The sequence below is a fragment of the Equus przewalskii genome, chromosome 20 (genome assembly GCF_037783145.1).
Source record: "Equus przewalskii isolate Varuska chromosome 20, EquPr2, whole genome shotgun sequence".
In the NCBI taxonomy this organism is placed as follows: domain Eukaryota; kingdom Metazoa; phylum Chordata; class Mammalia; order Perissodactyla; family Equidae; genus Equus; species Equus przewalskii.
In genome coordinates this window covers 16,643,349-17,220,064 of record NC_091850.1, presented here as the reverse complement: position 1 = coordinate 17,220,064, position 576,716 = coordinate 16,643,349, and the positions used below count along the sequence as shown (strand labels likewise).

Sequence of the window (576,716 nt, the reverse complement as noted above, 5' to 3'; positions counted from 1 at the left end):
GCGACTTCTACTCCTGTAACTAGCGGAGTGGTAGCTTCTCTGCTCTCCTGGGAATAATAACGAGCTCAGCAACAATAACAAAACCCTTCAGGTGTCAATGAAACCCATGACCCTCCTTACTTGTGCATAAATCTCCGTGACACCCAATTGAAACTGATCCTCCATTCTCAAAACAATGAAGAGACATTATTAAAGATTTTCTTTCTTATTCCTATGGTTTTTAAGCTCTCAGATAATTGCTTTGACCCCTATGTGGGGTCTGTATAAAATGCAGAAATTATTGGGAAAGTGTAAGCCTGAGGCTCATTCTAGATTCTTCCCCTGACTGATGTGTGAAGCAATTTGCCCTCCCAGACCCCGGACCATGTGCGCACGTGCCAAGCTAGACCTCTGCTGACTTTTAACCAGAGCCCTCAGCCTGGTTGAGTGAGGGGAGGTGCAGAGCTCTAAGTCTCTAAGAAGCTGATGCTTTGGGCCAAGTGACTAATAAAAACCCATGAAACAGATACTGGACTGTCCAGCCGCAGCCCTTGGCTTTCCATCTCTCCTATCAGCTGCCACACTATCACACTGGGGGATGTGAGGAGGTTAGTGAACGGTTTGCCAGCCTGTGGGAAGCTCTGACTCCATCTACTTAGAATGCTTCAAAGATTTTATGTTCAGAGTTAGCCTTGAAAAATAATGACCAAAGTGTTTCAATCATCCCACCAGTAACTTGACCACTGACGCTTCAGAGGAAACCAGAGAATTCAGCACTATTGACTACCTTGTGAAGTATAAATCATTGTGCCTTGTTGAAACTGTATGTGTAGGAGGAAGAAGGTCACGCTATGCTTAGTTTCAAAGCATTTACCTATTTTCTCAAGTTAAAATATGTTGCCCCAACATCAACTCATGATGAATCTCTGATTCTAAGAATGAACTCACCCTTCCCATGAGAATGTTCTGAGAAACCGTCAACCATGCTCTATAGCATCAGTGCATGTGTCCAAGTTTTTTTCTCATGGCAACAGGTAGCAAGAAACATCTCAAGTGCTCCAGGGGTCAAAGGCTAATAAAGAAGAATTTGGATAGTCATCTTAAAAGATAATAAGCCTAATCAATAATTTTGATCATTGAAAAAGTAATTTCTCTAATTTCTAAGGAACAAAGCTTCTGAAAGGGTTGACGTTAGATTCAGGATCTTGGAATGGGATGTGCCACTTGAGGGCGCCATTAGGTTTGAAGAAAAGAGCTTTCTGCTACTTTAAAGTGCCGTCTTTGGACCCAGACTATGTTCACGAAGTTCTATGAAATAAGACTGAGTTAGGCCTCACTTCTAGGAAAGGCAAGGGAAGCAGTAATCTAGTCTCTTTAAACTCAAATGAGATTAACCAAGATTCAGTTGACAAGTTCTAAATTCCCATTTACAAAGCAGCCTTTACCCAGCCAAACAAAATAAAAAGGGATATTGTGTTAAAAGATGCCCTGTATATTTTTATAAAACAGACAGTTACTTAAGATCAACATTCCAACGTGAAGTGAGAAAAATAGTGGGAACAAATTGCATAAGAGGAGCCTTCTGACTTTAAACTGGTAATCTAAGCTGTTTGGGTTCCCTGGGGAAAACTTTGCTTTACTTGGGTGTTTGAAAACTCCCAGAGAAAAGAAAAGCTGATCTGTGACCCCAGCTTCTTTATCAGGCTCTGATGCAGGTCCTATTTCAGCAGGGGACAGTAGAAAATGACGGGAGCTGAGATTCCCAAGCTAGGGGTTGCGGAAGGCAGGAGGGGGTGTGTGAGGGCTCTAAAATGAATTTTCAAATTCAATAGAGTATTTCAGTGTTGCTGCAGAATTTTCAGAATGAGACATTCAGTAGGAAAATAGACTGTAACAGAGAGTTAAAGATAACAGAACAGAGCATCATTGATCCAAATTGGAATTCCCTCTCTCCGCCTTCCACCTAGGCCAGTCTATTCAATCTGGTACTCAGTGCCAGTTCTGTGGTTTCCATAGAGCCTTCTTTTATTTTTCCAAATGCCCATCTCATGGCTTCGATTTTCTCCTGTGGTTAGAGTGCTCTCATTGATTCATATATGAACCCAGTCTCTCCTATTGGACTGCAAGGCCCTTGGAAACAAGGGACAAATATCATATCTTTGTAACTCCTATTGCCTTACCAAGGGCCATCTCAGGCACGTGATTAATACTTTCGACTTTACTGAGTTATCTAAAGAGAAATAAGAAGACGAAAAAAGTTTCCTTCCATTTGCTTGTCTTTAAAGGAAGACAAGGTGATTTCTATTGGTGAAAAGGCTTGAGGCTGTCAAAGACTTAAAAAGCAATCTGGATTAAAGTTTAAAAACACACATACATTACGTTCTCTACCCTGAGGCTTTTTTTTTTTTTAAGGTAAATTACTATGTAGAGAATGTAACAATCCAAGAGCTATGTTTAAGGACTAAATCTAGTGGTATTGTAAAGGTTAATCAGAAGCGGGAAAAACTGGCATCCAATGTTCATTACTGGTTATCAAATGCTGACTCTGTGCAAGCCACTTTGTATTTATTATCTTTAAACTCCAAGAATCTTTCCTGGAGGGAATTAAGCAACTCATCAAAGGCCTGGAGTGAATGGGTGGTCGAACTGAGACTCAAGCTCCCGAGCTATGTGAATCCAAAGATTACAGTCCTTCCACTACTACGAGTCCTGTCTCTCTGGGATCACGGCTGTGGGTCTTTTAAGCTGCAGGCCAAGGAAGACCTCAGCAATGCTGGGATAGAATAGGGATATGATATGGCTCAAGCCTTCCTCTGCCAGCTCAGCGTTCGTGGGTGGTTTGAGCACCAGCCCCCACCCCAGTGTCGTCAGGGAACTGGGGTCTAAGCCTTGCAGGTGCTGCTGTGTAACCGGCTGGAGGCTTCCTATCTCACCCTGGTCTCAGCTCATTATCAGTGAGCCACCTTGAGGGCTGGGATTGCATTCAACCCCTCCTTGCATTGCCAGCAGAGCCTTGCCAATAAAAGACACTCAGTATCTGTGGAATTGAATCTTCTGGAGGGAGATAAGGGAAGTCTAACCACAGCTATAGCAGTAGGACTAGAAAGAAAGTGTGCATTCAAACGGCAATGCGGAAAGAATCTTTAGAATTGATCAACTATTACATGTGAGAGTGAGGAAGACTTTCACAGGAGTCTAAGATTCTATGTTCAGGAAAAAAAAAATATTAAGAGGAGAGGTAGTTAGAGTTGGAGGGGATTAGGGGCACAATAAACTTGGAAGCCAAAAAGACATCCAGGTGGAGTTGTCCAGAAGCAGTCTAAAGTTGTGGGGCTGGTGCTTGGGAGAGAAACCAACCAGAGGTGTATATTTGGGTGTCATCCTGCCCATCCTGGTCGCTGTGCCTTAAAAGTCATCTAAAATTTGACTACTTTTCATTCTCTCACACTGTTGCCCTGGTCCAAGCCACTACTGTCACTTTTTGTCCTGATCTTTGTGGATGTCTCTTAACTGGTTTGGCTGTTTCTGTTTTTGCCACCACCCTCCCCGCAATCTACTCTCAACATGGCAGGCAATGTGATCCTTTTAAAACATAATTCACATCACTCTTCAGCTAAAACCCTGCAATGGCCTCCCTTCTTACTCAGAGCAAAAACCAAAGTCCTCACAAAGGCCTGCATGGCCCCACCTGATGGGTACTGGCGCTGTCTCTGAGCCACCCACATAATTCTCAGAACTCATCTTCCTTGCTCTCTTCCCTGTTCATTCAGCTCCAGCAACATCAGCCTCCTGGCTGTGCCACAAGCCCTCCAGGCTCGCTCCCACCCTGGGGCATTTGCCCTGGCTGTTTCCTCTGCTTGGAGTGCTCTCCTTCCAATGATCCTTATGGTGCACTCCCTTACCTACTTTGGGACTTTGCTCAAACATCATTTTCTCATTGAGGCCTCCACCAACACCTCTATTTCAAATGACAGTAACCCCACCCGCACTGATTCTCCTTTCTCTGCTTCATTTTTCTCTCCAGTGCTTGTCACCCTCTGACATTCTACATATTTTCTTTAGTTGTTTGTTGTTCATCTCCTGCCATTAGAAGTTGTGTGTGTGTGTGTGTATGTGTGTGTTTTAGCAAGCATTAAGAACAGTGCTTGGCATATAATGAGCAGTCAGTAAATATTTGTTGAACGAATGTTGAATTATTGAACCTGTGAAGAGTAATAGCTGCAGCTGTGAGATTGCCAAGGTCAAGAATATAAGGGGAGGAGAGGGGACTGTGAACCAGCCTTGGGCACAGAGGAGTTAGGTAAGTGGTCACCCAGAGCCACACAGATGAGCTAGAATATAAACCCATCCTCTAACTCCTAGACCAGCCTTTGGCCAAGACATCAAACAGCCTCATCTCTCAGAGACTGAAAGCCCCAATAAGGGTGATAGAGGTAGAAGGAAGGGGTATTAGTGACCACATGTCAGATCCCAGATGCCCTTGAAAAAAATAGAGGATTACTTTTTAGTCTGTGGCAATGGGTCCGCTAAAGATCCAGAGATTTTTCTTGTGGAGAATGAACCAGGGATCACTTTATTACCACTGTAGCCCTATTGTACCTCCTACAGAAACGAAGGTTACTTTAAAATAAGCCAGGAATTAAACTAACCCCCAGGTGCGAATTGTCGCCAGAAGACTAATTAATTGAAACACGTTATTAGTTATTGAAACACATTGGTAACTTACTAAATTGCACCCTGGCAGCATGAAAAGCTCAATATACTTTCTCCAGGAGCTTTGACTGCCACCAGAGATGTCTGAAAGACGATGAGTCTGTATTGCTTGATGACGTAGTGACTATTCTGTTTCACCTGGCTTTCCCTTAAAACTCCTCTGGATATTTGCCTGAAAATTTGACTGTACGTGTCAAGGTAGTCATGTGTCCTGAATTATTAAATGTGGCCCATTGTCCTCTGTCCAAACCCACAAGATTATTTCATAAGACCAACCCATCACGGATTCCCTGGAAAATTGGTTCATTGAAAGAGAGTTGTGTGGTTAAGCGCCTGTGGCCCTCCAGACTCAGCTGTCAGCCTCAGTGTTCAGCCAACCAGCAAGATTCCACTATAAATATCTGCTGATTAGCTCTACGGTCAGGCAGTAAATTGGAAAGCCAAAGAGTAGAAACAGATCAGTGGAAAATAATTGCCCATGCATCAGTGAATCTAGACAGAGGAAGCCCTCGAGAGAGCTTCATTAGAAAAATGGCAAAATCTTTGCAATCGTCAACAGCGCCTTCATGCACCAACCTTCATATGTGCAATGACCTCTGGTATGATCATCCCCATCACCACTTTCATCAACATCCACAGAAGCAGAATGTATTCATTAAGTTCCCACCATCTGTCTGATGCTGTTCTGACCACCCACCAGGCATATTATCCAGTGGCCCCAGCCCTTAGACGTTCGCTAAGTAATCTGCGATGGTTGCCTAAGGTTGAAGCTGCCTGTCACAGAGACCAGATTCCACCTGGCTGAGCTGCTTTGCTGCAGTTCTTACTTTAACGTCTTCAATATCAGAACTGATGCTTTTATCAGACAGGTGCTACTTTGGATTCCCTGACCAGCAAGAGTAATAAGATAACTATTTGAACAGTATTTTCATGAGTATAAACCAATTTATTTGCCATAATATCTCTTTGAGGGGGCAGATATCATATTATTTTCCCCAGTTTGTAAATGATGAAACAATCTCAAATAAGGTATGTCTCTTGTTGGTTCATAATCCTGGATAGGTGGTAGAGTCCATGTTTGATGACTCTAGGGGAAAAAAATCCCAAAGAGCCATAATCCTTTCAAAGGATGACCCCAGTGGTTTCAAAGGAAAATGAGAGAGCATGAACTCTTGACTTGAAAAGATATTGTTGACGCCAGTGTGTGTGTGCGTGTGTGTGTGTGTTAAACAGAATGAGAGACAGAAAATGAGAGTTAATTCACATGTGCTGATTGAAAAAGGAGACTGAGCTCAGGGAAACAATAAAAGTATAAGTACTCAGGACCAAAGAAAAAGCTGGTCATAGGATCCTGTAAGCAAAGCCTGTGGCACTCTGACTGAATGGGCAAATCAAGTGACTTGAGGAGCCGAGAGAATCAAAGCAGAACCTATATCTGGAAGGGAAAGGGAGTTGGACTAGAAAGAAAGGAGACATCACACAATCATTTTAAGCTCCTAAATGGGCCTTAATTCTGGAAGGAGAGTGAGAACAAGAGTGCCTGGAAATGGCTACATACTCCAGGAGACCTGTGGTAGACTGTGTGAAAACAGACCCTCAGCTCTGGAGAGCTGGACCTGCTCCCTCTCACCTGAGTAACTGTCTCTGTTGCTCTTCTCACGGCCTCTGCCTGGCTCTCCCCTCCCCCTTTCACCTCATTTCCCCTTTCCCCTAGCTAAGTTCTACTCCTCATCTAGTCTTAAGCTAAAATTTACTTCCTTCCAGAAACTTTCCCACTTTTTGCTCTCTGTACTTTCCCTTTTATGACTCATATTTGGAATTTCTTCTCTGGCTCTGCCACCGGAGTTGAAGTTCCATTAGAGCAAAGGCCCTGTCTCTCATGTCCAGTGCTGTGCCTCCAGCTCCTAGGAGAGAACCTGGGACAAAGAAGGGGCTCAGTAAGTATTTTTTTAATAGAATTGAATGAAGATTTGGGATTCACTTGAATGGACTCAGCAAATGCCATTATCCAATGATTAGAGGATGCTTTTCAGAAGAGAACACTGGAAAGAGGCTATAATCCTAAGAGCTCCATCTTTGAAAATACTACTACTCTTCTGCAAACTTTACCTGCTTTGGTTAATGTTCCACTGTTGTCAGCATTCTGGAATTAATGTCAAGAATATAGACCAGGTTGACTCCCCTTCAGAGGGTCCTGAGGAATAATCCATGTTTCAGGAACATCTGTCACTCAGTGACAAAACACCCCAACACTTACTGGCTAAAAGAGCAATGATTTGTTCTTTCTCACAATTCTGCGAGTCAGATATTGAGTTTGGATTTGGTTGGGCAGTTCTGGTCTACAAGGCATTGGCTGAGGTCCCTGGCTCGGCTGCCTTCAGCTGACAGCCAGGCTTGGGTAGAAGGTCCAAAAAGGCATCACTCAACATGTCTGTATCTCAGTTTTTCTCCATGTGGTTTCTCTCTTTCCTCATAGTCACTCCTCCTATGGCAGTCTAGACTCCACTTCTTTACAGCATGGTGTCTGGCTTCCTGAGGGAAAGTAAAGGCTGGCTACCTTCTTAAAGTGTAGGCCTAGAATTGGCTGAGTCATTTTTCTCCATTCGATTGGTCAAAGTAAGTCACAAGGTCAGCTCTGATTTAAGGGGTAAGGAAACAGACTCCATCTCTCAAAGGATGGAGCAGCATGTGTATACAAGGAAAGAAGGAAGCACCAGCCACCCTATGTGGAGACTTGACCATACTCCGCCATTTTCCACGTTGTCAAACATCTCTAAGACATTCTTTACAAGTAACTTTCCTTTTCCCTCATCCCCAAATTTAATGCCCAATCTGAACATATTAACTTTTTTGTGTTTTCTGTCTATTTGCCTTCATGTATCTTGAAAGAAAATCAATCTGATACTCAAAATATTCTGAGTCAAATGCCCAAGTTCCTGCCTCTAACTTCTAGTTACACCAGCCTGGTTTAAACGCTCGCTATACCAAATGTAAATTGATTGACAGTAATAAGCTGCGTTCAGATTCTTGAAAAAAAAAAAGAAGAGTGAAAAGTTGTATTTGAATTAGGGATTGTGCTCTATATCTAGATCATAGTATATTTCCAATCTGTTTATGCTACTTAGTTAATGACTCTTTATATAGACTTCTGAACACTGGGTAATACCCCCAGAGATCAAGTGCCATGACCATCCCAAACATCAAGCCATAAGCACCTAAAGAGATGGAAGCAGAACATGGTCCTGTGTGCCTCTACGTGCCAGGTCCCTGAAGTACAGAGGACAGTGCCTAACAGCGCCCAGTGGATCATTTCCTGAGGATTACTTCTAATCACCAAATGCAAATTGCCATGTTATCCAGTGGCATTATCAAGCTGCCCAGGCCAGCCTGGGCCTGCAATCACTACCTCTCTGGCAATATCCCCACCGCTCAGGGTGTCTTGGAAATCTCCTAAGCCCTGGGTTCAAGATTCATCACTGCTTTTACTAATTGTGTGGTCTAAGGCTAGTTGAGCCTCTGTGTCCTTTATGACCTCCTTGCAGGATTCAGGCAAGAATCAAACAAGAAAATAGACGTAAAAAGTACTTTGTAAACTGCAAAACACTGCTATATCTGGTATTTCTTTCAATTACAACATCTCCTGGCATGTACACGCTCTTAGCCACAGGAGTAGACAGATGACCCAGATGCACCAATGTTATGTAAATGCTTGCTGTCCTAAGCACCAGTCACTTTTCTAAACTCTTTACATATTAACTCATTTTCTCCTCACAATAATGCTAGAATGTATTATTATTATTCCCATTTTATGTATGGGGGAACTGAGACATGGGGAAGTTAAGTAGCCAGTCCAATGTCTCCCAGGCAGAAAATGATAGAGCCTGGATTCTAATCCAGGCAGTCTGGCCTCAGAATTCATGCTCATAACCACTAAGTCAGACCATGTCTTCAGACATCATAATTGGTCAAGGAATAGGGCCATAGGTCAGTGATAATTAGAGCTGTTTTGGTATTGACATGTGGACAGAGAGAAGGAAGCTTCCTTTCTGTTGGAACTAGGTCAGCCCGGAGCTAGTGACAACCACTTTCATTGACCAGACAGAAAAAACTGTGTACAGAATGAAGGTCTCGTACAGGTGTGCTGGTCAGGAAGGCTACTTATTATAACAAACAATCCAAATAAGTTTATTTGGGGATCTCACAACAGTCTGACACCAGTAATCTTGATTGAACAGCTCACCTCCAAGCATCAACTCTGTGATCTATTTTCCATCTTTTTGATACTGAAAAGGCTGGATGGCTTTCTGTTGTGGCATGCCACCTGGCACTTTTAGATTTAGTTCAGATGTGTGGTTGAATAAAAGACAATGGAAGTGTTGGTAGAGAATCCAAAAGTAGGACTTAGAGTTCTCCATTATCCTATTATCACACAAAGGATGTCTAAAGAAATGGCTAATGTCAAAGACAGACGAGTTAACAGCTGGGCATTCTTTGTCTTTACAACTGTTCTCTAGCTCTCCCATTGCTCTCAAATTCAGGCCACTATCTTCTAGCATTGGGTGCTAATGGAGGCAGGTGGTGAGGCAGGCATTTCTAAATTAAAGGCCTAGATAGGTGATTCTGGCTTTTTGGAAACCAAGGCACACAAATAATTTCCATACTTTCATTTCATTTTAATACACTGTGCTGATATAGGGGAGGAAAAATTTCTCCTCTACTCTTCCAGGCTGGTCTTTTAATTAAACTGACATAAAACAGATTAACAGGAGAAAAACAAATTTAATGTCATACATACAGGAACCTTACATAGACATGAAGGGTTCAAAGACAGTTAGGAAATTGAGGCTTATATGCCACCCTGAGCTAAAGAGAAATGAGTAGGGGTCTGGGGCTTCAAGGGAGGGAAAATAATTCACAAGAGGATGGAAAGAGCAAACACTTGGTAACCAAATATTTTGAGACAATGAGACACAGAGAGAAATTTGAACAAACAAGCCCTGCCAAGCTCCTCCCAGTTTACCACCCCTAGCCCATACTCCTTGCAGTTATCTCTGGTGATAGCTCTCTTCATGGACCAGGCCTTCTATCTAAATTCTTTATTTTATTTATTTATTTTTTTTTGGTGAGGAGGATTGGCCCTGAGCTAACATCTGTTGCCAATCTTACTCTTTTGTTTTCTCCCCAAAGCCCCACTGCATAGTTGTGAGTCATTCCTGTTCTTCTACATGGGATGCTGCCACAGCATGGCCTGATGAGCCATGCTAAGTCCACACCCAGGATCCGAATCAATGAACCTCAGGCCACCTAAGCGTAGCAAAAACTTAACCACTCAGCCACTGGGCTGGCCCCCATCTAAATTCTTTTAGTCAGTTAAGGGTGAAGTAAAAAGCTTTTCCTAAGTCTTCTGGGTCTTGACCTCAAGTCTTCAATTCAAAATAATCTGCCTGCCAAAGTGGCGCATTCCAGGGAGACTCATTCTGCGACCTTTCACTGAACATACTATGTGGCCAGATCCTGAAGTACTTATTACCATGGTGAACAAGGCCTGGCCCCTGCCCTGTGAGAGCATAAGGTAGATGCTATATCTAAACAAGTAAATGTGAGAAATCTACGGTATGTGCCTGGGTAAAATGCTTGAGGCAAATGAGAGTAATGAGAGCCTCACAGAGATGTTGCCACTAATAAGCCATTTCATGGATCTGTGAAGGAAATCCGTGGACAAGAAAGCCTTGGGATAAGCAGCTCAGCATCTCGCCATTCCACTACCAAATAGCAAAAGGCTTACTCCCTTGGATTCAACAACACCGGAGCTTAGCTCAGATAATAGGAAGCATCTAATATCCCTCAGATGCATGATTCATATCAAAGTGTTTCCTGAGGAAAGATACAGATCAGAGGCAATACTCACTGATTCTTGGGCTTCTCTGAAAGCCAAACTATTCTGGGACCATTTCCTTCTTTTTTCTCCTCTGTTTCACATCTCTGAAATGGACCAAGGGCTATTTTTTCTTTTTACCTGTGATTCAGTGCTGATTCATTTCTTTGCTATTTCATGCATTTCCTTTGTTATTCTCTTTGGCTGAAGCTTATCTACCTTCTATAATCTCCTGAAGTCTAGACTTCCCCTGTTATGTGACTTATTCAAGTCAAAATGGCACAGCTATCTCATAAGCAGCTCATTTTATTAATTGCTATAGAAGTATAGGATCAAGTTTGAAATATTGCCTGTATAAAATGAAACTTCAGGCTCTATGAAAATGTGACTCACTCTAGCTGACAAATTAGTCAGGGCCCAGGCTCCATCCTCTGCCTTCCTGCTTTCCTTCCCCTTTATGGGTGTAGACAGGCACTATTAGTGTTTTGTGGGCATAACTAATCATCACATTGGGGGACTTAAAAGTGAAAGAAGGCACTAAAAATTATTAATAAGCATTAATAAGATTGAGCTACATCAGGTGTAAATTGGGGTAGTCCTGGGCAAACCAAGAGATAAAACCATCCAATTATTACGTCTACTAAGGCATTCTTGTGGTGGGCATCATCCTGGCCAGTCAGCCTGATGACTGTGGGACAGTAGGGAAAATATTCTCCATTTTCTGCACAGTTAGGGCTTTCCAAACAAAGGAAATTACAAGCTGGGTTAAAGAACAAACCTTGGAAGTTAAAGGATGTTAGACCTGAAGCCATGGCTCTCACACACGGGGCAACAAAACTTATCTCCCCAGGAGCCAAATGCTTGTTTGCACTCCAATGTAGGGAATTTCCCCTTTCTCTTCCTGAGAGAATTGGTTTACATTCAAAAGATTGTACATGATAGGGGAGGAAAGCCTTTCTCTCTCTCTGAGGAGAGTTTCAATTAATTGCTTTTTTCCTGTAGTAGGTCCTACTTTCTTATTTCTCTGCAAGTCTCATAAATTTTGTTGAAATCTGGACATTTCATATAATGTAAGCTGGCAGCTCTGGAAATTAGATTCTCCTCTCTCCCCAGGGTTTGTTGTCGCTGCTTATTGTGGTTGTCATTGTTTGTTCAGTGACTTTTCTGAACTAATTCTGTAAAATACATATTCTTTGTCATAGATTACCACAGAAGTCTACTCAGTTAGTTTTATAATCAGCTAATGATTAGAAAGAGATTTTCTTAAATGCCTGCAAATAATCAATCTTCCAGCTTTTGCCAAGGGGCTCTCTGCGCGTGTAGGGGCATGCCTGCAACATTCAATCAGGAAGTTTATAGCTCTGCCTTAGCCTTCACTTCTTACTTCCATGGAGCCTCAAGGTTAACCAGAGTGAGAGCTCAGGGCCTTCCAAAGTCTTCCGTGAGCATGCACACAGCTCTACATACACATGTGGTCATCTAGATTTTCAGGAATATGTTGGAAGTTTTCAAAGCACCTATGGCTAATTCCTTCTTCAGCGTCTCCTTTTAAGTTTTTGTTTAATTGTTTGCCCCATTGTTATCCATCACCTCAGGCAGTCGTTCCACATATGACCCCAGGAAAAGGGTTTTAGCCTTGGGTGAGCTCAAGTTAGGTTAAATAAAAAAAGATCTTTTGATTGAAGTCTTCTGGGGAAGCACTAAAAAAATCAAGTAATAATAGTTCTTTGGGAATGAGGCTTTGAAAGAACTCAGACTCCATTCTGCTCTTTCAGGTACCAGGCATGCAGACTGATTTTTTCAAGGCTACCACTGAGCTGGAGAGCAGAAGATGAGACTAGAGCATGTTAAAATGCCATAAATCTCATTTTTTTTTTAATGAGATTCAGTAATTTTTCTCTACTAAACACTCCTCAGTTTTCTGTAAGTTTTTGATTAATTTCTAGATTTCTGAAAAAGTTGATTTTATCCCAGTAAAATCCAAGCAAGTTATTTTATGAGTATAAACAAGCTGATTCTAAAGTTTATATAGAGAAGCGAAAGACCCAGAATAGCCAACATGATATTGGAGGAGAAGAAAAAAGTTGGAGGACTGATACTACTCAACTTCAAAGTTTATTGTTAAGCTACAGTAATTAAGATGATGTGGTTTTGGCAAAAGAATAGACAAATAGAGCAATGGAACAGAATAGAGAGCCCAGAAACAGACCTACATAAATATAGTCAACTGATCTTTGACAAAGGAGCTAAGCAATACAATGGAGCAAAGAAAGTCTTGTTAACAAATGGTACTAAAACAACTCGACATCCACACGCAGAAAAAATGAATCTAGACACAGACCTTACATCTTCCACAAAAACTAACTCAAGATGGATCATAGAGCTAAATGTAAAATGCAAAACTATAAAACTCCTTGAAGATAACAAGAGAAAACCTAGATGACCTTAGGTATGGTAATGCTTTTTTAGATACAACACCAAAAATACAATCCATGAATGAAATAATTAACAATTTGGACTTCATTAAAATTAAAAAGCTCTGTTCTGTGATAAACAATATCAAGAAACTTACAGACAGGCCACAGACTGGGAGAAAGTATTTGCAAAAGACACGTCCGATAAAGGACTGTTATCCAAAATACACAAAGAACTCTTAAAACTCAACAATAGGAAAACAAATAACCTGATTAAAAAATGGACCACAGGTCATAAAAGGCATCTCACCAAAGAAGGCATACAGATGGCAAATAAGCATTTGAAAAGATACTCCACAGCTTATGTGTCATCAGGGATGTGCAAATTAAAACAACAATGAGATACCACTACACATCTCTTAGAATGGTCAAAATTCAGAACACTGATCTCACCAAATGCTGGTAAGGATTTGGATCAACAGGAACTCTCACACATTGCTGGTGGGAATGCAAAATGGTACAGCCACTTTGTAAGGCAAAGTGGCTTTCTCTTTTGCAGTCTCTTATGAAACTAGACATACTCTTACCCTACCATACTGCAGTCGTGCTCCTTGGTATTTAACCAAAGGAATTGAAAACTTATGTCCACACAAAAACCAGCACACAGATGTTTATAGCAGCTTTATTCATAACTGCAAAAACTTGGAAGCAGCCAAGATGTCCTCCATTAGAGTGAATGGATAAATAAACTGTGGTATATCCAGACAAGAAAACATTTTTCAGCACTAACTAGAAAAGGGCTATCAGGCCATGAATAGATGCAGAGGAACCTTAAATGCATATTACTAAGTGAAAGAAGCCAATCTGAAAAGGCTGCACACTGTATGATTCCAACTATATGATGTTCCAGAAAAGGCAAAACTATGGAGACAGTAAAAAGATCAGTGGTTGCTAGGAGTATATGGGTGGGGGTGGGGAAAAGATGAATAAGCAGAGTACAGAGGATTTTTAAGGCAATGAAAATAATCTGTATGATATTATAATCATTATACATTTGTCCAAACCCGTGGAATGTACAGCATCATTAAATTTCAATATTACCAAGTGATAATATTTTATCACTTAGTAAGCATCAAGAGTGAACCCTAAGGTAAGCTATGGACTTCAGGCAATTACAATGTGGCAACGTAGGTTCATCCTTGGTAAAAAATGAACCAATTCTGTTGCGTGATGTTGATAATGGAGGAGGTTCTGCATGTGCTGGGGCAGGGTATATGGGAAATCTCTGTACCTTCCTCTCAAGTTTGTTGTTAACCTAAAACTGCTCTTTAAAAAAATTGGCTTTTTTTTTAAAAAGTTGATTCTGACCATTTTTTTCCAATTTTTTTGTTGCCTTTCTGGAGGGGCAAATTTTCAGAGGTCCGAACTCTGTCATTTTTGCTGACATTCCCCTGTGATGTGGTTTTTGCTATCCCTGCTCTAGAAATCTCATGTTCCTTTCAGGATAACATGAAGAAACATAGACATTAAAAACATATCAATTATGTAGTCCCCCTGTGACAATATACCCCTATACTGATCTTATTAAATTGGAGATATTATTGTTGGTGTTTAGGTCAGAATGAGACTTACACTAATTCCATTGCAATCAATGATGCCTTTCACTACATTCAAATTTTATCAGGGTCATGAGGTCCAAGCCAAAGAATATAAACAAGAGGAGCTTGCAGGGAAGAAAGAAGAGTCAGTGCACAGTATGTGTTAGCTGCTGTTAAATGCCACTCATGAGCAATCCCATTTGTACAGAATTCATTGACTTCCCCGCCTTCCAAGGACACTGGGTCTGGGCCCTACACAAAGGAATGTGTCTGGGCTCGGGGCCAAAGATGGCCACTTCGGCCCTGACTCTAAGGCACAAGTTACAAAGAATATGTTCTGCGTCATGTTCCTTGTCTGGGCTGGCCACCCCGCCGGGCACCTGATTGGACTTTAGAAACATCCCATCCGTGGGAACAAAAAGGATAGAAGCACCCCATCCGTGGGAACAAGAAGAAATAACTCAAAGTATCCAAATGTCTAAAACCCTGACTCAGAACCCAGAGAAACCCTAGGATAAAAGGGAGTCACAGCCATAGAACAATTGGAAGTCTCACTGAGGAAAGGATGCTATGCCTCAGATCCGGACAAACAGCACTCCCACCCGCTGTAGAAACTATTAGGACTTCCCTGACTGATTGTGGTGTGGATGTTGTAAGTACCTATTTGTTGTTCCCCTTTATCCCTGCTCCTCGTTCTGTTTCCCTTTATCAATAAACTTTGATTGCTTAAACAACCAAATAGCCTTGGCGGTACCTGTCATTCCTTGCCTTTTGCAGCTGCAGGCAACACGACTGAACCATCCTCTGAGGAGCTTTATAACATCACAGAAAAGTTAATCCTAGGAAGAAAGGTAGTTGATCTACTAGCTTTCATATTCCATTTGCCAAAAGTCCACTTTCCTCACTGCTAGGTTGTGTATGCATCATAATTAAGCAAGGTTCATCAGCATTCCATGCTCAGTATCCACAGGGAAGCCCATGGAAGAAGATGGGGGTGGGGGAGGTAGGCCAGGGGGGATACCAAATTGGAATGATCTTGAGGAAAGGCCCAGTTGGCTTGTCCCAGTATGAAACCCACTCCAGCCCTCAAAGAGCTGACTTCTCACTGAAAGCTAGAACAAGAGACAGTTATGCAGACTGGGATCTGAAATGGTACCTAATGAGTGGCTGACAAGGTGAATAAATAGGATATTGATGCAAGTTACAAAGACATAGATCAAAATTTGGAAAATATAAAGAGCCATAAGAAAGATATTAAGCTGAATGCTTTGTGGGATTCAGAGAAGGAAGCAGGGAAGTAAATCCGGGCATGGGAGGGGTCAGGAAAACTTTCATGACTGAGGAAACATTTGAGCTCAACTCAGAGGGATAGGAGGACTGTGGAAATGGAGTGGAGGTTGTGGGGTAAGGGAAAACAAAGGGGCATTCTAGCTAGGAACAGGGTGATCAGTGGTTTAGCAGCAGAAAAGTGCCTTAGCTGGGTTCCCTCAGCAGATCCTGAGACAAGGATTTAAATGCAATAGTTTGGGAGATGATCCTGAGAAGCTCAGCAGAGGAGTGAGGAAGAGAGAGAAGGAAGGGAAAGAAGTCAATTCAGGATATGTCACTCGAGCAGATTCCTCTGCAGGCAGCTGGTGCCCACTGCCACTGGAGACGTCTGGAAGAGCATGTAGAGCAAGCCACAGAGGCTCAGTCACTTGAGGGTGCAGAATTTGGAGCATTTTCTTTTTACCTCCATTGTCATTGCTTGAGGGCATCACCTCTCTGGTTTTCTGGCCTATCCTCCGTGTAGGCCGATCATGCTCCTGGTTAGAGAATCCCTCCGGCAGAGTCACAGATGATTTCAGTAGAAAGTCACTGACATTTAAGGGAATGGTGAGTGCCAAGGGGATACGGTCTGGGCACTAACAACATCTGCTCAAAAAGTTAGCGTTTACTTGGAGAACAAGGAATTAAAGAGTTGGGCAGGAATAGCGGCGTGTTTAGAGCTGGGGCCACAAGTGCCTGTAGGGTCTGAGTAGGTTACCTAAAGAAGTGATGTGAGTGGGTAGGGGGCTGGGGCACACTGGGGTTCTCATGATGATCAAAAGTGGTAGCCACTACTCATATCTAGCTGATCGTGACATTGGGGAGATATAGACCCAGTGTTGCCACATCTTTCAATGTTTCAGAAGAAACCAGAAATCCACGTTTTTTTGTGTGTATGAAATGTCTCAATGCCTAAATGTGAACAACTAATTAATAATTTAAGAAAAGTAGTCTGCTTAACAACAAAATCTGCAGATTGGGAATAACCAGTCTGCAGGCTGGTTGCCACCTCTAATGTGATGTAACAGTGGGACATAATGCGAAACATTTAATAAGATTGGGCTAGGGCCACATTATGAAAAAAATGGATTTCTAGCCTTGGAAATTGTGCCTAAATTATTTTGCACTGGAAAACTACTGAATAGTTTTGAGCAGGAAAGTGGAGTGATAGGAGCCCTGCTAGAAGAAGATGAATCCGATGATGGAGTAGAGAATAGACAGGAAGCAGAAGGCAGGGAGATGACTTATGAGGCTACAGCTATACTTTAGGTGGGAGATCGTGAAGACCTGGGTAGGATTTGGGTAGAAACTTAAAAGAGGCGCTCAACAGAAAGGAGGTGTCAGGCAGAATAAAATGTAGACACATCAGTACAAATAAAACACTACACTCTTGCTGGAAAAAAACATTCATAGGGCCCAAGTCATCCTGAAAGTTTAAGATCTGGGTGAGAAAAAACAAGTGGGGTGTGAATGCTAGCCAGTTTTGGAGCTGTGCCCCCTGCCCAGCCACCCTGTGGAAACATGGGTTTCATACACTCCACCCCACATACACACATAGCAAATAGCTCACGGAAGAGAGCTCTAAGGAACCAGGCAAGCTAATGATGATAAGGCAGAGGACTGCCAAAGGGTGACCCATTTGAGAAGTCAATCATAATGGGCTGGGAGACACTTCATAAAACTCTGCCTTATGCATCACCCAACTCTCTCCTTATGTTAATGGAATCCCCAAAGTTCAGAAGGACCAAAAGGACTAGGGCAGGTTCCAGACCAGCTACAAAGTGTGTCCTCCAGTTTCCTTCTATCTCCCAGGATTCTCAGGCCAGAGCTTCCAACATTGAAATCTCACCTCAACTCTCTATCTTCAAAGACTGTTATTCCAACTTCTGTTGACTTTTCTTTTCCTCCTTCCTCTCCTCTCTCCTCAAAACAACTCATCCCTTTGCTCTGTTCTTTCACACTTTTGTTCTAGATCACAGGATAAACCGAGTAATGCACTGCTGATGCTACACCTCATACTGTCTCACTCTACCTATGAGTTCATCTGCAGCTGCAGTGGGCAGCTCTGTCCATCAGGCTTACATCAGGTACGGCCATCCTGCTGTCCTCTGCCTGGGGCTTTCTCCTGTGCCTTGGGAGCTGGCTCAGCCCATGCATATCGCAGGGTCCTGGGTGGTCCAGGGATTAAACACCCCCATGGACAACCTTCAACCACTGATTGATGAATGTCGTGGGATAAGTACCTGGTTTTCTGAGGTATAGTCCTGAAGTGCATTTCTCACATTTCCTTAGAGGATCTTCAGCTGGAGGGAGGCCCAGTGGCCAACAGTAGTAATTCTCTCTTTAACACAACTTTTCTTGGTTTTCTCCCTTCACCGTCTGACTTGCTCCTCTACCTCCTCCCACCTTCCTGGAATCACTCCCCACATAAACTGCCTGCGTCAGAGTCCTTGTCTCAGGGTCTGCCTTTACAGGTCACTCAGACGTTACCTATTCAATCTGTGAACAGGTCATTGTGTTATTAGGTTGCCCTTTTTAGATTACACTTGAGTTCTTATAGATACCCCCACTAGAGAAATCAAAAAAAAAGAATCTCTTAATATAAAGGAGTGACAGCAGAATTGGTGATTTGGGACACAACCATAGACCATAGAGGAGACACTTTGAGGCACATGGCGCCTGTAAATACCCCCAAAACACACCACCTAAACTCTACTTACAGGATTTTGCCCCATATGAAGATGAGAACATGCCTCCCATACTTACATTTACAACCACAGTGGAACAAGTTGTGGTTCCATGACTGGACAAGCTGCTTTGTTCATTAGAGAAAGATATAAACTGCTTTTTCTCCATGGAGATCAATTTGAACTGCAAGTGATGAATGTGGTAGAGGCTGAGGGAAGTCAAAATTGGCACTACTAAATACAACCATTGATTAATGACCTGCTATGAACCGAATGGTCAAGGAGCATTCAAAAGATGTCTACAAGCCCTATGATTTATTTAAATGGGAAAATTTTTAAAAGCCCAAACCATTTCACAGTCTTTCATTGCACTCATATAAAAAAATGTCAAGTTTAATGTGGAAATAAACTACATTTACATTTAAAATACATTATACCCAGAGCAGGGAGAATGGTACAGTAATGGTCAGACTATTGGCAATGTGTTATTTCTCTTTGTGTAAATTTATATTCCCACATTTTCCATCAGCTTTTCACCTTCTGGATTTTTTATAACCCATCAGTCCTTTAATATATTGTGTCAAATTTATTTGTTGAGCAGCTACCTTACTAAAGACGTGATGCCAGGCACACAGAGATGAATTATGTACTGTAGTTCTGGCTTTCCACAAGCTCATGATCTAATAGGAGAGGGAGCTAACACAAAGGATTACATTTTCAAATCAAACTTCCATGAATCAGAGATCTTACCCAATGTCAAGCTTTGTTAATAATTCAAGGATACAACATTCAGGAAGCACAGACAAAGCCAGGGTGGGGGACGTCTTGGCTCTCCCATGTGGCTCCCCAGGTCCTTGCTCTCATTCTAGACATGTGCTTTCTGGCCCAACATCGATAAAGTCTCTCAGCAAGAGCCATGGGTCACCTTACATATCAGGGAGCACAAAAGTTATGAAATATTTCCATTTTATACCCAAGGAAATTGTATAGCACACAAAACACTCCCCAGGGAACTATGCTTCATAAATCCATAGGTACCAGATATGTTTCCCTAAGCAAACCAAAGACATCCTGTGAAGAGCAATCCACAGGCAAAGACTATCCTCCTAGGAAATATCATTAGTCTATTTCCCAGCTACCTAGTTACTATGTTAACAAGGAGATTGAGTCAAGCCACCTCCTTTCCTTTCTTTCCCTTGGGATCATCTCCCACAATGGGGAGAGAAAATGGATCATAGGCCGGCAGCTTCAACTTCTTCCTCCCCAGCCAGGGAGATAGGACATATTCCCAAACAACTCCAAGATCCAACAGAAATCAGTAACTTTTATAAGGCAGTGACTGATAGAGAATTCAGAGGATGCCAGAGCATAGAAAACTCTATTGTCTGTGAGAGTTCGTCATGAACATTTAAAATTTGAAATTATGGCTCCTAGTTATGATAAACATGTCCAGGGAGCCCCAGACACCAATCGTGTCCATTTTTTGAAGATCTGAACCAACCAAATGGAGATATGAAAGTCCAAAATGTTCAAAGACAGGAGACCAGGGTGGGTAGTTATGGGAAAGGGAGATCTGGTTTGAAAGGCAAGTGCTATTAGATTGTAACATTCCTTAGGTCAAATAGTCATCTTTAAGAGGGTTGTTCCTCCTCTTCATCTCCCCTTCTTTCTCACTGTCTTACTCTCTCCCTCTCTGGTTTCCTTCCCCCCTCCTCCTCTTCTCCTTTTTCCTCTTTAATTCAGTGACAGGTCTTGGGATAGACATAAATAAATATATTTTATACCATATTATAAAAATATTTTGTAATGTATATCTATATATCATAATGTAAGTTCTAAATTATATTTGTGTGTGTTTCTATGTAACAATTGATATTGATCTTAGAAAATACTTATTGAATGCCCCCATGTGGTGCCTGGCACTCTTCTTAGTGCTTGATACATCCATGAACAAAATAAACAACAGCTTTTCCACAGTGAGCTTAGCTTCTGTCAGGAGGAGATAAATAACAACCAACAAACATAATTAATAAGTAACCTATGTAAGTTTGTTAGAAAATCATAAGTGTTGTAGAAAAAGGAAAGGGGACTAGGAATGCTGAGAGGGAGCAGGCTGAAATTTTAAGTCGCATATTCACCCTGCACTTAGGAGAATAATAGAGTGAGGGGAAGAGGCAGATGATAGAACCCTACAGGTAATTTTTTAACTTTGGCTTTTATTCAGAGAGAAAGGGGGAGAACTTGGAATGTTTTGGGTAGGGTAATGCTGTAGTCTGATTTATGCCTGCCATGTTGAGAAGACTAGGGGTCAAGAGAAGCAAGGAGACCAGTTAGTAGACTATGAGATGAGGGTAGCAGTAGCAATGGAGGTGACAAGAAGTGATCAGATATGGACATATTTTAAAAGTGGAATCAACAAGATTTCCTGATGCGTTGGATATAATGTGTTCAAGAAAAAGCAGTCAAGGATATCACCAAGGATTGGGTGTGAGCAACTTAAAGGAATTACCCTCAACGGAAATGGAGCAGATGGAGAATGGAGCAGGTTTGAATGGTGTATTGGTTATTAACTGTTGTCTCTCAGCCCCATACTTGCCTATCTATACTCTGCTTAGTACTTCTGGGGCTAGGAGTCTGCAAACTACATTTTCCAGGCTCCCTATTAGAAAGCCCCAGTAGGAAACGAGAAGGTAGAAGGAAGAAAGAATCTCCCTGCTCTGGGACAATGTGGTAGTTGCTGGCAGTTGCTGAAATGAGAGTGGGTAGAGGTGATTGCAAAAGCGAGGAGCCCATGCAGGGACAGCTTCCGCACTGATCCAACAGCCCTGACGAAATAGCATCTCCAACAGCGCAGGCTCGTGAGCTCCAGCATGGGAGAGCAAGCAGTATCACCCCTTCTTCTTTTATTGCCTCCAGACCTCTGCCATCTCCCTTTTGCACTTCTAGCCCTTCCCATGCCTAGGAAACTTCCCTGTATTGAAAAGTGCACAGTGTTGTTTCTGTTTTCCTGATTGGACCTGACTGACATGGGGAAAGACCAGGAGTTCAGTTTTGGACATGCTAAGTTCAAGAAGTCTGTTAGAAATCCAGTAGTTGATGCCAGGTAGGCAGTTAGATGTATGATTCTGGAAAAGGCGAGATTGTCCTTTTTTCTTGGGAAAGAAGTGTAGGTTTGAAATATACTTTTGTTGCACCTTGGCAGTATTTGAAGTCATGAGAGTGGATGAGATGATGAGAGAGTGAGTGCTGATCAAGAAGACTTCCAAGGACTGAGCCGTGGACCCTCCAACATTAAGAGAAGGATCTGGTAAAGGAGCCCAAAAAGGGACCTAGTACTATCATTTACCAAATAATGACCTAATTCAAGTTAGTAATCTTTCTGAGTCTCATTTTCTTTATCTGTAACAAGCATAACGCTGACAGCAGAATGGCCATGAGAATAATATGATGTATTTGCAAAGTACCTGATATGCGGTAAACAATAAAAAAGAAGTTAGCTCTATCCCCTCACCCCACATTCTTAGAAATTCAGCAGGCAAGTGATCATATTTTAACATCAAATAATTTCTAAATATAGAGATGATGAAAAGCCTGAATTGTTTTAATTCGATAAGGCAGTGAGCCATGAAGTTATGAGCAATGTTCTCAGGAAGTGAACACTAAAACAACAAGAACCTCAATTTGTCTAACTCAACTCAGGTCGTGCCTAACCAGCAGGTTCAAACGTTAGACAAAGAGATGGATCGGTCACCCTGCTTTTGTTTGTTTTATTGTTCATGGTACCGGTCATGTTTCAAATGATTAGATGGATTCATGCCCATGCCTTTCTCTCTGTGTGTCTATTGTCCTTTCAGAGCTATCTTTGGTGCACTGGGTTCAGGTTTCCTTTTGGAGGCATCTCACTTTCTTTGACTCAAACTGGCAAATCTACTCCTAACCTGCTTGAAAGTTGGTTAGTGACAATGTACCCAGAGGTTTCCTAGGCTGCGAGTGAGCTGGAACCTGTTGCTGCTCTGGGAAGGTCATGGCTGAGCAGCTTCCACTTTGCTGCTTATGCTTCTAGTGTATGTACAGGACTGTGCAGGAGGGCTGTAGTAGCTTCCTAGGGCTGCCATAACAAACTGGCACAAACTGGTTGGCTTAAACAATAGAAATTTATTGTCTCACAGTTATGGAGGGTAAAAGTCCAAGATTAAGATTTAGTTTCTTCTGAGGCCTCTCTCCCTGGTTGCAGATGGCCATCTTCTCGCAGTGTCCTCACATGGTCCTTTCTCTGTGTGCACATCCTTAGTGTCTCTTTGTGTGTTCCAAATTCCTCTTCTTCTAAGGACACTAGCCAAATGGGATTAGAACCCATACTGTTGGTCTCATTTTAAATTAGTCATCTCTTTAAAGTTCCTATCTTTATATACTGTCAAATTCTGAGTTACTGGGGGTTAGGGCTTCAACATATGAATTTGGGGGGACACAATTCAACCCATGACAAGGGCTGACTTAGGGTCTTAGGGAATAGGACCCCTTTTAGGCAGTGAAGATACAGGGTGGCTTACAGGCAGAGGCAAAAAGAGATACCTAAAACATAAGACTCTGGGAGTTCAGGAGGAGTGTGCTGCCACAATGAGGGGGAGCTGTTACTATTAAAATAAGCGGCAGAGCCAGGATTAGAGCACAGTTTTCCTGGCACCAGTTCAAGTCTCTGTCCACTACGGTATTCACCGGAAACAGGGCCAGCAAGGATATACCACAGTAATTCCTTCTTTCTCTCACAGACTACACAGGCTCAGGGGAGAGTGAGATCTCTTCTGTATGTCACTCCCTTGACCCTGAGACACCATCCCTGCTCTGTACTGTATGTCACTCCACACATCTTTTACACAAGTGTCAGAACTATTGTTGTAAGAGGTCCTAGCTGAGGGAGTCATCCTTGGCTGCCTCTGAATAGAAACTGAGACCCAGAGGAAATGGAAGAAATGGAGACAGAGGAGGCTCTGCTTCCCAGGCATCTACTCCCGGGGGATGTACTACGTTCAGATGGAGATGAAAATCAAACACAGCGTTAAAGACCACAGAAATTAGACTAGACTTTTTACTTCCCCAACAATAATGAAATGATCCTTTCATTTATATTGATCCAAAGCACATTCTCTGAGCTCAAACAGCCAACAGAACATACAAAGAAGGTAGTCCTCCAACAAGGGGGTTCTCGTCCCTAGGTGAACATTGGAATCACCTGGCAGCTTTGTAAAATGCCAGTACAACCTCCTCCACTCCAGGCTTACGAAATCCAAATCACTGGGAATGGAGCTCTGGCCTCAGTATTTCTTAAGTATCCCAGATGATTCCACCGTGCAGCCCAATAGTCTAATATTAGGATTGCATGATTGAGAAACAATTTTATAGACCTAATACTGCCATTGAACATAAAAGCACATTTTGGATCTATGTTAGTTTCCTACTGCTGTTGTAAAAAATTATCACAAGTTTAGTGACTTAACACAAATTTATTATCTTATAGTTCTGGAGGTCGGAAGTTCAAAATGGGTCTTACTGAACTAAAATCAAGGTATGGGCAAGGCTGTGTTCCTTCTGGAAGCTGTAGAGGAGAATCTGTTTGGCTTTTCTGATGTCTATAAAGCACCTGAATTTGGCTCCTGGTCCATTCCTCCATCTTCAAAACCAGCAGCAAATGGCATCTTCAAATCTCTCTGTCTCTCTGCTTCTACTGTCACATTTCTTCTCTGACACTTATAAGGACCTTTGTAACTACATTGGATCCATCTGGACAATCCAGGATCATCTCTCCACCTCAAATTCTTTAATTTAGTCACATTTGCAAAGTATATTTTGTCATATAAGATAACATTTTGACACGTTCTGGGGATTAAGGTGTAACCATCTTTGGGGCTTCGTTATTCTGCCTGCCACAGATCTTTAAAGAACTAGAGACATGGTAGTAGGGACAATCAAAGTAAGATTACCTTTGGCTGCAGAGCTGGGTAAATTTTAAAAACTGCCTAGATCCTGAGAATGACTTCCAGAGTTTTATGCTATCACCCAGAAAAAAGTGGAGAGATTTCAGGTCAGAATTCTGTGTCGACTCTCACTGCTGCGCACCCTTTCCCTTCTTGCCCCCAACCCGACTCCCCAAAAAAACTTTAGGTTTCTCTGCAGGCTACTAGACAAAGGCCTTAGTGCTTTTTTACAGTAAGTCAATTCTGGGGAAAAATAGAAAATTACAGTTTTCCCACTTTTATCAGGAAAAATATCATTTATAATAAAAAGAGAGGAAAAGGTTCTAAACATGTGAACACAGTTGAGCAGTTGAAGCATGACCACTCGTTTCTTTTCTTAGCTGGGACATGCATGTACCCACAGGCGTCCATTCACAAGCTGACATTGCTCTCCAATTGGAAATCCTTTTAAAGAAGGAGGGAGAATCTGTTGTTATTTTCTCTCATCATCTGTGGGAATAAAACTCTGCAAACAGACAGGTGTCATGATGCAGAAATCTTTTCCGAAATTCTCCAGAATGAAAATCCCACTTTCTCCTCCATTTTTAATCACCCTGTGCATGTGGGATCCCCTTCTTTCTAAGGTCTCACCTTGTACTGCTTGCAATTGCAAAGGAGATACTTTGATAGATTACAAATTGTTTTCAGTAGCTGACCTAGACATAACATCACCACTTCCTGATTATATTGATATGTGTTTCTATTATTTGCTTATTTGCGCCTCCAGAAACAATTCTTTTTTGTTGTTTTACTGTAAACAGCACTGCAAGGTCTCTGTATTAAATCATAATTATTTACCCATGCAGTTCATGCACCTTTGTCCCTAGGGAATCTGGTGACGTGAATTTACAGGAACATCAGGGTATTTCTCACCAACAGTTTCCTGTTATTGATATGCTTTTGTTTAGTTGTGATCTTTTTTTTTTTTTACACATTCAGTTTCTCAAGGGAAAAATAAACAGGCACGTGACAATTATCACAGTCCTGGGATATCATCTGGGGACCTCACAAACGTGTTTTCATCAGGGACTGGGCCCTCTGGCAAGGCCAAACGCTGTGGAATTGTGTAGACAGACAATTGGTTATCATTCATTTGTTCTCTTGGTTTTCCCATGTGCTTCAGATAGCTATCTTAGCGAATGTGTATTGCATTATGGAGGAGAAATTCCACAGACTAGGAAAAGCCTATACTAAAATAGAAAACCACACAAGAGATTTACCGATAAGAAATAATTGATTTTTCTGAGCTCTGAAACACAGAAATCCAAAGCTTGACTTTTCCACTGCCAAATAGTATAGTCTAATCAATATAGATTAGGACTCTCATGAGCTGAGGTATGTATGCCAATTAAAGTGGAACTGTATTACTTGATTACTGAATTGGGACTGTACAAAACTTGGAAAGATATGGAATGTACCCAAGTTTTTCAGTCTTGCTTTATCGTTACTTAAATATACATTTGTCATGATTTTCAGTGTCCATTTTAATTGAAAAACGAGAATCTTTACCCTCAAAAACATTCAGGAAAACATAGCTGTTTCTATAAGTCCTCTCTTCTATATCAATATGCTTATAAAACATAAGCTGAAAACTGACATCAGCAAATGACCGTCTAGAACTGTACTGTCCAAAACGATGACCGCTAGCCACATATGGCTATTTAAATTTAAATTTTAATTAATTAAAATTAAATAGCAGTAAAAATCCAGTTTCTTTGTTACACTAGCCATATTTCAACTACTCAATAGTCACATGTAGCTTGAGGTCGTTGTATGGACAGCATGGATTAGTAAACATTTCTATCATTGCACAAAGTTCAATTAGATAGCAATGTTCTAGAATGGCACTCAACAAGCATTGATTCAATAAGTAGAAAGTTAATACCTTTTGAAATGAGCATTTACTGATGGAAATGTCACTGAAATTTTCTTAGGTTTGAAAATTTTCCATTTCTAAATTTTCTACAATGAAGGTGATCCTCTTAAACCTAAAATCTCCTGTCTACATTTCTCTGGCCCCCTCAGATTTTGTTCATTTCAGAAACAAGTTAATAAAATATACAGATCTGGTAAACCTGAAAAAAAGAATCAGAAATATAAAAAGGATTGTGGAGCAATATTGTGTCTTAGGGCAATAGTATCACCATGGCCAACTGACAATTTGCCTGATGCTTACTTGTTTTCCTTCTCTCCTCCTTTAAAATGTCAAACTCAAGTGCAGGTTTAGGAGGACATCAAAGCATGTATGTATAGGAGACCAGTAGTTTGAAAATTCTCTCTATGTTCTGTTTGCCCTTAGCATCAAACTCCTTCCTTCTATAACCTCTCAAATTTTGTTAGCCGTCTCCCCACCCCAAGAGTCACTTCTAGCTTATTGATCCCTTAAATATGCTGAAGAGATGAACTGAGAAAAAATCTCAGCTCAGATTTTAACTCCTAGATCTGCCGTTTATCTTGAGCCTCATGACTTTGGGCAAGCTACTTCTTTCTGAGTGATAACTCCTCACTTCCACAAACTGAAGGATGCTGCCAAGAATAACTATTCCACAAGGTTGCTGTGAAGCCCCTATGGGAGGACAGATGTGATGGCATCATGTGAGTAGTAGAGCACAACACAAATGCAAGTGGCTGCTCTCACCAGTGATTTCACTTTACTGACTCTATGTGAGGTTCTGAATGCCACAGTGCCCGGGAGTCTCATGCAAAGAGAAATCGAATCATTGATTCTCATAACGTACAGAAAGCTCCAGGAGAACTGGACTTGTCAACTCATTGTTAACTCTAGGATCCTGTATCAGTATTTTTCACCTTGTTTTAGAGATGAGGAAATCAATGCTCAACATTAAAATGCTTGTCCAAGAATGCACAAGTCTTGGCCAGTCAGAGAACTTGTACTGAAGTTCCTTATTGAAAACTAATGTAATCTAATTTATATAACCTAATTATTTATGTCATCTAATGTGGGTATTGTTTTCAAAACTCTACTCAATAAGAGGTAATGTAAATGTAAACATAACAAATAAAACAAAATCACAGTAAAATGAGAATGAAGGGCAAACATTTATCTGAATAGAGGATTTACAATTTGTAGATAGTCTGTTCTATTTTTCCACTTAAACTTCACTAGAAGATTCTTTTCCAAGCAAAGAGAAAATAACTTTTGTTCTATCCCTTTTGTACCTAGTCATCTCAGATTTGATTCTAGGGAGGATTTCCTTGTTGATGAAACAATGATTGATTTTTAAGTTCGCGAAACGGAACTCTTGCCAGGACTCCACCAGCCACGGCAGTTCGTGCAACAATCTCTGAGCAGGCTTCCAGCAAGCCCCTGCTGCTTCTCCCCACCAGGTCTGGGGATTTACGTGGTCAATGATGTTAAAATCCTGAAATGATCACAGAACCGAGTTCTCTACTGGACACCTGAACTGGGCATTCATTTACAGTTCCAACACTTTCTCTTTTGCAGTGTAAAATTTACCATTTGGAGGTAATTAACCTTGCTCTTCTTCAGTTTCTTCATCTGCAAATTGCCTGCCTCACAAGGGGTATTGTGAAGACTGCACACATTATCCCATTTAACATGCTAGCACGGTGCATGGCACATGGGAGACACACAATAAATATAAGTCGATCTTCTCCTCCCTCTTGTATTTGCGTAGTCAATTCAATTTAACAAGCATTTACTGAAAGGGCAAGACCCAGCTGGCACTGGGAGGGAAGCAATGATAAACAACATGGTCTTCACTCTCGAGCTGTTTACACTCCAGGAAGGGTGATAAAACAAGCACACAAATGACTGTAAAACAAGGAAAAAATATAACAAATGCCTGAGAAGGTAACAAGCAAACTTCTAAGGAAAGACAGAGGAAGGAGAACACGATTCAGGCTGCGGAGATTTCTTGTGATTTCAAGGAGGAGGTGACATTGGCTCTGTCTTTGAAAGGATCATAAGAGATCCATTGTGCAGATGAGGAAGAAGGGTATTCCAAGTGGAGGAAACAGAAAGAGCAAAGCATGGGAGGCAAAAGTGAAGGGTTTTAGCAAAGGATGGGTAGTCCAGGGAATATTCCAAGGGCTGTGCATGAGGGGATCTGTGAGAGGTCAGGCTGGAAGGGAAGGGCACAGGCAAGACTGTAAGACCTTGAATGCCATACAAAGGGTTTAGACCTTGTAACTAGTGCTGGGGCCTGTCAGCCTCTTCCCTGTCATGGCACATATAGAAAATAACCATGTTTGTACAGCATACTGGAGTAAATGGATGAGACTGTCTTTGGCTGGATGCCATAGCCTGGAGCTCCCCAAAGCCCAGGGGGATCAATACCTTAACACATCTATAATTTATTTGTGGTACAGCTGGGTCACATGGCACATGGACAGGAGGGAGATCAAGGGCAATCTCTGCTCTCAATAAATGGGGACTAGGGAGGCTTTCTGGACAGGGATGTTACAGCACCAGAACTTCCTATCAAATGGTCAGCATTCCAAATTGTAAGTACATATGTCATGGCTGAAGTCCAGAAAGTGGGGAATGTCTGCAAGGGAAAAGAAATCACTGTACATTGGCCTTCTGTTTAGCCTTCTGTCTGAAAATCTGATGGCTTAATTAAGGGTGCCTGACTGTTAATACTATGTCTTAACACATAGAAGTATCATTTATACCCAGTTTGCTAATGGGAAATGTAAGACTTATGAAATTAAAACATGTTCATGCCTGAATGGCCTAAATCAACACATCAGCCTTCCAGAATAGGAAGGTGAGAGAAATAAACTTGGTAGTTGTTTTTCTACTGCAAACCTTTGCTTAAGTTTGGTTCATTGGCTGTAACACATATTCTCATTTTTTCTGACACTTCTCTTTAGGGAAACTTTGTATATGTACAACAAAACTGAAAATTATAAGGGAAAATCCTTGTCTCCAGCCAGAAAGAAATATACAAGCTTTACTTTTTGAACTATTTAAGTGTTGAGTAATTCTTGTGTCTAGATAGGCTGTTCAAAGGTTTTCCAGAATTCCTATGAATATTCAGTCATTTTACTTTTGCTTTCTGTCGTGCTGCACTGGCATCTTACAGGAAAGCCTGACACACATAAATCTAATGAGTAAAAGAGGAAAATAGAGTCAGACCCCAGAATTAAAGCAGGCATTCGTATTTTATGTTTGTCTATATATAATCTTTAATGAAGATGGTGAAAACTAAATTAAAATATTTTAATGCAGAACTATAAAAATGTATATATGATAATCTCTCCTCCCTCTCTTTCCCTCTTTTATTTCGGGGGAAGGAAATTAAATTCCTTCTTAGATGATGCTGACTTTCATTGTTTTATCTCAAAAGTCAAAGATGATTGTAGGGGCTGGCCTGGTGGCACAGTAGTTAAGTGCACACGTCTGCTTCGGCTGCCCAGGGTTCGCTGGTTCGGATCCTGGGTGCGGACATGGCACCCCTTGTCAAGCCATACTGTGGTAGGCGTCCCACATATAAAGTAGAGGAAGATGGGCACGGATGTTAGCTCAGGGCCAGTCTTCCTCAGCAAAAAGAGGAGGATTGGCAGCAGATGTTAGCTCAGGGCTGATCTTCTTCAAAAAAATAAATCAATAAAATAAAGATAATTGTAAATGGTAGAAAAAGAGGGACTATGGGTTGTCAACTTATTTCAACAAATATCCTAATACACGCTTGATAAAAATACAAACACATAGGTGCTGGCCCCGTGGTCGAGTGGTTAAGTTCATGTGCTCCACTGCAGGCAGCCCAGTGTTTTGTTGGTTCGAATCCTGGGCGCAGACATGGCACTGCTCATCAAACCATGCTGAGGCAGCGTCCCACATACTACAACTAGAAGGACCCACGATGAAGAATATACAACTATGTACCAGAGGGGCTTTGGGGAGAAAAAGGAAAAAATAAAATCTTAAAAAAAAAAAATACGAACACATAAACGTGTATGTATGTATGTACACATATGTCTCTATAAATGTATGTAAGGATGATGTGCTGGAAGCAGCTCCCACTGGCTCAAGAAAGCTGGGAGGGTGTATCTCTTCCCAACCCCTAGTTCAGTGACATCGAGTTGGTAGCTTGAAATCGGCCATGGCGGAATCTTTATACCATGGAAATCAGCAAACACTACAAATTGGGACATCCTCCCCTAACGCCCCAGAAAGCCAGTTAAGTATTTGCCAGCACACACTGAGTGTACATGTATATCTATATGTATAAGTTTATGCAATAAATATATATGAGCATGTGTATATCTAGACATATAGACATATATATGTTTTGAAGGTTAAGTAGGGTAATAACAGATGAGAGGATATAAGACAGGAGACTTCATTATCAAGAAAACAATGTAAGCAGTGACAAGGAGGTGGCAAAGCACAGTGTGTATTCCAAGAAGACAAAATCATTTGTTGAGGCCAGAGTGAAAAATATATGAGGAAGAGAGGTAGGAGGTCAGTCTGGAAAGGTTTTTTGGGACCAAAGGAAGAAGACTTTAAAAGCTTTGCTAAGAATTCTTTACATACTGGTGAGTCCTTGCAGAATGACCTTGCAGTCGTTAACAGTAGAAATAACATCATCTGATACACGTTTTGTAAAAATAAAGAACAAATGGATGGACTAGAGATCGGAGGCAGTAAAGCCAGTTGGAGCTATTTCCATTGCCCATATCAAAGATGTGGAAACTCAACCATGACGGTAGCAGTGGGAAGGAAGGAAAGCATAAAGTTGAGAGTGATTTTAGACTTAGAATCAACAAATCTTGACAATTAATTTGATGTGGAGAGTGAGGGAGAAAGAGAAGTAAGAAAAAAGTGACGGAAAATATAAGAGACACCCAGCTTGGGAAGAGAGAGAAAAAGATCAGTTTGCATGTAATTAATGAGTGATATATGCTGGGATATTTACACATCTACTATAGACCACACAATTGAATCTATTCTGAACACTGTATCAGTAAAATGAATACCTAAGTCTATGTACTTAAAGATCTCAAGTAGCAGTGATTCCTCAAGTGATGGTCTGAGGGAGCAATTGGGCTTTTCCTGTTTCAGGGTTTTGTCAGATGAGTGAAGCAAAAAGTCAGAGGTCCAATCTGGGGAATTGGCATGAGTTTTTTTGTTTTCCTTTCAGCTGAAGTACCACGAAATCCCAGATGAAGATGAAAGGAAGTAGAGGCATGGAAAGGCTGACGTATTTGAGGCTGAAGTTCTCCTGCAAATGTTGATGGTGTGAGTAACTGGACAAACAGATTGAAAGGAGGGTGGCCTAGTCCGAGAGCAGGAGGTCTGAATTAGTGATTTTGAAAGTAGAGCAGTTATGAGCGCTTATGGTCTGAAGTAGACTGTGGATTTATTGGGTAAAGAGAAGGCATTGTAGATGGGGATGTGGTGGAGCTGAGAGGCCCTGATGTTGGATGGCTTATTCACATGGCTGTGAAGTGGCCCAGGAGGACAATTTCATGGAAGCCTATGAGCCAAGAGCCCAAGTCATCAACGCTCAAGGGGAAGAGAACCGGACGCTGGTAGGTGACCAGTAGGAGGGAGAAATGATGCCATAGTTGAGTGGCATGAGTCTTAAATACACAGGGTTTTTGCTTCATTTCTCAAAAGCAGAAGAGGAGTTCTCCAGGGCTTCAGGTTACCAAGGTTAGGGAGGTGGCTAGAACCTCTAAATTTCCCAGCTTGTAGAATTCTAAAACCATCCTCAAGATAGTTTCGATTTTGTAGACAGACGGCTTATGTTTTTATGGTCTCCTCTGCTTTTTTGGATACTGATTCTAGTTTTACTGGATTAACCCAGTCATAAAGCTTCACTCATCCTAGGGATCTGAGAGCATGGTAGACTTTCCAGAAGATTTTGGGTTTGTTTAGAGATGATTTACAATGAAGCAGCACAAATAATTGCCAATTAAATCATGGCCATCACTGTCCTTGAAATGTCCCCCAGCTAACCCACCCGTGAATTTGAGCTTCATGCACCTTCACCTTACCTGTTCTCAGCCTCTCTCCATCTTATTGGCTCCTCTCTTCCTTCTGTTCTCTCATCTCTCCAATCCTATCCAATCTGAGAAATGGAATACAATTTCAATCACTTAGATCAACTTACTAACATCTCCATTTCCAAAATGGGAGGTAGCAGGCTTTGTTGACAGTTGGAGAAGTAGCCCAGTATCACTGAACTGACATTAAATAAACCTCTCTCTCCCTGCCTAGCGAAACAAATAAATTCCTTTCCTTCTTCATGCAGAGGAAGTCTTCTCTCTGCCCTAAAGCTATCAGCATTTCCAGGCCATGGGGATCTCACCTTTTTGCACTGATTGATCCTTCCCTAAGGGAAATTCTGGTGTCAGATGTTGCAACGGTAATATTCTGTTCTACATCATCACTCCTATTTACTACCTCTTGCCACTCTGTCATCCTAGTCAGGCTTACTCCAGGGCTACCGGGGGCAACCCTCCAGTGCAGGCTGTGCTCTGGCCATGGCAAGAACTTGAGAGAGAAGCCACAGTTTACTAGAAACATCACAAAGCCTATATATGCCTGTCAGTTACATGCTCTCTTTTAGGTAAAGAGGCTCCAAATGGCATTTTTCTGCCCAAGTTGCTACGAGTTTTACCACTGCCACTGAGTGAAACCAAACCATCTACTCTTGCCACAGCTCATTTGACCAGAGGTGAGGGCCTGAGCTAAATGAAAGGCAAGGCTGAATGGACTGGGCAGGAGAAAGCCAGCCTCCCAGGGGTGATTTGCACTATCTCTGAACAATGAGGGCCCTACGTTTTGAATGGTGACACATTATCTCAATCCAACCCTTTCTTCAGGTGATCAAATGCTAGAATCAACCAAGAGAAACTGAATGTTCGGAAATGATTTAATTTAATTTTGGTAATATCTATCCATGCTGATTACCTTCCTTCCCTTGCCCCAGTTTGAATCCTCCATTCTCCTCCTAAATTGTGTTTTTCTGTTTGCTTATATTGTTTTCTTCTCTCCGCGTCTCTCCTACTCCCTGAGAATACATGCAAGACTTTATCTCAGGCTGTGCTTATGGGGAAACATCTATTGTAAGGCAAAACACACTACCCAATAACTATTTGCTTTTAGGATAAGAACTTTGTCTTCCTTAGTGTTAAGATTTCACATGTATGATGTTCTCCTCCATGAATGGATTTGCGGTGGTCACCGACAGGTGCTCAGAACCCAGTACTGCTGCTGTCAACTGAGCACTCAAAATTGAAGTCATTAGGTAACAGTCCATTAAAAGCTGAATAATTCAGAGACAATGTGAATAAACTGCATCTTCATTCTCACGTGGTATGACGCAAGGTATGATATTTGTGGTTTTTTGGTGAATCAAAAACTGTATTATTTTATACCTAAGACTATCATAGCTGGTGTGGAGAGAGGGGATTACAGAGGTACTTTCATTTTCACATTGAAGTTTTAAAATAATCCTAAAGTATATGAATATGTAAGTATTAATTTCCATAGTTGCCTAAGATACCTTTTTTCCATTCCTTTATTTTTCTATCTTTTTATACCATTTTGTTTTAAAGTATGACTTTTGCAAGCTATGGGATTTGGTTTTTTTTCATCCAATCTAATAAATTCTATTTTTTAATGGACAAAGAGGGAATCCACTTACATTTATCAAAATTATGGATATATTTGAATTTATTTCTTCCATTATCTTTATAAAATTTTTCTACTCATAAATTCAACAGAAGGCAGAAACAATTTTTTTAAAAGGATGGTTAAGTTTCCTTTACTCATTCTCTTTTTTACTCAGTCAGTTTCAAAGTTAATGGCTACATTTTGATTTTTTGTGATTACTCTTAAATATGCACGTTTTTAAAAGTAATTGAATTTTTCCTACTAAGTCTGAAGTTATTCTATCCTCTTCTGAACAAATGAAAGATCTGAACGTGCTTTAACTACCTTTTCAACATTGTCTCCTATTGTAATGTCAAAATTTAGTTTTACCTTTTTTAAATGCATGTGCACACAGACACACACACAAAATGATCATTTTCGTGTCAATTTTTAATCCAATTTACCAACTTTTAAAAAATTGATCTCTCTGTTCACAGTTATGTCTTTAATTCTCTGTGTTTCCTTTGGGTTCACTTTTCCTCTTGTTGAAATAAATACAATAGCAATTCTTCCACTGAGGACCTATGGATGGTTCACTCCTTTAGTCTTGTATGTCAGAAAATGCCATTATTTTGTCCTTGTCCTTGAAAGAGAGTTTATTTGGCTACAAAAAGTCTTGTTGATAAGCATTTTTCCTAGAACACTGAAAATATTATCCCAGTTTCTGGTGGCATCTATCATTGCCAATAGGAAATCTGCCGCCAGACAGCTATTCTTTTGAGAGTAATCTGTCTTTTCACTCTGGAAACTTTAAATTATTTTCTCTTTATTCCTAATGTTCTGCAGTTTCACTATAATGAATCTCAGTGTGGATTTATTTATTTTTGTTTTGACCCTTTGGAGTACATTTTCAATATGAGAACTCCAGTTCTTTTTCTATTCAGCATTTGACTCTTCATTTACTGATTCTCTATGATTCGCCTGGATCTCTCCTTCTGGGATGCCAAGGAAGGAGAGGCTGAGAACCTTCAAAGTGGGCTCTTCACTGCTCGTTGAGGTTTTTGTGTGTTTCTTTGTGTTTCATTTGGCTGAATTGCTCAGTACCTTCTACTAATTCATAATTCTATCTCTGTAGCCAGTCCAGGCTTTACTTCATTTACTGAATATTTTATTTAATAATTAAATTTTATATTTCCAAGTTTTCTAACTGGTCCTCTTTCATAACCAACTATTCTTAACACATTTTTTTCTGTTCTATTTTCATGCGTGTACGTATTTCTGCGTAAAAATTTAAATGTCTATTTAGAGTCCTCAGGTTTTATAAAGTTAATTTTATTTTTAGAAAATGTATGTTCCAATTGTTGATCTTATTGGATGACTTCCTTGGGTGGATTTTGGAAGTCTGACGTGCAGGTGTATTTTTGAGTGGAAAGCTTTAGGATTTTGTTTTTGTGAGGTTTTTCACTGTTCCTCCTCCACGCTCCCTTCCCTATTTAGCGGTTTTGAGTTGACTCCATCAGGTGCCACTGGCCCTGTACAGAGCCTAACAGGTCAGAGAGCTTGCACAGGGATGGTTTTGGAGAGAGACTGCAGATCCATCTACCCAGTCAAAGGGCATCTTCGTTTCTAGGCATACGGTGGTAGGTTTTCCTAGTTCAGAAGCTTCCTTGAACCATAGCCCCCCGCAGAGGCTTCCACCTCCTTTCACATCTGTGAAAGCCCACCCTATCCTTTCACTTCAAGTGAGTCTGGTTCTTGTCCTCTGTCTTTCAAAATGCTTGTCCCCACTATCCTTGCAGAAGCTAAACCTCCAGCTCCAGCCCAGAGCTCAGCAGGCTAGTGGCTTTAGCCCTGCTTACCACATTCCAGTGTCTTCCATTTCATGAGGATTGTTCATGAGGATATTTACCTTGTTTTTTAGTCTGGCTACGTCTTTTTTATTTTCTCAATACATGCACTACATCACAACATTTTGGTCAATGACCAACCACATATACAGTGATGGTCCCATAAGATTAGTACCGTAGCCTAGGTGTGTAGCAGGCTATACCATCTAGGTTTGTGCAAGTACACTCTGTGATGTTCGCACAACAATGAAATCACCTTACGACACATTTCTCAGAACGTGTCTCCACTGTTGAGCAATGTGTGACTGTATGTGTGTTTGGCACAGGAGGGATTACTCAAACATGACTTATCGAGCCATTTTGACAGAAGTCTTTTATTACTTTCACATTCAAGAACAAGAAGAAAGAAATTTTTTAAGTAACGTATTCCTTTTAAATCTTAGCTCTATTTAAAAAAACTATGAAATGGGAACTCATTTTAAGTTGCAAAAGATAACTTTGTAATTTACATTTTTCAATGTGTTTTTCTTTCTTCTGTTAGAGCTTTTGTTATCTCTGGAGACATTTTAAAAATGTTAGTGGCAATGTGGTTTTACAGTCATTTTGGTTCTTCACTATTAAGTTATAACTATGTTCTGTTTTTGAAAGAACAAACATCCAACGTAAAATTAAAAAACTATCCTGGCAATACACTCTTTATGAACTAAATACTAGGCTGATCACAGTAAGTGTAAAGTTAATGGCTGGTTTGAAGAGCCTCTAAAATATAGGCCATGATTCTCCATTTAAGTTGTAGGATAGGAAATTTGAAATATGTTTATGGATCTTTTGGCCAAACTTCTTAAAGTGCAATCCTTCCTTTGGCAAATACTCCATTTGAAAAAACAAAATAAAAAGCACTCAAAAGTAATAGGAAAAGTTTTTATTTATCCCGATATTTGATCCCAAACATATTTAAAATTTTTACTTTCTGGGTTTTTTTGCTTTGCTTACTTTCACATTTGTGCAAAGTACTAAAACAAACAAACAAACTAAATCTGACAGCAGAATTTGGAGCCAACGGCACCTGCTTCCTTTTTCATGAAGAATCGTATTCTTCCCCAGGATTGCTGTTTTCTTTACTATGACTAGCTACATACTCTCCTTCTGCCTATTCTGGAGTCTCGCTAAGAAGACTCTGTGCTGCTTTGCCCAGATCCAGTAAAATTTAACATGGGATGCAGATGATTAACTAGGGTATCAGTAACAGGCACACCTGCAGTCATGAGGCTCCCTCAAGCCACACGCATCAACGCTCTGAATGTCAGGCCATGGCACCCTGACGTATCTCCAGTTTGAGTTTGTTCCACAGTCGGTCGGTCTGCCAGCCCAGGGCCACCTTTCCACAGAGTTAGTTAACTCATCGTGCGGAAAGGCGCACCTGAGGAGTTCCGTCTCCCCAGTACATGGATCACTTCTGGCAATCATAAATTTACAGAAAGAAGGTATCTGCCACAAATCGCTGTGCGATTTTAGATATGCCATCTAACTCCACAGTGGGGAGTCTGGGATATCTCTGCCCCTGCCCATCTCGCAGCCTTGTGTAAGGGTCCAAAAGGTGTTATATTTAGAAGACATTTGAGGACTGAAAATTCTCTCTGCATGTAAGGGTATTATTCAGTTATTTGTGTTTATCCAGCTTTGGATATGAGGTCATTCCATCGCATACTAAATATCCCGACAACTCAGATTTACTGTCCCTACTACTCATCATCATCCCTGTTTCATTCCTGGACTCTATCTACCTCAGCAAAGCTACAAGAACACTTCTTCACCTGTTGTTCTGTGTCCATTACACTAGTGTACACACATACAATTGAATTCATCATCGTACAGACGTGCATAGAATTGTGCACAGAACCACATACAGCTTCTACTTGTTTGCTATAGGAGAAAATCAACCTGTTGGACATAGCACTGAAGACGTTGCACAGTCTCTCTTGAGCCTGCTTCTACAACTTCATCTTAAATTGCTCCATCCCATAGACCCATCAGTCCTACGGAATGATTTCAAATTCCCATATGTGCCGTGATCTCACAAATCTCCATGCCTTTGCATATGCTGTTCCCTCTGCCTCAAACTTCCTTCATCTACATTGTTCCTGACCAAGTCCCTACAAATGTCTGCCCACCTTCTCTGAGATGCTTCCCTGGTCCCTGGATACACCTCACTTCAGAGCTTAGCCCACTGTATTGTCCTCTCTGTATAATAGCGTGTCTTTCTCCTGAACTATGAGTTCCCTTTTGATCCATAGAAGGCAGTTGGTAAACTTATTGAATGAATAAATCAGTGCAAAGGCATCTTGTGAAAGACCAAGGTTGATCAGTAGAGGCCAGATTCATTCATAACTAAGCACCTATTGCTCTTCCAACATGTGTGAATTATTGGACCAGGTTTATCAAGGTTACAAAATGACCCCCCACACCCCCCACAGCCCCTCCCCTATCTTTAAGGAGCTTACATTCTGTTCAGGGTGGTGACACATATAAATAACAATTCAGGGCAAATCTGCAGACCTATCTCACTTTCCCAAGTCTTCTGTACAAAGGAATTTTTCTATTTTTACTTTTTGGACACTTTGGATGTTCCATCTACAGTTTCTTTTACTTGGCCTAAAATTAAATTTAAGTAGTCCTGATGGAATTGTGGTGCCTTTTCTCTGGTTCCTGTCTATTGTTCGCCAAGAGCCCATGGGTATAGTGGTGAGCTATCGCAATACCCAGGAGATGCCACACGACACTGAAAAAATATTTTTTGATTGTGCCTAAATAGCAAACAGCAATGGACTCCTCAGCCATTTTCCTGCCACCTCAGGAGTTGCCTTTAAATCTGAAGAGCGATTTCCGTTTGGCATTTTCCTCCTTCAGATTAATAAAAATCCCAAGGACCTGAGCTCTGATGACCTACCTATGGAATTTCCTTTTAGTTTATTTTTTTCCTCAAATTCAAGACACTATATTTCACTTCCTTCTTGATTTTTTTTTCCCAGAAATAGTTTTGTCTTTTTTATAGTTTATCCAAACTTAAGTAATAGGCCTGCACCCTGGTGATATGGAGCTTGGGTTGACAAAAGACACTTTCTGGTGGTTTAATGTGAATTGCAAAAGAAGACCCACCAGGCAGATAAATTACAAAGGTGGTTCCTCCCAGCTGATGAATTACACAAAGGCACCCCCTCCAGGCAGAGGAGTTGCAAAAAAGGCACCCACTGAGGGCAAATGATCAACAAAAGGCAGCTGTTGCAGCCCCATTGGCTACAATTTGGTGAGCAAACCTGGGCTGTGTGGAAACCCACACTGGCTGTCTAGGCTGGGTGCTTGTCGCAGGTTTTGTTCCCCGGAAAGCCAACTCTGAGATGGAGATGAACGTGTGCAGGTGGTTCATTAGGGAACACTCTTGGAGCAACACCTGCAGAAGGGCTCGGAGGGGAGAGGAATAGAGGGGAAAGAAACAGGATTGGACAGAAAGAGAAGCTGAGCTGTGATGCAGTCTCCAGGGAAACCTCAGAGGACCTTGCCGGGAGTTTTGAATCTGGGAAGACGGTTCAGAGCTGTACCAAGTTAGGGCAAGGGGACTGGGCCTTTAGATCCCCATGTTGGTTCATCTATGGATTCAGGTAGCCCCCTAGAAAGACTCTCTTTAGCAGAGACAATCCTGGCAGGAAGCTGACAGCTGAGGGCAGGCAGCACTCCTAGCAAAAGGGTGAGTAAGTCTTTCATTCCTGAAGGAGTCTCTGGGCAGCATGCTGGAGTTTCCACCCCAGACCTGCACAACTGTCTTCACCTTTTTAGCTTTGGATGGCCCTCCAGCACTGCCGGTCAATGCTCTCCACATTAGCACCCTCCTTGCCTCCCAGAGCCATGACTCTCTCGCAGAATTCTCAGCACCATAGAATCAGACCTGATGTCCTCCAGGATCCTGAGGACAATGGAAGGAAGTGAGGCAAATCCAAATGTCACCATACTATTCTGCTTTTGTGGCTGTTCTTTAGATGGCACAGCCCAAGTGTCAAGGATCCACAGAGGTTACAATTCTTCTTTGCTTAGTGAAAAGATATGTGGATTAAAAGATAGCTCTGCTCTGCCCCACATTGCCACTATTAGCAACAACCAGGCTCTACTTTGATCGTGGAACACTAGCTAACACAGAAACACATCCAGCCTTCCCCCGGAGAAGCAGGTTGGTTTTCATATCTTGCCAAATGAGGGTTGGATGTGGGGTCCCTTAAGACGGTCTTTGGGTCCTACATGATGCTTGGTGTTAAGAGTTTATACTGAGAGGGTAAATGCCAAGGAAGAAAAGCCTAATCACATCAGCTATCTCTTGACTAAGTAAAAGGATGAGAGTTCTGGGACATTCTTCCCTCATTTGTCACTAGTCTTAGCCAATCATAGACCACACTTGTGAAACGTAAGTTGAAAAGAAATGCACGGAAGGGAAACCTTGCTATATACAATTTTCCCTGATGAAGCAAGCCATCTTAAAACTAAAAATTTAACAAATACTTATTGAGTCTCTACTATATGCCACGCACTGTGCTACTTCCTGGAGATAAGTGATAAACAAAAACAGACACAGTTTCTATCTTCATGGAGCTTATAGTCTCACCAAAAAGCCTAATGTGTGCCTAACAGATACTACCTGCAGCTGTCATGGATGCCTGCAGGGAAACTGCGTGGTGCTGGGAGAGCATATCAGAGAGGAATTTAGCCCAGTCTAGGGATCCAGAGAAGGTTTCCCTAAAAAGGGGACAGTTAAACTGAAATTTGAAGAATGACTGAGTTAACTCAGCAAAGGATGGGGGTCGGGGGAACATTATAGGCAAGAGAACAGGAGGCGCTGAAGCCAGTGTGCTCAGGGAGTGCCAGACAAGCATAGTGGGAAGTAACTCGGGTCTCTGACCAAAACCTAAAAATGGATCAATGCTGGAGTTTCAGGCACTATGCCAGATGGCGGGAGAAATTTGAGGGCAAGTGACAGTTCTGTTGTCTTCAAACCGCGTCACATGGGAAGCCAACTTTGCAGCATGCTCATGAGTCTATCTGCACACACGCACATCCTCCCTGGACTCATCTTTCTACTCTGAATTATCTCGAGTAATGAGATGATCATTATAACTCAGAGGAACAAAGTAGAACTCAAGACCTTTAAGATAAAATAATAGAATTTTAAAACTGGAAGGAGTCCATAGAGATCAATTTAACAAGTCCCTCATTTTACAGATGGAGAAAACTGTGGCCCAAGGAGATTGAGTTTCTTGCCCAATGTCATACCCCTAGTTAGTTGCACAGCACGGCCCAAATTCATGTCGCCTGGCACCTAAGTGTTTCCTTTTCCTAAGGTCAGGTGCTACAGTATACTTCCCAGAACTTACCTACTTGGATATGCCAAGGCCAGCCGTGTTAGGCATGCTTTACCACATTTGCTCCACCCATACCGTCTTATCAGAGACTTTTCCTCCTGGCTACAGCCCTTTAGATCCTAAATTCATTTGGTAGCATGTGAACTGTGCCCCATCTCACCCCCAGGTACAGCCAGTTGTGACAGAGTTGGCCCTCTAGAATTAACAGGTATTATGTCTGCTGCTCTGCATTCCATCACCTTTTCCATCTGTTTTTGGTATCTGAAACTTTCTTTCCTATGGAAGATTCTTCCATCCTCATTCCCAACCCCGCCCTGGTCATTCAGACTATCCCCCCAGGGCGCTTCCTAGGACTTTTCTGCTGTAGCTATTGGGGAAGTCCTGCAGTCACTACATTAGATTGGCCACCTCAGACCCCCCGGCCCCTAAAAGATGGGGAGTGAGACAGAACCCTGATGAAATAAATGTAGCCACTGGATTCAGCCAGACCTGAAACTAGCAAGACTCACTTTCTGGGCTTCCCAGTTAGGAGGACAAATACAGTCCGTTTTTTATTTAAATAATTTTATACTGAGTTTCTATAACTTGCCACCAAAAAAAGAATTTGAATACATAGTGAAAGAACTGTGATAGATTCATCTTTTAAAAAAAGATAAACTGGTTGGCCTGTGACCAAGCAGAACTTTTCTCTCAAAAATTTGTACTAATATACCCAGAGACTGTCCTGTAGTCAACCAGTGTGTTGAAGCTCTAGAAATAAAAAGATTATGTAGGGTTGGGGAAGAGATTACTGCCAAAATATGGCAATGTTTTGTGCAAGTCAAAGAAATGGAGGAGATAAAATGGAGCCAGACTGACTGAGTTTGAGACCTGGCTCTGCCACATACTAGGTATGTGATCCTGGGAAAGTTACTCTATCTCGCTCTGCCTCAGTGTACTTATCTGAAAAATGAGTAAAAAAATTGTACCTGCCTTGTAGGGTTGTTGTGAGGACTAAACAAGCTAATCCATGTAAAGCTCTTAGAACAGGCTTGTACAGAATAAACAGTGTTAGCCACTACTGGTATTATATTAGCATCATTAATGTTATAGTTAAGCAGAAGAAGCCAATTGATAGAAAGGAGAGTGCACCAGGCATAAAGAGTCAAGCAAGATCAGAAACAAAGTCGCAAGATTACTGACCACGGAGGGAGAGAGGAGCTGTCTCTGTTCCAGACGCCTCCCCAGTTCCCATAGGGCCAGCCATACTTCATAAGATTTCTGTGTCCTTAAAATAGCCACCCACCCACCCTTTTTTTTTAACTTGAGCCCCTTTCATTGCATTTCTGTTCCTTGTAATCAAACAAGCCTAGACAAATGCATAGCATTTGCAGAGCCCAGTGCAGGGCCGACCAAATGGCACTTCATGGTTCGACACCGTCGACTGCTCCTGGGGCATTTCATTTATGTGTACTCTCCTGAAAATCCATCTTACTCTGAAAAAACAACTCAGAAGCAAAAGCCTCTCCATGGCAGGCGCCAATGTCATCTCAGTTGTGTGGACAGCATGTTATGCTAACCAGGAAGCCCTGGTCCACTGATGCGTAGGAGGACAAGAGGGAATCCTCTTAATTTCCACCTTTGAAGAGCAGGTAAATCATTTCCTTTGTTGGGATCAGGCATCCAGGACTGCCATGTGAATCCAAAGCGTTTCTAACACTCTTTGCTGAGTTCTATTCATAGAAAAGCTTGGCCTGACTCCAGGTGCGTATCACATTGTTTGTGTGGAATGAGGATGTACTCTGCTTTTTCAGAATAACAAGCCCATGTTTTCGAGTCATTAAGGGAAAAACTTTTCCCACAGCATAATGAGCGGAGTTCACTTCATCACACCCAAGGTGTGTCATTCCAAAGACACAAATAAAATGTCCCCAAAGAAGAAATCCCAAAGCCACACACATTCCAGCTCCCTTGTCAGTTAGTAAACAATGTGTCTGAGAAGATTTACCCCAGTGCCCTCACACATATTCTTCCCCAGGAAACCGACTCCCTCTCATACCTTTTCTTCCTACTTCAAAACACGTAGAAAACTAAATGAGGGCAGATGAGTCAGCCCACAAGGGAAAGAACACAGATACTGGAAGAGGAGAAAACATCTGGCCCAGTTTTTCCCTTCTGAGTTTTCACCCATCAATCAGTCAAAATCCACACTCGTCCTGAATTTGAGAATTTTAGATTTACCACCCTGACATACTCTACAACAGCCATCACCCCATGAAGATGGAAATATGTAAATATAGTAATAATCTCTCTACCAATTAGAATATTTCTCTGAAGATGGAATATTAATCTTGCTTGAATAAGAACAAATAGATACACGTAGTTCATTGACCCTTTTTTTATTGAGGTATAATTGACATATAACATTATGTTAGTTTCAGGTGTATGACATGATTTGATACTTATATACATTGCAAAACAGTCACCACAATAAGTCCAGCTAACATCCATCACCAGACATAGTTACAAAAATTTTTTTCTTCTGAGTACCTTTAAGAGCTACTCTCTTAGCAACTTTCAAATATGCAACACAGTATTATTAATTATAGTCACCATGCTGTGCATTACATCCACATGACATTTATTTTATAACTGGAAGTTTGTATCTTTTGATCACATGACCCATTTTGCCCACTCCCTGGCCCCTACCTCTGGCAACCACCAATCTGTTCTCTATATCTATGAAGTTGGTTTTTTGTTTTGTTTTTAGATTCCACATTTAAGTGAGATCATATGGTATTTGTCTTTCTCTGTCTGACTTATTTCACTTAGCATAACACCCTAAGGTCCATTCATATCGTCACAAATGGCACGATTTGCTTCTTTTTTATGGCTGAATAATAGTCCATTGTACCACGTTTTCTTTATCCATTCATGTATCAATGGGCACTTGGGTTGCTTCCATGTCTTGGCTATTGTCAATAATGCTACAATGAACACAGAGGTGTAGATATCTTTTCAAGTTAGTGTTTTTGTTTTCTTTGGATAAATACCCAGAAGTGGAATTGCTGGATCCATTAGTTCTTTATTTCTTGGAAAATAATTGCACAAACAAATGAAGACAATGTTGACCAGACGTGGTGCTTTACAAGAAGTGACAATGATCATAGGGTTAAGACGAACTTTGCACCTACCCTGGGAAATTCCTCCTCAGCCTCCCTGACATATCATCTCATTTGGTCATAGACACCTCCCTCTAATCATGGCCTTCACCTGCTGCAGGTGACAGAGTCAGTCATGACTTGGCCCTTGCCAGCACTGCTGCACTTCCGCCTGCAAAAAGCAAATGTTCTGGTCCCTCAATGATGCAGTCTTGGCCTTTCCTGTTCCTTCTGGGTGTCATGGTCCCCATGTGGACTTGGATGGAGAAGTAGTGCTTTTCAGGGCCTCAGAAGCAAGGAGGTGGTCACCATCCTGAGCACATTTCCTAAGAGAGGCAGCTTGTCAAGATTTCTAACAGGTGTTGTGTTGACCTAATTCTTCTAAAGACAATAAGGAAAAGATAGTAAAGGAAGCAGTATGGAAAGTCTAGTCAAAATATCAAAGACCACTTTTTTAGCATTTACTTTGATCTAATTTCAGACTTACAGAAAAGTCTCAAGAATAGAGAAAAATTCCCATATTACGCTTTATCCGGATTCCCCAGATGTTAACATTTTATCATGTTTACTTTATCATTCTCTCTCTTGCTATGTATACATATTATATGTTTTTCCTGTTTGAGCATAAATTGCAGCCATTTAGGTAGAATTGAAAAGAAGAAGATTTTTAACAATAAACTTCAAGATGAGGAGCAAAAACTCACGATGTTAAATAACTAGATTTTTTTTTAAAACAATTTTGCCTTAAAGCAATTGTGAATAATAATTTTTTGTCTTTAACACCAAATAAAGTCATTTAAGAAAAGAAATCAAGTCAGACCATGAGACTGACCTTTGACTTCATGAGGTAAAGGAGGCAGTCAAATGGGTACTGCTTCCCGCCACCAACACCACAGCCCTTGCCCCGATGCTGGTCCCATCAGAACCTGGCCATGCCTCTGTTCCAGCCATCAAGAAGCTTCAACCAACCCACAAAGACACTAGAGTAACACATCCCATGTTTCCCCCAAAAGTACCAATAACACAAATGATGTAGGGCAGACTCCTACTTCCTAACTTCCCACAACCACAGGGTGAGTTTCTTTGTTCCCCAAGGCACGCCTTCCTGACCAGATCTTACTCCTACTTATTATCTTATCTTGTTATCTTACACAACTTGGTTTTCGCCAAAACAGTACTGCCCCAATAGATCAACATCTCATTGACCACACTGGGCTCTGAATGGCTTTGGTTACATCCAAAAATGCAATCCACCTACAAAGGAAGAATATTGGTCACAATTGAGCTATTCATTAAAATGGGCCACAAGGTCTGAGGGTAATACCCCAAAAAGGAGTTTCAAAGAGGCTTAGAACAATGGAGTAGCACTAAAATACGAACAAACAATGGGAGCCCTTTGTCCCAGCAGCAGCACTCCAGCAAGAATGTCAGTTTGCTCCTGTCACCTGCACCTCCCAAGCTGCCCTGCATCCTCCAAAGCAACTGACTGAGCAGGTGTTTTGTTTTTTCATTTTGTGAAGCACCCCATATTCTACAAATAAATTACCCTTTTGTCGAAATTGGCCAAAGTCAGTTTTGTTCATTTTTTTGTTTTGTTTTGCTTGCAACAGAGAATCATAAACTACCACACATGATTAAGTTGCACACTTGTGTGCTTCAGTTTTGTTTGTCCCATCTCCACAGGCTCTTTAAAGACAGGAACCATAACTTTTCATCTCCTCACTCTGTTTCCAGTGACATTGTGCAGAATGAATGCTCTCCAACCAGACTACCTGACTACTCATAAATAAAAAGTGAAATAGCCCTAAACTAGACTTACTGGACTTTCTCCTTACTTTTTAAACTGGATTTTGCTTTTGTATAAATCTACTGAAACAGTCCATTTTCAAATTCCTCCAGTCTCTATAAGCCATGAACAATTTCATGAAAGTGGTTTTCGAAATCTACTCATCTCTGGCCGCAGATCCCTCCATAGCTCTGATTCATTAATAACTAGAAAGTCAACAGTGATCCTGATTTCCAAGGTTGTTTTCAAACCAGGAACTTTGCTGCTGCCAAGACTAGCAGGGGTTTCTGAACTGGCCAACATTCCTTGAGTTTCCTTTGAGAGATGGAAAAAAAAGGCAGCTGAAATGCATTATATCAGAAAGAAAGGTATGAACACGTTAAGGGGAAACTACAAAGGAAGCGGGCCAAGTCCCAAAATAAAAGACAGGAATAGAAAACTAAAAATAGCACACGGGGAAGTGTGCCGCATCTGTAGGGCTCCCTCGCATTCTCCTGAAGCATTGTACCTTTCTTTTTTTCTGGAGCATGCTAATGATTGTTTGGAGATTTAAATAGAACACTATTATTTGCTCTTTAAAAATAGTCACTTCTTTTGTAGAATTGTGAGAGAGTTTCAAATGCTATTAATTGAACTTCACTCATTGCTATTTATCTTTTACAGATATCTTCAAATTTGTTAAGGAGTCAGCCAATTTTCTTTAATCTCTTTATTTTTTTCATCTTTAACAGAACATATAAAATATTGCAATTATTTCAGTCTTGCTGCAATTAATGGACACTTGAAATACCAAAATAATGAGTTTTGGCTTATACGATAACACTTTAATTATCTGCCATTTATTGGAAAGCTTGGTGTATGCCAAACCCAGTGATAGGATAAAATGGCATAAAAAGAACATGTGGAGAGGACCTCACAACTTTGCACATAAGCCACTACCCACACTTTATACAGAGGACACTAAGGGGCATTGCGGTTAAGTAACACTCCTGAAGTCAATAACTAGTGACTATTACAGTGAGTTAATCCTGGCTCCCTCTGACTCAAAAACTCTAGGGTCCTTCCACAGTATTTAAGATAGTCAAAAATATTTTTCACATAGGCTAAGTACATTTAGTGAGCACGGAGCCATCAATAGGACATTAACTGCTCACTTTCTCAGTTTTGCATACTTTTGAAGACTTACAATTGGATTTACTTTTAAATCTGAAAATGCATTGTACACATCCCATGACTAAGATAGGTACCATTCCTCCTGGGTATAAGGTTTATCTTCCACCATCCAATCAGTTGTCAGATTATTATGACAATTACTTTTTTCCCTTAAGAGAAATATGTTATGATAGATTTTAAGAAAATGAAACCTCATACTGGGAACTGCCTATGTAGAGGTCATTCACGACATTTGTTTAATAATCACTTCCAAGTTGTTAATTCCTGTTTTCTCTAGACAAAACAAAAACAGGAAATATTTACCAACTTCACAGGTGTCGGGAAATACTTTAGAAACCCTGGTGGCTGACCACCCGCTTAAGCAGAAAGCATTCCTGTGCATAGGTGCAGAAGGTATATTGTCATTTAAAACGTGTCCTTATGATCCAGAGCCCTTCATCTACACTTTCTAAGGATTCCCAGCTTTGCTTCTGTCAGACCAAAGATCTGTTCCAGAAAGGAGTTGCCATTATGCTAATGCGCTTTGTAGCCTTTCAAGTATTTACAGGAAAACTACAATTCTCTACATTTACTTGGTTTGAAATCCTATTTTCATATCTAAGTGCCAAGATGACAAAGTACATCCCAAAACTACTGAAATATAGGATTATGTTCTTAAGTCACCATTTATGTAGTAACCCACTAGTTTGTTTTCATTTGTTTAAATTTGCTGCAATTTAAATTTTCAAAAATGGAGAGAGCTTTATTGTTTTTCCCAATCATAAAACTAACTGCAAAACTTTCAGAAAATAGTTAAAAATATAAAGAACAAGATAAGCATCACTCTTAATATCTCAATTTATATCCATTTATATATTTTTTTTCACAAAAATTAGAATCTCTCTATAGCATTGTAGCATGCTTTTTCTCACTAAATATGCAGTAGAAGTGCTCTTAAGCACCCTTTACTCAATCATCTCACTTGAGTTCACTGCATCTCTACTCTCCCTGGGTACCATATGACTACTGTCATCCGTGGTGTACTGAAGGATGCAGGCAGGCAGGCCTCCCTCTGGGATGCACCCGCACACTTGCATTTCCACTGTTGAAATAAAAACGTACCAAGAGTCTTTTGCATTTGTTCCCAAATCCATTTGCAACAGTTACCACTGTTATATAACATAATTAAATATTATGTAGATCAATAAGCTGGCAATGCAAAAAGAGGATTGTCGTTTCTACAAAACCTAAGGTAAATGTTTGAGGGAAACCTGATATAAAGGTATCACTTTAAAAAACAGCTGCTCTCAGACTGGGGAGAAGGTGTCATGAAAATCTAGGAGTCTGCTCCCTGATTGTGGTTTAAGCGAGGAAGACCGTGTGCGCTCAGCAGCAGCCACACTACCTGTCCAGCTCCCAGCACCAGTTACATTGTCACCCTCTGCTTTGAGTGAACATGTTTGTGTCAACCACTCTATATGCACCTCATCATTTTCAATATCTAAATCATAGTCAGTTCTTGGCTACACTGCCATTTCCTTAATCAATAACCTATCAATGACCTTTTCAGTTTGCTTATCACTTTTCAATACTGTAATAACTTTGCAATGTTTTTTGTATATATGTTTATTGTACATTTTAAAAAATTATTTCCTTGGAATAAATTCATAAAAGTAGAATTTTTGCATGAAATGATGTATACTTTTTTAAGCCTTCATATAGATACATATGTGCATTTTGTTTTAATATGGGGTAGGTAAACTAAAGAGTCTAATGTTTTTAAAAATTGAATGGCTAAAAGTGGTACAATGATAAGTAGTAGAGTTTTCACCACCACACACAGCATTTTATCACCGAATTTCCTTGGAGCCAGGTGTTTTCATCTGTAAAATAAAAGGTTTAGACTAAATTCTTTAGGCCTCTCCTCTCAAGTCCAATATCTCAGATTCCCTGCACTGCTATATTTTCTAGGGGGCTGGAAAATGTATTTACTTTGTAAGAGTTATGTCTCAAAAACCTATGTAAGTGGAACTTTATAAACCAGATTCATATAACCACATCAAACTATGTCATTGCTTCAGGAAGTCTTTATCTCCATTTATGACTGACAACCCTGAGCTTAGAATGGTGCCTCCCTAATCTTTGAGGGGCAGGGGGAAGGTAGACAGAAAGAAACAAAAACTCTTCTAGCGACTAGGGTCTCCCCTCTCTAGTTGTAGACTAACTGCCCTTCTGTCCTTCCTGGATGACTTCTAGAAAAGTGCTCACCTGCCATGCAGTTTTCGGCACCCTTCACTCAGGCTTCTGTCCTGACCTCTCCATAGACGCAGCTCCACTGTGGTTACCAGTGGAGGTAACCTCAGGTTACTCCTGAGGACTCTTCAGGTCTTCCTGATCTCTCCATGACACAAGGCACCACTGGTCACTCTTCTCGAATGTCTTTTTGTGTGTATGAGGAAGATTGGCCCTGAGCTAACATCTGTCGCCAGTCTTCCTCTTTTTGCTCAAGGAAGATTGTTGCTAAGCTAACAAGTGTACCAGTCTTCCTCATTTTGTATGTGGGATGCTGCCACAGCATGGCATGATGAACAGTGTGTAGGTCTGCACCCAGGATCTGAACCCGTGAACCTGGGGCCACTGAAGCAGAGCATGCGAATTTAACCACTATGCCACTGGGCTGGCCCCTTGAATGCCTTTCCTTCTATGAGACCACAGGCTCCTTGATTACTTCCTAAGTCTCTGCTTCTTCCACCTCCATCCTCCTTTAATGGTCTTCTACTTGTCTCTGACAGGTCCCCACAGTTTAGCTTAAAGTGTCTCTGACGTTTCTCACCTCTCTCAGCTGCTTAAATAGTTAAACATCCTCAAACAAAAAAATTGAATGAACCAACTGGTTAGGAAATATTGCAGTGTATTTTTTCATTAGGCCAGCAACGTTTGGTTTCGATCATCTCTTAGTTTATCTCCCTTCTAGGCAAGTCTACATTTCCTTATATCAGTGATTCTCAAAGTGGGCCCCTGGACCAGCAGCATCTGTATCACGTGGGTACTTGTTAAAATGGAAAATCCTTGGGTCTCCCCTCAGACATACTGAATCAACAACTTGTATTCTAGCAAGGCCTCCAGGTGACTCTGCTGCATACTAAAGTTTGCAAACCACTGCTCTATGACATGCATCCTTTTACAGCCAGGCTTTAGTTTAATGACTCGTGTTAACTGATGGGTAACCAGAAATAAGCAATTCTCCCTTTAAATATCTGTGTGATGTTCAATTACATCTGTAAATGCTTCACTTGTAGGGAGCTTAGGGTAAAGGAAAGGAACAAAATGCAGGATGGAAACAACAGTCCTCCCAAATTGCCTCTCACAGAAAATGACAACACAGTCTGGCTACCACAGAAATTGCTTTATGCATTTTGCTACCGCTGGTGACATCTCCAGAACCTAAGGGAGAAGTGCTCCCTGTCTCTATTGCCCTGGACAGCTCTGTCAGATCCACTGACTCTAACGTACGTCCCCAGTTTTATCAATCTCCTCATGTCCCAATAAGCAAGATAAGTAGCCATCAGGGAGACAGGGGAGCTGGCAGATGAAAGAGGCCATCGGCTCCCTCAGTAGCTGTGCTCTGCTGGAAGACAGAAGGCCTGTCACCTGCTTCATCCATCCACTCATTCATTCCTCCAGTCATCCATTCACCCATTCCCTCCCTCCTCCCATCAATCCTTCTATCCACCTATCTCCTCATCCACCCTTTCACTCATCCATCCACCCATTCATTCATTCCACAAATATTTATTGTGTGAAATATGTGCCAGCTTAGCTTCTCTTCAATATCAAGTGAAGTTGCACCTCAAAGGAGACCACTGACCCATGGCATTTTCTTTTGCTTCTCCAGTGTTTCCCAGGATGGTCCACTGGGGTGCAAGGGAGAAAATCTCAGATCTATATTTATTTGTTTTCCTTTTAAAAATTTCTAGGGGCCAGCCCAGTGGCATAGCGGTTAAGTTTGCATGCTCTGCTTTGGTGGCCCGGGGTTTGCAGGTTCAGATCCCAGGTGCAGACCTAGTATGGCTTATCAAGCCACGCTGTGGCGGCATCCCACATAAAATAGAGGAAGACTGGCACAGATGTTAGCTCAGCAACAATCTTTCTCAAGCAAAAAGAAGAGGATTGGCAACAGATGTTAGCTCAGGGCCAATCTTCCTCACACACACACACATACACACAAAATTTCTAGTTTGAGCGTATGTTTTAGAATGAACACAATGCGCTAGTACTATGCCGTGTGTACAGTTTAAAATTGCACACTCAAAAATATTGCAATCAAAAAGTGTGCAAAATCCAAGATTTTGGAGACCACTGCTATGAAGAATAGAGTGAGAAGACTACAGAGCAATTCAGAGTAGAATGTCATTAGCATTTGGAGTGAAGAGCACAAACAGGCCCTAGCAGCACGAAGCTGGGCAGCTAGAAGACAAGCCTGCAACTGAGAGTGGATGAGCCCGCCCAAGTTTGATTTTATTGCCCATGGTCACACAAGTTGTTGCTGCAGAGCCCGGAGCAGAGGCAAGTCCTACCCAGGCTAGTTCTTGTTCCCCTGTCCACACTGCCCCAAAGGGCAATTGGACTGCAGCCCGGGCTTCAGGCCAAGAAGGCAGATCTTTAAGCAACCTCACTCACTGAGAGGGTATCCTGAAACTTCATTGCACACTGGTGAAAGTAACGATTTTCAGTGCTTTCTGTTTTTATTTAATAACAATGTTAATATCTTGCATTAACATGGCTTTTTATCTCATTCAAATCCAATTTTTTTCATCTTAAAAAAAGATTAATTGCAAGGAGTTTTTCCTAATACAGACATAAATATATACATATATATATGTGTGTGTGTATTGCCTCTGTAGAATGGGTTAACATATAGGGACCAACTTTTTAGGAAGTAGGCACAGGTAGACCAAAAAAATTAATTTTCTGGCGTCATGTTTTGGCTAAAGATACTTATCTGTAGCAGAAAATTCAGGTGAAGAACCTGCCCTTTAATATGCATAGAAGAGTTCTTATTCATTGAACAAATCATTTAAACAACTTTCAACAATTTAACAAAGTCATGAGTGGACTCACAGCAGCTGTCTGGTTTTTTTTATTGAACAATCATAAACTTGTCCTTTTAAAACAAATCCTAACAGCTTATTCAGCTTACATTCAAAGACCCTCCCACACACACATTCACAACTCTGTTGGCAAAACTTTGAGAATAAAATATAGGTAAATAGTGAAATAATTCTTAAATAATTCTTCACCCCAAATAAAATACTTCTGTAAATATTTCCTAACAAAATCTAGTAAAACAATCTTGTTTATGCTAAGATCCTCCCAAGTGTACTCATCATTCCACTTATAAACCAAGTTTAAAGGGAAAAAATATGAAAATGAACTACATTTTAAAGCTGATGTTTCCTGGTGAAAATTGACTCTTTTCCAAACCTCCTAAAAAGCATTTTCTACTTTAAATTTAAAACTCATCCAAGTCACTGCACTTACTTTTAAGTAAATTCCCTCTCTTGCTCATTTTTTGACATTTTATAAATCCATAGTGACTAAATTTTTCTGTTTCTCTTATGTTAATTACTGATAATATTACTATAATTATTAACGATAAATTTACCATGCCTTGGATGTTTTCAAACCTTATAGAGTTACACTTGTATTCTAATCATTTTAAACAAACAATATTATGTTCATTTTCTCAAGAGGGTGATAAATACGGGTATGGAGGATGACTCGTACTAACATAATTGTTTACAAAAATATATAAATATTTACCTTCAAACCTCCTCCAGTGGGCAAAATACTTCCTAGCTCTCTCTCTGAGGTGGCGTTCTTTAAAGCCATTTATCGAAGCGTATGCTTGCCCTCTGCTCCAGAACCATCCTTCAGAGACGGTAACCTGGGAACCACATCAGCAGCCCTTTGAAACCTGCCTCAATTCAAGGCTGCTACTCAAACTCCCACAAGCTTCAAACATCCCACTTCTTTCAGGGATTGTTTTGTTTTGACTTTTCCCAAAGTGAAAAAAAAGAGCACAATTAAATTCTATTAAAGCTACCACAAGGAAGACCTAAATATCACACTCTCCCACCCCACCCCCACCTTCTCTTGCTCCTAACTCTTCCTCCATGTGGTATCCCGATATTGACAGTCATCCAAGTCGAAGAACTGGGCACTTACTGCGGTCTTCAGCTTTGGCTAGCTTTCCCTTTGGCTCACCTGTCTCCAGGTCAAGATTGTCTAAATTGCATTTCGAGTTCTTCAGTATTGCTATAAACACATATTTAACAAATCTCTATGCATTCAAATATTTAACAAATATCTAAAAGTGTTCAGTCATATGCATTTTATGGATTGTTAGTAGCCTACTTTTTTGTTTTCTGGACCCACCCTGAATCACACTTGGTCTCCAAAAATTACATGTCCATATGCTATAATCTAGACAATTCCTAAAATGTCAGCTGTGTGTTGAATGAACATTAAAATAGAGTCTTCTCTTGGACATCCCACCCAGGATCAGCGGGGATTTAACCATTTCATTACAGGAGCCCGGGCAGCATTCTCTTTCACGAGTTCTTCTCTCACAGCATTGCCATCTCCAGATGCCATGTCATGCTCTGAAATGAGAAGGGATACAAATCATGTCCTAACGTTTATAACTCCACGATCAAGTACAGTTTTGTCTTATTTTTGTATTACAATGGATTTACAATGAAATCTTTAATAGATGTAAAGAGCCTGTGCTTACCCACTCTCTATCAATTAGCACCTCCCATCAAAGACAGGACCTTCTTGAATTATTTCTCTTCATACATCTCTCATCACCTGACATTATCTTACACATGCATTTGTCTTTTTTTTCTGTCTTATCTCACTCCACCACTAGAATATCAGCTCCATGAAGGCAGGGGCTTTGTTTCATTCACTGTTACAACAGTGCCAGAAACATGGTAGGCACGTAATAAATACTTATGGAAAGAGCCAATGCTGCCGGAACAGATCTCTAAGTAAGATTTTTATACCATGTGGTATGGAAAAGAGGTTAGCTTATTGGTGTGGCTCCAGAAGGCAGAAGGCAGACCAAAGGGCAGAAAGATTATTCTTGCTCCACATAAGAGAAGAGTTTGCAAGATTTAGAATTTTTTAAAATGAAATTTTTCTGCTTCTCAAAGTAGTGAGGTGTGTTCGCTTCTGCAGCGCACATCCTGAAATGGAATGCTATAGGAAGATTAACACAGTCCAGCAGATGAATGCCTGGAAATTCATGAAACATTCCAGATTTTACCACACCTTTCCCAAAAAAAAGTTGTTTGTGAATTCCAAGTCTTGGAAAGTGTGGAAGTTCACTACAAAAAAAAAAAAAAAAGAACAACAGATGAAGACAGGAAGGCGACTTGCCAAGAGTATTGTAGTCAACAGGTAGACAGAGAAGACAACCTCATGCAACCAGGGCATGAAAGGGACCTCCGGAAGTCCCTATGCTGTCGAACCGTGGCGCCATTTCCAAAGGCTGGGCCAAAACAGGTTTGTGCAAAGGTGACATGAAGCCCAGGGCAGGACTGAGGCCCCAAGCCCCCTCTTGTAAACTGTCAGGCCTGAAGCCCAGGAGGGCCCATGCAGACAACACACAACTGTCTGGAAGAGATCCAGGGCAGCCTCTCCACAAGGCCTTTAGGATGCTCTGCTCTCCATCCTGAGCCTAGCTAAGATTACCAAGATTACACTCATAATCGTCTTTTGCTGCTCCTTTAGCCAATGAAAGAAAATGCTTTTTCCGTAAATTTCTAATAAGGATCTTGATACCTCATTTGGATATAGAAATATTTTCTGTGTGACCTATAACATAGCAAAGTATCTGTTTTCAAGGCATCCCCATAGTAGGCAAGATATTTGCAGAACCTGCAAGCAAATGAGAAAGGGGGCCAGGCCTGAGGGAAAGAGACTGCACACTGGTCCAGGGGAGAAGGGACCCGCTGCTGTGTGTGCAGCAAGACGGACGGAGGTGAGACGCCGAGGGTTCTGTCATTGAGGATTATTCCAAAGGAGCGTTCACGGCCTCCCAGACATTCAGGCCAAACACGAACAAAGATTCACAAGGGATTCAGTTCTCTCTCGGTGGGAAAGGTTTAGGTGTAACCTTAAAGAAGTGAAGGGGAATGTGCAAGCTGTTCCTTCAAAGCTCTTTTCAGCCTGCGGTTTTAAGAAAGCAAAGTAAGACAAAAGAAGTGGCAAGGGTTTGAGGCAGCTAGCTGAGACAATAGGTTTCGAATCTATACAAAAAGCGATCAAATCATTCAAAACAGTTTTAGGTCTCAAAAAGTACATTGGGGGGCCGGCCCAGTGGCTCAGCAGTTAAGTGCTCATGTTCCACTTTGGCGGCCCCAGATTCACCGGTTCGGATCCCAGGTACGGACGTGGCACCATTTGGCAAGCCATGCTGTGGCAGGCATCCCACATATAAAGTGGAGGAAGATGGACATGGATGTCAGCTCAGGGCCAGTCTTCCTCAGCAAAAAGAGGAGGATTGACAGCAATTAGCTCAGGGCTAATCTTCCTCAAAAAAAAAAAAGGTACATTGGTGGTGCCAGGGGATGGAGGGGTGAGTAATGGGGGTAACTGCTTAATGGGTACAGAGGTTTTCTTTTGGGCTAGTGAAAACGTTCTGGAACTAGATAGAGGTTGTAGCTACATAACATTGTGAATGTATTAACTGCCACTGAATTGTTTACTTTAAAATGGCTAATTTTATGTGATGTGAATATCACCTCAATAAAAAAGTTTTTTTCAGGACTTAAACCTCAATCTTCTTCCATTTTTCTTTTCAAGGACTATAAAGACAAGTCACAAGTATTTAAAATGTTAATAACAATCTCAAGTTCCAGATCAAATATTCACAAAGATATTCACCTAATAGGTTAAAAAAAGAGAGAGGTTTCCATTTTAAATTAATGCTTCGTGGTATAGCCACTCTTAAAAATAATAATTCACTTAAAAGTGCAGTATTTCCCCCTTTATCTTAATGTACTTATTTGTACCCATGTGTAAGAAGCAGGTAAAGCTGGGAAATAAGCACATTTGCCAAATATTTCAAATTGTAATTAATTTGAAGAGCAAAGAACCAGAAACAAAAACTAAATAAAATGGGTTTGGATTGCCAACTATTTATATTTAAGGGAGAAAAGTGTATGATTTGTTAATACCAGTAGTTGCTGTGGCTACATGTTGTCTTAAATGAGCTACTTTCAGTTTAATGAAGCTTTACTATACTGGCCATTTATCCAAAAAGATAACCGAATAGATGCATAGCACCATCTCATAGGCTGTATTCCCCATATACTAACAACTGTGTAGAAAGCACGCGAGCACTAACAAGCAGCATGTGACTATTACTACAATTTTACTCAAAATTCCCAAATTTCAATCACAGATACGAGTTCTTATCCTTTCCAAAATCCATAAAAATACATGCTTGGAATTATTCCATTTAAATACTTCCACTTGGTTAAAAATAAATGTTCTATATTTTCTATCTTGGCTCTTAAACCTCATCCAGTAAATTCTGCAGAGTGCTTTTTCTATGTGAAGTTGGGAAAGAAGTAGTTTTGTCTAGTTACGTATATAAAACAGATCCCTAAAGAATTTAAAGAACTTTGTATATCTTGGTTATTTTTTTATTACAGGTTTTTTGGTAATCAATCATATTTGTCCTCCGTATAAACTGGTAACTTTATGAGAAATTATATCATCTTCAAGATTACTAACGAGATCTTTTTAAAAAACAGCTACAGCAACCAACTCAACAACCACTCACCTCTCCCCTGACTAAAATAGAGGAAACAAAATCATTCAAATCAACATCTTATTCCACTCATCAGTATTTTTTAAGTCATTCAAACTGAAAATGAAACTATTGTTCCAATGTCTATGCTGGAATCAATTCTTACCTGTGTGAGAAACAAATCTCCTGTTGGACGACTTGGCTACGGAAAATTGGAAGAAGGGAAATTTCAGACATTTGCCGGTCACCCTGTCGCATATGCCTGACTGACAGTTGCAGGTCTCTTTGCATTCCATCCCGAAGGTGCCGTAGGGGCAGTCTGAGGACAAAGGGAAGGTTTAGAGGGAGCTGCTGGTTGTGCATAAGCCTCCATCCTTATAGCCTCAGGGTTTGAACAAACCTCATGAATCTTGACTGTTAGATAAAACCCAATTCTCAAAAAACCCCAGGCTTTAAAAGTTGAAACTTTAATTCGCAAATGTGAAATCCCACACAAAGACCAGAAAATAGGCACCTCAGTTGTAGCGCCCCACCGTGAAGTTTAGTTGACGGCATAACCAATATCCTTGAACGTATCTTAATTCTGTTTACTCTGCTGAGAGAGCAACAGACCAATTCTCATAGCTTATCTCTGTGACAGCTCAGTGAAGGTGGGCAATTGAACAGACGCAGGCATCAGCTCCTCAAAGAGTTTAAAAGATATGATGCTGTGTTTTAATCCCTTGCAGTATTCACAAGACAATTTACTGCTTTAAATGTATAGAAAGAGCTTCAAATTAAGCAGGAGCTAAGAGGGCTGTCATCCCAGCTCTCCATGAAGCAAGCAATCAATCTTCAATCTGCTCCATCACTTATCAACTTCCTTATCTGTCAAAATGGCAGCACAATTTACCTAACTTCCCCAGATGTTAGGAGGATTCGCTGGTTAAACCCCCTGGAAAGCTAAGATGCAACATGCTAAATGAACAAGAAAGTTGAGAATTTATTTGTATACCTACCCAAATCTGGAAGCTTTTAGAGCTTCAATGTTTTCATACTTAGACTAAAACATACTATATTGAGAAAAAGAAGATAAACTTATTTATCAAAAATGCATGGTTTTTATGACATAAACAGCATCTCAATAGACTAGACAGTCTTGAACAGGCAAGCAGACTAGATGTAGAATATTTATTGTCTCGGCATGAGAATGTCCTTGTAAATGTACAAGCACATACGGGTAAAGAAACAAGTTGTGAGGCGTCAGAACCTTCACAAATCTAGTATTTCACAGAACAATCAAGATAGACATGAATGAAATCTATTTCTAAATGAGGTTTAGGATTGCTTTTTTCGGCATCCTTCAGATTGCAGAAGAGTCTGGTTTTAAACACTGACCTCTCTACTGGGAGAACAGTCCTTGAAAGGGATCCTGGAAAAGCCTCTTGCACAAGGGCACACAAGACAGGGATTTGACTGTGTCTCCAGTGGTATTGAAAACTAAATCTTAGTCAAAATCTCAGTTCTACTTCTATTGTCTCCCCATGTATTGAATAGTGCTGGGCAGATGGTAGGTGTTCAATAAACATGTGTTGGCTGGCTGATATCTGGCAACACAACGCCGAACATCTGAATATTTAGAAAACATCTGGATATGCAGCTAGAGTATACAGTTTTCATAGGAACGTTCTGTAAAAAAGCTGAAGGAGGGAGTTCGCCTATAGCAAAATATAATGTCTCTATCTAGTGTTTCTGAGGTTCACACAGGCTCTCTATTCCCAGCAGAGAGAAGAATGTTCGAAACTGAAATTGCTTGCAATCTTAAGGATGCCAAAAAGAGCAATCCTAGATATCTTTTTAAAATATATCTCATTGACAGCTACCTCAATCATTCAGTAGAATACCAGAGTACTAAAGACTTCGCATGCCTTACATTTTGTTTCTTTACCCATGTGTGACTGTGCACTTACAATCACATTTACAGAGGAGATTGTTATGCCAAGAGAAAAAGCAATCCACTGCATATACTTGCTATATCATAAGAATGATTGTGTTAACCACTTCCTCCCTAATTTCCTTATGTGAAGTACTGTTTTCTTGGCTGATAAGCCCTGTAATTTACAGAAAATACAGATCCTATTCAGCTGAAAGAAATACATGTGAATGTTCACCAAAGAAAATATTTGCTCAATATTCTACCTTTTATTGGCTATAAACAAAAATAAACTAAGCAAAAAGTAAAATTCTCCAAATAGTTCAAGTATTTATTTCCTAACCTTTAGTTTGTTTTATGGATTAAAATGTGATTAATTTATAAAATATTTGTCTAAAAGGTAGGAGAATTAACGACAATAGCTCAATACTGGATGATTATCATTCATAAAAGCATACAATTGTATTAAATACATAAAATATAAGAATTATTTTAAAATTTCCCAGTCCCTTTAATAAAAAGGTTCTTTGTGTTGTAAAACTGACAAATAGGGCTATATCATATGTGTTGCATCTTAATAATAGCTCTTAATGATGAGATCATGAGGTATCCATATAGAGAGTATTTTAAAATCGCCATTCTTTTGATCCTAAACATTTTAATCATTTTAAACTATAGTCACTAAGTTTAAAATAAATTCTATAAATGCTTACCTACGTTGTTTAGCTATAATTTCAACCTAATGAAGTTTTTAAGTCTGTAAGACTGCCAACCTCATTCTGTATAGACTTCCAATTTTTATTCCTCTTTACTGTTATTTTGTTTGTCTTACACCATCTGCTATTTTTCTAGATGACCAGAAACCTTTATAAAGTGGAATGAAGTTTGTTTCATACCTCAGGAAACCTCTTGCAAGACTGACAGTCATTTTGTTAGATGACTTAAGCCCACCCTATTTCACAAAGTGCATTAGCGTTCATCAGAAATATTCGATCTTGAGAGATGCCCTCTGGTCTGTGGACCCTTTCAAGATCAAAGAATCACTAAACCCTGTGGCTAGATACCCCTCCAAGAGGTTATCTAGTGCAGACCTCTGTAATCACTGCCTTGCAGAAGAGAGCATCTAAACCATCCACAACAGATTACCTGTCAAGTTTCTAAAGTTTTCTAGAAAAGGAGGCAAAACAATCTTCCATTGCAACTTTTTTCTTAAATCTCTTAAACTTGAGTGAAACACTGCATTTCCTTCTGTGCTTTCCTGCACACTGGGTTCAGTTGCTATTTGCAGTTATCCCTCTCTCTCCCTATGACACCTGTGTGGGGGCTTGTCCCTAACCCACCTGCATTTTCCCCCTTCCTCATGAGGAGGAAAGGCTCGTCACTTCCCACCCTGGCTGAAAGCCCTCAGTGTGCCCTGGGTGGGGAAAAGCAAGGGGGTCACTCGTTACCTTTGCAGATACCAAACTCGTCACCAAAATCATCCTCCTCACTGTAAAACTGACACCTCAGCCCCGGGCCACACTTCACGCCATCCATGCCCGAGACTGTTCGGTAGCAAGTTTCTCCCAGCCCCGCGGCGCACACCCGGCAGCAGCCACAGTCGTCGAGCACTGTCCTCTTACAGCGCAGGCTGCTTTTGCACACGTTACTGTCACAGCGTTCAGGGCAATCCACCGCATACTTGGTACTCCAGGCCGTCGCCAGGTGCGCAGGTACAAGGAGTGTGGTCAGCAGCAACAGGCTCTTCATGTTTCCCCGTGGGCTCGGGCTTGGGCTCAGCTTCCAGTGGCGTGGTCTTTGCTGGCAGGAAGCAGCTGTCCAAAGTGGTAGCTGAGCCCCTGCCTACACGTTTATGAGTTTTATAGTACACTGGGTTGCCCGCATGCTTCCCCGTCATCAATTTCCTCAACCCAGCAGCAGCGCTGTCCTCCTGCCAGGCTCTCTTGTTTTAGTTTATGAAATCCAGGATGAAGGCTGGATTAACACGCTGCTGCCATCCAGGAATTGAAAAGCCCAAGCTGATGTCATCTGTTATGTTTAGATGGTTGTTTTGCATGAGGACTAAAAAACTCGCTCACATCCGTCTCAAGGGCTCAAGGACATCTGTGAAGGGAGAATAAAGAAGATTGCATACCTCCTTCAGGACAGGAATTGTTCTGACACTGGCATATCACTTGGGGTGTCGCTTTGTCTCAGAGCCTCTGCAGTCCGGAGGAAAATGATATCAACATGAATCATCAGGACCGAAGAAGCTTCTTTAAAAAAATAAATAAACATTTGGTATTTCCCCTCAATAAATAGCTATGAGATCATTTGAAAGAAGAAAGGGTTATATTGTGCCTTTTCAATACTTAGAAGAAAGAAAATATTTTGAAAGGGATTTTTTTAAAGATCCTCTCTTCCTTCCTCCCATCCATCTCCTCAAATGTTATTTCTAAAATAATTCACATCACATATATCTAAGTTTATTGTGGCTGTAGCTGTATTTCTAGTAAGAGTGGAACTGCCGCTGAGAATTTCCTTTAAAATCAATACAAAACCCACAAAAGAGGTAAGATGTTGCTGGCACTGTTTCTGGGTTACTCAGTTCTGGAAAAACTTATCAGTTGGACTTCTGCTGACCAAAAACTCCCTGGAGAGGAGGCTCATCCATCACCGAGTCTGCTTGTCCAATGATTGAGCCCATTCAGAGCCCTTCCCCTCACCTCCTGGCATCTATCAGAGGCCTCACTAAAAACCGCCAAACAAGGCAGGCAGCCCAAGGAAACAAATGAGCCAGCAGGGAAATCAGAACGTGGCCCATAGAGGCAAGTCACAGAGCAGGGAAAACATTACCCGTCAAGAAACAAGGTCTTCATGCTATAGAGGGTCACAGGGCCTAGGTCCCACTGGGGAAGACAGAGCAGCCCTCTAAAAATATTAGCTGGACCAGTGCCTTGTTAAGCAAGGTTAGTGGGGCAGAAAGAGCAAGGTGAAAGAGGAGAGAGGAGAATTCTTACAGCAGCCACAGGTTGGATTCCAAGCCCCCCGACCCACTTGTCAAAATAGATATAAACCCACTGTTATCTAATAAATTCACATCCCAATAAAGTTCAGAACTCTTGATCTGTTGCAAATTAGTGATGGGCAAACGCCAGGACCTCTCAGCCTCAGCCTCCTCTTCTGAGAAGTGATGATGTAGGCTAGTTGATCCCTAAAATTCCTGTCCCTTCTAGAAGACGAGGCAGAGGCCATGGGATGTGACTTGATGATTAGCCTTCAAAAGTGCAATTTTAGGAGGATGGAGGGAACAGAATCCAGACCGCAGGAAATTGAGGAGGTGGGAAATGAAGGCAAGAGTTTTAGCTTGGAAATTTCCCAGTTTCCATGACAATCCAATTTGAAATATTCTAGCTGCATCTCCCCAGAAGGAAACACATACTTAGCAAACGGCACACTCTGATTTATCGTTTTCAATAGTGGGGAATGTTCACTCGGTGCATAATATGTGCCAAGCACCATTCTGAAGCATTTTACATGTATTAACTCACTTGCTCCTTACCACAACCTTATGAAATAGACACTATTATCATGCTCATTTTGCAAATGAGGAAACTGAGTCAGAAAGAGGTTAAATAACTTTCCCAAGGTCCCCATAATTTCAGAGATCAAACTTGAACCACGTCAGTCTAATGTCAAAGACACACACTCTTTCGCCTATTACAACACAATCATGCCTCCAATGGCCAATGGTTCTGATGGCCTAGTTCACAGTTTAGGCTGACCCTGGGAAAGGTTTCTTGTTCAAACTTTGCTGAACACCACTTTCTGGGGAGAGAGTGGTTAACTGTAATAGTGGTTAATAATAACACCTAACCATTATAGATATCTTGCTATATGCCAAACACCATGCTGAGCACTTGATATGGATTATTGCATTTAACCTTCAAAACAGCCTCAAGAGCTAGGCATTATCCTTATTCCCATCTTAGTGATGAGAAAATGGAGGCCTAGGGTGGTTAAGTAACTTGTCCAAGGCCACACAGTTAGCAAATGGTGAAGCCGGGCCTCCAACTCTGAGACAGACTGTCTTTAAAGACTAGAACAGGGATCACAAAGTGAAACGCAGGTAGGTGCCCAACAGGTGACCCAAGTGAGTGAGGCAGTAACCTATGCCAGGTATAGTGTAGTGGAAAAGAGTGGATTTTGTCCACCTGAGAGTACATGACTCCACTAAGGGAAGCATCCACTCCTTAGGGCCAGTGACTGCTGCCATGCAAGATTATGAGCCCACTGTGCCCAATCTAATTTTTTTAAAGAGAAGCTGGAATACAAACGTTTTAATGTAATACCTTAATTTCTAAATGTTGACCAGTATTTCATTCAAACTAGAAAAGTTTATATGTGCCCTCATTTCTTGTGGACTAGATGCAGTCTGTCACCTGTTCAGTCCTGCTAAAAATTTTGGATTCCGACAGTGCTGGATTCGAATCTCTGCTCTGCCACTTACTACCTAAGGGACTTGGAAACTTATTTTAATGTCTCTAAGCCTCCATTTCATCATGATGTACAGTGAGGTTAATAACACCTTCTTTACAGGGCTATTGTTAGGATTGATAAAATAAGTGATGGAAAGTGTCTATCATTCATTCAATAAATGGTGGCTATTCTTCATTTTAAAAATATAATCATCATAAAGTTGGCAGTGAATAAAAACAGAATAAAAGGGTAAGAACTTTCTGATCTTTTATAGGAACCTAAGATAGAAATAATAAAAGCCCTTGAATGTCAACATTGTAAGTGGTCAGGGAAAGAAGGAGAAGAGGAGCTGGTGGACAACCACCTTCTGCATTTCCAAAAATGGATGACACCTTTAGTAAATGACAGCTAAACAGAAAGAAGATGGAAGTCGAAGGTATCAAATCCCAACAAGAGTAAACCAAAACACAACACACGGAAGAGTGAAGAAAATATGCTCAACAGAGTTCATAAATGGTGGAACTATCTCAATACATGGTACCTAACTACTCATTCTTGGGGAATCTTCAATTTCTTCCAAGGCCCGACAAAAACTCTGTCTCAGCACAATACCTATGGGACTTTTACGTAGTTGTATTTCTGTCTTTCCAAACCTTAAGCCCAGATCAACCAATTTTCTGAGGAAAATTAGCAATGACCACAAAGGGTTAGGAAATCAGAGCATGAGTCAGCAAGGGGACGACAGCAAAAAAAAATAAGGCAAAGTTAAAGCTGTTAATGATGAGGACATGAGGTCCACCCTGATTGGTTTGCTTTGTGCTGGGGCTGGCAATCTCTAACCTTGCTCTGCCGGTTCATCATTTATCAAATCAAAGAGTGAAAAAGGCCTGGGGGAATCACATAAAGCATTTCTCAACTCTGAAAATGCGAGTTCAGGCTGTAGTAGGTCAAACCACACCATCTCGGGATCCAAAGGACAGTATGCAGCCTCTGCAGTGGGGTCCAGAGAAATGATAAAAGTAAATACTAGCCCAGGACACCCTGTTCATTTCAAACACCATTGTGATGAATTTTGCTTAAACTTCATATTCTGTCAAGACAGAAAATAAGCCTAGGTAATGTGCATTGGATTTTTTGCTTTATTTTGCACATTACAATTGCTAGTAACCAAATAACAAGAATTTTTTCTGGATAGGCAAAGTGGGAAAGGCTCTGGAAAGGTTCCAAACCCTCATGTCAAGTCAAATTGTCCGATGCTTACTGTGCCTTCCTCACAAAACTCTTTACCAGAGAGATTTGATTTAAATTGAATTCTGAAGCCAGCCTTGAAGGTGAAAATTTCCAAGGGGCAAGTGAAGAAATTTAGGTGTATAAGACTTTCAGTTTTGATTTTGTTTTTAGTACCATCTGAAAGTTCTCCTGCTTGGACACCAGCTGATGGCAATTTTGCATGCACCTAGAGCAAAGTCTAGCGCATAATAAGAACTTACTACTTAATAAGCATGTAAATGTAACCAATAGTTTCCCAGAGTTATTTTCAGAGAGCAGTAAGTTAAAATGGGCACCGATGTGTTCCCCAGGGAGAGCAAAGTGAGGCCCAGGTTCTTGGACAGGTTGGACTGAGCTGCAGACCCTGAGTGATTCTTTGTAGGAGTAAGGTAGAGGTTTCCAGAGACAGCAGAAGCAGCTGAGATGGAATGGGGTCTGAGCAGGCACGTAAGGCTGGTCATGTCAGCTCCTGCACAGCTAACCAACTTCGTCCTCGACCTTCTAGCCTTGAGTCTGGCAGCACCACACCTACCCTGAGAAGAAGGTCATGGAAGCTCCTCATGGCCAATGGACCCTGAGGAAACATATCTGCCAAACTGACTGAGCTTTACAGCAGTCACTGGTCAGCTGTCACATGCCCTGGGGACTCCTTCCAGAGCCTCCTGCCCTAGGAACAACTTGCAGAATTTCTAGAAACAGCTCTGCCACTACCAAGTTATGTGATCTTAGGCAAGTCACATGACACACACCCTAGGCCACTCCATCTCTCCTCTCTACCTTAATAATGAGTTAAAAGGGGCCTTATGACTATCATTATCAAGAGTCCAAATTTATAAAGATTTACTTCATTCTTTAAAAGTGATCTTCTATCTTGGAGCAAATATTTTGCCCAAAGAAATCTCTCTCCAGTTTTCTAAGTTTCAATTCTTAATAAAGACAATTTTAATAGTAAAGGAAGATTCGATGTTACAGGCAATTTTCAAAAACTACACCTGCTCAGGAGAGTAAAGCGAAGTGCCACTGTTTTAATTTGGCTTCTTGCCTGCACCGGGATTTGTCTGAATGAGCAGATCATGGCTGTAGGCAGCTGGGGGGCAACCACAGTAGCGTATAGCAAACAGCCGTATAAGAACCGTGAGCACAGGGGAGTTGAGAAGATAAGGACATGACATCCACAGTGTCTGCTACAGACCTCGACCCTGCATCTCTGGGCACCCCTCAGAGAACTTTGCCACCATATCCAGAGCTCTGGCTACAGTGGAGTCCTCTGAGGAAGCAGACACAGAATCGGGTGTTTTTTAAGTTTGGCCAAATCTAGAAACTTCAACTTTGGGTTCCCACTGCCAGGAATTCTTTAGAATTCTGTAGAGGGAGAAAGTCTAGACTTGGGAGCATGTGAGGAGTTCTCACTACATAGCTGACTACTTCTCTTTGCTCTCAATTCTGGCAAGTTCTAGAGCGAGGAGTCAGTCAAGTTTTTCTAACAGCTAGCTTTTTCTCACATCAGGGTTCTGAGTCGATGAACCCATCTGCAAGAGATTCCAGTCATACGGTATCCTTCGGCCTCCAAAAATGAAGCCATGTTCAGAAGCACCAGGTGCTGCCCTGATACAAGACCACAAGCAACATGAGTAACAAAAGTAGCTCTGAACTTGGAACCAGAAGACACGAGTTTGAGTCCCAGCTGCATCGTTGGTCCTGGGCTAAGACACCAACCAGCCTTCCTGATTGACATGAACTCACTTTTTCAGAAAAATGTAAAGGATAGAAACATCATCCCTTTCTCAAAGAGATGTTGTGAAGATCAAAGGATAACGTAGATGTGAAAACATGTCAACTCTAAATTACCATACAGGTGTAAAACATTATTACTTATTCCATGAGACAAATTATCTATCGTGAAAGAAAATAAGCCTGTGGCTCTCTATCTCAGACCTCACCCATTCCTCCATTCCACTCACCTTCTGCAAGACGGGGTAATTTTTCATTCACTTAATTCACAGAATGATGGCTGAGCATCCACATTCCCGCTGAGGAAGACCACCACGTCCTCCGCAGCCTGCCTCACCCATCCTAGCGTGGGATGACTAAACAGCTCACAATCTGCTCTTGGAGGCCAAAAGAGTTTTTTTAATCACCAGTTTCCTAAATGACTAGAGAATTAACTTAGGCATTGGGAAGTCATTTAGACATTAGAACTATCTGACATGAGAGAACATAGGTTTAAAAAGTCATGTTAGAAGTTATTGCTAAGACATTTGGAATGTTCACTAGGAATTTTGGAAAGACTGGGATTTCTGATTAATACAAGAATCATAGGAAATGATTCTGCTACTTTGCTTCTCTAATAACACGGCACTTCCTTTGCCTAACCTTAAACTGACCCCTTTCACAATGTCATAAAACATTCATCAGGACCACCCTCGCCAGACTCATCAGAGTTTGTCTAGTGATGAAGAGCCTTGGCCTTTACATGACATGTGAGTGGAATAAATGATTGAATGTTAAAAAAACAAAAAAAGTTGAAGGTAATCACTAGAAGAAGAGAAATAAGAAGCATAATTTCCAAGCCCCTTATTAAGAATTTTTTTTAAGGAATTGGCAGTTTCAGACTCACTCTCTAATCTGGTGTCAAAATATCTTGGCTCCTTTCTTTCTGGGATGTTCTGAATGAAGGGCACATGGTGACCTTCTTTTCTTTGAAAAAGTGTCTTGCTTTCTTTTGGCTGTCATGGGTTTCATGAAGTCTCCAGGCCTATAATCTGAGAGCTAAATGTACACTGAGGGTGCCTCAGACAGAGCTCAGTGCACTGTGCATTAGAGCTCAGTTCTCCAGACCACCTGCATCAGAGTGTCCTGGGGAGCTTGTCAAAATGCCACAGCCAGGGATTCCAATTTGATGGGTCTGAAGTGGCCCTGGGAATCAATATTTTTAACAAGTAAGCCACTTGATTCTGACACACTCAAAAATTTGAGAAACCTCTAGACTAATGGTTTCTCCCAGTCACATCACTTCATGCTAGCAGAATTAGTACTTAATCTTTACTCTGGAGATTTCTGATAGGAAAAGCCTGTCTTTGAGGGATTGACCTAGAATTTTTAACTCTGTTATGCACTTCAAATTTTTGAGCATATGTCACTGTATCTAAGACATGCATCTTGACACATTAACATCACTGAAGTTGGGATATGGCCATTATGACATCATTGTCATTGCCTATATGTGCACATCAAAACTTGCAGTTGAGTGCCAGTCACTTGGAAGAGACTCTTGAAGAGAGTAGTGGAGCTATCTTTTAAGAAATGCTACATTTTCTGATTGTGATTACTGATGATCTCAGTGGCCCAAGGACCTATATTCTGTGAAAAAGACATGACATTGATACATGATCAGAAGGACCAGATATGAAAACGGAGCCATTTAGGAATATTTTAGCCAATTTATTGAATTTATATTTTCCTTTCTATAATGTTCAAAAATTCTAAATGATAGAAAGCTATGTCCAAATAAGCCTAAAAGAGTGCTTTCCGTAAGTAGAAATAAAAATTCTAGTGATATAAAAGCAGTATGTTAGAGTTTAATTAGAAGAATTATTTTTCTCGCTTAATGATATATAAAATAATGGCACATATCATACTGAGAAAATCTTAGATTCAGTGAAATACAGTAGTTGCCTAAATAAATAGACCTGCTTTTATTTTTATCAACTCACCATGAACAGTTTGCTTAGCAGTAGAATGAACTGTTTGCCCCTCTCTAGGCTTCTGCTAGAACTGTGCATGATGAAGTCAAAGACCTTGCTCTTGCAAGCTGCCTGATAAACATCATCTTAACTTGATCAGACTAGAGGTGATCTGGTCTGAGTGAGAGTGAGATATAGGTACCGAAAGCCCAAGTTTAATATCCCATGCAATTCCAAAGTACACACACATGCACGTGTGCACACACTCAGCTTACATTTCTAACAGTGGATCATGAACCTGTGTGCACACAACCACTTCCAGACAACATGCTGAGCCTGTCTCCTTTGTAAACATATTTAGGAAGTACTCACTGAATAAAACACCAAACAATGTCTCCAAGAATGAAAGGAATCCAAAGGACTTTTGGCTTTCTGTATTCAAAGTGTTCTCAAGATGGCAAATCAAAATTTCAACCTTCATGCGGTCTAGGCTAGAAAGCTAGTCTATTAGGGATCAACAGTTATTACAAACGGATAATTTAATAAGCACTGACCCATGGTGATTTTGTAGTATTAATGCCTTCACTTTATGAACTTAAAATAATGGAACTAAAAATAAGGCCATGACTAATTGCCTTTCAAGCATCCTACATCCAGACAAGAACCTATATTGATAAGAAAATGTAGGGTGTCTGAGCCTACCAGGAAATATCTGCCAGGCACTTTTGAAGGAACCTGAGAGGAAACCACTTAGTAAAGCTGTTGGAAAAAGGGATAGCACATGTGGCATGCTTGCCACAACAACCCTTCCTAACTGGTTAACACACACACACACACAACCCATAAAAGCAACAGCAGCAACAACAAAAATTGTGAGAGATTCACTCTGTGGAACAATCCTACACGGTGAGTCTTCAAAACTGTTCACTTGCAATTGCAAAGCCACGCAAACCTGCTGCAGGAAGACATGCCTCTCCTTTGAGGGGCGGATGCGTCATCAGAGCACTTCACACTCCATTAGGAGAGTCCGTTTTGCTTCAAAACACAAAGTAAGGCTCTTCTCCACATCAGTCCCACTGCTAGGGCCGTGAGAATAACCAGATAGTCAAAGGCCTTTAGTACCTGAAAAGAGGAGAAACAGGTTGAAGCAACAAATGTGGCTCCAGAAAGCTCCTCAAGCCCTATATACACCAGACCTCTGAGCTTAGAGCTAGGAAAAGTCCAACTTAAGAAGTGTTTCGGGGGCCGGCCCTGTGGCGAGTGGTTAAATTCACGCGCTCCACTTTGGCGGCCCAGGGTTTCACCAGTTCAGATCCCAGGCGCAGAGCTAGTACCACTCATCAGGCCATGCTGAGGTGGCGTCCCACATAGCACAACCAGAGGCACTCACAACTAGAACATACAACTATGTACTGGGGGTCTTTAGGGGAGAAGAAGGAAAAAAAAGAAGATTGGCAACAGATGTTAGCTTGAGCGCTAATCTTTTTAAAAAAAGTGGTTCAGGATGAGTTGTTCACTCAGCTGCCAAAGAAACCAGGTTAAGAAACATTTAATAACTTGGAATTTTGCCATTTATAACTAAATGTTTTTTAAACTTTTATTTTTTAACCTTGCCCTATAGTAGCCATACAACATTAGTATATACAGTTTAGTAAGTTACTAAATATTTGTCTTCATAGAAAATAAAAATGACCAGATTGTAGGCATATGTGTCCACAATAGAAGACAAATGCGGCCTGGGCCTGGGGCTCCTCCACCATGCACCTGCTTAGCCTCTTTTCTCTAGCCATCAAAACACTTCAGCCCCCGAGGCTGGGATGCCAGGGCCTGTGTGATGCCCTAGCTGAGCTCCTCCAGGCCAGAAGGGATCCCTCACCCAGCTTGGCATTTAGCACACCTAGCACCATCCTTTACCTGCAGGGGCCCTCTAGTTCCACGAGCAGGAAACATTTTATGATCATTGTGTGGTCTTCACAATCCTTGGCTCAGGTCCAGCACTTCCGAGGGGCTCAAGAAATGGCATAGCCTCTAAGAAGAAACAAGCGAACTTCAGAGACAGCCTCACGAGCCCCAGCCCTCCAAGTGAGAGTGGACGGGACGGACCTCCCTGCTCTCCAGTTTTCTCCCACTCTGCCCAAGCTCTCAAGGAGCAGTGCTTTAAAGAACGCTCTCTCACTTCATCCTCTTCTAAAATTGAAATGCTAGAGGCAGCTCTAACATTACCTCACTAACCCATTTATGGAAAAGTTTATCAGATCCTTTTCCTTTCTGCCCTGTGTCTTCTACCCCGCTACTCCCGCCTGCCCCAAGCCCACCACTCCCCGTGACCCCAGCTCCTCTGTCAAGAAGTAAAGAGAGGTGGAAGTAGCAAATTTATTTCACCATATAGAGAAGTGGCTAAGAACATATGATTTGGGGTCAGATCACTTGAGTTTGAATCCTGAGTGTACAATTTATTAACAGTATAGACTGAGCGCAACATCTAAATCTCTAAGCCTTGATTTCCCCAGATGCAAAAATACATGAGAAGACCTACTTCATAGGGCTAAACTGACACCCAGAGCCCGATGCCTGGCAAGTAGTGCGCACTCAAAATATGCTGATAACAACATGGCCTTGGGCTGGGGCTCCACCAGACACCTCCTCCTGCCCTGGTTCTCCATGACCTCATGATCTCTGGTCTCCTTAGAGCACCCAAGTGGATGTACACAATGGAAAAAAGGGATGGAGAACGTCCCCGGGAAGTGACAGAAGCTCAGGCTGTGTCTACCCACTAAACTCTTTGATCCCATTTACTTGGGGGGGCGGGGAGGAGGCGAGGGTGTGGATGAAGCTTAATTCATACAATAAACAGTCAATTTAACCCCAAAGTGTTAAAGTGGTTTATTTTTACAGACACGGTCTTGCACATGTGGAAAGAGCCCTCAAGCATTGGTCCAGAGTTCTGGGGGCTCTGGGGTCTGCAGAATCCAGCCTTGAGGCTGAAGGCCAAGGCGGCCAGGAATGGATCTTATTTTTAACAGCCCACAGTTTCCAAGGCAGTGAAACAACAAGACCTCGGATGAGATGAGTCACTCAGACTCGCAGGATCAGAGAAGTCATGGAGGATCAAAGAACGGATGAGCCTTCCAGCTCTCTGCCCCTCTGAAACCGAAAGATGCATTTCACAAGGCTCACCATAATCCGCTCCGACTAATTTTCAGGGATTGAGTCTAGAGGAAGAGTCAACAGGAGATTTAGTTGCTATGGCCACTTGGATCCCTGACAAAGTGGGCTTCAGTGGAATAATAAAAAGCCACATTTTCCCACAATACTCTCCCCCAAACAAAATGAATGGAAGTCAAAACCTTACTGAGGATGAAGGGATTAAAAACATAACTGAGCAACTTGCACAGCAATCAGAAATAAATAGGACATAATTGAGCAACTTGCAGTACACCACAAATAAATATTACTAATTTATTCAAGGGTGCTATGTAACTGTTTTTTTTATGGGCACATCTATTTTGCTTTTCCTGTTTGATTCTTTATCCCATTGTGAGGTCTGCCCACCACCCACAGACTAGGTGTCACACTGATGTTACACAAGCTGGGTCATAACACTCAATGCTCATCCCACTGATCACCTCACTTTGCAAAGCAACGTAGGTGAGTATTGTACAGCCGTCTTGGCCTCATGAGCTGGCATGCAACTGATTAAAGGAGATGCTGGCTGGAGGATGCGGAACAAGAGGACTCAATGTCTGCTGTGGGAGCTTTGTTGCCACCCATGCTACCCTGTCAGTTCCTGTCTGGGTTTCTTGCAAACAAGGGCGACTGGTAAAGTAGTGCACAGGCACCAGGTCTGACAGAGCAGAGTTCACTGGGAGACGGGATCAATTTCCTCATGGCCCACCCTAGAGCAGCGCAACGAAAGTCAAACAGAGCTAGACTTTGGGCTGCATGATTAGGAAGGAAGCCCCTTCTCCTCACCTGGTATGATCACGGACTGGACACAAGTATAACATGACACATCAATACCTCAACTCCAGCCCTATCCCACCAGCTCAGGATTCATGCTTGGGGAGAAGCTAGTCTTTCTTGGCATGATGGAGGCTGAGGACTGAGTCTTGCAGGTCTAGGAAGTCACAAGCTAGCTGCAGAATCCCCCTATAAGCATTAGCGGTTGAGGAAGCATCAGCCCCTCTCCTGGCATGATCAGAGGCTGATCAGGACTGGTTGCCATAGGCACTGAGGCATCCAGGTTTCCTGAAGAATCCGTCTCTTTTTTGGGGGAGGCCAGTCTGCTCACCTTTAACAAGTGAGCACTCACCTCTACGAGGTGTAAGCTGCTTCGTACAGTCGCATACCTGCTGCCCACATGTCCATCTGGGCCCTGTCTAGGGTTAGACAAAGAAAGGATTTGGAGTTTCAAATCTGAGCACAAAGAACAGATTCCTAAGGTACCGTGTGGTTTTTCACCATTTGCCCTACCCACTCCAAATCCAATATCTGCCCTTTCCTGCCCTGTTCCATGTCCTCTGTGGACGACATCACCCTGACTCCCTTGCCTTCTGGCTTCTGGTTGGGTTTGGCCTATGGGAGGCACCTACAGAGGATCAGAGGAGGGGAGAGGGGCAGTAGTATTTATTCCCTACTCCCTCCCTGGTTTGGCCTGCATATATGGCAGGGGCTGCATCCCTCCACGCCTACAGCTCCTGTCGGGCACCTCATCCACGGCTCAGCTCTCACTGGGTTATCAGAAGCAGCAATGGCTTCCTGCTGCTGCTTATCCCTGGGTGCCTCAAGTCCTTTGCCCTGCCCACACCTCGCTGAGTAGTCTCTTTGCTAAAGTCTCTTCATTCGAGCCACCTGAGTCAGATTCTATTTCCTGACAGCATCTGATTGAAACAGGTGTCTTTCAGCAATAACATCCTGTGGTTCTAACACTTGTGGTCCAAGCAGACATATATGCTTTGCTAAGCCACATCCTGAAAGGAGTACATTATGGACACCAGAAGTATGACTTGTGACTCAGATGGGTTTTGTTCTGCCCTGGTAACCCTACGTAGGCTGTTTCTTTAACTCAGGACTTTAGACTGTAAAAGAATCTGTTGATAATGATTGAATCCAATTATATCAAGTTTACTAAACAGTCACCTTGAAAAATACATATATAAAAACACATATGAATACTAAAATAGCATTACTGGTAAGGTTTCAGGTATAAGCTTTGTGTTGACTAATGAACTGGAGAAAACAGAATATTCCCTGTTGTAGACTTGTCTCTTATTTGCATTGTCCACATTCTGATCATCCTTCTATGTATGTTCCATGTTGATCTTGTTTCGCGTCCAGGACTTGATTCTCTGTCTATAAAATGAATTTCAGCAGGGACTAAGCCTCCATTGCTAAATTATTATGGAGTCTTGGCTTCGCTCTGATGCACTTGGCAAAACACTGGCTGCCTTCTTCTTTTATTCCTCGTTTTCCCATCAGAAGAGTAATTTTTATTTAAGTTAAAAATATAGTTCAAGATGCCAGTTGTTGCCAATGGTTATTAATACTACTTTAAAACTTGAGAATGAAGAGATTTCCCCCAGAAAATTATTTTTAAATAAAATTCAGGTTTACCGCATGTTGGGTTTTGACCCAGAAATTTTACATCAATTTTTCTGACTCTCTTCTCTAAGAGAATTGGTTATTTGGATGCACACAACATTTTGTCATCCCCAGTCTCCTCTCTCTCTCTGGATCTCTTCTGACACTTTCACAAAACAACATTCTAGGAATAAAAGCCTGAAGAACAAACGATGAAGAGTGTTCTAGATGGAAAGCTGACTGGTCTGCGAGGAGAGTTTTCCTTCTTCCCTAAACTATGAATTATTAAAAAACTTCTCATCTTATAAAACACTAGGAGCACCTTGATGTAGATCCCACGACAAGCATCCTTGGCTTTAGTTTGGGTTGGTCTCTTTGCATACTGTCACCTGGTGCTACAACCTGCTGGCTTGGATCCTGTCACAAGAACACTTTTTTTTTTAAGACTTCTGATTGCATAAGAATTGTTCTTACAGCAGGTGTCTGGCAGTTAGTAACAAGGGAAATGTCACTTAGAGAAGGACCTTCTTCCTCAACATCATGCTACCTCACTGCCTGGCTTCTTATATTTTTAATACATATTACCTGGAAATGTGTGTGTGTTAGGACAATCCGTGAACTGGAAGCCCATACTGTTTCTGGGGCCCTCACTCTTTGGGTTCTTTGCTTCTTCAGAGAGGTGTTTAAAACTCATTCTAGTGAGAAGAGTACTCTCTGATTGAAGTCCAAACTTTACAATATTTCTCTGGCCACATCCTGCACAACCTACACACACATTGGGGAGAAATACATGTGCCTTAGCAGCTTCTGGTGTGACAGTTTTAAACATCCCCCTGGCAGCAGCAGTTCAGGGGCTTCGGGCTTACCAATTACCCAACAATATTGCAAAATCAAAACATCATTCCTAGAGCCAGCCTATCACGTGCCCAGAGTAGGTGATACCTATGTTGTGTGACTTAAACAGAACAAAGAATATTCTCTCCCAAACTGCCTCCATCCCCATCACCATAACTGACAGCTCATCAGTAGAGGTGCTTCCTCTGAATCTTTAGAGTTTTTTTTATTATTTAAGAAACTTTAAATAAAATGAGAATACACTGCAAAGTGGCAACACCTTAAAATATTCTTGAGCTATGAGATGTTGGTGGGTATTTGCTGACAATAAATCCTTGCAGATGAGGACTGTTAAGAGAAATAGGAACACAAGAGCAGAGATGAAAGGGTACCCATGGTCATGTTACCTGTCTCGGAATTTGGTCTTGACCAGTTCTGAAATTCTGTTTTTTTGGCAAATTTCAGAAAGCATAGAGAGAACTAAAAGATATATATTCAAACTTCATTTTGTTTATTAAGAGAGAAATGGGCAGAAGTGGATTTTGAAACATGATCTTTCCTGTTGACACATGTTCAAAGAATGTCTGGAGGAAATACTAAACTAAAATACAGACTGATTCAACTATTGGCATCAAATCACTGACAATGAAATATGGTTGCTATCTTGAATATGAGGGAAAGAAAAAGAAGCTTCCCAATGTTATAACTTTGCTGAAAACAATGAAAAACTTAATTGAGAATCTATTTTATGTTACCTTGATTTCATCATTGTGAATTCCCTTGGAGACATTTACTCAAAATGGCTCTATTATACTCCTGGCTCCTGATATTACTGGTATTAAGAGTACAGGGGGAAAAAGGCTTTAATATTTCAAATGCAGAATCAACAACGTGTTCACTTGTGAACATTCATTCCTTTTTATAATGTAAATTTTTAGTCTTCCTCCTAGAAAGTCAGGAAAGATAGTAGATAGGTAACAAGTTACAGAATCTTGACTAAACACATTATTTGACACAACTCTCTGTCCATACTTTCACTCACTTAGCAAATGCATAGAATGTGCAGCATAGTCTGTGGGGAGCTGAACAGGATATTAATGTAAAAATCCACTTGAGCCCATTCCCACCTTGCTAACAGAGCCCCTATTTTGTTCAAGTCTCTATTCCTCATCAAAGATGATCCAAACCCCAGCTTGGCAGATGTGTCTAAGCCAGTCCAGTGGGAGATCCCATTGCCAGTGATTGGTTTTGGGAAGGCAGGTGATCTTGTTCTGTCCAATGAGAAGTTGGTGGGGAGAGGTGCCAGCACAGAAAAGGTGTGAGATACTGAAATATACCTATAGGAAGAGCTGTATACTTTAACCTTCCCTTTAACTTTATTGTAGCCAGGTGTGACACCTAGGACCATGAGGTTAGTGAACATGAGTAGTGAGGATGCACATCTGAGTCCTGATAGTAACTTTGAGCCACAGAATTAATCAACCCTGGTGCCACCCTATCCCGAGCTTCTTGTTGTATGAGAAAGTGAATTGTCTTGCTGCATAAGTCCCTCTGGTTGGGTTTTCTGGTACTTGCAGCTGAAGGCTTTCCTTGCTGGTACAAAGTGCATAGACACAGTCCTCAAGAAGTTAACAAAATCAGAGATGAATCGGCTGAATATGATAAATACTATAATAATATGGAGCAAGATCTTAACTATTACTTCTAAGGATTCCTCTTATATTTGAAAGAAGGGGAAAAGCGCTTCTACCTGGAATGATCAGGAAATACTTTGTGGAAAAGGTAGCATTTCCTATAAGACTTAAATAATAGAGTAGGTTCTATAGTAGAAAATAATCTATTCCCTCTTGATAGTAAGGAGGCTAGAGGAGAGTAGTAGAAGAAAAAGTTGTGAGAGCAATATTATGAAAAGAGGTCAAGGTGGAAAATTGGAAAATGTACACAGTTTTCCCCCATGAGTTCTGTGGAATCCAGGTCCCTTGATATGTTCTATGAAAAGAAATGTTCTTTGGTCCAACAAGTTTGAGAAACTGAGCATACTATCTCCCCACAGAGCCCCCTGGGTATTAACAATACACATCAGCATTTAAATGCTCTGAGAAGTCCTGAAGACTACAATTACATTTAACTTTGTTAAATTACCTATATGTTCCTGAAACTTCTTGGACAACAGAACTCTTTTTTTGCCTCAGGACAACTGTTATCATCACACCTGTGGCTAGTGCTCTATGGTACACACTTTGGAAAAGTCTGAGCTAAAGAGAATAGTAGAGATTTACAGAGAGCATTTGGAGAACAGGAAGAGGAAGTGGCAGTAAAGAGGCAAATAGTAATAAAAGGGGAGAAGAATATCAGGACAGAGAACCGGACAGGAGTCGGGGCAGAGGATGCTTCAAGGAAAAGCTGGTCAGAAGAGTGAAAAGATGCAAAGAAATCAGAGAGAATGAGGACTGAGAAAAGCCCACAAGATTCACCAATAAAGTGTTTCACTAGTGCAATGAGAAATGAAAATAATTTTTCAGGATGACAAGAGAGACCAAGAAACTATGAAAGAAAGGACTCTGATTATGAAAGAAAGAAAATGAATAATAAATTGAGGAGCAAACATGTTCAAGTGAGTATCGTTCATGAATAGGTAGGTCTGTGTATGCTTGCCTACAAAATTAATGTAGGGGTGGATAGATGGATGAATAGATGACTATCGAAGAGACGAGCTAATAAAGATGTAGAAATGTAGGTTGCCATATAAAGAAATAATTAAAAGGTTAAGTCCCCAGGAGATGAGGAAAAGAATAGAAGTGTCCCTCTATGGAGTTATTCCCACCTGACCAGGAAGAAAAGATGAGCAGTTAGATAAAGAGATAGAGTTCACCTTCAACTTCTAAAGTAGAAAGTAAAGTGAGGGAGTCTTGTAAGGTGGAAAATGGGGGCCTGGGAAAAATGAAGAAAGTCTGGAAAGGCTACTGTGGCCAGTGATCTCAAGAATGAACAAGAGACGTGTGAAAGAATTTCTAGAGTCCAGTGAACACCCTGCTCTTGAGCTGATGAGCTAGCCCATCGGAGTCCTGGGCAGCAGTACTCTTTAAGGCAGAATCTGAAAAAGCAAATGGTAAGGATGGTGTAAGAGTAGGCAGTCCCATAGTGGAAGGTTAAGGGGATAGGGAAATGTGGAGTAAATATAAGGGCCATGTTACCACAACTATCTTGTTCAGACTGAAAAGAGGTCAGAGGTGTCCAGAAGAGAGTTAGTGAGCACGGTTAAATTACAAGAAAGTCAGTGATTTGGAATTCTGGTGAGAACAGAAAAGTACGTATTTTGGACTTTGGAGAGAAGAGGGGAATTAAGGAAGCTGTAGAAAGAAAGAGGGTTTACAAAGTTCAGGATCTAAAAGGAATAGCAGGGTGATTACATTGTTGCTAAAACCCATCAACTGACTAGTCGACCAAAAATGAGAATTTAGTAGATTAATTCTTTTGTTGATTTATATCTTCTCAACCTGGTGGTCTTTTTATCAGTTCCTGCTATGATTGTTGTGTATCAAACTTATACTTACTAAGACTTGCAAAAACGTGAAATGTGCTTTATTTTTTATCCTATAAATACTAAGATTTGTTTTATTGTTATTTATACTCTAAGTCCCTAATGAGGAAATTTAACTAACTGTTATTTCATTTGTATTTACATTGATTTGTTCACCGTTGAGCCCATTTATTATTACTCATCTTTTTTGATTGATCTGTAAGAGCTCTTTATATATTAAAGACACTATTGTTTGGGGGAAATGTATTTCAATACAAATGACAAACATTTGATCATATGTTTTTGGATATTGCCTGTGGTGTTTTTTGCCTTACAAAAGTCAAAGTTTTATATACTTTAACATATTGGTGGTTTCCTTTTTACCTTCCTCTCTCAAATATTATTTTTAATTTACCATTTCATTTAGTGTTTATAACAATTTCATTTTTTTCAAAGAAAATCTTTGATCCACCTAGAATTTATTTGTGATAAAGAGTAGGATAGGGATTCAGAGATCAGTGGGTGTTGGGTGGGGATGCACACATGTGTATGTGTATGTGGGTGTGGGTGTCGGTGTGTGGCTGGGTGGGTGGGTGTTGTTTGGTCCATCATTAGCCTTTGGAAAAAGTATTTCTATCATACTTAAACTGCCTAACAATTTCTACTTGTATTTATTGTAAATGAAAAATTAAGGAATTCTAAGTCAATTGATTTATTGAGTTCCAGCTTGGCCATAGCATTTACTGTATTTCCCTCCTTAGTGAATCTGATCATCTCCTTTGAAATAACTACTATTTTGCCTGCTATGACTTTATTTATTTTATGAAACCATTTGGATTAAACAACTGAATCACTTTCCATATGATAAGGTTATTCCTAATAGACCTGTTTCTCTTGTAAAGAGATGACATATTTGGCTTGGGACACATCACAGTACCTGAGATGTTGAAATATAAATGGAAGTGTTCCATTGTCCCACCCTCAATTGCTCGTTTCCTCCTTTCCGCTACAATATTTATTTATTTCCTTCCTTTCCCTTCCTGCTTCCATCTTTCTTCTGGTCTTTATCACTGGGTTCTTTCCCTGGCATCTTTCCCTTGACTTGACCTACACGTTGACTCCAGTTTTCTCCCTAAAACTCCACTAGGCTCATCCAAGTCCTCAATTCCTCTGCGCAAAACCAGTGTCCCCACAAGCCCGTTGCTTGGGAGAGAGGTCAGGGCTGCAAACCTTCCTTTGGCAGTCAGCCCTGCTGAAAGGATTTTCACATGTGTAAATCTTTTAGGACAAATATTGCAGACAGTGTAAGTGATCTGCCTTGGGTCCAGTGACATCACAGGGACCACCCCATGTGGGACCTTCCCCACCCCTCCCATGACATCTCAACACAGTGAAAATGAGCATCGAAAGCCACCCTGAAGAAGAAAAGAAAAAGAAAAGTTTTCACAAAAGGTCAGCTTGAGGCCTAGGGGAAACGTTGAGATAAGCACAGGGTCCCACCCGGCAGCCAGCTCCAGGAGGACTGGGAAACCCCCACTTGCCAAATTCTCAAGGTGTTTTCCTGTGGTTACTCCTTATGCCACGATCCTGTACTCAACTATTGCACTGCTCATCCACTGCAATTATTTCCTAGTCAACTTGGAGAGGAGCAAAGGAGGAAGAGGTTAAAGGACGATTGTGTTAACTCAGTAATGGTGGGTAGGAAACATATTCATATTTAATAAAGGAAGATAATTAATACGTGAAATATGTTCTGATTAAAAGTTAAGGTGGAGGAAAATAAAAAAAAATTTCCCTGCCTCCCACTCTCATCAGCACTGTCATTCCACCAAGGGGAGGCCACAGAGCAGTTCCCTGAAGGATTTAAATTTAAGTAGCTTAGGAAAAGGCAGTGGGCCATATGCCCCAGCCCAGATTAACTAGTTTCCCTGCATTGAGGGTAAGGCCAAAACCCCAGATCCTAGTCAAGGGGTACTTGGCTTTCCTTTGCCATTGCTCTCAAGCTCATCCATTTTAAGAAATCTCATGAGAGGAATGGCTGAAATCTGAAGTAGGATTTATACTTTCTTGGGACCTTGGGACATAACGTCATCATATAGCACCCCAACAGCACCCCCAACTCCAAAGCTGCCATAGTTTCACCATAATTATTAGCGGATTCATTATCAAATTTGCTAAACCATTACTGGACAGAAATCAAGGTCCAGGGGGTAGTGGGCCACAAAGGAGAAACCCAGGGGGATTCTGCCAAATCCTGATCCCAAGTGCTTGGGGCTCGGGAGGGTGGGACAGTCATGGAAACCTTGGTGTTGCGAAACTTTTTCAAAGGAGGCTAAAGGGAAGAGAAGAGAAGGGCTTGAAACACATCTGCTATGCAGTCGCGTCTACAGAGCCGTGCTCACACCACCTGTGGGGAAGACCAGGTGTGTCTGGGGTTTTTGTTTATTAATTTATTTGGTTTTCGTTTCAGTCCCTTGTGGACTGATACTTCTATACAATACAACACAAATGAATAGAAAAATTAAACTAAATTTAAAAACAAAGGCATAAAAAATACACGCTCTATTTTCTGATTAGACTGAACATGCATTAAATTGCATTTCATTAAATAAAATAAATTAGCATAGAGTCACAAGAAATGACTGTAACAGCTTCTAAACTCTGACTCTTGATTTCTGTCCTCATCTTGCCCCAGATGGGTAACAAACAAGTCACACGCTGGCACAGGTCTGGGAGGTATGCTTCGAGTGACCTGGCTTTAGAGGGCATGGCTAATGAATGTGCCGAAGCAGTGACTGAGCTGGTAAAGAAAAGCAGCCCAATGGAGAGAACGCACGTGGCCTTTGGAGCTTCCAGACAGCTGTTCTATAAGGATCTCCTGAAACACAGGAGGGTCGAGAGAGAGGAAGGATGGAGGAAAACAAAAACCCTATGCTCAAAAACAGCATCTCTAAGAGCAACTAATGAGGACAACTGAGCACAACACAGCAAAGGACCACAAGGCCCTCAACGTGTGAAGCCAGTCCTGTGATGAGCACCGTCTCACACTTGCTCAGACCAGCACAGCTGCTGCAAAAACCATCCAAAGCAAACATGGCTCTCCCCACAGCAGACTCAACAGAACAAAAATCAACACCCAGAAATGAATTAGATCGCCCAGCTCATCATGTTACACAGCCCACTGTTCTCAAATCCAGGATCCTGAATATAATAACAAATGATGCTCTTCACTGGCCCATCGGTCTAAAGCCAAAACCAAATAACTCATTATTATAAACCAGCATGAGTCTCAGAATTTTCCAGGTCAGCTACAAGAAAGATTTATGAGACTGTCCTCTCAATTGAACTAAATCTCACCCGTGTCTAATTGCAGTATATATGGCTGAATCCTTTTCCCCTCGCACAGCCAGTTTGCCTCTTAGAGCAACTCAGCCCCAGGGACTTCTCAAAGAAAGGCAGGCATGTGGTCGGTCAGGTTGCAAGCAACATGGAGCCTGGAGGCAGCACATAAGGGTTTAAGAACTGACTGTACCACTTGCTAGCACGGTAATCTCCAGCAAGTCTTTCCCCACAGAACAAGACTAATGACAGCTGCCACCCTGTAAATACAGCGGAATATGCTTAGCAATTTGTAAAAAGCGATGTGGATGTTAGCCCTTATGACAAAGAAATAAGCAGCTGAGAGATGTGGGGGGGGGGAGGGGTTGTTTTTTGTTTTGTTTAAATTTTTAAGAATAGTCAATTTTTTTTAAGGTATGCTTTCTTTGGGTGAGGAAGATTGGCCCTGAGCTAACATCTGTTGTCAATCTTCCTCTTTTCTTTTTTCCCCCCCCTTAGGTACCAGTACATAGTCGTATATCCTAATTGTAAGTCCTTCTAGTTCTTCTGTGTGGGATGCCACGATGGCATGGCTTGATGAGCAGTTTGTAGGTCCGTGCCCAGGATCCGAACTGGGGAACCGCCAAAGCAGAGCACACGAACTTAACCACTTGACCATGGGGCTGGCCCCTGAGAGGTGTTTTTAACCATACACCCCTGCCCACCCCACCAGAAATGAAGCTTTGTCTTTTACACAGTTTGTTTCTTCCTCATAGTTCAAATCACTCCCACATGTCACACATTATCTTCCTTATGTTCCCAACATCACTGGGACACAGCAGGGAACTGGCATCATCATATCCACTTCGCAGCTTGGAAAAGCGGCACACGAAGGATCCATCTAAGGCACATCAACAGTGACAAAGATGACTTGAAAACTGACAGGGGCATTTGGCTGGAACTAACAAGTTTGGTTTATTACATTTGTGGCTTTTCTTAATCCGGCTCCTCCTTGTCTCACCCACAGGCTTCTGTGACAGGAAGTTGCTACTCTGCATTGCTTTTGTTAATTCTGTTTTTTCAATATGCAGGAAAACTTTATTGTTGCTGCATCTCTGTAAAGTGAAAACAGAATATTTCTCAAATTCTGTGCTCCGGCAGTGTGTTTATTAACACAAAAGTTATTTCCGGTCTGGCAAATGATTTGGTCCAAGTCGTATGCTGTGTAAATTTAGGCAAATTACTTAGCCTCTCTGAGCCAATCTTCAGTTGTAACATAAACATAATAGTGGTCCTGCCTTCCTCATGGACCTAAGACATGAAAATATGTAAATAACATGTAAAGAGAATTTTGGAAATAATTTAAGGCACTTTTTTTTTTTTAAAGATTTTATTTTTCCTTTTTCTCCTCAAAGCCCCCCAGTACATAGTTGTATATTCTTCGTTGTGGGTCCTTCTAGTTGTGGCATGTGGAACGCTGCCTCAGCGTGGTTTGATGAGCAGTGCCATGTCCGCGCCCAGGATTTGAACCAACGAAACACTGGGCCGCCTGCAGCGGAGCGCGCGAACTTAACCACTCGGCCACGGGGCCAGCCCCTAATTTAAGGCACTTTTTGTACATTTTTAAATTATAATTATTACATATAATATACAATTTTACTATTATTTATTATTATTCCTGCTGTCTTATGCTAGCAAACAACAATTTGGTAGGAGTCTCTTGAGATCTGCCAAGCATAATAGCTCTGGCTTTCAATTCTCCTTTATAATAAAAATAGAAGATAGGATGCATGTATCTTAGAAAAAAGAAAGTAAGATCTGTTAATTCAAGGTACATTTTGGTGAGTGTTTCTGGAAAATGATTGGGGTTCTGGTGCCTCATTTGCCTATTTGGACTCATTTTATAACATCTGCACTATTGATCAGCACCCAGCACAAACAGAATCCTGTGGGATCTTAAGTCTAATAGCTTTTGTAGTGAAGGAGAAAGTACTGTAGAAAGCCTGGCAACGCATTATCATCTGTTCCCGGGGAGAATGACGAAATGCAATCGTTGATTTTCAAAAGATATTATTATTAAGGTCCTGCATAAACACAAGGTCATTTTCAATTACAAATGAGTAAAAGAGAGACTTGGAATTAAAAATATGTGGCCAATGTTTCCCTTTAATATCATTATGAAATCTCCCAAAAATGTAGCTAAAATTTAACCAAAATGGCCTGACTAGGAATAAGTTTGCTACAAAAATGTGGGCTTCTCTGGATGACGTTCAGGCTTCACCTAAGCCTTACTGTAACGCAACCACGATCTGTGCAAGGTCCCATGTCTCTCTACATCATAATCCTACGTCCAAATGAAAAATAGAGAGAAACTACATATGATAGGCATCATCTTCTGCCAGGAAAAATAGTAAGTATTGCTCTAGAGCAACGAACATCTTTGAACTCTGCCTGCAACTTCATTAAGTTCTTACGGCTTGAGTATTTCTTATTCTTTCATCATGTATAACATGAGTATCCATACAGACATTGAAGACAGCTAACCCCAGAAATGAGTTTTTATTCACACATTCCTCTCCCAAAAAAGTGCTAAAAGCTTAGATCTGAAACTCCCCAAAGTGATATATACCTTTAAACTTAGGTGTGAAAAACCTCACCTCTAGAACACTTGTGGTAAGAAAGTTAAAACTTGCAAGATCAAATCTTAATCCTCAGAATCTTCTTCCCTCTCCAATGCGGTCAGACTATTTCATCTGGGCTTCTTAATCTAAGCTAGTAAAATGACCAACTTTTCTTCTTTTCTTCTATTTTTTCTAACAGCTGGGGCTTATATGACTCCAGAGTGTAAGTATGTCCTATGCCTACCACATACCAGCATTAAATGAATTTCTAGTCATTGCACCGTTATACTATAAATGAAAATGATTTTTCACAACCATACCTATCCCTCTAAACCGTGATGTATTATACAATTGTTAATCGAGAGAGTTATAACTATTAGGGAACCGTAGGGTTTTTGTTTTTAAACTTTGAAAATTATTTAGTGACTGTCGAAAGAAGAATTACACGAAAAAATCTGCTTAGATATTTTATGTTAAATCTTTTGGTTTTCTTTTGTAGGTTTCAGCATGGAGATTATCGGAGGGAGAGAAGTGTCCCCTCATTCCAGGCCGTTCATGGCTTCCATCCAGTACGGCGCCACACACATTTGCGGAGGCGTTCTGATCCACCCGCAGTGGGTGCTGACGGCGGCCCACTGCCACCCTCGGTGAGTACCCACACTTTCCGCGTGTGTGTTTTCCCTCAAGTCGGCTAGAAGAGAAGCTTACCTCTCCAGGGAGAGAATTGGATCTACGGTTTACTTCTGCGATAACTGACCAACTGGTGGAGTTTGTTTACCCTCTCGCACATCCTGTTTTCTGCCCTGAGTTTTCCTTTTCGGGGAGAGCAGGTCTACCTGTCTCAGGCAGGCCGTTAGACAAACTCGAGCCGCCCGTGGAACGCCAGCGCACGCAGCTCGGGTAATAACTGCAGCAGCCGTGGTCCTGACCTTGTGAGGTCATGCTGCTCGTGAGCAGATCAGACCACCTGAGTTTGCATCTCCGTTTCCCAATTTTGCAAATGAGTCATAAGAATAGTAGGACCTGCTTCATGGGGTTTTGAGGATTAAATAGTATCTATTTAAATTTTTTAGTCTGCTTAGCACATAGTAAGTACAAATAAGCTGCAGCTATTATTATATGCATGAGGAGCCCGCTTTGCTGATGGATTTTCAGACCCCTTTCATTAACTCCTCTGCACCACCCACCCCAGCCCAGAGGTCTGGAGGCCCCCAGTTTGGGAATCACAGCTGTAAGGGGCAAAAAGCTTACCAGGTGAAATAACAAATTATAGATGATTTACAGAGAGAGAGAGAGAGAATTATTTTTCTGGACTACTTAGAACAAAAGCTTTCTGAAAACAGACCATAGCCTATCAAAGTCCATTTCAGCCTATAATTCTCTTACTTCTGCTAAAAAAAGTGGAAAACCCTTCTTGCCAAACTGCAGCCATCACAAAAGGAAAAGCAATAGAAAATTAATTTGTTGTTTGTTTGGGTTTTGGGGTTTTGTTTGCATGTTTTCTTCCTTATATTTCTTGCCTGAATAAGCTAAGAAGAGACGGGGCCTTCTTTCCTTACAAACGGTACAGCGCTTCACTTAAGAATCTCTTAACCATAGTGGTTTGCTCTTTCGGCATCAGCTATGTCTAAACGGAACAACTGAATTGACTTGCTTCTCCATGTTTGGGGGGTTTTGTTTGATTGCCCCAGTTTAATGAGACAGTTTGAACACAAATTAGAAATTTTAATGCTTGCACACAGTGAGAATTTGTTTTATTTCTAAATAGCAAGCCACTAATTTCTAATTTAATATGGCTACTTCATTTATATAGGGTTCTTGCTGTCCTCGAAATCACTCTTGCATTCCCATCACTTCTGTCCTTTCCAGGGCACTTGTCCCCTGGGGACCAGCTAGGCAGAGGGAGACCATCAGTCAATGTTCATTCAATTCAAAATATGCACATCTTCGAATATGTGTAGGGTACGCATTCAAATGGACTATAACCTCCCCAGACACAGACCTTGACTTATTATAAATGCTCAACAAATGCTGGGTAGAAAGAAGCAAATTAATTGGAGGATTTTTTTCCCCAAGCCAAAAACACAGTGTGTGAAATCTTTCACAAGCCATAAGGTGCTATCCAAAGGTAATAGTATTATTAAGTTGAATTTTTAATTTTGTCAAGTGAACTTGACTCATTAGGAGTGGATTCCCAAATTGAGAAGTTGGGGAAAAGAGATCTTGGAATTTTTTAAAAAAAAAAAAACCTATTGCTAAATATCATTTTAAATGGCTAGAGTTTAAGGAACTCCAGAAAATATAGATCAAATTTCCTCTACAGGACACCTGGGTGTAAAAATATAGGTGAATTGGTACTTGGAAAAATATTAAGCTTTATGAAATCCAAAATATTTGTGAAATAGTTCAATGGTGGCTTCCCACAAATGTGCTCCCAAGTATGCTGTGGGAACAGCTTACTACCCCAGGCCCCTCTCTCAGCAAAATGGTGAAGGAGGCCATATCTGGAGTGCTCGTTTCTCACCACCCATCCACGTGGCTCCTTGCTTAGTCGCTTGGTCCCTTGATTCATTGCCATGCCAATTATAAAAGGAAACTGGTTAAAAAGCTTTTTGTATAATCTTATTTCCAACATTTGAATGTGTCAGAAGGAAAACTCACCAACTCTTGTCCATTGTCTTCTGGTGACCCCTCCAATACCTTCCCTCACTGAGTGCTTCTCCTCCTCTCACCTGCCTTGTTGGTGAGTGGATGGAACCCGCACAGCCCCTTCCACATGGCCTCGCTCCATCTCACATCACTCCAGGCTCCCAGAGGAGAAGGGTTAAAAACTCAGGCCTTGGATTCAAACCACTGAGTTTGTATCCCGCTTGCATTTGCATCCTGGAGCCTCTGCTTAATATTTGTGGGACTTTCTCAAGTTTGTTCATTTACCTGAGCCTCAAATTCCTTATCTGCAAAATGGAGATAATCATAACATCTCCGTGTTGGGGCTATTGTGAGGGAAAATATGCAAAATGCTTAGCACAAAACCTGGCACACCACAATAACTAATAAATATCATCTAATGTTGTTAATTATTATCTGTACCTTGCATGGTAATCACTGAGGAACAAATCTGATGATCCAGTCATGTTGATCGGGTAGGACTGTGACAGCCCTCTCTGACAGCCAGGGCATTTCCTCCTCTCTTAGGCAAAAGAGACCTCCAAGAAAGGGGACCCTGCCTTCACGGTGAGACCTGGAGGAGGGGGTCTAAGCAGAAACGCTGCTCAGTGTCACCGCAGACTGGCAGAGGAAATAAGAGGCTTGAAGAGGCTTGGCGTGGGGCTTATGGAGGTGATGCGGAAAGAACACTGGACTTGGAGTCACAAAAGTTGCTTTGGGTCCTGATTCCCATACTTACGATGTGCATCACCTTTAGCCAGTCAAAGAACCCTTTCACTAGTAAGGACCACACAGCCAGTCGGCTTTAACAACGCTGAGAAGAGTTCTTATTAAGCGCAATAGAGACCATGTTTATGGGTGTCGTGAGCAGACAATGGAAAGACTTACTGTCAGCAACACTTTGCTTCTGCTCTGAATGTAGTTCTGATCCAGGTAAGTCCAGGAGGGGACTCAGAAAGCTGCGTTTTAAACAAAGACCCCTAGATGATTCTGAATCAGGTGGTCCAAAGACCACCCATGGAGAAACACTATGCTGTACAAATGAAAGACACTGGTATTATTACTTCTCCTCTGTGTGAATTCAGACCTGGCTTTAGCTAAGGAGGTGGGATCCTAGAACTCAGTTAATTCCAGGTATCCTGTGGGCAGAACAATTGACCTTTGAAGTACAGATTACGGTTGAAGTGTATCCAGAAATGGAAAGTTCAGAAAGCATTTGTGGTCTGCTTATGTTGTTTTTGGTATTAACTTGTCCCAGTGGAGACAAAATAACAAAAACATTTCAAAGGCATTAACTAATCGAGGAAATTGGTAAAAGATGAAGGGAAGTGAGAAATGTTCCACACCCCACATTTGTACCTTGCAGCCCTCCTTGTTAGTTATCTATGCGTGTATTCTTCTTTCCTAGTAGAGCAGTAGTCCTGGGGATTTTATATCATCCTTCCCCTCCAAAGCTTTGGGTTTAGTGAATATGTTGAATTTGAGTTTGAATCAATCCTAGGAAACCTGATCCACATCCTTTGAGAAATTTCATCCCCTGATTTTGCAATAGACAATCTTTTCAACAAATAAAGCTGGAATTCCCAAAATAAATTCTTTTGGTTGAAACCTAAAAGTGGTAATTCCCAGCAGTCAGAGCCCTGCCATATGCAAACCTGCCCCACCGTAGTCATGTACTCATTCCCCAAACCTGAAACAAGCTTTTCTTCCTTTTTCTGTGCTCTTTTTAACTTTTTTTAATCTTTATTAATATATTATTAATATTAACATATGAGTATGTGTGTTTTTATTGTAATATGCCTTAACCTTTTTCAAGTGACAATGAAATAGTTATACATAAACAAATAAATACAATTCTTTTTATAAACTTCTTTGTTCCAAAAAGGGATTTGAAGTGGCTTCCTAAAGACACACATTAACATGGGACATTTTTATAGTATGCAAATGGATCTAAGGTGGTGTTAAGATCTCAAAAGAATCATTTCTAGTTTCATAACTAGATGTAAATGTAATTTTATTCAACATACAGTAAAATCAGATCAATTGTGGCGCTGTTGAAACAGTGGTACTAGAACTATACACAACCAGGGATTTTTTTTTTAATGTTTCCTTATCTAACTCACAGTTTATATCCAGTGAGTTTCCACAATGGAATATCACTGGCTACTAACCCTGAAGTGTCTTCATTTCAAATTAGCAATGATTTTTCACCTTGGGGAAAGTTTTGCTTTCCTATCTAAATCATCTTTCTAATTGAAAGGGCAGAACATATGAGCGTGTTTGACAGCCATGAAATGGACCTTACTTCTTCATTTGCCCTGAGATGAGGTCTAGACATACTGGATTAGCAAGCGCAGGATTGAGTCGCTACCTTTTAGCTATTAAAACAGTTAACATTGGGAAGATGAAAAAGTTCTGGAGATTGATGGTGGTGATGGATGAACAACAATGTAAATGTATTTAATGCCACAGAAATGTACATTTAAAAATGGTTAAAATTGTAAATTTTACATTACATATATTTTATCTCAATTAAAAAAAAAAAAAGCCTTAACAATGGTGGGTATAAATCTTAATCCACAAACTCAAGAAATATGATTTCCTTTATTTTTACATAACAACACAATTTTCTAAACTTGATCTCAGTCAATTAGGATTTCACTCCTTTTTTCCCACAGTAGGGCACAAGTTCTGATATTCTTTGGCAATGCTTGGGAATTGGAGTGGGAGGGGTTTGAGAGTGGGTCATTTGGTCCTTGGTATCATCCACTTAAACCTCTGTCACTCTGCCTAATCCTAGACAAGTTACTTTGGAGATGGTCCCTGTTCCTCTACGTATATGACCTTCTCCACCATTTCTGCTCTCACTGGGAGATTTGGGAATCACTCTGTTGCTTCTATTCTCTTTGCTTTTTTAGGTTTGTCCAAAGCCAGTCTGCCACAGTGGTTTTAGGAGCACACTCTCTCTCGAAGAATGAGGCCTCCAAAAAAACGTTTAGGATCAAAGACTTTATACCGTTCCCAAGATTTACGTCAGATCCTGAATCAAATGATATTATGCTGGTTAAGGTATGCAGCACTGCCTTGCTTCAATTTCTCCAACATTCTTCTATAGCATAGATCAGTTGTTAAATCTTCTATACAATAACATTTTATCACTCTCCCCATGTTTGAAGTGACTGTGACATATACTGTAGGGGCCCATTTTACTCCATATACTGCCTTGAAAGAAATAAGAATTTATTACAAAGCCATCAGAGCTGTGTTTATACAAGGAAAAGCAACTCTGATGCTCGCATATGTGGGAGGGGAACATCCCAAAAGACCCAAGGATTCACACTGAAAGAATTTCCCAAAAGCTTTTATCGTTAGCAAGTGAAAAATATGTCATTTATACAACAGCGCCAACCAAGTGACTTCAAGGACACAGAATTGAGTTACAACTTAGTCTAGACCACACTTAGTCTAGTCCAAACTTAGTCTAGACCATGCTCAAGGGTCCTATCCAGCAGGAAACAGCCCAGCCCTCGAAGTCATGACCTGTGGATGTTATTCCACAGAAAACCATCCAATGCAGAGCAAAGGCCAGTTTGCTTGAGACTGGGCAAAATTCCTGCTCTGCTTAAGCTCCCTTCCCAAGCATCGATGGGAATGGAGAGCATGTTCAGAAAAGCAACAACCGCAAATGCAGCTGTGAGCTACCACCAAAGTAGATTCAAGAAAAGGGACGCCCTCCTAGAACAGAGGGACCACACATACATCGCTCAGGCTCATAGCAGAATACTATGGGGGACACATGATAACTTATTCTCTTTTTAATCTGTCAGCTTCACAGGGCTGCAAAACTCGACAAGCATATCCAGCTGCTCTACCCAAGATTCAAAAATGATATTAGAGCTGGAACAAAATGCCACGTTACTGGCTGGGGAGCCACCAACCCAGAAGATTCAGACCCCTCTGATACCCTGCAGGAAGTTACTGTTAGTGTCATAAGTCGAAAACTTTGCAACAGCCGAAGTTATCACAACCACCACCCTATTATAACTAAAGACATGATTTGCGCAGGAGACACCAAAGGCCAGAAGGATGCCTGCCCGGTAAGAGCATATCACTAAACAGGCCTCTCAGAATGCTGTGCTACAGTCAAGGCTCCATCTGCTCACTAGCACAGAGGAGGCGAGGCATGAGGAACACAAAATCACCATTCTCAAAATTTACTTTCCATTCCTGCACGGCATTCTCTATTCTTTTTCATCCACCGGTGTGAAGAGTCATAAGAACTTCCCTAACACATAATAAGCACTCATTAAATATTTGTTAATCAAGATAATAGAATATATAAGATAACTTTTATAGGCTTCCTCTGAGGGATGTTACTGTCCTTAGAAAGCCTACCGACTCTGAGGTCACTAGTGGTGATTAGAAGATAACTTCTCTGAAAAAAGACCCACCATTTAAATTAATCAAGAGACAGGTCTTATAAGACTCAAATGCAAAAAGCTCAAATGTATAGTATCTGCTTCTTAAATAGTGTTGACTGACTGACTAAAAGGAATAACAATCATACTTTTCAAAATCTTTTGTTTCCTGAGTGAGTAAAAAAAATAGATGTTCAGGTTTATAGGTGACAAATAGGTAGCAAAGATGGATTAATAATTTTTGAAAAATTAGAATACAACATTCACATATTACTATATTAAGCATTGTTGAGGAGAAGGTATGATTTCAAAGATCATGTGCATCTGCAATGCCCCAAGATCATCGTTCCCCACGCCTCTGTTTTCCTGACCGACCAGAGCACAAAGTACTGTAGTGTGCCGTGAGAGCGGCAGCGGAGGCGAAGGCTGCTCTTCAGATTTGGAAGCCATCTCTTCCTCTGAAAGCCCGGGCCTCTGTCACCCTGTCACTTTCCTCGACAGAATTTTGGTTACACATTTCATTGTCAGAGTGAGTCCTCAAGAATCAGTTCACTGAGTAAATATTTGCTAAGTGTTGTGTACGTACAGAGCACTGTGTTCAATCACATGAGGATACAAACACAGGAAAAAATAACCGAGCAGACAGCGTCCATGCCACTAAGACATTGACTAGAATACATTGCTCTTTTCTTTCAGTCTCAATAGCAACTTAATTTCAGATCCATGAGCACCAAAATGAAATTCATAGTTTAAAAAATTTATTTTATTTCAGTGGGTTGTTTCAAATTTTATGTCTACTTGTTCCTTAATAAATAAAGTTCAATGGTCACTGATTACCAAAGGATACATATATCCATAGTCCTAGACATGGACAGAGAGACAGACAGACAGACAGACAGACAGAACCGTGGTCCTGGATAGAGACAGAGACACAGAACCTACACTGAGTAAAGGACTGTTTCGGGGACTCTTCAAGGACTCAGACAATAATGCTTTGAGTAATCAATAGTTGGTGGTAGAAAAAGTTCAGCAGCTTCTTACCAGGTATCTGCCCCTTTTCTTCTTTCTAGGGTGACTCAGGTGGCCCCTTGGTCTGCAAAGGTGCCTTATATGCCCTGGTCTCTGGAGGTGGTAAATGTGGTGTTGCCAAGAAACCTGGAGTCTACAGCCTATTAACCCATAAATACCAGGCTTGGATCAAAAATAATCTTGATCCATCTCATAGAAACTAAAACTACAAATGATTTTCTTGGATCTACCAGTTGCTTGTTTCTGTTTTTCATAACATATTCTACGGGTCAACTTGATCTTCAGGTGTAGTTGGATGTAGTTAAAGTGGAGCACGGTAATGGGCCCCTCCTGCCCCGTTAGGACTAACTTTGTTAAGGAATCAAGTTTTTTTTTTCACATATATTGCTGATGTATTTCTACTATGCTGATTTCACTGAATAAAATTTATAAAACTATCTGTCTATTGTGGAAATAGGATTCATCAAATTAAATATCCTGCCCACTCTACCCACACTCCCACAAAGGGCAAAAAAGTGATTAAACAAGACAGTTATGGCACCACCTTCAACCAGGTTTATCTTGTGATTTCTGCTAGAACATCCTAAGCCGTACTTTTAAAATAAGAAACAGTACATTAAAGCACCCCAACTCAAGAAAGAATTATCAAGGTTTATACAAATATTTAGGATAGTACTTATTATTTATTTATGTCACACTTTGTTCCAAATAGAATTTAATGCAAGGTACAAAAATACCTGCAATAAAACAAAGTATATAATTAAAAACAATTTTTCCTCAAAAAATTTAAAAAATACCATATGATTCAGCAACTCCACTTCTGAGTATTTATCCAAAGAGAACAAAATCACTAACTCAAAAGATATATGCACCCCCATGTTCATTGCAACACTATTTACAATAGCCAAGATATGGAAACCACTTAAGTGTTCATCAATGGATGATGGAAAAAGAAATTACGGTGTATATGTATACAATAGAATATTATGCAGCCATAAAAAAGAATGAAATCTTGCCATTTACAACAACAATGAATGGGCCTCAATGGCATAATGCTAAGTGAAAAAAGTTAGAGAAAAGCAAATACTGTATGATCTCTTTCATACACAGAATCTTTAAAAGAAGAAGAAGAAGAAGAAAACCAAGCTTATAGATACACAGACAGACTTGTGGTTGCCAGAGGCTGAGCACGAGGGGTGGGGGAAATTGGTGAAGGAGGTCAAAGGGTTAAAAAAAGTAAAGTAATAAGATAAATCAATAATTTGGTGACGAAATTGAGGCAAGGGATAAATGAGAGTAAGAAAGAGAAGACAAAGACAGGGATGTTATTAATACCCGAAGTTCCATAATTTTCTTCTTATACTTTTGCTAGAAGGAGACGTATTTGCGTCTATGCTTCATGTGAGTCAATGCAAAAAGATAAACACAATCAGTTATATGAATTACAGTATCCAGGAAATAAATTAAACTATTTTCCCAAAAGCAGAACCACTGATCCTGAAACTGAGACCAGAGAAAACTTTCTTCCATGATCCTCTTAGGAAGGACACTGTGTCATAATCACCATGTCCTTACCAACTGCATCAGGATCGCCAGAGAAGATTGTTTACAATACACATTACCCTGACTCCTTGCCCAGAAATTCAGATTGAATAGGCTTGAGGTGGGCCTTGAAATCTGCATCATTTAAAAGCAATTCAGTTGATTCTGATAAATGGGCAAATCTGAAAGCCATTGATAATGAACATCCTTAATCACATCTTAGAAAAAAGAACAATAAGCAGTGACATCAGGATCATGGCAGAGTGAGTTGTTCCCTTTGTCTCTCCCCTCTAAATTACAACCAGTAGGACATCCATTTACCAAAAAAAGACTCTCTGCACTGCACACCAGAATACCTGAGAGATCCACACATCTATGCATCTGAAGGTGGGTGGACTGGACCTCTGGGAGGCAGTGGAAATAGGGGAGCATCCTCCTCTCCCTCCCCCAGTGGTGGTGATCAAAAATGCAGATACCCCAGCAGGGGTGGTGGTGCCCTGACCTGAGGTTTCAAAAAGCACACCAGAGCCAGAGACCAGAGGCTACAGGAGCAACAGCTGCACTCACAGCTCAGCCCCTACCCCTCCCCTAGCAGTGACAGGTAGCACCTGGGACCTGAGTCTTCAGAAGCCACAACAGAACCCATGCCCCAGCCCCCAGTGGCAGCACCCTCTGACACTGGCTTTACCAACAGCGGGAGCTGCATACAAGACCCCAGGACCCCACAGTGACAGTGATACATGTGAACCCAGTGCCCCTGCAGCAGTGCTGCCAGTGCCCCCAGATAACCTGGGAGCAACAGCACAGGTGGTGCATGGAGCAGCAGCACCTGAGCACATGGAGAACCTAGAGAGTGCCAGTGGGGGAACACAAGACCCAGGTGAACCCAGAAGCACCAAAGGTACCGGCAGCCTGGTGATCCTGGTGATGCTGGTGGCAACACCCATGACTGCAAGGACATCATAAGCAGCAAGGCACCAGCAACCTCAGAGGCACAAGCAGCACCAGGAGGGCATGGGTGATGCCTCCGTCAGAGGCAGTGGAGGGTGGAAAATGCAGGCTCTCAAATGCAACCAGAAGCAGCTCAGAATCAAAGTAACCAAAGTAACCAAAGCAACCAAACCAAAAAAGAAAGGTGTTTGCTACAACAAACACAACAGCAGAGGAACAATTCATCAAGCACCATTGCAAACTACTGTAACACAGTAGCACAGAAAGAAAATGACAACTCTCCAGAAACCAAAATGGAAGTCACAGAAGACTGTAATCTAACTGACAGAGAATTCAAAATAGCTGTCATGAAGCAATTCAACAAGTTACAAGAAAACTCAGGGAGACAGTTCAATGAGCTCAAGCATTAAATTAATGAAGAGGAGTACTTCACCTAAGAGACGGAAACTCTATAAAAAAAAAAAGAAAGAAATTCTGCAGATAAAGAACACAATTAATGATATGAAAAATGAAGTAGAAAGCCCTGGAAATAGAGCAGACCATATGGAAGAGAGAATTAGTGAAGTCGAAGACAGAAATCTAGAAAAAATGATTCAGGTGGAAGAGGAGAGACAACTAAGATTTTTAAAAATGGAGAAATTCTACAAGAAATAGCCCACTCAATTAGTAGAAGCAACATAAGGATAATGGGAATCCTAGAAGGAGAAGAGAGGGAGAAAGGAGCAGAGAACTTATGTGAAGAAATAATAGCTGAACCAGCCCTGATGGCTTAGCAGTTAAAGTTTGGTGCTCTCACCACTTTGGTGGCCCAGGTTCAGTTCCTGGTCATGGAATCACACCACTCGTCTATCAGTAGCCATGTTGTGGCAGTGGCTTACATAGAATAACTAGAAGGACTTACAACTATGATATACAGTCATGCACTTGGGGTTTGAGGAGGAAAAAAAGAAGAAAAAAAGAAAATTGGCAACAGTTGTTAGCTCAGAGCAAATCTTTCTCTGCAAAAAAAAAAAAGAAAGAAAGAAAGAAAGAAAGAAAAGTTAAAGAAAAAAGAAAAGCTGAGAACTTCCCAAACCTAGGGATGGAACAGGATTTACAAGTACATGGAGCTAATAGAATTCCTAATTATCTCAATTAAAAAATGGCATTCTCCAAGGCACATTATATTAAAACTGTCAAAAGTCAGTGACAAAGAAAGAATATTAAGAGCAGCCAGAGAGGAAAATAAAAAGGAACTCCTATCAGCATATTTCTCAGCAGAAGCACTACAGACTAGGAGAGAATGGAATGATATATTCAAAATATTAAAAGACAAAAACTATCAGCCAAGAATACTCTGTCCAGCAAAGTTATCCTTCAGATATGAAGGAGAAATGAAAGCTTCCCCAGACAAACAAAAGCTGAGGGAGTTCATTGCAACTAGACCTACCTTAGAAGAAATGTTGAAAGGAGCCCTCATACCTGAAACAAAAAAGCAAAGGCATACAAAGCTTTGAGAAAGGTGACAAATAGGCAGGCAGAATCCAAATATTGGGGGCCAGCCCAGTGGCATAGTGGTTAAGTTCACACACTTTGCTTTGGTGGCCCGGGGTTCTCAGGTTCAGATCCTGGGTGCAGACCTACCTACCATTCATCAAGCCATGCTGTGGCAGCACCCCATATACAAAATGGAGGAAGATTGGCAGAGATGTTAGCTCAGGGACAATCTTCCTCACCAAAAAAAAAAAAATTTTAATCCTAAAATTGAAACTCTATATCAGAATAGGTTAGCAAACAATTATAACATAAAGGCTAAAGTCAAAGAAAGCATAAAAAATAAGTATAACTACTTCAATTTGATAATGAACTCACAATGCAAAAAAGGATAATTTGTGACCAAAAAACATAGAGAGGGGAGAGGAAAAGGATGGAACCCGCATAGGCTAATGGACATAAGATACTATCAGCATAAAAAGGACTGTCTCATCTATGAGATCTTTTACACAAACCTCATGGTAACCACAAAACAAAACAAAAAATCAGACCAGAATCACAAATTGCAAATAAAGAGGAAATGGAGAAAAACATCACAGAAAACCACCAAACTAAAAGGCAAACAGAAATACAAGGAAAAAGAAACAATGAAAATATAGAACTACCAGAAAACAAAAGATAAATTGGCAGTATAAATCTTTATATGTCAGTAATCACTCTAAATTTAAATGGATTAAATTCACCAATCAAAAGACACAGAGTGGATGGATTAATAAACAAGACCAACCAATATGCTGCCTCCAAGAGCCCCATCTCAGCTCTAAAAACAAACATAGGCTTAGAGTAAAGGGTACTCCAAGCTAATGGCCAACAAAAGAAAGCAAGTGTTACCATACTTTTATTAGACAAAGCAGACTTCAAGTTAAAAAAGACAATGAGAGACAAAGAGGGGTAGTATATAATGATAAAAGGGAGATTGCACCGAGGACATAACACTAATGAATATGTATGCACCTAACACAAGAGCACCAAAATATATAAAGCAGCTATTAACAGACCTAAAAGGAGAAATTGACAGCAACACAATAATGGTAGGGGACTTTAATACCCAAATTACATCAATGGATAGGTCATCCAGACAGAAAGTCAACACAGAAACATTGGCCTTAAATGAAACACTAGACCAGATGGACTTAGATATATATAGAATATTCCATCCAAAAGCCATGGAATACACATTCTTTTCAAGTGCACATGGAATGTTCTCAAAAATAGACCATATGTTAGGAAACAAAACAAGCCTCGATAAATTTAAGAAGACTGAAATCATATCAAGCATCTTTTCCAAGCACAGTGGTATGAAACCAGAAATCAACTACAAGAAGAAGTTTGGAAAAGTCACAAATATGTGGAGACTAAATAGCATGCTACTGAACAACTATTAGATCAATGAAGAAATCAAAGGAGAAATCAAAAAAAAATACCTGGCGACAAATAAAAATAAAAACACAACATACCAAAACGTATGGGATGCAGTAAAAGTGGTAGAAAGAGGGAGTTATATAGTAATACAGGCCTATCTTAACACCTAAGAAAAATCTCAAATAAATATTCTAACACTATACCTAAAAGGACTAGAAAAAGAAGAGCAAATGAAGCCCAAGTCAGTAGAAGGATGAAAATAATAAAAATCAGAGTGGAAATAAATGAAGTCATGCCTAAAAAGACAATAGAAATGATCACCAAAACTAAGAGCTGGTTATTTGAAAAGATAAAGAAAATTGACAAACCCCTAGCTAGACTTTCCAAAAAAAAAAAAGAGAAGACTCAAATAAATAAAATCAGAAATGAAAGAGGAGAAATTACAACAGATAGCACAGAAATATAAAAGATTATAAGAGAATACCATGAAAAGCTATATGGCAACAAACCAGATAATCATACAACTACCCAAAACTGAGCCAAGGAGGAATAGAAAATCTGAATAGACTAATCACAAGAGCTTGAAACAGTAATCAAAAACCTCCAAGAAAACAAAAGTCAAGGACCAGATGGCTTCTCTGGTGAATTCAACCAAACATTCAAAAAAATTTTAATACCTATCCTTCTCAAACTCTTCCAAAGAATTGAAGATGACAGGATGCTTCCTAATTCATTTTACAAGGCCAACATTACCCTGATACCAAAACCAGACAAGGACAGAACAAAAAAGGAAAACAATAGGCCAATATTGCTGATGAACATAGATGTAAAAATCCTCAACATGCTATCAGTAAATTGAATACAACAATACATTAAAAGGATCATACACTACAATCAAGTGGGATTTATTCCAGGGACTCAGGGATGGTTCAACATCCACAAACCTATTGATGTAATACACCACATTAACAAAATGAAGAATAAAAATCACAAGATCACCTCAATAGATGCAGAGAAAGCATTTTACAAGATTCAACACCCATTTATAATAAAAATTCTCAATAAAATGGGTATGGAAGGAAAGTACTTCAACATAATGAAGGCCATATATGACAAACCCACAGCCAACATAGTCTTCAACAGTGAAAAACTGAAAGTTTTCCTCTAAGAACAGGAACAAGACAAGAATGCCCACTCTTGCCACTCACATTCAACAAAGTATTGGAAGTCCAAGCTGAGCGATTAGGCAAGAAAAAGAAATAAAAAGGATCCAGATTGGAAAGGAAGAAGTTAAATTTTCACTATTTGCAGATGACATGATTCTATATATATAGAAAACCCTAAAGAATCCTCCAAAAATCTATTAGAAATGATTAATGAATACAGTAAAGTTGCAGGGTACAAAGTCAACATACAAAAATCAGTCACAATTCTATACACTAACAATGAACTGGCAGAAAGAGAAATCAAGAATGCAATCCCATTTACAACTGCAACAAAAAGAATAAAATTCCTAGGAATAAATTTAGCCAAAAAGGTGAAAGACCATACACTTAAAAATATAAGATATTGTTGAAAGAAACTGAAGGAGATATAAAAAAATGGAAAGACGGCCAACCCTGGTGGCCTAGTGGTTAAGTTCAGCGCTCTTTGCTTCGGCAGCCAGAGTTTGGTTCCTGGATGCAGACCTACACCTCTCTGCTGGCAGCTATGCTGTGCTGGTGATCCACATAGTAAAAAACAGAGGAAGACTGACATGGATGTTAGCTCAGGGTGAATCTTCCTCAGCAAAAAATAAAATAGAAAGAATGGAAAGATATTCCATACTCATGGGTTGGAAGAATAGACATAGTTAAAATGTCCATATTGCCTAAAGCAATCTACATATTCAATGCAATCCCAATCAGAATCCCAATGACATTTTCCACAGAAATAGAACAAATAATCCTAAAATTCATATGGAACAACAAAAGACCCAGAATAGCCAAACTAATCCTGAGAAAAAAGAGCAAAGCTGGAGGCATCACCCTCCCTGACTTAAAAATATACTACAAAGCTATAGTAATCAAAACAGCACGGTACTGGCACAAAAACAGACACACAGATCAATGGAACTGAATCGAGAACCAAGAAATGCACCCACACATCCATGTGCAGCTAATTTTCGACAAGGGAGCCAAGAACATACAATGGAGTAAGGAAAGTCTCTTCAATAAATGGTCTTGGGAAAGCTAGACAGCCACATGTAAAAGAATGAAGGCAAACCCTTATCTTATACCTTATACAAAAATTAACTCAAAATGGATAAAAGACTTGAATATAAGACCTGAAGCCATAAAATTCCTAGAAGAAAATATAGGCAGAAAGCTCTTTGACATTGACACTAGTAGCATCTTTTTGAATACCATATGTACTCAGGCAAGGGAAACAAAAGAAAAAATAAATAAATAAATGGGACTACATCAAACTAAAAAGCTTCTTCACAGCAAAGGAGACCATCAACGAAATGAAAAACAACCCACCAACTGGGAGAAATATTTACAAATCATATATCTGATAAAGGGTTAATATCCAAAATATATAAAGAACTCATACAATTCAACAACAACAAAATGAAGAACCTGATCAAAATATGGGCATAGGATGTGAATAGATATTCTTTCAAAGAATGGGCATATGAAAAGATATTTGACATCACTAATTATTAGGGAAATGTAAATCAAAACTATAATGAGATATCATCTCACATTCATCAGAAAAGCTGTAACTAACAAGACAAGAAATAACAGGTTTGTAGAGGATGTGGAAAAAAGCAAACCCTCATACACTGCTGGTGGGTAAGCAAACTGGTGCAGCCACTATGGAAAACAGTATGGAGATTTCTCAAAAAATTAAGAACAGAAACTCCACGTGATTCAGCTATTCCACTTCTGGGTATTTATCCAAAGCACATGAAAACACTGATTCAAAAAGATATATGCGCCCCTATGTTCACTACAGCATTATTCACAATAGCCAAGACTTGGAAGCAACTCAAGTGCCCATGAACAGATGAATGGATAAGGAAGATGTGGTATGTATATACAATGGAATACTACTCAGCCATTAAAAAAGACAAAATTGTGCTATTTGCAACAACACGATGGGCCTTGAGGGTGCTATGCTAAGCAAAATAAATCTAAGGAGAAAAAAATTACCATGTGACCTCACTCCTATGTGGAAGGTAAACAAACACACACACACATACGAAGAACAGATTGGTGCCTACCAGAGGGGAAGAGGGTGGGGGAAGAGCAAAAGCGGTAAATGGGCACATATATATGGTGAGTTTAGATGGAAGCTAGACTCTTGGTGGTGAACACAGTGCAGTCTATTCAGAAGTCAAACTATAATAATGTACACCTAAAGTTCATATAATGTTATAAATCAATGTGACCTCAATAAAATAAATTTTGAAAAGAAGAACAAGTGTCATTGGATTGTTTTTTTATAAATCTCTCAGTGTAAACTGATGAGTGAAGACCAAAGTGCAATTCAGTAAGTGCACTTGAGGGTCTCAGCTGTCCTAGACTGTGCTAGTCCAGTCATTAGAGTATTAACAATTTCTAATTTGGGTGGGAGGTGGTGGAGGATGGGAAAGTTATTCAGGCTTCTCCTTCAACAGTCAGAAACCAAATGGTTAATCTCAGTTCTATATTTAACTTGTGTTTCAGAAGATAAATAGCGCCGATCCAGGTGGCACCATCAAGTTTTCTTCCATTCGTATAGAAATGGAGGCTTTTATTTGTTTGCTTGTTGTCATGGTTCTCAGAAACCATTAAGAAGTACTACTCTACTATGAATACTTAGACAAACGGAGGCACTAGGTTAAAAAGCAACCTAATGAAAATTATAGAACTGCTTTGAGACTAAAGTAGTAAAAAGAGTTCTTGAGGACCAGCCTAGTGGCGCAGCAGTTAAGTTCCCAGGTTCCACTTCGGTGGCCCAAGGTTCACCAGTTCGGATCCTGGGTACAGACCTACCCACTGCTTATCAAGCCATGCTGTGGCAGGCGTCCCACATATGAAGTAGAGGAAGATGGGCACTGATGTTAGCTCAGGGCCAGTCTTCCTCAGAAAAAAGAGGATGATTGGTGGCAAATGTTAGCTCAGGGCTAATCTTCCTCAAAAAAAAGTTTTTAAAAAAAAGTTCTTTAGGTATTCCATTTTGTGTCATTTTGATTCATTAAAAATATACTAATTATGACCAGGACATCTCAGACTATATTTCATAAGAAAAGAAAGGGAGGAGATTGTAGAGACTCTGGACTCACCATTAAAAAAGTTATCTATTTCTCCTAAATTTCACATCAATAGAGCATATCATTGTAAGTCTCTTTAGTCTAACAAAAGGACTCTTGAGAATTCTTCTGATTGCAGTTGGTGAGTACCCTGAAAAGTTGTCACTAAAACCTAAGAGTTATGTTTTGATTTTAGACTCTATGCCATTCACATCCAATAGTCAAACCAGATCACATTGCAGGAGAGGAAGCTTCTGTCAACAGCTATGACAGACGGGTAACTCTGAAATTGGAAGATAAACAGTTTATTTTGACAAGTAGCTGATGATGGAATCCACAATTGAAAAGCATCCCTCATCCTTCCAGGGAACTAGTATTTTATTAAACATGTGAAAACCTCAAGATAGCCTAAAATAATATCACATTTTAGTTTTGGGAGTTCTGTCTTTGAGAGATTATTTGATTCCATCTATGGCCTCGAAGACAAGTTGAGACTCAAAATGCGGCAAAGGTCCAAATTTGAAAACTTCTCAAAGGTTTTAGGGGAACATGGTTGGCTGTTGTGGTTCTGAATTATCCCACTTTCTCCCTTCCTCATGACTGTGGACAGAATACATTTGCCTTCCCCGTAGACACAGAAAAAGGCTTCATGCTTTATTTTGTGTCCAGCCAGTTTTAATAGAAAGTGACAGCATTAAAAACATAGGTCCAAATATAACGCATGAAATAAATCAACATCAATTCAAGTGAGCAACTAAACCAGTCTAGAACAAAGTAGCAGGATGAGTCCTACCTTCTGACACTCACAGTTTTTGCACATAATGAATCCCAGCTCACCCTGGAATGATAGGAAGAGCAGTGCTTCAGAGACACATCTCATTAAAGGAGATCTGTTCTCAGTCAATCTTGGACATTCTTCCTCTTTGACTGAGCTCTCAGTTTAGGACAGGGCACACACGTAATGAGAGAGAAAGGAGACTGCTCAACTTGTCAGTGGGCAACGTACCCAAATCTCTCAAAAAGCTTACAATTTCATGATATTATTGAGACACACCTAAAAGCTACTCATATGTTACCTTATGAGTTATTTGAGTACCAAGTGCATGCTGGCTGAACAGCTGGGTTCCTTGCATCTTGAATGATTCAGTCCTGCTTTTAAGCTTTCACACATTGACTTCCTGTCTACAAATGTTAACTTCTTTAGTCTTTTTGTTGAGTCATATCAGTCGACTCTAGATTGACATTGTCTGCTCATAACCTTTATCCTCTACTATGAAAGCATCATGTTCATTTTCTGGTTTTAACCACAAATGTCTATGTAACAGCCTAGTGGAGGCAGCATATGGGGTTCACACTGAAGCTTCTCCTGGGAACTTAAAAGGAAGGAGAACAAAATTGCCCACTGAGAGTTAAAACTTAAACTCCATACATATTTAGTCAGAGCAGAGATACAGACAATCACTCTGACGAGATGGTGAGGTTCCCAAGCCTACAAGACTGGCTGTAATCTGCTTGAAGGTTAACAACTCTCAAGATGAGTGTCTCAATCAGAATGGCAGAATGTCAGCCATGGATACAGGGAAAAGGAGGCGACAGACAGACAAGAACTGATGGGGAAGGGAGGGAGGTGAGGCCCTAGACCTGCCTTGTGGTTCCATGGCAAGCCCATCCTTACGTTAGCCTGATTTCACTAAGCACTCAGCAGACTTACCTGATCTTTTTCTAATTCCATGCTTAGAATCCTTTATCAGCTCAAGCTGACTTGCCCTATAAAGGAAAGCCAATTAGATTGGAAGCTTGAAATTGAAAAAAGAGCAGAGCTCAAACCAAGAGTGTTACTGAACCAGGTTCATTTTGCCCACAGCATGATCATGCTGATCACTGAGATGACGATTTTGGAGCAGAGAAAGAGTTTAATTCACAAGGCAACCAAGAAAAGGGGACGAGAGAACCAATCTCAAATCTGCCTCCCCGAAAAATGAGGATTAGGGTTATTTATGGGATAAAAGTATGGGGTGGTCTGAAGCTTGGGAATAGATGATTGGGGGTAAGGAGAAGTGAAGTAATTGATAATATGTGCAAGACTAGTCAAGCTTCATGGTTCTTCATAGGACACATGTTCACAAAATGGCAGCATTATCATGATCTAAGGGTGGAGGTTTTGGTTCTTTGGCATCAAAGGGTCACCTATCAGACATCCACACAGCCCCATTTGATGAGTTGGTGGTCTTAACTGGCCTGAACAGGACAAGGAGTAAACACAGTTTGTGAAAAATTCAAGTACCCATTACCAGGGTGACCCAAACATCAGAGATGTTCACTCTAGAGTGGGTTTTAATAATGCATTATATAACTACTTTTGCAAACAGACAACTGAGTGTAGTCAAAGCAAGTTGGCCCCAGTTTCAAGAGGAACTTACCAATGGCCCTTGGAAATGGCGAGAAAGACGGTGAACTCAAAAGTGTTCGCAGGTGCCATGCCTGTGTTTCTTGTTGTCCCTGAATGCTGTCAGAAGTTCACTTCAGATCTAACACTAGCACCAAATCTGTTAAAAAACAAAATTCAGCTGAGTAAATTTGAAGATCTAATTGGCTTTATTAAACAATTCATGAATCAGGCAGCATCTCATCTAGCAACTAGAAGGGTGCTCCAACGAGTTGTACAAAATGGAAGGCTTTTACAGGCAGAAGGAGGGTGGTGCAAGAAGGTATTAGCAAAAGAAAAGAAGGATTGTTTCAGGCCAGGACATCTCCTTTAGGGAGGAAGAGAATGACAGGGGTCCTCTTTTTTTTCAGGAGTACATCATCATATTTTGGTTACTGTGAAGGTTACATCATGTTCACCACTCAAACACTAATTACAATCCATCACCACACACATGTGCGCCAAATCACCCATTTCACCCTCCTCCCTCCCTCCTTCCCCTCTGGTAACCACCAACCCAATCTCTGTTCTATGTGATTGTTTGTTGCTGTTTTTATCTTCTAATTATGAGTGAGATCGTACAGTATTTAACTTTCTCCCTGACTTATTTCACTTAGCATAATACCCTCAAAGTCCATCCATGTTGTCACAAATGGCCAGACTTCATCATTTCTTATGACTGAGTAGTACTCCATTGTGTATATATGTCACATCTTCTTTATCCATTCATCCCTTGATGGGCACCTACATTGTTTCCAAGTCTTGGCTATTGTGAATAATGCTGCAATAAACACAGAGGTGCACGTATGTTTACACACTCGTGTTTTCATGTTCTCTAGATAAATACCCAGGGGTGGAACAGCTGGATCGTATGGTAGTTCTATTCTTAATTTTTTTAGGAATCTCCATACTGTTTTCCATAGTGGCTGCACCAGTTTGCACTCCCACCAGCATTGTATGAGAGTTCCCTTCTCTTCACATCCTCTCCAACACTTGTTGTTTCCTATCTTGCTAATTATAGCCATTCTGATGGGAGTGAGGTGATATCTCATTGTAGTTTTGATTTTCATCTCCCTGATAGTTAACGATGTTAAACATCTTTTTTTTTTTTTGAGGAAGATTAGCCCTGAACTAACATCTGCCACCAATCCTCCTCTTTTTGCTGAGGAAGCCTGGCCCTGAGCTAACATCAGTGCCCATCTTCCTCTACTTTATATGTGGGATGCTCACCACAGACTTGACAAGTGGTGCATAAGTCCTCATCTGGGATCTGAACCAGCGAACCCCAGGCCACCCAAGGGGAAAGTGCGAACTTAACCACTGTGCCATTGGGCTGGCATCCTTGAACATCTTTTCATGTGCCTGTTGGCTATCTATGTATCTTCTTTGGAGAAATGTTTATTCAGATCTTTTGCCCATTTTTTAATTGGGTTGTTCGTTTTTTCATCGTTGAGATGCATGAGTTGTGTATTTTGGATACTAACCCCTTATCAGATATCCGATTTGCAAATATCTTCTCCCAATTGTTACGTTGTCTTTTAATTTTGTTGATGGTTTCCTTTGCTGTGCAGAAGCTTTTTAGTTTGATGTAGTCCCATTTTTTAATTTTTTCTATTGCTTTCCTTGCCTGGTACTTGAAAATATGCTGCTAAGACCAATGTCAAAGAGCATACTGCCTATGTTTTCTTCTAGGAGTTTCATGGTTTCAGGTCTTACATTTAAGTCTTTAACCCATTTTGAGTTAATTTTTGTGTATGGTGTAAGATAATGGTCTACTTTCATTCTTTTGCATGTGGCTGTCCAGCTTTCCCAAGACTGTTTATTGAAGAGACTTTCCTTGCTCCATTGTATGTTCTTGGCTCCCTTGTCAAAAATTAACTGCCCATAGATGTGTAGGTTTATTTTTTGGTTCTCAGTTCTGTTCCATTGATCTATGCGTCTGTTTTTGTGCCAGTACAATGCTGTTTTGATTACTATAGCTTTGCAGTATATTTTGAAGTCAGAGATTGTGATGCCTCCAGCTTTGTTCTTTTTTCTCAGGATTGCTTTATCTACTTAGGATCTTTCGTTGTTCCATATAAATTTTAGGATTCTTTGTTCTATATTGTGAAAAGTGTTGTTGGAAGTTTGATAGGGATTGCATTGAACCTGTAGATTGCTTTAGCAGGTGTGGACACTTTAACTGTGTTAATTCTTCCAATCCAAGAGCATGGACTATCTTTCCATTTCTTTGTGTCTTCCTCAATTTCTTTCCACAATGTTTTATAGTTTTCAGTGTACAGATCTTTTGCTTCTTTGGTTAAGTTTATTCCTAGGTATTTTATTCTTTTGTTGCAATGGTAAATGAGGTTGTATTCTTAATCTCTCTTTCTGCTACTTCGTTGTTAGTGTATAGAAACACAAATGCTTTTGTATGCTGATTTTGTATCCTGCAACTTGACTGCATTCATTTATTACTTCTAAAAGTTTTTTAGTGGATTCTTTAGGGTTTTCTATATATAAAATCATGTCATCTGCAAATAGTAACAGTTTCACTTCTTCCTTTCCAATTTGGATCCCTTTTATTTCTTTTTCTTGCCTGATTGCTCTGGCTAAGACTTGCAGTACTATGTTAAATAAGAGTGGTGAAAGTGGACGTCCTTCTCTGGTTCCTGTTCTCAGAGGGATAGCTTTCAGTTTTTCTCCACTGAGAATATTAGCTGTGAGTTTGTCATATATGGTCTTTATTATGTTGAAGTATTTTCCTTCTATGCCCATTTTATTCAGAGTTTTTATCATAAATGGATGTTGTATCTTGTCAAGTGCTTTCTCTGCATTTATTGAGATGATCATGTGATTTTTATTCTTCATTTTGTTAATATGCTGTACAAGGTTGATTTGTGGATGTTGAACCATCCCTGCACCCCTGGAATAAATCCCACTTGATCATGGTGTATGATCTTTTTAATGTATTGTTGTATTCAATTTGCTAGTATTTTGTTGAGGATTTTTGTGTTGATGTTCATCAGTGATATTGGCCTGTAATTTTCTTTTTTTGTGTTGTCCTTGTCTGGTTTTGGTATCAGGGTAATGTTGGCTTTGTAGAATGAGTTAAGAAGCTTCCCTTCCTCTTCAATTTTTAGAAGAGTTTGAGAAGGACAGGTATTAAGTCTTCTTTGAATGTTTTACAGAATTCACCATGGAAGCCATCTGGTCCTGGACTTTTAATTTTTGGGGAGGTTTTTGATTACTGTTTTGATCTCCTTACTGGCAATTGGTCTATTCAAATTGTTTCTTCTGGATTCATTTTTGGAAGGTTGTATGATTCTAAGAACTTATCCATTTCTTCTAGATTATCCATAACTTCCAGATTATCCATAAGAAATGGAAAGATATTCCATGCTCTTGGATTGGAATTTGTTGGTGTATAGCTCTTCATAGTATTCTCTTATAACTGTTCATATTTCTGAGGTGTCCATTGTAATTTCTCCTCTTTCATTTCTGATTTCATTTATTTGAGCGTTCTCTCTTTTTTTCTTGGCAAGTGTAGCTAAAAGTTTGTCAATTTTGTTTATTTTTTCAAAGAACCAGTTCTTAGTTCCATTGATTTTTTCTATTGTTTTTTTAGTCTCTATTTAATTGTTTTCTGATCTGATTTTTATCATTTCCTTCCTTCTACTGATTTTGGGCTTTGGGATTTTTTTGTGTTTTTTAGTTGGGGGGTGGTTGGTGAGAAGATTGGCCCTCAGCTAAAATCTGTGCTGATCTTACTCTATTTTATATGTGGGATGCTGCCACAGCATGGTTTGATGAGTGGTGCATAGGTCTGTGCCTGGGATCCCAACCTGTGAACCCTGGGTCACCAAAGCAGAGTGTGTGAACTTAACCACTATGAAACCTGGCCAGCCCCAGGCTTTGTTTGTTCTTCTTTTTCCAGTTCCTTTAGGTACACTGTTAGATTGTTTATTTGAGATTTTTCTTGCTTTTGAGGTAGGCCTGCATTGCTATAAACTTTGCTCTTAGAACCACTTTTGCTGTATCCCATAAATTTTGACATGTCGTATTTTCATTTTCATTTGTCTCCAGGTATTTTTTTTTAATTTCTCCTTTGATTTCTTCATTGATCAAATCATTTTTCAGTAGCATTTTGTTTAATCTCCACATATTTGTGGCTTTCCTGATTTTCTCCCTGTAGTTGATTTCTAGTTTGATACTGTTGTGGTCAGAAAAAATACTTGGTGTTATTTCAGTCTTCTAAATTTATTGAGACTTGTTTTGTGGCCTACTAGGTGATCAATCCTGGAGAATGTTCCATGTGCATTTGAAAAGAATGTGTAGTCTGTGGTTTTTGGATGGAATGTTCTATATATGTCTACTAAGTCCATCTGGTCTAATGGTCTAACAGTGTCTAAGGCCACTGTTTCCTTATTGATCATCTGTTTGGATGATCTATCCATTAGTGTAAGTGGAGTGTTAAAGTCCCCTACTCTTATTGTGTTGCTGTCTATTTCTCCTTTCATGTCTGTTAATAATTGCTTTACATATTTAGGTGCTCCTATGTTGGGTGCATAGATATTTACAAGTATTATATCCTTTTGTTGGATTTTTCCCTTTATCATTATGTAGTGCCTTTCTTTGTCTCTTGTTACAGTTTTTGTTTTAAACTCTATTTTGTCTGATGTAAGTATTGTTACCCCAGCTTTCTTTACTTTGCCATTTGCATGGAGTATCTTTTTCCATCTCTTCACTTTCAGTTTGTGAATGTCTTTAGGTCTGAAGTCTGTCTCTTGTATGCAGCATATATATGAGTCTTGATTTCTTTTATCCAATCAGCAAGCCTATGCCTTTTGATTGTACCATTAGTCCATTGACAATTAAAGTAGTTATTGATAAGTATCTACTTATTGCCAGGTTGTTATTTATTTTCTGGGTGTTTTAGCAGTCGTTCTCTGTTCCTTTCTTCTCTTGCTCTCTTCTCTTGTGGTTTGATGGTTTTCTTTAATATTATGTTTGGATTCCTTTCTCTTAATTTTTTGTGTATTTATTATAGGTTTCTGGTTGGGGAGTTACCATAGGGTTCATATATAATAACCTACATATATAGCAATGTATACTAATTTGATGGTCTCTTTAGTTTGACCTCTTTCTAAAAGCTCTACTCCTTTACTCCCCTCTCCCTACATTTTATGTTTTTGATATCACATCTAACTTCTTTTGTGTGTATGTGTGTATCCATTACCCTCTTATCTTGGAAATAGGTAATTTTAGTAATTTTGTTTTTTGACCTTCATATTATCTTCGTAGGTGGTTGATTGCTCCCTTTACTGTATTTTTGCCTTTACCAGTTATTTTATTGCATTTTTAAAGTAATTTTCTTATTCTTATTTGTGGTCTTCTCTTTTTCACTTAAATAAGTCCCTTTAGCATTTCTTGTAAGACTGGTTTCTTAGTGATAAACTCCTTTAATTTTTGCTTGTCTGGGAAATTCTTTATCTTTCTTTCCATTCTGAATGATAACCTTGCCAGGTAGAATATTCTTGGCTGTAGGTTTTTTCCTTTCAGCACTTTAAATATATCATGCCACTCTGTTCTAGCCTGTAAGGTTTCTGCTGAGAAGGCAGCTGATAGCCTTATGGGGTTTCCTTTGTATGTAACTTGTTGCCTTTTTCTTGTGGCTTTTGAGATTCTCTCTTTATCTTTAACTCTTGACATTTTAATTGTAATGTGTCTTGGCATGGGCCTTTTTGAGTTTATCTTGTTTGGTGCTCTCTGTGCTTCCTATACCTGGATATCTGTTTCCTTCCTTAGGTTAGGAAAGTTTTCAGCTATTATTTATTCAAATAGATTTTCTGTCCCTTTGTCTCTCTCTTCTCCTTCCAGGACACCTATAATACAAATGTTAGTGCTCTTGATTTTGCCCCAGAGGTCCCTTAGACTGTTTCTGTACTTTTTAATTCTTTTTTTCTTTTATCTGTTCAGCTTGGGTGATTTCCTCTAGTCTTTCATCCAGCTCATTGATCCCTTCTTCCATATCATCTACTCTGCTATTGGGTCCCTCTAGTGAATTTTTCATTTCCAGTATTGTGTTCTTCATTTCTGATTGGTTCTTTTTTTATTTTCCAGTTCTTCATTTAAACTGTCACTGAGTTCATCGATTCTTCTCCCAAGATCAGGGAACATCCTTATGACTTTTTGTTTGAACTCTTTGTCAGGTAGATTGTTTATTTCTGCTTTGTTTAGTTCTTTTCCTGGAGTTTTGTTTTGTTCCTTTGCTTGGAATGTATTCCTTTACCTCCTCATTTTTCCTCTTTCTCTATGTTTTTATCTATGTGTTAGGTAGCCCAGCTACATCTCCTAATCTTGGAGAGATGCCTTATGAGGTCCAACAGTGTTCTTCCCTCTCATCACCAGTCCAAATGTTCCAGGAGTGTCCCCTGTGTGGGCAACATGTGTCCTCCTGTTGTGGCAGGGTTGCTCTTGCTGCAGGTGCCCAGGGAGGCTAGGCTGTCCCCCTGGCCAGTTGGTTATAATGTTCAGCTGTGTGTGGCTGCTATGGACCCTTCAGTCACTTTATTGGGTGTGGGGAGCCCTAGCACAGTTGGCTGCAAAGTATAATAGCACATGCCTGTTGCAGTTTTTCTGTTAAGTGAGTAGGACCCAGGGTGTCTGCTTGATAGGCTCAGGGGCTTAAAATTTCTGTAGGTAAACAGTCTTCAAGGATCTTGTCAGCTGTCTCAGGATTGCAGCTGAGTGGGGCTGGCCCCAGGCAGAAAAGCACCCAATTGTTTCAGGCTTTGGATGATGGGGCTGATCCCATATGTGGCTGTTTGAGAAGCACAAGTTTTCTGCAGCTGACAAGCCCCACTGCCCAGAGGTCCACACACACTGTCAACACAGTCCTGCCCCATGTGTACTCCCCAGATCCCCAGAGCAGACCCTGTCGTCCCACTGTAGAATCCCCACAAACTCCACCAATATACCACACACTCCACCCGCTCCTTGCACATGCTGTGCCCCACTGAGGCAGACCCACTGGCTGGACTGCAGAGGATCCAGTCACCCAACCTATGCAGGCCCACAAGTTGCCCAAGGGCTTGCTGTTGGGTGGGGCCAGTCCCTAAGGCAGGCTGCATGCCCTGGCTGAGATGGATTAAATCAGCACTGTAATGATTGGGTCCAACCTGGGGCTAACAGGTCCATGGAAGAACTCCAATAGTGTCTACCAGTGTTTGTGTCAGCATGCCTGTGCTACATCATGATAATGGCTGCCACGTGTCTCAGTCCCTAAAGAGGTCTCATTTCTTACTAAGAGTCACCCAGAACCTATCAAGTGAGCCTATTTTCACCAAAGGACTGTGTACCTTCCTTTCTGGTGATTTTAGGTTGTCTTCCAAAACGGGTGGATTTGTGCATGGGCCCTTTAAGAGCTGGCTTTATTTCCCTATGTCCGATAGCTTTTCTGGGGGTGTTCCCCATTGTTATTAGCAGCCAGCAAAGCCAGGTATTATGACACTCATCTCAGTTGTTCTGAGTCCAAAAGATGCTTATAGTGGTAATGCTCCCCTACTCCTCCAGGGAAGGCTGCATACCTTAGGATTGCTCCCAGCCAACCATGAAGTGCCGCAGCTTGTGAAGGTGGCTTTTTTCTCTCCAGAAAGGAATTTCTGCCTCTTCTACCTCAGTCAGGACTGTCCCTTGTTATAGGGGTCCCTTGTATCCAGTTTTCAGTTCTCTCTCAGGGGTAATTTTTCCCAGAGTAGTTGTAAATTGGTTGTGTCTTTGGGAGGAGGTGACTTCAGAGCCCACCTACACCACCATCTTGACGCCAACCAACCAGGGTCTTATCATGCAGATTACTCACCAGTGCCGTCAGGAAATTTCACCTTAACTGTTTAATTGTCACATTCCTGGGAGGGTCTGAAACTAATTAAGTCTTGGTTTTGCTGTCATGGAGCAAAATGACTCCACTTCAGGCCTGTTATTTCTTTTTTTAACAGTTGGGGTAATTTGAATTTCTCTTTGAAAGTCAAATCCACTCTCCATGTGCTGAAAAAAATCAAGTTTCAACCCCTGCAGTAATAAAGGTCAAACCCTGAACCTTGGTAAATTCACCAACATCATGAATGTTAACCACCCCCTGAGACTTTTCAACAGATGGACAGCCTGCCTTTCCCCTAGAGAGTACTCCTGGCATCCTGCTCTGGCCACAGGCATGAAATGCGCTCACATTTGAAGCATCTGTACATCCATATTCCCATTAGTACTCTGACTATCCAATAACTCCAAGAAGTATGGTTTTTCAGTTGCATTCTGTCTAGTTCATTCAGTAGCAAAGACTACTGGTTTGCTACTCAACATCTATCTCCTCTCTTCCCTAGTAACAAAACTCAAATTTTATTTGGAGCCACAAATGTACACAGCTAAAAGATGGTATTGTAACAGCTATATCTTAAGTTAGCATGAGGGAAGCCGTCTTAGGGAAAGGAAGCAATATTGTAACTATGACCCTACTCACTAGTCTCTGTGAATACATTCTAGTCTTCACGTAGCTCGGATGATTAAGCACCTCTTGCTTTTGCAAAATACACTATCTGCTAGTTCTGTGACTCTTGCTTACATATATCTCCCAGCTGTAATAAGACAATAACTTTGTTCTCTGAGTTCCCCAGGAACATGACAACCTCTAGAAAGAAAAATTCTGCATTGATATCCATCAAGAATGACAGAAGAAAGTGATAATGTGGTGCCTTGAAGTTCGTCACAGCAGATGGTCAACATCCCCAAACTCCCTCCTTCCCTGCCCATTTCCCCTATATAACTGCCTCAAGATTCTGGATGATTTAATATGGCTCTTCAGGACACTAGTCACCATCTTCTGATTCTGCTAGCTAATTATATAAACTTTCCTTTCTCAATCATTGGCTTATTTGCAACTGATTGGCACTGGATTGAGGTGAGCAGAAGGTGCCACTTTTTGCTCAGTTATGGTATTTTCCAGCTTCTCTCACTGCTACTAGTGGTCAAGGAGAGGTAAGTAAAAGTCATCGGCTGAGATTTTCAAGAAGTTCCTTTAAAGAAAGCTGATTCAGCAGGAAGGAGTACGCTTTCCCCTTGCCTCCTTCCTACTGCCTGGATTGCAGATGTGATGGTTAGAACTCCAGCAACAATGCTGGAACCATGAGGCAGAAAATAAATAGAATAAAAAACAAATAAAAAATAAATAGAAAATAACTAGAAATAAATAAATAGAAAATAAAAATAAATAAGAAATAAATAGAAGCCAAGTATTTGTGACAGTGAAGCAGAAGGAAGGAGCCTCTATACCAGTCCTGTAGTCTTTACCTGAGAATTTCTTTTACATGAAAGAAAATAAACACTTATATGTTTAATCCACTAATATTTGGAGCTTTCTGTTATATACATCCCCACCCAATCCTAATAGTTAAAGTCAGAAACCTAAAATTTCTGTCCATGATGTATGCTCCAAACAATGACAAGCATATTTCTTTATGCACTTAGGGCAGATCCTTCAAAATCCCAAACGACTTTAGCTTTCAACCTTGTCCTATTTAAACAAGAATTGATTCAGAAAAGTCACTTTTAAATGTTATAATCAATAAATAATTTTCCTCTCACCATTCCATCCTGTGGCTTAACATGGAGAAAATGCCCTGGCTTCCTTGAGAAGATATTTTTATCTTAACCACATTCTGCTGCATGGCAAACATTCTTGTTCCTATTGTAAAAATAATACATGAGGCTCAGTCATCTTTAACACTATTTTCCTCTGTTATGTGTATTTTGTAAGTGGATCTTGTAGAACCATTTTTTGTAAAGTTCCATGAAAATAATGTTTTCTGGCATTTGAGCTTATTATTTGTTTTATTATTTCACAATCATTTGAAATAACATGGCAGTTTTTCCTTTCAAACTACAAAAGGAACTCCATTGGAAGGCAGTCATATATAGTAATACCCTGAATACAAGCAATGTTGTAGAAAAGCTGAGCGGGCCCACATGTGGTCAGACCAACCAACAGGGCAAAGAGTGACTATGTTAACAACCAATCCAGATAAACTCCTGAATCCTCACAATTGAGCATGCAGAGAGATTCCGTCATTCCTTCATTCCTTCATTCACTCAACAGACACTTATAAAACGCCTCTATTTACCAAGCACTATGCTGGTCACTGGAGATACCAAGAAGAAAAGACACACATCCTGCCCTGCAGGAACTCATAGCCCAGTGAGCACACAAGGACATGCAAAAAAACAAATATACTATGCTCCAAAAATTGCTGTAAAGGTGACATGTATAGAATAGTCATAATGGAGACACGCAAAACAACTATTCTATGATCCAAAAATTGTTACAATGGTGACATGAGTGTGGGAACAGAAAGCTCAGTGGAGGGTGAGTCATTCAGAATTCCTGCAGGACTAACAATTTGCTCTACCACTCTGGGTCTACAGATGAGAACTGATTCACTTGTAGTTTGTCAACAATTTCCCAAAGTAGACGAAGGGAAAGAGCTAGACAACCAGATTTGTACTACCACCTCTGACCAGATAAAAGAGAGCAAGAGCTGCAGCAATTGCTGTAAAACTACGTCAATAAAGGTGAATACATTTACTCTTTAAGAACTCAGCTCTCTCCACAACCTAACCCCACCATAGCGACATCCAAAACGAAGCAATGTGAGCAGACATTTCTCAGGACGAAATGTTCCAATTCTCTCAGCAAGAAATGATTCAGCTTGTTCTGTGAATCAGGAATGGTTATTCATCTGCCCTTTTAGAAGCTTCAGGGATCAGGGAACTGAAGAAGAACTTGTGAACCTCAACTTGACAAGGCAATTCTAGGATATACCCATCCCAAACTTTGCTTGCCTGCAGCCTCTGTTCTCTTAATCATAAAAAAAAAATAATAACTCGACAAAATAACATTAAGACAGAAGGGGACTGATATATTGGATTCCATGGGCCACCACCCTACTTTTCCAAGCGAGAGACTGGCACCCCTCATAGTGATCTAACCATATTAACCTGCACAGACTACAGGTTTGGGTTTGTTGAAACTCAGCTATATTTACACGAGGCCTCTGTTCTCGTTCCAAATGTTCTTATCTTTACATCTGTGTAGTTAAAAGTACTAAAACCTCAAATTAATTGAGTCTTAATTAGGAAAAACATATTTCAAAAAATATTTTAGAGAGAAATAGTATAATCACAAAAATCTTATTAGAATTTATGCTTTAGAATTCACTATACCATTAGCTCCACAAGAGCTGAGATCCATGTGTTTGATCACTACCGTATAGCCAGAATTTAGCATAGGACTCCACATGTGGTGGCTGCTTAATAATTAGCATTTGTACATAGATGAGTGAGCAGGTGGGTGAATAGATGGATGAATGGAAGAATCTATTATACTGATGATGGATGGATGAGTAGGCGGATGGATTTGTAATAGATGGATGAGTAGGTGGAGGAACGGATGCATGAATGGAAGAATTTATTTTATTGATGAATCATTGAAAGAGTGAATAATGAATTCAAAAATCTTTACTTCTGGAACCATTTAAGAATACAATGGTTATATACTTGAAATCACCTTTAAAAATTCCTCATAATGGCAAGGGGTATGATGGTATTGGGGGTAAAGTAGGTGACCTAGAAAGTCCCATGATTATTTGATAATTCTTGGAGCTTCATGATAAAAAAAATATTATATAAACATTGAGTAGTATTATTTATTTGAAAGTTTCATTGAGCCATCCTTTATATAAGACTTGGTAAGCATTATCATTGCTTTGTAAGAGCGGAAAAAAAGGTTATGAAAATAATTAGTATGCCTGGTCTGAAAGATATTACTTTCAAAGTTACTTGTTTTGGCCTTGTCATTATTGTCTAAATGCTGCAATAGTTTAGTCAGCTTTTAGCAATATTGAATTTTAAGTGGTAAATTATTTCATTAACTTTCATAAGATACTTGTTTTCTTCAGTTCATTGTATACTTAGATTTAGAAATGCTAATATTTTCCAATTCTGTATAAAACTATACTTTCAAAGGATCCTGATGAGCCTGATGTGGTCATTATAATACCATCTGAGTCAGTAAGGCTGAGGATGTATATAACCTGCAAATCTTGTGGATGGTGGTATTGATGCAAGGGATATCAGATAACTTGTCTCTAGCCCAAGCTTGAGTTTCCTGATTTCATTTAGGAATTGGTTTGTCAAAAGAGGTCGCAGTCTTGAGCTTTACAGAGAAATGGTTTTTTGACATTTTTCCCCTTCCCAAATGTCATTCTATGTGGTTTACTTGTCTCAGGAGGGTTTGTGAAACTATTAATTCTGAATACCTATTCCTTACTTACCCCAGGGAGACTGCCATAGAAATATTTGAGACCAAGAGGGTGTCTATCCTACACTGCAGTAATAGCTAAGTCAGAAAAAAAGCCCCTAAATGTGGGGGTTGGATATGTGGGAAACAGAGAGAGGCAGAGAGAGCAAGAGGTGAGAGGGAGACCAATCAAATACTTGAAGGCGGATATCTTGGTTGGGCTCCCCCAATAGCAGATCCTGATTCACAGATTTGAGTGTGTGATATTGTGACTTATAAGAAATATATATTTGGCCACTCAGATGACCAAAATATATCTGTCATATATAATTGGTCTTTGTCCATGGTTCCTGGCTCACAGCTTCCAAAACCATTTCCTGAGCAATAAGAGCAGTGAGAACATCCTTGATTATAATATTTGGCCTCTTGTCCTCAGCTTCTGAAATTTCTTCAGAGCCATAAAGGTGAAATGGGTGTCTTGTTATTCATAACAAGCCCTTTTCCACTACAACTGAATTTATGTTAATGAGATGACTTTTGGAAAGCACCTAAGGATGGGGGCCGGTTGCTAGGGGAACCAACCATGAATAGAGGGTGGGAACTTTCAGTCCACCCCCTGATTTCTGGGGATGTGAGAGGGGCTGAGGTTGAACCAATCACCAATGGCCAGCGATTTAATCACTCACACCTATGTAATGAAGCCTCCATAAATTCCCCAAAGGAGGAGGTTCGGAGAGCTTCCAGGTTGGTGAACCAGAACACTGTCAGGTGCCACCATTCCAGGCCCAAAACCCATGGGGACAAAAGCTCCTTTGTTTGGGACTTTGCCCTATGTATCTCTTCATATGACTGTTCATTCATATCTCTTAATATCCTTTGTAATAAATTGATAATCTAGTAAGTAAACAGGTTTCCAGAGTTCTGTGAGCCATTCTAGCAAATTAATTGAGGGGGTCATGGGAACCTCTGATTTACAGCCAGTCAGTCAGAACCACAGGCAACACCCTGGACTTTCAATTGGCATCTGAAGTTGGGGCAGTTTTGTGGGACTTAGTGCTTAACATGTGGAACCTGAAGCTATGTCCAGGTAGATAGTGTCAGAATTGAGTCAAATTGTATAACACCCAGTGGTGTTGAAGCCATGCTTGGTGGTGTGAAGGAAATCAATAGAAGAGCAGAGGAGTGAGAAGGAAGGGAATAAAAAGCCAATAAAGGGCACATTTCCATGCTGGTTACCACTATGGGCAATGGAAGCTCAATCCCATAGGGAACTCAGGGCAACAGTGTGAACACATCTCAGAGTTATTCCAAGTAAGGGACCAGGAAGCTGAGATATTAACCACCAATTCCCCCACCATCATTGTTGGAGAGTCACTCCAGGGTCATTAACTTTCCTTCACTTACAGCTTTTCCTGTTCATGGGCTGAAGGCACTCCCACAGCTAAAAAAGAAAATCACCCTCAGACAGAGTTATTGGTTTTTCAGTAAGCAGCCTTCTGTGTGAAGAGGTGAATGCCAAGGGGATATGGGCATGCACAATGTCTGCTATAACTGCTTTGGAGGTACTCAACAGATCCCCTCAGTCTTGTTCTTGGCTGTGCTTCCTGCCATAAAGACTTAGCTAAATGACTAGCTCTCTCAGATGATAAGTGAATTACCAGTGAGGTGTTAATGACTTATAAGATAACATTTACTACTTCTGGATAACACAATTGACTGAAACAATCTTTAATGTCATTATCCAAGGCTGAGACTTTCAGGCACTGTATCAGCTGTGGTTTGAAGGAGAATTTTAGTATCCTAAAATCACACCCCACAAGTAGGTTCAACAAGCAGGCCCTTTTTGAAATTACCAAGATACCTACAAGTAAGTCCTATTGGTCATACCCAATGACTGCTACTTGCATCCAATTTCTCCTCTTACATTGATTGACTGAATGGTGCCAGGCATTGGCCTAAGAGTTTTGTACTAACTCATTCAGTCTTCACAATGACACATGATGTAGGTGCTATAATTATCCTTATTTTATAGATAAGGTACAGAGTTGATAACTTTCCACGGTCAACAGCTAGTAAGTGGTAGAGCATGGTTTCAAACTCAGATAATCTGACTCCAGAGCCCCCTTGTCCTCTAAACTCCTTCCTGGGATCTGGTAAACACAAACTCATGCTCTGATATGCAGCTTTCTTCACTACCAACTGTGAGTCACAATTCCCTCTAAGGAGTTTCCTTCAGCCAATTATGCTATTTTGAAGTCACACTACCCACTTCCCACCAACACACATTTCACTAGCCTCTTTCTCCTTGCACTGGAAGGACTGAAAATTCCACAGTGTAGTAGCATGTTGCTCCAGAGAATTGGTAATATCAATTATAGGGAGTTCAGACTGAGACCAAGGAAACAAATCAAAGTCCCACCTACTCCAGGTACAGGGTGAAGGAAAGAGCAGTGAACTATGGAAATTGGTGAAATATGAGCTCTGATCCCACGTCTTCCATGAGCTGTGAAATATTGACTAAGTCACTTCATCTCTTTGGGCTTCCATTTCATCTGCCACAAATGATTTGGACTAGACAGGCTATAAGGTTTCTAACAGCCCTAAAAACCCATGACCTTGGATTCAAAACTTTGTCAATTATTATGCTGCTACATGGAGTGGAGGCAATATTTTATGTTCCTCATTTTTAAGCAATTGACACAGCCTTGCTGTTGGAGGTCCCTCCTTTTCAGATGCCACATTATTTCCAAGCCACAGCCACACATGGCTGTTGGGTTTCAGTATCAGAGACCAAATGGAAGAAGCAGAAGCCGAAAGAGCAAGTCAGCAACCACATGAGGCTCCTCACTCCAGTCTCACTTTCACAGGTTTGGCAGCCCCCGATATTTCTTACATTAGGGGAGCATACGGAAAAAGTATCTCAGCAAAGTCGTTTTTCTTTTTGTAATAATATTTGTTGGTATCTAAGGAAACGAGAACCAGATGACAGGTCCTAAACATGGTCAGACCGAGGCTAAATGAACTCAGAGAGTAAACCTTACATTAGGTGGGCTATCTCTTTTTGTAATTAACCTTTTATTATGAAAATTTTTAAACATATGCAAAAGTAGAGAGAATGTTCTAATGAGTCCTCATGAACCCATCACCCAGCCTCAACAACTTTCAATTCACAGCTAATCTTGTTTCATGTCTACCCCACCCAGTCTCCCCAACTCTGGATTATTTTGAAGTAAACGCCCATCGGTATCATGCCATCTATAAATATTTCAACATGTATCTCTAAAAGGCAAGGACTCTTTTTAAAAACGTAATCATTACTGTTGTTTTTAAAACTTTTTAATTAGCATATTTTTAAAATTAATGTTAATTCTTTAATATCAAAAACTATCCAGTTGTCCAGTTTTTTAAACAACTAACTTATGTGTCCAAATATGGTCCACATATTGAAATCAATTAATTGATTAATATGCGTCTTCAATCTCTTTAAATATACAGTTTTGCTTGCTATCACTTTTTTCCCCTTATAATTTAGTTGTTGAAGAAGCTGGGTCATTTTTCCTGAAGTTTCCCCAAGTGTCTTTTGATTATTGCATCTTTATAGTGTCGTTTAACACGTTCCTCTCTCCATTCTACTTTCTGTGAATTGTTAGTGAGATCCAGAGGTTTGATGAGATTGAGGTTCAATTTTCGGGCCGTATGTGGTTTGTATTTATGTTTGGAACACACAATATTTGTCTGTCTCTCTTGTTGTGATGCTAGCTGCTATTGACCAGCACCTAGATCCATTAATTCCTTAGAGTGCTCCTGACTATTAGATTAATCACTGTTTCTAGGCCTTTCCATGGACACAGCTAAGAAAGGAGTTTGTTTCTTGGCTTTAAGAAAACACATAACAAGTACTTACTGACGCTTCCTATTTGAAGATTTGAAGTCAGGTCTGCGGGGTATTTACCTAATCTCATTCTTGCAATTCGTATCTCCTTTTCCTCATGTTGAAGTCCCAGTTTTCAATGACAAAAAGCATAATTACTTATTTTCTTTTTCACAAAATACACGCATAACGGCCTCATAATGACAATATCAACATTACCACCAAAAATATGATTACTGAAAAGAATTTGAGTTTTTTATTGTTGGGGGGAGGTTTGTTTATTTTGCAGGGATTTTTTTCCTTCGGATATATCCCACTAAGTATTTAGAGACAAACTCCTATGTTTTACAGTCACTTAAAATGGTTCTTATTTGTATCGTTATGCAACCAACCTGACACATAGTTCTGTTTGTTTCCTACTGCTTTCAATTTTTAGGGATTAGTTTTTTAAATCGAATTTTGTTTTACAGTTATGTGAAACATTTATGTGGTTTCAAAGTCAAATCTACAACAAAAGAAATATTAAGAGAAGTACAGCTTTGATTACAGTCTTATTCCTTCCCTTTCCTATAGGTAACTGTTTTTACTAAAATTTGTCTTTAATTTGTCCTTTCATTTTTTTAATGTTATTAACATTTGTTTTAATTTATCCTTCTATTTCTCTTATATGATAGCATACTTTACATACTTTTACCCACCTTATTTTTTTTAAGTTAACACCGTATTCTAAAGATAACTCCCTAGCAATAGACAGAGATGTTTCTCATTCCTTTTTACACCTACATGGTACGCTATTGTGTGGCTATTCCAGTAATTTATTCAGCCAGTCCTCTACAGATGGACATTTAGATCATTTCTAGTCTTGTCAATTCCAAATAATGCTGCAATAAATAGGATGTCTCTTTTCTTTCCACTGTTTTTTTATAAGGGTCACACAGAGAGAGTTAAAAGAGAGATTCTCTCTGCTTCAATTCTCAATCCTCTGTACCTTCCTTGACTTTGTGTCTCTAAGGCCTGGTACAGAGTCTGACACATAGTAGAAGCTCAATAAATGCTTGCTGAGTAAAGAACTCAATCATTCATATGCACAATCTACAGGTATACCCATTAATTACATGAATGAAAATTGGGAAATATTGGTGAGGCTAGTGCAAATCCTACAGTCTAGTGAATATTTTGTATACTCAAAGACTCATTTATCTATGAGGAGGGTAGCTTAATGTACTATGAATCTAAAAGCTTCTCCTAGCTAAGACATTATGAGGATGTATTTTTTAAAAGACACTTTCAGTGAATTATAGAATCTTGGGTTTCTTTTCTGGGCCAATTATTGACCAAGGGATTACAGGTGGTAGTAACCAGTGGGGAAGAGAGAATAGAGTCTGGCTCCTAGGTATGTGTTTATCCATATGCACATGGCAGGTACCACCAAAAGGCTAATAAAGATATGGTTCTCACATCATGCTCTGTACTAATTAATAGCACTTTAATTATTTTATCTAGCTATAATTTATTCATTCCTGTGAAGTCTCTGTTCCCTAGTAGAATGTAATTCTTCATGGGCAGAGATCATACCTATGTCTGTCTTGTTCTTAGTTCTCTCTTCAGTGCCCCACATTGAACCTGGCACAGGGTAGATACTCAATTAACATCTGCTGAATAAAAGAATGAATCCAGAGTTTTAATAGTAAACACCTCTCTCCAGTGCAAACCAAAAGGTTACTGTATAGCAAACCTGATTTTAACCTTCGGTTTTAACTGGCTTCCTCTGACACAGCTCCAACAAGAGAAGGTGAGACACCACCTCATTACTGCAAGGTGGAGGTAGAAGTCCAGGTTTCCCACTTAGCCTTCATTGATGCCTGAGGGGAAGGGGCCCTTCATTATTGCAGGGCAGAGGGGGGAAATTCTGGCTTTCCACTAGGTCTCCACTGATACGTGTCTGGCTGTCAGGGTTCAGAATGCCTCATTGTTACTCTCCACCTGCCCCCCACTGACACCACGTGGGCACAGGCAGCTCACTACCATCCTGTGCGGTTGAAGTCCCAGCTCCCTACTCAGCTTTCTCTGGCACCACCCCAGTGAGGAGCTTAGGAAAACTCATTACAGACTGGGTAGAAGTCTAAGATCCCCATCTGGCTTTTGCAAGCATGGCAGATGGGGGGTGGAGGCAGCACAGTTTTTTTGTGGTGTTTGGCTGGAGTAGAATGGTTATTGTCTAACAGTTTTCTGTCTTTCTAGGCTGCTCCTTTCCTGGTCCTTTGACAAGAGAGAGAAGGCTTTTGTTGGGCTTTTTTCATCTGTGCAAATTGGTGTTTCCAGGTTGCCAACTCCCTCAGCTGTAAGTCTGGGAAATGACAGGCAGAAAGAAAACTCAAGGAACTCACCACTGAGTTCCTCAGGTCCCCAGGTCCTAACGAATCTGCCTTCTTCTCTCCAACTTCCAGAGTCTTCTTACGTGTGTTTTGTTTTTATAACACCCAGAGAAGGAATAAAGGAAAGTAAATATCCTATGTCTTCCCAGAAGTAGAAGTCTGACATTACATTCTTTTATTCTCTATTTTTAAACATTGATGTGTTAGGCAATGTTTTATCACAGTGACATTGAGTATATCCTCATCCACTTATTTGTTAATTCAATGAGAATTTGTAGAGCTCTTACCACGTGCCCAACACTGAATCAGTCCCTGACGGTACAAGGATGAACAAGATCTCACTTCCAGAGTCCGGTAGAGGAGACAATACAAAGTGATGTGAAGTGTAATAGAGATCTGTACAAGGCACTATAGGACACACAGGAGAAAGCAATTCACTGGAATGGGTTGGAGGTGAGGGTGGAGTAGATTTAGAGAAGGCTCCACAGAGGAAGAGACTGTTGAACCGGACTAAAGAGTGAGCAGGAGTTTTCCAGATGGATGAGAGAAATGTCACCATAGGCAAAATGTTCGGCATGAGCAAAGGCACAGTGGCATGAAAGAAGAGACAACAGCAAGTAGCTTCACCAGGTAGGAACATGGGATAGGAGAAAAAAGTGATAAAAGACAAAACTGGAAAATAGATGTGAGACAGATCATGAAGGGCCTTTGTCAGAAAAGGCCAGAGCCACAGTTTTCCTTAAGCAAAACTCATGCAGGCTACACTACATGGATGGCAAAACACCCCACACTTCCCCTTCAGATGTGGCAGAATCGAGTCTCCTCCCATACTTGGTTGTTACGAATTACTCTCTTTATCCAGCCAAAGCACGTTTCAGTCAACAGTTTGTCAAATCCCAGTTCCCCAGGCATTGCCACAATCATATCCCAAAGAGAAAAGACTGGTGCATTTGTCTCAACCAATTAGTGGTTCATTTGTGTCTGCCAGCAATTTAAAGACCCAGAAACAATTTCCCATGAAGTTTATTTATGTCATTGCTGCCCTAAAAATGAAAATGATAGAACAAAAGAGCAAGAAAGTAAGAAACTAATGATATTAAGCCTGAGAGGAAGACCTTAAACTAAGGCTCCAAACTTAATCTTATCCCAAGTGGGAGGCCCACATAGAAAGGAAGTGGGCCTGAAATTGATGGGCTTTGGCTGGAACAGCATGCTCATTTGACAGGCCACAGAAGCGGCAGCTATAATCGAGGGGAGAATTTGGCCCTTCAATGCCAATCAACATTGCTGCTGGGGATTCTCCTGGACTAGCTGTCCCCCACTGTGGGCTGTTTGATGACCCCTTGACCCTAAGGCAGGACCACAAGCTCCACTCCTGTTAGAACAAGTTTACTGCTCATGCTTTGAGGGGAAAAACAACAACAACAACAACAAAACAGAACCTACATAATGTTTTCCTAAGCTTCAGGCTATACCTCTAACTTATGATGATAGGCATAGAATATTTGCAGGTGAGTGTCCAAGCTCATAATTTAGAAGACTCAAGAGAAGGAAAGTATATTGTATTTAACCATATTTTTGCTTACTATTTCTTTCTTCCCTCCTGATGTTCCAAGATTCCTTCTTTTATCATTTCCTGTTTGGAGACCTTCCTTTAGCCATTTTTTTTAGGGTAGATCAGCTGGCAGCAAACTCTCTTAGTATCCTTCATCTGAAAATGTCTTGATTTCCTCTTTCCTCCTGATATTTTCACTGAATATAGGATTCTGGGTTGACAGGTATTTTTCTTTCAGCACTTGAAAAATGTTGTGCCATTTCTTTCTGGCTTCCACAGTTTCTGATGGGAAATCATGTATCATTTGAGATGTTCTTCCCCTAAAGGTAAGGTGTCACTTCTCTCTTGCTGCTTTCAAAATTTTTGCTTTGTCTATAGTTTTCGAACTTGGACCATGATGTGCCCTAGTGAAGAATTCTTTGGATTTATCCTGTTTGGGATCTGCTCAGCTTCCTGAATCTGTAGATTTATGTCTTTTTCCAAATTTGGGAAGTATTCTGCCATTATTTCTTAGAGTACATTTTAAGGCCCACTTCCTTTCTCCTCTTTCCAGACCTCCTATGACATGAATGTTAGACCTTTTTTAATAGTTCCACAAGATCCTCAGACTCTGTTCTTTTTCTTTCTTTCTTTCTTTCTTTTTTTCCAGTCTATTTTCTCTCTGTTTTTGAGATTGGGAAATTTCTATTGCTGTATATTTCAGTTTACTGATTCTTCCTTTGTCCCCCTATTCTGGTGTTAAGCCCATCCTTTGAGTTGTTTTTTTTCTCTTTGCTTTCTGCATTTTTCAGTTCTAAACTTTCCATTTGGTTCTTCTTTATATCTTCTATTTCTTTCTGGAGACTTTTTATTTATTAATTTGTTTCAAGTGTGTTGTAATTGCTCATTGTAGCATTTTATGAGGCTGCACTAATATTTTTGTCAGGTAATTCTAACACCTCCATCATCTCAGTGTTGGCATTTTTGTCTTTTTTTATTCAGTTTGAGATCTTCCTAGTTTTGGGTATGACGAGGGATTTTTTATTGAAACCTGAACATTTTGGGTATAAGTGGACTTCTCTAGATTTTATTTGGTTCCAACTTATAATAAGGACATCAATACAGGATACATTTCATGATCTTCTTAATTCTAAGAAAAGTAACAGCAAAAGCACAATAATAAACAGTAATTAGCACTTGATCTTACTGTTGATGGACAACTGTAAGTGGTGGAAACTGTGGCAAACTGGAAAGTGATTGCTTCATCTAAAGGTGGCAGCTGCTAATTAGCTCTTACTGATTGTTGATGAATGAGATTGCAGGCTTAATGCTGCCAGATATTCTGATTTTTCAGGAAAAGTCAGACATCCAGATTTGTATATGTAATTTTTCTAATTTAAAATGGTTAAACCTGATTTGAATTATTTAAAACAATGTGTTGGTCCATACCAGGAAGACTAAATATAACTGTGATCAGAATATAGTTTATGTGTAGCCAGTTGACAACTTCAGCTTTATAAAAACAAAATTTTTTCTAAGCAAGAATTTAGTGGCTGAAATTCAGTTTTTGTTTTGGAGAGAGATATATGTTCTCATGTGAGTTGCTCACAGGAAACCAGGAGTCAAGACGTGAGTCCTCATCATAGCTGGAACTGGAACTAGACCAGTCTGGAGGAAGCTCAACATGGACAGCACTGTTGTCTTAATTGTAGTGTTACTTAAGAATAAATAATCCTGGGCTGGCCCCATGGCTGAGCGGTTAAGTTCGCGCACTCCGCTGCAGGTGGCCCAGTGTTTCGTTGGTTCGAGTCCTGGGCGCGGACATGGCACTGCTCATTGAGCCACGCTGGGGCAGTGTCCCACATGCCACAACTAGAAGGACCCACAATGAAGAATATACAACTGTGTACCGGGGGGCTTTAGGGAGAAAAAGGAAAAAATAAAATCTTTAAAAAAAAAAAAAGAATAAATAATCCAGCCTTGGAAATGTGAACTGATGAAGGGCTCTCCTAAACTAATAGAAGTGTTCTTTTGAGACCCAAAGGTAATACCACCCACAATGAATAGGAATGAAGTTTTCCCTGAAAGGAATGGACATTCCCAATGTCAACCATTCTGGGAGGGGAAGATCCCAGAAAAGAAATAAAAATTTAAAGGACAAGGCCTGGACTGGGGATGGGAAAATGTTGCAAACTGACCTAAGCCAATCTGTCCACTCCACACACATGAGGTTCTAACTGGTAAAGATCTGCAGCCTCCAGCTTAGAGGTGGGTGAGAGCTGCGTGCCTTCTTCCCCAAAACCTCTTCCAGACAGTGTTTTACACTGAAAACAAAACTGAGACACAAGTCTTCTCTAGTACAAATCTTTTTTCAGCAAGCAGGAACAAAAATACTCAAGAAATGTATCCTGGAGGCTCAGGAAATTCCTACCTGTCCTTTAGAAACTCAAGCAAGCACATGGCATGAAAGGTTCCCTGTTAGGGAAATACAATTTTTGACAGAAGTATTAGGACAAACTCCTGCTGTTAAGTGGTATAACATAGGACTAAAAAGTTTTGGTCCTAGAATTCTGTCCTAAAGGAATTAGCCTCCCTCGACTTTTATATTTCATTTGTGCAAGGGTTGACGTGCCTATAAAATCTTTCTAAGCAACCATGTATCTTAACATGATGCATTTCACCAATTAAAATATATTCTTATCATCCCTTATGCCACCAAACCAGCACTTCAGTACAAATTTAGATAATGATATTTGAAGAGTTTATTGAAGCCACCTCTGAGTAAGGACTCCTGATTAGAGTCCTTCAAATGCTAGCCTCCCCTCAAGTGTGGGTCCTCCCACCCAGGGTGTGGATTAATGTTAATACATGCATACACGTACACATGCACACACACAAACATACAAATATAATTGCACACACACAAACATGTGTCATGTGTCATACAGCCTCTAGAGCCTGTCTAGACTCCCCCTAGTCAGTGTTTGACCTTAGATCAGTTACTTACCCTCTCTGTGTCTCAGTTTTATCTTCTGGTAAATTGAAATGATAATAGGACCTACCTTACAGGATTGTTATAACAATTAAATGAGTTAACATACAATATGCTTACAACAGAACCTGATATATAGTAAAATCTATAGAAACATAATCTGTTGTTATTATTAATGTTTATATTTTTGGTGATTAATTTTTAAGTTAATGAAAGGCAATATAACAATAGAGAACACCTTTCTGTCGAGGTTCGGTGGACAACAAAGGTTGCTGAGAACCTGATTCTCAGGAAGAGAAATCAGTTTGGTGGAGCTTTCAGGTGTTGGGAGGGGGACCTTGGCTCCTTCTCCAGGGCAGCAGGATGGGATCTGAATCGGGGAGGCAGAAGATCCCGGGCCTGTGCCCCAAGGGCAGCCACACTCAGTAGCCAATTGATAGTCACTCTTCATGTTATAATTCCCTTTTCTTACCCTTGAGTTATCAATAAAATCCAACTAAAAGATATAGCCTGGCTTAGCAGTTCTGTGGGGAACTAAGGGAAAAAAACATGCCCCCCTCGGCCAGATAAATAAAAAGGGAGGGAGTAGGAAGAGTCAGCGATGGGGGAGCAGGAAGGGGGTATCCAGAAGCACAGGCACAGTGGCCTGTGGCTAAGCAGAGAGTCCATCTAGGTGACTGCAAAGGCACAGATGCAGTGGGGACTGATGAGGCGACACCTGCTAGACAATCCTCCAGATCAGTTGATGGGGAGAACATCAAAAGGAGCGAGTAGAGGTCCTGCTCTCACAGAGTGGGAGCATTCACACAAGAGCAGATTTAATGTAATCTCCTTTATATAGTCAAATGAGTGAGACCTAAAGGTTATTTGGTCCACATTCATTATATAGATAGGTAAACTTAGGCTCAGAAGTGATAACAGTAATAATAACCAGCAAATAACAGAGCTGGCATTTGCACCAAGTTGGACTGACCTCTAACTGGAAGCCTACAACTGGAGACCTAGAGGGTAAGGAGGAGGCAGAAGTATTTTTTGCCAGGGAATGACTGGCCAACTGACCAAGATAGAGTTAAGTCACGTGATCACTGAATGTGGTCACATACGCTGCTTCAAAAATGATGATAGTCCAATAGGCAGCATCCATTGAATGCACTTGAAGTTCACAATTCTCAAGGAAAAACAGAGAAAATAAAAAAGCACACTGCCCAAAAAGATTGCTGCTTGGCAAGTGGACCTACAGAAGTTTTGATGACCAGGTCTCTCAGCCTAACCTAAAACTGGCCGTGGGCCACAACCTGTTTTCATCCCGGGCCACAACTTCAGTGTAGAAAGAGGACTTCTTTGACCCAGTCGGACTGTATCAGTGGCCCAAACACATAACTTCCTATATGTCTCAGTGTGGTGGTCTACCTGCAGAGGAAGAGAGGATCCCCCGAATGCTGCCTCAATCTTCGAGATGACCCCCAGATCTCATGGATAGTGAGATGTAAGTGCAATGCCCTTGAAAGCACAGCAGTCAGTGGTGTACTGGTAAATGGTTAGCAACTGGCTGGTCCTCAGGGGAAAAGTCCTAATTTATAGTGTTTGCCAATTTCCCTGATGTAAATATTCCTCCATAATCAATTTCGAGCAACCAATGTGACATCATTGAAGATGGAGTTGGGAAGAGAGGCATGATAGCACACCATTATACAGTACAGACATGATTGAAATAAATAACCTTGAGAGCATAGATATTAATAGAAAATAGCAAAATAATTAAGAAGTGGTGAGTTTTGTGTATTAATTACCTTTTCTTATGTGATTTATTTAATTGTAAGCTTATCTAATTTAATTTTTAATATTGATAGTTTAACAACTGGCTTACAAAATTCCTGAAAATTTAACGATTGACTTTTGTGAGCTGGTACAAGCCAGAACCAGCACACCACTGAGCCAGTCTTTTCTTTCATGGATATGTGTTGACTGAAAGGTGAACTAGTAAAAGGATAGGCTTTTTACAAAGGGGCAAATCATCCAAGGAGGTAACACACACACACTTGACTCTAAACTCTAAAGCAATCTCAGGGTTTTTTTAATTCATACTATGTCAGAGTAGGTTTGCAAATTTTCATCAAAATTTGCTGTATTGTTTTAATTAATGTTAATGATTTGTTGAGCTGAGACTTCTCTGGTCTTTTGTGACCCCTACAGAATAAACTAAAGGCCTAACTCAGTCTTACACATGTTTCCATTAGAATAAAATATAATAGGTACTATCTTTACAGCTTTATCTGTCTCATAAATAATGTTAATGGGGGCAGAGGGTGGATTGAGGAAGATTAAAGATGAAGAAGATAAACTGGTGGTTTTGCACCACTTCACTCACACAAACTCCATATTAAATGTAAGGCTGCTCCCAAAGATCAAAGAGGCAGATGGACACATGTGGAAATCAGCAGGAGGCACTGGAGCAGTTAAAGAGCAAAAATCTGCTCTTGCGGATTTTTGTTCATCACTGTGTCCCCAGTGCCCAAAACAGTACTCGGCAGGTGCACAATGGTGTCTGGTGCTCACTCGTTGATCATTGGTTCTCCCATCCTTCAGAAGCAAGCTCAGCGCCCTTGAACGCAGAAAGGCCTATCGAAAGAAGGACTTGCTAAGTAAAAGGAATTTATCCTGTAGGAAAATTCAGCTCCCTGCCACACCTGTCCAGAGACCTGAGGAAGAGCTTCTGAGGAATATTTATATTATCGGAGGGCTTACGGGGAGTTTGTAAATTGTACCACTCACCTCCAAACCTCCATGAGTTATTAAGGAAAATTAATTTGCTACCACCTATCTTGTAACAACTGAACAGACAACCACATCAAGGTCAATTTCTCCTTAACTTGATAATGGGTTTAGTTTCTCTGAGAAAATCTTCAGGTTGATTTATGGGATTGTTGGCCACCAACTAAATCTAACCCCCAGCTGGCCTCAAAGCTTTAAGAGAAATTATATTTTCCCACCAGAAGTTTCTTCCTCAGAGTCTGCCTTTATTCCCTGGAAAGGATCCCCTTCCTTGAGCTCCTGGCTATAAATTTCATCTGACTTTAAAACTTTTAGCGAATCTGCTGTGAGACATTTAGACTGCCAATAGCACCAAAAAAATTAAAAATAACTCCTTGGCCACATACTTTTCAGGTCCCACATAAATCTTCACTTAAGACACACAAAGTATACTTATGGCAAATCATGTTCTCACATAAGTAGAAGTTGCTTGTCCAGGGATCTTTAAACTATATTCCCTCTTGACATTCATGAAAGTAACACTTGGGAATAGGAAATTCAAAGAATGGTCTATCAAAAGAAAACTAAAAATATTGTCCATTAGAAGGGCATAAATTTGACCGAGTGAGATTTCCTGAAATTTCACAAATGAAACTCTCAGCACAAAAGAAAAGGCAATAAATATTTCTCTACGTATGGAAAGCAAGGAGAACAGAACTTCAAGGCCTATTTACCTTCTAAGACTAAACATAGCTGGAAACAATAATATACCCAGGAGCAAGCAAGAAGCCATCTTTCCAAGTTGGGACACTGTATGAATCAGAAATACACTACATAACCTGAGACATCTGTGAAAGACACAGGCTGCAGGCTAAGGATAACAGAGACACAACATTTTCAAACATTGTGTATAGAAGAATGATCAAAACTTTGAAATGGTCAAGGAAATTCGTTTTTATTACATATTTAAATAACTTCACAGGGAAAACACACATAGATTGCTTTCACCAGGAAGAAAAAGCTCTGGTTACAGAAATGTATAATAGGTTCTGAAGCTTATTTTCACACAAACATAATTTTGATCCAGTTATCGTCCTTTTCTAATGTAACATTATTTTATAAACTCTTTACCACGTCACAAAAAAGTCCACATAGTCATCGTTGCAAGGACTATCGTAGGTTGGGTCCCTCCAGAAGCAGATGCTGAGACATGGATGTGAATGCAAATAGCTTCTTTAGGAGATGATGCCAATAAGCACTCATAGAAAACCAGAGAAGTGAGATGGGGAAGGGAAGGATGCCAATGAAGGGTATATTACTGAGTAGGCTATTGCCATGGGCCACCAGGGCTCAATCTCCAATGGGGACCTCTGGGAGACACTGTAGAACACACTTCAGAATTAGCCCAGCCAAGGAGTGAAGCAGCTGGGGTATTTCTCCACTAACTGCCATCAGTCATTGGTTGAGGGATGTTCCCAAGGGTGTTAACTCCCCAGCGCTTCAAAGCTGCCCTGCTCATGGGCTGAGAAGGTGCCAGCAGCTAGAAAAAGTTTTCAGGCAAAACTTTGCAGATGCTTGCAGTTGGAAGCTGTTGGTTAGAGCACATGAATGGTAAGTCCTGAGGGTGTATGGTCAGGGTACAATAATTATATGTCTCACCACATTACTATGCCACTGTTTTTCTATTTTCTTTGAGAAGTACAGATTTAATTGTCCAAGTTTTGGAAAGAAGTCAGTTAGCATAACATCCATGTGAAACTTAGGATAGATACCTCAGGAAAGAGATGTATTAAATTGTTTTGTAATCAATTTTGTGGAAAGCTAAGTAAGTTATTATTGTTCCAAAAGTGTTCATTCACTTCACATCCATTAAAATAGCTATTATAAGAAAAACCAGGGGCTGGCCCCATGGCATAGTGGTTAAGTTTGCGTGCTCTACTTTGGCAGCCTGGGGCTCGCTGGTTCAGATCCTGGGCATGGACTACACACTGCTCACCAAGCCATGCTGTGGTGGCGTCCCACATTGGAGAACTAGAAGGACTTACAACTAGGATATACAACTATGTACTGGGACTTTGGGGAGAAAAGAAAAAGAGGAAGATTGGCAACAGGTGTTATCTCAGGGCCAATTTTCCTCACCAAAAAGCTTTCCTAAAGAAAGTAAGAAAAGAAAAACCAGAAAATAACAAGTATTGGCAAGGATGTGGAGAATTGGAGCCCTTGTACATTGTTGGTGGGAATGTAAAATGCAGCTGTTATGGAAAACAGTATTGCAATTCCCCAAAAAATTACAAATAGAATTACCATATAATCCAGCAATCCCACTTCTGCATATATAGCCAAAAGAATTGAAAGAAAGAACTCAAACAGGGATTTGAACACCCATGTTCATAGCATCGTTATTCACAATAGCCAAAAGGTGGAAGCAACCCAAGTGTCTATCAGTGGATAAATAGGGAAACAAAATGTGGTATAAACATATAAAGGAATATTATTCAGCCTTGAAGAAGAAGGAAATCCTGACACAAGGTACAACATGGATAAACTTTGAAAACGTTATGCTAAGTGAAATAAGTGAGTCACAAAAGAACAAGTGTGTGATTCCATTTATATGAGGTATCTGAAGTAGTCAAATTCATAGACACAGAAAGTAGAATGGTGGTTTCCAGGGGCTGGGGGTGGAGAAATGGGGAGTTATTGTTTCATGTGTATGGAGTTCAGTTTGGGAAGATGGGAAAAGTTCTAAAGATGGATGTTGGTTGCACAACAATGTAAGTGTACTTACTATAACTGAACTTAAAAATGATTATAACAGTAAGTCTTATGGGTTGACTTCTCCTGCTAGCAGTGTATCCAGCAACACCTTCTTTGATCTATTAACATAGTATTCACACAACATAGCCTCAGACCAAAGGACACCTTTTATCACAAAGGACATGAAGCAATGGGTGCATGACCATTGGATCCTATATAACCTATTATCCAAAAATAGCCAGCTTAATGGAATGGCAAAATGGCCTAATAAAGATTCAGAAAAGGTCACAGCTGGGAAAAAAATCCCTGTGGTTTCCTGGGGCTCTCTGACGTTCTTTCCATCCTTACTCTAAACTTGTACACACGTGAGGTCTTCCTCATGCCAGAATAAAGGTAGTGTTGGATCCAAAAATGGAATGCTTTTGCTTCTGCTCTTTCTCCAAGATACAGTTCACTTACAGTTGTGTTTCTGGTGTTTGTGAAGAAGAGTCAGCCTAAGAAACTAATAGCTTTCAGTGTCCAGAAAGAGCTGACAGCATAGGTTTGCCAGTGGCATCCATGTTGGTTTAACTGCCCCCTTCAGAATGGTTGTCAGAATCTGTTCAGGAAGCCATAAAGGAAGGCAGTTTTCAAGTTGGTCTTTTGGCATTCTTCTTTCCTTGGCAGGATCCTAAAGACTCCATGAGAGAGGTGATTTGATCCCTAACTCCTTTCTCATCAATACTAATTGAGGCAAGAGTTGGGCCTGATGTGTCTTGCATATGATATCTTATTCTTGAAGGTGCAGGAAGTGAGTGAGAGGAAATCCTCCTAATCGCCTTCAGTAACCTCATGTTTCTGCCAAACTGAATTGCTGGCTGTGCCCCAAACACTTTCCCTCCTCCCACCATTCGCGCATGAGCCTCCCATCATCCGGAGGACCCTTCTGCCCTCCCTCGCCAATCTCTGCACATCCAAATCCAACCCCCTCCTCCACAATTCCGTACCTAATCCCTACAGTTGGAGGGAAGTTCTTCCTCTTCCAGAATCCCGTAGCACTTTAGCAAGACCCAAGAAATTTAGCAATTTCTACCCTGTGTTTTAGGTATTGATATTTTTATCTTTTTTCCCTTACTAGACTCTAGTCTCCTTTAAGACAAGATCTCTGATTTACCTTAATCCCCATCCCACTCACTCCCCACCACAGAATGTTAGTTCATCATCTTTCTCATAATAGAAAGTCAGTAAATATCTCACAAATGAATGAATGAACCAATGAATGAATATATAAAATCCTACAAGAAAAGCCCAGTAAGCCTGGAAAAAGCTGTGTGACCAACCATTAGTTTTTCGAATGCCCCTGCTTCTGGCCATATGCTGCCCCTCCCCACCTCGGCAGGAAATAGATGCTGTAATGGGAGACACGTCATCATCTTCAAACTCCTATCTCCATCACTTGAGCCTCTAAGACACTAGACAAGAAATAATCCCCATGGTGCCTCTCTCTGCACACTCCCATCCCCATGCCTTACAGTCACTTCGAACATGAGCACCGGATTCCACCAGTTAAGGAGCCTGAGTATGGACCACAGCTTTTCCAACTGTTCCCTGGAGCCCTATAGTTCCAAGAAGATGAAGGCGCCATGAGGAGGAGCCAGAGATGGCAAAGCCTTGGGACCCCCATACACATATACACACATTCACATTGTGCTTCAGCAAGAGCAGCCCTGGTTTTCATCTATTTTATATATTTTAGTTTCCCAGAGAAGATTTCATGGAGAAAAAAAGCTTCCCTTCTAAAAAATAAGATATTTGAAAAACACTGGTCTAGCCACATGTTGTATGTATAATTGGACTATGATCTCCAGGGAGGCAAGAGGTCAGAATTGTACCACCACCCCCGATACCTGGCACAATGCTGTAAACTTAATTAGGAAGCTTCTTCATGGCACGAGGCAAGAAATGCCCATTACCTGGGTCCTAGTCCCAGCTCTAGTATGAACCAATTGGGCAAGTCCTTTCCCTGAGCTTTAGTTTCCTCATTTTCAAAACAAAAGGATTGGTCTAGAAGACTCTAGAACAGCATTATTCAATAGAACTTTCTGAGAGGATGAAAATGATCTATATCTGTGCTAACATGGTAGCCACCGACTATATGTGGCTAGTTAGCATCTAAAATGTGGTTATTACAACCAAGAAACTAGATTTTAAATTTTAATTAATTTAATTTATTGTCTACTATGTTGGGCAACACAGCTCTATAACATGATCTCTAAGAACACTTCCAGCTCTGACATTCTAGAACTCTCTAAATAATCCTGCCTCGTCCTCACTCCTCCCACCACCAGGCCATTGCTATTACAGCATCCCTCCCACTTCCCCTCCCTCCCCCGACATGCACACAAACAAGACAGAGACACTTGAATTCGAAGGACTAAAGTTAGCTGTCTTCCTGAAAATAAACAGCAGGTGTCTCCATTACCCTGGACAACCACTGCTGCAATTGCCTCAGAAGCTCCAGCGACTAAAGCAGACATTGTCCTAGCCAGTGTGCTGTCACTCAGCTGTAACTAGGCCCAGGAATCAAGTCACTCTACAGGAAACTCTCCGAATGCTGGACTACTGGGCAGTTTCCCCAAAGGGCAGAAAGTCAGGCTACTCACAGGTCCCTGGACAGCTGCCCAGCCAGTCACCCTGAGTTGTTCTCCCCTGTCCTCTGGGCCCCAGGGTCCCCTTCATACTTTCTCAGACATTCTCACACTTTGCCCAGACAAAGTCACAAAGGAAATGTAGATCAGTATACATTTGCCCAAGACTACATTTTGCAAATTAATTTTGCAAGGGATTCCCTTAGCCTCTGAGGAAGTTCAACCACTTTACTTCTAACTATTCTCCTACCTAAGAGAGAGAAACTGTAGCTGCAAAGTAAAATAGATGGATTAGAGTGGCGGCAATCCACAGGGCACTGAGTGAGTCAGGGCTAGAATCCAGATTTTCTGCAGCTCTCCACCCACTGTAAACAGGCTAACTCAGGTTGACCAGCTCCCTCATTTGAGGGATAGCTTCAGACATCACTGTTGCACAGACACCTGCATAGATATCACCATTGCACAGACATCACTGTCCCCAATACATTCCCATTGCACAGACCTCACTATTTCACAGACATTCTTGCACAGACATCCCCACTGCACAGACCAGACTATTGCACAGACACTCTTACACAGACCTCAGTGTTGCACAGACACTCTTGCACAGACCTCACTGTTGCACAATGGTTAAGAGCATGAGCTCTGGAGTCAGCCTGGATTTGCAATCCAGGTGCCTTATTAACTACCTGTGTCAAGTTACTTAACCTCCCTAATCATCTATTTCCCCAAGTGTAAAGTGGATAGTTGAGAAAACCGCAAGAGACCATCACAGCGGCAGGCTTCTACACATATTCCACTCAAAGAAGGCAAGTTCTTTTCTGCAGCTCAGCTATATGATAACTGCTTTTCCACCTTACTCTTAAAAACTGGTGCCATTCTCAAGATGTTCCTATTTAGCCTCTTAGTAGAACTATCTCATTCATTATTTTCTCAGCTTAGTTGAAGTTTTTCATTTTAACTAAAGACATCTTAATCAGGCCTTTGCTTTTATAATTGGTCAGCTTACAGCACATGCACACACACACTCTTTCACCACACACCATCCCCCTACACATCACCCCACATCCCGCTGCCCAGGGCACCCTGGGACCCCACCACATCCCTTTCCAGGTGTCAGTTAAGAAGCTAAAGAGATCTCATTCTCCATTTACCCCTAAATACCTTCTTGAGAGGTAACTACATCTAATCTAATAAAGCGCTCTGGTGGACAAAGCAAACGCTATAACACAAATTGCCCACAGGAGTCCGCCAGTCCTTAGCTCTATTCTCCCACAACAGAAGATGCGGTTTTCAGCCTCTGAACATTTAGTCTAGTAAGATGGGGTGTATCTAACTCGAACAGCTAGGACGTCACCACTCCCGGGCCCAACAGCTGTGCTTTCAAGTGGTTCAGCACCCGGCCACAAAGCTGTGTGTGTGTTGCTCTCTAAGAACGCCATACAAAGCCAAACATACCCATACATTTCTGCAAATTCACCCAGACCAAAAAAAATCAGCTGTCTCACAGACTGTCAATAAAACAACTCAGAAAAGTCCAAATAAAAACAGAATAAACATTTAAAATACACTAAAATGAAGTTTAAATCTTTTTTACCCATTGTAATTAGCCGAGTTCTTTTGCGGTGTTGATATGAGATATTTGGTGAACCAGCCAATTCACCAATACCTCTCCCTATGAATGGCGAGAGTATGTAACCTTTCTGCCAAAGGTAAAATTAACACAGACAACACAGGAAAGCCATCAAGGACTCTCTTTTCTTTTCTTTTCTTTTCTTTTTTTTTTTAAGATTGGCACCTGAGCTAACATCTGTTGCCAATCTTCTCTCTTGTTTTTTACTTCTTCTCCCCAAAGCCCCCCAGTACATAGTTGTATATTCTAGTTGTAGGTCCTTCCGGTTCTGTTATGTGGGATGCCACCTCAGCATAGCCTGATGAGCAGTGCTAGGTCCACGCCCAGGATCCAAACTGGCGAAACCGTGGGGTGCCAAAGTGGAGCACGCAAACTTAACCGCTTGGCACAGGGCCAGCCCAAGGACTCTATTTTTTAACATCCAAAGTATAGAGAATAATACATGAATCCCTACATATCTATCACCCAGCCCCCATCACCAGTTAATTATCAAATTTTGCCAATTCAAGGACTCTTGAAAGGCCAATTTATGTCTTACCCCATCATCTAAAGTACGTGTTTTCACAAAAAATAAAACAGGTACATGGTTGTTTCGAGGAAGAGAAAAGACTGAATTCAGTCTCAGGGAAATGAGAGGAGGGCACTATCCGCGCTCTAGCTGAGTACATTGCAGAAATGGGTTGCCTTGGGCTAACGTACCTGATATCCAGGTCCTGAGAGAAACTTTAACCTCCTGTGTTCCTGGAAAACAAGTCTCAGGCAGCTACAGCCCATCCAGTATCTGATTCACTCCATCCATTCCCCACCCCAGTCATGATAAAGAAGAAATCAGCTTTACCGTCTGGGCTGCATCTGGCAAAAGACTGTGATGTGGAGGTGATTCCAGGTCAGTACAGGAGATGCAGGAACATTTGCTGAGTGCCCACTATGTGCCAGACAACTCTACATCAGCACTTCTCTGCCCTGACTACTGCTTTAGAACCACCTGGGAGAGATGCCTGGAGTCTTTCCAGACCAAGTATTTTAGAATCAGAACCATTGCTTTACAGCAATCTTTTCAACAGCCCAATAAGCTATGTACCACTGTGCTCAGATATAATGTGGATGCTAAATGGCAGAGTCAGGATTTAGAGGCAGGGTTATCTTCTTTCCAAAGTCCTACTCTTCTCACTGACCACACCACTAGACACTAGTGTCTCTAGTCTCTATTTAGCCTATAAAATCCATTCGGGCAGAAACTCCTAGATCTAGCCCGTAGTAGGTACTTTATAAGTATCTTAAATTGAATGAATAAGTGAATGAAAATATCGTGTTCTAGAAATTGATTTAGAGAGGTAAGTTTGTCCATGTAGTCCTGATTATCAAAACAAAGAATGAGACTCTAAGGGTAGGCTCAAGCTAACGAAGAAAATTACAAAGTCTTTTATTCCTTCACTAGGGATAAAAACCTCACCCTATTAACTATCTTTTCAAATATTTCTTCTGCCACCTTGTCTCTCTTTTCTTATTGGGATTCCAATTATATGACTGTTAGTTTGATATTGTCCCACAGCTCTTGGATGGTCCACCCTGGGTTGTTTGTTTCTTTTTTTCTTTCTTTTTTCTCTTTGTGCTTTAGTTTGGCCAATTTCTATTGACCTATCTTTAAGTTCACTTTTTCCTCAGTTGAGTAAATTCTCCTAATGAGCCTACCAACGTTATTAGTCTTTCACCATGGTTTTCACTTCTAGTGTTTCTATTTGGTCCCTTTGTATAGTTTCCATTTTTCTGGCGATATCCTTCATATAGTCAAGCACATTGTCCTTCTTTTCCACTAGAGGCTTTAAAATAATAATCGTATTATTTAAATTCTCTTTCTGATAATTCTAACGTCCGAGTCATATCTGAGTCTGATTCTGTTGATTGTTTTGTCTCTTGACTGTGTGCTGTTTTTCTGTGCTTCATTCTGGGTCTCATAATTTGCAGGACAGCAGACACTGAGGTAAATAGTTTCGTGTCTGGATATATAAACAACTCTTGTTTTTCTAGGACTCTACTGTGAGGAATTGAGTCAATCTAGTCAGAACTTAAACCCAGGACTGGGTTTGCATTCGTTGTTGCTACAGTTACCCTCAGTATACCCTAGATTTTAAATTCCTCTAGTGTTGCCTTGTACCTATGCCTGGGGTTGAGTTACCAAAAAGTGTTTCTCAATGTTATGTTCCACTTCAGCCTATAAGCCTGAACCTCAAAGAGATTCTCTTTCTTCACTTTTGCCCATCTTCTAGTAGTAGATTGCTGCTATTTGCTACCCAGTTCTTGCTATCTTAGGGGTGGGAAGTGGGGAGACATTGTCTGCTGTCCATATTCAGCCCCAGTCTGAGGCAGGCACTGTGTACCTTGGTCCTTGGTTTGGGGCCATCTCAGTGATCCTATTCTTCCCCAAGTAGAAGAGGACTTTTTCCTGCCTCTCCCCCAGAAATAGTTGATTTTCTCTCCTCCTTTCCAGCAGCTAAAATGGATCTTCAGCTATGCCCTGAGGGTGTAAGAATTTGCTGCCCTTTCCTCAGCAGTTTAGGGCTTTGGCTTTGTGAAGAAAATAGGGGTAAAGAATCCCGGCAAGGCTTTTTCCTCTTCCTGCAGAGGTAGCTTCTCTTCTCCCCTTCACCCAAGTTGAGGCTGTCTGCAGTCTCCTGCCTTGGCCCTAACTTTCTCATGGTGAGATCCATGGAGAAAAGCCCACTAGCTAGTGTGAACTCTCCTTGTTTCTGTAGATCCCAGGGGCACTTTATTCTCAAACTAACCCACACTCAGCCCTTAACAATTTATTTAAAAATTTGTCTGAATTCTTCTGTTCAGTTTCTATGATGTCCCGCATCTCTTCCCATCATGCTTTGCTCCAGATAAGCAAGTCCCATCCCTCCATGGAGGTACTTGTCATGCCTTATATTTTAGTCTGCTTGGTCGACCTGCAGCCTGAAAAGTTATGATTTTGTAGATTATCTAGATTTTTCTTTGTTGTAAAGGTGACATTAACACTTTTCCCAACTTTCTACATCCTAATCAGAAACCAGAAGGCTGTAGCCAGGGTGCTGCAAGGATCACTACTTGTATATTGAAATCCCCAAGAATTAAGACAGAAGTAGAGGGAGAGAAAGTGACAATAAGCTAGGACCTAAAATTGTCAAGTGAGGGGGTTCCTCAGAAAGCTAAATATAGAATTTCCACATGACCCAGAAATTTCACTCCTAGGTATATAACCAAAAAACAGAGATTCAAACAGATGGTTGTATACCAATGTTCACTACAGTGTTTTTCACATAGCCAAAATGTGGAGACAACGCAAATGTCCATCAACAGATGAATGGATAAGCAAAATGTGTTGTATGTGTACAATGAACTATTATTCAACCATAAGAAGGAATGAAGCTTTGATACATGCTACAACTGAACAAACCTTGAAGACATTATACTAAGTGAAATAAGCCAGACAAAAGGACAAATATTGCATAATTCCACTTATATGAAATATCTAGGATAGGCAAATTCAGAGGGACAGAAAGTGGACTAGAGGTTACTAGGGACAGGAAGGAGAGGGGAATGGGGAATGGGGAATTATTGCTTAATGATTACAGTTTCTGTTTAAGGTGATTAAAATGTTTTGGAAAGAGGTAGTGGTAATGGTTGCACAGCATTGCAAATGAACGCTACTGAACTGTACACTTAAAGTGGTTAAAACAGCAAATTTTATACACGTCTTACTACAACTTTTAAAAATTAATAGTTTTATATACAAAACCATTGAACTGTACATTTTAAATGGGTGAATTGTACAGTATGTGAATTATATCTCAACAAAGTGGTTAAAAAAAAGAAATGAAATGAGGGGGATTGTTCCAGTGATCACAGTAGATGCAGCAAGAGTGATGTGGGGCATGATCTAATGGGGTGATATGAGATGCAAAGCTGGGGGTTGGGGAACAGAAGGAAAATGATCTAGTAGCTTCATTACCTAGAAAACGCACCACATAGCAACTTCTAACCCTAGATCACTTCTAACTGACCGAATTGCAACCAGAAAGGTTTGGTGGGAACCTCATGAAAGTCTGCTCTCATGATAAAGTTCATTCTAAGTCCATAGTTCAGAAAACCAAAGAAGTTATGATTACCCCTCTCCCACCTGCCTCACTTTGGGGAAATTCTGTTCCCGCACATGTCCTTCACCAGGGCAGGAGAAGCACAGGATCCCACTGCTTTCTCCACTCTCCAATCCAGCCCACTCTTCCCTGACCCTGTCTCTTTGTGGGAAATTCATTATCACTAAACAAACTAATTTCATTCCCTTTTTCTGTCCCATCCCTTCTATCCCTACAGCTTCAGTTAATTCTGACCTGGGCAATAATTTCCTAATTAGTCTCCCTGTCTCCAGCCCCATGTCTTCCTCCATCACAAGAAGCATTTGGCCTCAACCCCCAAACATGAATTTCTGCCAATCTCCTCCCATTAAGTATCCCTCCACAATAAGCATTCATTCTAGGTAAAAACTGGGTCTTCCTATGCAAAGATCACTCTAAGACAATTTCCAGATCCCTGCCTTCCAACAGATTGCTGCCCCTAAATCCTCTTATTTACAGACGTTCCAGAGCTGCCACTGCCTCCACATTGGTGCCAGAGTGGTCCCTTTTTAACAAGGACAGAATCCTGGGCCTCTCCCACTTAAAACCCTTCAGTGGCTCCCCATTGTCTCTGTGATAGTCCACATACCTCATTTATCTTGGTGCTAAAAGTTCTTCATAATGTTCCTATCTCTCTACCCTCATCTCCTACTCCTTCCCACACTCAGGTTCCTGTAACACTGAGCTACTTATAGTTCCCTTACCCAGGTCTTGAGGGTCAGGATTTATCATTCGTCTAGCCCAGTGCCCAGCATGTAGAAAGCACTTAATTACATATGGATTAAACTGTATATACTGATATCAACTCAGTATGTTAGGATAATTTTTCCACATCAGCTTCAAGTATCTCAGAAGCAGCGTATTTACCCTACCATGTTGATAAGACAACATCCACTTTTCATACCTATTACAGTTTCTGGAACACAGCAGCCCCTCATTAAATACTGAGTGGATGGATGGATGGATGGACAAATGGAAGGAACTGAAGGACTATGAGAGAAGATAAGAGACATTAGGAGAAGTACTTCTCTGGATGGTGAGGTCCTTGAGTGCAGAGAACACGTCTTAATTCATCTTTGCATTTTTGGAGCTCAGAACACAGTCTAACTCAGAAAGTTTTTGACAAATATGTGAAGAAAAAATGAATGTGCAATTATGTGAATTACACAAATAGTATTTTTATTGTAAACCTTCAGCATCTTCACTCAGTGGGGAAGCCCAGGAGGGAAGAGATGAGAGATACACTGAGAGGGCATAAGGTAAGGCGACATCGAGTGGTATCCATTTAAAGTTGGTTGTAGCCCATGCATATTTACTTGCAATAGTAAAAGCTAGGAAGGAATAAGTGGCCTGGAGACAGGGCAGAAAGCATCTGAGGTATCCTTAAAAGACATGCGATACAAATCTGTTATAACTGGCCTCTATAATGCAATATGGTGCCTCCATTTTTGTGAGAGTGATTCCCTCACTTCTTCCTTAAGAGGTGCAGGGGATATGGTACACATTCCATCAGAGTCCCCTTCAGGTTGGTGGGCAGCCACAATCTCTGAAAAGGCTCAAGGCAAGAGAGTTAGTGAAAAAAGCTACAGTCTCTTTTCTTGCAGCTGGTCTCACATTGAAATGTATCATCTCCCTTCTCTATCATTCATTCCAGAATTTTCTCAACTTTGGCCAGCAATTTGTCTTCTCTGGGTTTCTCTCCTGGCATGGTGACCCAGATCTTCATCTCCAAGGCGCCTAAACCTTTTATTGCCTTGCCTTTGTCAGGCCATGATTATTGTAACTGCTCATTCACCATTATTCGTGGGCGCAAAAGCACCAAGCGATACCCAGTGAACCCACCAGGTTCCACACATTCTCTTATCTGCCCACATTATGGAGCAACAACTCTAGCTTGCCTCATAGTAAGCAGGGTCATTTACAATCCCTCCACATCAGTGCCTCCACTACCTCCACTGCCATAACTCCACTACCGGTCCACTGACATGAGCAACCCAAACTGGCCATATTAGTCCCAGCTTCCAGTTTAACAGAAGCTAAAGCTTCCATTTACTATCTTACTTTGTCTCAGGGAGAAGTGGCTCTCCATCCTCCTCGATCTTGAACCAGGACCTATACCCCATCAGAACCTAATGTTAGAGATGTAAAGCACAAAATTCTACAAAAGAGTCACCAGGAGTCTTGATAAGAGGGATACCATTCCTGCTTCTTCATCTCTCTAGATTCATGCATTCCAGTTTGGGGGGACATAGCACCATGTATTGGCCATTGGTTCAGCACTTCAACCCCACAGGGAGTTTTTTTCTCAGCTGTCACCTTTTCTGAATCTTCATTAGACCATTCTGCCATTCCATTAGACTAGCTATTTTTGGATGATAGCTTATATAGGATCCAATGGTCATGCACCTAATACTTCACGTCCTTTATGGTAAAAGGTGTCCCTTGGTCTGAAGCTATGTTGTGTAAATATTAAGTCAATAAATCAAGGAAGGTGTTGCTGGACACACTGCTAGCCAGAAAAGTGAACCCTTCTCTGGAATAGAATCTGGAGTAGAAATCAATTTCTGAGAATGAATTGCTGTCCCTGCTAGGGTGAAAGGGGCCTGATATAATTGATATGGTGCCATATTTAGAGTTTATCATCAGTCTTTGCTGCCGGCAAGTCGAGTACTCAGCGGCAACAGTAGCTGGATTGCCTTAGTGAGGAGGTGCCCACACTTAGCCTCCATCCCTTCTACCATGGCTATTTGTTCATGGCCCAGTGTGTCAGTACCAGAATAGATGAGACGCTTGAACGATATCCACATTATGAGCTTCCCAGTCCATCTGTTGGACAGTGGGGTTTAAGTTGTGTAAATAAGGAAGAGAAGACATGAAGAGGGTGAGAGGGAATAAAAAGGAGATAGTATCAAGGCCTGGAAGTCCTGGTGGGATCAAAGGATTAGTAATCAAGGGTACTAAAGAGAGTGAGCTAGAAAGATGAGAGGTGATATGGAAAAGGATGCATGAAATTGAAGTTAGGGTAAGGATGCAAGGGTGAGGTATCAAGGCCTAAGGTATGACCATGTATGGTCATGGTGAGAGGCTGAGGGAGTTTGGGGCCCCCTGTCCTCCAAGGCTAACACCCTTAAGATACAATCCCACGTGTGTTCTCTCACTTTGGGCTGATGCAAACTTGTCAGGTCCTGCTTTTCCTTTGCAATGTAAGCTAACTTCTCCCAGAGCAAGCACAGTTCTCCACTGGGGCTGTGCTGAGAATTGACTCAGGTTGTCAGTCTAGAAGCCATGAGGAGCGGCAAGGGCAGATCCTTCAAAAAGAGAAATCTCATCGTGAGGCACCTGTCTCAGATGAGTTCACTGCATGGTGTCCAGGCAAGGGAAGCATTCTTCCTTGGGCACAGGTTCAGGGTCTTCTGCCAGCCCACAAGGTGTAGGCGAATTTGGGCATTCAAGATTCTCAGGCTTGCCTCGCAAACATCCCCTATGTGTGTCTCAAGGCCTGACTTTTCCTGTCAGGGCCCTGACTTTGACCTAGGAGACATATTGAGGCTGTACAGTCAGTGACCTTTGCAGCTTTTCCATCATTACACCCAGATTCTGGGTCTAATTTTCAGATCAGCCTGAACCACAGCTCAGATGATTAGAGTCTCCTTAAAAGCTGCCACAAAAGCCCCTGGCTTCCACAAGGGCCTTAAGTTGGCAGTCAGCTGCCCTAGTCTGCTGTGTTTTCTCAAGGCTCCTAATACCATTAACAGAAGCCCGTGCTCTATAATTATCATTGTCACCACACTGCCACACTCTTCACTGCAACAACTGACATATATCCCCTTTTTTTCTCCCACCTATGCCCCATCTCAATTAACTGTAGAGAAAATCCTTAGTAATGTGACGCCACTGAATGCTACTGCATGCTAGGGCTATCACCACCCCACTTATCACCAGCAATGGGATCCCTACTGTGTCAGATCAGTGAGTCATTCAACTCCAATATCATTTCATGAGTTTAATTTACAAGGCCACTCAGAACTCCTGGTGCTATTCCCAATTGTTTTAGCCCGAGCTCCCAGAGAGCAGAGATTACGTGCTACCACTTTCTTAGGGATTACAATAGTGGGAGGTGGGGGCAGTGGACGGAGAAAAGAGGAGCGTTGAGGAGAAGCACCAACACAAGTGTGCACAGCTGGGCAGGAAACCTCTTGGTATCAAACACAACTGGTTATTCAGCCTTATCTTCCAAAAGCCATAAGAATGACTGCTTCAAAGAATACTGTAGGGGGAGAAGAGGGAGGAGAAAAGAACTTATCCCCTAGATTCTGTCTCCTGCTAATCAACAGACTTCCCAAAAAGGCATGAACTCCCCTGCTTTTCTGCATCCTGCTGCATCCTAGACCTCAGCAGCAGCAGTGGAGTCCAGGGATGGGAAACAAAAGGTGCATCGTGCAGGCATGAGGCAAATATCATCAGGTGGTGCCCAATGAAGACTGTCCAAGGCCATGCAGAATGGTCTCCACCAAGGAGCAGGAGAACAAGTGGCCAAAGTCCATGGACTTTCATGGGGTCAAGAGGATCTGTGGTGACACATAAGAGTTGTCCACTACAGCAACATTTTGTGGTCACTTTCCATGTTATTTAATGATTTCATAGAATGGTTATATGGATTAATTATACTTACTATAGGATGCAGAATAATGCCTCCCATCCACCCAAAGATGCCCAAAGATGCCTGGCGTCTGTGAATATGTTAGTTTACATGGCAAAGAGGAATTGAAGTTGTGGATGGAACTAAGGTTGCTAATCAACTCATCTTAAAATAGGAAGATTACAGGGCCAGCCCAGTGGCATAGTGGTTAAGTTCATGCTTCACTTTGGTGGCCAAGTGTTCGCGTCCCGGGCACGGGCATAGCACCGCTTGTCAAACCACACTGTGGTGGCATCCCACATAAAATAGAGGAAGATTGGCACAGATGTTAGCTCATCAACAGTGTTCCTCAAACTAAAAGAGAAAGATTGGCAGGGCCGGTCCCATGGCCGAGTGGTTAAGTTTGTGCACTCTACTTCGGTGGCCCAGGGTTTCGCCAGTTCAGATCCTGGGTGCGAACATGGCACCGCTCATTGGGCCACACTGAGGCGGCATCCCACATGCCACAACTAGAAGGACCCACAACTAAAATATACAACTATGTACTGGGGGTGCTTTGGGAGAAAAGGGAAGAATTAAATCTTTAAAAAAAGAGAGAGAGAAAGATTAGCAACAGCTCAGGGCCAATCTTCCTCACCAAAAAAAAAAAAAATAGGGAGAATACCTGGGTGGGCCCAATGTAATCACAGGGGCCCTTAAAAGTGGAAGCAGCAAGCAGAAGAAGAGTCAGTGTCAGTGTGATACAGTGTGAGAAAGATTCCACCAGCCATTGCTAGCATTGAAGCTGGAAGGGGGCCATAAGCCAAGGAATGCAAGCCTCTGCCTCTAGAAACAGGCAAAGTAATGGATGCTCCCCCAGAGCTTCCAGAAGAGAATGCAACCCTGCAGACACCTTGGTTTCAGCCCCGTGAGACAGACCCACATTAGGCTTCTGACTTACACAAGTGTAAGATAATAAGTTTGCATTGTTTTATGCCACTAAGTTTGTGGTAATTTGTGACAGCAGCAGTAGGAGACTAAAATGCTTACCTAATTCCTCATTTTGGGGCATTTAAATTATTTTCCACATTTTCTCATTATGAGCAACAATGCCATGGAACTCCTTATAGCTAAATTTTTATGCATCTCCACTACTTTTTTTAAATTCATAGACATGACTTGTTGGGTCAACAATAATGAAAAATGTAACAACCCTTTAAATGTATTACCTTTCAGAAAGATAGTAGCACTTTGAAATACCATCAACACTTGAGAATTTCCAACAATAGAGGGTATTCTTTTTGTTTTTTAATTTTTGGCTATTTGACAAGCAAAAATAATACTTAAATGTTTTAAATTGCTTTTTGTGGAGGGGGGCAGGAAGAAGATTGGCCTTGAACTAATATCCATTGCCAATCTTCCTCTTTTTGCTTGAGGAAGATTGTCCCTGAGCTAACATCTGTGCCAATCTTCCTCTATTTTGTATGTGGCACACCACCACAGCATAGCTTGATGAGCAGTGTGTAGGTCCACACCTGGGATCTGAACCCATGAACCCCGGGCCACTGAAGTAGAAAGTGTGAATTTAACCACTACTCCACTGGGCCAGCCCCTAAATGGCATTTTTATTATTGATAACTTGTGCTATGTGCTTATGCATTCCTCCTATATAGACTAGGAATACAGCAGCCATTTTAATTTCTTCTTTTGTAACTTACTTATTCAAATTCTCTGATTATTTTTCTTTTCAAGTGTTCATCTTTTCTTACTGCTTTGTAAAAACACCCATTTGTGTCACATATATTGAAAGAGTTTGCAATTTGACTTTGTTATATTTTAAGGAACAGAAGCTTTAATTTTTCATAATTGAATTTATCAGTCTTTTTCTTTACGATTTCTGCCTTTAGTGTCATATTTCAAAGTACCTTTCTCATTTCCACATGTGTATAAATATTCATCTGAGCTACACCTAGTGCTTCTATAGTTGACTGAGTGAGTTAAGAATCTAACTTCAGTTTTTCCTCAGTGATTCCTAGCAGCCTCAACAATGAATGCATCAAATATCTACCCTTTCTCCATTAGAATTGGTTTAAGGATGAAATTTCAAAACAATTTCTGATATAGACTTGAATTCTTAGCTTTTTAAATAATTTGTATTTGAAAGTGAAAAAGCCGTCAAAAGAAGAGCAATTTTCTCTTTAATGTTCTTGATTTATCAGTCTCCATGACTTCATTTACACAGGGGAGGTCTAACCCCAAAGGAAATGACCTCCCCTGCAAAACGAATAAATAACCACACCATCGCTAAAATAAGGTTATGTTTTTCAGTAATAAAACACCAAAATCTTCAGCAGTACAGCAGAGAAAGAAAAAAGAGAGAAAGCCACATCCTTTGCGTTTTATTGTATGTTACTAACGTTAATATCTGAAACTGAATGGCCTCCATATGTGGGGAACACAGCCATGAAAACTCCTGTTCCGTTCTCATTCCCTGCTGCCACGTGTCTCCTTCTAATTCCTGGCGGTAAGACTTGTTTCCATATGCTCTTCAGTTCTGCTCATGAGAAAATGGAATTCTATGTTGGTTTAATTTATGCTTAACATTATGTAAAAAGGGAAAAGAAATCATAACTTAATTTCCAACAGTTTTTAATGCTATTATGTGTCTTTCCTGTCTAAAAGGCATGTTGGCCTTATAAGATGAAAATGTACCCAATGGGTCTACAGCAAAAATATGAAAGCATTCACTACATCTGCTGGTTCTCATCAACTCAGGCCAGATCTACAGAACGAAACATTTGAATGAAAAACTGACACAGCCATTAAATCAGGATGTATTGGCTACTTATTAACTAGACCTCCCAGTCATCCATTTACAACTGAATAACCCCAGCTCTCAGTTGCTTAAACTTCTGGTTTCAGATGTGTTTTTGAGTGTCTGTTTCTAGTGGTGGGAGTGGTAAAGAAAACAATAATATCAGTGTAAAATAATCCAATGAAACACACATATATATATGCCAACATTTTTAAAAATGTGCAATTAAGCATAGCAGTATTTTAAGTGTTTTACATATATTAGCTCATTTAAGCTTCTTAAGTATCATCATTATCAGCCCCATTTTATATATGAGGAGACTCAGGCAGAGAGAGGTTAAGTAGATTTACTGAAGTCATCAGCTAGTGAATTATAAGTCTGGGATTGGAACCGAGAGTTCATGGTCTTAACCACACACTATGACATCTTATAGCTCAATGATGCCTTCAGAGCTGGGATTCTTAACAATTTTTTTTTTTGAGGAAGATTAGCCCTAAGCTAACATCTCCCACCACTCCTCCTCTTTCTATTGAGGAAGACTGGCCCTGAGCTAACATCCATGTCCATCTTCCTCTACTTTATATGTGGGATGCCTACCACAGCATGGCTTGACAAGCGGTGCATATGTCCACACCTGGGATCCAAACCAGTGAACCCCGGGCCGCCAAGCAGAATGTTTGAACTTAACCGTTGCACCACAGGTCCGGCCCCTTAACAAATCTTAATGAGCTCCTTCAAGGTCATTGATGGGCATCAAGAAATCTGTGAATCTCCCAGAACTGTATGCAAATATTTACATGCATACGTGTGTCTGTACTTTAGTGGGTTCTCGAATGGCTCTATATTTCAGAAATCAAAAATAGAAATGATAAAGAGCCACTACTTTAGGAAAACAGCGCTTCACAATGGAAACAATATGGTTTTTACATGATGTAGAACCACGTCAGAACACCGCTTTGCCATTTTCGTTGTGTGAACTTGGGAGAGTTAATTGCCCTGTCTAAACTTCCTGTTCCTTATCTCTACATGGGAAGAATAACACCCCCCTTGCATTGTAGTAAACGTTCGAGCCAGATAGCATGGAAAATTGTAGAAATTGGAAAAAACTTAACCTGAGCAATTAAAAAATAATACCAAGTCAATTGGGGCTTTAAAAAGATCACTTTGCTAACAGTCTTCATTTTGAGGACTGGCTCCGGGGTAAGTGTCAAGTCTGGACTCCAGAGGCATTTAAACATGCTGGATGATTAGGCTCATTTAACATTTCTCTGAGGGCCATCTGCTTCATTCTCATAATCCCCGACCATCACACCTGAACCTGAAATCTCCTCCAGCCCGCGCCTACTAGCATCCAGTATTTTTCCAATCACTTTCAGAAATATATAAATATATAAGCAAATAAATAACCAGCCTTCTTTGTGAAAACTTCTCAACCTCCCTGCCAACAGCATTTTCTTGTGTCTCTGAATTCCTTCAGTTCTTCTTTTATACTGTCTCAAGGCACTTAGCTCATCATCTTGCATTGTGATCATTTGTATGTAGCCGGGTATCTGTTTGACTTTAAAACATAGCCATTTCCTGTGGTTCAAACTAATATATTTCCTAAATAACAGTGCCTGTTATTGCCCAGGGCACTTTAGTATAAATTGCACGAATAAAAGAAGAGGCTTAAAAACTAACTTCTCACAAAGAGAATCCAAACACATTCACATTATTCACATTATATTGTTGTGTAAAATGAGAATTCAACAAGCAGGAACTTCAGCACAACACGTGCTGTAAATAAAGTTAGCCACTGGCACGCTTCATTAATAGGCCCGCTTGGTGCAAAGTCTGCCCAGCAAATCAAGAAATGCTTGTGCCCACCTCTCCCAGGTTAGCTATCCTTAGGTTCACAAACTAGACTGAGGGCTAACCCTATTGTGTGTGCTTGCTTCTGTCTATGTGTATGTGCATGCATGTGTTTGCTTAGATTCAGCTTTAAAACTTCACTACAAAATCAAGATTCATTTATTTAGTCCTACCTATTAAAAGCTTGACTTTTGTCGACCTGTGTTATCTCCAAAGACTTACGCAAGGTGCATTATTTCCCTGAAGCACAGAAAAGCGAACCTGCTACTTCTGCTCCAATTCTTGGGTTTAGTCTCTTCCCTTAGGTGTGGATTCCACAAATCCAAAGCAGGTGGAGGAACCAGGAGCTCCTCTTTCGGTAGCAACCCTCCTTGGTCATCATCCCAGCATCCCTGTCCAGGCCTTCACAAACCCAATGCTCTTGCATCTGCCAGAAGACCTGAGATCTCCTTTCTGATGCTTCTTCCTTGAAAAGATGTGATGAAGTTGAAGCAATTTGTGATAATACACATCCTGGGAGTTTAAGGTAAAAGTCACTAAAATACCAAAAGAAAAAAGCCCCATAAATTCCCTCTGTCTTGCTGTGCTTGTTTATAAATAGGAAGCCATGTGAAAGAACTGATCAGATTTGAATAAATTAAGGTTATGACTTAATTTCATCTATTCTTTCACATAGATGATATGTTTTCCTTGTTTTTTCCAGGAAGGGCAAACCTCAAGCTACTCTTGGAGCCCACTCTACATCCCACAAAGAGAAACATGACCAAATATCTGCCATTAAAAAGGCGATTTCCTATCCATGCTACGACCCACAGTCATTTGAAGGGGCTCTTCAACTCCAGGTAAAGGTGGGTTTTTTTTCAACAACTAGTCTGAAATAGCATAATTTTGAAATTTGGTCAGTTTAACCTGAAACTGGTTTTTGCACACTCTGCCCCACAGCCAAGCTTGGCTAACACAGGATATCAGGGTAAGAAGTGCAGCTGAGACCCAGCACAATTGCCACAGGCACACCTCTTCTTGGAATTCAGTTCAACTCAACAGATATTGACGAAAGTCCTACCGAGGAAGGACCTGGCGATCCAATGTGTGATGCCACCAGGAACTCACCTACAGTCAAACCAAGTTGGGTCTATTACAGTTTGCTCTACAAGGGAGACTGTACGCCATGAGGAACCACAGGATGGTTCTGTAGGAGGGTGTTAGATGGGGGTTGTCATCGGATTTGGGCTTGTGTCAGGCAATTTAGGGGAGAGTTCAAGGAAGTAGAACTTTGCTCTGAACTGAATGTTGTCAGGAAGTGGGGTAATTCTGTGATTGGGCATCTCAATGAATCTTACTTATCTAGGAGGCAGAAAGAATGGAGAAAGGCTAAAGCTATGGTTGATAAAGAAGCAGCAGTCACTCATTTTCACTAATAGAGGATGTGTGGTCATTTTTGTGGTGTGCACAGTGACCTTGTTTTCGCCCATACTCTTACATGACTGCAGAGCGGCCTTGGTTTGCATGCTTCGTTAGGGTCACTTTGTCTGATATTGGTGATCAGAGTGTGTTTGATCATCAGGAAAAATCATGGCCCAGCTGTAAGTGGTTAACTGTGAGTTTTGGTCTGCTTTTCTCTTCCTCTGAAGATAAATAGTAATCGGGTCCGGCACTCATAGTCTACCAGGAGAGAAAAGTAGATGAACGGCTCTGATCTGACAATGTTTTACTCATCAGTGACAGAAGCTCTCAGGGAAGCTTTCCTAGAGAAGATACAGGAATCAGCAGAAAAAAAGGGAGGGAAGGGTCTTCTGAGCAGGAAGAACAGCACATATAAGAGAGGTCTTTCTGGAAAATGCATTTTGGAGGAAGAGGGTTGAGAAAAGGACGTTATCGGGAGATTTGAGAAGGAAGGGACAGAAGTCCATGGAGCCAGGCATTGCAAATTATGGTAAGAAGTTTGAACTTTATGGGGAAGGAAGTGGGAAAGCGTTTTAAGCAGAGCAGTGACAATCAGACAATCAGACTTGTTTTTAGAATGATTATCTGGCTGCTGTGCATAAAGTAGAACAGAGAAGGCAAGACTGCAAGGCAGAAGGTTCACACTAGTCCAAAGGGGGCTGATGAGGAATTTGCCCAGCAGGAGTTAAGAGAAAGCTCAGGGGATCCACACACCCTCAATATCAGGAGTAAAGAGAGGGCCCGAGAGCTCTGCATGCTTCTGGCAAACTCCCTACACTCCTTACCCTGCCTCCCAATTCCTATACATGACCTCACACTATCTTCCTGAGGACCAGCAGGCTGGACCTCTGTCTCTGGTCCCTCCTCCTCCCCATACTCTAATTCCCATCCAGTGTCCTGGGCAGTGAAAGGCAACTCCCTCCCCTGCCCCAGAGGCTGCTCCCTGACCTACTTCCCTCTTGTGTTTTTCTCCTTAGCACGCATCTCTGATATACTTTAGATTGTGTCTACTTGTTTGTCTGCCTCCCTCACTGGAATGTAAGCTCTACAGACGAGGTATTTTTGTCTCTTTACTTCTATGTCCTCCAACACCTCGAATAGTGCCTGATACATAGTAGGCCCTCAATAAATATTTCCTGAATAATTTTGGATAAGGGATGGAATTAAGCTAGACAGTGGCAAAGGTAATCAAGAGAAGGGAAGAGATTCTGGACTCAGGTTTCAAGCACGTGGTAGAAGTGGTCAGGTCTCCTTCAGGGCCTAAAATCTTACCTTTACAAGGGGGTGGGATGAGTAGCAGATATGAGGGGTCTGTGTTCTTGGTGTAGAGTCAAGAAACTCGCTCTCACTTCTGACACTGTAGCCAAGAGAGTGATGTTGCTAGAGAAATCATAAAGAGTGTGTCAGGACTTCACCAAGGTTAACCTTCCGGGGTTAAAACCTAATGATGTGCTCATTGCTGTTCTGTGTGCTTGTCATCAAGAGAGCTTGAGAGGGCTGCTCCTTACAAATGTATGCTTCCAAGACTCCAATTTTGATCCATTCTTGTAGACCCGAATTTCCTTTGGGGGTTCTCCTACCTCCTTGTCTGTCCTACCAGATAACAGCATGAAGGCTATGAGAAAGCGTGAGTGGGGGAGAAGGAGAGAAGTTACACACAGGCATTTGAAGTCATGTTCTATAGAAAGACTTTCATTTTGGCCATTTCACCTTCTAAGTGTTAGCAAGATGGGATTTTGAAGCACCAGCAACTCAGAGAGGGCACAGAGGAAATGGGGACAGTCAAATGTCAGGAAGTAGGGGCTGAAAGCAATGCAATGATAGGAATGTGACAGTGGCCCTTGCTGTTGTGCTCCTGTGTTTTTAGAAGTTTCACAATACTAGAGCCTTCAGTTTCAAACAGAGCTTGAGACAAGAAGAAAAGAAAGAACTAGAATTGTCTCCCTTTACTGTCTACTCAATCTTGATCACACTCCATATTCTCCTTGCTCTGACTTTTTGGAAAAAGACAGAGCAGGGTGGTAACCCAAGAAGAGGGTTTTGTGAATGAAACAAAAGGGCAGAGTGTGGGTGAGCATTTGAAGGCAGATGAGATCCCAAGGGTGTTTTGTACATGCTCAGAAGTGGGGAAGCCGCATTTCCACTGAAGTGGAAAATGAGGACACTGGTCACTTTCCCACCCTGCCCACTGCATCAAGAGCCTTGGTTTCCTTCCACTGGTCTCAATACGAGTCAGTTCACAAGCCTAAGACCATGTGAATAAGACAGTGCTTGAGTTCTCCACTACAGCTTTCAACCAGAGAACTGTCAGCCACCACCAGTATAATTTTATCATTGACAAGTCAACTGAAGTTTACCTAGATCAGTTTAGCAAAACACTCCTGAAAAGGTGTGCCACAACTTTTTAAAAGTCAATTACTGATAGTCAGTTAGTTTGGAATATGTCTCCAGCCATGTCCTTCATAAGAATATGCTAAATAAGCAAGATATATATTCCAATCAGAGCTATTTTCTGGGTTTTGTTACTGTTGTCCTTGCCTAAAACTGCATTTCCTGTCTCTTTTCTAGCTAGAAGGTAAAGCAACTATAACCAAAGCCACCAAAACAGGAGATGTCAAACCCCACACCAAGTTTCATGTGGCAGGAAGGGGAAGCACCAAAAGAGACTCTTGCAAAATTTCAAATACCTTGAGAGAAGTCAATGTCACTGTGATAGACCAAAAACTCTGCAATGACGTAGAGCACTATAATTTTACGCCAGTTATTGACAACAGCATGATCCGTGCTGGTCCTCGAAAAGGTGAAGATGATTCATAAGAAGTAAGTAAATTACAAATTTAAGCCATTTTTTGGCTATAGGAAATAAGGTAAAATAGAGTGCTTAGGAAGCACAGGGTGGACAACTGTTATTACTTGTTATGTATAAGGCCTGCAAGGACTACTATTTGACACTGATGTTGTGTGTCCGGCTTTGTCCCAGGTGAAACCTTCTGCTCTGGGAGTGTTCCCTCCTTCATAATGGTCATTCTTAGGATACCATTTAACCACCATTTATGGATGCTCTCCATCCCTCTCAAAAATGATCGTGCCAGCTGGCATTTATCAAGTGCCAGAGACTATACCAAATTCTACACTTCGTGCCACTTAATCCTCAAGTAAACCCATGAGATAGGCACTATTATCATCAACTCTATTTTACAGACAAGAAAATTAAGGTGTAGAAAGTTACTTAACTTCCTCAAGTTGGCTATCAGTAGGGTGGATTTGGACCGAGGCCATTTGACTCTCAACTCCTGCATTGTTCTGCCTCTCAACGTGCCAAGAACAGGTTTGACCAGGGTTTGACCTATTTGGAACTCATGATCCATGAGTGGTTTGCAAGGTCAGAGAGAATATGAAATAGGATGATGAATCCTGGGGAAAAAAATCTCTAAAAATTGTTTGAAATTCCAGAAGTAGCCCTTGGTCTGAGATGGCTTAGCTAGTGTCCTCCTCAGAGCAAGGAGGAGTTGAGATCTCATCTCAAGTCTTCTAGAATCCCATTCAGTTTCTTCCCCTAACATCTATTGACCAACAAAAGAGGACACAGGCCGACTGAAGGAGACAATTATTTTCATTGTGAAAGGTTTCCTTTGTTATTCTTTTTTCTTTTCCTGATGAAAATGAGTTTGCACATTTTCTCCAGAATTTCATTTTTCAAAAGATGAATGATTGGAAAAGACGAACAAAATCAGTATTAATTGATGCTGAGGGCAGACTATTAATAAAAGAGATATTAAATTAGCCTTTAAGTACGGAAAGAGAGAAAGAATGCATGAAGGAATAAATGAATGAAGAAAAAGATGAACAGCATCTTTGGAAAGCACTCATTTCAAACATTTGCCTTTCTGTTCCAGGGGGATTCTGGAAGTCCTCTGATATGTGATAACACTTTCAGAGGTGTCACTTCCTTGGGAAGTGTGGGAACCCCCAGAAGCCTTGTATCTACATTCTCCTTACAAAAAAGTATCTCAGCTGGATAAAGAAAACCATTGCAGGAGCCATATGCCATTCCTTCTTCAAAGAAGAGAATGGTGGTAACCACCTGGAGATGCCAAGCAATCCTAAACAGCACCTCAGCAACCCTCCCAACCTTGTGTACAAATGACAGCTTGTCTGAAGCAAAATCAGCAGTGGAAAAAAAACAGCTTCTTGCTGTCACTCTTCACGAATAGCTAAGACTGTTTCATCACACGTTCTCCATCCACAGCAAGAGAGGACCTTTGAGAAAAAGTTTCCCAGTTCAGTGACTCTGCTTTATTCAGAATTTGAGGACTGTCACTGTTGTGTTTGTCTTTAAAAGGAAGTCAATCCCAGGAAAAGTTACAATATTCTTCATTCTTCCAAATAAAGCTCCAAAATATCAGTTGCCCTTGGAATTTACAACCTGACACTCCATTCAGTGTGGGAGTGAGGCGAGAGATGAAAGGGTATTTTCACTTCTTACTATAGACTTCTGTAAATTTTCATATTTTACAAAATTTTTAATTATAAAGACAATGAGAAAGATTCAGTGTTTCAGATATTTGGAAATTCAGAACTTGAAGTTAGGGATTGTTCAGGGTATTGCATCATTTACTAATTACAAGTAGACTAAAGTTTCATGTAACAATAGGCCATAGTCGAGCCAATATCTTGATGTGTATTTTGCCTTAACTAGTCAATTTACACCTGTAAGCACTAAACTTAATTCTATGTTATTCTCAATAACTTGTGATACATAATAAACAAAGTGGGTTTTTTTACCACCTACCATTTATATCTCATCTTTTTGTTGTGCTGTTTTTCCAAAGAGTTGATTTATAATAAACTCATTCTCTAATAATCTCCAGTGACTTACTCAATTCAATTCCTCACACATTTCCTGAGGGCCCACCAGGTGCCAGGCATTTTACTCAGCTCTGTAAATACTAAAACATTTTCACTGCCTTCTAAGTGCTTGAAGTCTAGTAGAAAAACAAGGAGAAATCTGTAAACAAGAAAATATCTACTTCAGGTTCTGAAGAATCTATAACAATGCTGTCTACTGTGTTAAGTAGGTGACGAGAGGAAAGATAAATAATATTTCACTCTCCCAGCAGCCATCACAATTAGCCCTAAGAGTCTTGCTCCTGAGATCCACCCTTTACTGAGACAGACCTATGCACATTCTGGATTCCTGACTAGAATGCCACAGACATCACAACATCCTCGTGGAAAGATCACTTGTATACAAGACAGACACCAGCTCCATCATTAGAAAGTATAAGACCTTGAGCAGGGAATTCGTCTGTGCCTCCATTTTCACATCTGTAAACTGAGTTTCACATTTGTAACATAAAAGAATCTAAAAGGATATGCCCCCACAATTTGAAGAATTATCCATCCTCCTAGTTCATATCCCCTAAAATGGTTATCATCAAAAAATAGACAGTAACAAGTGTTGACAGGGATGTGGAGAAACTGGAACCCTCACTCAGTGGTTATGGGAACATCAGATGGCACAGACACTGTGGAAAACAGTTCAGCAGTTCCTCAAAAATTCAGACATAGTGTTACCATGTGACCCAGAAATTCCCCTCCTAGGTACATATTCAAGAGAAATGATAACATGTGTCCTTGCAAAAACTTGTACATGAATATTTATAGCAGCATTATTCATAATAGCCAAAAACTGGAAACAAACCGAATGTCTATCAATTGATGAGTAGATAAACAAAATGTGGTATGTCCATACAATGGAATATTATTCAGCCATAAAAAGAAATGATGTACTGATACAGGCTATCATGGATGGCCTATATGAACACGGCTGAACACAGATGAACCTTGAAAACACTATGCTAAGTGAAAAGAAGTCAGAGAGAAAAGGCCATATATTGTATGATTCCACTTATAGGAAATGTCCAGAATAGGCAAATTCATAGACAGAAAGCAAGTGAGTGATTGCCAAGAGGTAGAGGGATGGGGGAAATGGGCGTGGCTGCAATTGGATATGGGGTTTCTTTCTTGGAGTGATGAAAATCTTCAGGAATGAGATAGTGATTACGGGTGCACAACCTTGTGAATAGATTAAAAACCACTGATTTGTACACTTTAAAATGGTGCACTTTATGGTATATGAATTATATCTCAATTTTTAAAAAAGAATTGTCTGTCTTCTGAGACTGAAACTAGAAGCATCAATTTTAAATGGGTGCACAGCCCTGACCAAAGCACCTCACCCAAGGGGAGGAGTTGTGAAGGTGCCACTGAAGAGACTTGAGAAAGAGCAGATCATACAGCGTCTCCAAAGGGCATCCTGGGAGACTGGGAAATAACTGAAGAAAGCTATTCTTTAATCTAATCCTCTCTGTTATCACCAATAAGACTAAAGAAAAGGGACTTTATACAGGAGGGACAGACCAGTTTCTGGAAAAGGATGGATAATGATGAATCATTTGTCAGTGTTTATTATTGCAAAGATTGTGCTGCTTCTGGAGAACTGATGTCAGTTCCTTTGATAGAGACATCAATAGATCAGAAAGCAGAAAGTCTTACTGGAAGGAAATACAACTTCAGATTCAGAGTAGAACGGAAGGGAGTTATATATTCCTGTCTAACCAAGCAATCTTCTGCGTTTAAGTTGATGTGCCTTGAGGAGAGAGGTTGCACCCTGAGCAAATAAAACACGCCATTTATTCTGTCAGATAATAGTGTCATAAGTCAGCTTCTCTTGTGCTAAATCTGCTTTCTGTTTTAGATGTCAGTCTCCTCCAAGTTTGGGTGCATGAGTTAGGCCTCCAGAGCTTCAGCAAAGAGCACACCGCAACATCGTGTTTCAGGAGTCCCTGTCACCTGCTTAAGGACATCAGCTTCAGTAATTTTACACCCCTCTCCGCCCCTCTTCACGTCCTTGATTTTCTCCATTCCCATAAGCATATAAACTTGCTTTTATCCTTTCCATCTTAAAAAGAAAACAAGACTCCTTCTCCAGGCATTTCCCCATTTCTCTGCTTTGCTTTACATCAAAATACTTCAGACGAGATGTCTTCAGTTTCTCTCCTTTCATTCTCTCTTAAACTCCAACATGGCTCTTGCCCCACGCTCTACTGAAATGGCTGTAGTTAAGCTTCACCTTGTCAAACCCAGTGGTCAGCTTTCAGTCCCTTTCACTTGCCTTCTCAGCAGTACTTGACAAGGTTGAGCTCTCCCTCCTCTTTGAAGCATTTGCTTCACGTGGTTTCCAACACACCACACTCTCCTGGCACACTTCTACTTCACAGGTGGCTCCCCATTGCTAGCTGCTCCTCTTTTCCACCTCTTCTTGCCGGGGCCACCCACAGCTAAACTCTGGGACCTCTTCTCTTCTCCATCCTCACTCACTCCCTTTCCAACAGCATCTAGGCTCCATGACTCTATAGACAACATGCCATCTATGTGCTAATAATTCCCAAATCTGTTTAGCTCAGACATCTCCCTAACTCCAGACTGCTTAGTCTGCCACCTTAATCTACAACTCCACGTGGATGTCTAGGACACATCTCAAACCCAGCCTGTCCACAGCAGACTCATCTTCCCCTTCAAACCTGCTTCAACTCTAGACCTCCCCGTTTTATTTCATGGCAACTTCATCCTTTCAGTAGCTCGCCAAAAATTCTGGAGTCTTTTTTGACTCCTCTCTTTCTCTCACACTGCACATCAACTTGCAGGGGAATTCTATCTGCCCTACCTTCCAAATATATCCAGAATTCAACCACCCCTCATGACCTCTGCTGCTGCCACCTAGGTGCAGCCCACCATCCTCTCTGGCCTGAATCACTACAATCGCCTCCTAACCTTCCTACTTCCACGCTTGATCTGGTTCAGTGTGTTCTCCACATAGCAGCCAAAGTGATCCTGCTCAAACAGGTCAGATCATGTCACTCCTCTGCTAAAAGCCCTGCCATGGCTCCTAATTTCACTCAGGGTGAGGGGCAAAGTCCATACAGTGTCCCACAAGGTGCTCACAATTTTGCCTTCCAGTGTTTAGCCGACTTCAATTCCTTCTCTCACTTCATTTCCTCACTCACTTCTCTCCAACCACACTGGCCTTCCTGCTCTTCCTCAAACCCAGCAGGCACAGAACACACATAGGGCTTTTGCACTGGCTTTTCCTTCTTCCTGGAAAGTTGAAAAATGAGATGGTAATATTGGCTTCTCCCCAGGATTCTGAGGCCATGCTGGTGAGAGGTCCTTAGAAGGGATCTAATAAATATCAGTTTTCTTTCTCCTTCCCTCTTTAAGTCCAAATTCCCTCTTCTTTAAAATATGTTGAAATAGGGGCAGCCTGGTGGTGTAGTGGTTAAGTTCACCCACTCCGCTTTGGCTGCACGGGGTTTGTGGGTTTGGATCCCGGGCTTGGACCTACTTACCACTCATCAAGCCATGCTGTGGCAGCATGCCACATACAAAATAGAGGAAGACTGGCACAGGTGTTAGCTCAGTGACAATCTTCCTCAAGCAAAAAGAGGAAGATTGGCATTGGATCTTGCCTCAGTTTCCTCACACACACACACACACCTGGCTCCATTCCCACCTGGGGCTTTGTGCCCAACCACTTGCCCTCACACACATATTCACACACACCTTCCCATCCATACAGGCACTCACACTGGTACATACATGCTCACATGCACACATTAACATGCATTCACATCTGCACTCACACTCATTCACCAGCAAACTAGGTTTTGTTGGGTTGTCTCCTTTTCCTTCAGCAGGTTTCTGCTTAAACGTCAGCTGCTCAGCAAAGCCTTTTCTATCACCCGCTCTAAATAGACCCTCTTCTAACATTCTCCGTAAAAAAATTAGCACCCAATTTTTTTCCTTTATGATACTTAACAACAACTTTAAATCATTTCATATATTTATAAATTTCTTCCTTAGTAGACGCCATGCTCCATAATGACAAGGATTAAATCTGTTTTATTCACCTCTGCTTCTTATCCCCAGCCTTTAGCATTGTCTCTGGACCTAACACACATTCAATAAGAATTTGTGTAATTCATTAACTAATATGATTCCATGCATTTTCCCCAGTAGTGGATTCACTCTTCTACTCCTGTGGAGGGAGTACATCAAATTCAAAAACAAACGCATGTAACAGCATGCATTGCTCTTTTGAAAAACATCAATTCACTGATTTCTGTAGATGTTCCAAATGTTGACACATTTTATTACACAATATTTTTTCAATCACATTTGTTAGCATCACTACCATCTCAGGAAAGTCCTTAAGTGCTGGGAAGATGTCAAGCTCATGATAGCAGACACAAGTGTTCCAAACATTCTAACTTTCACTTGAAAGTTCTAATTTTATTATTAGCAACAAACATTGTCAGTTGTTTTCTTTAAAGTGATGGGCTCATTTCATTCATACTTGAGAAAGTGTCTGCCAAACATCCAAGTCTGAATGATCGTATTTTGTCTGTCAGCATTCTTGCAAGTAAAAATAGTATTCCATGGAAGAGATATAGCAGTTCCCAACTCAAACAACTGCACTAGTGCTTTTCCTCAAGGTAACCATCGTACTTCAGTGTGCAGCCTAAGTGCAGCTTTATGCATACATTGCATACTTCCCACATCACATAGAATATTGAAAAGCCATTTATTACAGGACAAAGAAGAGTTAAAATTGAAACTTTTTTTTACTGCTTCTACTGTTTCATCAAAGACATTCTTAAGTGAAATTGGCTATTTTTTCTTTCCTTTTTTTTTTTTTTTTTTTTTGAGAATTCCTGACAATGAAGAATACAGTGATTACCAGCACAGTTTGGTGCTACTGCATTGATTTGAGCTAAGGCACCAGCAGTTTTACCCATCACTGCTTTTGTGCCATCAGTGAAAATTTCAACACACAGGTGAAGAGGCAAGGAACACCTCAATATTATGATGAAAATGGTTTTGACCTCATAGATCCCTGAAAGGGTCTCAGGAACACCCAGGAGTCCACAAACCACACTTTGAGAACTACTCACTTACAATATTGCAACGGCTCATTCACAGTTGGAATAAGTAAATTTTTTCCCCAAGAATATAAGGAAATAGCCTGCATACACAGTTTTTTAAATTTATATTTCACAGTCAAAAGAATCCTGAAAAAGATTGTTGGAACAGAACAAAGTTAGTGGAAAAGTTAGTAGATGCACATTTTTTAATTTCAAAACTTTCTACAAAGCCACAGTAATCAAGATAGTGTGGTGTTGGCATAATGAGGTACACTATGGTGCTGGCCTAATGATAGACAATATTATAGAACTGAGAATCCGAAAATAAACTTTAACATTTATGGCATATTGATTTTTGACAAAGGGATTGAGCTCATTGCATGGGAAAAGAATAGTCTTTTCAACAAATAATGCAACTGAATATCCACATGTGAGAGAATGAACTTGGACCCCTACCTCAAACCATACACAAAAATTAACTCACACCATACAAAAAATTTAATTAAAAAAATAGACCTAAATGTAAGAAGTAAAACTATAATGATCTTAGAAAAAAAAGTAAGAGTAAATCTTTGTGATCTTGGGTTAGTCAATGATTTCTTAGATCTGACACCAAAGGCACAAGTAATAAAAGAGGTTGATAAGTTGGACTTCATCATAATTTAAAACTTCTGTGCTTCAAAAGACACTGTGAAGAAAAATAAAAGACAACCCAAACACTAGGAAAAAACATTTGGAAATCATATATCTTTTAAGAGACTCACATCCAGAGCATCCAAAAAACACTCACAACTCAATAAAAAAGAGAAAAATAATGCAATTAAAAAATAGATGAGAGAGAGTGACATCAGCCTCATGGTGGAGTGAGTTGTTCCCTTTTTCTCTTCCCTCTATGTTACAACTAAATAGATATTCATTAACCAACAGAAGATTCCCTACACAGCCCAACAGGATGCCTGAGAGATCAGTGCAGCCATACCCCTGAAGATGCATGGACTGGGTCCCCAGGAAGCAGTGGAACTAGGTGAGCACACCTCTCCCCTTCCCTGGCAGAAGCCATCCAAGTGGCGGATCCTAACACAGCAGCTGGCATCACTGTAAGTGGAGGCAGGGGTAGGCTGACCTGCATGCAAATGCTTTCAGAGTGGTAGCCTGGCCCATGGGAGCACCCACCCTGCCATAGTGGCCCCACCTGTGGGAACACTCCCCACCAAGTGGCAGTGGCTCAGACCCCATGAAGGTGCCCACCCACCAAGCACAGCAACTCAGTCAAACTGCCCACAAGCACAGTGCCAGCCCTCATGAAAGAAAGAACCCTTTCTGCCTAGCACAGGAGCTCAGCCAGTGCCCTGCAAAGTGCAATAGCCCCTCCCACATGAGAGTGACGCACCCTCTGGGTACAAATGCCCCACCTACAGCTCACAACCAACCCACTGAGGGAAGAGGCCCTGCCTACATGAATGCAACCTGCCCAGCAGTTGCACGCAGCCAGCCCATGAAATGCAGAGCAGCCCTACTGGTACAATTACCTGGAGACAGGGTTGGATCAGAAAACACAGCTCCTGCCTCCCCCCGAGTGGTGGCAGGTAGAATCTGTAACCTGACACTACCAAAAATGCACTGGCAAAGGATCAATTCATCAACCACCATGAATAACTACAGTAACACTTCAGAGGAGAAGCAAAATGACAAGTCTCCAGAAACCTATCCTGAAATCACAGATGTTTACAATCTAAATGACAGAGAATTCAAAATAGTTGTCATAAAGAAACTCAACAAGTTACAAGAAAACTCAGAAAGACAGTTCAATGAGCTCAGGAATAAAATTAATGAGCAGAAGGAATACGTCACCAAAGAGATTAAAACCCTTAAAAAAAAAAACTATACAGAAATTCTGGATATGAATAACACAATTAATGAGATAAAAAATAATCTAGAAACCATTAAAAATAGAGCTGACGTTATGGAGGACAGAATTAGTGAATTAGAGGATAGAAATATAGAAATGCTTCAGGTGGAGGAGAAGAGAGAAATAAGATTTAAAAGGACAAAAAATAAATTCTTTGAGAAGCATCCAACTCAATTAGGAAAACCAATATAAGGATTATAGGTATTCAAGAGGGAGAAGGGAGAGAGAAAGGAGAAGAGAGCTTCTTCAAAGAAATAACAGCTGAGAACTTCTCAAACCTAGGGAAAGAACTGGACTTACAAATACATGATGTCAATAGAACTCCTAATTACATCAATGCAAAAAGACTTTCTCCAAGTCATATAATATTAAAACCAGCACAATTCAATGACAAAAAAAAAATATTAAGGACACAAGGCAGAAGAAAACAAGCTACAGAGGAACCCCTATCAGGCTTTCAGCAGATTTCTCAGCAGAAACCTCACAGGCTAGGGAGAGAATGGAATGATATATTCAAAATACTGACAGACAAAACCTTTCAGCCAAGAATACTCTATCCAGCAAAAATATCCCTCAGATATGATGCAGAAATAAAAGCTTTCCTAGAAAAACAAAAGTTAAGAGAGTTCATAGCCACTAGACCTCCCTTACAAGAAATGATGAAGGAAAACCTCCCACCTGAAACAATAAAGCAAGGATTTACAAAGCTGCAAGCAAGAAGATAAATAGAGAGATAAAATCAGAAAATTTCAGCTCTCTATCAGAACAGATTAGCAAACACTAAATTATAACATAAAAGATGAAGGGAAAGAAAGCAAAAATAACTATAAGCACTTCAACTTAGTCAAAAACTCACAATACAAAAAAGAATAATTTGTGACAACTCACAAAGGAAGAGGAAGGGAATGGAACCTGTTTATGCTAATGGAGACAAGAGGCTATCAGAAAATGGACTATCTCATCTATGAGATCTTTTATAGAAACGTCATGGTAACCACTAAACAAAAAATCAGAGCAGAGCCACAAATCATAAATAAAGAGAAAACAGAGGAAAACATCACAGAAAACTGCCAAACTGAAATGACAGTCAGAAATACAAGAGAAAAGAAACAATGGAAATATAGAACAAACAGAAAACAAGAGATAAAATGGCAACATTAAGCCTTCATGTATCAATAATCACTCTAAATGTAAATGGATTGAATTCTCCAAACAAAAGACACAGAGTGGCTGGAAGGATTAAAAAACAAGACCCAACAACATGCTACCTCCAGGAAACACTTCTCAGCTCTAAAGACAAACACAGGCTCAGAGTAAAGGGATGGAAGACGATACTCCAAGCAAATGGCAAACAAAAGAAGGCAGGTATTGCCAGACTTAAAGCAGACAAAGCAGACTTCAAGATAAAAAAGACAATGAGAGACAAAGAAGGGTAGTATACAATGATAAAAGGGACTCAACCAAGAGGATATAACACTGATGAATATGTATGCACCTAACACAAGAGCATCAAAGTATATAAGCAACTATTAACAGACATAAAGGGAGAAATTGACAGCAACACAACAATAATAGGGGACATCAACAACCCATTACATCAATGGATAGATCATCCAGACAGAAAGTCAACAAGGAAACAGTGGCCTTAAATTAAATACTAGACCAGATGGACTTAATAGATATAGAAGGGAACATTCCATCCAAAAACAGCAGAATACACATTCTTCTCAAGTGCACATGGAACATTCTCAAAGATAGACCATATGTTGGGAAACAAGGCAAGCCTCAATAAATCTAAGAAGATTGAAATCATATTAAGCATCTTTTCTGACCACAATGCAAAGAAACTAGAAATCAACTACAAGAAAAAAGCTGGGAAAGGCACAAATAGTTGGAGATTAAACAACATGCTACTGAACAACCATTGGATCAATGAAGAAATCAAAGGAGAAATCAGAAAATATCTGAAGACAAATAAAAATGAAAACACAACATACCAACTGTGACGGGATGCTGCAAAAGCAGTTCTAAGAGGAAAATTTATAGCAATACAGGCCCACCTCAACAAACAAGGAAAATCTCAAATAAGTAATCTTAAACTACACCTAGCAGAACTAGAAAAAGAAGAACAAACAAAGCCCAAAGTAAGCAGATGCAGGGAAATAATAAAAATTAGAGCAAAAATAAATGAAATAGAGACTAAAAAAACAATAGAAAGGATTGATGAAACTAAGAGCTGGTTCTTTGAGAAGATAAAAAAATTTACAAACCCTTAGCCAGACTCGCTAAGAAAATAAGAGAAGGCTCAAATAAATAAACTTAAAAATGAAAGAGAAGAAATTACAACTGATAGCACAGAAATACAAAGGATTATAAGAGAATACTATAAAAAACTATATGCCAACAAATTAGACAACCAAGAAGAAATGGATAAATTTTTAGACTCATGCAACCTCCCAAAACTAAACGAAGAAGAAATAGAGAGGTGTCAACCCTGTAGCTGAGTGGTCAAGTTCACGCACTCTGCTTTGGTGGCCCGGGGTTTTGTGGGTTCAGATCCTAGGCACAGAGATGGCACTGTTCGTCAGGCCATGCTGAGGCAGTGTCCCACAGAGCACAACCAGAAGGACCTACAATTAAAATATACAACTAGGTACTGGGGGAGTTTGGGGAGAAGAAGAAGAAATAAATAAATAAATAAAAATAAAGATTGGCAACAGACGTTAGCTCATGTGCCAATCTTAAAAAGAAGAAGAAGAAGAGATAGAGAATCTGAATAGACCAATCACAAGTAAAGACATTGAAACAGGAATCAAAAACGTCCCAAAAAACAGAAGTCCAGGACCAGACGGTTTCTCTAGAGACTATTACCAAACATTCAAAGAAGATCTAATACCTATCCTTTTCAAACTATTCCAAAAAATTGAAGAAGATGGAATGCTTCCAAATTCATTCTATGATGCCAACATTACCCTGATACCAAAGCCAAACAAAGACAACACAAAGAAGGAAAATTACAGGTCAATATCACTGATGAACATAGATGCAAAAATTCTCAACAAAATATTTGCAAATTGAATACAGCAATATATTAAAAGGATCTTATACAATGACCAAGTGGGATTTATACCAGGGATGCAGGGAAGGTTCAACATCCACAAATCAATCAATGTGACATACCACATTAACAAAATGAATGATTAAAAATCATGTGATCATGTCAACAGATGCAGAGAAAGCATTTGACAAGATCCAACTTCCATTTGTGATAAAAAAAAAAACTCTCAATAAAATGGGTATAGAAGGAAAGTATCTCAACATAATAAAGGCCATATATGACAAACCCACAGCTACCATCATACTTAATGGTGAAAAACTGAAAGCCATCCCTCTGAGAACAGGAATAAGACAAGGGTGCCCACTCTTGCCACTCCTATTCCACATAGTACTGAAGGCTTTGCTCAGAGCAATTAGGCAAGAAAAAGAAATAAAATGTATCCAAATTGGAAAGGAAGAAGTAAAACTCTCACTGTTTGCAGACAATATGATTCTATACACAGAATACCCTAAAGAATCCACCAGGAAACTATTAGAAATAATCAACAACTACAGCAAAGTTGCAGGGTACAAAATCAACTTAAAAAAATGAGTTGCATTTCTATATACTAATAACAAACTAGCAGAAAGAGAAGTCAAGAATACAATCCCGTTTACAACCACAACAAAAAGGATGAAATATCTAGGAATAAATTTAACCAAAGAGGTGAAAGTTCTATACACTGAAAACTAGAAGACATTATTGAAAGAAATCAAAGAAGACTTAAAGAAATGGAAAGATATTCCTTGCTCATGGATTGGAAGATTAAACATAGTTAAAATGTCCATGTTACCTGATGCCATTATTTAATATTATAAATATAAAAACTACATTAAAAAATATATATACATAAAAATATAAAAATACAAAAATAGTACAAATATTAAATATTTATTAAATAATATAAATATTAAAAATAAAATATATTAAAAATATTTTTAAATAGGTAAAATATTTGAATAGATATTTCTCTAATTTAGGTAATGTACATTGACTCTACAGATTCAATGCAATCCCAGTCAGAATCCCAATGACATTCATCACAGAAATAGAACAAAGAATCCTAAAATTTATATGGAATGACAAAAGACTCCTAATAGTCAAAGCAGTCCCGAGAAAAAAGAACAAAGCTGGAGACATCACAATCCTTGACTTCAAAATATGCTACAAAGCTATAGTAATCAAAGCAGCATAATATTGGCACAAAAACAGATGCATAGATCGATGGAAAAGAATTGAAAGCCTAGAAATAAAACCACACATCTGTGGACAGCTAATTTTAGACAAAGGAGCCAAGAACATACAATGGAGAAAGGAAAGTGTCTTCAATAAATGGTGTTGGGAAAACAGGACAGCCACATGTTGAAGAATGAAAGTAGACCATTATCTTACACCATACACAAAAATTAACTCAAAATGGATTAAAGACTTGAAAGTAAGACCTGAAACTGTACAACTCCTAGAAGAAAATATAGGCAGTACAGTCTTTGACATTGGTCTTAGCAGCATCCTTTCAAATATCGTGTCTACCCAAGCAAGGGAAACAAAAGAAAAAATAAACAAATGGGACTACATCAGACTAAAAAGCTTCCGCAAGGCAAAGGAAACCAACAACAAAATGAAAAGACAACCCACCAACTAGGAGGAAATATTTGCAAATCATATATCTGACAAGGGGCTAATTTCCAAAATGTATAAAGAACACATACAACTCAACAACAAAAGAACAAACAACCCAGTCCAAAATTGGGCAGAGGATATGAATTGATATTCTTCCAAAGAAGATATACAGAAGATATACGTGCACAACAAGCACATGAAAAGATGTTCATCATCACTAATTATTAGGGAAATGCAAAGCAAAACTACAATGAGATATCACCTTACACCGTTAGATTGGCTATAACTAACAAGACAAAAAATAACAAATGTTGAGGATGTGGAGAAAAGGGAGCCCTCATACACTGCTTATGGGAATGCAACCTGGTGTAGCCAGTATGGAAAACAGTATGGAGATCTCTCAAAACATGAAAAATAGAAATACCATATGATCCAGCTATCGCACTACTTGTACTTAGCTAAAAAACATGAAGTCAACAATACAAAGAGATTTATGTGCCCCTATTTTCATTGCAGCGTTATTCCAAGACTTGGAAGCAACCAAAGTGCCCATCAGTGGATGAATGGATAAAGAAGATGTGGTATATATATACAATGGAATACTACTCAGCCATAAAAAGAAGGTAAAATCATCCCATTTGCAACAACATGGATGGACCTTGAGGGTATTATGTTAAGTGAAATAAGCCAGACAGAGAAAGACAAACACAGTATGATTTCATTCACATGTGGAAGATAAACATATGGATAAGGAGAACAGATTAGTGGTTACCAGAAGGGAAGTGGGGGGTAGCCGAAAGGGGTAAAAGGGCACATATGTATGGTGACGGATGAAAACTAGACTATTGGTGGTGAGCACAATGCAGTCTATACAAAAACTGATATATACAATGTACACCTGAAATTACACAGTTATAAACCAATATGACCTCAATAAAATAATTTTTTAAAAATAGGCAAAATATTTGAATAGATATTTCTCCAAAGAAAGTATACAAATGACTAGTAAGCACACAAAAAGAAGCTCAACATCATTCGTAATTAAAGAAATGCAAATCAAAACCACAAGATGCTATTTCACATCCACTAGAGTAGCAATTATCAAAAAACAATTAAGAAGTATTGGTAATTATGTAGAAACATTAGAACATTCATGCATTGCTGATGGGAATGTAAAACAGTGTCGCCACTTTGGAAGACAGTTTAGAAGTTCTTTAAAATGTTAGACATAGAATTACATATGACCCAGTGGTCCCACTCCTAGGTATATTCCCAAGATAAACGAAAACATATGTCCATACAAAAATTTGTACATAAATGTTCATAGCAGCATTATTCATAATAGGCAAAAGGTAGAAACAACACAAATGTCCATCAACCGATGAATGGATACATAAAACGTGGTATACTGATATGATGGAATATAATTTGGCGATAAAAAGGAATAAAATACTGATAGATGCTACAAGATTGAAGAACCTCAAAAGCACCATGCTAGGTGAAAGAAGTCAGTCGCAAAAGACCACATATTACATAATTCCATTTATATGAAATGTCCAGAAGAGGCAAATCTATGGAAACAAAAAGCAGATTAGTGGCTGAGTAGGGCGGGGGCGTGGGGGAAGGAGGGTAATGGGGAGTGACTGCTAATTGGTGCGAGGCTTCTTTGGGGGATGATGAAAATGTTCTAGAATTAGTTATGGTAATGGTGGCACAACTCAGTAAATACACTAAAAACCATTGGATTCTACATTCTAAATGAGTGAACTTTATGGTATATAATTCTATCTCATTAAGCTGTTAAAAGTCAACATGAATAGAGTATAGCAACCACATTCACATAAAGAGAAACAGAATTGTCAATATTTCCTTTAAGGAATTTTCAGTAGCTATAGTCAATCAATATTTGATTTTTTTAAGTCTGCACTAAAATTACTCACTAAAACCAGAAGCCAGTAGCCCACTACTATTACTGAAAATGACTAACCTTTGATGCACTAGTAATATCTAAGAAATGGAAACACAGGGGTCTCAGTGGGGCTCCCTTCTCTAAGATCATGTGATTTCTGAAAAAGTAACCACTGGGTCTGAAGTCATCAGAGTGTCAACTCTGGGGATGGTTGGTTTAACACCAAACATCCTGACAGAACATTTGACCAGATGTATTATGATAAAGACCATATCCTCAGCTCAGAACAAGGGCCAAAGACATTTCTAATAGAATACTGAATACTGTTCCATCAGGGACTGAGGTTGATCTATCTTAGGGAGAGATGTTCCCCAATATTGGAACAAAATAGCTGTGTCTGACTCCCATTTTTCTTCTTTAGCTAAATCCAGAAAGAAGGAAGAAAGGAAGGGAGGGAGAGATGAAGAAAAAAAGGAGGGAGGGAGAAAGGTAGGGAAGAAGGAAGAAAGGAGGGAAGGAAGGAAAGGGGGAAAGAAGGAAGCAAAGAGGGAAGGAAGGAGGGAAGGAAGATGAGAAGGAAGGAAGGGAGGAGGGAAGGAAGAAAGGAAGGAGGGAAGGGGGTAAAGAAAGAGGGAAGGGAGGATGGAAGGAGGGAAGGAAGATGAGAAGCAAGGAGAGAAGGAAGAAAGGAGGGAAGGAAAGAAGAAAAGAGGGAAGGAAGATGAGAAAGAAGGAAAGAAGGAGGGAAGGGAGAAAGGAAGGAAAGAAGGAGGGAAGGGAGGAAGGACGGAAGGAGGGAGAAAGGAAGATGAGAAGGAAGGAAAGAAGGAGGGAAAGGAGGAAGGAAGGAGAGAGGGAGGAAGGGATGAGGGAGGGACAAAGAAAGCAAAACTCAGAGATACTTTCCTGTTATCTAAAGTTGTAAAATCCAACAATCAGAGGCAGCACAATCAGAGGCTAGAAAGAGCCAACACCCCTCACCCCCACCAGCCTTTGTCCCCACACCTGCCACAGACTCCAGAAAGGAGCATAATAAATTATCCTCCAAAAAAATAGGGAAGGAAAATCCAGGCAGGAGATGACAAATAAACAAGGCTCCCAACTGCATCTCCACTTGCCCTTGGCCTTTTGATCCTTATACAACCCAAAGAGATAACTAGAAAGAAATTTGGTTCGTGACCAATTTTTGACATTTTTTGAAGTCTTAATTTAAGTCTTAACAGAGCTTCCATTCATGGATACGGAAAACAGTATTGCTGATGATGAAAACTAGAATCCTAGAAATCTCCACTGAGACATTTTAGAGTCTCTTCTGGTGTACTAAGTCCTGAGGGTAAAAACACCCCCATACCCCCACCCACCGTGTAGAATTATCGTCCTCTCCCTCTGCAGTCCTAGCCAAGGACAGCATGCCCACAGGCAAGAGTGATTTACAAGTGATCTCACTTACGTTTCATTTCTGGATGCTCAAATTTGAAATGGGAAAGAAAGAAAAAGAAGACAGGAAACCACATCCTTTGTCCTCTCAGTATATAGACAGAGTCAGTCACGAACTGAACACAGATTTCGTGCTGATTGATGTGGGGACACCAGCCACAATGAGGAACTCGTTTCTGGCATCCTCTCTCTCAACTGTCATTTTTCTCCTGCTAATTCCAGAAGGTAAGACTGATTCTTGTCATTTCCCTTATAATCATTAGTCAAAACAGAGCAGACTTTCATTGAACTTTTGACAATATTAGCTAAGAGTACTAAGAGGAGATTTTTTTTTCCCCAAGCCTTAACATTCTTTCTTGGATTCTAAATATGTCTTTATTTTAGGAGGAAAAACATCCTTCTTTCTTCTTTACAACTTCTTCACAAAAGATATAGAACCACCAGTACTTATTGCTGTCAATTTGTAGCTTGAAAATTGCCAAAAAGGAGAAGGTAAAAACAAGCAAATAAACAAACAGCTCTTGAGTTAGGAAAATAAATAGGACTTTTCAGGAAAGGAATAGTGTTGCCTCAGCCTTTCTTGCTGCAGAAGATGCACAGATTGTTTTAAAGGCAATTAAAACAAACCTGACCTAGACGCGCAAAACAAATCAGGAATGATTTGAATCTTTAACGTTATTTCTCTAGGCTAGTCTTAATAGATTAGGACATTGGGAATGTCCCCACATCGATTCTCTGGAAGTGCTGTAGTATTCTGTATTGAGCTAATTCTCTGGTGTACTAAGTAGTAACCAACAAGCCTAATTTTGTGCGAGCTGCACATGCGTCAGTTTGAAATGCTATAAAACCCATGGCATTATCACAAGAAGGGTAATAGCTCCAGATTTTCATTAAAAACCTCTTAGGAAGTGAGGACTACTCTGGGGCTAGGCTGAACTGCGCTGACAAGTGTGGAGCAGCAAAGCATTGTCCCCAGGGTCTGTCAGATTTTGGAGGTGGGAGTGGTGGGCATGGGCTGATGCAACAACCTGTCTTACCAGAAATTCCCGAGGAAGTTCTCTGGTTTATCTTGCACAAAAAATGAGAGAAATTTTAAAAATAACAAGGTTATAGGACATTTAGGACTAAAGGATGGGCATAGTATAAGCATAGTATACTATAAGTATATGACTATGTTCAGGCATGTTAAATCCTCCATGACAGTGAAAACAGGACAGATTAAAAATCCAATTATATTTTTCCTTCAAAGGAAACAACAAAAGCAACTTGCTCTGCTCTTCTTTGTTTCCTGTGGTGAGAGAGAGCTATGTGGGCCCATAAATGGAACAGACACTGAAAGCAAGTCTTGATGCTCTGGACCAGTGGTCTCAACCTCTCCTACTCATTAGAATACTCTGGAGGGCTTTTAAACCATACTGACATCCCTGCCCCTGCCCCAGAGATGCTAATTTATTCTGATTCTCTGTGGGGACTAAGAACTTCTAGTTTCTAAAAGCTTCTCACCTGCTCTAAACCCTACCCCCGACCCTTCTAGGAGCGGTTGGTTGCAGGAGATTTGGGCTTTTTTCCAAGGTGGTAAAAGTGCTCACCAAACACAGGACTCTGCAAAAGGGAGTATTCTATTGAGTTTACCATTTCTGCAGCCCAGAAGGTCTAAAAATGCACCTTTGGAATCCATCTATATATATACACTCCAGGAAAAGTTGAGAAGTGTGTGAAGTTCTCTTGGTTTCTCTAGTTCCTTCTCCTTTTACTTCTAGAGACTAGAATTTCCCCATCCCAACTCCCTTCTGGAAATTAGAGCTCTCATGGTCACTCTCTTCCCCTTCCCTCGCTCTCATCGTTTACACCTTACAGTGAATTTGGCAATGAGTTAGCTTTAATAATGGAGTAACAGGCCCTGTGCCCTATTTAAGGAACCGCAAGTCTCAACCGATGGTCAGGAGAAACACTTTAGGAGAATCCAAGAACATCCAGTGTAGGAAGGGGGAGAGCTGAGAGTACATCACAAAGGCAAAAGATCCTCTCAACCAATGTGGATGGTTTGCTTGGTGTTTGGGTCTCGTTCCTAATAAGGAATCCAAACTCCTGGTCTAGCATTCAAGGAAATTTGAGTAAGGCAGAGTTCTCTTCTTATAGCATCTTTTCTCCTCCCTCCCCCTACCTCATCGGAAAAGGGCTTAGATTAAACCATGTGGTTCAGTCTGGAGATTAAAGAGAAGCCTCAGGGGCAATAGATATTATTCTCTCAACTTACAAATGAGGAGAGTACAAATTTCAACAAACAGAAGTCTCACAATGACCAAAGAACTCATTGGTAGGGTCACAGCTAAAAGGTGTTCATATCAATTTGTAAGCTATGTGGTTTTTGCAAGGGCTTGGGGTGGAAAGAGCAGTTCTCAGGGTTGTAAAAGCCACTCTGCTTCCCCAGATTAATACTCAGCCTGAAAGTGGGAGGAGTGGGAGGGCACTCAAGGTTGTCATCATCACTAGCATCTCCTATAGCAACTGTTACTGGTATAGACCAACGCACAGTTGTCTGCCCTTTGTAAGCCCAAGGCTCAAGGTCAGTGGTTGCGACAGATCACCAGCCTGTTAATCCCCAGAACTGCCGATGGCATGGCTTCTGTGGGTGAACGAACAGGACCCTCTCAGAGAGTCCACTAGAAATGGGATTTATATTCAGATATCTGAACATCTATATGGAGAGTAGCGGGGGCAGGGAAGATGCTCTCATCCACACTTCCTCTCCAAGCAGGAAAAGCATGTCTGGTCTTCGAAATATGGTTCTAGGGAGAGCTCTGTGGGGTGGACGCTGATGTGATTTGCCTTTTTCTTTTTAACAGATTTCTGTGAAAAAATTATTGGAGGAAATGAAGTGACTCCTCATTCAAGACCCTACATGGTGCTACTTAACGGAGACAAAGTCTGTGCTGGGGCTTTGATTGCAGACAACTGGGTATTGACTGCAGCTCACTGTGTCATGTAAGTGCTTGGGTTTTAAAAAGAATGTTTGTGGAGATAATCCAATTTAGGCGAATATTAATAAAAAGAGTAAATCCCACTAAAGCCATGGAGGCTCACATACTGCTTCACATTACGTACCTAAGTTTCTAGAAACTTATTTTCTTTACCCCAACAGAGAGTTAAGTCCAGACTTGACCCCAAAGAATCAGACCAATGGGGAAGCAGCATCCCCAAGTTCTTTCTGTAGGTCTCCTCTGGAGCCGATGGGTCAGGGTACTGCAAGGCTTGGCTTCTGGTCTTAATTTCGTGAGTGGGTAGAATTAGCCACAGTGTGGGAGGGTAAAACTTTCAGTGTCCCCTCAGGGCCCTGAGCGCAACTGTCCAATAGAGAAATGATTTCCTGTTTCCCTTAGTGAATTTCTCTGACACCTTCAGCCATCTCAACCCCTGTCGATCACCACCTTCAAACTTCTTCCAGGCCTGGTTTTTTCTCCACTCCCTAAATCAAGCCTCTGAACTTCAGCTGTCCAATATCATGGCCACTATCATATTGGCTATGTAAATTTATACGAGCCTATATAAATTTAAATTAAATTAAATTACAAATTTAGTTCTTTGGTCATACAAGCCACATTTCAAGTCGTCAGTAGCCACCGTGGCTAATGGCTACCATATTGGACAGCGCAGATTTATAGAACATTTCATCATCAAAGTACGCACACTGAAAGCACTGTTCTAAGGGATTAAGTGAGATTAATATCGGCTGGTGTAATGGAAAAACAGCAGTGCGAATATCTGGGTGGTGGTTTATGCTAGGTTGTGAATGATAATAGCCTTAATAATTATTACATCAGAGAGTATTTTGATTTTATTAACCACAATGAACCTTATCATAGAGTAAGAAAAGAAAAACATCCTGGACCCCACCTTTAGACCACCTTCCCCCCAAGATACACACACTCAATGTCATTCAAATAGGGTCCTCCACTAGGTAATCTATTTCTGAAAGGTTTCCCATTTAAGATGTTTGTTTTTTCTTACCAAGATCCCCTCAGTGCATTTCTCTACAACTATCCAGTGACTTTTGCTTCTGTTTCTAGACTACTGAGACCTTTGTTTTCTAGTAAGCCTGATTCTCTATCAATGCTTAAGGAGGGTCGGGTGGGTGCGGCACTAAAACCCCAAGAGAGATCTCAAGACTTGGCCTAGCTGCCATGGAATTCTCCTATTACTTGTTTCCAACGAACCTAGTTCAATTTGTTATAAATAAGCTGGTAATGATAATGATGATAATAAATTCATAAACATATTGCTTTTTATTCTTTAAAGTATACCTTTTTCTCCCTTCTGAGCCACAAACAGGTATTTCCATCACAACCATATTGACAAATGGGACAATGAAGCTGATCAGTGCCTCGTATGCTCAGCTCCTGATTTAAAGAGTAAACCCAGTTAATAGCGTTGTGTCTGTTTTCAGGAACAGAAAGTCCGAAGTCATTCTTGGGGCTCACTCAAAAACCAAGAAAGAGCCAGAAAAACAGATCATGTTTGTTAAGAAAGAGTTTATCTCTCCATGCTATGACCCAGAAACACATGAGAGTGATCTTAAACTTCTACAGGTATGTCCCTTTGACTGTACCTTTGACTGACTTAAAAGTCATAGAACCTCCTACAACCTGGCCACCTACATGGAAACCTTTCCTTAATGCCCCTGTAGCTACAGACTATAGCTACATAAGGGGGTTCTTGGGAGTTGGGCTAGAATTTAAGTAAAAACATGAATATTTTAATTATTTCATTCCGTAAACTCTTTATGCTTGTTTTCCAACAGCTGAACAAAAAAGCAACAATTAATAAAAATGTGGCTATCCTTCGTCTCCCTAAAAAGGGGGATGACGTGAAACCAGGAACAGTGTGTCGAGTTGCAGGGTGGGGGAAGTATTCCAATAGGTCACCTGCATCTGATATCTTGAGAGAAGTCAATGTCACCGTCATAGATAGAAAAGTCTGCAATGATCCAAAGCACTACAATTTTAAACCTGTGATTGGACTGAATATGATTTGTGCCGGAAACCTCCGAGGTGGAAAAGACTCGTGCAATGTAAGTAAAATGAGATCCCACAGTTTAGCTATTGGATTAAGTCAGGCAGATATAGAAAACATCACGCTTAGTCTTATCACGGCATTGGCTTCTACAGAGTCCTAGTGCTTTTTGGAAAAAGTTTGATAAATCCCAGTCAAATAAATTAATGTTCTCATCTCAAGTGAGTTGTTCATCAAAAATAAGTTCAGGGGACAGCCTCATGGTGTAGCAGTTAAGTTCACCGGCTTCGCTTGAGCTGCCCGGGCTCGCCAGTTCAGATCCCAGGCATGGACCTATCCACCACTTATCAAGCCATGCTGTGGCTGGCATCCCACATGTAAAGTAGAGGAAGATGAGCACGGATGTTAGCCCAGGGTCAATCTTCAAAAAAAAAAAAAAAACAAGTTCATTGCTACTGCATGAGATGACCTACCACATCTTCTTGTTTTATATCAAAAACCACTAAGAAGCAATGGTTTTTTCCTCATGTTTCATATTGACACATGTAGATCTAAATTTTAAAATGCGTAACACTCAGGAGAGCCAAAGTCAAGTTTCCTCCAGAGCCATCAGTACCCTTTTGCCCATCACAGCACCTCCCAAAAATTCCCCCACCAGTTAACTGGGCAAGTCTGAAACTCCTATAATTCCCAAGCCTGACTGAGGATCTTAGGCTAGACCCCCATGGCTTCCTAGAGCCAAACTCAATCCCCAAGAATAACTTCCAAGCATAACTCATACCAGAGAATGTGTAAGCCTCCATACCAGAGTTCCTGGAGAAGGGATGTGACAGGACCCTGCTTAACAATAGAAATAGAAGGAACATGTTATAAATGTTTAAGCTCTGCGTACTGGCTTATCATTTCTCACCTTTCCAAAAGACTCTATAGAGCCTTATCTGAAGAGAAGGAGTGCGCAGTGTACATGGTTTGGGAGTAATCAGACACTGAGAGATCCAGAGGTCTCTGCCCTTTCCAGGTGCTTGTCTAACATCAGCGTAATCTGAATGGACCAGCACAATGGAATGCCTTCAGGACTAAGGCTAGGCAAATCCCAGGAAAAGATGGTGTTTGTCTTCAGCACCCTTCCACTTTCTCTTCTTTGCTCTCCCTCACCCCTCCTCTCCTCTCATCCCCGAGTCCTGGCATTCAGGAGCCCAGAACCTGTATGCTTTTGAAACCCACATGCAACATCCTGAGGCCACGACAGCATCCCAAGATGGCTGTCCCCCTCCCACCAGCCCCCTCTATCATCAAAGCTTACCAATTCGTTTCCGTTCTCTCAATGCCCAAGACTGCCTGGAATTGGCCCTTGATGAGTTAAATCTAAAGGACTAATTCTGAAATTTTCAGGCACTCTATTAGGCAGGAGAAATATACTCATCCAGGAGGACCCCAGCTTCTCACATGGGTCTTTACTTCATATACTCATAAGGCTAGTTTTTGCCTGGAAAGGGAAAATCATTGGTGCCTTCCCATTGCTGGGATGGAGTTGGACCCTCAGAGCCTTGCATTTGCAGAGCTCTGTGTACATGCCTCAGTGGCCCTCCATCTGGCATTGCCAGTCTTCCCTAAAGCCGTAGCAGTGAAATGGCCAATCCAAACTCTAGACCTCCAACACCTTAACATATGCTGATTCTAGAGTTCCATGAGAGATTACAAGATCACACACTGGGTGACACAGTCAGAAAGACTAAAGCAACAACTTACAGCTAACTGAAGCTCTCTGCTATGGAATCAGTTAGCTCCAAAGTGTAATCACTGATTTCCGGGAGCTTCCATCTAGCATCGGATGCTCAAAGAAGACTTGGGGGAGCAGTTTCTGTCTATTTGAGAGGATGAAGGGAAAGGTTGCTCTGGTTTTGTTTCATTGGGAAGACAATTATCCACTGGAAAAACTAGAAAACATGGTTTTTACTCTTTGCCTCAGTGTCTCATCTCCATCGATTATGTTATCCCTTGAGTTATTAAGCATTTTGAAAAAATGACAAACAGGAGGGTTTAGTTTTTAAAGCGGAGAAACAGTCTCAAAATAGTGGGTAACATAATCAGTAATACAAGTTTCATTTCAATTTTCACAGGTTTATAAATAAATTGAGTAAGCCAATGTAAAAACATTAAAATATTCTCAAATATTTTATTTTTTTAAGCACTAATTTTCAATTAAGTCAAGGTTTATCTCAACTCCACATTAAATGAAATTTCTTTGTTCCACTAGTGGCTGTGTTTGATGCTGATCCCCAGCACCCCTCTTGTTTTCCTCCAGGGAGATTCTGGAAGCCCGCTGATATGTGAGGGTACTTTCAGAGGTGTCACTGCCTTTGGCCTTCCAGGGAAATGTGGAGACCCTCGAGGACCTGGCATCTATAGTCTTCTCTCAAAAAAACACCTCAACTGGATAATTAAGACTATGCAGGGGGCAGTTTAGATAACTGCATTTCACTTTACTGCTGTCACTTCTTAATCTTATCATAAATAAAATCAGTTTGTATGACTGTTCTCGTTTCTCTCCTATAACTTTAGTGGGTAGATCTCCACCAGCAAAGTGAGGCAGAGTAAAATAGTGACCTCATGGATGATGCAAGGGGGAGATTAGGGGACCATTGTCACCAATGTCATCCACGTGTCAAGTGACATGCTAATTTTGCTTGAATTATTCACTTCACTCTCTCATTGGGACCCAGCAGGAGTGACACTAAGGTCAGTCTGTCTAGTAACCAATACAGTGAAGACCTCAGCAATTCTGCAGGAAACAAAAACAGCCAGTCTGGAGCATTTGGGTTAAAAGGAAACAAGTTCACCCTTCAAAGGCCATTGTTCCACATCAACATCTGCTATTCAGATTTACATGCAAGAACCTGAGTCTATGGGAGAAATAGAAACAGGAAATGCCTTAGAGTATTTTCCAAAGGCAGATGAGAAATAGAAATTAAAATTCTAGGGGATATAAATGGAGCATTTGGCCAGCTCAGAAAATTATGTAACAGAAAGTCAGCCTCCTTTCTCAGTAGTTTGCATTTAAGCCTTGGATTATCTAGGTGATTTCTTGGTTCTCCTTGTCCCTGACCCTGTGTAGGTCCAATCAACATGGTCGCTGCCATAGTAGGGAGTGAGTGTTGAATTGTGGCCAGAAAGTTTCCTTTGGAAAAAACCCCCTGATGTTTATTCAGCATATTGAACTTAATGGATAGTCATCAGCCCAGTAGCCACTTCAAGATGTGATTATGCGAACAGATTCCTCTGATTCCCATCAGTTCCTTTAGGAGTATAAATTGTGTGTGTGAGTGTGTGTGTGTGTCTACCACACACACAATGTATATCCAAACCAAGAACGTACAACACTGAGACAGTATCTTAAAACAAAGGAAGAAGCAGAGCTTAAAGACTGACCAAAAGACTAGCATACTGGATTTCGACTACGGCTCACCAGACTCTTTAAAATTACCAGGCCCTGGCCCCACCTCTAGAAATTTTTATTTAATTGGTATTCAGTGGGACCCAGGACATAGCATTCTTTACATAAGCAGTGCAATGATTCTAACATGCAGCTAGAGATGAGAACCTCTATACTAGAAAGTAAGACCTGGTGCTAATATCTAAAAGAGAAGCTCTAAAAAAGTCATTAGGATGATATTCTACATACCCACTATAATCCCTAATTCCTAGTTAGGATTTTAACAGCAATAAGAGGATGTAATATTCCCTACTGGCAACATTTGTTACAAGTTTTGAAGTCCACTTATGAAGTAGTTGTATGGAAACCTTGTTCACTGCTGGTGGAAGTGGTACAACTAGTACAACTTCTTGGGAAAACTGGCAGTGTCTATTAAAACTGAATGTACACACACCCTACGGCCTAACAGTTCCACTCCTGGCTATATACCAAACAGAAATGAGTGCTTGTTTCCACAAAAGATGTGGTTGAGAATGTGCATAGGAGCTTTATTCTTTAAAGTCAAAATTGAAAGTAACTCAAATATCTATCCACAATAAAATGGACAAACAATGAAAAAGAACAAACTACAGTTACATGCAACAACATAATTTAATCTTACGCACTTAATGCTTAGTGAAAAAAGCCAGACAAACAAGAGCATATACTGTATGATTCCATTTATCTGAATGTTGACATAAGGTGAAACTACTCCATGGTGATAGAGGTCAGAATAATAGAGGGGTGTTGACTGGGAGTCTTTTAGGGTACCAGAAATGTTCATATTTTGATCTGGATAGTGGTTACACACAGTTATCTATTCATAAATTAAAACTCATCAAGCTATACACTTAAGACTTACGTACTTTCCTATATGTGAATTATCACTCAATAAAAATTTTAAATTACAAAACTAAAAAATCAGTTGTACAAAGGCTTCTGTTTTATGTGTTATCTATAAGTTCACTTTTTTTCTTTACTAAAACCATATCCCAGACTTCCCACCAAAATGAACAGCAGGTAAAAGATACATTGCTATCTTTCTTAAATGTGAGCCTGTTGTCACACACCAGTATTAACTGAGAGAAGTGATCTTTAGTAATGACATAGTGTCATAAGACTGTTAAGACAGAAGTACCCAGATCAGAATGATGGGGAACACTGGAAATGGTCTGATCATTTTGCTCATTTCCCTGCTAACTATTTTCTTATAGTTTATAGCTAATTAAGAAGAAGATGAAATTAAACCATTAGCTTAAAGACAAAGAATGTGTATTGCAGAAAAGTATAATATTTGCAGCTTTTGGTGACCTAAAAATTTTCTAAGGCAAGAATTACTAGCACTACCAAGCAGATTTTCTGAGTTAAAAAACAGAAAAAATAAAAGAATATATTGGCAAGTTAACACTAATTTGACAGGAGAGTCCTAACTCCCCTTGTATATACCATTCCACTTTTCGATTATTAAAGCTTTTGTTTTATTTTATGGGGGGTGGTTTTTGGTGGGGCAATGGGGGTTAGGGGAGTATGTATGTATTGCTAAAAAACATTTTATGACAAAGAAAACAAATCAATCAATATTGTTATCTGACATATGCAAAACATTCCAAGGGGCACTAAAAAGTCTATTATAGGGGGCCGGGCCGGTGGCGCAGTGGTTAAGTTCACACGTTCCACTTCTCCGTGGCCCGGGGCTCACCAGTTCGGCACACCATGCTGTGGTAGGCGTCCCACATAGAAAGTAGAGGAAGATGGGCACAGATGTTAGCTCAGGGCCAGTCTTCCTCAGCAAAAAGAGGAAGATTGGCAGTAGTTAGCTCAGGGCTAATCTTCCTCAAAAGAAAATGTCTATTATAAGCTCCCTCAACTCCTCAATTTAATTGTCCAGGGGAGAAATAAACACATTAAAACTAAAATAACCAAAGATTCACACAGTAATAAAAGATTTAAAAAACAACTAGAATAGTATATTAATACCAAATAGGTGATACCAACTGATGTCAAGAGTTCAAACCCAGGTAACAGCATTTCAAAACACTTCCTGGAGAGATTAGGACCTATGTGGCTAAGCAAAGGAAAGGCAGAGAGGAGCATGAATTCCAGACAAGAAGAAAAACTTCAACAAAGGCACCAAGGCAGGAAATCACAAGGCTTAGCCCAGGGCAAATGTAGGAGATGAGTGGGAATTAATCTTAAAAAGACAGAACAGTGGACTGAAAAGCTTGAAGAAAGCTTAGCAGTTATCAAATCCTAATTCCTATTCTTGCAAATGTTGTGACACATTCAAGGTCAGTTAGTCAGTTTATGACAAAGCCGAGGCAAGAACAGTCCCCCAACTTCAGGTTCTGGGCTCAGGACTCCAAGGTTGAGGCCAAGGGGTTTAGGAAATAGAGAGTCATTGAGAGTTTATGAGCAGGGGACTGACAGGATCAGCACAGTGCTTTTAGAAATTTGACCCAACAGTAGTGTGAGATCCATGAAGACTGAAGGCAGGAAAACCAGTTAGAAGACAATTATAACAGACTAGGCATCAGGTATTCAAGACATGACTGGTGTGAACAAAAGAAAAGAGAACAGGGATAAACTGAGAAAGCATGGAACAGAATAATCAGGAGATTCCCTGATAGGGGAGGATATCCTTGACCGGGATAAGGATGAGACCATGAAGAGGGAAAAGAGAGTCCTAAAGAGGAGCTCATTTTGAGAGGAAATAATATGGATGCTTAACACACTGCCTAGCAAATTATAGGATTTTAATCAACATTTTTCAAGTGAACAAGTTGTGTCTTTAAGGCATTGAGTTTGAGCTAAAGAGAGGGAAAGGATCTCAAACAGGAAATATCCAGAGGCAGACCAAAATAGATGGCAGGAGCTTGGGAGAAAAGTCAAGTGGGAAAGAAGTATTTAGAAATCTATGCTATACATACTATTCTGACTATAGCAGTGAAAATGCATCTCCAACAAGGAAGAGATAGAGAGAGAAGAATAATAAAAAGGAGGAGAAGGAGGAAAGTAGAGAGAGAAGAATGGAAGGTCAAAGACAATGTCTGGGAAACACAATGGGAGGAAGCAGAGCAAATAAAGTAACCAGAGAAAGAAGGTCAGGAGGACAGAAATTCACCTCAGGAAAAGCACTTCATCTTGTTTGGTCCTGACAACAACTCCATGGAGAAGGCAAGGCCAATATTATTCTCACTTAGAAACAAGGAAACTGAAGCTCAGAGGGGCAGAGTGGCTAGCAGCAATTCCACACACAGGCTGTGCCATCAGCTGCAGCAGAAAACACTCGGGTCTGGTCCGGACTCAACGCCAAGTGCAGTACTCTGCCTCTGTGGCCTGTGGGAAGAAGGAAACACAGCTCATGTTCCGCATTACAGGTGCTATTGATGAGGACTGGGGAGCAACCTAAGGTGGGGCCACAAATCCCATCCAGGATAAAGGGCTTCTTCGAAACCTGCCACCTTCAGAGCTGGCACTCCTACTGCGCCTTTGCTGTGGTAAACACCAGTCAGGGCTGACTCTGGGCAACATCCTAATGTGGCTGAGGTTTTGCTTCAGGGTTTCCTCTTCAGGGCTCTTCCCCCTTGTATTAGTCTCTAAGATGGCCATAACAAATTACCACAAACTACCCGGCTTGAAACAACTGAAATTTATTTTCTCACAGTTCCGGAGACCAGAAGTCCAAAATCAAGGATTTGGCAGGGCTGGCTCCCTCCGGAAGCTCTAGGGGAGATTCTGTTCCTTGCCTCTTCCAGCTTCTGGCAGCTGTTGGAAGTCCTAGATTTGTGGCCACATTACTCCAGTCTCTGCTTCCACGGTCACATCACCTCCTCTTCTGTGCATCTGCTCTCCTCTGTGTTTCTCTTATAAGGACACTTGTCATTGGATTTTGGGCCCATCTAGATAATCCAGGATGATTTTATCTCAAGATCTTTAACATAATTACATCTGCAAAGACCCTTTTTCCAAATAAGGTCATATTCACAAGTTCCAGGAATTTGACGTGGATATCTTTCGGGAGACCATTTTTTAGCCCACCACACCCCTCATACCCCACATCATCATTAGTTCTATGTTCTCGAATTCACCAACACCCAGGAATTGCCATTGCTGTGCTCCTGCCACCCACCCCATCCTTCTTCCTATCCTCCCCCAAAGTCAACCCCTTGGGACCTAGGTTTCAAGACACTAATCAATAAACTGATGCAACTTAATGGAAAAGGACCCAAAAAGCTCTCCCACACAGCACACATGAGTCTTACTTATGGAATTCTAGAGACAATACCCTCTTTCTGTTATCTAACTGAATAATGGTCAAACCGAGAAATGTTTGGTCATTTCTCAAAGAACATTCTGTGGAAAACAGTTCTATATGAGGTTAATAGGTATTAAAAATGAAAAGAGTACGTAATATTCATATTAATTTGGGAGCTCCAGGCTAAGAAAATTAAGCAGGATTCCTTATTTCAACACTGCTATATGCATTACAAATATTTGGGAGAAGGGGCTATAACAGGCAGCATTTCTGAAACTTATGTGGCCAGAGTCCTTTTGACTTGAGCCTCTCAGCGACTAGTGTTCCTTGGAAAATACTTTGCAAAACCTATCCTAACCCAACAGTGACTTTAACAATCAAAACTTCAGGCCAGAGTAGGGGAAGTGGAGTCCATGAAAAGAAACTGGGGCTGGGAGAATGGAGGGAAGGAGGGAAATTGGATAAGTTTTTGAATGGGTAGGTATTGGAGGGCACAACTAAAATCAAACTACGTGGGTGGTCACCTCCTCCTAGGACCAGTACTGCTTACAACTCAACTGAGAGCTAGAATTGCAGAAATAATCTTGTGCTCTGACACAGGATTCTCAGAAGCAAGTACTGCATATACCCTATTCCACTCCCAAAGGAGAAGTATCTTCAACACTTGGGGCTTTTTCCATCTACACACATCACTTCCAATGCTCTCATTCATGCACACACGCACACACACACACATATAGAGAAGCGTCCCCAAGGGACCCTGGGTGTGTCAGCACCTTAAAAAGTTTACATTGCATACATCGATACATTGCAGCCCCCTTATTTTAAAGGTGAAGAGAAAATTTAAGAATATCAAATGCCTTGCCCAAGATCACATCGCTAATAAGTGGCAGAGCCAGAAGTAGAATCAAATTCAATGCTCTAACCATTTAGACCACACTCCAATCCCACAGCAAAGAAGAATCTCTTTTTCTATAAGAGGCCACTGTCCATTATTTTTTAAAAAATTAAGGCAATATAAATGAAAAGCAACTTAATTTAGTTAGGATAAATATAAAACATTACACTAATGCTTTTAAATTAAACTGAAGGAAAATCTATTCAATAAATATAACAGGTGATAAACATGCTGTCATTCTTTATTATGATGTGTTAAGATGAAAAAGAAGGAAGAAGACAAAATGGAGAAAGGAATAGCAGAGGAAAAAAATCCCAAATCTTTTCCAATGCAGGCTTTGAAAAATACCTCAACTTAAAAAATGGACAGCTACTTCTGGAACTTGTTAGGAAAATGGTGTTTGGATTGGAAGCAAAGGTGTTCTTGGAATACTTCCCTCACATCAGTGACAATCTTAACTTACTAGGTAGTGGGAAATGCCATCTTTATCTCAAAGGTCATCTTTTAGGACTTATAGTCTCAGACTCCAACAATATTGTCACTGGAAGCATTGAAAGTTTTGTTTTCTTTATGCAGGTACAATCAATCATAAATGAGACCATGTATTGATGCAAGTGCTATGGACTGATGAAACCAAGTCAAAGGCCAGATCTTGCCTATAGACTAGAAAAATACCTATTCCTGTTTCAAAGCTCAGAAATTACAACTCTTTGGGGGTGAGGAGAAAATGATGTGTTATTTTTCTTCTGTAGTCAGGTGGGCGAGGCCTCTTTAACTGAAATTTTCCCCCAGAGAATCGTGACTGTGGCTAACAGGGTGAGACTTAGTAAAGACATGACCATGATCTAGAATACCTTTTTTCCAAACTTTTGACCACAACCCACAATCAAAACTATATTTTACACAGAAACCCCATATATAGGCACATATACGTACTGCATAACTATAACAAAAGTTTCACAAAATAATACCTACTTCTCTATTTTTTCCATTCTATACTATTCTATTTCATTTTTTTTTAATGCTGATGTTGACTCATTACATCCATGATCCAATGGGCCGCAACCCCCAATTTGAAGACCCTCATCCAGATCTCAGTCACTAAGGTATACGTCAAGACAGCTGTCCTTGAGCCACAATGGAAACATTGACTCACAGTGAAAACACATGGAAATCAATACCCTAGCAGTCCCCTGCCATATGGCATGCTCCCTGAAGTGTATTCATGGAACAAGTACCTCAAGATGCTCCCAAACAAAAGATTTCCCAAATGTGTTTGAGGAACACTGAATGCTATAACCCCCTCTTGGAGATTTACAATACTCATAATTTATCAAAGGCTTTGAGACATCCTTAGGAAAGAAAAACTTGCTATTTAACCAGGAATTTTCAAACTTCTCAGACCACATAACATATATTTGTATAACAAACATCCTACTAAACAACTTTGGGAAATATTGCATATAGAAGAAACCACGGGGTTAGAGATGAAAATTAGTGTCTAAGCGCTCAAAAGTAACTGCATCTCCTCCAACCATAAATATTTCAAGAGAAGGAGAAAAGGTCAAATGTACTATTTGGAATTCTGTCTGGTATCAATGAAAAAAATTCACAAGGCATTAAAACTAAAGAACTAAAGATCTCTGTTAAGGCCAGAGAAACAAGGAAACGTACCTGATAAGTTCAATCTTTATTCCAAGCAACAGCAAATTGACTTGAGTATCTATCAGACGCCCTCACCTAGCTGAAGGGTCTACTTAGCTGCTGGAATTGCAATTTTGTAAAGAATTGGGTTGAAGGCTTGATTTAAAATATTTTTCTAGTCAGAAAAAGTCCAGTGAATTGCATGTCTTATGATTAAAAATACACAAAGGATCAACTCATGCTCCTCCAACACTCATGCCTGGCCATCAAAGTGGCTCTGTCAAGAGCTGCCTGTATTTTTACTTACCAAGTCACATAGTATAAAAGCTTAAGGATATAAAGGGCATTCTGAAGCTAACCAGAGGTCCAACCAGACTGACCAACAGAAGAAAGAAGCCTTTCTGTTGCCAAATAACATTCTCAGAATCTCCAAAGAGAGTCAGAGCATTATCACTATCTAACATTGTATGTATTTGGGTTTTTGTCTGTTTCTTCCCACAAAAGTGTAGGCTCCATGAAGGCAAGGATATTGCCTGTCTTGTTCACCTTGTTCACCTGTGTAACACCCCAAAAAGTGCCTGGCACATAGTAGATACTTGATAAATAAATGTTAGATAAATAAACTCCAGAGATTGACCAGGAGACAAGTTCAGTGGAAAGAAGATAGGATATGTTCTTAGAGATCAAGAGATTGGATGCCAGTGCTCTGTTCCTTCATTAACCATAACACCTGTCTTCCTATTTCCCAGGGCTGGGTGGAAGGAGATACCTACTAACCCCTGAACCTCTTTAACAGTCCAGATTGCACCCAAGAGGATTTAAGACCCTTGGGGACAAGGTCTCGCCTTGTTCCCCATAATGGGGGATTGCTCTCAAGAAATACTCAGTAAATGTTTACAGAACTACACTGAGAAAGAACAGTTGTTAGCCTTGAAAGTGCAGAGGCTCACCAGACCTCATGACCTTTAGCGGCCTCCCCACACAGAACAATGCTCACCCTCGTCATATTTCCTTATCTCCCAAGCATTCTAGCACTGCTGGTTCTTCTCCAAAACAAGGAAAGATGAGTTATGATGGTAACTTCACAGTTCAAAAACACAGTTCAAAAACTGTTCATGATTGTCACTGCATCATCCATACATGTGTGCAAGGAGAAGAAGACACATCAATGATGAATGACAGTGATGAATAATCTTAGTGAAATTCAGAAACACTCATCTATACACCCCCTGAGGTGTGGTGGGTGTAGGCCTTTTTCCTATGATGAAATATATACTTAAAAGAACCAAAAGAAGAAAATCTTTCATTCAGGGCTTTTCTCATAAATGACAGTTCACATTGCTATAGCTACATTTAACTCACCTATTTACTTACCAAAAAATCCACCTGACTTGGCCAGAGCAGGACAGGCCCACACAGTCACATCATTCTTAGGAGTACCTTGGCCAGTTGCAATCTCCTTTGTCTTAGGTAGCCAGATTAGGGAACAAATCTGTAATAATAACCCAAAAAATAAAGAATTACGGCAATTCCTGATTCATTACAAATATATTTCAAACTGATTCTAGGCAGTATGCTCTGTCCATATCCATCCTCCAGTCCACAGCTGGGGCTAGGGTGTTAAGGGAATTACATCAGTTCTAGGAAGGTTTATCCCAACGTAACAAAGGGCTATATACAAATAGTCTTAGGTGCAATAAATCTACGAATTTAAGTGGATGATGATCATTGTCCAGGCATAGTTGGACTACTGTCAAGTTTCACAGTCAAAGTAGTGCTGAGAAAGAAGGGAAATGAGGGGGAAAAAAGAGGATACACGAGTTAAATTAACTTTAGACTCACATATGAAAGTTTTACCAAAAGAAACTTCCAAGAACTGAAATCCTCATGGACTCAGCAGGTATAAAGAGGCGTGTTTAGGTCCTATGCTCCATCATAAATTATTTTCACAAGATTCTAGAAGACCAGAATGAAGGCAAACTCCAGAGGAGACATTTACCTGGGAGTTTGTGCTTGGGGTCTGGATGCTCCGCCAAGTATTTATGTCCAAGATGTGTAAGTGTCCATCCTTCATTCCTCCTCCAACAGCAAGAACTGCAGACTGCCAGGGACACCAATTCATGGCCTTTAAAGTTCCAAATAGTCACACAGACAGGTCAGCCTTGGAGGAGGTGAACTTGTGAACGTGATGAATTCAGGCAGGCAGAAGTTCCAGAGGTCTGCACCCATCACAGCTCTCATGGACCTCTCTGACCCAAAGGCAGAAGCAGCTGCACTCTCAAGAGATTACTCCTGGGGGACTAGAAATTACCTACTAGATGCCTTCCTCAAATTTTGGTAACAATTGGAAACATTTTAAACATAGAAAAATCACACAATTATATGTTTGAAAAACTACATTCAACACATCCTATGGGGCAAAATCTGCTGCCGGAGTAGTTGACATGCGTCCTTAGAATCTGGTTATGAAATGAAGCCTTTCTCTGGTTTGTCTACCTGTGTCTTTAGGTTCCAGCTCAGAGAAGAGACTAGAAGACAAAACAAAGCCATACATGATTGCTCACAACTCAAAAAGTCCCATGCATTTCAACTCCTAATACAATTCAGAAAATGAAACTGCTTTTTATTTACTTATCTACTTGTAAATTATTATAGTTAATTCTGAAAAATAGGATTTAGTATTGCACATTTATATTGATAACTACAATGACCAGAAACAATAGTTTTAAAGAAAATTTTAACAACTGTTTCAGTTATATTTATCTGTATATCCTTATCAATCATCTCGGTAACAATTCTCACTATTTCATATTATCTATATGTAAAAATATTTTATAAAGCACTAAACATAGTGTACACATTTTTATTTTCCTGTTGTTTTCACTTATTATATAAACAGTTTTTCATGTTTAACATATTTTTCATGATTAGGATTTTTAATAATCCCATAATTTTCCATTACGGTATTGTACTCTAATTTTTGTTCTAATGCTGGACTCAGGTTGATTTCTTATTTTGGTTTGGTTTGCATTGGGTTGAGTTGAGGTTTTTGGAGAGGAGAGGATTTGTTTGTTGTTGTTTTTTACGTGTTTTGTTTTAACTGTTTGAGGGGGTTTGTTCTGCACTTCTTTTTTTTTCATCTTTTTTTTTTAGGTAACATTGGTTTGTAACATTATATAAATTTCAGGTGTAAATCATCATATTTTTATTTCTGTGTAGACTTGATCATGTTCACCACCCAAAGACCAATTACCATCTATCACTGCACACATTCGCCCTATCACTCCTTTCATCCTCCCCCATCCCCTTTTCCCTTCTGGTAACTACCAATCTAGTCTCTGTATCTATGTGTTTGTTGTTTTTATCTTCTACTTATGAGTGAAATCATATGGTATTTGACTTTCTCCATCTGCCTTATTTCACTTAGAAATGTCATGTTGTCCATCCATGTTCTCACAAATGGCAAGATTTCATCTTTTTATGGCTAAATAGCATTCCAATGTGTATATATATATATCACATCTACTTTAACTATTCATCCATTGATGGGCACTTAGGTTGTTTCCAAGTCTTGGCTATTGTGAATAATGCTGCAATGAACAAAGGGGTGCAAATATCTTTTCGTATTTGTGTTTTCATGTTCTTTGGATAAATACCCAGAAGTGGAATAGCTGGATCATACGGTAGTTCTATTCTTAATTTTTTAAGGAATCTCCATACTGTTTTCCATAGAGGCTGCACCAGTTGGCATTCCCACCAGCAGTGTATGAGGATTCTCTTTTCTCCACATCCTCTCCAACACTTCTTATTTCTTATCTTGTTAATTATAGCCATTCTGACGGGCGTGAGGTGATATCTCATTGTAGTTTTGATTTGCGTTTACCTAATAATTAGTGACATTGAACATCTTTTCATGTGCCTTTTGGTCATCTGTATATCTTCTTTGGAAAAATGTTCAGATCCTTTGCCCATTTTTTAATTGGGTTGTTTGTTTTTTTGTTGTTGAACTGTATGAGTTCTTTATATATTTTGGATATTAACCCCTTATCAGATAGATGGTTTATAAATAACTTCTCCCAATTTTTAGGTTGTCTTTTCATTTTGTTGATGGTTTCCTTTCCTGTGCAGAAGGTTTTTAGTCTGATGTAGTCCCATTTGTTTATTTTTTCTTTTGTTTCCCTTCCTTGGTGAGACATGGTATTCAGAAAGATACTGCTAAGACCAATGTCAAAGAGTGTACTGCCTATGTTTTCTTCTAGAAGTTTTATGGTTTCAGGTCTTAAATTCAATTCTTTAATCCATTTTTAGTCAATTTTATAAGATAATGGTCTACTTTCATTCTTTTGCATGTGGCTGTCCAGTTTTCCCAACACCATTTATTGAAGAGATTTTCCTTTCTCTCTTGTATGTTCTTGTATGTTCTCCCTTGTCAAAAATTACTTGTGCATAGATGTGGGTTTTATTTCTGGGCTCTTGATTCTGTTCCATGGATCTGTGTGTCTGTTTTTCTGCCAGTACCATGCTGTTTTGATTACTATAGCTTTGTAGTATATTTTGAAATCAAGGAGTGTGATACCTCCAGCTTTGTTCTTTTTTCACAGGATTCCTTTGGCTACTCAGGGTCTTTTGTCATTCCATACAAATTTTAGGATTCTTTGTTCTATTCCCGTAAAAAATGTTATTGGGACTTTGACAGGGATTTTCGTTGTTTTTCATGTGTTCTAAGTGTTTGCTTTTGTAAAGAACACTATAATTAATATATTCTGGCATATGTCTTTTGTTTCTGACAACTTATTTTTTAGGTAATTCCAAGCTTCAGAACTACTGACATAAAGTTTTCCAAATAATTGTAACTTTTTACAACAACAGCATCAAATGAGTACACTAATTTCATCCTGACTTAAAGGCTACTTGGAGATAAAAATTAAATCGCCCATCTCACATGTCCTTCTAGAACTTTGCCCATTTCCTCCATCAATAGATAGAATCTCATTCCCCTTCCTTTGAATCTGGGGAACTTGTGACTTGCAACCAACAGCAGCAAAAATAACACTGCAAGACTTCTGAAAACTAGGTTATAAAAGGTTATGCCACTTTCACCTTGCTCTCTGAAGCACTGGCTCTATTGCCCTGAACCACAAAGTTCAACCGTCTTAAGGCTGCCATGTTGTGAGGAAGCCCAAACTAGTCCAAACAATGTGGAGAACCTCTGAGACTACACGAAGAGGGAAGGATGCCTGGCCAGCCAACACTGCTCCAGCGCCCAGCACTTTTAGCTTCAGCCACTGCCTAACTACAACCACATGAGAAACCCTGAGCCAGAACTGCTCAGACCAGCCTTTCCCAAAGAAACCATAAAAGATAATAAAATGATTGTTATTTTAAGCCACTAAGTTTTGGGGTAATTTGTTACATGGCAATAGGTAATCAACATAGATATCATGAGTAGAAATCTTAGACAATGAAATACAGCTATAATTCACACAAGAAAGACAATGAAGAACTCTGATCAGCCAACCTACATTCAAAGTAAAGACCTTGGCCTTGTATTGTGAATAAACATACAATTTAAAGTTTTCAGTCAAAATAAAATATTTACAATATGTATATATCATTTCCTACCCGCCTTAATTGTCTTTTTCAAATTATCATTCAGCTACATACCACTGACTGGGCTGGATAAGACGGCTACTTCAGTAAACGCAAAATTTCGCATAGAATTTCAAGAGGCTCAGAAGTCCCCCTGAGCCCATGGCCCCGTTTTACCATGTGATGAATATCAGTATTTTTTATATTTATTAGTAATAATTTTTTTAAATACCCTACTTCCAATTAGCTTTTACTATAAACAAGTTGTTTTGGAAAAACTAGAAGCTCCATCTTGAGAGGAATCACACAGACGTCAACCTCTGAAGTCCACTCCTGCTGTACCAATTGGCTAGTCAGTGGTGAGTGTGAAGAGACACACACTGGTGACCGTTACTGTGATTCCCCAGGGATTAGCTGCCGTGAGGCTTGGCTTGCTCAGGTTTCCAGAAACTCTCTCTTAGCTCAATTCATTGTATTTCTGACAAGAAGCCATTTAAGAAGGTAACTTGCTTTGTTTGGCTTTTTGTTTTGCTTTATTTTTGCTTTTTTATTTTGTTTGCAGACAGAATATTTTACATACATTTCTCCTAGATTTTTTTCAAGTCATTAGTAATGGTAATTTGGACCTAAAATCATTCTCAAGGTCTGTGGACATTAAAAACCACAAGCTAAAGCTATTGGGCCAGTACTACACAGTAGCAGTAGGCACTGTATATTCTACCCTATATCAGGAAATTTTATGATAACTTTTAAGGTCTTATTCTAATAAATCTGTTTGTAGTTAATAAAGTAGAATCATTTCCTTGCTTTACGAGTGAAAAATATTCTAAGACTATGTTAAGGCCAAGACATACATCTATGACACGAAAGGAAGGAAAGTATGGACTTTTTTTTTTTACTAGAAATAAGAATTTAAAACACAGAGAAATAAGAAATTATTATGCAGAGTGTGGTAGAGTATTGGTTTAACTCTATCGCACCTTTCCTCTCTCTTCCGGAAATGGGTCTCCTTTCTTGGGTGTGAGCTCATGACCCAGGCCTGGCAGTCAGTGTGCCCATCTCTCTGGTCACAATTATCAAATGAAAGATGCGAATGCAACCAAAGCCAGACCAGAGTCCTGCCTAGGACTTTTCTACCAGAGTTATAAGGAACAATGTTTTCTTATCAGCTCCTATCTAGGAGAGTCTGAATGTGAAGCTGCCAAGAGCCATCTTGCCCACAAAATGGAGTCTGAATGAAGAATGAAACTAAACGGAGACAAGCAGAGCCAAGAGCTAAAGAAACAGGATTCTAATGACATTATTTAAGACCGTGGATCCAGCCAATATTTGAAAGAGCTGTATGTACCCAGGATTCCTCAGTTACACGAGAAAATATATTTACTATTTTGCTTAAGCTCAAGCTTGACTTTAGTTTCAGTCACTTACAACCAAAAAATCTGACACATGGGGAGTATAAATAGGATTGTCTTCCAGGAGAGTGATGGCAAAATCCAAAACAAATTCTGGGGGAAGCAAATCTCCAAATATTGGCTTAATGATTTGTTTTTATGTGTGAAGGAGATCTACTGGCCTCAGAGTAAAGGGAAACCGAGAAACTCTGGGATTTCTTACCTTGACTGCCGTAGGTTGGGGTATGACTTTTAGTGGTTGACCCTGTGCACTCACACCTGGATCATGGGGCCATATGGTCAGCAGTCCGTCACTACAGCCACTGGAAAGCAGCCTGCCATCAAATGACCACTTCAGAGCACACACGGCTTGCTTGTGGTGAAGTGTTCCGACATGATGCTGGGCTACCCGAACATCGTGGTGATAAACACGGCCCAGTCTCGACCCACTGCACAGAGGAAAGGGGCAGCTTTATGACAGAAAACTCGAGCCCTAATACTACATAGACATTTGAAAATGTGAAGGAAAACATAGTTCAAACTACTGAAAGACCCCTTAGGAAAGATTCAAAAGACAGTAGGCATTCCTTGGGTTAATGAGGATAGAGTATTCTGGCTCGGTGATTCTTTTCACAAGTCAAATAGATTTGTCTGGCAGAGTTTCACATCTGGATATCGAGAAGATATCCTTTGATAGATGTCTATAATGACTTTAACATGATGCAGGCAGCCACGGAAAAGATAAATTTAGAAGATTACCAGATTTTCTCAGGTAGTAGTATATATGCTGAACCTAGGAAATATTACTTTTCTGGAATTCAGAATATTTCATATTATCTCAATGAATGGTTTTAGTGTGTGTGTGTGTGTATATATATATATACACACACACACATAGTAAAATGTTAGACATAGAAATTTATTATTTCCTTTTTCTATTGATCCATAGATCCACTATTAGTTTTGCTAATGCTGCTAATATCTGAAAAGAGTATGAAGCTATCTGAATGTCAGAGCAAACCGCAATGATTCAAAGTCAGTGGATAACATCTCTGCTCACTCTCAATGATTTGGATCCAAACAATAAAGATCCTGTCACTCTGTCAAAGATAATGAACTCTTTCCGAACTAATTTAATTTTCTCCAAGGAGCAAGTAAATGACTGCCTATAATTCTTTCTGAAATTTCTCAAAGTTCAGTGTCATATTTTTAAAAACTATTCAGGCACAACACTGAATAGCATTCTGATGAACAACAATATGGTCTCCGCAGCCAGCCCACCTGGGTTCAAAGGCTGACTCTTCCCTTATACTAACCAGGTGACCTCAGGCTAGTGTCTCAGGCTACTCATCAAAAGTGGGGGAGATAAGAAACCACTGTACAGTGTTATTGCAGGAATTAAAACACTATTACGTACACAAAGAGTACAACACCATGCCTGGCACAGAGTACTTCAAAAATGTTAGCTGCTGTTATTGTAAGAAAGGATCTGTTCATATTCCTCCTGGGTACTGAAACTAAACTTAAACAATTGAGACTCCAAAAGGAACCTGAGTCTAGAATTGACCTGACAGCAACAACTTCTCAGGGTAAATATTTAGGCCTTTATAGGATGTTTTGCGTAAGTGGTTTTAAGTTTGGCCTACAATCACAAAGTATTAAAATCTCAAATCTACATCTGAGCTACTTTAAAAAACTGCAAAAGGCTTTGGAATTAATTTAACTTAAATCTACCTTAAGAAATACAGTACAAAAATGAATGGCTATTATTAAAAGCAAAATATATTTAAATCAGTTATGTAGGATCATAGGGACAGTCGCAACTTTTCTGGTTAAAAAGAAGCAGTTAGACTAAATCAGTAGTTCTCAAAAGTGATGAAGCATCAGCATGACTTAGGAAATTAGAAATGCAAATTCTCAGCATACCGTAAGACCTACAGAATCAAAAATTCCTGGAGTGAGGCCAGCAATTTGTATCTTAAGGAGCCCTCCAGGTAACTCTGATGCATGGTCAAGTTTGAGAACCAATGAACTGGTTATCTCTGAGGCTACTTTCAGTTCTAACCTCTGTGGGTCTGTGAATTGGAAATGTGCCCCAGAAAGCTTAATATATTCAAATTATTGATACTGGTAGCAATAAATATTTAATTGCAACCAAATATCTTTCTAGTAAGTATTATTTGGAACAGAGAAACTTTTCGCTTAAACAGAGTTTTACATTTTGTCTGAACAATTTAGTGAATCCTGCACCTCACACTGCAGTACTAGCACATGCTGTGGGCACACAGCCACCACGGTACACGTGGTCGCTGCACCACCTCCATCACCAGAAGATCTGAATGCCTGAGAGGGTAGGATCATAACTGATACTAACTAATGTCTTGTCTTGTTTCATTTTTGTTTCAGTTTTGGTTTTAAATATTATGGTTCTGTTCACTCAGCCCCCCTAATCAATTGGTGGTACAAATATAATTCGTTCCAAGAAAATGCTTCTTACCTGCTGAGGATACAGTGATTCCAGCTCAGAGCCCCAACTACAGACAAATGACCAAGCATATTTCTCAGCCGCTTTTTAGTTACCACATCCCATAACTGAAAAAGTGAACAAGCAGAGTTATGCAGCACTGATATGTTCACAGTCCGCTGTCTTCTGAAAAGCCCGATAGCCAATTAATGCTAATATAGCCAGTCCTTGAACCAAGTGAAAGTTCAGCACCTTTAACCCTAGTCAGCAGTTCTCAACCCTGTCTGCATATTAGGATCACCTAGGGAGCGTGCTATGGATGCTAGCGATTCTATTTAATGATGGGGGTAGAACCTGGGGATATGGCATTTACTTTAAAGTTCTCCACGTGAATTCAGTGGGCAGCCATGAGTGGAGAATCACTATCACACTTCTGGTTCCTTCTAAATAGTTGAAATTTCAAACCTGGAAATCTACCTACAGTTACAACAAAATTTGGGTACCTAGACACTTTGTAGAGTCAGGATTTCCATTTACTGCTAAGGGACTCCTTTCCTGCCAACTATAAATGATATTCTGACCCATATGAGGAATGAGAACTTTGGTGTAAGAAGAAATCAGGACATAACCTTCACAGTATCCAACATCACTGCAGAGATGAGAAAGCAGTGAGAGCCATCTGTGGCCCCCCACAAAGTCATCAAATACATGAGGAATATTGTTCACACTGTTGCTAAAAAACAATAATAATGACAATAAGAAATTACATAGATTGATGGAAACTTGGTAAATCTCCATTTCAGAAAGCCTATCAGAAAAAAAAAATCCTTTTCTAAATGAATTTACAAATTCATGTTTTTTTAATTCACTCATTTTAAGTAATTCTATTCCTGATCATGGCTTGAGGTGAGAAAGGAGAAGTGAAAGGTTGTCTTCTTCTCTCCAAAGTCCTAAAACTGGAGATTCTACAAGCTCAACTTTAGTTTCAGAGAAAAGACTAAAAAAAAAGGATATGTGACAAAAAGAAAGATTGTGTGGAAAAACTAAGCAGAGTACCCCAAAGTGCTCATGAAATGCCATTCAGAAAAGAACCAGAATGGTATATCCTCTCATCCCCCGTAGCTTCAAGTACACACCCACCCAATATAGTTTCTCTCTTTTGTATTAACCTGTTAGTAAAAGTCAATTTTAGTTATCTAGCAATTACACAGAGCACATTATGAGAAAGAAAAAACTGTCCAGTACTTGCACTTCTCCCTCGCTGGTGCCAACCGCCAGGCAGCTTCCCTCTTTTATCCAGGACACAGAAGATACATAGTTACAAGTGAGATTTAAGTCCATATTTTCAATCCTATTGTGGTTTTCCCCATTCCAGATGCATACAGAAGATCCAAGGGCTATAGCAACAAGATTTTGAAAATTCCAGTCTAGGATATTCAGATCTACAAGAAAAGCATTTCAAATTAGGGTAATTATGCAGCCAAATAAAAATATGTTCAAGTAAACAACTTTATTTATAGGAAGAAGACAAAGATTACTACTTTCCCCATGGTCACTTGGAAAACAGAATCACGAATCCAACCAGATCACTAGAAGTTCAAAAATGAAAACTGGAATAGAAACTTGTGTCACAGTCTAATAAGCAATAATGCTTACCATTTATGCTCAGTTATATTTATTTAAAGGCATTTAGAAAACTTGGCAGTTTCATCTGCCATTTTTAGTATATATGGATTTCATCTAACAGATCACTGAAATTAAAAGCACGTAGTTCTTATGGAGACATCCTTGGACCTAGGACATCCATGGGAGATGTCACCATCATTTCTAACCTAAAATACCACCCAGTATATCTAGAACAGGTGGTCACTGGCTTATTTATGATACCTAAAAGTTCTTAGTAGTATTCTCTAGCTTACACTATAAGAAAGCTTTGACTGCTAAAAGAAACCATATTTATATGACCACGTATTAAAATCTACCTTATCTTATTTCTTATAAGACAGAAACTCCTATCCTGATTGACACATATCAGTATGAAACTATGAAGCACACCAATTCTAATACTGCAGTCTAAGCCCCCTATAACTCATCCCTCCCACTAATGACAACTGTAAACTCTGAACAAAATATAAAAAATAAACATCTGAGAACTCTGGAAAATAAGTAAAAGCAGGTAAACTAAGTGAAGGAGTCAAAACTTGGAGAAGCAACCTGCCCAGGGGTGAGTTTCCCACTTTTTTTCTCACATGGCTTTGCCCTGAGGTTGGGCCCCAGTCATGGATTAGCACCCGCAGCTCAAGCTCTAGTAGAAAGCCCACCATCTTTCTGGTCAGAGGAACCATGGAAAGGAGCCTAAGATGGCCAAAGTGTGAGAGGAAAGTCCTTGCGGGGAGAGAGCCACAGAAAGGCATCCTCTTATTGTGAGTGTATGAACCCACACACAACTCAGCTTTACCCTGAAGTCACATAAGAACAGCAAGGAAAACTCAAATCAGCTTAGTAAAGGCTTTGAGAACTGAACTAAGTTTTGAAACATCCAGACAAGTCTCAGCTTAGACTCTGATCCACATACATGGGAGATAGACCCAAACCAGCATAGTCAAGGCTTAAGAAACTGATCTGAGATTTGGAACACCATCCACGGAAGGCAAGACAAAACTTAAGCTGTGAACCTAACTAAGACAAATATACCAACAGTGTTGGAAATCCTAGCTACAGCAATCAGACGAGAAAAGGAAACAAAAGGCATCCAAATTGGAAAAGAAGAATTAAAACTATCACAATTTTCAAATGACATGATACTATATACAGAAAACCTTAAGGACTCCACCAAAAAACTATTAGAACTAATAAATGAATTCAGCAAAGTTGCAGGATACAAAATAAATATACAGAAGTAAGTTGCATTTCTATACACTAACAACAAACTAGCAGAAAGAGAATTTTTTTTTAAATCCCATTTTCAGTGACACCAAAAAGAACTAAATACCTAGGGATAAATTTAACCAAGGAAGTGAAAGACCTGTACACTGAAAACTATAAGACATTGATGAAAGAAATTGAAGACAACAAAAATAAATGGAAGATACACCATGCTCGTGGATTGGAAGAATTAATATTCTTAAAATGTCCATACTACCCAAAGCAATCTACAGATTCAATGCAATCCCTATTAAAATAATCCTTATTAAAATTCTGAAGAAAACACTAATTCAAAAAGATATATGCACTCCATGTTCATTGCAGCATTATTCGCAATAGCCAAGATACAGAAGCAACTTGTGTCCATTGGTAAATTAATGGATAAATAAGATGTGGTATGTGGTATATACATGTAGATACATATACACGCACATATTGGAATAATACTCAGCCATAAAAAAAGAGTAAAATCCTGCTATTTGCAACAACCTAGATGGATCTAGAGGGTATTATGCTAAGTGAAATAAGTCAGGCAGAGAAAGAAGAATACTGTATAATTTCACTTGTATGTGGAATCTGAAAACAAAACAAATGAACAAAAAAAAAAATAGGAAGAGACTCATAGATATAGAGAACAAATTGGTGGTTACCAGATGGGAGGAGGGTGTGGGAAGGGCAAAATAGGTGAAGGGGATTAAGAGGTACAACTTTAAGTCATAAAATAAATAAGTCATGGGGATGTAATTTACAGCATAGGGAATACAGTCAACAATATTGTAATAACTTTATATGATGACAGAAGGTTACTAGTCTTATCAGGATGATCATTGTATAATATATATAAATATTGAATCACTATGTTGTACACCTGAAATTAATACAATACTGTATATCAACTATATTTCGTTTTAAAAAAAAATTTTAAAGGGGCTGGCCCCGTGGCCGAGCGGTTAAGTTCGCGCGCTCCGCTGCAGGCGGCCCAGTGTTTCGTTGGTTCGAATCCTGGGCGCGGACATGACACTGCTCATCAAACCACGCTGAGGAAGCGTCCCACATGCCACAACTAGAAGGACCCACAACGAAGAATATACAACTATGTACCGGGGGGCTTTGGGGAGAAAAAGGAAAAAATAAAATCTTTAAAAAAAAAAAAAAATTTTAAGGACCTGACTAGAGGGGATTCAAAGACAATGTGGGGAGAGAAACAGGAAATTGTGAATATAGACACCTTTTGACAAGTTTTGCTGTCAAAAGGAAGAGAGAAAAGGGGCTATGGTTTGAAGCAGAAGTGGGAGCAAAAGGTTTTTTGGTTTTTTTTAAAGATTGGCACCTGAGCTAACAACTGTTGCCAATCTTTTTTTTTTTTTTCCTGCTTTATCTCCCCAACTCCCCCACCCCCCATACATAGTTGTATATCCTAGTTGCAGGTCCTTCTAGTTGTGGCTCATGGGACGCCACCTCAACGTGGCCCGACGAGCAGTGCCATGTCCGCGCCCAGGATCCAAACCCTGGGCCGCCACAGCGGAGCCGGGAACTTAACCACTCGGCCACGGAGCTGGCCCCGCAAAAGGTTTTTTTTTTAAATATGAGTGTGGTATTTTTTAAACATCTCTTGAAATGTCTCCTCCAACTGTCATTGGTCACGACAATAAAGTCTCTTAGAGAAGGAGCTATAGGAGAAGAAAAGTAGGAGAACTGTTCCCTTGAATGATTTTGCTTCTTCCAGCTCATTGTTCTCTGTGAATGTTCACAGAACCCAGACCCCTTCCCTCTGCTCCTTTCTCCCTCACCAGGAGATCACACACTGGCTCTTGGCCTCAGCCATAACTATCTGACCTCTAGTTTATCCTCTCTTTTCAACTACCAACCTCACTTCTAATGATCTGCTGGAACCTCTTCTATGTCTCACTGTCCCCTCAAATGTAATATTGCAAGAATGGGGTCTTTCCTACCCAAAGCACTTCACTGCTAACCTGTCTTCCCAGTGACATCACCTTTGTCCTGCTTCAAAAACTTGAAATAATCTTAAATTCATCCCTCTTTCCAGGTATTTTTCCTCATGGAGAGAAAAAAGTCCCTTACCTTTTGGTAGCTCTCTCCTACTGAATGCATTCTGCATCCTCTGCCATGAATTTTCCTTTGATTTTTTTCATAGTCAACAACTCCCACAGCAAATATAAAAATCTACACCCAACTTTTGATTCTCCATAATCTGCATTCACCTACATATTCAACAGTTCCCAATATATCCTCTTCATTGCCATTAATTATCATTAATTACCAACATCCTGCCTTTGCTCATGCTGTTAACATCACTGAAAATGCTCTACATTCTCTCCTACACCCCCTCCAAATCCTACCCATCTTTCAAGACCCAGCTCAACTCTGAGTATCTCCACAAAGTCTTTCTAGACAACTCCAAAGATCATTGAGCTCCCTAATCCTTATATCTCCTTATAATGCACAGTTTATTATTTATATTTTACATTGGCATGTTGGTAGCAGTTACATGTGGGTTAGTCTTGTCTTTCCAACTTACTTACAAGCTAGGCACGTAACAAGAAAACCCACTGTGGTTGTTTGACTGATTAGATTTACCCAGCTTCAAAATATATGCATAAGAAAAGGCTACCATTTGTACAGTTCATTCTAATATAGTAAAACAAAATGTATATTCTCATGCCCCTCCAATACCAACAATACCCATTCCTGAACATAAAAATTGCACAAGGAAAAATCAACTATTTAATCATATTTGGATGGTACACTATTTGGACATGAAGCAAAGGCCCATCTGGTTCTTCCAGAATCAAGTTTCAAGTTTATGGCAGAGCACAGGACCAACTTTTCATTTCATGATCTAAACAATAACTTACAGTAGTCATTTCGAAGACCAGTAAGATGAATCTTCACCTCTGGTTGGAGTATGGAAGAGTTTATATCACTGAACCTTTTAAGATAGAAGGATTCATCTCTGACTCCATCTCTGCAGCCTATAAGAAACAAACAGTTCCACACATCTCTATGATCCTGGAAACATAATATTTATCCTTTCAGATATTAAGAGATAACAAAGTGAAAAATAAAGTGGTATTGTAATAAAACTGAATTACAAGTTGCAGGGGGAAGAAAGGGAAAAAAGAAAACTTCAGTATTAATTTAAACAAATACATTTTTTAAATATTCAATAGCATTTTCTAACAAAAATCACTGAGTGCCAAACCAAAATGTAATGACAGATCTTGTGGGGAGCACACAGAGACACTACATCTTGCTTTGAATATTTACTCAAAGATTTTAAAATAAAAGTAATTTTTGCATATCCATATGTCTATCACATCCACAACTACCCACTAGACCTAAATCCCACTCTGAGTCTTTGTCAATAAATATTTGTTGATTCATTGATTTTGGCTCTTTCTCTCTCTGTTTCTGTACCAGAGCACACAAAATTACTTTTGGCTTGTATTACCCATGATTATCTGGGTTCACAATTATATCTTATGTTCAGTTTTAATTCTCATCAAAAGACCCCACTAAGTCTAAACCACAGACCACTGTCTTTTCATCTCTCCAACCACTTGACCTATGATCAAACTGAAAATTACATGATCAACAGGAAGTGACCCCACCTAGGTGACTTGTGGTCTCTATGACCAGATAACTTCTGATAAAAGCATGAGAGTTCCACAGTGCTATACCAAGAAGCCAAATTGTTACTCATAGCCTCATTGTTAGCTTTGAAATGTGCAGCTGTGGAAAGAACTGCAAGCTTACTAGAAATACTCAAGCACTACCAGAAAAGAAACACTAAAGATTTTACAAAATAATAATACCTAGAGAATCAACAAAAAACTCCTGGAACTAACGAGTGATTATAGCAAGGTTGCAGGCCACAAGGTTAACATACAAAAGTCAATTGCTTTCTTATAATTCAGCAATGAGCAGTTGGACTTTCACATTAAAAACACAATGTTATTTACATTAGTACGCCAAAAAATGAAATACTTAGGTATAAATCTAATGAAATATGTACAAGAGCTATATGGGGAAAACTCCAAATTCTAATCAAAGAAAATCGAAATAAATGGAGAGTTATTCCATGTACATGAATAAGAAGACTCAATATCATTAAAATGTCATGTCTTCCCAACTTTATAGATTCAGTGCAATCCCAGTCAAAATCCCAGCAAGTTATTTTGTGGATATTGACAAATTGATTCTAAAATTTATATGGAGAGGTAAAAATCCCAGAATAGTCAACACAATATTGAAGGAGAAGAACCAAGTTGAAGGATTGGCACTCTCTGACTTTAAGACTTACTAAAAAGCTACAGTACAAAACAGTGTGGTATTGGTGAAAGAATAGACAAATACATCAACGGATCTATGGAGAGCCCAGAAATAGACACATACAAATATAGTCAACTGATCTTTGACAAAGGAGCAAAGGCAACACAATGGAGAAAAGTCAGTCTTTTCAACAAATGGTGCCAGAACAACTGGACATCCACATGTGAAAAAAAAAAAGAATGAATCTAGACACAGACCTTACACTCTTCTCAAAAATTAAATAAAAATGGATCATGGACCTAAAAGTAAAACACAGAATTATAAAACTCCTAGAAAATAACATAGGAGAAAATCTAGATGACTTTAGGCTTGGCGTTGACTTTTTAGATACAACACTAGGCATGATCCACGAAAGAAATCATTGCTAAGCTGAACTTCATCAAAATTGGAAACCACTGCTCCGTGAAAGACAACGTCAAGAGAATGAGAAGACAAGCCACAGACTGGGAGAAAATATTTGCAAAAAATTTATGTGATAAAGGACTATTACCCAAAATATACAAAGAAACTCTTAAAAGCAAACAATAAGAAAACAAACAATTTGATTTAAAAATGGGCAAAAGATCTGGGCACCTCACCAAAGAAGATATACAGATGGCAAAGAAGCATAGAAAAGATGCTCAGCATCATATGTCACTAAAGAACTGCAAGTTAAAACAACGAGACACCACTTCACACCTATCAGAATGGTCAAAATCCAACACTGACAACACCAACACCAAATGCTGATAAGGACGTGGAACAACACGTGCTTATGGAAATGCAAAATGGTACAGCCACTTTTGGAAGACAGTTTGGTGGTTTCATACAAAACTAAACATGCTCTTATCACACGATCCAGCAATCACACTCCTTGGTATTTACTCAAATGAGTTGAAAAGTTATGTCCGCACAAAAAAACCTGCACACAGATGTTTCTAGTAGCTTTATGCATAATTGCCAAAACTTGGAAGCAAGCGATGTCCTTTAATAGGTGAATGGATAAATAAACTGTGGTACATTCAGACAATGGAATATTATTCAGTGCTAAAAAGAAATAGGTATCAAGCCATGAAAAGACATGGAGGAAACTTAAATGCATATTACTAAGTGAAAGAAGCCCATCTGAAAAGGTTACATGCTGTATGATTCCAACTATGTAACATTCTGGAAAAGGCAAAACTATGGAGACAGTGAGAAGCTTGTCAGGGGTTAGAGGAGGAGGGAGGGATAAATAGATGGAACACAAAGGATTTTTAGAGCAGTGAAACTACTCTTTATTCTACTGGTGGATACATGTCATTACACCTTTGTCAAATTCCATAGAATATACAACACCAAGAGTGAGCCCTAATGTAAACTATGGACTTTGGCTGATAACGATGTGTCAATGTAGGTTCATCAACTATAATAAATGTACCATCCTAGTGTGGGATGTTGACAGTGGGGGAGGCTGTGCTGGGGGTAGGGGATATATGGCCCCCCTCTCCGTAATTTCTGCTCAATTTTTCTGTGAACCCAAAATTTTTGCAAAAAAATTATATACAGTCATGCATCGTTTAATGACTGGGATACATTTTGAGAAATGTGTTGTTAGATTATTTTATCACTATGCAAACATCGTAGAGTGTACTTACACAAATCTGGATGGCACAGCCTACTACACATCTAGGCTCTATGGTACTAATCTTATGGAACCACCATCATACATGCGGTCTATAGTTGACCGAGACATCATTATGTGGTGCATGTATGTATATACAAATATATATTTAAGATACCAGAATAATATAAATATAAGTACATTCTCTCTGCCTTGATAGAATATGTAATTTTTGTTCTACATGAAATATTTAGCATCTTACAAAAACACAAACTTGTTGCTGGTCAGATCAAAAGAAGATTAGAGAGCTAAAGGAAGACATGTCCCCAAATATTTTATTTTGATTTTTTTTTAAATATCATCCAAAAGAAAAGAAGAAAGAAGAAAAGGATAAGTGTCACTCATTCACCCCAATTGTACATTCCCAAACCTCCAAAAGAATACTCAGCAGGCTTGAAACTTTTTGTGCTCATTTCAATGCATCTAAGTCTGTTTTTGTCCCCTTTACACAGTTGGGAAACAGAGGCTTGAGGAGTAAACCTGCACAAAGTTCTAGATGGAAAAAGTGTGTATCTTGGTATTATCTATATAATTTTTTAAAAGAAAATTTCCAAAAACAATTTTAAATGAAAAATTAGGATAGAATGTAAAAATAGAGGTATACTTTAGCATTAAAGATTTCTCTTTGTTGTTCACATTTATATTTGAGACCCTCCCAAAGCACTCAATGGATTTGCTCACCAGAACTTATCACAGAGGGAAATGTAACAGGCAAGTTTCCTTGACATTAATGAAATGAGCTCTCTCAACAAGCTTCTCTCACAAAACTCAGGCACCTAATCAATTACTTTCCAACCAGGATAACAATTTCATAAATAACACAAAGACTTCCAAGATGGAGAGAGAAAGTTGGAAGGAGAATATGTGGGGCTCAAAGTAAAATTGACTTTGGGAGCTTTAAATGCAGCACAGAAGGAGGATCTTCTGGAAGTTGCAACAGTAACCATTCTCTCCCCAGTACATGGCTGCAGAGCTGCCCTGATACACTCATGGCATCACCATCCAAAGATCCCCACCAGCTTTAGGCCTAATTGGTACACTTACTCTGAAGTTTCAGTCTTATCAGATATGGATAAGACATGAAGAAGAACTTTATATACACAGCACCTGGATAAAATTTGTACCAGTGATCTACTTGTCTAAGATCAGTTACTTGGCTTATATGGGATCCATTTCATACTTTAAATCCCCTTAAAGGAATTAAGAGCCCTATATAGAATATTCCAAGGACCTCTCAATGAGTCTCTGCCTCCAACATCCTCCCCTTGAAATCTTAATGCTGCCACCAAAACACACACACACACACACACACATACACACGTGCACATGCCAGAAGAAACCAGATGTTTATTCCCTGGACAAATAAAAAATAACAATCTCTTAACTCAAGAACACCAGGCACCATGGAGATGGATATATGGTGCCTGTAAAATTAGAGATTGAGTAAAAATCTTTATACTGATTTGAGTAGCCCATAGCTCTTTATCCCGGTACTATTTCCAGAACACCACACATTTCAGAAAGCTTTTATGTTGAAAGGGAGAAATCTAAACAAATAGGGAGGGAAAAAAACTAAGGCAAAGAAAGACAATTCATGGAGAAGAGGAATATTTCCAAAATCTATCAAATAATACTATCAGAGAAATGAGAAGATAGTATATCCATAAAGCATGAAGAGGATGCTGTTAAAAAAATTTTTTTTAATGTACAAGAAATTTATAAATTAAAACTAGAATAGCCATAATAAAAAATTTAATAGCAAGGCTAGTGGACAGGGTTGACGTAACCACCTAGAAGGTAAGGGGAAAAAAAAAACAGTGACATGAAAAATAGAATAGAAAAAAACAAGAAAATTAGAGAGTCAATCCAGAAGGACCAACATAATAATTTCAGAAAGAAAGAAAAAAGAAACAAAGGTAAAGAAATTTCTAAAGAATAATTCAAGAAACTTTCCAAGAACTAAGTTGGTCTCTAAGATTGAAAAGATCCACCAATAGGCTTTTCACTTACGAGTTCAAAAAAAAAAAAAAGCACACCAAGCTTATTATTATGAAATTTTAGAACACTAATGATAAGAGATTTTCCTAAGAGCTTCCAGAGAGAAAAAGCAGGTGGCATACAGAGCACAGGAATTCACAATAGCAGATGACTTCTCAACAGCAATAGTGGACGCTAGAAAACAATAAAGCAATAACTTCAAAATTATAAGTGAAATTAGAATTTACAGCCAGACAAACTATGAATCAAGTATAAGGGTAGAATAAGGACATTTCAGACCAGCAAACCCAGAAAGAGCACAGCACAGCTGCTAGGAAATAGTGGGTTTAACATGAGAGAAAAGACCCAGAATTACAACTGTTCAACAGGCTTGGGTGGGAGGTCACCATGGAAAACACAAACTGATATGGGCGGATACATGCAAAAGGTCATTGATAGCTTTGGAACAAAACATGGGCGCATTTGGCGGAAATAGTCTTGGTTTCATAGGCATCAAGTAAGTGAAAAAATAAAGTAACTTTTTAACTTCAAGAAAAACAAAGAGTTACCCTAGAAAAGCGGCATAGTTATAGTACACTACTGGGCTTGGCAGTGAATAACAGTTGTAGTGTAATGTGATGTAAACATTGACTACTAATTTTGCCTCTTAAAAGTGTGATATAAGTAGACTGAAAGAAGTGAATGAGGCAGGAGGAGAAATAAGTTCTTCCCTACTATGCTAGAAAGTCATGATAAAGTCTAAAATTGAAGAAATAGTAGTTTACAAATATTATTTAGAAAATAGGTGTAAATACCAGGGGGACTAGCTCGAAGAGCTAAGGGCGGTTGCCTCTGGGAAACGGGACTTGGGGGTGGGGATGGTTAAAGCAGACAATTATGAGAATTATCTAAATTTTACAATTATATTGATTTAGTCTAGTAAATATAAAAATAATATATTTTAAGATGAAGAAGAAATGAAAGACGCAGGGAGAGAGGAGGGTAGGAAAAGACAAACTGAAAATCTTTGGCCCATACCTTTCCAAACACATTGGGATTGCTCACAGAGCTGCATTTTCCCATTCACCTGGTGAGCTACCTTCTGGGTTGAAAATAGCTGATTTAGGCATTTCTGAAAACAAACACATAAAGAGAATAATTCTTTAGAAACATATTTGTACATCTCAGATGTGATGTATGATACAGAGCTAAAACTGATAATTCACTAGGAAGTTCAAAGATTCCACATTATCAAAACCAACACCATAACAATTGTTATTATTCATTATCTAACCACCATGTAATAAACACAGTGCTGAGCATTTTGCATATATTATTTCTAACCTTTCCAACAACTCCATAGGGCAGGTATTACTCAGCTAGAATAAAATCCTCATTTATCCTTCTAGCCTAAAAATCCTTTTAGCCCACAAATCAACCATAGACCAGTGATATCATCAAAGTCTACAAGAGCTGAAATGTCATGATATCTCGAATACTTTCTGAAATTAAAAGACTTTCCCAACATAATAAAGTTGATCATTAGTAAGGCTACTTTTCTCAAGAAAGGTTTCTTTCAAGGGGTGCCTCTCAGCACTCAACTCAGAGATGTTCCCTCAGTCTGTTACTGAGATTTTTCTCTGGGCTTCAATTTTCCTCATCTGTAATACATTGGGATTGAACTAAATCATCTTAAATGTTCTTGTCCATTAACACCATTAAAAATGGGAACATCAAGTCCCAGAGATCTTAAATAGTTTGCCTAAATTTCCATGAGCAAAAAAATCTGGTTGCTGTTTCTTTGGACCAGTACATAAAGAGCACTTCTGACATTCTCATATCCAACTTCAATCAAAACCAGATAAGAAAATTAGTAATAAGGGTAAAGAAAAGTATTTGTCAGAATTTTCTAAAAATGTAATAGTGAATAGTTAAAGAAGAGAAGATTCTTTTTTCTTCTTCACAACAATATATTTCATCTTAAATGTACAACAATCACTGGATTACCGTAATTCAGACAGAAGTCTCTCTGACAGGCATCATTTTGAAATTTTGGTATTCTTCCCAAATATTATGTCACATAACAGGCATTGCCAGTCAAGTAAATCATGGGTTTTGAGGTATTCAAAGCAGAACATTAAGTATAAAGCAGAGTTTCCCAGTCTCAGCACTGTTGGCACTTGGCGGCAGATAATTTGTTATTGTGGGGGCTCTCCTGTGAATTATAGGATGTTTAGCGGCATCCCCCGCCTCTATCTACTAGATGCCCTCCTCTTGGGTTGTGATAATCAAAAATGTCTTCAGATCCTGTCAAATGTCCCCTGGGGAGCAAAATACCCCAAGTTGAGAATCACTGGTATAAAATAACATTCCTAAAGTGGCCTGCTGGCCAGTAGCTCACTGTATCTCTTCACAGACTCGCTTCTTCAGAATCCCATAGTTACCACAAAGCTCACCAAGGCATTGTCCAGCACGGTGTGCTTCTGTTCAACGTACCCAGGAGTGCTCTTCCCTAGGCGAGATCTACTATGACTTAAATGAGCAACGTGGCATAGAGCTCACTGGATATGAGAATTCTGCATGTCTCCACAGCTATGTAGGCTTTCGCTGGGAAAGCACCCTCCAGATGATCTCTAAGAACCACATGAAGACACACATTTACTGTCAAGGTGAAAGTCCTCACTTTGTTTCTTCACCATTCTTGATGCTGTTTGACTTCAGATTATTCATGACAACAAATGCTCTAGATACAGTACAGTCATGTGTCTCTTAACAATGGGGATATGTTCTGAGAAATGCACTGTCAGGTGATTTTGTCATTGTGTGAATATCATAGAGTGTACTTACACAAACCTAGATGGTATAATCTTCTACAAACCTAGACTATATGGTACTAGTCTTATGGGACCACCATCATATATGCAGTCCATCATTCACCAAAACGTCATTATGCGGCACATAACTGTAGTAAAACAGTTTCCATGATCTCCTACCCTGGTTCTTCAGTGACGCTGTAACGATGTTCTGGCTGGATAACAATTGCTGTAACAATGGTAACTTGCTGACACCATTATGACGTCGCAGAGTCACCAACTTTGCTGCCACCAGCTACCAAACAGCATAAGAGCAAGGAAAAGGGAAGTCCTGCAGGACGGGGCAGTAAAAACTCCAAGAGAGTGGAAAGGACAGTGGTGCTAATGCCCTAGCCTGGGCATGAGGTCAACAGTGCCCCAATTACCTCAGTAGAATTCCCTGGCCATCCCCATCCCCAAACCTTACCCAACAATAAATCACCCAGCAAAAGACCTGCTTTAATACATGTGTTTCCAATTGCATAAGAGTTTAAATAATCAAAGTTTTACATTCACAATATTTTATTGTTCCTCTAGCAAGATATATATGCCAAACACTGGAGGCACACACTAAATGAGTAATTTTGCCTAAACTGAGAACTTACACTTTCCTAGTTCAAAGCTTTTTAAATGAAAATTGATTTCTTCAGGGGCTCTTCATTGCCTTTGATAAACTTGAAAACATGCTGCTGATATTTAATATGCCCAAAGGATTTAGGGTGAACTCCTAGGATCTTAAATCCATCATAAATAAGAGACACCTAAAAGAACTAAATAAACTGAGTCAAGAAACAAACAAACAACAACAAAGACTTAGAGGAAATGTTTAAAAAACCATGTTATAAAGGAAAAATTGAACTTATCCTGAGAGACTCCAAAGGACAAATCAAGTCACCAAATGGTTGGAAATGATGGCCCAAGAGATCTTTTGGCTAGAAAAAGCACACCACAGTATGTATAATTTTACGTATTTTCAATCTTTACCTTTTTGATGGTTATTCTCATTTTCACTCTTTTGATCCACACTTACTAAATACTTTCTTGTCTATTTGTCGGCTATTTTATTTCTTTTATGAAGCACTTCTATTCGTGTCCTTCACTCATTCATTTTTTTCTATCAGGAATTCATCATTTCCTCATTGAATGCAAGAGCAGCTAAGATAGCTCTTTCCTCGCATTTGGGACTCTGTTGTCTAGCTTCTCAAGATAAGAGATCTTCAGTTTTCTGTCTTTACCTACCTGGCCTTTTGAGGCAATGTTTTCCTTCCAGCCTCTGTCCAGGGCATGAGGTGCCTTGCCAAAACGGAGAGCAGAGTAATTTGTTTCGAAATTTCCTTTGATGGGGGTATTCCGTGGTTCTTCGTAGGATCCTGTCAGAAAAACATTTAGCTTTGAACTTGGTTTTTAAAACACGATAATCACTTTGACTGGAGGTCAGCCCATGGCATCTTTCACAGTAGAACAAAATGTGGGGACACACGCCCTTGTCTCTCCAAAATCCTGGGGCAGCAGGGAGGAGGAAGGGCACAGGGCCCTATCCAGAGTACTGGGCTCATAAGTGAACACTGGATGAAAAACTACATCAATGGGTTCCAGAGCTAAATCAAATGGAAATGCCAAAATTAAAGGCCTGACCCCAACTGCAAGAGCAGCCGAAGAAATGCTTTATCTCTGCATGGAAAGAACATATTGCACATTTGAAGACTAGAAACAAACAGTTCAATAGTTTAAAGTGATAGAGCCAAGAGTGTCTGGCTTGCCTAGGCTATGATCATCCTGCCAGGACATCACTATGGGATGCTTGCTTTGCCAATCATCTATATTAACTACATGATCAAGAGCAAGTCATTTTGCCTCTCCCTCTTCCTATTGCAGAAAGCTGTTGTAAGGCTAATTTGAGATGACAGCATTGAAATACTTTCTGTTAAACTAATAGAAGAGTCAATGTTATTTGCATCATTATTATTCATATCTATTCTCTTCTCAAGATTAAGAAAGCTCTCAAGATTGAGTAAGCTCTCAAGATTGAGTTATCCTCTAAAACTAAGTATCTGCCATATCACTTACTTGATCATCAGAGGGCCCAAGGGACTATTGGAAAATCTTGGCCTTTTGCAAACATGGCAATCCCTTCTTCACTTGGACAAACATGGGCTTGATAAACTGTCATTAATGTTCCTAAAGCCCAGCACCTCGAGTCTGGGCTATCCAAAATCCAAGAAATACAGCTTACATCAAAGGGAAAGGGAGGATGAAAACAGGAAATAGCTGCAAAGTTTTAGAACTTGCTCTTTGTCCTGAGAAATGATGCATGCTTGTTTGCTGTGCTATTTGTAGATGAGTATAGAAGAGAAGAAGCCAGCTCTCAGAACCTCAAATGAGAAAGAAAAAGTTGCAGTTGGATGCTAGTACTGACAATTATCCTAGTTATCAACAAAGAGGTCGGGTCCACCAGCCTAAGGAAGCAGGTACCTCTTAGGTTTTGCTTACAGAGCATGTCTGCAAGGGAACCTCTCTGCATACATCCCCTTTAGGATGGGAGGATCTTCAGTATTCACTCTTCTGCAGCAAAAATGAAAGAAACCCTACCAGCAAAGCAGTGAGAAACCAATGTATCTTATTAATACACAGTATTAGCTGAAGTACAAAATAGACTTTCTTTTAAAGTCCTTTTGACCAATAATCTGTCTCTTAGAATTCTGAATTTCTCATGCAATGCCTTACAAAAAGAAAAAATCCAATAAATTAATTAAGGTTTAGAGAGGCCGGTCCCATGGCCAAGTGGTTAAGATCACACGCTTCACTTCGGCAGCCCAGGGTTTTGCCGGTTTGGATCCTGGGCGCGGACCTAGCACCGCTCGTCAGGCCATGCTGAGGCGGCGTCCCACATAGCAGAGCCAGAAGGATGTACAACAAGAATATACAACTATGTACTGGTGGGCTTTGGGGAGAAGAAGAAGGAAAAAAAAGGAAGATTGGCAATAGATGTTAGCTCAGGTGCCAATCTTTAAAAAAAAAATAATTAAGGTTTAGAAAGGAAAAAGGATCCCCTAATTTTAGCCAGAAATTCCTTTAAAACAATCAGCATAAAAATCACCCCTCAGTTATAATGGGATACAAAAGATTTATTTCAGAAGATGGCCATAACGGTGACCTTTCTTACAACCCTATATTTCCTACTCATTCAACCAGCGACTTTCAGTATAGATACTCATCATTACATGGGAATATCATTGGTTTAAAAATGATTTGGGCTCCCTTTCATTTCAGTCCTATAGTCTACGGGACTTCACTGTCTCATTGTGTCTAATGTCATTGAGAAAAGAGCACCGCTGTTAACATTTGTCTTAAATATGCTGATAAGATAATGATTTATGTGGCCTAGGATTTTGAAAGGGGAGAACAGAAATTAAATCACTAGATTATAGTGGCAAGTTTTGCTTCCGAAAGAGGGGAATAGAAAAGGCTGTGCCCCAACGAGAGTTACATATTTTAGAAAGAGAGCTTGTTGATCCTGTATCCTTGCCCACCACATCAGAGCTTTGGTGCCCCTTCCCCATCTCTACCCCAGAGCAGGGGCCAGACTGCCTCTCACTCTCATCTCGCCTTCCCTTTTCTTCTCTCTCTCCTCTCCTCTTTTTTTCTCTTTTCTCTCTCTCTGTCTTTCTCTCCTCCCCTCTCCTCTTCTTTCGTTTTATTTTCTCTTCCTCTCATCCTCTCCTGCTTTCATCTTTTTATTCTCCTATTTCACACCTGATTATTTCATTACTAACATATCTTTTTCCAGACTGTAGTAGACCAGGAATCTTACCAAAGACATTAAAACTCTATACTTTGCAAAACTTGTGTGTGTGTATATATATACACACACACACATATTCATACATACTTAGAATCTTTACAAAAGTAGTCATCTACCAATGCAATTCTCAGAAATGTATTTAAAATACAAATACTTTCTTTTGTTTTTGTTTCATTTCCCACCCCCACCGTGGAAATTTCTTATTCAAAGGGAAAAAAGACAAAAGCAGTTGACTAAATGTGACACTAGATATTTCTGTAAGACAAAGATTCTCTCAGGAATGAATATATCCTTTTTTAACATTTCAAAACTGGCCTGTGGCATTTCTATCACCTCACCTAGAATCAAGGTCTGGTTCTCCGGTGTTATTTTCAGCACAGATGCAGAAGCTTCTGGGAGCTCAGTGGTTGAATGCTCTTCCTCAAAGGAATAGGCTGCCAGATCCCTGGTTTGGCTTTGCCGCCATCTTGTGGTAACTGGGCTACTGGCAACGGGAACCTCAGCTGACAGCCTCTTCACAAAGTTGCTCTTAAAGTTAGAATATGTAGTATTAACAGCATCAAATACCTATTTAACAACAAAAAGAGCTGTAATTTATAGTGGCCTCAATGATGCAGAAGTAGAAATTCCTTAAAAGAGGATTAGAAATGACTCATCTAGTACAACACAAATAAAATATATAAGAGATTTTTAATTTTTGTGACCTGGGAGAATATTATATGTATATATATATTCACACTTAGAGCAGCAGCTTAGGGAGTAATTATGTTTATAGTTATTACTGTTACATATCAATATAAAGTATGAAGTTGAAATAACACTATATACTAAACACAAAATGTTTATATAAAATTATAAAATTTCGGGGGCCGGCCCCATGGCTAAGTGATTAAGTTCGCGCGCTCTGCTGCGGCGGCCCAGGGTTTCACTGGTTCAGATCCTGGGCACGGACATGGCACCGCTCATCAGGCCACACTGAGGCGGCATCCCACATGCCACAACTATAAGGACCCACAACTAAAATATACAACTATGTACTGGGGGAATTTGGAGAGAAAAAACTGAAAGAAAAAAAAATAGATTGGCAACAGTTGTTAGCTCAGGTGCCAATCCTTAAAAAAATAAATAAATAAAATTATAAAATTTCAAATCTGGAAATAGAGAGCAGTTTTGTAGTCCAACCCCTTCATTTCACAGATAGGAAAACTGAGGCCTAACTTGCTCACCATCTGTCCATCCCTCTGAGAAACACCAGGAGTTTGGTATTTACAGATCCTATAGCAGTGAGCCATGACACGCAGCTATTCAAAATTAAAATACAAGTGACAAACTGGAAATGAATTACTTTTTAATAAATTAAAGCCATGTTATATTAATATAAAGAGCTTTTAGAGAAATTTAAACAAGTTTACCAACACAAAAGAAAAATGGGCATAGAACATAAAAAAAGACAATTCACAAAAGAGACATATAAATGCCCCAAAAATATTCAACCTTACTAGTAATCAAAGAAATGCAAATTTAAAACAATAATGAGAACAAGCAATGACTTTTTTTTAATTATAATCTCCAGTGTTGAAGGTGCTAGAAGCAAACATTGGCATACACTGCTGGTGGAGTGTAAATTAGTCTCTGGAAATGAAAATTTGGCAATGTCTGTCGAAAGCCTTCAAATATGTGCATGACCTCTACTGACCCAGCAATGTCACCTCTATGAATTTAAGAAAGAAATTACAGATGCAAGGAAAGATGGACAAAACCAACCAGCATCTATTGAGTGCTCACCACGTACGAGCCCATATGTTAAAGGTTTTACACACATTCATGTTTAATCCTCAGAAACACCCTGTGAAGGAGGTCTGTTACTTAATCCTATTTTACCAATGAAGAAACTAAGATTTAGAGGTAAAGTGAATTGCCTAAGACCACAGGGTGGAAATGCCACACCCTAACTTCATCTGTCTGACTCCACAGTCCACACTCTCAACTGAGAACATGAGGGTGTCACTGCAGTATATGTTTATGGGGCAAAAAGATGGGGAGACTCAATGTTTACCACTGGAGAATTGACTACGTAAACTATGCGACATCCGTAAAACGGAATACTCTGCAGCCATTAGAAATGATAACATACATTAGAGAAATGCAAATCAAAACCACGATGAAGTACCACTTCATATGCACAAGGACGGCTATAATCGATCAATCAATTAATAACAAGTGTTGCTGAGGATGGGGAGAAATTGGAACCTTTGTACATTCACTGCTAATGGGAATGTAAGATGGTGTAACTGCTATGGAAAGCAGTTTGGCAGTTTCTCAAAAAGTTCAACCCAGAATTATAACATGACCCAGCAATTCCACGTCTAGGTATACACCCAAGAGAAATTAAAGCAAGTACTCAAACTCAAACAAATACAGGTACAGGATGTTCATAGTAGCACTATTCACAATAGGCAGAAGGTAGAAAGAACCCAAATGTCCATCAGTGGATAAATGCATAAACAAATTGTGGGGGATACATGTATATGTGTGTGTACATACATTATACATTATAAATATATAAATATTACTCAGCCATAACAAAGAATAAAGTACTGATAACATGCTGCAACGTGGAACATACCTCAAAAACATTATGCTAGGAAAAAGAAGCCAGACACATTTATATGAAATGCCCAGAATAGGTAAATCCATAAAGATAGAACACAGGTTGCTGGTTGCCAGGGATTGGGGGAAGGAGGAAATGGCGAGAAACTGCTTAATGGGTACAAAGCTTTCTTTGGGGTTGGTGAAAATGTTTTGGAACTAGATAGAGGTGGTGGTTGCACAACATTGTGAATGTACTTAATGCCACTGAATTGTTCACTTTGAAATGGTTAATTTTACGTTATGTGAATTTCATCTCAATAAAAAAACTAATAAGAAAATGATAACATAGGATAACATTCCATCAAACATTAAAATACTCACAATGTATTGCCAAGTGGAAAATGGAGACTCTGTGGAAGAGTATTCCAATATGGTCTCATTTCCTGTCTATAAATGAAAGATAGGAAGGAAACATGCCAGAATTTGGGGCAGTAAATATTCATTTCGTTGGGGTTTTTTTTCCCTTTTTCTCCCCAAAGCCCCCCGGTACATAGTTGTATATTCTTCATTGTGGGTCCTTCTAGTTGTGGCTTGTGGGACGCCGCCTCAGTATGGTTTGATGAGCAGTGCCATGTCCGCGCCCAGGATTCGAACCAACGAAACACTGGGCTGCCTGCAGCGGAGCGCACGAACTTAGCTACTCGGCCACAGGGCCAGCCCCAACATTGCGTTTTTTTAATAAGCATGTGTGAAGGTGATCACCCAGCCCGCCTGCAGCCACTGCATCTGATGAAGCGAGCTCTCTCTCCTCACTGCTGCTTTGTGTTTTCCTCCAGAAACTGCACCGAAGAGGACACCTTCCCCAGAAAAAGGGAAGTCAGGAGCCCGAGACCTCAGCTGTTGTAATCAGTGTTGTTAGGGGTCTTCTTATTTTTTTTTTTGCCTTTTAGATGTTCTGCTGTTATTCTTGGTTTTTCAGTAGGAAGGGGAAAGCTGGAAAGAGGGAACGATAGAGCCCTGGAAATGTAAAGCAGGCGTCTCGAACTCTGAAGCCCAGACAGGGGAGCAGAAGGGACGGTGATGAGAGAAGCAGGCCTGGAGGGAGAAACGTGGCCCACTCTGACTTCCATCCTCCCACTTTTCGGTTTCTCTCCTCCAAGGAAACCTGCAATGCCAGTTCAATGGCTGGGGAGACTGGGCCCCAGACAGAGGGTGGTGGGAATCTCTCTAAAACTGTAATGCTCATGTTTCAGCCTCAGCAAGAAAGAGGGTCACAGGAGCATGTTGTCCCATGTAATAAGAGAAGTTAGAAATTCAAACTTCTCATATCAATTTCCCCACTTTGTAAAGTTTTCAACTAATTCAGATTTTTTTTAGAACACTGTAGCAGAGCATGTCTGTGGGCCACATTCAGGCTATAGGCTATGTCTGCGTCCTCTGCAGCACTAGATAAGTAGCCCTCACCTTTCTAGGGAGCAAGAAAAGGAGGAGCCACCATATCTGAATATACATTTGATTTGCAACAAACATGAAAGAGACACTTGCTCAAAGTTTTCCTTGGAGTCTCAAATTTAAACATACAGTAATAAAAAAAATAATCCTAAGTTTAAAAGAAGGAAAATAAAGAAGAATTCAAAATGTCAGCTAAGAAAAATGATCGAAAAATTTCACATTGACAATCTCACATTGCCTTGGCAGGTCTCTGTTTCTCTGGCTCATCTATTGTCACTCTCTCCATACTGTTTCCCCCACTGAGATGTTCTTTCACGATTCTCTGCCAGGGTAACTTCTAGCCTATCTCCATGGCTAGGATCAGCCACCAATTCCTTCAAGAAGATGTCTCTGACATTCTCTTCTTCTCCATTCTAAACTGGGTTAGGCAACCCGTGGTAGGCTAAATAACTGTGGTGGTGAATGTTATGTGTCAACTTGACTGGGCTAAGGGACGCCCAGATAGCTGGTAAAACATTGTTTCTGGATGTGTCTGTGAAGGTGTTTCTGGAAGAGATTAGCATTTGATTCAAGAGACTGAGTAAAGAGATCCTCCCTCACCAGCATGGGTGGGCATCATCCAATCCATTGGGGGCCCAAATGGAACAAAAAGACAAAGGAAGGGTGCATTCTCCCTCTTCTTGAACTGGGCTGTCCCTCTCTTCCTACCTCAGACATCGGAGCTCCTGGTTCTCAGATCTTCAGACTCCTTGACTTACATCAGCAGCCCCCCAGTTCTCAGGCCTTTGAACTCCAACTGAATTACACCACCAGCTTTCCTCGTTCTCCAGCTTGCAGATGGAAGATTACGGGATTTAGCTTCCATAATCTCATAGGCCTCTTGTATACATCTATATATATCCCATTGGTTCTGTTTCTCTAGAGAATCCTAAGTGATACAATAATGGTCCCCTAAAATAAATCCAGATCCTAATCCCTGGGACCTGTGAATGCTACTTTATATGGCAAAGGGGCTTTGCAGATGTGATTAAATTAAGGACCTGGAGATGGGGAGATTATCCTGGATTATCTGAGCAGCCTGTAAATGCAATCACATGTCTTTCTAGAGGGAGGCAGAGGGAGATCTGACTACACAGAAGAGGAGAAGGTAACGTGACCACAGAGGCAGAAACTGGGGTGATGCACAAGCCAAGAAATGCTGGCTGTCACCAGAAACTAGAAGAGACAAGGACTGGATTCTCCCCTGCAGCCTGTGCAGGAAGCAAGGCCCTGCTGACTCCTTGGCTTTGTCCAGTGAGACTGATTTCGGACCTTTGGCGTCCGTAACTGTAAGAGAATAAATGTGTGTTGTTTTAAACCACCAAGTTTGTGGTAATTTGTTACATCAGTCGTTGGAAAATAATAGCCCTCTGTGTGCTTCCATAGCTCACGGTGTGTGCTTCCAATAGAGCACTATCCCATTTTATTGGTAACAACAACATTTATCAAGTGCTCAATATGTGCTAAGCATTGGGATAAATGCATTGGACGGATTATTTATTTAAACTTCCTCACGAGGTAGGTACTATTATTTCCCCCATTCTACAGAGTTGGAAAATGAAGGTTAATAGGCTTGAGCAAGAATAACTGGAGCAAGGATACAGAGCCACTGCATGCAGTTGTACACATCGTTGTCTTTATGAGTGGCACCCCCTGGAGCATGCAGTGCACAACCCCACAACCAACCAGAGAAACCCTGCCAAGGTTTGAACTCACAAATCGATCCAGTCCCTCTGCTTTTAGCACCTCTGCTCACGCTATGGTCTGAATATTTTTGTCCTCCCAGAATTCATGTTGAAATCCTAAGACCCAAAGGGGATGATATTAGTAGGTGGAGACTTTGGGAGGTGATTAGGATATGAAGGTGGAGTCCTCATGAATGGGACTAGTGCTCTAATAAAAGAGATCCCACAGAGCTCCCCAGCCCTCTCACCACAAGGATACGAGAAGTCTGCAACCCGGAAGAGGGCCCTCATCCGACCATGCTGGCACCCTGATCTCAGACTGCCATCCTCCAGAACGGTGAGAAATAAATTTCTGTTTGTTATAAGCTGCCCAGTCCGTGGTGTTTTGTTATGGCAGCCCGAATGGACTAAGATAGCTCATTTTCCACTTTTCTGATTATTTTTATTTCTCTCCTACTATATTACAAATTCCTTAAGACCAAGGACGTTGTCTTTTATCTTACTTTCCTCAGAGCAGAGGACATTCATTGGCATCTAGGAGAATCCATCATGAATAAATGAATGAATCTCTTCCCCTAGAGGCAATTAATGCTAAAGAGGTACAAGGGACTTAAGAAAGAATCCAGAGGCAAAGAACTAAGCTATTTCCTTTCTTTCTTCTCCATTAAGAAGAATGATTTTCAAGTTAGGCGGGGTATAATAAACATTTCTACAGAAACTGGAGAGTGAGATAAGTTAAGCAGTAAGTATTCATCTGGGCACTTTAAATAAGCTGAAGTCTCTGGGACCAGATAAATGAAACCTCAGAGAACTGACAACACTTCCAGAAAGGATGTTAGTTAGTGATCTACGAAAAACATGACAAATGAGAAAAGTGTCCCCCAAAATAGACAAATGTTTTCCAATAGGAGAAACAAGTAACCAGAAATAAGTAGCTTGCTGCCAGTGCCCCGGATGGCACAAGTCTCAGGGATCTATCCTATGTGAATCCCCCTGCATTGTACCCCAAGGCTTTTGTCCCTGGTGTTACGCTGTCCAACTTGATCTCAGTGGCTTGAATGGAGATTTATTAATCAAAATTGTTTATCCTAAGTTGAGGAAGGTAGTTAAAATATTAAAGGACAGAAGTAGGGTTCAGAATAAAAAATATGGGACAAGGACCAAAATTGGCAAAATTAAATTCAATAAGGATACATGAAAAATCTCCCCATTGAGATATTTTTTCCCTGCAGAGACATAACATGGGGGAGAGTTGATACAAAGTGCAAAGGACTGGCAGTATCAGGCAGCCACCCAGAATATGAGTTTACAGTATCATGCAATTACTCTTTTTTGAGCAGTACAATTTTAGGTCTCATTAAGGGGGGAAAAAAGTGTCCAGAACAAGTACAGGCAAAACCTGATTGTCTCTGCACTGGTCAGAACTGATCTGGAGAACCATGTCCAGTTTCAGAACAATTCTGTAAGAAGGAGATGGACAAGCCAGGATTCAAAACCTGAGTTTATTTAGAGGGAAAGAACCACAGTGACAGGAGGTCAGGGAAAATACAGTAACGGAGCAACACGCGAATGGAGTGTGGGCTCCTGCGGCTTTTAGTCTGGAAGAAAGAAGCCCCAAAAGGAACCATCTTCAAATATTGAAGGCAGTTTTTGCAAAAAAGAAAAACTTACCTTGTATTGCTCCCTGTAACAAAACTAGGGCCAGTGAATGGGGGGAGGTGAATTTTTATTCAACACAAAGAACTTTCAAAGAGTTCGAGCACAATTTTCAATAACATTTTGAATATAAAGCACAGTTCTCAGTCAGTCCCTCCACTGGGGACATACGGGTCATAGCAGTACAGATGAACATTTTTTAATAGTATGTATTTTAAGGTGCATTTTTAAATGTTTTAAAGTTTTCGATGTTGATATAAAGTTTTCCCTCAGAAAAATTAGAGTGAAATAAATGAGTCCATCTGAACAAAAAATGTTAAGTAACTGACAAATGCTATGCAGATATGGCAGAAATCACAGAGGTGCTACACAAATGACCGCAGCTTAGGAAACACCGTAGATTGTGCTATTTCATCTTCGGTGTTTTTAAATTTTCATCCCAGGACCTCTCTCCTGCTGAGGAAATGCCTGTCGCATAGCTTTAAATGACTCAAGTATTTATTAATAGAGAGGAAGAGGAAGATAAGAAAAATAAGACAAAGAAGGGAAAAAGGATGAACGACTTGATACTCCAAGCACATCAGCTTGTTTTGTTTACCTTTAGAGTTCACATCATATTGACACTAAATCGGGAGGAATTCAGAGCAGCGGGGCCAAAAAATAAATAGAAAGGAACCTAGAGAGGTTAAAAATAAGGTCAGGAAGTAACAAAATGAAACAACTGGGAAAATAGAAACAAATATATATCGAGTGATAAATAGTCTGACACACAAATATTCAGGGGGTGGGAAAAACCTGGACATTCCGAGGAAAGACATGCTGGTGATGCCAGGGTCTTTCTAGAACCTCACGGCAGGGACGAAAGTAACAAAGATGGCCCATCAGCACTCAGGCATATTATCCCTCAAGCCCCCTTCTTTAGCCTCCAAATATCTGTCCCTCCCACCTATCCCACCACCCCCTGCCTAAAGCAGCAGCATTCTGTCCATAAGACATTGCAAAGCCAGGGTCTCAATACTATTTCAAATTAATTATTTAGACCGAAATGTTCATCTTCTCATTTTTGAACCTCCGATGCCTTCTCATCCTAGTGGGCAATACAACCCAAGTCAAAACCATCAAGATCAGATATTCTTTATTCTCCATTGCCAGCACTTGCCACTGGGGGCTCCAGAGTGTCTTTAGCATCTATCCCTTCCCTTGTAGGGCATGACCAACGCTGTCTTCCTTAAGTCATCTCTGAGCCTGACTCGTTGCTCCGCAGACTTCCTGTGACCCCTCCCAGATAACTTCAGTACACACAGACAAGCTTTGTTGCTGTTGTTCTCCACTCCTCTCCTCTTTAGACTCTTACAGAGATTTCTTACAGAACTAAATGTCTCCTGATAAATAAAACTCCTTCATCAGAGTATTACAGCAATCTCACCTACCACGTTTTCTTCTAAGTAAACATATTTTATTTATTCAGAGAAATGGTTTAATATAGTTGAAATAATTTTGCTTATGAAGTTGAAAGTCCTAAACTCTAGTCTTGGTTATTCCACTTAACAGTTCCATGATCTTGGGCAAGTTATTAACTTTCTATTTCAAAGAATTATTGCATTATGTCTGAAAAGAGCTTTATACATACTACACATGATCCTCTTTAATATATATGTATATTTATTTAATATGTAAATAAATCATGTGTAGTATAAAGCACTCTACAAACAAATCATTTATTATATTTACATTTAACATATATTTATATATATGTTATACAAACACAAGTTATTTACTTAGCACTTGGTTATTTGCTATCTCATAATTGTTCCCTAATTGTTTCATGCATGTCTCATCTCCAAAATTGATCTCAAATTTGTATGAGGTTGGCTCCACCACTTACACTTTAGTATCCTCTACTAAAGTGAGTGCCCGAGTTGATTAACTGAGTCAACTGCTTTATCCCATCTTGACCCAGCAGTTTCCCTTAACCTTGACCTTCAACCTCATCAATCTTTTCCCCTCTTTTAAAAAGACTTCCTCGGTCTTCTGAAGGAGTTCCAGTGGTTTTTCTAGCATACCATCCCCTATGCAGACAAATCTGCAACCGTAACATATTTATAATCTGAGAATGGTTTTAGGATAGACAGAACACGGAGCAATGATGACAGACGCCCAGAAAACTGAGAGATGACGATATCAAAATATATACAGAGAAAGACTCTGCCAATGAAGAAAGAAGAGATTTCTAAGGGCCAAAATCTATCTGTGTTCACCACTGTGCAGGGCAGGAGTTCCCCAAACTGTTGTCTTGAATGTTTGGTTAATGGGCCAGTATGGATATTTATATATCATAAATATATACATTTATATATCATGCCCTTAAGCCTTAAGAATCATAAAATTAACAAACAGGTTCTGATCTCATCCTAGGAAAGAGACTTACTTAAGCTTTCAAAGTACTTTTTCATATAGACTGAATTTTCTGATCAAACTAATGTGGAACATCAGCCTGCACAACAGTTCCATTTCTGGTTGTAAAAGCTGGCATGCTGGCTTACATAGATGTCTTGCAAAGTTATATAATTTTGGCCTTCTCAAGTCCACTCAGCTCTGGATCACTTGACGGGAGTTTCTGTATTTATAAAACAACAGACTAAAAACTATCATAATGATTTTATCAAAATAATATCACCCTTTAAGGCCCTGCCTGGGGGATGGTCAGTCAACATCCCTCCCAGACTTGTCCCCTCCCTCAAAATAGTTATGCTGGGGTAGGTTTACATGGTTCAAATTACAGCAGGTGTTCTATGAATGAACTTTTAAAGCCCTTTGCTTGAATAGCCTGAGGAGGTAGTTAAAATATCTAGTGTAGACACAGAGACATGAAACATAGATACTGTGGAAGACAAAGGGAAACCAAAGAACTTCTTGCTCTGAAAACCACAAAAAGATTGAGGTCTAAGGTTTCTCAGACATAAGTGTGCACTTGAGTCACGAGGGGATCTTGTAAAAATGCAGATTCTGATTCAGGAAGTCTGGAGTGGGGCCTGAGACACCGCATCTCTAACAAGCACCCAGTTGATGGCAGCGCTCCTGGCCCAAGGACCCCACTTAGAGCAGCAAGGCCAGAGAACTGAAGTTACATAGTAGTGTCAGGGTGTAATAGAAACACAAGGACTTTGACTTTTTCAATAAGTTGGCCAGAGAACACCAAAGTAAAACGATCACAGGAAGTGATAGAACACTTTTTGTGCACATTTTTGTTCTTTACTAGAAATTATGTTTACAAGAGAATACTTTTCTATTGTGTCCATTCTGATCAGGCCATGAGAGTGGGAGTAAAGTGGTTTATCTGTCTCTGATAGGTTTTACACACCTAAGCTGTGAGCTGTGCTCAACTACCCGCAAACACACAAACCACAACAGCGGGGACCAGAAGCAGAGCAGGCAGCCTCCTTAAAACATCCTCCAAAGCTCCAAAGATCTAATAGTGATGGGAAGGGCACTCCCACAAGCTTCCCGGGTCATTCCATGCACTTTCCCAGAACTGTCTGGAAACACACCGTGACACCAACAGTAAGGTCCAAGTGGAACAAAGCACCTTAATTCAAAACTTGCTGTGTATCTTAAGGCATTTTCTAGGGTCACTAAAGGAACCACACGTTTCAGGATATGCAACCCTCAATTTCCTCTCCACACCTACCCCTAAAATTTTCAACAGGAAAGTTAGGCTCTTAAGGAAGGCAACAGCCACAGGAAAAATAAAGATTAAAAATGAAGCAATGAGATGATGCACTCAAGTAGAGGTGGGTTTGGGTTTTTTTATGTCTGTTTTTGCTTTTTTTGATAGAATTATCATATTTAATTGTTAAATTCCTACTTTATTATAGAGTTCAGTATTTTTCCATCCACAGCTCATTTGTGAATCATGAAATCATTTTCATGGGTCAGAACCAAGCTGTTTTGTAAATGCAACAGACCAGGGTACACTGCAGTTCAAAGGGAAAGTTTCATTGTTTAATGAAATTTCTCAGTTACATGTGTCCATGTCTGTGTGTACTGAGTTACAGTGTAAAGTGCATTTCTTACTGTGGATCACAATCAAAAATTTGAAAAACACTGGACTACGGTTTGCTTTATGATCAAGGAGGGTTTTGTAAAGTCATCATTGTTGTTAATGTATTTATTTTCACTATGTTCACCCAGCATTGCCTTAGCTAGATGAAGTTAGAGTAAGTAGCCTTTTCAGATACTTCACTGGCCTTTCCACTCTAAATTCCTGGAACTCATATGGCAGATTTAATCCATACATATAATATTAAATTCCTTCGGGTCATACATCCTATTAAAGATCAATTTAATCTACACTCTGAACTATTCCTGGGTATTATGTACCTAAATCCTCTGCATGGCACCAATTGCTGGGAGCCCTTCACATCTTTCAAGCCACAAGGGCACCACCTTCTGGTGAAATATTTTCTTTGTTGGGAAGATGTTAAAGAGCTACCAAAAATGTCCTAATTTTTCTAGCAAAAAACGTAATTGACAGCATAAATATATTGAAATTCTTTAGACCTCTTGACTTCATTCAAGAGTTTCACTCCATTCGCCAGCTGAGAAGGGTCTTTCTATTCCTTAGCAGTGAAAGGAGCTAGTCTGTCCTTCCTGCTTTTCCGTTAAACTGAGCCGGTTTCAAGTTTCAGCTCCTCCTTGAATTCCAGCCTGCTGAGACTTCCCTCTAGAATCATCCAAAATGGAGCCTCTCACAGCTTACCCGTTAAGATGCTCAGGGCCCAAAGCAAAGGTATTTGCAGTTTTGCTGTCAATGGTTCTGTGCACAGTAATGCTATTTCTTCTACAACTAAAATTTCTAAAACCTAAAATCAACAGCTTTTATGCCTTTGAAGTGAAAGATGCAAGAGGAAGAATGGTTTCTCTGGAAAAGTTTAAAGGCAAAGTAAGTTGCATCTTCTGGTTTTATGTCTATTGTTTGTCCACGTTCTCTGTTTATTCTCTTAATAGAACCTGGTTTTCACTGTTAAATTGTCTTAAGTTATAGTCTTTAATATTATTGGTGTTTCAGAGTTCTCATAGTTTATATACTTCTAATTGATCAACTCTGATTGTCTTAACTGTTTTAAAATGCTTTATGTGCTGAACTAATACTTTAAGTTGTTTAGGAAATTCTTATAGTAATATGAATACAGAGACATTTATTAATAAAAGTATTAATTAATCTAACAACATTAAAATAAACTCTATCGATGATCATATAATTAACTTTTATTTCAAAATAAACTGTTGCGAGTACCAGATGCTTTTTTAAGAGTAGTGATCTTTCCGTCTTAACTCATGCATCCGGGTCATGATTTTCAGTAAGTTGAGTATGTCTAAAAATGTGAAATAACCATCTATCAAAGATTGTATTCCCCCAAAATAGTTTAGGGTTTTAACTACTTGCGGAATTTTTTTTTAATCTTCTATTTGCTTCACTTTCCGGTTGCACTTTTTTTCTTTTTCCGGGAGGTTGCACTAGTTGTAAACGTGGCTAGTGACTGCCAACTCACAGACAGAAATTACTTAGGACTGCAGGAACTGCACAAAGAGTTTGGACCATTCCACTTCAGCGTCCTGGCTTTTCCATGCAATCAGTTTGGAGAATCGGAGCCCCGCCCAAGCAACGAAGTAGTATCTTTTGCAAGAAATAACTATGGAGCAACGTTCCCCATCTTCCACAAGATTAAGATTCTAGGATCTGAAGCAGACCCTGCATTTAGATTTCTCGTTGGTAAATATCTACCTTGCCTCACCAATATAATGTTTTTAATGGCTTTTCATTTTTAAAACAAATATACGAGGACCACACTTACCTATTTCATTTGAAATGTTTTAGTGGGAAAGTTTTCTAAAACTATCAAAGTGCCAGAATCTCATCCTTCGTAACTTTCTAGAAGTTATGCCTCCCTGAAATCAATGTTTTAATTTCTCGGATGGAAACATAAATTTACTCCAATGTATTGTATTCCTTGTGATCATTTTCCTGAACAATTTACTTGAATTGTCAGCATAGCTATTGTCACAAAATATCTCAGTTCTCCTCTCATGTAACTAGCACTTAGGGAAATGCCCCTCCCCAGTATTAAAGCTGCACATCCCTCATGAATGTTGCTGAACATTATTAAACATATCTTTGTGGTTAACTTTATGTTGTCTTACTTATCGGAGATATTATCCTCAGGGATGAATAATATCTCAGTTTATCAGGTTTGTGCTAAAATTCAAAACAGAATATATCTTGATTTTTTGGAGGAGGTTAGTGTTAAGCTATCTCTGCAATTAGACTAGCTACAGAAATCCATATAAAGATTTTCCAGGGTCAGTTAGCATAAAGGTAGTGTGGTATAGTGAGTAAGAGATAAGTTTTGGCCCCAGTCTATCTGGGTTCAAACCCCTGCTCTGTTGCTTTTCCTGTGTGGCTTCAGGCACATACCTTAACTTCTCTGTGCCTGTTTCCTCATTTGGAGATTATCTATGGTATCTACCTCCCAAGATTGTTTGGAGGATTAAGTACATTAATAAGAAAAATAAAGTACTTATCCACTGTGCCAGATGCTATTGTAAAGGACATTGAGCTAATGTCCTCTCATCTAACTCATGCAGATGATAATACCCTAAGTCCCATTTTCACTGTAGACCATTTCAGTCTTGATAAAACTCTGACCTCAGTCAGGCAATCAAGCTTCCAACAGACCAGCTAATGATGTTCTACATATTTCATTTAAGTGTGAAATCAGAATCTTCCAAAAACGTTATATTTAGTTTCTAGGGAGACTCAATACAGTTACTAACACCATGAATGGCCACTAGAGCGAGGTCTTCATCCCTTTTACTTCCAGGGCACACTGAGGAAAGAAAAGCCAGAGCACGTGCCCTTGTGATCATCCCTCAGTTATAGCAGCCAGATACTTGGGCACAATAGCTCCTAGGTTCTTCCCCTTTATTGCTAAAAAAGCTTCTGAAACTCTGCTGATGGTGTGTAATCAACAGGTCACAGTGATTTAAGGTTTCACTGAAGTCAGAGGAAGCTTCAGAGACAAAGGCTATGAAATGATGGCCAAATGAAAATTAGATCTTTTAAAGTGGCCAAAATGGACGGTAATTGATCATGTGGTCACAAACAGGACCGCTCCGTACAAGTGTGCACGTTGATCACTAAACAGGGCACCTGGGTAAGGAGGCAAGTGGAGGCTGAAACCCAGCCCAGCAGCAAGGCATATGCTGAGGGACTCCACCTGGAAGGGTTTCTTTTTCTAATTCACAAGATGTTACATCAGTTAGAGAGAACCCTGCCCCGATGGGCATTGTCTTTAGAAACATTTTCCATTATAGAAAAGGGTTATTTTTTAAAATGATTTTAAGAAGGCTTTAAGGTAATAATATGATGCTCATACTGAGTCACTGACGTTTGATCAGGAATACTAATAATGAAATAACCAATTTAAATGCTTGACACAGTATGCAAGGTAAAGCACGGATAGGTAAATATTAGGCTACTTTTTATTATTTTTAACCTATGCCTCCTCACTGGTTCTTTTCCCAGCATAAAGCAAGTATTCCCCACCTTCAAAAACTCTCTGCAGTGTTCCTTCTACCTGCTTCATCACTGTTTTGAAAGAATAGTTCACACGTGTCTTCTCCACATCCCTGCCTCTGTTTCTTTCTTCGATCACTGTATCTGGCCTCTCACTCTGTGACCCTCCCAAACCTGGCAGGTTGTGGTACCACTGACTTCCACTCTGGCTCTTCCCTTTCTGTTTTGCAGGTCCCTCTTTTCCATCCACCCTTAACCCTACTGATCCTCCGGATTCTGCCAACAATCCACTTGGGCTCTTATTCTGTCCCCTTTCCCTGAGGGAGCTCTCTCTCCTAAGATCCAGAGCCAGAGACCCAGCTGCTTCCTCTGATTGCTGTCCCACATACACCTGAATTCCCTTGTGCACAAAAATGAATTTGTCATCTTCCTCCTAAAATCTGCATGCTTTGCCATGTCCCCTGTGGAGAAAATATAGCCCCAGAGATGAAGAGCACAAGCTGTGGGGTAGGAAGGTCTAGATACCAGTCAGGCTCCACCGCGCTCGCCACGTGACCGTGAGTCTGGGCCTCCACTGTTCTCATCTGCACAGCGGGGATAATAAAATACCCACCTCACAGGGTTGCTGTGACGATTAAATGAGAGGATCCATTTGAAGCACTCAGGATACATGATTAGACACGTAGTAGGCACTTAGTAAATTTTAGTTACAGTTATTTATATTTTTTTCTAATGTTAGCCAATAATAATACAGATAAATCCTGGATGATATACGTGGAAAAAAATCCATATTTCTTACATAAATTAAAATGTATGAAAAGGATGTCATAATTTCTCCAATGATTATTTAGAACTCTTTACTGCTTCCAGTTATGTCATATGCAAATTAAAAACATAGATATGAAAAGTAATCCATACATTTCCATTATCAGTGACCTTTAGAACATCATTTTATCTTCAATAATGTTAAGAAACTGAAAGTGTTGAGCTAGTGACAAGGTAAACTTTTTGTTGTTTAGATCAACAAATCTAAAATAACCCACTTTATTTCGTGATTCTACATCAGCAGAATCATCAGTGAAGTCGCCGTATATATAGACAGCTGGTTACTCAAACCTTGAGTTTTGCCTTGTTTGGTTGTTTTGCTTTTTGTTTTGTTTTGTTTTTCACATGACAATCCTAGAACTTAATTCTAAAGTTATCACTTATGTAGATAGTAATAGAAATGACAATCTTGACAAAGAATAAAATTATTCTCACGAAAACATATTCTGATCTTTTAGATTCTTCAAAGAAGGAACCAAGGTGGAATTTTTGGAAGTATCTGGTCAACCCTGAGGGTCAAGTTGTGAAGTTCTGGAGGCCAGAGGAGCCCATTGACGTCATCAGGCCTGAGATAGCAGCTCTGATTAGACAAATGATCTTAAAAAAGAAAGAGGATCTATGAAAATGGCATTGAACCACTCTAGTGCAATAGTCAGAATACGCAAATGCCTCCACGGAGGGTTTGGTCTCATTTTAAATACTCTGACAATTAAATGTGGCAGTGAAGGAGGATTTTTTTAATGTTACCTTGCTAGTGAATGGTAATGAACGTCCTCATGATAGAGATGTTACCCACAGCAAAAATAAAGAGTAGCCAAAGAATCAAAATAAAATATACTAAATACTTCATCTGAACACACCAAATGATTCAGAACACACAGTTGCCAATGTGCTTCCATAACCTATTGTTCAACTTGACATTTTCTAGGATGGTACTTGTTGGAAATGCCAGCACACTAGACCACTGTTTTGAATTCAGGACACTGTGTGACTGAAATTTCTGGAGTAACTGACTGTAAATGGCTATTTTTATGTAATAAAACACAAAATAAACATTGAAAACGTAAAATACATATATAGACTCAAATCCTTATATATTTTTGCTTGTTTCACGTACAGGATTTCATTTGTTTTTAGCTGAGGAAGATTCGCCCTGAGCTAACATCCATGCCAATCTTCCTCTATTTTTTAGTATGTGGGCCAACCAGCACAGATGGCCGCTAACAGAGTGGTATAGGTCCGCACCTGGGAACCAAACCCAGGCCGCTGAAGCAGAGTACGCTGAACTTAAGCTAGGTCACTGGGGCTTGCTTTTGTTTGTTTTTTTAAGTACAAGTTTATAGTATGTTTTACTACATCTGGCCAAATAGTCATTTATAAATGACATTATCATAACCTTTGAAAAATCCTTCATCATTTTCAGTATTTCTCTATTATTTTCCAGAAGCAACTAAAATTCCATTAATAGAATATTAACAGTTGAGTCAGTCTTTATTTCTGAGTGAAAATCCCACTGTAAGAAAGATGCCATGAGTATATGATCGTTTAGCTTGGTTCCTTACAGGTTAATTTTGGTTGCTAATATATTCAGACTAGATTAGTCATTTGGAAAGAATCCAGGGCTACAGCGTTCTCATGGCTGAAACAATAAGAATCAACTCCAAGAGCCAAAACTCAGGGTAAAAAAGGGAGTGACTGCAATGACACGTCCTAAACCTCAGCAACCTCTGAACCTTGTGATGGAGTCACAACACACTTTTTCTCCCAAAGAGAAGATCTTTCCATGTTGTCAGACTTGTAATTATTGGCTAACAAAGCAAATTGCCAAGTTGGTGAAGGTTAATTATTGCCCCATAAAATGTATGTTCATTTCATAAAAGAATTAAATAGGAAGACTGGGGCAAAAAAAAGGTTAAAATACAGTCATGTAAAATTTACCTAAGAAGGAAGACCCAATCCAAATAGCTGAGTTGGCTCCCAAATTCTGATCTGATTAATGAAAGTGAAGATTCTGTTTGTATGGTGCAATCAGTAATGCAGCCTCAGTATATAATTCTGCATAAGTGTTTAGACTAAAGTTCTTAGAGAAACCAAAAATATTTCCTGGAATACTTTCTGCTTCACAGTATATGTCCAACCACCCCATTCCGAATGTCTGTAGTAAGATATTTGGTGGGGCTGGAGGTGTAGTTTCCATCAGAGGCCAAGAGGATTTACAGGGACAGCCTCGAGAATGCCAGATTGGTGTGTCAGCAAAGCTGCTTCCAGCGCTCACGAGCAGCATGACTTTGGGCAAGTCATGTGACTACCTTTCAGTTTCCTCTCCTGTAAATTGGGGGTAGAAGGGGTCAAACTGAACAGAATCCCCTTCCAACTTACCAAGGTGTTTCAAGGGATCAGGAAAGGAACCAGTAGCAACCTGGACTGTTGTCAAAGCAATATGAGCCACCTAACAAGTCTGTGTCCTTTGCAATTTTGCCCCAAAGGCCTCTTAGCAATTTGAATTCTAAGGTTCTAAAGAAAATTTTGTTGGGGCAACCCCTCCAAGTGTTGCTTCCAGAGCACTCTTGCCATATACCCCCACTTATGACTCCCACAAGTTCTGAACAGTACTGCAGGACTGCTGCGGTGTTTTATCTGGTCACATTAGGGGTGTGAGCAGCAGCGTATATGCCAGCCCTACACAGGTTACATAGACTCCCCACTGCTGACAGAGGGTAATGAGGCTGCGCTGGGGAGCGACCAGGCCCATCCCGGTGACTGAAATTCAGCTGTCCGTCCTGCCCCAAGTCACCAGTTCTCTCCAAAGCCACATAAAGTGGGGTTTTCACTTACAGATCTCCAACACTGGTTGCCTTATGCAACCTGCACATCTCTACTATCGTCAGTGCTTGATTCTCTCCCCTCGACCCTTTGGGTACAGGGAAGGCAGGTGGGGATTGGAAAGTGTGCCATGTAGGTGTCCACTCAGTGTTCTGTAATGACTAGGCTGTGTGTGCTGGAAGAGGGAGTGGAGCCATTTGCTGACGTGCTGCCACCCATAACTCAAATGTCTCGTGTGAATATTCCCAGGCAAATATACACTGAGGAAAAATTGCATCCTTCTCGAATTGAGTGTAATACCTTCCCTATCTAAGCATCAAAAACTCTGAGACATAGACTACTATGGGCCGCCTGAACTCAGGAGTATAACAAAAAATAGCAGGCATCACATAAAAGGGTATTCAGCTATTGTCCTCATGACAAAGGAAGGGGACAAAATAAAATGCATTTAATTGTGGTCATTATTAAATCTGGTCAAAATGCATTAATTGGTGCTTTGCTTTATTTGGGGGATGAAGAGGAGTACTTCATACTAACTCCTGATCATCTCACGGCAGATGTAGCAATAGCATTGGAGAGTGAAATAAATACGAATTTGCCTGAAATATACCCTGAAAGTTAAACTTCATTCTTGAAAATGCTTAATAACTATAGTGTATCCATAGTATCTGTATATGTGCATATATATAATTCTTAAGAGTTAGAGTATATATAGCACATATACAGTGGTGGCTGGTAAATATTTAACAACCAACTCTCTGGGGAAGGAGTCCCGATTTGCAGTATTTGCCAATTGCCATGGTGTAAATGCTCCCACATGGTCAATTTCAACCTACCAATGGTTTCATAACTGGCTTGCAAAATTTCTGAAAATCTAACCATCGGTCCTCACAAATCAGTACGAGCTGGCTCCAGCACACCAAAATTCTTAAAAATCAGACTTGATCAGAGTATCATAAGGATTTCCAAAGAGAAAAACCTAGAGCAAAAATATATCATATATACTCTTTATTATAAATATACTATTTTGACAGGTTATATAAAAACATGAAAGTATATGCAATTACTGAATTATGAAAAGCTGCTAACAGTATACTGCGTAATCACGCTAAAACCGAATGGCCTAACTGGATTGTCTGCAGGTAATCTCAAGTAGGAAAACACTCCAGTAAAAAAAAAAAAAAAGAAAAAGAAAGCCTGAGAAGAAAAAAACTGTATTTTCTTTAAATGTGTTTCAAAAAACTGCCTTACACGAGCTAAAAAGTGTCGAGCAGTCCCTGCACATTCATTCACGGTGTTCCTTTGAAAGAAAAAAGACACGTTTGGGTGGAGCTAACACGGAGACGCTGTGTCTGTATTGATCCTTCAGCTTGATTTCATCCTCCCATGGGATAATGCAATTCTAATAACTGGTACACCTAGAAACTAACACATCACACGCCTTCCCACTCTTGCTTTTCCCTTCTCCCACTGCAGTGCTAAGCCATGCCTTGCAGAGTGAAGCAGCCAGGAAGGAGGAAGCCCTCCAGAGGGTAGTGATGGGCAGCAGTTACTCCCCAGCACCCTGAACAGCATAGCAGCTGCCCCAAGAGAAAACACCGGGGAGAGAAAATGCTTCCCAGCCAGCAGAGCCTCTCTCCTCCTCTTTTTTCAACCCCCTTTCCCTCTTCTTTTCCTTTGAGGTCCCAGGAGTGGATCCCTCGCCTTCCCTCTCACTCCTATGGAAACATTTTCTCTTTGAATGTGTATATTCATTCTCCTCCTTACCTGTTGATCTCCTTAATTTATCTTTATTGAATTCCATTCTTTCCCTCCTTTCTCATCATCTCAATACTATGGAACTGAACAACAGCTTTAAATATGTATTCTATTTATTGAGTATAAATGTTGGCATTTTATGTCTTGCTCTTTAGTTTAAAAAAATTAAAACACAAAGGCCAAGCCTTCTAAACTTAGTAGGTTTTATTTTTATCAACAGGTCAGTGACTTCCTATAGAAAATAACATGTTGAAATTTAACCTTTAAAAAAAACAAAAGGAAAACAATACTTACATGGAACAGATACTCAAACGTAAAGATGATGAAAATGGAATGACATTGGGCAATAATAAAAAGAGAATGAGATTTAAAGTAGTAAAATGCATAGAATCTAATTATAGATATCTATTTAACCCATGGTTCTAGAAATAAGGTAAGAATAAAAGTTATTTTACCAATAACTTAGACTCCAACACAATAAAGAGTGTGATATACTTCTCACATCTCATTTAGGGTGTAACTAACTGACCAGACCACCAAAGCCATGTCCACGAATTTGCTGCAAATGTCTACAGGAGTGCGGACTGTAAGTCTGGGACCCGGCACATACCTGACCCTGCTCCACGGCTCAACATGGCCTCCAAGGGAAGGAGAAAATATTTGAAATCATATTGTACAGTCAGTTCTTCCTTTCTCAAACTAAATCTCATGCTTTCTTCCAAATATTTTATGATTCTGTTATTTTAAGGAAAATGAAGCGAAGAATTGAGGCAAATCTTCCAAACAAATTCAACCCCACTCCCCAAAAATCTCCAGTTTTCTTGATATTCAAGTGAAAACGTTTTGGTTGACTGACTCATCTGGAACGTTACCTCAATTCTCCCTTCAGCTGGTTGCCACATATGGTCACACAGACCCAGAAACTGATCATCCAGAAAGAAAACTAAAGACTTACTTGAAAATTTGGGGAAGTATTTTAGGCTTTCCATTCTAAATTGTCATTGTATTCTAAATTTTATATTAAAAAATAAATATATAATTTCATAAATACTTTAATACTATCTACACAAGACTTCAAAAATATTACCTGGAAATTTTTTTCATAATTAATTGTAGTAGTTTCTTCACATTACAAAACTGTCTATTGTATTATAATTGAGTAACTGAACAGCAATAACAAGTGTAATGGTAAATAGTGCAATAGTGCCCTGGTTCATAGCAAAAAATATACACACACACATACACACACTCACATTCCAGATTTAATTATACTCTGATGTTTATTGTATATGCAATAAGATAGCAGTTGCTTGTTAGCTGATGCCATTCATATATTCAACCAGCTAACAATACACTGCCAACCCATCACACACAGGTAACGAATGCACTTTGTTAATGAGAAGAATTTATCCAGAAGCAAGTGGCAGGGTAGTTGTGGCTGCTGAATTGACCTAAAGCAGCCAGCTAACAACACACTGCCTACCTGACTCAGGTCACTGCTGCTTTCCACGGCCCGAGGTTACATTTATATATGAAACACAGTGGCAGAACTTTAATCTTAATAGTCATATTAAAGAAAACTTATAGACAAAACTTGTTCCTCCAAAACTATTATAAGAAATAAAACTAATATTTAGCCCATTCAAAAACTTAAAAAAGAAAAACCTTGAGAATACTTACAGTTAGCTTTTACAAATTAAAAGCTTGGATATGAAAATATGATATTGCAGTTCAAGTGAATTAACAAAGTTATACTTAACTATAGCTTTTCCAATTACTTCTATTTACTGACCAAAAGACCAGTTGTCTATATTAGGCAGTAAAATATCTAGGACTCATGGTAATACATAAGCCGGGCATAAGAAAAAACTCTAGCTATGCTTGGGGAAAAAATCAATATTAAAATACTTAGGAATTTAAAGACTTAAACGTTATTCTTTATCTCCCGCTATAAATAACATTAGTCATTGCATTCTGAAAGTGCAGTCCTGTGTTTGATTTATCAGAAGATATAAAAATGTATTAAAATGATAATAAGTTTGAAACTAGAATCTATGAGTAAAAATTAAAGGAAATTAGCATAGCGAGAAGCAAGGTAATGGTGATAATTAGAGACTCACAGTATACGAGGGCTGTTTAACGTAGGAAAAAACAAGAAAAAATCAGGGCCACCCCAGGGCTGAGTGATTAAGTTTGTGCACTTCCCTTCGGCAGCCCAGGGTTTCGCTGGTTCAGATCCTGGGCATGGACATAGCCCCACTCATCAGGCCATGCTGAGGCGGCGTCCCACATAGCACAACCAGAATATACAACTAGAATATACAACTACGTACTGGGGGATTTGGGGGAGAAGAAGAGAAAAAAAAGAAGACTGGCAACAGATGTCAGCTCAGGTGCCAATCTTTAAAAAAAGAAAAAGAAAAGAAAAAATCATTTAGATTTTATTTTTACACTGATTTCAAGAGAAGCTAAAGGTCTTGGGGTTCAGGAGAAAAAGTGCTACTACATTGGATCAAATTTTAAATTGCTAACCTAAGGGCCGAGGATTAGGCCACTTCTCTTCATTGTCCACAAGATGGCAGCATTTCCATTTCTTTTGGGGGCAAGCTTTCGAATGCAACAGAGGGGAGCGCAACCAGCAACTGTTAAAATGAAATAGCCAGCTAGCAATGCACTGCCTACCTGACACATCCAAGCTTCATCTGTTGCTGTTGAAACTAGAAAGCACCATTCAGGTGCAGATGATTACCATTATTTGTCAGGGATCTTCAGTTTCTTGCAGAATTTTTTTTTTTAGTGGTGTATAATTAGATTCTGCAGTGATATAATAAGAGATTGATTTTTTAAATTTTCATATTTTAAGACCAGCCTATACTTCCAACAAATATCTTCTTTCGAAAGAATTAGTTTGATCAAGATCAGAATTAACACAAAGAAGTAGAGCAAGCACTAGACACTCACCTTGGAAGAACCTTGGCTTCTCTTCTGCTTCATGTCTTTAGCGAGCACCCGCATGACATTTTCCTTTGAAAATATAAATAACACACGAAAGAGAAACTATTTTTAAAAACCATAATGTTAGGGGTGGAATGTTTCCAGATCATTAGCTTGTCAAATCACATTCACTTTTTTTAAGCAACCAGGTAGCTCCAGGATATAACTAAATTACACAACTCAAAATTAAGGTCAGAGTTTGGAGTTTTATACTACCTTTTGGCCCTAAACAGGTGTTACGAACGGTGCCTTCGATAAGAAGCCCCTCTAGGGAGTTGAGACAAGGAAGCCAAAGGGCGTTACTCACCCACAGCATCTCTTCTTCGGTCCGGACCCGCCGCGGGGCGGTGCGCTCCAGTTTCCACTCCATCTCAGGAGGACTTTGACCTCTCCTTGGCCGCCTCCTGTTTTCCCCTCAGTCTAAGCCCGTCTTGATGCCTAATCGTCAAACCTCTAGAGTCTCGTCCTATTTCACCCCCAACCTCAATGCTCCCATTCCTCCCACGGCTTCCAGAGAGCTTTCCCCAGGGTACTGTTTAAAAAGCCGGCGGGGCGGCAGCCAGAGCGGGAATCCCCCTCTCCGGCTTCCCATTGGCCAGCGCTTCGGTGACGTCAGAGCCCGGGAGGGATTCCCCTTGTCTTCCTCCGGGCCGGCGGCCCCGCCCCGCAGCCGCCTGCTCTTTGTCGGCGGAGGCGCGCGCAGGAGCGCCAAGCTTTGCCGCGGGCGGTGGCGGGCCTGAGCTCGGCCGGGAGCCGAGGGCTGTCACAGAGGCAGGAGGCGAGGGGGTTGGCGGGCGAAGAAGCGGGTTCTGGGAGCTTGCGTTCTTTCCATTTTCAGAAACAAAAAGTGTTTCGTTATAACGGATCCTGATCCCTTTTCCTCGGCTCCCACTTCTCTTTCTCCAGCCCCATCCCGCCTTTGAGGGGTCAGAGGGCTACGGTGACTCTCCGGCCTTCTCTCCATTGGTAATGATCACCGTTTGTGTAGGCTGTTGATTTTAGACGTGTTCATCAGTTCTTCATCTTCGAACAGACAGGAAAACCTGGCAAGATTTCTGTGCTGATGAGAAGGGGAAGCATTGACATATTTATTCAATAAATTCTCTGCTCGAGCCCTTTGGAAGTGATCAGTTTCTCTCACTTGAGCTTCTGAGCTATGTTCCCAAACAATAGGCTAGTGAGAGAGGTGAGAGCGCCAGGGAGGACCTGATTAGGAGTGAAGAGCCAGCAAGACAGCTGAGCAGACTGGGGGCTAAGTGATAAAGGATGATATTGGGGGTTGAGGGAGGGGTTTGGAGGGAAATGACAAGAAGCCAGATGGTCTGTGCAGCGTTAGGTGCCCACCTAAGCTGCCAAGAGAGGCGAGCTGTGTCACATGCCATATGGCAGGAGGGGAAACTGTCTGGGAAACTTCTCACAGTCTGGCAGTCCACTTTTCCCTCCCCATTACCTCCTCCACCCCACCCCCACCCCCACTTGATGTTGGATTGCTTTTGCTCGAATGCAACACGTGGGCTTGTGTATTTTCCAGGGGAAATGTTCATAGATATCAGATACGCAAAAAGATCAGTGATTTTAAAAAAAAAAACCTAAACTCACTCTCCTGCTTTCTTTCATATTGAAAGCAAGAAAAACTGGCATCAAAGCTAAGACTCAATCTTAGACCAGTTTTCCATCTACCATGATAAAGATTAGGGGAAATGCTGCTCAGGATAACTTAATCTTCAAATGAGATTTATCACAATGCTTGATAGTCAAATAACCCTCAGATTAAAAGATCTCACCCAAAAGAATTCTACTCTCCTTGCAATGCATTCAAACGAGTACTCATTTCAACTGCCAGTAAATCCTTTCAGCAAACATTGAGGCTAAATAAAGTGAAATATCATTGGATGAGAGTCAGATGTATTGTTAAAGGGTCAGTTTTGCAAATGCCAACTAAAATTAGCAATACATTGGAAATAATATTAAAGACTTCTGTCTTTGTTCCACTTTTAAATACCATTTTACACACCCATTTATGAGAATGGCTACAAACCAATACAATTAATGAGCTTATAAATCCATGTAAATTGAGATTTTAGAATCCAAGTTCTTACAAGTACTAAGAATAGTGAATTATTCATTTGAAATTCAGAAGTTGTTTGGGGCCGGCCTGGTGCTGGAGTGGTTAAGTTTGTTAACCCAGGGTTCGTGGGTTCAGATCCCTGGTGGACCTACACATCGTTCATCAAGCCATGCTGAGGCAGCGTCCCACCTACAAAATAGAGGAAGACTGGCCCAGATGTTAGCTCTGAGCCAATCTTCCTCACCAAAAAGTAAAATAGAATTCAGTTATCTGTTAAGTAATTCACTCATAAATTCCATTTCAGCCATTAATTCCACAGCATATCACAGCCTCCAAATGCCTTTTTTCCCCTAATGTAAAGTAGAAAAGTATTAGGCAAATATTTTCCTTTAAAAAGTTATTGTGCATTTAAATATTCAGATTGAAATATGACAGCAGAATGATGGAAACAGAAAAATCACCATTTGGCAAACACCACAGGGCTAACTTGCAGTCAAGATTCATCAATGCTAAAATCGGTATACATATGATGAAGATGTTTGCCTCCTATGATTAAATACAAAAAGAAAAATCACAACTTTTCACTGGACAAACCTGGCATATAGCACCTTAACCAAGTAATCGACTAATGTCACCATCAATGAAACACTGACATCAAGTGCCTCCTGATATGATGCACTGGGAAGGGCACACTTCTGTGTATTTTTGCCAAAAATGCATAATCTAAATATAATCACAAGAAAATATGAAACAAATTCAAACTGAACGACATTCACAAAATAATTGGCCAAGAGTACTCTTCAGAAGTGCCAGTTATGAAAAAAGAAAGACTGAGAAACTGTCACAGATCAGAAGAAACCAAGTAGACATGACAATTAAATGCATTGTGAGACCCTTGATTGAATCCCAGATCAGAAAAAAAAAAAAAAAGGATTTTTTTGGATAATGGTAGAAATTTGAATAATATCTGTAGATTCGTTAACAGAGTAGTAGTATTGCTAATTTCCTAGTTGTGACCATTGTAACTATGTTATGTTGTACTATGGTTATGCTAAATGTTAGCATTTGGGGAAGCCGAGTCAAGGATATAATAGAATTCTTTGTAACTTTTTCCTAAGTTAAATTATTTCAAAATGAAAACAAAATTGAATTGAACATCATGTGGTCATACTAATAGGAACACTATAGTACAACTGTACTATAGAAAATAGAAACATCCTGTAAACATTTTATCTTAATTTTTACCAGAGACGGTTTGAGAACAATGTCTAATTCAAAGGTTCGGGTGCCTGTGAGCAATTTACTATCTTCAAAGTGTTTCCTCCGAGAGTGGGCTTTGCAGGTAGATTTGTAATAATGAGAAAGGCTGTGAGGAAGAAGCCCCCCGCAAAGGCCACTTCGAAGGATTCCCAGTAAGGTGAGGGGGAGACGAGGGGGCGCAGCGAGGAAGGGAAAAGGGTGAGTTTCTTGTGAAAAAGCTTTTCTTGACTCAGCTCTTGCCGGTGCTCTCAGAGTCTGAGCAGGTCCCCACCGACGGGAGGCAGGAGGACATCCAAGCTTCCCAAATGCAGATTTTTTTTAATTACATTGTCGCTCTAAATAATAATAATGTTTAATATCTCCGAAATATCCAATGGACACAGTAAGCTCCCCTCATCCGCTCTTCTAACCTCCTCCTTCCCCCAGAGCTTTGTCAGACCTTTTTCTACTCATTTACATGCACACGTGCGTACACACGGTTTGGCGCTATGAATCTTTCTAAATGGGATCTTATTATACTTATCGTTTTGCAACTTGCTTTTTCTACTTCAATGTATTCAACTGCTTTTCCAGAAACGCAAACCGGAGAGCTCCGCATCCCCAACTCCAACTGTCTGTCCTCGCGCCCCTCGGCCCGCGGCTGCTCCCGCGCCGGCCCGCGCGCCCACCCAGCTCCCGCCGGCGCCTCCCGCGCCCGCCCGCCCGCTCGCGCCCGCCGGCCCTGGCGCGCCCGCCCAACCCGCCCCCGCGCGCGCGTACCGGACGAAAGAGACCGTTGGTGTTTGCTGCAACGGTCCCCCGGGCACGTGCCCCGCCAGGTCGGGGTCGGGGGAAGGCGCCACGCCGGCGGGGATTAACGCAGCGCCAGCCTAGGCGGCAGGGAGAAGACTGGATGGAGAGGAGGGTTCTGGATGTGCGCGCGGTGGTGGGATGAAAAAGCCGTGAAGGGAAAAGAAAGGGAAGGAAACCACCGTGTCCTGGGCTAATAAACTCTGAGCGTATCTGCTCCGTGGAGTATGCAGCTCAAAATAGCGCATGGGAAGGAAAGAAGGAATCCCTCATAATTCAGACCATCAGTGGGACTCTAAAACCTTAGCTTGCAAAACGTTCTAGCAATGTAACAGCCTCACTCAGAGGAGGAGTCAGTAAAGTAGCACATCACCTCTGGCTATGGCTTATTATTTTTTCAATTATAAGTAGTTTGTATATATGCATGTGTCTCCGTTACTGCCTGATTTCTAAATACAGGCTCTGTCCTTTAAAATGTATTTCTCTATCCATTCCCCAATTAATGAAGATGGAAGGTAAAGTTTGTCCAGTTTAAAGCATGAAAATCAGATCTCTTTCTTCCAACCACTTTCCTTAGTGTAATTTTTCCTTCTCTTTCTCCTTAGGGTAGCTCTTGAACAGGGCACTAAGAAAATAAGGTACTTCACAATTTTAGGGCAATGTAAGGAAAATATCAAACTAAATTAGTACAAATCTGTATATAACAGTGGATGAAATTGGGCATATGAACATGATACCGCCCCCCCCCCCAAGAAAAGTGGTCTTGTGAATGGTCCAGACTTGAAAATCTTTTTACTATATATCCTACCAGCACTTCAAATGCAATCTAATCCAAAACAGAATTGAGAGTCTTTCCTTATTCCTACTCTCCCCAAGCCAGCCACCTATTTCTCCTGCGTGCACCCTGTTCCCAATATCACCATCTTCCTGGTGGTGCAAAGTCAGCCTTCTTTAAATCTTTCCCCTTTCCCTTATTCCCAAATCCAGCTATCAAAGTCTGTCATTCTCACCTCTGCAGTGTTGATTATATCTGCCCTCTTCTTGAACAATTACTATAACCTCACTGATAATTCAACCTCTAGTCTCTTGCCCTCTAGCCCATTCATTTAACATGTTTATTTGCACCCAGCAAGTGCATTGCACTTTGCAAAGCAGTGGAGATCTAGTGATAAAGTTATAAAAGGCAATAAGCATTATCTTGAGCTGATCATCTATCCCCGCAGCCTGAAATCCCTGGAAGAATCTTCCTTACATATAAAATCGACTTCCAAATTCTCTTGCTCACAGACAAGCCCTCTACAATTTAACTTCTACCTTTCCTGCATCATCTCCCACAATACTGCCAATACATCCTGTCCCCCACGATCTTGATGGTGCTCAGCAATCTCCTGCCTTCAGGTTTTGCTGAGGCTGTCTCACTTCTGGGCTCTTTTTCCCTAATCTTCTGGAAAAATCTTACCCTTCAAATTTCAATTCCCTTTTCAAAAAAGCCTTCTCAAATCTCCCTAGTTGGAATTTTTTTCCTCTTCCCTATGTTCTCACACTATTTCATTTGTACTGCTGGTCTACATAACTCCATATTTTATATACAAGTGTATACATATATACATACATACATATATATATATATATATATATATATATATATATAATGTATTCTCCACTAAATACAAGGATCTTGTCTTTTTCATCTTTGTGTCCTCTTCAGAGAATGGCTCAATGCTTTGCATGTAGTACGTTTGTACACAGTTGGTGTTCAGTAAATGTTTGCTGAATTGATTTGCAGATGACATTGGGACCTTTCCCAAATCATGGAACTAGGATTATAGAGTCACAAAAGAAAGACCTTGCTATGGCTATGCTTAGAATATGATAAACCCAATTTTAAGAAATGTATGAGTTAAAAGGTGTGATGGGAAGCAAAGGTGCTTGGAGTAAGGTAACGTAGGTCCCTCCAGGCTGCCACATGCTAATTGTGTAACGTGAAACATGTTACTTCACCCCCTTTAAGTCTCAGGTTCCTCATCTGAAAAATGAGATAATTATTATCTACTGTACAGATTTGTGATGAGAATCAAGAGATAATATAAAATCCCTAAAAGTAGAAATTTTTTCTTTTGAGATAAAGTAAATGGTACTTAGATGGCTAATTTAAAAGAGTATTTGGATAATAAGTATATCTCTATAAAGCTCTTGTCCAGAGGACAGTATCCTCAGTAGGTGCCTGACACATAGTAGGTGGTCAATAAATAGTATACGAGTGAATGAATTCTAAACTTTCAATCCCATTATCTAAATAAATATACTAAATCAAGAGGAATCCATATAGCTACTCTAGTTTGATGGTTATGTCACTAGAGAATACACATTTAAATGTGTTCCAATTCTGTGCTCACCAAGCAACATTTTGATTTATGACTTAAACTTAAGTCTAGGAAGACATCTCCTGAAAGGGAAGTGTCTCTACTCTAGACAGTTGCATATCTACAATTGAAAGTGAATTGAATTCTGGTTTATCCATCAGATTTGAGCTTTGCTAATGTAAGTCATTACCCCCCAAGTGTAATGAATTCAGAATAGTTCTGGAGAAGTAGAATAGAACTGGAGTGGTGAAAAGAAGAGTGGAGTTCTTCTCCAGGCCAGGCACTCTTGCTCTGCCATTAACTTACAGTGTGATTTTGGCCAAGTTAGTCCTCTCCCAAAAGTCTGATTACTTATAAAATGAGGAGGGTAGACTGAGGGAGCTCTTACAGTCTTCCCATCTCTGCATCATGCAGTTCACAAATTACCAACCAAAGTGACCTCAGCATGTTACTACCCGACTGGAAACTCTGCCTTAAATCACAGCCAGTCATCCTTTCACATGTCTGATTGCGGCAACACTAATGCCCACTGGAAAAGTTCACACCAACACATGAGAAGTTAGTTTCCTAGAGCTTAACGTGCAAGGAAGCAGAGTACCGTCAAGGAGCAATTTGGAGACTTAAGTCCTAAAACCAAGGGTTCTTTTTATAATGCCAGAGGGTGAAGATTTGGAGGGGAAGTTTAGATAAATCCATGCAAAAAGTTGACTAATTTAAAAATCTATACTTGTCTCTTATTACCTATTTTATGATTACTTGCATTTATGCTTTCTTTTTTCCAACTTTTCCAGGGACCACTTTTAATTTAGATACAAGCCTTGGTGTCTAGGATTTGATTTTATCTATTTACAATCTAATAAGTTCTCCTATTACTGTTTCATGGATGCTGGCAGAAGTCACGAGACTCCTGGGTCAGAGACAAAGGACTTTATTATCCACAACACAGCATGCAGCATGAGCAACATGTTCATATCAATTCACCTTGCCCCGAAATCCCACAGGGGCAATGAGGAGAGTCCAAATAGAAGTCTTCCCCCACAGCGGGTTGCATTAGAGGAGAAGAATGCTTAGCTTGGGGAATCCATTGCCTTCATAGTAAGCAGAAGTAAGCCTGTTCTTTGTCCTAGATGGAGAGGTTACTCACCCTTCAAGATTGCTGGCTGCAAATCAATTCTAAGAAATGTCTAGATAAAGAGTCGTCCAGTCAGCAAGATGTGCAGGAATGTGAGAGACACATGGAGGAGTGTCTTCCAAGACAAATGTTAGGGTTTCTGCTCCTAATAAATTTTATTTTGATTGAGTTTTATTATCTTCTTTAAACTTAGAATGACACAAAATATGTGCGTTCTTGCCCTTTTGCTCCTTTGGAGCATAGAGTTGTGAAAAGACCACAGGCTTTGGAGCTAGAAGACCTGGGTTTGGAATTCTAGCTTTTCCATTTACTAGCTGGGTGAACTTGGCCAGGTCATTAACACTCCCAGAGCCTCAGCTTCTTCATCTGCAAAATAGAACAAACGATGGTATGATGATGTGGCTGACACTATGGCTTAAAAAATGAGATTTTAACATTGTTTCTATATTTCTAAATACTTAAAGCTATTTTTCCTCATTAGCTGTATAAGTGGGAACTGACTATATTATGGTATGTTGCATTGGATTTTCTCCCTATAATTAGCAATTTGGGTGTTGATGTGGTAAAAGGAGGGGATTACTTAGAAAACAGCTTCATGAAACCAAGGAGGGAACATCATCCCACCAATGTACTCACTTGGGGGAATGGTTCTCTGTGATTTTGTATAGAGCTCTATGAATAGCCTGTGTATCTTTAGGCTTTACAACATAGATCTGAAATATGGGCTGAGGTAAGTAAGCTGCACATATGGCAAAGTTAATACAGGCGTCTTCGTAGCAATTCAGCTGCAGTTTTCTTCTGTCCTAACTCAAATGCCTTCACTCTTTTTTAGTGAACAGTAGTATAAGTGCCGACACTTGCACGCAGTCTTGTAACTACCTCCATAGTCACGATATAGAACAGTTCCATCATCTCCAAAAGTTCCCCTGTGCCCCTTTGTAGTCAGCTCCTCCTCCCACCTTCAGCTCCTGGCAACCATGGCTCTATTTTCCATCCCTGTAGTTTTGTCTATTGAAGAATGTCATATGAATGGAATCATAAGCTATGTAGCCTTTTGAGTCAGGCTTCTTTCAGTTACCATAATGAATTTGAGATACATCTGAAATGCTGCTTGTATCAATGGGTCTTTCCTTTCTATTGCTGAGGCTATCATGTGGATTTAGCACAGTTTTTCTATTCATTCACCAGATGAAGGACATTTGGGCTGATTTGGGTTGTTTCTGTTTGTTTTATTTTGTTTTGTTTTGAGGACAATTAGCCCTGAGCTAACATCTGCCACCAATCCTCCTCTTTTTGCTGTGGAAGATTGGCCTTGAGCTAACATCCGTGCCTATCTCCCTCTATTTTTTATGTGGGACACCTGCCACAGGATGGCTTGATAAGCAGTGTTTAGGTCCGCGCCCGGGATCCCAAACAAGCCAACCCCAGGCTGCTGAAGCAGAGCATGCAAACTCAACTACTGTGCCACCTGGCCAGCCCCATCATTTGGGTTGTTTCCAATTTTTAGTAATTGGCTCAGAAGTTTTTTCCTCAGTTTCCTTTTCATTTGATTTTTTTTTCTTGCATTTTATCTTTTAAGATTGGCCCTGAACTAACATCTGTTGCCAATCTTTCTTCTTCTTCTTCTTCTCCCCAAAGCCCTCCAGTACGTAACTGGATATCCTAGTTGTAGGGCCTTCTAGTTCTACTATGTGGGAAGCCACTTCAGCATGGCTCGATGAGTGGTGCTAGGTCCGTGCCCAGGATCCAAACCAGCAAAACCGCAGGCCACCGAAGCAGGGTGCACAAACTTAACCACACAGCCAGGGAGCAGCCCCTTTTTCATTTGATCTTCACAGCAACATGTGAAGTAGATATTATTACTGTTTTGCAGATGAAGAAGCTGAGGCTCTGGGAGGGAGTGTTAAATGACTTGGCCAAGTTCACCCAGCTAGTAAATGGAAAAGTTGGGATTCCAAACCCAGGTCTTCTAGCTTCAAAGCCTGTGGTCTTGTCACAACTCTACACTCCCAAAGGAGCAAAAGGGCAAGAAGGCACATATTTTGTGTCATTCTAAGTTTAAAGAAGATAATAAAACTCAATCAAAATAAAATTTATTAGGAGCAGAAACCCTAACATTTGTCTTGGAAGACACTCCTCCATGTGTCTTTCACATTCCTGCACATCTTGCTGAATATACTAAGGATGCAAAGTCTGGACAACTCTTTATCTAGGCATTTCTCACAATTGATTTGCAGCAAGCAATCTTGAAGGATAAGTAACCTCTCCATTGAGGACAAAGAGCAGGCTTGCTTCTGCTTACTATGAAAGCAGTGGATTCCCCAGGCTAAGCATTCTTCTCCTCTAATCCAACCTACTGTGGCGGCAGGCATTATATGGGCCCTCCTCATTGCCCCTGTGGGATTTGGAGGCAAAGTGAATTGTAAACATGATGCTCATGCTGCTTACTGTGTTGTGAGTAATAAAGTCCTTTGTCTCTGACAAGGGAATCTCGTGACTTCTGCCAGCATCTATGAAACAGTAATAGGCTAACTTATTAGATTGTAAATAGGATAAAATCAAATCCCAGACCCATGTACTTAAGTGACAAATTTCATGAGACTGAAAGAGCAGAGAACTGAGTCCCATATAGTCAAAGAATTTTTTATGCTTTCTCTTTTGCATCATTTTCATAGTCTGATTTCAAGATATCTGCAGATGGCTAGAAATGTATATATCAGAGCAATTTAGGTAGCCCACAGGCTTGGTATAAGATTAAGATCAAAATTATTACTTCAATCTCTGCACAATTCATTTAGTTTATTAGATTTAGTTCTAAGTTTTGAAATTATTTGGATACCTTCATTAAAAGTCAATTAGTTCCAGTTTATAACTTTCAGTTATAAAATAAATAAGTCCTGGGGGTGTAATGTACAGCATGGTGACTATAGTCAATAATATTATATTGTATATTTGAAAGTCACTAAGAGAGTAATCTTAAAAGTTCTCATCACAAGAAAAAAAAATTCCGTAACTACATATGGTGATGGATGTTAGTGACTTATTGTGGCGATCATATTGCAATATGTATAAATATCAAATCATTATGTTGTACACCTGAAACTAACATAATGTTATATGTCAATTATACCTCGATAAAGAAAATTAAACCTTATTTACAGATCACCCATTTGTACTAGTAGACTTTCAATTTAGAGAGTAGATGTAAGCTAACAAAATTATCCATGAAGAAAATTATTAAGCCAATCTGATTTTTCAACAATAAAAATCACATTTTAAAAGCACATTTTAAAAATTTACCATTCAGTGTCACATACAATGCAAACAAAATAACATTGTGATAAAATATTAACAACCCTTAAAATATTAACATCAGCTCTATAGGGCCCTCTGTCTATTTCTCATTTCTGGATATGACTCAGAACTTTGTCCCAAACAAGAGCACTCTAAAGGATGATGAAAATACATCTGTATAAGAACCTGTCTTAAAGCAATAAAACATTTTCTTTAGTTAAACACTTCCTAATGTCATATGGAAAGCCTTGAAATAAAGTTTATTACAAATGGCCAATTCCCGCCCCACCCCCGGCACACACACACACACACACACACACACACACACACACACAATAAAGTCAGTTAATTCAAATGTGACAGATCAGAATAAAAAGCCCAATAAAATGCATTAACAATTTACATTCTAAATACATGAAACTTGTTCCATGGCTGAAGTTTTTAATGCAATTCCATTTAAGCCATTGTATCCTCTAATCATTCTAACTGAAATAACATGTTCAAAGGACCAAACTGGCCTATTCCACTCTATATTTTCTGATGTAAAATTTTTACTTTATTTCTTTCTTACACACATTGTAGCACTAGTGAAATAGTGAGGTCATATTCAACAAAAGCATTTCTCCTTGGTTTGTTTTTGTTTTCAATTCTGTATTATCTTACTTAGCAAATTAAGGTATTTCCAAAGACTAAATGTGGGTCTTTTTACTCCTTCAGTAATTTATGGAGTGTGGGGGCGTGGAGGCAGGAAAAGAGGGGAGCTTAGTCTCTGTTCAGTGAAGGAAGAAGGCATGGCCCTCTGAAACCCAGGCTGAGCCATCTCCAATGACACAGGAAAGATACACTCATTCATTCTCGCTTCATCTCACTTCCCATTTGCTTCACTGCAACTCGATCTTTACTCGGAACAATTCTTGGTACTGAGAACTAGAAATACCAAAAGAAATTTTAAGCATTTTATGACTTTTTTTTAGAAAACATTAATATCTTTATTTATTAGAGGATTTTCCCTTATGAGGATATTAACCATTTTTCTTAATTTTTTAGTTGTATTTTTTAAATTGAAATTATTTCTTAAGAATATAACGTTACCTTTAAAACACTTATTTTGCATATGAGAAAGACCTCGTCTTTTTTTTTAACTTAAATCTGCATATGGTACTTGGTTAAAAAAAATGTTCATTCAAATATTTAAGCCTACATGAAGCATAACATGATGACTTTGTTCCATGTAGAAATTATTAAAGCACTAAATAATTTAAGTGCTCCAAAAAATCCATCTTATTATTTGAAATCAAATTAGGTACTTGAGGTCATTAATGTCCCAAATTTCACCTTTGAAAATTTAAAGGCAAGATATTATAGAGAGTCTACCTATTTTAAAACTTCACTAGCCCATTAGCTATTATGGGCTAATCATTTGTAACTTATCATTATATTGGTCACTTTTAAAGTATTTTTCAATCATCCAAAATACTCATAAGATGTGAAAAAGTCAACATGTCCAGAAGCATTAATTCAATAGTGTCAAAATCCAAAATTACCTCTCCAGGCTGTAACAACATGCCAAAGTTACCAAAATAATATTTCATCAAGCTAAATGTAAAATCTATACTTAACCCTTAAGAAAAACACCAACTGAAAAAAAAAAGCCCATCATATTCTTCCAGCAAAGGATGATTATGATGAAGAGAGAAAAGTAACGCTTAAAAAACACCACCATATAATAAAAAATTGGGAGTTTTATTTGACTGCAAGTTAGTATGAATAAATAGGATGATGTTATTGTGGCTACCAAAAAAATGTAGATTCCATTAATAGAACTGTAATGTCCTCAGGAGAAAAATGTTACTCCTTTTTGTATGAGGCCGACCCTATCTGCAGGTATCACACTTGAGTATCACACTTCATAATGGTTATTGACAGTCATATCCAGAGAAATCTCACAAGAATATTAAAGTATCTAAAAATCATGTCAGAAAAAAAAATCACAAACTGAAGGGTAAATCTGAGGAGAATAAATCCAAGTCTGAGTCCTGGGCAGTCCAACCTGTGACACTGTCCTTCTTCACTCTCTCCTGTGCAATAGAGAAAATAGCCCTTCTCCTAAAGTTAATTTCTCCAGGAACTTTGCCATCATCTCAGGGCCCATACTGTGGCAGCTTCCTCCCCGCCCTCCCTGCCTGTCCCTCTCTGCCACCTCTCCCTCTCTATTGGATTCTTCCAATAAGTACTGGAATGTGTGCAGTTGTCTGGCTATTGTTCTTTACTATCCTCCCCACAGCTGAGTTTCTCAGATTTGTCTGTACCCACAGTCTCAATTTCCCGACTCCAGCTCACTCCTCAACCTATTCGCCATCATTTCCCCATTGCTATAGCTCATAGGTGTCTCCTTTCATCTTACTTGATGAAAGTAAGCAATATTTAAGATTATTTATCATTCCCTTCTCCTTGAATTTTTTTCCATTTTCATCAACACTACACGTTTTTTATTTTCTTCCTTCTCAATAATCACTACTGGTTCATCTTTCTTACCAGGTTTTGAAATGTTTCAGTCTTAGCAGTGGTATGCTGATAAATCAGCTGGAAGGCTGGAGGAGACCTAAAACTCTAAATGTTTGCCATTCTCTGTGGCATAAATACTCCCACCATTGCCTATTTCAAACTACCAACATAACATCATGCAGAGTTGGGACGAGAAGAGCAGAATCGGTTCATTGAACAGTACAAACCAGCTCCAGCCCACCGCTGAAGGGCTTATTCTAACACTGTACTCTCCATAGGTAATCTCAACCTTGTCCATGGTGTCAGTGACCCATACCTAATACAGAACAATATGCTTCACAGGTGCCTCAAACTTCTATCCAAACTGAACTAATGACCTTCCCTCCAAAGCTTGGCTTCCTCCAATATTCACTAACTCACTGAATGTGCCATAATCCATCCCATTACAACCCAGAATTTTAGGACTCATTCTTGATTTCTCATTCCCTCTGCATGTCCAATCCATCATCAAGTCCAGCCAATTTTACCTTCTAAATTTTGCTCAAATCTTCATAGCCATCATCTTAGTCCAAGATACCATGAAGTCCTTTTTTTTTAAAGATTGACACCTGAGCTAACATCTGTTGCCAATCTTCTTCTCTTTTTTCCCCCCTTTCCTCTTCTCCCCAAAGCCCCCTGGTACATAGTTGTATATTCTAGTTGTAGGTCATTCTGGCTCTGCTATGTGGGATGCTGCCACAGCATGGCTTGATGAGTGGTGCTAGGTCCATGCCCAGGATACAAACCAGCGAAACCCCAGGCCACTGAAGCAGAGCACATGAACCCAATCACTCAGCCACAAGGCCAGCCCCAATAACGTCTTTTTTTAATTGAAAAAAAGGTGATAAAACAGCCACAAGAGTAAATAATTGGGAAAAAATCACAAGGAATTTGCTGGTCTTTTCCTAGTTGGATGTATTTCCATTGAAATCAAACAGTTTGGAATTTTAATCTGAAAATGATCTTTTTCAGTTGCCCTCTTAGAAAAAAAGCACATATAAGTTTAAGAGGTCTTGTTCTGCTAATATCAAGATGAGCAGAGAAACTCCATCACTTATGGATCATTTATGGCCTGACAGGTGAAAGCCAGGACACAAAAGATGAGAAAAAGGGCTAAAGGTTTCCAAAGGAAGAGGTAATAAAAGTCTGGAATTTGAAACCCTAAGGCCCAAGGCTATAAGACTAGGATGGGGACCCACCACTTGGAGATGCCTTCAGGTAAGCATGTGAGCATCTTCCTTTAAGCAAGCTCTTATTGCAAAACTATAGAGAAGCCCTATAAGTGACAATCACCTCTTGACCTAACAACAGCCATAGCTGCCTGGCTACTCTCCCGTATTCATTCTTGTTCTTCTCTAATCCATTTTTTACAGCAAAGCCAGAGTGATCTCTTTTTAAGAATAGATCTGCTTAAAGGTCCTCTGTGGCTTCCTAAAGACCAGAATCTTCACAACACCTAAAAGTCCCTGTATGATCTGGTCTCTGCTTTGTCTCCAGCCTTACCTGGAACTACACATCTCCTTGCATTCTATTTACAGCGACCTTTCTTTTCCTTAAAGAAACCATACTCCTTTCGTTTTAAGATTTTTGTATATTTTGTTCCTCCTGTTGCCCCTCCTCCTTGACCTAGTTAATTTCTGACCTTATTCGAGAGTTCAATTCAAACATTACTTCCTTTCTTGACTTTTCAGGCCATATCCCAACCTCCAATTATTTGCTGTCATAGCACCCTCTTCTTTTCCTGCTTAGGATTTACCACGATTCACCCCACCCCAAATGACATTGGACAATGCAGCCCTGGAAAGTTCTAGTACCTCTCCCCCTTCCCCTCCCTCGGGTTGTTTAATCTGACCTTCTCCAGCTTCCTCAACCAATTATTCATCCATTGGGTAATATTTTAATTACTAGAAGTAAATAATTGCTTAATTCCATTTTTTATTTGATATAATGGAAAATTTCCTTATGAGACTGGTTAAAGGCAGAAATTCTCAAGGAAAACTATTGAATCTCTTGGAGATAACATAAAAACTGCATAATTTATATATTATAAGCTAAGTATGGTGTTCCAAAGGAAAATAAATTAGAAACCATATGCATTTTATTTCTCTCTCTCTCTTTTTTTTTTTTTTTTTGGAGGAAGATTAGCCCTGAGATAACATCTGTGCCCATCTTCCTCTATTTTCTGTGTGGGACGCCTGCCACAGAATGGCTTGATGAGCAGTGCTAGGTCCACGCCTGAGATCCGAACTGGTGAACCCAGGGCCACCAAAGCAAAGAGCAAAACTTAACCACCATGCCACCAGGCCAGCCCCATGCATTTTATTTCTAATCAATTTTTTAAATGCCCCACATCAAAACGTAAAAGCCCACAGATTGATTTTCTGCACTGAACACAGCCAGGTAGAAAGAATCAGAGGAGATAGTCTCATAATAATAAATTAAAACAAACATCGTCTTTATTATGCCTGATCTTTAGGTACCTGAGCTGGCTCAATCCAGTAAGGATACATTTGCACTAAATTAAAATGAAACTTCTCTTTCCTGAAGGTGGCACTGTGAACAAGGAAAAGTAATTAGCTCTGCTCACTAACATTCAGGAACTATAGTGTTATCTTATTAGGTTAAAAAAATACAACATAATACGCATCTAGGTTATTCTCGTGCCTTTCATTATCTTAATTGCTACTTTAATTTTGATTCTTCTCCCTTTTTAAGATCAAATTTATTAGTTATTGTGACTGCATCCAAAAGCTTTGTGAGCTTTTATATTATGATATTGTTTTCTTTAAAAAAAAACGAATAGCTGAAACTTATTGAATGCTATGTTCAGTCATGGTCCTAAGCACTTTAAATACATTATAGCAATTTTATACAAACTTCAGCAGTGGAATAAAGAAAGGAGCTATTTTAAAAGAATATTTAACTCCCACAACTCCAACTTGCTTGATTTTGCTAGGGAAAATAAGAGTTTATAAACATGTTTCTCTGATTTTGAGGCGGGAGGGGAGGCATAACATGTAAGGAGACAAGATACGATGTTTTTCTCTATTAACTGGAGACTTGACTAAGAGCCTTTATTTTGTTACCCGCTACCAAAAAAAAAAAGATCTAATTAAGGACATTTTCTGTTTCCTGTTAACAAACGCCAACCAACCCTCACCAGAATCAGACCTAGTTTAGCAAGGCACAAGCCACCTAAATTGATTTGTCATGAGATGTGGGAAGTTGTGATTCAAACAACCTAAAATTTCCAGTAACCTTACTGCTCAAGAGGCTAGTAAAATTTCACAGCCTTCGAAGTTTGAGGCAGCATAATTTGAATACATGGATTCACTGTGCTCCACAGGCACTACCATTCTTGATCTTTCTTTAGACATCTCACAGCTTCATCTCCTAGATACTTAGTCCAAAAAGTGCCCAGAAAACTTGAATTATGTCACCACTATGGAAAACTTGTCCCTCAGCTGCGCCACAAGAGTGTCAGATCATCACACTTCAATGAAACACTTCCAACCGTGGCCATCCAGCAGGCAAACATAGCTGTGTAAATACAGAAACATTTAGTTAACATTTCATACAGTTCAGATTAGCAAGTGGATCATAATTTCAACACAATTATGTTGACATTTCAGTAATATTATACACAGGGACCTGACTTACTGGAGTGAGGCAGTGAGGAGAAGCTCTTCAATTCTTCCTCATGGGAATAGGAAACGCAACAGCACACTAGCAGTATTTACAGAGTCACATGCCTGGCAATTCCTGTAGAAGCTTATGAAAATGAGCATAGTGACTGCAGGCAGGACTGAACTATCGCTGCTCCCCCTTCCTTTGAGATGTCACAATTATGCTCAACTCCTATTCGATGGACATTTTCTCTTCAAACAGCATACACTATGGGGTAAATAGACATGAGATGATTTCTGCCCTCTGGGAGCTCACAGACTAGAAGTGAAGAGGAGACATACATGATAATTCTACATTGATGGACTGTGAGAGTGACATAACAAAAATACAAGATGTTATGGGATATTCTTTTTGTATAAATAAATATAAATATAGGCATCTGTAAGCTTTCTCAAATAACTGCAATTCCTATTTCTCAATGCTGTGTTTACTGTCCTCCTCTGAATCCTCAGATTTCAATATTTATCTTAGATTATAGAACCCAAAACTTTACCACCATTATAAATGCCTGAAAGACTGAATTTTGGAAGAAATGCCGTACTGCCCTTAATTTCCTAGCATTTCATTCACTTTTGAAATAATTATAGAAATGTTCATGTTCCCGTGCAGATTTGTTAAATATCCAGCCACAGGGTATTGGTTAAATAAATTATTCCTCATCTATATAATGAAATGAAGTTATTAAAATATTTCAGAAATAAAACATAAAAAATTCATAAATACTGTTAGGACAAAAAATGGGTGCACATGGGGTATGACTCCTGTTGGGTTTTTGTTTTTTTTTAATGATTGGCACCTGAGCTAGCATCCGTTTCTAGTCTTTTTTTTTCTTCTCTTTTTCTCCCCAAAGCCCCCAGTACATAGTTGTATATTCTAGTTGTAGGTCCTTCTGGTTGTAGGGATGTGGTGTGGGATGCCCGCCTCAGCATGGCCTGATGAGTGGCGCCATGTCTGGGCCCAGGATCCAAACCCAGAAACCTGTGAAACCCTGGGCCACTGAAGCAGAGCGTGACCTTAACAACTCTGCCACAGGTCAGCCCCTGATTTCTATTCTTTTAAGTATGTATTTGTATGCATATTTACAACAATGTCTAGAAGTCTCCATCAAAGTGAGAGGAATATGAGTGTTTTACGTTACTCTTTTTGCTTGCAGTCATTGATTTTGTAACAAGAAAAAAAATAAGATGCTTCAATTTTTAATAAAATTCTCAGAATTAAAGCAAATTTAGAATCTTGGTTTATTACCACAAGAGGCCTAAAAAATCTAAAGAAAAGAAGTGTTTATGAGAGAATTCTTACAGTTTTAGGACTTTTAGGCTAGTTTTGGAAAGGCAAAATATACAAGCTAAATCATAAAAATCAGACCCCACCGCAGTCAGGCTGCCTCAGCAATGATACGTCATTGTACGTAATGATATGATTGGAGAGTTGCCATATCTTTGGACTGTACAAGTTCTTTTGGTTTTTAAGATTTCTCTTTTAACGTGGAAATTTCCTCGACTAAGTCACACTAAGTGCTATTTACTAACATCTTATGGAAAATTAGAAGCAAGAATAAAACAGGGATAAACCCTGGCATTGTGGAGTGGAGGAGAGGCGAGAGAGAGCGACAGACATCAGCAGAGCTTCCAGGGCCAAAAACAAGCTGCTCAAAATTGTACTGAGGCACAAGGAATGTAAATTTCCCACGTGCTTGTGTTATCAAGTGAGAAAATGTATGTAAGAGTACTTTAAAAATGTTAGAGTTCTCTTCAATAATAGCTAACATTTATTGAGCTCTACCGTGAGCGCTGTACTTGTCTCAGTTAACGCGTTCAGTTCAGCATAAAACCTGTGTACATCAGCCTGGAGTGAAGTAGGCCATGCCCGCACCTCCATTTTCCAGAAAGGAAACTGAGGCATAGAGAGGTTAATTAACGTGCTAGATCCCACAGCTAGTAAATGGTTGTGCTGGGATTAAAATCCAGATGGTCTGCTCTAGACAGCTCTTAACCACTCAATATTTTTCCTTAAATGTTAGTGTTAAGGTTTTCTTGTTGATTTCTTCAAAGACAGTATGATTTTTTTTTGTTTTAACAGCTTTCTAGGGATATACTTCATGTAGCATAGACTTCACCTTTTGAAGTGTACAATTCAATGACTTTTAGTATGTTTACAGAATTGTGCAGCCATCACCACAATTAGTTTTAGAACATTTTGATCACTCCCGCAAGAAATCCCTTACTCTTCAGCAGTCACTCCTGGTGCCCCCTTTCCCCAGCGGAGACAACCATTAACCTATTTTCTGTCTGTATGAATTTGTCGATTCTGGACATTTCCTGTAAATAGAATCATTCAGTATGTGGTCCTTTGTAACTGGCTTCTTCTATTTAGCATGTTTTCAAGGTTTACTCATGTTATAGCAGATATCAGTACTTTATTCTTTTTTATTGCTGAGTAACATTCTATTGCATGGACATACTACATTTTATTTATCCATCAGATGATAGACATTTGGCTTGTTTCCACTTCTTGACTATTATGAATAATGCTGCAATGAACATTCATGCAAAAGTTTTTGTGTGGACATGTTTTCCTTTTTCTTGGGTAGATACCTGACAGCAGAATTGTTGGGTCATATGGTATCTCTGTTTAACCTTTAAGGAACTGCCAAACTGTTTTCCAAAGTGGCTGCACCCACTTTTACATTCCCACCAGCAGTATATGAGGATTCTACCTTCTCCATATCCCTGCCAGCGCTTTTTATCTGTCTGTCTTATTATAGCCGTCCCAGTGGGTTGAAGTGGTATCCCACTGTGGTTTTGATTTTTATTTTCCTGATGGCTAATGATGTTGAGTATCTTTTCATAAGACACCATATTTTATTTCTACAACTTAGAAATTCAAGACTGGAACCAATAATAAAATGGGACAGACCTTAACCTGGGAAAGATCAAGCTCCTGACAACAGGATCCAGGTCTCATTCATCTTGGAGACTTTCTCAGCACAAAGTACCATTATTTAGATAGCAGAGGTGTTCCATAAATGTTTGCTGAATCGCACTCCCGATGTTCTTTTATAAGTCAATTGCACTTTCCTATGGAACTAATTTTTTTTTTTTAAAGATTTTATTTTTTCCCTTTTCTCCCCAAAGCCCCCCAGTACATAGTTGTATATTCTTCGTTGTGGGTCCTTCTAGTTGTGGCATGTGGGACGCTGCCTCAGTGTGGTTTGATGAGCAGTGCCATGTCCGCGCCCAGGATTCGAACCAACGAAACACTGGGCCGCCTGCAGCGGAGCGCGCGAACTTAACCACTCGGCCACGGGGCCAGCCCCCCTATGGAACTAATTTTAAATGGCATTTAACTTCTGAAATTAATCCACAAGCCTTTTTAACCTATAATGTAGCAGAACCATGGCATTAATAATACAAGTTTGAATGCTAGGTCCTCTTAACAGAGCGCTGCAGTACAGCAGAGGGTGGGACAAGCAGAACTTTCCTAAACCTCTCCTACCGAGGGCAGAGGGCCAAGCCTATGGGGAAAAACTTACTTTTTTACTGATACATAACACACATAAAGTGCACTAATCTTAAGCGTATAACTTGACAATTTTTTTTCATATGAATCTGCCTGTGTAACCATCATCCAGATAAAGACATAGAACATTTCCATCACCCCAGGAGATTTCCTCATTCTCTTCCCCAAGCCAATACCCCTCACCATAGGTAGCCATTTCTCTGACTTCAAAACCCTCAATGAGTTTTACCTAGGACAACTTTTTATTTAGAATTTATCTTTGTCACCCTCCCACCTCCAATTCTGGATCCCTTTCTCTGGTTACCTTGGGGGAAGAAATTGTCATGCTTTTGACCTGTCCTGGGTCCAAAGTACTCTTGGATCCAAGTGACCTGTCTCCCTTTCCTTCAGTCAATACTCTCATTCTTTTGTTGATCCAACTTCCCCCAAGTAGACTGAGCTCCACAGGGATAGGGGTTCTACCTTCCTTGCCTTTAGACACCTGGGAGACGTTCAATGTGCCTGTCAAATAAATAAATGCCTATGACCTCGGGTAAGAAAGAGGGAAAAAAACCCAGCGTAACAAAATTTCACTAAATTATGAATGCCATACTGTACCAGATTCCTCCCAGGGAAAGTTAAAGAGGCTTCTTATTCATCTGGGGGAGGGAAGGTTATGATAAATAAGTGGAACAAAGGAGTCAAAATATTGTGGACTGGATGATCACAGCTCTGAGGAAAATACAACCAGTGGTTATAAAAAAATAGAATGAAATTCACCAAGATGTGAACAATGATTGTATTTGGAAAGTGAAACTAGAGATAATTTCTCATTACTTTCTCTATTTTCTAAAACTGCATTAATGAACACATACTACTGTTGTAATGGAAAAAAAATTTTTAAATGAGACTTCTTTATTAACCTCAGTTAATCTTTAATCAGAGGAAAGTCAGACCATGTATCAAAGTGAAATGAAAAGATTTGATGGGAAATAGAGCTGGGCAGAGCAGGAGGCCTCCCTTGGCTTGGTGTCCACTCTCCTAAGTGAAGTCTGCTTTTCATAGTTCTTTCCCTGACTCCGTTTCTGAAACCAAAAATCTTCCTTAAAAAGCCCACCTGTTTCCAGACATTAAAGCATTTTATTAGGAGAAGAGTCCCTGAACTATAGTAATAATATAGAGATTTCTTATTTTTTATTTGAAAGCTAAAATTAGAAAAAATAAATTAAAACCCATTACAAAATATTTTAGATGCTTTCTTTGTATAGAGAGTAAGATGGATCACTGAAGCAATTTTCGAAATTTTGTAAGTCAAAAGTTGCTTTTTCTGAAAACTTCCAGAAAACCAATTGCCTCAATTCTTGATTTCACTTTGCACGTATAGGAATAACTTAGTCTGCCCACTTTACCTTTACATTCTTCTGTATGGATGATATCTAAGCAAACTTTTCAGCAATATAGGCAGCCACAGTTCCCTCATTTGTAGGCTTTATTCAGCATCGTGTACTTGTCTTCACACAAAAGTAGGCTTAAATTCAAAATATGATCACTTCTCCGTCTTTTCCTTTGACTTACATCTTCATTTGTCTCTATCAGCTGTTCTAGCGCGCAAAAATAAAATGTCCTCAACATTCACAATGGCGATAACAAACGCTCTTAAGATAAAACCAAGATAACCAAGTGTTTTTAAATGTCTTTCTACTTAGTGATCATTAGTTTGATTTGAAGGAAAAAGAAAATGTTTTCTGCTTCCCAACAACTCTACTCTCCTTTGAATTCATAAGGATTTTATATGAATTTATAAATTTCCTACATTACATCAGTTTACGTGATAGAAAATGAGAACAGACATAGCCAGCACCACAGAGTATAGTTAATACTCCAGGTTGAAGTAGAAAGTCTGTATTTGAAAGACTGAACGTTAGAGCAACTGTAAGTAGACTGCAAATTCTGCAGTTAGCATATCAATTCAGATACAGAGAACTAAATCAATTTCTCAAGGGCCAGTGTAAGGGATCAGGGAATATAGAAATAGGCCGAAGAATGATACAAAAGAGGGACATTTTAAAAAGAGAATAGATCAAGGGCAGGTTATGTGAAGCAGCCTGGCCCAGGGCTTCATCACCACCCTAGTGAGAGATGACTAATTGTTAACTTCAATCACATGCTGCAGCTGTATACCCTTTGTCATCTGCTGCAGACGTGCAAATACCTATTTATAAATTATGCATGATTTATTCATAGACTGTGCATTGTCTTCTTTTCAATCAGTTTTCTTTATAACTTCTCAAGATAAAGGAATCTCTTCAGGTATTTTTAAGGAGAGGCACTCTAAATGAGTAAAGCCAACAAATATTCATAGACACCATCCCCGGCAAGATCTGCGTTCAGCCAAAATCTTCTCACTGTAACTATACCTCCAAAAATTAAATAAAAACAAACTTAGGCTAAGAGATTGTAAGACCTCTTAACAGGCCGCTATTTACCTGATTACTGAATTACTGATTACTGATTACTGAAAATCACCTAACCGTATTATGTACTATAGTAGATTCCATAAGCTGGTCTGATAAAAATGTGTTACCAATAAATATAATACATTTAATAGAATAAGGACATTATTGTTTATATAATAAAAGAATTTATATTTTTACATTTTGTCAGTGTGTTATTGGTGTGCCCTTAGTTTTAATTTGTCATTCTGATTTGATCTAGAAGTTCCATTTAGTTGATAGGTTTTCAATCTATAAAAATTTTCCCTCCAGTATAAATCTATTAAGTATTTTTGTGCCATCATGAAGCTAGCTTTTGGGTCCTTTAAGTACTTGGTTCAGAAGATAAAATACTTCTTGAGTAAGTCATTGTCTAAATTAAACTCAGATACAAAAACCATTCTCCTGTTATAGATGTGCCTTTTAGATGTTCAAACTTCTTTATACCATGACTATATAAAGATTTTTCTATACTATAGCTGTTTTCATTATTCATTTAACAACTTTGAATTCATTTTTAAATTCCCATAAAAGTAAGTTTAACACCCAGCTCCATTTCCTCAACCTCGCTCTTTGTGCCAAGCTCCCTCTCCACTTATTCTCTTCCTTCCATCCCCTCCACGCAGCAGAGCTCTCCATTCCTGGTATACATGCATTATGGTTAAGCCACTTACTGTGGAGTGTTTACTTTTAAGAATAGGTATCAGCAAAACTTTCCAAATTTAAACAGAAACGTGTCGTACTTTCAATCCAGAAACAAAAGAACCTAAAGCTGAGGTTTCTCTAAGTAGTAACACCTGTAAGTTCTTTCTTTGTTGTTGGATTTGCAGTTTTACATTTTGATTGTGCAATACTGGTGTTCATCTTGCTTTCAAAGTAACATTCTGATTTTACTTTTTAGTTTTTGCTAATTAGTGGTTTCCTAAGCATTGCAGAAAAACCTAGCTTCAATTTCTCCCCTCCAGTCTAAAGTTTGTTTTAAGTTCACCATTCAAAGACACGGGAAAATTTAAACTAGAGGATCAAAAGCAAGAAACTAACGCGAGGTTTGGTTTTTTTCTTAAAAGACTTAAAATTTACAAAGAGATAACTAAACATAACAAGGCCTAGGGAAGTGAGGGCGAAGTGAGGAATCGAACGTAGAGGCAGCTCCTTCACTGATTTGCTATGAGAACTTAGTAATGGCATCTAACCATTGCGTTCCGTCATCTGTAAAATAAGATTAATAGCATTCGCATGTAGACTAAACTATTGCAAAAATAAATAATGAAAAGTATTAAAAAATAAATAACAAATAAGTTGGAAGTAAAACAAGAAGAAAAGATAGTCCATGCCCACAATATTCATAGGAAAGCAGGAGTAGGTATGTTAATACCAGGCCAAATAGATTTCAAGACAAGCATATGTCTATAGACAAAGAGAGACACTTCATAATGATAGAAAGGGCCACTGTCTTAAAATATATGTAATAATTATAAATATATGTGCCTAATAATAGGGTTCACAATACATGAAGCAAAAATTGATAAGACAAAAGGGAGAAATAGACAATCCCACAATTATAGTTGGGGATTTTAGTAGCATTTAGCGTGACAAAAAAGCAAAAATCAGTAAGAATATAGAAGAGCTGAACAATAATATCAACCATGTCAATCTAATTGACACGAATAAATGAAGCCTACACCCAATAACCTCAGAAAACATATTCTTCTCAATGCATATGGTGCATTCACCAATTTAGACCATAAGCCAGGCCATTAAACAAATCTCAAGAGATTTCAAAGATCAAAATCTTACAAAGTATGTTCTCTAACCAAAGCAGAATTAAATGTTGACATCATCTCAACTAGTTAAAGTAGAATCTTTGCAGGTGAGGCCCACATATTTGGAACGTTTTCAAACTTCCCGAGACTATTCTAATGAGAGCCAGGGTTGAAAACCAGTGACAGAAGTATGGCAGCAACTAGCAAGGGAAACAGCCAAAAGAGAGAAAAATGGCTGCATCTGGGGACTGGGGTGGGGATGGGAATGTCAGGAGAGAGATCATTATCTTTCATAAAAGTTCTTTTCTATTATTTGATTTTTTTAACCATGTTTATATATTGCTTTGATAAAATTTCAAATTGAATACTTATAATTTCTTCCTCAGAGAAGCATTCCCTGAGCTCCCTTATGTAAGTGGATTCTCTGGGTTCTGTCTTCATCAAGGTACCTATTCCAAGTTAAGTTATGTATTTTTGTGTTTACTGTTTATCATCTGTCTCATTCCCTCCACACCTGTTTTATTCGCCAATATATATATACCCAATACCTAGCATACAGTAGGTATTCATTATATGTTAGTTAAATGAATTATTAAATGGCTGGATTTATTTTTCTTTTCTACAGTAAACATGTATTACTGTCATGTGAAGAAAAATAATGTATTTTTAAGATAAATAGATACATAAATTGGAATGACAGTGGTATCCACATTCATGCTTGCTTAAGTTCCTTTCCTGGTTCAGTCAATTAAAGATAGAAAGAGATTCTCACCAAAAAAAAAAAAAAAAGAGATAAATTTGTGAGGTGATAGATGTGTTAGTTAACTCAATGGGAGCAATCTTTTCACAGTGTATATGTATATCAAATCACCACAACATAACTTTAAAGATCTTAGAATTCTGTTTGTCAATTATATGTCAAAAAGCTGAATTTTTTTAAAAAATGAAAAGAGAAATACCATGCAATTTTCAAGGCTTATTTTACATTAATTATATCAGGCTTTCTTGTTTTCTATGGTCTTATGCTCTTATTTTATGGTTTCTTACTCATAAATATTTTTATAAAATCTAAAGATTTGTGGAGAAAATGGAGACATTTAGATTAAATCTTCATGTTTAGAAGTAATTCTATACATGTGTTGGTTTCGATTAGTAGATGACTTGCTGTTTTTCTACTTTTAGGGAAAGATTCATTTTTGGTTTATATCAAAAAAGATTTCTCCCACTCGTTTCTCTTTTCTGCTCCACATACGCAAGTTGATGTAGGTTCATGGAGTGAATGACAGCTGTTTCGACCTAGTGACCTTTGGAAGACATCTGCCTCCCTCTGATTCCTCCCACAAATACAGCAAATGGTGGAGGCCAATCAAAAGTAAATTTTTTGGATTATTACATTTCTTCAAATGTTATTAATATTCACAAAGAGAGGATGCCTTAATTTTGGTCATAGCTTTATAAATGACCTCTTTTCACACCAAATTATGAGTAGGAGGCAGCAGAGTACACGATGGACTGGTTTTGCTTTGCAGCAAGTATACAAGGGTCTCCAGCGTGCTGATGAGCAAGTATGTTTACCGTCCGCAGTGTGTGGCAAACCAAAGAGCATAATCATCTGTCAACAAAAGCCACATTTTCTGTTTTAAACGTTGAGCAATACATTATTTCCTTTGGAATTAACTAAAACCTAAGATTTATAGGAGGCCAAGGACATTCAATTGCATAAAAATAATATTCACAAAGATCAATAGCAATTAAAGCTATGGTAGTTTTTAAAGTTTATCATTTTCTCAAAAAAAACAATCCAAGAAAAGAAATGCAAAGAGGAATTTTTTAAAAACTATGTATAGAAACAACATAGTTAATAATATCATAAAGTCTCTGACTCTTGTAAGGTTTTTTTAGGAGGACTTTATACTGCACAGGTTCCTGACTTCAGTGTAAGTAGGGACTGTTGGTTTCCCCCAAAGCTTTGAGATCACCAAGGAAGAATTGTTTCACCCAGGCACCAACCCCTTGACAATCAGCCCTAACCTGAAGGTCTCCTTCCTCTTTATACTGGGAAAAAGGAGAGGGGCTGTCTGTCTGCAACTTAGTTATCAGTATCTTTCTGCCCTCTACCCTTCCCCTCCCCGCAAAGTAGCTGCCCCCCTGCGGCACTTGACGCGCTTCTCTTAGACACGGACAGCTCTTCGGAGGTTCAGAGCTCACTTCACTGATGGTCATCACCTGGAATGCTCCACTACATTCCTCTTCCAGAATGGTGCCTACCTCCCAGTTTTTTGTTTTTTTTTTTAGGAAGATTGGCCCTGAGCTAACTACTCCCAATCCCCCTCTTTTTGCTGAGGGAGACTGGCCCTGAGCTAACATCTATGCCCATCTTCCTCTAATTTATACATGGAGCGCCTACCACAGCATGGCTTTTGCCAAGTGGTGCCATAGCCACACCCGGAATTGGAACCAGTGAACCCCGGGCTACCGAGAAGCGGAAGGTGCAAACTTAACCGCTGCGCCACTGGGCCAGCCCCCCAAATTTTTGATATTATCAAATTTTGGATCTTCTTCCCAGCATTTTGCCATTAAAATGACCATAAGTCTCTAAACCTCAGTTCCAAGTTTGAGTTTTCCCAGGAAAGGGAATTCTGATTGGCTTATCTTACATCAAGAATCTCTGGGTCCAAATATCAATGTAATAAAACATTTTAATAGCATAAAGGACAAAAACTACATAATTATTTAAATAAATACAAGAAAAGCATTTGACAAAATCCAACACCCTTTCATTAAAAATGCTCAGTAAACTAGGGGGAAAAGACGACTTCCTTAACCCAATAAAGGGCATCCATGAAAAACCCAGAGTAAACCTCATACTTAATAGGGAAAGCCTGAATGTTTCCCTCTAAAATCAGGAAAAAGAGAAAGATGTCTGCTCACCTCACTTCTATTCAACATTGTACTAGATGTACTAGTGAGGGCAATTAGGCAAGAAAAAGAAATAAAAGATTCAAATTGGAAAGGAAGAAGTCAAGCTATCTTTATTTACAGATGACATGATCTTGCATGTAGAAAATCCTAAGGGATCTATTTTTTAAAACTATTAGAATAGTTACAGTATACAAGGTTTTACATATTGATCTTGTGCACAAGGTTGTAGTATACAGGATCGATATACAAAAATCAGTTGTATTTCTATACATTAGCAATGAAACAATTTTAAAATGAAGCTAAGAAAACAATTCCATTCACAATAGCATCAAAAATAAAACGCTTAGACATAAATTTAACAAAAGAGGTATAAGACTTGTACACTGAAAACTACAAAACATTATTGAAAGAAGTTAAAGAAGATCTAAAGGGAAAGCATTCATGTATCAGAATATTTTGTATTGTTAACATGGTAATACTCCCAAATTGATCTACACATTCAACGCAACCCCTATCAAAACCACAGCTAGCTGGCTTTTTTGGATAAAATAAGACAATTCTAAAATTCATTTGGAAATGTAAGGTACCCAGAATTGCCAAATCCATCTTGAAAAACAACAAAGTTGGAAAAACTCACACTTCCTGATTTCAAAACTTACTACAAAGCTACTGTCATCAAGACAGCATGGTACTGCTTAGATGTTCAGATCAATGGAGTAAAATCAAGAGTTCAAAAATAAACCCTTACATTTATGTCCAATTGATTTTCAAGCAGGATGTCAAGATAATCCAATGGGGAAGGAGTAGTCTTTTCAACAAATAGTACTGGCATACCTGGATATCCAATGCAAGAAAAATGGAGTTCGACCACTCAACATACACAAAAATTCATTCAAAATGTATCATAGACCTAAATTAACAGATAAAACTATAAAACTCAGAAGAAAACATAGGAGTAAACCTTTTTGATTTGGGATTAGGTAATGGCTTCTTATTTATGACGCCAAAAGCACAAGTGACAAAACAAAAAATAAATAAATTGGACTACATCAAAATAAAAACATTTTTGTTGCAAGTAATATCATCAAAAAAGTAAGACAAACCACAGAAGGGGAGAAATTATTTGCAAATCATATATCTGTTAAGGAGCTTATCTCCAAAGTATATAAAGAACTCCTACAACTCAACAAATAAAAAGACAACCTAATGTAAAAATGGGCAAAGGATTTGAAGACATTTCTCCTAAGAAGATACACAAATGGCCAATAAGCATATGAAAAGATGGTCAACCTTATTAGTCATTTGAGAAATGGAAAGCAAAACCACAATGAGATATTACTTCATACCTGCTAGCATGGCTATAATCAAAGAGACAAACAATAACAAGTGTTGACAAGGATGTGGAGAAATCGAACTCTTATACACTGCTAGTGGGAATGTAAAATGGTGCAGCTGCTTTGGAAAACAGTTTGGCCGTTCCTCAAAATGTTAAACATAGAGTTATCAAATGACCCGACAATTCCACTCTTAGGTATATGCCCAAAAGAATGAAAATATAGGGGCCAGCCCCGTGGCCAAGCGGTTGAGTTCAGGCGGTCCACTTTGGCAGCCCAGGGTTTAGCTGCTTTGGATCCTGGGCACAGACATGGCACTGCTCATCAAGCCATGCTGAGGCGGCATCCCACATGCCACAACTAGAAGGACCCACAACTAAAAATATACAACTATGTACTGGGGGGCTTTGGGGAGGAAAAGGAAAAATAAAATATTTTTAAAAAAGGAAAAAAGAAATGAAACATATGCCTACACAGAAATTTGTACAACAAGGTTCATAGCAGTGTCTATACAATGGAATATTATTTGGCAATAAAAAGGAATGAAGTACTGATGTGTGCTATAACAGGGATGAACCTTGAAAACATTATGGTCAGTGAAAGAAGCGAGTCACAAAAAAACACATATTATGTAATCTTATTTATATGAAATGTACAAAATAAGCAAACCTATATAGACAGGAAATAAATTAGTGGTTACCTAGAACTGGAGGATGAGGGAGGAGAGTGAGAAGTAACGGCTAATGGGTACACGGTTTCCTATAGAGGAGACAAAAATATTTTAAAATTAGGTTGTGGGAGTGGTTGCAAAACCCTGTAAATATACTAAAAAACATTCAGTTGTACATTTTAAATGGGTGAATTATGTAGTATGTGAAGTACATCTCAATAAATCTGTTTTAAATAAAGAATCTCCTGGCTCCGTCAGCTACTGGTTGTGATGTGGATGATGAGGGCAAGAGGGTGATGATAACACAAACTAAACAGACCCAACCCTGTGTACTCAGGTCTCTTTCCAGAAAAGGGGCAATCATGATGAGGTTGGAAGCAACCCTGAGAGGTATCTTCTGCATTAAGAGTTTCCATGTTAAAGAAAGAAATGAATGACAAATCCTGAAACCTTGGGAGTTAGGCATGATCTTTTGCAAGTGCTCAAAGCTATTATCATCATCACTCACAGAAGATGGTATTTGTATTTGCTTTAAACCATGACATGGCTTAGAAATAGTTGAATTTTCCATATCCTCTACCTAAATGCAATTCTAATTATTACTTGGTTGCCCATATAAATCCAAAGTAAAGCTATGGAGTTTCCTTTCCCTTACATCAGTATAAAACAAATAAATGTAAATAATTGTGATACGTGGTTTACCTAGTATTTTGATAAGCACCTAAAAGTAAATATTGAAAATAGTTGTTAGTTATGCAAGTTTGAGCAGGTTTTTGCCTAAAGGAAGGCTATAGGTGTTTAAGTGTAGGAATGGTTGAATCAAAGCAGATTACTACCCCAACTATGCTGATTTCCTTATATTTAGTGGTACTCAATTTTAACTATCCTATTTCATGTGAGTGTTCATTACAAATGGTCTCAGATTAGTTTTGGATATAAGTGGCAATAAAATATAAACAATTAGATGAAAATAATATATAGGGCCTCAGTAAATGAATGAATGAGTCAAAGTTCACTCCAGATAGAAAGAGGTACTGGATGAAGATGACATTCCTTAATATGAGAATGGAATTTTTCAGAGGAAGATCTGTTAGGTACATAGGATGACAATAAAAACTCTGTTAACCCAATGATTTAGAGAAAAAAATGTAGAACTTTTTAATAACTTTTTTTTAGTAGGCCAGTGGTGACATTAGAAGAACGCATTTTTAGGCTAGGTCAGAGTTGCAAGACATTGAGATGTGCATGAAATGCTCTCTTCTCAACTTAAATAATTCCATCTGAGGTACCTTAAGGCAGGGAATTCCACTGGAACGCAAGAACTGGATTTACTTCCCTATTTCTGGATTTCTTCCCCACAATTGCCTAGAAGTATTAAGAAATTGTTGAGAATGTCTTCCAGCACTTCTTAATAAAGATGCTCTCTGGATTTCCTCCATTTGACAAATAGGTTCCAGAATACAGCTGTGAGCAAGGACACCATTTTTGCTCTCCAGGTAACCCATGCACCCACTTTTGACGTCTAACTCATGCCTATGTTTTTACTTCCTGGGCAGTTTTCTGCAGTTGGAAGCAAGAAAGAGATACAGCAGAAGGGGAAGTCAGCAAGATTGCAGTGTGAGAAGGACTTGACACACGTTGCTGGCTTTGAGATGGAAAGGCCCAAGTGCAAGGACCAGAGTGACATCTAGGAGTAAAGACAAGTCCCCCAGCTTGCAGCAAGCCAGGAGACAGGGACCTCAGACCTACAACCGTAAGGAACTGGATTCTGCCAACGACCTGATTGAACTTGGAAATGGAGTCTTCCCAGAGCCTCTTCAACTTGCCAATCTTTTTCTTTTCTCCCCACATCCCCCCCAGTAGATAGTTGTATACTTTTAGTTGTGGGTCCTTCTAGTTGTGGCATTTGGGCTGCCGCCTCAACATGGCCTGATGAGTGGTGCCATGTCTGCACCCAGGATCCAAAGTGGCGAAACCCTGGGCCACTGAAGCAGAGCATGCAAACTTAACCACTCGGCCACGGGGCCGGCCCCCACCAGAGCCTCTTAATAAGAGCCCAGCCAACAACTTGATTTCCAAGAAACCTGGAGCAGAGAACCCAGCTGAGCCCATCCAGACTTCTGATCTACACAACTGTGAGACATAAATTGTGATTTAATCATGTCATGTAGCCTTAGATGCCATACATAAACTGATTCCTCCCAACCTCAACCTTTCTCTTGAACTCCACACTCAAATATCCAGGGATTAGGACATGGACATCTTTGGGGGGCCATTATTCTGCCTACCACAGCCACCTTGGTATAAATTACAATTATCCCTCACCTAGATTATTCCAGTAGTCTTCAAGTGAGTTTCTCTGCTTCCACCCTTGCTTCCCCATGCCCACTCTACTACAATTCTCCCAAAGAAACAAGAATACTCCACTGAAAATTTAAGTATGTGATCCCTCAGCTGAAAATCTCCAATGGCTTCCCATCTCACTCAGAATAAAGCCAAAGTCCTCGACAAGGCCTCGAGGGGCTATCTCCTTCTACTCAATGTCCCCATTTTCCCCCTTATTCACTCAGCTGTAGCCACACTAGCCTACTTGCTGTTCTCAGTCAGGCACACCACCCCACACACACACAAAAATAGAAATTTGCACTTCTGGTTCCTTCTGCCTGGAATGCCTTTCCCTCAGATATCCATCAGGTTTATTCCCTCACTTCTTTAGGTCTCTTCTCAAATGTCACTTTATCAGAAAGGTCTTCCCTGACCAGACTGCCCTATCTTAGCATCAGCTGCTCCTGATATTCTCCATCTGCTAAGGATTGAATGTTCGTGCACCCCCCCCCACCTCAAATCCATATGCTGAAGCCACACCACAGCCCCCAGTGTGATGGTATTTGGAACTGGGGCCTTTGGGACGTAATTAGGTTTACATGAGGTCATGAGAGCAGAGCCCTCAGGATGGAATCAGTGACCTGATAAGAAGAGGACAGAGCCCTCTCTCTCTCTCTGCCAAGTGAGGATACAGCAAGAAGGCGGCCATCTGCAAACCAGGAAGATAGTCCTCATCACAACTGACCGTGCTGGCACCTGAACTTGGACATCCCAGTGTCCAGAACTATGAGAAAAAAAAGCCTTGTTTAATCCACCAGTCTGTGGTGTTTGTTATAGCTGCCCAAGCTGAATAAGACACTATTCTTACTCTTCTTCGTTTTCTTCATACTACTTATATATTTATGTGTTAAGCATTTATCTCTTCCCAGGCGAAAGTAAGATCTATGAGGGCAGAGTCTTTGTGTTTTGTGCCTTCGCTGTTTTCTTAGTATCTGTATTACTGAGTTTCTCAATAACATTCAATAAATATCTGCTGAATGAATGAATGAATTTAATTTTTTAACTCATCTACTGCTAACCAATGCAAAGTTGGTACTTTGTGCCATTAGTTCACAGGAGAGCTTTTTTCTCCCAGAAATGGAAGATACTTAAGCAGTTAGAGTTGCCAATGGCTAACAAGATAATTATAGGTCTATAATCTTAAAGGCAGTAAGAACTGCAACTTTTTAAAAGTCCAGGCATAAGACAAATAGAAGAAAACACATAATTTTTTTTACCTTTTGGTCACTGAAGCTAACGCATTCTGAAAATACCAATTGAGGAGTGAAGAGGAAAAGAACTTTTGACAAGAGGGTTGTTTCTCGGGACAAGTTAAAGATTTTTGTTTTGTTCTTTTTGTTTGTTTGTTTTTTCTGATCCTGAACTGCAGTAACTATACTTGACCTGGTAAAAAAAAAAAATCTGGACCGTCCAGTGGATTTTTTTAGTCCATTTGTTAGACATAATATGAGGAAATGTGGTCTATTTTATCGCTGTTTTTGGTTTCTAAATGGCTATTTAAATACAGATAACAGTACACATGACAAACTGGAGGAGCAGGTTCTGCCACCCTGCTCAGCTCTGCTGTTACCTGATATCTCCACTCAGACGGCAGAACCAGCAATGGGGTGTAACAGGCTGGAAACCTGCCCAAGCTGAGCCCCCAAATGCAAGGAGCAGCCCTCATGTTGAGAACTGTGGAGATCCAGACAAATCACTACTACATGCTACTCACACAATTTCACAAAAGAGTAGAAAAAGGAACCCCAGACAGAAGGGAACAGAAGAAAAGTTGAAGTGAAGGCACTATATAACACGTAAGGGTTTCTTAGAAGATCAAGCCAAGAAATATAAAACATGAATGTGCACCCCAGTTTTATCCACGGAATTCAAATAGGTAATTTTACTTTTACCAAGATTTCCACATTTGGTTTCTGGCAAAAAAATTATGAAGGCTCTTTCTCATGTGAGATATCCCATTTTCTTAAAACAACTGTTTCTTATTAACAAAGTTTGCTTTTTGCGTGGTTATTCTGTTTAGACAAATAAAACTGTATTATAATTTATATAAACATTTACCACAAACCTTACCAAATTGTATGAATAATCATTACAAACAAACACGTTTAGCACCTGTTCAGTCGATTGCCCATTGCCTCGGAGAATTTGCATTTTTCTTTAGTTTATGGCCTGCCCTAAGGCAAGTGTTTAAGCTGCTTCTCCTAATTTTTTTTTTCTGGCAGCTAGAATTAAAGTTTTCAATAGTAACAAAATTAAATGTCCTCCCAGGACCAGGGGAAGGTGAGTGATGTGTTCACCCAGAGACCTGGCTTCTGGGCCTACAACCCTTAAATGTCTAGTGAGAGCCATTGGAAGGTTCCAATAATGCTAATTGTAGGAAATTACTTAACCTCTTAGAGCCGCCTTTTCCTTTTTATAAAAGTAGGGCATTATATAACTATAAAATAGACAAGTGGTTTGTAAGTCCCTTCCAGCTCTTAAAAGTACATAATTCAAAATAAATACTTTTAAAATTGACTGTGATATATGTGTGTGTATAAGTATACATATACATACACAAACACACACACACAGACACACGCGCGCGCGCGCACTGTTTTGCTGTGAAAAGGGGAGGGACTATTCAACATTTCGTACCAGAACTTTACAGTGCATCAGTGTCAAGACATTTCTGTTCCTGAAAAAAGTAAGTTTCAGGGTGGCATCCCCCCTGCAGGGGGAGTTCTGAGAAGCCAAGTTCAGGAAACAATACCAGCTACTCCCGCTTGGCTTCCAGGCGCTTCAGTCAGGATACAGGGGAGTGTTTTGGAGCCCAGCTCAACTGGGGACCCAGCGGAATTTGTAACCCCCGTTGGCTGTCCGGATGGTAAAGGCATTGCCCTGAGGGAAAGCGAGGGTGCGGATGGTGCTATGGCTGCGGATGGGGGTGCTGAAGGAGGCGCCCTCCTCCAGCTCACTGTGGCTCAGGTTCAGCGCGCTCCGGCTGCAGTCTGTGCGCAGCCCCCGGAAGGCGCCGTGCAGGTTCCCGGGCCTGCCGTCCGTGCTCCCGGGCTCCGGCTGCAGCCGAAGCCGCTTGGGATCGCGGCTCTGCAGCGCTTCATCGCAGCGCTCGGAAATCTCCCTCAGGATGGCGTCCACTTCCGTGCAATCCTGCCCCGCAGCGCTGAACAACTCCTCCAGGCTCCTTTTGGCGGTCGCCTTGAGCAGGAAGGGCTCTGCTGCCGCCCCGCAATCCCGGGATTGCGTGATCATCAGTTTCTACAAAAGATGGGGAGGAGCGCCGCCCTGGGGCCAGCTGGACTCGCCTTGTGCGGAGCGTGCAAAGCGGACCTGGGCGACCGGGAGGACTGAGGCGCCCCCGGCAAGTGGCTCAGCGAGCTCCCAGCGGTCCTCTCCGTTCCCTGACCCCTGCCGGGTCCCAACACTGGGAGCAGGGTAGGGGGTGCACAGGAATACTTTCGACTTTGTGCAGTGTCCCACGTGGCCGCGCCCCACTTACATCCAGCACTGAGGCCAGGTGCCGGGTGCGACTGGCGAGTTCCCTCAGTTGCACGTTCCGCTCCTTGAGCGAGGCGATCTCCTCCTGTTTCTGGGTCAGCGTCACGTGCAGCTACAGGAGGAAACCCAAACATTCAGAGATAGGCCACCGTGCTCGGTCTCGTCTGCATACTCTGCATGAATTAAACCCAGATCCTAATGTCTAATCAGGAACAGGGGACCCGAGGGCATTCACACTGCTGAGAATAATAGTCAATTTTCTTTTCTTTTCTTTTTACCAAGCACTTAGACAAATGTTTCTCAATTAAACCTCAGTGTAGCATGGTGGTGAAGAGTACTGACTTGGGCAACAGGCAGATCTAGATTCTGCCTCTGAAGTTCAACTTTCCTACACCTCAGTTTCTTTATCCGCAAAAAAAAAAAAAATGGAGCTAGTAAGAGTATCTCTATCTCAGTGGTTGTATTAAATGAGAAGAGAAAGTAAATTGGTAAGCACAATACCAGGCAAATAGAAAATTTTCAATAAAGATTCGTAGCCCTATTAAAAATCTAAGGGGGGGTAGGATCCTTCCCACTTAGTGAAGTTGGAAACTGAGGTAGAGCCGCTGGAGCAACAGCAGCTACAGGAACCACTCGGCCCACTGGTTCTGAGGTCCACAAGGGCACGTTCCCGCTCCTGTAACCCCCGCTTCCACCCTGTCTCCGCCCCAGGAGTCCTGGCCGCCAGCCCAGGGTCCCTACTTGGTTATTCTCAACGAGCGCGTCCCCCAACGCCCTCTGGTTCTGGTCGGCCACCTCCTTCCAGTACTGCTCTGGCGGAGGCACGTCCGGAGGACGAAGCGGCGGTGACTGCAGGGCCCGTGGGTCCAGCGGCGGGGAGAGACAGGACCCGAAGGGCAATACATCGCAAGGAGAGAAGGGGAAGTTTCCGCCGGCCAGGGGAGGCGACATCAAAGAGGATGAGTCTGAGGAAGAGCGGGAGTTGGGTTTACAGCCTCAGACTCATGCCCAGCTAGCTACAGGGACAATGCCACGCTGGGCGTAGGGTTTATGTGGAGACTTTTCTTTATTAAGTAAAGCACCCCTCACTCTGCAAACCCTACAATTCCCAAGCCCTTCTTAATATCCTGTACGAACACAGCAGTCGCTCAATATATGCCTGTTGAGGTGATCTGAACTGAATCTCCACGGTGGCCAGGGCAAACTGCCCGAAGTCACACACGCCCGCTGCTCTGCACACTCCTATCGCTCAGCCTCTCCCCGACCACATCACAGCGCAGGCTTCCCTCCCCCAGAACTCATACTGACCAACTGAGAGAGCCATATAGATCCAGTAATTCATCTCCATTAGGAAGGGTGGGGGTCTCCTAAACATGGAAGAATCTGACCCTTTGATAAATTGCTGGGTTTACCACCTTCACGACCACGAAATCTGCACTAGTCTGATTTGGGGGGTAGGGGACAACCCCGCAGTTATTAAACTGCAAGGAGACTGGCCTTGCCTGCAATGAGATCGTCCACGGTGTCTCTGAAATCTTGCAGGTCGAAGTCCGCTGGGGTTTGCAGGGAATGGTTCTGAAATAAACCAGAGGCGTAATCTAGTTACCGTCGAGTCTGGCAGGCCTGCAACACTTCCTAGATCGACAGTTGTCCTCCCCGGGTTCCGGGGCGGGCCTGCACGCACTCGCTGTTCGCACCCGAACTTCATACCTGAAAGTCAAAACCCCATCCGAGACACGGAAGACACATGGCTTGCACTGCCATGGTGGGGAGCGGGACGCACAAAGCGGGGACAGGCTCCGCGAGGGCCCAGCAGCACTCCGAAACTGCGCGCCTGTGGCCGGCGTCTGGCCTTCCGCGCGCAGCGCAGCGGCCCCACGCCCAGCCTCGGACAGCAGGCACAGCCCCTGAGCCGCCTCATTGGCCAGCCACCAGCCAACCAGCTGCCTCCGTGCGGCCCGGCGCGGTCCTCGTGCGCCCGCTGGACCTCGGCGCCGACTTACCTCCGACTGGCCTAGGAGCCACCACTCTAAGAGTAGGAAGCTGGGCGTGCGAACACTCTTTTTCTTCCCAAGATCCTACAGCGTGCAAAGTCATCCAAAGCAGTAATTCGAGGCCATATATCCCGCCAAGGCTCAGTCACAACTAAACCACCCCCTCCCCATAAAGGAAGGGAAAAGGTAGGCTATGATGAGAGGCCAGGGATGCTATGGAAAGTGCCTGTGTTCATCACGCAGGCGTGGCCCCTATTGCTCTTCCTTTTCTTAAAAAAGTCGGAGTTGACTTTTCCTGTACAGTGTGACGCGCCTCCAGCATCTCGCACTGGACACTCTCCCGGGTTCCCGCAACGTGCCTGGGTGCCTGCGGCGGAAGGAGACAGTAAAGGGCTGGCGGTCCAAGAACCTTCTTATTCCCTTAATTCATGGCCATTTAGAGTTGCCAAAACTCTTTTAGGTAGAGTCTTTTCTGTCAATTCTCGCAGCAATGTGGAAAGCAGGCAGGGCCCAGGAGGTGACTCCTCCTCTGATGGAGAATCTGAAGCTCAGAGAAATTGGGTTGCCCAGAGTTTACCTAGCTCTGAAATGGTGGAATTGCGGCTCCTGCCCCAGAATGCTGGTGCCTATTTCAGTTCTCTTTCCTCTATACCTCATTGCCTCTAGCTTTTCTCTCTCTTTTAGGAAAGCCTGGCTTCCAACGAAGAGAGCACTGGGAAGGGGAAAGAAGTCTCTCCAGGGGCATGGTGTGAGGGATGGATCAAATAAACCCATATCTAGTCTACTGATTCCACTATTATTGATTTATTCCTTAGTGTTAATCATACTCTTCTCCCAAAAGCCCTTCTTTACTATTCAAATATTTCTGAGGAGAGGAACTTATTCTGACCCTAACTTCAAAGACTGGACAAGCATCAGTTCTCCTCAGGGGGGAGAGTTGCAATCAGGGAGGCCTCTAGCATCAGTTGGAAACTGAGGCTATAAGGGGAAAGGAGCTTAGAAAGAAAGGACTGAAAGGCCCAGATAAATCCTGAAGCAAAAGTTCTGCCCTGGTTAAAGGAGTCAGAAACGAACTCATTTCCCAAGGGCTGAAAAGTTTCCCTCTCAGTAGAGATTGAAGAAACGCCCTTACCATGAGGAGACTGGAGGCCAGTTCAGGAACTGGGGCCCAGGAGATGTTTCCTCCTATGCTACCCCAGGTCTTGGCCCGTTCTGGACCTCAAACACTTCTCGAGCATTCCTCTCTCTGTTCACCTTCCCCAGCAGGAAGAAGGCTGGGAAATGTTATCTGAGTGTGCACTGGCCAGGGGTCTTTCCAGGGCATTTTCCCCCAAGGGTCCCTCTCCCTCTGCACCAACCATCTTCCCCAGGAAACACCCTGGACCTCTTGGGCTATCTGGTGTGAGCTCTGTCCTGGAAACTTTGAATCCTACCTTCCCAGTTAGATCCATATCTGGCATTTCTTCAACTATAACAGTAGCCAAAAAAGAAAATAAGACTAACACAGAACCTGATGTCCAGTTTAAGTTCTGCATACTTAAGCAAAATTCAGCAAGAGCCTGCTTGATTTTTGCTACTTGCAAAACAAACATGTTGGAGTAAGGGAGTGATGTAGGCCTCTGGGTCAACTGAAAGATGCTCAGGCACTGTCTTTCCCCTGTTTGAACATCCAGACCTAAAAAGAATAGAATGGCCTCTGCAGGGCAATGCCCACTCTCACTTTTTGACCTAACCATCTTTGCTGTCAGTGTCCAGCTACACTCTATCCCAATTCTAAGAGGCCCTTAGAGGAGGTCTGGGAAGCCTTGCTCCATCACCAACCCCAATTCTGGGAGGTGGTCGTATCTTCAGAAGAGTTCTGTGCTGGGCCTGTCCCCAGGGACCTCATGTCCCCAGCATCTGCTGCAAAGAAACTGGCAGTCTTCCTGTAGGCTGCATCTGGCTAAGACCTCCTGTCCTCTGGGCACTTCATATCCCACGGATGAGCCAGGCTTCTGGCCTCCCAGACACCAGTGCTGGAGGCTCCATCCTCTGCTGAGGAGTATCAGCTCTGGCAAGTGGTAGAAGTGGGGTGGAATCAAGAAGGTAGGTTTTTTCGGAAAATAAAAAAGTCAAAAGCCTCTTTGCCCCGTAAAAGTAAATGACAGGAGGCTTTGAAGAGGAAGAAAAGGATGTTTTAAAAGTGCCCAACTGCTGAAGGACCATCCCTAAAAAGAGAAACGTTTTCTGTCAGATTTCTTCCAGAATCCTTTGTCCCTCTTTCGGCATCCCCCTAAACGTAAACTCTTCTTTTACAGTCTTGATAGAAAAATTATCCTCCTATCTCCACATTCCTTAGATACCAGGGAATGAGAGCTGTTAGTGAAAGGCCAGGAAGGGGATGTTGGGCGCACAGACAGGACACGTATTAGGTACCCAGCGCGCAACTTTGCACCCACCTACCCGCCCGTTCCCACAGTGCGCAATCTCCACGTTGCTTTGTCGCAGCTCCAGGGTATAGTTGGGGAGGGGATGGGGAGACCCATCTGGCAGGGTAGCCCTCCAGGTGAATCCCCCTGTCCTGAGTAGGCCAGAACAGCTCTGGGAATGAGGCCTTCGTAACATACTAGGAGGGAAGAAGAAGTTCTGATCCTGGAGGCTCAGATTCCGGCACGATGTCTCCCCTCAGTATCCAGACGTGCTTGCGCTCCCCACCCGAGACGAGCCCTTGCGGAAAAGAAACCATGACTCCGGAGTTGGAGTTTGGGCTACCGGAGGTCGCGAGGCTCCACGAGGAAGGGGAGGTACCTGCGAGGTGGCCGAGTCACCACCAGGCGGCGCGTCGGACCCGAGCAGCGAGGAGCAGTCGGCGAGGTCCTGCAGGTCTATGGTGGTGAGGGCTGCGCAGGAAGAACCGGAGATACGCGCCCCTCAAAGCCTGAGCCTCCCCGCAAGGGCTCGCCGCTAGCATCCCCGCCAGGATGTCAGAGCCAGGGCAGCCGCGCGCCTCCCCCCCCCCCCCCCCCACGCGCCGCGGGGAACCCCAGGGGTCTCGCGGGGACCATCGCGCTCACCTGGCAGCGCAGCGGGCTCCGCGTCGCGGGGATCCTCATACACCAACACCGTGCTGCCGCCGCTGCAGCCAGGAAAGAACTTCCGCGGAGAGGCGAACTAGCCGGGCACAGAAACGGTGAGCGCGGGTCAGCCCTCGGGGCCAGGAGCGTGCGGACCCCACCCGGCTCCGGCCTCGGCCCACGGCCCCACCTTCCTCTCTAGCTTCTCAGGTTTGCCGAAGGGCCGGCCCCGCAGCTCCAGCATCCTGTTGGGACAGATGCTATCGAAGGCCCGGCGTCCCGTCGCGGCGCCCCCGCCTGCCTGCATCCTGTCTCCCCACGCCGACTACTCGGAGTCGGAGGCCAGGCTGCGATAGCGACCCACACCCTGCGCTCTGCCCGGAGCCTGCAGGCTCAGAAGCCGGCCGGAGGTCGGGGAAGGCGCGTGGCCGGGGTGGAGCTAAGGGACGGCTGTGGAAGTGCGGAAGGAGGGCCAAGTGGAGAGGGAAGACCGCTGCGCGGGAGGGGCGGCTCGCGCCTGAGCGCCAGAGGTGGCGCCTTCAGCCCCGGACAATCTGCGCTCGGGCGGAGGCGTTAAACCCAACCTGGCAACGCGGCTTCCCCCGGGAACCGCGAGCGCGGGGCCCCGGCCCGCGAGCGCCCTTTTGGCGAGGGTTGGCGCCCCCGCCTCCAGGCCGCGCCAGAGGAAGGGAGTGAAGGAGGGGCGGACGAGCCCTACCGGTCCCTAACACTGCGTGCCGCCTTCCCGTTTATGGACAGTGGGGATGGAAAAGTTAACGATTCTTATTTTCTTCCAATCCAGCCACAAGCCACGAAATAAACGTGGAGAGACGCTCGCCAAAGCCAGACTCCCGCATTTTCCCTGTCCTGTAGGATTTGGTGGGGATGTAGAATTCCAGCAAGGAATTCCCAGAACAGCCCCTAGATTACAGAAGCCCCTTCCCCCAGTGCTGGGGTGCACCCTTGGTCTTGACTCCCCGACTTCCACTTGGTCCCTTTGGCCTGATGCTAAGAGACCCGCCCTTAACCCCTAGTCCCGCACTTTCCCGGGCAGCAGCGCGTAAGCATAGCCTTTAAAAGAGGGTCAATTAAGAAAGAAAACGTGACCTCTACCAACTCTCCTCCAGTTTCTGAAAATGCCACAAATGGACAGTCCCAAATCCTCTAAAACCCAGGTCTCTGTCTCCCCTGGAGCCCTCAGCTGCCCACTGCAGCATTTGTACAGCCGGCCTCACTTGCTCTGCCGCAGTCTTGGCTGCCCTTCCCAAGCCCGAAGCCTCTCCCAGGAAGGGGCATCTCCAGACCCTTGAGTAAGGGGGCCCCCTCTCAAGACTACTCTTATATCCATCCAATCTGAACAATCATCTGAAATTGGAATCTTTGTGACCTCCTGTTGGGCACATTGTTTGTTCCTTATACCTAGTAGTAGTAGTGAAAGATCCTCTTTAAAGTGTCATGATCCTCTTTTATTCACACCTATTATCTGGGTTAATAAACAAGATACCCCTAACAGCGATGGAGAGTAACTCAATGGTAGAGCTAGGATAGACTTAGAGACTCTCTGACCCATCTGTAGATGCCGGAACCCAGTTGCCGACAGGGCAGCCAGCTAGAGTTGGTGTGGTATCGCTGATGGTGAGGAGCTCTGGCTTTTCCATCAGAGTGCCTGAGGATCTGAACCAGATCAGTGAGCCCTAGTTCTTTAGGAAAAACATAACATGACTTCAATAGAGTTGCTGTAAAGATGAGATTATTTATGTAATGTGACTGGTGCTTGGTGTGGATAAATTAATGTTGTTGTTGTTGTTGTTGTTTTAAGGAGCCTTTTCAGCTGCACCTCCAGCCTCCCACAGCCTCTTCCTGGCTCTGTCTCCTGCTTCCTCTGATTCTTAAGTAGGCTAGCCACTGGCCTAGAGCCCTGGTCCTCCACACCCATCTTTACCGATTTTGCAGTCTGTCAAAGGAGTAGGGGAGCTCTTAGCTGAGTTTTTGGGGAGATCTCTACCCATGGAGACCATCACCGATTTTCCCGAACAGGCCCATTTTTCATCAATGAGTTCCAAATTGGGGTAGAAAAGTATAGGCATTGTACGTAAAAATGTACAATAGATTATCTGTGGCAACAGGAGCTGGAATAGCATGATTATGTGACTCCTAGTCTGGATGACTCTAGAACCATAGCACCCATATCGACCTTGGCTGAGTGATGGGGTAAATGGTGGTGAAGACAATTCCTCCCAAAGTCCCTCTTTTTGCAGAAGGGCAAGTCGCTGCTGCCCTCCACCCCCAACAGCCAGTCTGAGGGCTCCAGATGTATTGGGACTTGGGACAGATATGACTTTTCTCCTGCTCCTCTTCACCATTGCAGACCAGCTTCTTCTCAAATAGCTTGGGGATCATCACTTCCCTCTACCTGAGCCGAGGAGGAGAAAGTTCCTGGAGCGCTTGGCATATCAACATATCAGGAGCCCAGGGTTAGGTGCTCCTGGCACTGGAGAGTACTTGGACCATGTACGTGAAGAAAAGTGCAGGGAAGATTCTTTAAATTTGCTTTGAGTTTGTTTGCTTTTTATTTGTGAGAATTTGTCATACATTTGGATTTATCCTAAATAGAGTTAGAGAACATGACTTTTTTCCCCAAAAACTTTTTTCAACCGTACAGAAAATTTGAAAAAAAAACAGTACAATGAACAACAGTATGTTCACCTCCAAGTGTTAACATTTTCCTATATCTGCTTTATTTCTATTTCCTTCCCCAAGTTTTTTTCTGTGTACCCACCCCCGATCATTGTGCAGGCTGCCGCCAGCCTTCATCTCTTGAAAATGTGCTATGTGCCGGGACCTGTGCTGGACGATTTGTGTGGAACATCTCATTAAATCCATACCTCAGCCCTACCAAACAAGTGCTACTGTTCTACCATTTTTACAGAAGAGATTTAGGCATAGAAATAACACTTGCTTAAGGTCACTCAGCCAATTGACTCCAGAGCCTACTTGTTTAATCACTGCTTGATACTACACCTCACACTCTCATTCGGGCTTCGCAACAGCCCTGGTATCAATTGTTGGGCTCAGAGAGGTTAAGAAACTTGCTGGAGGTGACAAAGCTGAGATCCAGGACCTACAGCAGATTCACCACAGTGAGAATGAAGATGATGAGATGGCTGTGGAGTCACAGCTCCAGCAAGCCTGTCTCATTTCTTAGTTTTCCCATCTTGTAAAATGACTTCAACATGACTGGAGGGGGGGACCGTGCTGGCTCTCCAGATATGTTCTCTGTAGTCCCTATTGAATGGATGGCACTGAGTAGATTTGTCCCATACATACCTCAGGAAGAGGGGTTTTTGAGCATTTCCAGAAACCTGTAAGTGCGGGAAGTTGAACAGTGTGGCTAAGGGTGGCACTCTGGATTCTGATCACCTGCCTTCAAATCCTGGCTGCTCCACTGTTGTTTAACCTCTCTGTGGTCCAGTGTCCTTCTCTGGAGAATGGGAAAATAGACTCTGCTTCATAGAATTGTTGGGGGATTGAAGTAATGAATATTGAACACAGTGCCTGGTACTTGTAAGCACTCAATGATAGCCATGATTACTATTATACCATTGTTACCCCGGACTCACATGTAGCAGGTGTTAAGACTTGCATGAAACATTGAACAGTGTGATTGCAGGGTAAATTGACTCCACTTGTAATGGCCATAACTGCCTGCAAAGCCTTCGCTGCCAGCATCTGTTAGCTGTTGTAGTAGTTCTTGCTTCCTTCTAGTTAGTGTGTGCTTCCCAAAGCTTCCCAGCTGGCCATCATCCACATCCATATGTGCTCCCTGACTCCTCTAGACAACATGGAGTGCTGTGGGTTCTATTAGGCCTCACACCCTACTGTGCCCCTTGGACCTTTGGAAGTGAGCAGTCCTCAGCCTCCTGACAAGAGGGCCATGGGATACAGGTCTACAAGTGCCCCTGACTCATCTTGTAATTGAAATCTCCGGGGACCTGGTGTTCCCACAGAGATGCCAACTACAGACCTGGAGGGAGAGAGGACCCCTGCTCATTACTACCTGACTGTTCCCAGGGTTGCCTTCACCTTCCCTCTCTGGGGAGGAACGCGGAACAGCAGCACGCAGACAAACCAGGACAGATAGCCTGTTTATTGGAGAAAGACTCAGCTCTCTCGTGTGCTTTCCAGCAAAATAAATAAACGACCAGACGCTACTATCGTACACTATATACAACATGCATGATGACCTGGTGACCAGGTGGGAGCCCTGAACACCTCTCTGGGGGCCAATACTGCACTTTCAAAGCAATGGGAGCAGTCCAGCAACAGGGCCAGCAGGGGATAAAAGGAGACCAAGAGTCTACTTTATTTCAAGCTCGGGGATAGGCTGCACTTCTCGCAGATCTGGAGGGGCAGTATGTGAGCCAGGGAGGTTCCGTTTATGGCCACCAGTAGCTGCAGCTTGCTCAGGCAGTCCTGCAGCGCCGCCTCAGGGTGCCCGCCCAGGCGCAAGTTCACCGGGCGCGGGAGCTGCAGCATACGGTCAGCCAGCGCCAGACAACAGATGGCCAGCAGGGAGGGGGTGTATCTAGTGAAGGCATAGTCGGCCAGGCTCAGCTCCGCCACCCCACGAGCCAGGGCTTGCGCCTCCAGAGCTTCAGAGACCTCGGCCTGCCCGGCCTCCACGCGGGCATGTGTGAAATGCTCCAGGAAGAAGCTGATGGTTGGCGCGCCCAGGCTGAAGTGCAGCTTGTGCAGCACGATGCACTCGAGGTTGCAGAGCTGCTGCCGGGAGAAGGCGCCGCAGCACAGGGCCAGGAGCTGCTTCACCCGCGGCGGGTGCACCTCCACCTGCAACACAGGGGCGCTCAGGCCCCTCTGAGCCGTGCATCCCGAGTCGGAGGCCCGCCCCAGTCTTAAACCCGGGAGAAACCAGGAATTCTTACCCCCACTTACTCCCCCCCAATCCCTTCCAACGAGACAGCTGGGGCTTCGCCTCTCCATTACTTCCTCTTTAATCACCTGGAGTGTACTTCCAGAGCAGTTTCTCTAACTACTGCCCAGCTAAAAAAAAACTTTGAGAAATTCTGAAGGGTTTTTTTCCCGGAGATTGGAATAGCAGGGCTGCAAAGGGCTGTTGGGACTTACTTTGGGGCCGACTTCAGCCTATTTCTTTGGGTGCGGGATGAAAGGATTATTAGTTTGTGGAGGAACTGTGAAGTTAAGACGGTGGGATGTGTAAATTTGCAAACGTCCACCTAAACGACTTCAGGGAATCCAGCACTAAGTCATGTGATCGTGTGCCCTGGACAGCCAGACAGAGAGTGGCTGGGAGTTTGGCTGCCCCCACCCCCCACCCCCGACCCCGCGTGGAGGTACCTGCTTGCAAGCGATGAGCAGGGACGTGACCCCGAGCAGCTGGAAGCAGTCTGCAGCCACAGGCGTGGTGGTAAGGAAGCGATCCAGAGTGTTTACCGTCAGGCACAGCGACTCGAAGGAGAGGCCGAACTGGCGGTGCACGGGGATCAGCCAGCTGAGCAGTTTACAGCGGGATTCCGCCGTTACCTGCCAGGAGGAGGGAGGCGGGCCGGCTGAGCCTAGGGCGGAGAAGGGCTGCGGAAGGGACAGGCCAAGAAGACCCAGGGAGCTTCCTCGGAGGGAGGCAGGAAGAAAGGAAAGAGCTAAATACGCTGGAAACTAGGAAACACTCGGGCAGCGCTGCTGCGGAAAGAGCACGGGCTGGGCTAGGAGCCGGGACGCCTGGATTGGTGGCTGGCCCTGTGCTGAGCGCGTGTACACATTACCTCGTGTAATCCTCTCAGCAATTCGGGAGGGGGAGGGGATCCCCACTTTGCAGATGAAGAAACAATCTCAGGATTATTAAATAACTTGCCCGGGTTCCGTAGGAGTCCGGACTCGAACCTAGAAACTGTCTTAACTCCTTTGCATTCTACTGTGTCCCCACTAACGAGTTTGGAGACTTCGGGCAGGTCACTTAAGCCGTCTAGGCCCCACTTCTCTCCATCTGTAAAATGAGGCCGGTGGCCCAGCCCTCCAAAGCCCCTTCCCGCGCGGGCCGGGGCGCCGCAGAGGGCAGACAGAGCAGAAAAGGAGAGAGCCCGGGAGAGGAAGAAGAGCGGCGGTGGGGAGCTGGCTCTACCAGCGCCTCACTTGTGGCTGCCGCGCCAGCGACTCCCGCGGGTGGAAGTGGCTCTCCCGCGCCTTGCAGAAGGCGTAGCAGCTCTGACCGTAGTCGCGGAAGGTCTGTAGATCTAGCTGCACCAACTGCTGGGCAGGGCCGGGTAGGGCGCTGCAGCCACGCGCCGCGGACGCCGCAGGACTGTCCGCGCCGTCCGAGCCGGAGCTGGGGGACTCAAACAGGTCGCGAACGCCAGAGTCTCCCAGGAGCGGGCACGGGTTCAGCGGCTGCAGCGGCTGCTTCCTCCGAAGACGTGGGCGCTTGCTCTTCTTCACTGGGGCACGGAGGTTCTGGGCGTTGTCCCGCCTCCCAACCCGGGCGGCGGGGCTCACAGGGCTGGTAAGGCAGGGCGTCACCATGATGCAGCCGGGTGGCCACCCTACTACTGCCCGGCTGCGGCGGGCTGGAAGCGCGAGTGCGAAGGGGGCCAGGCCTGATGGGCGCTGAGGCCCTAAGTACTCGGCCTGTGCCTTCCCTCTACCCCACCCCCGGCCTCTCACTGGCTGAGCCCAGAGCGGCACGAGAGCCGCGCTTTCCCGGCTGAGGAACCGCTCCGAGGTGAGCTACCGGCAGCGCTTATCCTCCGCAATCCGCAAACGGGAGGAGGAGTTACAGCCTGCGCAGCCCGCTCCGTGCGCGTCCCGCGTTCCCCGGGCAACCGAGCCAGGGTCGCGGCGGGAGCTGCGCGCGCGGAATGGAGTGGGGGTGGGGCGGCGGCGGCCGCGAGGCCAGGTGAGCGCCGGATCCAGCCGAGGCTCTCGACCATTCCCGGGAGAAGATTCTCTCGGGGCCCATCTCCCCATCCTTGGCCAGATCGTCTCGCCACGCGCGAGCATCTTCCATGCGGGCTCTAACCCACGTTGGTAATTTGGCCAAAAGTCCGTTTCCGAGCTCCAAACGAAGGCTCCAGCTAGAATTTTGTCAGCACAAGAGAAATTTTCTTCAGTGACCCATACAAGCAACAATCCTAATTCACTTGCGTTTGTGATTTTTGTTTTAGGTGGGTCCCGAGTAGCGAGGATCCTTCCTTCCGCCGGAGGTTCCTCTGCGATGCTGTGTCTCTAGGAGCTGGGGCAGCAGCCCGCCAGGCAGACGGGCAGGCGTTCGTGCTCAAAACAAAACCCAAGACTGTCCCAGGAACCTCAGACAGCAGCTCCGCTGTCCTGTTAGACTTTCGCCCCACTTCCCACCCCAAGCCAAGTCAGCTGGAGCGGTTTAAGAACATAACGTTGGAGGATGGCAGTTCTAGCTTTATCAAATTGCTCACAGCCTGTTCTGTTTTAGGTCATTAGCTTTTGACCCTTTGCCCGGAGCGGCCTAACCTTGCTTGGTCATTCCCTGCTTCCTGTTTCTTGCTCCTTCAGACTGGAAGCTTCCTCAGAGGAAGTTCAGCTTCCTCTCACGGAAGAAGCTCACGGAAGTAGAGCTGGAGTGGAGGGCGGTCCAGGCAGGAGAGACTGGACTGGAAGTGTCAGCTTCCTCAGGTCACTGCTGCTTTAGTCCTAAACTCCTGTCCTGGTAGAAACTGGAGTCCTTCTCTGGCCTGAGTGAATCTTTCTGAGGGGCTCAGATCCCTTAGGAGAAGGGACATTGGGGGCACAAGTAGCACGTAGTCAGCCTTATAGGCATTTCTCAGTGGCAGAAAGCCCACGCGGCATCCGCCTGATGAACATTTTTCAGAGGTGCTCCAAGAGGTGAGATTACTAGGTGCCAAGAGCAGGTTCAGCCATTCTCGCCTCATTTCAGAAGAAAGCTGACAAATGTATGTAATCAAAGTGAAAATCTTTGTCCCCAGAAATTTAGTGGGGTTTGGGGTGGTGTCTTCTAGAGATGCAGGTAGAAGAAAAGGGAAGGATTTCAGGTTCTGGTCAGTATGACTCCTATTTCCCTGTAACTCTGAGCAAGGTATTTCGTCTTCAGACCTAAATAGTGTCATCTGTAACGAGAGATTAGCTAAGAATCATCTTTATTTCAAAATACAGGTGCCAGGCCTCCCTGTCTCCTCTCAGTCTATTGTTGGGGAACCACTGTGGGAGGAGCAATTAAATCTGTGGAGAGGGGTCAGATATCAGACTTCCTCCTTGAGAGGCTGCCTAGGTGAGGAGGAAGAACCCAGGAATTCTGATTCTTCAAACCCGCCCAGGTAGCCAACGTGGTACAGTGGAAAGAGCACAAAGTCAACTCCTAGGCTCAAAATTGTCGCTCCCATTTATTGATCATTGGGAAAGCTGCTTACCTTCTCTGAGCCTCCATTTCGTCATCTGTTAAATGTGGATTTTAATATTTGCCTCGAGGGTCAAGTGAAATAGATATGAAAGCTCAAAGTCCTTTCTGAATATACAATAGTGGGGTCACCTTAAGGCTCACTGGGGAGTCAACAATATTATCACACTGGAGATATTCTGAAAAGCAGCACCCTCATTTTATCCGCCACCTGTGGACCTGAGGCCAGTGGTACTTTGTTGAAAATGCTTTGCTCTCCCAGGAGTTTGCCTGCAGTAGTTAACTCCCAGCAGGGGGTGCCTGAGCTTTGACTCGATAGATCTATTCCTCAGTATTCGCGGAGGGCCTGCCATGCCAGGTCTAGAACAGTGAGCAAGGCGGCATGGGCCCTGACCTCCCACAGCTGACGTTCTAGTGGGGGAAACAGAACCACCTGTCACACCTTTTAAATTATTGAAGTGTGGTAAGGGTTATGATAGAGGATCTCCTGAGTGTAAGGTGGACAGACAAAATACAGGACACCCAGCTAAATTCAAAGGTCAGATAAACAACAAATACATTTTTAGTATAAGTATGTCTCAAATATTGCATGGGACATGTTTATACTAAAAAATTATTCATTCTTTATCTGAAATCCAAATATTGCAAGGGGCATACTTATACTAAAAGATTATTTGTTGTTTATCTGACATTCATATTCAGCTGTGCCTCCTAACATCTGGCAGCCCTACCTGGGTGCCATGGGAGCCCATACTAAGAGCAACTGGCCTGCACTGGAAAGGAGTCCCAAAGCAAGCAGTGATTAAGCTGAGACAGACAGACGGGGGTGGAAAGAAAATAAGAGGTGGATTTAAGCAAGAGTATTCCAAGTGTAGGAACAGGCTGTGGGAGGGTCTGGAATCATGGTTCCTGGGACATTCTGGGGCCTACCTGATTCAGAATGGCTGGAACACATAGTTGGAGGGAAGAGAAGAGAAGTCGGGGAGATAATAGCTAGCACTTTATAAAACTTATTATGTGCCAGGTACTGTCTTATGTTCTCTGTGTATAATATATTCGTTTAACCTTCACAACTCTATGAGACAGATTCTATTATTGTCCCCATTTTACAGATAAGAAAACTGAGGTACAGAGAGGAAAAGTAATTTGCCCAGGTTCACACAGATAGTAAATGGCTGAACTAGGAGTCAAACTTAAACCGCCTGGCTCTTTGCTCCATGCTTCCCATGCTCTACTGCTTCAACAGCAAGATCATCAGTGCCTTGTAGGCTACATTAAATGTTTAACCTTTACCCTAAGCCATTGAAGAGGGGGAACCAAGGGAGAGAGATGATCTGTCTTTCGTTTTAAGACATTACTCTGGCTGATCTGTGAAAAATGGATTGGAGAGGGCAAGACTCAAGGCCCTTTGGGGACAGTGTTTGTGGTATGAACAACATGGTCCAAGTTAAGGGCTTTTTTTGGTTTGGTTTTGTTTTTTTAATGATTGGCAACTGAGCTAACAACTGTTGCCAACTTTTTTTTTTTCTGCTTTTTTCTCCCCAAATCTCCCCAGTACGTAGTTGTATATCTTAGTTGTGGGTCCTTCTAGTTGTGGCATGTGGGACGCCACCTCAGCGTGGCTTGATGAGAGGTGCCATGGCGAAACTGGTGAAACCCTAGGCCGGCAAAGTGGAGCATGTGAACTTAACCACTCAGCCACGGGGCTGACCCCCAAAGTTAAGGGCTTTTTATCTTCCCTATGAAGAGTCTTTAAAATTAAATTCTGTTTTCTAATCACTCTGGGACCTGGGCCCAATGTACCTTAAAGGCACTAGGTAAGCCTTAAATACTTTAAAAATGTAAAACCTAATTAAACCCAGGCTTCTCTAATGAAAGCTGCTTAGCTACAATTTGACCCTGCTAATTCTTAGGTGTGGTTTATAAAATCTGCAAGAGAGTATTAATATAATGGAACCAAAGTTGTCCTTTTTCCTCCAGTTTGGCACTTCGACTTCTGTCAAAAGCCCCCACTCTCACTCTGCCCCAGGTCTAGGATTGGGATTGAAGTAGGAAGAATGCATTTACTGACAGTACTTTGTTTCAGCAAACAAAGCAAGTGGGTTGCTACCTAAATGTGGACAACTTTGTTAGCACTTCAAATGATCCTTAAACTCAGTTTTGATGTCACTAAAAATTCTATTTACTTAAGACTCTATTTTCTATTAATATATTTAAGCACCCAAATTGAGAAGTGTTTAAGATACATGAAGTCAGACAAGTTTTGCTGGTATTTAGTAAACAAAGGGCAGAAATTTTTAGCCCATTTTTTAAAGCCAGACGTTTGATTTACACGTCTAAATGTCCACCAGTATCCACACCTGGGTAAAAGGCCATCTCTTTGTTTACCTGCCTTCCTGGTGTTTTGCCAATTACCAGTTCATCAAGGGTTCAGTACACACATTCAAGTGCATTTCTTCTCCCCTCATGCATACATGTTCTTTTTCTCCCAACTCACACCTACTTGTGGCAATCTGCCAGCACAGGTGGTACCCTGTAAGAGCTTCGGCTCTGGAGTCAAAATCCTTGGGTTGGAAGCCCAGCTTTGCAGCACACCAGCTCTGTAAACTTGTGTGAGTTATTCAACCTCTTTATTCTTCCGTTTCCCTAGCTGTTAAAAAAAAGTGGAGTAGTAAGAGTATTCTATAAAACTTTTGTGAGGGGGCTGGCCCCGTGGCCGAGTGGTTAAGCTCGCGCGCTCCGCTGCAGGCAGCCCAGTGTTTCGTTAGTTCGAATCCTGGGCGCGGACGTGGCACTGCTCATCAGACCACGCTGAGGCAGCGTCCCACATGCCACAACTAGAAGAACCCACAACGAAGAATACACAACTATGTACCGGGGGGGCTTTGGGGAGAAAAAGGAAAAAATAAAATCTTTAAAAAAAAAAAAAAAATTTTTGTGAGGATTAGATAAGGCATATAATGTGCTCAAATAGTGCTCAATATGAGTTAGCTGCTGCTATAATTATGTTTTTATCTAGCTAAGGTATGTATTTTTGCCAGCCAGGGTGGCTGGGGAAAATACTATCCATCATTCAGTTTGTTGAGAGATATATACGTATAATATATATTATGTCATATATAAAATGCATATCTGACTTACATGTTTATAGTTGTAAGGAGCAAGGAGGCTGCTATTCATATTACAGTTCCACTAGATTTCATTTGCGATGCAAGGCTGGTCTCTGAGGTGTTGGACTAGAGATGTAGCCCTCCAAACAGGGGTACCTGGGGTACCATTTAAGAAGTTCTGCTTCCGTAAAGTATATGTCTCTTTGCCCCATTCAGATGCTGAATTTCAGCTATTAGAAGGAAGATGTAATATCGGGGTGGGAGGTCTCTAGCAGCAGCCTGTCCTTCCAGGGCTTGGATCAGAAGTGGACATTGAGAAGAACTAAAAGAGTAGTAAGTACAGTAGCATAATGATGCTTGAGGTCAGCCCAGGCCCCAGCTCTCTCAAGATACGGGAGACTAAGTGACTTCCTTCGGTGGGCCTTGAAAGCGTTCTTCAAACTGTGTTCGCAGCCTGATGGTCACTCTGCTGTTTTCCCTTTAGATGGCGGGGTTGCCCGTGTGGACTCAGACATATCAGGACGGAGCAGCCCTCCTAGCACTCCTAACACTCTGTGTGTAACATTTAGGGCGTTGACATTCACTTGTGATACAGTCAAGATGTTATACTATCAGACTTGTTTTGGATATTTATTATGTAGCTTTATTAAGCTACTACCAGTGATGGAGAGCAGAGTCTTACCTGAAGAATGAGGTCATTTGCTTGGAGAAAAGGTGTGCCTTCCCCAAAAGAGACCAGAATAAAAGGAAAAATGTTGATAATCTGCAAATAAGGAAATGTCTCTTTCTTGTACTTGTCCCCACCCTGGCATTGAGATATCCATGCAGACTTGTTCATTCATGGTGGCTGTTAAAGTGGTATGCCTCAGATTCTGTGATATTCTCAAAATAGGGAATTATGCCACAAAACCAAGAGACTGTAAACAAAAAGTTGATAAATTTGATTATGTAAAAGTAAAAAAATTTACTGGGAAAAATGTATTTCCAGTCAAAACTGGAAAAATACTTGTAACTTATATCACAGACACAGGTCTAATTAAGTGTAAAGAACTCCTATAAATCAGTAGGAAAGAGTGACAACCTAACAGAAAAATGAACAAATATTTTGAATAGTTCATAGGAAAAAATGTCTTAGGTGAAAAAATGCTCAAATTCACTCATAAGAAGAAAAGTGCAAATTAAAACTATTATGAGATATTATTTTGCACTCAATCTGATTGATAAAAGTCCAAATATTTGATAAGAGGATGTAAGGAAATAGGGCCTCAATATGGTGAGAGTGTAAATTGTACAACCATTTTGGAAGATGATTTGTGAAGATCTGTAAATGTTTAAATGCACATAGTCTTTAACTCAGCAATTCTACTCTGAGATAATTATTATACATCGATACAAAGTGACTTTATAAAAATATTCATTACAGTATCCTTGTTAAAAGCAAAACATTGTGCTCAGTAAGAGACATCTAAAAAAACAGAATATTATGCAACTATTAAAAAGAATGAAGAGGTTTATGGACTGATATAGAAAGATTTTCAAAATAGAGTGTTAAGTAAAATAAAGCAAAGTACAAAACAGTATGTCAAACGTTGTCATATGAGTAAAAAGAGGAATATATACATATAGCCTATATATGCATAGAATCTCCCTGGAAAAATACACAAGAAAAAGGTGACACCGGTTGCCTTTGGGGAGAAGACCCAGGAGATTGGGAGACAGACATAAGAGGGACTTTTTACTGTATACCTTCAGCTACCTCCTGAATTTTGAACTATGCATGTATGTTATCTGTTTTTAAAATGGCATTTTTCATATGCAGATAGGCTGAAAGTTAGAAAGCAGGGAACCCAGGCAAGGTCTGAAAAGGGATGATGACCTTCATATGTGGACATCAGAAAAGAGTGGATAGAATAAAATAGGGCTTGGGCACTCTGGGAGCTAAGTTGTGTAATTTCATACATGAGACTTTTATTTTGGAACTTGGATTATATCAGTGAACAGAACAGACACACATTCCTGCCTTCATGGAGCTTATACAGGGTGGCAGTGCAGGGAGAGACAAATAATACAGGGACTGGGGCACTGGGAGTGCTGGAGACAGGCTGCAGTATTAAATACATTAGTCAAATCAAGCCCATTGGGAAGATTTGAGTGGAGACCTCTAGGGAGTGGGGGTGTTGGCTATGTGGACAGCTGGGGGAAAAACATCCTAGCCAGAGAAAATAGCCAGCGCAAAGGCCCTGAGGCATGAGCAGGCCTGGCGTGTGGAGGTAACAGCAAAGAGGCCAGTGTAGCTGGAGTAGGAGTGAGGAGAGTAGCAGATGAAGTCAGAAATGTAATGGGGCCAGATCTGTAGGACCTTGTTATTGTTAGCATTCATTCAGTTCTTACGCTTTGTTAGATTGCACTTAAATCTCTTGTAGCATTTAATTATCACCTCAACCATATGAGATAGGTAAAATTATTGTCCTCATTTTACAAATGAGAGATAAGGAGCTTGGTTGAAGATACAGAGCTAGTAAGTGAAATACTAGGGCTTACACCCAAGTCTGTAATTCTAGTCTGGACGTTCATCTCTATGCTGTTCTGTATGTATTAAATACTAAGGGAGAACCAAGGGAAGACTCTGAGTCCACCCCGGGGCTGCTGCTTGGAAAGGAGAGCAAAGCTGAGGGCATAGAGCCCCCAGAAGAAGGAGGAGCCCACAGGACCAGAGCTGTTGCATTTTCTTGTGATAAACCTTGGAGGCTGTGGTGTGGTTTAGCAAGGCAGGCAGAGTTGCCTTGTCCCAGTGTGCGCCAGGAGGTACAAGTTGAGCTGGAACAGGGAGTAGTGGACAAAAGGAAGCAAGGCTCTGAGGCCAAAGGAAGTGTGAAGCCATTCGCATGTGATGAGCACAGACTATCTAGTGTCTATGAATGAGCTGCCTCTTAGGAGGTGATCACATGAGGAAGTGACAGTTTTCTTAGCTTCTCAGAGAGAACACTGGTGCTGAATAGATGAGTTTAAATTGTCTGGAGTGTGCAAGTTCTGATATCTAGCAGCCTGCTGGAAGTAAGAAGTGGCCTGAGGAGTGAGGGAAGCTGCTGCCTTTGTTCTTTAGCTGTGACTAATGGCCTGTTAAAAAGTGCAGCTTTCCTTTCACCTTCCATTCCTGGTGCAAACATATGTTTCACATGAAGTAGCAGATCGGAGACAAACCACTAAAGGAAGCTTTTAAAAAGTTCTTCTGTTACTAGAATTTAACTATCCCTGAATACTGTAGTCTCTGCTCTTCCACAACCATCATCATCATCATCATTATTATTATTATTTTTGGTGAGGGAGATTGTCCCTGAGCTAACATCTGTGCCAATCCTCCTCTATTTTCTATGCAGGACACCACCACAGCATGGCTTGATGAACAGTATGTAGGTCTGGCCCAGGATCTGAACCTGCAAACCCAGGCAGCCAAAGGGGAACACGCGAACTTAACCACCACGCCACTGGGCCAGCCCCATCCACAACCATTATTTAATGAGGACCTACTAAGCACTGGGCATTGCTCTAGATTTGCATCAGTGGATAAGATACTCAAGGCCCCTCTCACATAGGGAGGGAGGCAGGAGGCTGAAAGTAAAGCAGTAAACAGTATATAAACGGTATCAGACCATAGTAAGCTCTGTGCAGAGATTTGAAAGCGTGCTGGCCTAGAATGTGGATGGATGGCTTTAAACTGGAGGGTCAGCAATGCCTCTTTGAAGAGAGTTCGCATGTGTGGCTAGTGTTTGCAAGTCAAAACATCAGTCTTTTTCTTTTAATGTTGTTAAAGTCCATTCCCTAAGTGAGATTTCTCATACTGTTGCTTAAGTTGATATGTCATTGTTTGGGGAGCAACGTTTTCTGGTGGGGAGGGGATCCTACAAATGTCTAGATAATGGTAGTTAAATTCTCCTAAAGTAGTTGTCTCGAGGCGCTCTGCAAAGGAGCGAGAGTGTGAAGTAGCTCACTGTATACAGCGGATTCTTCCAACCAAATGCAAGATAAAGCTAATGCAGCCCTGTGTTTATTATTGTTGTTGTTGTTATTTTAAATGAAGAAGGTCCAGCTTGCAGACAGGTTGTCTTATCTCCGGTGAGGCATCCTATGTTAACAAAACCTCAGCCTTCTCTGTTAGATGGGGCAGATCCATTGTGTCTTTTCTTTCTCTACCATACAGAAAACAAAGAGGGCAGCAATTAGTATCTTCAGACCATGGTAAAATAACCCCCGCCCCAAATGTAAAGCAAAGCCGGTCCTATTGAAAAGCAACAAAGGGGCAGGCTGAAGGGCACAATATGCAGTGCGCCTACTTGGATGTCAAATCACAGGGTGCGGATCAAAACAGAGCAGCTGTTGAGGGCTGCCTAGTCATACGTTTCTTAGAATTTATGAGAAAAGGCACCAAGGGCCTACAGTTAATAAAAGCGCTCAGCGTGTCGCAGGTTAGGCCGCCCTGCTGAGAGGCAGGATCCAGTCTCTAAGTGTGTTCAACTATGCGGATTTGAGATGAATGGATGGAGTGGCTGGATTTTCTCCCCGTGTGGCAAGTCCGGATGTTAAAGTTTCATCCTTCAAGAACAATGTTTCTTAGTAATTTTGGAGAAACAAATTCTGTTTCCTTCAGCATCATAACCCAAATTTCTGTATTATTATCATACTTGCTGTTTCTGTATCAGTTGGAGGAATACACATGTGAACTGTTTGTGGAGCATCTGTTTTGTTCCAGACATTGTGCTCGCCTCTACTCTGTAATTTAAAATCAATTTCTAACTCAAAGACCAACTGGAAAATGTATTTTTGGTGATATGCACATACAAGTTTAACACGGAACTGTGAAAATTATTTTCACCAAAGTAACATATTTAGAGAATGTTCCTGACTTATTTTGGGGATGTACAATCGCTCTAAAATATATAGGCATTCCAGGAAGAGCGACAACCATAGCATGCGCCCTTGCTCCAATATGGCGATCAGAATACTCACCACAGGGATACATTTCAGTTCATCCACCAATGTTCATTCAGTGTCTGCCCTGAGCCTGGATCAGCTACTTTTTCATTAATGACATTTATTGTATATTCCCGATTAGAAAAGTAATACCTGTTTATGGCAATAAAATTAGAAAATTTTCATGTTGAATAGAGTGTTTTAATATTACAGTTTTATAATAGAAAACACTAATATTTTGGTACAAATTTTTTCAGGTACCTGTGTGTATATCTAAACACATACACACAATGCATACATATATGTTTTTATATATACTTTTAAAAATTTTAAACAATTTTTAAATTCAATTTATTTAAACTAAAAAAAATCAAAAACAATTCACCCATTTCTCCCATCCTCCACTCCCTACCTCTGGCAACCACCAATCTGTTCTCTGTACCTATGATCTTTGTTGTATTTATTTATTTATTTTTAAATTCTGCATATGAGAGAGACCATATGGTACTTGTCTTCCTCTGTCTAACTTATTTTACTTAGCATTTTGCCCTCAGGGTCCATCTATGTTGTCACAAATGGCAAGATTTCATTTTTTTTATGATTGAATAATATCCCATTGTGTATGTATACCACAATTTCTTTATCCATTCACCCATCAGTGGACACTTAGGTTGTTTCCATATCTTGGCTATTGTGAATAATGCTGCAATGAACATGGGCATGCAGATATCTTTTTGAGTTAATGTTTTTATTTTCTTCAGATAAATACCCAGAAATGGAATCATTTGCTTATATGGTAGCTCTATTTTTAATTTTTTGAGGAACCTCCATACTGTTTTCCACAGTAGCTGCAGCAATGTACATTCCCACCAACAGTGCACAAGAGTTCTGTTTTCTCCGCACCTACACTTGCTATTTCTGTTTTTGATAATAGCCATTCTAACAGATGGCTAGATATGTCGTTTTGGTTTTGATTTGCATTTCCCTGATGGCTAATGATATTGAGCATCTTTTTATGTATCTGTTGCCCATCTTATATATTCTTCAGAAAAATGTCTATTCAGATGTTCTGCCCATTTTTTTTTTTTTAAGATTTTACTTTTTCCTTTTTCTCCCCAAAGCCCCCCGGTACATAGTTGTGTATTCTTCGTTGTGGGTTCCTCTAGTTGTGGCATGTGGGACGCTGCCTCAGCGTGGTCTGATGAGCAGTGCCATGTCCGCGCCCAGGATTCGAACCAACGAAACACTGGGCCGCCTGCAGCGGAGCGCGCGAACGTAACCACTCGGCCACGGGGCCAGCCCCTCTTCTGCCCATTTTTTAATCAGATTGTTTGTTTTTTGCTATTGAGTTGTATGAGTTCTTTATATATCTTGGGTCTTAGCCCCTTATCAAATATATGATTTGCAAATATTTTCTCCCATTTAGTAGGTTGCCTTTTCATTTGTTGGTGATTTCCTTTGCTGTGCAGAAGCTCTTTAGTGTGATAGTCTCAGTTGTTTATTTTTGCTTTTGTTGCTTTTGCTTTTGTTGTCAGTTCCAAAAAATCATCTCCAAGACCTATGTCAAGGAGATTCTCACCTGTATTTTCTTCTAGGATTTTTATGGTTTCAGGTCTTCCATTTAAGTCTTTAATCCATTTTGAGTTAATTTTTGTGCAAGGTGTAAGATAGTGGTCCAGTTTCATTCTTTTGCATATGGCTGTCCAATTTTCCCAATACCATGTATTGAAGAGACTGTGCTTACTGCATTGTATATTCTTGGCTCCTTTGTCATAAATTAATTGACCATATATGCATAGGTTTATTTCTGGGCTCCCTGTTCTGTTTCATTGGCCTATGTGTCTGATTTATGTCAATAGTGTACTATTTTAATTGCTATGGCTTTGTAATATAGTTTGAAATCAGGGCGTGTGGTACCTTCAACTTTGTTCTTTCTCAGGATTGCTTGGCTATTGAAGGTCTTTTATGGTTCCATACGTACATGAGCGTGGAATATCTTTCCATTTATTTGTGTCTTCTTCAGTTTCTTTCATTAATGTCTTGCAGTTTTCAATATACAGGTTCTTCACCTTCTTGGTTAAATTTATTTCTTGGTATTTTATTCTTTTTGATGCAATTGTAAATGGGATTATTTTCTTAATTTCTCTTTCTGATAGTTCATTATTAGCATATAGAAATGCAACAGATTTTGTGTATTGATTTTGTATCCTACAACATTACTGAATTTATTTATTAGTTCTAACAGTTTTTTGATGGAGTCTTTAGGGTTTTCTCTATATAATATCACATCATCTGTCAATACTGTCAGTTTTACTTTCCATTTGGATACCTTTTATTCTTCTCCTTGCCTAATTTCTCTGGCTCAGACTTCCAATACTAAGTTGAATAAAAGTGGTAAGAGTGGGCAACCTTGTCTTGTTCCTGATCTTAGAGGAAGGGCTTTCAGCTTTTCACCACTGAGTATGATGTTAGCTGTGGGTTTGTCATATATGGCCTCTATTATGTTGAGGTATGTTCTCACTATACTTGCTTTGTTGAGAGTTTTTTTACCATAAATTGATGTTGAATTTTGTCAAATTCTTCTTCTGCATCTGTTGAGATGGTCATATGGTTTTTATTCTTCATTTTGTTAATGTAGTGTATCACATTCACTGGTTTGTGGATGTTGAATCTTCCTTGCATCCCTGGAATAAAAATCACTTGATAACGGTGCATGATCCTTTTAATGTATTGTTGCATTCAGATTGCTAATATTTTGCTGAGGATTTTGGCACCTATGTTCAAGGATATTGGCCTCTGATTTTCTTTTCTTGTGGCGTACATGTCTGATTTTGGTATCAGGGTAATGCTGGCCTTGTAAAATGAGTTTGGAAGTGTCCGCTCCTCTTCTGTTTTTTGGAAGTGTTTGAAAAGGATTGGTATGTATTCTTCTTTGAATGTTTGGTAGAATTCTTCAGTGAAACCAGCTGGTCCTAGACTTTAGTTTGTTGGGAGGTTTTTGATTACTGATTCAATCTCCTTACTAGTATTCGATCTTTTCAGATTTTCTATTTCATCATGATTCAGTGTTTTGTTGTTGTTGTTTGTTACCATTTACAAGTGAGAGCTTCATTTGGATTCTGATTTTTTATTATTTTATTGAGGTCATATTGGTTTATAACATTGTGTAATTTCAGGTGTACGTTATTATATATTAGTTTCTGTATAGACTGAATTGTGCTCACCACCAATAGTCTACTTTTTATCTGTCACCATACACACTTGCTCCTTTACCCCTTTCACCCACCCCCCTACCCTCTTCCCCACTGGTAATCATCAATGTGTTCTCTTTATCCATGTGTTTGTTTATTGTCCACATATGAGTGAAATCATATAGTGTTTGTCTTTCTCTGTCTGGCTTATTTCGCTTAACATAATACCCTCAAGGTCCATCCATGTTGTTGCAAATGGGACGATTTTGTCTTTTTTTATGGCTGAGTAGTATTTCATTGTATATGTATACCACATCTTCTTTATCCATTCATCAGTTAATGGGCACTTGGGTTGCTTCCACATCTTGGCTATTGTGAATAATGCTGCAATAGACAAAGGGGCGCATAGATCTCTTTGTATTGTTGATTTCATGTTCTTTGGATAAGTACCCAGTAGTGGGATAGGTGGGTTGTATGGTATTTCTATTTTTAATGCTTTGAGAAATCTCTATATTGTTTTCCATGATGGCTGCACCAGTTTGCATTCCCCCCAGCAGTGTATGAGGGTTCCCTTTTCTCCACATCCTCTCTAATACATATTATTTCTCGTCTTGTTATTATAGCCATTCTGACAGGTGTAAGGTGATATCTCATTGTAGTTTTGATTTGCAGTTCCCTAATAATTAGTGATTTTGAACATCTTTTCATGTGGCTGTTGGGCATTTGTATATCTTCTTTGGAAAAATGTCTGTTCACATCCTTTGCCCATTTTTTGATCTTTTTTTTTTATTGTTCAGTTGTATGAGTTCTTTATATATTTTGGAAATTAACCCTTGTCAGATATATGATTTGCAAATATTTTCTCCCAGTTGGTGGGTTGTCTTTTTGTTTTGTTGATGGTTTCCTTTGCCTTGCAGAAGTTTTCAGTCTAGTATAGTCCCATTTGTTTATTTTTTCTTTTGTTTCCCTTACCTGAGTAGACACGGCATTCAAAAAGATGCAGCTAAGACCAATGTCAAGGAGTGTACTATCTATATTTTCTTCTAGGAGTTTTATGGTTTGCAGTTTTATATTCAAGTCTTTAATCCATTTTGAGTTAACTTTTGTGTGTGGTGTAAGATAGTAGTCTGCTTTCATTCTTTTGCATGTGGCTGTCCAGTTATTGAAGAGACTTTCTTTTCTTCATTGTATGTTTTGGCTCCTTTGTCAAAGATTAACTGTCCACAGATGTGTGGTTTTATTTCTGGGCTTTCATTTCTGTTCCATTGATCTGTGTGTCTGTTTTTGTACCAGTACCATGCTGTTTTGATCACTATGCCTTTGTAGTATATTTTGAAGTCAGGGATTATGATGCTCTAGATTTGTTCTTTTTTTCTCAGGATTCCTTGGCTATCCAGGGTCTTTTGTTGCTCCATATAAATTTTAGGATTCTTTGTTCTATTTCCATGAAGAATGTCATTGGTATTCCGATTGGGATTGCACTGAATCTATAGATTGCTTTAGGTAATATCCAACAATAAATAGAAAAAAACTTAAAAGCTGGATATTGTGTGTGTAGGGGAGGAGTGGGAAAATACATTAACCTTCAAAAGAGTAATGGTAAGATTAATAGCTGACTTTTCAATAGAACTCATAAAAGACAAGATACAATGGAATGACATCTTGAAAGTGCTGAAAGGAAAAAAACAAAAACTGCCAAACTAGAATTCTGTATCCAGTGAAGATATCCATTACAAAATGAAGGTGAAGTAAAGATGTTTTCAGACAAACAAAAGCTGAGGGAATTCATTACCAGCAGACCTATAGTATAAAATGTACTAGCAATAATAACAACAATGTTTTGGTGTTTATAATATATGTAGAAGTAAAATATGTGGACAACAGTATCACTAAGAGTGGGGGAGAGTTGAATGAAGTTAAATGTTATAAGGGTCATTGTCTTATTTGTAACCGTGGGATTTTAATTTATGGAGGCGTCTGAGTGACAACACAGAGAGTCTGATGGCATTGAAAGAAGATTTATTACTTACATTTCCTGAGAGAAGGGGTGTATATTCCATGCCAGGTCATGTGGATAGCAGCAGGCTTCTCTCAGGAGACTGAAGCAGGAGCAAGGGGAAAGTAGGTCAGATCCTTTATTGGGGTTTCTATGGGAGAGGCCAGGTAGGGCAGAGTAAATAGCTTAGGATTGGCTAGTTGGAATAATTCTAGTAGGCTTTGGGCTATAGGGGTGGTCTCTCATTGCCTGGTACTTGGCCCTGGGATGATTTGGGGCAGGGGAAATATTAGCTTGGTGTTTGAGAGTTAGATAAAGGGGATTGTTGGGGGTATAAACTTGGGATTAATTGCTTTGTGTATGAAAGGCATGCTCCTGGCCAAGCCCTTTACTATCTCTAAGAATTGGCTAGTCCTGGGAAGCCAGTCTCTCCCTGGTCAGCAAGATTTTTAACATGTCGAAACATCATAAGATACAGAAAATGAAAAAACTTGATTAATATAGTCATGCATTGTTCAGGAAGTGGTAAATGTATTAATTTAAGGTAGACTGTAAGAAGGTAAGGATGCATATTTAATATCTGTAGATATGCTGTCTAATATAGTAGCTACTAGTCATGTGTGGCTCCTTGTATTTAAATTTAAATTAATTAAAATTACGCAAAAGTAAAAATTTAGTTCCTTAGTTACACCAGCCACATACAAGTGCACAATAACCACATGTGGCTAGTGGCTCCCATATTGGAGAGCATAGATATAGAGCACTTCTATTAACACAGAAATTTCTATTGCACTGTGCTGCTCTAGGGTATTCACTAAAAGAATAATACAAAACAGTTTAAGTTAATAGAGTATATCAATGGAATAACACAAATACTTATTTATCCAAATGAAATCAGAATAGAATGAGAAAGGAACAAAGAACTGATTTGATAAATAGAAAACAAATAGTAAGATGGTAGACAACGCCAAATGTAAGTGGACTTATACACTTCAATTAAAAGACAAACTAACAGAGACAGAAGTCAGATAGTGGTTCCCTCTGGAGCAGGGAGGGAGGCATGTTAGGAAGGAGCAGTAATGCATTACAGTACATGTAAGCGAGGTACGGGGTAGGGGTGGGTGGGAGGTTTATTTTCTTCAGTGTCCATTCTCTACTCTTTAATAGGCTTTTACTACTGTTTGTTTTTCATTAAATATTCTACGATGAAGAGTCACGTCACCTTTTCCTTTTGGGAGTATTAACAGAAAATTGAAGTTGTGGAAGAAAAATTTCTATGACATTGCTGCTTGTTGGGCTGTGGGGAACTTGAGGTGGATGACTCTGAGATTGCAGAGTCGACGTGCTCAGCATTGTCAGATAGTATTATGTGGCCTTACTCTTAGGAATAGCATTCTGCTGGTGTGTGAAGACCACAGGTAACCTGTGATGGCACAGAACTTTATGCTTCTCTGACAATATTTTGTAAACTCATACTAACCTTTCCTTGCTCCTAATGTGTTTCTAGCCTTCTCAACATCCTATTTCTTATAAAGCTTATCTCTGCCTTTTCTCACACCCAATCCATTCCTTTAGCTTTTTGCTGTGTACTTTTTGGGACTTCGACTCTATTGAGCATAGCAGTCCAGAGCCAGGACTCCAGATCTTCACTCCCAAATCTGCTCTGTCCCTACCATCCTTAAATTTTCTCTTTTTTTCACACCTCACACCCAAGCCATTAGCAAATCCTACCAGCAGTATCTTCTAGAATCACGGTTTTTCACCACGTCCAGGGCTATCACCATGGTCCTACCACCATCGTCTCTGATTGCCATAGCCTCCTAAAGAGTCGCGCAGTTTCTCCCTTGTCCACGCCATTTATTTTTTACACAATGTCCTTTATGATCCTTCTAAACTCCAAGTCAGACTATTTTATTCTTTTGTTCAGAACCCACCCTCATTTTACTTAAAATAAAAGCCAAAGTCCTGTAGATCTTAAAAGCTTTCATCACAAGAAAGAAAAAAAGAAAAGAAAAAGAAAAAAAAAATGTAACCGTGTGTGGTGATGGATGTTAACTAAACTTAGTGTGGTGATCATTTCACAATAGATGCAAACATCGAATCATTATGTTGTACACCTGAAACTGATATAAAGTTATATGTCAATTAGATCTCAATTTTTTAAAAGTCAAAGTCTTTATAATGGCATAAACGGCCCATGTGACCTGGCCACTCTAACCTCCTGACATCTCCTAACCACTCTCTCCATTGCTCTCTCTATTCCAGCTACACTGGCTGCCTTGCAAATCCTTGAATATGCCAGCCCATTTCTTGCACTGGCAGTTTACTCTACTTGGAATTCTCTTCACCCGTGTCTTCATGGCTACTTCTGTCACCTTTTTCAAGGCTTTTCTCTGTCATCATCTCATCGAGGCTTCTCTGAGCCCTCTAAAGTGCTCCTCTCTCCTCTCCACCACAACACTGTATCTCTTCTCTGCTTTTACCCCTTGTACTTATCCTCTGACATGCTGTTGATTTTACTTGTTTATTATCTGTCTCCTTTCACCAGAATCCATGAAGGAAGAGACTTTTGTCAGTTTCTTTCACTGCTCTATAGCCCATACCCAGCACAGTGTAGGGAAGCGCTCCATAAATATGCTGAATGAACACCTGATGGTTCGGTGCCTGGCCCTGAGTAGGCATTGGATAAGTGTTCATTGAAAGGATGGCAAAGTAGTTGCTTTCTGACCAATCTCCTTGCCTTTTTTCTATTTTAATCCATCCCTTACCACTGTAACTTATGCTTTCTTAGAATGATACAAATACTACATAAACGAAAAAACCATATAGAGTAAAACACACACATCACTCTGTTAAAGTATATGATTCAGTGGTTTTTAGCTTATTCAGAGTTGTGTAGCACTCATCACAATCTAATTTCAGAAAATTTTCATCACCCCGGAAAGAAACCCCATTCTCATTAGCAGTCACTCCCCACCCCTCTTTCTGCCCAGCCCCTGGAAACCACTAATTACTTTCTGTTACTACAAATTTGCCTGTTCTGGGCATTTCGTGTAAATAGAACCATACAATAATATATGGTCATTTGTGATGGGCTTCTTTCACTTAGCATGTTTTCAAGGTTCATCATGTTGTAGCATCATCAGTACTTCACTCCTTTTTTATGGCCAAATAATATTCCATGTATTGATAAAAATGTATTGGTTCATTGTATTGAATTGATTCCATTGTATTAATACAATGTGTTAATACACATTTTTTCATCCATTCATCAGTTGATAGACACGGATTATTTCTACTTTTTTGCTATTGTGCACAATGCTGCTGTGAACATACAGTAGAGGTTTTTGTGTGGGACATGTTTTTATTTTTCTTAGGTCTATGGTTAGAAGCAGAATTCATGCTGGGTCATATAGTAACTGTTTAACTTTTTCAGGAACTGCCAAACTGTTTTCCAAAGTGGCTGCACCATTTTACATGCCCACGGTAACAAAGGTTCCTATTTCTCCAAATTCTCACCAACATTTGTTATTGTTTGTCTTCTTAGCCATCTTAGTAGTGGTGAGGAGGTATCTCATTATGGTTTTGATTTGTATTTCCCTAATTACTAGCAATGCTGAACATCTTTTTACATGCTTACTGGTCATTTGTGTATCTTCTTTGGAGAAATATCTATTCAAATACTTTTGCCTGTTTTTTTTTTTGTTTATTGTGGTAAAAAAACATAACATGAGATCTACCCTCTTACAAAATTTTCAAGTGTACATACTGTACACTTGAGGAAATGAAGTAAATGGACTTTGAAATATGGAGTTCTGAAAGATTTCAACCTCACTTATCTTCTGTCTGCTCTCTCCTTTGGTGATTATCTCCACTTCCACATCTTTAACTATCACCTCTGTGTGGAAGATTCTAGCCCTATGACCCTAACCCTGATGTGAGCCATTGTTTCACATTTTCAAAGGAATTATGGTTACATTTCAGAAATTTAAATGGTTCTAGAGCCATAATGCCTCTGCCACTATCAGTGTGATCTTGGACAAGTCCCCTATCACTTCTCTGTGCCTCACTTTCCTCATTTGTAAATGGGGATAATGTACCACCTATCTCACAGGGTTGTTGTGAAGATTAAATGAGCTAATACAAAAAATTTAGGCACTAGCTGGCACACACAAAGTGATTGATTGTTAGTTCCACCTGCAGGACTCTCCATATGTCACAAGCTGAACAGCCTTTAGCACCCAACCTAGCTCTTCCACCTGAAATCTCCATTTCTATTAATAGCACTAACTAGAGATTCCAAACTGCAGTCACCTTTGACTCCTTGCTCTCAATTCCCTTATTACACTGCAAGTAGAAACCTAAAATTAGAGATTGCGACTATTTTTTACTTCCATCTGCACATAAAGTGAAAGTTACAGCTTCCTTTTATTCATTCAACAAATATTCATTGAGTATCTATTATGAAAGTGAAGCAATTGGACTAGGTTCCTAGTAACTTCTAATCTTTTGTCCTTCAGATACAATTTCTGACATTTAGTCTACACAGGACTACATTTGAAGTTCCTCAACAATCTTGATAGGAAATGAAGGGAAAATTCTTCTACATATTCAAAATGGAGTTTCAGAAGATCCTCAGTAAGTGAAACAAATGAAACCATTGAAAAATATCTAAGCATGCTGTACTATCTCAAGGTTACCGACCTTACCTACTCAATTATGGGTACAAAAAGGGTTCAAGGGCAGTGATATCAAAGCTCAGGATTGAGGAAAATGGTGCAAGCTATTCATCCCAAGGTCGACAGTAGCACTAGTCATTCCTGCCTGTCCTCCAGCACTACATCTTTATGCTTAGTGAATGGTACTGAAATAGTGGCATCTATAAATAGTGTATACTTATTTAGGTTTTGATTTTGAGTATCAAATATTAAATAACTGACTTCCTTTTCATGGAAATTTAATTACCACTGGTTTTGGAGCTCATTTTCTCTTCTGGGTCAAGAAGGTCTAAACTCTCCAGATGTCAAGGACTGAGGGAGGATGAGGCGGGTACACAGGGAATCACAACACTAAGTTACAGATACACAGACAGAGGCCTTGCTCGTAAGGCACACAATGATGCATAAAACATGGATGATACCAAAGAATTTATTGTAAATGTAGTGGCAAATACATTGAGAATAATCATTAAAAAGGAACTAGAAAATTACACATGTTTCAAGTATGTGCTTTTTTCCACCACCTTTAAGTTATGGCTAGTACCAACATTTTAAGTACTGAAATACTCAATGGGATGGTCCATTTTCACGTAATTTTATGACAGTATCTTCATCTTAGTTTTTAAAGTAGTTGATCATGAATTTCAGTTTCAATTATTATTCTCCGTTTTTATCAGTTCCGTAATGATCTGTAGAACCTTGTCATCTGAGTGGAAGAAAAAAAACAACCCGTGAACAAATTCATCACTGGCTAATTTTCCAATGCATACACACGTAAACAACAGGTATACTTCAAAAAAGATTCTCTTAAATTTGAATACAAAACTAACACTAGCAATATCCACTATAAAACTAGAGACACATATATAATTTGTTGGCCTACAAATATTATTTTAAGTATTGCTATAGTTATACTACACGTGCTTTGACAAAAAATATGCTAAGACTCCAAGAGATGATGTGATGTAACTGTCAGTCCTTTTTAAGGAGTTACTTCTTTAAAAATTCCTTTAAGACAAGAAGTGTCCTGACTTTTTCACCTGACTCAAAGATACTAAAGGCTCTACTGACTCTTCCAGCTTCCTCAGTGTGTCAGGATGTCCACAGTACGGGCAAGGAAGAAGGAACTGTCACCAGTTTCTCCATGTTTAGTCCAAAGGAAAGAAAAAATTTTAACAAGGAAGTGCTCTTGGAGAGGTGTCAATGGGGAAGTGACAGACCTCCCTACACAACAAAGGACTCAAACACCAATTAATTTGACAAATAGAGCAAGAGAGGCTGCGTTATTTGTTAAGGAGGTTTTCTTAACAGCTGCTTCTACTTCTAAACAGTTGCTCTGATATTGTGACTTCCTAAGAACGGCATCACCACTCTGGACATAGCTGTAATCATCAGGACTGCAAGCCTGAAATTCTGTATTTATATTAGACGCTTCAATAAGAGAATGCTCTGCAGTTTCAACAGCTGCATTGGGGAATTCTGAGAACTAGGCCCATGGCATGACACTCAGGTTCCTGGAGGCCGTGGCAATAAAAAAAAAAAAGAGAGAGAAAATAAAGGTCACTTGCTGCAAGGGGAACAATGGTAGGTCTAGAAAGAAATGTGATTTTTAATCTGAGGAAGAACAGAGTAAAAGAAAGCACAAGAGCAACTTTAGTTACTTCTTTTTCAAAAGCTTGGCATTATATCACAACTTTTCTTATTATAAAGTCCAGAAAGAGAAGACACTAATGTACGTTATCTTCCCTCTCAAGTCAAAACTATATGCTTCATCTCAGGGTAAGTTCTGCTTTCTCTTTTATGGCAAACACTGAAATCATTTTTTTTTTAAAGATTGGCACCTGAGCTAACATCTGTTGCCAATTTTCTTTTGTTTTTCTCCTTCTTCTTTTTCTCCCCAAAGCCCCCCTGGTATATAGTTGTATATTCTAGTTGTGAGTGCCTCTGGCTGTGCTATGTGGGACGCTGCCTCAAGATGACCTGAGGGCAGTGTCATGTCCGCGCCCAGGATCCGAACCAGCAAAACCCTGGGCTGCTGAAGTGGGACACACAACCTTAACGGCTCAGCCATGGGGCTGGCCCCTGAAATCATTTTAAAATTCATTTTTCTTAATGTAAAAGTTGAAGTTCAACCTGTACTTTATATAATGTAATTCTTTTGAAGGTTCAGTTGTAATGCACAAAATTGCCTAAGAAAAGAGCCCACATCTCTTAATATGTCAAGACCTGATCTAAGTTTCCAGCAGTAAAGGAAAATTAACACAGTTACATGCTTACGCATTCACATTTAGTTATACAAATAAACAGGGTGCGAGGCTTCAGGGTAGCAGCACCAGATCAGTGGCTCCCCGACTTGCCTGACTATGAGAATTAACTGGGATACTTGTTAAATACAATCACATCGAACCCACTGATCAATTCGTAACATCATTAAGAGCAGGAAAACTGAATTGAAGTGCTTCCTGATGTGATGCAATGGGAAGACAATATAGCACCACCTAGAAACTATTCTTCCCCTAAATATCTGATTCTAGTCAAGCCTTTGGATATAACTACCAGTTTGTAGGAAATAGAGAAACACGTTAAATCAAAGCATGAAGATGCAATGAACCAAATCCTAAATTTGGGAAATGCTACCAGAAAAACAATGCAGTTTATTAAAAATAATTGCATTTAAAATCGGGGATGGTAATAGAGGGGAAGTGTTATAGATTAAAAGAGATTAAAAAATAATAACCCAGCCACAGGCTTCTCCCATAGGGAAGATTCAGCATGGCTGGGGTAGGTCTTTGGACTTTGTATTTTTAACAACTGCCAGGATGATTCTGATAATTTGGCAAGTTTGGGAAACACGCCACCAGACTAACTGGAAACTCAACTGTCCATTGCAGGTTTCTGTTAAATCATGTGCTTATTTTATATAAACTAATAGTTCTGCACTTGTGAGAATGATAGAGAAAACATGCTGGGAACCTCACAGAAAATCCCTCATTCTTATTTTTTATAATGACTATATTACTAGTTTACTCGTATGCTAATAAGTAGCAAAGTTTACAATGCTCAGTTTTATCATCCTTTTTTCTGTGAAATGGCCAGAAGTTTAGAAGTGAAGCTTAGAAGAGGAAGGAGAAATTAAATCTTAAGAGGATAATTAGAGGTTGTGAAGAATGAAGAATTGTCTATGAGTCTGATGGAATTCTGCCTAAAATAAATTTTATTAAAACAATTTTTAATCACATGGAATTTCTGCAATGTGTGCTATAGTGTATTCCAATGTTTAAAAGTATACTGTTTTCTACCTAAATTATAATCAAACACTTACTTTCAAGGGACATCTTAGGATTTTCAAGTTTTTTTCTTAAAACAGAATCAATGAGAACTCTTAGCTGCTTGAAAATGACGGCTATCTTTACAGGAGCCTGTTGAGGAGATGATAAATTGGACAAAGTTAATCCCTGGGAGTATGAATGTGTTTAAATAAATCAAGGTAACTATGTATATCTTACAGTCTGCCTTAACACATCTTAATTTTAATATAAAACGTTATGGTAAAAATACAGGCAAATTACTTCATATAGCTACACAAACCTCAGTTTCCTTAGGAAGTACCCATAAACTTCATCTTTCCAATATCAACCATTATTCAATCATTGTTTGTTTTCTTCTCTTATATGAACTCTGTAGGAATGAAAACTGCAGCTTTTGGAATGGAATTTTTCTTAACAGATTTACTGAGGTATAATTTACAATCCATAAAAATTTACTCAAGTGTACAATTCAGTGATTTTTAGTAAATTTATAGCTGTGCAATCATCACCACAATCTAGTTACAGAACATTTCTACCACCCTAGCCTCCTTGCAAGAACTGCATATATTTTTTAAGTTGCATTTGAAATTTACCTCTCCATCTCCAGTCTTACACAAACAGCTATCATGGTATACCATAGCAGAATGTATTAGATTTGCTTAATTTAAACTGGTCAATGTTGATGAGGTAACAGAGAAATAAACCTATTGCCAGTAGCACTGGTTGGCCTTATTCTTCCAGAGAAGAATTCGACAATATACATTAAAAGCTATGAATCTGTTTGAGTCTTTTCATAGGTAGCACAATGTAGTGGAAGGAGCATGAGTGTGAAGATAGTTAGTTCTAGGTTTAAATCTTGCTTTACCAAGAACAATTTATGTAATCTAGGCAAGTTATTTAACTTCTCCCTGAGCTTAAGTGCCTTAAGTTATACAAAGGCAACTATAGAAATTATCTAACAAGGTTAACTACTGAAGTACACAACACATGGCAAGTTATAATTGTTACTGATAATAAATGCATTCTGTAATAGCAATATAATTTGATTTTCAAATTTAACAGATTTAAAACCATAGAGGAAAGATAAAATTAGTCATCTATTTTAAGTCAAATTATAGGAAGAAATTACACAAACTCAAATAAAGTTTTTAAAAATCTCAATGGTATTGGAAACAAAAATTTTAATGTAGTCATTAAGATCAGTTGTAGCCTGTACCTGAAAATAGATCCAGCCATCAACAGAAAGAAGACGTTCCCGGTGTTGAACTTCTATATCACCACCAAAAAGTAAAACTGGAAAAGGGGTTATCAGGGTAGTTTCCCTCAAATACACCCGAGCATACCTTATCTGCAGAGGAATAAAGAGAAAAAAGAAACTTCACAGTCTAAAAATATAATAAATTAATTTATCTACTTCATGTAAGCATTTTTCTTTAATTTGCTACTTGTATTTTAAGTCATAAGTTTTGTAAAGCTGCATGTTCACATCCTCTTGTGCATAATTTGCCAATTTTATAATAATCACAATCACCACTTGTCTATTTATACTATTAAAAGGCATTTTAAACATTAATTGTAAGGCTGAATTATATACCTTGAACATAAATGAAACTATGAACAAGCAATTTTATAATGCTAATGCTGTTAAATAATTAATTAATGCAAAAATAAAATTATGATTAAGCTTCAAGGTGGTTTCTAGACCAATGATCGGCTATGGCCATTAATCAGTAATTTCTCACGGTTTACTTTTTTTTTGAGGAAGATTAGCCCTGAGTTAACATCTGCTGCCAATCCTCCTCTTTTTGCTGAGGAAGACTGGCCCTGAGCTCACATCCGTGCCCATCTTCCTCCACTTTATATGTGGGATGCCTGCCACAGCATGGCTTGCCAAACGGTGCCATGTCTGCGCCTGGGATCCAAACCAGCGAACCCTGGGCTGCCGAAGCAGAACGTGTGCACTTAACAGCTGAGCCGCCAGGGCGGCCCACTCGTGTTTTACTTTTAAGTTTGATGCTATGCTGGCAGTTATTCAAGCCAGTGGGTGAGTTATGGATCCTTGTTACTTTCACAAGCTATGATTCAAAAGGTTGACTGTTTTAATTGTAATTGATAAATATTTACCATTAAATTATCTTAGGTTACATTGTGACTCAAACTGTTGCCATATCACATATAGTTCTACCATCCCATCCCATATCCCCCTTATTTGGGAATGTACATATAACATGTCTTTTTTCCCTTTTGAGATAGCACCTTTTAGTGAAATCTCAGGGAACCGATACATTATTAAACAACATCTATTTCCTATAGTTATCTTTATTTCAAGTAGAAAAGATGATGATGGTCAGAGTAGAAACCTTAATATTTTTCTTTCATTAAATGAAAGAAATAAGGACTTCTTTTTCGTTGAGAAACTATGTACATCTTGATTTCAAATCCAAACAAAAATGAATAGCTCAACTTAAGAACCAAATATAATACTTGTTGAGGCATCCTAACTTGTTATGGCGGACTTCTAGAAGAATGCCCTGAATACTGGAATTTAAGAATGAGCACTTTACCTTCTCCTGGTATAAGAGCCATCCATAAGTTTGCAAATCTCGATTTACTGAGGATGGATGAACTTGTGCTTTGCCTTGGGCAGTCTCTACAACACAAGCCAATTTTTCTGTAACATCGACTGATTTTGTATAGATTATCTTCCCCACGTTGTCATACAGTCCAGCGGCCAGCACAGCTTTAAGAAGGGCAATTTCTTGGAAGGAAAGGTTCTGTGAGGCTCTGTTTCCTTCCCAGCCATTGGAAGGTGTGGATGATGAAAATCCTGCTGCCTTAACCAACTTTATTAACTCCTGCTTTACATCCTAGATTGGTTATGTTAGAAAGAGACAAGATCATAATCAATTAAAATAGAGAAACTGCCAAATAATCTTGTAATTTATATTACTGTTTCCTATTAAAATGGATAGAATGTCAAATTATCATTTGGTTAACTATAGCCCAAATTTAATTAGGGAAAAAAAAGATACTGGAAAGTCAAAGATTAAACAGTCATCTGTTTCTGCTATCCCAAGACTTTAGATGTCATAAAACATAAGAATGTCTAAAATGTGAGAGCAATAAAAATATGCCTGAACACATTTTCTTTTGGTGTATTTACTTCAATAGTAGCTCTCCTTGCAATGTTTTTACTCAGTGAGGACGGTCACACAGAGAACAACACTGAAGAAGAATTATGGAGGAATCTTGATCCTAGACTGCAAGTACCATCTTCATTTGTCTCTGGGAATCTCATCTTAATTTCCTAAAGAACTCTGACAAAGTTTATTAATGGAAACTTCATTTATCTAAAACTGTTGCCAAAAATCTTTTTCTACCTTTAGTAGTGCCAATCAGCTAAAATACTACAGGAAGGATGAGCATTTTTCAAAGTAAACAGGACACTAGTGATTAAAAGGTGATGTTTACATTTAGGATTTCCTTTAGGTGTCTGGTTTGGTGCTTAAAGGACTTTGATGCCAGGGGAGGAAAGACCAAACAGACAGCTGCTGTAACACCACAGGGTTGATGAAGAGATGGAAAACTTTCCAGCCCAGGGGAGGTGAAGAAAAGGCTCACAGAAGGAAGGGGGTGGGAGGCAACTTGAAGGCTGGGAGGAAGTGGAGTGGAGACAAAGGAGTGTTGATAAGCTCTCCACATCTTGAATTCCAGTCAGTTGGCCCAGAGGCGACTATTTCTTCAATTTATCCCTTTATCTGCTTCGAGAAGGACAAAGTTCACTCCACTTGGAGAAGTCCTTGCTGTCATCAAAGCAGTTATTTTAAATCACAAAAAATAACGGGTCAAATTATATGGGAATAAAATATTTTTTAACCTTTTAAAATATGAACATAGAATAGAGATAAAGTAAGTTTATTTTCTGAATACTTTTATAGCATATCTGTACTAAACACCATTTCCCATGCGCCAAGAACAAAAAGATAAGTGTGGAGGAGGCCGGCTTTTCACAATCACTTTACCTCAATTCTACTCCCTCCTCCCAGAAATATTACTGGTCCTGAACAGCACTCAAAACCTGAGTGATGGGCAAAATCATCAGGTTTCCTTTCTAAAAGCAGATTTATAAACCTGGTCACAATGAGCCACAGGATATGATGCCCAGGATGCCTTTTCATAACTATCATCCCATAGAGCAACTAAGTAGCTGTCTAATATATAGGAAAATATAAAAGAATTTCATTAAAAGGAATCAGGGCTCTTAGGACAAATGACTGACTCCAAGGCTGGAGCATAAAATGCACAAAATAAGCCTGAACATGTTGTCAAAACAAAAACAAGGAAGCCATCAAAGATTGCTAAGGTTACATGAAAAGGACTCAGGGAAAAGCATGAAGGGGCTCTCACTGGCCAATGGGGACAATTTGAGTATCAGAAAATTAATATCCACAGAGGACTGAAACATATCAACTATATTTAAGTCACTAAGTTCATAATGATTTTTACAAAAACAACATTCATTGATTACCTTTGGAGATGCTTGAGAATCAACTCATTATGAAAACTGCTAAGTAAAAGGAAAGAATCATTTATCCTAATTTTCTTGTACAAACTGCACCTCAGGACATCCTTGTGTGTGTGTGTGAGGAAGATTGGCCCTGAGCTAACATCTGTTGTCAATCTTCCTCTTTTTGCTTGAGGAAGATTGTCCCTGAGCTAACATCTGTGCCAATCTTTCTCTATTTTGTATGTGGGATGCCGCACACAGCATGTGCTGCACACATTTCCCATGGCTTGGTGCATGGGAAATGGTACTTAGTACAGATATGCTATAAAACTATTCAGAAAATAAACAATATGTAGGCCTGTACCCAGGATCTGAACCTGCAAACCCTGGACCACTGAAGTAGAGCACATGAACTTAACCACTATGCCACTAGGCCAGCCCCAGGATATCCAAATATTGATAAGGGAAAAGTTCTTCATAAAAGAATCTAGCTAACAAGCAGAATTAGACTATCACCATTTTGCAACCCCAATGAAGCAATGGGTCTTAGTGTTATTTTAATTTTTCTTTTTAAAGATTTGATTTTTCCTTTTTCTCCCATAGCCCCCCGGTACATAGTTGTGTATTTTTAGTTGTGGGTCCTTTCAGTTGTGGCATGTGGGATGCTGCCTCAGCATGGCTTGATGAGCAGTCCCATGTCTGTACCCAGGATTCGAACTGGCGAAACCCTGGGCCGCTGAAGCAGAGTACACAAACTTAACCACTCGGCCATGGGGCCAGCCCCGGTCTCAGTGTTATTAATGGCTGCCAAAACAATTACATGAAAAGCCAATGGGCAATTTTACAATGGATGAATCTGGCTGACCCCAATAATAAATCTTAACATTAAAAAAAGGGAGACAACTCCAAAAAAGAAATGAAAACCTGAATTGGATTAAACCTCTGTGGGAAATACAGGGGAACAAAGAATGTGCTAAACACCACCACAGGGATACAATCAGACATATCCAGAATGCAGCAAACTCTACAGGACAAGTTACCTGGTTTCTTCAAAAAATAGCAAATAGGAAAAAAGTAAGAGAGAGGGCTAACTATAAATTAAGAGACTTAAGGGACATCAACCAAATTCAACCTGTAGACCTCGTTTGGATCATGATTTAAACTAGCTGTAAAAAAAAAAATTATAAGGCAGGGATATTTAAATACTGTATATTTGATGATATTAAGGAATTATTTTTTTTTAATGCATGATAATGTTAAAGAAAAAAGTTCTACTCAGCGATACATAACAATCTGATGCCTGGGACTTGCTTCAACATAATCTAGAGGGCAGACAGTGGAATAAGGGAAGTATAAATCAAGACTGACCACATGCTGATACTCATGTACACAGGAAATGGGTACACAGGAGATCATTATACTATTTTGTCTATTTTTATGTGTGTTTGAAATTTTCCATAATAATTAAAGAAAAGTAACAACTGATTTTCAGAGTTGAGAAGAACTGTAGATTATCTTCATTCAATTCTTCTTAAATGAGAAACTGAGACGCAGGTTAATTAACCTTCCCAAGCTCAGCTGTTGAATAGACAACTATCCTAATTCCCAAGCTAGTGTTACTTCTATGAAATCATGTTGCCTCTTGTTTTTATCATTTCCTGAATATATTATGATTTTTAAACACTATTTTAAATCACTGTGTAATACATACAAGTTACCTGTTGGGAGAAACAATAAAACCAAAGACTACAAATTTATTAGTTCAGCAAACGTTTGCTAAACCCTTACGATGTGTCAAACACTATCCTAGGCACTTCCTTTTCCAAAATAAACCTTGTAGTCAATCATATGATCCTGAATTACACAGTTGTATTAAGACTTACCTCTAGGGTTAACAGTGATGTTCTATTAAGAAAGTTCCTTCGGCAATATGCTATTTCAGAACGATAGCCTCCTTCTTGCCGTGCTTTCTTCCATCTACATAAATAAAATGATCAAAGCTCGACATGTTTTCTTTACAAACTCTCTTTTTCAGAGGTACTAACCAAAGTAAGCTTTAATTAAATTATGATCATTTAAAAAGAGGAGAGGTCTTGGGGCTGGCCCCGTGGCCGAGTGGTTAAGTTCACGCGCTCCGCTGCAGGCGGCCCAGTATTTCGTTAGATCGAATCCTGGGCGCGGACATGGCACTGCTCATCAGACCACGCTGAGGCAGCGTCCCACATGCCACAACTAGAAGAACCCACAACGAAGAATACACAACTATGTACCGGGGGGCTTTGGGGAGAAAAAGGAAAAAATAAAAAAAAAAAATCTTAAAAAAAATAAATAAATAAATAAATAAATAAATAAATAAAAAAAGAGGAGAGGTCTTGCTTATTATACGAGCTAGCAATTGTATGTAAGAATTTAAACGTCAATACAGATATTTTTTCTGTTTATGTGTAACACTAAATTATTAACTTCAAAAACAAGGTAATACACATATAATAGTACAAAGTACATTGTTCTTAAGTTTTAGGAAGGACTATCAAAATATGAATCTCTAGGGGCTGGACCTGTGGCCAAGTGGTTAAGTTCATGCACTCTGCTTCAGCAGCCTGGGGTTTGCCAGTTCGGATCCTGGGCACGGACCTAGCATTGCTCATCAGGCCATGCTGAGGTGGTGTCCCACACAGAGGAACTAGAAGAACCTACAACTAGAATATACAACTATGTACTGGGGGGCTTTTGAGAGAAAAAAAAAAAGAAGATTGGCAACAGATGTTAGCTCAGGGCCAATCTTCCTCACACACACACACAAAATCACGTAAAAGATTTAAAAAAATACATACATCTCTAAAATAATTCATTATACCTTGACAGATGAAGTAACTAAAAATAAATTTAAATCTTAGATATATCTTTTTAATGAAAGTCAAAGATAAATTTTTAAAAAACTAAACCTCAGATCATTACACCCAGATTATTTCTTTACCCTAGATATGCATTGTAGATCGTCAGGTGGTCTGAATCTGCCATAGCCAAAGCTGATTTTGCAAGATCTGCTTCATCTTTGCGACCAATTGGCGTGGTAAAAGGAGACTTCTCTGTCATAACTGCAGCTAGTGTTGCCTATCCATAAATAACCAAACAACTTATCATTAAAGAGGTATACATTGAAAGCTGATTTGTAAAAGAAAGCAAATCATAAAAGAATCTCCATTTCAAGTTGCGTGTTTCTTCTTTTCAATACATTTACCATGTTCTAGAATAGGTAACATTTTCATTTCATGGAATTTTAAAAATGTATCACTTTTATACCATTTTTGTGAGATGAGGTAATATTACAGAATCAGAGATAAAAAACCTGAATGTCTGTCTAAGTGACGTACAGTTGGTCACACTGTTAGAAGCAATGCCAGAGTCACAGCTCCAATCTATTGACTCCTAGCCTACTGAATTTCTACTGCATGCAATGCTCTTTAAACACTTAAATAATTTAGACTACATAACCACCCATTTGTTGTTGATGCAGCTTTTCAGATCAACTATCATGGTAGAGGTTATTTTTTGGACTTAGCACAATCTGCTATCTATTTCTAATACTAGAGAAAAAGAGACTAGAGTAAGTCATACTCTCTCTGTTTTGTTTTTAAACAGACTTGATTTGTAGTCCCAGAAAAGGCCACAGCTTGATAAAGTTGGAACATCAGGTGTATGAGCCCAGCAATTCAGACAGAGGCACACAATTTGTTAATTCTGATATAACGGGAGAAAACAGAACTGCTGGTAATTGCTGCCTCAGAGAGATAAGCCAGAAAAAGGGAAGGAAGGAAGTTTTGATTTCTACTTATAACGTCTGTGGGGTTCAAAGCTTCCTAAGTATCATTCACTACATATTCAATTAAATATTTCAAGTGGGATGTTTGATAGCAAAAGTTTAGACAAGCCAACCCACTTACAAAACGGTATCTACAGTACACTTAGTAAATGGATGAATCTATTTTCTTCTATATAAATATAAAAAGTTAAATATTAAAAAATTCTCATCAACTATTCAGATTTTAATGTTGGTACAGACATTCTATTTAGTTAAAAAATATTTTTTAATTGTTTCTAAACTTAATAATTCCCACCCAAAATGATATTTAAAGTGGAGAAGCAGCAGCATCGTATGTCTTACCACTGGGTCAAGGCAGCCAAATATGGCACCAAAAATAAGCATCTTGCCAATCTTGACATTCACAGGCAAAGCTGCAAGGTGCTGGCCCAATGGGGTCAGTTTAGGCTCATTTAGTTCACAAGCTCCAATTTTTCGGAGTAAATGCATTGCATTGCTGATTACTTGAAGCTGAGGAGGATCTAAGGCTTTGGAGAGGAAATCTTCAGGAGAACCAAGATTGCATTTCTGCAGATTGAAAAAGAGTGATAAATTGGTATACAATCAGAAAGAATTAACATTACCAAAAGACATGGTCAAATTGGAACTAAATTTGAGTCAAGTAAAATTTTAAGTAAAATTGTGTGTGTGTGTGTACGAGAGAGAGAGAGAGAGAGCGATCAAGGGGTGAACATGTGGACGAGATCTTCCAGTCCTTATTTTTAATTTCTTCATGCCTGATTTTTATAGAGTCAAAAATCAAAGAAATGAAAGATATTATAGATCTTTCAGACTAGGAAGCCCTTGGTGTAGTCAGGGTTTCCCACTGTTGTTATTTTGGCCAGATAAGTCTTTGTTTTAGTGTGCCCTGTGCCCTGCAGAATGTTTAGCAGCACTCCTGGCCTCTATCCACTAGATGCCCATAGTATGGCCTCCCTCTCACCCCAGTTCTGACAACCAAAAATGTCTCTAGACGTTGCCAATCATGCCCTGGTGAGCAATATCGCCCCCCAGCTTGAGAACTACTGGTCTAGGTTATGAGACTGCATTTTATTCTATGAAGTTTGAGTGCCTGTGGCAGAATTAAAGCACCAGTGGGTTTACTTATAAAAAGATGGGAGGAAGGGCATTGCATAAAGAAGAGTAAATAAAATACTTGAAAAACCAGAGGAACACAAGGTAAGATAAGTTTAGGTCTTCATTTTTTTTTATCTAGAAAGGGGTGAAGAACAGAAAATTCATCCAAGTTCCTTTGGGATTACCATAATATGAAGACATAATTCCTCCAAAGGCACGCGTAAGATTTCAGGGACAGAATAGTCCAGAAAGCCTTCAAATCTAAAAAATAAAATCAAATGATACTAAATACATATTATCAGAACCGCCACACTGTCCTGATTCATGTGTGTTCATTTCCAGTGCTGGCCGTACCTTTCTCTTGTGTACAGTCGGAAGCAGAAGCCGTCTCTGACCCGCCCAGCTCTCCCCTGGCGCTGCAGAGCACTTGCTTTACTGACAAAGGTCTCCACCAAAGAACTCATCTGACTGCTTTCATGGTACCTATGTTTTAGGAGAGAATATGTAGCTAAGTGACTTAAATCAAAACCTGAAAAAGCTGGAGATATTTGACTCTGAAAATTTAGTTGAAAATAGGCTAAAAAAGGTCCATTATCATTGTGGACCAATATTTCCCAAATTGTGTTTCATATTTAAATAATTTAGCAAACACTGCATACTAAATCTCATACTACCAAATTAAAAGCTCTGACACAAGAAAAACACCTGTTTAACTTACCCTTTCCCAAATTAATGTGACCACGGACCCCTTTTTGATTTAAGTGGAATGCCTATTAATTATGCAACAAGAATTCTTTGAGTTTGAGAAATGCCACTATGAACATTACCACAATACCTTTCACAGGATACAGTTAAACCTGAAAACACTTCCTCTAAAGGTACAATTTAAAAGATCAGGAGTTTATTTTATACTGGATAGTCGTACTCTTTTCCAAATATTGCTAAAGTTTTCTAATATTAGGGACAGGCTATCAATTATGATAGACTACTCAGGTGGTCTCCCCTATTCATGCAATATAAACATTAAAACATTTATAAAGTAGTAATTTTTTTCGTGGAGATTCACTTAAGGTTACCTATTACATGCCAATTACTGTACTTGGCACTGTCAATTATGAAATTTTCATTTTCCACATTTATATATGAGGAAGCTGATGATTATAACTGATGATTATATTCTTTGCTCAAGATTACAGATCAGAGATTTAAATCTGATGCCAAAATCCACGCTCTTTTTTATAATCACACAAATAATGCTGTAAAACAATTTACAGAAATTGTAAAACAATTTGTTTTACAAACACATTTACAAAAATTTATGTTCTGAAGATTTTCTCAGGGAGCACTTTTCTAAAAGTAGCAGTACATTAGCATTATTTATGGGAAAACCCATGACAAAATTTGACATTTACTCTCAGACCTTCTAAGGTTTCCTACAGATTCTCTGAGGCTTTTGCTTTGGGCAGAATTAGGACATCTGGGGTTTTCCCTATATAATCTGTGATTTCTCCTGAGAATTCAAGAGCCCCAAACCCTTTTCAGGTTAAAAATGTTTTGATTTGGGAAATTCAAACTTACTTATTTTCTTTTGTTCTTCCAGTATCAATTACAAATACAACATCTGGAATAGTGATACCCGTCTCTGCAATATTTGTTGCTAAGACAATCTGAAAATAAACAAAAAGCCAAAATATTTAGGTGACAACTTTTAGCAATGTGCCAGGATTTAAACTTCTTTAGAGAGTTTGAGCCTATGAATTTTAAAAAGTGAGTTTCAACTTTATTTACAAAAAATCACAATCTATTTGCTATTACTGTGTAATTTTAATTTACTCCAATTAGTTTTATCACCTCAGCTTGCTAATTAAAGTTACAGATTTTTATTCCAACAAAAAATACCGTTCCCCTAATTCTTATCAGTCATCTTAAAAATGACATAAATAGAATAGGAATTGGGTCAGAGAATGGAGACAGCTCAGTACAACTCTTCACAATTAATTAGGAAAAACCAGTACACCAATAAGAACTGGGTTGCTGCCCTGGCTCTGCTGCTTATTAGCTTTGTGATCTTGGGGAAGTCATTTTACCTCTCTGGACTTCAGTTATGTCAGCTGTAAATTAGGAGGTAGAAACAGATGATTTCTTAGGTCTTTTCTAGCTTTAAAATTCTTAATGGTGATGACTGAATAGTGCAACCTTCCACATTTTTTTCTGTTGAGTCCTTAGAGGTAAAACATTTAGGAAATTCTACGTCAAATTCAACATGTATTGCTCTATCTCAACTCTGTATTTCAGTATTGAATGCTTGCTTTTCTTATTCATTTATCCTAGAAAACAGAACCCAGATTAGTCAGACTTAGATGGGACCTAGACGATCATTCTACCTCAGTGGTGTTCGGATTTTTTTTAAGAGGTGAACTCCTTTCTTCAAAGAAAATCTGACAGGGAAGCCCAAATATTATAGATCACAGCACAGCCTCAGAATCCCTGGAGTTCTCAGGCACAGTTAGAAAACCATCAGTTTAATCCAATTCCTTTTAAAGACAAGAAAGTGAGGCTAAGTGAGTGGCCTTTCTGCCAAAGGCCACAGACATGGTAGCAACGTAGGGATGAGAACCCAGGCCTCCTGCATTATAGTGTGGGTTCTTTCTGGGTGCTCTGTGTTCCCCATAGTTTCTACATTGTGTTCTTCTTTCCTCTTCTGAGAGAGGGTTAAAAATCTGAGAAACTCTCTTTGCCTAGTATTGCTTCATTCCGAATCCTGAACAGAGGAGACAATGAAAATAGTGAGATTGTTTCCTAACCTAATGGTCTTGTGTATTACAAAAACTGTCAGGGATGAATAGCCTAGAGAACAACAAAGAATCCTCCCAGGATTCAAATAGCTTTCTGACGCCCAACATCCTTCATGATGCCTTCTTGGAGGAAAAGTACTGATTTTTCTTTTCACAAGCAACATCCATGCCATATTTTTCAACTACCACACCCCTAAAGAGTCTTGTCCCTTTAATAACGTATAATATAAATATTCAAATACTTGAATTTTAATATTGGATTCACTTCTGATTATGTTCAGGTGCAGAGCATTTGGAGTCCGCCATGCACTATAAAGTACATAGTAAGTGTCTTTGATGATAAAAAGTCATAACACTTGCATAAAATACTCTCAGATGGATGATACGTAAATTTGCTGTACTGAATTTTACCTTCCTGACTCCTGGTGGGGGAAGTGTGAATGCTGCAGCTTGATCTTGAGTTGAAAGAATAGAATGCAGAGCTATCACTTTATATCTGAAAGTTAAAATCATAGTTCTTAGCAAGAGTTTCTCTTTAGAAGACACTGCAAAGAATAACAAAATTTATTTGCAAATAGGAAGCAACTTTTCAATTTTTATTATGAAAAATTTTAAACACACACACAAGTTCTGAGAATAGTATAAGGAAACCCTATATATGTGCAGCAAAAAGAAAAAGTTTAATGTGAATGAATTATATGGAATATAGGGTCTAAAGAATTTTTAAAATATGTTCTGATGTTGAGATGATAACCATGACAGCAGTAATAAAGTGTATCAGAACAGATATAGTAAACAGTCAATTCATTATGTACAGATTATGAACTGCAACCCTGTTGAGGTTTTGTATCACCCGGTAGGTCGGATAGGAGTCAACATCTTACTCTTAACCACAGGATTCTCTCTGCTTAACCATATTAAGAAAATAGAACAAATGCAGAAATAGTACCTAAACCTTTTAGTAGGTAAAATGCTGTAACAGAAATGTTAAAAAATAAACTTGCTTCACCATGGACAATTTTAACTAAAGGTGAAAAGACTTTGAAAGCTACGATCAAAAGTTTTAACGTACGAAAACATTTTTCTATTTTAAAACTACCAGGAATATAATGAAGATTTAGTTACCGTTCAGAAAAAAATCTTCTGTCAGTTGACAGAAGATCATACAATTGTTGAATGTGAGCAAGGCCTGGTAAAAAGATCAGTACTGCTCCTTCAATGTTTCTGAATTGGGGGCTTCTGTCTGAAATTTTTAAAAAAATACAATATTCAAAATAAAGACAAGGAATACCATGTAAGATATTAATAAAACATCTCCAGTTATAGGGACGTTTTATCAAAAGAAAAGGTGACACATTAGAAACAGATATATACCTAAATATGTAAGAAGTTCCAAAATGAGATCCAGGTTGATTTTATGAGGATTCATGTAGAGAATAGCATGCTGGGTGCGGGTGCTGTACTTTTGGTAATATGGATTTAAGTCCGTACTTGCTCCAGCCTGAACTGGGATGTATTCCTAAAAGAAACACAATCAGAAAAAGCTGAACAAAAAAATTAAATATTTTTACAAGACAAAGAAGGAAAAAAAGAGGTATTTGCATTCATTCAAATCTATATTTTTCTCATTGTCATGACTATCATTTTCTTACAATATAGTAAGAGTGCAATTTTTAACAGTGGAAAAAACTGTTATAAAATTTCACCTCTCTCCTATAATTTAATTTTATCTAGCCCCCTAACTATAGCAAAACTTTTTGTCTTGGCATGTATATACTAAATTAAAGAAGAAATGAAGAAAAACAGAACAATGTCTGCATTGTTCTGTGGCAATGAAAAGGGGCCAAGCAAAGAGAAGTCAATAATAACTTTAATAAGTAGTTTATACCTGCCTCATTCCTTCTGGATTCTACTTTGGTTGCTGAGTTCCAATCACCTCTTTTGAAATACCTTTAATTTTCTGAAGTCTTTCTTTAGTTTCTAATTTCTACCTCTGGAGTTTTAGGGAAAGATTTTAGTTTTTGCTTTCTTGGTTTATCTGCTTAATTAAAAGATAAAGTAACTTTAAGCTTCCATTGGATTGGATACATGTATGAAATATTGTAGATACAATGAAAATACTGGACATAGTACCATTGGCTAAAATACGGGATAATACAGCTTTTGTGATATTTCTAAAAACATGTCATTGAAACTCTCTAGGAAGAACTGTGCTTACCCTGGACAGCTTCACTACAGAGCCAAGGTTGGCTCACGTCAGGACAGAGGCTGCTAAGAAAACCAATGGCAAGGATCTACATTTTGGGCCTGCCCCATCCTGACCATGTAAGATGTTCAGATAAAGTAGAGAAAATCATTACAAATTTACTCCTCAGTAACCGATCATTGCTATGAAACAATAAAAGTTGCTTCTTATTTACATGGTTCTTGATTTTTTGTGTGTATCTATAAGGCCCATAATAGTGTAAAGAGACAAAATATCATAAACCAAAGACTGGAGTCCATGAAACAAAGATTAAAGAAATGACCTTCAAAATGTGCTCATAATTCTTTCTGTTCCCCTTCTACCAAATTATACTTGAATCCACTGTGCCAGCCATATGATTTTAAAACTCTCACAGCAGGTTATGCCCTGGATGTCATTATCAGCGGTCTTTAAAAATGTTTTCTTCTTACCTGATACTTTTTTACTCCCCCTGCTTTGCTTGTAACATTAATAGTTATTTCTTCTTCCTCCTCCAGAAATTTCTGACAATATTCTGAGTCTTTCTCCAGTACAAAGCCTGTTTCTTCTATTATATCTTCAAGATGAAAAACCTGCATAGATTAAAGCATATAACTGGTGAACTCAAATTCATTTCAGTAAATATCATCTTAAAGAGAACAAGGGGATTGTCACCTTTTGAATATCACCAAATGCTAATTTAGAATATTGTGAAAAAAGCTTTTTCCTGCGTTATTTGGGAATGAAAAACTTAGTTGACAGAGATGGGTCTGTCCCTGTAAGTCTCAGGACAAATTACATTGTGGTATATATTTTTTATATGTGAAAACCAATTAAAAGAGCAGTCTTTATCAGCTGAACCCAAAGTGCAAACATTAAGAATAAAATAGGCAGAAAAGAAGCTTTCAAAGACAGCCCTAAATTTGAAGGGTGGGTGAGAAAGGAGTTCCTTCTTGCCAGGCAACTATCCTCAATCTGGATATAATGGTTTTGCTAAGGAAATGTGTTTTATGTTCTGTACTTCTCAGGTATGTCTTTCAGCAGAATCTTCCCTTCCAGCCCACCTACTCTGAGTCAAGGCAGCACCAGCCATCTGATTCCCAAGGCCATCTCCAGGTCCCCTCTTGACTTGCAATACCCTAGGAACACTTCTGGGCTCAGACTACAAGGGCCTATCTTCTGGGAAACTCCCTGGTAAGAATGTAGTTTATGTTTACATATGCATTATAAAGAAAACTTACCTCAACAGGATAACTTCTTCCTGAAATTCTGAGAATAGGGCAGTGTGTGAAATACATAGAAAACTTTTCACTGTCTACAGTGGCACTCATTAGAATCAAGTGTAGATCAGAACGTTTCTGTAAAATTTCCTTCAAGATAATTAGTAGGAAGTCTGACTGGACACTTCTTTCATGAACCTAGTATAAAGGGAATAAAAAACCAATCATATATAAGGTCTAGTAAGAGGTTAAAGCAATCAGACATTCAAATCTACTAAAAGTTAATCAATAGTTAAATATAGTCAGTAGATGTGGAGGGAGAGAGAAACTGTATGATTCAAATAAGGCAGGTCTTCAGAATTGAAAATAAAGTCATCTTCTAAAATTGAAGCCAGTAAAAATCAGCATATACTGAACAAGAATAGTTACAATTGTAGGGCTCTACCTTAGGAGATGGTTTGCAAGTGTGCAGCTGATAAGATTAGGCTATCTCCCAAATTTCACTTAGAAGCCAGGGTGACTCCTAAAGCTCTGCCACTAATATAAACTGTACTGTCACCATTACCACAAGACAGATGGTTTATTCCTTGTGTAGAAAAAGGGGAGTTCATTAGTATAGTAATCTGACAGGTCGCTATCCAAGAAAAAGGGATTTGTGCCCTTCCAACACATGCATTATAGGAAAGAGCACTGTAAATCTGCTACAGAGCATAATAAACATGGTACACTGCCAGAACTTACTATCTGCTGAAGGTACCCGTCTATCTTCCAATTTTCTGTACTCTGACTTACTTCTACCCCATTTTATTTTATAAGATTTAAGGCAGCATACAGAGATAAAATATCAAGATAATAAATTAAAACATGTTTGATCATTCATTTGCTTAGAAGGGAGGCAACAGTGGTTAAGTCTTCAGGCTCTGGAATCAATTGCTTGGGTTCAATTCTTTGGCCACTTACAGTATGACTTTAGGAAAGTTATTTAACTATCTCTGGGTCTATTTTTTTCTATAAAATGAGAATACAAATAATACAGACTTTATAGAGTGATTGGGACAATCAAATAAGATCATGCAAAGTGCTGAGAACAGAGCCCAACAAATAGAAGTACTCAGCATCGTGCTAGATGCTGGGGATTAAAAAATGACCAAGACAGTTCTCTTCATTTCAGAATTTATGGTCTAGAAAGAGGATATTGTACAGGATGGTTTGAAATTACATTTAAAGGAGAGCTAGTTCAAGTTGTCAGGAAGTCTACTAAGAGAAATTGCCATCGATGCTGAGAACTGAGAGATGAGTTTGAAAAAAAGGAGGAAGGAACAGGATGAGAAAGGGAGAAAAGTGGCCATGGGACACAAGTTGTGCAAAATCATGGAGGAGAAGGGGATCATAATACGTTTTGGGAACCGGAAAAACAAAATTGATGCCTTGAGTATGGGATGAGGAACAGGCAAGAGATAAAGCTAGGAAGGTACTCAGTAATCTACCTGTGTAAGGCCTTGTAAATCAATTTAAGGAGTTGAAACTTTATCTTAATGAGTTGGGGCAGTGATTAAAACATTTTAAAGCAGGAGACTCACATGGTCTGAGTTTTGTTTTAAAAAAGATAACTCTGGGCCGGCCCCATGGCCTAGTGGTTAAGTTTGGTGCGCTCCACTTCCATGGCCCAGGTTTGGTTCCCAGGTGCAAACCTACACCACTTGTCCACAGCCATGCTGTGCCAGTGACCCATATACAAAATAGAGGAAGACTGGCACAGATGTTAGCTCAGGAAGAATCTTCCTCAGCAAAAAAAAAAGATAACTCTGGCTACATTGTGAAGAATGTAGTAGAGGAGAGCAAAATAAAAGCAGGAAGTTTAATTAATTAGAGGCTTTTGTAGTAATTAAAGAGATATGGTGGCTTATATGAAGGCAATACCAATGAATATGGAAGAAAGTGAATTTAAGAATCAAAGTAGAATCAACAAGGCTAGGTGACTGGATTTAGGGGATGTGGGAGAAAGAAGAAGGAATAAACTTGGATCTTTTTACTATGCTGGTTTGACCAGGATATTTATGTTTGAAGCTCAGAAGAGAGATTTCCTGATAAATAAAAAAGATCTTGGGAACCTCCTCAAATAGATGGTAATTTATACATACTGATTTAAAAAAAAAAAAAAGGGTAAAACATAAAATAGAACTAATACAAATGTATATTTTATTATGTACACTACTGGTAGAAGTGGGCAAAAAATTTGGCTGTAAACACAATAGCAACCAGCAGGAAAAGCTACTTAACTCACACATTGACCATAAACTAAAACAAACCACACAACTATTCTTAATAATAAGGCCAGAAATAATATCCTGAGCATTTTCATAAAGAAGGTCCTGAATTATATTGTGAACTCTGTCCCAACATGCCTTACATTGTTATATTTAACATAATGATGAATTTCACTATTTTCTTACTCTTACTGTATTGTTCAAGAGGTTGACAGTATCACACTGAAGCACAACTCAGTAAATCACGTCTGCAGACTGCTAATACTAACCCATCAAAGAACAGCTTCCTGAATTGGTCTTTTAAATTAGGGTTCACCCCGACATATATTTACCAAGCAATTTTCTGATACTTTGGGACTCCAAGAAAACTTACTGACTAGCTGATACAAATATTTCAACTTACCCAGCAATAAAAATTCTCATTATAAATAGATAAGTTAGCATTTTGGCTTATGTTGATTCTTGTGGATACTGATAAAATCTAGGTGTTGGCTATGCAAAGCTACAAGTGTGACACTCCATCCCTCACCCATCACTGCCAGGAACAGTTACTCATGGGCCTCTCAAGGAGCTATATATCCTCTTTCTTTCTGACACCTTAGTGATCATAGTACAATTTCTTCCCCCATTAAAGAATAAACACTAAAGACTCCTTAGATAAAAATGAATTCTGATCACTTATCTATTACCAAAATATTATATTTAAAATCATCTTAATGGGGCTGGCCTAGTGGCATAGTGATTACGTTCACACGTTCCACTTTGGCGGCCCAGGGTTCACGGGTTCAGATCCCGACGTGGACCTACACACTGCTCATCAAGCCATGTTGTGGTAGCGTCCCACAGACAAAATAGAGGAAGACTCACACAGATGTTAGCTCAGGGACAATCTTCCTCAAGCAAAAAGAGGAAGACTGGCTACAGATGTTAGCTCAGGGACAATCTTCTGCACACACACACAAAAACTTTAATGTAAACTTGTCCAACAAAAGTAAAATGGTTAAATAAATTATGGGACATCCAAATTATATACTACTATAAAGCCATTAAAAAAATCGTGTTTTTGTAGACTAATAATATGAAAGAATTATAAATATATACATACTAAATCTACACATACACAAACACACAAATGTCAACGATGATTTTTTTTTCTGGGTCATGAGATTATAGATCATTTTTATTTTCATTTTTGTACATCTCTATACTTCTAATGTTTTATAACAAAAAAGAGGAAAATAACCCAATAATCTATATGTAGTCTATTGATTAAAAATCAGTGAATGACTGAATTTTCACTACTGCCTTCTGAACATGGTGAATTAACAGACATTCATAAAAACTTTACAACTGAGAAAGTTTTGAAAATATTTTTTGAATAACAGAAATGCTATATATCTTATTTATTCTTGAAAAAATTATGTACAAAGCTAATCAGTTTACATACACTAGGTTAGCATGCCATTTAAAATAATTATAATATGAAACTTTTGGCATAATTCAAGTTAAGTGTACATTCAAATTTGATTCAAGTAGCAGTATATCTATAAAGAAAATGACATATTGATGAAGATTGCTTATGTTTTGTAAGAATCAGAGAAAATCCTTTAATAACTAAATATAATTGAGGCAGTATACTGGTAAGAGCACAGATTGTAGCCAGATTGCCTGGGTTTGAACCCAGTTTGAACCCTCAGTTACAGAACTTACTGGCTATGTGAACTTTTTCAAGCTATTTAATCTCTCTGTGCCTCAGTTTCCTCAACTGTAAAATAGAGATAATAATATCTACTTCACTGGATTGCTAGAGGATTAAATTAATTTATACATATGAAGTCCTTACAATAGCATCTGGCATAAGCAAATGTTATATAGCATTTACTAAGTCAACATGAGACACATTTGTTAGAGGAAATTAATTACTGTATGTAAAGTGTCTGACATTTAGTAAGTCCAAAGAAAACATTAGCTAGTATTAGATGTAACATCTTTTGAATACAAAAATGATTAGAATTTATCTGAACACAACTATGGAATCTACTCACCTCATCTACAATAACATGAGACACATGTGTTAGGAGGCCATCTTCTTGAAGTTTCCGTAGCAAAACCCCTGTTGTACAATAGAGTAACCTAGTAGATTCACTGGCTCGAGATTCCATTCGGATCTGATATCCACACAAAGAATTCTGAAGGGAGAACACAAGGCCGAGATCAGATTCTCACAAGTGATCTGGGAAATGAGCTTTAAAGAGTGAAGCACAGGTGCTGCTCCTGCTACTGTATGGAATACTCCAAGTAAATCTATTTAGTGGAGTTTACTATCAAAATTATTTTCCCATGGTCTTCAATTACATAAAATTATACCATTTGTTTCGGTAATTTTAAAAAAGAAAAACTGTTCTTTTCAAAATGTTGAGACAAAAAGCTGTTCACCGGCTTCAAGCACCATTAATATGATTATGAAAATATTAACAGATGTTTAATTAATTTCTTATTAAATTATCTTGGAGCAAAATATTGAGGTCTCAGGAACAGAGTTTGAGAGTAGCTCCTACAGTTTGATCTACTCTTCTATCAAGATCTCATAAAAGCTGCCATCATTAAAAAGTAGTTGATATCACACCAGTGGGCCTGATGGGAATCTTGAAGTCACTTCTATTCCTATTGCATTTTCTTACTCCTTCAGCCATTCCTTTATTTGTGTACATGTCTGTTATCCCCTTAACATAAGTTCCTTAATAGACAGAAATTGTGTCTTTTTTCCTCTTACACTCCATGAGAGAAACCTAATTTGCTACATAAGAAATTTTTAATGATCAGGTACCTATCCTAAATATAGAGACCAAAATGCTAAATATCAGCTCTAGAAAGAACAATTCAAAGTATAATCAAGCTGAGTTATATGAACTTGGAATTCATTATATTTGGCTCCAACCAATTTTATTAATTCCTCTACTTTACACTAGTTACTCTGGTTAAAGTTTGGCCAGTTTTGTGTATACTTGCAAAACAAGATATTTAAGTACTTTTTCTATGTTTTTTTGAATATGGAGTTTGAAAATAGTCTAGCATTTTCTTCTATATTGCTTTTCCTTTGTGCTCACTGAAAGGAATAAATGAAAATCATTCAGGAATACATTCCACAGAAGACATTAGAAAAAACCTGAGATATATGATATTAGAGTCAAATTTGTATTTCTCTGTATTCTTTGAAAGTTTAATTTATTATGTAATATTTGAATATGCAATTATTAAAGTTAATATATTTCTTTTTTTATATGAGAATTTTAATGACAGAATTACTAATAATCCTTTTCATATGAAGGAGAGTGGCATAATACCACATCAGAGAAAACATGAAAAGTGCCTAAGATGTGCTACTGAACAACAAGTAATAGTCAAAACTCATAAACGGTACAGGTTCCATTTGGATCCCAAGAGCAAAGATGAGTAATGTCACCATTCACTGAGGTGGAGCTGAACACCATCTTACCCTTCCTCCAGGTCCATTTTCACAGCCCAACTCCTCACACACTCTTGTGGCTAAACTCACTGCCGAGATTCTTCGGGGCTGAGTACAGACAATGTTACATTTACTTGTTCCACACTCATTTAGAAGCAAATCTTCCAAAAGAAAATGTGGCACTTGAGTACTTTTACCACTCCCTGTTTCACCAGCCACTACCACTACCCGGTGCCTTTTAAGGGTTTCGACAATTGAATTCCTGTGTTTGAACACAGGTAACTGTTGCCTTTCCTTTAGAAGTTTCTGATACTTGGGTGTGCTTTGCAACTTTCTAAAGAGGTTTCTAACAGGTTCCAAATCTTCTGCCTTTTCTGATTCCAAGGACAGTGCAGAAAAATCCTCATCAGAAACTAAATTTTCCCAAGATTCCTCAGGATCTTCGGAGTTTTCTCTCTTATTTTCAGGATGCTGTTGTTGCTGTTGCTGCTGCTGTTTCAATTTATTCAGAAGTTTGGCAATAAAAAGATCACGTGGTTTATTGGTTTCCATTTTATTTAATTCTTCCTTTTTCTTTTCTGCATCACTCCACTCCAGCCAAACATCTCGGTAAGTGGGAGGAAGTAACTGGTGAACTGACTATAAAAGGAAAAAAACAGCAGTGTGTTATTTTCACTAACTATTGGATACCAAAATTCAATAGGTTAGAACTTAGAAGGATAGCTATCTTCCTCTTAAAATATAACTTGTCTTAAACTGGTAAGTTACTACTTTAAGATATACATGTATATGATGCAAATTTATAAACAGCACATCATATTCAGGCTTCTACACTTAATAGCTTTCTGACCCTAGGCAAATAACTTAACCTGTGTCTCAGTTTCTACATTTGTAAAATGGGACTAATAATACTACCTCCCTTATAGGTATACTCTGAGGTAAACTTTAAACGTTTATTATTGGGGCCGGCCTGGTGGCGCAGCGGTTAAGTGCACACGTTCTGCTTTGGCGGCCCAGGGTTCACTGGTTCGGATCCTGGGTGCCGACATGGCACCACTTGGAAAGCCATGCTGTGCTAGGCGTCCCACATATAAAGTAGAGGAAGATGGGCACGGATGTTAGCTCAGGGCCAGTCTTCCTCAGCAAAAAGAGGAGGATTGGCAGCAGTTAGCTCAGGGCTAATCTTCCTCAAAAAAGAAATAAAAAAAGTTTATTATTTATTCCTACAGTGGTGCTACTTAAATATATAGATGATCCATAAAGCATTTCTAAAATAAAGCTCCCTCTGAGATTCTGGCAGTTGTATATTACAGGTCAAAGCATTTTAAATAAACTACATTGGATGGAATCTAAGTTATCCTAATTCTATGCTACACAAGAGCCCACAATTATCTCTATAACTCTGTAACACTGACAATCATTTCTATCAATTAAGCTTAGCTTATGACACTTTATTTTGCAAAATGAGGGAAATAAAGACAGTAAGAACTTTTACTGACAGAAACTAGAAAAGAACTATTGTTTGGAGTTCCACTTAATCAGTGTCTAAAATTTTCAGTGGCTCTAATTTCCCATGAAGAAAGATACATACATTTACTGTAAAAAGGAAATTTTGACAACCCAAAATACAAAAAGCACTGTGTTCTCTTAAAAGTGCTTCCTTCAGTAGTACTTTATTTTAATTGTTCCTTAAACTGGAAGCTTATAGTTAATATAACCAAAAACTGAAAACTGGAACCAATGTCTACCATTTTTTAAAGTTGAGAGACAATATAACATTAAAGGAAAACTGTTTAAAAATTCTCCTTAATCAACCACCCTAGCACACCTATTTTTAATCTGTAAATTAGTATAGCCTGAAAAGTCGCACCAGTCAAATGGTTCAGAACTTCTGGTCCAAGGAGAGAAAGACTGAAGAAGTCAAAATTATAAATAAGCAGAAACAAGGAAAAATTAGATGCAGCAGTCAGTAAAGAGGTAACTGGGACAGAGGGCCATAATTAAATATTACCTTTCACATGCAGATACAGTTTTATGTTGATAAAAAATAGTATACCCATTCTTCCACATATGATTTTTTAAACACCAAGGTCTAAAAAATCTCACCTGCCCTTTCACTAAACGATAAAGAGCTAAAGTAGCTCCCAGGTGCTGAGCCTGCATGCCATCCTCTGTCAAGATCGTAGGGCACACTACCAGTACATCATCTTCAGATTTGATTACCCTTACCCTACAAAGAAGCCAAAAAAAACTTTTTAATAAAAATATGAAGTAAAAGTTAGAAGCCCATTAACGTTGAATTTAAGTTTACATTAATTATTTAAATTAGATATTTCCATGGAAGACATTGTACTAGATAATGATTTATAAACTCTATCACTGTGAGATGTGGAATTAGAGAGCTTCCTAAACGTCTACTCAACTCTTAGGAAATAAAAAGATTTTCATCTTAGATTTTTCTAAAAGTTCATTTGGCTAACCAAAAAACATACCTACATTTCCAGTATCTACCTACTGGAACTTTTTCAAATGAAGGATTTGGACTCTTGGGAAGATTCTTCCTGACCCAATCGATCAGAAACTGTTTGGGAGATTTTCCAGTCCAGCTTCGAGCAGTATAGTCAAAATTTCTTACATCATGAGGTTCTTTCTTTTTCTCTAAAATGACAAAGATTGGTTCTTTAAAAATGGTTTTACAGTAATATACAGTCTCTTTTGAGTGCTCAAAGTCCTCTTACTTCTGGGAACAGACTTTTAGAAGAGAATAGGTGAAGAAAGGACAGACAGAAAGCCTTGGTCTTCTATAAGTGATGTAAAGAAATCTTCTTGATGGATAAAACCACTGAAAAATCTGAATCTTTAAAAAAAGTATCTTGAGTATCAAATGTATTCTTATAAAATATCTATGATACTATCTATGAAAAAAATTATTCAGGATACTCTGAATTACAATGTTTGGTAGGTTACCACACAGAAAGGGTAATCTTTTGAAAAAATATAAATCAGATATCATTTCTTTGCTTAACAGCTGCCACCATCACCACCACCACCTTCAATGGCTTCATGTTACATATAGAATAAAGTCCAAATTCTTCACTACTGACTAAAAGCCCTCCATGGCCCACCTCTGCCTGTCTGTTGTCACTCTTCCATCATGCTCACTATGCTGTAGCCACACTGGCCATCAGTTAATTCCCCAAATGCTCTGAGCCTGCCTGTTCCAATACAGTAGCCACTAGCCACATGTGGCTAAATTTAAATTAATTAAAATTAAATTCTTGATTTCTCAGTTGTACTAGTCACATTTCAAGTGTTCAATACTCATATTTGGTTAGTAGCTACCACATTGGATAGCACAGATACAGAACCTTCCCATCATAGAGTGTTCTGTTGAACAGTACCGCTTTAAGTTCTCTTCAACCTTAGACTCCCAAGGTACTGCCTCCCTCCTTCGAAGGCTCTTTCCACCATCTCATCACCAGGCTAACACCTAATCATCTGTCAGATCTCAGAGCAAGTCATCAGCAAGGTGTCCCCAATCCAAATTAGGCACCCTTGTTATCTCCATTATTAGAAGACAGTTTTCTTTCTTTGAAAAGAAAGTACACATCACAATCTGTAATTATATATTTGTGTATATTTAAAGCTCACCTTCTCTACTAGAGTGTACACTTGAAGAGGGCAGACACTAGGTTATTTTGTTAATAACTGCACACATAGCACCTGACATTGTGAACAATAAGAATTCAATAAATATTTCAATAAATATTTGTGGAAAGAATATATAATTAAAAGAACTGACAATTTATTGTGGGACTTGACTGACTACATTACAGACTGATCAATATTAAACTAGCTATATCATTAATGTACTTAGGAGCACAAAGAAGCACACAATTCCACACATCTGGTGGCATGGCAGGAATCAGGGAAGGCTTTAAGAAGAGGTGCTGTTTGAGTTGAGCCTTGAAGCGAGGGAAAGCTTGGCCAAGTAGGGGGTAAGAGGATGAGCAAAGTCATGGAGCCATGAAACAACATATATTTTAAAGAAAGAAGTGGCTGTAGTACATAGCTGGGAGAACACAGTGGAAAGGCAGACTGTGGCAGAATGCAAAAGATCTTCAACGCCATGATAAAGAGCTTGGACTTGTTACTGATTAAAGGTTTTTAACAGGAAACATATTTAGATCTGTGTTACGGAAAGATAATTCTGGCAGGAGTTTGGAGGACAGACTGGAGAGAGATGAGGCTGAAGCAAGATATTTGTAATTACAAAAAGCAAAACAGCATGGTACTGGCAGGAAAACAGACACACAGATCAATGGAACAGAACTGAGAGCCCAGAAATAAACTCACACATTAATGGACAGCTAATTTTTGAGAAAGGACCAAAGAACGTATAATGGAGAAAGGAAAGTCTCTTCAATAAACGGTGTTGGGAAAACTGGACAGCCATATGCAAAAGAATGAAAGTAGACCACTATAATACACCACACACAAAAATTAACTCGAAATGGAGTAAAGACTTGAATGTAAGACCTGAAACCACAAAACTCCTAGAAGAAAACATAGGCAGTATGCTCCTTGACATTGGTCTTAGTGGTATCTTTTTCAATATGTCTTCTCAGGCAAGGGAAACAAAAGAAAAAATAAACAAATGGGACTACATCAAACTAAAAAGCTTGTGCAGAGCAAAAGAAATCATCAATCAACAGGGCCAGACCTGTGGCAGAGTGGTTAAGTTTGTGCACTCCGCTGCAGCAGCCCAGGGTTTTGCCAGTTCAGATCCTGGGTGCGGACACGGCACCACTTATCAGGCCATGTTGAGGTGGCATCCCAAATGCCACAAGTAGAAGGACCCACAACTAAAATATACAACTATGTACTGGGGGCATTTGGGGAGGAAAAAAGCAATTAAAGAAAAAAAAGAAAAAGAAGATTGGCAACAGTTGTTAGCTCAGGTGCCAATGTTTAAAAAAAAAAAAGAAATCATCAACAGGGCCCGGCCTGGTGGTGTAGCAGTTACATTTGCGTGTTCCGCTTTGGCAGCCTGGTGTTCACTGGTTCAGATCTCAGGCACAGACCTACCATCCCAGGTGTGGACCTACACACCGCTTATCAAGCCATGCTGTGGCAGGCGTCCCACAAATAAAGTAGAGTAAGATGGGCAAAGATATTAGCTTAGGGCCAATCTTCCTCAGCAAAAAAGAGGAGGATTGGCAGTGGATGTTAGCTCAGGGCTAATTTTGCTTACAAAAAAAGGGCAGGGGATCTGAACAGACATTTTTCCAAAGACATACAGATGGCCAACAGGCACAATGAAAAGATATTCAACATCGCTAATTATGGGAGGGAAATGCAAATCAAAATTACAAGAAGATATTACTTCCTGCCCATCAGAATGGCTATTCAAAAGACAAGGAATAGAAGACCATATAGAGATTCCTCAAAAAATTAAAAACAGAACTACCATATGATCTAGCTATTCCACTTCTGGGTATTTACCCAAAGAACACAAAAACACTAATTTGAAAAGATATATGCACCCCTATGTTCACTGCAGCATTATTCACAATAGACAAGACTTGGAAGCAACCTAAGTGCCCATCAACAGATGAATGGATGAAGATGTGGTATATATATATACAATGGAATACCACTCAGCTATAAAAAAAGATGAAATCTGGCCATTTGTGACAACATGGATGAACCTTGAGGGGATGCTAAGTGAAATAAGTCAGATGGAGAAAGCCAAATATTGGATGATTTCACTCATATGTGGAAGATAAAACAACAACAAATAAACGCACAATAGATTGGTAGCTACCAGAGGGGAAGAGGGCTGGGGGAGGGCGATAGCGGTAAAGGGCAGTATTTGAACGGTGACAGGTGGCAACTCAACTTTTGGTGGTGAAGATGAAAAAAAAAAAGTTATACAAGTAGTATCATAATCATTACTTTTCTAAGACAGCTTGTGGAAGCAAAACTTTACTGCCATCTTATGTAGTTTGCTAGAATACAAAGTAACAATTTCTCAATTATATATTCTCTGACATTTTACTATTTACAAATTATACCCCAGAATGCTTTCTCTTCATTTTACCTTTCTCTTCTTCAGTAGCAGCTGTAGATTTTTCAAATAAATTAAAGTTCAAAGCACTTTCTCCTTCTGTGGCTACTGGAGGCTTTTTCCTTTCATTCTGTTGAGGTGAAATCTTTATGGCTGGATTGAATATTGGATGGTCTTCTAAACTTTCCATTTCTACCAAGAGAAAAAAATGAGGTTTAGTTTTCCGTATTTGTTTTTTATGCCTTTTTATTTTGCAAAGATGGTTTTAAAAAAGTAGCATTCCTTCTTTCTCCTTGTAGCCAATTATTCAATACTTCCTAGTAGGAATTTGTGTTAGAAGTCGGAGGCAATCTACCTTGACATTATATAGCAATTTTTTAAATAAATTATTTAACAGATGTAGACGGCTTGGAGAAGCATCTTCATTAGAAATAATTACTCATAGAATTGTGTCCACCTCTCCTTCTTGAATGGAGATGTTATTTTACGGTGTACATCAGAGGCTGACAATTATGGCTTGCAGGCCAAATCCAGCCCCACTGCTTATTTCCGTACGGCCTGTGAGCCAAGAATGACTTTTATATATAATTTCCTTTTTTTGGGGCAGGGGAAGATTAGCCCTGGGCTAACAGCTGCTGCCAATCCTCCTCTTTTTGCTGAGGAAAACTGGCCCTGAGCTAACATCTGTGTCCATCTTCCTCTACTTTCTTTGTGGGATGCCTGCCACAGCATGGCTTGCCAAGTGGTACGTAGGTCCACACCAGGGATCCAAACCTGCGAACTCCAGGCCGACAAAGCAGAACGTGCAAACTTAACCGCTGCACCACCGGGCCAGCCCGACTTTTATATTTTTAACTGGTTGAAAAAGATGAAGAGAAATATTTGTTGACGTGCAAATTATGTGAAATTCATATTTCAGTGCCCATAAATACAGTTTTATGAGAACATAGTCATTCGTGTATGTGTTGTCTATGGCCACTTTTATGCTGTGCAAGGAGAGCTGAGTAGCTGTAGTAGAGTCTGTATGGCTTGCAAAACCTACAATATTTACTATTTGGCTTGTTATAGAAAAAGTTTGCCAATCCCAGGTATAAACTGTTAGAAAAGAGGAGACATAGTAAAAAGAGGCAACTTTCCTTCCAGAAAGGCCAATAAAGAAAAGACGTTTATACATCTAAGCATCTTAAAGTGTTTACCTCTTTGAAATTTTCTTATTTTTTCCTGAGCCTCTTTTTGGCCTTGCTTGTTTTTCTCTAGTTTAAAGGTAGCTGCCTGCTCTTTTGCATCCAGAAGTTTTGCTGCAAGGTGCAAGTACCTTTCATTCTGTTCCAAATAAAATGATGATAAGGAAATAAGAGCAAGATTAGTTTATCTATTGTCAATGTATTATATCAACTTAAATAAGGCAAACTACAGAATCAAAAGTAAGTATAAGCTCATTTCTGTAAAGAGAAAAATTAAATTTTTATTTTTATACATTTTATAAATATACATATTTAAAGGATTGCATAGGCAATAATATAATAATATTCATCTGAAAGTTCCCTTCTCATAATCTCCATCTTACAGAAGGATAGTCAGGGAAATTAAATTACTGGTCTTTTCCTCAGGTTAGGTTAACAAGGGACAGGAGATGTGTAGGAACAAAGCCTGGGGTAAGAAGATGAGGGCATGCGTAGCGCTACTTTGAAACCATAACTGTTAGGAGGAAGGGAAGAGAGACAACTAACGCAACACAACCCGCTGAATTCTGGGACCATTCTGTGCAGAAGCAAACATCGATATAGCGTAACAGAGAGGAGGGTTAGCCATCTCCTCAAATTCACCCAAATCATAACTCTTCTTTCCATCTTTCCCATCTATGGCACTGATACCACCATCCCTCCACCTACGAATCTCTTGCTGTCTTTTGCTCCTTAACCTTTATATTCAGTAAATCACCAATTTTTAGTGATTCTTGCTTTAAATGTTTCTCTTCCTTTCCAAATTCTTTTTTTTTTTTTTGAGGAAGATTAGCCCTGAGCTAACTGCTGCCAATCCTCCTCTTTTTGCTGAGGAAGACTGGCCCTGAGCTAACATCCATGCCCATCTTCCTCTACTTTATATGCAGGACGCCTAGCACAGCACGGCGTGCCAAGCGGTGCCATGTCCGCACCCGGGATCCGAAATGGTGAACCCCAGGCCGCCGAAGCGGAACATGTGCACTTAACTGCTGCGCCACCGGCTGGCTGCCCAATTTCTGATTTGGGACCTTATTATTTCAGACCTGAATAAGTGAAGTAGCTACCAAATGGCCTCCCTACCCTTTCCAAATCATGCTAAACACTATTAAATATTCCAAACCACCTTAAACACTACTAAATTTCACCTAAAAAGTCAAATTCTTCTTGTCAGTCATCTGCCCTGCCCACCTCTAATGGCTCTTCACAATCAAGAGGAAAAGTCAAATTAATTTTCTGGGCATCAAAATCTTTTAGTCTCAGCTGAACTCACCTATTTACTCCTATCTGCCAGTACTCACCTACACATTTTATTGTCTGTATATACTCATCTATTGTTTAATACTCAAGGCTCCTTGCACAATCCCACCTCTGTACCCTTGTTCACACTATTTCACCCATCTGGACCATCTTCCTATCCTTCATTGCCTATGCACACTCTACCCACCCTTCAAGTCCCACTTCTCTTCTTTGAAGTCTTGACCTAATGCTCCAAATAGAAGAGACGCTCTTTCTCTGAAACTCAAGGTAGACTTGTACTGTCCTAAATTCTTTTTGTTTATATTACTTTAAGACAGTCACACAGTCAAAAAAAACTTATAGGGGGCCAGCCCATTGGCACAGTGGTTAAGTTCAGCACGTTCCACTTCAGTGGCCTGGGGTTCGCAAGTTCAGATCCCCGGCATGGACCTACACCACTCATCAAGCCATGCTGTGGAGGCATCCCACATACAAAATAGAAGAAGATGGGCACACACTAAGTGCAGGGCCACTCTTCCTCATCAAAAAAACCAAAAAACCAAAACAAACTTATAGGATACAGAAGAAGATAAAAAAGAAGTCTCCCTCCCACCCTACCGCCCCAGTCCTAATCACTAGTAACAGCTTCTGGTGTATCTTTCCAGATGTTTTCTTCACATACATATGAATGCATATATATGTATATATATAGCTTTTCTTTTACACAAATGGGTTCATCATACTATTCATGCCGTTCTATAATTTCCTTTTTATTCTTTCTAAACTAACTTTATTAAAGTATGATTTACTTACAATAAAATGCGCCCATTTTAAGTGTACAGGTAAATGAGTTCGATAAATGTATACATCCACGTAACCACTATCATAATCAAGATATAAAACGTTCCATCATCCCCAGAAGTTTCCTCATGATGCTTTAGAGTCAATCTCCTTCCCCAACTCCTGGACTCAGGCAACCACTGATCTGCTTTCTGTCACCATAGATTGATTTTGCATAGATGACCTTTCTGGAATTTAATACAATGAAATTACGCAGCATGTACTCATTTGTGTCTGGCTTCTTTCATTCTTATACAATGTTTTTGGGAGTTGCTTGCAGTGTTTTACTATAAATAAAGGTGCTATGAACATCTGTGTAAAAGTCTTATTTTTCAGACATGTTTTCATTTTTCTTGAGTATATACCTAGGAATGAAATTGTTAGGTCATATGGTAAGTTTATGTTTAACTTCATAAGAAAGTGCCAGTTTTCCAAAGTGGTTGTACCATTTTACAATCCCACAATCAATGTATGAGTATTCCAGTCACTCTACATCCTCCCAACACTTGGTATTGTTGATCTTTTCAATTTTAGCCATTTTGATGGATATATTGTAGTATCTCACTGCAGTTTTCATTTTCATTTCCTTGATGACAAGCAATGTTGAACTTATTTTTACCTGTTTATTGGCTATCTATATATCTACTTCGGTGAAGTGTCTGTTGTCCTTTTAAAACTTCTTTATAAATTATAGATAGAAGTCCTTTGTCAGATATATGTATTGTAATATTTTCTTCCTACAACTTGCTTTTTTCACTTAATCTCATATTTTCAGTTTATCTTCTGATATCTAGGTTTTTTTCTCTCCAGACTACAGGTTTCCTCTAGAAAGGAAGGTGCCTTTTATTTTTAATATCCAAAGAATTTAGCATATTCCTTACACATATCAATCATTTAAAAATATTTGATGATTATCTCTTTAAACATGGAAGGAATGTAATTAATATATATTGAGCAGTTATTTTGTGTGACGTTTTTCCCTAAGTGTTATTTTGTTTAATTTTCACATCAACCCCTTAAGGTATTTACAAATGGGGGAATTAAGTTTCAAAAAAGTTACATATTTTGCCTAGGAATATCTAGCTAGAAGTCTAATATAAATTTCTACTCACAGGGTCAAATTTTTCTTCCTCTTCTAGACTTTTAGAATTCTCACTCTTTTCTTCTTCATTTTGTTGTTCAGCATACCGCAAAATCCATTCTTTCATATTCACTTCCAAATTTTTTTCTTCCTTTTTTGGCTAGGAAGAAAACCACAAATATTTGAAAAACCAAAGTTAGAAAAAGGTGTCAAAACTATCATCAGTGTCACTGTTTTTAGAATTTCTTTATACTCAGGAGGAACAGACATATAAGCCTCAAAAATCATATTCTCTACTGTTCAATGAAGGACAAATGAATTGAACTCAACATTACTTTAGGAAGTCTAAACTTGCATAATTCAAAGAATATGTTTACATAAAGAAGCAAAAAAAAGAATTGTTAAAAACTAGTGTTATTACTTAAGAACAATGGTGTTGTGGGGATAATGCTTCCATAGGTTTTTGTTTTGTTTGTTATTTTATTGAGATATAACTGACATATTAAAAAACTGCACATACTAAATATATATGTTAATGTCACATTAATTCATTAATTAAATGTTAATGATAATGTATATATAAACTTATCATTTTGCTGAGTTTGGATATTTGCATATACTCATGATACCATCACTACAATCAAGGTACTAAACATACCTAACCTCCAAAAATTTCCTTGTGTTCTTTTGTGCGTGTCTGTGGGTGTGTTGGTGGTAGGGAGGGGTGGTTGTGGTAAGAACACTTAACATGAGATCTGTACTGTATAGAGCTGTATTGTTAACTATAGGGACTATGTTTATCTCTAGAACTTATTCATCATGTATAACTGAACCTTTATAACCATTAAGCAACGTTTCCCCATTCTCTCTCCTCCCCTTAGCCCCTGGTAACTGTCATTCTATTCTCTGCTTCTCTGAGTTTGACTATTTTAGATACCTCTTATAAGTGAAATCATGCAGTTCTTGGCTTTCTGTGACTGGCTCCTTTCACTTAGTATAATGTTCTCTAGGTTCATCCATGTTCACAGATATTTTATAATATGCAGAGTATTCAAGTGTAATACTCGAATGACACAAACCATCCAGTATTCATGCCTTTCTGTAATCTCCTTCCACACAGATTTTGGACCTGGCCATTTCACTTGCTTCAACCAATGGGACATTAGCAAGAGTGATACAAGCAGAGGCTTGATAAAAATTTGTACATTGGGGCTTATCATCTGGAAATACTTGCTCTTGGAAGCCAGATGCCATGTAAGAAGCCCAATCACCCTGAAATCACCATATGTGAGGAAACCCAAGTTAGTCATGGAGAGAGAGGGATGCCTGGCTAGTCCCTAGCTGAGGCACTAGTCATGTGTGTCAAGAAATCATTTTAGATGTTCCAGCCTGAAAACATACACCTCATGGAACAGAAGAACTGCCCAACTGAGCCCAGCCCAAACTACAGAATCATAAGAAATAATAAATTGTTGGTTTAAGTCACTGCATTTTCGGGTGGTTTGTTATGCAGTAATAGATAACTGAAACACACTGTGATAGAAAAATTTGGCAAACTAATTAGTTAATTTCAGTAAGTAAAATGTTGTGGCAACCTAATATTTATACTCTTATAAACTGTTACATATGCTTCATTCTGATTTTATACAACTTTAAATTTTTAATTCTTAAATTACCTTAATCTTAGGATCTTCTTCCTGTTTTTTGGTTTTAGGTTGCACTGGAGGTGAAATAGTGGCTTGTATTTGAGGAGACTGGAATTTTGGCCTACTTTTAGGTTGTTGCTCTTCAAATTCCTGACTGAATCCCTCAGGAAGTGCATCTTAAAAGAAATTGGGATGAAAATAAACATGCGTATGATACATAAAACACACAAATATTTATTAAACATACACAGAAACCTTGCGTGGACAAAGAACAGCTAATTTTATCCCACTTCTCTTCTCCTAAAAATAGAAACCCTACGATGAACCTGGTTTATTGTCAAACCAGAAGTGAGACCACTCATCAGATGATAGCTAGCCCACCTCTATTTGGCCATTTATTTCACCTTCAATGTGTTAGGCTCCTAAATTTTCATAAAAAGACCTTAACTCTTCCCACCTTTTGCTTGCCTGTCACAGCATATGGTAGTATCCTTACTCAATTATGAAAGCAATTTGCACTGCAGGTTCTTGCCAAAGATTAAAACCTTGACCCTCCACTTAGTCAAATACTATTAATCCAAGGTCAGATGGCCCTAATCTCTAGACTAAAACCAGGAGATACAGCCTAATAAATTACAGATAGTCAAACTTTGAGAATTTGTTGTATTAAGTACATTCTAAAATGAGTATCAACAACTGAAAGCAACACACACAAAAATAATTTCTTCTTGCATAGACTACAACCTCTAAGGAGAATTTACTGACAAGAGTAGAAAAGAATAAGATAGTCTAAAAATAAATAATTACAACACAGTGGTAAAATTTTAAGTACAGGTCAAAAGCTTGATACAAATCTGAAATTATTTCAAAAGGTTTTAGAAACTGAAAGAATTTTATGACAATACTGCTTACCATCTGAAAGGTTTAAACAGAGCCAATCCAAGGCAGAATGAAGATCACCTCCATGTAAGAGTGTGTTAGTCATGGCATCTTCAATGTCCTTAGTCTTAAATGAAAATGCTTGTAAAGCCATGTATAAATCCTATGAAAGGGAAATGTAAAAAAGTCATTTTGTCAATTTTCTCTCCTTTCATTAGTAATATTATCCTCCTGTTCATTTTAAACGAGAAACTCTGACACAGATTCTAATTTCAAAAATATCTTTCTTTTTCTTTTTCAGTTAGCAGACTTAAATGTGCTCACTGTATTGAGAATTTGAGAACTACAGATAAATTAAAAAAAAAACAGGAGAAATTGCTCATAATCTCACTACCCAAAGATACTGTTTGCAATACAGTATATGTTTCCTTTCAGTCATTTTTCTACGGTTTGTAAAATCAAAGTTCGTTTAATATTATAACATAAGTATCTTCCAAAGTTATTAGAGACTCTTCATCACTTTTAATAGTTACATAATATTTCATTGGGCAGACACATCATAATCTAATTATACATCCTCCTATTGGTGATCATTTAGGATTTTTTCTTATTACAAGCAGTGCTTCAATGAACACATTCATACATAAAGTAAAGCATTTTAATGTACTTTCTAAAGCATGATCTTTAGAGCTGGGCAGAACTGGGTTCAAATCCAGACTCTGCTCACTCTGCTACTTACTAATTAACAACCTCAGCCTATAATTTATGTAATCTTTCCAAGCCTGAACTCCTTCACTTGAAAAATGGGGCAAAATACCTCCTGGGATCGTTGTGTCAGAAACAATGTAAGCAAAGTGCCCACTACAGAGATTAAAATACTTTGGGGAATGTAAGTTTTCATATCACCATTTTAATGTGTGTAGTTGTATCTAGCACAATTCCTTCCCTATTCTTGCAGATGGAAATGACAGTCGTGAAACCTAAATGGAAGTTGAAAAAGTCACTTTAGCTCACATGTGGAGCTGTCTTAAAAATGCTCCAGTAAAAATGAGGAACTTCAAAAATGTGTGCAAAATACCTGTAGTTTTTTGGCAGTAAGTCTTCCAGAAATCACTCCCTTGTCATTATTTTGCTTTTTATGCTCATTGATCACTCCAATAATTCTTTGTTCTAGTTTGTTATTAATTACCACCTGTTGAGGCCAAAAGTCACATCAATTAGAAGCTAAACTATTAAATAATATTTAATAAATAATTAGAAGCAAATCATATAGTTTTCTATATCCCTGAAAACCAAGCCCAGAATTTCAGCTAAAATCAAATACACTAATTATCATATTTTGGAACACATTCCTACCATATATTTCAGAAAAAATGGGATATGAAAAAGGCAACAAAATATGGCAAGAGAACATTCCTTTTATAAAGCCTCTTGAAGCCATAAGTCTCAAGACGTTGTCCTTGGACTACCTTTGGATTACGATCACAAAGACAGACTCCTAAGCCCTATCTTAAACATACTGAATCAGAACCCTTGGGGATGGAGCCCAGAAATCTCCTTTAATGTAAACCAGGCCCAAGCACACAGCCTGAACAAACGGAGGCTACACCAAAAAGGGTGCATATCAAATAAACTCTATATAAATAGTAATAATTAGATTACACAAATTCTTTTGGTTCCAGAGTTTCACTCCTGTTTTTTTCCTATTAGCCATTTTATCTTCTGTTGCTTCCAAATTTTTAACCTAAGAGTACAATAGCATCTACCTACAAAAATACTTTCCCTTTATTACATCTTTACTGAAGGCCTACTATGAGCCATACACAAAACTATACTTCAGGAATTCAGTCTAGCACAGTAAACATATATAAAAAGATAAATTGTAACCCAGCATGGCAATTATTTAAACAGAAATATGAAGTGCTAATGGACCACTGGGAAAATCAACCTGGTAAGTTATGAAGGACTTCATAGAGGTCACAGAGGTGACAAATGGAGAAGGGGAAGTAGGGCATTCTAGGTAGAGAGCCCATGGGCAAAAGCCTGGAGTCAGAAAATCACGTGGGATTTGGGGGGACAATGAGATGTGAACTAAAATTTTAAGTGGAGAAGAGTACTGAAGAGGAGGCTGGAAAGATATACTAAGTCAGATCTGAAAGTATGTGTATGCTATGCTTAGAAGTTTGGACCTTATCCAGATCTTCCTTAATTTCTTAGAGGCTCTCGACATATGTGTATGATGTACTCCTATTTAGTATAGATTAGCAATTAGTGTACTATTTACACAAATTTAAAATACCCCATTTTCTTATATTTAAGAATATATCTTTTTCATTTTTTTAAACAGAACATTTCTTGAAATGACTCAAAACTTTGGTACTTACTTTCAAAATAGATTTATCCAGATTTGCAGGACCACCAGAATCATTTGCAGAATTAAAACTATAAATTTTTGGACCTGTATATAACAGACAATAGTCAAGGCAATTTAATGATTAATATCCACTACACTATTTTAATTTCCTCTAAAGATTGCTAAATATTAAAAATTTGATTTCAGCTTTTCCCCCACTTCACCAAATAACTCAATCTAGAAGTCAGCAAAACTCCCTCTAAATTTTTGAAAATACTTTACCAATTAGCATTCTCTAGGTTAACCAATTTCTCATAAGGTGCAAATGCTTGTACGTATATCTTCTAGATTAAGTCTGTCTTCATCCTCATGTTTTTAAAACCATATGTTCTTCTGCCTGACAGCTGAAAAAGATCTCAGAGGATATTAGATTCCTGGCAGAGAAGATGGGTAATTCTGAAGAGAAAGCACTCCCAAGGTAGAAAGGAGATGGGAGTTCCTATCATCTTCTATTGAGTTCAAGGTCACTGTACTAGTTTCCTAGGGCTGCTGTAATAATTACCACAGATTGGTGGCTGAACATAACAGAAATATTCTCTCACAATTCTGGAAGCTAGAAATCTAAAAGCAAGGTGTCAATAGGATCACACTCCCTCTGAAGGTTCTAGACAAGAATCCTTTCTTGCCTCTTCGGGCTTCTGGTAACCCCAGGCATCACTTGGCTTGTCTGCTTCCTTCTTCACATGGGTCTTCAAATGGCCTTATTCCCTGTGTCTCTCTGTATCCAAATCTCCCTTTCTTTTCTCTGGATTCTAGTCATCCCTAAACCCAGGCCAATTTCATCTCAACATCCTTAACTAATCACATCTCCAAAGACCTTATTTCCAAATAAAGTCACATTCTGAGGTTCCAGGTGGACAGGAACTTTTGGAGGGAATACTACTCCACCCACTACCCAGTTGCCAAGTTTGTTCCTGTCAACAGAAATACTGTATCTTACCCCTAACAATGAGTAACCAGGAAGGAATAAATATTATTTTCAAAACCTTTGATCTCATGATCTCCTCACTCTCTTAAAAATTTACTGAAGATCCCAAGCACTTTTTGTTAACGTGTGTTATAATATTGATATTTACCATACTATAAAACAGGAAATTTTTAAAAATATTCATTAATTCATTAAAAATAATAAATCTGCTACATGTTAATATTAATATTTTTTATGAAAAATAACTACATTTTCCAAAACAAAAAAAATTGTTTTCCAAACAAACACATAGATACAGAGAACAGACTGGTGATTACTTGAGGGAAGGGGAGTAGGGGGAGGGGGAAAGGGGTAAAGGGGCACATGTGTACAGCGAGGGATGGCAACTAGACTTTTGGCAGTGAATATAATATAGTCTGTACAGAAGTCAAAATATAATGACGTACACCTGAAATTTATAGTTATAAACCAATGTTACCGCAATTAAAAAAATTGTTTTCCATTTTTGCAAATCTCTTAATGTCTGGCTTCTGCATTCAATCTTCTGTAATATTACACACCACGTAGCCACTGGAAAATGCCATTGTACACTTATGAGAAAATTAGCAGGAAAATGGCAAACATCTTTTCAGAACTATTATGAAAGTAGTCTTGCCAGAAAGATCTCAAGAATTCCCCAGGACCCCCTGGGCACACTTTGAGAACCACTTGCTGTGTAAGAATAATCCTAGAATCTAATAAAACCTAGTTACTCTGCTTTTAAACACCTTAAAATGGGAAATTTTTTTCACTTTCAGAGAGAAACCTAAGCACTAAATTTAAGAGTAGCTTATTATGATTTTAAAAGTCAAGGACTTTGGTCTCTGTTGACTTACATTAGATTGTTCAAAAGTTTTCAAGAATAACTATTTACATTTGGGCAGTCTGAACTAGGGACATCTGTGGTTTCCTGAATTACTTCTGTGCTATAGTTATATAGGAGTACTTAAGGTTACCTGGAATATGTTAAAAAATAATAACAAGTGTGGTATAGTATGGTTAGTTTCTGTATCTTTTAGTCTCAGACTTTACCTTAATCCTAGTAACTTTGCTCACAAACTCATGTCAGTGGTAAAAAAGAACAGTATATATCAGTAGTCCTTAACCATTTCTAAGGGTCTAAACAGTTGTAGTAAACTCATTCACAAATTTAGCATACTAACCAGAGTTTTAGAGGTCCCTAAATCTTCCAAGGGGCCCCAGTTATAACTCTTTGAAAAGCTACAGATGGCTGAACAGTTCATTATCAAGAGTCTACTGAGAAACAGCACAAGGTTGATGTGTTACTGACAGAGGTGAGATTGCAAATTCCTTTAATAACATTTTTTGGTCTTGTATTTTAAATTAGTGAATTGAAGATTGCAATAAGCTCTCATTTGTCTCCTCCAACCATTCCACCTAAGACATCCAATCATATCACTTCCTTGAGGTCAGCTTATACTGCAAACTTCCAGAGGGCAAATAAAAGAAGAGCTGAGTCCCAGAAAAATCAGAAGGGGAATATACGCAAAAATTTGCTGTGCATTCACTGAGTGTCAATCAGGGTCTCTAAAAGTGGGTGTGTTTTCATTTTAATCAATACTCAGGAACTGAAGCAATAAAGAGGTCTTGCCACAGAGATATCACCAATTAAATCAAGTAAACCAGTAAGGCCCTTTCACTTTCAAATTCTTCCTAAAACCTGTTCATATAAGATTTTTAACCAGTGTGAATGAAAACTGCAGAATGTGAAAAGCATTTTTAAACAATTTGATGGAAATCCTTCTAAAATGTATTTATACTTCCTGCCAAATTCAAAGCAAAATTGAAAGCTTTTTATGATGCATTACTTATTATGAATATCTGTTACTTTGCTGAGAGGCTTGCACAGGCTACCAAAAAGGCTGAGCCAGCAGAAGAAAACAGATATTCAAACTTATAAATGAGTAACCCTATTTTCAAATACAATTCTAAGTCAGTAAGCCATGGAATAAAGATGGTTCCCATCTTTATTTTTGCCAAGTAAAGTGCATAAGATTTATGACAGCTAGTTTCCCTGCTGCTTAGAAACCTTTATCCATAAGTTTTGGTTCTCTGTTTCAGATGGAAGGAATTACTGGAAATCTGACTTGAAGTAAAAATGTTAGTGTGTAGTATCTCTAAGGCAAAAGTATTATGGATTTCAAATTTATAAGTGATAGTTCATGGGAAAATGCAACACATAACTGGCTCTCAAAAATATTTATTACATTAAAGTCAAAGCACATAAAAACCAAGTGATTTCTTCAAGATGACTCAGCTAATAAAAAAAAGCATCAACCCGAATCAATTTCTTGTTGCCCAGTACTCTTTCTTTTAGAATATATTCCTTTTATACTGTATTGCATTTTACATCAGATGGTGATTGTAATGACCCACTACCACTAAGACATTCACTTTGAGTTCCTAATGTTGGTGACAGGTGTACTAAGGCACCCCAGCTCCCTGATCAACAGTATACACCTGCAAGGGGATCCAAACCAGCCAAGGGATCCAAACAGGGATAAATAAGACCTAGTTATTGTCCTCATGGAGCTCATATTCTGGTGGAATAATTGAGCAACTAATTATCCAAATAAGCCATGAAGGGGAAGTACAGGGTATCCAGAGAATAAATGAGGGTGAACTGATATAATCTGAGCAGTCTGGTTCTGTGAGGAAGTCCATACTGACAGAACCACCTGACTAATCCTTTAAAAACGCCAACTAGCTAAGGTCTCTCCCCCACTTAATACCCACACTAGACCCCTCTCTCTAACGCCACCCACAGAGACTTTCTTCTTGTCGTCTTGCACATGTCAAGCTTGTTCCCATCTTAGGGCCTCTGTCCTTGTTCCCTCAGCCTCAACCATAGTGTCTCTGGATTTTCCAATGGCTGGTTGCATCAAATCATCTCAGCATAAATGTTTCCTCAGGAAGCCATCCCTGTTTTAAACCAAAATAGATCCAATCACTCAATTCTTTACCAGATCACTATTGTTTGACCGCAATAGCACTTTTTCTGTTCCATTTTGGTGATTCTAAAAAATATTTATAATGGCTTTTTATGAATTTACTCATGACATCAGTCTCCCAGTCTTATTTCCCTCTTAAGATTTTAAGTCTAAACTAGGCTTAAGAATTTTCACAAACACAAGCCTTATGGTTAGAACCCCCCACCCCCACCCCAGCGCCCAATAATGCAAGCTCCTTAAAAGCAGGAATCTGTTTTGTTCATGTGTTATTCCCAGTGCCTAAAACCTTTCTTGGCACATAGCAGCTCTTCAAAAATTATTTGATGAACAAATGAAATGAAAAAACAGGAGTGGCAGAACACCTAGAACTGCACCAAGAGCCATTTTGTGGCACTAGTGATTTTCTACCTTCAGACATGAGTACAGGTTTTGAAAAAGTATGCTTTGTACAGTCCTTCAAATAGTTTGAAAAGGTAGAGGGAGATGGAAGTGGGGGACATGGACATTAGGAACTACAAAGAGTTCAAAATAACGTTTTTTCGTGTATTTTTCTACTTTTTTCTCCAAAGTAGGCCTATCACACGTTATCTAACAATACCCAAACAGAAAAAATCATGTGGTAATCCGTGCAACATTTTATTTACACTGCTATATATATTAATTTATAGTTACAAAAAATCCCCTATAGGGGCCGGCCCAGTGGCACAGCAGTTAAGTTCACACGTTCGGCTTCTCGGCAGCTCAGGGTTCACCGGTTCGGATCCTGGGTGCAGACATAGCACCGCTTGTCAAGCCATGCTGTGGTAAGTGTCCCACATATAAAGTAGAGGAAGATGGGCATGGATGTTAGCTCAGGACCAGTCTTCCCCAGCAAAAAGAGGAGGATTGGCAGTAGTTAGCTCAGGGCTAAGCTTCCTCAAAATAAAAAATTCCCTATAAATTTAGTAAATGACCTCTCATTTTCTCTCTCTTGATTTCTGGGTCTTAATAATTCCTCTGAATTTCTCCTTGTCACTTATCCAAGAAATTTTCTGAATGACTATAGGTACAGCATTGGAGTAGATACTGAGGGACATTAATACATATCCATGCAACAGTTCCTACTCCCTAAAATTTTGTAGGATAAATAAAATGTATAATTCCTCACATACCATAGGCAAGATTTAAACACCAAAAAGAAAGATTCCAACAACAATGGTACATGAACTGTGGATACAGGAAGAATTCACAAAGTAGTTGACATCCAGGGTGTGTATTATAGGATTTTGGAAAATAGTGTTCGGGATAGATGGCATTCCATTAAGAGAAAATGGCAAGAATAAACATGAGTAGGCAAAAAGCCAATGGCTGCATTTGAGCAGTGAAAATACACCAGATTTGCTATAGCTGAATATAGGAGTTAGTAAGAAAAGGCTGGAAAGGGGGTCTTACATGCTAGCTGAATGATTTGGACTTTATCACAAAGTCAGTGAGGATGCTGTGGAAGAAACGGGGAAGCACTATGATCAAAGTGGTGTTTCTGAAAGATCAGTCTTATGCTTGCATGCAGGACAGACTGGAGGAGGCAGAAGAGTAGAGCTAGGGAGACCCATTACAAGGCTTTGCTGGTACTCCAGGAATTCATGAGTGCCTAGATTGAGGTGTGAACAGTACAAAGGAGAAGTGAAAAGCGTATACATAGAAGATAAATAAGGGAAGACTGCACAGGGCTTGGCAGTAGATTCAACGTAGGGAAAAAAGGAAGGCATCGAAAATAACTATTGACATTGCATAAAGAGGACTGTGGAAGAAGAGAGACAAGGAAGTCAGAGGAGAAGCTACTTTGAGGCAGAAAAGTGTAGTTCAACATTAGCCGTGTTAAATTTGAGATGCTTGCAAAATAGAGCGAAAAGTCCAAGAAAATATAAAAATGGCTGACTTGAGCTTGGACTAGCGATCAGGATTGGACATGTTAATCGAGAAGTCATCTACAAAGGAAAAGACAGAAAAAGTAATGGAAGTAGATGAACTCTCCTAGAAGGGCTGTAAAGAGGGAACTATACTGTCACAGACCGACACCTTCGGTAAGGGTCACACCTTCAGGCTGGGCTAACAGGAAGCCAAAGAATACCACTAATGACTATTAGAGAGTTCAAAGAATTCAGGGGAATATCAGGAAAAGACAGAGTCAGAAAGAGGCTGATTCACAGAGTAAAAGTGCCATAGAATAGTCAAGGAGAAATTCTATGTATTGCTAATTACAGGCATAATAGTTTTGTAGTTAAAATGTTACAATAAATTGCAGAGCAAAGAATTATTATCCACTTTCTGGTGGTAATTATTGTTTTCTGGTGGTAATTATTATTTCTCACCAAGGCTTGGTACCTGCCTACTTCTTCAGTCCCATCTCCTCTCCTCTTTAGGCAATGCTTACATTCTATGAGTACCTCAGAAGCCCAAGCTCTTTGCCAACTCAAGATCTTTGCACGGGTGTTCCTTACCTCTGCCAGGAATACTAAAACCCCATTCTTTACAGAGTAACACCTACTCATCCTCCTGATCTCAGCTTAACTGTCACTTTCTCATAGAGACCATCCATGAACCCTCCTCCTCCTCAGCAAAAATTAGATGACCTTGTCAAATTTTCTTCCTTAGATTCTCTTTGTGGCACTAATCAATTATAAAGCAATGTTTGTATGTTTAATGCCTGTGTCCACCATTAGACTGGCAAGCTCCCTGAGAGGCGATGTGTCTATTTTGCTCATCCTATCTCTAGGATGATACCAGATAACCAGTAGGTGCTCGATAAATATTTGTTGGATGAACATTTTAGTAAGAACTACAAACAAACAAACTAGGCAGAACACCACAGTGTGGAACTGTTCATCTTTTGAAATCAGCTGTAGTAGTGGCCTGCCCATCTGCAGGAGGAATGGGCAAGCTCTAAGTTGAGTTATCAAACCAAACCGCACTGTAGGCAAAAAGTGCATGGCTGCAGTAAAGACTGCAGATAATTTTACAATAGGTTATACACATATTCGGTGTGCAAGTACTGAAATTCTTAAGTATTTATTTTCCATAACACATGGGAACACTGCGTCGTGGCTGAAAATTTTATGAAGAGCAGGCAGAAAATGGGTCTGGCTCCAGGAGGGCAGGAAGTCCACACACTACTCTATTAGCCTAGCTAGTTCAGATGATGGCTCAGGACTGATTCCTGCTGAAAGTCGAGCCAATGTAATTTTTGTTTTGTTCTTGCAAAGAGAAAAAGTGGGGGTTAGGTGGGAGTCGTCAGGCTGCAACAGGCCTACCGTCGTTAACTTGGGAGGCCCAAACAGCTCAGACTCATCTAAAACAAGGCCACCCGAAGGGGAGCTAGAAGCTCCGTGGAAGAAGCAAATTTTGAGACCGAGGGTCCACCCAGGTGCGAAGGCTTCTCTCTCGGGACAAGCAGCAGCGGCTCGGGAGGAAAGCCCAGGACCCGACAACCGCTCGTACCTTGCTTGACTCGGGGCTCCTTGGAGCTGGCGGCGGCGGCCGGGGGCGGCCTGGCCACAGGCTTCTTGCTTTGGGCCTCCCCAGCAGCTCCGGCCTCGGCGGACTTGGCCCTGGAAGCAGACACGGCAGCCCGGACCGCCGCGGCCCCCGGCGCCTTGTGTTTCTTGTTCTTGCCGCCCATATTGCAGCTGCAGCAGAAGATTCCTCCCGGTCTAGGTCCCGGAACCACCCCAGCACGGCGTCCAAGAACTCTTCACGTTCCCCGGGTACCGCGCAGCCACCCTGCCTCCTCTATCCGGGCTTCTGGGGCCTAAGCGACCGCTGGCCTCGCAATTGGTCCAGTTCACCAAGGTCCCGCCTCCTCGCCGCCTCCCAGGTGCCTGCTGTGTGCCGGGCACCCTCGCTGCGCTGCCTGTTTAGCCACCGAGTTGCCCATCCACTCCAAAGAAAAAAGGAGTCAAGGAAGTATTCTCGGCGGCAGTGTGACTCGACTACTTTTGTCTCTCACGGGCCACTGTTGAGGCTTCACTTCGCGTCACTGTCGGCGCGGTCGCGGAGCATCGTGGGCAGGAGGGAGATTCGGTCTCACAGCTCCGGAAGATGGCGGACGCCTTCGGGGATGAGCTCTTCAGCGTGTTCGAGGACGACTCGACCACTGCGCCCGGAACTAAAAAAGACAAGGAAAAGGAGAAGGGGAAATGGAAGGGGCCGTCAGGGTCTGCGGAAAAGGCCGGGTAAGGAAGCTGTCCAGGTTGTATTTTTCTCTGCAGTGCTGAGGGAAGAAAACACGACTCTTGAAGAGCACGAGAAAGTGGGGTGTACAATGAGTGGCGTCGGGAAGTGATGGGGTTTGAGAAACGTTGACGAGGGAGAACAAATGTTGGTCTGGGGAAGCGGGGTCTTGGCGTTTCCCGGCGCCCCACCAGCGTGGCTCATGCAGCCGCGCAGCCCTTGCGCCTGCGTTGCTGACCCCGCGCCTGTCCGTGCGGTGGGGTCGTGTGGGTGGGTAAGGCCTCTTTTAGGTTCTGCACCCTGATATGATACCTGTCGCGTAGTAAACGAGACGAATAACGAATAATTAAACGAAACGAATGATCAGTTGAGTAAAGGGTTAAGAAGCTAAGAGAAAGTGACTTAGATTGACTTGGAGAGGAAAAGGGCAAATAGCAACAGAAGGGAGAGAAATTTCCAGGCTGTAGTTTTCTTGCCCATAAAAAGGAGATGATAGTGCCTATCGCTAGGGTTGTTGTGAGGAGTAAGTGAGATAATATATGAAAAACAAGCGTAATAAATTCTCAAATGCTGCCTATCGTTGAGTTTAAGAAAATCTTTGAAAATTGCTGGTCCCTAAACATATGTATATATAGATTGATGCATATAACCACCAGAAGGTGTGCAGAATTGTTTATAGATCATGGAAGACCTAATACTTGAATTAGGTAAAATTACACGATTCGTTCTTAATCAACAATTTACTCTTGACATTGGGGGAGATACCCAATTATACGTGATTTTGCTGTCAAGGAATTTTTAGTCTGAGTAAGGAGGTACAACCGATACATATTTTAAAGAGTTACTAGGTGATTGAGATAAAATAAGTTGTATATACAACTAAGTGCTATAAAAGTTCAGGAAAAAGGTCTCGATTTGTGACGTCCAGGGAGCCTTACATCCAAGAGGCTATTCTCGGTAGAGGAAATGATTAGTTATTTGCGCGCAGATTTTTTTTTTAGTAGCACAAATTGGGCTAGAGGGATTGTTTGCTAAGGGACTACAAGAGATGAAGCTAAGAATATAAATTGGTTTTAGATCATGAAGAGCCTTGAATATCAAGCAGATGAGTTTTGATTTTATTTTTAAAACTCTGGTGAACAAGGTTTTTATTTTTTCCTAACTGGGTGTTTGGATAAGTAGAGTGATGGTTTAGGGAAATTCATTTGGTCGTGGTTGTCAGTGTATATTGAAAAGAGAAAAGATACTGATAATAAGAAAAGTAAATTAGGAAAGTATTTAATTTATCTAGTTATGAAATTAAAAGAACCTTAACTCAAGGGGATGTTGGAAGGAAAAGGAAAGAGAAAATGTGAAGAAAAAAATTGACAGGGCTTAATTAAGGAGAACAATGGAAAAGGAGGCAAAATAGGCAGATTTTGAATTTGGATGTCAGGGAGAAGAAAAATAGGGAAATTTAGAGGAAATTTTGATTTGGAAATAAAATTACTTTGGCTTGAGACAAAGTGAAGTGGTGGTAGTGTATCCATATAGAAATGTTCATTGGGCAGTTTTAATCAGGGTTTGGAGAAACAGCAGAACTGGAGGTATATACTTGGATGTTATTTGAATGGTACTGCTTGAGGTGGAGATCCCTGTGGGAAAGTGTAGTGACACTTAACACAGAGACTAGAGGGATAGCTGAACAATCAGGAGTGAAATGTCACATGAAGAGTGAAACAAAGTAGAAAAATAGTTGTCTTCTCTCATTGAGTTAGAGGGAGTAGGAGAGTTTGCGGGAACTTTTCAGGGAAAATGAGAAAGGGGGATAGGTTGTTTCCATTAATGTTTTTTTCCAATAGGAATAATTAATATTTGCTGTAGTTTGAATGGGCAACTATGATATTATGAAGACAATACATATATAATTTCCTACTTTAATAAATAATTTGCTTCAAAGTTACTATGGGAAAATTAATTCAGTTTGCAGTGTAGTAGGTGTAATCTATTTCCACAGCCTTCCAAAGTGAAAATTTATAGGATATAAAAATAATCTAATTTACATTTTGATTTTATTAGGAAATATGTGAACATAAGGCAGGAGAACTACATAAAAAAATAGAGAATATTAGTAACTTGAGAGACTTTGTTTACTAACAACACTTCTGGCTAGGCCTACTCTGCTAGGTGTTCTTAGGAAAAAATCCAATTTGCCTGATTCCAACGATCATACATACTGTCATAGTTATTCATATCATAATCAATATGTATAGGGTGATTTACATCTGATTTGTATAACATAGGAGGGCAAATTCATGGAACTTTAGAGGCACTTGTCTTATGTATTTAATATTCTAGACCAAGTCAGTGCTTTTTTAAAAACTATATTATCAGAATTGTCATATATAGAGAGAGAGAATAGTAAGAACGTCATGTACCCATAACTCAGCTTCAGCAATATCAAGTCATGGTCAATCTATTCCCACACCATTTTTTTGTAAATCAAATGCTACACATCATATTATTTCTCCCTAAATATTTCAGTATGCATCTCTTATTGTTAATGACTTTCTTTTCTAGCATAACCATCATGCCGTTATTACACCCAACAAAATTTACACTGATTCCTTAATATCATTGAATATTCAATCCAGAGTGAAATTTCCCCAGTTATCTTAAAGGTTTATCTGAATCAGGATCCAGACAAAGCCCACACACTGTTTTGGTTTGTTACATCCCTTAAGTCTTTTCTTCTACAACAGTCTCCCTCTTTTTACCTTATGTCATTGATTTTTTATGGAGAGGTGGGTAAGAGGAGAAACCAGGTCATTTAGCTTCTATAGTTGCCCACATCCCACAAAAGAATTTGCTTTCTTATACTGTAGTTTAACTGGCTCTTCTATCCTCAAGTATTTACTGTAAATTGTTCTTATATGTAGAACTGCACTGTCCCATGTAATAACTACTACCCACCTGTAGCTATTGAGCACTTAAAATGTAGCTCGTCAGAATTGAGATGTGGTGCTGTGTAGTTCCTATTGCGTTACATCATAAGACGGACGTGATGTTGTTCTACGCTTCTAAGATCAGAGGGTTAAGATAGCGTCAGCCTGATCCCTCATCAACCTTTCACATAATGGCTTTCGCATCTGTGATGATTGCCTAGATCCATTCATTTCAATAGTAGTGAAATGTTGATTTTTCTATTTTTATGATTTCTTTCTGCATTTATTACTTGGAATCCATCTATGAAAAAAGAACATTCCTGGGGCCGGCCCCATGGCCTAGTGGTTAAGTTTGGTGCACTCTGCTTCAGCAGCCTAGGTTCAGTTTCTGGGCGTGGATCCATACCACTCATCAGCAACCATGCTGTGATGGTGACTCACATACAAAATAGAGGCAGATTGGCACAGATGTTAGCTCAGGGCATATCTTCCTTAAGCGAAATAGACAAATTGGCAACAGATCTTAGCTCAGGGCGGATTTTCCTCAGGGGAAGAAAAAGAAAAAAGAACACCCCCTCATCAGCTGTTTACCTTCAAATGCAGTTTATAGAGGAAAGGCAGGATAAATACTTGATTCTCTATCAATTTTAAGAGAAATGAGTTGTGTCCTAAGGAACTCCAATGGTGACCAACATGAGTGTGTGATTATGTGTTTAGTTTCTTGCTGAATGGATGGATTTTTATATATTTAATGCGTTTTGCTCTTTTGCACTCATTTTCCTTTATTTTTTGTTTTATTTTTTTAAAAGATTTTATTTTTCCTTTTTCTCCCCAGAGCCCCCCAGTACATAGTTGCATATTTTTAGTTGTGGGTCCTTCTAGTTGTGACATGTGGGATGCCACCTCAGCATGGCTTGATGAGCCATGTGGTGTCTGCACCCACGATCCAAACCAGTGAAACCCTGGGCCGCTGAAGTGGAGCACGAGAACTTAACCACTCTGCCACAGGCTGGCGCCTCCTTTATGTTTTTTAAAACTTTATTGGAATATAATTAAACTTCGCTAAACCAATGCCACAATCAAGATAACAAACATTTCCATCACCTCCAAATGTTCTGTGTGCCCCTTTGTAATGCATCCCTCTCTCCAACCCTCCCCCCAGGCAACCACTGATCTTTCTGGCACTATTGGACAGCTTGCATTTTCTAGAATTTTATTTAATCGGCATACTAAGGTATATATTCCTTTTTTTGCCTGGCTTCTTTTGCTCAACATAATGATTTTGAGATTCATGCACGTTGTGGTATGTATCTGTTCCCAAGCCTGAATGGACCCATAACATGCAAGTAAGTCCTTTTGCCCAGAGTCGCTCATGCCAATAGAACAAGACTGGGTTTAGTCTTGAATAGAACAGAAACTTTATTCATTGATTGAGGAATGGAGAAGGAAGAGCTTGTGCTCTGAAAACACTTCTCTCTGAAGACAGGGAAAAGGGGAGTTTTTAAAGGACAAGGGGTTGTGGCCTCATCAGGATTCTGGGAAAGCGCCAGAGATTTCCAGGAACAGTTGGTGCCTCTGAAATCCTTTGTGTGCCACCCCTGGGGCAGGGATCCTAGCATGGTAATGAGGCAAAAGTGACTCCAGGTTCTTCTGTGCAGACACTACTCCTGTGGTTGGGCTAGAACTGTTTTAGGGTGGTTTACAGCTGTGGGTTCTTTGAAGCATAGCTGAAAAACATCTCAAAGGAAAATGTGAAGTATGGGCCAAGGCTATTTCTCTATTAAGAATGCATGTTTGAGTGCCAGGGATGTATGGGTGGCATATCAGTAGTTTCTTTTTATTGCTAGGTAGTATTCTGTTTTATGGATATACCATACTTGTTTATACCTTCATCTGTTGATAGACATTTGAGTTGTTTCCCTTATTATTTTTCATACTCCTACCAATGAGAACTCTTCACGTTGTCTTTTGTGTTCTTTTGACAAGACCTTGTCAGTCTTTGATAGCTTCTGTGCTTTTGGCAAAAGATTTTCTTGACTCATAGTATATATTTTCAGCCCCAAACCTGGAATCAGCCACATCTCTAAGGAATCTCTAGTTGTTTATAGTGGGAAATGTTGTTTAGTGCTTAGGATGCTCATTGCTACTGGATTTCATTGCTTTTAGGCCTTTACAGTGGAAAGAACTGAGGAATCTTTTTTTTTAGAAAAAACAGATGATACTGACGTTTCCGTTATAGGTAATAATACAGGATTTTTATTTAACTTCTTGATTTTTGTAAGTATATCCTTTTTCTTTTTTGCTGAAAATCTTCATTCCTGATGACAATTAAGCTTTATCTTACATATACCTGTAATAGTATAAAAATAACACTAGTAATATTGGTAGTTAGAATAAGATATTGAATGCAATTTGTGGTTCTTTTTGTCCTTAGAGTATATCACACTAACAATGAAAATACTCTGTAGTAGTTCCTTTGCTAAATGTTTATGCTACTAACTTAATACTTAGTGTGTTCATTTGTTCATTTACTTTCCGTTTTTAAGGATGGCTAAAAATTTAATTTTTAAAAAATTATGTAAAATATTATTTTATGGTTCCAAAATCAAAAGTGTAAAACAGTACATTCTTGCCTTCATCCTTGCCCTTTCTGCCCTGTTTCTTCCCTCTCCTTGAGTTTTTGGTTTGTCCTTTATTATTTATTTTTGAAAATCTCCTCAAATTGTGCGTGTGTGTGCATGCATCGCTGTCTTCTCCACTCTTCACTTTTTATGCAAAAGGTGCCATTTAAAAACTGTTGCTTATCTTGCTTTTTTCACTTAACATTACAATATAGAGATCACTCTATTAGTAAGTATATAGAGATCTTTCTTTTTTACAGCTGCATAGTTGTAATCCATCTGTGGATGTAATGTAGTTGATTCAATCAGTGTTCTCTTAATAGAGATTGAATTATTTTCAGTCCTTTGCTGTTACAAGTGATGTATCAGTGAATAGCCTTGTACATGTCTGTTTTTTAAGATTTTTAAATTTTTTTTACCATTTTATCTTTGGGATACATTCCTAGAAGTGCAATTACTAGGTCAAAGGGTAAGTGTATGTACTTTTGCTAGGTGTGGCCAAATTCCTCTTCATAGGAGATTCACTTGTGTTTTCAAAAGTGTGGTAGGCAGAGTGATGCCCCCACAATGATGTCTATGTTCCAATCCGGAAAACAATGATCAGAACTAGGAAATTAACATTGATACAGTACTGTTATCTAATCTACATTCAGATTTTGCCAATTGCTTTAAAACTCTTTATAAGAAAAGGATTCTATATAAGATTCCACGATTTGATTGTCTAGAAATAACATTTTCAGACAGTTTCCTTAAATCAGAACTTTATTCTTAAGAGTAAGTTTGTCTACAACACTTAATTTCCAGTCTTTCTGTATACTTCACGTATTTCAAGTGTGCAAGTTCCACATGTGACATACATAGCAAGGTATCAGAGAAATAAATAATTGGAGTCCTAAAAGTCTAACATATAATATTAATGAATAATTAAGCTCTTCTGAAGGAAAGTGTATTATGAATTTGTTTTAAGTTTCTCAAAAGTTATAGAACTGTTTCTTTGTTCTATAGTCATCACCAGCTCCTAGTAGGTTTTAATTACAGTGGTTTTGTTGATGCTTACTAATTCAGAGATAGAATTTAGAACTAGAGGGATCTTAGTTATCATCTAAATGTCTCGTTTGACTGAGGCCCAAGGATATTGATGGTTTGTCCAAAGGAGATTCACATCAGTAGTCAGCAACAAATAAGACAAGGATGAATACCTTTTCCACTAAATTGGGAGTGATAAAATTTGCAAAATTTCAGATTTTGCCAAGCATCAAAGAATGAACTTCATTATGGAAAGATTGTTCAAGCATAAAGATCAGTAGTACTGTTTGTTATTCTTTTTTAAAGAAAACTTTTTTATTGAAGTAAAACATATAAAGAAGAGTGTGAAAGTCATGGGATAAATTTTTATTGCATGAACACACCAACATAACCTCCATTTAGGACAAAAAATAGAACATTGCGGGAATCTCTCTTTTTCCCTTAGAAAAGTGACTGTCCTGATAACGACATGTGTTAGTTTTTTTCTGTTTGTAACTATAATGTAGATGAAATCATACAAAGTATATTCTTTTGTGTCTGGCTTTGGCTCAACATTGTAAAATTCATGACTGTAGCTTTAGTGACTGTCATTGTGTTTGAGATTTAGTGTGCAATCAGAATATTCACAGTTATCTTAAAAGTCTGCCCTTTTTCAACTATATATATTACTGTGTGCGCCTGGATTTTTCTTCGGATACTTCAGCCAATAGCAGTATATCACACCAAGTTGAATGCAGAAATAGATGAGAGTCCAGCTGCTTTCTATTAAGCCAGACATTAAAGAGATTTGCAAAAGTGTAAAACAGTGTCACTCTTCTCATTAAAAATTTTCTTTCTGGAAAATACTAATTTTTTTTATCAAAAGTGTTATTTAGTTAACATGTAATGGTTTATTATTCCCATTTTTAAATGAATCGATAAGTAAATATTTTTTAAATTTCCAGTTTTAATATCTAATATGGTGAATATCAGTAGATATCAGTAGATTTATCTAGAGTAGATAGATCTACTGTAGATATAATAGTAGATATATCAGTAGATATAAGTAGATATAGATCAGTGATATATCAGTAGAATATCAGTAGATTAGATATAATCTAATATGGTAAATATCAGTAGATATATCAGTAGATATGAGCAAAATTCTTTGGAATCCTCAGTAATTTTTAAGACTGGGAAAGGATTCTGAGACCAAGAATTTGAGAGCCACTGACCTAGTAGAGTCTAATTTACATCTTCTTGATAAGTAATGATTTTGAACTCCTTTTTACATGCTTATGGGCCATTTGGATAGCCTCTTTTGTAAAGTGCCTGTTCAAGTATTGTGCTCATTATTTTCTTGGGTTGTCTTTTTTGTTCAATTTGTAATCCTCCCCCAATATTTTAGAAAAATGCTTTTTATCAGTCATATGTGTTTCACCTATCTTCTCTCACTCTTTGTCTTACCTCTTTACTCTTTTTTTTTAAAGACTGACCCCTGAGTTAACATCTGTTGCCAATCTTTTTTTTTTGCTTCTCCCCAAAGTCTCCCAGCACGCAGTTGTATATTCTAGTTGTAGGTCCTTCTGGTTCTACTATATAGGATGCCTCCTCACCGTGATGATCACCTGATGAGCAGTGCCATGTCCATGCCCAGGATCGGAACCAGCGAAACCCCGGGCCGCCAAAGTGGAGCACACAAACTTAACCACTTGGCCTCGGGGCCAGCCCCCCGTCTTTACTCTCTTAATGGTACCTTTTGATTAACAGGAATTCTTAGTTTTAATGGAGTCCAATTTATCAAAGTTACTTTTTGGTTAATAATTGTATGCCCTGTTTAATAAAACTTGAAGATAATTTTCTCATTTTATCTTCTAGAGGCTTTGTTACCTTTCACAATTAGATCTAAAATCCACAAGGAATTGATTTTTGTGTGTAATAAGGGTAGGGGTCAGATTGAATTCCGCTATGAATATCCAGTTCACCAAGCATCATTTGTTGTCATGACTCTTGACCAGCGAATCCAACCACACAAACAATTTTTTTCCCAGATAGTAATGTTCATTAGAGAAAGCGTTAAATGTTTATTGAAGGAGCTTATGTAAATGTCTAATGATGTTTTAATATGCAATTTTTAAAAAATATTATGTTAATAGTTATGTTAACGTGAGTTGCAAAATATTTTTTAAAACAGAACTTCCAAGAAAATACAAAATGCAAAAGGAGTAGTGTTCAGTTTTATTAGTTAAATTAGGGTATTCTGGGCTTTAGCCAGTTTTGGTTTGTACATCTGTTTACATGACCTTTTCTTTCTGTCAATGGTGTATATTATATATGGAATAATATTTTATGGAGTCATCCTTAAAGTAAGAACTGATACTGCAGAATTCATTCTAAGATGTTTACTTTTCAGGAAACGTTTTGATGAAAAATCACAATCAGAGTCAACAAATATTGGGAAAACCAAGAGAGATGCAGATTTCGACGGCACAGATGAACCCATTTTTGGAAAGAAGCCCAGGGTAGAAGAGTCAATAACTGAAGACGTAAGGTAGGATTTCCACTATCATAAGTGTTAGTAACTTCGTAAGTTAGGTAGTTGCAGGAAGTTTTGAAAATTGCTTATATGTTGTTGCTTTGTAAAAGTATTTGCTGAATAGAGAAATGAAGATAAATATTCTTTATTCATGTAAGCCTATAAATATAGAATGTTTGGGGAAATGAAAGACAGTATAGAAGAGATTCATCTTTTAATGCTTTAGAATCCAATTTTGAGAAGGAATCTCGAAGCCTGATTTTTTAAAAGAAGTGACACATTTCCTGTATTCATAACGTCCCAAGAAGCACATCACTGAAAGAATGGAATAAAAGGGAAGAATAAAACTGACCCAGTGGAAGGAATAAGCACAAAGGAACATTAGGAGGAATTAAATATTCACTGTCGTATGTAGCAGTAGAGTGGCTATGAATCTCAACACTACTGTCAATGAGGGAGACCCATAGATATCTATAGCTGAAATAGCTGGTATTTCTCTGATTTTGAAAGCTGGAACTTTCTAGAAGTTGATGCCAAATTATTAGGTTGACCTGTTTCCTATTGTGGTGATGATCTTCATGGCTTTGCCTCTCCCTTCCTGTATGCCCTATTCTAGCTTGGCACTTCCATGAGGAATTTACTCTTTTGTGATTTTTCTTTAACCATTTAGCTGTTGTTGTAGCTGGCAAAAGTAGCTACTATAAATGGTGGTAGATTTGTCACTGAAATATTTAAGATGAACCATTTGCCCAAGCCAGTGGTATAGGTTACTAGATAATATTGGCAATTTAAAATGGCTGTTTATTGTAGTAACCCTATGGTTTTATCCAAAGTATGATTATTGATTTAAAATAAAAATCAAAAGTATAATCAATAAGAGAATGATGAATCTAGCACAGAAATACATCTATTTTTCTTTAATTCAACCTAGGTGAGTATAACTTAGGATTTCAATAACAATAGGGAAGACTTCTATGAATTATATAGCAACATCTGCATTACACTAGTTTATTTTATGTTTTCTATCTTGTAATGGTTTTTATAACCAGCTTTGTGTTTTGAAGTAGGGGCAGTGCTTTCGAGAGGTACTTTTTATTTTATTCACAATAGTTACTGGGGGGCAAGCCCCATGTCCGAGTGGTTAAAGTTCTGTGCAGTCTGTTTTGGTGGCCTGGGGTTGGCAGGTTCAGATCCTGAATGCAGACCTACTCCAGTCATCAGCCATGCTCTGGAGGCATCCCACATACAAAGAAGAGGAAGATTGGCGCAGGTGTTAGCTCAGGGCAAATCTTCCTCACACACACACACACACACAACAAAATAGTTATGAAACTAAGCTGACATAATTCTTTAAATAAGCCACTTCAAGTCTCTTTGTTTTGTATATGTAATAAAAGATGTTAACTGACCATTTTCAATTCTCAGCATGTATTTGAGTGATGTGAAAAATTTTCTGAATATTGTTAATAGTCAAACTTTTTCCAATTTGGAATCCTGATAATTAGACGGTGTCATTTTCCTTAACAGTGCAGATGGGAGGCTTATTATCTAATTATGGAAAAATAATTTATTTTAATGTAAGTGTAACTTTTTTCTTTTTTTAAGTTTGGCAGATTTGATGCCCAGAGTTAAAGTACAATCAGTTGAAACTGTTGAAGGTTGTACACATGAGGTAAGCACAAAGAGTATACAGTAATTTTGGGTTATAGATGGGATTTTGCTTTGGACTGTCTAATATGATTGGCAAGCAGGTTAGCCGTAAGGGCTTTGGAAACAATAAGTTGTTTCTGTGGGGTGCACATAGTCTAATGGAAGGAGCTTTGTATTCAAGCCTGAGCTCAGGCACTTGACCTAACTATAGTCTTAGATAAATTTCTTAACCTCTTTGACATTGGTTTTTTAATTTGTAAAATCTCAAATAGTGGGATTTACATCATTAGGCGGTTGTGAAGATTATATAAGAGAATTAGGTAAAGTACCCAGTACAAAGTTGGGTGTTCATTTCTATATTCCTGAAGTCAAGTAACAGTGCCATTTTGCAGGTCACATGCTTTTTCTTTCTTGTTCTGACGACTGATCTATTGCAGTTTCATTGTTCTGCCACAAGATGGTGGTCACTGATAGCTTTTCAAAGTGAGAGCTTATAAACATGAGGGATATAAGGAAACTGTAACACTATTTCTTTCTATTAAGCCTTCTCTCTTTACAATATAACCTACAAGTTATTATTTACAAGTGGTTGGGGAATCTTATTATTAAAACCCTGTTGAATAAGCAGAGTAATTCCAAATTAACAAAAAAGGCTTTTGATAAAGATTTAGAACCTTATTTCTTTGAATACCTGTTTTTTTTACTGAAAGTTCCTTATGTTCCTTTAGAATAGCACTTAGTTTGACAGATGTAATACCCGTTTGATCATTCATTCAACCCTTATGTTAGACCCTATTAAATTCTTTGGTCTTAAAAAGATGAGAAAAGGGGCCGGCCCGGTGGCACAGCGGTTAAGTTCGCACGATCGGATCCTGGATGCAGATTTACGCACCGCTTGTCAAGCCTTGCCATGGCAGGTGTCCCGCGTATAAAGTAGAGGAAGATGGGCATGGATGTGGATGTTAGCTCAGGGCCAGTCTTCCTCAGTAAAAAGAGGAGCATTGGTGGCAGATGTTAGCTCAGGGCCAAGCTTCCTCAAAGAAAAGAAAAAGATGAGGGAAAAAACAAAACACAAATTTTGCTCTCAAGAGGTCGAAGTTTTGTCTGTCTTCCTTCACACTTATTCCCAAGCCCTCCATTCTGTCACCTCTCACTTTTTTAACAGGTAATTTTACCTTTTACTTAATCCAGAAGCTTGAGGATATCAAGTTGGGAATGTCCTCTGATTATAACCTCCTTCACCAAGGGTGTCTGCACCTGTCACATCCACTCAAAGGAAAAGATACTGCCTCTTTAGGCTAGGAAGAGTGACTCTGTTGGTGTTCTTGATTGTATCTTATCCTGCTTCCATAAAAACATCAATCATTCCATTTTCCCTTTACTGTTTCTGGAGTCTCATTTTCTGTATTTCCCCTTTCTTACCAGCATATAAATATCCAAAAGCTTCTCTTTTGTTCTAGGTTGCTTTTTGGCCGCTATATTGTTTTTCTTCTTCCCTTCTCCCTTGTAGTCATTCATTCAATACTTATAAGTCTTTTGAGTGCCGGTACATTTTATTATTCACTGAGTATAAAGAGATAAAAGAGAGACGATCCCTTCCTTTTCAGAGTTGCTATTGAGTGCTCTGCTTGGAAAATCCCTACTAGACTTCCTGACTTTCCATTCATCTTTTAATCTACTACAGTTAGATTTCGTCTCTCTCCATTTCTTTCAAACTGCTCTGGCAAAAATCACCAGTGACTACTTGCTAAGTCTGTTTGACTGTTGTTAATTCTACTGATTTTCTGACTCCTTAGTCCCTGCAGACTTCTTCTCTTCTACCTGTCTGTTATGTGTGAGTGTTACCCAGACTGTTTTCAGAGAATGAAAACAAAACTCTTTGATATTGATACATGAGAAACACAATTACTTGTTGTTGCTACTGTTAAATCTCAGACTCACTAAAATCTTTAATTGCTTCATGCTAACCATTTTTTGTTCATGTCATAGAAAGTATCAGGAGAGATGTGAGGGAGGTCAACCAACTCACCAGATATGGCCCCACAGGTTGATCACACCTTGATGGGGATCACACCATGATTTACGATCTAGTCTTCAGATTTTCAGATCTGGAAATTTGATTTTATCAGTGTACCAAGGATTGTGCTCTCTGGGATAGACTCACTTTTATCATACTCCTGGTATGGTATATGAAAGAATGTCATTGTCTTCATTTCATGGGCAAGTAGTCCTCTCACCATCAAACTACCTGAGAATCAGAAACTACTTAGAAGTTTCTTAGAATCATAAAAAAAGGAAATATATAGTCTTAAGGGAAGCTATTCCTCTCCCCCATAAGTGTTCATTCACTAATAAAAACAACTCATAAGTTAACTCTTTCCTGATGTGTGCTGGATGTACTACCAAATTCTGAGTTGTCTCCCCTTTACAGATTCCATTTAGAATATCACAGTTTCTTCTAATACATTCATCATACTGGGTATTATTTATTAAGTTTCACTTAATTATAGTCAGGTTCTAGTTATTCCCTTTTGAAATACTACTCACATCATCTTGATTGTAATTAAGTTGCAAATCTACCAAAATCTCAATATTTCTTTCTTTCTTTTTTTGAGGAAGGTTAGCTCTGAGCTAACTGCTGCCAATCCTCCTCTTTTCACTGAGGAAGACTGGCCCTGAGCTAACATCCATTCCCATCTTCCTCTGCTTTATGCATGGGACGCCTACCACAGCATGGCGTGCCAAGTGGTGTCATGTCTGCACCCGGGATCCAAACTGGTGAACCCCAGGCCGCCAAAACGGAATGGGCGCACTTAACCGCTGTGCTGCCTGGCCGGCCCCTCAATGTTTCTAAGACAGTTAATCTCATCTAATACGTGTTTATTGAAGTTTTACTCTTAGAAATTATTTTTAATTTGTGTACCCTACTTTTCCCCTGTAGATTATTTATATGCTAATTGGTTTAAGTCCTGGGAATTTAGATAAATTGTGAACTGCTCTCCATATCTTACTCTTCACTTGAGGAAAATTAATTTCCTGTTCCAGGGAATAGAGATTATCATTTTATTCCACATAATTTTCTTTCATATAGTAATGTCCCTTTTTATGTCCATTCAGCGTTTTTGAGCATTCATTAATGTCAGGCAGTACATTAAATGGAAAATACCAAGATAGCCAAAGTAGGCCCTAGACTTTAATAAATACAGTTTTTTCAGGGAGATAGACTTATAAACTTTTAATTATATTGAATTATGTTGAATAAACATTAGTGGAGGGTTTTTGAATGTTGTAGCTTTATCATTTTGCCTTGTTCTTAAAGGCAGTACACTCTAGTTCCTCACTTTTATTTTTCAAAACATTATTAATTATTGTGTTGAATGCATCATTTCTTGAATAATAAGTTAGTGGGGTTTTTTTTTAATCAGGTTGCACTTCCTGCAGATGAAGATTATTTACCACTTAAACCTCGAGTTGGAAAAGCTGCAAAGGTCTGTACTTTGGTCAATACAGTTTGTACAGTTTTTTGAGTCTCTCTTTTTCCTAAAAATCTTAAAGGTCAACTCTTTCAAATGAGATGTTTATACTTCTACTGTGTATATTACCAAGAAGAAGCCACCTGAAGTCAAATATAGTGAGAACTTAATCAGTCAACAGCCATGCTGAAAACCAACCATCATGTTATGAGATTTTTAAAAATTAATGATTCTCAATCTTTTTAAAGAGTCTAATGAACATTATCAGCTTTCTCTAGGAAGAAAAAAGGCGTGTGTATAATAAGTTTGCATATAGTTTTAGGAGTTTAACAATCTTCTAATGAAACCTAAACTCGAATGCTTGTATTAGATGGATTTTCAGGTTCTGATAGACCTTGAATGATTAATATAAATTTTCTAAGTCATTTTCTCTAAATAAAAAAAGCAGTATGGTGGGGTCAACACAAAATCTTAAAGTCTAATAGATGTATCATTCTGCCTCTGCTGAGTGAACCGAAGTAGGGAATTTCACTTTTCAGAGCCTCAGAGTTCCCATCTGTGAAAGGAAGTAATGCCTATCTTACAGGTTATTGTGAAGATTACTAATACAGAAAATGTATTGCACAATGCCTACCACAAAGTGTGTCCTTGATAAATGGTAATGATTATTGTATTGTAATTAATAAGTTGTGTATATATAAGCATAATATAATAATTGAAACATTAGATACCAGAATTAGCTTCTGTGTTGTCTGGTTAAAGATTTTTTTATTCTTCCTAATTTTCTCTAGTGAGTGGCATATTTCCTAAATAGAATCATAAAGAAATGCTCCCAGAATGCTTCCGGGGGTAGTGTCTCTTGATTTTAAGTGTGCTTTGATGTGGGAGGGTATTTTCATGCAGATATTAATACTTTGTTTTTGTAGGAATACCCGTTCATTCTTGATGCTTTTCAAAGAGAAGCCATTCAGTGTGTTGATAACAATCAGTCTGTTTTAGTATCTGCACATACATCAGCGGGAAAAACTGTATGTGCTGAGTAAGTAGCTTTATTTCTTTTTGTTGTTGTTGTTAATGGTTTAATTTTTTTTATTGAATTCATAATAGTTTACATTGTTTTGAAATTTGAGTTGTACATATTTCTTGTCTGTCACCACGCAAGTGCTCTCCTTCACCCCCTGTGCCCACTCCCCACCCACCTCCCCTTGGTAACCATTGAGCTGTTTTCTTTGTCCATATTTTTGTTTATATTCCACATATGGGTGAAATCATGTAATGTTTGTCTTTCTCAGTCTGGCTTATTTTGCTTATCATAATACCCCCCATATCCATCCACGTTATTGCAAATAGGGTGTTTTTGTCTATTGTATATATATACCACATCATCTTTATCCAGTCATTGGATTGTTTCCATGTCTTGGCTATTGTGAATAGTGCTGTAGTGAACATAGGGGTACATATGTTACTTTGGATTATTGATTTCAAGTTGTTTGGGTAGATACCCAATAGTGGGATAGCTGGGTCATATGGTATTTCTATTTTTAGTTTTTTGAGGAATCTCCATACTGTTTTCCATAGTGGCTGCACCTGTTGGCATTCCCACCAGCAGTGTATGAGTTTCCCTTTTCGCCACATCCTCTCCAACATTTGTTGTTTTTTGTTTTGGTAATTATAGCCATTCTGACTGGTATAAGGTGATATCTCATTGTAGTTTTGATTTGCATTTCCCTAATAATTAGTGATGTTGAGCATCTTTTGGTGGGTCCATTGGCCATCTGTCTGTCTTCCTTGGAAAAATGTCTGTTCATTTTACATACCTCTACCCATTTTTTGATCAGGTTTTTTTGTTGTTGTTGTTGAGTTGTGTGAGTTCTTTATATAATTTGGAGATCAACCCCTTGTCTGATAAATGATTTGCAAATACTTTCTCCCAGTTAGTGGATTGTCTTTCCATTTTGTTCATGGTTTCCTTTGCTTTGCAGAAGCTTTTTAGTCTGATGTGGTCCCATTTGTTAACTTTTTCTTTTGTTTCCCTTACCCTTGTAGACATGGTATTCGAAAAGATGGGGCCAGTGTTGAAGACCAATGTCAAAGAGTGTACTGCCTATATTTTCTTCTAGGGTTTTTATAGTTTCAGTTCTTACCTTCAAGTCTTCAATCCATTTTGAGTTAATTTTTGTGTATGGTGCAAGATAATGGTCTACTTTCATTCTTTTGCATGTGGGTGTCCAGTTTTCCCAACACCATTTATTGAAGAGACTTGCCTTTCTCCATTGTATGTTCTTGGCTCCTTTGTCAAAGATTAACTGTCCATAGATGTGTGGTTTTATTTCTGGGCTTTCATTTCTGATCTGTTAATCTGTTTGTCTCTTTTTGTGTCAGTGCCATGCTGTTTTGATTGCTATAGCTTTGTAGTATGTTTTGAAGTCAGGGATTGTGATGCCTCCAGCTTTTTTTTTTCTCTCAGGATTGCTTTGGCTATTTGGGGTCTTTTGGTTGTTCCATATAAATTTTTGGATTCTTTGTTCTATTTCCGTGAAGAATGTCATTGGGATTTTGATTGGGATTGCATTGAATCTGTAAATTGCTTTAGGTAGTGTGGACATTTTAACTATTTTTGTTCTTCCAACCCATGAACATGGAATATCTTTCCATTTCTTTATATCTTCTTCAGTTTCTTTCAATGACATCTTATGGTTTTCTGTGTACAGGTCTTTCACTTCTTTGGTTAAGTTTATTCCTAGGTATTTTATTCTTTGTGTTGTGATTATAAATGGGATTGTATTCTTGATTTCTTTTTCTGCTAGTTCATTGTTAGGGTATAGGCATGCAACTGATTTTTTTAAATTGATTTTGTACTCTGCAACTTTGCTGTAGTTGTTGATTATTTCTAATAGTTTTATGGTGGATTCTTTAGAGTTTTGTATATATAAAATCGTATCATCTGCAAATAGGGAAAGTTTCACTTCTTCAGTGCCTACTTTATTATGTTGAGGTACTTTCCTTCAATACCCATTTTATTGAGAGTTTTTATCATAAATGGATGTTGGATCTTGTCACATGCTTTCTCTGCATCTATTGAGATGATCATGTGATTCTTATTCCTCTCTTTGTTTCTGTCGTGTATCACATTAATTTGCAGATGTTGAACCAGATTGCATCCCTGAAATGAATCCCACTTGATCATGGTGTGTGATTCTTTTAATGTATTGCTGTATTTGGTTTGCCAATATGTTGTTGAGGATTTTTGCATCTAAGTTCATCGGTGATATTAGCCTGTAGTTTTCCTTTTTCATGTTGTCCTTGTCTGGTTTTGGTATCAGGATAATATTGGCCTCATAGAATGTGTTAGGAAGTGTTCCATCTTCTTCAATTTTTTGCAATACTTTCAGAAGGTTAGGCCCTAACTCTTCTTTGAATGTTTGGTGGAATTCTTCAGAGAAGCCATCTGGTCCTGGACTTGGTTTTTTGGGAGGTTTTTGATTACTGTTTCAATCTCTGTACTTCTGATAGGTCTATTCAGATTCTCTATTCTTAATTCAGTTTTGGGACCTTGTATGTGTCTAGGAATTCATCCATTTTTCTAGGTTATCGAATTTGTCGGCATATAGTTTTTCATAGTATTCTCTCCTTTTGAATTTCTGCAGTATCTGTTGTAATTTCTCCTCTTTCATTTCTAAGTTTATTTATTTGAGCCTCCTCTCTTTTTTTCTTGGTGAGTCTGGCTCAGGGTTTGTCAGTTTTCTTTATCTTCTTAAAGAACCAGCTCTTAGTTTCATTAATCCTCTCTACTGTTTTTTTAGTCTCTATTTCATTTATTTCTGCTCTGAGTTTTATTATTTCCTACTTCTGCTGACTTTGGGCTTTGTCTGTTTTTCTTTTTCTCGCTCTGTTAGGTACATTTTAAGATTACTTATTTGAGGTTTTTCTTGCTTGTTGAGGTGGGCCTCTATTGCTATGAATTTCCCTCTTAGGACCACTTTTGCTGCATCCTAGAAGAGTTGGTATGTTGTGTTTTCATTTTCATTTGTCTCATGGTATATTTTAATTTCCACCTTGATTTCTTCAATGATCCAATGTTTGTTCAATAGCATGTTGTTTAGTCTCCACGTATTTCTAAGTTTCCCATTTTCGTTTTTGTGATTGATTTCTAGCTTCATAGCATTATGGTCAGAAAAAAATGGTTGGAATGATTTCAGTCTTCCTAAATTTATTGGGGCTTTCCTTGCTACCCAACATATGGTCTGTCTTTCAGAATGTTCCATGGGCACTTGAGAAGAATGTATATTCTTCTGTTTTTGGATGGAATGCTCTCTATATATCTATTAAGTCCGTCTGGTCAAGTGTTTCATTTAAATCTACTATTTCCTTGTTGACTTTTTGCCTGGATGATCTATCCATTGAAGTGAGTGGGGTGTTGAGATCCCCTACTGTTATTGTGTTGCTATTCATTTCTCCCTTTAGGTCTGTTAGTAATTGCTCTATGTACTTTGGTGCCCCTGTGTTGGGTGCATATATATTAATAAGCATTATTTCCTCTTGGTAGAATGTCCGTTTTATCATTATAAACTGCCCCTCTTTGTCTCTCTCGTTTTTTTTTTTTAACTTGAAGTCTGCTTTGCCTGATAAAAGTATGGCAACACCAGCTTTCTTTTGTTGGCCATTAGCTTGGAGTATTGTCTTCCATCCCTTCACTCTAAGCCTATGTTTGTCTTTGGAGCTGAGGTGCGTTTCCTGGAGGCGGCATATCGTTGGGTCTTGTTTTTTAATCCATCCAGTTGCTCTGTGTCTTTTGATTGGAGAATTCAGTGCATTGACATTTAGAGTGATTATTGTTATATGAGGGCTTAATGTGGCCATTTTATCTCTTGTTTTCTGGTTGTTCTATGTTCCCACTGTTTCTCTTCCTTTGTAGTTTTGACTGGCATTTCATTTTGTTGGTTTTCTGGGAGAGATTTCTCAGTTTTTTCTCTTTTTGTGATTTGTGGCTCTGAGGAAGATTTCTTTATAAATGAAATTTAGGTCTGTTAATATTTGCTTTATATCTTTAAGTGCTCCTATGTTAGGTGCAAAATACTTAGAAATGTGCTATCTTTTATGTTGGATCGACCACTTTATCATTTCTAATGCCCTTGTCTCTTATTGCAATCTTTGTTTTAAAGTCTGTTTTGTCTAATATAAGTATAGCTATCCCAGCTTTCTTTTGGTTTCCATTTGCATAGAATATCTTTTCCCAGCCCTTCACCTTCAGTTGTATGTGTTCTTACATCTGAAGTGAGTCTCTTGTAGGCAGCATGTAGCCGAGTCTTATTTTTTTTAATCCATTCAGCCACTCTGTGTCTTTTGATTGGAGAATTCACTCATTTGTATTTAAGGTAATTATTGATATGTATGTACTTATTGCTATTTTGTTAACTGTTTTATGGCTGTTTTTTAGTTTCTCTCTGTTTCTTCTTCTCTTGCTCTCTTCCTTTGTGGTTTTTAAATGAAATTTTTAAAATAACTTTGTTCCTCATCTCACCCTTTAAAAGTTTAAATTTTTTTCTATTTGATTTCTGCAAGTAAAGAGAGTTTTACTTCTTCCTTTCTATTTTGGATACCTTTACTTTTCTTTTCTTGCTTTATTGAACTAGCTAGCATGTGCAGTAAAATGTTGAATAGAAGTGATAAGAGAGGACATTCTTGCCTTATTCCTGATATTACAGGAAAAACACTGTCTTTCATCATTAAGCATGCTGTTGTCTGTAGGTTTTTCAATAGTTTTATCAGTTTGAGGATGTTCCCTTCTATTCCTAGTTTGCAGTGAGTTTGTGTGTATATGTGTGTATATATGCATATAAAATAGCTATTGGATTTTATCAGATGCTTTTTTTGCATGTATTGAAATGATACATTTTCTTTTTTGTTCTACTGTGATGAATACATTGATAGGTTTTCAAGTAATAAACCATCGTGAGATAAACTCCACTTGGTCGTGATACATGACCCTATTAATATATTTTTGGATTACATTTGCTCAAGTTTTCTAAGAATTTTCATGTTTATGTTCATGAGGGATATTGGGCTATAGTTTTATTGTAATGTTTCTTTCTGGTTTTGGTATGAGGGTAATGTTTGCTTCTCTGTTTTTTCATGACTAGTCTGGTAGAGTTCTATGAATCATATTGATCTTCTCAAAGAACAGGTTGTAAGTTTCATTTTTTTTTTTCTGTTTTCTATTTCATTGATGTAGACTCTCATCTTTATTTCCTTTCTTCTGCTTACTTTGGGCTTCATTGGCTCTTTTTCTAGTTTTTTTAAGGAGGAAAGGTGAGGTCATGGATTTGAGACTTTTCTTTTTCTAATACAGGCAATTAGTGCTATAGATTTTTCTTTAATATTGCTGTGGCTGCATTACGAATTCTGTTATGTTTGATTTGATGTGTCTGGGAAATGTTTTTGATATGTTTTGAAATGTATGATCTACATTTCTATATGGCATCATTTTCCATCTGCCTGTAGGAACTCCTGTAAAATTTATGGTGGGACAAGTCTCCTGATGAAAAATTCTTTCAACTTTTGTGTATCTAAAATGTCATTTACTTTGGGGCAAGCCCCATGGAATAGTAGTTATGTTGGGCATTTTCTACTTTGGTGGCATGGGTTTGCAGATTCATATCCCAGACGTTGACCTAAACCACATGCCAGCCACGCTGTGGCAGTCTCCTGCATATAAAGTAGAGGAAGATTGTCACAGATTTCAGCTGAGGACTAATCTTCCTCAGCGAAAAAAATAAAATGTTGTTTACTTTGCCTTCATTTTTGAAAGATATTTTCACTCAGTATAGATTTCTAATTTTTTTAAGAATGTCTTTTGACTAGAATAGTTTATGACAAGAAATCCACTGTCATCCTTACCTTGGTCTTCTGTAAATAATGTGTCTTTTTTCTTGGCTACTTTTAAGAGTTTATGAGTGATTTTAAGCAATTAGTTTATGATGTGCCTTGGTGTAGTTTTTTGCATGTTTTTTTGTGCTTTGGGTTTGTTTTTCAGTGCTCCCCAGGGCTCTTCTCCTTTAAGAACTCTAATTACAGTTGTTTTACTTAGGCCACTTAAAGTCTGACAACTTGGGGGCTGGCCCCGTGGCTGAGTGGTTAAGTTCGCACGCTCTGCTGCAGGCGGCCCAGTGTTTCATTGGTTCATATCCTGGGCGTGGACATGGCACTGCTCATCAAAGCACTCTGAGGCAGCGTCCCACATGTCACAACTAGAAGGACCCACAACGAAGAATATACAACTATGTACCCTGGGGCTTTGGGGAGAAAAAGGAAAAAATAAAATCTTTAAAAAAAAAAGAGAAAGAAAAAAAGTCTGACAACTCACTGATGCTATGTTCATTTTCCTGGTATTTGATTTTGGGTCTTTTCTAATGCAGTATCTTCAGATTCTTTAATCTTTGCTTCTGCATTGTCTGATCTGTTATTAATCCCATTCAGTGCATTTTTTATCTCAGACGTAGTTTTGTTAGAAGTTCATTGGTGTGTGTGGGTCTTTTTGCTTTGTTTTTATGCTTTCCATGTCTTCTTAACTTTCCTCTAGCTTCTTGAGCAGATGGAATACAGTTTAAAAACTGTTTAAATGTCCTTGTTACTCCTACTTTCATCTATGCTGTCTCCTAATCTGTTTTGATTGATTGATGTTTCCCTTAGCTACTCCTACTTTCATCTATGCTGTTTCCTAATCTGTTTTGATTGATGGATGTTTCCCTTAGCTATAGGTCAGCATTTTCCGGCTTCTTTGCAGACTGCTTTGATGGGATGTTTGGCTGTTTTTAACTTCATCACTGACTTTAAGCAGTTTGATTATGATGTGACTTTATATAGTTTTCATGTTTCTTGTGTTTGAATTTGTTGGGTTGCTCAGAGCTGTGGGTTTGTTATAGTTTTCATCAAATTTGGGAACATTTCAGCCATTTTTTGTCTCAAATAATTCTCCCTCCTCCCAGTCCTGTGGGGGCTTCAATTATACTTAAATCAGACCAATTTAAGTTGTCTTGCAGCCTGCTGATACTCTGTTTATTATTTTATATTTTGGTGTTCATTTTCTGTATTTGCTTTTGAGCAGCTTCTCTTGATATGGCTTCAAGTTTATTCATCTGTTCTCTGTAACATCTAATCTGCTTTTAGTCCTATCCAGGGTGTTTCATCTCAGACATTAGATTTTTCATCTAGAAAAGTTTGATTTGGTTCTTTTAATGTTTCCCATGTTTCTGCTATACAAACCATTCAATCTCTAATCAGTCTTCTTGAACATATAGAATATAGTTATAGTAGCTTTCAGTGTTCTTGTGTACTATCTTCTATCTCATTTTTTGGATGTGTTTTTACTGATTTTCTTTTTTTTTTACTCATTATAGGTTGCATTTTATTGCCTTTCTTTGCATATCTGGTTATTTTTGATTCCTTGCCAAGACATTGTGAATTTTACCTTCTTAGGTGATGAATATTTTTGCGTTTCTATTAATATTTTTGAGCTTTGTCCTGGGATAAAATTATTTGAAAAATATGTAATCCTTTCAAGGCTTGCTTTTATGATATTTTTAGGCAGGACTAGAGCAGCATTTAGTCTGGGTTTGATCTTCCCCATTACTTAATCAATATACTTCTTGGTATTCTATTTAGTATCTTGTGAATTACCAATTTTTCCACTGTGTCTTGTAGGAATCTGAATTATTTCCAGCCATGTGTGAGATTTGGTCATTTTTATCTCTGCTCCTTTCGGTTGGTTTTTCCCTCACCTTGGGTGGTTTCCTAATACTTACTCACTGATTATTACTTACCTGAAGACATGCAGATGCTCAGCAGATGTTCGGCACTCTCCCCCTCTGCAGCTCTTTCCTCTCTCCTCACTGGAGTCCAGCCCCCTTGGCCACCCCAGACTCCCACTTCTGTCTGTTCAACTTAGGGAAACTTCCAGGATCTACCTCCTGGAATCCTGGCTTGGAAACTCTCTAGGAAATAATCTGGGATTCCTTCATTTGATTCCCCCTTCTCAGGAATTACTATGCTTATATCCAGTGAAATCACTGTTTCGTATACTTTCTCCTGTTTTATAGTTGTTTCAGGTGGATAGGTGAAGCCAGTCCCCTGTTACTGCATCTAGGCTGTAAATGGATGGTTTTGTGTTTTTTTTCCTGTTTTATCTCCTCAAACCCCCTGTACATAGTTGTATATTTTAGTTGCAGATCCTTCTAGTTGTGGGATGTGGGACGCCACCTCAACGTGGCCTGACAAGTGGTGCCATGTCTGCGCCCAGGATCCGAACCCTGGGCCACTGCAGCGGAGCGTGTGAACTTTAACCACTCGGCCACGGAGCCGGCCCCCGATATTATTTTTAATGTACATTCTGTATTACTACAGTCGTTCACATATCTAATTTATAGGGAATTATATACGTATTGTCTATGTTCTAAATTTTTTTAATAGGTATCTTTTCTTCTAAAATGTATTTAAGGACCATGGTTCTGGAGTCTTGCCACTCAAAGTATGATACTTGGACCAGACACATGGGTATCACCTGGGAACTTGTTAGGCAGAATTTCAGGCTCCACCCTAAAACTACTGGATCATAATCTACAGTTTAACAAGATTACCAGGTGATGAATATGTCCTTAAAGTTTGAGAGGAACTGGGCCATTCTGAAAGTGGACTGTACTCTTTATTGTAGATGGTATTTTGCAATCTGTTGTAGATGCACTTTTGTGAGTTATCATTTTTTTTTTCCTTGATGTTTGCAGCTATCACCACTATCTAGTTCCCAAACATCTTCGCCATGGCGTTAAACAGTCCATTAAGCAGTCATTCCCAATTCCCTTACTTCCACTTCCTTTCAGCCACCTATCTGCTGTTCATATGGATTTCCCTTTTCTGAGCATTTCATATAAATGGAATCATATAATATGTGGCCTTTAGTTTCTGTCTTGTTTCACTAAGCATACTGTTTTCAAGGTTCGCTCATGTTGGAGCATGTAGAACTGCATTCCTTTTTATGGCTGATTAATATTGTATGGATATACCACATTTTGGTTTCATTCATCAATTTGTGGACATTTTGGTGTTTTTAATTTTTTTCTCTATTATGAATGATGCTGTTAGAAACATTTGTGTACAAGTTTTTGTTTGAACACTTGTTCTTACTTTCTCCAGGATACCAGGCATGTAATTACTGAGTCATATTTAATTTTTAACTTTTTGAGGAACCACCACACTGTTTCCACAACAGCTTCATCATTATATATTCCCACCAGCATTGTACAAGAGTTCCAATTTCTCCATATCCTCACCAACACTTATCACCTTTTTAAAAAATTATAGCTATTCCATTGATTATGAAGTGGTAGCTCATTGTGGTGTTGATTTACATTTCCTTAACGACTAATGATATTGAGCATGTTTTCTGTGCTCATTGGCCATTTGTATGCCAGGAGAAATGTCTGCTCAAGTCCTTTGTCCATTTATTCATTGGGCTGTCTTGTTACTGAGTTGTGATAGTTCTTTTATATTCTGAATACTAGTTTCTTGCCAGCTATATGATTTGCCCAAGTTCTCTCCTATTCTGTAGGTTGTCTTTTCACTTTCTTGAGAGTGTCCTTTGAGGCACAAACGTTTTTAATTTGATGAACTGCAGTTTATATTTTCTTCTGTTGCTTGTGTCATATTTAAGAGACCATTGCCTAATCCAAGCTCACAAAGATTTATCCCTAAGTTTCCTTCGGAGAGTTTTGTAGTTTTAGCTCTTATATTAGGTCTTTGATTCATTTTGAGTTAATTTCTGTATAAATTGTAAGGTAAAGTACAACTTCATTCTTTTGCATGTGAGTATCTAGTTGTCTCAGCACCATTTGTTTAAAGACCGTTTTTTCCCCATAGTCTTTGCACCCTTTTTGAAAATCAGTTTGGGTTTATGTGCTAACTTTTAGCAATTTATAGCATATTTTATTTATCCGTTATGGAGAAATTGTAGCTTTTCTATTGGACACCTGAATTAGGTACTCTTAACTCTAAGCACCTAAAGAATAGAGAAGAACATAGAGAAAAGACAGACAAAAATCGCCAATGACCCCATCCATTCTCTTTACCTTGGCATGTTGGTGGAAATATTTCATGGGTTCTGGAATGTTTTTTTCCCTTGGGATAGTCAGGGCTTATCTGGTCACTATATATTATTAGTTCCTTCATAACCTTGGCTTAGGTATAACTCACAATTTTTCTTTTTGTAGGGAGAGTTAGAGGAGTGAAGCTTGGATCTTAGAGTGTCATTCTAATGTTATCAGCCAATTGCAGAATAGTCTTGATCCATTTTTCAGCCTCAAACACTTTATGGTCCTTTACGGCCCCAGTTCTGTACAGTAGAGTAGGACTACTTAATAGTTCACCCCTTTTGAGAAAGCGCTCAAGTCAGAAACTAGTTTCCTCCCAAGGCAAAGATTTAGAAGAGGTTTGACTACTTTTAGTTCAATTATTTTCTATCATTTAGAGAAGCACAGAGTATGTTTGGTGCATTATCCACTTATGAAGCCAACATATATAGTCATTAGAATTCCGGGCATTCATGTAGCCTTGCTTTCATTTTTCCTACAAGAGGAGAGAAATTTTCACAAATATTCTGAAACCTGCTCTTAAACTTTGGGTTAGAAAATCATGAAAAGAAATTTAAGAAATTCATTAGGGTTATGGACAGTTTTGAAAATCTGGTGAGGGCTGCTGTTGAAAACAGGCTGGTAGTTATTCAAAAAGTTAAACATGGAATTATCATGTGACGCATCAATTTCATACCCCAAGGCACTGAAAATGAATACTCAAATACTTGTATACAAGACTGTTAGTAGCAGCACTATTCACAATAGTGAAAAGATAGAAACAACTCAGAAGTCCATCACTGGATGAATGGATAAATAAAATGCGGTATATTCATACACTGAAACATTACTCAGCCATAAAAGTGATGAAATACTGATACATGGTACAATGTGGATGAACCTCAAAAACATGTGGAGTACGAGAAGGCAGACCCAATAGGTCACATACTGTATTATTTCATTTGTGTGAAATATCCCAAATAGGTAAATCCATAGAGACAGAGACCAGGATGCCAGGGGTTGTTGACAGGAGGGGAGCAACGGATAACTGTTTAATGGATACAGGGTTTTTTTGTTGGAGGAGAGCAATAAAAAATGTTTTAGAATCAGGTTGAGCTGGTAATTGCACAAGAGTGAATGTACTAAATGAATTTGTACACTTTAAAATGGTTAATTTGGTGTTATATGAATTTCACCACAAGCAAAAAATCTGGTATATATTTGTATATGTGTACCGGATTTTATGATTTCAAGGAGTAGTTCATGGATGTCAGATAAAAATTTCCTGTCAGAATTCAAGGACTTCATGTAAACTCCAACTTTAGCTGTTAACTGTGGCAAATATAACATTTTATTTGTAAATCTGGTACTAGAATAAACATGTTGGTACCAGATTGTTTATCTATGCAATTGATTAGTTTTCCTGGCACTGCTGGTTTTTTATTCCATGTAAAGCTTTTTTTTTTTGAGGAAGATTAGCCCTGAACTAACATCTGCTGCCAATGCTCCTCTTTTTGCTGAGGAAGACTGGCTCTGAGCTAACATCCGTGCCTATCTTCCTCTACTTTATGTCTGGGACGCCTGCCATAGCATGGCTTGCCAAGCAGTATGTAGGTCTGCACCCAGGATCTGAAACCAGTGAATCCTGGGCCACCGAAGCAGAATGTGCAAACGTAACCACTGTGCCACCAGGCTGGATCCTCCATGTAAAGCTTTTTTAAACAGCTTTATTATTATATAATTTGCATACCATTTAATTCACCCATCATAACTGTAGTTCAGTGAGTTTTAATAAATTTGTACAGTTGTGGAGAACCCTCACCAGTTTTAGACTTCATCCATACAGTTCTTTTGTGTGTGTTTGCTTTCAGACCTATTCCTGCCTCCAACCCTAGGCAGATACTGATCAGCTTTCTGTAGGTGTAGATTTGTCTTTTCTAGAAATTTCATATAAATGAAATCATATGGAATGTTTTATGTCTTTCTTTTTTCACGTAGCGTAATGTTTTTGAGATTCGTTCATGATGCATATATCACTAGTTCATTTCTTTTAATTGATAAGTAGTAGTACATTTTATGGATACTCATGACATTTTGTTTATTTAGTCGCTAACATTTGAATTATTTTGTGTTTTTAGCTATTATGAATAATACTGATACAAATGTTCATGTACAGGTCTTTGGACATGTTTTCATTTCTCTTGGGTAGATACCCAATTCTTTGTTATTTAGGTTATGGTTTTCTGTTCCCTCAGGGTTGGTTTCTGGGTACTTGTCACTTTTCTTCTGGTCTGGAGCTTTAATATACCTACTCATACTGCTTGATAGAGTACATTTTTGTTTCCTCATGGTGCTCTTATCTGGTCGCAGCTGCCACATACCACTACAGGCTGGGGATCAGGCACTGTGTATTCTGGGCCTGGCACCAGCAGGGGCTCCTCAGCTCCAGCCACTGACTTCTTTTCTCTCTGAGCAACTGATCAATGGCAGATCTGGAGCACCGGGCAGGGGGAGGGGTACTCTCCTTCCCCAGCACTTCCCCTAGCCCCTGCTTGTCTCTGAACAGATTTCTGGGCCATTGCAGGACTTTGCTCTTTCCCTTTCTGTGCCGCCACTACCAAGCTCTCCGCACTATGCTCCGGAGGATTCTGGGGCTAGAGTACCAGGCAGGGGCCGGCACGCCTCTCTCGGCAGTGTACTTTCCCCTCTGTGGCTGCCACACTCTTTACACCGTGCTCCGGACGACTGTGGGGCTGCGAACTTTCCCCACCGCCAACTTCTCTGCGCCTTACTCTAGGCGATCCTGGGGCTGGTGTGCTGGGCAGGGACAGGGCACCTCCCTCACCTGTGCACTTTCCTTGCCCCCACTGTCACACTCTCTGCACCATGCTCTAGATGATTCTCAGGCTGGGGTGCCGAGTGGGGATGGGGGTCCTCTCCTCACCTGCACCCTTTCCCTGGTGCCACTACCACGCTCACTGTACTGTGCTCTGGACGATACTGGGGCTGGAGTACCGGATGGGGACAGGGCACCCTTTTTACCTGTGCACTTCCCACCACCACAGCACGTCCCTCTCCACCAAGCTCCTGCGGATCAGTTTCCACTTCCCCCAGAGGATCCAGCCCTACGACCACCTTCAGGCGTATGGCTGCGTGGGTCTCCCAGACGTCTTTTGTGGTGTGTGTATGTCTTTTCTTGGTGTATGAATGTCCTTTTGGTTGTGTCTTAGAGGGGAGAGTCCAAGGGAAGAGCTCACTCTGCCATGATGCTGACTGGTATTATCTTTTTTTATACCTGTTTTAGTGAGTATGTAGTGATGTGATGTAGTGGTTTTATGACTAATGATGTTAAATATCATTCCATGTGCTTATCAGCCATTTGTATATCTTAAATGAAATCTATTTTACTCTTTTGCTGATTTTTTAAATTGGGTTGTTGATCTTATTGCATTGTAAACAGTTCTTTATAGTACCCTAATGGTGTCTTTTGTAGAGCAAAAGATTTTAATTTTGATGTTCAGCTTCTCAGGTTTCCTTTTTTCCATGGCAATATCCCTTTTATTGATATTAATCAAAGTATGAGGTCTTGTACATCAGAAAAAAATTGCATTATGCACAACTACATATAAAGACGTAAAAATACACATACACCAACCAGTTAATCTCAACTAGTCAACCCTTGAATGTGTCTTCAATTTTGATCATCAGTGCTTTGGAAAGAACATATGTAAACTCAGCACAGGGTTGGCCTTTTGGGGTCTTAGAGCATTCACAGCACAAGGTGTTCACCTTTGAAAGTAGTGAAACATGTAAACTTTGGGCAGGCATTGGTAACACAGTGCCTCAATACCTAGCTCTTGGGCAGCCTGCCTTGGCAGTGGAGCCCAGTCATGGTCCCATATGCTCCTTTGACCAGTGAGGACTGCAGGCCTTACTGTGTTTGAAGCAGACATGTTATATCACCCCTGTTGGAGAAGCTGTACGAATGAAGGAGTACATTTGCTTCTAGTCTACTTAAAGTCATTCTTTAGGGTCATTTCAGAATGGTGACTTGGCTAAAGTTTTCTAATCCTAAACTCTCTGGCCAAACTCCAGCAAAGCCTGCTGCAGCTTAAGAGTTCTGGGTCAGGTTACAAGTTACCAAATGGTAACAGAGAAGAATTTCACTGCAGATTCCAAATGTCTTTCAGTCACTTAAATTAGCTTAAGTGGCTCCCTCCATAAGTAAATGAAGGGTTTGGGTTCTAGCAGTTGGCTGGTGACCCCCAAGCCTGTTAGAAAAATGAAGGCTATAAACTTATCAAAATAAACATCTAGGGGATTTGGACACCATGACAAACCACTTTGCTCTTGGAAACCCTAGAGATCAAAGCCACACTCTGTCCTCTTATCACAGGCTCCCTGTCTGTTCACAGTTTTCCTAATTCCCCTACCTTCAATAGTGTCAATCTTTGCCTTAAACAGAGAGCGAAAAAGACTAACTTATTTTTTTCCCTTTTCTTTACCCCCTCCCATACAACTTCTTCCTAGGGGAGGTAGGCGAAGGTGCATTCCTCCTTGGGCTGGCTTGGCGTTGGAAAGTACTTGCTATGTCCACGATGCTCCAGTTCTGGTCTAGAGGGGTAGAGTATTAATGGTGGCAGATCAGGAGGGACAGACGAAAGATGTCCTGGCCATTGTGCTTTTAGTCACCATGCAAAAATGCTTAGGTGACTTCTCTCCTGGTAGCTTGCTTCTGTAGGTGACTTTGAGGAGTTGCCATTGAGTCTAGTGAGGGAGACTGAAGGTACAAAGCAGAGATTTTCCTCATCTGTATGTCCTTGGTAATCCCATGAAGAAAGATTCCATTTAGTGACTCAGCAAAAATCTGTGGTTCCATGACACCTTGAAATTCCAAGTAAAATCAGTCTCTCTCTCAAAAGAAAAGTAAACATTGTCATATTATAATCAGAGTCAATCAGGATAATGAGATGAAAAGGAGAGAAAGGAAAATTGTTTTAATGTGAAGAAAGGAGCACGTGGTCCAATAGAAGCCAACCATTGTCATTTCCTCACGCTGCCTTTCCTGGGGTCTGAAGCATTTCAGCACTAACCCAGGCCAGTGTCCAGTGACTTCATCACCACGAATCCCAAGATGGAGGCCCAGGATGCAAGCTTCCCATTACCACTAATCTGAGCCTCGGGGATGATGTTGTCCATGACCACTTAGATCATGGCACCAGCGGCAAAGGCCAGAGCATAGGGCAGGATGGGCTCAGCCAGCACCTCAGCAAACGCACCAAAGACCCCAGCCAGAGGCTCTACCATACCACTTAGTTGTCCATACCAGAAGACTCTCCAGGTAGAGAAGCCAGCCCCTCACAAAGGGAGGCTGACAGCAAGGGCCTCTGGAAAATTCTGGATAGCAATTCCAGTGGCTAAATTTCCTGGCACTCTCGAAGGTGGCAGATGCCATCTTTTCTACAGCTCCAAATCCAACTCCGACAGCAAGACCCTCTGTAGGCAGAGGACTGCAGTGTTTCCTCATTGTTTTATAAACTGACAGGCCGAAGCTCTAAACTTTTGGAGGCACGTGTATAGAACCAAAGGTGTTTTATTCACAAGAAATGGGGTACCCATTGGTAATCCATTGATATTAGTAATTAAGTTACATTAAATCTAAGAGAACAGAGTTAAAAATGTTCATTTAGAGCACTACACTTCAGACTTATAATAATAATAATTACTGTAATAGTTTGTCAGTAGCAAATAGAATAAGATATTAATTAGTGTTTTGCAAAGTCCATTGAAGATGAGTAATTAGGGAAAATTTGGATATTATTTATATATTAATAGAATTTTTCAACTCATATGCTTTTAAGAAAAGGTTTTGTAAATACTTTATTCTTATTTGTTTTCACATTTTTAGGTATGCCATTGCATTAGCCTTAAGGGAAAAACAGCGTGTAATATTTACCAGCCCAATTAAGGCTTTGAGTAACCAGAAATACCGTGAAATGTATGAAGAATTTCAAGATGTTGGTCTGATGACTGGAGATGTTACTATTAATCCTACAGCATCTTGTCTTGTTATGACCACAGAGGTAATTTATGTGGTGCCTCATCCAGTTTTTCCTTTTTAATTTAGTTAATGTGTCTATTCAATTAGAATATCTAATGTTTTATCACCTGTTCTATATAGATAAAATGTAATACTTTACTTTCTGAGTAGATTTACTTCAAAGAGTTTTAAGGTTCATCTTAAAACATTCTAGCAATTATATAAATTTAGTTGTAAATTACAAATATTTCTGTTGCTCATATAATAGAGATAGTTTTTTCTTCAAGTATTTTTAAAGACTTATTGTCAGTGACATGAAAATACTTTGATGGATTTGAATACATAGTTTCATTTACATAGTGACTCTTCCCTGTGATTTTTTTCTTCTGCATCTGAGTGTTAATACAAATAGATAAACAGCTAACTTTTTAAAAAAATGCCCAAGTATGTTTAGCTTCTTCCTATAATCACAGTTAAATTTTACATATACTTATAACATTTTACATTTGGCCATGATTAGCTGTCTTTACTGTACTAACTACTTTTGTATATATTTGAATTATATCCTTGCATTTTATGAGGACACAGTACAATAGAGACCATAAATTAGCTTCTGATCTACAGAGTCTACTAAAAGCATTGTTCACTTTTCACTTTGGTGCCCAAAGTAAATTTATTTTGCCTTCTCAAAACTTGCTTCCATCTGTGGAAGATTTTCTTTAACTCAAAAATCAGGATAATGGGGGGCCAGCCCCATGGCCAGGTGGTTAAGTTCATATACTCTGCTTTGGCAGCCCAGGTTTTTGCCAGCTCACTTCCTGGGCGTGGACCTAGGACTGCTCATCAAGCCATGCTGAGGCAGCATCCCACATGCCACAACTAGAAGGACCCACAACTAAAAATATACAACTATGTACCATGGGGCTTTGGGGAGAAGAAGGAAAAATAAAATCTTTAAAAAAAAAATACCAGGATAATGGGGGGCTGGCCCAGGTGGTGTAGTGGTTAAGTTCGTGTGTTCCACTTCAGTGGCCCAGGGTTCACAGGTTCAGATCCCTGGCACGGACATAGACACCGCTCATCAAGCCATGCTGTGGCAGCGTCCCACATACAAAATAGAGGAAGGTTGGCACAGATGTTAGCTCAGGTCAATCTTCCTCACCAAAAAAAAAAAAAAAAAAAAAATCAGGGTACTAGTTGCCAGAAAGTTATTCATTTTGTGAGATGAGGCAGAAAATAATGGATAAGCAGTATGAGATCCAGTATGTTGGATAGAAGATAATTTTAAGTTGCTGTTGTATCCTAATAAGTGTGAATCTTGGGATAAATGCTGTAGATATAAGAAAGTGGCTTCATATTCAAGATATATGAAGGTAGAGGTGGTGATAGTTATCTCCATGGATTGTATCTGATTACTAACTGTTGAGAAGTCATTATTTTAGATTTATGAGAAAAGGAATATAATTTGATTTATGAAATATATTTAAGATACATAACTCTTAAAATTATTTTAATTTCTCCGTTAAAAGAATTTCCAAGATTCCTTGTTAGAAAGAAGAGCTTTTGTTATGTCAAATCCTGCTAAGTCTCCTATTTTTTCTTTAGATTTTGAGAAGTATGCTGTACAGAGGTTCTGAAGTTATGCGAGAAGTTGCTTGGGTCATATTTGATGAAATTCATTACATGAGAGATTCAGGTATATTCTGTCGTATTGTTGAGATGTGTGCCATGTATTTTCCTTAAGAATAGCATTAAGAATTTAGAACAAGTAGTTGTTAAATATTGCTTTGAGTTTTCATGTGGCTAGAGTTCTAGTAAACTAAATTGTGGACATGATATAATATTTCCAGTAGGGTCTCATTCAACTATAGCTTCTTAATAGTAATTGTTCTGGGTGAGAAAACGCAAATTCAAATAAAACAAATGGAATTAAAACTTGTTTGCTTTTAATACGGAGCTGTCTAATATGACTAATGTTAAAGAGTTTCTAAACTGTCTAGCCTACAAAGTTAACTTTCTTGATTTCTATTAAGTAATTTTTAATTTTTTAAAAAACTAAGAAATGCATATTTATGGTAAAAAATAAATAAAATGAGGATTATGAAATAAACATGAGCCAAAAGAGAAGTTATAAATATCTTTTAAACTCTTACGCTATTATAATGGAAAAGAAAGTGTACTTTGGATTTTAGGTGGAACTGGGAGGGCTGATGTTAACAAACAAGTTTAAAAGTTAAATGTTTAATTTGTGTGCACTTAAAATAAAACTTGGTGATTTTTTTGTTTTGTTTGTTTTTAAAGATTGGCACCTGAGCTAACAACTATTGCCAGTCTTCCTTTTTTTTTTTCCTGGTTATTCTCTCCAAATTCCCCCAGTACATAGTTGTATATTTTAGTTGTGGGTCCTTCTAGTTGTAGCATGTGGGACGTCGCCTCAGTGCGGCGTGGCAGGTGGTGCCATGTCTGCGCCCAGGATCCAAACCAGCGAAAACCTCGGCTGCCGAAGCGGAGCGGGCGAACTTAACCACTTGACCATGCTGCCGGCCCCAAAACTTGGTTTTTATTTAAAGTGAAGCACTGAGTTCATTTGTGTTCATAGTGAAAGTAATGCGATTTAAGAAATCACTTACCCTTTTCAAATTCATAAAATTAAGTTCTGAACAGAGTTGTGTTTATTTATTTATTCTTTTTTGGTTAATGATAGGTTACAATATTGTGAAAGTTCAGTTGTACATTAATGTTTGTCAGTCGTGAATCTTGTATTGATTTGTTTATTTTAGGGGGAAATTCTCAACTGCCTTTCTGGTTATTTTTCCATTTTGGTGAAAAGTGACTTACAGTTTTTCTGTTCAAGTCTTTCATCTCTAGAGATCATGAGGGTAGTTTGGATGAAAGATGCCATATGGAATAGTAATGGTGTTTCTTCTAAGTTTGTTTCTGTAATTTTATAGAAGCCATTAACTTCTGCTTCTCAAAGTGAGATGGAAATACTATTTCCATTGTTGTGGGATTCTTGTTGGGCTCTTTGAAAAAGATTCAGTCTGGAGCTATTCATGGCAGGGTGTTATTTCAGAGTACATTGTGTTTATAGTGGTTTAGTCTGCTATCTTTCTGCTGGATAGATTCATGGTAAGTACTAAAGTAGTTTTCAGTAAGGGTCTGTGGCTAAAAATATCCTTGTTAAAGTGGTCTATATTTCTAATTATTGAGCTTGAGAGAAAATAATTTTAGATACTTTTCAATAAAGTGACACTGAATTCGAAGGTATGTTTGTTTTTTTCAGAGCGTGGTGTGGTATGGGAAGAAACTATTATTTTGCTTCCTGATAATGTTCACTATGTCTTTCTTTCGGCTACTATTCCAAATGCTCGACAGTTTGCTGAATGGATTTGCCATCTACATAAACAGGTATTTTCTTTCTCTTTTTTTAATGTCTTTAATATTTAAAATGTTGTAAGTTGGCCTTACTATGTCCTATACTTTGTTCCTAATGCTGTCTAGAATAAAGAAGACGTTTTAATGTGAAATTACTGCTCAAATCAAGCAAGCTTATCGAAATCAACTGACAAGCTTTCTACAAGTTTAAATTTCTGAGTCCCCTCTCAAACAATATATCAAAATCTCCGGGGGTAGGGTCTTGAAAGCTCTGACTTTTTTTTTTTTTTTTGAGTTCATAATAGTTTACAACATTGTGAAATTTCGGTTGTACATTATTATCTGTCCATCACCATATAAGTACTCCCCTTCACCCTTTGTGCCCACCCTCTATCCCCTTTACCCCAGTAACCACTGAACTGTTCTCTTTGTGTGTTTGTCTTCCATATATGTGTGAAATCATATGGTGTTTGTCTTTTTCTATCTGGCTTATTAACTTAACATAATACCCTCCAGGTCCATCCATGTTGTTACAAATGGGATGATTTTGTCTTTTTATGGCTGAGTAGTATTCCATTGTATATATTTACACCATATCTTCTTTATCCACTCATTAGTCAGTGGGCACTTGGGTTGCTTCCACATCTTGGCTATTGTGAATAATGCTGCAGTGAACATAGGGGTGCATGGGACTTTTGGAATTGCTGATTTCAAGCTCTTTGGATAGATACCCAGTAGTGGGATAGCTGGATCGTATGGTAGTTCTATTTTTAATTTTTAATTTTTAATTTTTTATTAATGTTATGATAGATTACAACCTTGTGAGATTTCAGTTGTACATTATTGTTAGTCATGTTATGGGTACACCACTTCCCCCTTTGTGCCCTTCCTCCACCCCCCCTTTTCCCTGGTAACCACCGATCAGATCTTGCCAATATAACTTCCACCTATGAGTGGAGTCATGTAGAGTTCGTCTTTCTCTGACTGGCTTGTTTCACTTAAAGTAATACCCTCGAGGTCCATCCACGTTGCTACGAATTGGCCAATTTTGTCTTTTTTATGGCTGAGTAGTAGTCCATTGTGTATATATACCATATCTTCTTTATCCAATCATCAGTTTCTGGGCATGTAGGTTGGTTCCACGTCTTGGCTATTGTAAATAATGCTGCAATGAACATAGGGGTGCAAGGGACTCTTGGGATTTCTGATTTCAGGTTCTTAGGATAGATACCCAGTAATGGGATGGCTAGGTCATAGGGTATTTCTATTTTTAACTTTTTGAGGAATCTCCATACTGCTTTCCATAGTGGCTGTACCAGTTTGCATTCCCACCAACAGTGTATGAGGGTTCCTTTTTCTCCACAACCTCTCCAGCATTTGTCGCTCTTGGTTTTGGATGTTTTTGCCAATCTAATGGGTGTTAGGTGATATCTTAGTGTAGTTTTGATTTGCATTTCCCTGATGATTAGTGATGATGAACATCTTTTCATGTGTCTATTGGCCATATTTATATCTTCTTTTGAGAAATGTCTGCTCATGTCCTCTGCCCATTTTTTGATCAGGTTGTTTGTTTTTTTGTTGTTAAGCCGTGTGAGTTCTTTGTATATTATGGAGATTAACCCTTTGTCGGATAAGTGGCTTGTAAATATTTTTTCCCAATTAGTGAGCTGTTTTTTTGTTTCAATCTTGTTTTCCCTTGCCCTGAAGAAGCTCTTTAGTCTGATGAAGTCCCATTTGTTTATTCTTTCTATTGTTTCCCTCAACTGAGGAGTTATAGTGTCCGAAAAGATTCTTTTGAAACTGATGTCGAAGAGTGTACTGCCTATATTCTCTTCTAGAAGACTTATTGTTTCAGCCCTAATCTTTAGGTCTTTGATCCATTTTGAGTTTATTTTGGTGTGTGGTGAAAAAGAATGGTCAATTTTCAATCTTTTGCATGTGGCTGTCCAGTTTTCCCAGCACCATTTGTTGAAGAGACTTTCTTTTCTCCATTGTAGGCCCTCTGCTCTCTATTTTTAATTTTTTGAGGAATCTTCATACTGTTTTCCATAGTGGCTGCACCAGTTTGCATTCCCACCAGCAGTGTATGAGGGTTCCTTTTTCTCCACAACCTCTCCAACATTTGTTACTATTTGTTATTTTTGTCATTCTAATGGGTGTAAGGTGATATCTTAGTGTAGTTTTGATTTGCATTTCCCTGATGATCAGCGATGATGAACATCTTTTCATGTGCCTATTGGCCATCGTATATCTTCTTTGGAGAAATATCTGTTCATGTCTCCTGCCCATTTTTTAATTGGGTTGTTTGATTTTTTGTTGTTGAGTTGTGAGAGTTCTTTATATATTATGGAGATTAAGCCTTTGTCGGATGTATGACTTGCAAATATTTTTTCCCAATTAGTGGGTTGCTTTTTTGTTTCAATCCTGTTTGCCTTGAAGAAGCTCTTTAGTCTGATGAAGTCCCGTTTGTTTATTCTTTGTGTTGTTTCCCTTGTCTGAGATATGGTGTCCGAAAAGATCCTTTTAATACTGATGTCAAAGAATGTACTGCCTACCTTTTCTTCTAGAAGCCTTATGTTTTCAGGTCTCACCTTTAGGTCTTTGATCCATTTTGAGTTTATTTTGGTGAATGGTGAAAAAGAATGGTCAATTTTCATTCTTTTACATGTGGCTTTCCAGTTTTCCCAGCACCATTTGTTGAAAAGACTTTCTTTTCTCCATTGTATGCCCTCAGCCCTTTGTCGAAGATTAGCTGTCCATAGATGTATGGTTTTATTTCTGGGCTTTCAATTCTGTTCCATTGATCTGTGCACCTGTTTTTGTACCAGTACCATGCTGTTTTGATTACTGTAGCTTTGTAGTATGTTTTGAAGTCAGGGATTGTGATGCCTCCCGTTTTGTTCTTTTTTCTCAGGATTGCTTTAGCAATTTGGGGTCTTTTGTTGCCCCATATGAATTTTAGGATTCTTTGTTCTATTTATGTAAAGAATGTCATTGGGATTCTGGTTGGGATCATGTTGAATCAGTAGATTGTTTTAGGTAGAATGGAGATTTTAACTGTTTATTCTTCCAATCCATGTACATGGAATGTCTTTCCATCTCTTTACGTCGTCCTCCATTTCTTTCAGAAAAGCCTTGTAATTTTCGTTGTATAGGTCTTTCACTTCCTTAGTTAAGTTCACCCTGAGGTGTTTTATTCTTTTTGTTGTAATTGTGAATGGTATTGTGTTCTTGAGTTCTTTTTCCGTTAGTTCATTGTTAGAGTATAGAAATGCTACTGATTCATGTAAATTGATTTTATACCCTGCAACTTTGCTGTAGTTGTTGATTACTTCTGAAAGTTTTCCAATGGATTCTTTGGGGTTTTCTATATACAAGATCATGTTGTCTGCAAACAGTGAGAGTTTTACTTCTTCCCTCTCTATTCTCCACTTTTTTCTTGTAGTTAATTTTTAGTTTCCTAGCATCATGGTCGGATAAGCTGTTTGTCATTATTTCAATCTTCTTAAATTTTTTGAGGCTTGCCTTGTTTCCCATCATCTGGTCTGTCCTTGAGAATGTTCCATGTGCACTTGAGAAGAATGTGTACTCTACTGTTCTTGCATGATATGTCTAAATATATATATGACATATCTGTCTATCTATATATATCTATGAAGCCCACCTGGTCTGGTTTTTCATTTAATTCTCATGTTACCTTGTTGACTTTCTGTCTGGATGATCTGTCCATTGATGTGAGTAGAGTATTGTGGTCCCCTACTATTACTGTGTTGTTGTTATTGTCCCCTTTTATGTTTGTTAATAGTTGCTTTATGTACTTTGGTGCTCCTGTGTTAGGTGTACAGATACTTATAAGTGTTATGTCTTCTTGATGGAGTGTCCTTTTGATCATTGTATACTGCCTCTCTTTGTGTCTCTTTACCTGTCTTATCTTGAAGCCTACTATGTCTGATACAAGTATTGCAACACTTGCTTTCTTTTGTTTGACATTAGCTTGAAGTATCAGTCTTCCATCCCTTCACTCTGAGCCTTTGTTTGTTGTTGGAGCTGAGATGTGTCTCCGGGAAGCTTCATGTTGTTGGGTCTTTTTCTTTAATCTATCTCGCCACTCTGTGTCTTTTGATTGGAGAATTCAATCCATTTACATTTAGAGTGATTATTGCTATATGAGGGCTTAATGGTGCCATTTTATCACTTGTTTTCCTGCATTTCTTTTGTTTCTCTTCATGTATATTTTGGACTGCCAATTTGGTTAGGTAGTTTTTGATGATGGTTTTCTTAGTTTTGTCCTTGTTTATTGTTTGTGTCTCTGTTCTACTTTTTTGCTTAGTGATTACTATGAGGTTTGTATGCAAAATCTTGTAGATGACATAGTCCATTTTATGATGACCTCTTATTTCCATAGACTAAGCCAATTCAGTCCCTGTGCCCTCTCCTCCTAAGCTGTTTTTGTCATACCTTATTCCATCTTGTGTTGTGAGTTTGTGGTTAAAATGACAAGATTATCTTTGTTTTTTGTGTTTTCCTTCCCTTTATCTTTAATGTTTTAATTGAGTATTTGTTAACCTGTTCTGATGGATAGGTACAATTTTCTGATTTTGTCTATGTATTATGTCCTTACTCAGGGCTTTATAACCCCTTTCTTCCTTTTTTTTCCAGGTATGAGGGCCTTCTTGAGGATTTATTGTAGGAGGAGTCTTTGGCAATGAACTCTCTTAGCTTTTGTTTATCTGGGAAAGTTTTTATTTCTCTGTCATACCTGAAGGATATTTTCACTGGATAGAGTATTCTTGGCTGAAGGTTTTTGTCTTTGAAATATTTGAATATATCATTCCACTCTCGTAGTGTATGAAGTTTCTGCTGAGAAATCTACTGAAAGCTTCATAGGGGTTCCTTTGTAAGTTATTTTCTTCTATCTTGCTCCCCCAAGTATTTTTTCTTTGTCATTGACTTTTGTTGGCTTCACTACTATATGCCTTGCAGTTGGTCTTTTCACACTGATATAGTTAAGAGATCTGTTGGCGTCCTTCTCGTGGATTTCCATCTCTTTCCCCAGGTTTGGGAAGTTCTCCAGTATTATTTGTTTGAGCAAGCTTTTTGCTCCATCTTCCTTCTCTTCTCCCTCTTGAATACCTGTCGTCCTTATGTTGCATTTCCTAATTGAAACAGATATTTCTCAGAAACTTTCTTCATTTCTTTTTAGTCTTAGTTCTCTCTCATCCATCTAAAACATTTCTACATTTCTGTCTTTGGTTTTGCTGACTCGTTCCTCCATGATACCAGCTCTGTTGTTCAGGGAATCCATATTCTGCTTGATCTCATCCATTGCATTTTTCATCTCCAATGTTTCTGATTGGTTCTTCTTTATAGTTTCAATGTCTTGTGAAGTTGCTCCTGAATTCGTTGAACTGTCTAGCATTCTCTTTTAACTTGTGTTTTTTAATGATAGCTATTTTTAATTCTCTGTCAGTTAGATTATAAATTTCTGTGGCTTCAAGATTGATTTCTGGGCAGTTGTCATTTTCCTTCTGGTCTGGAGATTTAACATTTTTTCATACTGCTATATGGCATGGATTTGTGCCTCTGCATTGCGGTAGTATTTGATTGCCACTTCCACCTGTTTCCATTGGGTGGGAGTCAAGAGCTGGGTATTCTGAGCCCACTGAGATCTGCAGGACAGTGCCCAGGTGCTGGGCTGGGGCGCCCAGCTCCAGGGAGGGGTCCTTTGAAAGTTCTGACTTTGAGGAGAATCCAGGTTGATCCTGACGATGTGCCAGGTTTTGAAACTACTGCTTTTACTTTTACAGAGAGCCGTGAGTACACAGTAAAGAATTTCCTCTAAGACCTCAGTACCAAGGAAAAGCTAGGCATCTCCTGAGCATATGATTTGATTTTTCTTAAGTGAATATAGTGAAACTTGACTGTGTTTCCTTTTGCATTTCTAGTCCAGTTTAACAGTGGGATAGGACCTTATAAGACCGTTTGTTTATGTGTATTAAATTTATTCTTCATTTTATTTTCCTCCCCTTAATTTTCCTCTACAGCAGTATCCTCAGAAACTTACTTTTATCTGTTTATAAGCTCTCTGATGGCATTTTTGTGACATCCCTGTTGCTTCTGTAGGATAGAAACCCAGTGGATCTTCTGGAGTAGCTAGGTCAATCTACTGCTTTAGTAAGGCTTTGAAAAGCCTCTGTGGGACAGAAAAGTCCTATTTTACCTCGGGGCATTATCTGTCACCATACTACTGCTCTGTAGAAACAGGCGTGTTCTTTACAGCATCACAGGTCGAGGGTATGGATCCAAGATTATTATTGAAGCTCAAATCACATATTTGGCCCTGGTTGTGGAACTGGTGAAATTGAACAGATGGTAGAATAATTTGATAGATCTAATTTTTCCATATTCTTCTTTTGCCTGGTTTTTTAAGTATTTTTAAAAGTATTTTCCTTTTTGAAATGTTGAATTCAGAAGTTTATTTCCCCATGGTCTTTTAGGTAGGTCAAATACACAGCATTATTTTGAAGTAATAAAATATATATTTTCATTATTTCTCCTTCTTTTTACAGCCTTGTCATGTCATTTATACAGATTATCGGCCTACTCCATTGCAACACTACATTTTTCCAGCAGGGGGAGATGGCCTGCACCTTGTGGTTGATGAAAATGTAAGGGAGTAATTGTCATTCCTATATCTATAATGTCATACTTTGTTGTTTATATCTGTCTCAATCTAGGGAAGAATGGCAGAGATCCTTTTTCTTTTCCTAAATAGTTTCACTATCCAAAGTTGTTTTTGTGTGTGTGTATTTTTATTTCAAAAATTATATTTAAGACTTGTGTTTTTGTTATGAATGAGTTAGATTCCCTTCCTTTCCCAGTATTTTAAAATGCCTGGAGAATGGGGACCCTAACATGTTTCACATATCTTATGCTTGCTTTTCCTGGTTTTATCATCTCTTTATCACCTTTTATTAGCTCTTAGCACACATCATTTTTGAACTATTTTAGTGCCTTTGTTATAATTATTATTGAGTTTCTGTTATTTGAGTAGGCTTTGTTTTGAGGTATGAAAAATGTTTAGATTTCGATTAAATATTAGTGAAGTTACATAGAAAAATATCTGATTCCAGGGTGACTTTAGAGAAGATAATTTTAATACTGCAATGCAAGTACTTCGAGATGCTGGTGATTTGGCAAAAGGAGATCAGAAAGGGCGGAAAGGAGGAACAAAAGGTAATTTGGAACTTTATTTTGAGAGAATTTTACATTTAAATTGTATTTTCAAATTGCATTTCTTGTTATTTTGTTTAACTTAGGCAGGTATATAAAGATCTAGATAGTATATGATAAAATTGGATAAGTAAAGGTAGAACTCTTTTTTTTATATGACGTTTATTGAGGTATAATTCATATACTATACAGTTCACCCATTAAAGTATACAGTTTATGCAGCCATCACAACAAATTTTTTATTGAGATATAATTCACATACCATGAAAGTCACCATTTCCAGTGGATCTTAGTATATTCACAAAGTTGTGCAACTACTTTGCAGTACAACTACTAATGCAACTAATTCCAGAGCATTTTCAACACCCAAAAAGAAACCCCGTATCCATTAGCAGTCTTTCCTTATTTTCCTCCAGCCTCTTCCCCAACCCTTTCAGCCTTAGGCAATCACTAATCTACTTTCTGTCTGTGTTTTCCTTTTCTGGACGTTTCATATAAATGGAATCAAAATATGTGTGGTCTTTTGCCACTGGCTTCTTTCACTTAGTTTGTTTTCAAATTTCATCTGTGTTACAGCATGTGCCAGTGCTTCGTTCTCTTTTATAGTCAAATAACATTATATTGTATGATTACACCACATTTTATTTATCCTTTCAGTTGATGGACGTTTGGATTGTTTTCGCTTTCTGATTGTTGTGAATAATGCTGCTGAAAACCTATGAGTAGTACAAGTGTTTGTCTGAACGTATGTTTTCTTTTCTATTGAGTATATAGCCAGGAGTGAAATTGCTGAGTCATATGGTAATTTTATAGTTAACCTTTTGAATAACTGCCAGATTATTTTCCAAAGTGACTGCACCATTACACATTCCCATCAGAAGGGTATGAGGTTTCCATTTCCTCCATATCCTTACCAGTACTTAGTATGTATTCTGTACATTTGGCTGTAGTCATCCTAATGAGTATGAAGTGGTATCTCAGTGTGGTGTTGATTTATGATGTTTCCCTAGTGGCTAATGATGTTGAGTATCTTTTCATGTGCCTATTGGCTATTGTATTATCTTCTTTCAGGAAATATCTATTCAAATTCTTTGCCTGTTTAAAAATTAGATTGTCTGGGCCCAGCCTGGTGGCCAAGTAATTAAAGTTCCTCATGTTCCGCTTCAGTGACCCGGGATTTGCAGGTTTGGATCCCAGGTGTGGACCTATTCTACTCACCAGCCACTCTGTGGGCGTGTCCCACATACAAAAAAATAGAAGAGGATTGGCACAGATACTAGCTCAGGGCTAATGTTCCTGAAGAAAAAAAAGGAGGACTGGCAGCACATGTTAGTTCAGGGCAAATCTTCTTCAGCAAAAAAGAAAAAGTTAGATTGTCTTTTTGTTGTTGAGTTTTAAGAATACTTTATATATTCTGGATATATATAAAGACTCATATCAGATGTGCGATTTGCAAGTATTTTCTCCCATTCTGTGCATTTGGCTTGTCTTTTCACTTTATTGTTGGTGTATCTTGAAGTATAAAAGTTTTTAATTTTGATGAAATTAAATTTATCTGTTTCATTTTTTGCTTGTGCTTTTGGTATCATATCTAAGAATGTTCTGCCTAACCCAAGATCATGAAGATTTACTCCTGTATATTTTTTAAGAGTTTTGTAGTTTTAGTTTTTACGTTTATGTCTATGATTGAGTTAATTTTTGGGTATGGTTTATATACTATTTTTACAGGACCATCAAATGTGTTCAAGATTGTGAAGATGATTATGGAGAGAAATTTTCAACCTGTAATTATATTCAGTTTTAGTAAGAAAGATTGTGAAGCCTATGCACTTCAAATGACCAAATTAGATTTCAACACAGGTACTGTGTCATTTCAGTATAGTTTTAATGTTATGTGAAAATGGGTATAAATATATTTCTGGTAAGACATTGTCTATTGTGTACTACTAGGATATGCGGTTCCCCTCATAGGCACAGTGGTAGGTACTCATCACATTTGTAAAAGCTTTAAGAGGCCCTTGATTTATCATTTCTTTCCTTTCTTCTGTCTTCTTTTATTGGAAGGTGTAAGTACATGCACTGTGTAAAATTCAAAGAAGGCCACTGAGAAATAGTAGAATCATACCTTCTTATGCATCATTGCTATAAGCTCCTTAGTTATTGTAGTTCTCTGGCTACTTAAGGATAGATCTCTTAGTCAGACCACCTTCTGTATAGAAAGTACTGTGCTCCATTCTTCTAGAAATCCAAACTGGGAAGATCTGCCCTTACCTAATTGTGGTATAATTTTTGAATAATGTGAAATAACTTCTAGCAAATTAATAAATGATTCTCATATATTAACTATAAATGTAACTCACTTAAAGTCACACAGCTAGATAGTTGCACAGCCTGGCTACAGATTGCAGCATGATAAATACCAACCAAACCATCATTCATTTCAGTCTTTTGTATATGTAATCCTGTACAGTGAGAAGTAAATAATGTCTTCAATCATCCAAAATCAAATTTCAGTTGTATTGTTTTCTTTATCAAGGCACAGAACTATACTTGCATATCAAAGCTAATTTTTACTTATCCATGGATAAAAGTAACAAATGACAGATAATACCCACATTACTTCTTCAAGCCAATAATAGCTTGTGTTTTGATTACATGAATTGCTCTGCTTAGAAATGTTTATAACTACCTGTGCTGAATATGCTTAATGTTGCAGGGTTATATATTGATTCATTGAACAAATATTTATTGACTGCCTATTATTTAATAGACACTATATAAGAAGGTAGTATAATGGTTAAGAGCGTAGGCTTTGGAATTGTTGATCCAACAGTTAATGGCAATGCCCATTATTTTTTCTAAGCCTCGCTTTCCTCAATAATGGATATTAATCCCTGTGTCCTGTAATTGTTAGATTTAAATGTTGCATGTAGAGCACTTAGTGTAGTTATTGTTACTATTTTGGTAAGATAGTACTTTTATTCATGGATTAACTCTGCTAGATATATTTTGAAAGGCAGCGAATTTTATTAAACCATTATGTAGTAATTTTTGTCTGCTTTCCCTTCTGACTATCTTAAATATTGACTCTTTATTTTTATTCTTTATAGACTCTCATTCTTTGCACTGTGTGAGGTTTTTGTATTGCTGACTCATTTAGATATTTATGTACCTTGGATTTTCTCTCTTAGATGAAGAAAAGAAGATGGTTGAAGAAGTATTCAGTAATGCAATTGACTGCTTGTCTGATGAAGATAAGAAGCTCCCTCAGGTGTGTGTTTGATGTCCCTAAGTAGTATGGATATTAGTAAATAGCATATATTCACTTTGCATTTCTTGGTGGTTACTATTTGCACATTGCAGTAAATATGTTGCATTGTGCACTGCAGTAATAACTTGACTTATGTTTTAAACTTCTGAAAAGGTGACAAAAGGAAAGATTTGTTGCCTGAGGGAACTTTGAAAGCTAGCGTGGTCTGGAAATTACTGTTCCTCTTCCTAATACTACAAAATTTTTAATGCTGGTATTCAGGCTCTATATTTTGTAATTTATAAGTCTACCAAACAAAACAGTAGAGCATATCTAATGAAAATCATGTGTTTAATGACGGATTTAATGTCTACTTTGCTTTAATACGGTGGTTTTTTTTCCTTTGACTATTGAAATTGCCTGGGGAGTTGTAAAATATACTGATGTCTGTGTGCCCCTCCCAAAGATTCTGATTTAACTGGTCTAGTGTGTGTCCTGGTCATTAGAATCTTTCATAAGCTCCCCAGGTGATTCTAATGTGCATCCAAACCTGAAAGCTAATTCTTTAGTCCAACCTAATACGTGAAAGTTTTGTTTTGTGAAAAGAAAAATGGAGAGGTCATGCTGTGCTTACAAGTGATTGCTTTGATTTATAAGGGATTTATGATAAGACTGCAGTAGCATGTTTCTTGCTTTTTTTTTTTTTTTTTTGAGGAAAATTAGCCCTGAGCTAACTGCTGCCAATCTTCCTCTTTTTCACTGAGGAAGACTGGCCCTGAGCTAACATCTATGCCCATCTTCCTCTACTTTATATGTGGGATGCCTACCACAGCATGGCATGCCAAGTGGTGCCACGTCCACACCCGGGATCCAAACCAGTGAACCCCTGGCCACCAAAGCAGAGTGCGCGCACTTAACCACTGTGCCACCGTGCAGGCCCCTGTTTCTTGCTATTTAAAGTAGTATTTAATTTATAACATTTTTTTGTAAATTTTCTAGCTGAATTAAGGGCTAAGCCATGTCTTTATACATCTTTGTTATCCTAGCACACTTCTAATAGTGTGATATTTAATGGCATTTGATATAGTGTTATTGAGAATGAACTCTTCAGTAATCCATTTGTTTTTAAATGGAGTACATATTTATATTAAATCTGCTTTATAATTATTTCTTTTTGGTTTGAGTTGGCCTGTATTTTTTAAGTTTATTTTGTGCAGATACAAACTTTCCCCTCATAACTTTTAATTTTTTGGAGGAGATGAAGTGATGCTGGAAAATTTGAATGAGGCAGCCAGACGCTTGTAGTTTATTTAAAACATGCTTTTCATATTAAAGAAAGCTAGGACAAAATTATATTGTGTTTTGAGTGTAATAATCTCTGGGAATGTGGGTTTGGTTTTTACTTTTATTCTGCAAAGATTATATAACATTTCTTTGAACAGCTTTCTTTCTTTATTACCCATTTTTCTTATTTTGGTTAGTTTAGCATTTTTAACTTCCCTTTCCTCATATCATTGTAAAATAAATGTTATTCCAATTACAGGTTGAACATGTACTTCCTCTTTTGAAGCGTGGGATTGGTATTCACCATGGTGGTTTACTTCCTATTTTGAAAGAAACTATAGAAATTCTCTTTTCCGAAGGATTGATAAAGGTATGATTTTATTTGTTAGGTTCTAAAATTTTGTTGTGGGTGCCAGCCCTGTAGCCAAGTGGTTAAAGTTCTACGTGCTTCACTTTGGCAGCCCAGGTTCACAGGTTCGGATCCCTGGTGTGGACATACTCCAGTCATCAGCCATGCTGTGGAGGCATCCCACACACAAAATAGAGGAAGATTGGCACAGATGTTAGCTCAGGGACAGCCTTCCTCAAGAAAGAAAGGAGGAGTATTGGCAACAGATGTTAGCCCAGGGAGAATTTGCCTCACCCCCCAAAAAAAAAAAATTTTGTTGTGTGAGTAGTTTGAAAATTGTCAAGAACACTGTTTATAGGTGGTTTTGTATTTTTTTTTAACTAATCAGATGAAATCACTAAGGTAGTGAACTTGATTTTTATATAGTGTTATACTTTATAAATTTTGGGCCATAGGTAAAAAATCATTTGTTTGCTTTTCTATCCTTAAGAAATGCTGACACTCTTGGATACAATGTGGAATTTTGCAGGAGGTGCTATTTAATTATCAGACCTGCACTTGATTCTATAGGTAGACTCCTTTCTATGTACAGACGTAAAGAAGTAGTTTAGAGCAGACCAGGAGAATTGCTGATTAGACTTGTGAAAGAGATTTATTTAGGATGTCCTAAATTAAACCAAAGAGAGTCTGATTTAATTTTTAAAATTATGTTGATGTCTATACCCAGAAATGGGATATTAAAAATGGGAAACGTCTCTAAAATGTAGTCTTAAGCCTATATATGACTCATAAATTATGTTATGTTTAAAAATCAGATTATAGATTTATCATGAGAATGCCAATACTATATAGAATATTTAAAAGAGATTTACTCACCCTGAAGAATATGCTGGAGGGATTTTAGATAAAGACTTGGTCGCTATTTGTACTTGGGTCCTGGTAAGGCCCTATTCATAGTCTCTTCTAGATTGTATATTTTGCTGAGGCCCCATTTTTTTTTTGGTGAGGAAGACTGGCCCTGAGCTAACATCTGTTGCCAGTCTTCCTCTTTTTGCTTGAGGAAGATTGTCACTGAGCTAACATCTGTGGCAGTCTTCCTCTGTTTTGTATGTGGGACACCATCACAGCGTGGCTTGATGAGCGGTGCATAGGTCCACACGCAGCATCCGAATCTGTGAACTCTGGGCCACCAAAGCAGAGCACGTGAACTTAACCAATTTTCAGTCCTGCTGAGGCCCATTGTAAAGAATCTTTTCTTAAAAATATAAGTGATACTTGTGGGTTGTAAAATTCAAATAAAAAATTGTACCTAAAGTAAAAAATAAAAGACCGTCATTGCCGTTCATTTCTCATCATTGCCGTTCACTAGCATACATACAAATAATACATGATTTATTTTTTAAACAAAGTGATTTTACTAATGTTATCCAATTTCATCTTATGCGTAGCTCTTCGTTCTTTCTAACAGATGAATACCATTCTGTTGAGTTGATGAAATAAAGTATTTTTATCTTTATTATCTATTTAATAGTACGTCAGTGACTTTACTTGTACATATACCTTTGTGTGCTTAAAACACACACAGTTTTTGTGTAGTAAAGTGTTTGTTGGTAAAATCTTAGAGGTAAACTTAAAGAGCCACTGATTCTGATCTCCCTCGGAGATTCTAAAGCTGTCTTTAAAACTGTTGCATCATCAGTGAAAACTAGGAAATGTGACCGTGTGTAGAAAAATATTCTACAGTCTAATGATTTGTCTATTTGACGAGTAGCATTCTGTCATTAACAACTAATTTTAAAAATTAGTGATTTGTTTATTTACACTTGAAAAGTACAATACTAGTTTTTCGGCATAAAAACGTTTACTTGTATAATTATTCATTTATTTAGGCCTTATTTGCCACAGAGACTTTTGCCATGGGAATTAACATGCCAGCTAGAACTGTTTTATTTACAAATGCCCGAAAATTTGATGGGAAAGATTTCCGATGGGTAAGTAAAATAATTCATGTATTGAAATAACTTTTATCTTTAATTGTTTTACTTAAGGTGATTTTGGCTCATGTAGTCTTTGAGATTTTCAGTTCTGAATTCTCAAGAACTTGTACCTGAGCTAGTACAAGTTCATCAAGGTTAAACTTCAGATCCTTTATATTTCTATCCTTTAGGTAAAAAGATCTTCTTTAGATGAAAGAGTTTGGTGATGAGGGATAAGTGTGCAAATGATTCATGAACACTTGAAAGCATTTTAAATGTACAGTCATGGCCTGCATAACAATGTTTCAGTCAACGACAGACCTCGTATATGGTGGTGGTCCCATAAGATTAAGGCCATATAGCCTAGATATGTGGTAGGCTATACCATCTAGGTTGTATATAGGTATACTCTATTGTGTTCACACAACAACAAAATTGCCTAACGCATTTCTCAGAATGTGTCCCCGACGTTAAGTGGTGTATGATTATATGCCTTCTTGTAGCATAGTGATTCTTAACTCTTCTTGAGTCAGATATTTTTGAGACTCTGAAACCTCTAGAACCTTTCCACAGGAGGAAAGTACACATGGACTTACAGATAAAACTTTTCGTGGTTCAGTGTCACCCTAGGAGTCTATATGGGAGGCCTACTAACCTTTTTCCCCTCAGTTTTTCTTAGTGATGAATGGATTCTACGGAACTCCACGGACATATACTGAGAATATAGGAGAGAATTTTGCTTTTATAAATTAACTTTATATTAATCTCATTTTGCAAATTTAAAAAATTTATTATGATCAAATCAGAATTGATATTTAGAGTTTGAGTCATTGCTTTCTTAAACTTGACTGTTTTCCAGAATATCTAGCTCACAGATGTTTTTTATGTCAGAGAATTAGCCAATATTTCCCTGTAGCTATGGCATATTTGTTCATTTTGGAGCTAAAATTTATTCTTAAGCATTTTGCATTTTCATGTTCTTTCTTAAACCCTACTAAAAGTTCGTGTTTTTAATCATGTTTCCTTCCTTGGAATGTATAACTTGTGCTTGTGTATTTCTGATAAGATAAATTTTAAGAAAATGTGTTTTATGAGGTTTGCTCCTAAAATTCGAATTTCTAATTATGTTCTTTCAGATTTCCTCTGGTGAATACATTCAGATGTCCGGTCGTGCTGGAAGGAGGGGAATGGATGATAGAGGGATTGTAATTCTTATGGTGGATGAAAAGATGAGCCCAACGATTGGAAAACAACTGCTTAAGGTAACTGAGTTAAGCTTATGTGCCTTCATCAGGAATTTGAGAAACATGTATCAGGAGCCGCCTCGAAATTAGTTTTGTCCATTCAGATACCTTTCTAAGTAGCTGAGCTAATTTACTAAACTATCTGAGCCTGGGGAGGTAGAAGAGGGTCACTGCTTAGAGTGCTGATATTTTCTACCCTACTTTCTTTTTTTTCCCCCTGCTTTTTCTCCCCAAATCCCCCAAGTACATAGTTGTATATTTTTTTTAGTTGTGGGTCCTTCTAGTTGTGGCATGTGGGATGCCGCCTCAACGTGGCCTAATGAGCAGTGCCATGTCTGCGCCCAGGATCCGAACCCTGGGCCGCCGAAGCAGACCGCACGAACTTAACCAGTCGGCCACGGCACCGGCCCTGTACCCTACTTTCTGTTCTTATAGGCAAAGAGCAACTCATGTGATTGGAAGGGATGGGAAGATCCCCAGGGAGGGCAGAAATGTTTACTTTGCCCTTTAAGTTTGAGATACCTCTGCCCCCTTCACTGCACAGATTGCTCCTCACCTATCAAAAGAGGAAGTAGGCTACATGATAATAGTGTTTTGGGCAGTTATCTTCCTCTACCTTTGCAAGCCCAGATAGCTTAATAAATTAATTCTACAATCTACCATTCTAATTCATCCTATTGATGGATTATAAATATCTCAATAATAATTTAAAGTTTTAAGCTTTATTTCAAATTAATCTGTTCATTTTGCTTGCTAGTATTTGTGTTTTGGATTGTCTAAGATTTTTATTTTTGTTTTGTTTTGAAAATCTTCTCAAAGACCTGGTTGCTTTCCTTCTCCTTCTCATGTAGTAGGAAGTTATTAAATAAATCCCTAGAGAAAACTATTAATAAGATAGGAAACGTAACATTAATTAATGTAAAATTAACTTCTAGCTTATTAGCTACTTAAAGCTTCAAAACATGTTAAGACATGCCTAGGTCAGTATTTCTGAAATAGACTGTGCTCAACTTCTAAGACTTGGGAACTGCATGGAGAATTTGAGATACGATTGTGGGAAGCCTGGTATGCCGAAGCAAAAATAGGTCAAGGTGTATGTTTTTATATGAGTGAAGGTGAAGCTTGTCTGTACATGTACATAGGAATCATATAGTGTCTTATTTTCAGTTTTAGAGATTAGTACTTGGAAACCTATTTTTAAGCATTCATATAAGTTTAGTTCTTCATGTAAGGAAAGTGAAACAAGACTGAAAATTTATATTTGTATTCTTTTCTTTAGATTGTGCCAGATATGGTAAACACTATTTTTCTTGTACTCTGTATATGGGAACAATTGAATCAGGTTGCCAAATTGTAGGAGGTGAAATTTTAATGACAGCTTCTGGTTCCTTTAGTGTAGATTTTTCATTCCACTTATTTGACATTTCTGGCTTTATTACCCTTTAAGTGTGAAGTTTTATCATCTTTCATGACATTTAAAAAAATTTTTTTTTTAATTTTATTATGGCGGCCAGCCCAGTGCCACAGCAGTTAAGTGCACACGTTCCACTTTGGCAGCCCGGGGTTCGCCAGTTTGGATCCCGGGTGCGGACATGGCACCACTTGGCAAGCCATGCTGTGCTAGGCGTCCCACATATGAAATAGAGGAAGATGGGCATGGATGTTAGCTCAGCCAGTTTTCCTCAGCAAAAAGAGGAAGATTGACAGCAGATGTTAACTCAGGGGTAGTCTTCCTAAAAGGAAAAAAGAAAAAATTTATTATGGAAACAACACTTAACATGAGATCTACTCTCTTAACAAATTAAGTTGTAAAATATGTTTTTGTTAACTGTAGGTACAGTGTTGTAGAACAGATCTCTATAGCTTATTTATCTTGCTCGACTGAAACTTTATGCCTTGTGATTAGTAACTCCCCCTTTATGTCTCCTCCCAGTTTCTGGCAACCACCATGTCACTCTCTGATTCAATGCATTTGACTATTTTAGATACCTCATATAAGTGGAATCATGTAGTATTTGTCTTTCTGTGACTGGCTTATTTTACCTAGCATAATGTCCTCAAAGTTAATCCGTATTGTTGCATATTGCAGAATTTTCTTCTTTTTTAAGGCTGAATATTATTCCATTGTATGTATATACCACACTTAACTATATCCATTCATCAGTCAATGGACATTTAGATTGTTTGCACATCTTGGCTATTGTAAATAGTACTGCATTGAACATGGGAGCGGCTAATATCTGTTCCGTATCTTGATTTCAGTTCTTTTGGGTAAACACCCAGAAGTGGGGTTACTGGATCATATGGTAGTTCTATTAATTTTTTGAGAAACTTCCATAGTGGCTGTGCCATTTTGCATTCCTGCCAGCAGTGTGCAAGGGTTCTAATTTCTCTATCATTTCTAAAATTAACTTTTTTTTTTTAATTGAGTTATTGATAGGTTACAATCTTGTGAAATTTCAATTGTACATTAATTCTAAAATTAACTTTTTAAAACAGCTTTATTGATATACGTAATTCACATATCATACAGTTCATCCATTTTCATGGTTTTTAATATATTCACAGAGTTTTGCCACCCTCACTGCAATCAATGTTAGAACATTTTCATCAACCCAAAAAGCAACTTTGTATCCATTAACAGTCACTCTCCATTTCCTCCCAAGCTGTTTCCCCTTCCCCCAAACCCTAGGCAATTCACTAGTCTACTTTCTGTTTCTATAGATTTCCCTGTTCTGGAAATTTCTCATGAACAGACTCATACCATATGTGACCTTTTGCATCTGGCTTCTTTCATTTAGTATGTTTTCAAGGTTCATCCATATTGTAACTTCTGTCAGTACTTCATTCCTTTTTATTGGCGAATAATGCTCTGTTGTATGGATATATCACATTTTATTTATCCATTCATCAGTAGGTGGATGACATTTGGGTTGTTTTCACTTTTTGGCTGTTGTGAATAATGCTGCTATGAGCATGTGTTTACAAGTTTCTATGTGAACATGTTTTTATTTCTCTTAGGTGTATACCTATGAGTGAAATTGCTGGCTCATACAGTAATTTTTTGTTTAACTTTTTATAACCTGCCAGGCTGTTTTTCCTCAGCAGCTGTACCATTTTACGTTCCCACCAGGAATGTTATGAGGGTTCGAGCTTCTCTGCATTCTAGTCAACACTTGTTATTATCTATCCTTTTGATTTATAACCTTCCTACTGAGCGTGAAGTGGTAACTTTCACTTTGAATACTATATCATTTGACAGGTTGAAAGGATGTAGTACCTGTTTATTGATAATACTGCAATTATATAAGCAAATGATTACTGTTATCCCCATTTTATAAATAAGTAATGCATGCAGAGATTAGATAATTTTTCCAAAGTCGTGTTGTTGTTAAAAGGCAAATCCTGCTTTTGAACTCAGGCAGCCTGGCTTCAGAGTCCATGCTCCTGTCCACCATCTGTTACTGCAGCTCAGTACTTCATACAAATAGATTTTTCAGTTACTGGCTTGAACAGAATTTGGTGTGACAACAGTTTGTTCTTTTGATATACTTAATATAGCATATGAACTAAGAAAATCAATTCATTATAATGTCAGGTCTGTTTTATTTTAAGCAAAAATGATTGAGATTCACTCTTAAGTAATAGGACTTTAATGAATAGAAAGAATAAAGTTATTTTCTCAAGTAAAAATTAAAATACACAGCTTATTCAGTCACATTGAATATAAAAATATTTAGTATACTTTGTACATTAATAAAATTCAGATGTTTGTCATATTTAATCATTTTTCCTATTATTGGGTTAAGTAGTCTTAGCCAGAAAGATGGTAAAATACATGTGTTCATTGATTGTTGGCTGAAGATTATTTGTAGTGATTTTCAATATCTCAGTACAAAGATACACACATTTACATATTTGTGCATGTAAATAATTTGGTGATCTTGAATTTAAAATACTTTAGTAATTTCTTTCCTTTGCTTTTTGGCTTGACTAGTTTTCTGAGGAGCAGTATAGAAAGCTATTAAACTTTTCCAACCCTGCTGTTGTAACAGTATCCTCTTTTTGTTTAATACTTTCGCATCCATTCCTTAAGGACAGATTTTTCAACTGTGAGCTCAAACAAAATTTGACATAGGACAGCAGTTTGTTCTTTTGAAATACTTGATATGAACTAAAAAAAAAATCAATTCATTATAATGTTGGCCCAAATGAAAAGTTGAGTCAGATGGAAAGTGTGTGTTTAACAGTCTCCAGAAAGACTTGTGAAGGCTTCTTTTATTTTCCAGTAAAGAGATACTCTGAATTTCTTCAGTATAAACAGAAGAAATAAGCATTCCAATATAGTGTCCATATTTTCAAAAGAATGTAAAAATATCACAGTACTTTGAGTAAATGTCCTTATTGATTTTATCAAAACAAAGCTATTTCTATAATTTCTAAAATGATGAAATAAACATACTAGTTTCTTACAGTACATAAAGTGCTAATTCTAGGAGACTATACAGGCTTTCTGCTCCTAGTCAGTTGTGTGTTCATTTGAACAATGAACCACATTGTTAATGGATAAGGAGAATTAAACTGATTTGAAGGAAAAATAATTTTGACCTTACTGGTTATTTGAAGTCTTTGGAACTTCAGAAAGACCATACCTATTCCCTTAAGGTTAGTTCTCTGAGGTACTCAAGATAACTACTTATGGACGTTTTTTGGAGAATAAGAAGACCCACATTTATTTGTTTTATTCTGTCTTCTACCACTATGGTTCAAAATGTAAAAATATTTAGACTGGCAATTTTTTAAACTACTTACCTGAGTGAACTATATATTCTGAAATGTAAGAGAGCATTAGAAGTAGAATAACATACAAAAGGTAATATTACAAAAACTACTTAGAAAATTGATGTTGTGGGGCCAGCCCTGTGGCCTAGTGGCTAGGTTGGTGCGATCTGCTTTAGCGGCTTCAGCTGCCCAGGGTTTCACAGATTCGGATCCTGGGTACGGACCTAGCACCACTCATGAAGTCATGCTGAGACGGTGTCCCACATAGTAGAATTAGAATGTACAACTGTGTACTGGGGGACTTTGGGGAGAAGAAGAAGAAAAAAAAAGATTGGCAATAGATGTTAGCCCAGGGCCAATCATAAAAAAAAAGAATTAACATTGATGTTTGGCTTTCTCAATCTTAACATCTTTTCATTGAGCAATTTGACAACTGAAAGAATCTTTCAGAGTTTGTCTAGAATGAAGCTAGTTTAAAGTCTTTACTTATCATTGGCTACCTGTCTTGTTCCAGTTAAATTTTGGGTAGACCCTTTTATTAGGCTATTTGTTGATATATTATTTAAGAATTTTATAAGTTGACTGATCAAGTTAAATACATAAAAAGTAGAGAATTACTTGACCAACATTTGAGGGTTCCTATGATTTTATTAATGCGAGTATTGAAAAGACAGGGCTGTAAACTAAGTTGCAATTTGTATTTGCCCTTTGGGAGGGGTTTAGCCCAGAGAGTCCTAAGTTTTACCTCCTAACTATTTAGCCTGGGCAAGCATCTTCACCTCTTGTAACCTGTTTCTTATTTAAAATGAGGACAGAATCTGTTTTGTTAGGAGTATTGTGAATTGAAAGTTTATTAAAGTGCTTACTTAGTACAGTGATTTGCACGTGCTACGTCCTAAGTAGATGGTGACCATTTTTAAACTGAGACTACCTGTATACATAGAACAAAAAGTGAACAAGACGCAATATACAGCTAGATGCCAGAATATAGATTATTCTGATAACTCTGGTTTAGGGAGATTTGAGGTAATTCTAGGTTAGGTGATCGTGATTTAAGGCTTTATGCAGGAAATAGAGCCTGAGGCAAGCCCTCAAGGTATAAAGCAGGGGTGGAAGTTGCAATTTGATTTCCAGCACTAACAAGAAAGCCATTTCAGAAAAGAGAAGGGGCTTTAGAATCAAGAGTTAACACGCATTTGTGTTCCTTAGTTTTACTAGATCAAAGGAGATGTATGGATACTTATGGATGAGACAGGTGAGTTTATTACCTTGATTGCTAAATTGGGTATTTGGACCTGAGCCTTAGTATTTTTCAAACTTTTTTACCCCGATCCTTATCAAATGAAACAGTTCATTACATTATGTCCAGTGCACTTCACTTCTGTGTATGGATGTGTGTGTGTGTATCTGAAATAAAAGTTTCTTAAAACAACACACTTCTATCACAATGCATTATTTTTTCAACTTTTTGAAGTATAATTGACAAATAAAATTGTAATTTTATTTCAAGTGATGATTTGATATATATATATACATTTTGAAATGATTCTCATCATCAAGTTAATTAATTGACACATCCGTCACCTTACATATTTACCCTTTTTTTTGGCGAGACGTCATGATATTTTCCATTCTATTTCGTGGGAAGAAAATAAAATTTGGTACGACCTACTAAATTTCAGGGTCTACAGAGATGTTAAGTAGTGATTTATTATTTCTTAATAGGATATCATATTTCAGTGAAATATTTCAGCATGTCTGGCAGCAGCATGCCAAATAAATTGGAAGGGAAATTGAAACCAGATTAGTAAGGATGATAGTTGTAGTAATCTAGATAAGATTTGATGAAACTTTGAACTAGGGTGATGGCAGTGTAAAGAAACAAAAGAACTAATCTTAAAATGTATTAAGGAAATAATCTGCAACAGTTGAGTGACTAAAATAAAAGAAACGGATAAAGCAGAAGAAAGAAACAGAGAACTCTAAAATTGGAACTTAAATGAGTAATCTCGCTAACCATTAATCTATGCAAGAGGGAAACTCAGGAATGGGAAAGAGCAAGAGAGAGAAATTTCATTTTAGATAGTATAACTGTATTATTTAGCACCCAAATTAGGATACTGTAAGAGTGAAAAAGAAGACTATTAATAATTGCATTAGTATAGTAGGTATAAATTGGGACTATTCTGGGCTCACTTGGATACGATGTCAAAATGCTATGTTGAGTTTCAGGTGACTGAGAAGTCAGATAGGTGTGTTCTACAGCAGTTGAGGATATAGTAACAAAGCTTGAAGTTGGAAATAAACATTTGCAACATTAAAGCCCCAGAATTTCTTCAAGGGGGAAATAATAGAAAAACAACAGAAAAATAAGGTCTTTGTCTGTTTGCAAAATTATGAAGTAGCTGAAGTTTAATTACTCTCTTCCCCAAGAATGTGCTTTTCCTACTGACTTCACATCTGCCTTTGGCCCTATTTCAAGGAAACTGGATAAAAATCAAGGTTTTAGGGACTTAACTAACTATCCCCCTAGGGTGAGAGGCCTTGATTTTTTGGTTTTTAAGTACCACCATTTGAGACTGGTGAAAGTTCTCCTCATAAAATCCTATATGCATACATTTAAAATTCTGAATGCAATAAAGTTGGCCTATGGACCTCAGTCAGCTACTGTAAGAGTATTTGTGTATTTTTCTATGCCATTTAGAAATATGTAGCATGTTTTGTGACATTTTACTTCTAAATATTTCAGCATGCATCTCCCAAGAATTTGGTCATTCTCCCACATAACTACATGATTATTCTTAGGAAGAATAATCCTTAAAAAAAGTTCCTGAACACACATTCCTGAAGGAAAAGTTTAGAACTCAAAGAAGTATTTTGGATATAAATCTTATTTCAAGTTAAGGTCACATTATTGTAGACAAATGCTTTTTCTGCCAGATCATTAGCCTGGCCCTTCTTTGGTAATAGCCAGAGTTAGGAGAAGAAAGAGGAATCTTCAAAGTGTAGATAAAGAATGGTCTGCAAATTTGGGGGAAGCACTAGCAGTTTTATGTCATTCCAGGAAGCTGAGAGTTTCAGATACTAATTTTTATCTCAGTATCATTCTGAAATAAATTTAGTGTGCTCCGTCAGCACAGGTTAGGTCATGCTACAGTAACAAACTTAAATCTCAGTAACTTACAAGTTTATTTCTCTTACCTGTTCACTGCAGGTTTATAGGGGAGGTTCTGTTCATTGTTACTGTTTAGGAATGCAAGCTGATAGAGAAACCACCATCTTGAACGTTGTCAGTCACTGTGCCAAAAGGGAGAAGATAGCTTTTCATACTGGCAATTAAATGCTTGGCTTGGAAGTAATACATCACCACAGCTTAATTCCCCCAACCACTGTGGGGGCAAAATGTATAATCCTGTCAAGTGCCAAGAAGATAGAGAGCTAAACATACTTGCAGATAGTATTTTAACTACTACTATCCTATTTAGTAATTTTTTTCTCTTCAATTCCCCAGAGATGAACAGTTTTGTCATTTTGTATTGGTCCTCTAAAGGAAAGAAATTAATATATTTGTATAGTATTTTTTAACATAGACTAAATTATTAAGCAATTTAACAGGTTAAAAATATTTGTGTAAATTTATTTGAAAAACCTACAATATTAACATTTTTTTTCTGTCTTAGGGATCAGCTGATCCTCTAAATAGTGCTTTTCATTTGACCTACAACATGGTTTTGAACTTACTACGTGTAGAAGAAATTAATCCAGAGTACATGTTGGAAAAATCCTTCTACCAGTTTCAGCACTATAGAGCCATTCCAGGAGTAGTAGAAAGTAAGTATAAAATAACCGTAACAGAGCCTCCTTTAGCTAGGATACTAAATAGCAAGATCACTGCATTATTGCTGCTTTTGCCATTGTTTTTATCTGATAAGCCAAATCTTGGTCGTTACATACAGTGAAGTAAGAACTACAGTCTGCTCATTGTAAACAACTAGGACATTTTCAAGTGAAAGTAAGAAAACCCCGACAGCACACCTTTCTACAGTTGATTCAAATTTAGTATAATTTATTGTTATAGATGTACTACATGATAACTCATGTTTATCAATAATGATAAAACAAAAAGCCTGGTATATTAAAATTTGATCTGTAAGAAGCATGTATATATTAGTTTTGCTCTTCCCATTTTGTCATTATAAAAGAGTACCATAGCATAAGTTTATGAATGATTAAGGAAACATAATACTTTAACTTGGATTTAAGTTCAGCTTTTTTAGAATTTCTAGCTCCTAATATTAAGATAATACTTTCTAAAGTCCACAAAGTAAGTGTTCTATGGTAACTACATTCAAGTAGAATTATGTATTTATCCTTATCTTAGAGGATATTGTGGCTGATCATCATACAGAGCTGATTAAAATTCATAATAGAGGCAAAGATTTAAAATACTGGGTTGGGGACCAGCCCCGTGGCTGAGTGGTTAAGTTCATGCGCTCTGCTTTGGCGGCCCAGGGTTTCACTGGTTTGGATCCTGGGTGCGGACCTAGCACTGCTCATCAATCCATGCTGGGGCAGCATCCCACATAGCACAACTAGAAGGACCTGCAACTAGAATATACAACTATGTACTGGGGGGCTCTGGAGAGAAGAAGAGAAAAAAAAAAGATTGACAACAGGATGTTAGCTCAGGTGCCAATCTTTAAAAAAGTTAATTAATTAAAAAAATAAAAATAAAATACTGGTTTGGGCAAATCTTATAAAAGCAATGCATAGTCATTGTAAAGGGAAAGACCAACCTGGAAATTCAGCAAAAGATACAGAGGAAATTTGAAATCATTTGTGATCTCACACAGAGATAGCCACACAACCACTGTTTAATACTTTGTAGTTCTTCTATCATTTTTCTTTCTCGTACATAAACTCTTTTTTTTTTCTTTGGTGAGGAGGATTGGCCCTGAGCTAAGATCTGTTGCCATTCTTCCTCTTTTTGCTTGAGGAAGATTGTCTCTGAGCTAACTTCTATGCCAGTCTTCCTCTATTTTGTATGTGGTATGCCACCGCAGCATGACTTGATGAGCTGTGTGTAGGTCTGCACCCAGGATCCAAACCCATGAACCCCAGGCCACTGAGGCAGAGCATGCAAACTTAACCACTACACCACCAAGCCAGCCCCAATGTGCTGGGTTTTTTTTTAAGGCAGAATCAAATATGCAGTTTCTGTAATAGTAATGATGATATTTATAACTGGTATCATTTGTTAAATATTTACCTATGCACAGCCTTGTGTTAAATGCTTTACATTCACTAACTCACTAATTCTGACTTTTTAAAACTTAATTTCAAGTATCTTTTGAAAGTATGATTTTTAATGACTGCATGATATTTTTACTTTGTAGATGTACTATGGTTTATTTAACAATAATGGCAAGTTTGAGATACCTTTCTATCATGATAGATAGGATAGGGCATGATGGATAGGGCATTCCACTCAGTTTTTTTTTTTTTTTTTTTTTTCCTTTTTCTCCCCAAAGCTCCCCGGTACATAGTTGTATATTCTTCATTGTGGGTCCTTCTAGTTGTGGCATGTGGGATGCTGCCTCAGCGTGATTTGATGAGCAGTGCCATGTCCGTGCCCAGGATTCGAACCAACGAAACACTGGGCCGCCTGCAGCGGAACGCACGAACTTAACCACTCAGCCATGGAGCCAGCCCCTCCACTCAGTTTTTATATAGCCAAAAGTAAATGAAGTATAGTAATGTGCCTTTTAAAAATGAGAAAGTCGTAGTATATGGAAGTGAGTTAAATTCTCTCTCTCTCTTTTTTTACCCTTACCTGGATGATAGATAGTAATTATTTCTTCTTTCCTTGATTTCTCAGCTCTTAATTAAGAGAGGCTTCTTCATTACAAACTACAGAGCTGAAAGGAACTTTGGCGTCATTTAACAGATTTAAAAAAAGGCCTACAGATGTTGTCAGTGTCTCTAAGATTACACATTTATTGATGCCAGAATTGAGATTGGAATCTTGTACTCCTAAGCCGTGCTGTGCTATTTTTATTAAGGCATGGGTCATCCCTTTTTAATGTGAGAATAGAAGTAGTAACTTCTCTGACTGAAAAAAAAAAACAAGGAAAAGGTGATTTTAAAAACTTGAGTTAGCTGATTTTAAGACTTAACGTTTACTTAAATTTCCACAAGCAAAGCTGTTGAATTTTTAAAACACACCTTATAAAATTAGTCACACATGTATAATTTCAGGTCACACTACATTTTATTATTTTCTTGTGAAGTATTTAATGCCATTTATCTTGGTGATAAACTACAGCAGTAGCAAAGAGAAAGGAGATAATGATTCTAGTCTCAGAGAACCATATTTTTAAAGGAGCTATAAATTCGTTCTTTTCCTGCAAAAAAAAAAATTAGAATTTAAAAATATCAACAGTATTTTAGTATGGATTTAGATTTGGAGTAAGATGGGGTTGAAATCAGATTGGTACTAAAGAAGGAAATTCATTACTTATATAAATTTCAGATGCTGTCATTGAAACAAGTATAAGGGGGGCCGGCCCGGTGGCCTAGTGGTTGAGTTCACATACTCCGCTTCGACGGCCCAGGGTTTCATTGGTTCAGATCCTGGGCACGGACCTAGCACCACTCATCAAGCCATGCCAAGGCAGTCCCACATAGCACAACCAGAAGGACCTACAACTAGAATATACAACTATGTACAGAGGGCTTTGGGGAGAAGAAGAAAGAAAGAAAAAAGATTGGCAACAGATGTTGGCTCAGGTGCCAGTCTTTTGAAAAAAGAAGAAACAAGTACAAGGTTACAAATCAGCTTAATACTTTAAATAAAAAGAAATAAACTTTAAAATATTCCTTATAGGCAGTTATCACTATGTCTTGCATGACTAGAATAATTATGCATACACACACAGCCAGCAGTTAGACTGGTTTTGAGACTAAATAATCAAGAGCAGTAGGGTGCACGTTGGTGCACCTACCATTGCTTCCCGCCCCCCTTCTTTGTAAAAATGGTATCTTCCAACAATAAGTAAATTACTTTTCTTTCTGTCTCTCTCTGCAATATCAATTTTTTTTTTATTGTGGTCCTAATAGCTTACAACATAGTGAGATTTCAGTGGTACATTATTATTTGTCATATACCATATAAGTATGCCCCTTCACCCCTCGTAAATTACTTTTTAAACTTCACTTATATTATTCATTTGTAATTTCATAGGAAATATCCAAGATACAGTGGGAGATAGAGGGAGAACTCTGAGTATTTTCCCATTTATTTAAAGCCTTTTTTATAACTTCTAGCTAGGCTCAGTTTGTTCAGTATGACTTTGACCAAGGTTCTGCTACCCACTCTATGAACTTAAATGTTACCACTATTTCTCCATCCCTGTCCTCTATCTCCCCAAGCCCCAGCTGTTGTTGCTATTGTTTTCAGTGTGGGTGTAACTGACTTAACTATTAAAAGGATTGTGAGTGACATAGTCTGATCCCTGGTGTTACCACAATACACTTGAATCTTCTCATGATTGAATTATCCCTGCATTTCCCTACCTCTGTTTTCAAAAGGGGCAAGGCCTGTTTTTCTAATATTTTGAAACCAATAAACTAAATATCAAAAGCATAACAGACTTTTTAATGGAAGAGGTAGGAATTTAAGTGATGAATGAGATAACTGATGAGGGAATTACAACATCTTTAGTCCAGTTTGCCGGGCTGAGTGGTGTGACCAAATTTTTGGGGCTATCCTGTGTGCTTTTAAGATATAGAATACATCTTGAATGAAGTTTATTCCCATTTCACTTATTACTTGGAAGAGTATAATTCCTTTTGCTGTTGATACTACCTTTTCAAGAGACCTTGTATTATTTTTACCACCTTAAATATATCAAAATTAAAATGTAGACTATTGTCTTTGGAAATAGAGAATTAATCTGTATTCTACAAATACAATGCTTTATTTTTTATAATGAACTTAGATGACTGGCATACATGAGATGTTTTTCATTTTGATTTACTGAATACACAGTAGATTTTCCAGTGAGCCATAACAGTAAAATTTCCAGAATTTCACTGTTCCTTTCCTGGAAAGAAAAATGCTGTCTTAATTTTACTCTTTTTGTTTAGTTTCATTAATAGGTAATGCCATGGTTAATAGCAAGAGCTGTGGAGTTAGACATGGGTTTGAATCAAGACTACCTTATCCTTAGTTTGCTCTTTTATGCAATTGGGATAATATCTAGTTCATCCAATTCATGAAAATTAAATGAGATAATTTGTGTTAAATGCTCAGTAAGTGCTTGTTTTAGTTACTGATAGTATTGCCATAGATCAGTAAAGCCATTTAAATTTTAACCTATTGCAAAATTTACTGGATACTGGGAGAAGCAGTCCATTTTCCCATCATCCAAAGGTCTGTATCTATTGCACATATTGTAGGATAAGAATACATTTTTGGAACCACCACCTCCCTTCTCTCTCAAAAGGAGGAAATTAGTTGCAAACTCTATTAAGAGTTTATGGCCATATCTCACATGCTGTCTCCTAAGATACTGAGGCTTTCCTGTGGTGGCGCACTGCAGTGAAACCAGCTTCTTATACTGAGGTTCGTCTGCTCTTTGATTGGGTTGCAAGAGATGTGATCCTTAATTTGGAGAAAAAGCAGACTGCACCTACACTTTCTAACTTTTGGGAGTGGTGTACAGCCGTAGTTAGAGCCCTAGATACAAAATACATGTGACTCCTTAAAAATGTCTCTCAAACTTTTGATTCTTTAGTTGAGTAGTCTGAGTACTGAAGTGACTTGGAATAGAAGATAGGGGCAATATTTAAGCATCCAACCAGATTTCTTTGTCTATCATCTCTCATCAACAACTCTAGTCAGTGCTTAGTGGTCCACTGATTCCTGCAAGCAGTGTTGCTTTGTAACTTTAGGTGGGGCAACAGGATTAGCATTTCAGTGTATAGTTTTCCTTCTCATGTAACTTCTTCTTGCCTTTAGTCTTTCAAATATTCTTTTCTGGTTTTTTGTTTCTTTTTCTGGTAATGTTTACTGCCATAATATGTGGTAAGAGTAGCCTTCTAGTCTTCAATGAATGGAATACAATTCCTCTAAGTGATGCAGTTCATTTGAAAAAACCAGGATGATGCCAAATGCCCAAGAGAGTCCAAAACACTAGAAGTTAGAAGTAAAAAGAAAGGAAAAAAAATCCAAAGAACATGTCTTAGTACTTCCAACAGAGTTTTTGGCAGCATCTGACTCTAGTGTCACTAAAATAATCAATCAATCAATCAAAATAGATAGGCTTTGAGGAGGAGGGAACGCTCTACAAACTCTGGGTCTCCTCCCACATCCCTGATAATATTTCAATCTCCTTCAGTCCTTTTTTAAATGTCTAGATGTGTCTCTCTTAAAATGTGGTGCCCAGAGATAAATCATATACTCCATGTCAGATCTGACCAGGGATAAGTACAATGGAAATATTGTTGACTTTTCTAAGAGAGAGAAGTCAAGTACAAGGAGAGCTAGAGAGAAGAGTGTAGAGAGAATAGTGTTGCGGTTGCTGTCCCACTGTTGATCCAGTAGATTGCATACTGAAATTCTTCGCACAAATTGATCTAAGCCCCCTTTCCCCAAGCCAAACCTGTTGAAGCGCAGGATCTTAATAATATAGTACATAATAATATAGTACTTAATAATATAGTACATTATAGAGCTACAGATATCTATTTTTTTAACAGACGGAAAAAAATTATAGATTTAGAATTTTTACAAAAATTATTTGTGAAATGATGGTCATCATCAACAGATGCAAATTTATACGTAGGTACTTATTTTGGAAAGATTCTTGAGCAGCTGGAGATAAAAGGAGATGGTTTGTTTATTGTTAAGGATGAGGGAGATCGCAGAACTGGATCTTAGGGTTCTAATGTTTGGTTGTGCTCCCATGTGGCATGTGATTTGGGTTTCCTAATTGTGACTCAAGTCCAAGAAGAATAAAAGTGATATTATAGTATCTACTTTGGGTACTTAAAAAGATTACGAAGATCAGATTAAATAATTTTAAAAAATTGCTTTCTCAGCTATTAAGTCCTCTGCATGTGTGAGCTGCCTTTGCCAGCGCACACCCTCAGTTGGCTCTGTATTTCAGGGTTTCAGTTTGAGTCAGAATGTTCTGTGGAGCTAATCTGTGCTCCTCGTTCTGCCCCTGCAACCCTCCTAGGCCTGTTTTTAATAAAAATTAAAAGCAACCAGCCACAGGTGGTTGTTCTCTATCTCTTTATAAATGGGAGATTGCTGTTGAGTTGACTTTTTTTTTCCTCTTGGGATGCTTTCTGAATGCATATTGGTTGTTCTATTCTGGACCACCCCTCATACCCCCAAATTATTCTTTCATGCCTCAGTTCTATAGACTAAAACTGAACACAGGGGTGAGAAATCCTCAGTGATTGGAAGAATAGTCAAGAGTTGTTTGTAAGGCATAATCTTTTCCAAAAATAAGGAATTATCTAGGACTAAGAGTGAAATGAGGCAGGATGAAGTCCTCCTGCTATGGGAGGTGTCTGCACCTTCTGCTGGAGAGGAGTGTGGATGAAGTCAGTGTTGAGGCCCTGGGGGCCAGGCTTTGCTGGGTACTGAGGATATAAGGATGTCCAAGATGAGGGTGGGCTTACAGGAGCTCACATAAAAACTCCAGGGGCACACAGGTAAGCTGAGGCCTGGCCTGGCAAGGGAGCTTGAAGCTGAGTCTGCAGGAAGGAAAATGCTTAAGGCAGGGCTCTCTGGTGGTCAGTTCACAGCGGCAGGGTGCAGGTGGGAATTAGGAGCTGCCCATGAGGCATGTGGGCACTATTCAGAGGGAAGGGAGAGAAGAGACCTGTAAATATTTTCTTTCTTTATTTTCTCTTTAATGGGATGCCTCCTAAGCAAGTGAGTTTTTGAAGGTGGTATCATCTACTTAGAGAAGATGCACAGGGAAAAGACCTGGGAAATTGGAGAGAGGAACAAACTTGTAATAGTTTTGTTGTTTTCTTTTTAAGTTAGAAGATCGTGTTGTTGGTGACCAGCATCTTTACCTTCTGTCTCCGTGTAGTAGGAGATTGTATTTGCTGCTGTTGTTTAAGGATGACTTTGTGCAGGTTGGGAATTTGGCCAGAAGGTGGAAAAGTGTGGTGTATTAGGGAATGTTCACAAATCGAAAACTTGGCTTTCTTTATTCCCATGCCTGATATCATGATCCTAGGCTTTCTCTTTTTCCTTTTACTTCTATCCAAAAAGATAAATAAATAACCAGGATGATGCAATATGCTTAAGAGAATGCAGAAGACCAGAAGTTAGAGGGAACAGTCTTTGAGAAAGTTGAAGATGATAATAAAAATAATACAGTAGTAATATACTTCCTAAGTGTTTACTGTGTGCTGTGTACTGTTAGCTAAGTATTTTTCGTATCTCTTGTCAGTTACTTTCTAACTATAGCCTTGTGGGGTTTGGGTGCTATTGTTATCCTTATTTTGTTGATAAAGAAACTGAGGCACACAGGTTAAATAGAGGAGTTTGATCAATGGAATAGAATTGAAAGAGTCCAGAAATAAACCTACATATCTGTGGGCTATTGATTTTCAACAAATGCTGCTGAGACAACAGGATAGCCACATGCAAAAGAATGAAGTTAAACTGTTACACCATATACAAAATTAACAAAAAATGGATGAAAGTCTTAAATATAAGAACTAAAGCCATAAAACTCTTAGAAGAAAACATAGGTATAAATCTTCCTAACCTTGGATTTGGCAATGGTTTCTTAGATAAGACACCAAAAGCACAAGCAACAAAAGAAGAAATAAGTAAATTGAATTTCATCAGAGTTAAAAACTTTTGGGGGCCAGCCCCATATGGCTGAGTGGTTAAAGTTCTGCGTGCTCTGCTTCAGCAGCCCAGGTTCACAGGTTCAGATCCCAGGTGCGGACCTACTCCACTCATCAGCCATGCTGTGGAGATATCCCACATACAAAGTTGAGGAAGATTGGCACAGATGTCAGCAGAGGGCTAATCTTCCTCAAGCAAAAAAAGAGGAAGATTGGCAGCAGATGTTAGCTCAGTGTAAATCTTCCTCCCCCCCAAAAAATTAAAAACTTTTGCACTTCAACAGACACCAACAATAAAGTGATAAGAAAACCTACAGAATGGGAGAACATATTTGTAAATCACCTATCTGTTAAGGGTCCAGTATATAGAATATATAAAGAACTCTTACAACTCAACAACAAAAAGACAATTTAATTTTTAAATGGGCAAAGGATTTTAATAGACATTCCTCCAAAGAAGACATACAATTTGCCAACAAGCACATGAAAAGATGTTCAACATCATTAGTCACTAGAGAAATGCAAATCATAACCACATTGAGATGCTACATCACACTCACTAGGATGGGCACTTTTTCAGAAGGTTAGTTAACAAAATGGTGTGATCATTGTGGAAAATAGTTGAGCCCTTCCTCAGCAAGTTGAATATAGAATTATCATAAGACCCAGTAGTTCCACTCCTGGGATATAATCAAAAGAACTGGAAATATCTTCAAACAAAAACTTGTACATGAATGTTCATAGCAGCTCTATTCACAGAAGCCAAAAGGTGGAAATAATTCAAATGTCCTTCAGCTGATAAACAGAAAACAAAATGACATACCTATGTAATGGAATATTATTCCACTATAAAAAGGAATGAAGTACTGATACATGCTACAACGTGGATGAACCTTGAAAACATTATGCTAAGTGAAGGAAGCCAAACAGAAAAGGCCACTCATTGTATGGTTCCATATATATGAAATATCTAAAACAGGCAAATTTGTACAGACAGAAAGGTTGCTGGGGGCAGGGGGAAGAAGGGATTGAGGAATGTTGGCTTAATGGATTTGGAATTTCCTTTTGGGGTAGTGAAAATATTCTAGAACTAATAGTGGTGATGGTTGCATATGTTGTGAGCATACTAAATGTCATTAATGGTGAATATTATAACAAAATAGTGTTTGTTCACAGTGGGATGGAGGCATAATGGAATGAGTGAGGAAGGGAGGTCAGCACTAGATGCAAGAATTGGAGCAGGGAATGGTGTTATTGATGGTTAGATTAAATAAGAGGAAAATTGCTGAAAAGTGCTAGTGTTTTGACCACTGACTGTGTAGAGAAATAACTATGGTTAAATTGCCTGTCTTCAGTTTTAGAGACCAAGTCGTGGTGGAAGCCTGGTGATATTAGTATACTGGATTCTTTGCTGAGAGTTAAATCAGCATATTACTTAGAAGGTCCAAAATAGTACTGTCCCAGTAGAACTTTCTGTGATGGTGGGAATGTTCTATGTCTGTGCTATTCAAGTACAGAAGTCAGTAGCCACATGTGGCTATTGAGCGTTTGAAATGGTGCTAATGTGATTGAAGAACTAAATATTTAATTTTAACTAATTTAAATAGCCACATATGGCTGGTGTTCTACTAGCTATTATACTGAAAAGTGCTGACATAGAACATTTCTACCATCACATAAAGTTTTGTAGCACAGTGCTGTGTTGGACAGTGTAGGTCCAGAATTCCCAAAGATAACACCCTCTACCCCATCCATAGGAAAGAATTAACTCACCAGATATAAGTACTGCCGATTCAGACTCACTTTGAGGATTCACAGTCAGTGAATTGGAGAACTGTGGGAAGAGATAAGAGAAGGTGAACCTTAATGGAGAAGGGAGAAACTAGACAACAGGTCGTCTCTGAAGCTTTCTCCAAACCTCCTAATTTATGCAAACTGACTTTGTTTCCTACAATTGTAGTAGGAAAAAAGATGTAACTTTGGTATAATTTACATAAGGTGTATAATTTTTTGAAAGTGTACATCTGTTTTATTTACAGAGGTAAAGAGCTCAGAACAACAGTATAATAAAATAGTAATACCAAATGAAGAAAGTGTTGTCATCTATTACAAGATTAGACAGCAGCTTGCCAAACTGGGTAAAGAAATTGAAGAATATATTCACAAACCAAAATATTGCTTACCATTTCTACAACCAGGTCGTTTGGTAAAGGTATGTCATTATTTCTGGATAAAGATGATAATTTTTTTCTGTTGATAAACTGCTTTCCTGCTACAGTAGTTGAGCTATACTAATTATGTTGTTTTACCTGTTTCACATGGTACTGATTAAGAGGGAACCTTTTACTCTCCAGTGATTTTCATTTGTGGGGATATAAATTGAAGTAGACAGTTTTGGAATTAACATGAAAATATTTCCAGTTATAAAATGCTACCTAAAAATAAGGCAGTTTTAAGTCCTGGGTGAGTTCATTAGCTGTAAAAGACTTCCAATATTCTCAGAACAAATATATCATATCATTTTTAACATTTGCTTGCCAGTTGAGAGATTCCTGTTCTTGCTGTTTAGAGACCTATGAAGTTTGGCAGTGATTTCTTTCTGTAGGGTTAATATCTTTTTCCTTAAGTTTATTGTGATCTTTCAAAAAACATTTTACCAGGAAAACTCAAAAAATTTTATTAACCTATAATGTGGACATGGAAGTCTAAAATTGCCTTTTGGACATAAATATTCTTGTTTACTTGCTTTACTTTCTTTTCAGGTAAAGAATGAAGGAGATGATTTTGGCTGGGGTGTAGTGGTGAATTTCTCAAAAAAGTCAAATGTTAAGGTAAACCGTTGACCTTAAAGTAGAATTGTTTATAAAGTTCCAGTGAAATGTTTTCTCAGACTCATGAAATTGACCAGAGTAGAAACAGTACTACCTTAGGAGAAGCTGTAATAAATTCCACCATAAGGAATTAGTTTTTTGAATAATCTTACATTTTGTCTTTAAATGGTATTTTTATTTTCTGAACAATAGATTTTAATTTCATGACAAATTTTAATTTCTTCTCTGAGTTCATGACTCTTTTGTAATTTTTCTGTTTAATTTGAATATTAGAAAAAAATAAGCTTCTGACACTGCAAATTAGAATTTTGATTTAGGTATATATTAGAGACTTAAAGAAAAGAAATTAGGGGAGCTGGTCAGCTTTACTTATTCTCTCTAAATGAAGGCAATAATACAGTTGATTTTGGTCATTATTTATATAAATACTTTCAAAAAGTTACTTATATAAAATCCAGGATGATTTCATTAATTTGTTAGAAGAATGACTATCTTGAAATTGTCAACCATCCTGTTTGATGCTATTGTAAATGAGATTTTTTAAATTTCATTTTTTAATTTTTCATAGCAGATATATAGAAATACAGTTGATTTTTATATATTGATCTTGCATCCTGCAACTTTGCTCAACTAATTTATCAGTTGTAATAATGTTTTAGTGGATTCCTTAGGATTTTCTGTATACAAGGTCATGTGTCTTCTATAAATAGAGATGGTTTTACTGCTCTGTTTTCATTGTGGATGTGTTTTATTTCTTCATTTTGCTTAACTGCCCTGGCTAGAACCTCCAGTACAATATTGATAGAAGTGATGAGAACAGATATCCTTGTCTTTTTCCCAGTCTTAGGGAGAAAACATCCAGTCTTTTACCTTTAAGTATGATATTAGCTGTGGGTTTTTCATAAGTGTTCTTTATCAAGTTGAGGGAGTTCCCTCCTATTCCTAGCTTGTTCAGTGTTTATGTCATGACAGAGTGTTGTATTTTTTCAAATGCTTTTTATATGCCTATTCAGATAATCATGTGGTTGTTTTTTTATTCTGTTTTGTATTTATTCTGATATGGTATATTACATTAATTGATTTTCAGTTGTTAAACCAACTTTAGATTCCTGGGATAAATCCTGCTTGGTCAAGCTGTGTCACTCAATTTTATGTGACTTGATTTGGTTTGCTAGTATGTTGTTGGAGATTTTCATACCCATATTCATAGGAGATACTGGTCTCTAGTTTTCTTGTGATATCTTTGTCTTGGTTTGGTATCAGGGTGATGTTGGCCTCATAGAATGAGTTAGGAAGTGTTCCCCTCCTCTTCTGTTTTTTGGAAGAATTTTTGAAGAATTGATATTAATTCCTTAAATATTTGGTGGTGAGGTCACCTGGGCTTGGACTTTTTTGTGTGTGTAGTTTTTTTTATTACTAAGTCAGTCTCTTTACTTGTTAGAGGTCTGTTCAGATTGTTTGTTCCTGAGTCAGTTTCAGTGATATGTCTTTTTAGGAGTTAGTCTGTTTTTCTAATTTTCTGGTCTACCATTATTCATAATATTGCTTTATAATCCTTTTTATTTTGTTAGGCCATTAGTAATGGTCCTTCTTTCATTTTGATTCTAATAATTTGAAGTCTTTCATCTAGCTAAAGATTTGTTGATCTCAAAGAACGAGGTTTTGGTTTCATTGATTTTTCTGTTTTTCAGTTTCATTAATTTCTACCCCATTATTATTTCCTCCTTTATGCTTCTTTAGATTTAGTTTGCTGTTCTGTTTCCATTGTCTTAAAATAGAAGGTTAGGTTATTAATTTGAGATCCTCTTTTTTAATGTAGGTATTTACATCTATAAATTTCTGTTTACAAATATTTTAGCTACATCCCATAAGTTTTGGTATATTGTGTCTTCATTTTTGTTCATCTCAAAGTATTTTCTAATTTCCCTTTTGATTTCTTCTTTGACCCATTTGTTATTTAAGAATCTGTCCATTTTCACAAATTTGTGAATTTCCAAAATATCTATTTTTTATTTTTAATTTCATTCCATTGTTGTTGAGAACATACTTGGTATTATTTTCCTTTTGAATTTATTGAAGTTTATTTAATGGCCTGACATATGGTCTATCCTACAGAATGTTTCATGTGTAGTTGAGAAGAATGTGTATTCTGTTTTGGGGTAAGATGTTCTATAGATGTCTATTAGAGTCTAGCCAGTTTAGAGTATGTTCAGGTCTTCTGTTTCTTTGTTTGCAGATCCTTCTGTCTAGTTGTTCTATGCATTACTAAAAGTAGGATATTGAAGTTTCTTAAATATTAGTGTTGAATTGTCTATTTCTCCTTTCACTTCTGTCACTTTGTGCTTCATATATTTTTGTGCTTTGTTAAAGTGTATCTTGTCTGATATTAATAGACTTCAGCTACTGAAGTAAGCTTTGTTTTGGTTGTTGCTTACGTGGCATAATTTTTTCCATCTTTTTTCTTTGTCTTTTTTGTTATTAATGAGTTTAAAGTGTACCTCCTGTAGACAACATATCTGGATCTTTTTTTATCCAATCTGAAAAATCTCTGCCTATTGATTGCGTTTAACTTTATACTTTAAATATTTTAAATATTTAGATATTTTATATTAAGTAACATTTAATATTATCATCAGTATAGTTGGATTTATGTCTGTCGTGTTACTTTTTGTTGTCTATGTCTCATTTCCTTTTTGTTTTTCTATTCCTCCTTTACTGCTTTCTTTTGTGTTAAGTTTGTGTTTCCTAATGTAAACATTTTAATTTATTTAATTATTTTTTTCCTCTACATTTTCTTTTTTGTTATTTTCTTAGTGGTTGCTAGGGCTTTCCCTATACATATTAACATAATAGAATAATTTCAGATTTATACTGACAATTCCAGTGAGATACAGAAACATTACTCTTATATACCTCTGTTCCATTTTCCCTCTTTTTGTGGTATGGTTGTTATATATTACATCGATAAATGTTACAAACTCAACAATACATATTATAGTTATTTCTTTGTAAAATTTTATGACTTTTGAAGAAGCTTAGAGAAGAAAGGAGAGTAAGTATATGTTTATAGCTTTTGTTATATTACCCTTCTTATTTATCATTCTGGTTCTCTTTATTAGTTCCTGTGGATTCAAGTTACCATCTGGAGTTGTTGCCTTAGCCCAGTACAGCTTTATTCCCACCCACTTCCTTTATATTATTATTGACAAATATGCTGCGTTTCTACATGTTACAGGCTCAACAAATCAGTGTATCCATATTGTTTGATATAATTGGTTTAAATCACTTAGGAGAAACGGAAATAATCATTTATACTATCTTTTATAATTACATACTTGCCAGTGTTGTTTATTTTTTTGTGTGGTTTCAAATTAATGTCAGGCATCCTTGCTTTCGGCCTCAAGAACTTCCTTTAGTATTTTTTGTAAAGCAGGTCTGCTAGCAACAAATTCTCTTAGTTTTTGTTTATCTGGGAATGTCTGGTTTTGAAAGGATTCTTGGTTAACTGTTGTTTTGTCTGTGAATATGCCACCCTACTGCCTTTTGGCCTCCCTTGTTTCTGCTGAGAAGTTTCTGCTTTTAATCTTATTGTGATCCCCTTGTAAGAGAGGTCTTTTTTTTCTCTTGTTGCTTTTAAGATTTTCTCCTTGTGTTTGGCTTTCTGCATTTTTACTATGATGTGGCTGTTTGTATCTCTTTGCATTTATTTTTCTTGGAGCTCATTGAGTTTCCTGGGTGTGTAGATTAATGTTTTTCACTTAATTTGGGAAGTTTTCAGCCATTATTTCATTAAATATTATTTCATTCCTTTCTCTCTTCTTCTGGTACTCCCATTATTGATATGTTGTGCTTATTGGTGTCCTATATTTCTCTGAGACTCTGTTCATTTTCCTTCATCGTTTTTTTGGATTGCATAATCTCTTACCAGTCTGTCTTCACATTTGCTGATGCTTCCTTCTGCTAGTTCAAATCTGCTTGTAAACCCCTCTAGTGACTTTTTCATTTCAGGTATTGTACCTTTGAATTCCTGAATTCCCTTTTGGTTATTTTTTATCATATCTATCTCTGTATTGATATTTTCTATTTGATACCCTGTTGTTACACCTTCCTTCTTTTATTATGGTTCCTTTAGTTCTTTGAACACATTTGCAATGGCTACCTTTAAGTCTTTGTTTAATCCAATATCTGATCACTCTCACAGACACTTTCTGTCGCCTGCTTTTTTTCTGGTATGTGGGTCATGGATCATACTTTTCTTTTTCTGTCTAATTTTTTGTTGGAAATTGGACATTTTAAATAATTTATTGCAGTGCTGTTGGTACTGGTCCCCCTTCTCCCCTCAGGCTTATTATTGTTATTTGCTTGTTTATTTGTTAATGACTAGCTAGCTTATTTGAGTGAAGTCTATTCCGCCCCACTTAAGCCCTCCTCTCCCCTCTACAGCCTTGGATATGCCCACAATTACCCTGGAATGAAAGTGCTTTTGAGAAGGGTCTATTTGTATCTTCCCCTAAACATACCCTGCTGTTAACCCTCACTAATTTCAGGCAGCTCCCTCTAGCTGTTTTTTGCCCTAGATTCTGTCCCGCAAACTAGCTGACCCACATTTTTAGTCTATATCTCCAGTGATTCTGCAGATCTCTTCCCAATTGTCTTCCGCCACTCCCTTCACTATTTTTGAGTGTGCTCTTAGACTTGAACTTCCCCAGACTTGATTGCAAATGAGGTCACTCTCTTTGGGAAGATATTAAGAGCTGTCTGTTTTAAGGCCTGCTTCTCCGCCCTGGTAAAATCTCTGCGCCAAGGTTCTAAAGTTTGATGTGGGGACAATGGCACAATTCTCTCTGAGCAGCACTCCTGCTTTAAGACCTAAGGGCTAGGTAGAGCATGGAGGTGGTAGCCTCAAGTCTCGTCAGTTTGCCTCTCCCAGCATGGAACCAATGCCTTATAAGCCAGGACAAGGGCAGTTGAGCCCCAGTATTCTCAGCAGCACTACACCCTAGATATAGCCTCTGGCCAACCACTGGGGGCTGGGCAGAAGAAGGGAGCCCCACATCTCAGCCTCAATTGCCCAGAACTTAGACTGAGCAACAGGTAGGTAGAAGCGGGATAAGAAATACTGACATCTTGCGCCTCCTGGGAAAGTAGACCTCTAACTGATTGCTTCTGGGAGAAGGAGCCCTGTTCTTGGCTTCACCAGTCTGCAGTTTCTGTCTGAGTTAGGAGCGAGGAGGGGCGTAGTCTTGGTTTGGGTATCACAGACTCTTGCGTTCTTACTGAATTTAGTACATTTCCTTGAATAGATGTTTCTTCACTTGCTATATGCCCTTGGAACCATTTCCAGAACCATTTAAATGGTTGAGTTTTTATAATTCTCTCCAGTTTTTCTGGGGAACTGGTTTGTGGAGCTCCCCATGTTGTCATGCTGGTAGTTGATCTCAGGTTTTACATTTTTAAGGGAGAAAAACTATGCCTAACATAATTACACACACATTCACACATGCACACACACTGTGAACAGGTTTCTTAATTATTTGCCTCTGTTGGTCCTTAATCCATGTATAAAAGTGGTGTCAGTTGTTGAGAGTTCTTTTAGGCAGAGATGGGATGGGGAATAGAGAGGAATACATTCATTTTTTTCTGCTTAAATTGATGATGAAAATGATTTTTCCACTGACCTGCTTACATTTGTTTACTAAAAATGTGAAGTATGTTTTTATTGATTTCATAATCTAGGTCAGATACTAATTCAAAGATTTTTGTAGCCAAGAGTGTTAGCTAGAGAGAGGGTAAATAGATACCAATGAAGAAAATAGTTTGAAGCACTTTAAAAAGAGAAAAATGTAATTGTCAATACTTATTTCATCTTGTTTCTTTCCTTTCTACAATCTTGAGATTATCAAAATTATATTTTAATCTGGTAATTTCCCTTTATAGTAAGATATCAGCCACGTTTTAAAAGGAATGAAGAGAAGTTAGGAAAAAGAAAGTTCAATTATGTGATAAAGAAGTTAAAAATTAGAACATATGAGCAAAAGTTTAAAGAAGTTATGCTAAAACAATCATTGGAAAGCCAAATAGAACATTTAGTTAACTATTTTCTCTTATGTGAAGGATGACACTGTTGATCATCTTTATCAGAGTACAGAACTAGAAGAAGTTCCTTGAGAAAAATTTTACAATCTTAGGAGATATTTTTAACAGCAAGTTTTCATCTAATTTTGCAATGAAGAAGGCTTTTGAGTGTGTTTTCTTAGTAACACTTGAGGACAGTTCTGTAATGTTATTGTAAGTGGCTTTGGTAACTCTACAAAGAGATGATTAAGATACGCCTGAGTTCTAATAGTCATTTCTGTGATTGTTGTATCTTATAGAATGAGAATGTTAAATTTACAAATAAAATCTACAGAATTGGAATTAAATCCAACAACAAAGTTCTGGATTATTTGGCCACATTCTAGTTCTAGATTATCTAGATTGTTCATAAATCTTGTTATTTTTGTCCAAATACTGTCACGTCCTCTTAACACTTTGGAGTTAATTCATCAAATATTGAATGCATCTTACTCAGAGGGTTCTTTCCCCTCTGGAAAGCTAAATATAATAGTTAGTAATTCTCTTTATAATCATTTACCACATGGAAGAGTTGGCAGTTGGTCATAACTATTTACTTATCTCATTATTTATGAAACTCATTTTATATTGACTAAGCTATACATATGCGTAATCTTTGCAGATACAGATCTAATTGAAAATACTATACAGCTTTGCTTTGTGTCAATAGCAAGTTGAATGATGGTTTGAAACTAAAAATAACATTTTGCAAAAATGTATGCTGAGGAAAAAAACTAGTTTTCCTTTTGGATTGGAAATGGAGCTTATGCTTTCTTCGAGGAAATTTGAACTGAGTGATATAAGATAATTATGATTGTATTTTTGGTTTGTATTTGGAAATAGATTTTATTGTTAAACGATTGGTAGTTTATTGCAGAAATAGACTGTGGGTATGGATTCATTGTCATTTCTTGACAGTTTTTCATTTTTGAACAGGAGCTGTGTTGAGGGGGTGACCAAGCACTCACTTCTTTGCCGTGTTCCCCCCTCAATCAAAATGACTTCCCTTTTATCTATTTTATACAGAAGAAATCATTCAGATATTAAAGAGTAGAGAGAAATTCTTTACTAATGAAAAAAGTCTTCTGTTACTATTTGAAAGACACTGCTCTCAAACATAAATTGTCATAGTGCAGAAGATGTGATTAGTTCTTGAGGATCACGTTTTTATTACAGAATATAAAAAACTTAATAAAATGATATGAAAACCACGTTATAGAGGTGCCACTAAGCAATAAAATGATCTACTCTCAGTATATTTTTCATGTTGTTTAATTAGAGTGATTTGAAGATACAGATTCATTTTCTAATACTGATCATTTCTTTTAGTTTATTTTTCTAATTCTAGTATAATTAAATAAAATTATAAACTGACCATTCGAAACTTAAAGTGGCATTTTATGTCACTGTCAACTGTGATCATACTATTCAAATACATAAGTATCAAGTAATTTCTGTTTTCTCTTCCATTGAAGCATGTTGAAGCATGAAGAGAGACAGCTCTCATTTCACGAAATAAACATTTACTGTATAGTATGTGCCAGTCATAATGCTAAATGCTGAGAATATAGTCCCTGTATATATGGAATTTAAAATTTGTGGGCCAATTTTTAAGAATTAATACCTATTATCTTGTTTTTCTAGCCTAATTCTGGTGAACTGGATCCTTTATATGTAGTAGAAGTACTTCTGCGCTGTAGCAAAGAGAGCCTGAAAAATTCAGCTACTGAGGCTGCAAAACCAGCTAAACCAGATGAGAAAGGAGAGATGCAGGTTTGTACTTTATTTTTTATCTTTGGATTTCAGATATTTTGTGAATTATTTATAATCACTAAATTTCCTGATTGTGATTATAATGAACATACTGTCAGGATTTCTAAATTGAAAGTTTTCAAGGTATTTTAAGGTGTGTTAAAGCCATCTAAAATATCGGTAGGATGATTAATGAGATTTAAGCTCTCTTTCTCTTTTACCAAATTATGGGCGTGGTAAATAATGACAAGGTGAAAGATAAAGAGAATTTAATAATATAAATTTTTCCATGAAGCTGGATTTTATCTGGGCTAAAAAGATGTTTCATCATTTTTGTGGCCAAATAATTTTACAGTTTTATTCCATCCGTGCTGTTTATTATATTCCTGTGAAAATGACAATTGAAGCAGTGTTTTGATAATGAAAAATTCCTACCCAAGTTTCCTTAGTTAAAATCATTTAATTTACTTGTGCTTTTAATGAAATGCAAAACATTCAGATTGCTACATGAGATACCCATATTTCTTAAATGTCTCCTGTTTTATTTTATTTTAAAATAATTGTAGGTAAAATCTTCTTGTAGACATTCCAAGTATCTATTTGAAGGCTAATATCATACTGGAATTTTGTTATTTTTAAACATTGCTTTAAGTATGTGGCATATTGGCTAGGTCTTTTAGGAAATGTCATTGTAATGGTATTTGTTATGATAAGCTTTTGTTTGTAGAAAGTAAAATCTGCCACTGCAACTTCATAGGCTACCTCTTTGGATCAATTGATAACTATGAGATTCAGAGTTGGCAGTATTTAAGAAGACTGTTCATTATTAAACATTTTTAAATAATGGTTTAAAAGTATAGTTATTTATAATTGTAAACACCAGCTAGCCTTTGGTCTCTGGTCCTCAATCTTCTAATTTATTCTCCTCCTGAATTCCACCACCATTGAAACTTGTAGGGTTCCCCCCCCCCAATGTTTATTTTACCAACTGACTGCTTAACTATAAATGAGGCGAAAACTCCCACAGTTGGGCATATATTCATGTACCCAAAGGGACCTTTGAAGTTATTGCAGCTTGGAATGGCAAATATGTGGCACACATCCCAACATTCTCCTTCTCTCATGGGAAACATTGATAATAAGTCATGGAACTCTTTCACACTGAAAGCCTAGACTCTTTTTCAAAGAAAATGATGTAATGACTGATTCATTGGAATTAGCATTTTAGGTGAAACTTGTCTGCTGTCTGTCTCCATTCTAGGCCCAAATTTTGGTAAGCCTAGCAGCTGGGCCTGTTTTACTTAAAGATACTGAGAAGCTTTGCAGTACTTAATAATCATGATTTGGTTCAGTTTAATAGACAGCTTCTACTGTGAAGGCTTCACTGGACCCTGGGCAAACTGAGTGTCTTTCCTCTACTCCTATTACATTTTTTATTCAGTTGATTTCAGCATGTGCTGCTAAAGAAATTAAGGGGGAGATGTGTTAGCATAAATTATGTATATAGTCTTTGACATCAAGAGGTTTACAGCTTAACGGGGAGAGCATTTTGTGTTCAAAGAGCTAGATGAACATCAGAGATAAATCTCTAGAGGTAGGATGGGTGTGTTTGGAGGGAGGATTAGTAAAGAAAGCTTTATAAAAGAAGTAGTGAGATTTGAACAAACTTCTAGAAATATTAGAATTTTTTCAGACAAGAATTGCATTCCCAGCAGAGGAAGCAACATGTGCAGAACATGAAGCATCCCTCTTTAAAAAGAACTCCCAGGTTCTCTTCTGTATGGTTGAATGACATAGGTGTAAGAATAAAACAGAGAGGAGGACTGTTATCTTTAGAAACAGAATATATAGATAATATCGTTTGCTTTTGTAAATTAATATTTTGAATAGGAATCTTGGATATAGGGAAATACTTCCAGAGGCAGTTTATAAGAAAATCTCATTTCTCAACTGCAGTGACTATGTAGCACTATTCAGGGAAGGTTTGGACCAGACTTCCTTTGCATGAGATATGAGGAGGAAGTAGAATTTCCATAGTTATCTTTCACTTCTCTAACTCTGAGTCTGTATAACACCAAATTTAGCTTTTTATTAGCCTTTGTACAAGACTACTTTCTAAAGTGACTTTTCCTTTTAACTATGAAATAAATACTCTTGAACTTTTTTCCAGGAAAATAAAATGGCTTAGAATATAGCCAGCTCTGGATTACAGTTCATTAGTAGAGATTAACACTTTAGACAGTGTATTCTAAAGATTGCTTGCAATTTTGTCATTGTTGCGTTGCCAGCTTCAAGTATGTGTAACCACTGCCCCTATCACAGCCTCTTCATGAGAGTTAAATGAGACTTGGTGTCAGGGAATGAAGACCATAAATATAGGGTCTAGATAAGTGATTTCTGTTTTGTTTCCCTAGGCAAAGAACTTACTAGAATCATTCAGCATTAGATAAAAACATCTATAAAAGGACATAAAATAGCACATTACAGGTTACAACTATACACTTATCATATATGACAACTGTTGGAGAATCAGGATACCCCTTAATAGTTGTGATGGAATGAGATTTAGTTGTTTTGTCACTTAAAGTTTGCATCAAAAGTATACTATTTATTACAAATTGAAATCGGATTTTTGCGGCGGGGGTAGACTTTGAACATGTTTAAAATAGCTGATTTAAACTCTGGCTATTAAGTCCAATGTGTGGACTTCCTCCGGGACAGTTTCTATTGACTGCTGTTTTTGCCTGTGTATAGACCACACTTTGTTGTTTTTATACACGCTTGTAATTTTTTTGTTGAACACTGCTGCACATTTTAGTTGATATCACGTGGCAACTTGAGAAATCAGATACCCCGCCCAGAGTTTATTTATGTTGCTATTTGTTGTTTGTTTGCTTGCTTGTTTGTTTAGTGGACTTTTCTGAATTGATTCTGTTAAACCTGTACTTTTTGTTGTGTATGGCTGCTAAAGTCTCTGCTTGGTTACCTTAGTAGTCAGCTAATAATTAAACAGAGACTTCCTTAAATGCCCAGAACTGTTAAGTTTACCAGTCTTTGCTGAGGTGCTCTGCAGGCATATTGCAGTATTCCTTTAAACACTCAGCCAGGCAGTTGACAACACTACCTTGGCCTTCACTTCTTGTGTACACAGTCTCAAGGTCAGCCAGAAGTGAGAGCTTATTAGGGCCTTCTCAGTTCTTTCTTGAGCATGAGCACAGCCCTACACATGCATGTGGCCTTCTAGATTCCTAGGAATGTGTCAGAGCCTTTCAGATTCCCCTATGAACATTTTACTTCCCAGCTTTTCTTTTTAAGCTTTTCGGTTAATCTATTTGCCCTGTTATCCACCATCTCAGGAAGCCATGATGTTAAACAGTTGCCTCTTCTATTTTCAACAAATGCCCCCAGCAAAAAGGTTGTTTACTCTGGGCAAGCCCGAAGTCAGGTCAAATAAAGACAGCCTTGTGAATGGAGTCTTCTAGGGACCACTAGACAGGTGAAATAATGACACTTCTCTGGGAATGGGATTTTGAAGTAGTTCTAACCCTGCTTTGTCCCCTCCAGTGGCTACTAGACTAATTTTCACTGTGATTGTAGGCTGTTGGTTTTGAAGGCTACTGTAGAGTGGGTAGAGGAGGAGAGATGAAGGTAAGTTAAAACACCTTAAAGCTAAACTCTCCTTAGATTGCTGTAAGTTGTTGGTTAATTTTCAGAGTTCTGAAGAACTTGACTTTGACCCTTTTTGCCAGTGTTCTCAATGCTTTTATGGAGTTTTTGGAGGTTCTTACTCCTCTGTTTTCACTGACATTCTTCTGAATAAACGTAGAGAAAATATCTAGTACATTCAGTAGATTATTACATCAGCTTTTAACTTAGATCAAGACACAAATTCAGTTTTTAAAAATCTAAAATTTAGTATCAGTTTAAGTTTTGTCTGACTTGATTGAAATTCATTTGCTTTAGAAAACATCTTTCTGGTTTGGATAAAAAATTCAAAAATTGTGTTCAGCTAATAGTCTTGATTTGAAGAAATGACATTGCTTGAAATTCACAGAATGTATTGGCTTAAAACTTACTGACTTCTGATATTATCTGCCTTATCATTTGCTTATCTTAAAAGGGGAAATTGATTTATGGCTAGCTTGCAAAGTTTCAAAAGGTCTAAGAATAAAAATACTTGCTCCTATTGATATTCTAACAAGTTTCTAATAATTGCCCTCATAATTATTTGGATTTGTATAGACCAGTGTTGCATCATGGTGAACCTGAATTCTAATTTACTTTATAAAGGTTATTAGGTTTAGAAAGTTGAATAAACTGCTCCGTGCAAATATTGTGATATGTTTTTAAATTGGGCCAGCCCCAGTGGGCTAGTGGTTAAGTTTAGTGCACTCCCCTTCAGCAGCCTGGGTTCATTTCTGGGACGCGTACCTATACCACTCATCTGTCAGTGGCCGTGCTGTGACTGCAGCTCACATACAAAAAGAGGAAGATTGGCAGCAGATGTTAGCTCAGGGCACATCTTCCTCAGCAAAAAGTAAAATCCCTGTGAGTGTAGAGATTTATAATTTCATGGCAACTATTCAGTTGGCTTTTAAACATTTAACTTCTCATTTACAAAACTTAAGTCTTAGGATCTCCCTTTCCTGTACTTGTAGAAGAGCCTTTGTAGTCTCTTTCTTGTTAATGTGAGAGTTAGTTGACTGTTTCTTGAATGGAGCTTATTATGTAAGCAGTGTTAGAAATTGGACAGTTTGTTTTTCTTCTCAATCAAGTCTTCGCAGAGAATGTTTATTCTGTTTTTAAGGAAATTCTCAAGTACTTGTGCGTAATGAATTCAGCTGCAAGTACAAAAAGCGTATACTTGCTCTCTAAAGCCAAGTGAATTATTTTTTATTTTTCTGCCATTTTGGATTATGTACATGTACCTCAGTGTAGAAAACTTGTGCATCTCTCCCTTTGAGTGTTGGCTGCTTAGTACATTATTGATTATTTTTCATGTCCTGACTCGTCTTTTTCCAGCCAGACAGTGCATCTAGGATTTGCATAGATCACAAACTGGTGGTTCAAAAGCCACTTCAGCCCACATAATGTCTTCTTTAAAAATGAATTTGACGGTTTGAGAATAAAAATAATGATAGTAAAGGATAATAATAAAGTGTAAATGAAATAAGAATCTACCAGTCCAGACTGAGATAGTAGGTAGATAGATAGATAGAAGGATAGATAGATAAAATGTGAAAGGAATAGTGATATTAGGAAAGTCACCATTAGGCAACTACCTCAAATACTAATTGACTCAGGCAAGAATAATCTGTGAATGCTAAAACTCGTGAGTTGAAAGTTTAATGGGGAATAGGATATTTACAAATTCTCGGGGCCGGCTCCGTGGCCGAGTGGTTAAGTTCACGCACTCCGCTGCGGCGGCCCAGGGTTCGGATCCTGGGCGCGGACATGGCACCGCTCATCAGGCCACGTTGAGGCGGCGTCCCACATCCCACAACTAGAAGGACCTGCAACTAAGATATACAACTGTGTACAGCGGGGTTTGGGGAGATAAAGCAGGAAAAAAAAAAAGATAGGCAACAGTTGTTAGCCCAGGTGCCAATAAAAAAAAAAACAAATTCTCTAAAGAATCTCCCCACAAATTTGTTACTAATTGAAAGGGGGAAGTAGTAACTTTACAGTAGAGAATGCTAGCAGATACCACTTTAATTAAGGGATCAAAAGTACTGTTACCAGTGATGTTGACCAATGGACTGAGAAGGGGAAAAAAATCACTTCTGCCAAAAATGCATAACCTGAATATGATGATTCTTCATGATTAGACAAACCCAAATTGTGGGTCATTCTACAGAATAGCCTATAGTATTAAAAAATGTCACTGTCTTGAGAGTCACAGAAAAACTGAGGAACTGTTTCAGATTAAAGGAGAATAAAGAAATATTACAGCTAAATTCAATGTATGATCCTGGTTTGGATCTGTGAAGTGGTGGGGGACAAAGGAAGATGGTATAAAAGGCATTATTGGGAAAGTCGATGAAATTTAAATATGGACTGCAGATTAGATAATGTCATTATATCATCGTTAAATTTCCCCCTTTTAATACTTATACTGTGGACATGTGAGTGTGTATGTGTGTGTGTGTAGAGAGAGAGAGAGAGAATGATAAAGTAAATGGGACAAAATGTAAATAATTGGTGAATCTGAATAAAGTTATATGAGAGCTCTTTATCCTATTCTTGTAACTTTTCTGTAAATTTGAAATTATATGAAAATGTCAGTATCATAAAAGAACAAAAAAGGTGAGTAGTATTCTAGATTAAAGAAGACTAAAGAGACTTGACAGTTAAATGCAATAAATGGTCCTTGGTTGGATACAGGATCCAAAAGTAGCACAGTCATCATGCGTAGCTTAATGACGGGGATATGTTCTGATAAATGTCATTAGGCAATTTTGTTGTTGTGCGAACATCATAGCATGTACTGAAGGGGAACAAAATTTGCCATCCCAAAATGAGTCTCTTTTACATAAGGACTATTTGAGGTTGATTATTTTTAAGAAACAAAAGGCTGAGTTTTTCTTGTTACGTCCCCATGAACTGCCTAAAAGAATTCAGATATACAAACCTGTCTCAGGAAGTGAGCTGCCACCTTAGCATAACATAAACTAGTCTAGACAGAGAGGAACCTAGAAAAGCCTGTTTGTTGGGCTCCCCTTGTGTTGTTCTGTTTCTGTGTGCCCAAACACATGTTTTTCAAACTGTGCTCCTTTTCAACTACCTGTGAATTGACTTCCTTCCCTTTGAAGTCTCTGACTCTCCCCACCCCCAATGTCTTCTTTCATCTTTAGCTAAGGATGGTATTTAAGGTGAGGGCTTTGGCCATTTTGACGAGTTACTTGCTTTCCTGGCTTTCTCCCAGGTATACATGTTATTAAACTTTTGTTTGTTTTTCTCCTGTTAATCTGTCTCATGTCAGTTTAATTCTTTGACTAGCCAGAAGAACCTAGAAGGATAGAGGAAAATTTCTTCCTCCCCTGTGGTACTTTTACAAACCTAGATGATATAACCTACTACACACCCATGTTATGTGATCCTATTCTATGGGACCACCGTTGTATATGTGGTCTGTCATTGACCAAAACGTCCTAGTGCAGCACATAACTATAGTCGCGGCAGTAGAAATAGTGATCTATAAAGGACATTATTGAGTCAGTTGAGGAAATTTTAATATGGACTGTATGTTAAATGATATTCTATTGTTAAATTTTTATGAGCTCATAATATTGTGACTATGCAGGAGAATGTGCTTGATCTTAAAAGATACCTGCTGAAGTGTTTGCTGGTGAGGTGAAGTAACCTGTTGTCTGCAAATTAATTTCAAATGGTTAAAAGAAGAGGAAGAAAAAGAACGACAGAAAGAAAGAAAAAACACCCCCAAAGAACCCCTCAAAAACTTATCTAGAGAGGGATAAAGGCACATATGGCAAACTATTAACAGTCGGGAAAATCTAATTGAGAGAATACAGTGGACAGTTTATTGCATTATTTTTTTCAGTTTTCAAATAGAAAGTTGTACTTGTCCACTTTAAACAGTGCATGTTCTCCATTTTTTCAGTCTCCATCTGTCTCACTTATTAACACTTAATTATCTACCTTTTCTCTTTGGTATTTCAGTATGATTTCTGCTGTTTTAACACTGGTATATGAAGATTTGTTGACAAATATTTATTACACTAAATAGTATTTTTAAAAGGTGGTTAGGCACTATTTTAAAGTATTTTACATGCATTGTCTCATTTAATTCTCACAACAGTTTAATGAGATAGCTATAATTTTATCCCCATTTTTAAAATGGGGAAATTGAAGCTTAAAAGTGCTAGGTGACTTGCTTATGGTCACACAATTAGCTGAAGACTAAATTGAACCCAGGCAGTCTTGACTTTGGCACCCATGCTTAACCACTGTGCCATTTTGTTCAGTAAAGCACTATGAATATGTTTGTTAGCAGAAAACGAATGACAGTTGTTTTTTCAGTGGTGATCAGAGTAAAGGTGGTCATAGGAGAGCAGTATACTCGTGAATTTGGACCTGAGAAAATGTTAACCTCTCTTCAGTTTATAGAGGCCCTCTGAATTTAAAGAAAGCAAAATAGCATATTTGATGATGAGGGAAGAGTATTCTTGTCCAGAGAAAGGATGGAAGAAAGTTTGAAGATGGGTGATCTTGAAGATTGTCTAATAGAGTATATACTGTTTTCTCTGCTTGAAATCTTTTTTCCATCTCTTCATTCTGGCCCATCCATAGCTTACGTGAACTGTACTTGGCTGTCTAAACCCAAATAGGAGTCTTTCTTTCCTCTGTAGTGCTATAGTACTTTTAGGTATTCAACAAGTGCCAAATACTGAGGACACAAAAGTGAATAAAGTATGGATTCTGTATTGAGGGAATCACTTATTTTTTATTTGCCTGTTATTAAGGGGTTTGAATTAGTTTTTAAATATAGTCCCTACTAAGATGTAAGTTTCCACAATGATTATTATCTACTTATTATACCTGTCATATGTTTTTAATATAGGTTCCTTTTAAGGATTCAAGCTAAATTTAGGAAATGGCAGAATTTGAAAGTGTGCAATTTTAATTGTAATGTATATATAACTTTTTGTTGATAGGTTGTTCCAGTTTTGGTGCATCTCCTGTCTGCTATCAGCAGTGTTAGGCTTTACATTCCTAAAGACCTTCGACCAATGGACAATAGACAGAGTGTTTTAAAATCAATACAGGTATACACGTTAATTTTATAAATTGAATATAAATTTTATGTAAATATAAATAGGATTTATAATGAGGCAACTGAAATGCATTTAAATACATTGCTTTCTTTCAGAAAAACTATAAGTACTACCAATAGTAGCAGTTCTTTTTAATAAAAATAGTGACCTCAGATCTACCTGTAGATTGTTCCCTCTCTCAATCTACCAACAAAGTGGGTTACTAAAGGAGGGTTCACAAAGGAAAACGTGGCCACTATTATATGCTGAATATGTTCACCTATTTGTTGAGTGAAGATAACTATAGGCTTTGGAAAATTTTGTGCATAAAATCATGTGCCGGACTTTTAACCATTTTTTATTATAGTTAATAAATGGATGAAATAGTTTTCCTTTTTTTTTAAAGATTGGCACCTGAGCTAACAACTCTTGCCAATCTTCTTCCTTTTTTTTTTTTTTTTTTGCTTTTTCTCCCCAAATCCCCCCAGCATATAGTTGTATATTTTTTTTTAGTTGTGGGTCCTTCCAGTAGTGGCATGCGGGATGCCACCTCAACATGGCCTGATGAGCGGTGCCATGTTTGTGCCCAGCATCCGAACCATTGAAACCCTGGGCCACTGAAGAGGAGCACGCGAACTTAAACACAGCCGTGGGGCCAGCCCCTAGTTTTATTTTCAATAGGAAAAATTATGACTTTCTAGGAAATTTTATTTCCCAGCAGGAAAAAAAAAAAGAGAGACTTTGTTATTTAGTCAGTAAGCATTTGAATAGCATTTACAATTCAGTGAAGGCTGGAATCTGAGAAAACAAGCATACATAAGCAGGATGCTTTCATTGTAGGGTAGGAATTTTTAATTGTGGTCCGTGGGTGGGTTTCCTGAAATGAATACATCTCTTGGGCAGTTTTACAAAATTTTTATGTGGATAACCTTTTTTTAAAAAATTCCTAACTAGCCAAATCCTATCTTGCCTTTAAGGCCTATCTAAGACCCTGGAAGTCTCCCACAGGGATAGCAGCCTCCAGTGAGCTATCCCTCACTGTACTTAACAGTTAAATGTAAAAAAAAGTTTAGTGACAGGGATCTGGACTCTTTAAAAAGTTTGTATCTTTTAATTCAGTAGTGCCCTCCCTAGGAATCAGCCCCAAGGAAAGAATCAGAAAATTGAAAACAATTTACACTTAAGAGATGTTTGATACAGGATTATTAATGATGAGAAGAAGTTACAATCTAAATATACAGTAATGAGTTTATCAATAAGTTGTGCCACATCCCGGATTATTGAACTCTAAGTACTAGAATTATTAGTAAATTATCTCTCTATATCAGTAAATCATAGTACAATGATTCAAAAGGAGTTTTCAAAAACAAATGCAATGGGAAAATGCACTCCATTTTAAGTAGGAAAGACGAAATTATATATGTGGCGTCCTTTTTATTTTTACATCTATGTGCATAGGAAAAAAACAGGAAATTTTTTTTTCCTTAAAGTTTGGCACCTGAGCTAACATCTGTTGCCAATCTTTTTTTTCTTCTTCTTCTCTCTAAAGCCCCCGGTACATAGTTGTATATTCTAGTTGTAGGTCCTTCTGGGTCTGCTGTGTGGGATGCCACCTCAGCATGGCTTGATGAGTGCTACTAGGTCCCCACCCAGGATCTGAACCAGCAAAACCCTGGGTCACCAAAGCAGAGAGCACAGACTTAACCACTTGGCCATGGGGCTGGCCCCCTAGAAGAAAGGCTGATTTAGTTTAGTCTTAACTAATTTTGTCTATAAGATGAAAAATGAATTTTAAATCTTTTGTTTCAGGAAGTTCAGAAACGTTTTCCTGATGGTGTTCCCTTATTAGATCCTATTGATGATATGGGCATTCAAGATCAAGGGCTGAAAAAAGTCATCCAGAAAGTAGAGGCTTTTGAGCATCGAATGTATTCTCATCCACTTCACAATGATCCCAATTTGGAAACTGTGTATACACTTTGTGAAAAAAAAGCACAGGTATGGCAGAAACTTACTTTTTATTGTAGAATTCTATGTATTTCACTAAATAAATGAATATATGTTTTTCATTTTCTTTTCGTATTAAGAAATGTCTAGCTGTGTTTTAAGCTATCTACTCTTACCAGCAAGACAAGATGAAGATCATTTTACTGTAGGATTTGATATATTCCTTTTTTTTTCCCAGTTTTTTACTCTTTTATTGAGATACAACTCACATAGCATAGCATTCACCCTTTTAGAGCATACCATTCAGTAGTTTTTAATATTCACAGATATCTGCAGCCATAACCACCATCGAATTCCAGAACATTTTTATCACCCCCAAAAGAAACCTCATACCAGTTAGCAGTCACTCCCAATATGCTTCACCCTCCAGCCCCTGGCAACTATGTATCTACTTTCTGCCTCTGGATTTGCCTGCTCTGGAGATTTCATTTAAATAACATCATACAGTATGTAGCCTTTTGTGTCTGCCTTCTTCCACTTAGTATAATGTCTTCAAGGTTCATCTATATTGTAGGATGAATTAGTACTTTATTCCTTTTTATGGCAGAAAAATATTCCATTTATATATACCACATTTTTTTTTAACCATTCATCAGTTGATGCACATTTGGGGTCTTTCTACTTTTTGGCTATGAAGAATAATGCTGCTGTGAACATTTGCATACAAATTTTTGTGTGGACATATGTTTTCATTTCACATGGGTAGAATTGGGGGGTCATATAGTAATTCTGTGTTTAACTTTTTGAGAAACTTCCAAATTGGTTTCCAAAGTGGCTGCACCACTTTACACTCTTACTAGCATTTTCTCACCTACACTTGTTATTGTCTGAGTTTTTAATTATAGCCATTCTGATGGTATAAAGTTGTAACAGTCAGCTTTTTAGGGTAATTAGCTGTAATCTCTAACCAATAAAATCACTCTTACAGCCATTCTGAATAATGAATTTAGAAAAAGGTTTTTGAAGTGAACACATTTCTTTCCACTATCCACTTCTCTTCAGCTAGAGTCTTTTGTATTACACAAATGTCACTTCTTCCTTGAAGTTTTATAACTCCTTGCTGTTATGCTTTTTCAACTTTTATCGCATGCCACTTTCATCATGTTTGTCTTCCTGTTTCATGAACTAGATTTTAAGCTCCTTAGGGTCAGGTGTTTCATTTTAGCTTATTTTTACTGTCACATGTCTCCCATAATGATCTATCTTTATAAAGTAGATATCTAGTATTTATTTAATAAATATGTGAATAGAAACTTCTTGGCTTAATAGATTAATGTGTTTAGTTTACAGTTTTACAATACTGCCCGTTTCTAGCTTTCTGTGAACTAACATAGTGTGGCCCTGTGCCATGTGGGGCACAACAGCTGTATTCTCAATGAACATCTAGTACACTATGCTCAGGCCCACCATGAAGGTACTTCTCAGGATGAGGAACCTGAGATACTAAAAGCTTTAATAACTTTCACACGTATACTCAGTTGTGATCCTGGCCTGCTCATCTCTCACCAGGACCACTGCAGCGGCTCCCTCTCTGCTTCCAGTTAGTCCCTACATGGCCACCAGAGAGTCAAGCTTAACAGTTCCACAACACGAAAACAGAGAGACTTGAGCTTGTTTGAATGGTGACTGGAAAACATCCATGGAGAAGGTGGTTTGAAGCCAGAGAGAGAGGCATTATTTGAGCAACTCATATATAGCTAAAAAGGCTCTAATGTCTGACTGAGAGACTGACTAAGTAAACTTGTTATGAAGACTGTGCAATATATGGAAAAACGCTTATGCAGGAGTGTTAGATGAAAAAATGTAGGATCTAAAATTTATGTGAACTATGATTTCAATTTAGCAAAAATAAAAACATACACAAGAAAAGACTGAAAGATAATTCATGTAGCATAACATTCACCCTTTTATGAATCAAAACCTTAAGTGATTGTGTTTGGGCAGTGAGATTATAGTGGTTCCCCACCCCCAGTTGTCTGTAATGTGCTTGTACTGCATTTTTTAATGAAAGAAAACTACAAAGAGTTAATAACTTAGGGAAAAAACAAATCTTTTTATGGCCACCTAGTGATTGCAAAATAAATTTCACATCCCTTAGCCCTGCCTTCAAAATCTGACTCCTCAGCTGTCAGCATTTTAAGCTTATCTGTACTGTCTCGACCCGCTTAACACTCTTGGACCCAGCTTTCCCACGTCTAGAATGGAGACTACAAAATGAGGCAATGCAGAGATGTTCTTGTAGCATTGTTTGAAAAAGTAAATGAATACAAACAACCTCAGTGTTCACCAGTAGAGAATTAGATGTATGAATTATGCATATTGACACAATGGAAATCAACATGGTCATTAAAAAGAGTGAGGTAAATTTCTGTGTTCTTTTTGGAAAAGAAGTCTTGATGTATTCAGTGGAAAAGCAAGCTGATTTCACTTCTATGGGAGAAAAGCTCCTATACCTATGTATCCATGTATTTACAGACATGGTTATCTATGTTCTTTTAAAATGTGTAGAAAAAGATCTAGAACAGCATCATCCAATAGAAATATAGCGCAAGCCACAAATGTAAATTTAAGTTGTTTAGCATCCACCTTTTTAAAAAGTGTGAAGAAACAGGTGAAATTAACTTTAATAATATTTTTATTTAACTTAATATGTCCAAAACACATTTCAACATGTAATCAGTATAAAAATTATTGAGGTGTCAGCCCCATGGCCAAGTGGTTAAGTTCACGCTCTCTGCTCCAGTAGCCCAGGGTTTCACCAGTTCAGATTCTGGGCATGGACATGGCACTGCTCATCAGGCCATGCTGAGGTGGTGTCCCACATGCCACAACTAGAAGGACCTGCAACTAAAAAATATATAACTATGTACTAGGGAGGGTTGGGGAGAAAAAGAAGATTGGCAAGAGTTGTTAGCTCAGGTACCAATCCTTAAAAATAAAAAAATTATTGAGAAGGGGCTGGTGCTGTAGTGGTTAGGTTCATACGCTCCACTTCAGGAGCCTGGGGTTCACAAGTTTGAATCCCAGGTGCAGACCTAGCACCGCTTATCAAGCCGTGCTGTGGTGGCGTCCCATAAAATACAGGAAGATTGGCATGGATGTTCACTCAGGGCCAATCTCCCTCACCAAAAAAAAAATATGTATATATTGAGAAATATATCTTAAATGGTGGGCTCTCTTCTACTAACTAGTAAGGTTTATATGCCTCTGAGTACTTAGCACAGTCTTCTGCTCTGCTCACATGGACATCCTCAAAGAAACTTTAGAAAACAGTTTTTTTTTTTCCCATAGGCCTGATAAGTCACACTAGGTAGCATAGAGTTGCATAGAAAGCATTGCTAGCATTATGACAACACGTCTGTCCATAGCAATATAAATAGTCATTAAGAGCTTGGATTCTAGAGTCTGATAGACAGGGTTTGAACCCCATGTTTATGACTCACTAGCTCTGTGATCTTAACCAGTTTACTTAGTAATCTCTCAACGCATCAGTTTTCTCATCTGTAAAATGCAGATTTAATATTAGTTACCTACCTTATACTATTGCTATAAGAATCAAATGAAATAATGTAAAGCACTAGAAATAGAGTACTTAGCTGTCAATAAATATGAATTACTCAACACCATCATTGCCTTTATCATTTCTACTCCTAAATTGAAGTGTAATAAATTATCTGCAAAATTCCAGTCTTTGAATTTCAGCTTCTCAATCCCTAAACTTTTCTTTCCATCAGTGTTTTTCTGAACTTCAAACTTCCTCTTCAGGATCCCAGTGTTTTCTTGCTCTTGTACTATCATACTCATCACAGTTGAAAAGTATGTGATATTTACTGATTAACAGAATTTTAAAACTCATCCACTCTTTGGGATGACCTCAGTACAGTTTTCTTTTAAGCTTTCATCTCTGTCTATAGAATAAAGACCTATTGTCTTTGCTAAAGCCATTTCCACCTTAGGCAGATTTGTGATGTAATTTGACACCAAGAGAAGGAAGCTTTTTCAGGGTATCATGGGGAAAATATAAGTAGTCAAGAGATAAGATTATATACCTTCATCTTTCTTTTCCTCTTCTCTCAGTTACTCCCTAATTCCCTAAGGATGAAAAGCTACAGCTGATGGGATTGCTACTTAGGAGCATGATTAATTGTCAAATGAATCCTGTCTTGAGACAGCCTATCCTAATTCACCACTGACTTTCTACCTCCTGCTGGTTATCTGATCCAGCTCCTGGCTATCCAACTCTCCCCTCCTCCTAGACTGTCCTCCTTACCCCTTCTCATTGAAGCAAGAGCCGTGCTGTATTCCTCAACTTCTTAAGTTTTTAGCAACTTCTAAATCTCCCTGCTCTGCCTCAAATTTTTCAAATGGACATTTTATATTTTCCACGTATTTAACATTTTTGCCACTTTTTAAGAATTCAGATACTAGTATTTAGGAACTTCAGATACATCATTCCTCCTGTATAATATCCTGGGAAAGTATCTGAGAAGCTCCTATGCACCCCCTCCCTCTCCACCCCATTAAAGCTTTAGTAAAAGAGAAGCTAAAACAGAGAGGTTGTAGGATGTCCTTATAGAATATTTTTGGTTTCATTTCATGAGTAAATCCCATTTTACTTTTTCACTTTATTACTGAACTTCCTTTATGTTCTTATGTGTCTTAGATTGCAATGGATATTAAATCTGCAAAGCGAGAACTAAAGAAAGCAAGAACTGTCCTACAAATGGATGAGCTCAAATGTCGCAAACGTGTTTTAAGGAGGTTGGGATTTGCTACTTCTTCTGATGTCATAGAGATGAAAGGACGAGTGGCTTGTGAGATAAGCAGGTAAAACCTGGTTGTTCTAGAAAACTGATTTTTAAATGGGATACTGTTTTTTAAATGAGGACTATTAATCTTTTGGAAAAGAGCTGTCTTAAAAATATGAAGTTTATACAATATATTATATTATATGTAGTTAATACATATTAACTGCAGGTTTTGACCATGAAGTTAGAAAAGGAGATTAAAAAAAGTCTCTTGGATCCCAGAACTAACCCAGACACCCTTAGCATTTTGATGTACTTCCTTTTTTTTTATTCTAATGCATTGTAGAATCTTTATACAATTGTAATCTTGGTTTATATACAATTTTGTATACTTTTTATTCTTTTACAATTATGAACATTTTTCCATCTTGAAATGTAGTCTAATAGCCATTATCCTTTTATATGTGTAACATATTTTATGAAAGTTTTGGGCTAACAATAAGGTATTATAGTACAGCATATTATAGTCCACAGCTTAAAATTGGATATAAGCTATTGTCTGTTTTGGTAATCTGTTGCCGTTATTACAAATGACCTTAAAACTAAATGATTTAAGCAGGGCCAGGCTGGTGGCACAGCAGTTACGTTTGCACATTCCACTTTGGTGGCCCAGGATTCGCTGGTTCGGATCCCGGCTGCAGACCTATACACTGCTTGTCAAGCCATGCTGTGGTAGGCGTCCCACATATAAAGTAGAGGAAGATGGGCACAGATGTTAGCTCGGGGCCAGTCTTCCTCAGCAAAAAGAGGAGGATTGGTGGCAGATGTTAGCTAAGAGCTAATCTTCCTCAAAAAAAAATAAAAATAAATTAAATAAATGACTTAAAACAACAACAGTTATTTCATTCTCGCTAGTGATTTCTGTGGGTGAGAAATTCAGGAAGAGCCTGTTGGACAATTCTGGCTCAGAGTCTCAAGTGGTTGCCAATAGCCTGAAGGTATAGCTTGCTTTGTCCATAGCTATGACCATTATTCTCAATGAGTCCATAAAAGACATTTTTGAAACAGTTTTTTATGTCTTCTCCATGTCCCTAATGGACAGGGCCAGAGAATTACAGGCCTTGTATATGGTTTCAGACATTTCTGGTGAAGACTTATTCATATTGTTCTTATTGATGATCTAGTTCAGATGTCATGAACTATCATATCTCCACAGGGGCTAAGAGGAGATTGCGGCAAATGACAATTCTTGGCTACTACAAAGGGACAGTGACTAGTCAGCCCCAATGGGTTATTACAGAATAATGTGATATCAGATTTTCTAATTTAGAAAAGCCAAAAATCCAGAATTTTAGATGAAATCCCTTGATTTTTTAAATGTTCAAAAACTAATTTAGAATTATTTTTTTAGTCACCGTGTGAGCCAAATAAACATTCCTCAAGTTAGATTTGGCCCGCAGGCTTCTAGTTTTCCTTCAACTTGTGTTAAAGTTCAGTTTTGCTACTTTGTAATTAAAGAAAACCTAGGCACCATAAAGTTAATAATTTACCCAGGATTGAATCTAGACCACAACAGTGGGCTCATGATTCATATGCAAAAATTAATGTTATTGGAATTATTTCTTTGTGATATTATGTAGTATTTAATAATACATAAATTAATTTCTCTTAGGTGTCTGCAGCTAGATTTAGTCTTGGAAGAATGAGTATTGATTTTATGCTAAAATAGAATCCTTAGAGAGAGAAAACAATAACAAATTTCAAAAAGTATATTACCTTTCCCCAAAATTTGCTTCTCCCTCTCCTTTTTTTTTTTTTTTTTTTTTTTAAGAAGATTAGTCCTGAGCTAACTGCTGCCAATCCTCCTCTTTTTGCTGAGGAAGACTGACCCTGAGCTAACATTCATGCCCATCTTCCTCTGCTTTATATGTGGGACGCCTACGACAGCATGGCTTTCCAAGCGGTGCCATGTCTGCACCCAGGATCCGAACCAGTGAACCTGGGCTGCAGAAAAGCGGAACATGTGAACTTAACCGCTGCATCACCGGGCTGGCCCCGTCCCTCTGCTTTCCTATCTTGCTGAATAAGACCTAGCCACTAAAGGCAGAAACTTGGAAGTCACCCTAGACTGGTTCTCTCCCTTTTCTCTCTCTTCGTACATTTTCTTGATTGTTTCTTCTACCTCCATGCTCTTTTAAGTATTCTCACTGACTAATGCCCATCCTGCATTATTTCTTGCTTAGAGTCTGCAGCAGTCCCCCTAACTGTTCATTGCCTCCTGTCTTGAGTCTCTACAACCCATCCTGTATACTCATGCTTTCAGAGTATTCTTTCCAAAGCACAAGTCCTGTCATGACATTCTTTTGGTAAAAGTCTCTTAGTGATTTCCTATTGCTTTTAGAATAAATTCCATAATTTGGTGTATTCTTGCCCTTTTCTCTCTAGCCTATCTGTTGCCACATCCCACACATAGTTTTTCTTTCACTTAGCATGACCGTTCCCTCACTCCCACCCTACATCTTGCTAATAATTCCTGCATATTTTTTCCAAGGTCTTCTGAAATTTGCTCTAAATTTCTCCAGTCTGTCTTGAGGCTCCTCAACTTTCTTTGCATAATCGCATGTATAAACTTCAGTTAAACTGCTGTCCTGTGATTATTATCTTTATTGTCTGCCACCCACATTAGACTGTCTGTAGTTCCTTGAAATCGTCTTGCCTTATTTGTATTATTGTCCTCTTTGCTTGGCTTAACTCTCAGTTTACCATTAGGAACCCAAATTTAGTTTTTGACTTTACTTTTGAATAGTTACAACTGTTTATAAAGATTGATAGTTCATGACTTTATTCTTTTTTAGAAGTCTTCCAAAAAAAAATATTTGCCCTTTTTTTAAGTAGATAAAACCCTTACAGTTGCTAAATGGGTCCATTAAACCCTTTTATATGTGTAAGATACTTTATGGAACTTTGATTATAGAATTCTAGAGACATTCTTTGTAGTCTTTTTTTAGCATTCATTGAACATGATTGAGAATTCAGAATTTTTTGTTTTCCACCCACCAAAGAGAAAAATAACAGAAAGATATTTTACAATTATTACTCAAATCAGACGATTACACAAAAAGACAAAAAGTACTCTAGACACAGTGATGATAGTGAAATTGATCATATAAGCAAACTCTCAGACCCTAGGTAAATTCTCAAACTCAAGAATCAGTGAGGGAATAATGTATTTCTAAGAACAAAAAGAAAATTCTAAGATTCTTACTTATTTTACTCTCCTTTCTGTTCAACAGGAAGGACTTAGTAACGTAATGTTTTATGATAAGAACTTGGATCATCTCATTTTGCTAAAAAGGATTTGTGACAATAGTCTTTCATTTTTTATGATTTGTACACTAAATTTTCCTTGCACGGTTCTTAAGTGGTCAAATACTGAAGATAGTTATAAATATAGGGGAATTGTTAAACAGGTGATGAAGAGATGAAAAAAAATGTTGGATTGATCGTTCTAATCTTTATAATGTAAGTCTTCTATCTTTGTAATATAAACCTGAATAGTGAAAATGTTGTACAGTTATGGAGCAGAGAAGATGGCCTTTCTTCAACGAAGTTATGACTTCTCAAAGTTTTTTAAAATACTGTATTTTGATGATGTAAAGAGGAATCAAAAATAACGATAAGCTGGAACCTGAAAGAGATGTATTTAAAATCTCTGAAGTAGTCAGTAGTATGTTTTAACAAGGCAAATGCAAGAAGAAAGAGAAGTAATGGTGAGCTAGTACCTATCAGAGGCATATTTGAAATCTGGGATAGTATTTACTAGATTGATATAGTCCAGATTCGTGGATGACAGTTGATGAGCAGCACTTTGTTGCATTCAGAGGCCACTGCCCATCTTGGTTATATACATTCTCAGCACTAGGAAACTATGGAATAAAATGTGTGTCTGCTATGCATACATTCTAATTAAGGTTATTAATAAAGTTTTTCATTATCTCTTTATAAATTATTTGTAAAGTAAAGTGAAAAATAATTAAAAGGGTCCTTGGATCCAGATAATAAATGCTGATGACTATTTTTCCTGGTATATTGAGAGTTAAGACATGGTTCTTTATTTCAGTGAATATGTGCATTTTGGTGTTTTTGGAATGGGATCTTTATATAAAATACCCATTTTACATTTATTATTTGTGTGTTGGTAAATACAGAGACCTGTTGGTTCCTTAATTAAATAAATCTTTGTCACTCCTCAATGATTACTCTTCATGGTCAAATAATACATTTTATTAAAACTGCATTTTAAGGATGTATGAGTGCATGTGTATATTTTTATATCCTGACATTTGAAACTTATTCTTTTTTTTTGTGGCGGTGTAGTGCTGATGAGCTCCTTCTAACTGAGATGATGTTTAATGGCCTTTTCAATGACCTATCTGCAGAACAGGCAACGGCACTCCTAAGCTGCTTTGTGTTTCAAGAGAATGTGAGTTGATAGATTTAGCACATTTTATTCATTAATTCACACATACTATAATTTAATTTTAATACTATTGTGCTATTTTTTATTATAAAAATATTACTTCATATTTACTTCATATTTACATATGGGTAATGTTAATTAGAAATCAGTGCAACTTTAACACAAATTTAGTAAGAGAAATAATTAAATGTGTATCATCAGAAAGGAGAGTAAAATAGGATTTTATTTGTGGACAGTCATCATTAACCAGATTCCAAGTTTTAAGTTTGTTCTATAACCCAATGCGTTGCTTGAACCTCTGGCCTAGTCAGACAGTCCTAGAAAGAAAAAGAAAAAGTAAGATTAGGTAAAACTAGTAAAAGTGAAAGGGGATAGTAAAGTTAAATTAATATTCCTCCTCCCAGTATTGGAGAATAACTCTGAAGCAGCTGAAGTCTTAGTTTTCATAGGCAAGGTCTGAGATAGTGGGCGTAAGATTCTCCTTGCCGGTTTAGCAATAATTTTTTCATGTGAGTAGTTAGTTCACTTTCAGCAGCTCTTAAATCAAAAAATGAAGTGCTGGATGGAGCACCACAAGAATACTAATCACACTTGGTTATTCCAAAAACCAGTGTGATTTGTTTTAAAAAGTAAAACACATGTTTCACATTTCAAATTTAAAACTATTCATTGTGGATAACATGGACAAAATAACAGTAAGATAAGGACATTTGCCTTCTAAAAATAATTTTAACACTGCTATCTAAATTTTTAGAGGACCTTTTACTATATACACATTAACTTTTAAGTAAATTGTGAAAGAACAAATTGTTTTTTCAGTTCTGCCATTGATCTGTTTACCTGTTAACTATTTCCTTATTTATTAATCAGATCAAGTACATTACTTCTTGATGTAGAAGATACTTTTCTCTCAGCTCCCTGATTACAGGTCAGAATTACAGGTATAGTGCCGATTATAACAAACAGGACAGTAATCCCAAAACAATTTATGCTATCCTGAGAATGCCTACTATGCACCTATAAAGTAGTTTGTACATGGAGAATGCATTATGTTTGGCTGTTTTTTTTCTTAGGTTCAAAATTTTATTACATTAATTTCCAAGTAATTGTTAAGAATATTTATCAGATTTTCTTTGAACAGATCTAAGGTTTAAGAGATTGCTTGGGGATTGGTGGTCTTCTGCCTTTGTCAGACTTTGCCTTGTAGCTAATTTCTTGCATTGAGCTTTTTCTTTTTAATGTGGCACTACAAGAATTCTGTCTTCTGAGAGGTCAAGTAGGTTACCTCTACAATGGAGTTGCCTTAGCCAAAAGAGAACCCTTAAATCTTGGGGCAAGATATCACTATGTGTGCTTAAGATAAATTCAGTGAAGCTACACTGTGTTATAAGAAGCGTCATCAATTCTTGTGGTGCCTTTCAACAGTTAGATGGAAAATTGTATTAAAAGTCACATGGAATTTTGTTGATACTTCTAAAAGAATGTTTTCTAGCCAGAAAGAAAGGTAAATATAGTAAGATACTCGTTAAAAATATAATTAAGTCTGGGGCCGGCCCAAGAGGCCTAGTGGTTAAGTTTGGCACACTCCGCTTCAGCAGCCCAGGCACAGACCTACACCATTCATCAGAGGCCATGCTGTGGCAGCAACCCAGAGACAAAATAGAGGAAGATTGGCAACAAATGTTAGCTCAGGGTGAATCTTCCTCAGCAAAAAAAAATAATACAATAAAGTCTGCTTGATATACTGACTTCTATTTTATTTAATTAATTAATTAATTTTCTTTTCAAAGATTGGCACCTGGGCTAACAACTGTTGCCAATCTTTTTTTTTTTTTTCCTCTGCTTTATCTCCCCAACCCTCCCCCCCGTACACAGTTGTATATCTTAGTTGCACGTCATTCTAGTTGTGGGATGTGGGACGCCGCCTCAGCTTGGCCTGACGAGTGGTGCCATGTCCGCACCCAGGATCTGAACCCTGGGCCGCCACAGCAGAGCGTGTGAACTTAACCACTCAGCCACGGAGCCAGCCCCCTAACTTCTATTTTAAAATGTGTTCTTTCTAAAACTGCGCCCCCACATTTTTTCATATCATTAAAAGTAATTTAAATGTTACATACAATCTTTATAATAAAAATATCAAGTATCTACAAGTATTTTTTAAGCACCCACTGTATGCAATGCACAGGTCCAGGCACTAGAGATACAGTGAAAATTTTTGCTTTCATGATACTTATGCTAGTGAATGAAGATAAACAGTAAAGAAATAAAGTACACACATTTTATGTCAAATGGTGAGGAGGGGTTTGGAGAAAAGTGGAGCACAGGAGACAGATAGAAATCCTTGGGGGATGGGGTTACTATTTTAAACAAGATGATTAGAAAAGACCTCACTGATAGAGTGAAATTTGAATTGCAACTTGAAGAAGAAATGAGGGAGCAAACTGTGCACATACCTGGTGGGAAAGCATTGGTAAAAATCACACTTAGTTTACTTATGTCAGGACCAGTGCCTGCTACTTATAGTGCCCAGCAGAGGAAGAACTCAGTAACTGTTGACCATGAATGGATACAATATCAAAGACATTTAGCAGTCTTGGATTGTTTTCACTGTTAAACTGAGATAGTGAGTTCATTCTAGCCATTTTGCTTTTTCATCACTCGTCATGATTTTTTGTTTTAACAGGAATAATGCAGAACCTGGGTCATGATTTTATTATATAATACACACACATATATATATATACATGATGCAAATCAAAACCAAGTTCTGTATAAATACTGATGCTTAAAACAGAGACAGATCTATTGGAACTAACCCATAATTGCTTTCTTGAAAATTTGCCTATAATTACTTTAAATCCTGTCCCTGTCCTCCCCCCACACACACATACTAATCTTGATAAAAGTTTATCTTTGTCAAAAATTGTGCACTAATAATGTCTTTGTTCTAATCATAAGGCTATAGGTTTTGAGGATCTGACCTTATTATTTCTCTTTGACAGGGTAAGAAACCAACACACACAATTCAAGCAGCTTGTCCAACTTCATTTGGCTAGTTAGTAATAGACCTGAAACTCCTATTATTCTAATTGAGAAATTGATGAACTTTTCACTAATTGGGAAGGCAATATTAAGAACACTGAAATTCAGATTAAACTTTTAACTATCTTATACGTGATTAGAGAGCTAGAAGTATCTGAATAACATTAAAATTGAGAGCATTATTTCTAACATTCTTGAGCCCAGATTTTTAGTTTCCATGAATTGACTTCCCTAGAAGCCAGAACTGTTTCAGAGTCAAACTGAGATAAAAAGTTTATAATAATAATGTTGATGTAACTAAACTGCTACGCATGTTTACAATATTTGCTCTCCCTCAGTTCCATTTATGGTCACAGAAAATAGCTAGATTAGCACAGTTTGCAAATTTAGCAGTGTAATATTTTCTTCTGAAATAATATTATAATTTAGAATGAGAGGAGTGGTAATTTTGTTTAAATAAACTTAGAGTTGACTAGAAACTAAATGCTAATGACTAAGGTCTTATAATTTGATAATGGATATCATGAAAACTTTGTGATAGTATATACTGCATTTTCAACTTAAGATTATTACATCTAATCTTTTTATATCTTTTCTTTTATAGTCTAGTGAGATGCCCAAATTAACAGAGCAATTAGCAGGACCACTTCGTCAAATGCAGGTAAGATTTTTTCCAACTATATATTTTATGAAGAGAATATTATAAAATAAACATTTTTGACAGTCTTATCATAGTATTTATTATTCCACAGAGACAACTTCCTCTGAGATTAAATATGTCTCTTGATGTTAACATTTAATGCTATTGATAATATCATTTGTGATTTTTATTTTAATACTTAAAGATTCCTTCCCACCAATGTAATAAATTGTATAGAGTTGCTATGAGTGCAGATTTAGCACTGCATAATGTAGATAGGCTATACCAGCAGTTCAGTGCTTGCATTGTTTTCCTTGGTATTAAGAATCGCATCTTGATGGAGTAGGATGTAGTTAGCTTAAATTTTGTACACTTTTCCATCCTAGTTTACAACAAATTTTAAAATCTGTTTTATCCTAAGAAATTATTTATCTCTGGGTCCTCAAAGCCATAGTAGTTTATAGTCATAAATTTGTGTCTTTTATTTTCTTAGGATGCATTAATTTTTATCTACCTTTTCAACATTAGACAGAAAGACAGGGAAAAAAGAACTATAAGACATTGCAAGAGAGGAATAAAAAGTGGATCATAAAAATAGGCCCCTCCAATAGAACATTTAGCATCCCTTAATATTACTAACAAATTTAAACTTCCAGAACCGGGGAAGTCTTTTTAGACCTAGGAGTTTTTGACCTTTTAGATTACCAAGAAGAAAAGAATGAATCTAAATTTCTCATTGTGGGGAAAAGAAAAGATTTACCTTTTTTGTATGTGTGTGAGGAAGGTTGTCCCTGAGCTAACATCTGTGTCAGTCTTCCTCTGTTTTATATGTGGGATTCCTCCACAGCATGGCTTGATGAGGAGTGTGTAGGTCTGTGCCTGGGATCCAAACCTGCGAACCCCAGGCCACCAAAGCGGAGCATGCAAATTTCACCAGTATGCCACTGGGCTAGCCCCAAGATTTACATTTTTTAAAGTATTTTTAGTGGAGAAGCATCATTTTGCCATGGGATTCGTGTTTCTCTAAATCTGTTTTGTTGTTTTTGTTTTATTAATTAAACAGTTAGAGATTAATTAAATGATACTCTTGAATAATTTTAATGAAGAGTTCTGTTTTTCGTAGAAAAGGTATAACTGGGTGAAAATCATGCCCTTGATATATTTTTCTTAGTTAATTACTTCAGTGTAATAGGAAAACTTCGGTGTTTGATCTCTTAGCAATGGAACAGGCACTGTGGCTACTTAGAAGCCAGATATCCAAATTGCAGACATATTACTGAGGAAGACAAAAGGAGCTTGTGGAATACTGGCCTTGAAAACCTAAAGAAAAAGTGATATAGGAGATCATAATAAGAAATTTTAAGTATATCTTTTGTCTTCAAAGGAATGTGCTAAAAGGATTGCAAAAGTTTCAGCAGAAGCCAAATTGGAAATTGATGAGGAAACTTATCTAAGCTCATTCAAACCTCACTTGATGGATGTAGTATATACCTGGGCAACTGGAGCTACATTTGCTCATATCTGCAAAATGACAGATGTCTTTGAAGGTATGGTTCAACTTGTATACATGCATTTTTTTTTTGATGTAAGAAATATACTTAGGGGGTGGCATTTTTTTAACTAAACAAGAATATATGATTTTTAACTTTTGGTAAAATAATTGAATCTTCTGCCTATGTAGATCAAAAATATTCTTCACAAATCCTTTGTATTATTTAATAAGCACAATCTGCTCATTATAAATTCCTTAGGGAACTGTTTTAACAGTTTGTAATCATGTGGAAAGGTCTCTGCAATCACAGATAAACAGATGATCCTGGTAAGACATATTTGTGTGGATATTTTTACTTTTTGGTTTTATTTGCATGATAACTTAATGGCTTGCTGTATAATTCCACTAGAAAATAGCAAAGCTGAAAATGCTGTCCATCATTGCACTTCTAATGACAAACTTGGCTTCCCTCAGATTGTTACGTCAGCACAAATCAGATTAATGAGCAGAATTTCAGGAAACTGAAGAATAACTATTACTCAATTGAAGAGAAATTTTAAGTGAAAAAATAAAGGCAAAGGGAATATATAAGGAATAATTACAAGTGAATTCAAGGAGCAAAATTTAAAGAAGACCATAGTTAGAAATGCTGTATTCATTGCCAAAAGATTGGTTTATGTAGATATTTATAATAGAGAATTTCATTTAGTAAATTAGATATTTATATTGAACTTTCTTAAAAAGGAAAATAAATTATCTTTAACGTCATAAAGATTATAATAATATTTAAAAATAACTTACTATTGCTTATAGTTCTATGTTTAGAAAAATTATATTTTAATACACCAAATATTATATGCTTTTTAACTGATATTATTTAAGACTAATAGATTACTGAGTTTATGAATCAATGATTTTTATGATGTGTAAGTTAAACCTCTCTGCAACAGAATATGAAAATTTTCAATTATGAGCCTTTACTTCACTACATTGAACTTTATGGGTTTTAAAGTCTCAAAGGTTACAGTTCATAGTACCTTATTCTTTTGTTATGATGTGCTATTTTAGTCCTTTCCCTAAAGTTTATTTCTAAGCTTCTATTAAATGATCATTTAGTAATATGGTCCCAAAAAGTTTCCTGTGAATACTATATTCTGCTATTGGGAAGGTCATTATTTATTAATTCCTATGTACCAGGCATTGTGCTAAGCCCTTTATATAATTTATATCTAATCACCAAAACAGCAACTCAGGGTAGATACTATTGTTTCCACTGTGCACAAGGAGACTGAATTTTTTAAAAGGTAAATAATTTGGCCAAGGCCATGGAGGTGTAGTATGTGATGGCACTGTGATTTGAACCCTGGCCTCTGTGACTACAAGTCACATGGTAATTGATAACTTCATCTAAGTACCATAATACCTTATCCTTGAATTTTGGATTACCTAGAGACTTCTTAAATCATACCCTAGCTTATAGCATCTCCATCCACTGAAAATTCATGCTCGTAGGAATGGTAGGAAGGTCTGTGATGTTCATGGTGGGTAGCTACAGTTGAGGCTGTGAGAAGAGGGAAGCATGACCTACCTCACTTGCGAACATTGCTTAACACATGGGTAGATGTATGATGGCTTGTATGTTTCAGAGGTGCCAAGGCAATCAAATACAGCACCACCAATCTTCAGTCTGACATCTTGAAACATAAGAATGAAACTAATGATTGCTCTATGCCTAAATAATCCAAGACTTGTTAATGTATTAGCTCATATTTATATAATCTCTGCTTCTCTTGAGAAGTCAAGTACAATGACATAAAACAATAGTGGTGCAATGTGGAGAGTAGGTTTTGTTTTATTTTCTTTGTTTGTTTTAGGAAAAATCAAGAAGCAATAGACCTGGAATAGGGAGTCCCATAAAATTGTCTTTGTGGATTATTTTTCTGTTCTTTGTACTTAAATGGAAAAGTTATCACAGTATGGAAGATAAACCCTAAACTGCTAAAATTGAAGATTTTAGCACCTGTGAGTTAACCTTTTCCACAGCATACTAGCACTCCTGAAATCTGTTTTGCCCTTTTTCAATTCCTTGGGGCTATTTCTACATCACAGTTTGCTTGAGAATTCTAAGTTTGAAACTACGAGGAATTCAGTTTATAACTTGAAATCGAGTCTAACAGCACAATTTTCATGTTTTTCTGGTCTGGGTGCCAGTATATCAGCTACACTTTTTCGTTCTAAAATTGGAATAGACTATATATTAGCTCTTAAAAATAAACATGTTAATTAAACAAAAAATGGAACTGAGAACCTTGATTTATTTAGGATAATATTTCCTTTTTCCAGCATACTGTGTCTCTCTCTCCACCCTCCCCCCCTTTTTTAATCATGTTGTTACGTAGTTTTTCCATTTCAGAATAGCCATTCTCCTCATCTTATTATTGTACATGCTTTATATAATTGGGAAAATACTGTAATCAGAGCTCTAGCCCATAACTCTAGTGTTTTTATTTTTACAGGCAGAAAATGATTATGTTAAAACTTTTTAATGTGCTGTGCTCAAATCATATTTGTTTCTAATTAGAGTTTTAATTTTCTTTTTATATGAAAATAAAAGTGTCTAATCATTTTATATCATGAACCTCAGAATTAGTTTTAAGTATTTTTCAAATATTAGCTGGAGCTAGTTAACACTATAATGTCTTTGGGGGATGTTTGATGCAAGAGAAGAATTTATACTGTGATTCACTTGTGGAATGTTGAAGACTTCATATAAATAACTATTTCCTCTTTTATCACCCTGAAAAAAAAGATAGAACATAGATGTTTCTTATTTCCATCAAACTCAACTTGAATAGCAATTTTAAAAAATAACTCATATAGGCTAAAGCCTAGAGTTTCAGTCTACTAATCCATGTAGTAGATCCATTGTAACCTCGACAGAGCCCATTACTATTTATTTCTGTCTATACCAAAACAATATTGTACTCTTCATTATGCATGAAAGACTTCTTTCCACAGTGTACATGTCATCAGGAAGGCTCCTGTAACAAGTTATCACTTAAAAGTATTTACTTTACTTCTGCTTGCCATAGGTTTTTAAAACAAATGCTGTGTAGTGCATTTCCGCACTCTGCCCTCACCACATGTTCTTCTCAAGTGCCTTTCAGCTGGCATGGTTTTACCCTTCTCTAGGAAAGGCTACATCAGTGTCATAAGGGATTTTCCAATGGATTTAATTTTAAAAATACTTTTGCCAATAATAAGAAAGTAACATGTTATTAATATGCATCATTTCTGTGTTTAAATTTTGACACAATTTTAGTACTAAATGACTTAGGAATTAGTACATGATACTTACTCATTTGATGCATAATTACTAAGGCCCTAGTGGGGATCAGGCACTGTGCGAGCAGCAGGGTATGCCCTCCAAAAAGAGTTCAGCCTAAGCTGGGATCTAGTGGTAAATAATTGCAGGAAAATATATTTGTGATCCTAACCTCAGGCCAAACTCATTAAAACTGCCTATTTAGGGGTACTAAATTAGATGCAGGGCATGAACTGTGGGGAACCACTTTTGGGAATGCTAGAAAGCTGGAGGTAGAAATACTGTTGAGAGAAATGTGTTCCTTTCCATCCTCAATGAGAATGATGTTATTTTGTTCAAGAACCAGATGAAACTGATATTTGCAAAATTGCCCTTAAAGCACGTGCGCCCAAATGTATGTCAGTGAGTGAATAATTAAATTGTGGTATATCCATGCAATGGAACAGTATTAAGCTATAAAAAGGAATGAAGTACTGATTCATGCTAAAATAGGGATGAACTCTGAACACATTAAGGTTCTAAGTGAAAGAAGGCAGATAGAAAGACCACCTATTATATGATTCCATTTATATGAAATATCCAGAATAGGCAAATCCATAGAGACAGAAAGTTAAGAGACAGACAAAAAGTGGTTTCCATGGGTGGGAGGACAGTGCTACAGAACTAGGAGTGACTGCTTTCATGGGTGTGGGTTTCTTTTTGGGTGATAAAAAATATTCTAAAATTAGATAGTGATTATGGTTGTACAACTCCAAATATACCAAAAACCACTGAACTGTACAAGTAATTAAAAGGGTAAATTTTATGCTATGTGAATTAAATCTTTATATGAGTTCTTCCAGAATGGTGATGTAAAACCCGAGTATAGAAAAGGGCAGTGACGTTGAATTGTACACTTTAAAATGGTTAAAATGGTGACTTTTACATTCTGTGTATCTTGCCACAATTTATTTATTTATTTATTTATTTATTTTGGTGAGGAAGTTTAGCCCTGAGCTAACATCCATTGCCAATTTCCTCTATTTTTTTGTATGTGAGATGCCACCACAGCATGGCTTGATGTGTGGTGTATAAGTCCACCCCCCGGGGTCTGAACCTGCAAACCCCAGGCCACCAAAGCGCAGCACGCAAACTTAACCACTACGCCACCAGGCCAGCCCCCACAATATTTTTTTTTTGAAAAGGCAGTAACTAGTAAGAATTCAATTTTGCTTCTAATACTCAATACTACTTTGGCAAGACTAGAAAAAAAGATTTGTAACAAACCATTATGTTACTGTGTTTATTTCCATTTGGTCAGCTTCAGATAGTCTGGGGGTGGGTTATGGCTTTGTAGCTTTTTTTTCCTAGCAGTTAATCTAGCTGGTCCTAATTGATGAGGCAGAATGATTTGCAAAGCTGGGAATAAAGAGAACCCTTGGACTACAGAGAACTGTAGTAGGTAGGAAACATGCTAGATAATTCACAGTAGTCTTCATTAATCCCCTTGGGGAATAGCGTTTATGCTGCAGGCAGCTCTGGACAGTGTTTGTGCACACACACACACACATACACACCCACGGTGATTTGTTGACAAAACTCTGGCCAACAGCCACAGCCATTATATGTGCAACCCTGTACCTCCTGGCCTCATTTTCTTAACTGTTCTCATGTCATCTGAAACTGTCAGCACTAAAATTTCCAGAAATTGAGTTGGAGTGTTAAAGTGTAACACGGCAGTGCTCACTGGCTTGGACGTTAGTTCTGTTGCTTTAGTTTATACCTTATCTTAGCAATTTACTTCATATGGTTTGGCCTCTCTGATACCTTTTGTAGATTCTGGTTATTAACGTGAGTTACTCAATTTGTAGAAACACCAGACGATATTAGGTTATCTGTGTTTTCCTGGTACACAATTCAAATCAGTCAAAATAAAGTTTGTTTGTGAGAGAGGGTACCTGGCTCTCCAATGCCCTACATAGCAGACGACTTTGAAAAGAATTTTATTTCAATCCTAAATGATTTGTGAGAATCTGTTATTCCTTTTTTAAAGCACTATATATTTACATTTTTAGCCACTACCTAATTTAATTCTCTTTGATTAGAAGCATTTGCAAAATAAACACATAATATCTGGTTGCATAGGTAATACGATGTTAATTACCTTCTCCATCCCAACGCCTACCCTCTCTTTAGACACCCAAAAGTTATTGCAACTGGATTTCCCCTTTCATTGCAAGGCAGTATTGGAGCCCAGCATTCCTAGCAGCTGCAAATAGAACTAACAAATGTAGCCAATATTTATTGAGCTCTTATTGTATTGTTGACACTTGTTAAGCACTTTACATACATTACTTCATTCATTTCTCACAATAACCCCATCAGTGTAGGAATTATTATTATATCTCTACTTTATAAATGAGTAAAATGAAATTTTTCTTAGGCTAATGGAAAAGATTTGGAAGGAAAGTGATGGGTTCACTTTTTGGAAATGTTGAGTTTGAGGTGCCTATAATATGTCTGGGTGATCAACATTTTGTTGGCAGCAGCATCTAGCTAGAATTAATAGCATTGTTTTATTCCTGTAACGTTTGTTTTTATTAATTATGACCTATTTATAAAAAACGAGTTCTTTTTAAGGTCATTTATTTAAGTAAAAGTGTTACCGCAAAAATGTGAGTGATACACTAATGATTGAAGTTTGTAAAATAATACTTTTAAAGATATAACTGAGGGTCCACAAGTGATTATCCTAATATAAAAATATCACACGTGGACCATCCAGAACCTTATGTTTGAGTCAGGACCGAAACAGACTCACCCCAGCTTCCTGTGGGCATTTGAATGAATGGTATTAGGTTTTTGAGCAGTTAGAGGAGCCCTGTTTCTCCTGGGATGCAGAGGGGCATAGGCTACCCAGCTGCCTGTGGGACTGCCACCCTCTCGTTAACGTTGCTTCTGCCCTGCACAAGGGCACCCAATGGAAGGGGAGGTAGAAGCTGAAATCTTGTCCCATCCAGAGGAAGAGATAAAGGTGCTGTCCATTTGTCAAGCCATGAATTTAGCCGTGGACCTAGAGGATGCTGCCTTCTGATCTTATAATGGCTAGTGGCCACCCTGGCTGCCTCCTGTTCCCAGGAAATAGGCTAACCCTCTTCTTACCCATATCTGTGAAGCTGGTTGTGTTTGCTTCGTGGTTTGGCTTTCAGCCCCATCCTCTTCCATATTGTAACCTCAGGGTGTTTTGTGTATTTTTATCCTCCCTGTCTCACCTATGTACCTATCCTTCAGGTGCCATTAAGACCTGCTTTATTTTTTTTCTCACTTAAGCCACTAAGTGAGCTTTCTCCTTCCTTGGTCCTGTCTCTTCATTTCACATTTAATTTCCTCAGCCAAGTTCACAGCAAAAAAACAAAATAGTATTTTCAACTTTTACAGGGTTCCAACTTTTACAAGTTCTCCAAGAACTCTTAGCCTCACAGTTGAAAGGGAAGCTGCTGTTCTCAAGAGTAGCTAATACAGACAGTTATCTTTGTCATTTCCAACAAAGCAGTATCGGTAGACTTCGTTTCTAATCCTAGATCTGAACTGTTAACCTGAACTTGAAAGGCACTGACCACCTCTTTGGTTTCCCGTTTGTAACATGGTAGAATAATGTTGGGAGTGACTAATGATTTAGTCTCTCCTACTTGGAAACAATATCTTGTGTGAAATCAGTTTTCTTTGTTAAAGGTTACTAGTAGAAGCAGCAGCAAGTCTTATTTATTTTTCACCTGTTCTGTTAATTTTCAAAATTTTGGAATAGTTTATTAGGGGCAAAATGAGTTAGCTCAGTAACAAAAAGTAAACTCAAGGTAGATATCACATAGCTACTTCCTCATTCTCTTGGAGGCCTGTGTGGAGAGGACATAGCCATTCTGCTTCGAAAGAACCTTCCTTCTGAGCCCCTCAGATAGTTCCCCATTTCTAGGAAGCAACTGAAATTCTTGTTCTTCTATCTGCTTTATGTACCACCAACTGGATCAGTCTAATAATTCATTGTCTGTTCCTATGCTTTCATAGAAGAAGTAGTAGTAAAAGCAGTAGTAGCAGTAGCAGCAGCAGTAGTAGTAGTAGTAGTAGAAAATTACTGAGCACCAGCTATGTGCCAGGCACCTTGAACATACTACCTCATTTAGTCTTTCCCACAGCTTGCTAGTACAGTCCCTTAAGTACTAAATGGCACAGCTGATCCCTGGTCTGTCCACCTCCAGAGACTGTGTCGTCTGTGCAGGACTTCTCTCTGGGCTTCCTCTGCTACTTCTCTTAGAGGCACTTCCAGATCATCACTGCTCTCCTCAAGCATCTGCCTCAACTCTGCTCAAGCTTTCTAGGTGATCAGTCCTGCTACAGAGGAAAGGGAGAAGCCATTAGGCCTGTCTTCTTACCTAGAAACTCAAGTGCATATGTCCTTTCCCCTATTTCCTCTTCAGAGGAAGGGCCCTTCTCCCATTGTTCTGAATCCCAGAGCCTTCTCCACACTTTTCTTTACCCTCCTCAGTCTTGAATCACATCCTTCCTGCTGCCATTTTAGCATATAAATATGCTTATATTTCTCATCCACACCTTCTCCAGCCACCAACATAGTTAAGAGCAAGAGCACAAATCTTGGGCTCAAATCTTACCCGCTCACTAGATTAATGATCCTGGGCAAGTTACTTAACTGTGCCTCAGTTTCTTTGGCTATAAAATGGGGAGGATAATAATTCCTACCTCATTGTGAGGATAACATGGTGCATGTAGAGCCTTTAGCATAGTGCCTGGCATAGAGCTTTCAATAAATCTTAGCTGCTGCAGTCATTTTTTAGTAAGGGTTATTTTGTTGTCATCATCACCCTCAAACCCTCATTCCTTTTATAGACAGGCTTGGAAAGAGAGTAGTCAAGAATAGACCATGTTCGGTTCCCTACCTCTCATTTCCTTCTTGATCCACAGTAACCTGGTGCCCTCTTTCACTGAAGTTACCACAAGTCACGAATGACTATCTGCCAAATTCAGAAAACAAACCCTTTATCTGACTGGCTCCTACTTCCCAACTTTTACTACTTCCTACTTCTTAAAACCCATCAATATAAATTCTTTGGCATTACCTGGCAAAGAAGATTTCTAGAGAAGTGAAGAACTTAGAGTAAGGCCTAGAAAACTTACAAAATATTTACAATTAAAAAATATTATTTTAAATTTATAAACTGAATTTAATTATAAATTGAAATTTATAAAAGTAATACATATTTATTATAGAAAATTTAGAAAATAAATTATTTCTTTGAGGCACTATAATATAATAAGGTTAAATGCTTGGGCTTTAGAATCTTACTGTCTGGATTCAAATCATGTACTTCTGGCTCTGACTTTGGTCAAGTTATGTGTGTAACTTCTCTGAGTTTCTCCTTTTTGTAAAATAGGGATAATAACAGTAGTTGCCTTATGGAATTGTAAGGGTCAAACAGGAGAAAATTTATATAAAATACAGGTTACAGACCTACCACAAAATAAGTGCTCAGAAAATGTTGGACATCACACTTTTTCCTCAAAACTAATTCAGCCAAATTTCACCTTTCCTTGATGCCCAGATGTCATTATAAACGTCAATTACTTTACTCTTTCTTTACAAGAAAGCCCTCAGGGTTATTGTAAGATGTGTGTATGGAAGGTGAGGTTTCACTCTTGACTCTAGTGTTTCAGGGTTAGATTTTATGGAATTGTATCTCTATTCTGGCTGCCATTTTGGCTGTTGACTCTCATCTAGTAAACTTCTCTGCTAGGAGCCAGTAACTTTGATAGAATTGTGTATTGGAAATAGGCTGTAATTGAGTGCTGGAGGTTTTTCCAAGAACTCCATGGAACTTTTAATGGGAGGAGAGAAGGAAGGACAAAAAAGCAGTGGACTTATATTTTGGCTAAAGGGCCGTATTCCGACCTTACATTCCTTTAGAGCTTTGCCCTTGTCAAAGAATTTGTACGTCTCTTATCTCAAGTAAGACAAATCCAGGGTTAAGAAGAGCAAGCCCTCTGTTTAAATTGTTATTATTTATCTTACAGATGAGAAAGGGAAATGAGAGTAGAGTAAGGGCCTAGATTGCAGACGTAGTTTCTTAGCAACACAATCTGGACTAGAACCCAGGTCTCCAACCCAGGAGGTGCTAACTCCTGGTGCCTTGGCTCAGTAGGTGAACATCCTATATGTAGGAGATGGTATTGTCCTTTTTTAAAGGGGTATCCCCATTTTCCTTATAAGGTGACCTATGTGCTGGTAGTGGTCTTCTTTATGACCAGTCTCATCCCATAAACCTCCCACTAACAGAAATAGCATCTCTCTTCATTGCTCTGGCCCATAGGCAGGTTCAGAAACCAGACGTGTTGTCCTTATTGGTCCAGGCCCTCGTGTGCTACTTTCCCAGGCTCCTGGGATTTTCCAACAGGGAGAGAAGGTGCTTGGCATGGGCATGGGTACTTCCTGCTGGATTGTGCTGACTCTGTTAGGCAAATGCCTTGTAATTGTACTTCTGTCTAGGCTCAGATTCCATTGTGCTTTCTGAGTTAAATCTCCACTGTTCTCCCCCTTGGGCACATTGGAACATAATGTTGGAGGGCATTAAAAGGTAAAAAGGAACTTTCAACACTGCACAATGAGTGTATTACAAGAACTTGATAAACGTTAATTCCACTGTTGCAAAGAGTTTATAAGGACCTAGTTAAAGTGTGAGTTCACAGCTTGCAAATCAGAGGGAACTGATATTCCTAATTTATTTCAGACATTAAAAAGGAAATCTTGGGAGGCTGGCCCCGTGGTATAGCAGTTAAGTTCACGGGCTCCTTTTTGGCAGCTTGGGGTTCACCGGTTCGGATCCACACACCACTTATCAAGCCATGCTGTGGCAGCATCCTACATATAAAACAGAGGAAGATGAGCACAGATATTAGCCCAGGGCCTATCTTCCTCAGCAAAAAAGAGGATTGGCGGTGGATGTTAGCTCAGGGTTAATCTTCCTCAAGAAGAAAAGAAAAATGAAGTCTCAGGGGCCGGTGAAGTCTCAGGGGCCAGCCCAGTGGTATAGTGGTTAAGTCTGTGTGCTTCACTTTGGCAGCCCAGGGTTTGCTGGTTCAGATCCTGGGTGTGAACTGACACATGGCTCATCAAGCCATGTTGTGATGGCGTCCCACATACAAAAAACAGAGGAAGACTGGCACAGATGTTAGCTCAGGGACAATTTTCCTCAAGCTAAAAGAGGAAGATTGGCAACAGATGTTAGCTCAGGGACAGTCTTCCTCACCAAAAAACCAAAAATGAAGTCCCAACAGTTTTAAACTTAGGCAGGTTAGCACTTAGAAAAAGGATCCCAGGCCCCTCTGTGTAAATCTGACAGAAATAAAACTATGTTTATAGGTTCAGCTTTGATACAAACATTTGTCTCAGATGGGGAGTCATATGCAATGAGAGGAGGCTTAAGTCCTCTTTTGTGCTTCCCTGAGGACACACTATGTGAAGAAAGCACTGATGAAAGAGTCTGTTTAAGGGCAAGAAGAATGAATGATTGCATCTTTAAATTGACAAATCTGATCGTTACTCCCCTGCTTAAAAATCTCCTGTTGCATTCTCTTCACAGGATGGTATCTGGATACCTCAGTAGGCCACACTCAGGGTCCTCAAATGGCTGCAGTTTGTCAGGCTTTTCTGCATTGCCTCAGTAGTCTTCCCTTGTCACTGCCTGATAGACAACCTCATTCATATAGACCCAGCTTCATCTTTGCCAGCCTTCACCCCAAAATTGCTCTCTCCTCTGCACTCAGGGCAATTTGTTTACTTACCTCTGTAAGAGCAGGTGTCAACACATTATAATAAATCCATAATGCTACCATTAGAGAAAGATGGGAATTAAATTTTTCATCTTTAGAGCCTTTCTAGTGCCTAGCAGTCAGCCAGTTAAGTTTGCTAGCTGGTTTACTACATGAGAAGTCCCTCAGAGTACTATTAGTTAATCATCCCAAGTTCTCCTGCCTTGCCTCTTAACATAAGTTCTGCTATTCCTGATTATTTCCATTTTAGAAGTGATTTGCTTCCTTTTCTATCCAGGCAGCATAATTCGTTGTATGAGGCGTCTGGAAGAACTACTTCGACAGATGTGTCAAGCAGCAAAAGCCATTGGAAACACTGAGCTGGAAAATAAATTTGCAGAAGGTCAGTATCCAGTCTGTAACCTTCTTCTAGTCATTTAGGCAAATCTTGTGAGACTTGAGCTCTTGACCACAATCTAGGGGGAAATTTTCAGATGCTCTTCACTGGATTGCTGTGAAGGGCCCCTCTAGTAGTGTTCAAATAAAATTTTAAAAAGAGGGTCTGTGTAGGAAAAAGTTTTGAGATTTTATATATATTCATTTACAAATATTTATTGTACACTTACTATGTGCCAGGCATTGTTTTTAGAACTAGGAGATAACGGCAGTGAAGAAAAAGACACAAATGCCTGCCTTCATGGAGCTTACATTCTAGCGTGGGGAGATGGACAATAAGCTAGTCAATAATTGAAATATATCAGGTGGTGGTAAGTCTACAGAAGAAAACAAAGGAAGAGACAATAAGTAATTTGGGCACTGGATGAGATGGCCTAGGGGCCTCCACTCAGAAGGTGGCATTTAAGCCTTTCATATGCTTGACATACTTGAGCAACAGCAAGAGGCCAGTGTGGCAGGAGCAAGGTGAGCAATGAGTAGAATAGTAGGGGATGGGAGAGAAAAGAAATGATCATGTAGTTCCCAGCCCTTGGCTTTTCCCTTTGAATGACTGGAGGTTTTGAGCACAGGAGTGGTGTGCTCTGACTTGGATTTTTCAAGGCAATTCTTGCTGCTGCATTGTAGGCAAGTCTGTAGAGTAGCAAGGTGGAAGCAGGAAGACCAGACCAAGAAAAGGTGGCTAGACCAAGGTGGTAGTAATGGTGAGGGGGTGGGGGGGTGGGGGACACAACACGGGACATTCATGCTTGTAAATAGTTTCGTTTTATGTGAATATTGGCCATGAAAAAGAACTATGAGTTAAACCATCAAAGAATAGCAGTCACATTGTTGCTCTGAGTTGGTTGCTCACAGTCAACCTTAGTGATTTCTGCTAATAACTCAGTGTCCTAAGTGTTTCCATGTTGTTGATAGAGGTAGACCTATTTAATCACTCAGAGTTTAAGCCTAGTTATGTAAACTTCTTAAATAGTAAGATTTTTGTCCTGCCTTAGTCCAGAAAGAATTTCGTATGGTAACTGAAAATATAGTGTCTTCCAATGTAGGTTGAAAATTCATGCTTTTGAGTCAACTAACTTCTTTTGACAGCTTAGTCCTTCCCTAGATAAGTCTTTTTGAATAGTTTTAGCCCCTCCTACCCCCACCCCCCCACACACATATAGGATACTTTAGAGTCAAGAGCCATAAGAACAGGGGTCTGGTTTGTAAATTTCCTACGTCTCAGATGTGGCTGTGAGCTCCTCTAGGTATCCTTCAGACCAGCAAGGTTTTGTATTTTCCAGGCTGCTCTCACCAATTTAATCAGAATTGTTATCCTGTCTTTAAAACCCCAGTAGAGGGGAATTATGCTCTTTGTGGTCTTGAAAGTTTAAATCATATTTTCTTTTCTTTTAGGAATCACCAAAATCAAGAGAGATATTGTGTTTGCTGCCAGCCTCTACTTATAATGAGTCAGCTAAAAGAATGTGGGGGTTTAAGTTGTTCACCACCTGTCTGATTACATTTAACTGCAAATGCTTGCAAGTATTGATTTGGTTCTCCCATCTCAAGACAGTTGTCCTCAAACGTTTTAATATGTATTATATTTAAATCAAGCATCATTCTACATACACGTTTGTACGTAAGCATTACATTTTTTTAATAAAAAATGTACAGGTGGGGGGCATTGTTTTAGTGAAAGGCTTGAAATTCTTTTAATGAATTTAGAGCTGTCAGATAACCATTGTGTTAAATGTAACTATATACACACAGGTAAAGTGGGCATCCAAGAGGTATAGCAGCAGCAGTCCCTTAAAGGTTTATACACCGGGAAGAAAGACGCATCCTCTTGCCTTCTGGTTGCAATCATTTTCCTTTAGAAAGCAGGCCAGCTTCATCTGGACACTCTGCCACCTTCAAGGTTGGTGATTGTTCCGATAGTGATTTCCCGTCGTCGGTGTTTCACGCAGAGTTGTATGAGAGTCCTCCTCTTTTCTTTCTTTAAAAGGAGAATTTCTCTCCTTGAAGAAATCTGATACATATACAGCCTGTATAGAATAGGTTATACTTAGAATGAGGCAAAGTATTTAATGATATAATTTAAATAAGTTTAAAAACTATATTAAAAAATTGCAATAAGCAGTTTGCAAAAATAAATATAAACAAAGAAGGATATAGATTATGGGGTACAGATTAAGGGTACAAAAAATTAGTGGCTGACAGAATTTTTGTTAAGAGATTCTTTCAAATTGAGAGTTGCTTTGTTCTCTTGAGCACAGTTATGCTTCATGTAAATTTTTTTTTCAATTCATACCAAAAAAACTGTTTATAGTCAGAGCCTTTTATAGTAAAAATATGTAGTAGGACTTTCATAACTTTTGCAAAGAGTAACCTAAAAAGTTTTTATCTGCTGTCTATCCTAAAAAGACTAACAGTGGGGTTCCTACCCAGTAGCAATTATTGAGCCACAGTCCCTGCCTTTGCGTAGTTTTCTCATTGGGAAACTTTTTCTACTTATTTATCCAAGTGTTTATCAGTATCAAAATGTAGGCTGCTGCCCTGTATACTTACAACTAATATTGCAACCAGAGCTCCTTGAATGAGTCCGGTTAACACATCACTCCAGTGGTGTTTGTAATCGGAAACTCGAGAAAGGCCCACGTAAATGGAAACAGCAACAAGACCGAACTGCAGTGTGGGGCGCAGGAGTCTTGCCCAGTCTCCCTTCATCCTGGCTTGAAGATAGAGCTAACAGAAAAGATAAGAATAAAGAAAAGATTTTAACATACCAACTGGAAATTATATTTTATATTAAGTATCACTACACCTCTAAAGCACTGGTGTTTAAAAAGTTAATCCTTTAACTTTTAAAACAAACAAACAAAAAAACTATTGCCCCAGTAACTTGTGTTTAGAAGAAATTTATTACCTATCTAACTAGACTACCCTTCAAATTTTAAACAAGGCAAGGGTTTCCATGTCTGTGACTTCCTAGAATTTGGGGGCAGCTTCTCCACTTCCAATTTGTGTTAACGATCCTGATTCAGAGATAAGTGTTGTCATTAGTTCTGAGTATTGGGATAACCTCCTACCATTCCGAGGACACGTTGCCCTTACCCTGGGCCAGGCTACTGTGTTTTCTGCCCAGCCTATCTAGGGAATAAGTTTGCTTAATTCACTGAAAATTCACTTGAGAGCTCCTCTAGCCTCAAATTACTTAACAGGGCAACTGAGACTAAATAAATAGTCTGTAGGTAGATTATTCTATTTTATAAATAAACAAGTAAAACAGATTGTGTAGTTTTAGTCGTGATCTAGCAAAGGAGTCTCATTCTTTCAGTAGCACCTCTACCCTTTAAGTTCTATGACTTCTCCATTCACTAATCAGACCTCTTCCATTGTCAGCTTGCCTTTTGACTTTGGATGCATTCCTAAAGATGGTTTTGTAAAAGGAATTTGGATAGTTTTCCTATGAACTCCTTTCGGCAAATCTGGTCTCATTAAAAAAAAATTTTTCGGCCCACTTTCTATCCAGTAAGAATATACTTTTTAACATTCATTTTTAAGATTCTGTTCAATAATTTATGATTCATATACTTTAAATGCAGTCTTCAGAAAATTTATGTGGCTGTGCCCATTGGTGCTGCCTATTTAAAATAGATACACAAATCCATTCCCAGTTCTTTGAGCACTGCTGTGAGTGTTCTGTTCTCAGCAGCTGGCAAAGACCCAGAGGTTATCTAATTTTATCATGTACTCAGTATAAACATTTAGTTCTAAAAGAGCATACCAGTTCTGTGTAACAGAGTCGAACTCATTAGCTGGTTTAAGTGCTACTGGCTTTCTGCAGCGCCCCCTCCCCCTTTTTTGTTGGTTATTGAAACTATACAAAAGCAAACAGTAAGAAGCTTGTGTCAAGAGTCTGGAATGGGGGAGATAGTTGGTTCTGGTTGAAACAAAGTTGGCATCTGACAACTGAAGCCAATTAGGTAACAATCATGCCAGATAAGATTCACCTCATTCGTTCTATTTTAATTGGAAACTTTTTATTCATTTTAAGGAGAACAGTTCCTTGCCTGGGGCTGAAGCCACTTTTTTGATATTACTGTCAAAAAGCTCAGCTGTCTCCTTCCTGCTTATTTAGTTGCCTTTTCATACAATGGGTTATTCAGACTCCAAAAATTTATACCTAGGAATCACAGATACTTAGATGAATGCAGACAGCTTAGGGAGAAGTCCATTGCTGCTAAGGACATAGCAAGAAAAATATAACTCTAAAGGGACTTAAGCTAGTCCTAGTTTTGGTACTTCCAACCTAAAGGAAACTCAAGAGACAGGACTTTTGAGGTCCTTCCTCACTTGGGATTCTAAAATCCCTCTAACAATATTTTCCTGCCAGAGAACCCTGACTTTGACTTAGGTAGCTACAGACATATGTTAAGTATTTATTTTGCCCAAATTTCTTCCTCCTCAGCATCCCTGTGAAAAGTCACTTAGGGATCAGTAATCAAATAAGCTCCAGTATACTCTGGGTGAAACCTTTACGCCTCCAAGTAGCTAGTTTCTCCTTACACATCTACCCAAGTATAGATGTTTCCCCCATCTGTGTGGACCCAGAGATTATTTCACCCTGAGGTGTTTCTGGAATTCCCCGATTGTGATTATACACCTAACCTTACACTCTGCTCTAGGCTCTGGTTCTTCTGGTGACTAATGGCCATGGCTTGAGTGCAGGCTGTGGTCACCGAACAACTCTCAGCTCTGGGAGACGTTGGCTAACTGAGTGTGCTTCGTATTTGCCTACTTTGTGTTTCCCTGAGTCCAGGTTACTCATTGTAGCTCTGCGCAGGCCAGGCACTATGTATAGCCCTGGTCTTCCCCGTGAAGACTCTTCCATTTCAGTAGACCCCAAGGAGGTAAACACATTGAGTTTCTTGGACCTTGGGTCACCTGAGTTCCACAGTTGACATGTCCAGAACTCTGTACTTTGACAACTCCCCTCTCATGTTACCAGTCAAAAGTATTTCCTATAGAAGCAGCTACAACAAAGCACACAATGCTGTCTTTCCAGTGGCTCCATTTCCTCAGCCTTTCCCAGGTTCTGCAGTGCAAATCTTTAAGTTCCCACCCTCTGGAGGCACTAGAGATTGGGCTTCCTCTGCCATTCCTTTGACCACTTTCCAAAATCGTTACCTTTTGCTTATTGTCTCCTTTTCCTTTCTTTGACTTTGTGGGTTTATAACTTTATTATATTCCTTGTCTTTTGAGATGGGAGAAGTAAAGTATGTGTTCCTTTAAAAAGAAGTTTCTGATCCTCCATCTTTCCCTAACTGCATCAGAGAAATTGAATGTATGAAGCTTCTCGGCATTGTCCTATTAGAACTAGATATGGGGATACAGCTCATGCTTTAATGCCAGAGCTAAGAAGAAAAAGGCTGTGTAGGTCCCCACCTTTGCAACCTCCATTCTTCCCCACTCCCCACACAGGCATATGTTAATCGTGTATGCACTAAAGCCATTCATGGTAAGCCATTCGGTTGCTTATCTCAAGATTCAAAAGAACTTACAGAACTCCATATCCAGTATTGCGTATGGTACCAGACAGGCTCAGCAGCAGTGTCTACAACTTTCAGATTCCCCTTCTGGAGGAAACTGCCCACCCACAGGCACAATTGAATGGGTAGCCCTATCTGGACCACATAGCCCTGCCTTCTCTTCTGGGAGGGCACTGACAAGATGACTTATGACATACCTGAACCAGAGATCTGCCGGGCTGTATTCTCTCTGGAATTTATATTGGAAGTATCAAGGAGTTCTCCATTTTCAGAAGTTATAGAAAGGGCACCTAATACATACACGATAGGCTACTTGCAAACCAAAGTTATGAGGAAGCAAAAGCTGTGTGTAGGCCAGGAGAGCAAGCAATTTGGTAGAGGAAAGAATGGAGCAGAGTGGCAGCCATACTGTGAAAATTCAAGTGGCCAATGAGACACGTGAAGAAAGTTCAGTTCCTGGTAGTGTGTGCTAGTCCTAATCCATGTATATCTTTACTATAAACCATCTTTTTCTCTAGGAAGTGTGAGTGAGTCAGCTGTTTTCAAACAAAAGACAGAAAAGCCAATTAACAGCCTCCTCTATGTGTTTAACCCAAATTCTGTTTTTTGTTTTTTTTAATTTGGATTTCTGTGATTCAAATGATACAGAATTTTACTTTTTAAAAGTAAAAAGTACTTCCTTCGATTGAGAAGGAAAACAGTCTGTATGTACCTGGGTTTTAAAACATTGAGAAAAACTTAGAAAAATAAAATCCTATCAGAGCAAACATCCTGAATGTCCACTGAAGGCGCCATTATAAGAGAACTGTGACACTGGGCATGGGATTTACTTTAATGACTTTTTTCTACAAACACTACGAGAGAGAGTCCCTAAACCAAATGGCTCATCTGTCTGGTCTCTCTCTTTCTGTCACTCTCTCCTCTCAGATTCTTCTCTGAACACGCTTCAGTTTGGCCTAGCCAACTGACTTGTCCAGTGAGTATTTCAGTCAACTGGGGGACGGTGGCGGGGTGGCAGGAGATACTACTTGATGAAAGATTCTCACCTCTGGATCCCTCCCAATCCTAACTGCCAACTTTCTGGTGAAGGAAGCTCCAAAGTAGAAAGTTCACAACTAGAAATAAGAGACAGGCTGGAAAAGGCAAAACAGAAGCAATAAACTGCAGCGCCACAGAGGCCAAGGCTTTATACCTTATACTGAAGGCTTCATGAAGCCCCAGTGCAGGACAGCAAAGGGAACAAGGACGAAAACAAATGCAGCTGGCAGGGTTCCAATCATGGCAAGGAGGTTTTGTAACTAGAGCAATCCACAAAACTCGCCAGCGGCAGACTTCCTGGTTGAGGTAAAGAGGCAGGTGAAAAAGAGGGCCTAATCCAGGGACTTAAGCTGAGGGGAAGTAGCTGAGTTTTTAAGAGGAGAAGCAAAGAGTCAGCCCAGGACAGAGAGAATGGATGGGGGAGAATCCCCAGTTAACTGCCCAGACCAAAAAGGCTTTGCTTACTTAGAAAAGACTACCTCCTATGCCTACCTCTGCCCACAAATTTGAACACTGTCCTGAAATATTTAAGAGAACAATCATATTTATAAATTCAGCCTGCCACTAGTGTCACCCTATTGTAGCATACAGGAAAAGGCAAGAGGCATGTGGCCTACAGGAAACCCAAACTGGGAATGAAGAAGAGTTAATGGGAAAAACAAGGATAACAGCATACACTTCATCAACCTTGATACTCCTCCCTCCTCCAGTTTTCATCTAATAAAAGGGGCAAGATAGACAAATACCACAGGACGATGTGATACGGAGAGGGAGTCAACCTCAAGGCCTCAGAAGAAAACCACAGTGTGGCCTATCTCGATTCCTCCCTGTCTCTACTAGGAGAAACTGTTTGAACCTGACCAGACAGGGATTCAAATCAAGAGCTCAGAGCAAATCACATCCAACCACTGACTGTGCATAGCCCAGTTTTAGAAAGCACAAACTAGTTTGAGAAGTCACCTTAGGAATCCACCAGTGTCCTCCAGGAATGTCCTCATTGAAACTAGCCATCACTACTAGCCCTTGTGATAAGGAAGGTTCCAGGTGTAGTTTTTGCCTCTAAGAAGAGCAGAGAGCAAGGGAAAACCCCAGGTCAATCTTACTGCTCGGTGCAGGGTCAAGTGTCCACTCACTTCAGTAGAAGCAAAGTAAAACCTTCTACTGAAAATGGGTTGGAAATAAGCTACTATGTCCAATATTTTTAAAGAAATAAAAGCGTCTTAGCTGGGATATTACCAGAGATTCGTAAAAGCAATTTCTTACTCCTTGAAGCAATAAGGACAAAAGGGGTCGATTTGCTCAAAATAACCAGATACTCAAGCCCAGGGAGGAAGGCTGTAGGAAGAAGCCCCACCATGCAGGCGGCAAATGCTTCACTGCCAGATGCACACCTTCCTCCTAACCGTGGAGAATCTTGACATGACACTTGTGGACCACTTGATGAAGAGCGTCACAATAGTCTTATGGGGTATACAGAGAAGACCTGGTCAAAATAAACAGGAAGGACTTTTCATTGCACAGAGCCACACTGGAAAAAAATAATGTATATACACTTTTCCTTTTGTGTAAAAAATAATTACATATTCTTTTAAGTAAGGAAATTCAGTGTCTGTGACACTGCTTTGGCATTCTCTCATTACTTTCATCAAAGGGTAGGATATAATCTTTTTGCCCAAAATTTCTGAAAAAACATTTAGCTTCCATTAAAGGATCTAACTGTACTATCTCACCTTTAAAATCTGATTGTTAAACAAGATATTTTTTTTTTTTTTAAAGATTTTATTTTTTCCTTTTTCTCCCCAAAGCCCCCCGGTACATAGTTGTGTATTCTTCGTTGTGGGTTCCTCTAGTTGTGGCATGTGGGACGCTGCCTCAGCGTGGTCTGACGAGCAGTGCCATGTCCGCGCCCAGGATTCGAACCAACGAAACACTGGGCCGCCTGCAGCGGAGCGCGCGAACTCAACCACTCGGCCACGGGGCCAGCCCCTTAAACAAGATATTTTTTGAAGTTGGTTTTATTTTTATTTTGCCTTACCTTGACTGACCCTGTAACACTTAACTGAAAAATGCTGTTGTCTCATGAAGTCTCTTAATACTCTGTTCTTAAAAATAGGGGGTTTTTTTTCGTTTTCAACTAGAGTCAAGGGGTTGCTTGTGAACTAAGAATGGTTTTCACATTATTAAAGCTTTATTTAAAGAAAATATACAACTGAGACTGTATGTGGCCTACAAAGCCTCAATATTATCTGATCTTTTACTGAAAAAACCTGCCAAGCCCTGAACTAGACTAACTATAGCATGCTCAACACAAAGAAACATAGGTTGGTCGACTTATTTTCAAACACTGCTTCTAAGACCAAGCCAGGCAAACCAATGTATCGTTCCACCTACATCTGATGACAGATGAACACTGTAAGGCAGGCCTCAGTTTAGTCATCTCTAGACTTCAATTTTACCATCTTCAGGATTCAGAGTTCTTAAACTTAGATCTCGAATCCCACCTTAAAATGACTTGTTCATTTGCCCAATGCTTAGCATTAATCCACACTTTGGGAAATATCTTCATGAAATATCAACGATGCTAGGCAGTGTATGGTCAATGCCAGATGAGCGATTATACAAATCCTGAGGAAAGTGAGTGGTGTCAAAGAGTCAGGAAGACTGAGATGGCAGGCAGCACTGTCCAAACACAGAGGAGGGGGCAAGGCCCAGATACGAGGCATCCTGTGGCAGGGAGGGGAGTCTAGCTGAAGCAAAAACACTGAGAGGTGCTTGGGCCCCCACAATAGTAATTTACACAGGAATTTCATAACAGGCAGTAATATAACCAGTCTGGGATTTCAGCCTCAATAGGATGGTGCTGGTTAAAGTGTTTTAGTATATTCCTCACTGTACTGAACAAAGGACAGTCTCACACCATGCCTCTTTCCCTGAACAACCAAGTGAATTTGGAATCTTGGGCATTCACCCAAATTCAGGGGGAGTCACTAAGCACACGAACTGGCCATGTGCGAAGAAGACAGCCTAGGTGGTTCTCACAGGGGCCGACTCTCCCGGCACTGTGAAGTGTGCAGGGCTGGGCCGCCTGCCAGGAGAACAACAATGGTCAGGGTATTTTCTTTAAGAGATGTTTTTAACTAGAAGTTAATTTCTGGGTGTCCGAAATTCTTGACAGGGAAGTTTTGGCTATCAAAGACTGTCTTCAGAGAGGATTTAAATGACTACATCTCCACCCAAATCTGGGACTAACCTATGATGCCAAGATGCCTAGGGAAAGGATGAGTCATCGCCTAGGGAATTTTCTTCAGGGGGGAGGCTGGTGGTGGTGAAGTGTTGTACATAAATGTGAAAAGCTGGAAAGCAAGAAGACATCTGTGTATTCAGGGGCTGAAATAAAAGCTGGGGCCTACACTCACATCAAGTAAATATTTCCACTGCTTACAGTCAGTGAAAGGCAGTGCATGGTTGCACTGGTCTTTCTGCTGCAGAAAGGCCTGGGTCTATGACAAACCTATTTATCTAAATTTGTTTTTCCATTATAACTTTACATCTAAATGGCTTATACTGACCCAATTACCAAACTACAGTAAGGTAATCTTCCCTCTGCTTATATCCCTAATTTGCCTCCTCATATGCTCCTGGGTGTCCACAGAGCAGGCCTACCCTCGAGACCCTCTATACGTTTATCATATTTCACAAAAGAGCCCTCAGTGAAAGTTTCTATTTGACCATATATACACATGTTTTGAGAAGGGTCAAGGGAACAAAGAAGAAGAGCAAAAACTTCTAAGGTATGGAATATGATATATGTGAGATAATTCTTTAGAATTAAAAACAGTGGGTCAAAGTTGTGTGTCAAGTCACCATTTTACTTCCAGAGATCTGCATCACCTGACCTTCTTCAAAATTAGTGGGCTAGGGTTCAGATCAAGTAATCAATCAACAAAGTACGGGAGCCTGAGTAACAAGAGACCACGAGAGAGCTTACAGACTTGAGCACCCTCCTCCCAAAGCCCCCGTCTCCCCATGTGTAAAAGGGTGGCAATCATCCCTCCTCACTTACCTCCTGGGGGTTATCAGAATGAGTCAAAATTTCAAGTAGTGTAAATTCCAATCATCAATATCAACTAAATCTCAGATTCTTAGGTCTCTCGCATAAAGATACTGACACACAGGTGAGTGACTAACAAACCACAAAAGCTGCCCTGGTGAGCTCTGGCTCTGGGGCACACAAAACATGTCCACACCTTCAAAAGCCATTTAGTGTAGTCACAAATGTCTGCTTTGGGGAAAGTTCTCAGGATATTAATGGCTCCAGCCATTGCCCTGCCTTCCCCTTCTCCTCCAGTCCTCATGCCCTATTTAAAAAGAAAAAAATACGATGGCTCCTTGTAGAAAGAATGCGAAGTTTTCCTAATAAGATAAATGAACTGAGGATATTAGAATAGTAGTTGTTACTATCTTCAAATAGGTCACATTTCCCATGCACATTTTCAGAAAGATTTGGGTGTGCGTTTTCAAAAGGAAGCCCTAAATTCTGCTGAATTGGTATCCTGTTGCTTCCTCACAAAATTAAATTAACATAAGATGAAAGCCTTGCAATTTCCAGAAATGCTGAAGAAGCCAAAATTTAGCTCTATTATAATGGTTTTGAAGTTGTGGGTTTGAATTTTATATAACACAACGGCAACTTTACATTCTTTTAACTTTTGGAACTGGTTTTTCAAATAAAAGCAAGATTCTGGTAAAACTTATTTTAAATTCTCTCTAAATGAGACCAGTTAATTCCCAGCAGTCTACTCTTATTATTACACATGAGGGATTTTTAATCTAAGCATTAAATACTCATACAGCACTTACTGTAATCCAAGGGAGGAAAAAACAGGAAACAGCAAATTTACAGAGCACAACTATATAAAAATCCACTTATAAAGAAAATTATGGCAAAAATTATAGTTGATCTGTTAGGATCGAGATTTTCTCCCCCCTCTTTTCCCATCAAATTCTGATAATTTTATACATAGAGACACACAGAGAAGACATTATAAAAAATAAAAGTCAATTAAATCAAACTTTAAAGACCCCTTACATGTGCCCTAAAGCGTGGTCTTCCCATCAGTCACTCTCCATAGACATTCATCTCTAGTTTGATATGCAAAACGTGGGTACAAATCTTTTCTAACCTCTTCACTTTGCATAATGCAAGTGCAAACTGCCATGCTGCTGTACGGGTTAGCAATTAAAATTGGACCTGGAAACTGTATAATGACAGGCTCCTTCTGAAGCAGCAAGTAGCTCTCCCAGAAGTTGAAACCTTTCAAGTCCCATGGAAAGCAGTCTGGGAAATGCTTCAGGAAGTTGAAGGACCATAAACCCTGCTCAAATAGGAGCAACAGCAGCTGCCTTCACATCCAATAATCAAAGCTCAACTTCTCACCCCAGCACCCTCAGGAGGAAAGAAGCCAGGCTGTTCCATGCCCACACTGAGCAGACAATGCTGGGCGCCCAATTAGGGTGCGGTTATCAAGCAGCAGCGTCTCCTGGGCCTGGTATTTCAGATCAGTGACCTGCTGTGATTACACAGCAGCTCTTTGTATGTTCCAGAAAACCTCCTCAGGAAATATTCCCAAAGTAAGGGCACACACCAACTAATTCTTAGCACCACGTTTGCCGACTTGCTGATTAACTGTGAAAAAAAAAAACCTACTTCAAAAGTGAAAACTCCCTATTATCCTGAAGGTTCCCAATGCATACACTGTGCCTGTTTGCTACCTCTTAGTAAAGGACAAAAATACTTTCAAACAATTGTAACTGGCTTTGACAGAAGCGCAGGCATCCATTCCTCCGAACTTACTGCCACCAGCAATGGAGTCCAGTTGACTGAGAAGCTAAGGCACACGAGAATGTTGAAGGTGGCCACGCAGGAGAGGACACCACAACTGAACACAAATTGCACGCAGCACGTAACCCACTATCAACAGATACAGAGTACTTACTGCCACAAACAGCATGCAGTACATGGAGAATGAGGAATGGCCTGAGTAAAAGGACAATCTAGAAAAGAAAGAAAAGAAAAGTTAATTTTCTCTCCTAGAAGTAGAGGATATTCTTGATTCATAAATCTCCCTACCTCCCCAGTGCACACAGCTCCCTCCCTTCACCTTTAGGAATTAGAAGGGTGGGTAGAGTGGCAGTTAGGACAGGAATATTAGAGTCCTAGGAGGGTCTGAGGTCTAATTTCTATACAGTAACATGTTATTGAAGCTTTCAGGATGGGTAATGAGTCATTGAGAACCAACTTGCCAAGCATTTCTAAAGTAGTACTTGACAAGCCATAACTAGCATAAATGGCCTGACTTTATTACATATAAATTTATGTGACCATGATTTAAGTTTTATTTTCTACTTGAAGGGTTTGTCCCTGAATAACAGTAATAATTCCTTTGGAACACTCAAAAGTTGACTACTTTCAAAAAATAAATAGCAATTTTTAAAATTTAATATTTTAGCATTTTAAGTGGGCACACATCTTGGCTTAGATTTCCCTCCAGATTAAGTGCTTTGTTTGACATTTATTAACATTGTATTCTGACAGTCCTGTACCAGATGAATCACCTCTTTCAATATTATATTCTATAAACATCTGAGTACCATCATCCTACCTAAAAATGACGGAATGCTTGCAAAATTTAATTTTACGGCACTTTGGAAAAAGAGAGAGCTCACTAACACTCATGATCTAAGTTCTGCTTACATAGTATTAGCCACTGATGCAGAAAAGGCAAGCACGTTGATGCAGTAAAAGTATGCCGTGCAAAAAATGTATCATGCAAATAATTAGAATGTTTCTCCTGACTGCTTTCCCTACGTATGAATAAGAACAAAAGAGGAACAGGCTCTTCAGTATTTGACTTATTACACCCTGCTTGGTTCAAAAGGAATTTGGTTCACTGGATTCAGAGAGGAGAAAAGACTCCTAAAACACATCAGAAAGTCTGTGCATGTTTAGCAAGTGACGGTAGGTGGGAGAGTGGAGATTTCTTAAGCATATATTGACGACGATTCTACCAAGAATTGTGATAGTCTTTTTTGTAACCAGATACATTCCTATGAAAGAGAATATTCTAACTCCTTGTGCCAACCAGGAATCACATAATTAAACCTGATAGTTATTCTGGGTTTCATCTGTGTAAAACAAGAAAAATAAATCACTTTCAGCCATACCAACTATTAGGCCGTAGAGAATTGATCCATACAAATCCGTATTTTAAATCAGATAATTAGAGCAGAGTTCTGTACATATTTTCTAGTTAGTTTCAGAAGTTATATTGAAGAGCCTACAAGTTAATAAAAGCCAGTTTCAAGGACTGTCAAATCCCATCAAGCCAACATGAGCATGATGATAGAAATGTTCTCAAAGCCAAGTAGGTTTCAACTAAAACCATGTTCAGAGTATTCATGGCACACTGTGCCACAAAATCATAAATTCCAAATTCATGTAATAATTTTGAACAGTTCTAACGCAGTCATAGGGTAATTTCATTACTTGAAAACAAAATGCTTTCAGTTTTTTATTTGAATACAGAAACAGGTATTTTATTCAGCAGAGAATCCGCCAAGGAAGTCTGGCTCTGACTTGGACAGACAGGGATTAAAAATGTAAAGGGAGAACTCTACTCAACCTCAATCTCTAAATCTTCACCCACAGTAAGTTATCAAACAGGTCATGGTAATATGGACTTTTATTTCTATTAAAAAGAAATCAGAATAAAACACCAAAAACATAACTTCAAATTATTTTCATATTCCATACAAATCTAACTCTTTATTGGAGTCTCTAGGAAACATAGCTCTTAAGAGCATCTTATTATGTCCATAATTAACAAATGAACAAATAATTGTATGGATAGTTTAATAAAATCCAAAGAGTCATTGAAATGCAGTATTTTCATCATGACCTGAACCAAAATGTTTAAGATTTTGGCCTTGACCTAAGAACCTTGCCCTGTTCTTAGATTTTAACCAATCCTAGACTACCATCTCAATTCATTATAGCCCCTCTGATGAAGGCAGACCGATTCTAACAATTTAAGCCAGCTTTCCATCAAAACTTAGGAAAGTCTTTTCAGAAACAAAATTTACAGAGATAAAAATGTATTCTGAAATCTACCTGTTTTCACTAACTCTGGGGCATGGTCTATTAAACAATGAGCAAGTAGACTCGTCTTGACTATATAAGTTACTGTGAATGGGATTCTATTCCCCAGTGGCAAATTTAGGTTTGCTTTTTTTTTCCTTACATTTGTCAGCCAGGGCATCCCTTTCTCCTGGCAGAGCTCGTGAAACTCGGCCTGAACCACACAGCCATCCACCCACCCCCTACAGTGTCTGTGAGTTCCCACTCCTCAATTCCTCATCCTTCCGTCTCTATTCCAACATCCACATCAAGACAACTAAATCCAGCCGTTATCAGTCATCAGAGGTAATCAACTCACATAAAGTCTTTCTTAATTTTTTAAAATGGAATTTACTAATAAGTATTTTGGTGCTCATAGGGAGGTTAAATCACAAATAAACGACATCTTGCTGCTCTTCCCCTACCACCCAACTTTCTTCCCCTTTTCCTCCCCACAGTTAAAAAGCACAAAACAGTTACAACTTTAGCTATTCTTTTTAGTTTGAAAATGTCTTTCCTTTGCATTCATTCTTGAATGATGGTTTTCCTGAGTATAGAATTCTAGGTTGATGATTTTCTCCTCATCCCTTTGAGGATATCATTATACTATCTTCTGGCTTCTACTTTCACTGTTAAGATATAGGCCATCTGTCTGCCATCCCTTTCTGAGTTATCTGTCTGTAATCACTCCCTCTCCCCGACAAAGTCTTCAATATTCTGCAGTTTCACTATCACGTATTCCTTTTATTTATCTGATTTAGTATTCATTGGCTTCCTACATCTGAGGATTTGTATACTTCACCAATTTTGAATAGGTCTCAGTCATTATATCTTTGAATATTGTGTATCCTCCATCCTATTATCTTTTTGTGGGATTCTGATTCAACATGTTAGATATTTTCATTTCTATCCCTCCATATCACTTAACTTTTCTTTTGTGTTTTTAATCTTGGTCTCTTCAGGCCTATCTTCCATTTCAGTCCTCCCTTTCATTGTGTCTAATCTACTTAATCAGTCTATTTTTTTATTTAAATTACTATATATGTTATTTATTGAAGATCTCTTTGGTTCTTTTTCAAATCTATCTGGTCAATTTTGATTCTCATCATCCGACATCATATTCTCAATCTCTTATGTACATCTATACAGTAGACATACTGATTTTATATTCTATATGGTATCTAACACTTGCAGTCTTTGAGAGTTTATGTAGTTTGTTGTATCTCCTCACTCTCACTTAGGGTAGCTTGTTTCAGTGTACGTTCATTAATATTAGAATATGAGCTCATGTCCTTGGGACTCTATCTGTGGGAAATCTTACAGGCCTTGGTTTAAAGACAGTTCTTCCACAGAAGATGTGTGTTCTCTTCTGCTGGGTTCACTACCAATCCACTTTAAACTTCTAAGGTTTTGTGTTTTTTTTAAGCCACATAGTATGAATTTTGGCCCAGAACAGTGTGAGTGCGGTATTGTGGTTAAGAATTCTTTCGATAGTGCTTCCTGGGAGGATGTTGCCCTTTGGGAAGTCCTTACATTATCCATGGGCCTTTCACCTGTCTTTTTACTCTGCTCTGGCCTCAGCCTTTACCTCCTGTGCCCATGTTCAGAGCCTATCAAAACTGAGGCTCTAGGCTACCAGGAATTGGCACGTACTTTCAGGGCACACATGAGATCTATAGCACTAACTGATCTCAGCCTCATAAAAATTCCTTTACTCTCCTGCCAGCTCAGCTATTTATTTAAGAGACTTATATGTGTTTTAAGACTTATATTTTAATACATAATACATACAAACATGTGCATATGTGTATGTGTAAAATATTATCCAGCACGTTTAGTTGAACTGTATCAGTAAGCATTTCTAGTCCTCCATGTCTGCCATAAATGGAAGCAGGCTTTTTTTAAACAGGACTGATAAAATGTTATCTAAAATCAGTTGCTTTACTAGCAGACAAAAGAGTTTGGCACATTTTCTTAATTATAAAGTGGCCAGTGTTCACAGATGTTTCCAATTATTGCTATTCCACCCAGTACTCACTGGGCATGCCAAAGTTGGCTCTGCTGCAAATTAGAAGAACTTCCTTTTTTCTCCTAAAAATCATCCTGAAATTGATTCCTAAAGCATTCCAAGGCAGAAAGGTTGTCAAAAGACTGTTAACGATTAAAAGCCACTGAGTACCTTCTATGTGGACGTACTCAATGCACAGTCTTCCCACTCTTTACAAAAACCCCTATGGTAGGGACTGTCAATTCTATTTTACATATAGAGAAATAGAACCTCCCAGAGGTTCAGTAACTTGCTCGAAAGTCACATCTCTTTGAGGCTCAAATCTTAGTCTTCCCAACTCTTTCCCATCATGCCATGATTCCACTCCTGTGAATGGCAGGCAAACCCAGCAGCAACGTTAATTCTGCCATATCTGGGCAGGAAGCACCCGTCAGAAAGGAGTCACAGCTTATACATGGCAACACGTGTGAATGAAAGAGACAAAGAAGAACTTAGACAATCTGTGAAAAAACAAATGTTGTCAATGTGTAATCAGTCATTTTAAAAGAATACTAATTTGTCCTTTGTACACTCTAAAGCCCAAATAAAAGGAAGTCAAACTGCAATATGAGGCATTTTCTCCAAATTTTATTGTCTGATTTTAAAGTTTACACAACAGCAAATTAACTTGAAGGACATAAGTTTCCCTTATTGTGATAATCTTTAAATATGGACTGATCTCTAAAAAAGTTAAGATATGTCACATACAAATGCACATATGAACAATGACCTTTAGTGAACAGTTTCCCAAGTATTAGTCCTACTTTATTTCAAAAGGATTTTTACAACAAATAACTATGCTAAATCCTTAAGCAATGAGACATCAGGTTATTACCTAAAAGAGTATTACATCTAAGGCACTTGGGGAATCAGATAGGCGACGAATGGGGAAAGTGGGTACTTTCACCCTGCACGGATATGAACACACGCTTTTCAGAGAGTGGTCTGGCAGTATCTATCTGTAAAAACAACATATTTTTTGACCCAGTAATTCCACTCAAAGGCATCTATCCTAGAGAAACACACACGAGCACAAAGATGTCTGCTTCAACACCGCTAGCTAGGACCCAAGAAGATGGTTCTGTCACTATTCTTCTGAATGCCATAAGTTAGCTAAATTGAATTAAATAACTCTATGTGAACTGACAAAAAAAAAATTGTCTCCAGGACATACTTAGAAATATGACATTTATTTAAACCACAGAAACTATATAATTTCACATTTAATATAAAAATACATAGAAAAATAACTGAAAGGATACACAAAACTGTTAATAGTGGCTCTAGGGAAAGATATCAAACGGGGGTTAAAAAAACTTTCACGTTTTCCAGTGAAAATACTGGAAACACAACCTTATTACTACAAGGATGATATAAATGAAAAAAATTTTTTAAAGGTAATCAAGGGGCCAGCCAGTGGTGTAGTGGTTAAGTTCATGCACTCCACTTCAGTGGCCCAGGGTTCGCAGGTTCAGATCCTGGGTGCAGACCTACCTACCACTCATTAAGCCATGCTGTGGGAGCACCCCATTTACAAAATGGAGGAAGATTGGCACAGATGTTAGCTCCAGGCCAATCTTCCTCACCAAAAAAAGTACATAAAAGCAATCAAAATATCTTTGATATGCCTGCTAAAAACTTCCTACAAACCTCTTCCCCACTAAATATATACACATACACACATACACCTCCCCCCCCCCCCAACTCCTCTTCCTGAGCAGTAGTTTCCCTGAGTGTGGCTCTGCTGAGGGAGCCACTATTTGGAGAACAGTTGCAGCTCCCTACCTACAAACTCATGCCCAGAACCCAAGAGTGACTCAGGTCCTGAAACCTGTTCTCACATCTCAATAAAATGCTGTCACATTTATAAGTATTTTTATATATCACAAGTTGTGTTGCCAATAAAAATATGTGCACACAATTTAAAACCATTGAAACTCAGTATATTAACTCTGTGGTTACTGCAAGCAACAGAGCCAATAAACATGTTATGTGTGTCTGAAAGGGAAGATTTTTTTTAAAGAGATCAGATTTCTAGAAATGTCTGGAAATATAAGAACCACAGGGTCTCTCTCCTCCCAAAGGGTACAAAGACGAAGGTAATAAATGGTAAAGGAATATAAGTTGGTCCCAACCAAATTTAATTTAAACAAAATACAACAAAAAATCATGCAAATTCATCTTATTTCCTTGAACCACCCAGAGATTAAGAAATTATTCCATCAGCAGTGAAAACCTTGTCATATATGCCTTCAATTATTTTTACAATGATTTTATTATATTTCTATTTAAAGCTCTGCTACATTATACAGGGCCAATTTTAACAAGGCTGCTTTATACATAAAAGTGACATGCCTATCTGAATAAAATAGATGTGACTATTCTATTTAATTCATTAAAATTAATGCATCAAATACCACCTCATAGCTACTAACATCAGCAAATCATATACTGAACAATCTAATATCTGCAGATATGAGATCATGAACCTTAAAGGAAAGAAACTAGCAGAACCATGAAAAAGGAGGAGGAAAAAGTAGGACATAATCGCTATGAGTGTAGGGTATCTCCAACTCCTGATTTAGTGAACCATTTGATGATTAAAAACAAATGATCATCTATCTTCTGTTTATGGAAGAATCTTACCCAAAAAACCAGGACTCTAGAAAGCAGGCAGTCGCTGGGAACTCTGAGATAAAGGAAAGTAGAAGTGGGTGTGTCTTAAAAATCAGGTGACTGGGGAAGAAATGGTTCCAAAGTCTCAGCAGGAAAACTGTGACTCTAACAAGAGACGAGGAGAGATGACGTTGTGACAAAGGTTACTGAAGGTAAAACATACATAGGTGTACTAGCTGGGGGAAGAAAGGTCACAAATTTCCTTTGGCATGAGGGAAAAGTTCCTAACTTGCCGCAAAAGGACTCCAAATAACTAAAGCCACCCTATCTAAAACAATTAGAAAAGAAACAAGAGGCAAGTGATGGATTAAATGAGGACACACTACTGTAAAGCATCCCAATGCGGTCACTAATAATCCCTTGCCTACCACCCCCCTTTTAAAACTCCTTGAACAAGGAGACCACCCTTGATGAAAGGAAAAAGATTTCAGAGTAAAACAGAAGGAAAGATAATTCTAAAGCGCTTTCTAAGGTGTTTATTTTTCTAAGAGGCATGATTGCTAGCTAGAGGCAAGATCTTGAGACTTGTGGTTTAAGCCCTCCCCCAGAAAGACAGCACCAAGGCCGAGAATGCCTATTCCCACCCGGCCAGAACGCTCCACTTCCAACCCAAATGCAGACATAAAATCACCACTAACTCCTGGTCACGAGTGTCCAGGAGGATGAGGCTCAGGACATCAATAAAAGCGTCTTCAGTATTATACCCATACAGAACTTCAGGTTGGAGCTGAAGCAGACACTGCCAGTGGTGAGGGAAGAGGCAGAGTCCCACACAGATGTAAAATTCTTAGAGCCCAACAGGAAGCTGGCCAGAAAGGTCACTGTCGATTCCTTTCAGCTTAGACCAGATGACAACACTAGAGCTCGTATCACCACAGGACTAGCAGAATGCTGCAATACTTAGAGAAAGCTTTCTACCCAATGGAGAGGAGGCAAAAAGTCACATTTCCTGTAGATTCTCACCTCCTTCTGCTGTTAAAAGAAAAGGAAGCTACAGCAATTCCTATCATACATTTAGGTGCCCATTTTAGTAGATTTAGATTAGAATTAAGTGGAGGAAAACTGAACATGTTTTACAAGTACAAGAACAAAACATGACCATGTTCCTCTCCTATTTCAAGTCCTTCTCCAGCACAAACTGCTGAGCATAGAGAAACAGACCCTTCATGAGCCCCACCAACCTCTCCAGAACCATCATCTGCTACCAAACTACTTACAGTTCCCAACACACCCCGTTTATTGCCCTCTGTGTGTATGTATCCCTCTACCTGGAATCAGCTTCCCACTTTTCTTTGATAATTATTACACAAGAGTCAATTCAACCACTGTTTCCTCCAAGAAACCTTTTTTAAACAGCTGGGTTGAAGTTATCACCCTTTCTCCACAAAGGAAAGAGACCCACAGCACTCAGTGAACACATCTAACTCAGCACCAACCTTCTTACCGTAAATTCATCTGTTATTGTACTTTCTTCCTCCATTACATTGAAAGCTGAGCAGGGGTGGAACAAGACTTGTTAAACAGCAATTTCTATAATTGTGTGTGTGTGTGTGTGTGTGTGAGAGAGAGAAAGAGAGAGAGAGAGAGAAAATGTGAGCTAACATCTGTTACCAATCTTCCTCTTTTTGCTTGAGGAAGATTGTCGCTGAGCCCAATCTGTGCCAACCTTCCTCTGTTTTATGTGGGACACCACCACAGCATGGCTTGAGGAGCAGTGCTAGGTCCGTGCCCAGGGTCTGAACCAGCAAATCCCAGGCTGCCGAAGCAGAGTGTGCAAACTTAACCACTACGCCACCCAGCCAGCCCCTTCTGTAATTTTTTTTATTACATACGATACATTCATTATAAAAAATTCAGGAGGTACAGCAAAAAAAAATAAAAATTTCTGGTAAACTCCCATCCTCTGTGACTGAGATCACATCTTCATTCACCTTTATCCCTAACACCCAGCACCACCAAGATAAAGCAGATGCTCAATTTTTTCCAAGCAAAAGTAGAATCTTCTCTTGAATAATAAATGGGTTTTTATTTAGTTATCCCAGAAAATATAAAATTCTTATACTTTTCATATTTTAAATACCACAAACAAATCCGCCTTCCCTACTCCCACTTCCATCATGAAACAAGAATAAGATATCACTTTAGTGGCTCCACAAGAAGTACACCCTAACAATCTTGTATTTTGACAGCTGTAAAATGCATAAAATAAAACTAAGGAACATATATTCTCTGCATAATTTTATAATGTAATTAAAAGTCTGCATAAGAATGTATGTAGTTAAGTACATATTATGTTGTCTAATTTCATTTTCACTTTCTAAACAAAGAAGCAAAGTTCCCTTAGCTTTAAATGCCCCAGACTGCCTTTATAAATTAAACAATTAACAAACAAAACTCCAAAAATCAAATAGGGTATACTGAAATTAAGTCTACTAAAACAGAGCTGTATACCCTGAGCCCCTCCAGCCTGCCTGCCTCTGATCATGCTTCTCCCTGGACCTGAAACACAGTCCATCCCAATTCTACACATTCCAACCTTACTCATCCTCCAAAATGCGTCCTCTTCTGGAAGCAGTATTACCATCCTCTGATTTCCTATAGTATTTTATCTTCACTCCTTTAAGGCATGTATCACTTTCTATCACCCACACAACCTTCAAACACATCTCAGCTCCTATGTAGTGAGCAGCACAAGAGCAACACACACACCTGAGTAGCTCCTACACTGACCAGGACTTAAGAGCAACAGGTATTAGTTGAATTTAGTAACTTCATGGAATAGGTCTCAGATCAGAAGCCACAGCACCTTCTGGGAACGTTTTAGAAATGCAAATTTTTGCTCCCACCCTCACCCCCACCCAGACCCACTGCATCAGAAACTATGGGGGTGAGGCCCTGCAATCTATATTTTAACAACCCCCCTGACAAGATACCAATGGAGCTGAAGTATGAGAAACACTGGGGCAAAAAGAGTCAGGGTGGTGTGGGGCTGAGGAAGCAGTCACAGCTACAACCTCAAGTGTCAGGTAGTGATATTCAGACCAGAAGAGGTAAAAGAGGTGCTGGCCTTGCAGTCACATTCCTTTTAAACACACTAATAACTCATGTCCTTTCACAGATGAAGGATCTTTTAAAATCATCCCCCCTCTTTCATTCTATACGCTGACATTTCCATATAGATATAAGACTAAAAAGAATGTTGTCTAGTTTACTGATATACACATGGGTGAGAAATACAGAGAAGCCTGAATAAATGACAAGCATAAAGGCTTATCCAATAATGTCTACAATTACACCACAGAGAAGAAGCCATTCTCTCAAAGTATAAAGCAGGTTTTACCAGGTACTTAGTACCACAACCAGTCAATCTCGTTATAATGGATTTTCACTATTATAGAAGGCACTCCCTCAAACTTCAGCTTTATTTACCTCCATGTGGGTTGCATTAAAAAACAGAAGAGGAAAATCATTTCTCACGTTCAACCCAACATATTGCAATTAAACACCTAAACATACAAAGCTGCCATCATCCAAACAGAAATAACTTTGTCTCAAATATCTGATTCATACAGCCAGAGAGCAATCACCCAGAATTGATCAGGAACACTGAGTTTATGCTTAAATAAATGTAACTTAAATAAAAGCCAGGAAAAAGTGAATCTCTTAAAGAAGCCAATAGTTTCTACGCTGTATAATCACAAATGACCAGCTAGCTGTGTAGAATCTTAAATTCACCCTACCTAACAGGGTGAATACCAGCTCCTGCATCCTGACAGTAGATGCGATGCAAGGTTGTGTTCCCATAATCCAGGTGATATAAAGCAGTGGTTCTCAAAGTGTGGTCCCAAGATCAACAGCAGCAGTAGCATCTGGGAACATGTCAGAAATAGAAATTCTCAGGCCCCACCTCAAACCTTCTAAATCAAACACTTGGGTATGAAGCCCAGAAATCTGTGTATTACTAAGTGCTCCAGGTGATTCTGATGAACCAGAAATGTCTGAGAGCCATTTGATCTGAAGATTCTCTAAAGAGAATCTTGACATGGGAAGGGAGTTACAGGTCTAAACTACCTGGCCTCATTAGTAATTTTTTCAAAAAACAAAGTAATGCTATTCCCACTGGCATAAGCATGGCAGTTGGATGCCCTACTGTTACAAGTATAGCACCTTTTAGTTCACAGCAAATTCCCAGGCATGAATTTTAAATAATGAATAGGAGCTCTCTGGATATTACAATTAATAAGTATTCCATTCTAGTCCATTTATGTTCTCACTTCTATGTTCTGGACCCAATGGCCACCACAAATGAAACCCAGTAAAAGTCCTGTAACATCAGTGATATCAGACAGAGCACTAGAGCATGCACATGTGCAGGAAGGGAGGAGGAGAAAAAGAAAGTAAGAGAACAAATGGAAAAAAAATCAAGACCAAAAACCAAAATTGTAGGAGGTGTAATTCTTGACTCATTTCTAGGCAACAAAAATGACTCATTCTGGGTGCTTACATTCCCTTCTCTCCTTTAAGTTTTAAAACTTAAAACTTAGAGGGGGCAGGCTGTGGAGATAAATAAAAGAACAGATTACACTATTAGGATTATAGGACAATGTCTAGTCTGAAATGTTTTTGCATTTTTGAGATACTGACTTCTAAAATTCAACAGAAAAGGAATAGGAAAGTCTGTATCCAACCAGACTATGCTCCACAATAGAAGAGCAACGCAAAGCCACTGTAACGTACCACGTTATATGGCTCTGAAACTGGCACAACTAACTCATTCTGGAAACACTGATGGAAATCACATTTTTCTCAGAAGGTACAAAGTCGTCTTAAAATTTCATTTCTGTGTTGACTTTCCTTTCTCCTTGATTTAGAAGCCCAACAGATCTTCCAAATGAAAACTACAAATAATTATTTTTAACGTATATAGTTCTGAAATTTGAGTTACCCAGATATTCACACTGCTTTTGAAGAGGTTGTTTTCCTGACCCTTCCATATGACTGTAAGTGTACAACTAGATGTGGTTGGTGTAGAAACTTTAAAGGGTAATGGGTAAAGCAAGTAAGTGTACTTAAGTCAAAAGTGCCATCAGAGTAATAGTACATGCTGGCCAATTTAGATCACTAGGAAGAAATAGTATGACACATATGGACTGAAAAATGTAATTATTTTATATCATTTTAAATAAATCATATTATTTCATATTTTGTCCAAATGGCTTGTGTAAGAAAGAAAAATCTATCAATAAGATATGTTGTCAGAAGAAAATTTTGAGGTAAGATTTATGTACCTGAACCAGAGAAACAATACATGTGTGAAAAATTTGTGTCCTTTAAGAATCATTTGCAATGACATTTTCTGGAGTTTCAACTTCCTTAAATTCTTTTGCTGAGAGAAAAAAGAGTTTTCCTGTCTATTTTGTGTTAGGTGATGTAGGAGAGAGATTATTAGAGACACAGGCATGGTGCTCAGTGGAAAGTACTAAACTCAGACTCAAATGGTGAAATGATTAAGAAGCTCAACAAACTCCAAGTAGGACAACTGTAAAGACAGAACAACACCTAGACACGTCACAGTAAAACTGATGAAAGCACTACAAGAGAACATAATACATCACATATACAATTAACAGATGATCTCTCATCAGAAACCATGGAACCAGAAGACTGTGCAATGACACATTCAATACATGGAAAGGAAAATTAGCACCATCAAAGAATTTTATATCCAGTAAAACTTTCTTGAAAAATGAAGGCAAAATCAAGACGTTTCCAGATAAACAAAAACTGAGAATTCGTTTTGGTTTTGGTTTCTTTTTTATTGTAGTAACATTGGATTATAACTTTCAGGTGTACATCATTATATTTTGATTTCTGTGTAGATTACATCATGTTCACCATCCAAAGACTAATTACAATCCATCACCACACACACGTGCCTAATCATCTCTTTAGCCCTCCTCCCTCCCGACTTCAAGAATGTGTTGCTAGCAAACATGAGCCACAAAAATACTAAAGAAATTTCTTCAGGCTGCGAGAAGTAACATCAGATGGTAACTTGAATCCCAACCCCTCTACTGCAGGCTCTGGAACTCCAATTCTATAAATAAGTTTCTTTAAACTCTTCACTGAAGATTCACTAATCTCCTAATCATTAAAGAGATCTTCACTTAATTTCCTCTATTAATTTCTTTAAACATGACTGTTTAAATCAAAAGTTACAACACTCTTTTGTTGGGTTTACAATGTATATGGATGTAATATATACGACAATAATAACCCAAAGTGTGTATGGAAGTTGGGGGCAGAGAGCTATACTGTATACAAAGGGCTAATTTTGCCATAAGAAAGTCAGCATTAATTTGAAGTAAATTATGATAAAAAGATGTATCCTGTAATCCCCAGAGAAACACTAAAAAATACCAAAAAATAGAAAAAATGTCAGTAGAATATTTAAAATGTTACACTAAAAAATATTTGCGTAATACAAAAGAAAGCAATATAGGAGAAACAGAAAAGAGATAAAGAAAAGTGCACCTGAAACTAATATAATGTTATATGTCAATTATACGTCAATTTTTTTAAAAAGAGAGATGAGACAAATAGAAAACACATAGCAAAATGGCAGACATAAATCCATATGGATAATACATTTAATGTGAATTAAACACTCTAATCAAAAAGCAGGGATTTTTCAGATTGGATTAAAAAGATAAACAAGATTCAACCATATACTTTAAATAGCTAACAAACACTTTAAGTTCAGATTCGGTCAAATAAACCGAATGTGTTACTTATGAAAAATATTACTATCCAAACAATAAATATAAGAAAACTGGAGTGGCTAAATATTAATATCAGATAAAACAGACTTAAGGCAAAAAAATATTTCAAGCAACATTTCATACAGAAAAGGGCACATACAGCAGGAAAAAAGAACACTTATAAATGTTAGACACTGAACAGCAGAATCACAAAATAAATAAAACAAAAGCTGACAGAAATGAAAGAACAAAGACAATTCAACAATTATAGAGATTTCAAACTCCTAAAGAATAACTGACAAAACATCTTTGTAGAATATTCATAAAGATCCATAGAAGATTTGAATAACACTATCAATCGACTTGGCCAAACTGACATCTACAGAACACTCCACCCACAAAACAACAGAACACACATTCTCTTCAAATGCACATGGGACATTCTCAAGGACAGACCATATGCTGGGCAATGAAACAAACCTCAATAAATTAAAAGCATTCTAATCAAGCAAATTATGTTCTCTGACCAAAATGTAATTAAACTAGAAATCAATGACAGAAAGATAAATAACCCATAGATGAAAGAGGAAAACACAAGGGAAATTAGAAAGTATTTTCAGTTAAATGAAAATGAGGACAAAACATATCAAAATCTGTGACACAGCTAATGATCTAAGTTTTCATTTTATGAAATTACAAAAAAGGAGAGTAAATAAAACTGAAAGCAAGCAGAAGGAAGTAAATAAAAATAAGGGCAGAAATAAATGAAATTGAATACAGAAAACGAGAAAAATCAATGGACCCAAAAGAAACCAATGAAACTAATAAAAAGATTAATAAAGTTGATAAACTTCCAGCCAGACCACTCAAGAAAAAGCGGTAAGACACAAATTATCAATGGCAAGAATGTAAGAGGGGCTAGCTCACAGTTCCTATAGACAATAAAGGATAGTAAGGAGACAGTATGAACAACTTGATGCCAATAAATTTGGTAATTTAGATGAAATGGATAAATTCCTTTAAAGACAAATGACCAAAGCTCATACAAGAAATAGACAACCTGAATCGTCCTACATCTCTTCAAAAAAACAAAATCACAGTTTAAAATCTTCCCACAAAGAAAATTCCAAGTCTAAATGGATTCACTGTGAATTCTACCAAACATTTCATACCAAATAGTTGATACCAAAGCTAGACAAAAACTTCACAAGAAAACTATAGATAAATAACACTTATGAACACAGAAGTAAAAATCCTTAACAAAATATTAGCAAATGAATCTAGTTAAGATAAACATATGATGCACCATGACCAAGTGGAGTTTATTTCAGGAATGAAAAGTTGCTTCAATATTCTAAACGGGATATACTGTATTAACAGAATAAAGAAGAAAAATATGACCATCTCAATAGCCGTAGAAAAAGCATCTAACACACATCTCCACATCTCACACCTTAAGAGTCCAGTCTTGGCACTGGTATCTTCATCACTCCTCAAAGCCATTTCTGGACCATTCTTCCCCTTCCCCTCTTATAAAATCCAACACACATTCATGATAAAAACCTAACAAAGAGCATCTATAAAAAACACACAGGTGATACAGTTAATGGTGAAAGACTGAGTGCTTTCTACCTAAGGTCAGGAAGAAGTCAAGCACATCTGCTCTCACCACTTCTTTCAAGGTTTTATTAAAGGTCTTAGCCAGTATAATACAGCAATAAAAGGTAATATAGAAGGGAAAAGTATAACTCTGTAGTCACAGACACTACGAATGGGAACAGAGAAAATCTTGAGGAATCTATAAAAGAAGTTACTCCTACTAATAAATTAGTTAAATTTAGCAAGGTTGCAGAACACAGCCAATAGAAAAACCAGCTGTATTTCTAAACACAACAAACAATTGGAAATAGATTTAAAAATTTTTTCAAACGTTTTCATGATAGCATCAAAAACATTAAAAAGTGATATATTTAACAAAATGTGTGCAACACATGGACACTGAAAAGTAAAACATTGTTAAGAGAAACTAAAGGGAACCTAAATAAATGGAGAGATATAACACATTCATGGATTGGAGGACTTAATATCAAGATGGCAATTCTTCACAAAATGATCTATAGATTAGAAGCAATCTCTATCAAAATAAACTTCTTCTTCTCCAACCAAGCTATTTGTTCATCCCCTCCATCCCAACTCCTCCATGGTACACTCTGGAACTCCAGTTCTTTTCTCAAAGTCCTCCGTGTTCCCCTGTGTCTTCAAACTCTTCACTGAAGGTTCACTACATATCCTAGTCAATAAATTAAACAGCCTCTCCCGAGGACACTGCTTGGCCCTGCAGTGCTATCAAAGCAGAGAATGAGATCTCCACATCTCACATCTTAAGAGTCCAGTGTTGGTACCAGAACCTTCATCACTCCTCAATGCCATTTCTGGACCATTCTTCCCCTCTCCCTCTTATAGAAATGCTTGCTCATCTAAGCTCAAATCAATACCACCTTCTACTATCTACTTCTCAACCACCTACCGCTCTAGTCACTTTTCCCTTCTTCATTCATTAAGAGTTTATACCCATATCTGTCCTCATATTATCACCTCAAAGCTTGCTATTCAAAGCCTCTTGATTCTTTGGCTTCATTATCAACAATGAGGTTCTATTCCATTGTTACCATTTGTTTAATGTTAGTGCTCCCTGCTGGACTAAGCTCTATTTGTTTACTGTAAGTGTTCCCTGCTGCACTAAGCTCTATTTGTTCAATGTAAGTGTTCCTTGCTGGACTAAGCTCTATTTGTTTAATGTAAGTGCTCCCTGCTGGACTAAACTCTCTTATTTAATGTAAGTGCGCCCTGCTGGACTAAACTCTATTTGTTTTCTGTAAGTGCTCCCTGCTGGACTAAGCTCTATTTGTTTACTGTAAATGCTTCCTGCTGCACTAAGCTCTATTTGTTTAATGTAAGTGTTCCCTGCTGCACTAAGCTCTATTTGTTTAATGTAAGTGCTCCCTGCTGGACTAAGCTCTATTTGTTTTCTGTAAGTGCTCCCTGCTGCACTAAGCTCTATATGTTTACTGTAAGTGCTCCCTGCTGGACTAAGCTCTATTTGTTTTCTGTAAGTGCTCCCTGCTGCACTAAGCTCTATTTGTTTACTGTAAGTGCTTCCTGCTGCACTAAGCTCTATTTGTTTTCTGTAAGTGCTCCCTGCTGCACTAAGCTCTATTTGTTTAATGTAAGTGCTCCCTGCTGGACTAAGCTCTATTTGTTTACTGTAAGTGTTCCCTGCTGGACTAAGCTCTATTTGTTTACTGCAAGTGCTCCCTGATGGACTAAGCTCTATTTGTTTATGTAAGTGTTCCCTGCTGGACTAAGTTCTATTTGTTTAATGTAAGTGTTCCCTGCTGGACTAAGCTCTATTTGTTTACTCTAAGTGCTCCCTGCTGGACTAAACTCTATGGTGGGAACCAGTGCTGTCTTCTTCACTGCTGAATCCCAAGCACGTAGCATAGTGTATACCCTTAGCTAAATAAGGTGTTTTCTCATGCCCCGAAATGCAAAGATTGGGGGCTACTAGCAGGCCTGTGTAGCTTACATGAGAACCAACAAGAACAATAAAGTGTCTGGGAATCATATATACAAAACAATCAAAGGATGTTTTACCCAGAGAAAGTATCTGTTGGATGATGAATAAATAAGTGAAAATGACAGCTATCTTAAAATAGGATAATCATATACAAAAGGTAAGGCTGACAATTCTGAGACATGAGTTAAGCCTACTAATTAGTGAGATGACTAATTAATGTCTTTATTTAATGTTACTGGGCCTCTGTTTGCTCATCCATAAATTAAAGGAGTTGGACCTTTTGGCTTTCAAACATTCTATTTCATTCATGTCTAACTCCAGATACAGAAAGCAGCCCAACAAAGGTGTTATAAGAAGGATCTGAGGACCTAGAACTGTCAAGAAATGAATGCAGTTACCTTACAAGAAATCTAGTCTAAGAATACTAAGAGATCTAGCAGAGCTTCATCCACGGTTGGACTAGATCAGAAGTCGGCAAACTATAACCCCTGGGATAGCCACTATTTATGTAAATAAAGTTTTACTGGAACACAGCCACACCTATTCATTCAAGGATTATCTGAGGCTGCTTTTTCCTGTACAAAGGCAGAGTTGGATAGTTGTCAAATGAACCACAAAGCCTAAAATATTTACTATCTAGCACCTTAAGAAAACATTTGCTGACCCTGGACTACAGTAGTCCCCCCTTATCTGCCAGGGATATGTTCAAAGACTCCCAGTGGATGCCTGAAACCCTGGATAGTACAAACCCTATATATACTGTTTTCTCCTATACATGCATAGCTGTGGTAAAGTTTGATTTATAAATTAGGCATAATAAGAGATTAACAAAAATAACTAGTAGTAAAACAGAACAATTATAACAATATACTATAATAAATATACTGTTACTGTACATCTTAGCAAACAGCATGCAATTTTTTTTCTTTCCCTATTAAGTCAAGAACTTTTACCTTTCCACTTAAGGAAGCACTTTAGGCTTTTCTTTGGTATATCCAAATTGCCAGTACCACTACTCTTTTGCTGTTATTGGGGCCATTATTAAGTAAAATAAGGGTTACTTGAACACAAGCACTGTGATACCACAACAGTTGATCTGATAACTGAGAAGGCTAAGTGACTAACCGGCAAGTAGCATACACAGCATGGATACACTGGACAAAGGGATGATTCATGTCCCGAGTGGCATGGAGTGGGATGGCACAATATTTCATCATGCTACTCAGAAGGGTATGTGATTTAAAACTTACGGATTATTTCTGGAATATTCCATTTAATATTTTCAGACTGTAGTAGACCATGGGTAACTGAAACTGCACAAAGTGGATAAGGGGAGACTACTGTATATAATCTACAAGGTTCATTTCACATTATTATACATTAGAGATGAAAAGAGTTGCATTAAAATGCTCTTACATAGAGAATAGGGATAAAATGGGAAAAAAAGAATGACTAGAGTGAATAGATCAAACATATGATTTTAATTCACCTCCCAGTGATTACTCTAGCTACTTTCTCTAAGCTAGTGCATGGCTCATCTTCCAGTCACTGAAACTTCCTATCCCAAAAATACACAAGATAAAACAGGCATTAAAGATTTAACACGCACCTGCCCTCCTTCACTTTTTGTGCATTCCCTCGACATATGTAGTTTTCAATGTAACCATCACTGCAGTTGATTTTTGACCAATCTGGGTCACAAACATCCAAGAAGTGAGGCCGCAGTCTGCCTATCGAATACTTGGCAATGTCAGTCAAGGACTGACTAGCAGCTGCACCAAATAAAAATGTTCCAATGGCTTTGTAAATAGTGGCTATGTAGTTATTCCTGATAAAGGAATTTGAGTGCAAGAGGTTAAAGTAAACAGACAGGGTTTCTCCAATAATCATCTGAAAAAGAAACAGAAAACAATATGTTAAAGCAGCAACCAGGCATTTTAAACAAAATAAAAAATAGAAAAGAAAATGGTAAATCACAAAACCTGTTTTAAGAACACTCCCTTTTTTCCTTTATAAATGGAGAGCCAACTTACAATACCTAATTCTAAACCACAAAACAAGGTGTCAGATCAATTGTGGATACTGCTTACAAAGCAATGGCTGAGCCAAAATAATTGAAAAGTCTACCTGAAACAAGAAGACCTTATTTCTTTTCTTGTATTCAAACAAACTGAGTTTTAACAAGTGTTTTTTGTTAAATTATGTATCATGAAGGGCAATTATGTATCACGAGGGGCAAAAACCATGCTTTGTTCAAAGAACACAAACTTCCCCAATTAGAACATCCCTTATATAAGTACTTTTATTTGCGAGTCTTCATTTTTATCAAACATTCCTTTGAATCAAAGACATCCATCATATTAAAAAGAGTAAAACAGTTTCAGGGAGTAAAAAGTCTAATATAGAATCTAATATAGAATGTAGTAGTTAGATCTAACATAGGGATCTAACACTGCGGCCGAAGTGTACAGAGGGCAGAGATGAGCTGACAGGGCGCCCCCGTCCTGCCTCTCAGGAGACCTTTAGGCCTGGCTTCCTTAAGAAGTCTCACTGAAAGACCAAACACACACTTGATGCTCTCCTTTCCAAAAAAACATCTGAAATGACTCTTTCCTCTTTATTTTTCACTGATTTTTGCAAAATTGGAATTAATGCCTCCCCAGATTCTAGTAGAGTGTGTATGTGAGCCACGTAAGTAGGCATAAAAAAGGATTCCAAATACTTTACAAGTTCACAGACCAATACTTTGAGAAATTCAAAAGATACTGAATAACAACATTATAAAAAATTACATTTGCTGATAAAATAAGCCACACTGTAGCTACCTGAGACCACAATAAACACTTAAGAACAGCCTGCTTGCTAATTTACATTGGCGGAATAGAAGTCACAAAGTTTCAATTAAGATACACACTAGTTCCACTGCCTCAGCTTAAATTTAAACAAACAACTTTACAAAGCATTCAAACATTTCCATTTAGTGAGGCTAACTCTCTTCAAGGAGAGCCTTACCACAGGTGAAATAAATGGCTGCCTCCTGAAATGGATTTCAAGAACCTGACCAAAAATTATTTCCTTATCTGACTTCAATGGTTCCTAGAATTCCAATGTCATAACTTTGACAACTAGACTATGAACTCTACAAAAGCAGGAATAAAATTTTAGTTATTGAATAGAAAGGTAGAACCACCACAGGGATCTAAAGCAGGGTAGTGGTCAATAAATTTTAATTGAAGGTGCTGCCTCTTGGGTAAAAGGCAGACATTCTTAGTTGAAACACAATAAGCCCCACTGAAATCTTCTCCTCATCATAGGCCTTAATGGGAATGACAGATGCTTTTCTGGGAACAGGTCTCACAGGAGAGAAAACCACGTGTACTTCTAGGGGTGCTACCCCTCTGCAGTTTGGCTCAGGGCTGCTGCCCCACTGCCTCCGATGGCCTTATATAAAGTAAACACTGTCTCCTCACACTGTACGGGGTCCAGGAACTGCCTTAACAGATTAGCAGCAAGAAAGGATCTCTAATGATTCTTTATGAAGTTGATCTTTGATAAATTAAAATATATGCCAAGTATATTAATCAACCGCAATTTGAGCAGTCGAACCTTCCACATCTCAGCTGTCAGCTGTTCTTCTTGCGGAAGCACTCATCTATTTTCCAGGACCAGGAACTGATCTGTGTGTCTTCCTGGTCATAATGATCATTGTTTAGGGCCACCAAAACTCTGGTTCTTGCCACTGCTGACTAAAAGTTAGCTCACTAGGAGCACTCTAAGCACTGGGCATGGATTAAAAACTGACCTACAGAAGTAGTGTAAGCTGAAACTTGACCCTTAATACTGGGGAAGGGTAGGGGGACACTAAAGCTGACAAAAGGTAGGTAACTTACATCATTTTTTATTATGTGCTCCATCTTTATTGAGAGAAACAGACAATAGAGAAGTTCTAAATTGATTCTTCTAAATATAGGGATGTGTCTGTGCATTTCACTTACACATGACAGCCATATTTTTATCTTATTTTAATACCTTATCATGCCCTTCAAGCCATTTATGCCAATTCTTAGCCTTTAGTAAAGTCCACACTTAAGCTAACTGTGGCCTAATCATAGAGCTAGAATGACTTATCATGCGTTATTTACTCAGATTCTAAAAATAGGCTAAATTATTAAAGAACTAAAGATAATGTCTGGGGGAGTAAAACAGAATACTTTTAAAAATCAAAGCTAATAATTATCTAAATCAGTGTGATGCAACCATTTAAAACCTATGCACCACAATATTTTCTCACCATCTCCTTTATATCTCCACCAACCAAGATGATTTTATACATCTGTATATTGTCCCTATAGTTACGTGTCTTCCATTCAGGGCCTACCTTCCCAAAAGAATAGTCTAAATAATCACTAGCATACTTTCATTCCTTCCTAAATATCTCTAACTATGTCCATTCCCTTTATTCTACTGAATTTCTCTCAAAAGTTAAAATGGTCTCATCAGCTAAAACAGATTTTTATCAACCGTCATTTACCTTCTCAGTAGTATTTAACATCACTGACCATTTCCACCTTATTGAAGAAAGGCTTCTGAGAAACTATATTAATTCTGGTTCTCTCCCAGGCTCCCTCAAGCACTCACGTATTTGTAGATCATTTGCAAGTCACCTCAAAGGCCTGCTATGAAATCTGAATCATCCTGATTTTAAGATTTAAAGAAATGATTTACTTTCTAGTAAATAAGATTAAATATATACAAGTCTAAGTGTTGCCTGAAAGAAGCTGAGCTAATGAATAAACTTAGGTTATTTTAAATTAGTACATTAACCACTGCCCTAAGCAGTGTGTGTATTTGTTGATACGGTTGATATGAAAACAGTACTTTTATAGCACCTTCACACAGTCTGTTCTTTTTAAAGAAAACTACACTCAATTTACTTGCTGTTTTATTAAATATAAAGATAATTTTCTCACAGGTGATGTTGAAATAGTCAAAATTTCCAAGTTAATGCAATATAAATATGGAGTTTTTGCTGAGTGCCCTGTCGGGCCCTGCACTTGCTGTGTGGGCTTGCACGCCCGCGCAGTGCCCGCACAGTGCCTGGCAGCCCCACTGCAGGCCTCTGGTTTGTAGCAGATTTATGTAGTTTTGCTTGTGCAGCATCCTTTTTACTGAGACACAAAGAAAATTGTGTAGAATTGGAAGACAGGTACATTTGTAGCAGTGTCTGAGTACTCAAAGCCTGTCTGAAATCAGCTACTATTTGCAACTAAGAGTCCTCCTAAAAATTTTATATTTAAATAATTAGTAATCTCTCAGAAACAGATATACTTCAAAAAAAAAAAAAAAAAAAAAAAGACCCTACTCTTACTCCCTCCTTAATGCAAGAATCACAGGCTTGGCTTTCTTTTAGTAGTAAAAACTTAGTGTAAAGATTTGTTTAGATTAAAGGGATCCACTGATATCTGAAAACGTCACCACACTGTAGGAGAGTCACCAATGTTACTGTGTAACTGCTTCTGTTCCATTCCAGCACCTGGGACATGCCAGGCTCCAGGGCAAGCAACGAGGATACGAAGATGAACAAGGCACCCTCTCTGCCTTCAAGGAGCTCACAGTCTCATGAAACAAATACTTGTATGGCAGAGGTTTTCTTTTATTAATTATGCACCACAAATTATGAGTTGATTAACTTTTAGTGTTAATAAGGAGCTGTAATCATTCTTGAATAAGACATTACATTTCTAAAGTAAGAATTTTCTTTTTTTTTTTAATAGTAAACTCCAAAACAGACAAGATATATATGCTATTATCATGTTGGCCTATTTCCTGGATGGGACTACATTTTCTGCTTTTAACTAACATAAATCTTGTTTCTAAAGTTACAAGTTATGGAGCATAAAAATACTTAATCTAAGTCATAGTATCTCTGGGTCAAGAGATTATAAATATCATCTAGTCCAATCACTTGAAGTCTTCCCTGGAGCAGATTCTCTAATAATTTCTGCCTGAAATGCTAAAAAACAGTTACTACTGTGTTTCAGTACTAGTCAAAATTCTTTTGTGTTCACTGCTAATTATACATAGAACTTTAGCTTTTCTCTCCCATTTCTGGCATTATCTAAAAATTCTTTAAAGTAAACATGAGTTAAATGAAGTCTTAACATCAGTTAGCAATTTGTGTTTTCTAGAATTCAGTAACTAGAAAGTAGATACCTACACACAGATTCAACAAATTATAAAATAATATCCTAAGTATAAAGTATGCTAGAAATATATTGATATTACATTCAACTATTGCATGATTACTGAAACAATAGAAAATTAGAGCTCTAAAAATCACAGTGACTTAGACAAGATTAGCATAAAAACCTACACATATTCAGTAAGGTTCTTCTAATATACACTGTTAATCTTTTGGTCCCACTTAGAATAGCTGATTATCTTGATCAAATAACACTTTCAATTAAAAGTTAAAAAAACACATTGTTTTGGAGGGGTATGCATTCAATCATTAACAGATTAATACAAAATTAAGCCAATTACCCAAAAGTGATAAACTTGGAAAAGTGGATTTAACTTACAACGATAATACTGAATGGAATGATTATTCCACCTAATAACGCATAAGGTATGGTGTCTTCTTTGTAAGGGTACTTGATGGACTCATCATTACAGAATACTCCTCGTTGGAAGGGGGTATGCCTTGAAGTAAGAATTGCAAAAGGCAATCCAGCTAGCAAAAGGAATAAATGAAAATATCATTAAAAAGGAAATATCAAAACTAATTAATGGCAATAATTATCCCAGAGACTGTGTTTAAAAATGCATTTGCCATAAAAATGAAGAGGAGCACATGTAAAAAGGAAATGCAGCAATGCATGCAACAGAGGTCAGACAGATTACAGCTCAGGGGGAAGATCTTTTTCCTACAGGAAACAATGCTTCCAAGTCTTCTATTAACCAATTTAACCAAGAGCACCTTCTTCCTTTTGTTTCTGCCTAAATACACTAAATGGATTTTAGGGGAAAAAAATCTCTTCTCATGCTCTCGTTGTCATTTAATGCACAGGGTTTTCAACACTATTTCCAAACCTATTTGTCACATACTTTGCTTCCAAAAGGAAAACAGCATTTTGACACTGTCCATTTTATCTTTATATTACTACCACATTTAGACAGGTCGTGGTAACTGGCTAAGTTATCAGAGTATCTAAATGAAGCTTTATCCACTCATTTCTGTACTGTCTACAGTAAGTTTAGAGCCGCGGTAAAAAGGAGTCTGAACTTAAACCAAGTTTCTTAAGAAAAGATGGACAATGGAGTCAAGCACAAAAGCACCTAAAACACAGCTCTCTCTGTTTTCATCATCAATGTTTTCCCTAAGATCATGTCTCACACTCATCTCCTAAAATGTCTAACATTTGCCTAAATATGTGAACTTCAAGAATTCAGTTCTCCTTTACTGCACTGAACCTGGCATACTGATTAATAGTGCAGCATACTGAGTAGGATTGCTTTGTAAAAGAGAGACAGTCTAGGAAAAACTCTCAACATGAGGTCTGCCTCAAGACTTATCCAAGCATGGAAGATTCTCTCTGTAAGTGACCCATCCTCCGAGCAGTAACACCATAACCACTAAGCTAACATACTCAAGGGAAGTTCAAGTGTTCTTTCTCTGAAGCACCAAGTCCTGATGACCATTTACAGTTCTCATTAACTGAGTAAAGCCCTACAGGCTGAAGGACAACCAAGCCTTTGCCACTCTACCTGAGTGTATTTACTACAAATATCAAATGTGTTCAATCTACAAGGGCCAAATGAAAAGGAAAAGCACATTCCTAGTTCTTTTATTTATCTTTCTGTTTTTCATTTAGACCCTGAATACGTGAACCAAAGTTTATTTCTTTATGTTAGCCAATTTGCCAATAGTTGTCAACCCATTACAAGTCTTTAAGACGCTCACAGGGTTCCCAAAGCCATACTCCTAGTAAATATTACATTAAAAAATATTTTTTTAACTAGAGCTAACTTTGCTAATTGATCCTTATACTCCCTCTCTCATTTGAATTCAGACTATCCTCTGATTTACCAAATTGCTTGAATTCAGAGGAATGGGGTGAAATGCTCAATTCTTTAACATAAATACCACAGTAACAGCACGAACCTTTTGCACTGAATCAGCACACATTGTGGAGATGAATACTCAGATCTGTGATTTTAGTTGTTGACTGCCCTACACAGTAAATAAATGCTCATCCTTCAACCAATAACCATACTCTAACCCAATGAGCAAATTTATTTTGTATTTACAAAGAATCACCACTTCTACAATACACTTTACTTGTAAGAACTCCGGACATAACACTGGAAACTTTCGGTGTCTACATTGCATATTTCTGAATTGACTGAATTTTTCAATGAGCATTTCTCTCTTTTGAAGTAAGAAAAGAAATCTAGCACAGAAATTAAATGCACATATGATTAGTATCCAAAACCCAGTAGGCTTTATATCCTTATTCTTAGGAAAAATTCATATTAATAGACCCAAATACATTGAAAATGGTTTTTAACAAGCATATCCATTAACATTAAGTTGGGTTTTTTTTTCTTTGACCATAAAAACTATGTTAGAAATTATTCTTAGATTTATAAAAAAAGTGTGTGGGTATTTTTTAGGATAGGAGGGAAACAAAATAAAATCAGATACAATTACTCCATTTTTTATAATAGGAATATTCAAGGGGGCAAAAAATGAGTAAATCCATTGTACAAGGAATTCTGCTACCAGGAATACAAAGTTGAATAAGGCACAGTACATAATTATAGCAGAGAATAAAGAGAGGTACAAAGATCTATGAAGGTTCAAAAGAAAATGAGAGCTGGTGAGGCTCTAAGTGGTGATATTCAAAAAGCTGGTGGGTACCAGAGTCAGAATCTCAGTAGAAGGGGTCTGGTACAGAGATAGAGATTTGGGGACACAAAGGATCTCTGAAGCCAAGAAGTAAAAGAAATTGTGCAGGATGGATATGAAGTGAAAAGAAGTGGAGGGTGAGGCACAGGGAATGAGCAGAGGAAGAAGACCCACTGAAGCAGACTTGGTGGGCTGAGGGAAAGTCAGGAGAGAATAGTGTCACTGAGGTCAAGAGCAGAGATAGCATCCCAGGAGGTGGTGATTGGTCCACAGTGTCCAGTGGGTTTTCAATTGCCAGACTTAGTAAAAGTGGTTTTAATAAGGAAGAAAGGGTAGAAATTAGACCATAAGAAATTATAAGAAAATGAGCATGAATCTACTACAAATGTATACTATTCTTTTGAGAGTTTGAATGAAGAGACTGTATCACAGAAGGCTCAGAAATATTTTTAAATTATAGTAATATCTAACATTTGCAACCTCTCATCTGAGCCCATGAGATGTATCACATCAGTCATTACCCAAAGCCATTTCATTTTCTCGCATCAACTAAACCTGAATGTAGACCCCCCAGAAGGGGAACGGAGAGGGAAACCAAACCACTGGTGGTTCACTGACTCACTTAAGGCTCAAAAAGATGAGACAGTCCAGATTCCTGCTCTGAAAATTTTGGACTTGGAACAAAGACTGAGTCAGAGCTGGCAAACAGCACCGGGCCACGCACAACAAAGACTGGCTGAAGAACAGGCTGAAGACAAAGGAGGCCTGCAAAGAAAACAGAAGTGACTAGCCAGATCCCTACGAGTAAGAAACAGAGAAAGCAGCTTTGGTTCCCCATTGCCAAACGGCCTCACTGATCTTGCTGCTGTGGGGTTGTGAGAGTGCCTCATATCCTTTCACTAAAAACCAATTTTACTTAAGCTAGTTAGAAAGGGATTCCACTCCTTGCAACCAACGGAGCCATAACTAGAACAATTACAACCATTCCCCTTTGAGAGCATGTAGGTCATTACTAACATTCTGATTAACATACAAATGTCAAAGTGAATCCAAATACCAATCCTTGTTTGCATTTCTAATTATTTCCTTAGAATATAATTTTTGGGGGAATTATAGGCCAAAGGACATAAACCTTAAGGTCCTCAACAAACTGCTCCAGAAAGGTTATTTTACACCACCAATTTACTCTACCAGCCACAGTGTACAAAAGTATGGAGAAATACAAAAATTTAAGAAAACATATCTGATGCTATCTTCTATATCTACTATAGATTTCAAGGCAAAAGTTAAGGGTCCCATTAACTCTTTCATCAGTTTAAATTAAACACCCTTTTCCCTTTTACCTGAAAGATTACATTTCTAAAACAATCCCTTTCCATCATTTGTCAAATGACTACATTTATCAATGTTTCTCCTAATACTTCAATTTAAAAAATTCATTTTCATTCCCTTTTTTTAAACAATTTTATTGAGGTATAACTTACATGCCATAAAATTCATCCACTCTAAGTATATAATACAGTGATTTTGGTAAATGTATAGAGTTGTGCAACCATCACCACAATCTAGTTCCAGAACATTTTCATTACCCAAAAAATTCCCATGAGCCCATCTGCATTCAATCTTTGCTCCCACCGCCAGCTCCAGGCAATCACTCATCTGTTTTCCATCTCTACATAGATTTGTCTTTTCTGAATATTTCATATAAATGGAACCATACAATATGTGGTATTTTATAAGTGACTTCTATCACTTAGCATAATGCTTTTAAGGTTCACCCATGCATTTAAGGTTCATAGCATGCATTTTGTTCCTTTTTATTGCTAAATAGTATCCTACTGCATCTATATACATACTACATTTGGTTTATCCATTCACCAGTTAATGGACATTTAGGTTGTTTCCGGTCTTTATGACTAATGCCACTAGAAACATTCATGTACAAGTCTTTGTGTGGACATACATTTTCATTTCTAATGAGTAGACACCTAGGAGCGAATGGTCAGGTCATATGGTTAAGTTTATATTTAACCTTTTAGGAAAGTGCCAAACTGTTTTGCAAAGTGGCTGCACCACTTTACATTCCCACATTCTGCTTTTTAACATGCTCCAGTGGCTAGTCATAATAGCCCATTTAAGAATTGGATTTCTTGCACAGTAAACTCATACTCACAAATAAATATAGCCTTCTACCAGTGAACATTTATAACAGTTCAAAAGAGAGCATGTTATGATACTGTAACTCATCAGTTCTACAAACTAAATACCACAAGAAAATTTCTCCATCCTTTATCAGCGACAGGAAAAGACAACATAAGAACATGGTCACACAACATCTTTAAGTTCCTCTTGCATGAATACTCAAGATCTTGAAACCATAATACAAATACTAACAACTGAGTTAGTTAGAAAGATTGGTGGTGAGTTGTCCAGAAAAACTGAGAAACTGTAATTAAAAACTTTTTTACATATGAAGGAAATTCTTCTAATAGTGAAAACTACACAAATGCCTCCACAAAATAAAGGTTTAAAGTTCTCCCATGGTGTAGCACAGATTGGTATTTTGGTCCATTTTATTGCAGAATAGTATTCCATTATATGGATATAAAACATATCAGATGCCCAGGAGAGAGCAACATGTAACCACAGAGTCCACAGCAGCAAATCATTAAGGGACACACTTCCTCAGGGCTAACAGCAGTAAGCAACAGCCTGAGAAATCCTGACCCAAAGATGTCAGGCACCTCGAGATTGTTTCAGGGTCAAGTACCACACCTCAATAGCCTGGAAGGTGAAAAGACCCCACTGGCAGAACAAAAGACCCCATCAAAAAGTGAGGATGATGTCCATTTATGAAATATGTCAGAGATCACATTCTTCTCTTAATGCCCGAACAAGAAGGGAAGGATATAGAAAGAGACCAGAAACCTAAAGAATGCAAAGGTACAGGCTATACTGTAGAATAATGGGTCTATTATTATTTTTGCAAGCTGACCATACCCCTAGGCTAAACGGATATGTGAGGTGTGTGTGTATTTAGTCTACCTTCTTTATTAGGTCCTTTGTTTATTTACCAATGGGGAAAATTCCAAGTAGGAAAAAGTCAATTTTGAAAATACAAGCTGTCAAAAGATGCTTGTGAGTACCTAAAATACAATCATATTTAATAAGATAGTAAAAAGAATATGCCAATGCCTTATTTCTTTTCCTTCTGCTTATATTTAAGAGAATGAAACTGTGATGACTATTCAAGAGAATTCGTGAAGTTACTTTACCCCATTCATGCATGAACTGAAGTGCACTAGGGTAAATGGGAGTACATGATAAAATGTAGTTCAGGAAACAGAAGGACTGAATAAGAAAGAAAAATAACTACTGAACTATACCAAAAAACAAGAGCCAAGAAGAGAGAACTAAGATCATGAATACTGTATAACCGAAAAGATACCTGGACCACTACTTTCCTTTATTACCTAAAACATGATTTTTTTTTTCTTGCTGTAAACAAGAGCAGTTACCTTATACATAATGTACTCTCATGTTACATAGAGTGCTTATCTGAGTATATTTCATTAATATTAATCTCTATTAGAGGCAGGGTTTTAAAAAACTAAAAAATAATTCTTTTCAACCTGCATTAACAAATTATAACTAAAATAACCTAACTAGAACTTTTTCATTTTTGTAAACTCTATCACCATCTCTTAAAGGAAAACTTTGAAACAGTTTAATATTAACTACATTTGAACACAATTCAGTATACAGACCAAAAGGTTAAGAAACTTCACCTATAATAGAACTCTTAAGAATTCAGGAAACTCAAGGAATACGTAAAAACAATCGTTATTTTTGTCAACATTAAGGCACATTATAATTCAACTAGAGAAAGTAAGATCTCAGTCCTGAGTATCATTTCTTTAATAAAGAAGTAATCATTCAATTCAGTTCAATGATCAACTGAGTTCCTACTACTCTGTACAAGGCACAAGATTGAGTGGGGGTAGGGATCACAGGTATGCCATAAGTCCTATAGTGGTCAAATCCTGGATTTGTTTTGAAAGTAGAGTCAAGAGTATTTGCTGATGGATGGATTGAATATGAATGTGAGAAAAGAGGAGTCAACAATGACCTAAAGGTTTTCCATTTGAGAGACCAGAAGATTAAAGTTGCAATAACTGAGATGGGGAAGGCTGAAGACTGAATAGGGACAAGGGATAGATCCAAGAGTTCATACTTGGATGCATCAAATTTGAGGTGCCTATTAGCAGGGATATCAACTAGGCAGTTGGAAATAAAGTCCACTGGGGGAGAAGTCCAGGATGAAGATAGAAATTTAGCATAGAGGTGGTTTTAGAGCCACGAAACTTGATGACATCACCATGGAGCGAGTAGGGAGAAGAAAAGAAGACCCAAGGACTGATCCCAGGAGTACTCCAAAATTAAAAGACCAGGAAGAAGAGAAGGAACGTGCAAAGCAGAATGAGAAAAAGCAGCCAGTAAGATAGAATTAAAACCAAGAGAGTGTAGAAAATCCCAAAAAACTTATTCCAGACTCCTAGAACTAATAAGTGTGTGCAGCAAGGTGCTAGGATGTAACGTCAACACACAAAAATCAATCATATTTCTATATAGTAGTATAAACAATTGGAAACCAAAATTAAAAGCACAATATCATTTATAATAGTTCAAAATATTGAAATACTTAGGCATAAACCTAACAAAATATGTATCGGATCTGTATGCTGAAAACTACAAAACACTGATAAACGACATCAAAGACCTAAATAAATGGAAAGAGATACCATCTTCACGGATTGGAAGATTTAATGGTAAAGATGTCAATTCTCCTCCAAATTGATCTGCAGCTTTAATGCAATTCTTATCAAAATTCCAGCTAGATTTTTTTGTAGACACTGATTCTAAAATTTACGTGAAAAAGCAAGGGAACTAGACAGCTAAAACAATTTTGAAAAAGAATAATGAAGTTGGAGGAGTCACACTCCTTGAATCTTTTTGAGAAAATGTAGCTATACTTTATGTTTTCCCCCTACTCAACTGTAAGCTACTCAATACATTTTTGTTTTTATTGCCCAATATATAGATAGCTACAGTAATCAAGACTGTGCGGTATAAGAGGAAGGAAGGACACAAACATCAATGGAACAAGAATAGAATCCAGAAAAAGTGCAGCCAGCTAACTTTTTTTTTTTTAACAAAGGTACAAAAGCAATTCAATGGAGAAAGGAGAGTCTTCTCAGCAAATGATGTTGGAACAACTGATCATTCATACATACACACACAGAAAAAATGAACCTCGACCTAAGCCTCACACTTTATACAAAACTTAACACAAAATAGATCATACAGATAAGTGTAATTTAGAAAACATTTAAAGAAAAGCCTTTGCAATAGGGTTAGGTGAAGAATTCTTAGACATTACACCAAAAGCACAGTCTATAAAAGAAAAAAAAACCAATAAACTTGATTCATCCCAGTTTCAAATCCCAGCTTTGTCATTTACTAGATATTGGACCTGGGGCAAATTACTTCTCTTAGCAAAAATTTTATCATCTATAATTAACTAATTAAATGAATATACAAATAAATATCTAATTACAAAATGAGCAAAAGACTTGAACATACATTTCACCAAAGAGGATACACTGATAGAAAGCAAGCACATGAAAAGATGTTCAACATCAGTAGCCATTACAGAAAAGCAAATTAAGGTCCTAATGAGATATCACTACACACCTAATTAGAATGGCTAAAATAAAAAATACTAGTATTGGGGCCCGTCCACTGGTGCAGCGGTTAAGTTTACACTTCCCACTTCAGTGGCCTGGGGATCGCCGGTTTGGATCCAAGGTGCAGACCTAGGCACTGCTGGTCAAGCCATGCTGTAGGTAGGCGTCCCACATTTAAAGCAGAGGAAGAGGAGCACGGATGTTAGCTCAGGGCCAGTCTTCCTCAGCAAAAAGCGGAGGATTGGCAGCAGATGTTAGCTCAGGGCTAATCTTCCTCAAAAAAAAAAAAAATACTAGTGTTGGTGAAGATGCAGAACACTCGACCCCTTATACATTGCTAGTGAGAATACAAAATGGTAATAGACACTCTGGAAAACAGTTTGGCAGTTTCTTATGAATTTAAACAAACATTTAGCAAAAGATCCAGCAATCTTACTACTGGGTATCTACTCCAAAAAAATGGAAACTTATGTTCACCCAAAAACTTGTAGACACATGTTCATAGAGCTTTACTTGTAACAGTCAAAAACTGGAAATAACCAAGATGCCCCTCAATAGACAATGGATAAATAAACTGTGATACATCCATATAAAGGGATACTACTCAACAATTAAAAAAATAACACACTATTGATACACTCAACAACTTGGATAGATCTCAAAGGCATAACTCTAAGTAAAAAAAAAAAAGCAAATTTCATAAGGATATATACTGTATGAATCCATTTATATAACATACTTGACCGAATTACAGTGATGGAGAATACATCAGTGATTGCCAAGGGTAAGGGTTTGGGTTTGGGTTTGGGTTTGGGGGAGGGTGTGACTATCAGGAGATAATATGAGGAAGTTTCCCAAGAATGATGAATAGTTCTGAACCCTCATTGTGGTAATGGTTACACAAACCTGCACATATGATAAATTTCATAGAATTATGCACACACAAAAAAAGATTGCAAGTAAAACTGGTGAAATCTGAATAAGGTCTGTATTTTCGTTAATAACTATCATAGTACTGTATTTTATAACCATTATAACTACATAATTATTACAACTATCATCATACTCCTGTACTTTAGTTAATAGGTAAATAATAATTTTGTCATAGTTATGTAAGACGTTTCATTGGGGGATGTTGGGTAAAGGGTACATAGTAACTCTGAACTATTTTTGCAACTTCTATGTGAGTCTAAAGTTATTTCAAAATAAAACATTTTTTAAATGTTTTTAAAATGCTGCTGATAGATCAAATAAGATGAAGACCACTGGATTTAACAACTTGATTTTTAACACGTTGCTGGCGACTGACAGAACTGTTTCCACGAAGATGGTGATTAGAGAATAGAATGCTTAAAATTCAGATTATGGAGGGGTTCATTACCGAGGTTTGTTATGGAGTGTATTTATCAGAAATGTCATCAACTAAGATATAACCACAGGAAGTAAATGGCTGAGACAGACAAAGGACAGGAGCTTTGAGGTATAAAAGAAAAGGGAACTGAGAATTTCTTAATAAATTTAGGGAGGTGGAGGATCACCTTATTCTTGAAAGATTCCCAAGGAGGCTACCAAACCACATCAAGTAAAACAAGCAACCAAGCACCCTTATAGAGTTGCTGTGAGGTCCAGAGAAAAGCTAATAAGCACTAAATAAGTAGTAAAGATAGAAAAGAGCAGGGAAAGAAATATAGGCAAAGCATTTCACTCCTATTAAAAGGTGAATGATTGGCAGTGCCCTTCTCCAAAGTACAATACGAGAGAGGTTTGTTATATGTACTGGAGCTAAATCAATGAACTCTGTTCTTAAGAACAAAGACAAACTTCAAGATAGGTGCGATGTTTGCATCAACAAAACAAACCCTTTTCCCATCATGGCTTCTGATAAATGGAAAAGCATCCTTTTTATAGTTAGAAAAATAAATATGAACAGATTAAGTGACTTGTATAAAGTTACAGTGAACTTTAGGAGTGAAGCTAAGAAACAGATTCAAATTCAAATTTTCACTCTTAAAGAGTCTAGATCAGGATTCAGAAATTCTTCCAGCAGATACAGGCAAGCTAGGTTGCACTGTTCTCTTTGATGACTGCTATCACACTAACCCATTTCCCACCACTCTTTCCTAATCCAATCTTCACCACCTAGACTCACATTGATAACTTTCAACCAAAACAAAAGAGCTTACAGGACTTATCCACATCCATCAAAACAGACCCACTCTATACTGAGGACAATAACGAACGTCAAAAAGAATGTGAACAACACAATAAGGCAGACTTGCTGGGGTTAAAATCCCAACTCGGCCTCTTGGTAGGTGTAAAAGAGAAATACCTACCAACCTCAGAGAGTTGTTACGAGCAGAGAAAGAATCTCTAACACAGTAGTAGTTCATACACAATAGACACTCAACAAATAATAGAACAAAACACAGCCTTCCATTTACCATACATGGCAAAAATTCTAAACCAAACAATGAGCATCCAAATTATAACATTTTCAAAGAGAATAATCAAAATTCTATAGTAAACAAAATGAGTGCCTTCCCAGTCACTCTTTTCGTCTCCTTGCCCAACGATATTAATACTGGGTCCCACAGAACAGAGTTCCACACTGGAAACAGGTGTCTACCGCTAAAATTAAACAAGAATATACTCCCTCAAGTTACAGAGAAACTAATTTGACAGGAATCTCATTTTTTCTCTCAAATTTTGATAGCTTCTAAAAGGACGCTTTCAGGTATATTAGAAGATTAATACTCAAGTAGAAAAATGTATCTGATTGGAGTGACGTCAGCGACATGACGGAGTGAGCTCACCCAGGACTCTCTCCCCTGCAAATTACAACCAAAAGGAGCACCTGCATTCCAACCAAAAATATCCTACTAATACAGAAATCATCAGAGACCCACAGCAGCCAAATGACAGAAGGCGGAGAAGCTGGAGTCTCCCTGGGAGAAGCTGGAACGGGGTAAGAGAGAACTTCACTCCCTCCCCTACAGACAGGGATCGCTGCGCAGGTGAAGGAAGGAGCAGGGGAGGGGCCGCACATCCACGGATAGTCTAGGACTCCCACAGACCCAAGCAGCAGAAACCCTCTAATGGGGGAAAGCTTTCATGTGTGGGGAGCCCATCAAGCCAACGCCCCAGGAAACCAGAGAGTGAGAGCTGATCAGAATACCAGTCTGCGCACCAGAGAAAGTGCCCCTCATCCCCCAACCCACGCTGTGCCCCGCCATTGCAGCTGAAGGCGGAGGGCTCAGAAGGCATGGCTCTCAACACCCATCTAGTGGCGACAGGCTATAACTGCAACCGAATAATAGCATTATGCACAAAAACCACTCCTCTACCATCCAGCAATTTATAAAAGCTCCAGACCAGAAGGAAAACAATAAAAACAGAGAAGTATGTCCTGAGGACGTGGAAATAGGTAAACTAAGTGACAATGAATTCAGAATAGCTATCATCAAAAAACTCAGTGACATAAAGGGAACTATAGAGAAACAAGTCAACGAGTTCTGGAGTTACTTCACAAAAGAGACTGAAACTATAAAGAAGAAGAAAATCAGAAATACTAGAGATGCAAAATACAATGGATCAGCTAAAACAGAATACAGACTCCCTGAATACCCATGTAGACACCATAGAGGAGCAAATTAGCATAATCTAAGATAAACAGGTTGAACGGCTCGACAAAGGAAGAAAGAGAACTAAGAATTTAAAAAACTGAAGAAAATCTCAGAGAAATAGCCCACTCAATGAGAAAATGCAATTTAAGAATCATCGGAATTCCTGAGGGTGTGGAAAAGGAAAATGGAGCACAAAGTGTGCTCAATAACATAATAGCAGAGAACTCCCCAAATCTAGGGACTGAGAGAGAAATGTGTGTGGAGGAAGCTTTCAGATCTTCTAGATTTGTCAATGTTAAAAGACCTACTCCAAGGCATATAGTAGTAAAAATGGCAAAAATGATTCACAAAGAAAGAATAATCAGGGCAACAAGGCAGAAGAAAATAACCTACAAAGGAACTCCTATCAGACTTTCAGCGGATTTCTCTACAGAAACCTTACAAGCTAGGAGACACTGGAATGACATATTCAAAACTTTAAAAGATAAAAATCTTCAGCCAAGAATACTCTATCAGCAAAAATATCCTTCCGATGTGAGGCAGAAATTAAAGCTTTTCCAGCCAAAGAAAAGCTAAGGGACTTCATAGCCACAAGACCACCCCTACAAGAAATCCTCAAGAAGGTCCTCATACCTGTACAAAGAAAAAAAGGGAGAAAGGGGTCACAAAATACAGAGTAGGGAGACACACAGATAGAACCAGAATAGGATAGCAAATATTCAACTATAGCATTGCAAAGACAATCTTAGCACTCTAACAACAAACTCACAACACAAGTTGGAATAAGAGATGAAAATAATAATTTAGGAGGGGAGGAGGAAAAGGACTGAATCAGTTTAGGCTAAGGAAGTAAGAGGCCACCAGAAAATGGAGTATGTTATGCACAAGATTCTGAATACAAACTGCAGGGTAGCCACTAAACTAAAAAACAGAACAGAGACACAAAACATAAATAAGGAAAAAGCTAAAAAACCCAGCATAAGAAATTGCAGAAGTCAACGGGTAGGCTAAAGTGAAACAAACAGAAAGTGAAACAAAAGAAACACAGGAAAACCGGAAATGAGCAACAGAAGGACAGCATTAAGCCCTCATGCATCAATAATCACCCTCAATGTAAATGGACTGAACTCTCCAATAAAAAGACACAGAGTGGCAAGATGGATTAAAGAACAAGATCCAACAATCTGTTGCTTCCAGGAAACACACCTCAGCTCCAAGGACAGACACAGGCTCAGAGTGAAGGGGTGGAAGACGATAATCCAAGCTAATGGCAAACAAAATAAAGCAAGCGTCCAATACTTACATCTGACAAAGTAGATTTCAACATAAGGCAGGTAAAGAGCTACATAGAGGGGCAGTATATAATGATCAAAGGGACACTACATCAAGAAGAAATAAGGCTTATAAATATCTATGCACCCAACACAGGAGCACCAAAGTGCATACAGCAAATATTAACAAACCTAAAAGAAGATATTAAAAATAACACAAGGGGCTGGCCCCGTGGCCGAGTGGTTAAGTTCGCGTGCTCCACTGAGGGGGTCCACTGTTTCGTCGGTTCGAATCCTGGGCACGGACATGGCACTGCTCATCAAACCACGCTGAGGCAGCGTCCCACATGCCACAACTAGAAGGACCCACAACAAAGAATATACAGCTGGGTACTGGGGGGCTTTGGGGAGAAAAAGGAAAAAAAAATAAAATCTTTAAAAAAATAAATAACACAATAATAATAGAGGACCTCAACACCCCACTCACATCATTGGACAGATCATCCAGACAGAAAATCAACCAGGAAACGGTGGAATTAAATGAAAAGCTAAAACAGTTGGACTTAATAGACATATATAGAACACTCCACCCAAAAACAGCAGAATACACATTCTTCTCAAGTGCACATGGAACATTCTCAAGGATAGACCATATGTTGGGAAACAAGGCAAGCCCCTATAAATTTAAAAAAATTGAAATAATAACAAGCATCTTCTCTGATCATAATGCTATAAAGCTAGAAATTAATTACAAGAAAAAAGCTGAGAAAGGGACAAAGATATGGAGACTAAACAATATGCTATTGAACAAGTAATGGATCTTGAAGAAATTACGGAAGAAAAATCAAAAAATATCTGGAGACAAATGAAAATGATAACATGCCATACCAACTCATATGGGATACAGCAAAAGCTGTATTAAGAGGGAAATTCATTGCAATACAAGTACACATTAACAAACAAGAAAAATCCCAAACAAGCAATCTCAAATTATACCTAACTGAATTAGAGAAAGAAGAAAAAACAAAGCCCAAAGCCAGCAGAAGGAGAGAAATAATAAAAATCAGAGCAGAAATAAAGGCTATTGAAACAAAAAAGGCAATAGAAAGGATCAATGAAACAAAAAGCTGGTTCTTTGAGAATATAAATAAAATTGACAAACCCCTAGCCAGAATTACAAAGAAAAAAGAGAGAAAGTTCAAATAAAATCAGAAATGCAAGAGAATAATAACAACAGACTGCAGAAATACAACACATTGTAAGAGAATACTATGAAAAACTATATGCCAACAAAATGGATAACCTGGAGGAAACTGATAAATTCTTAGACTTTTACAATATCCCAAAGCTAAGTCAAGAAAAAGCAGACAGTCTGAACAGACCAATCACAAGGAAGGAGATTGAAACAGCAATCAAAAGCATCCCAAAGAATAAAACCCCAGGACCAGACGGCTTTCCTGGGGAATTCTACCAAACTTTCAAAGAGGATTTAATACCTATCCTTTTCAAGGTATTCCAAAAAATTAGGGAAGATGGAACACTTCCTAACACAGTCTACGAGGCCAACATCACGCTGATACCAAAGCCTGAAAAGGACAGCACGAAAAAGGAGAACTACAGGCCAATATCACTGATGAACATAGATGCAAAAATTCTCAACAAAATTCTGGCAACTCGAACTCAGCAATACACCTAAAGGATCATACTTCATGATCAAGCGGGATTCATAGCAGGGACTCAGGGATGGTTCAACATCCACAAATCAACCAACGTGATAACCACATCAACAAATTGAGGAATAAAAACCACATGATCATCTCAATAAATGCAGAGAAAGCATTTGACAAGATCCAACAGCCATTTATGATAAAAACTCTGAACAAAATGGGGACAGAAGGAAATTACCTCAACATAATAAAGGCCATATATGACAAACCCACAGCCAACATCATACTCAATGGGCAAAAACTGAGCGCCATCCCCCTGAAAACAGGAAAGAGACAAGGATGTCCTCTATCATCACTCTTATTCAACATAGTACTGGAGGTTTTAGCCAGAGCAATTAGGCAAGAGAAAGGAATAAAAGGAATCCAAATAGGGAGGGAAGAAGTGAAACTCTCACTGTTTGCCAATGACATGATCTTATATATAGACAACCCCAGAGAATCCATTGGAAAACTTTTAGAAATAATCAACAACTCCAGCAAAGTTGCAGGATATAAAATAAATTTACATAAATCAGTAGCATTTCTATACTCGAATAACAAACTAACAGAAAAAGAACTCAAGAACACAATACCATTCACAATCACAACAAAAGAATAAAATACCTTGGGGTGAACTTAACTAAGGAAGTGAAAGACCTTTATGACGAAAACTACAAGGCTTTTCTGAAAGCAATGAATGATGACATAAAGAGATGGAAACACATTCCATGTACTGGATTGGAAGAATAAACATAGTTAAAATGTCCATTCTACCTAAAGCAATCTACAGATTCAATGCCATCCCAATCAGAATCCCAATGACATTCTTTACATAAATAGAACAAAGAATCCTAAAATTCATATGGGGCAACAAAAGACCTCGAATTGCTAAAGCAATCCTGAGAAAAAAGAACAAAGCTGCAGGCATCACAATCCCTGACTTCAAAACATACTACAAAGCTACAGTAATCAAAACATCACGGTACTGGTTCAAAAAGAGGTGCACAGATCAATGGAACAGAATTGAAAGCCCAGAGATAAAACCACACATCTATGGACAGCTAATCTTCAACAAAGGAGCTGAGGGCATACAATGGAGAAAAGAAAGTCTTTTCAACAAATGGTGCTGGGAAAACTGGAAAGCCACATGTAAAAGAATGAAAATTGACCATTCTTTTTCACCATTCACAAAAATAAACTCAAAATGGATCAAAGACCTAAAGCTGAGACCTGAAACCATAAGGCTTCTAGAGGAAAATGTAGGCAGTACACTTTTTGACATCAGTATTAAAAGGATCTTTTCGGACACCATATCTTCTCAGACAAGGGAAACAACACAAAGAATAAACAAATGGGACTTCATCAGACTAAAGAGCTTCTTCAAGGCAAAGGAAAATAGGATTGAAACAAAAAACCACCCACTAACTAGGAAAAAATATTTGCAAGTCATATATCCGACTAAGGGTTAATATCCATAATATATAAAGAACTCACACAACTCAACAACAAAAAAATCAAACAACCCGATTAAAAAATGGGTAGGAGACATGAACAGACATTTCTCCAAAGAAGATATATGGATGGCCAATAGGCACATGAAAAGATGTTCATCATCTCTGTTCATCAGAGAAATGCAAATCAAAACCACACTAAGATATCACCTTGCACCCATTAGAATGACAAAAATAACCAAAACAAATAGTAACAAATGTTGGAGAGGTTGTGGACAAAAAGGAACCTTCATACACTGTTGGTGGGAATGCAAACTGGTGCAGCCACTATGGAAAACAGTATGAAGATTCCTCAAAAAATTAAAAATAGAACTACCATACGATCCAGCCATCCCACTACTGGGTATCTATCCAAAGAGCTTTAAATCAGCAATTCCAAAAGTCCCATGCACCCCAATGTTCATTGCAGCATTATTTACAATAGCCAAGACGTGGAAGCAACCTGAGTGCCCATCAACCGAAGATTGGATAAAGAAGCTGTGATATACACAATCGAATACTACTCAGCCATAAAAAAGAACAAAATCGTCCCATTTGCAACAACATGGATGGACTTTGAGGGTATTATGTTAAGTGAAATAAGCCAGATAGAGAAGGACAATCTCTGTATGACTCCACTCATATGAGGAATTTAAAAATGCAGACAAAGAGAACAGATTAGTGGCTACCGGGAGAAAGGTGGGGTGGTGGGTGGGCACAAAGGGTGAAGGGGTGCACCTACAACACGACTGACAAACAATAATGTACAACTGAAATTTCACAAGATTGTAACCTACCATTAACTCAATAAAAATTAAATTTAAAAAATGTATCTGATTGAACACATTTGCATATTTAACTAAACACATGATTGGTGCATTGTGCTTTAAAACTCCCAGAGAAAATCAGTGAACCACTAGTCCATTCTCCCCGCTCTTACCGCCCTGCCAGTGACCCCTGCTTACATTCCCCCTAGATAGAATAAGATCCCAGATTGGATCTCCCCCATCCCCACCCAGCCCTTTAAGCCAAGACAGCCGTTGGAAAGTCATTTAATGACTAAAAAGATTCCTCACTGCTGCTACTTACCCTGGTGCGAGAGAGGCAGCAACTGGGGAACTGCCTTCTGCGAGCAGCTTGCCCTAGTATCAGGCTCTGAACTGATGCTGACTGTTCAGAGTCCAAAAACAGATGGAAAAACACAAAAAGTTTTCTTGCCACAAGTAAAACAAAATTCCATTTCTTGATGTTAGAAAGACAGGTTCATGACAAAGCAGTAAAGTGCCATTTTTAAGAAAGATACTATCTCATTCTTATTCTAAATATGAAAGCTTAAAGATAACTGACAAAAATGGTGGAGAATTTTTTTAATTCTTATTTAAAGATGAAGCCCAAAGGAATTTGGCTACAATAGAATATTAAATGATTTTCCAGAAAGCCAGATATGCGACAAGTTATTTGTAGCTAAAGGGAAACACTGAAGTGTTTCATGAGTGGCTTCTTCCCAGGACACTACTTCTGCTCACACTTCACAATTACTGAATAAGGTGATATTCAAAATCGCTGTACTGCATTGGACATGTTTATTCTTCATGGCTTGCATCACCAATCCTGCACTCCAATCACAAATGAGTTAGTTTCACACAAGAAGTTCTAAGCTTATGCTTTTAACCTTAGGTCTTGCTCCCCAACAAAAACTAAATTTGGGATTTTCAAGTATTTGTTTAAAGTAACCACATAAGATGACTAAGAAACTAAATAATTTAAAATCAGCTCTCATTCAAAGGCCCATAATCCCTTATTCTAAGACCCAAAGCCCTCAAAATCCTAGTTCTTTTGTAACATTTGGTGCCAAAACCCAACCCGAACTTATCTAATGGCAAAACTTAGCCTGAACAAATGAAGGAACCACCCTAGCCTTTACCTACCCCAGTTAGACTAGTCATATTTCACTGTATAAATATTAATGTGTTGATTATGAGGTACTGTCCTAGACCTTGCTGAGGGTGTTACATAAGGTATATGAATCATATAACCTTTCAAAAATTCAAAAAGTTCTGGCTTCAAGAGTTTTGGATGATGGACTATGAACCTGTATCTAGATAAAGTCTTTACTATTAAAAGACGCTTCTAAATTCAACCTATTATTTTTCAGAGAGCCAAAACATTTTTAATGTATTAAAGATCTATTGCATAATAAAACTTGAAACAGTCCCTTAGGTCCCTTAGATAAAATGCACTAAATATATCCCACACATATATTTTCTTAATTATAGGACTGTAAGTGCCACAAGATTTCAGTTCCTGTTTGGTTTTTTTTCCATTATAAAAATACAGAAAACTTGCACTGAATTTGTAAGTACTATCATGCTTTCTAGATTTAAGTCTTCACTAGATTATTAAGTCTTATAAAGTAAAAGTTTATTCTATTTATTAAACTATCAACCAATTTTGCACTCCTTTTCTTTGGTAAGAACGAATTATCTCAAGTCAAAACAAATACTCTTATGAGTTAACAAATAGATAAATACTATGAATCGCAGCCCTGAAATTTTACTTTTTATATCTTATCAGATAATCCAATTCCTAGCAATAAATATTCACTAACTGGGAGGATAATCATTTGTAGCAATCATTACTAATAGTATATAGCCAAAGAACACTGACATTTTTACCAAACTTTATGAGCAAATTTTTTAACATTTTTTTAAACACTGATACACTTTATTTCTTAAAGCAGTTTTGGTTTATAAAAAAACTGAGGAGAAAGTAAAAGATACACTCCCTCTCCACAACCACCACGCTTAATTTCCTCTATTATAAACATCTTTCATTGGTGTGGTACATTTGTTATAATTGACGAACCAATATTGATACATTATTATTAACTAAACTCCACAGTTCACGTTGGGGTTCATTCTTCATGTTACACAGTTCTATGAGTTTTGACAAATACATAATATCATGCATCCACCATTACATCATCATCCAGAATAATTTCACTACCCTAAAAATCCTCCAACTACTCACTCCTCTTCTGTCCTCTCCCCAAACCCTGGCAACCACTGGTCTTTTTACTGTCTCCCTAGTTTTGCCTTTTCCAGAATGTCATATAGTTGAAATCACAGAGTACGTAGCCTTTTCAGCTTGGCTTCTTTCACTTAGCAATATGCATTTAAGGTTCTTCCATGTCTTTCTATGCTAGATAGATCATTTCTTTTTAGCACTGAATAATATTCCATCATATGGATATACCACAGTTTATCCATTCACCTATTACAGGACATCTCTGTTGCTTCCAAATTTTGGCAATTATGAATAAAGCTGTTAAAAACATCTGTGTACTGGTTTTTGTGTGGACATAAGTTTTTTACTCATTTCGGTAAACACCTAGGAGCAGGACTACTAGATCGTATAGTAAGACTATGTTTAGTTTTGTAAGAAACTGCCAAACTGCCTTCCAAAGTGGCTGTATCATATTACATTTCCACCAGCAATGAATGAGAACTTCTGTTGCTCCACGTCCTCACCAGCATTTGGTGTCATCAGTGTTTTGAATTTCACCCATTCTAATAGGTGTGTAGTGCTATCTCACCAGTTTTAATTTACAATTCCCTAATGAAATGATATTGCACATCTTTTCATATGCTTATTTGCCATCTATACATCATCTTTGGTAAGCTGTCTATCTGTTCAGATCTTTTCCCCACTTTTTGACTGTGGTGTTTGTTTTCTTATAGTTGAGTTGTAAGAGTTCTTTGTATATTTTGGATACAAATCCCTTATCAGATATGCGTTTTATAAATATTTTTCCCCAGTCTATTGCTATACACAGATCAAAAGTTTTTAATTTTAATGAAGTCCAACTTATCAATTATTTCTTTCATGGACCATGCTTTTGGTGTTGTTATCTAAAAACTCACTGCCAAATTCAAGGTGCAAATTTATCTTTTGATTATAAAAAATTGTCAAAGAAACAACATCTGGAGTTCAACCAATTTCTAAGGACCAAAAAGGTGAAGTACACAACATCCCCAGCTAGAGTTTTCAAAATAGTATTTATGAAACATAAAAATAAATTCACAAAATATTCACACAAATGCCTTCACTTCACTTTTATCTAAAGTATGACAGATGACACTCCCAAAATAAGTCATACTGGGATACTCTGCTTTCAAACTCTTTGGTCCGCAACAGAAAAATACAGATATCATCATGTTAATATTTTCATATATTCAGATGAAAGGTTGGTAAAAAGAAAAAAAAAGATTTGTCCTGTTTTACGAAAGGTTATGAATTAATGGAAAGGAGATAAATTTGACCTTTTTCATGTATTTTAAAATAACTGTATAATAATCTCATTATATCCATAAAAAATATATTTGTTTAGCCATTTTGCCAATTCAATGTTTAACAAATTAAAAAATTATACAACTTCTGCTTGAAAAGGGAGGGAGGGGGATGTAACTCTGATTGCAAGTTTAGATCATAAGAAGACAATTGCTGGTGGTAGGCAAAATGAACATCTTAATTTCAATTGTCTTCTTATCACATATAATTCACTGATGAAGCTCATTTAGTAGAAGTAAGAGCTTTCAGGGCTTCTCAAAAATGAGTTACCATCTAGGAATAATATTTAACCCATTCAAATCTTGCAGATTTCTCAAGATATATGCAATAGAAAAGTTAGAAGATAATTTCTACTAATTTAGTAGACCTGTACTCGGTGTGTGAACCAACAGCTCTTAACTACTTAATCTTAGCAAAGGCATTCCATAACATGCCCTGAAACTATTTTTAAGACTTTATGACCAGCAATTTTTCCCAATGAATCCCCTAAAGAGCACAGCATTTAAGGAAAATAACCATGGAATTCAGTAAGCTTGGCTAATGTGAAACTAATAGAGCTTCAGTTTTCATTATTGGCAGCATACACTCAATATTTATATAATTTTTCTTTCCTTTAAGTTCATCTGACATAAATTAAAATTCATCAAAAAACATTTTCAAGTGTTCTGTAAAATGGATGTATGACAAATACTCAATAAACCAAATCTACACATTACCTCTTCCAAAGGTAGCATGAAAAGCAGTTTTTTTGTTTTTGGGGGGTTTTTCTGCCAAGGAAGATTCGCCCTGAGCTAACATCTGTCGCCAATCTCCCTCTATCTTGTATGTAGGTCACCGCCACAACACTGCCACTGAGGAGTGGTGTAGGTCCACACCTGGAGAACCAAACCCGGGCTGCCAAAGCAGAGGCACACCAAACTTAACCACTAGGCCACAGGGTCAGCCCCGAAAAGCAGTTTTAAACAAAGAAAAACATCTGTGATTACAGCAAATTACTTACAGATGCATTTGGTATTACTTTATTTTGTGACAATTATATAAAGAAAGAGTGCTGGAACAACTGCTCATAAGAAGTGATTGAATCAGTATTTTCTATAACAACGTAGACAAGAAATGCAGCTCTACATGGAAATAAGTAAACAAGAAAATAAAACTTTTTTCCAATCTAAGAAACCAAGCTCCATAATATTTTATTTCTTAATTCAAATAGACATTTCCCCCATATTTTAAGATATCTGTAATCAGGATATATATTCAATATAATAGTGTCCCATTATTTTCCTGAAAAGCTGTTTTAATGAGGCATCTGAGATTAAGAGATGACTTGGAAACACATTTCCAAAAAGTTAAGTTGAATTTTCATGGTAGTAATTATTATTAAACATAAATGACAATCTTATTCCATTTCACATTTAGTAGCTTTTCATTAAATTTTTCTACCTATATTTACCAAATATCTATTACATACCAAGCAGTGTGCATGGCACTGAGGATACAATGGTGAGCAAAGCAGACCATCCCTTCCCTAGTAAAGTTTATTGCCTTGTGCCTATTGGGGTTAAACTGGGAAAAGGCAGCACAGCACCTATGTCAACATGGAACAAGGGGTTACAACAACCAAGTATGGACAATATACTGTTTTGATACCAGCTTCCTGGACTACCACAGGGAAAGAGTGGCTGGAGAGACTTGCCATGCCATAAAAGCCAACAAACACCAATGTCCTCCTAGAGTGCAGCAGGGTATTTATGGCCACTTTCGCCATAAATAACACTTTACTTTTATAGTACCTCACAGTTAATAAAAATAATAAAAATAAAATAATAATGTTAATAAAAATAAACATCATAACTCATCCATACCTTCTTCCTCAAGACTAGCAATTTATAACCATCGAAGTAGCTACTCAAAAATAATAAAAATTAGGCCTCACTTATCTTCTTCGAGACAGTCACCTTAAAAAAATATTTTTCAAACTATATGCCAGAAAAAAAATTTTCAGAAAATCCATGTATCCATAGTACATGATCTCCCTCAACTTCCCAAATATTATCAGATCTCAAACTTTACAGATGCAGTATTCCATAACAATTCAACCAAAAAAGTTATCTTGTACTGTCTTTTTCCTGGGGCACTAATAAAAGGAACAAAAGTGATTTTAAAAAATAAACTTGAAAGCAATTAGACTACCAAAAACATAGAAAAATATTTTTTCCAAGTTATCCTTTAATACTGTGAATAATCTACTTATTACACTAATAATACTTGGAGCAAAAATCTGAGGAATAAACAATGCTAGAAAAACACTAAGGCTGAATGCCATAAAAGCCAGACATTTTTTTGTTATGCTAACCCACACCACACCAGTTGAAAAGGATAATCCAAAGTATTTTATTCTAAATTTTGGTTTAAGAGGCTATCGACATTTCTGTGTTTTTTAGAATAATCACCTAGAATGACTTCACTAAAATCTCCAACCAAAAACTGGAACAGTGCACATCCTAGAGTAAGAGAATGTTAATAGCCAAACACTTCAAACAATGGAGACATAATAGGATTTCAAATAATGGATATTTTTAACAAACTTAGGGTAAAGGTTTTTTGCACATTAAGATATGCTTACACAGATGTTCTTCTATCATCAGCTAATAACAATATATAATACAGACTTAGGATGAAGCTCATTATTCATGATAATAAATAGTGACAAAGACTCTCTGCTTGTCCAAACTTTAGTAAGGCTCCTCTGAGCCCTCTTCTCAACTAGGCTTCAACCTCGGCCTTCTGTGTCCATGCCGTCCTCGCTGGGCCTACAAAGGCCAGTATTAGCAAGAATCCCCAACTCGTGGTATCTGATCATACTTGATACCTGATCAAGTTCCTTATCCCCCACTTTTGATGTCTAGGTCCTGGTATGCCTTTAACAAGAATCCCGTTAGGTCAGTTTAGCAAGAATCCTCCTACCCTGATGTCTTCTCTTAGTAATTTTCCAACCACTGACCCCCAAATGCTCCCCACACGTCCTTGCTACATTCAGAGTTGAGCTCCATCTCTCACCCCTACTGCAATAGTCTTAAATAAAGTCTTCCTCACGGTTTTAACAAGAGTCAGAATAATTTTTTTTTTTAACAATAGGAACCTTGTTAGGGAGAAAACCTCCAATTCCTCAGTAAACTTTGGTTGGCAGACTGAAAGAAGGGAAAAAACTAAAACTTCTTCTTAAAATTAATCTATATTAGTGCAGCCCAGTGGCATAGTGGTTACATTCACACACCCTGCTTCAGCAGCCTGGGGTTCGTGGGTTCAGATCCCAGGCATGGACCTACACACTGCTCATCATGCCATGCTGTGGTGGCATCCCATGTACAAAATGGAGGAAGACTGGTACAGATATGAGCTCAGCAATAATCTTCCTCAAGCAAAAAGAGGAAGACTAGCAACAGATAGTTCAGGGCCAAGCTTCCTCACCAAACATCTATATCAACCAACATCTGCGTGCTGAACTGTGTTCACGGTACCTTGTCGATAGATTAAAAGATATAAAGACATGTGTAAAAGAATTGGACTGGCCTTTGTCTCTGACTCCTGGAAGAGAGACTCTAATTCTTGGAATTTTCTGAGTAATATGAGTACCTTTGTTATCCATGAACCTGTTGGATCACAGTTGAGTTTACGCTAACAAGATGACTCAGGACGGGGTCTAGGCACCAGAAAGACCAACCAAGTTATTAGATGGATGAGGTTGTGAGCCCCAGGGAGGGAAGGGGGGCTACAGATTGAGGTTCAATCACATGGCCAATGATTCAATCAATCATAACTACACAATAAAAACACTGGACATTAAAGCTTGGTGGAGCCTCCTGGTTGGTGAATACATCAGTGTGCCGGGAAGGTGACAAGCTCTGAATCTACTGAGAGAAGGTACAGATGCTCTGCATTCAGGCACCCCTAAACTCTCAGACCTCGCTCTATGTCTATCTTCATTTGGCTAGTCCTGATTTGTATCTTTTATAATAAAACTGTAATCATAAGTATAGAGCTTTCTTAAGTTATATGAGTCATTCTAGTGAATCATTAAACCTGAAGGGGTCATGGGAACCTCCAAATTTGTAGCCAGCTGATCAGAAGTACAGGTGGCCTGGGGACCCCCAAACTTGTGGCTAGCATCTGATGTGAGGGTAGTCTTGTGGGGGAGGAAGGTCATGGGAATCCCCTGGACTTGTAGCCAGTTGGTCAGAAGTATGGATGGCCTGGGGACCCTCAAACTTGCAATTGACACCTAAAGTGAGAGCAGTCTTATTGGAGACTATGACCTTAAACCTGTGGAGTCTGACACTAACTCCGGGTGGTTAGCATCAGAATTGGATTACTCTATACTGCAACATGCAAGACAAACTTTCTATCTTCAAGGAATTGTATGTTTATCTGTAGGTCCACTGAAGCCCACAGACAATCCATCACTGCTAAAAGAGCCTAATCAGCTACATAGGTTGCTGAGCCCCAGAATAAGGAGTTTTGATTTTGACTTATCGTACATTTTCAAAATATTATTATTTGAATCTTTTCTTTTGGCACTGTCTTGGAGACAGACAAAACTAACCTACATACAGAACAGTTACATTTCTAGAACAACTAGGAGAAGATGGATATATAGTTAAGGCAATTACACTTCACATTTACCAAAACGAAATTGGGATAGTTTCTAGTGGGATTTTAAAATTTAAAATAGCCTTCCTTATTTGAAAAATAGTATGTGTTCAAGGTTGGAAAAAAATAGAAAATGTAGAAAATAAAATGAAAATAATCTCATATACTAATAATACCACTATTCAGAGAGAACCATTAGTACTCTTTTCCCTCCCATCTCCACTTAACATATTATAAAGATCTGGGGCCGGCCTGGTGGCGCAATGGTTAAGTTCACACGTTCCGCTTCGGCGGCCCAGGGTTTGCCGGTTGGGATCCTGGGTGCAGACATACACACTGCTTGTCAAGCATGTTGTGGCAGGTGTCCCACATATCAAGTAGAGGAAGATGGGCAAGGATGTTAGCTCAAGGCCAGTCTTCCTCAGCAAAAAGAGGATTGGCAGCAGATGTTAGCTCAGGGCTGATCTTCCTCAAAAAAAAAAATTATAAAGATCTTTCCATGTCAATAAATATCCTCAGAAATTATAAAATGGATGAATGATCATAACATTTCATCACTGGGGTAAATCATAAATAGTCCCTTATAGCTCAAATAATTTATTTCCAATTTTCCTACTATAAAAAATAATGCTGTGATAAACATTCTTGTAACTAATTCTCTGCATGAAACTGTTATTTTCTTAGAATAAATTGCTTGAAGTATAGTTTCTAAGTCCAACGATATATTCTTTTTAATATCAATTTACACCCTTGCCAGCTTTGTGTATGAGAATACCTGTTTTCTACACTTGACAAGCTGGGAAAGCTCTTGCCTTTGCCAGTGTAACAGGCATGTTCTCAGTGTTGCTTTAAAATGAACTTCTTTGATTTCTTAAGAATGTTAAATCTTTTTAAATATTTTTTGTCAATATTTTTCTTCCACTGACAACTTTCCGTTCATGCTCTTTTTGTCCATTCTGCTTTGGGACATTCATGTTTCTCACTAATTCATATATAAAGGGATTAAGCCTTTTTCACATACATCCACATACATTCCTAGTTTGTCATGATGCAGTTCAGGTCACTGTGAATAAGACAATGTCTCTTTAGGAGCTTTATAAGATAGTCACAAAAAAACATTGACTATATTATTATTTTAAGGCTAAACATTTTTACTAAAAGGTTCTATCATGGAATAATAAAGACCTAAGTAAAGCAACTACTCACAGTCAGTACTCAACTCAATGTAAAATAACCTATTAAACACAGATTAGAGTTTTCTATTCCCAAGCTATATACATTTTAAACTCTAGAAAATGTATACTTATTCATTACAACATAAGGATTTGGGATTTAACACTAAGTTTATTGTTACTATCATTACTCTGAAAGTCTGCATACAAATTCAAGCTTTTGCCATTTTCTAGGAATGTAAAAATTTACAAAAGTAAATGTATAAGGAAGTGCAGAAGAACAAGGTAAACCTACATAAAGCCAAAAGAGGAGGAAAAGAAATTTGGTGTCAAATAAAAAATGGATCCTTAAAACAAACTTTAATGCAAAAAGCATACAAATCTATAGTTTTCTGAATATTGCATCTTTTTTGATTAGCTGATGAAGAAACAGTACAGAATCTATTTTTTTTAAGATTATGAACCTTAGATTGTAAAAAAAAAAAGTCACTGCTTTAAAATGTTCTATCATCCACAATCTTATTATTCATCATCGAATTATAAAGTATGTGTGTGTATGAACTTACATCAAACATAAACCACTTACAGAAAGCAAATTCTCTTCTACATCTGATGCTGTGTATATGTATATATATTAACTATTTTAAAAAACAAACAAACAAGTCTACCCTAGGAATTTGCAGGAATCCCTTTACTTTTTTTTTTTTTGAGGAAGATTAGCCCTGAGATAACTACTGCCAATCCTCCTCTTTTTGCTGAGGAAGACTGGCCCTGAGCTAACATCCGTGCCATCTTCCCCTACCTTCTATGTGGGACGCCTACCACAGCATGGCTTGCCAAGCGGTGCCATGTCCACACCTGGGATCCGAACCAGCGAACCCGAGGCCACCAGCGCGGAACGTGCACTTAACCACTGCGCCACCAGGCCGGCCCCTACATATTTTATTAATTAATCCACAAGTCACCAGCACATTTAAGGCCCAGAAACTGGCCAAATACTACTTCTTATTTTAATATAAATAAATTCGACTTAAAATATCTTTCCAAGTCACTCCTCTCCAGTAGCAAACTCATGGGAATTAATATCAAGGATTCAGATCAAGTCTTTTTCTACTTTTTTTTAAATTTAGCTTTACTGCTTTTAATTTAAGCTGCTTGATATTTATAATAACTCAAAAATATCTGTTATAAAAGTAAGTGAAAAACAAGGCAAAAAATTGAATTTGTAGTTTGCTCATAATGATCTAAAAAACTATCCACCTAAAGAAAATAACATCAAAATGTTAACAGTAGTTGTCTTCAGCTAGTAGAATTATGGAGGATTTCTTTTCCCCTTTTCCTTTATAACAGATTTTCTTAAATACATAAATGAATATGTATTATTTTTATAATTAAACTTTTTTTAGAAAAAGATAAAATGTACCAAGTCAAGTAACTAAAAGCAACTCCTGATTCTCAAGCAATTATCTCCTCAAATCAGGGGCAGTGTTTAAAAAAACTTTATCTGGTAATAGTTGCTCACAATAATAACTACAAAAAATACCTTGTACTTCAAACAAGTGCAGTAACATTGTCTATTATCATCTAAGTGGCAGTACTATATGCTTTCCTGCACATTGTTTCATAAGCCCAAAGGCTAAAATAGAAGTTACCAGTTACGGTGGAACTTATTTCTTAGTAAAAAAGTAAATATCTTCTTAAACTAAATCCCAGATTTTTCTCCCCTTTTACTCCTATAAAAGTAGTTATAGGGGGCCAGCCCCGTGGCTGAGTGGTTGGGTTTGCGCGCTCTGCTTCGATAGCCCAGGGTTTCAGCAGCTCGAATCCTGGGCGTGGACGTGGCATCACTCATCAGGCCATGCTGAGGCAGCATCCCACATGCCACAACTAGAGGGACTCACAACTAAAAATATACAACTATGTACTGGGGGGCTTTGGGAGAAAAAGGAAAAATAAAATCTTTAGGAAAAAAAGTGGTTATAATCAAATCAGAACATGTAGACTATATATGGAAATATGTAGTATATCTTGGAACATAGCAAAATCCAACTCCCCTTCACCTTCAGGATACTGTACTAATGACCATCAAAAAAATAAAAAATCTGCTAGCTAAAAAGAAAAAAATGAACTTAGACATGAACTAGTAAACCAAAGAACTAGGATATTAATTTTAACCTATTTGGAAGCACAACAGAGAAAGAAAAGCCAGCCTGTCCTATTGTGGAAATAAGGCTGCTGAGTTTGCTAAGACAATACAATTTTTTTAAGTCACCTATCTGGGGAAGACAACTGACAAGAGCCAGGGGGTCAAAGGAGAAATACAGCATGACTTGCTGCACTCCCAAGACGCTCAGAGAGGTACATCTTTACTCAGCTCCCCTTCTATTTCCAAGTCACATAAAGAGACATAGGGTCAAGTTCAGGAATCAGAGCCAAGGATAAAGAAAGTAAGCACAATATCTCAAGTGCCAATCTTAACCTAGCTTGTAAAACTTAACCTGGAAGGAAAGTTGTCAGTTATCTAAAATAATGAAACCCGATTTTATCCTACAAACTGGTGGACTATTTAAAAGACAGGACAACTTTTAGTCTCCATGTATTCTGAGGATTTTATTTTGCATATGTATTTACATTCTTAGTGTTGAGTTTTCTCAAATTTAATAAAGAAATCTATCTCCTTTTTCATAGCCTCAATTTCCATTTAATAATAAGATTTAAAAAAAAGTATAATCTTAGTTTCAGCTCTACCATAAAATAGCTTACTGGGCTTGAGGAAGTATCTGGACCTAAGTTTCTCCACTGTATACCAAAAGGAGCTGGCCCAAATAACTTAAACGACCCCTTCCACTCTAAAATAATCATTCTATAATTGTTCATGACGGCATCAAGCTGTTTTGGGTAACATTCCCCTTTAAGTAGAGAAACAATGCCCCTGGATTAAAACAGGGGGCAGACTCCTCAAGCAATCATTCACCACATTAACACTGGTGAAGACAGTACTGTGGATTCACCCCCACCCCAACTCCATCACTTTATCCAACCTCCAGCACAACAAACCCATCACTACCTACTTATTAATTTACTTACAGAGGAAATGGGTAAACCAAGCCCCACTGTGCTGAGGACAGTGGTTGTGATGGTACCATCATGGTACGGATACTGGATGCTGTTGTCTTTACAGAAAAAGCCTCTCTGAAATGGATATATTTGGCCCAAATTTAGAACAGCCATAGGCATGGAAGCTGTTGGGGAAGGGAAAAAAAGACACACATGGTTAAGTTCAATTCACTCTGTTAGGAAGTAAAGTCTACTGAATGGGATGCAAATCTTAACCAAATTTTGCCCTTTCTGAAGAAGGATCAATACTCCATAATATCCAAGAGTGAAGATTGAGGAAACCATGCAGCATTAGGTTGTCCACATCAGTCCCACTTTCAAGTAAAAATTCTCTTACTTGCGTTGACCTCTGATTTTAGAGACAATCAATAAAAGAAACCCAAAGGGAAGAGAAGAAAATTGGCCCATGGTAAAATAAAGTTGGGAAAACAAGAAGGCTTTATATTTTATATTTTGTAACCAATTCACCTTTAATTGAATTGCTCAATATCTTAAATATGTTTAAGAAGAAAAGGGAAAACTCAGTAAATATATTTAATAATTAGTAACATCATAACAGCTAAATGTAGTTAAGGAGGGTAAAGATATAAAATTTTATTTCACATCAAAATTTAAATTAATAGGGTTAGGAAAAAAACAGAAACCATAAGTACATTTGATAACAAAAACAGAAAGAAACAAGCCCTTTGTTTTCCAAAGACAAATTAAAATGGTGTTCATTAGCCCTGGCAAGGCTCCAATATCACTTAAGTTGTAGAGAAATAATTTTCAATTGTAATTTTCACCCAAATAAAATTAAACACCAAGAGAAATTAAATAACTTAGATCAGTAGCTTCTTAAAATGTTCAAACTGACCGTGCTTTTAGGCTTTGTTTTATACAATTCAAACGCTCAAGCATCTACTCACCATATGCTCAATACTAGACTAGGCCATACATAGGGGAGACACATTATTGTAAAACAGACACAAGGTTCAAGAGCCTAAATTGTACATGCAGAAACAGAATGCATACTCAGGAAACTGTTGAAAAAGTAATACCAAGATAGATTTTGGGGGCATGATTAAACTGTTCTATATCTCAACTGTGATGGTAACCCCACAACTCTAAGCATCTGTCAAAAAAGGTAAATTTTACTGTATGTAAATTTTAAAAGAAATACCATAAAAGACAAAAAATAGGACTTTTCTAAAATGGTATAAAAGGTCCTACAGAAATTCAGAGGTCAATGCGAACTGGAACAGTTAGAAAAAACTATTAAAGAAAAGGCAACTGAGTTGAACTTGAAAACAGCAGGTAAATCAAAGGCAACAGGGAAAAGGAAATGCTCAAGGAAAGCATTTAGTGGTAGAGGGATGCAAGGACAGCATGAAGTTGCAAGAACAAGAGCACAGAGGGAATGAGCAAGGAGTGTTCAAGGTATGTAACATTTTATAGCCAACAGGTACCACGTGCTCACACATGCCAGGCACTAGGCTACAAAGATTAACTCAACCCTTAACCTCAACCCTGCGAAGTAGGTACTATCACTTCCCCCATTTTCACACAAAGTTATTATGAGGCTTAGAGAAATGTGGAACCTTGCTGAAACTAGTAAGTAGTGCCCAGGATCCCAACACAGGGTATCTATTTCTAGAGTCAGTGGAGGCAAGCGATCTGGCCAAATTAAGAGGTTAGAGATGTAACAAGGAAGATACAATGGAGGGAGAGGGACCTAATAAAAACTCAAAGTTAATGGAACAAAATCTTCTTTGCTGCACATTACTCTTAATTCTGCAATTTTGTGGGTTTTAATGGGAGAATGAAGCTTGAGATTTTTGTGTTTACTAAAAAGATAACTTAATTACTGGCCTAAGAAAGGACTTATCCTGTAGGAAATAAAACATTACTGTCCTCTTTTATTTTTTATTTTTATTTATTTTCTTTTTTTGAGGAAGACTAGCCCTGAGCTAACATCTGCCAATCCTGCTCTTTTTGCTGAGGAAAACTGGCCCTGAACTAACATCTGTGCCCATCTTCCTCTATTTTGTATGTGGGACGCCTACCACAGCATGGCTTGCCAAGTGGTGCCATGTCCACACCCAGGAGCCCAACCGGGGAACCCCGGGCCGCCAAAGCCGAAAGTGCATACTTAACCGCTGCACCACCAGGCCGGTCCCTCACTGTCCTCTTTTGCTCAGAGTCAGCAACAGGATAAAATAAGGGCTTTTAGACATTAACTTTTAAAAAAAAAAAGTAGAAAGGGGAGCATTTAATACAGCTTTGAAATAATCCAGTAACTAAGTGATATGTAGTATGTTGATAGTGAAAATAGAAAAGGATGCAAGAAAGAGTGTTTTGAATATAGAAATGACTCAACTTGATACCTGATCACAATTGCTGAAGCAGACCTGAAGATGACACTTCAGGGTTGAGAAGTAGGGAGAATGATGGTCCTATTGACATAAATGTGAAGCTGGGAAGGGGAGCTGATTTATGGTGGAAGAAAATTAGTTTAATATTGAGAACACTGCTTTTCACGTGATCTGACACCTTCTTAAATGCTCAGCTCCACTTTTACTCTTCCCCATGCAGCCCTTAAAGCTCCAATCATACTGAACCTCTTGCTGTTGCCTAAACATACTATGTTTTCAAAACCTTAAGTGCCTTCATATATGTTCAGCCTTCTACTGAGGGTACCTGCCCTCTCAATTCCCTTTCAAGTCCAAGCCAGGCACTCCCTACTTATCTGTCCTAGGGTACCTTGTACATACATCTATCACAGTGTATTTTAAATTGCTCTCTGCATTCTGTCAGCAACTTGAGGGCAAAGACTATATCATTCTTGTATCCTGTGCACCAAGGACACAGTTGGCTCTGAATAAAAATTCACTGAATGGCTAAATGAATAAAATTCAGGATAAAAATCAGAAGTAGAGAGAGATATGCAAGTTGTTGACATTAGAGGTGGTAACTTAAGCCAGGAAAATGAAACAGTTCTCAGAGAAAGTCTAAAGTCAAGACTAACAGAGACAAAACAATCAGCTAAGGACTAATCTCCAAGGTGAAACCATGAAAAGGGACTGCAGTAGAGAGAGGAAGAAAGGATGATTACATGCTCTAGAGGTCAGGACTTCATCTGTCTCATTCAGCAGCACATACTGGCCATTCTTTGAACAAAAGAATGAACAACAGAGAAGTAGGACAATGTTGTGATACGAAAGCCAATGGAAGTAGTTTAGAGTATCAAGTCTACATCTAGGTAAACGTAGGATGTCAAATGCCAAGACATCAAAGAGAGTGAGAACTGAGTAAAGACTACAAGGTTTGAGGAAAAAGAGTGTCAGTGGTAACCCGTGAGAGTGTATTACACAACCTCCACCAACACAACAATATCTTTACAAAGAAACTTCAATAATGAGCTTCAATATTGGGCTGTCATTGTCTAAGCATGAGTCTCTTTCTTCAAGCTAAATATATCACAATAATTTCCTCTATTGCTCATATGTTTTATATATACACATGTGCACACACACACCCACCCCTATGGACTGAACTGTGTACCCCCAAAATTCTTATGTTGGAGTTCTAACCCCCTATTTTACTGTATTTGGAGATAGGGCTTGTAGGAAGTAATTAAGGTTAAATGAAGTCATAAAAGTAGGGTCTTAGGGCCGGCCCAGTGGCACTGCAGTTACAGTCGCATGCTGTGCTTCAGCAGCCTGGGATCCACTGGTTCGGATCCCGGGAGAAGACCTACTTATCAAGATCTGCTTATCAAGTTATGCTGTGGCAGGCGTCCCATATACAAAGTAGAGGAAGATGGGCATGGATGTTAGCTCAGGGCCAATCTTCCTCAGCAAAAAAAAAAATAAATAAAAAAGGCAGATTGGCAGCAGATGTTAGCTCAGGGCTAATCTTCCTCAAAAAAGAAAAAAAAAGTACAGTCCTAATCCAATAGGATTGATGGCCCCATAAGAAGAAGAATAAAAAGAGATCTCTCTCCCTCCACATGCATATACTAAGGAAAAGCCATGTGAAGACACAGTAAGAAGGTGGCCATCTGCAAGCCAGGATGAGAGCCCTCACCAGAACCCAACCATTCTGACACCCTGATCTCAGAATTCCAGCCTCCAAAACTGTGAGAAAATAAATTTCTGTTGTTTAAGCCACCAAGTCTATTGTATTTTGTTATGGCAACCCAAACAGGCTAAGACACACACACACACAAACACACACACACACACAGAGGCATATCCATCCCTTTAGAGTAAACAGACACCTCTACTCTAAAAAGCAACGGAATATTCTCTATCTGCTATAGAGATTATTTTCAATGGTAATTTTTTACACCAGTAATGGAAAGTTCTGCGTCAAAGTTAGTGTTATATAGTAAGATTCTTCTCAAAATAAACCCTTTCACAGGACAAATATATCCTTTCCTTAATGTATAAAGGATATAGACACTATTCTATAGAATTACTAATCATAATTCTAAGATATTTTTCTCTTAATTAAAACGCTCTTCTTAAGAGAAGTCACTTTTTAAAAGCTCAATCTTGCAGGGCCGGCCCTGTGGCCTAGTGGTTAAGTTCAGTGCACTTCACTTCAGCAGCCCTGGTTCAGTTCCTGGGCATGGACCTATAGCACTTGTTGGCGGCCACACTGTGGCGGCGACCCACATACAAAATAGAGGAAGAATGGCAACAGATGTTAGTTCAGGGCAAATTCTCCTCAGTCAAAAAAAAAAAAAAAAAAAAAGTTTAATCTTGCTAAACACATTTCAATCTTGCTAAATGCATTTGTTAGCTATGGTTGTCTGCTCTTAACACATCCTTTCTAAGATATATTGAGAAAGATAGATAAATGAATACCTGGATAGACATAAGTATGGATGAATGTTTCCTATATTCTCCAACTAAGTGATAATTGAAATCTATCTCATTTTATATATAGTACATACTTCCCTAAAGATATGCTATTACAAAATATTCCAATGGAATAAATCTAAAATAAATTTTAAAGGGGCTGGCCCCGTGGCCGAGTGGTTAAGTTCGCGTGCTCCGCTGCAGGCAGCCCAGTGTTTCATTGGTTCGAATCCTGGGCACGGACATGGCACTGCTCATCAAACCACGCTGAGGCAGCGTCCCACATGCCACAACTAGAAGGACCCACAACGAAGAATATACAACTATGTACTGGGGGACTTTGGGGAGAAAAAGGAAAAAAAATAAAATCTTTAAAAAATAAAATAAAATAAATTTTAAAGAGAGAGAGAAAAACAGAAGTAAACTAGTGTTATTTCTAATATGTAGAAACAAAGGTAAAGAAAAACAAGTGCTAAGTTTACTTTTTGAAAAGAACGAAATAAAAATCTAGATGTTAAAATGATTATACTGACTTCAGTACCCATAACTTCCCCTCCTTTCTCAAAAGATCTCATTTCAGACACCTAAATAAATATTATGCTATATCACAAGGAAATTCAAATGTCCATCCTCTTGAAAATCTCCGCTCCTTATTCATTCCAACTTTTCAATTTCTATTATATGGCAGCTACGGTGCCGGGAGAGGAAAAAGGAAAACAGACTAAAAGAGGGAAGGAATGAAAAAAAACTCACAAAAAAATCTGAATAAAAGAGAGAGATAAGCGCTACAGGAAAATCACACAGCTGTAACTGCAGGCAGATCTGAAGCTTAGAGAGTTTGGACAATGCCACAGTCAGGATCCCAGCAGGAAACAAACTGGGTAATTTACAAACAACTTAATAAAAGACTATTTACAAGGTTTGAAAGGTGTGGGTAGTCAAGAGATAGTGCAACCTCCTGAAGCTGCTACCAACCCTAGGCCTTAAAGGTACAATCAGGGCCGCCTCATAGGAGCTACCACCTCTGGGACAGCCAATATGACATGATTTGGCAGGAGGAAGCTGGGAGAATAAACACAGCAACCCCACTCTCCTCCTGCCAGTGCTTCCCAGTGTCCAAACTCACGTAGAAGTCACAGGGCAAGGTCAGCCTCCTGGTACTGAGGAGAGGGTGGACAGTGATGAGAGCAGGTCTGCATAAGGCAACAGAAAATATCCAGAACCAAGAGACAGAAGGTAAGACCATTTGGGTCTGGGCATGGACAGACAGTAACTAAAAGTGGATAACTCAGGAGAGTTTAATGAGGGGACTATTTACAGAATCTATATTAAGTCTATATATTAACAAGTTTGGACTTTATTCTGTGGTTAACAGGAGACACACAATCAAATCTGTGCTTTAGTTAGGGGGAAAAACTCTGAAAACAGCTGTATAAAGGAAAAAGCAGTGAAAAGTTAGAACAGAGGGACAGTCCAGAGGCAAGAACTACTAGCGTATATGAGAGATGTTGAGGGCCCAAAAGAAAGGAATAACAGTGGGAATAGAAGAATAGACAGATTCTAAAAGTGTTTAGGAGATTGTTCCTACAGCACTATGGACCATGTCTCTGTACATGTATATATGGACATGTGTCTGTGTCTCTCTTAAACACATGCACACACACACACACACACACACACACACAAACACACCCCCACCTTCAGCCTTTGGTATCTCTGTAGAATACATTTTCCATTTTTCCCTTACCCTGACTAGATTACTATCTGATAGCATTCCTTCCACAATCCTGCTTACAGTAAGTACTTCAAGGAATATTTGTTGAATGAATAAATGAACAAAAGAATAAACAAGTGAGCAAAAGCCTCTGAGGCACACAAATAATTATCTTGTGTAACTATAAATTTAGGTTCTAAAAAGTTTTAAGTGATTTTTCTCTCCAAAAGACCAGAGTTAAAACAAATAAGCCAAGAAAAGACCAAAAAAAAACAAAACCAAAAAAACTGGTTAACAATCTAAAGTCCAGGAAGATGCTAGGGAAGCACTTCCAATTCTATATTCTAACAATTATTTCTCAAGCTTGCAGACTGATATACCCATGTTAACTGCTAAAAGAAATTTATAATTCACAAACTCCTGGAATCTCGAAGGAAATTCCTGTACAGTCCAGCACTACCTCCAAGCCAAGCTTCAGCCCAGGCTACTGCGGAGGCACTTCTCTCAGCAGCACCCCTCACTCTGTCCTCAAGGAGAAAAGAAGTTGGGGCCCCAATTCAATCTGCTTTACTGATCCACCCAAAACAAAGGTCCACAACTTCCCTGCAGGAAAGCAGAAGGAGCAGATTTCCAAATGAGGTGATGAAGAGTATAAAGCAATAATACTTAAAAATAGGACTCTACAAATAATTGACAATCAGCTCCAGATTCATCTTTTCCTAGTCTCTTCTCTAGAACGACTAGAAACAATGAGATCTTCGACGCTATCACACAGCACATATTTACAAATCCTACTCCAAGATAGAAGTGTTGGATTTCCCGTCTCAGCAACCATTCTACACATCTTCAAAGTTAGCAAAGGACTTTGTTCCAAGATTCTCATGTAACACATTTTCACATACTGTACAGCTTTATAGTACATATTTTGACTGTGCACTCAGTCAAAAGGATAAATCGTAATGTGGTCTCTTATTCACCAGTAAAAAATATTTGCTCTTACCAGAAGCACCTAAAATAATCAGGGCAGCCTAGCTTACAAAACTCTTAAATAGCAATCCTGCTAGTCTTGTAGCAGTTTATAAACCTGAATCACAAAACACAAACACACTTAAGAGAAAAGTTTGTTTTATAGTGAAAAGATTAATACCATGGTTGTTTGTAGATATTTACTGTGAGTTCTTAGAGTTTCACTACTCAAAAGAAACAGTTACTCACGTTCCATGGCCCTTCTCATATATGTCCAAGAGGAAGAATGGAAACTAACATGCACTGAGCACCTATTATAGGTCACCATCATGCTAAGGCACTTGCTCACACATTATAGCTGGATATCATCTTTACATAAAAACATATTTATACTCCAGATTTCCTACCATAAAATATAGAAAAAACTTTTAAAAACCTAATCAACAGTATGAGCATAGATCATATACTCAGAAATATGTCCATTACATTGTTAAATAGGCAAAATAATCTGCAAAAAACATTATATTTAGTATAATTTCATTCATATAAAACAAATTATTTGTGCTTATGTCTAAATATACATTGGAAAGCCTAGAAGAATACTTAACTAGCTTTTAAGTAGTTATCTCCAGAGATAGCATTAAAACAAATCGGGTAGAAAACGCATTTCCTACTGTATACACTTCCATGTTTGAACATTTTATAATAAAACAAAAGATCAAGATTATTAATTTTGGGGGCCAGTCCAGTGGCGCAGCGGTTAAGTTCGCTCATTCCGCTTTGGCAGCCAAGGGTTTGCAGGTTCGGATCCTGGGTGCAGACACGGCACTGCTTGGCAAGCCATGCTGTGGTAGGCGTCCCACATAGAAAGTAGAGGAAAATGGGCACAGATGTTAGCTCAGGGCCAGTCTTCCTCAGCAAAAAGCGGAGGATTGGCAGCAATTAGCTCAGGGCTAATCTTCCTCAAAAAAAAAAAAAAGATTATTAATTTGAATTTCAAGAAATGCTCTATCACAATGAAAAAATTTTTTGTTGTGTTTCCTGAAATTATACTGTACATGCAAGTTACCTGAAAAAGTCCTACCTATGGTAGAGATTGTTTAAAAGGAGGGCAAAGGAAAAAGCCTATTTTTCTATTCTGTTTAAAACAAAAAACAAAGCAATAGAAATTATCCTTTAGCCTGAGTGATAAGATCTCAGAGAAGTAGGGCAACAGTGAAATAATTACTTTTTGAGATTTTCCTGTCTTGCAACTTTTGAGAACTATGATCATCAATCACATACGAAGTAGATGAATCATAATAAGTCTAATATCTCCTAAAAAGTGTATGAAACAAAGCTGGTTTTCACCTTAGAAATTTTGTTATGACATTGGAGGCCCTTCCAGAGCATGCTTATTGTATAGAGAGTAAAAATAATCCTGAGGGTTATCAGTTTAGTAGAGGCAGTCAAATACCAGCCATAATGAATATAATTATTTTAGTCACCACTTCTTGAAAAATCTTGTAAAATAATGGCACTCAGGCAGATGAACCTGAAAGGGTGACAATGTCTTTTTAACTATGTTACAAGCAAAGGAATATTACTCTAGTGAGCCCGTCAAGTTTTTTATTTTAAAAAAATCTCAAAATTGGTTACATATTAATATAAACCAGCGTTAGTCTGATGGAGAAGAGAAAAAGAAAATAATTTCATTTAGGGCAGTGTTGTCCAAGAGAAAATTTCTATGATGACAAAAAAGTCCAATACAATGCACTAACATAGTAGCCACTAGTCACATATGGCTAATGAGCATTTGACATGCAGCTAGTGACAATGGACTGATTTTTTAATTTTACTCAGTTTTAATTAATTTCATCTTATAGCTATATATGGTTAGAGGCTCTCGTACTGAATGATGCAGATTTAGGGGATTACAAATTAACAAGTGAGAACCATCAGATTTCTAAATTGTACTAACACTTAATACACAGCAAAACTAACTCTGATTGCAGAAACCTGAGGAAATAATTATGAAGTACTTCAGTAAACATGGATTTCACTGTGAGCCAGAGCTCAGAAAGAAACTCCCCTACATGTACCCTCTTGGCTGGCTTCCTTTAAAGAACGTATTCTTACTGCATCTCCCAAATTTTAGAATCCTGAGCTGGCTTCTCTCTCTAGGCAACTAGCCTTCCTATAAGGAGAAGCAAGAGGCCTGTCAAGTCTGTCTGGTGTACCTTCCTACCTCCCTCACCAACCTCTCATCTTCCCTACTCTTCTGTCCTGGGGTAAGTCCCTTCATCTCGAACCCAGCAGAGTACCCTCTTGTCTCTGGATGGCGAAAGGTCACCTTTATAGCACACCATCTCCACAGCACTACCACCTGCTTCCTCTTATTCCCAGAATTATTCTTACCCTTAGAAGAGACCAAGAACACTTGGCTTAGCTATATAAAAATAATAGTAATAAAAGATTTCAGATTTTGTAATTCACAACAGGTATCACAATATTTATGCTTATAAAATATCATGTAGTTTTAAGTTTCACCTCAGTAAAAGTCAAATTCTGTTCTTAGTATACTGCCTGGTCATCTGCTTCTCACCCAAGGCCTTAGAAGGAACACTCAATCTCTCTCAAGAGGGTAGTAGTCAATAGAGTTAGAGCAGAAAAAACAGAAGTCTTTTCCGGTAGGCTTCTCAAGGTGTCCCACCTGGTAAAGTCGCTAAAATAGCAGGTCTTAACTTCCAGGGGCTTCATCGACCCCTTTAAGATTCTAATGAAACTATGGACTCTCTCCCCAAAAACATACAAACTTTTGCCATACAGTTTCACAACGTGCACACAAACACACCCCCAAAAAAGGTCATCTATGGACATTTCTATTATAAAGGCATAAGAAATATAATAATTAATATCCTAAAACCCCCAGACCGAAGTGATCAGTAGACTATGACCTCAAAGAAGACTAGAATTAATTCAACTTGCTATTCCTACATCTTTCCTTAATTCTGTCCCCCGTTCCCTCCTCCTAATTTTACCCTTTTCCCATCATCCCTCTACGCTGTCTATACTCTGTCTCCTTATTTGGATATATTATAGAACTAAGGTCATTTTTAGTATTACTTATGCTGATTGTAATTTTATGTTTCCTGTTCTAATTTCAAAAGCAGAAGTTTATTTCTTGAAGGAAAAGTGAAAACATTTGTTGAATATCCATTATTTGCCAGGTATTTGCCTATATATTATATCTAATTCTAACAATTCTATGAAAGGGAAAGAAAGACAGTCCCCAAAATCCGTATGCTTGAAAATTTAGAAGTCACTAAGTTGTAGGTCAAGAAAAGTCAAAATGTAAATCACAAAACAGTTTGAAATGAACAACAAAAATACAACAAATCAAAATGAAGTATATAGCTAAAATACTATAGATGAAAATGCAGACTTAAATTTACATACTAGAAATTAATGAAACAAATATTCAATACAATAACTTATTTTTTTAAAGTGAAAGGAATACAGAACAGAAATTAATGAAGTAGAAAACAGAGGAAAAATCAGATCAACAAACCCAAATGAGTTTTTACAGGTTAATGAAATGATCTGTCTTGTTAAAGGTTTAAGAAAACAAAAGAAAAATACAACAAATTATTAAAATTTTTAAAGGGGACTAACTATATCTCTGGGCTAAATGTTATCAGAAATTCAGAGACACTAAGTAATTCACCCAAGAGTACACAGCTCTTGTGAAGAGCTCTTGTGAACTAGGGCAGATAACAAGCATTACACAGCTGGTAAGCAAGGGAAGCCGGGATTTTAACAAAAAGTTCCTTTTCTTTTCACTACATCATATCACCTCTCTTTTAGGAAAAGAGTTTAACCAGCAGGGTCTCAGTTTCCTCATCTACAAATGAGAAAGAAGAATGACACTCTCTCTTAGGTCCCTTTCAAGTCCTAAGCTGGCCTGTACGTAGACAAACAACTGATTTCCTCCTGTTGGTTAGACTCCAGGTGAAGGTGGAGTGGCTCTGTGTGACCTAAGATACATCTTAATCAACCATACACTTGGGCCGACTGAGCCACCCTGATGCCTAAATACACCTTGCCGCAAACTATGAAAGAGAAATGTGAAACCTCAGGAAAACTTACAAGAAAAATAAACAGTGAGGGAACTGCTTCTAGGAGCTGCTGTTTTACCAAAAAAGTAATGGATAAAACCCATACGTAAGAAATATTCTCCCTTAAAAAAACAAAAGTCCAGCATATGTAAATTTAACCATGTTTGTGTATTTTTCTACATGTATATTTGGGTCTAACAAGTAAGTCTACGGTTACTTTTGTGAAGTTTGCTTCTATAAACCCTTTCATTTTCTCCTTTTAGCAGTCCAAGGTTAAAAGTAAACAAAATTTTTTTGGTTCTTTACTACTTTGCGTTACCTGAGCAGTTTTTAGAAAGTTCTCCTCATTCAGAACTCAAGGAATGTTCTTTATTTGGTGTCCATTCGGTTTGAACAAAATACATTTGGGGGAAAAAAATGCAATATTTTTCTTGCCTTCTTTGGAAACAGGTGTTGCAAAATCTTTCCAGAATCACATGAAAAATCCTCCTGCTAATTGACAGGGGCTGTGTGTTATTTCTGAACAGAAAGGGTTTTCTTCCCCTCCTTTATAAAGCATCGTTAGAGGTCCAAAAGTAAAGACAGTCATTCAAAATTTTATCAACTTAACAAGTGATAAAAGTGATGTTTGCCAGGTAAGGTAGTTTGTTTCCACTACAAATCAAATGTAGACACTCCTTCCTGATTATTATTCCTGATCATTTGACAAATGTTTCATGTCTAGCACACAGCTAAATATTCCTATCTGGCACTCAAGAGAGAATGTGGACTAAAGATGAATATCTAAAATTATCAATTATAAAGGAGATAGTTGAAGCCATGAGGTTTTATTAAGATCACTCAGAGTAAGTGATAGCCATAAACTTGGAAAGAAAACAGAAAGTCAATATAGCCAAGTAATAAGGAATGAACTATCAGGAAACCAAGATGAAGAACACAAAAAAACAGATGGTGCAGGGAAAATGAAAGGGCATTTTTTTTTAAATGTCAAAAACAGTAGTCACTTTTTACTTCACTCTCATCGTATATCTTGACAGTGTGCTAGGTGTTGTAGCTTTACAATCCTTCAATAACTTAAAAGCTAAATATTATTACATAATTTTGAAGATGAAGAAACCTGCCCGAGGCCACTTAGGTTGTAGAATTAGGATTTGAACCCAGGTAGGTCAAATGAGGCCATGAGCACACCGAGTTCACATGTTCTTAACAATAATGGATGCCGCTTACAAAGAAGCTGAGTAGGAGAAAAAGAGACAAGAGGCACTGATGAACCCTGATAGAAGGACTGCAACACTTGGAGTAAGAACAAAAGACCTAAAAGAATTAAGGAATGAATATGCGGGTACAGACAACTCTAAAATGTCTTCTGATAAAAGGAAGGAAGGGGAGAATTTGGTCCACACTTGAAGGACAAAGGGCAGAAGAAGGGTAACAATTTTTTGTTTTTGTCTATAGAGCAAAAGATTCAGTAGTGAGCTGGGGTGGTGGAATGGGGGAGAAGGAAGAACGACTCGAGAATGAGGATGAACGGACAGAGCTAGATCCAAGGGAGATGGGAAGAAATGTAAGCACAGGTAGACAACCAAGACCGTCAAGAGCAGAGTCAGCTAGCATTTTTTTTTAACTTTTTATTAAGATTATGATAGTTTACAACCTTGTGAAATTTCAGTTGTACATTCTTGTCAGTCATGTTGTAGGTGCACCACTTCACCCTTTGTTCCCGCCCCCCACCCCCCCTTTCCCCTGGTAACCACCAATCAGTCCTCTTTGTCTCTATGTTTAACTTCCACCTATGAGTGGAGTCATACAGAGTTCGTCTTTCTCTCTCTGGCTTATTTCACTTAACATAATACCCTCAAGGTCCATCCATGTTGTTGTGAATGGGACGATTTTATCCTTTTTTATGGCTGAGTAGTATTTCATTGTGCGTGTGTGTGTGTGTGTGTGTGTGTGTGTGTGTGTATACACCATATCTTCTTTATCCAATCATCAGTTGATGGTCAGCTAGCATTTTTTACAAAAAAAAAAAGCTTCCTATATGGATGCAGTCAGACCTTGGGTCCTCTGTGGGGAAGCCATGCCCAGTTATTAGTATTGGCTTTACTCTTCCCCCCAACACACACTCCCTTTGGCCTTTTGGTCCTGATGAAAACAGTGTTGCAAAGGGGGCAAAAGGGGACACTGGGAGCACCTCTATGTGCCTCATCATACTGAACATTTAACATTAATTCTCATTTAATCTTCACAATACTAGAACACAAACTCCGAGAAGGTACAGATATTTTTGTTTTGTTCACTGATATATCCCAAGCACCTAAGTCAGTGCTTACAACAAGGCAGGCCCTCAACAAATATTTGATGAATGAACACAGAGTCATTATCTTGTAAAACAGGTATTATTATCCCCATTTTAAAGATGAGAGGATGACTCAGAGAGGATAAGTAACTTAATTAAAGTCATACACATAATAAGGCCGAAATTAAAAATATTTAACAACTAGTGCTGCACCAGCACAGGCCACTCAGAAGAGACGCCAACCGAGGCTGGAGGAGCTGGATTCTGCTTTAACCTTTCAGTTGTGAGATCCTGGGGAGGTCCACAGGAGGGACCAGGAGAATGGAAGGTTATGGGCAGGGGAAGGGCAGATTCAGACATATGCTTGCTATCAGCCTTGATAGTGGTGCAACCAGGATTCAAACATGTCTGACTCTAAAGCCTTCTAAATCAAGTGGGAAACAATACCACTTGCTGAAAAATGAGTAGAGCAGGGGATAACTGGAGGTTTTAATAGAGTAGAAAAACATTCAAAACAACTGCAATGGGAAATGGAATTAGAAATAAGTTAAACATTGATAACTTAACTCAATCTGTTGCCAGACAATAAAAAAAAAAAAAAAAAACAGGAATGGTCCGACTAAAGTAGGGTAAAGGGAAAGGCGGAATAAGGGAAATACGAGAGGCCCACCCTGTGGCGCAGCCGTTAAGTGTGCATGTTCCACTTCGGCGGCCCGGGGTTCACTGGTTCAGATCCCAGGTAAGGACATGGCACCACTTGGCAAGCCATGCTGTGGTAGGCGTCCCACATATAAAGAAGAGGAAGATGGGCACGGATGTGAGCTCAGGGCCAGTCTTCCTCAGCAAAAGGAGGAGGACTGGCAGTGGATGTTAGCTCAGGGCTAATCTTCCTCAAAAAAAAAAAAAGAAAAGAAAAGAAAGAAATACAAATGGGCAAAGCAAACTACAGTATGAGGATTTTCAATTCCAGGTAAGTGATCTGGATATGTTTCAATAAGAAATGAAAAATCAGCACTGACTCTTAAGCAAGAAAGAATCTGGTCAAAGATGCACTGCAGGAAGATGAATTTGTGCAAGGTAGAGCTGGAGAAGGGAAAGAGCCAGGAGCCAGGTGGGAGGGGTGGGTGGTAGACAGCACTGTATATTTGGGTGTGATTCACAGAGATGGCATGCAAAGTATCCAAGTGCAAGAGTTCAAAGAACAGTGCACCCTTGGCTGTTAGAGACATCTACATTCTGGTCACCACCTCTCTGTGGTGACATGGTTTTACTATAAAAAGTACTTAGTTATCTTGCTGGGTTTTTGTTTTGTTTTAAGTTGGGCAAAAAGGAGAAAAGGCAGTTTAGATATAAGTGACATTTACCAAGAAGGTTTTTACTTTTTGTGGTTTGTGTCAATAATTACCTATAATATCCTCAACCTTGGAGTCTCAGTTCATTAAGACACTTAAAATAAATCTCCGTATATATTTAAACAGCTTTAAAAAAAAATTCAGAAAGACCGTAAAGGCAGGTTATTTTACTATGGACTGTGATATTTCTACACAAAAAAACAAGTCAGTCTATTTATTTATACACTAACAAAAATAAAAAGCAAAAAGTTGGTCACCTGCTGTTCCCTCCCTAGAAAGGCACACAGTGCCAACTGGCCAGGAACAACATTAATTCCTTCCACCCCCTCCTGGTAACAGCTGTTCCCTTTCTCTCATAAGCTGGCAAACGCCACAATTCATAGCAAACTTCCCATTCAGGTTTCTATATGCAAAAGGCAAGGGTGTGGAGAGAGACAGCTGATTTTTCTCTATTTCTACTTTCTCCTGGGAACTTATCAGGAATCTGTTTGAGGCTTCTTTGGTATTTGAAGCTATAACTATAATAATTTCTCAAGCCAAAAGACATTCTGTTTACATGAAATGGGAGTTGGGGGCAATATAAGAACATTTTGAAAGAGGCAAAAAATTAAAGCAAAACTGTAGAGTAACACTTACATCATAAATGGTTACCTAATTAGAAATGCATTATGCTAAGTGAAGAGGCCAGACTCAAAAGGCCACATACTGTATGATTCCATTTATATGACATTATATGACATTCCATTTATATGACATTATAAGATGGAGAACAGATCAGAGTTTGCCAGAAGTGGAGGATGGTGGGAAGATTAGACTACAAAAGAGCAGCATGAGAGAATTCTCGGGGTTAACAGACCAGTTCTGTATCTTGATTGTGTGGTGGTTACAGGACTAAATTCTGAATTTTCTAAATTCATAGAATTGTACACCAAAAGAATGAGTTTTACTATATATGTGAATTTTTTTTAAAAAACCTAAATGTTGGTTTAAGCCTCATATTGCCTCTCATACTCCCCTCACCTGTTTCAAACTTCCTGCATGCTCAATGCAACGACCCCATCCCTACACCTAGCTAACGCCTACTTGCCATTCATTCTAGCTTCTGTTCAGCTTCTGGAGTCTTTGGTATGGCAGGGTGGGGTCCTGGATAGAGCTGGGATTTTGTAGTCAGATACGCCTGGCTGAGTTTACTTCGTCATTTTCCCAGTTACTACTTGAGTGAGCATGGGCAAATTACTCAGCTATCTGAGCTCGATTTCCTCATATGATAAATTCAAATAAATACTACTTACATACCTCCCAGAATTGCTGTAAACTAAGAGCCTACTTACATACCTCCCAGAATGGCTGTAAACTAACACAGCACTTGGCACATTAAAAGAGCTTAATAAATGCTTATTCCCTCTCTTTCTCCTTTGCCTACAGCCCTCACAACCCCTGCTCACTCTCTGAGTCCCCACAGACCTGATAAATACACACATCTATCACAACACTTAATTCATGTATGAGAGTTAAGTACATCATGCTAAATCCACACAATGAAAAACCAGGTATTTCCAAAGTCAAAATAGTAAAATATATTACAAACTCTATACCTTTGGAGAAAGAAACAAGATATGAGAAGCTCCTCTAGTGAAAAAGTAATTTTTAACTTGGAAAATCTATACGCACAGGAATATTTCATCAAATATTAACTACATGTATTTTACTTGTCTTTCTCTTTCTTTAAAGGCTTGTAAATAGCCAACAAATTTCAGAGACAATATAGGATAGCGAATCAAGGGGAAGTTTCCTCTTTGAAGTATAGTTTCTATAGCGTTTATTTAACCTTTAGTTGAAAGAAATTACGACCTCTAGGGCTTTATCTGGGTATTATTTAAACTTGTAAAACAAAGCATTTTGTGTTCAGGTGAGAACACCTGGTTAAGTTACTTCTCTCTTTGAACCAACAATGAGAATTCTAGTTCCGGCAATCCCATCCACAAATTTCCCTTAGCCAACGAAGTCTCCCTTATTCGTAGCTGGACAAGAGATAATGTCTTCCATTCAGCAGTTAAGGCCTATAATACAAAGAATAACAAGTGTGTGTTTACTATTACACTGACTCTTGAATAAGGCTGACAAACTGTAACGCCCTTATAAAAATTCTAGGATAGTTATCTTCTACAAAGGTAAATACAGAAATGCCTCTTAAGAGGCTGGGTACGTTGATGGATGGTTGGGAGCTGATTTCAAAACTTTTTTTTTTTTTTTTGAGGAAGATTAGCCCTGAGCTAAGTACTGCCAATCCTCCTCTTTTTGCGGAGGAAGTCTGGCCCTGAGCTAACATCCGTGCCCATCTTCCTCTATTTTATACGCAAGACACCTGCCACATCATGGCTTCTCAAGCGGTGCCATGTCTGCACCCGGGATCTGAACTGGCGAACCCGGGCCACCGAGAAGCGGAACGTGCGCACTTAACAACTGTGTCACTGGGCCAGCCCCTCAAAACCTTTAAGGAGACTGCTTTAGCAACCAAACGTAAAGAAAAGAAATCAGATTCACTTAATTTCACCATTTTGGTACAAAATTAGTTATCTCATTGCTCAAAATATGCATAGAAAATAATTTAAGAATCAAAACTACAAATAAAAAATGTTAAATAAACAGCCAAATAAAATACAGACCTGAGACCTCAACTGCTGTTACCAGTTCACATACCCCAATAAAAAATGTATTGTGTATTTTAAAATATTTAAAGTACTTACGTAGATCTATCATGTCTAGTCTGAAATTATGCCAAATGGCAAGGGTCCAGAAACTAAAATAAAGTTATACTAAGGTGTGTCTCAAAACAAAAACATAAAAACTCTTACTTTGGCAGGAAGTCACTAAAGTGGCATATCTAAATTGGTAAGCTTTGTTTAAAACACACACACTTTTTTTAAAGGCACATAAGCCAGAAAAGTTTGGTAAAATTCTTTTTCTTAATGGTTATGATTATTGCAGTAGCAAATCATATATCCATTTTCCCAAAAATGTATGTTTGTACCACTCAAGTTATTTTATACAGAAGGTAAGTTGAAAAAAGAAGGACTCCCACAAATTATTCCTTTAAGGCTAAGGGCAAACATATAATGCTGAAACTAGACAATAAAGAGCAGCTACCATGGGAAGCAAGAAAAAAAGAAAGGCAGATATTAGTTTGTTGAGTGCCTACTAAGTACCAGGAGCTTTATTTACATAGATTCTCATTTATTCCTAACAAATCTGTGAGGCAGACAATATTCTCTCCATTATGCAAGTAAAGAAACTGAAGCACACCAGGTGTGTGACCTGAAGCAAGAATATACAGCAAAGCAGAATTTTGAAACCAGTCTACCAGGCTCCACATCCCAAACCCGACCAGACTTGGTAACAGTTACCTGGGAAAACAACAGTATCAAGTAATCCACTGTTCTCAGCAAAGAGGGTTCTGTAAGAGTTGTTCAACTATTCCCATACCATTAATCTAAAAATGGTATTCCTCTATCCAGCAAGATCATCCCTCCCCTATCCAGCACATCATAGGAAACTATGACAACCTATTATCCCAGACTATTAGCGTTTCAGCTGATATCCCTAACTGATCTTCTTCCCATTTTCAGAAATGATCCTGCTGGCCTGTGCCTAGAATCTTCTCAAGAAGGCCCATAAGGTACATTTATTTATTCAGCCAATATTTGGGTGTCTTCCCTCTTAAGCTGCTACACTCTTCCTTCTCAGTTCAACTTTTTAAAATAATGACCAATACCCACAATTTCCATTTCTTCACCAACTACCTACTTCTCAGCCAATTCCTATTTGGAAATGGCTTTACATAAGGTTATCAATGACTTTTGTATAACTAAACACAAAGGACATTTTCTAGACTTTATGTCACTTGACTTTTCAGCAGAACGTAGACATTGTTACCACTCTCTCCTTGAGACACTCTCTTCACTTGGCTTTCAAGAAATAGCCTCCTGGGTTTTAAAGTGTTCCCTCTCAGTCTTGGTGGTCTTCATTTTTTCCAGTCAATCTGAAATGTTGGTGTTTCTCAAAGCTCAGTGCTAAACTTCTTTCCTTCTCACTTTAAAACTTCTTCCTGAGATTCCATCACTTCTCATGACTTCAACAACCATGACTATGCCCACGACTCCACAAAGTCAGACCACTCCCCTGAGCTATAGACCCATTTATCCAAAAGAGGAATTGATACTTTCACCTGGAAATTTCAAAGGCACCTTAAACACAACATGCTCAAAACCAAACTCATTATCTCCTCTCCATTCCCCTTTCTTTCTTAAATCGGGTTCTCTCCTGTGCTCCCGAGCTCAGTAATTGGTAGGAACCAATATCCATATGATCATACAAGCCAGAACTTTCAGAACTATCCTTGATATTTCTCCCTGACTCCCCACATTCAATATGTCACCAAAACCTGTCCATTTTACTTCCCAGATACCTCTCAAATCCATCAACTTTTCTCCATCTCCACCACCACCTCTTTAGTCTCACTACCATTACCTCATTTGGACTGTTTCACCAGCCTCCTAACTGATCTCCCTAAATCCACTCTTTTCCAGGTCTAATCTATCATTCCACCCTGCAGCCAAAGTCATCATTTTAAAAAGCTACCTCATTTTCCTTATTCAAAACTCTTTTTATAAACTCTCATAGTACCCTTATTTCTCCTTCTTAGCACTCATTAGTTCTTTTTTTTTATTTATTTGTATGATTATATGTATCTCCACTGCCTAAAACAGAGCCTAACACACAATATGTGAGGAACTAAAATTTGTAGCATAAACAAATGCCTACTATGTAGCAGATATCAGGCCATATGCCAAGGAGAATATACCAAGGAAGACCCAGCCCTTTTCAGATAAAGTCATTGAAGTTGTGAACTTGAATGATTTACCCTAATGGCAAGTGATAGAACTAGGATTCAAACTCAGACCTGTAGGTTTCCAGTGTCCATATTCTTAACTTTTGTGTGCCCCATGAATACAAACAAATCTATTAAACTTTTACACATTAGTAAAAATAAGTGGAAATTTATTTCATATCTTGATAAAATACAAAATATTTTAACAAAGTTCTGTTGAAACTGTAAGGTAAGACTCACTCTACATTCTAATCTCTTTAAAATGGTACAACAGTCTGTTTCCCACTTATTTTGGGAATATGATGCTAATCTACTCAAAAAGTACCCATTCTCACCCTTTATTATAGAAAGTATTAATATGTCTTTATCTCCTATAGCATAAACACCTTCTCCTGAATTATATTCAGATAATCCACTAAAACATGTTTATGGTAGCCCTTATATGAACTATACATTTCTGCCACAATTCTATGATATATCTGACAGTTCAAAATTTCAAACTCCTCTGCTTTTACTACAACTTTAACTTCCAAAATAGTCAACCAAGTTATACTGTCTCCCAATCTCAATATTTCATTCTTAATTATGAAAAGTCTGAAGACATGAAATAAGGGTAACTACCACAAATTTTTTCCAGAAATCTGCCCCTTTTACCTAGTAAATCCTAAATTTAGGTTGAATTAACCAACCTAAAGGACACATTCCTTACTTAAGGAAATTTAAATCATATAGATGCGACACAGATTTATCCAAGTGAAAGTCAGAATCTCCACCACAATCTCTTTCCTGGGCAGCAATCTCTTGCCCTATGAAGTACACCCTCTTGATTAATTCCATTCTCCTTCTTCCTCTCAAAGAAGCTTCATCATCTCCCGAACTCCTCATGGAAGGCAAAAACACACATCATCCAGCAATATTTACTTCTTCCATTTTTCATTTTCTTTTTCCTCCCTCTCCTCTTTGCCTCCCTTTTTATCGGAAGAAATTTATTTAGCCAAAGGTCACACCAAGGCCTTTGTTCTAAAGAGGCTCACTTGAGTTTGAAATCTCAGGCATGACTAGTGAATAGGTTAACGCTTTTAAATGTAAGTTTTAAATTATTAGCAAAAAATATGGCTCTTAAATAGGACTCAATTTTGTCAAGATTTTCTTACAACTTTGCCCATGGTGCACATATTTCTAATTGGTGTTGGGTTTCCATGGCTACTAGGTAGATGACACTCCTTAACTGTTTAATGACATCTGTATCCCAATGCCTTACATACTAATAAACCATTCTGCCAGCTACAGCTACACAGTAGCATTGAGGTCTCACCATTCCAATCATTAATTAGCTAACAAATGACCTGCAAGACTAGTACTGAGGAAAACAGAAACATAATCCTAGATAATGTAATTATTTCAAAGGACATCTCTCTCCTATTTATCATTCTGCAGGTGACTGGAATAGAATATAGCACAAGCAGATTAAACTGTTAGAAGAGATCCCCTTGGTGTGTCAGATCTTTGCCAAAAGAATTTGACATACTTCACTGAAGACAAACTTCTATTGAAACATATAACAATCTGCTGATATTCAGCAGACTAAGTTACCATTGTGGTTCCTATTCTTTTGTTTTCATTCTTTAATTAAAATGGTAGGTGAACATTAATCTTTCTCTTTTTTAAAACTGGAAATCTCCCTTCACTGAAATTTCAGTGAGTTTGACCAAATTCTATTTTACTTTCTCTTCTCAAGGTAGCATATGTCACCATTTCTCATAATATGACTGACATAGGAATAACAAACTGGTTGCAAGTTTTCATGAGCCACTTGATCACTGATAAAGTCGTGTACCTATGCATGGCAAAAGAAGAAACTCAAGCAGTGGGCCTACATTACACTGTATCAGGACCCATTTTTCCTATATCACTACTTCCTAAATAATTCAATCAGTCTTCAGCTTTTTCCTATTTCCTGCTGACAACACTCACCCCATTCTTGGCCAGGCTAAATTTATAATTGATCTCCTACAGGTCTGCTGCAGTTGTTCAAAATATCCCCTTTTAAACCCTGAGTCTAGTAGTGTCAAATGCTGCAATACATTCTACTGAAATACAAACCAGACTCCCATTTCAATGCTGTTTAAACTGAAGCTAGAACTACACTAAATTATGTTCCAAAAGAAAAGTCACCAGCATGTGATATCAAATTTAAACAGACTTGGTCAATTGTACCAAATTGGTTTATTAGCTTAATAATGATAATGATAACAACAGCAGCACAAGCCAAGACTATGCTAAACACTTCACATACATGTCTCATTCATTATCTCATCTAATTTCACAGCACTAAGAGGAAGGCACTTTGAGCATCATCTTTTTCCTCATTAGATGAGGAAATTCACAGAGAGTTGACATGTACTGCCCAATGTCATTCAGTTAGTAAAAGATGGAGCTAGAATTCACACCCCAGAAGGGTGACTGACTCAAGTACATTGCCTATTCATTCATGTAACAAATACCTGAATGCCTATGTACCACACACTTTCTAAGTACCCTCACCACAGTGTTTTCACCCAGGAATATAGATGGATTCTGAACTATCCATAGGAATTATTTCCAGAATTTAGCACTAGCCAAAAGTAATGTTCCCAAAGGTTTACATTCTCTCTGCTGGAAAGTAAAAAGAGACTGTCTCAGAGAAATTCTTCTGAAATATAGATTTCATTAAAATACCTACCCATCTCCCCTTACAAGGCTCTGCATACCTCTTGAGAATGGAGAACCTGCCTCACTCACTCTTAACAACCTCAGTGCCGGGACTTATCAAGCACTCAACATACCATAGAATATTGTCATTGTTTCTTATGAGTTTGTCTTCTACAATAAGCAAGAAGCTATTTGAGGTCCATGGGTTTTGTTTTCTTTTTTCACCCATTTTTGTATCCCCAGTGCTGGAGCATAAAATAAGGCTAATACTTTACAGAGTTTTGTGATGACTGCATGAGTTTATGTAAGCCATTTACCTAAGGCTCATTTAGGCATTCAATAAATAATGGTTTTCTTCTCTTCTCCTCATTTTCTTCTCCAGCACCTAGGCAGCCAACCCATCTCTCTTATTGCTGACGTAAGTGAACCAAAAGGCAAGGCAGAACCTGGCTTAACAAGCTGCCAATTAACTCAAGAGCTCATCCGCTACACATTTCCTATATGTCATTTTCCTGGGAACCCCACCCTGTAAAAGACTCAGGAAACATCTCCAAGCAGTGACAACTGAGAACCAAACCACGAGGTTCTAACTATATCCGCTGGAATGAGTTACCTAAGGTGACTCTGAACTCTATACATATGACTCATATGAAATACAGTGAAGGACAAAGGTCTTCCCTCCTGTGTAGGAACGCCTACAACAACAACACTGTTTGAAGAAAAACTCTGTGGGTATATTACTGAACAAGGCAAATTAGCTACATCTTCCAGTATGATATACCTTTCTGGAAAATTCTTAGTAGTTATTAGGAGTCTGAGTTATGAAAAACTAAACTGCCTTCTTCAGACAGCAGACACATGCTCAAAATATGGTAAACAGAAACTGACTTTGAAGCTACATCATATAAAATTAAGACAGTCATAAAACATTCAGGCCACCTAAAATAATCATTGCTTTTACAGCCAATTCCCCCAATCCCTCTTTCCTCACCCTCTCCATGTACTACCACCTCTCCCAAACCTGGAGCAGTCATCTGCAGTCAAAAGTTATAACCCTCAAAAATGCACTTCGCAATGCCTGACCATATCACTTCTTAGCTGGGTTCCATTGGGAGAGTTTGCCAACTACTCTAAGCTTCAGTTCCATCATTTGCAGAATGAAGATGGCCAGGTTACCCTCCCTGAGCAAGTGATGAGAGACCTCCCAGGCTGCACAGGGTCTAGGGAGCACTAGATAAATGCCACTGATTATTATCCACTCTGATGTTTAGAAATAAGTTACGAAATTCACTATTCAGAATACCACGGATGCATACTATTTCAGCCACAGTGACTTCTTTTCTGTTACAAAATGTCCTTTGCCCCTTAACATCTGTTCTTCTCTATGCCTGGAATCATCTTCTAGCTCCTCCATGGCCTACATATTTTTATCCTTAAATCTCAATTCAAATATCCCCTCCTCAGAGAAGCCTTCCTTGAGATTGCCACTCCCAACATCTCACTCTTCTAACCTTGTTTAAATTCTTTCATGGCATTTACAAACATTTGTAATTGTCTTGTATATTAGTATAGATACTTTTATCTTTTTCACAGTGATAGTTACAGGTCTTAGCATTGTACTCAGCACATAATGGGTGCTTAATAAACAAATGAAAGATGATATAAAATAAAATATTATAAAAACTTAACATTGTGCTCACACAACATAAAAAACAATTTCAGGTTAACACACGTCAAAATAAACATCTGACTGAAAAAACAAGGTAAGAGGGAGGAGGGTTCGGAGAGATATTACACAACAGTTTTTCTTTGCTGCCTGCTTAATTGCAGAGAGGAATTCAAATAATAAAATTTACACAAATGAGGACGTACAATTAAGGTCATTCAAAAATTTTAGGAATATTAAGTCTACTTTTTAAATGGGGGGTGAATATTTCCAAGACCTGGACAATAAAAATAGTGACTAGAGTGCAGCTAATTCTATTTTCTTGATTAAGGTGAAATTCAGGACTTACCACTGTTATCAAGTAACAGTTTTTCCATTTGTTTAATTACACTCTACCACAGACCTATATGGTGGATCAATTTCCACCATAGCTGGGATTTCCACTACTTGGAGAGTATATATGTGGTTTTTACACATGACTGATAAAACACTACTATTTCAAGATGCTCTGTAAGCTTCAAAGATATTCCATGAGTACTCATGGGAAACATTTTAAAGTGTGTTAGTGTTTTTGTCCCTAATACAAAACTAGTTGATGTTATTTCTACTAAAATAATTGTTATAGTTGGTAGGATTATAGAGGATTAATTTTATTTGACAACCATCTCACGCATATTAAGTGCAACGCACTGCTCTAAGTCCTTTACATACTGACTCATTTAAGTCTCAAGACAACCATATAAGGCAGGTACTTTTATCATTACGCAGCTGAGGAAACAGAGGCACCAAGAGGAGACTTGCCCAAGGTCACCAAGATAGTAAATGGAGGAGCTGGAATGTGAACCCAGGCAGTCTGGATCCAGGGCCCATCGCTAGACTATGCTGTCTCTCTAATGTTTTAAAGAAAAATTTACAGTTTATGAAGAACAAGTCAATCCCAAGGTTAGACTAGTTTCAGTTAAGTAAAAAACAACTCTGAGCCATCTGGGCTCTAAACCTAGACAGAAAGAAGGTTGAAGGGAAGAAGGTGGTGGGCTGGGGGGGGGGGGGGGGGCGGGGGGGCTGGCGAGACTGTAGTAAAAATGAAAAATTAGGTAAATAGAGAAAATAGAGGGACAGAAGGAAAGACAAAAGCTACTTGTAACCACCATTCACAATATCTGAATGGTGAATGTTTTTTTGAAAAGAAAATAAGAAAAGAGAAAAGACAGTGTCTCTATAATCTCTAACTAGCTTATTACATATACGGTACATTACCATCCCAAATGCTGGATTAAGCCACCTAAATTAGGAGGAAGCAGACAATTAACATTCCAATTCCCTTCCATAAAACTGAAGGTACATGTTAAGTGATTCCCTTAAATTCTGGGAGTTCAGTGACTTTCTACCAACTTCTCTCTTTTTCAGTAGGGTAAAGGGTAACAATTAAACTTCAATTTCTTATCCAAAAGAATCAGAATAATTCCCCAAGCTGAGTAACACATAGGAAACTTTGGTAGAGCTCAGCCAAAAATAACTAAACAAGAAAGAAAATAATAAATATTCACAGCATATCCAGGAGTTTCCAAAAGTATGTAATTATAAGAGACTATAAAGGAAGAACCACATAGCATAAAATCTATAGAGGGGAACATTCTCTGAACATTTCCATACTCTATTCCAAGCAAGGTAAATTTAAGTTAAAACTCAACTGTATAAAACCAACTAGAGCCAAAGAATAGCAATTTCCTCCAGGCTTCTGCTTTTGTCCCAAAGTGGCCACTTAAAGATAGGAAAAGCCTTGCAACAGGACTCCAGTCTGACCCAAGAATATGCTAATTTGACAAATTTTTGCTCATTTTTTGAGATTCCTTCCCTCTCTCTTTGGCTGAGAGGAAAGAGAAAAGGTACATAAAACAAAGAAATAAACCCAGGAAACTTTCATCAGAAGCAAAAAAGTTAACTTAATAGAAGTTGTAAGCTGAAATGGCAAGTGATCAGAATAAGCACTATGTCCTATTTGTTTATACTTATTTACTATTTGTATCTTCAGTACCTAACACAATGCCCAGCACCTATTGGATATTAAACAAATACGTACTCAATAATGAGTCAATGAACATAAATGTTACGAGAAAAGGGAAGGCTCAAAATGCTTGAGACTATCTAGCAAGAGAGAATCTTTCACTAAATATTTGCGTTTTTCTTCCTTGAGAAAGGGACCGCTCCTTACAGGTAATATTTATGGGGCAGCACGATGTCAGTATTACGGTGATGACATATGGCATCAGAATTTGAGATAATTAATGGAGAAGAGTAAGTAACTGGGATTCCACAACCACCTAGTATTGGCTGCCAATGTTTTTTTGCTGCCAGATTTTAATCTAAATCTATTGACTTTGATTTGGCGTAATGGTAATACCGCATATGAAGCAAGCTAAAGAAACCATGACTCCCTCCCTTTCCAAGAAAGCTAATGTTAGGGCCCATGAGCTCCTGTTTGCACCTGGTATTACAGGCAGCTATGATTGGAGTCAAGTCCAGAAAGGGAAGCTACCTCAGATCTGTTTTGGGCCTATATGAGTATTATCAGCAGGGTCCCAGCAAAAAAACAGCACACTCAAATAAAATATTCAAGAGAATTTAATGAAGGAACCATCTTCAAAGGCATAGGCAGGGTTTAGGGAAAGCAGCAAGGGATGGTGGCATACTCCCAGACCAGCAGCATGAGGAAGCCATTATCATCTTGAGGCCTAAAGGGGCAAATAAAGGGTTACCAGAACTCAGAAAGATCTGTAACTGTAGCAGGCTGGCAGAGGGGGCCACTGAATAGAAGCCATGACCTACTCACAAAACACAGAACAGCTCTGGCAACATAAATCCAGGAGCAAGGAACTGGCTCTTCCAGGCCTCCTGCTGATGACCCATTAGCCAAAGCCAACCAAAAACTAAAAGCAAGAGCTCTGTTGATGCAGTCCACAGAAGTCGCTTCTCAGCACAGAGCAGGGTGAAGAAAAGATCTGGAGGAGCAAAAGAATATGCAGCACAGAAGAGTATTTATTCTAAATGACTGCCGCCCAGCAAAACACAGGCACATAAAAAGGTTTTGCCAGTTCCACCTGAATCTTCTAGGCACCATGGGAATGCCTGCAAAAAGAATCACAAACACAGGTACTTACTTGGGTTCCTACTGCCCTTGGGGAAGAAAAAAAAGATTCTAAGAGTAATCCCAGGTAACTTCTGTCATTTCTGCATCTCTAAGAGTAACCACACAACCCAAACATCTGTAATTATTAGATCTAAAACAACTCCCTTCTCTGTACTCAAAGAGCATCTACTCCATACCTCCATTATTACTCTTATCATGACATATTGTAACCTCTTGTTTATTTGTTTCTCCCTCATTCGACTCTGAGCTCCTTTAGGGCAGGGACTGTCTTACTCATTATTGTATCCCTAGCACCTCATATGGACCTGGTATAGAATTAGCCTTCAATTAATGTGCACTGGATCAATTGGTGGACTCAGTGTCCATTAATTGGCAGCCTAATGCCACGGTGGATAAAATTTGGAATGACCCTCAGCAATTAAACACTAAGAAGGTTCTGGGTTTGTTTTTTGTTTTGTTTCATTTTTTGTTTTTGTGAGGAAGACTGGCCCTGAGCTAACGTCTGCTGCCAATCTTCCTCTTTTTGCTTGAGCGTGGCTTGACAAGAGGTACTGGGTCTGTGCCCAGGATGTGAACCTGCAAACCCCAGGCTGCCAAAGCAGAGTGTGCAAACTTCACCACTATACCACCAGGCCAGCCCCTAAACACTAACAAGTTTTATTCAGGATATGGTTTAATACACTGGGCAAAAACATAGCTCCTTTCGTACCAGCCCACTATCACTCTTTGTAGAGCAGCTTTTCTTGAGTGCTCAGATGATATTTATAGCTTTTTCTACAATCATAGACTCATCATCAAAAGAGCCAGAGAAAGATGGGAAAACTACGCTTCATTTCAGAAAGGAAGCGAATACACATCATCCCTCAAAATTCTCACTCTTTTTCCAAGAATTTACCAAGGAGGAACTAATAATTTGGATGTATTATATAGAGGAATTCATGTTTCATAGTGAAGACGACATTGACTTAGGGGTAGAAATGCTTGCACGCACATGTGCGCACACACGCAGGACACGGTTAATGATCACTTCAACAGACAACACCTTGGTAAAATTATAAAGTAGCCACGTAGCACAATCACGTAACATCGTCATATTAAAATGAATACACTGTACGATGTTGGAGTGGTCATTAACAGAACCTGGAACATATTCACATTATAATTATGAATCACTTTCACATAACCCTATATTTATGAAGTGCTTAATCATCTTTTTGTTGGTATAGTCAACTCTTACCTGTAGATTCTCCACAGAAAAAGAAAAAAGTTAATGCCAAGTTGATAACCCTCTTCAGGCTATGATGATTTCACGCTGCCAATCTCCTGCAGTCCATAAGGTTAATAAAAACTAAATTTAAAACGACCTTTAGACTCCACTAGAAAGATGAGCTTGCTATAAAACTATATTGTCTTCCAAAACTCAGCACGAAAAAGTTTTGTATCTCTTGTACCACTATTCTCTTTCATTGCTGTTTGTAATGGAGAGTTGATGTTAAGTCTAATGTCATTTTATATATCAAACTAAACTAAGTCAATACTTCATTTTCTATTTATGAAAAGGGAATTTGGGGCTTATCTTGACAATACACTGAACTACCTCAAAAGAAATTCTAATAATACAAGAACAGATAAAATGTGTTTCAAATAGATCAGGTATCTTTTCCTGAAACGTACTTAATGCATAAGTCCCCAAAACAAGCTTTTTTCCAAAACCATCAAAGACATTAAAATCGTAAACACAATTTTATCTTTTTGAGAGCCATCATAAACCCTGCAACTGTCAGATCAATGTAGCAATAACCTTACTTTTACTGCTAGAGGACAATTATGTGATGTTTCCATCATATTGAAAATATAGACTACCAGAACCTGTAATTTATAAAATCATACTACATATAGGTTCCTCCATTATATATGAATTAAAAAACAAAAAAACATAGATCTACCATATAGCTGTGTTTAACGACAGTAGCTTCAGCTACCTCAGAGCAGTATTATGTTTCATGCGTCCTAGTACAGTGCTTGGCCCAAAGAAAACCCACGTTTGTTTTATAAATTAATAACGTCCACAATGTAGGAAAAGGGGAAGCTGATATAAAATTATGAGAGTACACAATATGTGGCAATGACAGAATATCCAATACGTTAGAATTATCAAAATTACTTCTGATCAAATTTTCCTCTCCCTTCACTAAAAGACAAATGAAGGTTAACAAGGCTCCAGTGAAACTGAGCAAAAGTTAAAATATGTTTCAAAATTTAACATCTTTACCAAAGGTAAACTTTTCACTGCAAATAAATCTGAATATATTTTAATGTAATTATTAATATGTCCTGACATCTGAAAGGATTACTTGTGCTTCTATAAAAAGTGTTCCAAAATTGTGTTTCGCTTTCCTAAACTTAATTCCTAAAATTCATGGTGGAGCTATACAGGAAGTGTCTTGGTAAACAATAAAGAAATTTCATTAAAAGAAGATTTTTCTGCAAAAAACAGGTAACATTTTATAAGTATTCAGCAAGATTGCAAGCGCCTAAATGGTCAGGTTCAAGGCAGGAGAGCGAAATACTGGATTAAAACCTGGGGGACTTCCTATCCCTGAAAAGCCATTACGCAGACCTGCATCTAGGACACTAAAGTCACAGCTCTCCAACCCTGCCAACCTACCAGTACCATTACTTTGATACTTAAACATAAGTAGGACTACCCAAACCTCGAGCAGGTCTTGTTGGGGTTTTTTTCCACAACGTATAAACAGTTCACAACATACTGCCTTACACAATACATATAAAAAAGATGGAAGTCCCTCCTTCCAAAGTCTGTCCTTTATCCAGATGACTTCAATCCTTTCTCGTCCAAAGAAAGGAGAAACTGGCAACCAGAAGCCCCATAACTGAATTCATCAGGAAGACAACGCCAAATTTGCTGCAACCAAAGAATGTCTAGTCCTCCCTGCGGGCTGTTACAGGAGATGGAAAGCTACACCATGACAAGTCCTGTCCAGAGAAGGAAACAGCAGGTTTGGGGCACTCTCCCAATCCCCCCAAAACACAAGCTGCTTCTGATTCTGACCTATGGGCAGAAGCTTGGCACCCGCACACCCACTTACAACCTGACAATTTACAACCTGGTAACACCTTCTAATCAGGAACGTTCTAGCCTTTAATAGACGAAAAATTAACCTGCTTCCCACAAATAAGATCAACTAGGCACTGGAGCCTGTTACTGAGAACCCCTAGCGCATTAAACCTCCAGTTTCGGTACTGAACCTGATAAGCCAGTGACCAGGCTTCTCGACAGCAGAGAGGGCAGGAGCCCACCCTGCTCTGCTGCGAGTGGAATGGGAAAGAGAGGACAGGAGCAAGGGACCGAGCGCAGGGGCGTGAACAGCGTCCAAGCAGGGCTGGGCTGAGCGCACCGTTGGGCGACAGACAAGACAACAGCGGCCACACGGGAGCCGGGGTGCAGGCTGCAAAGCAGGGTTCCCGAGCTGCGGAAGCCACCCTCAGCGTCCCGCCGGGCACAGGCGCGCGTCAGGCACACCCCCCACGCCGGGCCGCGGCTCTCCGCGAGGCCCCTCCCAGGAGACACACGCCCGCACCTACCGGGGCACCCACCCCGGGCTCGCGCACACACGCCCCTCCGGCGGGCGGCGCGTACGTACCCAGCACCACGCAGAGCACATCGAGGGCCACGTACGGGAGCCGAGTCTTGTCAAACATGGTCTCGGCGCGGGCGCCCCGGCGCGGGCGGCAGACGAGGCACTGATTCACGAGACCGGCCCCGAGCTACGGCGCCTCCCAGTCGGGGGAGAGCAGCCGACGGCGGACTGGCACCGGGCGGCGCTTGGACGGCCAGCAATGGCGCCCAGGACCCCTCCCCTCACAGCTCCCGCAACTAGTCGGTCGGGGCCGAGACGCTCGCGTGCCAGCCGCCGCCGCTCCGTGGCCTCAGGCCCTCCTCAGTCGACCTCCGCACGCCCTGGCTGTTCGCTGTCCGGATCCCGGCGCCCTCTCCACAGGCGGGGCGTCGGGACTCGTGCTTTAAGGATGGGGACCGGTAGGGAGGAGAAACGCGAGCCCAGCCCCTCCCGCCGGGCAGCGCGGGACCGGCCAGCGTACGGCCGCGCGGGCTGAGGGAGCGAGCCAGCGGCTGGGCGGCCAGTCAGGGGGCGGTGGGGCGGGGTAGGGGAACCCCAGGCCGCAGCGCGCCAGCCAATCAGCGCCGCGGGCCCCGCCCCCCCGACCTGCAGAGCCCGCCCCCGAAGGGGGACGCGGTGCTAGGGGCGTTTCTCCCACCCGCGAACCTCCGCTGGTCTCCAAGCACGGCCTTGTCAGCTCCGGCTGCCGGTCGTGGATGCCTCGGAGGGAAAGCTAGGCTCCCGACCCCGGATCCCGGAGCGCCGGTGCCAGCCCTGCCCACCCGAGGGCACTGGGTAATAAAGAGGTCCGCGGTAGGCAGTGACAAAGACTCTCGCCTTGTCCAAACTTGAGTTAGGTTCCTTTGAGCCCTATTCTCGCCTAGGCCTCCACCTAGGCCTTCCAGTCCGGCCCGGTATTAGCCCGAATCCTGCTAAGTCATCCCGTCACCCTTGATAGCTGATTGTGTTTGATAGGTAATCAAATTGCTTTATCCTCCACTTCTGATATAGTCTGCCTTTAGCAAGAATCCCCCTACCCATCCTGTTTCCTCTTAGTAATTTTCCATCCACTAACTCCCCTCACTTTGCTCGTTTGTTGGCTGTGAATTCCCAGCTGTCTTGGCTGTATTTAGAGTTGAGCACAATTTCTCTCCTATTGCAAGAGTTATGACCCCCTCCTGCAATAGTCTTGAATAATGTCTTCCTCACCCTTTTAACAAGCGGCAGAGTAATCTTTCTTTAACAGCAGTGAGTAATCCTCTCACCCCAGGTTCCTGGAAGACCATACTGAAGGTTTAGTAATCTCAGTGTCCTGATCTGTAAAATTGAAATGTTGATAATCCCTGCTCTCTGTTCTAGTGAAGAAGTGGCAAAGCCCGGAAAAGATAATATGAAAGTGTCTTCTAAAAGGTTACACTCTCTACAGATGTTAGCGACTTGTATCTTTCCTCCTTAGTCATATCTTACTTCCTTAGACAAAGATGTAAGAGGCAAATCGAAAACTGTATCTGCTACTTCTCAGACTTTTCCTATAAAGCACCCCCAGAAACAGTGAAGAGATAACGTTACCCTCAAGGAGTCTAAAGATAGAGCCTCAAGTAGTCCCCCTCAAGAAATGTATTTGAAGAAGCATGTTTTTCTTTAAAAGGAATGTGAGTTTTAGATTTCACCTTTCGTTTGAATATCTTTTAAAAGCTTTAAACAATTTATACCTGAGAAAGATGTCTCATTGTTTATTCTGTGGCTTCCCTTACTTCCAGAGTTGCAAGGACCCCAAATTGCAAGGCCACAATAAATTGAAATTACTTGTGATATGTAAGGATTAGGTATTCATTCAAAAAACAATTATCATGACTGTGTGCCTGGCTGAGTCTAGGCACAGAGTTTTATTTAAACACCTTTTGAAGTAAACATTTACTTTTAAAATGCTTTTTCAGAAGTAGACACTCAAAAAACCTTGTTAATTAATGATTTTGTTTGTTTTTTATTTAATCATTCATTCATTCCATGTTTGTTGAACCCTGAATATATACCAGACCCAGTGCACAGCTGTGGAGCGACTGAGATGAGCACGAGAAGATCTCTGCCGTCCAGGAGCCTGCTGCCCACTTAGCAAGACCGGCATGTAATTAAATGAATATTGTGTTAGAAGCATCTGGGAGTTTTACCTGAAACACTCCTTAGGGAGGTGATACTTATGTTGTTCTTTCCTGTCTGTCTCCCACAACAGCAGACGTTTTCTTAGGTGAGAAAGAAGAAAAACAGTTGATATATTAACAGATTGGTTGACCTTTGGAGGAGTTACAGATAATAGCTGTAAAAATAGGTCAACAAAGCAAAGTCCATTAAGATGTGTGTCATTTCCTGTAATTTTAAATGGGATCTGTGCTATGTGCAGATTATAAGCAATTAGTAAATCCTCAGATGAAGAGAGAATGACTAAAGAAATGTCATTTTGTTTTGGAGTGGGGATTTTTGTTCCTTTTTGTCGAGGGAGGTGTTCGTTTTAGTCTCTTGTCATGATTGGATTCTGATGTGATTACTGGAATCAAGAATGAGTGAAATAACTTGAAACAATGGTGAAAATAATAAAAAGGACACACTGAATAATGATACCCTTAACACCCCCCTCAGGGTAGGTACTAGTGTGTCTCTGGACTGGACATGAGACCTCAGAGGCTTTCTTAAATGCTTAACAAAGTTTATCCATGGACCTATATTTTTCTCTCTGTAAACAGGCATGAAACACAAAAAGCAAAGTAAAGTGGACTTGGGAAGAATAGTCCTGAAGACGAGAGACACTGATTTCCTCTCTTCTTTCATTACTAAGCATTTTGAAAGGAGACAGTAATACATCCTTCATTTCCACGTTCTCTTTAAAGACTTCTGTGTTCTCACTTCTGTCCCCCGTCCTCTACTTGCACTGTTCTTAAACATAGTATTATTGGTAAGTCTCACTCTCTCTGTTCTACGGGGCTTCTTGTCTCAACTACATTTTTATTTCATCAAGTATCTGCAAAGAAATAAGAATAAATTTCCTTAGAGTATTTGTGTTTGTGCTCACGTCCTTTCTCCCCACCTGGACTGAAGCAAATGTGGTTTTTATTATACTCAAATTGTAAAACTAAAACCATTAAAAATGTAAATATCTGGTTCCTCAGGCATGTGCCTCGCCCTCAAAAAAACTACCACACTATGGCATATTTATAATCCTTTTTACACTTATTGTCAAAGTATTTGTTTCTTACCGTATTACAAATTTTTATTATGTAATATTTGATACATAAATATATAAAACATATAAGTAAGTTGTGAAGCATAATAATAAAATAAGCAGCTGTGAATCTGCTACTCAACTTAATACCTAGAGCAATGCAGTATCATTGAATCTGCCCATTTGTTCTATCCCTTTCTTGTTTCCTGCTTCAGGAGGAGTAACCACTACCCTGAATTTTGTGTGTCTTTTCCTTGCTTTGTTTTTTCCCTGTAGAAAAAAGTATAACCACATGTATCTGTATCTTTAAACATATACGTTGTTTAGCTTTCTTGTTTTTGTCTTCTAAAACATTATGCCATCTATATAGTCTTCTGCCTTTGATTTTTTTCACTCGTAATTATAATTCTTATACCCATTCCTGTTGCCACAATTCTTATAGGTCTATCATATGAATATATCGTTTTATTCATTCTTATGATAATGGCCATCTGAGTTATTTCCATCTTTGCTGTTACAAATAATGCAGCTGGGAACATTCAGGTACATGTCTCCTGCGTGGAATTGCTGGCTGGAACTGCTGAATCATAGGGTATGCCCACATCCAACCTCATTAGATAATCCTAGATTATATTACTAAGTGGTTATGCCATTTTACCACCCCTCCCGGCAGTGGATAAGACTCCACGTTTTCAACACTTAATATTTTAAGGTTCTTAATTTTTGCTAATTTACTGGGTATAATGTATATCTCAATGTAGTCTTAATTTGCATTTCCCTGATCACTAATGTGATTGGGCATCTTTTCCTAAATTGATTATGAAAATGTTTCCTCTTCTGTCAATTGCCTGTTCACATCTTTTGCCTATTTTTCTGTTAGGATGTTTATCTTATTTTTATTAAACTGTTGAAGTTCTTTTCAACAATTCTCAATTCTTTGTTTTGTAAATTTTTCCTTCCGATAATGTGGATTGTCATTTCATTTCCTTTATGAGTAGCTATGTGACAGAGTTCTTGTAAATGTAATGTAAGCAGAAGTCTGCTGGCAGGTTTCCATGAAAGTTTTTGCTTTCCTGACCAAAGGAAAAGACTGGCTTCCCTTCCTTTTTCTACCTTCCTTGAATATGGATATGATATTTAGAGCTACAGCAGCCATGTTGTGATCATGAGGGAAAGGCCAAGAAGAATAGTGTCACTGGTTTTTATAATGTTGAGCTACTAAAACAACCAGCAACTAGCTACCTCAAGATGTCTTCTTATACGAGGGGGAAGAAAATTGCTTAAGCCTCAAATATTCACAACTGATACCTGGCTCAAGAGTACTTTGATTCCCATTTCTGAGAAATCACATGTCATAATTATTCTAAGAAAACGTTTTACTTGAGCTAACTTAATTGAATTTCTGGTCCTTGAAACCACAAAGACCTGAATGAAACAATTTGGGTAGATAGAAAAGAGTGTTGAGGGAGAATGGACTTTGAAGAATGAAGAATGATTTTAGCATAGAGGCAAAACAAATGACATTTTCTTAAGTCTTTGAGTAGGAAAGGCTATGAAACAGAACTCACATTGAGGATTAGTGGAAGATAAGGCTCTAGAAGGTAGGTTATAGTAGTCTAGAGCTAAAAAATGTATCTAGAGGCAAAGAAAAATCCCTGAAAATACATAGTGACGTGCTGCAAACCGTCATTTAAAACAAGTTATCTAGAGGAAGTCATGATCTCTGCAGTGGGCTGTAAACTAAAGATGGGTAAACTTTGCTTTGTAAACCAGACTATCTAATTTCAAGTTCTTTTCTGTGTTTGTTTCTATTTTGTTATCTTCTGTCTTTCCTAAAATCTGATTTATGGCTTCCAGCCCTTTTCCAGTTTTGCTGCAGGGTATTAAAGGAGAAGTCTTCTGTTAACACTGGAGCCGGTCTACAAATGTGAGGAAGTAGTCGCAAGGGCTAGTGAAATATCATGAAAAGGAGGTGAATCTCTAGGATCAGAGTTGCGGCCTCCTGGATCGGCAAACCAGCTCCACCAAGATATTTTTGCACCAAGACTCTCCTTCAGGGTCACACTTGGAGGGCCTTAGTTTTATGTTGTCGTTGTTTTTTTCGGAAGACAGTATTTTCTTAATAGACTTGTGATGATCAAATACAAAAACGTAGGTGCAGTTGCCTGTCAGCTGTCTGGTCTAGGCAGACATACGATACACATTTTTTCCAGAACAAAGATTTCTGTGAATCCACATCCATTATTTCTGCTTTCCTACCGCCCACTCAACCCCAAATCTACCATAGTTCCTTAGTCTACTGAAGCAAGGGGGCTGCTCTGACGTGACTTGTTCTTAGTAAATCCACACCTGGCCCTGGTAATTACCACTTCCGTTCTCTAGGATGCGCGCAAATTATTTCCGTAACAATCTCTTAAAAAATGTATTGCCAGAGATATAGAAGTTAATTACCTATAAAATATCTATACTCTTAAAGACATGGCATATATTTTTCTTTAAAAAAATCTTGGGTAGGATTGCCATCCAGTTACTGGTCTTCTTACTGGTCAGAATGCATGTTCACCTGTTTTAGAAATCATACTAAAATTCGCCCTTCTCTCACCTTCTGATTCCTTTTCTGTTCACAACCCTGTTTGTGCTCCCCTAACCCTCATCTTTGTATTGATATGACTGGTGAACTGAGCTCCTTAAGTGAAGGGAATAGGCCTTCTGCAGCTCTGTATTCCCAGCTCCTAGAGTTGTAGTTGGCACAATGAAGTCACATGCAGTTAAAAAAAAATTGCTGGGATAAACAAATGAATGAGAAAAAGAAAAATAAACAAGAGTTCAGAGAGAGTCAAGGTGTGCCCCCCCATCCATTTTTGTTACTGTTATTCTAGGGGGTTTTTTCCCCCCAAAATTTAAGCTTATCTGGAGGTAGAGGTAGGGAGTAGGGTTAATTTTCCTGCCACTATTCTTACAGGTCCACAGCACCACTTTATACACATTTTTTTATGTCCTGGATAATGTGAACTACTTTTCAAAAGAAGTTTTCTGTGTGAGGAAGTTCACCCTGAGCTGACATCAGTGCCAGTCTTCCTCTACTTTGTGTGTGAGATGCCTCCACTGCATGACAACGAGTGGAGTAGGTCCTCATCCAGGATCCAAACCCCTGAACCCTGGACCACCGAAGAAGGGCAAGCAGAGCTTTAACCACTCAGCAACCAGGCCGGCACCTAATGTGAACTACTTTGAAAAGTGGATCTATCCCCTTCTGAGTGTCTATGTCATGGAATACTTCTGATTGGACTGCAAAGGAAACTTACAGGTCTTCCTCTGTTTTTCCTCCTCTTAAAATCAGAGCCAGCAATGCATTTTTAGGAACTTTGTAGCACTCAGAGCCACCTTCCTTCATCAGAACCTAGTTGATGGTATGTCCTATTAACCTTGACCTAAAGATAGTATTCAGAGGCCCTCAGACCCTTTGCAATTGTATATTAAAGTCTGTGTTTGTGCATTTTGTTGTGAAATGGATCTGTAGCTCTTCCCAGATTCTCAAAGGGGGTCTGTGACATTGTTCTGAGCTCGAGAACCTTGCTGCTCAGATAGTGCCCTCAGCTGGCAGTGTCTGCATTACCTGAGACCTCTCAGAAAGGCAGACTCAGACCTCACCCTAGACCCACTGAATCAAAATCTGCGTTTCAACAAGCTCCCAAGTGATTCCTGTGACATTTAACCTTTGAGAAGTATAGCTCCAGCAATTTCCCAAATTTCCCTAACGAGAATCATCTGACCTGCTTATTAAATATGCAGATTATCTGGTGTCTTTCTTGGAAATTTTGGTTCATTAAATCTGGTAAATTTTTTTTTTTTCTGCTGCAGAAGATTCACCCTAGGCTAGCATCTGTGCTGATCTTCCTCTATTTTGTGTGTGGGAACCTAACGCAGGCCTCCAAAGCAGAACATGTGAGCTTAACCACTAGGCCACAGGGCTGGCCCTGTGTGATTTTTTAAAGTACTCTGGGTTGTTATACTTAGGGAGGAAGCACGGCCCTCAAAGATAAAGTCAAGTGAAGAATTTTTCAGATAATCTGTTTATAGCTGAAGGAGCCTTCCTGCAGCAGCCTTTTCCTCCTTTGCATACAAGAGCAGAGGAGAGGGTAGTTGGTACTTAGGCTGCTTCAAATCCCAGATACTCTCCGTTCCATAACTATATGAATCCTTGCGGTAAATCCCTCTTTCTCGAGCAAGCTTGGGCCTGTATACCCAGCTGCAAAAAATGCCTACACAATGCCACTAATTACCTTGGTGTTTTTTCAAATGTAGTATTTGATACATATAAAGGAACAATTGTAATGCGTGTAAATTGTAAAGCATAACAAAGTAAACACCTAATGACCCAACATAAGAGCTGAAACATCTCCAATATTGTTGAAGTTACCTGAGTGTTCCTTCGCAATCCACTACCCCACGTCTGCTCTATTTTCCATCTCCCACATTCTCAATTTTGTCTTTATCATTGCCTTTATTTAAAAGAAAATCATGGCTTTACCCTATTTATCCCTAGTCAATATTTTACATGTTTTGAGCTTTATAAAAACAGTGACATACCATGAACACTAGTAAGTGAGGATTTGCTTTTTCACTCATCATTGCTTCCAATGCTTATTCATGTTGTTTCCTGTTGCTGTAGATCAACCATTTTCACTGATGGACAAATTTCTGTTTGTGTGAATACGCTGCTTTTATCCATTCGCTTACCCATAGACATCTAGATGGTTTCCTTTGAACTTTTAAAAGGCATTTCAGATATTGCACCTGTAAACATTCTTGTCTGTGTTTCCTGGTGCACGTAGGCAGGAGTATCTCTAGAGCGCTTAATAGCGGTAGAATTGCTAGGGTCTGGTGGGAGGCTGGCAGTAGCCCCCAAAGATGTGTCCGCATCCTACTCCCCCAAACTTGTGACTGTTACCTTATATGGAAAAAAGTCTTTGCAGATGTGATTAAGTTCAGGATCTTGAGATGGGGAGATTGTCCTGGATTATCCAGGTGGGCCCTAATGTTATCATAAGTGTCCTTATAAATGGGAGGCAGAAGGAAATTTGACTCCAGACAGAAGAGAAGAAGGCAAGGCGCCCTGCCAACACCTTGATTTCAGTCTAGTGAAACTGATTTTGGACTTCTGATCTCCAGAAATGTGAGAGAATCAATTTCTGTTGTTTTAAGCCATCAAATTTGTGGTGATTTAAGCCATCCAGTCTGCTACAGCAGCCGTGAGAAACTGATACAATTATGCATATGTTCAGCTTTACAAGATAATGCCCAACTATTTTCAACCAAAATTGGCAAGCATCCAGAAACAGTGACGTGTCAATGTCATGTATCAAATATTAGCTCAAGTGTTGATTCCAGAATTCCTGTATAAAGAGGACTTAGGAAACGTATCTTGAAGCTAGCTGTATTTACATAAGACTTTACAAACAACTGGAAAAAAATTCAAAGGTCCCTATCAAAGAATCTGGGTGGAGAAGTGGGTCGCCATTGATTGGCACACTGTCAAGTATTACTTTACAGGTTGCAAAACAACCGACTGGTAACAGCCGACTTTTCTGCTTGGTTATATTATTCTCTTGCTGTTGTGGGGACCTTGGAGAGATCATTTTGTTGTTCCCAGGTCAGGGAGATATAACCAGTTCTCAGATGCGTGAATGGGTTTTTGGATCATTGGTGTGCCATATGTTTACTTGAATGATTTCCCTATTTATGAAACTATTTTTGTTGTTATAACAAGAGCAGGTTTACGTTGGAACGTTGCCCTGGCCTCTGCACCCTGCAGAAACAGCACTTCTCCTCATGACAGAGCCTCCAAGGACAGAGAAGAGGTTGAACTGCAGATAAGCCAGGCTTGCCCTTTACTCTTTGTGTATCTGTTATGATTCAATACAGTTCATAACTCTCTGTCTTGCCAAACTTCTAACATTCTAGGATCAGTGTTCCTGCTGCTGGTGACAGTTGCAGCCCATAAGGGATGAAAGCATGAGATTTTTAATAAGTTTACATTCCCAACAACCAAGAGAAGGAAGGTATATTCGTTTTCTATTTAAAAAATAATGTTGCATTTCCAACAACCAAGAGAAGGAAGTTATATTAGTTTCCTATTTCTGCTATAACAAATTACCACAAACTTGGTGGCTTAAAACACCAAAAATTTATTATCTTACAGTTCTGTAGGTCAGAAGTCCAACATGCGTCTCACAGGGTAAAATCGAGGTGTTGGCAGGGCTGTGCTCCTTTCTGGAGGATCCAGAGGAGGATCCATTTCTTTGCCTTCTTCTGCTGCTAAAGGCTGCCCACATTCTTTGGCCCATGGTCTCCCTCCTCCAACTTCATGCTCAGCCACACTGCATCTCTCTGACCATTCTGCCATAGTCATATCTCCCTCTGGCCGCATCAGGGAGAAGTCCTCCAATTGTAAGGACATGTGTGATTTTAGATTGGGCTCACCCAGATATCCCAGGATAATCTCCCCATCTCAAGGTCCTTACTTTAATTACGTCTGCAAAGTCTCTTTTGCCATATAAAGTAACATATTTACAGGTTCTGGTACTTAGGACATGGAAATCTTGGAGGAGGGCAATATTCCACCTATCACAGAAAACTTGTTTAAAGAGGGAAATACAGGACAAATACTATGCTTATTTAGCTGCAAGTGCTATAGACATATAAGTCATATAAGCAAACTGTTGTTCAGAGGGCCCATTAGAGCATTTCATTCCATTTAAAACTTTTTATTGAAGTATAATCTACATGCATAAAAGTGCACATATCATCAAAATACTGGTGGATAAAATTTTTATAAAGTAACACATCCTTGTAACCTGTACCCAGATAAAGAGGCGGAATATTGATGGCACTGCAGAAATCCCTCAGAAATCCCTCCTGTGTCCTCTTCCAGTCATCACCCCTGGCAAGGATAATTGCTGTTCTAGTTTCTAGTGTCATAAATTAATTTTGTTTCCATTTCAACTTAATGTCTATGGAATTACATAGTAGGTACTCTCAATATCAGCCCACCCTGGTGGTCTAGTGGTTAAGACTCGGTCTCATCACCACAGCCCAGATTTGTTTTCTTGTTAGGGAACCATGCCACCCAGCTGTCGGTTGTCATCCTGTGGCAGCCGTTTGTTGCTGTGATGCTGAAAGCTCTGCCACAGGTATTTCAAACACCAGCAGGGTTACTCGTGGTGAACAGGTTTCAGCGGAGCTTCCAGACTAAGACAGACTAGGAAGAAGACATTGGCCACCTACTTCCAAAAACCTGGCCGTGAAAGCCCTATGAATAGCAGCAGAGAATTGTCTGATGTAGTGCCAGAAAGCAAAAGGATGGCGCAAAAGGACTGGGCAGGGTTCTGCTCTGCTGTACACAGGGTCACTAGGAGTCGGCATTGACTCCGCAGCACTAACAACAACAACTCTCAATATCAATGGACTATATTGCTATCAAAGGAATTATACAATATGTGCTTCTTTAACTCAACATTATTTTTATGAGATCCATCCATTTGTTGCATGTAGTTCTAAATCATTCATTCTCATTGCTGCAGAGTTTTCCATTCTGTGAATATACCACAATTTATTTATCCTTTCTATTGTGTATAGGCACTTGTATAGTTTCCACATTTGGGGCTATTATGACTTGTGCTGCTATAAACATTGTTGTCCACTTCTTTTGGTGTACTTATGAATGCATTTGTATTGGGTTACACCTGCAGTGGTGTTGCAGGGTCATAAGGTGTGCATATGCTCAGCTTTAGTGAAGATTGCCAAATAGCTTTCCAGAATGTTTTTACAATTCCTACTAGCTATGTATGAGAATTCCAACTATTCCACATCCTCACCAATACTTTTTCTCTATAGGCATTCTGGTGGCTACATAGAGGTATTTCATTATGGTTCTGATCTGCATTTCCCTAGTGAATAATGAAGTTGAACACCTTTTTATATATTTATTAGACACTTTTATATCCTCCTTTATACAGTGTCTATTCGATTCTTTTGTGCATTTTTCTATTTGGTTGTTTTTATTTTTCTTATAGATTTTTAGGAGGTCTTAGTACATTCTGGAAACAATCTCTTTGTTGGATATATCAATTGATTGTCTTTTGATGAGCAGAAGTTCTTAATTTTAATATTGTCCAAAGCAATTTGTCAATTTCTCCCTTTAAGGTTAGCACTTTTGCTATCCTTTATAAAAAAAATTTGTCTTATATTTTAATTTAAACTTTGTTTTCTTTTCAATTTAAAAAAGGACGAATGCTCATGTTAGAAATCTATGGGTAAAGAAAAAGAAAAGAGGGGAAAAAAATCAACCATAATTCAATACCCTCAAAACAAAGATAATATTTTATAACTTTTCTGACTTGGAAAATTATATGTCCTAGTTATTAAGTGAGACTAACTACATGGAAATTTTGACTTCATGGAACTTTAATACATAAAAATATTTAATATACCAACCTACATTGAAAAATTGACCCATTAATCTCAATACATTTCGCTTTCTCCTGAGTCTTAATTCTTCTCCCAGGAATACTACTAGACTTTCAGTTTCCTGGGAGTGTTAACACTTCACTACAAAACTGGGGTGGAAATCAAACG

At 38.9% G+C, this 576,716-nt stretch overlaps 11 protein-coding genes and 2 long non-coding RNA genes across 29 annotated transcripts; 6 read left to right on the top strand and 7 right to left on the bottom strand.

The window, feature by feature from the left end:
- Positions 1-43,791: 43,791 nt before the first annotated feature.
- Positions 43,792-85,449, bottom strand: ESM1 (endothelial cell specific molecule 1). Of its 10 annotated transcripts, none has more exons than XR_011530595.1 (7): positions 85,237-85,437; positions 70,570-70,683; positions 69,608-69,777; positions 60,694-61,348; positions 57,500-57,652; positions 53,331-54,172; positions 43,792-44,950 (listed from the first exon to the last, which is right to left on the bottom strand). XR_011530595.1 is itself a non-coding variant. In XM_070587589.1 (6 exons), the coding sequence occupies exons 4-6, from the start codon at positions 60,992-60,994 to the stop codon at positions 54,072-54,074; spliced, it is 555 nt and encodes a 184-aa protein (XP_070443690.1). In that variant the 5' UTR covers positions 60,995-61,348; positions 69,608-69,777; positions 70,570-70,683; positions 85,237-85,449; the 3' UTR covers positions 52,632-54,071. The 10 variants fall into 10 exon arrangements, 6 of the variants coding, with proteins under 6 accessions (XP_070443690.1, XP_070443691.1, XP_070443692.1 ...); XR_011530596.1 differs by having other exon boundaries at positions 60,694-61,500; positions 85,237-85,419; XR_011530597.1 differs by lacking the exon at positions 69,608-69,777 and having other exon boundaries at positions 85,237-85,417.
- Positions 84,569-93,079, top strand: GZMK (granzyme K). Its single transcript, XM_008529675.2, has 5 exons — positions 84,569-84,751; positions 85,028-85,175; positions 90,114-90,264; positions 91,023-91,292; positions 92,684-93,079. Exons 1-5 carry the CDS (start codon positions 84,688-84,690, stop codon positions 92,843-92,845), a joined length of 795 nt encoding a protein of 264 aa, XP_008527897.1. The 5' UTR covers positions 84,569-84,687; the 3' UTR covers positions 92,846-93,079.
- Positions 93,080-148,720: 55,641 nt separating this feature from the next.
- On the top strand, positions 148,721-157,343 carry LOC103559056 (granzyme A-like). 3 transcript variants are annotated; one of them, XR_011530592.1, is made up of 6 exons: positions 148,789-148,892; positions 151,327-151,560; positions 151,738-151,876; positions 151,977-152,159; positions 155,046-155,297; positions 156,374-157,341. XR_011530592.1 is itself a non-coding variant. In XM_070587588.1 (6 exons), exons 3-5 carry the CDS (start codon positions 151,794-151,796, stop codon positions 155,292-155,294), a joined length of 360 nt encoding a protein of 119 aa, XP_070443689.1. In that variant the 5' UTR covers positions 148,789-148,892; positions 151,327-151,560; positions 151,738-151,793; the 3' UTR covers positions 155,295-155,297; positions 156,374-157,276. The 3 variants fall into 3 exon arrangements, 1 of the variants encoding a protein (XP_070443689.1); XM_070587588.1 differs by having other exon boundaries at positions 151,977-152,004; positions 156,374-157,276; XR_011530593.1 differs by lacking the exon at positions 151,977-152,159 and having other exon boundaries at positions 148,721-148,892; positions 151,738-151,882; positions 156,374-157,343.
- Positions 157,344-172,392: 15,049 nt separating this feature from the next.
- Positions 172,393-179,983, top strand: GZMA (granzyme A). The gene is made up of 5 exons (XM_008532395.2): positions 172,393-172,660; positions 175,282-175,420; positions 176,880-177,021; positions 177,234-177,503; positions 179,751-179,983. Exons 1-5 carry the CDS (start codon positions 172,408-172,410, stop codon positions 179,910-179,912), a joined length of 966 nt encoding a protein of 321 aa, XP_008530617.2. The 5' UTR covers positions 172,393-172,407; the 3' UTR covers positions 179,913-179,983.
- Positions 179,984-182,857: 2,874 nt separating this feature from the next.
- Positions 182,858-242,049, bottom strand: CDC20B (cell division cycle 20B). The gene is made up of 13 exons (XM_008532403.2): positions 239,894-242,049; positions 238,417-239,169; positions 238,077-238,139; positions 215,048-215,276; positions 212,147-212,277; positions 209,094-209,187; positions 202,960-203,076; positions 198,404-198,600; positions 197,192-197,286; positions 194,918-195,143; positions 189,714-189,839; positions 189,089-189,206; positions 182,858-184,253 (listed from the first exon to the last, which is right to left on the bottom strand). The coding sequence occupies exons 2-13, from the start codon at positions 238,477-238,479 to the stop codon at positions 184,153-184,155; spliced, it is 1,560 nt and encodes a 519-aa protein (XP_008530625.2). The 5' UTR covers positions 238,480-239,169; positions 239,894-242,049; the 3' UTR covers positions 182,858-184,152.
- GPX8 (glutathione peroxidase 8 (putative)) lies at positions 226,808-231,607 on the top strand. Of its 2 annotated transcripts, XM_008532399.2 has the most exons (4): positions 226,808-226,922; positions 227,009-227,075; positions 227,645-227,906; positions 230,993-231,607. In XM_008532399.2, exons 2-4 carry the CDS (start codon positions 227,046-227,048, stop codon positions 231,154-231,156), a joined length of 456 nt encoding a protein of 151 aa, XP_008530621.1. In that variant the 5' UTR covers positions 226,808-226,922; positions 227,009-227,045; the 3' UTR covers positions 231,157-231,607. The 2 variants fall into 2 exon arrangements, with proteins under 2 accessions (XP_008530621.1, XP_008530618.1); XM_008532396.2 differs by having other exon boundaries at positions 226,842-227,075.
- A 30,114-nt stretch (positions 242,050-272,163) lies between the features above and the next one.
- MCIDAS (multiciliate differentiation and DNA synthesis associated cell cycle protein) lies at positions 272,164-279,549 on the bottom strand. Its single transcript, XM_008532400.2, has 7 exons — positions 279,046-279,549; positions 278,856-278,952; positions 278,590-278,681; positions 275,311-275,383; positions 274,550-274,773; positions 273,810-273,920; positions 272,164-273,568 (listed from the first exon to the last, which is right to left on the bottom strand). The coding sequence occupies exons 1-7, from the start codon at positions 279,160-279,162 to the stop codon at positions 273,128-273,130; spliced, it is 1,155 nt and encodes a 384-aa protein (XP_008530622.1). The 5' UTR covers positions 279,163-279,549; the 3' UTR covers positions 272,164-273,127.
- Positions 279,550-282,987: 3,438 nt separating this feature from the next.
- CCNO (cyclin O) lies at positions 282,988-285,734 on the bottom strand. The gene is made up of 3 exons (XM_008532401.2): positions 285,024-285,734; positions 284,232-284,417; positions 282,988-283,703 (listed from the first exon to the last, which is right to left on the bottom strand). The coding sequence occupies exons 1-3, from the start codon at positions 285,408-285,410 to the stop codon at positions 283,218-283,220; spliced, it is 1,059 nt and encodes a 352-aa protein (XP_008530623.1). The 5' UTR covers positions 285,411-285,734; the 3' UTR covers positions 282,988-283,217.
- A 19,937-nt stretch (positions 285,735-305,671) lies between these two features.
- DHX29 (DExH-box helicase 29) lies at positions 305,672-353,333 on the bottom strand. Of its 3 annotated transcripts, XM_070587584.1 has the most exons (27): positions 352,788-353,333; positions 345,343-345,416; positions 344,037-344,150; positions 342,992-343,121; positions 342,110-342,255; positions 340,465-340,593; positions 337,250-337,376; positions 336,087-336,245; positions 332,476-332,641; positions 332,090-332,213; positions 330,014-330,622; positions 328,563-328,706; positions 324,272-324,448; positions 323,483-323,623; positions 322,181-322,325; positions 321,932-322,049; positions 321,218-321,302; positions 319,590-319,678; positions 318,366-318,494; positions 318,197-318,272; positions 317,238-317,462; positions 316,050-316,186; positions 314,956-315,049; positions 311,130-311,432; positions 309,782-309,913; positions 308,580-308,676; positions 305,672-305,963 (listed from the first exon to the last, which is right to left on the bottom strand). In XM_070587584.1, exons 1-27 carry the CDS (start codon positions 352,966-352,968, stop codon positions 305,908-305,910), a joined length of 4,107 nt encoding a protein of 1,368 aa, XP_070443685.1. In that variant the 5' UTR covers positions 352,969-353,333; the 3' UTR covers positions 305,672-305,907. The 3 variants fall into 3 exon arrangements, 2 of the variants coding, with proteins under 2 accessions (XP_070443685.1, XP_070443686.1); XR_011530587.1 differs by lacking the exon at positions 314,956-315,049; XM_070587585.1 differs by lacking the exon at positions 337,250-337,376 and having other exon boundaries at positions 352,788-352,921.
- On the top strand, positions 353,180-469,396 carry MTREX (Mtr4 exosome RNA helicase). The gene is made up of 27 exons (XM_008532402.2): positions 353,180-353,521; positions 362,483-362,620; positions 364,211-364,277; positions 367,681-367,743; positions 368,655-368,767; positions 384,754-384,928; positions 386,491-386,581; positions 388,169-388,293; positions 394,830-394,928; positions 395,394-395,496; positions 397,222-397,353; positions 398,685-398,764; positions 400,287-400,397; positions 402,266-402,367; positions 403,489-403,614; positions 412,059-412,209; positions 422,304-422,476; positions 423,027-423,095; positions 430,854-430,982; positions 439,637-439,747; positions 441,545-441,733; positions 446,406-446,569; positions 450,868-450,973; positions 454,617-454,673; positions 456,037-456,199; positions 467,562-467,666; positions 469,112-469,396. Exons 1-27 carry the CDS (start codon positions 353,388-353,390, stop codon positions 469,162-469,164), a joined length of 3,129 nt encoding a protein of 1,042 aa, XP_008530624.1. The 5' UTR covers positions 353,180-353,387; the 3' UTR covers positions 469,165-469,396.
- PLPP1 (phospholipid phosphatase 1) lies at positions 469,281-565,465 on the bottom strand. Of its 2 annotated transcripts, none has more exons than XM_070587587.1 (6): positions 564,890-565,465; positions 504,107-504,258; positions 499,135-499,415; positions 480,285-480,342; positions 470,267-470,443; positions 469,281-469,743 (listed from the first exon to the last, which is right to left on the bottom strand). In XM_070587587.1, the coding sequence occupies exons 1-6, from the start codon at positions 564,945-564,947 to the stop codon at positions 469,612-469,614; spliced, it is 858 nt and encodes a 285-aa protein (XP_070443688.1). In that variant the 5' UTR covers positions 564,948-565,465; the 3' UTR covers positions 469,281-469,611. The 2 variants fall into 2 exon arrangements, with proteins under 2 accessions (XP_070443688.1, XP_070443687.1); XM_070587586.1 differs by lacking the exon at positions 504,107-504,258 and adding an exon at positions 533,530-533,684 and having other exon boundaries at positions 564,890-565,416.
- On the bottom strand, positions 560,681-564,872 carry LOC139077924 (uncharacterized). 2 transcript variants are annotated; one of them, XR_011530590.1, is made up of 4 exons: positions 564,831-564,872; positions 562,462-562,547; positions 560,907-561,202; positions 560,681-560,808 (listed from the first exon to the last, which is right to left on the bottom strand). It is a non-coding gene; the product is annotated as an uncharacterized lncRNA (long non-coding RNA). The 2 variants fall into 2 exon arrangements; XR_011530589.1 differs by lacking the exon at positions 564,831-564,872 and adding an exon at positions 564,644-564,779.
- A 203-nt stretch (positions 565,466-565,668) lies between the features above and the next one.
- On the top strand, positions 565,669-569,012 carry LOC103560165 (uncharacterized). The gene is made up of 3 exons (XR_011530588.1): positions 565,669-565,840; positions 566,902-566,990; positions 567,604-569,012. It is a non-coding gene; the product is annotated as an uncharacterized lncRNA (long non-coding RNA).
- The last annotated feature ends 7,704 nt before the right edge of the window (positions 569,013-576,716 follow it).

What these genes read in the sequence shown, in the direction of transcription:
- CCNO (XM_008532401.2), bottom strand. Translation starts at nt 285,410, where the DNA reads ATGGTGACGCCCTGCCTTACCAGCCCTGTGAGCCCCGCCGCCCGGGTT. An exon ending in CGCTGGCGCGGCAGCCACAA is followed by an intron (nt 284,418 to 285,023) that starts GTGAGGCGCTGG and finishes TCCTCCTGGCAG; the next exon opens with GTAACGGCGGAATCCCGCTG. An exon ending in TGCTCATCGCTTGCAAGCAG is followed by an intron (nt 283,704 to 284,231) that starts GTACCTCCACGC and finishes CCTGTGTTGCAG; the next exon opens with GTGGAGGTGCACCCGCCGCG.
- GPX8 (XM_008532396.2), top strand. Translation starts at nt 226,872, where the DNA reads ATGGAGCCTCTCACAGCTTACCCGTTAAGATGCTCAGGGCCCAAAGCA. An exon ending in TGGAAAAGTTTAAAGGCAAA is followed by an intron (nt 227,076 to 227,644) that starts GTAAGTTGCATC and finishes TTTTTCCGGGAG; the next exon opens with GTTGCACTAGTTGTAAACGT. An exon ending in TGCATTTAGATTTCTCGTTG is followed by an intron (nt 227,907 to 230,992) that starts GTAAATATCTAC and finishes CTGATCTTTTAG; the next exon opens with ATTCTTCAAAGAAGGAACCA.
- ESM1 (XM_070587589.1), bottom strand. Translation starts at nt 60,994, where the DNA reads ATGAAGAGCCTGTTGCTGCTGACCACACTCCTTGTACCTGCGCACCTG. An exon ending in CGAGTTTGGTATCTGCAAAG is followed by an intron (nt 57,653 to 60,693) that starts GTAACGAGTGAC and finishes CTTTGTCCTCAG; the next exon opens with ACTGCCCCTACGGCACCTTC. An exon ending in GAGATTTGTTTCTCACACAG is followed by an intron (nt 54,173 to 57,499) that starts GTAAGAATTGAT and finishes TTCTCATTTCAG; the next exon opens with AGCATGACATGGCATCTGGA.
- GZMA (XM_008532395.2), top strand. Translation starts at nt 172,408, where the DNA reads ATGCCCACAGGCAAGAGTGATTTACAAGTGATCTCACTTACGTTTCAT. An exon ending in ACTGCAGCTCACTGTGTCAT is followed by an intron (nt 175,421 to 176,879) that starts GTAAGTGCTTGG and finishes GTCTGTTTTCAG; the next exon opens with GAACAGAAAGTCCGAAGTCA. An exon ending in GTGGAAAAGACTCGTGCAAT is followed by an intron (nt 177,504 to 179,750) that starts GTAAGTAAAATG and finishes GTTTTCCTCCAG; the next exon opens with GGAGATTCTGGAAGCCCGCT.
- MCIDAS (XM_008532400.2), bottom strand. Translation starts at nt 279,162, where the DNA reads ATGCAGGCAGGCGGGGGCGCCGCGACGGGACGCCGGGCCTTCGATAGC. An exon ending in CTGAGAAGCTAGAGAGGAAG is followed by an intron (nt 278,953 to 279,045) that starts GTGGGGCCGTGG and finishes GTGCCCGGCTAG; the next exon opens with TTCGCCTCTCCGCGGAAGTT. An exon ending in GTGACTCGGCCACCTCGCAG is followed by an intron (nt 275,384 to 278,589) that starts GTACCTCCCCTT and finishes GGTTTATTTCAG; the next exon opens with AACCATTCCCTGCAAACCCC.
- MTREX (XM_008532402.2), top strand. Translation starts at nt 353,388, where the DNA reads ATGGCGGACGCCTTCGGGGATGAGCTCTTCAGCGTGTTCGAGGACGAC. An exon ending in TCATTACATGAGAGATTCAG is followed by an intron (nt 386,582 to 388,168) that starts GTATATTCTGTC and finishes TGTTTTTTTCAG; the next exon opens with AGCGTGGTGTGGTATGGGAA. An exon ending in ACCTTGTGGTTGATGAAAAT is followed by an intron (nt 394,929 to 395,393) that starts GTAAGGGAGTAA and finishes ATCTGATTCCAG; the next exon opens with GGTGACTTTAGAGAAGATAA.
- PLPP1 (XM_070587586.1), bottom strand. Translation starts at nt 564,947, where the DNA reads ATGTTTGACAAGACTCGGCTCCCGTACGTGGCCCTCGATGTGCTCTGC. An exon ending in TTGGTTTACCCATTTCCTCT is followed by an intron (nt 499,416 to 533,529) that starts GTAAGTAAATTA and finishes TTTCTTTTTCAG; the next exon opens with ATGATTATTGGAGAAACCCT. An exon ending in ACTGCATGCTGTTTGTGGCA is followed by an intron (nt 470,444 to 480,284) that starts GTAAGTACTCTG and finishes CTTTTCTGTTAG; the next exon opens with CTCTATCTTCAAGCCAGGAT.
- GZMK (XM_008529675.2), top strand. Translation starts at nt 84,688, where the DNA reads ATGACCAACTTTTCTTCTTTTCTTCTATTTTTTCTAACAGCTGGGGCT. An exon ending in GGCTTATATGACTCCAGAGT is followed by an intron (nt 84,752 to 85,027) that starts GTAAGTATGTCC and finishes TTTCTTTTGTAG; the next exon opens with GTTTCAGCATGGAGATTATC. An exon ending in GCCAGAAGGATGCCTGCCCG is followed by an intron (nt 91,293 to 92,683) that starts GTAAGAGCATAT and finishes TCTTCTTTCTAG; the next exon opens with GGTGACTCAGGTGGCCCCTT.
- DHX29 (XM_070587584.1), bottom strand. Translation starts at nt 352,968, where the DNA reads ATGGGCGGCAAGAACAAGAAACACAAGGCGCCGGGGGCCGCGGCGGTC. An exon ending in AGGAAGAAAAATTTGACCCT is followed by an intron (nt 337,377 to 340,464) that starts GTGAGTAGAAAT and finishes TATTTGGAACAG; the next exon opens with AATGAAAGGTACTTGCACCT. An exon ending in AAAATGGACCTGGAGGAAGG is followed by an intron (nt 328,707 to 330,013) that starts GTAAGATGGTGT and finishes TTCTCCCTTCAG; the next exon opens with AATTCTTTGTGTGGATATCA.
- LOC103559056 (XM_070587588.1), top strand. Translation starts at nt 151,794, where the DNA reads ATGACCAAATATCTGCCATTAAAAAGGCGATTTCCTATCCATGCTACG. An exon ending in AAGGGGCTCTTCAACTCCAG is followed by an intron (nt 151,877 to 151,976) that starts GTAAAGGTGGGT and finishes TCTGCCCCACAG; the next exon opens with CCAAGCTTGGCTAACACAGG. An exon ending in GGCTAACACAGGATATCAGG is followed by an intron (nt 152,005 to 155,045) that starts GTAAGAAGTGCA and finishes TCTCTTTTCTAG; the next exon opens with CTAGAAGGTAAAGCAACTAT.
- CDC20B (XM_008532403.2), bottom strand. Translation starts at nt 238,479, where the DNA reads ATGGAGTGGAAACTGGAGCGCACCGCCCCGCGGCGGGTCCGGACCGAA. An exon ending in GAAGCCAAGGTTCTTCCAAG is followed by an intron (nt 215,277 to 238,076) that starts GTGAGTGTCTAG and finishes GTTGTTAAATAG; the next exon opens with GTATTTGATGCTGTTAATAC. An exon ending in ATCCCAATGTGTTTGGAAAG is followed by an intron (nt 203,077 to 209,093) that starts GTATGGGCCAAA and finishes TGTTTCTTATAG; the next exon opens with GCTGCAGAGATGGAGTCAGA.